Genomic DNA, 576,716 nt, shown 5'->3' on the forward strand with positions numbered 1-576,716 from the left:
CACTGAGATGGCTGAAATGCCATCTGTCAGGAACAAAAGCATTCAATAAAGTTGTGTTTCAGTTTTTTTTAACAAAAGTACAACATGTACCCAGGAGTGTTTAACCATCGTTGGCAAAGAACCTGGGGGGAGTAACCATTCCCCAAGATTAACATTGGAGATTCAATTCCCATCCTGCCCACCACCCAAAATACTGAAGTCAAAATGCCTTCCAAAACTTGCCCATCTAGAGCTCCTATAAATATATTCAGCTGAATGGTGACATTGTAGGCGACCCAGGGTGCACCAATGGACTCTGTTGAATCAGCTGTTCTCAGCCAGCTGTCTGGGAGGTGTGCCACTACTGACCACAACACTCCTGGAAACTGCAGAAAGAAAATAATTAACTCACATTTATATAGCGCCTTTCACATCCTCAGGACGTCCCAAAGCACTTCACAAACAGAGAAGTTCCTTGGGAAGTATCATCACTGTTGTAATGTAGGCAAACACAACAGGCAATAGTCGTTTGGTAGTACAGAACTTGAGTATTGCTGAAAATAGAGACATGTTGTCGAAGCTTTTCGTCATGCACTCATCAGGACAATCTGAAAGAATACCAATGTAAGGTAAAAGAACAACTTCTCATACAGTATGAAGTTGTTTTTTTTCCTTACATTGGTATTCTTGTGGAATGTCCTGATGAGTGCAAGATGTAAAGCTTCATCAATATGTCCCTATTTTCAGCAATGCAACAGGCAATATGTGTACAGCAAGATCCCAATGAGCACTCTCTCAGTACTATCCTAATAGATCAGCCAAGATTATGTGCTCATGTCTCTGGAGTGGGGCTTGAACTTGTAACCTTTACTCTCAGCCACAAGGGCACCACCACTGAGTCAAGGCTGGGCGGTAGTGAGGGAGCTGCGGGGAGAGGATGAATCCAATTATTATCCCATTGGAAAGTTTTTCTGAATCAATATTCGGTGAAAGTTGGAGGAGGCAGTGACACCACACAGTTAAATAGCCTAAAGTAGGTCAATATTGTGGCCCACCAAACAAGAATGTCCATTTGGATAAGGTACAGGAGGGCTGTTGGTATCTGTGGAGCCAGAAAAATGGAGAGAAACCTGAGGAAAAGTAATGAATAATTTTAATCTGATTCGTTAGGCTGCTGACCAAACAGTCAATCCATCCCAAGTTCAATCTCTGGTCAGTGTTAAGTATGCTGATCTAAGCCAGAGTAGCAATAGGGCAAAAAAAAATTGGCCTCAGTCCCCATGCATTAGGGAAGGAACATCAGCCAGGTTCAAGTTCCCGATCATTATCCAGTAACCTGTGCTGGAAGTGTACGTATGGGTGGAATAGCTAAAATTTTTCTGGTAGTCCAAAGTCTGCCAACACTGACGGTCAAGATTCACGCACGAATAATGTCCATGTTGATGAGATACCAGAGGGTGCCCAATACCCATGGAATGATGCCAAAGGAAAGATTTAGCTGCCTTAGGAGAGGGAGAAAATTAGAAGTCTTAAAGCCTTAGAAGAGCTGGAATTGGGTGTGAGTCTTACAACAAAGGATACTCTCATTCCAAGTTTCAATAGACTGCCTAATCCTGGTATCAAATACAAGTTGTGTTAGTCACACAGTGAACAGATAAGTCTCAAAAATTATATAAGATCTATTATAAATAAACAATGCCATACAGGGCCTGGTATAATGTGATGATCTACAATTTTAGTATAATTAATACAGTACTTCAGATGTTACATTTCCACAAAGGGCCAAGGTTCAAACCTGTGTGTGAAGTTAACTGATTTCATCAATAGTGATGTCAGGAATATGACATTTGACCTCAACACTGCTGGACTATGGAGGGAAATAAATCAACCTGGATTCCCATTCATTTCGAGATACCTTCTGGAAGGTACATCTATACAGACAGTGAATGATGTGCACAGCTGCTTCCTACCTCCAACCTACCACTTCCCACTGTGACCAAAGGGCCCACTGGCACCCACACTCAAAGCTCTCACCTGAATGCTGATTTCTTCCGTGATTGTACTCATTGATTCAGTCTTTCTTAATTTATACCAGAAAGTAATATTAATAATTGCCATTTAATTTTCCACAAAATAATTTTCATTACAAACATTGCACTGTGGAAAAATAAATGCTCTTTTTGAAATCAAACCATTTACAATTTCATTAGAAATACTGGCCAGAGGAAATTTTCATAAACCCATTTACAATATTGCTACATATAACTGACCAGAGCCATTTTTTCCCTGTACAGGACAATACAATAACATTATAGAGTAATTGGATCATTTAATGAAGCCACAGGAGAATTGCCTTCACATCAAGACTATTTTTATAGTGTTATTACTGAAAATAAATCCTTTTAAATTGTTTAAGGTTACACCTTTTATTCATGATTCACAAATCAAAGATGTTATGGTGAGGGGTTAAGGGTAGGATGGGTGATAGGATCAGCTTGTCATCTCATCAGGTTATGTTTTACAAATATCATACTTCACTCCTCATGTAGCATCACACCAACAACTTGCATTTATATCGCACCTTTAATGTAGTAAAACTTGCCAAGGTGCTTCACCAGAGCGTTATCAAACAAAAATTTGACATCAAGCCACTTAAGCAGATCTTAGGACAAAACTTTGTAGGTGTTCAGGAGCATCTTTCAAGAGGAGAGAACGCTAGAGAGATGGAGAGGTTTATAGAGGGAATTCCAGAGCTTAGGGTCTAGGAGGCTGAAGTTATGGCCATCAATGGTGGAGCAATTAAAATCTGGGATGAGCAAAAGAGGCAAGAATTGGAGGAATGCAGAGCTCTTTGAGAGTTGTAGGTCTGGAGGAGGTTACAAAGATAGGGAAGGGCTAGGCCATGGAGGGATATGAGCACAAGCATGAGAATTTTTAAATCAAGGTGTTGCCGGACCAGGAGCCAATGTAGGTCAATGAGCATAGGTGTGCTGCTTGAACGGGACTTGGTGTGAGTTAGGATACGGGCAGAAGGGTTTTGAAAGAGCTCAAGTTTATGCACAAGTTATGTTGTCAGTAATATCTGTCAAATGCCCCTCACTGTCTGCTCTGTTATGTTTGCAGCTGCTTGAGTTTCCCAGCTGCGCTGGCACTTTTAGAAAGGTTTATTTTCAGCACTGTTTCATCATTGATAGATAATTCCTCATTCTAGAAGAGCTGAGGTCAACCCCTTTTAAAGAACCAAGGCCAGAAAATAAAAAATTAGGAGCTGATCAGCAAATATTGAGAAGGAACGAGCAAGTCTGACTGGCCTTGACTTGAAGCCACTGAGGACCAAGATTGTAACATTGCTGCACCTACCATCCTATGAATCCCAATAAGAGTACCATTTGTTTTAAGTAATCAGAGAGAACACAGCAGTGGGCTTTCAACTACCAGTTGCCATGAAGCCCACCAAGGGAAAGTTCTGCAACCATTTTCTTTTTTTAAATTTAGATATACAGCACTGAAACAGGCCCTTCGGCCCACCGAGTCTATGCTGACCAACAACCACCCATTTATACTAATCCTACATTAATCCCATATTCCCTACCACATCCCCACCATTCTCCTACCACCTACCTACACTAGGGGCAATTTACAATGGCCAATTTACCTATCAACCTACAAGTCTTTGGCTGTGAGAGGAAACCAGAGCACCCAGCAGAAACCCACATGGTCACAGGGAGAACTTGCAAACTGCGCACAGGCAGTACCCAGAACTGAATCCAGGTCACTGGAGCTGTGAGGCTGCAATGCTAACCACTGCGCCACTGTGCCACCCACATTTTTATTTCAGATTATTGGATCTCCAATGTTAACATTGGGAAATGGTTCATTCCCAACCATGGTTAAATACCCTTGGGCATATATTGTAGATTTTTTTTTTAAAGTTGAAACAAAACTTCACTGAACACCTTTGTTGCTGACAAATGGAATTTCAGTCATTTCAGTAAAGCAGAATGGCTCAGGAGCTTGAATGAAATTCCCAATCACAAAACATTCTCTGAGGGTTAAATTTAAGGCAGTGTCATTTTCTAAGGTAGGCAGAGGGACTCACCTAATATTGGATTCATTGATAAATTAGTAGGTCATTCGGATTTCTTTTGTTAGGTCCAGTGCATACTAATATCTCTGTTGTAACTGTAGTCTCCATTGTCTCTCGAGATAAGGAGGCCCAAAAGAACTGTAGTCTCATGTGGAATTGAGCTGTACAGTTCAGCAAGGTCCCAGGTTTATTTCCTAATTCAGTTTTACTAAGATTATAACAACTGAGGCAGCCCCAGGTAGCCAACTGATGGTTGCAGTGCACCTTGGTAAGGGAGGGGAGAAATCATTCAGATTCTTGCATCTGATCACTAGGGCTATTTTCATGGAAAACTAGGTGGTAAACATCCAGAAAATCCTGTAATTCCACATTGTAAAAACAGAATTGAATTTAATCGGTCACCTAAAGCCTGTGAAGCTGGTTTTAACTGTACTGTAATTGTGGAATGTGGTCTTCTAGACATTGTGAAAACACTAAAATCGAATGAAAGCTAACAGCCCTGCTGGTTTCTATCCTTTGATCCTTTCCGGAAATGTGGATGTGCGGTCATTCAGGAGAAGTGTTAAACCAAGACCCCATCTGCCCTCTCAGGTGAGTGGAAAAGATCCCACAGACTATGTCAAAGAAGAGCAGAGGAGATCTTCCTAGCCTCCTATTCATTACTTATCCCTCAGCTGACATCACTGAAAAAAAGAGTAATTGGCATAAGAACCAGAGGGGAGATGAAAAGAGTTTTTTTAATGATGCAAGTTGTTATTATCTTAAATGCAATGGCTTAACGGGTGATGGAAGCAGATTCAATGGTAACTTTCAAAAAGGAAAGACTTACAAGGCCATGAGAAAAAAGCAGGAGTGGGGAGTAATTGAAGAACTGTTTCAAAAAGCCGGCACAGGCAGGATGGGCTGAATGGCCTTCTTCCATGCTGTACACTTCTATGATTTGGTATTTATCACATTTCTATTTGTGTGCCCTTGCTGTGCGTAAATTGGTTGTCACATTACAACAGTGACTCTAAAAGTACTTAATTGGCTGGAAAGTGCTTTGAGGTTTTTTGAGCCCGTGAAAGGCGCTATATAAATGCAAGTCTTTTTTTTTTTTAATTATTGTGCCAGGAGAGATTCGGGGTCTACAGTGATAAATGCTATTGTCAAGTCGACTGCCAACACTGACTGGCAATTGGAATATCATATCCAAAGGTCACCTGGTAATTTTAGACGTCTCAAAGGGCTTTACAGCCAAGGAAATACTTTTGAAGTGTGGTCACTGTTGTAACGCAGGAAATGTGGCAGCTAATTCGCGCACAGTGAATTCACATGAACAGCAATGAGATAATGGCCAGATAATATATCTTTGTGATGTTGATTGAGGGTTAAATATATTGGCCAGGGCACCAGGGAGAACTCCCCTGCTCTTCTTCAAAAGTGCCCCATGGATCTTTTATGCCCACCTGCAAGGACAGACGGGGCCTCAGATTGAAAGATGGTCTAAGGCCTCATCTGAGAGATGGTGCCTCTGACAGGGCAGCACTCCCTCAGTACTGCACTGGAGTGTCAGCCTAGATCATTGTGTTCAAGTCCTCACAGGCCAGAGTTCGAGCAGGGAACCATTTACAATAAAAATTACTGTACATTTGTTTGGAGTCCAAGGCACTCCATTTGCGGAGGCTTTGGCTGTTATGAAGCAAACAGGAATTCCCAGGTTCTGATGAAAGGTCACAGTCCTGAAACGTTAACTCTGTTTCTCTCCTCACAGATGCTGCTAGAACCATTGAGTATTTCCAGTACTTTCTGTTTTCATTTCAGATTTCCAGCATCGACAGTATTTTGCCTTTATTTCGAATGTAGGCCAGTTCCCAGCCTATCCTGGCCGATTTCTGGGCTCTTCGATGGCACTCCTTCCCGAATTGCAGCAGCAATGCTTCAAAAAAGGTCAAGCAATTTCCAGCCCATAACTCTCAACAGCATCACTGGGTTTGCGACTCACAATTTAATCTTATAACACAGTGGTTTAACATGTTTGTGTAAAGATTCCTTTACCCATTATTTTAACACAGTCATTCGTCTGTTGTTAAAACTCCGAGCATTATACAAATCCTGATAAGGCCACTGGCACTAAAATACTTTCAAACCACAGTTGATAAGTTTTAATTCGGGGCAAGGCGCTCAAATGGTGAAATAGTCAATGAGTTTGTAATCCAGATTTACACATAATAAAGGATCAGTCAATGTGGGGATGAATGGGGTGGGGAAGGGCAGAAAGTTTCTCTATAAATTGTAACACCTTTTAGTTAATGTGCAGTCAGGCAAACAAAAGAGAGATCATCTACTGTAACCGACGTGGTTTTTATTTCCTTGTTACTGACAGATGGCTCCCAGATATATTCTACAGATCCATAGAATATGGATCATGACACGGTACCAAATGCTCAGCACAAAAAGACAGCTGCACCAGGCAGCAACCAGTCATCATGTGACATACTTTGCATCTTTCCAGCTGGAAGGCATGTTTGCAAATCACAGAATCATAGACCGATACAGCACAGAAGGAGGTTATTCAGCCCATCGTGCCATGCTGGTTCTTTGGTAGAGCTATCCAATCAGTCCCATTTCCCTGCTCTTTCTGCATTGCCTTGCATATTTTCCTGATTCAAGTAATTATCCAATTCCCTTTTGAATGCTAATATTGAATCTGCTTCCACCACTCTTTCAGACTGTGATCGTAACAACTCTCTGTGTACATATTTTTCCCCATGTCGCCTTCAGTTCTTTTGTCAATCATCTTAAATCTGTGACTTCTGGTTAGCAATACTCTGCTACTGGAAATAATTTCTCCTTATTTACTCTATCAAAACCCTTCATGATTTGAACACATCTACCAAATCTGTCCTTAACCTTCTGTGCTCTAAGGAGAACAATCCCAAATTCTTTAGTCTCTCTACATAACTGAAATCTTTCTAGTACATCTCCTCTGCAAACTCTCCTTGTCCTGAATTGTGGTGCCAAGAATTGGACTGAATACTCCAGCTGGGGTCTAACCAGAGTTTGATAATGATTTGGCATAACTTCCTTGTTTTTGCTCTTTATGGGCTGCATTTTAAGAGTCTGCCGCCGAGGTAGGCGGCGAACGTAAAAGAATGCGGCCCGCCCGCATGGGCACCGCATCACAGAGCTGCCGCAATTTCAAACATGGTGGCTCATTTGCACCGCTGCGGCACCTGGCCCCCGTGATGACGTGGAGGAGGGGGAGCAAGCTGTCACCGGCAACGGCGTCCAGCAGCAATGCGCAAGTGCCATTTTTAAAGGGCTTACAGCCCTCAATGGACATTTAAAATTTAAATGACCAGGTAAGTTAAATTTTCACAAAACATTATTAAATTACCTTTCCATGCATTCCCCCCCACCCCCACCCTGCCAATGGCATTTCCAAATATTCCTGCCCTTTTCTTCCCCGGAATTCGAATCTTGAGAATTTGACCATTCCGCCAAAAGGTTCGGCAACTTTGCTCTTTACGCCTTCCCATCACCCACAATGCCCCCCCGCCCTCGACCAGTCCACATCATTGTCACCCCGCTCCTCCCTTCCACACATAGAAAAAGTCCTCCTCATCCCGTCCCCAAAGGTGTCATGCCACGTTTCCCCGAAGGTGGATTCGAAGGCGCAGCATTGTCGGCCGCCCGAATGAAGATCGGTGCAGCAATTAAGGAGGCAACGGGACGCTCACTAAATCAGGTATGTAAATTAGTTTACATATTGAAAAGGTGATCCCATCGCCGAGCGGTGGGGCGGCTGCCACAAGGCCTTGCCACCGCCGAGATTGGCACGGGGCCTACCGGCGTCGGGGTCGGTGGCAAGCCTTCGCCATACCGATCTTCATTGCTCCCCTGCCACCGTTCCTGACGGCGGTGGGGCATTAAAATCCAGCCCCATATCTCTATAAAGCCAAGGCTCTCTATGCCTTTTTAACAGTTTTCTAAACTTCTCCAGCCACCTTTTAAATTGTGCCATTTAGTGTACATCACCTCTCTTTCCTCTCTGTTAAATTTCATCTGCCATTTGTCTGCCCACTTCAACAGTCTGTCTATGTTCTCCTGAAGTCTATTACTATCCTCCTCACTGTTTACTACATTTCCAAGATTTGTGTCATCTGCAAATTTTTGAAATTATGCCCTATGTCCTGGTTTTAATATATATCAAAATGAGCAGTGGTCCCAACACAGAAGCCTTGGGGACACCACTTCCCTCCAGTCTGAAAAACAAACACTCACCATTATTCTTTGTTTCCTGTCCCTTAGCCAATTTCCTATTGACACAATCACTGCCCTTTTAATCCCATGAGCATCAATTTTGTTACAAGTCTATTATGTAATACTTTATCAAATGTCTTTCTATAGCCCATTTACACATCAACTACACTACCCTCATCAGCCCTTTCCATTACTTCATCAAAGAACTTAATCAAGTTAGTCAAACACAATGTGCTTTTAATGAATTTGTGTTGACTTTCATTTACTAACCCATATTTTTCCAAATGCCAATTAATTTTGTTCCAGATTAATGTCTTTAAGAGTTTCCCCAAAGTTAGGCTGACTAGCCTGTAGTTTCTGGGTTTATACCTCTTCTTTTTGAACGAGGGCGTAACATTTGTAGGCCTCCAGTATCACTCCCATAACTAAGGAGGATTGGAAAGTTGTGACCAGAGATTCCGCCATTTGCACCCTTACTTCCCTTAGCAACCCAGAATGCATCCCATCCAGACCAGGTGACTTTTCTACTTTGAACACAGTAAACGTTTTGAGTGCCTCCTCATCATTTATTTTTATCCTGTCTAATTTCTCTACTACCTCCACATTTACTGTGGCATTTGCATCTTTCTCTTCTTTAGTTAAGACGGATGCAAAGTATTGATTTAGTATCTTGTCCAGGCCCTCTTCCTGCACAAAAACTTCTTTTGGAAAGAAAGCCTTGCATTTATATGGTTCTTTTCATGACATCACAAAGCAAATTACAGTGAAAGAAGTACATTTGAAGTTGTAATGTAGGGAATGCAACAACCAATTTGCACATAGCAACCTCCTTGTCAGGCAAACCCCCCCACCTGCCACATGATTATTTCGCCACATGAACATTAAAACTTAAAATTGCAAACCCCTGACTGGAAATACATTTGCATAGTAACAGATAGTGTTGGAACAATGGGGACCCAGTCGTTGCTTCCCCAATGCACAGAAGAAGTGGTCAGACCAGTTGTAGTCACATGACTAACTGGCTGTTGCAGAGGTTTGAACTGAGAGTTTTAAATTAGAAAAAACAGTGTTTGAAATCAGAAAGTTGTGTGCTCCTGGTTGGAACAGAATCTCCTCTCCAGTTTTGCCTGACTCCATCTCTTTCCCAGGTAACTGAATCTTGTGAAAATAAGTGAACCTCAAAGAGAGAAAAGTCTCCTACATGAACAAGGTTTCAGAAGAACACTAGGCCCCGATGAACAAGACTACCTACAATCAAGTGATCTTGAAGCACAGTAAACAAGAAACTCTTCTGATATTGCCTCAAACCCCTCTCTACTATATTTTCCTCTCCTCTTTTCTGTCCCTATTTGCATGTGTATATTGCGTGTGCATGCTAGCGTGGGCGCATCATATATCCATAGGCGCCAACCGTATTAGAGTTTAAGTCTGTGTTTTAATAAATTTCACTTTTCTCCTTTAAACCTGAGAAAACCTGATGTGTTGGTTTCTGTGAACAAGGATTCACAAAAGGGGGAGCTCAAAACACAGTGTGTTTAAAAATAAAACCCGTTACAATAAGACCAGGTAAAGACAGCAAAAGACCCCTAGACACATTTCTCACCTGGTCATAACACTCTCACAAACAGCAATATGATAATGGCTAAATGATTCTATGTTAGTGATGTTGATCAGGGGATATATATTGATTAGGACCCTGGGGTTAATCCTGCTGCTCTTCTTCAACATAGTGCCATTGGATCTTTTACACCCATCTAAGAGAGCAGATGAATGGCGGGGAAGGCTCAATGGTCTGAATCACCTACTCCTGCTCCTATGTTCCTATGTTCAAAGGAGCTAGCAGCCCTCCAGTATTTCACTCAAATAGTCATTTCTCATATATCATTGTTTAATAATGATCAGGAGTGGGAAGCTCGTCATTTTTTTTTCCTTTCCCTAGTCTAGAACACTAAAGCCAACTGCCCCAACCAAACATTTAATTCAACACAGACCAAAAATCTAACCCAATACCTTTTGGCTGAATGCAAGTTCGAGGAGCAGCACCTCATTTTGCGATTCGGCATTTTACAACCTTCCATAATTTTTGAATCATTGCAAAAACTCCAGAATCCAATGTAAACCAATTTTCCCATTTATTTCTATCCATTGATCCTTTCTGAAAATGTGGTTGTGTGGGCAGTATTTCAAAGAAGAGCAGGACAGTTCTCCCAGGGCCCTGGCTAATATTTATCCCACAACTGACATCTCAGATTATCCCATTGCTGTTTGTGGAACCTTGCTGTGTGCAAATTGGCTGCCCCATTTCCAACATTACAATAGTGACTACACTTCAAATAAATTACGTAATTGTCTGTAAAACACTTTGGATCATCCTGAGGTAGTGAAAGGTGCTATATAAATCCAAGGCTTTCTTTTTTTCTATCTATCCATTCCCTCACATGGACAAATCAGAAGTAAAAATGTCAACGCATCCTCTTTTGATGGTGATGTGTTTGACTGGGCATTTCTGCAGGCACTGTTAGTGCTATGGTAATGTGCTTCAGTGGTGTTCTGTCCAGGTGAGGAAGGGGGTCTCAGGTTCCCCTTGCACCCCTTTCCTGTTTTGGCCGCAACAGGGTTTAACTTTTTAAAACACAGTATCTTTAGCTTCACCTCAGAGAGTCCTTTCTCACTGCTTTCTAATTGTAATTGTAAACGAACCAATCAGATTGGCTTTCTCAGGTTTAAACAAGAAAGGTGTAAGTTTATTAACCTCAACACTAACTCAGTTAAAATTACTAAAAATACATGACACAACCACGCTAGCATGCATACACAATAAACACACACACAAATAGATACAGAGGAGGAGACAAAATTAAAGGGGGAGGGTTTGGAGTAGTAAATGGAATTCAGTTACTGTCTTTGGTTTGGATGTAAAGACCTTGATTGGAGTTAAGTCTTGCAGTTCTCGTTGGGGCCCAGTGCACACTTTCAAACTTGTTTCGCTGGTACCAGAAGGCTGCAGGGGTCTTCTGTCTTGAGGCTTAAGTTGCTTCCATGGGTCCCTGGAACTTTGCTAGAGAGAGAGAGAGAGAGAGAGACAGGGAGAGAGCAATGCTTTTTTCTTGAAGTTCAGTTGCAGTCTGGCCCAAATTATTCTGTGAAGCACAATTCAATAAATTCCCAGGTTGTCCAGCAAGTTAGTCATATAACCAGCTCTTTATTTGAAACAGCATTGCCTGTGAGAGTTGTTGCTTCTTCAAAGCATACTAGACACACTTGAAGAGGTGGGGGGGGGGGGGGGGGGGGTGGCGGTGGGGGTTGGTGGACTGCTGGCTCTTACAGAGACAATGGCTCTCAATGTCTTTGGATCATCACTATTGACAAAATCCATTTCACTAATTTAATCAGGGAGCACTTCCATTGTCTCTCTATGCAACTGTCTCTGAGAATGCAAATGTGTAGCCATGTTTTCAGGCTTTCAGCTCTGTGTTTTTTTTTAAACAAGTTATGTTCAATGTCCAGTAAAAGTTCAAATAGTGTCCCATATGACGAAATTAATATGTTTCCATTTGGCAGGTGTGGTTTCGTCACAGTGGCCACTCTTTCTATATTCGTATCTATCGAATTGTAGTCAGAGAATTACTTGTAATAGCTTCTTTTCCTGCTCCCACACCGTTTCCTCTGGTGCCCCCAAGCATCTATTCTTAGCCCCTCCTATTTCTCACCTTCATGCTGCCCTTTGACAACATCACCCAAAAGCACAGCATTAGTTTTGACATGTATGCTGACCACACTCAGCTCTGCTTCACAACCACTTCTCTCACCTCCTCCACTGTTGCTAAATTATCAGACTGATTATCCAACATCCAGTACTGGATGAACAGAAACTTCCTCCAATTAAATATTGGGAAGACGGAAGTCATTGTTTCTCGGTCCTCGCTCCAAACTATGGAGCTTCTTAGGTAAAGGTGCAATATAAATAAAAATTGTTGTATTGCACCAGATGATTCTTTAGAATTTGACAGTGGGGGAAGGGGCTTAGAATTGAATCTGGCCCAGTCTTCAGCAAATGGCATTCCCAAACAGCAAGGTAATGATCAGAAGCAAAAACTCTGTCTGAGACTAATTTAGACAAATTTCTCATTGGTGTAAAATCAGAAGGATGCAGTGGGTGGGACAATGCAGCTTTATCACATCAATTCTTGCCATTAATAATCCATGCAGAATATATCAGCCTGCAATTACTTTTAATTCTGGAGCTTATGCACATACAGACTTCCTTTTCCTTAGTTGCTTTTCTGCTTCCACATCCAGGAATGCTGAAATGATAAAGCAAGTTGTATTTCCAAACCCACATCCAACCCCACCCTAATGAAAGATCGCTAATTGAACACAGATAAAGAAGTAATCCTGGAATCTTCCTGCTCTGCATTGCACACTCTGCAGTGTAGATTTTAATGAAGAATTTAGATAAAGGGCCAAGGGCTATTGTCCCATAAGCCTACACAATAGCAGTCACTGCCTCCCAAAAGTGTGAATTACTTTGAGACATTACAACATGAGAAGAAGTATAAATATTATTATTGTTGTTAGATTGAAAAAATGGTAAGGGTGTATGAATTGAATAGGTGACACTAAGCTTGGCTTTTAAAAGCAGGAATATGACATAGAATTACATAGAATGTACAGCACAGAAACAGGCCATTTAACCCACCAGTCCCTGCCAGCATTATGCTCCACTCGAGTCTCTTCACATCCTAATTCTATCAGCATAACCCTCTCTTCCCTTCTCCCTCAAATGCTTATCTCACTTCCTTTTAAATTCATCAATATCATTTGCCTCAACCACTGCCAGTGGGAGTAAATTCCACATTCTCACCACTCTCTGGGTAAAAATGTTTCTTCTGAATTCCCTATTTGATTTCTTGGTAACTATTTTACATTGGCTTTGGCTTTGCTCTTCCCCACAAATGGACACACATTCTCTGTGTCTACTCTATCAAAACCTTTCATAATTTTAAAGACCTTTATTGTCACCCCTCAACCTTTGCTTTGCAAGAGAAAAGGGACCCAGCCTATTCATCCTTTCCTGATTGTAGGGGACAGAAGAAGATGATATAAGGAGTTCCCCAGTTTTTAGGTTCACATGAGACAATGAGTTATAATAGGAGCCAATGTAGTGAGGTTTGCCACTGAGCCATGCATGTCGACATATTGTAACTTCATCCTAGGATATCAAGAGTCAGTAGTTTTATATGAATACTACTCTGGACCTCAGGAGGTTCCAAAATGCTTTACAGACAATAAACTATGTTTTGAAGTGCAGTCACAGTTGTAGAAAACATGGCAACAAATCTGCGCACAGCAAAATCCCCAGAACAGCAATGTGATAATGACCAGTTAATTTGTTTCAATGATGTTGGTTGAGGGACGTACATTGGCCAGAGAACCAGGGAGAACTCTCCTCCACTTCTTGAATAATACCAGAGGATTGTTTACATCCACCTGAGAGGGCAGACAGGGTCTTAGTTTAACCTTTTGGCCTCCTTATCTTGAGAGACAATGGGTAAGCGCCTGGAGGTGGTCAGTGGTGTGTGGAGCAGCGCCTGGAGTGGCTGTAAAGGCCAATTCTAGAGTGACAGGCTCTTCCACTGGTGCTGCAGAAACATTTGATTGTCGGGGCTGTTACACAGTTGGCTCTTCCCTTGCGCCTCTGTCTTTTTTCCTGCCAACTGCTAAGTCTCTTCGACTCGCCACACTTTAGCCCCGCCTTTATGGCTGTCCGCCAGCTCTGGCGAACGCTGGCAACTGACTCCCACGACTTGTGATCAATGTCACATGACTTTCATGTCGCGTTTGCAGACGTCTTTAAAGCGGAGACGTGGACGGCCGATGGGTCTGATACCAGTGGCGAGCTCGCTGTACAATGTGTCTTTGGGGATCCTGCCATCTTCCATGCGGCTCACATGGCCAAGCCATCTCAAGCGTCGCTGACTCAGTAGTGTGTATAAGCTGGGGATGTTGGCCATCTCGAGGACTTCTGTGTTGGAGATACGGTCCTGCCACCTGATGCCAAGTATTCTCCGGAGGCAGCGAAGATCGAATGAATTGAGACGTCGCTCTTGGCTGACATACATTGTCCAGGCCTCGCTGCCATAGAGCAAGGTACTGAGGACACAGGCTTGATACACTTGGACTTTTGTGTTCTGTGTCAGTGCGCCATTTTCCCACACTCTCTTGGCCAGTCTGGACATAGCAGTGGAAGCCTTTCCCATGCACTTGTTGATTTCTGCATCTAGAGACAGGTTACTGGTGATAGTTGAGCCTAGGTAGGTGAACTCTTGAACCACTTCCAGAGAGTGGTCGCCAATATTGATGGATGGAGCATTTCTGACGTCCTGCCCCATGATGTTCGTTTTCTTGAGGCTGATGGTTAGGCCAAATTCATTGCAGGCAGCCGCAAATCTGTCGATGAGACTCTGCAGGCACTCTTCAGTGGGAGATGTTAAAGCAGCATCGTCAGCAAAGAGGAGTTCCCCGATGAGGACTTTCCGTACTGCACTCCCTCGGTATTAGGAGTGTCAGCCTAGATGTTTAGTTTAGTTTAGTTTAGTTTTAGTTTAGAGATACAGCACTGAAACAGGCCCTTCGGCCCACCGAGTCTGTGCTGACCATCAACCACCCATTTATACTAATCCTACACTAATTCCATATTCCTACCACATCCCCACCTGTCCCTATATTTCCCTACCACCTACCTATACTAGTGGCAATTTATAATGGTCAATTAACCTATCAACCTGCAAGTCTTTGGCATGTGGGAGGAAACCAGAGCACCCGGAGGAAACCCACGCAGACACAGGGAGAACTTGCAAACTCCACACAGGCAGTACCCAGAATTGAACCCGGGTTGCTGGAGCTGTGAGGCTGCGGTGCTAACCACTGCGCCACTGTCTCTGGAGTTGGGCAACACCCACAACCTTCTGACTCAGAGACTCGAGGTAAGAAGTTATTGCTGTGTGCAACTAGATAGTCACCTCAAAGAGGAAAAGAAATGAGGCAAGTCTGATTTTGCAAAGGACAGGGTACAGAAGAGGAGGTAAACTGTGTCTTATTCAGAGCTAAGTAATATCCTATTATTAGTCAGTTTCCTTAACAATTCACCTGCTTTATCTTACCTTTTCCTAGTAATGTAATTATTGAATGTTCCATCCTCAATGTTAATAGTACATGGATAATATTTTGAGTTTATGCTGTTGGTGCAGAGCTTCACTTTTAGATAGGAACAGCGGGAAACTATTCAGTCTTTTGAACCTGTTTTGCCATTCAGTTAAATCAAGGCTGATCTGTATCTTAACTCCATCTACCCACCTTGGTTCTGTAACCCTTAATACCTTTGCCTACTAAATAGCAATCACAGATTGGACATTTTTATTGACCCCCCAGCCTCAACAACTTTTTGGGGACAGAGTTCCATATTTCTGCTACTCCTTGTGTGAAGAAGTGTTCCCTGACATCACCCCTGAATGGCCTAGCTCTCATTTTTCGATTATTCCCCCTTGTTTTGAACATAGTTTCTCTCCAGCAACACTTGCAAATTCTTTAATCATCTCAAACATCTCAATTAGATCACCCCTTAATCTTCAATACTCAAGAATACAAGCTATAAGTCAGAGATTGGACCAAACACAAAAGCCCTGGTTCACCAATAGCAATTGGTTCCTACATTACAACAGTGACTTGACTTCCAAAAGTACTTAATTGGCTGTAAAGTGTCCTGTGGCACCCTGAGGTCATGAAAGCTGCTATATAAATGCAAGTCTTTCCTTCTTTCCCCACCCTGTTCAGAGTCTCACAAAATTACCCATATATCAACTTGCCTGAGCGGTAGCAATTCTGCCTCTGAGTCTACAATTGGAGGTTTAAGCCCCACTTCAGGGTTTGACCATATAAACCGCTTCAATATTCCAGTGCTGCCTTTCAAACGAGATGCTATATTAAGGTCCTGCCTGTTCAGGTGGATGTAAAAGAAGAAGAATGGGAGTTCTCCCTATGATAAGCCAACTGACATCCCTCAACCAATAAAAACAACGTGTATTTATATTTTGCTTTTATTTTAGTGCATTTATATTGTGCGTTTAACATAGTAAAGCATCCAAAGGCGCTTCACAGGAGTGTTCACAAACAAAATTTAGCACCGAGCCACAAAATGGTGCAGGTGACCAAAAAGTTGGTCAAAGATGTAGGTTTTAAGGAGCATCTTAAGGAAGAATCGGGAGCTAGAGAGGCAGAGATGTTTAGGACAGAATTCCAGAGTTTAGGGCCTCAGCAGCTGAAACCACGGCCACCATGGTGGAGCAATTAAAATTGGGGATGCTCAAGAGGCCAGAATTGGAGCAGCGCAGATGTCTCGGAGGGTTGTAGAGCTGGAGGGGATTACAAAGGTAAGGAGGGACGAGGCCATGGAGGGATTTGAAAACAAGAATGAGAATTATTGCTAGACCACCAAAACAGATTAACTTCATTAAATATATTGCATTGCTTTTTAATGACACCGGGAAACAGCAGCAGCTACGAAACAGAACAAATCCCTAGTAATCACAATGAGTCACTTCCTTAATATAGAAAAAGAAAATACACAATAGGCCTGGCAGCATCTGTGAAGAGAGAAATAGAGTTAGTCTTTTTAAAGATGATGACCTGTCATCAGAACTGGAAAAAGTTAGAGATAAAATCATAGAATGGTTACAGCAAAGAAGGAGGCCATTTGGCCCATCATTTCCATTACCGTCTCTCTGTAAGAGCTACTCAGCTAGCCCCACTCCCCCGACCTTTCTCCATAGCTCTGCACATTTTTTCTCTTCAGATAATTATCCAATTCCCTTTTGAAAGTCATGATTGAATCTTCCTCCACCACACTCTCAGACACTGCATTCCAGACCCTAACCACTCACTGCGTAAAAAAGTTTTTCCTCATGTCACCTCTGATTTTTTCGTCAATCACCTTAAATCAGTGTCTTCTGGTTATCGATTCTTTTGCCAATAGGACCAGTTTCTTCCTATCTACTCTGTTCAGACCCCTCATGATTTTGAACACTTCTATCAAATCTCCTCTCGACCTTTTCTGAGGAGAACAGCCCCAACTTCGCCAATCTATCCTCGTAACTGAAGACCCTCATCCTTGGAACCATTCTTGTAAATCTTTTCTGCACCCTCTCCAATGCCTTCACGCCCTTCCTAAAATGTCCAGAATTGGACACAATTCTGCGGTTGAGAGCAAACCAGTGTTTTATAAATGTTCACCATAACCTCCTTGCTTTTGTACTCTATGTCTCTATTTATAAAGCCCAGGATCCCGTATGGATTATTAACCACAGGTTTTAAGCAAGTACAAATGCAGGGGAAGAGGGAAGTGGGAGAAGTACACAAAGAAAGGTCTGTGACAAGGTGGAAGGCGGGATAAATTAAATGACAAAGGGATGATGGTGAAGGGCAAATGGGACAAGCAAAGAAAGAGAGGAAATGTGTTATTTCTTTGTCTCATTTACTACACTTTATAACCTTAGTGGTGTCCTCCACTCTGGGGCCTCAGCCTTTCAGCTTGCCACTCCACCTCCTGAGTTAGAAGATTGTTGAAGCTCAAACCCAACTCTAGAACTTGAGTACACCATCCATGCCACCACTCAAGTACAGTGCTGTACTGAGGGAGCGCTGCATTGTTGGAGGTGCCAGAGTTTGCACAAATTGACTTTGCATTTGCCTTTGTTACCATGGTGACCATATATCCAAAAGTTATGCATTGATACTTTAGGGTCCCTTGAGGGCATGAAAGATGCAAAATAAATTATTTCTTTCAGCATGGAAAATTAATTTACTTTAATCTGATAAAGTCGTGTTAGAAGCTGAATTTATGCCCGTCAAGTGAAGGGATGTTATTGCTGAATGACATAAACGACATGGTGCTTACCTTCTGTCTCAGTTGTTAAATCTGAAGTCCAAAGCGGAACTTATTATTTATCTCTTCATAACCTGGGTGATGAGATCAATTGTAGCACCCCTGATGGATCCACTAGCCGAGCTGGAAGAAACTAAAGATGGCGGCACAGTGGCGCAGTGGTTAGCACTGCAGCCTCACAGCTCCAGGGACCCGGGTTCGATTCCGGGTACTGCCTGTGTGGAGTTTGCAAGTTCTCCCTGTGTCTGCGTGGGTTATCTCCGGGTGCTCCGGTTTCCTCCCACAAGCCAAAAGACTTGCAGGTTGATAGGTAAATTGGCCATTATAAATTGTCACTAGTATAGGTAGGTGGTAGGGAAATATAGGGACAGGTGGGGATGTTTGGTAGGAATATGGGATTAGTATAGGATTAGTATAAATGGGTGGTTGATGTTCGGCACAGACTCGGTGGGCCGAAGGGCCTGTTTCAGTGCTGTATCTCTAATCTAAAATGTGTTTACTTGGCAATGCAGTCCCAACCTCTTATACTGTCATGTTTATCATGGGCAGCCACCTGTATCAGACAAATGGTAAAAACCATTTACCATTTCCATGAACGTCGTTTACAATGGCACTGCTTGTAGTGTATTAAACGCGCTGACTATTTCAGGCTGTTCAATAAGTGCTTCCCCTGTACTTCCCAATTTAAAAAGCTTTGCTGATTTCAGGCTTCAAGCAGTTCCAAACAGTTGTTCGCACCTTGTTAAAGTGATGAGATTCTGGATATAACTGCTAACAATTAGAACACGCAGTTGCTAAGTGGAGATTTGCCGTTTTTTGAAAAAAACATGTTGGTTACTTTGCTTTTTGGGTTTACAATCTACCGTGAAAAGCAAGCAAATTGCATGACACTAATGCTCCAGCTTTAAATGATGGGGACTGTGGGCTGAATTTTACAAGCTATCCAGCATCGGGGATCGTGGCCGGGGGGACCCGGAATATTCTTCCGGGAGAGGCCCGCCGTGGCCCTCAAAGCCAAAAAGGCCCAACTGCATTTTAGCAGAGGCGGCAAAGCCTCAGTGCGGCCCCACCGCCCCCGCCGCTCAGTAGTGGGGTCTTCATTTCAATATGTTAATGAAGGTTAATGCATGCAAATTAACTTAGCTTGTCCCGGCGGCCTGTTTGGAGTTCCGAGGTGTGACACTGGTGGGGAGGGGGGAGAGGTGAAATTCTCAGGGTGGGAAAGGGGGAGTGGTAACAAGGAAAAACCCTTCATTTGGCTGAGGGGATGGTGGGAAGGGGTTGAAGGGCAAAGTTTGCAAAGTTCGGGGGGCAAGGTTGATGATTAGGAAGAAGAGGTTTTCCGGTGTGTAAATAACATGAAATGGCCATGGGGGGTGGGAAAGGGGCCTCAATCTGTTAATAAGGTTTTCACTTTCACTTTTCCCAAACTGTGACTTTAAACATTTTAAGTACCAGTAAAGGCTTGTAGCCATTTAAAAATGGCGCCGATGCCTGCGCAGTAGCACTGGACACTATTGCCGGGGATGGAGCGGCCGCCCCTTATACGTCATCGGGGGCGGCCACTCCACCTCCTCCATTTAAATGAGCCCCACGTGAAATATTGCGGGGGCTCAGCGATGGCGCATCTGTGTGGGAAGACCGCTGAGATCAGAGCACGACGCCGCGATTTGTGGCACGCTCACAAAATCCAGCCCTGTATTTCCATCCAATGCCATGCATCCATTAAACACCAGGCAGTTGTGGAGATGGCAAAGGAGAAAAAATAGACTTGCATTTAGTTAGTGTCTTTTATGACATCCCAAAGCACTATACAGCCAATGAAGTACTTCTTGAAGTACAGCTACGTTGTAAAGTAGGTCAATTTTCACACAGCAAGCTGCCACAGAGAGCAATTTGATAATGACCAGATAATCTATTTTTGCGCTGTTGATTGAGAGATAAATATTGGTCAGGACACTGGGGATAACTCTCCTACTCTTCTTCAAAATAGTTCCATGGGATCTAATGTCCACCTTAGAAAGCAGCTGGGGTGTCAAAGAACAAAGAACATTGAACAATACAGCACAGGAACAGGCCATTCGGCCCCCCAAGCCTGCGCCGATCTTGATGCCATCTAAACTAAAACCTTCTGCACTTCTGGGGACCGTATCCCTCTATTCCCTTCCTATTCTTGTATTTGTCAAGATGCCTCTTAAGCGTTGCTATCGTACCTGCTTCCACCACCTCCCCTGGCAGCAAGTTCCAGGCACTCACCACCCTCTGTGTAAAGAACTTGCCTCGCACATCCCCTCTAAACTTTGCCCCTCGCACCTTAAACCAATGTCCCCTAGTAACTGACTCTTGCACCCTGGGAAAAAGCTTCTGACTATCCATTCTGTCCATGCCACTCATAACTTTGTAAACCTCTATCAAGTCGCCCCTCCACCTCCGTCGTTCCAGGGAAAACAATCCGAGTTTATCCAACCTCTCCTCATAGCTAATGCCCTCCAGACCAGGCAACATCCTGTTTAATTCTCATCCAAATGATAACACCTTAAACAAAGGTACTGTAAGCATAGATTTTCGAGCTCAAATCTCTTGAATTAGACTTGAATACACAACGTTGTGACTCAGAGGTAAGAGCACTACCAACAGAGCCACAGCTGACGTACAGTAAAAGCACCACCATTGCAAAGGTTCATGAAAAAAATGAGACTCCTCTGCCTTCAGAATAATGTCTATTCAAACTCTGCATTGATCATCTAACACAATGGTGCTGAGAATGATATTATTTAGATTTGTGCTTGTTGCTGCAGAATCAGCCTCCAGTCTCATCTGGGTGGTGGAATACCAATTACTGATGAATCACTTCCCTATAGCAAGGGAGGTTGCGTCATCGATTGCAAACTCTTCTGTGCCTCTCAACAGCTGGTTACTGAGGAGACTGACAAGGCACATTTAATAACTGCATCTGTTGGCATTCATTCAATTCTCTCAGAATTGGCTGTAACTAAAGAAAAAAAAAGAACAGAGAAAAGGCTTGCATTCCTGTAGTGCCCTTCACTAACTCAAGATGTTTCAAAGTGCTTTACAGGCAATGAAGCCTTTTTGGGGCTGAATTTTATGCCCCCCGCGGAGACAGGTTCGGAGGCGCGGAAGGGCCCATAGAATTGCGACGGGAAGCAGGGGGCAGAGGGCCCGTCACCTCCCCACAATTTTGTCAGGGGCGGGATAGGCTGAAGATGACCTTCCAGCCCAGAGGCCACTTGAGGCCCTTAAGTGGCCTATTACTGGCCACTTATGAGCTTCTTCCTACTGCTGCTGGATTTAACCAACGGTGGGGGGGCCTCCGCCATGCAGGGATGTCATCCAGTAAACGAGGTGACCTCCCTTTGGGCATGGGGGCGGGGCCCTCCTCTGTGGGTAATCTGTGGCCCATGGAGGGTACCCAATGGAAAACCACCCACGTGCCCCTCCACCTGCACTAAATACCCACCCTCACCCCCTCCTCACCGGGGCCTGCTAGTCTGGTCCCGGTGACCCCAATACATTCACCTTGGGTCTGAGCTCCAGCAATGAGCCTAGGTCCAAAGCCTCTGCAGTACCGGCATTGGCCGTCGCTCCCAGTGACAGTGCTGATACTACTGAGCTACCGGCCAATCAGATGGCTGGCAGCTCTTGGAGGCAGGATCCCCATCTTTAAAGGGACCGGGATCCTGGCGCTGGGCACTTAAGTGCTTGAGCACCAGTACATTGCACCGTCGGGGGGTGTTCCAAAAGGCCAAGGTATGGTTCCCCTCGCCTTTTTGGCCTGACGTCGGGAGCCCTGCCTGCACAACAAAATCCAGCCCTTGAAATGTAGCCACTGTTATAATGTAGGAATTAATAACATAAATGGGCCAACCTCTGGCATCTTTCTTTTTAATGGGTCTTGGAGTTCCTGCCAGATTTGCTGGCTATACCTTTGCCTGGTGCCTAAATGGCAATGTAAGAGGTTGAGTGTGGCACTGGGAGGCTAGTATTGTGTAATTCTCCCAAAGCTTGAGCTGAAATAGATCCTACAGAGATTAAGTAGTGGCTCCTCTGCTCATCATTTCAGCCTGCAAATGGTGCAAGGAAGCTAAATGGGAAATGGGCATTTAACAAGGAAAAAAACTCTAAACCAGATTAAAATAAAGCACTGTCAATGGCTCAGTTATTAACTTCAGTGCTTGTTGTTCAGTGCCTAAGCCCTTCAGAGCAGTAAGGTTGCAGATTTGGTTCATGACCTGTGCCAAAAAATTTTTAATGAGTTGGATTCCCAGTCTGGCCAGGGTGGGGGTGGTGTGGGTGGAGATGGTAGGGTGTGGGGTTATTAGGACCATATAATTGGTGAAATGGCACGGAGCCCCAGGGCAACCAGGAACCCTGAGCAGCTCCAATGATAAGGTTGTCCAGTAAAATATAGAGACCCCAAACTAAATAGTTGCACTGGGCCTCTGGAAGACAAACATTGCCTCTGAATCTGTCTGCAACATAAAACAGCCCATAATCTGACATTAGTTTGCAATAAAGTCTACAGGCAACTTGGAAATGGAGAAATATATTGCTGGGGTTAAGGCTGTTGCTGAGGTGGTATAGAGAGAACTTTATTCTTCATCTAACCATATTATAGCTCACCGTTCAAAAGAAAATTTTTCTCGGGAGATGGACAACACTGTCAAGGCTACACTTATTGCCCATCACTAGTTTTCCTGAAAGAATGGTGATGGATGTTTTCTTTGAACATCCATCGTCATTGTGGTAAGGCTGCTCCCATAATGGTTTAGGGAGGGAATTCCAGGATATTGACTCAGTGATGATAACGGAATGGTATGTCAGGATCTTTTGTGACTTGAAGAAAAACTTGCTGTGAGCACTGCTCCTTGCCCCTTTCAGTCAATAGGAAATATAGATCACTCCTCCCACTCCATGGCAGAAATTTAGTCATTCTCCTCACCCTCTAATTGAACTGACACATATCTATCTACTTCAACTAAGCAGAAGGAAATCACACCAACCTCCAACCTCCTCCACCCCCCACACCCCACCCAACCAGCTCACCTGTCTGCTGTCACTCAGTTAGTAGCGCTCTTGCATCTGAGGCAGAAGCTGGAGGGCTCAAATCCCATTCCAGATACTTGAGCCCATAATCCAGGCTGATACTCCAGCGAAGTACAGAGGGAGTGCTCCACTGTCAGATGAGATGTTAAACCAAGCCCCCTTTCTTCCCTCAGGTCGGTGTAAAATATCTTATGGCAATTTGAAGAAGAAACAAGGATTTCTCCCAGGTGGCCTGGTCCATATTTATCTTTCAAACAACAACAATATGCAACAACTTATGTTTATATTGCGCCTTTAACGTAATTAAAACTTCCCAAGGCACTTCACAGGAGCATTATAAAATAAAATATGTCACTGAGCCACATAAGGAGATTTTAGGTCAGATGACCAAAAGCTTGGTCAAAGAGGTAGGTTTTAAGGAGCGTCCCAAAGGAGGAAAGAAAGGTGGAGATGTGTGGGGAAGGAATTCCAGAGCTTAAGGCCTAGACAGCTGAAGGCATGGCCACCAATGGTGAACCGATTAAAATTAAGGATCCTCAAGAGGCCAGAATTAGATGAGCGCAGATATCTCCAAGAGTTGTTGGGCTGGAGGAAATTACAGAGATAGGAAGGGGCGAGACCATGAAGGGATTTGAAAACAAGGATGGGAATATTAAAATCAAGACATTGCTTGACTGGGAGCCAATGCAGGTCAGCGAGCACAGGGGCGATAGGGGAATTGGACTTGGGGCGAGTTAAGACATGGGCAGGAGAGTTTTGGATGACCTCAAATTTAAAGAGGGTAGAATGTGGAGAACAGCCAGGAGTACATTGGAATAGTGAAGTCTAAAAATAACGAAGCATAAATGAGGGTTTCAGCAGCAGATGAGTTGAGACGGGACGAAGTAGGGCAATGTTATGCAGGTGGAAATCGGCAGTCTTAATGATGGCACAAATATGTGACCAGAAGCTCATCTTGGGGTCAAATATAATACCAAGGTTGTGAACAGACTGGATTAGTTTCAGACTGTTGCCATGGAGAGGGATGGAGTGAGTCGGTAAGGAATGTAGTTTGGAACAGGGACCAAAAATAATGACTTCAGTCTTCCCAATATTTAATTGCAGGACGTTTCTGCTCCTCCAGTACTGGATGTTGGATAAGCAGTCTGATACTTTAGCAACAGTGGAGGGGTCGAGAGAGGTGGTGGTTAGGTAGAGCTGGGTGTCATCAGCATACGTGTGAAAACTAATGCCGAGCTTTCAGATGATGCTGCTGAGGGGCAGCATGTAGATGATAAATAGGAGAGGGCTATGCATTGATCCTTGGGGGACACCAGTGGTAATGGTGGAGGAGCAGGAAGAGAAGCCATTGCAAATGATACTCTGACGATGATTAGCTAGGTAAGAATGGAACCAAGTGAGATCAGTCTCAACCAGCTGGATGATAGTGGGGAAGCGCTGGAGGAGGCTGTTGCAGTCAACTGTGTCAAAGGTTGCAAAGGGTTGAGAAGGACAAGGAGGGAAAATTTGCCTTTGTCACAGTCACATAGGATGTCATTTGTGACTTTTATAAGAGTTGCTACTGTACTGTGGCGGGGTGGAAACCTGATTGTAGGGATTCAAACACGGAGTTCTGGGAAAGCTAGGCATGGATTTGAGAGGCAACAACATGTTCAAAGACTTTTTTTTATTCTTTCATGGGACTGGCAAGACTAACATTTGTTGCCCATTTCTAATTGCCCTTGAGAAGGTGGTGGTGAGCCGCCTTCCTGAACCACTGCAGTCCATCTGGTGTAGGTACCCCCACAGTGCTGTTAGGGAGGGAGTTCCAGGTTTTTGACCTGGTGACAGTGAAGGAACGGCGATATAGGTACAAGTCTGAACGATGTGTGACTTGAAGAGGCACTTGCAGATGATAGTGTTCCCAAGCGACTGCTGCCCTTCTAGGTGGTAGAGTTTGTGGGTTTGAAAGGTGCTGTATAAGGAGGCGTGGCGAATTGCTGCAGCGCATCTTGTATCAGGTGCACACTGCTGCGACTGTGCTCCGGTGGTGGAGGGACTGAATGTTGAAGGTGGTGGATGGGGTGCTGATCAAGTGGGCTGCATTGTCCTGAATGGTGTTAAGCTTCTTGAGTGTTATTGGAGCTGCACACATCCAGACAGTGGAGAGTATTTCATTCACTCCTGACTTGTGCCTTGTTGATGGTGGACAAGCTTTGGGGAGTCAGGAGGTGAGTTACTCACAGCAGAATTCTCAGCCTCTGACCTGCTCTTGTAGCCACAGTATTTCTATGGCTGGTCCAGTTCAGTTTCTGGAGAGGAAAGGGAGTTTGGGGATGGGACAGTAGTTTGCAAGGACTCTGTGGGGTCAAGGGTTTTTTTTGAAGATAGGGGTGATGATGACAGATTTAAAGGAGAGAGCGACAACACCTGAAGAGAGAGAACTTTAAAAAATATCCGCTAACATGGGGACCTGGAGAGGAAGTTTGCTGGTCAGCAGTTTAGTGAGAGTAGGTTCGAGGGAGCAAGAGATGGGTTTCATGAACAAGAGGAGCTCAAAGAGGGCATGAGGGAGATAGAAAAACTAGAGAAGGATGTGAGTTCAGGGCTAGGGCAGTGGGGAACTTTAGAAGACGTCTAGGCTAGTAGGAAAGTGGAAGGGAGGGACACAACATGGGCAGCTGATCAGATGGTCTCGATCATAGTGACAAAGAAGTCTATGAGCCCCTCGCACTTATTATTGGAGGTGAGGGTGGAGGAAACAGGGAAGAGGGGTTTCGGAAGATGGTTTGCATTAGAGAAAAGAAGCTGGAGGTTATTGTTTGAAATGTAATTGTCAGTGAATTGGGGGATAGTTTTTCCCAGGGATGGATACAGGAGGAGGTGGGGTTGGGGTGTGGAAGGGACATGTGGGTGGTGAGTGATACAAGGAAGTGATCAGAGATGACCTCATCTGTGATTGATATGAGGGAGTAGCAAGACAATATGAGATGGCAAGGACAAGGGGATGGCTGTGAATGTGGGTTGAGATATTTACATTGAGGGAAAAATTAAGTGAACTCAGGGACAAAAGAGCATGATCATTGAGATGGAAGTTGAAATCACTGAGGTTGAGAAGTCGTTCGGTGCAGAGTGTTATGCCCAGTAAAGACATATCATATTCCTACTTTTAAGATACAAACTTTATTCAAGGTAGACTCTTTAAAATTGACTTTACCTTTTTTTAAAAAGGTGGACAATGCTGCAAAAGATGGCTGCCGAAGGTCAGATGACCTGGCCTGTGCGTTCAAACACTGCCTCACTGTCTGTTAAGGAAAAAGGTATATATTCCAGACTAAGAGGTCAATTACACCCAAACTGAAACCATCAAGAGACATTCCTGAATTGAATGGGTTCTTCTGAAACAAAAAAGGTATGAAATAGCCACATCATAGAGTCTTATACTCATCTAGACATTAATGGATGGCCATGGATTCCACATCCTGGTCCATTGTGCGGTTAGTCCAGGGGAGAAAAATATGTGTCAGGTACCTGAAATGCTAATGATGAATTGTGACTTTAAAAGATAACCCTCTGAAGAGAGAGGGAGGAGATCACAGCAACATCACTGAAAAGCAGTCCAGCAAGAGGCTGTGGAAAGAGATCCAGCCAAAACAAGGAAGGAGCCCTCCTGCTAATTCTGCACTTCAACTTGCTGCAGTAGAAAAGTGAAAGTGACCCAACACCTCCAATCTGAAATCTTAACCACCAGAAATTTACAATACCTCAACAAATCAAGACTACAAACAATACAGGCCTGCATCTTTAAAAGAGGTTGTTCTACTTAGAAGATTCAACAGGTTTACCTTAAACCATGAGTGCCTACACACCTTGAACCCTTATCCTTTGCCTTTTATCTATCTTCTCTTGAGAGTGCATGTGAGAGTGAATGCATGCGTGACTGGTGTTGTAAAGATTTGGGGAATGAATATTGTTCAATAAATAGTTAATCTTCTGTTTTAAACCTACAAGGAAATTGCCCACTGTCTGTTTATTTGACAAGTAAAACACTCAGGGGTTAACTCATCATTTTAAACAAAACACGATTGCGGTCAGTTGGGAGGTGAACGGTGGGAACCACCACCCACACCCCTTATAACCTGTCTGTAACAAGAGGTTGAGGGAGGAAAGCCGTGAAGATTTCAAAGTGAGAAAATTGTTATTGTACTGGGAGGGCTGTAGAGAACGATGATTTTCAATGAGAGGTAAGGGGGTGGAACAAAGTGAGATGCTCAAAGGAGGAGAAAGTGCCATTGGAGTCGAGGGTCAGGCCTAGGTGTGATCTGGTGATAAGCACCATACCGCCACTGACGGTCTTGGCGGGGCAAGTGGTGGAAGATGTAGACTGGTGGAGAGGCTTTGTTAAGGGGAAAGGTGTCATCCCACCTCAGCCAGGTTTCTGTTAAGGTCATGATACCGATGCAACCATGTGCAAGAAGGTCATGGATTGCAAGGGCCTTGTTCACAAATGAACAGACATTCTGGAGGGAGATGGATAGAGGGGCAGTGAGAGCTGATCTGCTGGCAGATCACAGTCCACAGAGTCAGCAGTGGGAGAGGTGAATTAGACAGGAAGGTGATTAGAAAGATTAGATCCCAGTGGACACTATGGGTGGGAAGGTCAATGAAAAAATGGGATGGGACATTTGGGGTTGCTGTTCATAATGCTCGATGAGCCCTTCGGAGGATGCAGAGAGGCACATAGGGAAGCTGTAGGCTTATCTAAGAGGGAGTCAAGCCTGGGATGATGGCAAGAGAGCAGGAAGGTCGAGTAGTACTGAAGGGTTAGGATAGGGAATTGGGAGGGCAGAGTACCTGACAGTGGAGAAGTAAAAGGAGGCATAACAATAGAAAGAAGGGGTCTCGGAGGGTAATGAGAAAAGAAGCTGAAAGGAAAGAGCCAAAGTGAAAATAGAGTGATGGGCTCGAGTCCAGAGCAGCAGCCAAAATGTGCACATGAATAGACTTAGGGAAAGCTCAAGTTACCATAGGTATGGTTACTAAAAATTAGGGTGCATAAAAACCTGATAGGAAATGGGAAATAGGAGATAACAGGAAGGATTCCAAAGTTAAAGTCAGAGGTCAAGTGGGATAAGGATAATTTAGAAATAAAAACAAGAAATGCTGGAAATACTCAACAGGTCTGGCAGCATCTGTGGAGAGAGAAGCAGAGTTAACGTTTCAGGTCAGTGACCCTTCTTCAGAACTAGCAAATATTAGAAATGTAAAAGGTTATAAGCAAGTAAAGCGGGGGTGGGGCAAGAGAGAACAAAGGAGAAGTTGTAAATAGAACAAGGTCACAGAATAGCTGACCAGAAGGTCGTGGAGCAAAGGCAAACAATATGTTAATGGTCTGTTAAAAAACAAAGCATTAGTACAGATAGGGTGCTAATGGACTGAAAGTTGAACAGCCGCAAGTACAAACAAGCCGCAAGGATAATTTAGGTTGGGTGGAGCCAGCATGGAGCATCGACGAGCTGTTGTCCAAGTTCAGAGACAGGGGACTGAATTTTCGGACCCACTGAGGTTAGGGGCCCAGAAATTATGAGGCCGACCAGTATACCGGTTTCCCAACTCCATTCCCGACATGGGTTCGGAGCCCGGCAAAACTGCCGACACCCACAAGGCGGGGAGGCAATTAGTTTCATTAAGAGCCTTGTTACCAGCGATTAAGGAGGCCAACTGGGATTTTTGGAAGTCCAGGAGCTATTTGAGATATTATATTGAAGCTATTATATATTTTATGTAGTGCAGTAAAACATCTGTAAACTAAATTATCTGGTCATTATCTCATTGCTATAGTGGGATTTCACTGCTGCATTTCATACATTACAACAGTGACTGTGCTACATTGGTTGTTAAGTGCTTTTGGATGTCCTGAGGTTGTTATATAAATGCAAGTTCTTTCTTTCAGCAGCATATACCCACTGGGTCAAAATTCTCACCGAGTAGAAAACAGGAACATTCCAGCTCCATTCTACTGAGCAAAACAGTCATGTCCAAGCAAGTTGTGGCTCAGTGGGTAGCACACTTGCCATGAGTCAGAAGGCTGTGGGTTCCAGGCCCACTCCAGAGGTTTGAGCACATGATCTAGGCTAACACTCCCGTGTATTATCAAGGGTGTGCTGCATTTTTGGAGGTGCCATCTTTTGAGTGATACATTAAACTGAGGCCCTGCCTTCTCTCTGAGGTGGATGTAAATGTTCCCATAGCAATATTTTGAAAAGAATGGGAGTTTTCCCTGGTATCCTGGCCAATACTTATCCCTCAACAATCATCACTAAAACAGGTTATCTGGTCGTTATCACATTACTGTTTGTGGGATCTTGCTTTGTGCAAATTGCCTTTTTTAATTCTTTCATGGGATGTGGGAATTGCTGGCAAGGCCAGCATTTGTTGCCCATCCTTAATTGCCCTTGACAACTGAATGGTTTACTAGACCATTTCAGAGGACAGTTAAGAGTAAACCACATTGCTGTGGGTCTGAAATCACATGTAAGCCAGACCAGGTAAGGATTTCCTTTCCTAACGGACATTAATGAACCAGATGGGTATTTACAACAATTGATGATAGCTTCATGGCACCATTACTAAGACTAGCTTTCAACTCCAGCTGTTTTTCCTATATTACAACAGTGACAACAGTTCAAATGTACTATATTGGCTGTGAAGCACTTTGGGATATCCTGAGGTTGGGAAAGGTGCTATATAAATACAAGACTTTCCTTCTTTCTTCTCCTAATGAGAACCATAAGAGATCATAGCACCCTGCCATCACTGCCCCTCCCATTGAGCTATTAATAAAGAAATGAAGCTTATGGCTTCATAGTCTAACTTCAATATTGGTGATTTGTCAAGAAGGGATTAATGGAATCATACAGTACATTGTGCTTGCTCTTTGAAAGAGCTATTCCATTACTCCCAGTACCTAGGCCTTGCTCTTTCCCCACAGCCCAACGATTCTCTTCTTTTCAAGTATATGTCAAACTCCCTTTTGAAAGTTACTATTAAGTCTGCTTAAACCATCCTGTCACCCTGTAGCTTATGCATACCACATACCCTAATAGGGGTTTGGTCATATAAATGTAATATAATCCGAACAGGATAGGTTATTGAATCATATTTAGGGATCTGGTAATCCCTGGAAATAGACGAGCTGTAAATCGCAAATGGTTCCTTGACCAAAGTGAGGGGATTGGATTTGTCTGGTGCCTTTTGGACTAATATAATAGTTTACCAGTCATTAGAGTTCTTAGAAATGTCTTTGACTGTGGATGGCACAACAGCCCCGCCCAATCCTGTCCTTGCTCAATGCCACACCACGCCAGCACCAACCACCAACCACACCCCCACCCACTGCCACATCCGTGCTGTGCAATGGCGTTTGCCAGATAATAATTAAGAGCATGAGTCCTGGGTGATTTTTTTTTCTGTCTGGGCAGGGATATCTAATTAAGAAAGACAATCAAACTGCACCATCTCCCTCCCTGCAAAGGCGGATAAGCAACTAGGGATCTATAACAAAACCAAACTCAGTTCACAATAACTGCCAAAGGCACAAGAAAGGCATTTATCACTGGCAGAATAACAGGCATGTGACCCAGAAAGCAATATGCTTGGTATGAAGCTGAATCAAATTAAACACTACCCCACCCTGACTTTCCAATCTATTAAAGTGGAGGGATTGGCTAAGCAACGTCCCACCCCACAACAGAATGAATCACCCTTGCTACTCAGCATGCAAAAATTCACTTTAGGTATGAAAAGGCTGAGTATTGTTTCGCCACTGCAATTTCACCAAGTCACAAGACGTCTTGGCAATTCACTAAATTTGAATCAACTCAGGCTGCACTGCTTGAATCAATAAAGGGACTTTCAAACTCGCAGCTTTCTGCTATGAGGATAAATCTTTAACTCTTTTGCTCGTCGGAAAGATACAATTGCAGTCTCTTAAGTGAAATAAGTTTAATTACAGTCTGAGGCCATCTCAGCAGGGTATTCCAGATTGTGTTTGTTGGCATATGTAAATAGTTAAGCCTCCTTATGTCTGAGAACAGTAATACACCTTAGAGCCAAAACAACATAGTATTTACAGCACAGAAACAGGCCATTTGGCCCAGCAGTTCTATGCCGGTGTTTATGCTCCACACAAGCCTCCTCCTGCCCTACATAAAGAGGTGCTGAAGCTGGGTGGAATGCAGGCAGCCCAGGCTATTGCAGATGGTGAGGTGGGTGTGGAGCCCCAAGAGAATAAGTGGCCTAACGCATGGGTGCGAGACCCTCTGGCGAGCACAAAGCATTGTGCCCATGTGTACACCACTGCTCACATAGAGTTCCAGATGATGAGTAGCTAAAAGAATGTGTTGTAAAGCATATAACCCTCTCATCAGTCTTATCTAAAGCCTGGCTACCTGACCCGAACCTGACTAGACCCGACTACACATGTCGCGTTCGGGTTGGATCGGGTCTATATTCGGAGTCCAGCATTCGAGCTCGGGTCAGGCTGGGCTAGACACTGCTTCCGGGAAGTCACGGGATCAGGCTTACCCATGATTCCCCACAACTCCATTTACAGGAATAGCATGCTGCCAGAACGGATGAAGGATATTCGTGTCGGGTTGTGTTGGGCACGAAAAAAATTAAAGGACTCGGGCCTGGATCAGGTTCGGTTTGGCTGTGGTCGGGTTGGGCCCGGGTTGTGTTTCCATCTTATACCCAAGCAGGCCTTTAGCCTTATCTCTCTTGCAGATCAGAGACAAGAGCGCCCAGCCACTGAACTTGAGCGACAGCCCCTGACTTCTGAGGAGGAGGAGACCTTAGAGGATGCATCGTCACGTCATTCTCCTGCACCCTGCACCAGCACAGATACCTTTACATTAATGGGTAGTCACATGCGGTTAGTAACAGGGTCACAATCTGGTGAACACAGCACAGATACACCCGAGCAGCTGATGGAAGCAGCGAAAGCCAAGGTCACTCATGGTCAAGATCGGACGGGTCTGCCCGTTCCAGGATTGACTTCCTGTTTGTGTCCCTTGCTGTCACGGTCGGATCCACCGACGTCAAGCCGGTGTTCTTCTCTGACCACTGCCTCTTACTGGCCGACTGTCACTTACAGGATGACCAGCGGGTTGGCAGAGGGACATGGAAACTCAATGCTACACTGCTGACCCCAGAGAACGTTGAGGAACTCAAAAGGGATTACAAAGGTTGGAGGACCGTGAAACCCCTCTTTGAGTCTCCAGTTCACTGGTGGGAAGCGATCAAGGAGAACATCAAGAGGTTCTTAATCCACAAAGGTGTTCAGAGGGCGAGAGAGAGACAGAGGGAAATGTCCCGACTCCAGAAGAGTATGCAAAATCTGCTCCGGTTGCAGTCAATGGGGGTCGAGGTCAAGGAGGACCTCCAAGAGGTGAAGAGCCAGCAGGCCTCGCTCTTTGCCAAGGAGGCCTCCAAGATCATCTTCAGGTCCAGAGTCCGCTCCATCGAACAGGATGAGACGTGCTCGCGTTACTTCTTCCAAAAGGTACACACAGAGAGCTCTGTTATCAGCAGCCTGAAGGAAGAAGATGGCTCGGTAACGTCTTTGCAGTCCGACATACTAAGGATCAGCAAATCCTTTTATGTTGGGCTGTATGACGCGAAGCCCACAGACAGCAGAGCCTCCCAGTCCTTCCTGTCATCTATCACAGAGGTCTTAGATGACAGCAGGAGGGAGAGATTGGACAAGCCGCTAACTCTGGACGAGCTGACAAAGGCCATCGAGTCCTTCGAGACGAGTAAAACGCCCGGAAGCGACGGCTTACCGGTCGAGTTGTACTCGGGCCTATGGGACTGGGTCGGCCCGGACCTGCTGGAAGTATACGAGAGTATGCTCCTGGCCGGCAGCATGTCAGAATCCATGAGGAAAGGCATCATCACCCTCATTTACAAGCGGAAGGGGGAGAGGGCAGAAATCAGAAATTGGCGGCCCATCTCACTGCTTAATGTTGACTACAAGATTCTGTCCAAAGTCATAGCCAGTCGAGTTAAGTCTGCTCTGGAGTTGGTGATCCACCCCGATCAGACCTGTACTGTACCCGGCAGGAAGATCTCTGATAGTCTCGCGCTACTCAGGGATACGATCGCCTATGTACGAGACAGGAGGGTGGACACCTGCCTCATCAGCCTGGACCAGGAGAAGGCTTTTGACAGGATATCGCACACCTACAAGATGGACGTGCTTTCCAAAATGGGGTTTGGGGAGGGAATCTGCAATTGGATCCAACTGCTCTACACAAACATCAGTAGCGCAGTCTCAATCAATGGGTGGGAATCGGAAAGTTTCCCGATCAAATCTGGAGTCAGACAGGGCTGTCCTCTCTCCCCGGAACTTGTTTGTTTGCTGTATTGAACTCTTTGCTGAGTCTATTAGGAAGGATGCGAGCATAAGAGGGGAGACAATCCCAAGCAGTGGAGGCACTCAGGTTAAAACCTCCCTGTACATGGATGACGTCGCCGTCTTCTGCTCGGATCCGCTGTCCGTGCGCAGACTGATGAGCATCTGCGATCAGTTCGAACTGGCCTCGGGAACCAAAGTTAACCACGGCAAGAGCGAGGCCATGTTCTTTGGAAACTGGGCTGAGCGATCCTTTGTCCCCTTCACCATCAGGTCAGATCACCTGAAGGTGCTGGAGATATGGTTCGGAAGGGCCGGGGCATGCACCAAAACCTGGGAGGAGCGAGTAGCCAAAGTACGACAAAAGTTGGGCATGTGGGGGCAGCGATCTCTCTCCATTGTGGGTAAGAACCTGGTCATCAGGTGCGAGGCGCTCACGTTGTTGCTCTACGTGGCGCAGGTCTGGCCCATACCCCACTCCTGTGCTGTGGCAGTCACCCGAGCCATTTCCCGCTTCATCTGGGGATCCAAAATGGACCGGGTCCGGAGGGACACGATGTTCAAATCTCTGGACAAGGGTGGGAAAAATGTACCCAACGTGGCCCTCATCCTGATGACCACCTTCGTGTGCGGCTGCATCAAGCTGTGTGTAGATCTCCAGTACGCAAACTCCAAGTGTCACTACGTGCTGAGGTTCTATCTGTCCCCGGTGTTGCGAAGGATGGGCCTGGTCACATTGCCGCGGAACGCTCCATGCAGTTGGACCGTGCCGTACCACCTATCCTTCGTGGAGCAATTTCTGCGGGAAAACACATTCGACCACCGGTCCATCAGGCAGTGGTCTGCACGGAATGTCCTCAAGGCCCTACGGGAAAAGGAGACGGGGGATCCTGTCGGATGGTTCCCTGAGCAGACCGCCAAAGTCATTTGGCGGAATGCCTCATCACCAGAACTTTCAAACAAGCACCAAGATGTAACTTGGCTGGTGGTGAGAAAGGCCCTCCCCGTCAGATCCTTCATGCACACCCGAAGTCTCGCCCCCTCCGCACAATCCCCCCGCACAGCGGTGGCTGTGGTGGGGAAGAGACGGTTGCCCACCACCTCCTGGAATGTGTCTTTGCAAAGCAGGTGTGGAAAGAGATGCAGTGGTTTTTGTCGAGGTTCATCCCAAGCCGCTCTGTAACACAGGAGTCTGTGCTCTACAGGCTGTTCCCAGGGACACACACCGAGATAAACATCAACTGCTGCTGAAGGACTATCAATTCGGTGAAAGACGCCCTTTGGTCTGCCCGAAACTTGCTGGTCTTCCAGCGCAAAGAGTTGTCCACCACCGAATATTGCAGACTGGCACATTCCAAAGTCCAAGAACTCGTGCTGAGGGACGCACTAAAGCTTGGGGCAGCCGCAGCAAAGGCTCAATGGGGAAAGACCACTGTGTAAGGTCCCCCCACCAAGCTGAACTGAGAGGTTGGATCCATGGGAAACCCCTCGAACTGTATCGGGAACATTTCTGTCTCCTGTATAATGTAAAAATGTATCTGGCGGGACAAATGTGAAATGGAAGGGTTGTGAGGCAAACTATAGAAGCAAACTGATCACCTTTGCACTGTTTGTATTTTTTGACTTGATGCTGTTTTAAACTGTTTGGGAATGTAATTTTTCCAGATTTTTATGAATAAAGTATAATTTGGAAATTTAAAAAAAAGAAAGCCAAGGTCACTCACACCAGCAGACCGTGGCAGGTCCCGGCGGTGCTCATTTTCAGGCTGATGACATGTCTCTGGAGTCATCGACAAGGTAGCAGATGCTGAAGCTGCAGCTTGAGGCGTAGGAACATCTGGTGGAACTTCCAGAGGCCTTATGCACCCATCCGTGGATGATGGAGGAATCCATCCAGGCCATGAGTGCTGCCATGACTCTGGCATGTGCGAGCATGGCTTCGTCCATCGAGAGATTGGCGGCCCACATGGAGAGCCATATCCTGCAAACTATCCAGTGAATGCCAGAGATGCGCGCTGACATGCATGCCATTTCCAGCTTCACAAGCTCTTTGGAGCAATGGCTGGGTAAGAGGGGGAAAGACGCCTGGAGCCTTTGCCAGGTCTTCAAACTCCTCAGCTGAGCAGTGAGGGCCATGTCTGCCCTGAAAGAGTGGAAGAGCAGCTGTCAGCAGCATTTTGTGGCTGCTCTGAGGGTGCTCCTGGTATGGACAGTGGCTCCTCAGCCCCTCTGACAGTGACACCAGCGCCTGAAGCTGAGAAGTCAGAGGGGGCTCCTGTATCTGTGGAGGAGGCCTTCAATATACCGGGCCCTCTGGACCTCAGGCAGCTAGAGGAGGACTTCCACGCTCATCGTAAGCCACGGAGTAGAAAGGTCAGGAAGCTCCCTTCACCTCAACTGACAGCGAGGGGGTAACACCACATAGAAGCACCTGCAAGCCCATGAAGAAGTCCGCTTAGCTGCACTTGGGTTCAATGGGGTTATAACCTGATGTTAGATGTTACCTTGATGTGTACTTGTCTTAAATAAATTGTGAAATTGTGCACCACCTCTTTAAGCACTGATGGATTCTCCCATTGCTTCAACAGATAAGTGTTCAGCAAAGAAACTGGTTATTCACTGTCTAGTTTGGTGTCACCTCATATGTGATGTTAAACCAAATCTAGATTTGCAGGTCCAATTGCAAATATTATATATAAAGTCACTGTTGGAGAGATGGGTGAAGGCACTGGCTTTGCACCGTGCTCGCTTGCCCTGTAGGCACCTGACTCTGTTCTCCTCCAATGTTGAGACTGCTTGAATACCGAGCCTTCTCCATTTGAATCTGTTGTTTTTCCCCATGTAGTGGGATCCAACTTACATGCACTGAGTTAGCTTTCAGAATGTCTTTGTATCTAAGTTTAGGACGTCTTATGGTGCAGGTTCCTGTGCTTAGCTGGCTGTAGAATGCTGTCTTTAAACACTACTGGGTCATTAACAGCTCATTGGCTCCCGCAAAGGGTGTGATTGGGGAACACACTGAGTGAGGTCAAGGCATTTCCAAGGCTGTTGTCTCATGTGATGACGGCTGCAGGAAAATGGTAAGGGTGATCAAGGACACGACAATTGGATTGATTAGGTGTGTAAGTAAGGCTCATGTGAAATGTGCCTGTATTAGCACTGCACGAGCCTCCCTTACATGTCTCTTATCATGCCTTGCCTGCTGTCTCTAGGGGTCTTCATCCTGTTGCACTTGGTCAGCATCCCCCTCCATATCCTTATCATCGGAAGAGGCATTGCACTCCATGCCCCCATTGTTCATAGCTTCACCCTTCAAAGCACAACGATATGCGAGACCCTTGTTGGGCCAAACTGAAGGGCTCCACCAGATCTATCCAGGCATCTGAACCTCATCTTCAGAAGCCCTATGGGCTGCTCGATGGCTGCTCAATTGTGCTATGGCAGATGTTGTATCTGCAACTGCGTTTGGGTTCCGCACTGGTTTCAGCAGCCATCTCTTCAGTGGTTAGTCCTTGTCACCCAGTATCCCTCCTTGAAGTCACATGAGGGGGTCTGTGCTCCTGTGCGCCCCTCGCAAAATTAGAAAAACCTGGTTAAAATTGCTGTTAAGTGTCTGTTTAACAGACTTAGTTACCTCCCATCTCGGTCCAGCGTAATCTCCTCCTGCCAGCTGGCTGCCTTTCAGAATATCCCGTCACAACGTGAAGATGTCAGATTTCCCTCCCAACACCTTCTGTCTCAATTTTATGAACTCCTCCCACCTCCCAGGCCATCTGCAATGGTCTGATAAAGTCCAGCCCATTGATCCTGCACCGATAGCTTGGCAGTCTACTAAGGGAGTATAGGTTTGAGGTTGGGCTATATCATTGTAGATCCCTTTGAGCAAGGCTCCTCCAAGATACAGGGTAGTTGATCGGTGCCTCACGTGGGATTTTATGGTTCTATTCAAGAGAATATAGTATTGATTGGAATATTCAAAGGACATTGTTCCAATTGTTGGTTCATATTTGTACCCAATGGTTCCGTGGCTGTCTTAGGCACACTACTTGGACGCTATTGGGAAGACATGAAGGGCACTTTTATTTTCTCCTTTTCAGCAACAGTAGAATTCCTGCGCATGTTGAGCTTTTGGTATATAAGACATGTGTCAAAGAGTTGCCTTTCATAATCTCAGCAAACAAAGCAAAAGCTTCCTTGAGCCCATGTTAGTGACAATGGACTGATATGTATATGTGATGCTCATTATGCCACTTGGAAAGGGTTCCTGGCATTTGCTTTCCACCTAATGAGAGCTTAAGCCCCATACTTGTCAGCCATCTAATGATCAACTTAGAGTCATAAAGAGATACAGCACTGAAACAGGCCCTTCGGCCCACCGAGTCTGTGCTGACCATCAACCACCCATTTATACTAATCCTACATTAATTCCATATCCCCACCTTCCCTCAATTCTCCTACCACCTACCTACACTAGGGGCAATTTACAATGGCCAATTTACCTAGCAACCTGCAAGTCTTTGGCTGTGGGAGGAAACCAGAGCACCTAGTGGAAACCCACGTGGTCACAGGGAGAACTTGCAAACTCCGCACAGGCAGTACCCAGAACCGAACCTGGGTCGCTAGAGCTGTGAGGCTGCAGTGCTAACCACCGTGCCACTCTAATCTGCAGTTCATTTGAGTAACTGGCATATAAAGAAGCACCTGAATGCTCCCTTTGGTCATAAACTAAGGCACAAGGTCTTTCCAAATTATCTTGGAGTGGCCCTGGATCACAATTTAATGACAGCAGTTTTCGTCAGATGTTGCTAAGATAAAAACCAGGATCAACTTAATGTACAAATTAGCTGGGGCTGGATGGGGAACAGGTGCTCACACACTTTAGACAGATACCTTGGTTCTTGCTTTTTCAGTAACTGAATATTGTGCACCAGCATAGGCAAGAAATTCACATGTAAATCCTGTTGACATACAACTCAATACTGCTATGAAAATCATCACAAGAGTGCTGAAACTAACAGAGACAGTCTGGCTCCCTGTCCTTGCACATATCTTGCTGCCACCTCTCAGAAGAGAAGCAACAATAATTTAAGAACACAACCGGCCCCTGGAAAACTCAGATCTGCCAATTAATGAAGATCTCTAGAAGCTCCTGATATACTGAAGTCTGAATGTTCAGAAAGAAGTTACTCCATTTTAATGCAACAGCACTCATGCATGAAGAACAAATCTGGCATTGACTATTTCACTTGGTTGTGAAATATAATTCTTATGTTCCCCTCAGTTAATGCAACTTGCGCTTATTCTATTCTAGAGGAAGACTAGCGGGGCCTGATGGAGTTTGAATTAGCTCCAAATGGCGTGTCTGGCGATGAACAATAGGAACCAAATTGATTCTTTGCAGCAGTTGATAAATGAAAGACATTGCTTATGATTGGTCAGCCAGTCTGTTCCTTTGTTGAAGCAAGGGTATATTTGACATTCGAGGATTATGTCCAAATGGCCACAGATAACTGCAAGCCAGGTAGCTGGACAAAATCTTGGGAAGCTTATAAACTGTGTGGTTTAGTTTGTTAAACTCCAGCATATCCTGTATATACTTGGAGCTCCCTACCCCTTGGCTCTTGGCAATTTGTACCTAAATTCTCTGGGCTTAGGTAAGTGCAGTGGGTCCCTGAGGAGGAGACAATGTACACTCTCATATCACCTCTATCTCTGCAACCACTTCCAGCGTTACAATCATCCAAGATTTCTGCACTCCTCCAATTCTGACCTACTGTGCAACCAGTCATAGAGAGATACAGCACTGAAACAGGCCCTTCGGCCCACCGAGTCTGTTCCATTCCAGTCAAGGGCAAAATATTGTTTATAACCGAGTTAGATAAATCTTGTCGTGGGGCTTGAAAGCAACACTTTCCGCTTTGCCTTCACCATTCCTGCTCTTGACCCCCTCCTTCCATCTATTGCCCTTTCCAACCTCATCACCTTTCCCCTCTTACCTTCTTCATTAAACCTCTTGCTTGCTTTCCCTTTTCATACTCTGTCACTTTGTCATTACCCTTGTAGCACAACTTTCTACTGCAGTTCCCCCACACATCCTATCTTCCTCCATCTACCTTCCTTCCCTATTTAACTCTCACCCTAACCTTGCTATATATTTTATTATAATAACCCTGGCTGCTCTTTGCTGGTGGGAAGCTAAACCTAGGAGTGCCTGAGGACAGAACAGCAGGACTGCTTATCTATAAATAGTATCAATAGATCTGGGATCGGCTGATAAAACACTCATTATCACCACCTGAATGATGGACGGAGTTTCATTTTAATTCCTCATAAAAATGCGCACAACAATACAGCTCTCCTTCTGTACTGCACTGACAGAAGTTTTCTACTGCTTTCTCACGATACTGCTCCAAGGTAGATCTGCTCCTGTCCCAGAGTTCCCATCAAGGCTGACTTCTTGCTCTACTGGTTTTGCCTGTCTAATCCTGCTCTACTACCACAGCATTTTATATTTCAGTTATTCATTTTCTTTTACATCTCAGGTTATAGAGCAGCAGCAATCTGTTGTCGGGCCACAGTTATTGTTCATCCCTCGTAGCCTTGATGGTGGTAATAGTTGATAGGTTATTTTAGAGTCAACTGTGTGATGTAGGATTGGAATAGGTCAGACCTGTTAAAAGACAATGAAAAGAAATAACTTGCATTTATATAGCACCTTTCATGATCACAGGATATGCAGCCACTTAAATATTTTCAAAGTGCAGTCACTGTTGTAATGTAGGAAACATAGCAGCCAATTTATGCACAGCAAGTTCCCCCAACTGGCAATGAGATAATGACCAGATAATCTGTTTTTAAGGATGTTGGTCGAGGGCTCAATATTAGCCAGGACACCAGGGAAAACACCCCTGCTCTTATTCAGAACAGTACCTTATGATCTTTTACCCTCAACTGAGAGGACAGATAGGGCTTTGGTTTAAAGTCGCATCCAAAAGATGACATCTGACACTACAGCACTCCCTCAGTACTCCACTAGACTGACCAGGTAGGGTGGGATGTGCACTTGCATGAAAAGCATTACAATGTGGTTTTTGTGATAATCCAATTTGTTATTTAGTTTAGTGCCATCATACAAAATGGCCAGATTTATTGAATTCAGTTTCACAACCTGCCACAATGGAACTTGATCTCTGGGTTACTAGTCCAGCATCACATCTGCTGGACTACCATACTACTAATTTCTAAATCTCCTTCTGAAGGCTGTGTTTGACATCTTGACATGGCCCGATTTTAACTCTATACAAGTGGATGGTTCTTGAATGAGTTAAAATCTCACTCAGTCTCCAAATGATATGCATACCAATCTAGCCAATGTCTGGAATAGAAGTAACTTTTAAATAAAATTAACTTTTCAGTTGAGATTCTTTATCGGATCATTCTCTTCCAGATGCTGATTGACCTGCTGTGCATTTCCAGCAGTTTTTTTCAGAGTTCAAGGAATTTTTTAAATCAAGAATGTGAAGTTTATTATTTAGTGCACTGCTGCTTGACAATACTGACAAAGCAAATAAAAAACTGAACATCACATTGCGAAAATATTAGAATGTAAATTGTAAGAAGTCAGAATCAAACTGTTGCTTTCCTGGCTGAACACAGTCTTGCACCCTCCATAAATTTGAGGTCATTCAAAACTTTGCTGCCCGTATCCTAACTCACACCAAGTCCCATTCATCCATCACCTCTGGTCTCCCTGACCTACACTGGGTCTCGGTCCTACAACATTATGATTTAAAAATTTTAAAACTTGTTTTCAAATCCCTCCATAGCCTCAACCCTTCCTATCTCTGTAAACTCCTCCAGCAACATGACCTTCTGAGATCTCTGTGCTCCTCTAATTCTGGCCTCTTTTGCCTTCCTGATTTTCATTGCCACATCATTGATGGCCTTGCCTTCAGCTGTCAAGGACCTAAGCTCTGGAATTTCCTCCTTAAACCTCGTTGCCTCGCTAGCTCTCTCTCCTCCTTTACGACACTCCTTAAAACCTACATCTTTGGCCAAGTTTTTACTTACCCCTCCTATGAACTGCATATGTGGCTTGATGTCAAGTTTTCTTTGATAACGCTCCTGTGAAGTTCCTTGGGACATTTTACTATGATGTGGGCACTTTATAATTACACGTTGTATTTATAGAGTGCTATAGTCAAACTGCAGCTTAAACATTGCATCCAATTCTGGTTAGCAAGACAGAAAGGGTGATTTTAAAGCCCTGGAAGCAATCCAGAGCAGTGGTTTGAGACTAATCCCTAATGCCAAAAGTCTGATATTACGAAGAACAAATTGGATAAAGTTAGACTTTTCAACCTTGAAATAAAGCATCAAAGAGGTGATTTTTAGCAGTATAAATGGTATAGAAAAGGTAAATCCTGAAAATTACTTAAACTAAATTGTGTGAGTAGGGCAAGCTAGTAAAACACCAATATTGATATCAGTAAGTTCTTCTTCACACAAAAAGTGATCAATACATGGAATAGATTATGTTATGTTTCTTTAAACCATACAGATTGGATGCCGCAATGAGGGAGTTCCTGGGTAGATGGAAATGGCCTTTCTCATCTGTGAATATCTTGTCTTTCTATGCACGTGTACCAAGCTTCCTGGTGACTCGCCTCCTTTGACAACACCTTCCAAACTTGCGACCTCTACCACCGAGAAGGACAAGGGCAGCAGACACATGGGAACACCACCACTTACAAGTTACCCTCCAAGCCACACACCATCCTGACTTGGAACTATATCGCCGTTCCTTCACTGTTGCTGGATCAACATGCTGGAACTCCCTCCCTAACAGCACTGTGGGTGTGCCTACCCCACATGGAATGCAGCGGTTCAAAAAGGCAGCTCACCACCACCTTCTCAAGGGCAATTAGCGATGGGCAACAAATGCTGGCTTTGCCAGCGACACCCACAACCCATGAATGAATAAAAACAGAACTCATCTTGCACACCAGTCTTAACCGCAAAAAACATCCCCTCGGCAAAGCAAGCTCTACACTTCCAAAATTACTAATTTTTACCTCCAAATGTGTCAGAGGTAAACACCAGCAGTAATTTCTAAACTTTCTTGTGGGCAGAAAAAGTGCAACAAAAAAGTTATCAGCCTAATAGTTATTCAGTTTTATTTGCTTTGAGTTTTTTTACATATAGGATTTTCTGCAATCACAGATTCTGGTCTCAGCAGATTTCAACAGCATTAGGAACTCCACCTCACGAGGGTGGGGTCTGGCTGTGAATTTAGTTGCCTTAACAGCAAAACAATTCCAAACAGGAGATTCCTCTTACTGTCAACTTTAACTGGGCGGCATTTCGCAAAACTTCAAGGGCAGCTGCCAATTGGTGAAACGGGGTTTCTAATTGGAGAACAGAGCTGTCAGTCAGATAGATTGACAGCTGCCTGGTGAATCATCGTCTGAGCAAATGTTTCAGAAATTAACCGGACTCTGCTTCGCTGGATTCGCAAAAAGTTATTAAAGTTTGTTATTTTGGCGGAAGTACTTGCACGTCGCGTCTTTCGCAGAAAAAAAGTTGCTACTTTGCGTTTTGGTGTTTAATTTTTTTTTGCAAAATGCTGCTTTTGAGAAGTTTTATCTTTGTCTGCCTGGCATTTGTTCTGGTCAGAACGAACGGTAAGGCCTTTATTCTATTTCAGTTTCCTCTTCCCAGTCCTGTAAGTACATGCATTGCTTCTAAAGTTGTTTTACAAGTCTTTTCTAGCTGATTCAGTGCCGAGGAAAAGTTTCATTTTCAGGACTTCCCCAAAACCTTAAGGTGTCAGTGCTGACAAATCCAAGGTGGAAAGGGAAAGGATTCCGGAACTGGACAGTAACTTCAACAACTGTAAAAAGGCGTTAATGTTTGGCCTCGAGAGCCTTGTCCAGGTCCTCTGTTAACTGGTACATTTGCCGGCACAGCCACGACGGGCCGAATGGCCTCCTCCAGTGCTGTCAGTCTCTGAGGTGTTTCTCACCTGTAAGGTAATTTAGGGAGGACAAAAGAGTTGATCCCAAAGTGGAAGAGGAAAGTTGAAATGCAGGGTGTTTAGTGGTTGAACAAGTGGCCATTGATCTGGAAACAGAACATGTTGGAATACTTGGCAGCACCGATGGAGAGGGGAAAAAGAGTTAATATTTCAGTTGGATGACCTTTTTTCAGAACTGGCAAAAGCTAGAGATGTAATAGGTTTTAAGCAAGTACAGAGTTAGGGAAATAGGAGGGGCGGGGAGGAGGAAATGAAAAGGGAAGGTCTGTGATAGGGTGGAAGGCAGGAAAGATTAAAATGACTAAATGAATGATGGTGCAAGGCAAATGAGATGGTAATGGGACAAGTAAAGAAAGAAGCAGTGGGACTGGAGGATATAAATGGCAACAGCAGAACCATCACCAGCACCACCTAAAAGTGGAAGCAGTGTTATGATGGGATATTGTTGATCTTGATGTTGAGTCTGGAAGCTGTCGCGCTGATTGAGGATAGCAGGATGCGTGTTGGGTTGTGTGCTTGGAGGAGGAGATCACTTAAAGTAGGGCATGGCAAGGCCATGGCGAGATATGAAAGCCAGGATGAGAATTATGGAAAAAAAAAACGTGCTGAATCATGAGTCAGTGGAGCTCAAGAGAGGATGGTAGTGGGTGTGAGGACACTGGCTGCATTGTTTCTGATGCGTTGAAGATTGTGGGCAGGGACAGTTTTTGAGGTCAAGCTTTGAAATAGTAAAATAGTGGACTATTTCAAAGCTTGACAGCGAATCGGGGGCAGGAAGGAGAGGTAAAGAAGGAACTTACATTTATATAATGCCTTTCAGAATTTCAGAAGGTCCCAAAGCTTTTTGTAGCCAATTAGGTTCTTTTGAAGTGTAGTCGTTGTTGGAATGTAGGCATGTGCAGCTGTAACTTTTACACAGTGAAGTTCCACCAAAACAATAAGACAATAAATAGTTGGTCTTTATAGTGATGTTAATATAGAGAGAACTGTTGGCCAGGGCACTGTGAAAATATCCTGTTGTTCTTGGAATAGTATCACAGGATCTTTTACATCTACTTGAACCGGCAGATGGAGCTGCAGGTTAAAGTCTCATCTAAAAGACAGCACCTCTGGCAAAGCAGCACTCCCTCAGTACTGTACTAATGATCAAGTCCAGAGTGGGGCTTGAATCCTTATTATTTAGGAGGTAAGTGTGTTACCGTTAAGTCAAGCTGTATACACAAGCTCATCCGATGCTCTCAGATGGTGTCGACAAGTGGTAATATTTTGATGCTGAAGAGGAGGGACAAAGGGTTGACATATGGGGTACACCAGAAGTGAATCTACAGGTGGCGGCAGAGAAACTGCTGGAGGCTGCTGTGTGCCTGGTAGAGAGAGGTGGGCTGCAGACGATCATATACCTTCAATATTAACCTATTTCTCAGTTCTGGTGAAGGATATGAAACTATGTCAACTGACTGCTCCATGGACACTGATTGATCTGTTATGGGTTTCCAGATTTCCAGCACTTGTAATATTTTACATTTTATCCTAATTCTTTCCTCTTGGAGAACCTGCTGGAAAACCTGCTATGTATGTACAGCATTTGCTATTTTTTTAAGGTTTTCCCTGTGCTCTTTTTAGTGTATAATTTCCTAATTCACTGAGATTTATACTTGTCCCAGTGCTGATGATATGAAGAGAAGGTTTGTTAAATGTACAAAGCTGCTTCTAAATTAATTTTACCCTCAAAATTGTAACAGAAACATCACCATTTATACCTGGTCTTTTATAAGTGCTTGAATTAATCATACATTTTACAGGGCTATGGGGAAAGAGTAGTGATTCATTTGATATCTCTTTCAAAGAGTTGGTATGGACACAATGGCCTCCTGCTATGCTCTATTTATTATTACTGAGAAACACAACTATCTTTGAGCAGAAATTACTAGTCCTTTTTTAGTGGTCTGCTATTTCTCTAATTTCTTAAATCAGTTAGGAGGCCAATTACGGCCATTGATCAGAGGCCGACAGGAATTTTCCAGCAGCCGACCTGCGGGGTCCCCCGTGGCATTGAGAGCATGGCAGATACCTACCTGAAGGCGGCCTATAGTGGCAGACCAGGGCACACGCGCTCCAGGATCACTTTGGGGCCCCCATCCCACAGCTGGCATACCTACCTGGCCACAGCTACGGGCACCGGCTGCCCTGTGGAGGGGTTCCCCCTTCACGGTGGTGGTCTGGCAGCCGTGGCCATTTCTTCAGTTTTGTAAAAAGTGCTGAGAGGGAGCCTCTCTCTCCCTTACCTGCAATGGCAGGCTGCAACTCCTTCAGTGCTGGAGGGTCACCTATTGGCCCTCCAGCTTCGAGAGCCTCGGGCCATTAATTGGCCAATCCTACATATCGTGACGGCTGACTGTTGCCGGCATGGTGCTGGATCGGGACTTGGATTTGATCCCGATGTCGGGGTCCTGATCTGAGAAGGAAAGTCCAGCCTTTATTTTCAGTTTGTAGTTTGTATAGCGCTGTGAGCAATATCATGCCACCAATGTCTTATCATTTAAACCTACCATCAAGTACTTTTTGTGTGTGCATGTGTATCTAAAATTACAGAATGATTCTTTTTATTATTGAACATCCATTTTAGACAAAATGTTACCATTTATAACCAGTATTGGTTTAGTTCTCTCTCACTTGTGGAAACAGAAAGAAATGTGGAAATGTTCTTCTGATATCTGAAATCACAACAGAAAAACATGCAAATTTTGATTTGGAATCAGATTTATTTTCCATTCTAGTTTCTACCTATAACTCAACTTGACAGTTCCCCCACCCACACTGCTTTCAACTCTGACATTTGTGTGCAGTTAAGGGGATTTTATGTGGTTCAGGGCCTCAATGAGGTACTTGCATTACTGCATTGGCATTCCAACATGCGTACCTTGCGCCGTTAACTGCACTGGAAATTTTTTAAAATTTGTTTGTAGGATATGGGCGTCGCTGCCTAGGCCCACATTTATTGCCCATCCCTAATTGCCCATTAGAAGGTGGTGGTGAGCTGCCTTCTTGAACCGCTGCAGTCCTTGGGGTATAGGTACACCCACAGTGCTGTAAGGAAGGGAGTTCCAGGACTTTGACCCCGCGACAGTGAAGGAACAGCGATTATAGTTCCAAGTCAGGATGATGTGTGACTTGGAGGGGAACTTGCAGGTGATCGTGTTCCCATGCATTTGCTGCCCTTGTCCTTCTAGGTGGTGGAGGTTGCGGGTTTGGAAGGTGCTGACAAAGGAGCCTTGTTGAGTTACTGCAGTGCATCTTGTGGATGGTACACTCTGCTGCCACTGTGCCTCAGTGGTGGAGGGAGTGAATGTTGAAGGTGCCAGTCAAGCGGGTTGCTTTGTCCTGGATGGTGTCGAGCTTCTTGAGTGCTGTTGGAGCTACACCCATCCAGACAAGTGGATAGTATTCCATCACACTCCTGACTTCTGCCTTGTTGGTAATGGACAAGCACTGGGGAGACATGAGGTGAGTAACTCGCCACAGGGTTCCCAGCCTCTGACCTGCTCTTGTAGCCACAGCATTTATGTGGCTGGTCCAGTTCAGTTTATGGCCAATGGTAACCCCCAGGGTGTTGATAGTGGGGGAATTCAGTGAACGTAATGCTATTGAACATCAAGAGGAGATGGTTAGATTTTCTTTCGATTGAGATGGCCATTGCCTGACGCGTTAGTGGGAAATTACATTGTAGCCACACATCAGCCCAAGTCTGGATGTTATTCAGATCTTGCTGCATCTGGACATGGGCTGCTTCAGTAACTGAGGATTCACGAATGGTGCTGAACATTGTGCAAACATCAGCCAACATTCCCATGTCTGACCTTATGATGGAGGGAAGGTCATTGATGAAGCAGCTGAAGATGGTTGGGCCTTGGACACTACTCTGAGGAACTCCTGCAGTGATGTCTTGGAGCTCAGATGATTGATGTCCAACAACCACAACCATCCTCCTTTGTGCTAGGTATGACTCCAACCAGCGGAGGGTTTTCCCCCTGATTCCCATTGACTTCAGTTTTGCTCGGGCTCCTTGATGCCATCCTCGGTCAAATGCTGCCTTGATGTCAAGGGCAGTTCCTCTCACCTCACCTCACCTCTTGAGTTCAGCTCTTTTGTCCATGTTTGAACCAAGGCTGTAATGAGGTCAGGAGCTGAGTGGCCCTGGCGGAACCCAAACTGAGCGTCAGTGAGCAGGTTGTTGATGAGCAAGTGCCTCTTGATAGCACTGTCGATGACACCTTCCATCACTTTACTGATAATCAAGAGTAGACTGATAGGGCAGTAATTAGCCAGGTTGGATTTGGCCAGCTTTTTGCGCACAGGGCATACCTGGGCAATTTTCCACATTGCTAGGTAGATGCCAGTGTTGTAGATGTACTGAAACAGCTTGGCTAGGGGTGCGGCAAGTACTGGAGCACAGACCTTCAGTACTATTGCTGGAATATTGTCAGGACCCATAGCCTTTGCAGTATCCAGTGCCTTCAGCCATTTCTTGATATCATGTGGAGTGAATAGGATTGGCTGAGACTGGAATCTTGATGCAGGGGACCTCAGGAAGAGGCCAAAATGGATCATCCGCTCGGCACCTCTGGCTGAAGATTGTCGCAGATGCTACAGCCGTATCTTTTGCGCTGATGTTCTGGGCTCCCCCATTGTTGAGGATGGGGATATTTGTGGAGCCTCTTCATCCTGTTGTGTTCATTGTCCACCGCCATTCAAGAGTGGATGCGGTAGGACTTAGATCTGATCCGTTGGTTGTGGGAACTGCTTAGCCTTGTCTATCGTATGCTGCTTCCGCTCTTTGGCATGCAAATAGTCCTGTGTTGTAGCTTCACCAGGCTGACACCTCATTTTGAGGTATGCCTGGTGCTGCTCTTGGCATGCCCTCCTGCACTCTTCTTTGAACCCTCGGCTTGCTGGTAATGGTAGAGTGGGGCTGTGCCGGGCCATGAGGTTAAAGATTGCGGTTGAATACAATTCTGCTGCTGCTGATGGCCCACAGCACCTCAAATTTTCCCAGTTTTGAGTTGTTAGATCTGTTTGAAATCTCTCCCATTTAGCACAGTGGTAGTGCCACACAATACGATGGAGGGTATCCTCAATGTGAAGACGGGACTTTGTCTCCACAAGGACTGTGTGATGGCCACTCCTACCAATACTGTCATGGACAGATGCATCTGTGACAGGTAGATTGGTGAGGACGAGGACAAGTAGGATTTTCTCTCTTGGTTCCTCACCAGCTGCCACTGACCCAGTCTAGTAGCTATGTCCTTTAGGACTCTGCCAGCTTGGTCAGTAGTGGTGCTGCTGAGCCACTCTTGGTGATGGACATTGAAGACCTCCACCCAGAGTATATTCTGAGCTCTTGCTACCCTCAGTGCTTCTTCCATTTTGTGTTCAACATGGAGAAGCACGAATTCATTAGCTGAGGGGGGGCAATAGGTGGTAATCAGCAGGAGGTTTCCTTGCCCATGTTTGACTTGATGCCATGTGACTTCATGCGGTCCAGAGTCAATGTTGAGGGCTCCCTAGGCAGCTCCCTTCTGACAGTATACCACTGTGCTGCCCCCTCTGCTGGGTCTGTCCTGCCGGTGGGACAGGACATACCTGGGGATGGCGATGGCAGTGTCTGGGACATTGTAAGGTATGATTCTGTGAGTACGACTATGTCAGGCTGTTGCTTGACTAGCCTTGTGGGACAGCTCTCCCAATTTTGGTACACGCCCCCAGATGTTAGTAAGGAGGACTTTGCAGGGTTGACGGGGCTGGGTTTGCCTTTGTCGTTTCCAGTGCCTCGGTCGATGCTGGGTGGTCTGTCCGGTTTCATTCCTTATTGATTTTGTAGCCGTTAGATACAACTGAGTGGCTTGCTAGGCCATTTCAAAGGGCATTTAAGAGTCAACCACATTGCTGTGGGTCTGGAGTCACGTGTCGGCCAGACCAGGTAAGGACGGCAGATTTCCCTCCCTAAAGGACATTAGTGAACCAGATGTTTTTTTTACAACAATTGACAATGATTTCATTGTCACCATTAGTCTAGCTTTTTTAATTACAGATTTATTGAATGCAAATTTCACCATCTGCCGTGGAATTTGAACCCATGTCCTATGGATCTCTAGGTTACTAGTCCAGTGACATGACAACACCACTGCTTCCCCAAATATTAGCTTAGCAGCCTACATCAGGTAATGAGAGTGCAGGTGCACTTTCTTTTCTGGACATGCTGATGTGTTAGTATTCCAAGTCTTTTGTTGATCATTGTAAATGTGCTTCCATCATAAAATGCATTGCAAAAAGAAATTGGTTATAAGTTTTAAACATTAGATCTCATATAGTGTCATAAATATTTATCATTTTTTCTATTTAGCTGCAATTAATGAAACTACAACTCGAAAATGATTTCATAGCTGGTGTTGGTCATGCTGTATACTTCAGATGTCTCATCAAAAGCACTTAAAATAGAGAGACAGTTCCTGCTGTTTCCGTTTTCTGACCTTGATAACCTATCCCTCAGGGCAGGAGACAGGGATTTCCATTCATCTGGCAATCTACAGAAGCTGCAATAAGAAAATAGCCCCTACTTAGCCTCAGGATGTGCCCATTGAGATCACTAATCCCTGGCGTGTACCTTAGCAGCCTTAAAGGGACAGGCCAGCTTAAACCTAGCGAGAGCCGAGCAGCTAAAGGTTACAAACCTGTAATATGATGGTAACTGGGTCTTAATGGTTATACTCTGAGCCTGTGGGCCAGAAGGTTGTGAGTCCAAGTCTAACTCTGGAGGCTTCAGCACAAAATGTAGGCTGACACTTCAAAGGTGCCATCTTTTGGGTGGGATGTTAAACAGAGGCCTTGTTTGCCCTCTCTGACGGATATAAAATATCCCATGGCGCTATTTTGAAGAAGAGCAGGGGCGTTCTCCCCGGTATCCTGGCCAATATTTGTTCCTCATTCAACATCACAAAATCAGATGATCTGGTCATTATCACATTGCTGTTTGTCGGAGCTTGCTGTGCACAAATTGGCTGCCCACTTTTCCAACCTGACTAAAGCAACCACACTTCAAAAGTGTTTTATTGGCTGTAAAGTGCTTTGGGATGTCCTGAAGTTGTGAAAGGCGCTATATAAATGCAAGTTCTTTTTCCAGAATGAAGGGAGTTTCCAGCTGGTTCCAGTAGCAGCTGCTTTCATGGCTGTCCGATGCTCAGCTCCATTCTGTTTATAGGCAGTATAATTTTCAACAGTATTAGCGATCTGGATGTATGGCTAGCTCTTTCCGTACAGCTACAAACTTTCTTCAGCAGTAGATTTAGGAACTGAAGATGGGCAGGCAGAAGGAGTGGCAGTGGGAGAGCATTTTGGTGGTAGTGATCATAATTCAGTCAGTTTTAACGTAATTATGGAAAAGGACAGATAGAACAGGAGTGCGAGTTCTCAATTGGGGCAAGGCTGATTTTACTAAACTGAGGAGCGATTTAGCGAAAGTGGGCTGGAAACAGCTACTTGAAGGTAAATCAGTGTCAACAGTGGGAGGCATTCAAAGGGGAGATTCAAGGGGTTCAGAGTAATCATGTTCCCACAAAGAAAAAGGGTGAGACGGCCAAATCTAGAGCCCCGTCGATGTCAAGGAGCCTACAGGGTAAGATAAGGCAGAAAAGGAAAGCTTATGTCCGATACTGAGAACTCAATATTACAGAAAGCCAAGAGGAGTATAGAAATCAAAAAGGAAATGAGAAAAGCAGAGAGAGGGCATGAAAGAATATTGGCAAGCAAAATCAAGGTGAACCCAAAGATTATCAATACATTAAGAGTAAGAAGGTAACAAAGGAGAGAGTAGGGCCCATAAAGGACCAAAAAGGAACCTATGTTTAGGAGTGGAAGATGTGGGTATGGTTCTTAATGAATACTTTGTGTCTGTCTTCACAAAAGAGGGGGATGATGTAGATATTGTAGTTAAGGAGGAAGAGTGTGAAGTATTGGATGTGATAAACATAGGGAGAGAGGAAGTATTAATGGGATTAGCATCCTTGAAAGTAGATAAACCACTGGGGCCAGATGAAATGTATTCTTAGCTGTTAAAAGAAGCAAGAGAGGAAATAGCACAGGGTCTGACCATCATTTTTCAGTCCTCACTGGATACAGGTGTGGTGCCGGAGGATTGGAGAATTGCAAAAGTTGTACCTCTGTTTAAAAAGGGAGCGAAGGACAGACCGAATAATTACAAGCCAGTCAGTCTAAACTCAGTAGTGGGCAAATTATTGGAATCTATTCTGAGGGACAGGATAAACTGTCACTTAGAAAGGCACAGGTTAATCAAGGATAGTCAGCATGGATTTGTTAAGGGAATCTTGTTTGACCAACTTGATCGAATATTTTGAAGAGGTAACAAGGAAGATAGTTGAGGGTAGTGTAGTTGATGTGGTCTACATGGATTTTAGCAAGGCTTTTGACAAGGTGCCACATGGCAGACTGGTTTAAAAAAATAAAATCCCATGGAATCCAGGGAAATGCAGCAAGGTGGATACAAAATTGGCTCAGTGGCAGGAAACAAAGGGTAACTGTTGACGTGGTTTGAGGTGCGTGGTTCCACCCTTCACCCCTGAGTTTCCCCTCCAGGTCGTGCACCATTCTGACTTAGACATATATTGGCGTTCCTCCACCGTCGCTGGGTCAAAATCCTGGAATTCCCTACCTAACAGCACCTTCACCACAGGGCCTGCAGCAGTTTTGGAAGTCCTACCACCGCCTTCTCAAGGGCAATAAATGCCAGTCTTGCTAGTAACACACACATGCAGAGAATTAATTAAGAAGTTATCTCGTGATGGGTGGACAGCAATGTATCTTAGTGCGATTTAAAATGTAGCAAACTGTGATCTGGCTTGGTTAATCATTTGACTGCACAAAGTGACATCGTGAAAAGTTTATTTGTACATAAAAAGTGAGTAATGAAAAAAAAATGAACATTTCTGAAATATGTATTTATACAATGGAGAGTATAGATGAGCCATTCTCAGATTAGGGGACAGTGACAAATGCTAACCCCAGGAGTCACTATGGGAGTGCCAATTTCTTTTACTGTATATTGAATCATAGATTGGTACAGCACAGAAGGAGGTCGTGCAGCCCCTCAAGCCACTGCTAGCTCTTTAAAAGAGCTATACAATTAGTTCCACTCCACTGCGGTTTCCCCATTGATCTGCTGACTTTCTCCCCTTCAAATATTTATCCAACTCCCTCTGGAAAGTTATTATTCAATCTGCTTGTAGCACCATTTCAGACAGTGCATTCCAGGTCATAACTCGGTCTGTAAAGTTTTTACCCCTCTCATGTTGCTTGTTGTTCTTTTGTCAATTGCAGCAAGACTTGGACAAGATCCAGGCTTGGGCTGATAAGTGGCAAGTAACATTCGTGCCACACAAGTGCCAGGCAATGATCATCTCCAACAAGAGAGAATCTAACCATCTCCCCTTGACAGTCAATGGCATTACCATCACTAAATCCCCCACTATCAACATCCTAGGGGCTACCATTGACCAGAAACTGAACTGGAGTAGCATAACTGAACTGGCATAAATACCGTGGCTACAAGAGCAGGTCAGAGGCTAGGAATCCTGAGGCGAGTAACTCACCTCCTGACTCCCCAAAGCCTGTCCACCATCTACAAGGCACAAGTCAAGAGTGTGATGGAATACTCTCCACTTGCCTGGATGGGTGCACCTCCAACAACACTCAAGCTCGACACTATCCAGGACAAAGTAGCTCGCTTGATTGGCACCCCATCTACAAACATTCACTCCCTCCACCACCGATGCACAGTAGCAGCAGTGTGTACCATTTACAAGATGCACTGCAGCAATGCACCAAGGCTCCTTAGACAGCACCTTCCAAACCCGCGACCTCTACCAACTAGAAGGACAAGGGCAGCAAATGCATGGGAACACCACCACCTGCAAGTTCCCCTCCAAGTCACACACCATCCTGACTTGGAACTATATCGCCGTTCCTTCACTCTCACTGGGTCAAAATCTTGGAACTCCCTTCCTAACAGCACTGTGGGTGGACCTACCCCACATGGACTGCAGCGGTTCAAGAAGGCAGCTCACCACCACCTTCTCAAGGGCAATTGGGGATGGGCAATAAATGCTGGCCTGGCCAGTGACGCCTACATCGCATGAATGAATAAAAAAAACCTGCTTTCTCTGGTTACCGATCCTTCTGACACTGGAAACGGTTTCTTCCTTTTTAGACAGTATTTACATAAATACTGTGGCTACAAGTGTAGGTCGGATGCTGGGAATTCTGTGGCAAGTGACTCATCTCTTGACTCCTCAAAGCCTTTCCAACAACTACATGGCACAAGTCAGGATAGAATGCTCTCCTTTTGCCTGGGCGAGTGAAGCTCCAGCAAGACTCAAAGCTTGACAGCATTCAGAACAAAGCAGCCCGCTTGATTTGCACCCCCATCCATCACCTTAGGCATTCATTCCTTCCACTGTTGGTGCAGTGTGTGCCATCTCCAAGATGCACCGCAGCAACTCACCAAGGCATCTTGGTACCTCCCAAAGCTGTGACCTTCACCACCTGGAAGGGTAAGGTTAGGAGGTAAGATGGAGGCAAATGGTATATTGGCCTGTATTGCAAGAGGATTTGAGTACAAGAGTAAAGAGATCTTGCTGTAGTTGTGTAGAGCCTTGGTGAGACTGCACCTGGAATATTTTGTACAGTTTTGCTCTCCTTACCTAAGGAAGGATATACTTGCCATAGAGGGAGTGCAATCAAGGTTCATCAGACTGATTCTTGGGATGACGGGATTGTCCTATGAGGAGAGATTGAGGAGACTGGGCCTCGTTGTTTGGAAACCAACGAACTTATTAGCGAGAGACAGGATGGTTTTGTGAAGGGGAGGTCGTGTCTTACTAATTTGATTGAGTTTTTTGAGGAAGTGACGAAGATGATTGATGAGGGAAGGGCGGTGGATGTTGTCTATATGGACTTTAGTAAAGCCTTTGACAAGGTCCCGCATGGCAGACTGGTGTAAAAGGTGAAGTCACACGGGATCAGAGGTGAACTGGCAAGATGGATACAGAACTGGCTCGGTCACAGAAGACAGAGGGTAACAGTGGATGGGATGGGTGTTTTTCTGAATGGAGGGATGTGACTAGTGGTGTTCCGCAGGGATCAGTGCTGGGACCTTTGCTGTTTGTAGTATATATAAATGATTTGAAGGAAAATGTAGCTGGTCTGATTAGTAAGTTTGCGGACGACACAAAGGTTGGTGGAGTTGCGGATAGTGATGAGGATTGTCAGAGGATACAGCAGGATATAGATCGGTTGGAGACTTGGGCGGAGAAGTGGCAGATGGAGTTTAATCCGGACAAATGTGAGGTAATGCATTTTGGAAGGTATAATGCAGGTGGGAGGTATACAGTAAATGGCAGAACCCTTAGGAGTATTGACAGGCAGAGAGATCTGGGCATACAGGTCCACAGGTCGCTGAAAGTGGCAACGTAGGTGGATAAGGTAGTCAAGAAGGCATTCGGCATGCTTGCCTTCATCGGTTGTGGCATAGAGTATAAAAATTGGCAAGTCATGTTGCAGCTGTACAGAACCTTAGTTAGGCCACACTTAGAATATTGCGTGCAATTCTGGTCGCCACACTACCAGAAGGACGTGGAGGCTTTGGAGAGGGTACAGAGGAGGTTTACCAGGATGTTGCCTGGTCTGGAGGGCATTAGCTATGAGGAGAGGTTGGATAAACTCGGATTGTTTTCACTGGAACGACGGAGGTGGGGGGCGACATGATAGAGGTTTACAAGAGTGGATAGTCAGAAGCTTTTTCCCAGGGTGGAAGAGTCAGTTACTAGGGGACATATGTTTAAGGTGCGAGGGGCAAAGTTTAGAGGGGATGTGCGAGGCAAGTTTTTTTACACAGAGGGTGGTGAGTGCCTGGAACTTGCTGCCAGGGGAGGTGGTGGAAGCAGATACGATAGCGACGTTTAAGAGACATCTTGACAAATATGTGAATAGGAAAAGAATATAGGGATATGGGCCCCGGAAGTGCAGAAGGTGTTAGTTTCGGCAGGCATCAAGATCGGCGCAGGTTTGGAGGGCCGAATGGCCTGTTCCTGTGCTGTACTGTTCTTTGTTCTTTGTTTGTTTGTATTCTTTAGCGTTTAGAAGAACGGAGGTGATCTCATTGAAGCATAAAAAATTCTTACAGGGCCTGACGAGTTTGATGCAGGAAGGATGTTACCCATGGCTGGGGGTCTCGAACCAGGGGACATAGTCCCAGAATAAGAGGTAGGCGATTTAGGACTGAAAAGAGGAAGAATTTGTTCACTCAGAGTGAATCTGTGGAATGTTGTACCCCAGAGGGCTGTGGAGGCTCTTTCATTGATTATATTCAAGACAGAGATCAATAGATTTCTAGATATTAAAGATATCAAGGGATATGGGGATAATGCGGGAAAATGGCATTGAGGTAGAAGATCAGCCATGACCTAGTTGGAAGGTGGAGTAGGCTCAAGGGGCTGAATGGTCTACAACTGCTCCTATTTCCTATGTTCCTATGTAGGTGCATGGAACGCTACCAGCTCCATATGCCCTTCCAACTCCCACACCATCCTGACTTGGACATATCTCGCCATTCCTTCATCATCAATGGATCAAAATCCTGAAACTCCCTCCCTAACAGCACTGTCGATGTTCTTACATCACACAGACTGCAATGTTTCAAGAAGGCGGCTCACCACCACCTTCTTGAGTGCGACTAGAGGTGGGCAATATAATGCTGGTCTTGCCAGCAATGCTCACATCCCATGAACTGGTTAACAAAATACTATTGAAATCCTTCATGGTTGTGAACACCTATATCAAATCTGCCTTTAATGGTCTCTGCTTCAGGGAGAACAGCCTCCTTTTCTCTTATCTCCATGTAACTGAAGTCTTTCATCTCTGGTACCATTCTAACAAAGCTCCTCCTGCACACACCCTGAATCCTTGACATCCTTCCCAAAGTTTGGTGCCCAAAAATAACCTGGATTTGGGAATGGAGAAGGTATTCAAATTTGTAGACAAGAAGCTAAAAGGCAGAATGAATCGTGGTGACCTAAACAAATTGCAAAAGGTCATTGGTTGTGTAAGTGGTTGACGCAATGGTTGGTGCAGTGCAATGTAACAAACAGTATGAAACTCTGCAAGACCTGTTGATTGAACTGTTTAAAGTAATGAGGGAAGTTGGGAGGTAGATAGGGAGTAACACTATGGCAAAAGAATCTTAGATTAAATTTAAGAGGATTAAAAGGTTGTCAGAATATGGAATAGATTGCCCATGACCCGAGAGGTTCAGAACGAGTTGAAGTGTTTAAAAAGGATCTGGGGAGTAAGGGGATTACAGCCTATGGAGAAAGTGTGTTAAATCTAATTTGACAAGATCGAGCTGCCACGGTGGCCAGAATGGACTAGATGGCCTACTTCTGATATTGCGTGACAACTGTGTTCTGTTGTGATGCACACCACAAATGTAGATTCTGTGCAGATGAGCGTTGGTTTGTGCAAAAGTGGTCTGCAGAAAAGGAAGTGAAATCGGACGTAATGACACTTGTGTTCATTCTGGCATAGATCACGCATACTACTTACTGTCACACATAGACAAGTGACGGCCAATATTACCAGCAACACTACGCATTGCTTCTCTTCTAGAGAATGGGATACTGTGCTGCACCTTGTAGTTCGCTATCAATCTTACGCCTAGTATCGTGAGCAGTAGCTAAAATGTACCCAGGCTGATTCATGTGAGTCATGATATGTTATGGTTTCCACATGCGTTATTCTGGAAAGCTATCGTAATGTTTTTGTGCCTTCCGATTCTGTGTACTCAGTCGGCGCATATGGAGAGCTTGATATTAATAAACTGATGGCATGATTAAGATGTTTGCAGATGATAGAAAAAATTGGTCATGTTGCTGATGGTGAGGAAGGCGGAGATGAGGAGGAATCTCATCTCTCAGCAGGTGGTTAATCTTTGGAATTCTCTTCCCCAGAGAACAGTGAAGGCTGGGTCATTGAATATACTTAAGGCTGAGTTAGACAGGTTTCTGATCTATGAGGGAGTCAAGGGTTATGTGAGGGGCTGACAGGAAAGTAGTGTTAAGGCCACAGTCAGATCAGCCATGATCTTATTGAATGGATGAGCAGGCTCAAGGGGCTGAGTGGTCTACTCCTGCACCTATTTCTTACCATCTTACTATAGGGCTCAAATGCACATGGGATACAGGGTAACTTGATAAGGTGGATTCAAAATTGGCTTAGCTGTAGGAGACAGAGAATGATGACAGACGGCTGTTTTAGTGACTGGAAGCCACTGTCCAGTGGCGTACCACAGGGATCTGCGCTGGGTCCCCTATTGTTTGTCATTTATATAAATGACATAGATGACTATGTGGGGGGTAGGAACAGTAAGTTCGCGGATGACACAAAGATTGGCCGAGTGGTTAACAGTGAGGTTGAGTGTCTTGGGTCACAGGAAGATATAGACAGGATGGTCAAATGGGCAGAAAAGTGGCAGATGGAATTTAACGCTGAAAAGTGTGAGGTGATACACTTTGGAAGGAGTAATGTGACATGGAAGTATTCAATGAATGGCCTGACACTGGGAAGTTCTGAGGAACAAAGGGACCTTGGCGTGTTTGTCCATAGATCTCTGAAGGCAGAAGGGCAGGTTAATAGAGTGGTGAAAAAGGCATATGGGACACTTGCATTTATCAATCGAGGCATAGATTACAAAAGCAGGGAGGTCATGTTGGAGTTGTACAGAACTTTGGTAAGGCCACAGCTGTGTGCACTTCTGGTCACCACATTATAGGAAGGATGTGATTGCACTGGAGTGGGTGCAGAGGCGATTCACTAGGATGGTGCCTGGGATGGAACATTTAAGCTATGAAGAGAAGTTGGATAGGCTTGGGTTGTTTTCGCTGGAGCAGAGAAGACTGTGGGGTGACTTGTTCGAGGTGTACAAGATTATGAGGGGCATGGACAGGTTGGATAGGGAGCAGCGGTTCCCCTTAGTTAAAGGGTCAGTTACGAGGGGACACAAGTTTAAGGTGAGGGGCAGGAGGTTTAAGGGGGATTTGAGGAAGAACTTTTTTACCCAGAGGGTGGTGACGGTCTGGAATGCACTGCCTGGGAGGGTGGTAGAGGCGGGTTGCCTCACATCCTTTAAAAAGTACCTGGATGAGCACTTGGCACGTCATAACATTCAAGGCTATGGGCCAAGTGCTGGCAAATGGGATTAGGTAGACAGGTCAGGTGTCTTTAATGCTTCGGTGCAGACTCGATGGGCCGAACGGCCTCTTCTGCACTGTATTATTCTGTGATTCTGTGAAAAGAAACACAATTTGGATAGCAAGTACATCCCAGTGTACTAAGTGGGACTAGGGATGACATTTGTGAGGCGCTGGCAATCAACTGAATCAAGGTCCTGAATGCAGGGATATTCTTCTAGATTGGAGACAAGGGAATAAATCTAATCTTTACAACTGCAAACCGAGTGCGAGTATTTATCCCCCGCACATCACTTCTAGGAGCAGTAGAATTTGGATGGAAGCACTCACGTGACTCAAGGAGCTTAATATCCACAGAATTTGAACTGTGGATAGATATATGCACTGGGACCCCAAAAGTTGACTATGTTAGAAATGTGCATATTTGACACAATTAACCCACTGGGTGGCTGGTACAGTTTCCAATAAAAAAAAACTTAAAAACTTGAGTAGTTTGAAATACCTCCCAGTTGTACCCAAAAGTTTGTTTTATTTTTGTCTGGTTAGTCTTGTGAATCACCTTGGGACATTTTACTCCATTAAAGGCGCTACATAAAAGCAAGTTATTGTTGTAAATTAAAGTGACTGTAAATTTTGCCTTTCAGAGGATGATGACGGGTTTGATCTGAGTGACGCTTTGAAAGAGGATCCCACTGAACCCTGGGGTATGTATCAATGAAAAATGATTTTGGTAGGGTTTGGTTATAATTTACTAGTTCCACCAATATTTGACCAACAGAGGCAAGATTCAGTGTGGCTGCTAGGGCATCAAAGAAGCTATGGCTCGCATGATATCAGCTGAACATGTACATAATGAAGTGAATGCCACCACTCAACCCATTTTTTACTCTCAATATTTTTCGTCACCCTAAATCTTGCCTTTGTTAGTTAAATATTAGTAGAAGACTGTCTTAAATTGAAGGCATTCTGAGAGCTGCATTGCATAATCCAGTGCTAATGGTCGCGAATCGATTCAACATTCAGAGACTGATAGGTGATGATATTGAGAGAGGAACATGCAATATCGCATCAGTACAATCCATGACTCCCTCGGACTTTAGAAATCCTGCTCTTCAGGAGTATTGAGAAGAATTGTCGTGTTACTGTCAGTCATCCAGGGTGTAGTAAGTGAAGCATTGCTACTTACTTTATACATCGATGCATTACAAATTGACTAATATCATCAGTGGCACTTTGGTATGATCTTCATTTGTAGATGTTAAGGGCCGTTGTGCACAACCACTGGCAATGCTGTGCTTATGGGCAAGTTTGATTACGGGTCATTTTACAGCATGTGGTGGAGCTCTTTCACAGCCTCCTTGATGAACCACAGATGGGGAAATTTACTGGAGGTGATGAGGGTTTTGGCCTTTGGCTCATCATAGAGCAGGCCTTCCCCAATCAGGCAATGAATAGGCCACCTATGGGCCTTTCCCAGGATCAGGACCCTGGGGACAGGAAGCCCTGCCTGGTGAGAGCTGCTGGCCAATCAGAAGCTGGCAGCTCATTTGCTCAGCAGCACCACCGGGGAGTTAGTGGCTGGTGCTGGAATGACACCTGCCGGTTCTTCCCTCCACCACCTGCCCACCCCCCCCACCTCCGCCTTCTCGATACCGGGTCCCTCGATCAGGCACTGAGTGCCTTTGAATGACGGAACCGCCCACCCCCGGGAGACCACAAGCAACCAAGCACAGGTTTGCATGTCGTGTCCCCATGTGGCGACAGGGCCTGCCCACCACTGGGTTAATACAGTGGCAATGGGAAGAGTCCCTTAATTGGGCTTTAATTGCCCCTTAAGGGCATCATTTGGCCCGCCACGGACTTAATTGGATGGTGTTCACCCACCACCAGCCCTCCCGATTAAATGCCCTCCCCACCTCCAAACTCACCACAGGGGAGAGCATAAAATACCACCCAGACTGTGCGAATATTGTTTCTCTTCATAGATGTAAATTTGGCTGCAAGGTTCTCAGCAGGTGGGTATAAAGTGTCTCAGGTGCTGCCCGACTTCCTTCACACCTGTCCATTGGTTTCCTCCCTCCTTCCTCCAAAAAAAGCCCAGTGATCAGATTTCCCATAGGAAACAAGTAGGGGCACTGTTGTATCTAAGTCCCTGCAGCCCTGGAAGACAATTTTACGTGGCTGGGTAGATGAATCAGCATTTAAAATAAAAAAAAAAGGGAAATTGTGTTGATGTCGAAATAATATCATTAGGATAGTATAAACAAATTGCATTGAAACTTGAACTGTAATCAAGAGAATTTTTTTAGCCAGCACGTAACAAGCTCAACAAGAGGTGGCGCAATTCTGGATTTAGTCTTTGGTAATGAAGCTGGGCAAGTGGATGAACTAGCAGTGGGTGACGATTTTGGAGAAAGTGACCATAATACAGTTAGATTTAGCATTGTTATGGAAAAGGACAAAGATAGAATTGGGGGAAGGCAAATTTTGAAAAGCTGGGAGATGATTTGGCGAAAGTGGACTGGATACAGCTACTTGAAGCAAAATCAGTGGCAAACCAGTGGGAGGCATTCAAAAGCGAGATGCTGTGGGCACAGTGTAGACATGTCCCCACAAAGATAAAGGGTGGTACTGCCAAATCTAGAGCCCCCGATTATCTAGAAGCTTACATGGTAAGTTAAAGCAGAAAAAGAAAGCTTATGACAGTCACAAAAAACTTAATACTTTAGAAAGCCTAGAGGAGTAAAGAAAGTGCAGGGATGAATTAAAAAACGAACTGAGGAAAGCAAAGAGAGGACATGAAAAAATATTGGCAGGTGTTACGACCGACCGTTCCTGTCAAAGCCCCAAATCAAAATATACGATTCTGATTGTGGTGGGACCAACGCACTGTTAATTCATAGAACATAGAACAGTACAGCACAGTACAGGCCCTTAGGCCCACGATGTTGTGCCGAACCTTTAACCTACTTAAGATCAAACTACCTACATACCCTTCATTCTACTATCATCCATGTACCTATCCAAGAGTCGCTTAAATGTCCCTAATGTATCTGCTTCTACTACCACCGCTGGCAGTGCATTCCACGCACCCACCACTCTCTGTGTAAAGAACCTACCTCTGACATCTCCCAGAAACCTTCCTCCAATCATCTTAAAATTATGCCCCCTGGTGATGGCCCTTTCTGCCCTGGGAAAAAGTCTCCGGCTATCCACTCTATCTATGCCTCTCATCATCTTGTACCCCTCTATCAAGTCACCTCTCCTCCTTCTTCGTTCCAATGAGAAAAGCCCTAGCACCCTCAACTTTTCTTCGTAAGACATGCCCTCCAGTCCAGGCAGCATCCTGGTAAATCTCCTCTGCACCCTCTCTAAAGCTTCCACATCCTTCCTATGAGGTGACCAGAACTGAAAACAATATTCCAAGTGTGGTCTAACCAGGGCTTTATAGAGCTGCAGCATAACCTCGCAGCTCTTAAACTCAATCCCCCTGTTAATGAAAGCCAACACACCATACGTCTTCTTAACAACCCTATCAGCTTGGGTGGCAACTTTGAGCGATCTATGGACATGGACCCCAAGATCCCTCTGTTCCTCCACACTACCAAGAATCCTGTCTTTAAGCCTGTATTCTGCATTCAAATTCGACCTTCCAAAATGAATCACTTCACACTTTTCCAGGTTGAACTCCATCTGCCACTTCTCAGCCCAGCTCTTCATCCTGTCAATGTCCCGTTGCAACCTACAACAGCCTTCCACACTATCCACAACTCCAGCAACCTTCGTGTCATCGGCAAACTTGCTAACCCAGCCTTCCACTTCCTCATCCAAGTCATTTATAAAAATCACAAAGAGCAGAGGTCCCAGAACAGATCCCTGCGGAACACCACTGGTCACCGAGCTCCAGGCTGAATATTTTCCATCTACTACCACCCTCTGTCTTCTATGGGCCAGCCAATTCTGTATCCAGACAGCCAACATTCCCTGTATCCCATGCCTCCTTACTTTCTGAATGAGCCTACCATGGGGAACCTTATCAAACGTCTTGCTAAAATCCATACACACCACATCCACTGCTCTTCCTTCATCAATGTGTTTTGTCACATCTTCAAAGAATTCAATAAGGCTTGTGAGGCATTACCTGCCCCTCACAAAGCCATGCTGACTGTCCCTAATCAAACTATGCTTTTCCAAATAATCATAAATCCTGTCTCTCAGAATCCTCTCCAATAATTTGCCCACTACCGACGTAAGACTGACTGGTCAATAATTCCCAGGGTTATCCCTATTCCCTTTCTTGAACAAGGGAATAACATTTGCCACCCTCCAATCATCTGCTACTACTCCAGTGGATAGTGAGGACGCAAAGATCATCGCCAAAGGCGCGGCAATCTCTTCCCTCGCTTCCCTTAATATCCTTGGGTATATCCCGTCTGGCCCCGGGGACTTATCTGTCCTCATGTCTTTCAAAATTTCCAGCACATCCTCCCTCTTAACATCAACCTGTTCGAGCATATCAGCCTGTTTCACGCTGTCCTCACAAACGACCAGGTCCCTCTCAATAGTGAATACTGAAGCAAAGTATTCATTTAGGACCTCCCCTACCTCCTCCGACTCCAGGCACAAGTTCCCTCCACTATCCCTGATCGGCCCTACCCTCACTCTGGCCATCCTCTTGTTCCTCACATAAGTGTAGAACGCCTTGGGATTTTCCTTAATCCTACCCGCCAAGACTTTTTCATGTCTCCTTCTAGCTCTCCTAAGTCCATTCTTCAGTTCCTTCCTGGCTACCTTGTAACCCTCTAGAGCCCTGTCTGATCCTTGCTTCCTCAACCTTAAGTAAGCTTCCTTCTTCCTCTTGACTAGCTGTTCCACATCTCTTGTCATCCAAGGTTCCTTCACCCTACCATCCCTTCCTTGCCTCATCGGGACAAACCTATCCAGCAGTCACAGCAAGTGCTCCCTAAACAACCTCCACATTTCTGTCGTGCATTTCCCTGAGAACATCAGTTCCCAATTTATGCTCCCCAGTTCCTGCCTAATAGCATTGTAATTCCCCCTCCCCCAACTAAATATTTTCCCATCCCGTCTGCTCCTGTGCCTCTCCATGACAATAGTAAAGGTCAGGGAGTTGTGATCACTATCACTGAAATGCTCTCCCACCGAGAGATCTGCCACCTGGCCTGGTTCGTTGCCAAGCACCAAATCCAACATAGCTTCCCCTCTAGTTGGCCTATCTACATATTGAGTCAGGAAACCTTCCTGGACACACCTGACAAAAACTGCTCCATCCAAACTATTTGCACTCAGGAGGTTCCAATCAATATTAGGGAAGTTGAAGTCACCCATGACAACAACCCTGTTACTTCTGCATCTTCCCAAAATCTGCCTCCCAATCTGTTCCTCCATGTCTCTGTTGCTATTGGGGGGTCTATAGAAAACTCCCAATAAAGTGACTGCTCCTTTCCTGTTTCTGACTTCCACCCATAATGACTCAGTAGACAAACCCTCCTCGACGACCTCCCTTTCTGCAGCTGTGATACTATCCCTGATTAGCAATGCCACTCCCCCACCTCTTTTACCTCCCTCCCTATTCCTTTTGAAACATCTATACCCCGGAACATCCAACATCCATTCCTGCCCTTGTGATATCCACGTCTCCGTAATGGCCACAACATTGTAGCTCCAAGTACTGATCCATGCTGTGAGTTCATCACCCTTATTCCTGACACTTCTTGCGTTAAAATAGACACACTTCAACCCATCATACTGGCTGCAACTTTGCCCTGTCAACTGTCTAACCTTCCTCACAGACTCTCTGCACTCTGTATCTGCCTGTTCAACAGCTACCCCATCCACTGTTCCGTAGCTCCGGTTCCCATCCCCCTGCCAAACTAGTTTAAACCCTCCCGAAGAGCTCTAGCAAACCTCCCGCCCAGGATATTGGTGCCCCTCCAGTTCAGATGCAACCCGTCCTTCTTGTACAGGTTCCACCTTCCCCAGAAGGTATCCCAATGATCCACATAACTGAAGCCCTCCCTCCTACACCAGCTCTGTAGCCACGTGTTCAGCTCCACTCGCTCTCTGTTTCTAGCCTCACTAGCACGTGGCACCGGTATCAATCCTGAGATTACTACTCTGCTCGTCCTGCCTTTTAGCTTCCAACCTAACTCCCTATATTCGCTTTTCAGGTCCTCATCCCTTTTCCTAGCTATGACATTGGTACCGATATGTACCACGACTTCTGGATGCTCCCCCTCCCCCTTAAGAATCCTGTAGACTCGATCCGAGACATCCCTGACCCTGGCACCCGGGAGGCAACATACCATCTGGGAGTCTCCTTCGCGACCACAGAATCTCCTGTCTGTTCCTCTAACCATTGAATCTCCTATCACTATCGCTCTCCTATTCTCCCCCCTTCCCTTCTGAGCCACAAAGCCAGGCTCAGTGCCAGAGACCTGGCCGCTGTGGCTTTCCCCTGGTAGGTTGTCCCCCACAACCGTGTCCAAAACGGTATACTTATTATTGAGGGGAACGGCCACAGGGGATCCCTGCACTGTGCGCCTGTTCCCTTTCCCTCCCCTGACGGTCACCCAGCTACCTTTATCCTGTGACTTAGGTGTCACTACTTCCCTATAACTGCTCTCTATCACCCCCTCAGCCTCCTGAATGATCCGAAGTTCATCCAGCTCCAGCACCAGTTCCCTAACGCGGTCTGTGAGGAGCTGGAGTTGGGTGCACTTCTCACAGGTGAAGTCAGCAGGGACACAAGTGGTGACCCTTACCTCCCACATCCTGCAAGAGGAGCATGCAACTGCCCTAGCTTCCATCCCCTCTGCTCTAAATTGACAACAGAGAATAAAAACAAATAAAGGAAAACCTTACCTTACCAAACCCTCCACACAAGAGTCCTTTTTTTTTTGGTTAGAGGAGGAGGATGGGTGGGAGACACTACACGTGTAGTGTTGCGAGTTTAGCCACTGCCCGAATATATAAGTTCACGTACCCAGCAGTGTCCACGTCCGCCGAATCACGAGGTAAGTACTTTATAGTGAAACTTACCTTCCCGGCTGCCCCCTGGCTCGCACTATCACCGCTACCGCTGATTCAATCCCGTCGTTCCACAGATCGGCTAACATATCATTTAAAACTTTCCAAATTAAAGAAAGACCCAACCAGATTTTACCATCTATTAACCCCGAATGAGGCTAACCAAACCAGATGTCTTTAAATCAACAAATTAACTCTTTAATTAAAAGAACTAAATTCTTAAATGCTATGAACATTTAAAAATAGAAAAATTAGAGTCCTTGCACATTTACAGTCCAATGTTGTTCGAAGTCCTCACAGAATGATGTTCGAAGTCCAGCAAATTGCAACCATTAACGACTTGCAAACACTTTCAACAGAATCAATCTGACTTTAGAGTTTTTGAGGGATAAAAGATTTTCACAGTCTAACTTCTCTTTTTTCAATTTAAATTACCGGAGATCTCTGCCTTGGCTTGACTTTTTAGAATTGCGAAAAATAATTAAGCAGACAAAAATCCAATTTCCTTCAGTTTATATGATTGAGAGCTCTTTTTCAGTGCTGACACCACAGCTGTCTGTGTCTTCTGTCTGTGTTCAGTTAGGACAAACTGTCTTCAACTCCCAGTTCAAAACTGAATTGTAACAAATGTGCCGCATCAGGCTCACTCCCAGTGGTTGTTTCCATGGTATCGAGAATGCATCCTTTAAATCACAGTCTCCGAATGGCTGTTTCTAAGGCAATGAAAATGAACTTTCCTGTAACTCCTGAGGCTTGCTGGCTCTTAAAGCAATACTTGCAAGCCTTAAAGGCAAACTGCATATTCCGAAAAAACTATAGGACCGTGACACAGGTAACATCGAGGAAAACCTGAAGATGTTTTATCAGTACATTAAGCGCAGGAGGATAACTAAGAAAAGGGTAGGGCCTATCAGAGATGTGCAAGGGAACTTATGCCTGGATGCAGAAGATGTCGCAGGGTTTTTAATGAGTACTTTGTCTTCCCAAAGGAGAGGGATAATGTCGACATTGTAGTTAAAGAGGAAGAGTGTGAATTAGATTGAGTAAACATAATAGGAGAGGAAGTACTCGAGGGTCGACATCCTTGAAAGTGGATAAATCACCGGGGCCAGCTGGATGGCATCCCAGGTTGTTAAAGGAAGCCAGGGAGGAAATAGCGGATGCTCTGAGGATCATCTTCAAATCCTCACTAGATACAAGCGAGGTATCAGAGGATTGGAGGTCTGTGAACATTGTACCATTGTTTAAAAAGGTTGCGAGGGATAGGCTAAATAATTATAGGACGTTCAGTCTGATCTTTGTGGTGGGCTAATTATTAGAATCAATTCTGAGAGAGTGCACAGGTTCATCGCCCACTGAGTGAAGAAATCCCTCCTCATCTCAGTCCTAAGTGGCCTACCTCGTATTCTGATACTGTATTCCCTGGTTCTAGACCCCTCCACCCCCTGCAGCCAGAGGAAAGATTATTCCTGCATCTACCCTTTCGAGTCCTGTAAGAATTATGTATGCTTCAATGAGATCACCTCTCATCCTTCTAAACTCTAGAGAATATAGGCCCATTGTCCTCAATCTCTCCTCATAGGGCAATCCCACCAGCCCAGTAATCAGTCTGGCGAACCTTCATTGCACTCCCTCTATAGCAAGTATATCCTTCCTTAGGTAAGGAGACCAAAACTGTACACAATGCTCCAGGTACAGTCTCACCAAAGCTCGAGACAATTGCAGCAAGACTTCTTTACTCCTGTACTCGCATCCTCTTGCAATAAAGGGCAACATACCATTTCCAATACCAGCAAAAACAGATTAATGGTCATTTACCACATTGCTGTTTGTGGGACCTTGCTATCTGCAAAATAGCTGCTGTATTTGCTTACATAATATCTTCAAGAGCAATTCTTTGGCTGTGAAACGCTGGAAGGGTATACTTGCCATAGAGGGAGTGTAATGAAAGTTCACCAGACTGATCCCTGGGATGACGGGATTGTCCTGTGAGGAGAGGTTGAGGAGACTGGGCCTGTACTCTCTAGCGTTTAGAAGAATGAGAGGTGATCTCATTGAAGCACACAAAATTCTTACAGGGCTCGACAAGTTTGTTGCAGGAAGGATGTTTCCCCTGGTCTGTTGGTTCTACAACCAGGAAACACAGCTTCAGAATAAGAAGTAGGCCATTTAGGACGGAGATGAGGAGAAATTACTTCACTTGGGGTGGTGAATCTGTGGAATTCTCCATTCCAGAGAGCTGTGGAGGCTCAGTCATTGAGTGTATTCAAGACAGGGATTGATATATTTCACAATATCAAAGATATCAAGGGATAGACGAAAGAACAGTACAGCACAGGAACAGGCCATTCGGCCCTCCAAACCTGCGCCGATCTTGAAGCCTGCCTAAACTAAAACCTTCTGCACTTCCGGGGACCGTATCCCTCTATTCCCATCCTATTCATGTATTTGTCAAGATGCCTCTTAAACGTCGCTAACGTACCTACTTCCACGACCTCCCTCGGCAGCAAGTTCCAGGCACTCACCACCCTTTGTGTAAAGAACTTGCCTCACACATCCCCTCTAAACTTTGCCCCTCTCACCTTAAAACTATGTCCCCAAGTAACTGACTCTTCCACCCTGGGAAAGAGCTTCTGACTATCCACTCTGTCCATGCCACTCATAACTTTGTAAACCTCTATCATGTCGCCCCTCCACCTCCGTCGTTCCAGTGAAAACAATCCGAGTTTATCCAACCTCTCCTCCTGGCTAATGCCCTCCAGACCAGGCAACATGCTGGTAAACCTCTTCTGTACCCTCTCCAAAGCCTCCAAGTCCTTCTGGTAGTGTGGCGACCAGAATTGCACGCAATATTCTAAGTATGGCCGAACTAAAGTTCTGTACAGCTGCAGCATGACTTGCCAATTTTTATACTCTATGCCCCGACCGATGAAGGCAAGCGTGCCGTATGCCCTCTTGACTACCTTATCCACCTGCGTTGCCACTTTCAGTGACCTGTGGACCTATATGCCCAGATCTCTCTGCCTGTCAATACTCCTAAGCCCCCTGGTCTCCGCCGAAAACAAAAGGAAATTAAGTTTACTTTAAACTGACCTTCCCAGCTGCTCACTCGCTCGCACTCTCTGCTCCCGAAAAAGCTGCTGCAATGAAAGGCAAGTTATTTTAAACGGCCCAAATATATAGGGTTTTACTTACCCAGCAGCCCCCTGGTCTCCGCATGAAACAAAAGGAAATTAAGTTTACTCAAGGGATTCGTCTGTTCCTAGCCTTCCAGCCCTTACGAATGCTTCCTTTTTCTTTTTGACGAGGCTCACAATATCCCGCGTTATCCAAGGTTCCCGAAACTTGCCAAACTTATCCTTCTTCCTCACAGGAACATGCAGGTCCTGGATTCTAATCAACTGACGTTTGAAAGACTCCCACGTGTCAGATGTTGTTTTACCCTCAAACAGCTGCCCCCAATCTAAATTCTTCAGTTCCTGCCTAATATTATTATAATTAGCCTTCCCCCAATTTAGCACCTTCACCCGAGGACTACTCTTATCCTTATCTACAAGTATCTTAAAACTTATGCAATTATGGTCACTGTTCCCGAAATGCTCCCCTACTGAAACTTCGACCACCTGGCCGGGCTCATTCCCCAATACCAGGTCCAGCATGGCCCCATCCCTAGTTGGACTATCTACATATTGTTTCAAGAAGCCCTCCTGGAGGCTCCTTACAAATTCTGCCCCATCCAAGCCCCTAGCACTAAGTGAGTCCCAGTTAATATAGGGGAAGTTAAAATCACCCACCACTACAACCCTGTTACCTTTACATCTTTCCAAAATCTGTCTACATATCTGCTCCTCTACCTCCCGCTGGCTGTAGAAAACCCCCAACATCGCGACTGCACCCTTCCTATTCCTGAGCTCCAACCATATTGCCTCACTGCATGACCCCTCCGAGGCGTCCTCCCGCAGTACAGCTGTGATATTCTCCTTAACAAGTAATGCAATTCCCCCACCCCTTTTACATCCTCCTCTATCCCGCCTGAAGCTTCTAAATCCTGGAACATTTAGTTGCCAATCCTGTCCTTCCCTCAACCAAGTCTCTGTAATAGCAACAACATCATAGTTCCAAGTACTAATCCAAGCTCTAAGTTCATCTGCCTTACCTGTTATACTTCTCGCATTGAAACAAATGTACTTCAGACCACCAGTCCCGCTGTGCTCCGCAACATCTCATTGCCTGCTCTTCCTCTTAGTCTTACTGGCCTTATTTACTAGTTCCCCCTCATTTATTTCACTTGCTGTCCTATTGCTCTGGTTCCCACCCTCCTGCCACACTAGTTTAAACCCTCCCGAGTGACGCTAGCAAACCTCGCAGCCAGGATATTTGTGCCTCTCCAGTTTAGATGCAACCCGTCCTTCTTGTACAGGTCCCATCTGTCCCTGAAGAGATTCCAATGCTCCAGATATCTGAAACCCTCCCTTCTACACCAGCTGTTCAGCCACGTGTTTAGCTGCACTATCTTCCTATTTCTAACCTCGCTGGCACGTGGCACAGGGAGTAATCCAGAGATTACAACCCTGGAGGTCCTGTCTTTTAACTTTCTACCTAATTCCCTAAACTACCCCTGCAGGACCTCATCACTCTTCCTGCCTATGTCGTTGGTACTGCTGTGTACCACAACCTCTGGCTGTTCACCTTCCCCCTTCAGAATGCCCTCTGTCCGTTCAGAGACCTCCTTGACCCTGGCACCAGGGAGGCAACATACCATCCTGGAATTTCTTTCACGTCCACAGAAGCGCCTGACTTTCGAGTCCCCTATAACTATTGCTTTATGGGGATAGTGTGGGAAAATGGCATTGAGGTAGAAGATCAGCCATGATCTAGTTGAATGGAGGAGCAGGCTCAAGGGGCCAAATGGCCTACTCCTGCTCCTATGTTCCTAGTGACTGGGAGCAGTCTGCTTGTTGATGCTTGGCTGTTATTTGGCTAGTGATTGTGGATGAATGAGTTTCAGTGGCTGGCTGCTCATGATAACTTGCTGATTGGCTTATGGTTTGGCTGTCTGGTGCTTGTGGATGAATATATGAAACTGAGGGCAAGCCTGCCTCACAACTTATCTAAATTGCTACGGTACTACTGGCTGTAACTGAAATTTTATGTAAGTAGGTTGAAATAACTGTAACCATTTATTTTCCAGATGACAGTGATGGGTTCGATCTTAATGATGCTCTCAAAGATGATTCCACTAAACCCCAGAGTATGTATTGATGAGGCATGTTATTATAGAATGATTTGGTTGTGAATAGATGATTAATACTCATATATTTTGAAGTGTTTTTTTATGTTCAGGAGGTCTGAATTGTTTTGCTCAATAAGTTACTTTAGAAGTACAGTGACTGTTATGGAAAAGTATTTCCTAAATTGACGAGAAGACAACTTAAATGTTTGTTGGAAAGTTTATTCAGAAGCTTTCATCCTTGCTGACCCTGATGTCGAAGTTTTACTTCAAGAAGTTAAGTTAAGGATGGAAGCTGTTTTTGAAGTGCTCGTAGATGAGCTATAGCCAGTAAATGAAAGGGAATGCCAATGAAAACACCCCATGCACCTCCATTCAGAAAAAGGTCAATAACTTGACCAGATCAGGCAAGGTAAGAGGATCCAGGTGCCCCCTTCTAAGATTTTGCTGTAATAACCATTTTGCCGCTTAAAATGTCCAAGAACCTTACTGTAAGGAAGGAGGCCATTTGGCCCATCATGCAGGTGCTGGCTTTTGAAAGTGCGATTTAAGTGGTCCATCTCTTTCTTCATGGACCTCAGATATTTCCTTTTCGAGTTAATGCCAATTGCCTTTGATCTCCCCGCTCAGGCCAGGTTGTCGTTGCTTATCCTTACTCCCCATGTGTTGGTGTGATGCCATTTACGTTCTCGGTTGCCACCTGGAAACCGTTCTGCATCCAGCATGCCTGTACTTCACAGCAGGGACTGTCACTATACCTCTCACTTCCAAGAATCAGCTCAGAGACATTCACGCTGAGGGAGTTGGACAATGGGGACAGAATTAGGTGACGCACAAGAGCATGAGTAAGCAGGAAGAACTGATGGTGATAGATACATTAATAGGATGAGTGACATTGATCTGTATTTAGTAGCAGCAGTGTGTACCGTCTACAAAAAGCACTACAGCAACTCCCCAAGGCTCCTTCGACAGCACCTTCCAAGCCTGCAACCTGTACCACCCAGCAGGACAAGGGCAGTAGATACATGGGAACACCGCCACCTGCAAGTTCCCCTCCAAGTCACACACAATCCTGGCTTGGAACTATATCGCCATTCCTTCATTGTCACTGGGTCAAAATCCTGAAACTCCCTTCCTAACAGCACTGTGGGTGTACCTACCCCACATGTACTGCAGCAGTTCAAGAAGGCAGCTCACCATCACCTGCTCAAGGCAATTAGGGATGGGCAATAAATGCTGGGTTAGCCAGTGATGTGCACATCCCCCGAACGAATAAAAAAAAAAAACCTTCTATTTGGATGAGTATTTCTCTATGGCAACAGAACCTCTGGTCGATGTGAATCATATAGATGCATTTAAGGGAAAGCTAAATAAACTCGAGAGAGAAAGGACCAGAAGGATAATCTGATAGAGTGAGATGAGGAGGGCATGGGAGGAGGCTTGTATGAAGCATAAACCGTGACATAGACCAGTTGGGATGAATGGCCTGTTTCTATGCTGTAAATTCTATGTAACTCTATGTAACATTGGGCCAGGAGTGGAAAAACCCAAGCTGATGTGTTCTTGCAATGTGCACTGTGAATTAGCGTTTGCTTATTATCTCCCCTGGTTTGCTGAATGCAATGAGTCATGTGTGCATACAGACTGAGACTTGGTTGACTGCTGTGTCATCACTCCCAAGCTCGATTTTTGTCCGTGGATGGTGTCCGCACTAGTCGTGTTGGGGACGACTGGATAGCAATAGGGGCAGGAACCTAGGCTGAGATTATTCTCATCTCTCCATTTCCGATCAGTCTAGGCAAGCTCACAGTAGTTGTAGCTCCCCAGCTGAGATCAGCTACACTCAGCACAGAGCAGGGCTGTCTTGGTCTTTTGGCTCAAAGACCGTACCTTTACAAGTGTCGGCATTGAGAGAGGGAGGTCATGTTAAAATGTACATTCAAGTATCATAAATCTTGTCTGAGCTCTGACTGGTCACTGATACTCTTTTATGATTGGTTGCTGCAGAGGAAATACTTAGAAAGGGTTAATCAGATCTGAGAATTTATTCGACAACAAACAAGTTGGATAACCAGAAATGAATACAGAAGGTGCTGGAAATACACAGCAGGTCCAGCAGCGTCTGTGGAGAGAGGAACAGAGTTAATGTTTCAGGTCTATGACCTTTGAACAGAACAGTTGGATAAGCAGTGGTTTAATTCTTGGCACCCCACTTTAGGGAGGGTGTCAAAGCCTTATTGAGGGTGCAGAGAAGATTTACGAGAATGGTACCAGGGATGAGGGACTGCAGTTATGGAGAGATTGGAGAAACTGGGATTGTTCTCCTTTGATCAGTGGCTATTTTCTGGAGGTGTTCAAATGGTTTTGACAGAGTAAATAAGGAGAAACTGTTTCCAGCGGCAGAGGGCTCAATAACCAGAGGACACAGATTTAAGCTGATTTGAGGATTTTTTTTTAAACACAGTGAGTTGTTGTGATGTGGAATGAGCTGCTTGAAAGCGTGATGGAAGCAGACTTATTAGTAACTTTCAAAAGGGAATTGGATAAATGCCTGAAAGGAAAAGGTTTACAGGGGACAGATCGGGGAGTGGGAATAATTCGGTCGCTTTTTCAAAGAGCGACTCAGATGCGATGGGCTTGAATGGCCTCCTCGTTACTCCCATTTTCTTGATCTTTCCCTCCACCATCCCCTCTCCCAGCCCATCTTATTCCAGGCATACTTATGTCAATTGTAGCGGTTAAATTACAGCTGAAGTCAAAGCCAGTTAACTCAGTTGAGACCTGGGATCTTCTCAGTCTTCATGGCTTGGAAATTGTGCCTTCATACCAACTCAGTCATTGGGAAGTGACGAGAATTCCCATTTTCTTTAGATACCCTGAATCGTATTCTCAGTCGATCTGAGCTTTGATTCTGATCGTAGGTGCCTTTTGTGATCGGCTGTTGCCAAGCTCGCAGTTTCTGTAATCAATCAGATCTGAGGATAAGAGTCGCCAAAAATTGTGCAGATATTAAATTTCTACATCAAAGATTGAAATTTTAAAAAGTCTCTACGTATTTAAATAATGTAACTGGAAGTTTTCTGGATAAAATTGGAATAACTATAAACATTTATTTTCCAGCTAATGATGATGGGTTTGATCTTAGCGAAGCTCTCAATGATGATCCCATTAAGCCAGCAGGTTTGTATTGATGATCAATGTGTTTATTAGAAAGATTTGGTTACTTATACCGCAGGTATTTTTCACACAGCAAGACAATTAGATATTTTTAGCTGCTTTGGTTGAGGATGAATGTTGGCCAGGACATGGGTAGAACTCTCTGCACACCTTCAAAATAATGTCGGGAGGTCTTTAACATTCACCTGAACAGGGATCTGTGACTTTGGTTTAATGCTTATCCACCAAAGGTAGGCTGTTCTGACAGTGCAGCACTTCCTCAGTACTGTACTGGAATGCCAGTCCAGATTACGAGTTCAAGGGATATAGAGGATTGGTTAAGGAAAAAAAAGGAGGCTTATGGCAGATTCAGAGGGCTGAAAGCAGCGGAGGCCCTAGAGGAGTATACAAAGTGTAGGGGCGGTGGGGGGGGGGGGGGGTGGGTACTTGCAAAAGTAATTAGGAGAGTGAAGAGGGGGCATGAAAAAACACTGGCGGGCAAGATAAAGGAAAATATCAAGGCGTTTTATAAGTATATTCAGGGCAAGAGGATAACCAGGAAAAGAGTAGGGCCCATTAGGGACCAAAGTGGCAATCTGTGTGTGGAGCCGGAGGACATAGGTGAGGTTTTAAATGATTACTTTTCATCTGTGTTCACTATGGAGAAGGACAATGTAGGGGTAGAGATCAGGGAGAAGGGGATTGTGATATACTCGAACAAATTAGCATTGAAAGGGAGGAGGTATTAGCAATTTTAGCGGGCTTAAAAGTGGATAAATCCCCAGGCCCAAATGAGATGTATCCCAGGGTGTTATGTGAGGCAAGGGAGGGGATAGCAGGGGCTCTGACACAAATTTTCAAATCCTCTCTGTCCACAGGAGAGGTGCCTGAAGACTGGAGGACAGTGAATGTGGTACCATTATTCAAGAAGGGTAGCAGGGATAAACCAAGTATTACAGACCAGTGAGTCTAACATCAGTGATGGGGAAACTATTGGAAACAATGTGAGGGACAGGATTAATCTCCACTTGGAGAGGCAGGGATTAATCAAGGATAATCAGCATGGCTTTGTCAGGGGGAGATTGTGCCTAACAAACTTGATTGAATTTTCAAGGAGGTGACTAGGTGTGTAGATGAGGGTAAAGCAATTGATGTAGTCTCCATGGACTTCAGTAAGGCTTTTGATAAGGTCCTGCATGGGAGATTGGTTAAGAAGGTAAGAGCCCATGAGATCAAGGGCAATTTGGCAAATTGGATCCAAAATTGGCACAGTGGTAGGAGGCAGAGGGTGATGGTCGAGGGTTGTTTGTGCTATTGAAAGCCTGTGACCAGTGGTGTACGGCAGGGAACGGTGCTGGGGCTCTTGCTGTTTGTAGTATACATTAATGATTTCTTTTGGGCCTCCTTATCTCGAGAGACAATGGATATGCGCCTGGAGGTGGTCAGTGGTTTGTGAAGCAGCGCCTGGAGTGGCTATAAAGGCCAATTCTGGAGTGACAGGCTCTTCCACAGGTGCTGCAGAGAAATTTGTTTGTTGGGGCTGTTGCACAGTTGGCTCTCCCCTTGCGCCTCTGTCTTTTTTCCTGCCAACTACTAAGTCTCTTCGACTCAGACATGCATATAGGAGGTATGATCAGTAAGTTTGCAGATAACATGAAAATTGGTGGTGTGGTAAATAGTGAGGAGGAAAGCCTTGGATTTTAGGACGATATAGATGGGCTGGTAAGATGGGCGGAGCAGTGGCAAATGGAATTTAATCCTGAGAAGTGTGAAGTGATGCATTTTGGGAGGACTCACAAGACAAGGGAATATACAATGGATGGTGGGACCCTAGGAAGTGCAGAGGGACCTTGGTGTACTTGTCCATAGATCAGTGAAGGCAGCAGCACAGGTAGATAAGGTGGTTAGGAAGGCATATGAGATACTTGTCTTTATTAGTCGAGGCATATAATATAAGAGGAGGGAGGTTATGATGGAGCTGTATAAAACGCTAGTTAGGCCGCAGCTGGAGTACTGTGTACAGTTCTGGTCGTCATACTATAGCAAAAATGTGATTGCACTGGAGACGGTGCAGAGGAGATTCACCAGGATGTTGCCTGGGCTGGAGCATTTCAGCTATGAAGAGAGACTGAAAAGGCTAGGGTTGTTTTCCTTAGAGTAGAGAAGGCTGAGGGGGGACCTGATTGAGGTATACAAAATTGAGGGGCATAGGTAGGGTAAGTCGGAAGAAACTTTTTCCCAGCGAAGGGGTCAATAACCAGGGGGCATAGAGTTAAGGTAAGGGGCAGGAGGTTTAGAGGGGATTTGAGGAAAAAATGTTTCACTCAGAGGGTGGTTGGAATCTGGCACACACTGCCTGAAGGGGTGGTAGAGGCAGGAACCCTCAACATTTAAGAAGTATTTAGATGAGCACTTGAAACGCCATAGCATACAAGACTACTGGCCAGGTGCTGGAAAATGGGATTAGAATAGATAGGTGCTTGATGGCCGGCACAGACACGATGGGCCGAAGGGTCTGTTTCTGTGCTGCATAACTCTATGACTCAAGTCTTGGAGTGGCCCTGACACTCTCAACCTTCTGACTCAGGCAGGAGAGTGTTACCAACTGAGCCAAGTTTGGATTTTCCTGCTGGATATAAGCGTGACTGGAAGTGGGATGATGCATGTTTCATGTACTCTGTAGCTTAAATGTGCTGATCCCATACAAATTTCTGAATGATTCCCCCAGACTCTGACAATGGCCGTACAGGTGCTTGAAAGCTAGCGGGCCCAGACTGCCCAAGGTTTGGCTGCTGAGAAGCAGAGGCTGTCTCAAACCCAAGAAATGTGTATAGACACACATACAGCCCCCTTAGATACTCCCATCAGTGATGTAATGTTTTTTTTAAAAAAAGCACCAGACTAGAGTTAAGAGCACACATGTTATCAACAAGGGGAAGTGCGATGGAAACAAAACATAGTTACTCATGAATGACATGGTTGCAAAGAAAAGTATGATAGCCATGAAGTTGATGTGTGCAGTATTCTTGCCAGATTTGCCAGCATGTATCATCCAGGACCATGAATGGGAAATGTGTGAGTTGTAGGGACATTGGAGCTGAAGTCATATTTGGAGCACAGGGAAAGAGGTAGATTTTGCCAGCAGAGTAGGCAGCTGTACACAAATTTACCTGAGTGAGAGCACAGTACACCAGGATCAGAGACTGTGACTGTTTGTTCAGTGTGTCATAAATATACGGTGAAGGGTGAAGCTGGTAGAGTAAGAAAGAAGCAGAAGATGGGGGTGTACAACTTAGTGAAGTGCGGGAACGGAAGTGGTGCCGGTGGACTTGTGTGAGAAAATCCAACCTGGAAAAAGTGGAGATGCAGAGCAAGAGTCCAGGAAAAATTTGGTTTTAACGCTCGTGAAAATTAGAACAATGAAGTGAGACACAAGGAGCAAGAGGAAGATGGTGGACCTTCAGAGAAGAGTACGATTGTGGAAATGTCTCTCCTGGTGATGTAGGAGTAAATGTATTACCTGACATAGGTTAGCTTGATAATCAAAGTTTTAGGTAACTAATCCATTCCGTGTTAGATTACATTTCTATCCATGACATAAGCTCACAGTGTGTTCATGAAAAACTGCCGCTGAGCTTGACATCTTAAACTGGCAAGAAGTTCATTAGCTCCTCACTGCAAATGTACAAGTTTCATACAGTATATTTAAACAATAGTTTTCACAGTGGCACAGAACAGACACAAGAGTTCCTGATGCAATGACAGTACCCTTGACTCTGCATCAGAAGGTCACTTGAGCGCACAACCTAGACAGATTATAATACTTTGAGTACTGCATCTTTCTGACATGATGTTCAGGTGGATGTTAGATATATTGTCTGAAGAGCAGTGTCATATTTAACTTTATCCCATTTCCAATACCAGCAAAAACAGATTAATGATTATTTACCTCATTTCTGTTTATGGGACTTTGCTATGTGTAAAATAGCTGCTGTATTTTCTTACATAATGTCTACAGAAATAACTCATTGGTTGTGAAACACTGGGAGGATGGAGAGAGTGCAACGAAGGTTCGACAGACTTATCCCTGGGATGGCAGAATTGTCCGACGAGGAGAGATTGAGGAGACTGGGCCTGTATTCTCTAGAGTTTAGAAGAATGAGAGGTGATCTCCTTGAAGCATGCAAAACTCTTAAAGGGCTCGACATGTTTGTTGCAGGAAAGATGTTTCCCCTGGCTGGGGCGGTTCTAGAACCAGGGAACACAGTCTCAGAATAAGAGGTAGGCCATTTAGGATTGAGATGAGGAAGAATTTCTTCACTCAGAGGGTGGTGAATCTGTGGAATTCTCTATCCCAGAGGGCTGTGGAGGCTCAGTCATTGAGTATGTTCAAGACTGAGATTGATAGATTTCTAGATTGGAAAGATAACAAGGGATATGGGAATAGTGCAGGAAAATGGTGTTGAGGTAGAAGATCAGCCATGATTTAGTTGAATGGCAGAGCAGGCTCAAGGGGCCAAATGGCCTACTCCTGCTCCTATGTTCCTAGTGACTGGGAGCAGTCTGCTTGTTGATGCTTGGTTGTTATTTGGCTAGTGATTGTGGATGAATGAGTTTCAGTGGCTGGCTGCTTGTGATAACTTGCTGATTGGCTTATGGTTTGGCTGTCTGGTGCTTGTGGATGAATATCTGAAACTGAGGGCAAGCCTGCCTCACAACTTATCTAAATTGCTACGGTACTACTGGCTGTAACTGAAATTTTATGTAAGTAGGTTGAAATAATTGTAACCATTTATTTTCCAGATGACAGTGATGGGTTCGATCTTAATGATGCTCTCAAAGATGATTCCACTAAACCCCAGAGTATGTATTGATGAGGCATGTTATTATAGAATGATTTGGTTGTGAATAGATGATTAATACTCATATATTTTGAAGTGTTTTTATGTTCAAATGTGTCTAAACTGTTTTGCTCAATAAGTTACTTTAGAAGTACAGTGACTGTTATGGAAAATTATTCCCTAAATTGACGAGAAGACAACTTAAATGTTTGTTGGAAAGTTTATTCAGAAGCTTTCATCCTTGCTGACCCTGATGTCGAAGTTTTACTTCAAGAAGTTAAGTTAAGGATGGAAGCTGTTTTTGAAGTGCTTGTAGATGAGCTATAGCCAGTAAATGAAAGGGAATGCCAATGAAAACACCCCATGCACCTCCATTCAGAAAAAGGTCAATAACCTGACCAGATCAGGCAAGGTAAGAGGATCCAGGTGCCCCCTTCTAAGATTTTGCTGTAATAACCATTTTGCCACTTAAAATGACCTAGAATCTTACTGTACAGAAGGAGGCCATTTGGCCCATCATGCAGGTGCTGGCTTTTGAAAGTGCGATCTAATTGGTCCATCTCTTTCTCCATGGACCTCAAATATTTCCTTTTCGAGTTAATGCCAATTGCCTTTGATCTCCCCGCTCAGACCAGGTTGTAGTTGCTTATTCTTACTCCCCATGTGTTGGTGTGATGCCATTTACATTCTCGGTTGCCACCTGAAAACCATTCTGCATCCAGCATGCCTGTACTTTACAGCAGGGACTCTCACTCTACCTCTCACTTCCAAGAACCAGCTCAGAGACATTCACACTGAGGGAGTTGGACAATGGGGACTGAATTAGGTGACGCACAGGAGCTTGAGTGAGCAGGAAGAACTGATGGTGATAGAGCAATGACAGTAATGGGATGAGTGACATTGATCTGTATTTAGTGGCAGCAGTGTGTACCATCTACAAGATGCACTGCAGCAATGCACCAAGGCTCCTTAGACAGCACCTTCCAAACCCGCGACCTATACCAACTAGAAGGACAAGGGCGGCAAATGCATGGAAACACCGCCACCTGCAAGTTCCCCTTCAAGTCACATACATCCTGACTTGGAACTATATCGCCATTCCTTCATTGTCACTGGGACAAAATCCTGGAACTCCCTTCCTAACAGCACTGTGGGTGTACCTACTCTACATGTACTGCAGCAGTTCAAGAAGGCAGCTCACCATCACCTGCTCAAGGGCAGTTAGGGATGGGCAATAAATGCTGGGTTAGCCAGTGATGCGCACATCCCCCGAACGAATAAAAAAAAACACCTTCTACTTGGATGAGCACTTCTCTATGGCAACGGAATTGTAGGTAGAATTCCAGGAAAACAGAACCTCTGGTTGATGTGAATAGCATAGATGCCTTTTAAGGGAAAGCTAAATAAACTCGAGAGAGAGAGAGAAAGGACTAGAAGGATAATCTGATAGAGCGAGATGAAGAGGGCATGGGAGGAGGCTTGTATGAAGCATAAACACTGACATAGACCAGTTGGGATGAATGGCCTGTTTCTATGCTGTAAATTCTATGTAACTCTATGTAACATTGGGCCAGGAGTGAAAAACCCAAGCTGTTGTGTTCTTGCAATGTGCACTGTGAATTAGCGTTTGCTTATTATCTCCCCTGGTTTGCTGAATGCAATGAGTCATGTGTGCATACAGACTGAGACTTGGTTGACTGCTGTGTCATCACTCCCAAGCTCGATTTTTGTCCGTGGATGGTGTCCGCACTAGTCGTGTTGGGGACGACTGGATAGCAATAGGGGCAGGAACCTAGGCTGAGATTATTCTCATCTCTCCATTTCCGATCAGTCTAGGCAAGCTCACAGTAGTTGTAGCTCCCCAGCTGAGATCAGCTACACTCAGCACAGAGCAGGGCTGTCTTGGTCTTTTGGCTCAAAGACCGTACCTTTACAAGTGTCGGCATTGAGAGAGGGAGGTAATATTAAAATGTAATATCAGTAAACCTGAACTCTGACTGATCACTGATACTCTTTTATGATTGGTTTCTACAAAGGAAATACTTGGCAGGGGTTAATCAGATCTGAGAATTTATTCGACAACAAACAAGTTGGATAACCAGAAACAAAAATAGAAGGTGCTGGAAATACACAGCAGGTCCAGCAGCTTCTGTGGAGAGAGGAACAGAGTTAATGTTTCAGGTCTACGACCTTTCATCAGAACAATTGGATAAGCAGTGGTTTAATTCTTGGCACCCCACTTTAGGGAGGGTGTCAAAGCCTTATTGAGGGTGCAGAGAAGATTTACGAGAATGGTACCAGGGATGAGGGACTGCAGTTATGGAGAAGCTGGGATTGTTCTCCTTTGATCAGCGGCGATTTGATAGAGGTGTTCAAATGGTTTTAACAGAGTAAATAAGGAGAAACTGTTTTCAGTGGCAGAGGGCTCAATAATCAGAGGACACAGATTTAATGTGATCTGAGGTTTTTTTTAAACACAGCGAGTTGTTGTGATCTGGAATGCATTGCTTGAAAGCGTGGTGGGAGCAGATTTATTCGTAACTTTCAAAAGGGAATTAGATAAATGCCTGAAGGGAAAAGGTTTATAAGGGACAGAGCATGGAGTGGGAATAATTAGGTCGCTCTTTCATAAAGCTGACTCAGGTGCGATGGGCTGAATGGCCTCCTTCTCGTTACTACCATTTTCTTCTTTCCCTTGACCATCTCCTCTCCCAGCCCTCTTTATTGTAGGCAGTTATAGGCCAATTGTAGCAGTTAAATCACAACTGATGTCAAAGCCAGTTAACTCAGTTCAGACCTGGGATCTTCTCAGTCTTCATGGCTTGGGAATTGTGCCTTTATACCAACTCAGTCATTGGGAAGTGATGAGAATTCCCATTTTCTTTAGATAGCCTGAATCGTATTCTCAGCCGATCTGAGCTCTGATTCTGATCGTCGGTTCCTTGGCTGCTGCCAAGCTCGCAGTTTCTGTAATCAATCAGATCTGAGGATAAGAGTCGCCAAAAATTGTGCCGATATTACATTTCTACATCAAAGATTGAATTTTTAAAAGTCTCTTCGTATTTAAATAACGTAACTGGAAGTTTTCTGGATAAAATTGGAATAACTATAAACATTTATTTTCCAGATAATGATGATCACATTAAGCCAGCAGGTTTGTATTGATGATCAATGTGTTAATTAGAACGATTTGTTTACTTATACAGCAGGTATATTTCACACAGCAAGACAGTTAGATATTTTTAGCTGCTTTGGTTGAGGATGAATGTTGGCCAGGACATGGGGAGAACTCCCTGCACACCTTCAAAATAATGTCGGGAGGTCTTTAACATTCACCTGAACAGGGATCTGTGACTTTGGTTTGATGTGTTATCCACCAAAGGTAGGCAGTTCTGACAGTGCAGCACTTCCTCAGTACTGTACTGGAATGCCAGTCCAGATTTACAAACTCAGGTCTTGGAGTGGCCCTGACACTCACAACCTTCAGGCAGGAGAGTGTTACCAACTGAGCCAAGCTTGGATTTTTCGGCTGGGTATAAGCGTGACTGGAAGTGGGATGATGCATGTTTCATGTACTCTGTAGCTTAAATGTGCTGATCCCATACAAATTTCTGAATGATTCCCCCAGACTCTGACAATGGCCGTACAGGTGCTTGAAAGCTAGCGGGCCCAGACTGCCCAAGGTTTGGCTGCTGAGAAGCAGAGGCTGTCTCAAACCCAAGAGAGGTTTATAGACACACATACAGCATACTCCCATGTGTAGCGTAATGCTTTTTTAAAAAAAAAGCACCAGTCTACAGTTAAGAGCACATATGTTATCAACAAGGGGAAGTGCTGTGGGAGCAAAACATAGTTACTCATGAATGACATGGTTGCAAAGAAAAATATGATAGTCGTGAAGTTGATATGTGCAGTATTCTTGCCAGATTTGCCAGCATGCATCATCCAGGACCATGAATGGGAAATGTGTGAGTTGTTGGGAGATTGGAGCTGAAGTCATATTTGGTAGCTGTACAAAAATTAATCTGAGTGAGAACAAGGCACACCAGGATCAGAGACAGCGTGACTGGTTGTCGGTGTCTTTTTTTTAATTCATTCATGGGATGTGGGTGTTGCTGGTTAGGCCAGCATTTATTGTCCATCCCTAATTGTCCTTGAGAAGGTGGTGATGAGCTACCTTCTTGAAATGCTGCAGTCCGTGCAGGGTAGGTACACCCACAGTGATGTTAGGAAGGGAGTTCCAGGATTTTGAGCCAGCGACAGTGAAAGAATGGCGATATAGTTCCAAGTCAGGATGGTGTGTGGCTTGGAGGGGAATTTGCAGAGGGTGGTGTTCCCAACAATTTGCTGCCCTTGTCCTTCTAGGTGGTAGAGGTCACGGGTTTGGAAGGTGCTTTGGTGCATTGCTGCAGTGCATCTTGTAGATGGTACACACTGCTGCCACTGTGCGTCGGTGGTGGAGGGAGTGAATGTTTGTGGATGAGGTGCCAATCAAGTGGGCTGCTTTGTCCTGGATGGTGTCGAGCTTCTTGAGTGTAGTTGGAGCTGCACCCATCCAGGCAAGTGGAGAGTATTCCATCACACTCCTGATTTGTGCCTTGTAGATGGTGGACAGGCTTTGGGGAGACGGGAGGTGAGTTACTCGCCGCAGGATTCCTAGCCTCTGACCTGCTCTTGTAGCCATGGTATTTATATGACTCATCCAGTTCAGTTTCTGGTCAATAGTAACCCCTAGGATGTTGGTAATGGGGGATTCAGCGATGGGAATGCCATTGAATGTCAAGGGGAGATGGTTAGATTCTCTCTTGTTGGAGATGGTCATTGCCTGGCACTTGTGTCTCATTAATGTACGGTGAAGCTGTTAAAGTAAAAAAGAGCCAGAAGATGAAGATGTGCAACTTAGTGAAGTGGGGAACGTTAGCAGTGCCTGTGGGCTTGTGTGGGAAAATCCAACCTGGAAAACGTAGAGACTCCGAACAAGAGCACGGGAAAAACTAAGTTTTAACACTCATGCAAACTCGAACAATGAAGTGAGACATTGGCCAGAATTTTACGGCCCCCAACGAGCGGGCTAGTGGCGGGGGTGGGGTGCCGTTGCTGACGCCTTCCAGCCTCTGCTACAGTTTCATACATGGCGGTGAGAAACGGCCTGGCTGTGCCAGGCCAATCAAGGCCCTTAAGTGGCCAACTAACTGCCACTTAGGGCCTCCGCTCACCACCGCAGGTATTTTACCCATGACCGGAGGGCAGCAAAGGCCCCAAGAATACCACCAGGTAAAACCAGGCGACCTTCTTTCGGGCTGGCGAGGGTGGGGGCGAGCCTTCCTGATCGGGCACCCTGTGCCCCACAGAGGGCAGCCCTTGAAGCCCCAACCACCCCCAATGATCCCTCCCACCCCAACCGAACCCCCTTGCAACACCAGGGCTTGGCTGATTGTCCCCGGCGAGGCCCCAGAAACTTACCTAAGTTCCGGGGCCGTCCTTCTTCCTGCCAGTGACTGGGTGTAGTACCGGTAGTGGCCACCACACCCGGTGGCACGGCTGAGACTAAGACCTGCCGGCCCACTGATTGGATGACAGCTCCATTAGGTGGGACTTCCTGCCTCCAGGAGGTGCAAGTCCTGCCCAAGACCACTTAAAGGCCTAGGGAGCAAAACATCCCGGCATGGTTCCCCAGGCCCGGGGGAGGTGGGCTTGCCACTGACGTTTCAGCTGGTGGGTGGGGCCTTCCGCTTAACATAAAATTCCGGCCACAAGGAGCAAGCGGAAGATGTGGACCTTCACAAAAGGAATGAGGTTGTGGAAATATCCATCCTCATGATATAGAAGGAGCACATGTATTACCTGACATAGATTAACTTGATAATAAAAGTTTTAGGTAACTAATCTATTCCATGTTAGATGACATTTCTATCCATGACATAAGAAGCTCACCGTGTTTTCATGAAAACCTGCAGCTGAGCTTGACATCTTAACCTGGCAAGAAGTTCATTAGCTCTTCACTGCAAATGTTATTTTAAACATTCTGTTCCTTACAGATTTCATACAGTAAATTTAAACAGTAATTTTTCACTGTGACACAGAACAGAAGCAAGAGTTCCTGATGCAATGACAGTACCCTTGCCTCTGCATCAGAAGGTCACTTGAGCGCACAAGCTAGACAGATACTTTAGTACAATACTTTGAGTACTGCATCTTTCTGACATGATGTTAAACTGCCTGTTCAGGTGGATGTCAGATATATTGTCTGAAGAGCAGTGTCATATCCAACTTTATCCCATTTCCAATACCAGCAAAAACTGTTCAATGGTCATTTACCTCATTGCTGTTTGTGGGACCTTGCTATGTGCAAAATAGCCGCTGTATTTTCTTACATAATGTCTATAGAAATAATTCATTGGCTGTGAAACACTGGAAATGTCCTGAGTATGTAAAAAGTGCTAAAAAATGTAAGTTCTTTCATTTCTTTTTGTATATACTGTTAAATATATGAAGCATTTGTTAATAAGACAACGCAAGTTTTGAATGCATCTGTAAAGCATTGTATTGCATTGGCTCAAGTTCTGTCTAGCATTTCATAAACTTACAGAAACAAATAGCTGGAGACCATTTGACCCTAAACCAGTGAATGTGCCGGAGCTTGAACTGGAGCTGTCAGTGTCCTTTCTCTGTAGCCTTTCACGTTCTCTCGTTTTTCAAAATCATGTCCAATTTTCTTTTTGCTGACATAAGGAGAAGGTAGAAAAGCCAGGCATGGAAAGAAAAATAAGCAGAAGTTTCTGTTCAACTCCTAAGCTTAGTTCAGAATAACTGGTGACAACTCACCTACAGGACGTCATTTTTATTCATTCATGGGATGTGGGCGTCACCGGCAAGACCAGCCTTGATGGTCAATCCTCATTGAGCAGATTGTCAGAGCATGACGGGGCCCCCTTTTTATTTTTAGTTATTTTTTCTTTTTTCTTTTTTCTTTGTTTTATTTTAGTTTGTTTCTACTGTGCCTACGCACTTTTTAATGTTTGTGCTTGGAGCCAGGGCTGTTCATTTTACAGTCCATTGACACCCTCTCTGTACTAACGCTTTGTCTTTCACCACACCCTTAACATACCATTTGCCTTTGTTCCATGACCTTCTGGTCAGTTATTCTCTGTGACCTTGTCCTATCTACACCTCCTTTGTTATCTCTTGCCCCACCCCCGTTTTACTTGCTTAAAACCTTTTACATTTCTAATATTTGTCAGTTCTGATGAAAGGTCACTGACCTGAAACGCTAACTCTGCTTCTCTCTCCACAGATGCAGCCAGACCTGCTGAGTATTTCCAGCATTTCTTGTTTTTATTTACATCTGGATTACTTGTCTGCTAACATAACCACTATGCCAGCACACCCTTAAACACTGGTCTGTGGCACCAAATTTGAGAAATATTTGGAATAGAAACCCAAAATTGTAGAGCTTCATTTAATCCTTTTTTAAAGTAATTTTGAAAAATCTTGTTTCTCTTAATATGGCAGGTGGTGATTTTGATGATTCTGATCTTCAAGATGTTGTAAATGGTGATTATAAACCTGAGAAGACCAATTCTAAAGGTAACCCTTTACGTCAGTCTTTATTTGTATATTTACATGGCAGCAAAGGAGCCAAACAGCATATTGTAACACATTAAATGGGAATGAGTTCTGATAGAAATTGTTCTGAATTAAAAAGCATCCTTATTTAGGTACAATTATCTATGCACTCAATACTAGTGATTCTGTATGCAATTATCTCGGACACATCACTTGATCTGGCTTTTGGGAGCAACATAGAAATATAGAACACAAAAACAAGTTTTTGTGGGTTCCGAAGAAGGGTCACTGACCCGAAACGTTAACTCTGCTTCTCTTTCCACAGATGCTGCCAGACCTGCTGAGTGAATCCAGCATTTCTTGTTTTTGTTTCAGATTTCCAGCATCCGCAGTATTTTGCTTTTATTATAGAAATATAGAAAATAGGAGCAGGAGTAGGCCATTCGAGCCTGCTCCACCATTCATTATGAGAATGGTTGATTATCCAACTCAGTAAACTGTTCCCACTTTCCCCCCATATTCTTTCGCCCCAAGAGCTATATCTAACTCCTTCTTGAAAACATACAATGTTTTGGCCTCAATTTCTTTCTGTGGTAGCGAATTCCACAGGCTCACCACTCTCTGGGTGAAGAAACTTTTCCTCATCTCAGTCCTGAAAGGTTTACCCCATACCCTTAGACTATGACCCCTGGTTCTGGACTCCCCCACCATCGGGAACATCCTTCCTGCATATACCCTGTCAAGTCCTGTTAGAATTTTATAGGTTTCTATGAGATCCCCCTCACTCTTCTGAACTCCAGCAAATATAATCCTAACCGACTCAGTCTTTCCTCGCATGTCAGTCCCGCCATCCCAGGAATCAGTCTGGTAAACCTTTGCTGGACTCCCTCTATAGCAAGAACATCCTTCCTCAGATAAGGAGACCAAAACTGCATACAGTATTCCAGATGTGGCCTCACCAAGGCCCTTTTTAATTGCAGTAAGACATCCCTGCTTTTGTACTCGAATCCTCTTGCTATGAAGGCCAACATACCATTTGCCTTTTTTAACCGCCGGTTGCATCTGAATGCTTACCTTCAGCGACTTGTGTATGCGATTACCCAGGTCTCGGTGCATATTCCCCTCTCTCGGCTTATAGCCGTTCAGATAATAATCTGCCTTCCTGTTTTTGCTACCAAAGTAGATAACTTCACATTTATCCACATTATACTGTATCTGCTATGCATTTGCCCACTCACTCAACTTGTCCAAATCACCCTGAAGCCTCTCTGTCTCCTCCTCACATCTCACCCTCCCTCCCAGTTTTGTATCATCTGCAAATCTGGAGATATTACATTTAGTTCCCTCATCTAAATCATGATATATTGTGGATAGCTGGGGTCCTAGCACCGATCCCTGCAGTACCCCACTAGTCACTGCCTGCCATTTGGAAAAAGACCCATTTATTCCTACTCTTTGTTTCCTGTCTGCCAACTAATTTTCTATCCATCGCAATACACGACCCCCAATCCCATGCGCTTTAATTTTACACGCCAATCTCTTGTGTGGGACTTTGCCGAAAGCCTTCTGAAAGTCCAAATAAACCACATCCACTAGCTGTCCCTCATCAATTCTACTAGTCACATCCTCAAAGAATTCTAGTAGATTTGTCAAGCATGATTTCCCTTTTGTAAATCCATGCTGACTCTGTCCAAGTCTACCATTGTTCTCCAAGTGCTCTTCTATAAAATCTTTGATAATCACTCTAGAATTTTCCCCAATACCGACGTCAGGCTAACCTGTCTATAATTTCCTGTTTTCTCTCTACCTCCCTTTTTAAATAGTGGGGTTACATTAGCTACCCTCCAATCTGTAGGAACTGTTTCAGAGTCTATAGAATCTTGGAAGATGACCACCAATGCATCCTAGGGCCACTTCCTTAAGTAGTCTGGGGTGTAGATTATCAGGCCCTGGGGATTTATCGGCCTTCGATCCCATCAATTTCCCCAACACCATTTCTCTACTAATACTGATTTTCTTCAGTTCCTCCCTCTCACTAAGCCCTGGTTTCCCCAACATTTCTGGTATGATATTTGTGTCCTCCTTTGTGAAGACAGAACCAAAGTATGCATTTAGTTGGTCAGCCATTTCTTTGTTCCCCATAATAAATTCCTCTGTTTCTGACTGTAAGGGACCTACATTTGTCGTCACCAATCTTTTTCTCTTCACATACCTATAGAAACTTTTATGGTCAGTTTTTATGTTCCCCGCAAGCTTACTCTCGTACTCTGTTTTCCCCTTCTTAGTCAATCCCTTGGTCCTCCTTTGCTGAATTCTAAACTGCTTCCAATCCTCAGATCTGTTGTTTTTTCTGGCAAATTTGTATGCTTCTTCCTTGAATCTAATGCTATTTCTAATTTCCCTTGTAAGCCATGGTTGGCTACATTTCCTCTTTTACTTTTGCGCTAGACAGGAATAAACAATTGTTGCAGTTCATCCATGTGCTCTTTGAATGTTTGCCATTGCCTATCCACCTTCATCCCTTTAAGTAACGTTTCCCAATCCATCATAGCCAACTTGCGCCTCATACCTTCGTAGTTTCCTTTATTAAGATTCAAGATCCTTGTTTCAGAATCAACTACGTCACTCACCATCTTGATGAAGAATTCTATCATATTACGGTCGCTCATCCTCAAGGGGTCTCTCACAAATAGATTGTCAATTATTCCTCTGTCATTACACAATACCCAGTCTAGGATGGCCTGTTCTCTAGTTGGTTCTTCAACGTATTGGTCCAGAAAACCATCCTGTATACACTCCATGAATTCCTCCTCTACAGTATTGTGACTAATTTGATTTGCCCAATCTATATACAGATTAAAGTCACCCATAATTACAGATGTTCCTTTATTGTATGCGTCTCTAATTTCCTGTTTAATGCCATTCCCAACATCACCACTACAGTTTGGGGGGTCTATATACAACCCCCAGTAACGTTTTTTGTCCCTTAGTGTTTCTCAGCTCTACACATACAGATTCCACATCTTCAGAGCTAATATCCTTCCTCACTATTGCGTTAATTTCCTCTTTAACCAGCAGTGCAACGCCACCGCCATTTACTTTTTGTCTGTCCTTCCTAAATACTGAATACCCCTGGATGTTCATTTCCCATCCCTGGTCACCTTGCAGCCATGTCTCCGTAAATCCCGACTTATACTCATACCCGTTTACATCTATTTGCGCGATTAATTCAGCCACTTTATTGCGGATGCTTCGCGCGTTAAGGCACAAAACCTTAAAGCTTGTTTTTTTAACATTACTTGTCCCCTTCCTGCTATTTTTCACTGTGGCCCTGTTTGATTCTGCCCCTTGATTTCTCTGCCTGTCACTTTTCTTATTCCCCTTACTGTCTTTTGTTCTTGTCTTTGATTCCCCCCTCCTCTGACTCCTTGCAAAGATTCTCACTACTAAATTGTGCTGGTCCCACTCAGTCTCACTCCTTCCCGCTGCCACTGCACTTTTAAACTGCACTTTTCAATGAAGACCAACAGATTTAGTGGGCGAGCAAGTACTGACTGGTGGCAGTGAACCAAACAGTAAAGGTGAACAGGAAAGACTGAAAAATGCAGTAATTCTGAGATTAAAAGATAGGAAAATGTCGGGGCCACATTGTGGAATGATCAGCACCTGAAAACAGCAAATGGATTAATGTTTGATGCACTGCCAGTACTCTTGTAGAAGGCCAAGCTGAATGAAACCCTGCTTCCATTTGTTTCTTCGGTCCTATTAATCATCATGGTAACCCTTCCCCTCCTTGTTTGTAACTCCTTGTCTGTCAAAACTTCAGCCATGGCTCAGTTGGTCACATTCTTGTTTCTGGGAATCAGAAAGTTGTGGATTCAAGTCCCACTCCAGAGACTTGAGTACAAAAATCAAGGCTGATGCTCCAGTGCAGTACTGAGGGAGTGCTGCACTGTTGGAGGTGCCGTTGTTTGGATGAGACGTTAAATTGAGGCCCTATCTGCCCTCTCGGGTTGATGTAAAAGATCCCATGGCACTATTTTGAAGATGTGAAGGGGAGTTATCTCTGGTTTCCTGGCCAATATTAATCCCTCAACTAAAGTCACAAAACAGATTATTTGGCCACTATTATATTGCTGTGCACTGTGCGCAAATTGGCTGCACTGTTTGCTACAATGCAACAGTGACGACATTTCAAAAAAAGTACTTCACTGGCTGTGGTGCTTTGAGACATGTGGTTTCGTGAAAGGTGCTATATAAATGCAAGTCTTTTTCTTTCAAAACTCATTATGTGCTTCTTTGTCATAGTAGTTAGTTTACATAAATCTTGGTTCTTTGTTTTTTCCTCTCCACTTCATTTTTCAGTCTATTAAAGGGGCTGCCTTATTTCCCAGCTGCAGATTTCTGATTAATACTGTCCCCAAAATATTAATCCATCTTTTTTCAGATGTTGATAGACCTGCAGTATGTTTGTTATATTTTATTCCTTTTGAGTTTAGGTGGTTGATGGTTGATATAATTGAGGTACTTAAAATGATAACAGGGCACAATAGGGGCGATACAGAGAAATGAATCTCTCTGGTGAGGAAACATTAACAATCTTAAATTAGAGCTCGACCAGTTAGAGTGAAAGCAGTGAATATCTTTTCACACAAATGATAGTGGAAATGTGGAACTCCAAGACGCAAATTGGTATATTTCTGCTAGGCAAGGATCTCAAGGGATATGGAAAAAAGGCTGGTAAATGGGATTGAAATGCAAATCGGCCATGATCTAATGCAGTGGCAGAATAGAGCTGATGGGCTGAATGACCTGTTTCTATGCTTCTCTGTTCCCGGATACGGTGTTTGATTTTTTTTAAATATTTGTCTCTACCAGATGTATATTTCTAGCCTGCTGCTATCGTCTCGCTCTTTGCTGCCAATGTGTATTGAAAGTATTCTGTACTGCCTTGTATGTAATGCAGTATATACTGCAGAGCTGTAAATATGTAGCATCTTAAACAGCGTTATGTCAATCGGCCTCTTTAAAATCCTTTCAGGTCAGGACCCTCCGACAGTGATTGACCTCGTCAGTGACCTGGTGATGGCTTTGATAGGTGGAACATCCGAACAAGTGAAGAAGTTATGCTTCAGTTTACTGGGTAAGACTGTTGCCTTGCCTACTAGTGTGGCACCTCATGGAATAAAGCTGTTGCTAGTTGGATGCACTATCTTTTTGCTTCTTCAGACCATGGGATACCTTTTCTTCCACTGCAAGGACATAATTTACAAGTAGAGTTGTTGGTTGGCGATTAATTAATCTGTGGGAAAGGTTCTGAGAGAGAGAAGAGTACGAGCGCTGTGGAAGCAACATGGTTTTGGTTTGTCTATTCCCCAGCTTTTTCAGGAAGCTCCTTGGAAAGGTTTGCTATGTTAACATCATACCTCACTATTACTGGAGACTAAATACATGATCAAGCTCACAAACATTCTGTAAGACTGTTTCAGCGTGTTTCAGTATCCATCTGTTTGATTACTGAACAGTTCTTAACTGTATAAGAGGAAATCATTTTGCACTTGCTGGAGTGAATTGTTGTCTTTAGGGCCTGGGCATTAATAACAACTTGCATTTATATGGTGCCTTTAATGTAGTAAACAGTTCCATGATACTTCACAGGAGTGTTATCAGATATACTTCGAAATGAAGCATCTTTTGGGCAAAGTGCAGAAAGGAAAATCTGGCAGAAGGATCATGTTGCTCTTCCAAAATCTCCATGTTTTCCTTCCATTAATTTGAATGGAAGGAAAATCTGTCGGATTCTGTTGCTGGTATCCAATCCGGCCAACCATAATTTCCTTTCTCAGCAACAACCAGGTAATGCTCTATGCCCAGGTAATGAAGATGAAAACCAATGCCGCTGTGTCCTTCTTGAACCAGGGCAATCACAATCCCTATCGTTACAGAATACAGTCAAAAAATTTTTTTTTTAATAGAATTGTGGAATGTTGCCACATAGAAAGGGGCCATTTGGCCCATCATACCTGTGCCAGCTCTTTGGTAGAGTTATCCAATTAATCTTCCTCTCCTGCTCTTCCTCATATCTCTGATTTTAAGGAAAAAAACCTTCAAGTATTTAATACTTTTTTAATTAGGTTTTTGTACATGGATCTGCTGAGAATGGACTAGACCCAGATCTGTTATATCGTTGGTGGATAAATGACAAATAAATTTACCACTGCCCTGTGCAAAGTGGTGCAGATTGGAATAAAGAATGAGCAACACGCATCTATAATGAATGAAATAGAATTAGCACTGGAGGACTTGAAGGCGACCTGGGATTAATAGTAGACTTGACACTGTCAATAAATTAAAAGCAAAATACTGCAGATGCTGGAAATCTGAAACACAAACAATAAGTGCTGGAAATACTCAGCAGGTCTGGCAGCATCTGTGGAGAGGGAAGCAGAGTTAATGTTTCAGGTCTGTGACCTTGCCTCAGAAATGTTGTCACTTTCAATGTCAAGACAACATGTGGAAATATGCAGACAAAATATATGGATACAAAGCCAGGTCCTTGAGGTATAAGTATAGGGAGGTAATGCTGAGATTTTTTGTTATTAAAATAGGAGAATGAATAGGACTTGTGGCCCATTGAGCTCGCTCTGGCATTCATTTAAGATCATGGTTGAATTTCTACATTAACTCCATTTTCCTACCTTATCCCTTGATTCTGTTAGTGTCCAAAAATCTGTCAATCTTGATCTTTGATATACTCAATGACTGAGCATCCACTGACCTTTGGAGTAAAGCATTCGCAACTCTTCTGAGTGAAGAAAATTTTCTTCATCTCAGTTCTAAGACTATGACCCTGAGTTCTGGACTCTCCAGCAGGGGAAACAGCCACTCAGCCAAGCCCTCTAAGAATTTTATCATTCTCTCATCTCAGCTCCAGAGTATATAGGCCCATTCTACTCATAGGACAACCTTCTCATCTCTGGAATCAATTTAGTGAACCTGTCATACATTGGAATTAATTGGATAGATCTTTCAAAAAGCCTACGCAGGTATGATTGGACTCCTGTTAGGCTGTTTGATTCTTTAAGGGCAAAGTGTTATCTGTCTGGTTGAGCTGATGAGCATAATTTTGATGGCTGAAGTCCTTATATTGTTTGTGAAAAAGCAGGTGAAGTAGTTGCTTTCATTCAGGTGTCTGATGGTGAAGAAACAAATTCATTCTTTTGTCAAGAATGGTAAAGTATGGTAAAGAGTAATGTCAATACTGCACAAACATACAGCCCTGTGAAGTACTAGATGATGCAACATTAGGATGGAACATTGCAGGGGGATGTTAACAGAAAAAGCTACTGAGATGCAAAATTACATTTGACTGGCCGACAGAGATAAGACAGGAAACGTATTGTCTTAGTCATTAATTTTATTCCATTTCTATTACCAGAAATGTTCACTGAGCCGTACATTAACACACAGGACCAGTGAAAGGAGGCTCACGGTATGTATAGAGTCACAAATGTAATGGGGGGGCAGGATTTTGGTGTTTGGGTTGGGACCCTGACATCGGGGTCAAATGGGGGTCCTGACCTTGCTTTGTGTCAGGAATAGTCACCCGGCAGTGATTTTCCATGAATTGGCCATTTAGTGGCCAGAAGGCACTCGGCATCCAGTTATGGATGGTGGGTGGGCTGTTGGAGCTGGAGGGCCAATAGGAGGCCCCTCGGCATGGAAGGAGCTGCAGCCTGCCATTGCAGGTAAGGGACAGAGAGGGCACCTCCATCTTGAGGCTGCCTCTCAGCAACTTTAAAAATCTTTGACTTAAAAAAAAAATGACCACAACGGCCAGGCCACCATTGTGGAGGGGGAGCCCTTCCATAGGGCGGTCTGTGACCAGGAAAGCAGGGAGGGTCTCAAAGTCTGCCTGGAGCACTGCCCCCCTCCGCACCCCCACCCCCAGTCTGCTGTCGGGATGCCGCCTCCAGGCAGCTGGCCTGTTCCCGATGCCTCTGGTAATTGGCCTTAATTGGCCACAAACTTCCCTTAATTGCGGGCGGGTAGCCCTTCTGCCCCTGATCCCGCCTCCGGGGGCGGGATGATGCCAACAAACAGGCATGCTGACCAGTGGCGCAGAACTACCCTGTCCACAGTTTCTCCATCAGGAGCCCTTTCAGATCAAATGCATTACAAAAAATTCTAATTAATCCCAATATCCTTTTCTGGTGTAAAAACAGAAAATTCTGGAAATATACAGCAGATCTGGCAGCATCTGTGGAGAGCGAGACAGAGTTAACTGGCTGAATTGTTGCGCCCTCACAAGGGCGGGCACTGAGAGGGGGGTGGCGCTAAAAATAGTATGCCGGCCGGCGTGCCTGTTCCCTGGCTCCGAGCACCCTCCACCCGGGCATTTTCCCAGAGGCAGGGAGGGAGGTGGGTGCTGGGGGGAGGGGCAGGCAGGCAATTGACCCTGCTAATGGCCACTTGAGGCCAACTGGGATTTTCCAGTCTGCCTCCAGTCCCCCATGGGGGAATGCTCAGCTGCCTGGAGGCAGCTTCCTGGCTGCACACCGAGGGGCCAGCACTCCAGGCAGGCTTAGAGCTCCCCCTATACCTGCCTGTCCTGTAGTGGGGATCCCCCACCAACCATTTTCCTGGGGCTTGGGGTTACACCAGGGATGACGGGATTTGATCACCGATCCTGGCTTGTTACCAGTACTCAGAAAATAAGTGAACCATTTAATATTATACAGCTGTTTCTGCTCAACTTCCTCCTTGAGGGGTTTGTTTGGCAGAGTTGCATTTATGTAGTGCCTTTCACAATCTCGGGACATCCCAATGCATTTCAAGGCCAATGAAGTATTTTAAAGTGCAAATATTGTTGTAATGTAGGAAACTGTGTAGATCATTTATAAACTCCTAACACACTACTGCAAAGACCATGGTTAACAGCACAGCTACAGAGTTGATATTTAAAAGAAATGTGAAAACTCTTGGCTGCACATAAACATTAACCATCAACACATGCTTGATGAGCAAATTAGGTCAAAGTATCAGATCAGGAGATCTGGAGCAGCCAGTGACAGAACAGAGAAATGTCTATAAAGTGCATAACAAGCTGCCCACAGTAGGCAGGCAGCCAACCATTCATTAGAGCAGCAGCTCTAGCAGTCAGCTAAAATGAAAGACCTGCATTTTTATCGGCTGGAATTTTACGTTGGGGTGGAGGCCCCCACCCGCCGGCCAAAAAGTTGGGGGCGAGCCCGCCTCGGCCGGGCCTGGAAGCCATACCGTGATTTTACGTGGCCCCGGCCCTTAATTGGCCTCGTGCGGGACTTCCGCCCCTGAGGCAGGAGATCTCGCCTCTAAGAACTGCTGGCCAATCAGCGCGCTGGCAGCTCTTCGGTCCCAGCGTCGCCACCAGGAGCGGTGGCCACTGTTGGAACTGCATGCAGCAAGAGGAGCAGCAATGAAGGAGGTCCTGGAATAGAGGTAAGTGTGTGGGGCCTCACTGGGGACAATTGGCCGGCTCCAGCAAGGTGTGGGGGATGGTGGTGAGATGGGGGGGGAGGGTTGGTTGGTCAAAGGGGAGTGGGAAGTGCTCTAGTGGGGCGACTTGTGCCATGGGTGGTGGCCTTCCGTGGGGCATAGGTGCTCGATCGGGGGCCCAAACCCCCAGCACGCGAGGAGGGTGCTAGGTTTTACTGGGCATCCTCCTCAGCTGCCAAAGTGCCTGTCTGCCGCTGGTATAAGGAGGCCCTTAAGTGTCAATTAATTGGCAGCGGGGGTGGAAAGGCAAAGGGAACAGCACCCCCAGCCTCCCACTCAATTCTATGCCCAGCCCACTCCTACGGGGGGCATAGTTTTCCAGCCGAAGTGCTTTTCATTACCTCAGGACGCCTGAAGCACTTTACATCAATGAGTTACTTTTGAAGTGCTGTCACTCTTGTAATGTAGGAAATGCGGCAGCCAATTCATGCACAGCAACCCCCCACAAACAGCAATGTGGTAATGACCAGATTTTTTAGTGATGTTGATTGAAGGATAAGTATTGATAAGGACACCAGTTAGAACTCCCCTGCTCTTCTTTGAAATAGTGCCATGGGATCACACCCACACTATCAAGCAATAGCAGCGAGCCAATAAAAAAGGAAGACTTGTATTTATAATAGCACCTCTCACAACTTCAAGACGTCTCAAACAGCTTTGCAGCTTTTGTTTTGAATTCCTTCATGGGATGTGGACTTCGCTGGCAAAGGCAGCATTTATTGCCCATCCCTAATTGTCCTTGAGAAGGTGGTGGTGTGCTGCCTTCTTGAACCCACTGCAGTCCTTGAGGTGTTGGTACACTCAGTGCTGTTAGGGAGGGAGTTCCAGGATTTTGACCCAGCGACAGTGAAGTAATGGCGATACAGTTCCAAGTCAGGATGATGTGTGACTTGGAGGGGAACTTGCAGCTGGTGGTGTTCCCACGTATCTGTTGCCCTTGTCCTTCTAGGTGATAGAGGTTGCGGGTTTGGAAGGTGCTGTAGAAGGGGCCTTGGTGAGTTGCTCAGAGGCAGTGTCTGCCTGAGTCACGAGAGACTTCTGCATACACACAACACCCAGCCTACTCAGATGCTCCCTCCCATCAGTGAAATAACATCGACTAGAAGCTAATGTGGTTGACTCTTATATGCTCTCTGAAATGGCCTAACAAGCCACTCAGTTGTATCCAACCGCTACGAAGTCAATAAAAAGGAATGAAACCGGACGGACCAACTGGCACCGGAAACGACAACGGCAAACCCAGCCCTGTCGACCCTGCAGAGTTCTCCTTATTAACATCTGGGGGCTTGTGCCAAAGTTGGGAGAGCTGTCCCACGGACTAGTCAAGCAACAGCCTGACATAGTCATACTCACGGAATCATACCTTACAATGTGTCAGACTGCACCATCACTATCCCTGGGTATGTCCTGTCCCACCGGCAGGACAGACAGAGCACAGTTGGCAGCACAGTGGTATACAGTCGGGAGGGAGTTGCCCTGACAGTTCTCAACATCGACTGCGGATCCCATGAAGTCTCATGGCATCAGGTCAAACATGGGTAAGGAAACCTCCTGCTGATTACCACCTACCGCCCTCCCTCAGCTGATGACTCAGTACTGCTCCATGTTGAACACCACTTGGAGGAAGCACTGAGGGTGGCAAGGGCGCAGAATGTACTCTGGGTGGGGGACTTCAATGTCCATCACCAAGAGTGGCTCGGTAGCACCACTACTGACCGAGCTGGCCGAGGCCTAAAGGACATAGCTGCTATACTGGGTCTGCGGCAGGTAGTGAGGGAACCAACAAGAGGGAAAAGCATACTTGACCTCGTCCTCACCAATCTGCCTGCCACAGGTGCATTTGTTCATGACCGTATTGGTAGGAGTGACCACCGCACAGTCCTTGTGGAGACGAAGTCCTGCCTTCACATCGTGGATACCGTCCACCGTGTTGTGTGGCACTATCACTGTGCTAAATGGGATAGATTTCGAACAGATCTAACAATGCAAACCTGGGCATTCATGCGACGCTGTGGGCCATCAGCAGCAGTAGAATAGTATTCAACCACAATCTATAACCTCTTCTTCTTCTTTGGCCTCCTTGTCTCGAGAGACAATGGGTAAGCGCCTGGAGGTGGTCAGTGGTTTGTGAAGCAGTGCCCGAAGTGGCTATAAAGGCCAATACTAGAGTGACAGACTCTTCCTCAGGTGCTGCAGATAAAATTGGTTGTCGGGGCTGTTACACAGTTGGCTCTCCCCTTGCGCTTCCGTCTTTTTTCCTGCCAACTGCTAAGTCTCTTCGATTTGCCACACATTAGCCCCGCCTTTATGGCTGTCCGTGAGCTCTGGCAATCACTGGCAACTGACTCCCACGACTTGTGATCAATGTCACAGGACTTCATGTCGCATTTGTAGACTTCTTTAAAGTGGAGACATGGACGGCTGGTGGGTCTGATACCAGTGACGAGTTCACTGTACAATGTGTCCTTGGGGATCCTGCCATCTTCCATGTGGCTCACATGGCCAAGCCATCTCAAGCGCCGCTGGCTCAGTAGGGTGTATATGCTGGGGATGTTGGCCGCCTTGAGGACTTCTGTGTTGGAGATATGGTCCTGCCACCTGATGCCAAGGACTCTCCGGAGGCAGCGAAGATGGAATGAATTGAGACGTCGCTCTTGGCTGACATACGTTGTCCAGGCCTCGCTGCCGTAGAGCAAGGTACTGAGGACACAGGCTTGATACACTCGGAGTTTTGTGTTCCGTGTCAGTGCGCCATTTTCCCACACTCTCTCTTGGCCAGTCTAGACATAGCAGTGGAAGCCTTTCCCATGCGCTTTCTCATGGCCCGGCATATCCCCCACTCTACCCATTACCATCAAGCCAGGAGACCAACCCTGGTTCAATGAAGAGTGCAGGAGGGAATGCCAGGAGCAGAACCAGGCATACCTCAAAGTGAGGTGTCAGCATGATGAAGCTACAACAGAGGACTACTTGCGTGCTAAACTGCATAAGCAGTAGGCAATAGTCAGAGATAAGCGATCCCATGACCAACGGATCTGATCTAAGCTCTGCAGTCCTGCCACATCCATTCATGAATGGTGGTGGACAATTACACAACTAACTGGAGGAGGTGGCTCCTCAAATATCCCCATCCTCAATGATGGGGGAGCCCAGCACATCAGTGCAAAAGATAAGGCAGAAGCATTTGCGACAATCTTCAGCCAGAAGTGCCGAGTTGATTATCCATCTCAGCCTCCTCCTGAAGTCCCCAGCATTACAGATGCCAGGCTTCAGCCAATTCGATTCACTCCGCGTGCTATCAAGAAACGACTCAAGGTTCTGGACACTGCAAAGGCTATGGGCCCTGACAACATTCCGGCAATAGTACTGGAGACCTGTGCTCCAGAACTTGCCGCGCCCCTAACCAAGCTGTTCCAGCACAGCTACAACACTGGCATCTACCCAGCAATGTGGAAAATTGCCCAGGTATGTCCTGTACACAAAAAGCAGGACAAGTCCAACCCGGCCAATTACCGCCCCATCAGTCTACTCTCAATCACCAGTAAAGTGATGGAAGGTGTCATCAACCATGTCATCAAGCGGCACTTGCTTAGCAATAACCTGCTCAGTGACGCTCAGTTTGGTTCCGCCAGACCTCATTACAGCCTTGGTTCAAACATGGACAAAAGGGCTGAACTCAAGAGGTGAGGTGAGAGTGACTGCCTTTGAAATCAAGGCAGCATTTGACCAAGTATGGCATCAAGGGGCCCGAGCAAAACTAGAGTCAATGGGAATCAGGGGAAAACTCTCCGCTGGTTGGAGTCACTCCTAACGCAAAGGAAGATGGTTGTGGTTTTTTGGAGGTCAATCATCTAAGCTACAGGACATCACTGCAGGGGTTCCTCAGGGTAGTGTCCTCGGCCCAACCATCTTCAGCTGCTTCATCAATGACTTTCCTTCAAACAGAAGATCAGAAGTGGGGATGTTCGCTGATGATTGCACAATGTTCAGCACCATTCGCCATTCCTCAGATACTGAAGCAGTCCGTGTAGAAATGCAGCAAGACCTGGACAATATCCAGGCTTGGGCTGATAAGTGGCAAGTAACACTCGCGCCACACAAGTGCCTGGCAATGACCATCTCCAACAAGAGAGAATCTAGCTATCTTCCCTTGACATTCAATGGCATTACCATCGCTGAATCCCCCAATATCAACATCCTAGGGGTTACTATTGACCAGAAACTGAACTGGATGAGTCATATAAATACCCTGGCTACAAGAGCAGGTCAGAGGCTAGGAATCCTGCGCCGAGTAACTCCTCTCCTGACTCCCCAAAGCCTGTCCACCATCTACAAGGCACAAGTCAGGAGTGTGATGGAATACTCTCCACTTGCTTGGATGGGTGCAGCTCCAACAACACTCGAGCAGCTCGACACCATCCAGGACAAAGCAGCCCACTTGATTGGCACCCCATCTACAAACATTCACTCCTCCGCCACTGACGCAGTGTGAACCATCTACAAGATGCACTGCAGCAATGCACCAAGGCTCCTTAGACAGCACCTTCCAAACCCCTGACGTCTACCAACTAGAAGGATAAGGGCAGCAAATGCATGGGAACACCACCACCTGCAAGTTCCCCTCCAAGTCACACACCATCCTGACTTGGAACTATATCGCTGTTCCTTCACTGTTGCTGGGTCAAAATCCTGGAACTCCCTTCCTAACAGCACTGTGGGTGTACCTATTCCACATGGACTGCAGCGGTTCAAGAAGGCAGCTCTCCACCACCTTCTCGAGGGCAATTAGGAATGGGCAACAAATGCTGGCCTAGCCAGCGACTCCCAGATTCCATGAATGAATAAAAAATAGCACCAGACTAGGATTAACAGCTTGTATTTTCGCCAAGGGGAAGCAACATGGAAGTAAAGAAGGACTGGCTTGCATTTGACATGGTGCCTTTTACCTCCTCAGGACATCCCAAAGCCTTTTACAGCCAATTAAGTACTTTGAAACAAAAACAAGAAATGCTGGAATCACTCAGCAGGTCTGGCAGCATCTGTGGAAAGAGAAGCAGAGTTAACGTTTCGGGTCAGTGACCCTTCTTCGGAACTTTCAAAGTACTTTGAAACATAAGGAGTGCAGCAGCCAATTTACACACAACAAGCTCCCATAAATAACACAAACTCTCTCAGTGATATTGGGTTGAGAGATAAGTATTGGCTCGAATACGGGGCAGTCTCCCCTGCTTATCTTCTAAATAGTGTCATGGGATCTTTTAAGCTCACCTGAGAGGGCAGACAGTACCTCTGTGTAATGCCTAATCTGAAAGACAGCACTTCTGACAGTGCAGCACTCCCTCAGTACAGCCAACTGACTCTGACTGTAGTCAGGCACATTAGGCAGTGGGCAACAGACAGGGCATTTGAAATTCTTTGCAGGAGCAGCAGCAAGTATTTGTTTGAACTGTAAATACTGAGCGGATTAGCATTGGTTCCAGTCTCTGAGACATCTTTGATTATAGTGACAGATTTTAGATTCTGAAAAACCAATTGCAATCGTGTGAAAACCCAGCAACCTGGGCTGTCAGAGAAGGAACTGTAACTGATTTTCCTCTCCCTGCCCACCCAGCCAGAGTGTGTTTAAGGTCAATTGTGAAGCTCCTACTACCAACTGAGATCAGCCAATTCAGCACAGTCCAGGGATAGAAATTGGGGTGTCTGTGTGGTATGTGCGTGTTTCTGTTCCACAGTTCCGCATTTTACCACGGAATATTGGCTTTTTCAAATCAACAGTGTGTTCTGTACAATTGTCTGTTATACTACTTTGGGCAAAGACCATTAATTTTTTTTATTCCTTCATGAGATGTGAGCATTGCTGGCAAGGCCAGCATTTATTGCCCATCCCCAATCAGTTACTCATTAATCAGTTTCTCATTTTTGTGCATTCTTTCCCCATTCCCGCCCCAGTTTATAATGCTCTTCTGCCAAAAGACCTGTTTGAAGGAACTAGCAAAGTTCGTTGAAAAGAGACTGGAAGCAGATGTTTGCTGTCCATCTTCGCACATTTTGGATCCTGCTTCAGATTTCCTTCCTTGGGCGCTTGATGTGGTTCAAACTCGTTTAAAAAATTTTTTTTTAACCTTTTTTGTTGGTTTGGAATATGTTTGTAGGCCAGTCTCGATAAGATGTAATTTCTTGTATGCCTTTGTTTTAAAACCTTCATTTTCAAAACATATTCTTTGAAGCTCTTTGTAAAGAAATTACAGAACAGTTGCCTGTATATGCTACTGAATAGAAATTCAGATCTGGCACAATCACTATCTTCCTGCTACAGCTGTAAATATATTAATGCACTTGGAGATTTTTAGAGAAATGTTATACCTGTGCTTAATTGTATATTTTCTCTGGAATGCTCTTCAGTATGTTCAGTATGCCTGAACATTGTGGAATAGATAATTGTGAATAGTTGATGAAATGATTTGAACACAGAGTGGTGGGTTCAAAGGCTTTAGGCCCTGGCTTTAGATGGTGGTTGGTCATGTGTAATGACTGGCTGTTAAAAGAACTAAACCTTCGGAGTTACTGTGCATGATATTAATGCATGAACAATTAATGCAATTGTATCACTTTCCTCTTTCTCAATGGAGGAGTTACTTCAATAGCATCTTATGTATAGAGCGCTTTTAACATTATAAAATGTCCCAAGACACTTCAATGGGAGCATTATCAGACAAAATTTGACACTGGCCTACATAAGGAGATATTATAGCAGCTGACCAAAAGCTTGGTCAAAGGAGTGTCTTAAAGAAAGAGAGAGAGGTTTAGGGAGGGAGTTCCAGAGCTGGGAGCTTGGGCAGCTGAAGGCATGATCACCGATGGTGGAGTGAAGAAAATTGGAAGAGTAAGAGGACAATTTAATTGTTTTTAAAAAAAATTTCATTACTTAAAATGCAGACGGAAAGAATGCCATAAAATTGTGTTGAGTGTTCATATAATAGTGGGCAGACTTTTTACAGGGTCTTGTTTTCAAAGTGTGAACATTCATAAATGTCACTCAAAATGTTTACGTAAGGTTTTATTATGATTTGCAGCTGCGTATCTTTTGCAGCAATAGTGTAGAAACTTGTTGGGGATTTTGCTGTGTTTTTTTTTGATTAATTGCTTATTTTCTCCTCAGTACATTCTACAGGGCTTTCTTATTGATAAGGTAGGGGAGGATATGGCGGAGTATTCTGGTGCTAAGTGCGGAGTGAAGGGGGAATAATGAAGGGTCCCCATTGTGACCTGATGGTGCTAAGAGATGGAGTCATGTTAGAATCCACTTAGTCTCCATTTTTAGGTTGTTTTAACATCCCTCCTATCGTTGACTTGAAGAAATCAAATTCCAAGAACGTGGGGAAAGAACAGTTTGCTGTCAGATAGATTTTACTACATTTGCTCATTTTAATTTGCCACCAGTGCTAGCAGCCATGAGTTGAGTGAAGTACTCTTTGCACCACTTCCTAATGCACAGGATGTAGCTGGCGTGATGGAGCAGCAATTGGTCTCATTTCAAGTCACAAAAAGGCTATGTTTTAATACTTATTTATGGGATTTTATAATTGGGAGTTACTGCTGCTATTTTAATATCATTTACACTGAGCACGGCCTGAAGTGGAATTAGGACTCCGACCATGACTGGCTCATAACTATGCAAATAAAGTTGCTTTGAATTTGTATTCTTCTCTGGTATCTTGAATTTAAAGAAATATGTAAGATTGGAATCAGACAGGTAAGTAGTTCTTTCACCGCTTTGTTCAGCAAGAGAGAAAAGACACATTCCACACAGCTGATAGAAACAGTGTAATATGTTTCCTTAGAGCCGAGAGGTTAAGAGAAGGTTTGATAGAGGTGTTTAAAGTCATGAAGGGTTTAGATAAAGTAAATCAAGAGGAATTGTTTCTCAAGGCTGAAGGGTCGATACCCAAAGGCCACAGAGTTACATAAAAGCAAAATACTGCAGATGCTGGAAATCTGAAATAAAAACAGAAAGTGCTGGAAATACTCAGCAGGTCTGGCAGCCTCTGTGGAGAGAGAAACAGAGTTAACGTTTCAGGTCTGTGACCTTTCATCAGAACCCAACTGATGAAAGATTACAGACCTGAAACGTTAACTCTGCTTCTCTGGCCACAGAGTTAAGTTGACTGGCAAAAGACAGAGGTGACATGAGGGAAAACTTTTTTTTTTAACGCAATAAGTGATTAGGATTTGGACTGCGCTGCCTGACAGGGTGGTGTATACAGATTCAATAGTAGCTTTCAAATGGGAATTGGATAAAAACTTAAAGGAGATAATATTGCAGGGATATGGGGTAAGAGCAGGGGAGTGGGACTCATTGAGTCTGGTACAGCTCTTGCAAACACCAATGGAGCGAATGGCCTCATCCTGTGCTTTACTATTCTATGATTCTAAGACAGGGTCTAATTAGGATAATGCTCACAGACAGCACTTGCCCAACACCACAGGTGACCATTAGCATGTTTTTTTATGTAAATGTCAGAGTTCACTGTTCAAGAAATGTGCCTCTGTCTTGATGGCTGCTTTTAAAAGGGGAGACTGCATTTTCAAGAGCTTTATGAATTCAAGAATCTAAACCTTTTGATGTAATTAGTTACTGTTTTGACCTTACAACAATAAATGTTGACGTAAGAAAGAACTCACGATACATGGGATGCCTAAATAATTCCGAGAAAGACTAACTGATAGTCTTGTTCAGATAAGTGTTTATCCATTTATTTTTAGAAAGATCTGGAAAGAAGATCAATCCATGGAACTCTGCAGATGTATTTTTCTGTTCAATGTTTTTATGAACAGTTTCAAAGTTGCTGTGTTACTCAGACTGACTTAAAATTCACAGGCAGCATGGCCTTGCCTATAGCGATAGCTTTGGTGTTACATAAAGGAAGCCTGAGTAAGAACAGTAGGGATTGTTGGTAAAATGAGGCAAACGCCATTCATCTCTACTTATTTCAGTTTGTAAATAAAGGTAAAATGTATTTTTCAAAGAACGTTATCCAACACATGGGATTCTCTTGGAGATAAGTCCCGATGTCAGGAGCATATGTGGGTCCCGAGCCCACACAGGCAGCCAGTGGGTCTGCACTGTCAATATTCCCAGCGGCCGGCCTCTTAATTGGCCACTGCCAGGCCCACTGTCCAATAAAGGACTGCAAACTGACTGTCCATGCTGCCAGTCTAGTCAGAGAGCCTGCAGCTTCAGTGGTGCCACTGAAAGAAATGACTTGCTGAAGCTGCAAAGAAAATGAGAGTGCACCCTCGCAAGGGAGGAAGACCATTTTTCTGCCAGGGCCAAGCTAGCAGGCTGTGATGTTCGAAGGGGGAGCCTTTCCAGTGGTGGCTTCGGCCTGCAGGAGTGGCCATGGCTGCTGGCAGGCCCCTCCTCTGGCTCCTGTGGACCCCCTGGAGGCCACCTCCATGCAACTGGCAGCCTCCCCACAGGGCTGGGGGCTGCTCTACCACAGGCAAAATGCTGACAGCCCAGGAAGATGGCCTTCAATTATGCCTTTAATAGGTTAAATGAGCCACCTGCCTTCGTTTGGTGGGTGGCCAAGCCACTGCAGTTCTTGCCACTTCCCTGGTGATGGGACTGCACCGGGGACCGGTCCAACGTGGTTTCCTGACATTTTACTGACCCACCTCCCTCCTAGCCTGCCACTCAGAGGCTGGCAAAATCTTCCCCTTCAACTTTTTGAAGTTTAGATTTGCAAGGTGTAAGAAAATTTTGCAAGTTTAATCCCAACTCATCCAGAGATATAATTGGGATAAAAATTCCACAAAGGTTCTCCTGGTATCTCGTAGTAACATCGGTGGCATAAATTTTTCCACTGAGGTTAGAGGACCATGACCACTTCCGATCTCCATCTTCTCAAAACAGTATAGAGGAACTGGAGAAGGTGCAAAATTACTTTACAGGGATGATACCAGAACTGAGGGGTTATACCTTTCGGAAAAGATTGAACAGATTGGGGCTCTTTTCTCTAGTAGAGAGAAGACTGAGGGGTGACCCGACAGAGATCTTTAAGATTATGAAAGTGTTTGATAGGGTAGACATAGAGAAGATGTTTCCACTTGTACAAGAGTCCAAAACTCAAGGTCATCAATATAAGACAGTTGCTAATAAATTCTTTACCCAGATTGTGGTTAGAATAGGGAACATGTTACCACAAGGAGTGTTACAGGTGAATTTAAGGGATGCTAAATAAACACACGAGGGAGAAAGGTGTAGAAGGATATGCTAATGGGGTTAGATGAAGAGAGGTGGGAGGAGGCTCATGTGGCATACACAGTAGTGTTAGGGAATTAGTAATCCATGGGGCTTGGTCTAATCTAGAGTCATGAGTTCAAATCTCACCATGGTAGTTGGGAAATTGGCTGGAAAAATCAGGGCAATCTAGTGGAAATTTGTGTATAGAATAATAACTAAGTGCCCAATGGAATAAAAGGGCTGTGAAGTAGCAACATGGATACAAAATTGGCTGAGTGACAGGAAACAAATAGTATGGTTAATAGTTTTTCGGACTGGAGGAAGGTTTATAGTGTAGTTCCCCAGGAGTCAATGTTAGGACCCCTGCTGTTCCTGATTATATTTTAATGACCGAGAGCTGATGTACAGGGCACAATTTCAAAATTTGTATTCAATACAATGTGAACTGTGAGGAGGATTAGTGCAGAACTTCAAAAGGATGTCGGTTGGTGGACTGGACAGACGAGTGGCAGATGAAATTTATTGCAGAGAAGTGAGAAGTGATTCATTTTGGTATGAAAAACGCAGAGAGATAATATAAAATATAGGGTGCAATTCTAAAGTGGGTGCAGGAGTAGAGGAACCTGGATGTATATGTGTATTGAAGTTGAAGGTAGCAAGACAAGTTGAGAGTGCAGTTAATAAAGCATACAGCGTCCGAGGCTTTATCAATAGGGTCAAAGAGTATAAAAGCAAGAACATTATGTTAAACTTGTATAAAACAATGGTTTGGCCACAACTGGAGTATTGCATCCAGTTTTGGGCACCACACTTTCGGAAGGATGTGAAGGTGTTGGAGAGGGTGCAGAAAAGATTAACGAGAATGGTTCCAGGGAAGGGAAACTTTAGTTACATGGATAGATTGGAGAAGTTGGGACAGCTTTCCTTAGAGAAGAGAATGTTAAAAGTAGATTTGATCGAGGTGTTCAAAATCATGAGGGATCTGGACAGAATAGATAGGGAGAAACTGTTTCCATTGGTGGAAGAATTGAGAACAAGAGGGCACAGATTTAAGGTTATTGGCAAAAGAAGCAATGGCAACATGAGGAAATACCTTTTCATGCAGCGAGTGGTTAGGATCTGGAATGCACTGTCTGAGAGTGTGGTGGAGGCAGATTCAATTTCTGCTTTCAAGAGGGAATTGGATTATTATCTGAAAAGTAAGAATGTGCAGGGCTACGGAGAGAAGGCAAGGTAGTGGCTGAGGTGACTAGCCACTTCAGAGAGCCAACACAGAGACGATAGGCCGAATGGCCTCCTTCTGTGCTGTAACCATTCTATGATTCTAAGTAGCCGTTCTTCGTGTGTGTCTCAGCAGTGAGTATTGACATTCTATTTAACTGCAGGGAATCATCGTCCAGTCCAAGTTTGTCCTCAACAGGTAATCCACTCTTGCTCACCTTCCAACACCATCACTGCATTGCAATCAGCAATAAGAGCAGGAGATTGTTTGTCCTTCTCTATCTCAAAAGCACTGTTATTCAGTGATCGTATTTGAGATCTGTTACTTCAGTACAGAACACGATTGGGACCTTTCTGGGGTCTCTGATTGGATTCCCCACTATGCCAAAACTTATTTAAAAAATCACTTGCATTTATATAGTGCTTTTACAAATTCCCAAAGTGCTTCACAGCCAAAAAAGCACTTTTGAATTATAATCACTTCTGTAATGTAGAAAGCAATGTGTGTAATCACCATAACATTATAGGTTGCCCAGTACCAAATGGGCTCACAAAACAGCACTGTGATCAATGGCCAGATAATCTGCTTTGAAAGAAAGTATGCTTGATGATACCTAATCACTCTTTACTGACTTATCTAATCTTCTGTTCTAATCTTTTCATCTTGCACTCCGAGCATTAAACCTTCACTTTGTTTAATCGGAACTCAGTGATGCCATTGATTCTCTAGCCAGTGGAAAAGCCCCTGGAAAGGATGGCATTACCCCTGAAATAATCAAGAGTGCCAAGCCTGCTATTATCTCAGCACTCCATGAACTGCTTTGCCTGTGCTGGGATGAGGACATGCGCGATGCCAATATCATCACCCTCTATAAGAACAAGGATGACCACGGTGACTGCAACAACTACCATGGAATCTCTCTGCTCAGCATAGTGGGGAGAGTCTTCGCTCAAGTCGTTTTAAACAGGCTCCAGAAGCTGGTTGAGTATGTCAACTCTGAGGCCCAGTGTGGCTTTTGAGCAGAGAGATCCACCATTGACATGCTGTTCTCCCTTCGCCAGCTACAGGAGAAATGCCACGAACAACAGATGCCCCTCTACGTTGCTTTCATTGATCTCACCAAAGTCTTTGACCTCGTCAGCAGACGTGGTCTCTTCAGACTACTAGCAAAGATCGGATGTCCACCAAAGCTACTAAGCATTATCACCTCATTCCATGACAATATGAAAGGCACAATTCAGCATGGCGGCGCCTCATCAGACCGCTTTCCTATCCTGAGTGGCATGAAACAGGGCTGTGTTCTCACACCTACACTGTTTGGGATCTTCTTCTCCCTGCTGCTCTCACATGCGTTCAAGTCTTCAGAAGAAGGAATTTTCCTCCACACAAGATCAGGTGGCAGGTTGTTCAACCTTGCCCGTCTAAGAGCGAAGACCAAAGAACGGAAGTTCCTCATCAGGGAACTCCTCTTTGCTGATGATGCTGCATTAACATCCCACACAGAAGAGTGGTTGCAGAGACTCATCGACAGGATTGCGGCTGCCTGCAATAAAATTGACCTAACCATCAACCGCAAGAAAACGAACATCATGGGACAGGACGTCAGAAATGCTCCATCCATCAATATCAGCGACCATGCTCTGGAAGTGGTTCAAGAGTTCACCTACCTAGGCTCAAGTATCACCAGTACCCTGTCTCTCGATGCAGAAATCAATAAGCGCATGGGAAAGGCATCTGTTGCTATGTCCAGACTGGCCAAGAGGGTGTGTGAAAATGGCGCACTGACACGGAACACAAAAGTCCGAGTGTATCAAGCCTGTGTCCTCAGTACCTTGCTCTACGGCAGCGAGGCCTGGACAATATATGTCAGCCAAGAGCGACGTCTCAATTCATTCCAACTTTGCTGCCTCTGGAGAATCCTTGGCACTAGGTGGCAGGACCGTATTTACAACGCAGAAGTCCTTGAGGCGGTCAACATCCCCAGCATATACACCCTACTAAGCCAGCGGCGCTTGAGATGGCTTGGCCATGTGAACCCCAGGGAAGATGGCAAGATCCCCAAGGACACATTGTACAGCGAGCTCGTTACTGGTATCAGACCCACCGGCCGCCCATGTCTCTGCTTTAAAGACATCTGCAAACGCGACATGAAGTCCTGTGGCATTGACCACAATTCATGGGAGTCAGTTGCCAGCAATCACCAGAGCTGGCGGACAGCCATCAAGGCGCAGCTAAAGAGTGGTGAGTCGAAGAGACTTAGCAGTTGGCAGGAAAAAAGACAGAAGCGCAAGGGGAGAGCCAACTGTGTAACAGCCCCGACAACCAATTTTATTTGCAGCACCTATGGAAGAGTCTGTCACTCTAGAATTGGCCTTTATAGCCACTCCAGGCGCTGCTTCACAAATCACTGACCATCTCCAGGCGCTTACCCATTGTCTCTCGAGACAAGGAGGCCAAAGATGAAGATGAGATGAAGATGAGATGATGTTTATGTTGCTCAGTTTGGGTTGTCAATTACTACTATAGCACGCCAAAGTCAAAAGAGTGGTGCCACCAAAATGTAAACTTGGATAAACGCATCTCGTCATGTACCTCAGTGTTAAATCACTCAAAGCTTTAAATGGGACCTACCTGGGTGGTTTTATTTTAATTAAAAAAAGTCAACAGATGAAACTCTCCGCCGAACAAAGGCGGTGGAGGGGTGCCACCACCACCCGGTAAACGGGACCTGGAACAAGCAGAGATTAGCAGTTCAACAATTCAACAATTCAAAATGCGAACTAAATTCTGACATTAACTGAATTAAGACCCTAATCACCATATGTGCTAATGTACCGTAGACTACACATATGAAACACCAAATTGCAATACCTTTTTCTGTCCTTGAAATATCATGTCACTTCATGTAAATACTGCTTCATTTAACATTGATAACAGCCAATTTCAGATGCAAGGTGTTGAAGTATTATTTATGCCAAGAGATTTTGAACTGGTTGTAATTTTTCTTGTCTTTTTTTTAAATACACATTGCAGAAGCGATAGAACATCTCACTTCCCCTGGATTTTTGTTTTTTTCCAATTTTGTTTCTCCTTTCCTGAAGTGCCTTGTCATGCTGTGGTATGGTTTTCACAGGTGGCAGACACCATCTGCTACATCAAACAGGTGGCAGACTTCACCAGGGAGTGTCGCCACAGGTGCAGTACATCTGAACCAGATCCTGTCGCCATCTGATACCCCCCTTGTACACTTTACAGCACCGAGCACTGAACAGCATACAAGGAATGTATGATTGCTGATTTCCCTTTCCCTAGTCTGAAGATGCTGAGATTAATCATCACGCCTATATTGCTCCATTGCCAAAGTCAAACTAATTTGGCTATCGACCAGGAATTCGTTCTGTCTGCAAAGCTTAATCTACAGAACTTGAATTCAAATCTCTCCATTAAAGTTAGAAAATTTTAAATGTTTAAAAAATATGGAAATAAAAAGCTTGTCTCAGTAAAAAAAAACTAATGGGTTAGTGTAAAAACACAGCTGTTTCACGAATGCCCTTTAGAGAATGAAACCTGCCATTCTTACCTGGTCTGGTCTGTATGTGACCCAGTCCCACCCAAACATGGTTGACTATGGACTATGTAATATGTTCAATTTCTGAGCATGTTGTGGTTTACAACTGCTCTTTATTTTAATGAGACGAAGTCCAGATACACACAATATCTTTAAGCAGTAGACATATAGAGAAATGAATCAATACTACTGCGTTTTCTTTCCCCAGGTAGAGCTGTAACCTTGTCATTGTTCCTTTCCAATCCTGAATCTCTGTATAACCTGTTCAGAAAAAGCTGAGATCTTTATAGTCTGATACCCACAAAACCTTGTCATTGATAATTGTGGTATGACAAGTGTTTTTGGTTATTGGACAACGAATCAAGAAAGGATGTGTTTCTTTCAAAACTACAGAGGCCAACTTGTTTGCATCCTGTTCTTCCATTGTTCCATTCCTTATCTCAAAATTACCTTGTCTGTTTACCAATGAAAATAAGTCAAGAGACATGAATCAAACATCCTGCTGTTTCGGCAAACAATTAAGCCACAGCGTCAGCCTAACTGTACCTTGACATATTAAAGCCTTAAAGCCATCATGGGAATGGGCAATTTTTAACCATTTCATGATGTAAAAAGAAACCAAAAACTTTAATCATGAGATTAGACCAAATCGCAATCCTATGTATATATGTATGTGCAACTAGGGTATCTTACAACAACCCTCTGGAGTGGTGTAGCAAGCTAGTTGTTTTATGGGTGGGCAATAAATGCTGGCCTTGTCAGCAACATCTGCATCTCAAGAATGAATTGAAATGGAAAAAGGATGATACATTTTTTGAGTCAGTTGTTAGAAAGCTCAATCCCTTTTTTTTATACAGTGATATTCTTCCTAGGTTACACTCCTCCACTTGCCTTTTAGGGGCAGCTGTTTAAATTGAATTACTTAATGTGTTTGCAGCAATGTTAAACAGAAAAACAGAAAAAAGCCAGCAATTCCATCTAACTGACCTGTTTAGGTTTGTTTACTGAATCAATTGAGATGGATTTCATCTGCATCCTGATGTGTGTTCATTGGAAATGGAGCAGCAGGAGTTACCACTGTAAAAGTGGTTTTACAAAATGGTCTGTTGCCAGTCGATGGAGGGAGAGAGAAAACAGGGAACTACAGGCCAGTTAGCCTGACATTAGTCGTCGGGAAAATGCTGTCATCTATTATGGAAGTATTAATGCACTTAGAACAAGTCAACATGGTTTTACGAAAGGAAAATTCTGTTTGACAAATTTATTAGAGTTTTTTGAGGATCTAATTAGTCGGGTAGATAAAGGGAAATTAGTAGATGTAGTATACTTGGGTTTCCAAAAGGTGCCACACTAAAGGTTAATACACAAGATAAGGGCTTATGGAGTTGGGGATGATATATTAGCATGGATAGAGGATTGGTTAATGGACAGGAAGCAGAGAGTAGGAATAAATGGGGCATTTTCAAGTTGGCAGGCTGTAACTAGTGGAGTGCTGCAAGGATCAGTGCTGGGCCCTCAGAAATTTGCAATCTATATTGACGACTTAGATGAAGAGACAGAGAGTGGTGTATCTAAGTTTGCTGATGATACAAAGGGAGGTGGAATGTAAGCTGTGGGGAGGATACAGAGAGGCTGAAAAGAGATAAAGACAGGTTGAGTAAGTGGGCAACAAGGTGGCATATGAAGTATAAGTGGGAGGTTATTCACTTCAGTCTTAAGAATAGACAAGCAGAATATTTTTTAAAAGACGTGAAATTTATAAATGTTGATCAGAGAGACTTGGGTGCACTCGTAAAAGGAACATTGAAAGTTAGCATGCCGGTACAGCAAGCAATTAGGAAAGCAAATGGCATGTTGGCCTTTAATGGAAAAGGATTGGAGTACAAGAGTAAAGAAATCTTGCTACAATTGTATGGGGCTTTGGTGAGACCACACCTGGAGTACTGTGTGCGATTTCGGTCTCCATATTTAAGGAAGGATATACTTGCATTGGAGGCAGTACAGCGAAGGTTCACTAGATTAGTCCCTGGGATGAGAGGGTTGTCCTACGATGAGAGGCTGAGTAAATTGTGTCCATATTCTCTGGAGTTTAGTGAAATAAGAGGTGATCTCATTGAAACATTCACAATTACGAAAGGCTTGACTGGGTAGATACCGAGACATTACTTTTCCTGGCTGGGAAATCTAGAACACGGGGGCACAGCTTCAGGATAAGGGGCCAATCATTTAGGACTGAGATGAGGAGTAATTTGTTCACTCAAAGGGTTGTGAATCTTTGGAATTCTCTACCGCAGAGGGTTGTGGATTTTGCATCGTTGACTATATTTAAGGCTGAGATAGACAGATTTTTGGTCTCTCAGGGAATCAAGGGATATGGGGAGTGGGCGGGAAAGTGGAGTTGAAGCCTAAGATTAACCACGATCATACTGAATGATAAAACAGGCTCGATGGGCTGTTTGATCTATTCCTGCTCCTATTTTTTATGTTCTTATGAGACTTATCTGGTCGAGAAGCAAGATAATGAATGATCTGACAAACAGTTAGTCAGAGTACCCTCCAAAACGCCACTGTAGTATAAAGAACAAACTGATGTAATGCACCTTATGTTAAATCTCATAGAATCATAGAAGGATACGACACAGAAGGAGGCCATTCAGCCCATCATGCCTGTGCCAGCTCCTTGGTAGAGCTATCCAATTAATCCCATTCCCCTGCTCTTTCCCCATAGCCTGTAAAAAAAAAAATTTACTTTCATGTATTTATCTAATTCCCTTTTGAATGTTACTATTGAGTATGGTTCTACTACCATTTCAGGCAGTGCATTCCAGGCCACAACAACTTGCTATGTATAAAATGTTTCCTCGTGTTACCTCTGCTTTTTTTCTCTAGTGCATCTTTATTTTCCAATTTGTTTCCCTACCCACTCTCTGAAAAGCACTAAGTGCTGCTTTTTTTTTTTGCTCAAGTTTTTATTTCTATACAAACATCAAACTTCCCACAACACAAGTCTTCAACTTGTTAGACAGCCTTGGCCACAATGCCATCATTCTTAGCCAGCCTCAGGATACAATCATCTGATTCGCCCATCCTACGGATAGCTCCACAGATGGCATAGGTTTTGTGTTGACCATTGAATCTTCCTGTTACTTTGTCAACATCAGCAAGGTTGATTTGAATGGAAGCATGGTCCTTGGCACCAATTATTCTGTTGCTCGCAGAGCATTTACGTGGAACATAAAGATCAGCGAATTCACCGGCGTCGTTCTGCATGTTGAATTTTTTTAGTTGTCGGATTTTGTTCAGTGCTGCTGAGGTACAGTTCCAACAACAGGTGACCTTTGAGTACCATATTCAAATTCTTTCTCCTGGTTTGATCCGAACATATCCTAGAGATTAATGTCAAATTTCTGGAGGGTTGGCAACCCCTATCGTATCCTGACATGAAGCCTGATTTCTGTTTTGTGGTGACTTAGTTCACCTTGACTGGGAAGGTGCTGAGGAACACTACACTTCTGTCCCAATATTTATGGGGAGACAGGGAAGGACTTTATCAGCCTGGAAAATTGGAAATAGGGGGAACACGAAGGCCCTAGTGAATTTATCGTCAGGACCTTATTTGAATTTTTTCTTTGATTTCTGTCTGGAATTCAGCCAAATTGAGAGGATGGCTGGCTGTCAGTAAAGCTTGTGGGGCAAGTCCACAGCCTGGGATCAGTGGGCTGAAAGAGGTGGGTGTGGTGGGAGGAGCAAGTTAGATTGGAAGAGATCATGGGGAGATGGTGGGATTCTGGTGAGGCGATCAGTGGGGGAGGGAGATTATGGGGTGGGGTGGGGGGGGGGAGATCATAAGGGCATTGCAAGGGAAGGGATACAGGGAAGATTTGTTTGTTCTCTTTATTTTTATTTTTAGTTTTAGTTTAGTTTTTAGTTTTAGTTTAGAGATACAGCACTGAAACAGGTCCTTCGGCCCACCAAGTCTGTGCCGACCATCAACCACCCATTTATACTAATCCTACACTAATCCCATATTCCTACCACATCCCCACCTGTCCCTATATTTCCCTACCACCTACCTATACTAGGTGCAATTTATAATGGCCAATTTACCTACCAACCTGCAAGTCTTTTGGCTGTGGGAGGAAACCGGAGGACCCGGAGAAAACCCACGCAGACACAGGGAGAACTTGCAAACTCCAAACAGGCAGTACCCAGAATTGAACCCGGGTCGCTGGAGCTGTGAGGCTGCGGTGCTAACCACTGCGCCACTGTGCCGCCCATGTACAGACTGAACAATTACAGTCGTTTCCTTACCTCAGGTAATATCAATGCTGCACATCTATGTAATTTAGTGACATTCCCTTATAACAAACAGGCAGGGGGATGGCATTTGCTACATTTATGCCTGAATACAATTATTCCTTTCCATTCACAATGGATCACAAGTTCAAAGCAAGAATGTCCATGCAAAGCACTGGAGGGCTGACATCACCTATGGAACTGTGACCTGAGCAAGCACTTTCGGATAAGGAGGAGCAAAAACTGAAAATAAAGACTGAAATATGAGGCACGGAGAGAATAGATCCATCATCAAAAGAAATTCAGAACGGTTATTGTGAAAGCAAATCATATTTTTTGTCCAATCTTTCCATTTTCCTCCTCCTTCCATTTTTCTCTTGAATTGGTGATGCATACTGCTGCTTCGAGAGACAGAATTGTCAGTCAAGAGCCAGGATAGAAACATGGAAGGAATCAATGCAGGGGATAACATATTGGCACGGAAAAAAGATTGGCTAACTAACAGGAAACAGACAGTAGGCATAAATAGGTCATTTTCTGGTTGGCAAGATGTAATGAGTTGTGTGCCACAGGGATCAGAGCAGGGGCCTCAACTTTTTATAATCTATATAAATGACTTGGATGAAGGGACAGAAGGTATGGTTGCTAAATTTGCTGATGACACAAAGTTAGGGAGGAAAGTAAGTTCTGAAGAGGACACAAGGAGGCTACAAAGGGATATAGATAGTTTAAGTTAGTGGGCAAAAATCTGGCAAATGGAGTATAATGTGGGAAAATGTGAAATTGTCCATTTTGGCAGGAAGAATAAAAAAGAAGTATATTATCTAATTGGTGAGAGATTGCAGAACTCTGAGATGCAGAGTGCATGAATCACAACAGGTTAGTTTGCAGGTTCAGCACGTAATTAGGAAAGCTAATAGAATGTTATCGTTTATTGCGAGGGGAATTGAATACAAAAGTAGGGATGTTATGCTTCAGCTATACAGGGCATTGGTGAGACCACATCTGGAGTACTGTGTACAGTATTGGTCTCCTTATTTAAGGAAGGATATAAATGTGTTGGAAGCAGTTCAGAGAAGGTTTATTGGACTAATACCTGGAATGGGCAGTTTGTCTTGAGAGGAAAAGTTGGACAGGCCAGACTTGTATCTGCATGAGTTTAGGAGAGTAAGAGGCATTGAAACATTTAAGATCCTAAGGGGTCTTGACAGGGTTGATGTGGAAAGGATGTTTCCCCTTATGGGAAAATCTAGAACAAGGGGTCACTATTTAAAAATAAGGGACGCATATTTAAGACAGAGGTGAGGAGAACTTTTTTCTCTCAGAGGATTGTGAGTCTTTGGAACTCTCTTCCTCAAAAGGGGGTGGAAGCAGAGTCTTGAAATATTTTTAAGGCAGAGGTAGATAGATTCTTGATAAGCAAGGGGGTGAAAGGTTATCGGGGGTAGGTGGAAATGTAGCATCAAGGTTACAATCAGATCAGCCATGAACTTATTGAATGGCAGATCAGGCTCGAGGGGCCAAGTGTCCTACTCCTGCTCCTAATGCAAATGTTAGTATCATGTGTCAACTATATAACATGTCACAGAGCTATTTCTATTGACCAAATACACAGAAAAACTAGCAATGCCAATGTGCTTTACAGTATTATATGAACAATTTTGTTAAACTGCTGATTGGGCAGGTAAAGACTTCCTTTTTGGTGCGTTAACGGTTATCCTTCAATCTGATGAAGCAAAGGAACATCTACATTATGTTAAAGTGTGCTCGTGGAGGTACTGTTGTAATATAACTGAGGTGATGGATATCATTTCCGTTGTCTTGTTTCTATATAAATACGGTGCCAAGAATGGATCCAGAGGCAGAAAGCTCCAGCTCCTGGGTGTTTATATTCTCTGAGATATTAAACCAAGGCCCTCTCCAGCCCTCGCAGGCAGACATAAAAGATCCCATGGCATTATTTTGAAGAAGAGCAGGGGAGTTCTCCCCAGTGTCCTGGCCAATATTTATCGCTCAATCAACATTACAAAAACAGATTGTCTGGTCATTATCGCATTGCTGTTTCTCGGATCTTGCTTTGCACAATTTGGCTGCTTTCTTACATTGCAACAGTGACTACACTTCAAAAGTAATTCATTGTCATTGAAATGTAAGTCTGTCTTTCTTTGTTTTTCACCTGCAAAAGTGCTGTCCTCATGTTGGGGCCAGTCTCTGAATCCACATCAGTTTATAAAGGGGTTAGAATTTGGCACAATCAGAATCTGGTTATATTGCAGAAACTTTACCATTGGAATGGTGGTATTAAAAAGCTGAAGAGTTCATAAACTTCTCCATTACTTCAACCAGTTGCAAGCTATTATGATCAGGGACCACAGGCCACTTGCAGTCTGCTCTCTTAATAGCTGTGAAAGTTTTCAACTCCTCTGGCCAGACCAATCTATAGTTGTTTACCACAGTCCAGATGGGTTGCCATGACATCTACCTTCCCTGCTGAGGATTCGAGGTGAGCGATTGCCAGCCACGCATTCACATTTCCTGCACAAATTCCCTCAGATTCATTACACAAAAACTTAAATGGGAGGGAGCAGGCCCTTTACACAGGAAACACGAGGCAGAGGAGCTTCCATCCACCCACAGTTCTCAGTAGGGGAAAGGATGTCATGGCAACCCATCTGGCCTGAATCAGCGAGAGCACTTTGTTCTGATCACAGTGACAGAAAACCTACAAAACCATCACAGCAATTAAATGGACATAAAAGTCCAATTACAAACAACGTACATTTTTATAGTGCCTTTATGTAGGAATATGTCTTAGCGTTATTAAGCAAAATTTGACACCAGGCCAAATAAGGAGATATTCGTACAGGTGACCAAAAATTTAGTCAGAGGGGTAGGTTTTTAGAAGCATCTAAAAGGAGGGCGAGAAGTTTAGGAGGTAATTCCTGGGATTAAGGGCTTGGCAGCTGAAGGTCTACCTGCCAATTGTGGAGTGAGGGAACTTGGGGATGCACAAGAGGCCAGAATTGGAGGAGTGCAGAAAAATTGGTAGTGTCCTAAGCCCAAGCACCTTCAGCTGCTGCATCAATGACCTTCCCTCCAATATAAGGTCAGAAGTGAGGAGGTTTGGGCTGATAAGTGGCAAGTTACATGCACGCCACACAAGTGCCAGGTAGTGACCATCTCAGTCAAGGGAGAATCTAACCATCTGCCCTTGATGTTCAATAACATTACCATCGCTGAATCTCCACTATCAACATCCTAGGGATTACCAGTGACCAGAAACGGAACTGGAGCAGCCATATAAATACTGTGGTTACAGGAGCAGGTTAGAGGCTGGGAATTCTGTGGGGAGTAACTCACCTCCTGACTCCTCAAAGACTGTCTGCCGCCTACAAGGCATAAGTCAGGAGTGTGATAAAATACTCTCCACTTGCCTGGATGAGTGCAGCTCCAACAACACTCAAGAAACTCGACAACATCCAAGACATCCTACTTGATCGGCACCCAATCCACCACCTTAAACATTCACTCTCTCCACCACCAACGCACAGTGGCAGCAGTCTGTACTATCTACAAGATGCACTGCAGCAACTCAACCATGCCTCTTTCGACAGCACCTTCCGAACCTGCGACCTCTACCACCTGGAAGGACAAGGGCAGCAGATGCATGGGAACACCACCACCTGCAAGTTCCCCTCCAAGTCACACACCATCCTGACGTGGAACTATATCGCCATTCCTTCACTGTCGCTGGGTCAAAATCCTGGAACTGCCTTCCTAACAGCACTGTGGGTGTACGTACATCCCAAGGACTGTGAGGGCGGCACAGTGGCGCAGTGGTTAGCACCGCAGCCTCACAGCTCCAGGGACCCGGGTTCGATTCCTGGTACTGCCTGTGTGGAGTTTGCAAGTTCTCCCTGTGTCTGCGTGGGTTTTCTCTGGGTGCTCCGGTTTCCTCCCACAAGCCAAAAGACTTGCAGGTTGATAGGTAAATTGGCCATTATAAATTGTCACTAGTATAGGTAGGTTTTAGGGAAATATAGGAACAGGTGTGGATGTTTGGTAGGAATATGGGATTAGTGTAGGATTAGTATAAATGGGTGGTTGATGTTCGGCACAGTCTCGGTGGGCCGAAGGGCCTGTTTCAGTGCTGTATCTCTAATCTAAACTGCAGTGGTTCAATAAGGCAGCTCACCACCACCTTTTGCAAGGGCAATTATGGATGGCTAACAAATGCTGGCTCCCCTGCCTTTCCCCATAGCCCTTCAATTTTTTCCAATTTCAAGTGATTTTTTCTCTTCCAGTATGAAATCAGAAAAGTTAACAGTTAACATCTGCCACAAGAATCTGCTGATGGTTTATTTGGTAAATGTACTGTGTAACAGAGTTATACAGATGGCTAAAGTCCCAGGATATGAAATGCTGCATTAGGGCCAGGAGATTTTAACTTCTGGCCTCAGCTCCAAAGGCCCCGTCAACCCCGCCCACCCCCAGCAGGAAGTAGTAGCTGAAAGGCGAGCGGGAGCAGGCCACCACCAGGGATCTGAAGAAGTACTTCCTTTCCCTGGCACCAAGGTAAGTGGTTGGGAGGTGGGGTCTCACAATCCATGGGAGAGGAAGCGAAGCCTGGGGCAGGGGAAGTCTAAGGTTTCCCTGTGGCCTTCGGAGGAGCACTCCTGCTCCTCATGGCCCACAAGCAAGCTAAAAATTAAATCAAATTGACTTACCTTTCTGGGCCTCTTCTGGCCCTGGTTCATCCTCCTGTTAAGGGAAGCCACAACTTATAGGATAGAAACATAGAATGGTTACAACACAGGAGGCTAATCGGCCCTTAGCATCTGTGCTGGCTCTCTGCAAGAGCAACTTAGCTAGTCCTACTCCCCTGACTTTTCCCTGTAGCCCTGCAAATCTTTTCTGTTCAGATAATTATCCAATTCCCTTTTATAAGCCAAGATTGAATCTGCCTCCACCACACTCTCAGGCAGCGCATTCCAGATCCTTACCACTCGCTGTGTAAAAAAGATTTTCCTCATGTCACCTCTGATTCTTTTGCCAATCAGTGTCCTCTGGTTCTCGACCTTTCCACCAAGCAGAACCCTCATAATTTTGAACACCTCTATCAAATCTCCCCTCAACCTTCTCTAAAGAGAACAACTGCAGCTTTTGCAATCTGTCCATGTAACTGAAGTCCCTCATCCCTGGAACCATTCTTGTAAATCGTTTCTGCACCCTCTTCACATCCTTCTAAAATGTGGTGCCCAGAATTGGACACAATACTCCAGTTGAGGTTGAACCATGGTTTTATAAAGATTCACCATAACCTTTTTGCTTTTGTACTCCATGCCTCTATTCATAAAGCCTAGGATCCTGTATGCCCTGCCACCTTCAATGATTTGTGCACATAAACCTCCAGGTCCCTCTGCTCCTGCACTCCCTTTTGAATTGTATCTTTTATTTTATATTGTGTCTCCTCATTCTTCCTACCAAAATGTATCATTTCACACTGCTCTTCATTAAATTTCATCTGCCATATGTCCGCCCTTTCCACTAGCCTATCTATGTCCTCTTGAAGACTATCAAAATCTTCCTCACTGTACACAATACTTCCAAGTTTTGTGTCATCTACAAATTTTGAAATTGTGCCCGGCACACCCAAGTCTAGATCATTAATACCGATCAAGAAAAGCAGTGGTCCTAATACCAACCCCTGGAGAACACCACGATATATTGTCCTGCAGTCTGAAAAACAGCCATTCATCACTACTTTGTTTCCTGTTATTCAGCCAACTTCATATCCATGCTGTCTCTATCCTTTTTATTCCATAAACTACAATTTTGCTGACAAACTTGTTATGTGGCACTTCTTTTGCAAGTCTATGTACTCCACATCAACTGCATTACCCTCATCAACCCTCTCTGTTATCTCATCAGAAAACTTAATCAAATTAGTTTAAACATGATTTGCGCCTAACAAATCCTTGATGATTTTCGCTAATTAGTGCATATTTGTCCAATTGACTGTTAATTTTGTCCCGAATTATCATTTCTAAAAGCTTTCCCACCACCGAGGTTAAACTGACTGGCCAATAGTTGCTGCGTTTATCCTTACCACCCTTTTTTTGAACACAGCTGTAACATTTGCAATTTTCCAGTCCTGTGGCATCACCCCTGTATCTAAGGAGTGGCCAGTGCCTCTGCAATTTCTACCCTTACTTCCCTCAGTATCCTTGGATGCATCTCATCTGTTCCTGGTGACTTATCAACTTTAAGTACAGCCAGTATTTCTAATAGCTCCAATTGATCAATTTTTAGCCCCATCCGGTGTCTTAACTACCTCCTGTTGCACTACGACTTTGTCAGCACCTTCTTCCTTGGCAAAGTGCAAAGTACTCATTTAGTACCTCAGCCATTCCCTCTGCCTCCATACGTAAATGCCCTTTTTGGTCCCTAATTGGCCCTTCTCCTCCTTTTACCACCCTTTTACTATTCATTTGCCTATAGAAGCCTTTTGGATTCCCTTTGATGATGCTGTCATTCTCTTCTCATACTCCGTCTTTGCTGCTCTTATTTCTTTTTTCACTTCCCCTCTGAACTTTCTATATTCAGCCTGGTCTCTCACTCGTATTATCAACGTGACGTTTTTCTGCTTCATCTTACTCTCTAACTCTTTTGTCATCCAAGGAGCTCTGGCTTTGTTTGCCCTACCTTTCCCCCTCGAGGGAATGTACCTCGACTGTACCCAAACTATATCCTCTTTAAATTGTTTAATGGTTTTTCCTGGGGAAGCCTCTGGTTCATGTTGCTGTTGGGCCCCAACAGGTGGACAGGCTTAAAATCACCAAAGCCATAAAGATACTGTGGCCAACTGTTGCATGGACTAAAATTAGCTAACTCAGCAGAGATCAGGGTTTGAATCTGGGGTTTGTACAGTTCAGTTATGCACTGGTTCTCCTGACTGGACTTCATGAATACTTCTTTTTGTCCAACTTCGTGCCCTAAGTCTGCTAAAGGATCTAGCTGAGGATCAGACACAACACAATTATTTTTTTCAAAGTGTAGGGAGGGAATTCCAGAACTTAGGGGTCTTGACAGCTGAAGGCACACCCAACAATGGTGGAGCAAAGGAAATTGAGGATGCTCAGAGGTGAGAATTGGTGGAGTTGAGATATCTCGGATGGTTGTGGGGCTGGAGGAGATTACGGAGATAGGGAGGGGTGAGGCCATGGAAAGGATTTGAAAACAAGGATGAGCATTCTGAAATCAAGTCATTGCTTAACTGGGTGCCAATGTAGGTCAGTGAGCACAGGGGCGATAGGTGAACGGGACTTAGTGCAAATTAGGACATGGGCAGCAGAGTTTTGGACGACCTCAGGTTTATGGAGGGTAGAACATGGGAGGTTGGCCAGCAGTGCATTGGAATAGTCAAGTCTAGAGGTGACAAAGGCATGGATGATCATTTCAGCAGCAGATGAATGGAAGCAGGGTCGGAGTCGGACAACGCTACAGAGGCGGAAATAGTAGTCTTAGTGATAGCGCCGATGTGTGCTTGGAAATTCATCTTGGGTTCAATATGACACCAAGGTTTCAAACTGTCTGGTTCAGCCGCAGACCATTGCTAGGGAGAGGGATGGAGTCGGTGCCAAGGAAGCAGAGTTTGCGGCACAAACTGAGGAGAATGGCGAATGGAGGGCCAAAGGACTGGGTAGTTGGGAGTTTGAAACCACAGCTGTAAATAAATAGGGAGAGAGCTTTTCATCCACAGCAGACACAAAAGGAAATAAGATTGGGGGAGAGAAACTCTTTACAGCCAATGAAGTATTTTTGATAGGTAGTTATTGTTGTAATGTCGGAAACATGGCAGCCATTTTGTGCACAGCAAGCTCCCACAAACAGAAATGAGGTAATCACCAGACAATCTGTTTTAGTGATTTTGGTTGAGGGATGAATGTTGGGCAGGACATCGACAAAAAATTGCCACTGGATTCTCCTGAGAGGGCAGTCAGGGGCTCAGTTTAACATCACATCCAAAAGACAGCACCTCCACCAGTATAACACTCCCTCAGTACTGCAGTGAAGTGGCCGCCTTGTTGATTTTGTGTTCAAGTCTTTGGAGTGGGACTTGAACACACAACCATCTGAGGCAACGGGAAGAGTGATATAAACTGTGCCATGGCTAACTCAGTTTCACATGGAGTTGTTTATTTACCAACTTAATAAGCAGGAAAGCAATAATAATAATAATAGGTAATTATTACAAGAGTTAAGTGATGGCAAAATTCATTACTTATGCTTTGTAAACAGAGCTCCCCAGTAATTCAATTTACCACCTAACCATTTATTACACATGTCAGCAGCTCCCTCTAGTGGCTGACTCATATTTAATTCTGTGCTCCAGTGAAACCCTAGGAAGATCAAAGCTGTTGTCATCGGTCTCTGTCACAAACTCCACGCCATTGCTAGTGGCATGAAGCCGCCTCACCAACCACCGTCTTAGGCTGACCCAGACTGTTCACAGGCTCCAGAAACCTCTCCACCTCCATCTCCTCTTTTGAGACCCTCTTTAAAGCCCACCTCTTTGACCATGCTTTGAGTTCCCCCTCCATATATCTTCTTCATTAGCTCTGTCAAGCAAGTTTGGAACACTTTTTGACCTGATTGATACAAAACTAGTTTAATACTTTTAGTAATACTGAAAGTTTAAATCCAGGAAGATGTCTCATAATACATTCCTATCAATCACATGGGACCCCAAGGCAATTTTAAAGTCTGTTGGCAAGTGCCTGCTGTAGAACAAAGAAAACTACCGGAACAGATTTGAAGGCGTCAATACATAAGTATAAAAGAAAGAAGAAATACTTGAATTTAGATAACACAAAATCAGGAAGTCCCAATGCACTTTACAGCCAATGAAATACTTTTTGAAGTATAGTCACTGTTGTAATGTAGGAAATGCAGCAGTCAGTTTGAACACAGCAAGATCCCACAAACAACAGTGTGATAATGACCAGATAATCTGTTTTTAGCAACATTGGTTGAAAGATGAATATTGGCCAGGACACAAGGGAGGAACTCCCTTGGGCTTCTGTTGAAGTATTATCATGGGATCTTTCACGCCCACCTAAGAGAGCAGACTGGTCTTTGGTTTAACATCTCAACTGAAGGGCGGCACCTCTAACAGTGTAGAACTCCCTCAGTACTGTGCTGGAGTGTCAGCCAAGAATTTGGTGCTCAAGGCTCTGGAGAAAAAACTTTTCTTTGCGGGATTTGGAAGGACAGGAACGTTTGGGCCTCTGGCACACTGGAATACCCCACCTCCCAAACTGAGAAGCCCTGCCGAATCCCCACCCTTTCCCCACCCTCATTCACCTGAGTAGCAGCCTAATTTTCATGGATCAGAACCAGGCAACTGCCTCTTGGCATCCATTTCAGGTGGATAACTAACCATCAAATGGTAATGAGGCCTGGTCACCCATGGCAACACCCCCAGGGGCTGGAGGCCCCGCGTCTATCCCCAGCTTTCTGCCCAGGAGATTAAATACCGGCTTGGGAATCTGAAATGGGAAAACATTCATTTTCCAAGTACTGGAAATCTTTGTTCAACTGGCGACAATGAAAATGAATCTAAATTAATGGCTGTCGCCATTTGTGTTTATTGTTTGTAAATTGAGGCCATTTAATATGCATCTCTTTACTATCTAAATAACTAGAATTTCAAAATCTCCATCCTCTCTTATGCTGCCTACACAAGTAATAGATTAATTTATTTTTCTATTCACTCTACTCCTTTCCTGTTTATTCGGTTGCCAACTCTGGTTGGATGGATTCCTGGAGGTTTCATCACATGACTTTCCGTCTCCCCCCACCAAACAGTTTTTATTCCCATCTCCAATATAACTAAAAAAAGTGTGCAAAGAAAATGAAAAAAAACTCATGATTTTTTGAGTGATTTTCCTTTAGGCTTTTGCTTGCAGGTGTGTGCAGAGATTAATCTTTAATTCCTGAAGACTTCAGCAGGACAACCCTGGAAGGTTGGCAAACCTATTGATCAAACTAAAATATAAAAAAAAAATGTTGGAAATACTCAGCAGGTCAAGCAGCATCTGTGGAGAGTCTTGTTACAACTGTACAGGGTGTTGGTGAGACCACACCTAAAGTACTGCATTTGGTTTTGGTTCCTTATTTAAGGAGGGATATACTTGCATTGGAGGCGGTTCAGAGAAGGTTCACTAGGTTGATTCCTGGGATGAAGGGGTTGTCTTATGAGGAAAGTTTGAGCAGGTTGGGCCTATCCTCATTGGAGTTTAGAAGAATGAGAGGTGATCTTATTGAAATATATAAGATTCTGAGGGGGCTTGACAGGGTAGATGCTGAGGGGATGTTTACCTCAGGGGGGAATCTAGAACTAGGGGGCACAGTTTCAGAACAAGGGGTCTCCCATTTAAAATGGAGATGAGGAAGAATTTATTCTCTCAATTAATTAATCTTTGCAATTCTCTACCCCAGAGAGTAGTGGAGGCTGGGCATTGAATATATTCAAGGCTGAGTTGGACAGATTTTTGATCTACAAGGCAGTTCAGAGGTTATAGAGGGGTGGGGGGAGGGTGGAGGGCAGGCAGGAAAGTGGAGTTGAGGCTGAAATCTGATCTTATTGAATGGCAGAACAGGCTCGAGGGCCGAATGGCCTACTCCTGCTCCTATTTCTTATGTTCTTATGAGAGAGAAACATGGTTAACCTTTCAGATTGATGACCTTTCATCAAAACTGGAAAAAGTTGGAAAAATAATAGGTTTTAAGCAAGTGAAAGCAGGGAGGGTGGAAAAAGAACAAAAGTGATAGGTGGAATACAGGAGAGATTAAATGGCAAAACAGTTGATGGTACAGGGCCAAAGGGAGTGGTAATGGGACAAGTAAAGAAACAAAATCTATGTCTAGAGGAGGTGTGAATGGTAGAGTGATGAACAACTGCCACCTGAAAGCAAAAACAAGAGTAAAACGAGAGTAAAAGTGAAACCTGAAAAGAAAAAGGAAAGAAATGGGGGCAGAGATTACAGTCTGAAATTGTTGAACTCAATATTGAGTCTGGAAAGCCGTAAAGTGCCTAATCGAAAGATGAGCTTCATTTGCAGGAGGATGAGGACAGAGCTCAGCATGAGATCAAGGTGGAGAATTAAAATGACAGGGAACTGGAAGCTTGGGGTCGTGCTTGCAGATTGAATGCAGGTATTCCACAAAGCGGTCACCCAATCTGCATTTGGTCTTCCCATTGTAGAGCAGCTCACATTGTGAGCAATAAAAGAAGTACACGTAAATCGCTGTTTCACCTGCAAGGAGCATTTGGGGCCTTGGACTAAGAGGAGAGAAGAGGTAAAAGGGCAGGTGTTGCATCTACTGCACCTGCATGGAAAGGTGACATGGGATGGGAAGGGAAGAGGAGGGGATGTTAGAGGTGATTGAGGAGTGTCGCAGAGAGAATCCTTCCTTCAGAATGCTTTAAGGGGAGGGGAGGGGAAGATGTGTTTGGTGGTGGTATCATGCTGGAGGTGGTGGAAATGGTGGAGGATGAGCCGTTGAATATGGAGGCTGGTGGGGTGGAAGGTGAGGACAAGGAGAACCTTATCATGGTTCTGGGAGTGAGGGAATGGGGTGAGAGCAGAAGTGTGAGAAATGGGACCAACATGGTCAAGGGTCCTGTCAAACATAGTGGGAGGGAATCCCTGATTGAGGATAATGAAGAAAAATTAGAAGCCCTGGTATGGAAAGTTGCATCATCAGAACAGATGTGATGGAGATGGAGAAACTGGGTTAATTGAATGGAGTCCTTACAGGAAGCAGGGTGTGAGAAAGTGTAGTTCAAATAGCTGTGGGATTCTGTGGGCTTATAGTAAATATTGGTTGATAGCCTATCCCCATAAATGGAGAAAGAGAAGTCGAGGAAGGGAAGAATTGGAGATGGACCATGTGAAAGTGAGAAAAGGGTGGAAATTGGAAACAAACTCAATAAAATTTTCCAGTTCTAGGCAAGAGCAGGAAACAGCACTGATACAGTCATCAATGTACCAGAAAAAGAAGAAGTGGAGGAGGGCCTGAGTAGGACTGGAATAAGGAATGTTCCATCTATCCCACAAAAAGACAGGCATAAATCGGACCCATGTGGGTATCCATAGCAGCACCTTTTATTTGGAGGAAGTGAGTGGAGTTGAAGGAGAAGTTGTTCAATGTGAAAACAAGTTCAACCAGGCGGAGAAGGGTGGTGGTGGATGGGGACTGGTTGGACCTCTGTTCAAGGAAGAAATGGAGAGCCCTCAGACTGATCTGGTGGGGGAGAGAGATTAGAGTCATAGAGTCACAGAGTCGTACAGCATAGAAACAGGCCCTTCGGCCCATCGTGTCCATGCCGACCATAATGCCTATCTATACTAATCCCACCTGCCTGCCTTAATTCCATATCCCTCTATACCTTGCTCATTCAAGTACCTGTCCAGATGCTTCTTAAATGTCGCTACTGTTCCTGCCTCCACCACCTCCTCAGGCAGCTCACTTCAAATACCCACTATTCTTTGTGTGAACAATTTACCCCTTTGATCCCCTTTAAACCTCCTCCCTCTCATCTTAAATCTATGCCCTCTAGTTTTAGTCACCCCTACCATTGGAAACAGACTCTGGCTATCTACCCTATCTATACCTCTCATAATTTTATATACCTCTATCATGTCCCCTCTCAGCCTCCTTCGCTCCAGGGAAAACAGACCCAGCCTATCCAATCTCTCTTTATAACTCAAGCCCTCCAAACCAGGCAACATCCTTGGGAATCTTTTCTGCACCCTCTCTAGCTTAATCACATCTTTCCTGTAGTGCAGCGACCACAACTGCACACAGTACTCCAAATGCGGCCTAACCATCGTTATGTACAACTATAACATGAGTCCCAACTCTTGTACTCAATGCGTCAGCCGATGAAGGCAAGCATGCCATATGCCTTCTTCACCACCCTGTCTACCTGTGTTGCCACTTTCAGGGAACTATGTGCTTGCACCCCAAGGTCTCCCTGCTCAACAACACTGCCCAGGGCCCTGCCATTCACTGTATATGTCCTGCCCTGATTTAACTTCCCAACTTTTTAACTTTACATTAGGATTAATCCAAAAAATATTGTTTAACCAAGAAAGGATGGAAGAAAGAATAAGAGCAAAATACTGCGGATGCTAGAAATCTGAAATAAAAACAGAAAATGCTGGAAATACTCAGCAGGTCATGCAGCATCTGTAGACTTAACGGGCTGGATCTTCTCCTGATGGCGGGGGTTACAGTGGCGGCACTGGAAGTGGGTGTCGTTTCCGTTTGGGCCCGAAGTGGTTGGCCACAAGCGATCTTGCGGCAACCGGCCAATTGAGGAACACGAGGCGCGGGGGACATCCAATCCCATGCCAAAGGCAGCAACATGGATGATGAGGTCAGCCTTATTTAAAGGGCATCATATTTAATGGGCTGCCGGCCATACATTCATTGCTGCCTCAACAAAGGACTTCTTCCTGTTCCTGCTGCCTTGAACCATCCTGCTGCTACTGCTGCTCCCCTCACTGAGCACTCAAAGCAACCAAGGTGCTCACTGGAAGGCAACACCAACAATGGCAGAAGGAAGATCCTAGGTGGCCCCATGGTTCAGCGATGCCTCCATGAAGGCTCTCCTCCAGGCTGCAAGGGCAAGTTGGGAGTTCCTCTTCCCAAGGGAGAGGACCAAGCAAGCCTGGATGGAGATCACAGAGGAGGTCAGCAGATATGGGGTTACCCCTCTGAACCCAGATACGGTGCCGCAAACACTTCAATTACCTCATTTGGTCCGGCCAGGTGAATACTCCATGCATCCTTTCCCTTTGGGGCTTGTATGTGATAATGTGAGAGGGTTCGCTGAGGAGTGTTGAGGGAGTGAGGTGAGGCAGCAGTGTATCCTGCCAGAGGCATGGCTGTATCTCAGTGAGAGGTGCCTGTCTGTCATTGCTGACCCCCACAGGCTCCTCGAGAGTGGCCATATGCAGGTGGCGTTCTTGTGCCCCCATCACGGACTGCTGGGTCCCCACCAGAATAGGCTTTGTGCTCATCTCTGTGGGAAAACTAACAGACTTCCTTTTTGTGCTTGCAGGAAAAGATGGCCTACAACACTAAAGAGAGGGCCAAGACCGGCGGAGGGGTGCTATACTTCCGCATCCTTACCCCTATAGAGGTGGAGGCCTTGGTATTGGCAGGCCACCAGGGCACCCATGCAATTGCTGATGACGAGACAGGAGTGCCAAGCTAAGAGGGTGAGTTAATGAGTGTGAGTGCACAGGGGTGCATCTGGCACACATGAGGCATAGTACCCATGTGACAATGCTGCACAGATTGCACCTACAGTCTTGCTCCCTCAAATGGGCTTGAAGCGGTGGAGTGAGGCATGTCCGTTCAGCTCCTCCGCTTTGCCACCTTGCGCTGTGCACTTTGGTGGTGGACAATGGACTGATAAATGAACAGGGTGACGGCAGAATTAATTAAAGGTAAGGCGTTATTGAAATCTTTTTGAAAGGGCAGAAGGATCACAGGAAACGGCTATGTATTCGGGTGTCCTGAGCCTCCTTTGCACAGATCTCATTGCGCCTTGCCAATGGTCCAAGGGGTTCTTAACTTGCATCGCCTTGTCAGCTGCCTCCTTCACATCCTCCTCATCAAAGCAGGCATTGCAATCAGTGATGTTCCTGTCACTTAACACCTCCCCACTCTGCAGCACTAGATTGTGCAGTGTGCAGCAGACCACCATGATACACAAGACCCTTGCTGGAGCATACTGAAAGGCTCCACCACATTGATCTAGGCAACTGAATCGCACCTTCAAGGCCAATGGCCTGCTCAATGGTCACTTGAGTTGACCTGTGGCAGGTGTTGTACCGCTCCTCTGCATCTGTGCGTGAGTTCCTCACAAATGTGAGTAGCCATGTCTTTAATGGGTAGCCCTTATCTCTGCGTATCTATCCCTGAAGGCAAGTGGGGGAGGTGGGTGAGCTGGAAAAGCTGTGGGACCTGGACTACTGAAGTATGTATGCGTCGTGGCTGATTTCTGGGAACTGTGCACACACCAGAAGGATCCGCTTTCAGAAGTCGCAGAATAGTTGTACATTGAGCGAGTGGAAGCCCTTCCTGTTGATGAAGACCACTGGCTGGTCCATGGGTACCTTGATGGCCACGTACATGCAGTCGATGACACCCTACACCTGGGGGAAAACAGTGATGATCCCAAATGCAATGGACCTCTCCACCAGGCTTTCTGGATCAGATCGGGGAGATCTCACACATGTCCCCAGTGGATCCCTGGAAAGAGCTGAAGGCGTAGACGTTGAGTACTGGGTGTCCACGAGCCTCCATGGGTCTCAGCCTGTTCTGCAGCATGGCATAGAGATCAGTGATGGTCTTCCTGGAAAGCTGCAGTTTTTGGTGGCACTACCACTCGGACATTTGGAGAAAGTTCATCCTTGAGCTCTTCTGGGGATAGGCTTTTCTCCATGTGCTTGACTGTTGGTGTGTCCCGCTGCTTCATTCTGAGCCGTGTCCACCCAGAGGCTGGCCCTCTTACTGGTTGTGAGGTTGCTAATGTGCCCCTGCCAGTGACCTCCCTCCTTCTGAGCTGTTCCCCCCTCCTCAATGGTGGCTAGGGGGCCTGGGTGAATGAGGTCCATGGCAGGTGTCCTCTCTCTGATTCCTAGGCCTCCTACCAAGATTGCCCCCCTTTCCCAAAACCTGTCCCTGAGTCGTTTCCTCAGGGAACGTGCCATTGCCCCTATGTGACCTGGACCACATGTCCCCACACTCCTGACACCTTCTCCCCGCTTCTGCCAATGTCCAGCAGTTCCCTTTGCAAACCACCCTTTCTGCCACTGCATGCTGGCTCTCTCAATTGTCATGCAGACCCCCCACCTGCCAAGCATGAGGCATATTAATTTCTCCACATGGATATTAAATTTCTTGGTTGGAAAGACATTTGCATATTAACAGACAGTGTTTGGAAGGACAAAGCAGCCATTCCCTGACACATTCAACCCACAACGGACCCTTGGCTGGAAAGACATTTGCATATTAACAGACAGTGCTTAGAAAGGACAAAGGACCATTCCCTGACACAGTCAACCCACAATGGACCTTTGATCACCAGACATTGAAGGTGGGCGAACTCGCATTCCAGGTTGACTGCTAAGATAGCTGAATACACAAACGGCCATGGTCAAACTAGCTAGTCACATGACTAACCTGCTGGGCAACCTGAGTTTTTTGAATTTGTACAAACAGTTTTGGCAGAAAGACTTTTTGCTCCTGGACTGAGAAGATCTCTCTTGTCTGCTCCCAGCTCTTTCTCACAAGCCTGTGAATCCACTGAAGACACTTGAACCCCCAGAGAAAAAAGTCTCCTACAGCAAACAAGGTTTAAGAAGAATACTGGGCCCCAACGAAAACCAAGATCTACCTACAATCAAGGACTCTACAGTGAGCTCGAAGAACCGTAACAAAACCTCGTCAGATATTGCCTCAAACCTTTCCACTTTATTTTTCTTCTGCTCTTTTCTGTCTCTATTTGCATGTGTGTATCACGTATGCCTGCTAGCATGGGCGTGTCGTGTATCCGTTGGCGTTAACCGAATTTGAGTTTAAGTTTAATAAATTTCAACTTTTCTTCTTTAAACCTAAGAAAGCCTATTTGTGCTGGTTTCTTTGCCTTATAATTAGAAAGCGATGAACAAGGATTCACCAAGGGGGAGCTCAAAACAGTACGTTTAAAATTAAACCTTGTTACCGTAAGACCAGGTGAAGGCTAAGAGGGACCCCTAGACACCATTCCCACCTGATCGTAACACAATGGCTTTGTTAGAGAGCCAGCACTTATCCCCTTCTTCCTTACCACCCCCTGCTTCCTTGCTGCCGTGTTTCACCAGGCAGCTCCAAAGCCCGTGGTCCCAGTGTGCCAGTGGTAAAATCCAAAATGCCCCTTAACATTTAAATTAATTGGCCTTTAAATACCTCAGTTGGTGTCCTGCCATCACGATTTCAGAAGTCTGCCCTCCACGGTTCCTGCCGTTAGTAAAATCCAGAAGCTGCATCAAGACGTCGGACTTCCAGCCGAACGCGGTGCGCTCCCATTTTATGGCCACCCCCACCTTCAAACTCACTCTTAATGGCCCGATAACATTCCGGCCATCATTTCAGGCCAATGACCTTTCGTCGAAATGGGAAAAAATTAGAGCTATAACAAGTTTTAAGCAAGGATAGAGGCAGGGAAAGTGGAGCATGGGGAGGATAGAACAAAAGGAAGGTAAATGAAAAAGGGATGATGAACCAAGGCAAAAGAGATGGTAATGGGACAAGTAAAGAAACTTATGATGGGCCTAAAGGAGGTGTAAATGGGAACAGCAAAATCATTACCAACAACTGCTGTCTGAAAAATGGGGGCAGACATAGTGATCTGAAATTGTTGAGGTCAGTACTGAGTCCGGAAAGCTGTAAAGTGCCCAATAAAATGGTGAGATACTGGTCCTTGAACTTACTGTGAGCTGAGTTGGAACAGTGTACGAGGCTGAGAACTGAAAGATCAGAGCAGGAATAGGGCAGAGAATTAAAATGACAGGCGACCCTAATCTCGGAGTCATGCTTGTGGATTGGACGGAGGTGTTCTGCATAGCGGAAGGAAGGAAGGCTATCTGTTATTTTGGGGTAATCGTCATCTCTGACATAAAGATTCATTATGAGTGTTTGTGCATTGGCTGTACGTCAGTGGAAGAGCTGCATGTGGCTTATAGCATGGGAGAAGTTGATAGGCCAGTACCATGCGCATGTTTTGGGTTGGACTCATATTTATTTGACCTTTTTTGATTGGTTTGTTGATTGGTCTGTTGTGCATTCCCAGCACTTCTATGTTTTTTTAAAAGATTTGTAGCGTTAGTGGTTTTTCCCTTTTATTTTTACAAGATGCTATAATATTTTTCAATGACAGAAGCCCAGCTGAACTGCTCAAGCACAGAAAGTCTCATCTATTGCCACACCTTTATGACCTTCTCCTTCTCTGCTGGAAAGTAGGTTCTGTTCCACAGGAGATGCGTGATGCCAAAATCATCACACCATACAAAAACAAAGGCAACAAGAGATGACTGCAACAACTACAGGGACATCTCACTCCTTAGCATCACGGGGAAGGCCTTTGCTAGGGTCATAATTAAAAGATTCCATTTACTTGCAGAACAAGTGTACCCGGAAGTGCAGTGCAGTTTCTGTGCCAGCAGATCTACTGTGGATATGATCTTCTCCATGTGCCAGCTACAAGAGAAGTGTAGGGAACAGAGTATACCCCTTTACCTTACTTTTGTGTATCTCACTAAGGCATTCGACACCGTCAACAGGATTTTGGAAAAAATTGCCTGTCCACTGAAGCTCCTCAGCCTCTTCTACTTGTTCCATGATAACATGCACTGCACTGTACACTTTGATGGCTCCACTTCCAACAGTTTCGGAGTGAAGAATGGAGTGAAACAGGGTTGTGTCCTAGTCCCCACTCTGTTTGACATCTTCTTCTCCATGCTCCTGACCTACGTCTTCCCTGCAGATATGGAAAGAGTCTACTTGCACACCAGGTCAGACAGCAAGTTCTACAAATTATCAAGACTGAAAGCAAAGACAAAAACTCATCATGTCAAGAAAACAGTGGTCATGGGACAAGGCCCCTGATCACTAAATAACACCCCACTGGAAGTGGTTATCAAATTCTGCTACCTTGGGTCCACAGTGACAGGCAATTTGTCCCTTGATGCAGAGCTTGATACACGCACAGGGAAAGCAGCTACCACCTTTGACCGACTTGCGAAACATACCAAGCTGACCCTTAGGACCAAGCTGATGGTTTATAAGACCTGTGTTCTCGGCACTTTGCTGTATGGCTGTGAAACATGGGCAACTTACAGCTACCAGGTAAAGAAGCTCAGTAATTTCCATCTTCACATCTGAAGCACATTATGGCAGGACAAGATCACACATGTGGCAGTCCTCTCAAAGGCAGAGCTTCCAAATGGGTTGGCACTAATCAAACAGAGGCAGCTTTGGTGGATCAGACACGTCTGCAGGATGGAACATGGTCGCATACCCAAGGAACTTCTGTATTATGAGGTAGCCGGGCCAGACGACCAGTGGGGCGTCCAAAGCTCCATTTCAAGGACGCTTGCAAGTGTGACCCGAAGGCCCTAAATGTCGACTATTGCACTTGGGAGTCTCTTGGGCGGCACAGTGGTGCAGTGGTTAGCACCGCAGCCTCACAGCTCCAGGGACCCGAGTTCGATTCTGGGTACTGCCTGTGCGGAGTTTGCAAGTTCTCCCTGTGACTGCGTGGGTTTTCGCCAGGTGCTCCGGTTTCCTCCCACAGCCAAAGACTTGCAGGTTGATACGTAAATTGGCCATTGTAAATTGCCCCTAGTGTAGGTAGGTGGTAGGGAATATGGGATTACTGTAGGGTTAGTATAAATGGGTGGTTGTTGGTTGGCACAGACTCGGTGGGCTGAAGGGCCTGTTTCAGTGCTGTAAATCTAAATAAATAAAAATAAACTAGGTGGCAAAAGAGGAAAATGGCGACACATCTTGTGGACTGGTGTGCACTACCATGAAGAGCATTTGCTACAGCAGCTTGTCAAGAGGTGCCAATGTCAAAAACAACAACGCACAGCATCACTTGGCAGCTTCCCTTGTTTAAGAAGGGTAGCAGGGAAAATCCAGGTAATTACAGACCAGTGTGCCTGACGTCAGTGGTCGGGAAGCTGCTGGAGAAGATACTGAGGGATAGGATCTATTCCCATTTGGAAGAAAATGGGCTTATCAGTGATAGGCAACATGGTTTTGTGCAGGGAAGGTCATGTCTTACCAACTTAATAGAATTCTTTGAGGAAGTGACAAAGTTGATTGATGAGGGAAGGGCTGTAGCTGTCATATACATGGACTTCAGTAAGGCGTTTGATAAGGTTCCCCATGGTAGGCTGATGGAGAAAGTGAAGTCGCATGGGGTCCAGGGTGTACTAGCTAAATGGATAAAGAACTGGCTGGGCAACAGGAGACAGAGAGTAGCAGTGGAAGGGAGTTTCTCAAAATGGAGACGTGTGACCAGTGGTGTTCCACAGGGATCCGTGCTGGGACCACTGTTGTTTGTGATATACATAAATGATTTGGAGGAAAGTATAGGTGGTCTGATTAGCAAGTTTGCAGACGACACCAAGATTGGTGGAGTAGCAGATAGTGAAGGGGACTGTCAGAGAATACAGCAGAATATAAATAGATTGGAGAGTTGGGCAGAGAAATGGCAGATGGAGTTCAATCCGGGTAAATGCGAGGTGATGCATTTTGGAAGATCCAATTCAAGAGTGAACTATACAGTAAATGGAAAAGTCCTGGGGAAAATTGATGTCCAGAGAGATTTGGGTGTTCAGGTCCATTGTTCCCTGAAGGTGGCAACGCAGGTCAATAGAGTGGTCAAGAAGGCATACGGCATGCTTTCCTTCATCGGACGGGGTATTGAGTACAAGGGTTGGCAGGTCATGTTACAGTTGTATAAGACTTTGGTTCGGCCACATTTGGAATACCGCGTGCAGTTCTGGTCGCCACATTACCAAAAGGATGTAGATGCTTTGGAGAGGGTGCAGAGGAGGTTCACCAGGATGTTGCCTGGTATGGAGGGCGCTAGCTATGAAGAGAGGTTGAGCAGATTAGGATTATTTTCATTAGAAAGACGGAGGTTGAGGGAGGACCTGATTGAGGTGTACAAAATCATGAGTGGTATAGACAGGGTGGATAGCAAGAAGCTTTTTCCCAGAGTGGGGGATTCAATTACGAGGGGTCACAAGTTCAAAGTGAGAGGGGAAAAGTTTAGGGGGGATATGCGTGGAAAGTTCTTTACGCAGAGGGTGGTGGGTGCCTGGAACGCGTTGCCAGCGGAGGTGGTAGACGCAGGCACGATAGCGTCTTTTAAGATGTATCTAGACAGATACATGAATGGGCAGGAATCAAAGAGATACAGACCCTTAGAAAATAGGCGACATGTTTAGATAGAGGATCTGGATCGGCGCAGGCTTGGAGGGCCGAAGGGCCTGGTCCTGTGCTGTAATTTTCTTTGTTCTTTGTTCTTTGTTCACATGTAGCACTTGTGGCAGAACCTGCATTTTAGGGATTGGCCTTCACAGTCATCAACAAAGATGCACCAAGGGAAGACACCCCACCTAAATGGATTGTTTGCTGCATGTCCATTATCTTTCATAGATGGAAGGATGCCAACCAACAACAGACTTTGAGTACTTTTATGTTCTGTGACATTGCCAAATGCCCAAAATGGATACGTTTAGGCGTGAATTTCTTGAAGTATTCACTTCACCTGGGGAAGTGGCTCAGTTACTACTATTTCTTCCCCACTCCTTCCTAAAATTTCTCAAATGCTTCTGAACAGGCTGAGCCTCTGGTTAGCTAATTCTTGAGTGCTGACTTTTGCAATGCTGTGGGACAACTGCTCCTTGTCTGTCCTTGCAATTCAATTTTCAAGTTAAACAAATATCGGAAGAATATTGTGACTGCCAACATTTTGCAAGTGTACAGCTGTTCCGCCTGGCTCAGTGGATTTATTGACATTGATACTGATTTTAATTCATTAACGTGAATGGTCAAGTGTGTGCGTTTAAGAGCAGCAGTGCCATTATTTACTTTTGATAAGAAATGGCTTTTAGGGATCAAGTCTGTTTGTTCAAGTTGTGATGTGATAATTTCCTTAAGTGGTTAATCTCTACTTAATAACTTGTGTGATGGCTGCACTTTTGACTTGATGGAAGTTATTACATTTTTTACAGGCAAATTGGCCCCTCTTCCTTTATCCTATCATTCTGTACAGGTGGCTGTTCTTGCACAGAGAATGATCAACATGTGGAATAGACTTCAAGCTTAAGTAGTGGAGGCATAAACTTTGGACTCATCTAAAAACACAGATAGATGCTGTTAAAGCTGTTGCTAAATTGAAGAGTTAGGATGGGTCAAATAGCCTTACACTTTAGGAAGGATGTGAAGGCATTGGAAAAGGTGCAGACAAGATTTACAACAATGGTGAGAGACTTCAGTTACATGGATAGATTGGTGAAACTGGAGAGAAGAGAAGGTTGGGAGAAGATTTGATAGAGATATTCAAAGTCGTGAGGGGTCTGGACGGAGCAGATAGGGAGAAACCAATTCCCATTGGTGGAAGGGCTGAGAACCAGAGGACACCAATTTATGGTGTTAGGCGACATGAGAAAAAACATTTTTTACACAGCGGGTGGTTAGGATCTGGAATGCACTGCCTGAGAGTGTGGTGGAGGCAGATTCAATCATGGCTTTCAAAGGGAATTGGATAATTATCTGCAGAGAAAAAAATTGCAGAGCTACAGGGAAAAGGTGGGGGAGTGGGACTAGCTGAGTTGCTTTTGCAGAGAGCCGGCATGGACATGATGGGTCGAATGGCCGCCTTCTGTGCTGTAACCATTCTATAATTGTATGATCCTTATCTAACTTGTCACCTGTGAATTAAACCATACTAGGTGGCTTAAATATAGGAATAAATGTAGCAGTAGGAAGAGAATGTCAGTGTGGAAAGTTAATGTCAGTGGGCCAGTTGACAGTAAAGCCTGTAGTAGCCAACTGAGTAACACAAACATACACTTCCACCAGGTGAGGAAGGTGGGCAGGAATGTAAACTCTGATTGATTTTGTCCCTACCTAGCTTGGCACTGCTGAAGCCAGTTATAATAATCCTACTATCCTAATTCCCAGGATATAATTGGTCATTTAGCACAGAGTTGAACCTGGAACTTTCCTGGGGGTGTAATTCCTTCTGCCAATATTTTCAGCAAAAAGCAGTTATGAATATAAAAGAGGATGTTTTTGATAAACAATGGATAGAAAAAGTTCCTTTCCCACTGCTCAGTGTGGTTCAGTAACATTTACCACTGATGCTTGGGGAGTGCTTAATTCTCCTGAATGCAACCCAAGTAATCAGCTTATTGAACTTGTGGCAACCTTATTGCAGCAATTCTTAATTTCTGACTTTTCATTTGGTAAAGCTAAAAAATAGTGAGATTGTCTTTCATGTTTCTGAATAATATGGAAGGTTAGTTTTGTGTAGTGTCTTGATCTAGTTTTCTAGTTGACTTCTTTGAAGAATAATGACAAATCCAGTACCCGGACAGACATGAGAATGAATGTACAATTAGGAAGATACCAGAATGTGTATTAATTAGACCAATCTAGTTATCTGATGTCTCCATAAAGAGCTTCACATAATTATTCAGTTCATTAGAGATCATAATAAAAATTGATTTCCTCGCCTGTGTCTTCCCCGGCTTGCTGCTGTTGATAGCTTTCTCATTAAAATAAAATTTTAATGGGTAAGGTGACCCCTTTTTCATGTGTGTCAAATAGATCCAAGCAATGCAAAGCAGATCAAAGAGCACCTGACAGAGAAAGAAAGGTTAATGTTTTGTGTATCAACTTTTGGATCTAGAGGACAACTAAACTGCTTCTCCAATCTATCTTGTTCCTATTTTTCTTGCTAATCCACAAAAATCTTTATCCAGCCAATTTTCCAAGAATTTTGACTTAAGGTGGCATCTCATTTCTCAAGAATGTGAAATTTTAGTCAGACTTTTGGATAATAGTACAAAGATTCTTGATTCATGCTTACAAGTTAATTCAGCTAATTCTATAGAATAACGGGAATAATAAAAGAATGTGAGAAATATGGGCATTTCTCTCTTTACCTTGTAGGCTTAAAATGTAGGCTGCATCTCCTTTGTTTTATTCGTTTCATGGGACGTGGGCATCGCTAGCAAGGCCAGCATTTGTTGCCCATCCCTAACTGCCCTTAAGAAGGTGCAAATGGAAGACAAACGATAGTCAGTGCATAGGAAAGGGGTTTTATGCTGATGAGTAGGTGATTAGAATAGCTTGTTTGAACTGTTAATGTATACAACTTGACAGATGGAGTTCTGATTTTCAGCCATGCTCAGGTGTAAAGCCCAAACTGGGAGGAAATATGTGAAGGAAGCTGCAATGTTAAGTTATTACCACCTCACTCACCAAGGTGCAAAGACTTTTAACATCTCTGTTTACTTGTTTACTTTGAGAGAATTGACTTTTCATGAAAAAGAAATCCCAAAGCACAAAACTACAGTGCTGGCTGTTTGTTTCCAGTTTCTGGCACAAAAGTGATGAGCCATGTGTGTAAATTTGGAATTCATATAATCCACATGCATCATCTCATCTTGATGGTCTATGAAAGGAGAAATCTAACTGTTCCAAAGAAGATGTTGGTTGCCAACAGCCTGTGCGGAGATGCTTACTGAAATAGGGTATATTAATATAAAAGCAAAATACTGCGGATGCTGGAAATCTGAAACAAAAACAAGAAATGCTGGATTCACTCAGCAGGTCTGGCAGCATCTGTGGAAAGAGAAGCAGAGTTAACGTTTCGGGTCAGTGACCCTTCGAAAGGGTATATTAATGTTGAGGGACTCATCATCGCTGCGCTGTTGCAATTTTGTGCTGTTTTGCTATCTGCCTTCTCACAGGTAGGAGACACTGAAAAGAATTTTTATCGTTGTTCAGTCTGGTTGCAATTTGTATTGTAAGTACTTCCCCTATTACAGTTTAGGAGTTTCTCCAGTACTTTTGTTCATGTTCTCCTCCTGTTTGTCATTTATCTTTGTCTATAAGTGAAGGCTGAGGGAGGTATGAATTTCCGGTTTGGAAATCTTGTGAAATAATGAGTTAGACTGGAATAATATTTCACCAGTATGTGATCTGTAGCACATTCTGCCTTTCCACATATTTTAGAAGCAGGAGCCATCTTCTCTCAGCCAGTGGGCATTCGAAATGATTTATTCTACAGTATGTGCCGATCATGGGCTCTACCCTGACCAGTTAATCTCCTGAGAAAGGTTGTGTGAAGTTTATTTCTTTAATCCTCTCCCTTCCCCACTAGCCTTCCAGGTAAATTGGGCAAAACTCTGGAATGTCGATCTCTCTTTATCTCCTGCAGCTTTACATTAAAAAACCCAGGTGAAGGATCAAGACCCACAGTGCAGGACATGACGACGATTGAAAAGAGGAGACAATAAGAGACAAATCAAGAGAGACTGGCTGGCTGATATCAAGCTTGAGTCTTAAATGCCTGTAGATGGTAGGAGGAAGGGAACTTTCACCATTCAACATCCCAGATGTTCATGAGCACATCATCTTCTCACACAGTATCTGTACAATCTGTACTTACGTTTATAAACTCAATCCTGTTTAGGAAAGCAAAAGGTTCACAACAAGAACAAGAACATTTCCACACAAACATAGGCAAAAATCACCAAGTGATAGATTGCAATTTGATTGAAAAAGACTTACATTCGTATAGCAAAGTGCTTCATATACAATGAACAATGTGATTGTTGCTCTGAAGACATTCACTTTGCATACAGAAAATCCTATAGGTGGTGTCCTGCACTATGGAAAATGATGTTTCATCCCAGTTTCTCAACTTAAAACTATAGGATGCAAGGGAAATTAGATGTATCACTGTTTTGCGTGATTTATCTGCAATGAGAAGAATGTTTCTGGTGGTCTTTGTTAGGGAATAATTTTGGTCTTAATCTGTCTGTTTTGCTAACCATGATAACAGAAAGCCAGGGTCCGGGATTTTAAAAAAAATTATTTATTTGTTCTTGGGATATGAGCATCGCTGGCAAGGCCAGCATTTATTGCCCATCTCTAATTGCTCTTGAGAAGGTGGTGGTGAGCTGTCTTTTTGAACCGCTGCAGTTCATGTGGTGTAGGTGCACCCACAGTGCTGTTAGGAAGGGAGTTCCAGCCTTTTTATCCAGCGACAGTGAAGGAACAGCGATATAGTTCCAAGTCAGGATGGTGTGCGGCTTGGAGGCGAACTTGCAGTTGGTGGTGTTCCCATGCGTCTGCTACCCTTGTCCTTCTAGGTGTTTAGTTTAGTTTAGAGATACAGCACTGCAACAGGCCCTTCGGCCCACCGAGTCTGTGCCGACCATCAACCACCCATTTATACTAATGCTACACTAATCCCATATTCCTACCACATCCCCACCTGTCCCGATATTTCCCTACCACCTAACTACACTAGGGGCAATTGCTAATGGCCAATTTACCTATCAACCTGCAAGTCTTTGGCATGTGGGAGGAAACCGGAACACCCGGAGGAAACCCACGCAAACACAGGGAGAACTTGCAAACTCCACACAGGCAGTACCCAGAATTGAACCCGGGTCACTGGAGCTGTGAGGCTGCAGTGCTAACCACTGCGCCACTGTGCATTAGCGGGTTTGGAAGGTGCTGTTGAAGGAGCCTTGGTGAGCTGCTGCAGTGCATTTTGTAAATGGTACACACTGCTGCCACTGTGCACCAGTAGTGGTGAAGGGAGTGAATGTTGAAGGTGGTGGATGGGTTGCCAATCAAGCGGGCTGCTTTGTCCTGGATGGTGTTGATATTCTTGAGTGTTGTTGGAGCTGCACTCACCCAGGCAAGTGGAGAGTATTCCATCACACTCCTGACTTGTGCCTTGTAGACGGTGGACAGGCTTTGGCGAGTCAGAAGGTGAGTTACTCACCGCAGAATTCTCAGCCTCTGACCTGCTCTTGTATTTCTGGGTCTGGTCCAGTTCAGTTTCTGGTCAATGTTAACCTGCAGGATGTTGATAGTGGGGGAATTCAGCGACGGCAATGCCGTTGAATGTCAAGGGGAGATGGTTAGATTCTCTCTTGTTGGAGATGGTCATTGCCTGGCACTTGGGAGTTGAGGCATAGATCAGCTATGATCTAATTGAATGGTGGAACAGGGTCAAGGGGTTGAATAGCTGTTGCTATGTTCTTATCATGATGTTTATTGCAAAGGACAGGCACCTTTGGCAATTCAGCATTCCGTCAGTACAACACTGGATATATGTTCAAGGCACAGCAGGGGGTTTGAATTGACAATTTATAAGACAAATGTGCTACCAACTGAATCAAACTAGCCCTAAGAGATAATGGAAAGAAAACTTAGTGTTTTTATCGATATGGTTTAGTTTTTTGGACTGTGGAGATGAATATAAGCTGTACACAATGTGAGAAATGTGTACTTCATTTTCACCATTGCCAGTAATTGATATATCATTTAAATTTATTTTGTTAGAATATTATTATGGTGCATTTAGGGTGTAATCCACAACCCCTTTCATAGTGTCTGTTCACTTGCAAACAAGGTCTTTGATATCCACGACTTTATTGTGGATCATTACATTGACATCATGCGCACGATAGACATTTAGCTCACAGGTGGCAACATCTTTCCCCTTACTGAAGCCTCACCACTTGGCTATACCTTCCATCACCTGACCCATCCAAACTGCCACAGTAACAGTGAGGCAATTACCATAGATCGTGGTATACAAGTCAATCTTTGAAGCCTCCAAATAAAGGTCGGCTACCCAACCTGAACCTGACGGGACCCGACAACATGTGTTGGGCTCGGGTCGGGTCGGGCCGGGTTGGACATGCTCTATCACCACCTCCGGTAAGTGGCTCCAATGTTAATGTACTTTTTGGACTTGAAAGGTTGTTTTGTTACAGTTATTTTAAGCTTGTGCAGATAAGCAACAAAGTGAAAAACGGAAGGTAGGATAACTGATGGTTGGGTCAGGTCCGGCGCAGGAAAAAATGCAAGGACTCCGGCCGGGTCGGGCTCAGGGTCAGATGTGGTTCTGTTGGGCTTGGGTCAGGTTTCATTTGCAGACCTGAGCCGGCCTTTACCTCCAAATATCGGTCCAAAGGGAGGGGGGGAGTGGGGGGGGGGGTCGACTTATATGCCAAATATAAAATGTGATCCACCGGTGTGGGTGGTTGTCATTTTGAAATACGAAAAAAAAACACAGATAATTCATTTTAAATTAAAATTTAAGTTCCGAAGAAGGGTCACTGACCCGAAATGTTAACTCTGCTTCTCTTTTCACAGATGCTGCCAGACCTGCTGAGTGGTTCCAGCATTTCTTGTTTTTATTTCATTTTAAATTAATGTGGCATGGTTTATTGAATAAATTAATTCTACAAAGATACCTTTAACCACAATCAAAATATTTTAAAACCCGTCAAATTCATTGTCTTTGCTATCTGACGCAAAGAGTTCATCGAATTCATTCTGAGTCACTTTGGCGATGACATCATCGGATGGATCAGAGATGATGCTTTCAGTTTCATAATCATCCCTCCACAACAGATCTTCCTTTTCATCCATTGAATTGGAAATTACACATTTTTTGAACGATCTGATGACAATTTGTGTACGAATAGCATCCCACGATTTGATGAAGAAACTACACAGAACATCAAGCGGGACAGGGTGCATATTTCCATTCTTCACACTGTGTGAAGGTTTTTTCTCTGTCAACCATCCACCTATTCCATTCAGCGCAAACATGACCCCTGGTATAACTGCAATGTGAGTGTTATTTCTTCGCAGGCACATCTTGATCTTATCAGTTATATGTGATCTGAACATATCCCACAATAATAAGCTGCATTCTGTACATAGGCTACTGGGACGCCTATTCTACACATTATCAATGCATAGCTTCACTATATCCTCATCGATCCAACCATTGATGGAAATGCAGGGAACCTGATTTTTGGCATGGTTTTACATTTGAAATATTACCATTGGCTTTAGTTTCGTTCCATCGGCCATGCAGGCTAGTACCACCGTGAATCTTGTCTTTTCATGTTTTCATGAGAACTGTTTTCGAACCTTTCCACTCCACATTCGGTTGCTGGGCATATCGAAATTCATGAGCATTTCATCTATGTTGCTAATGTGGTATAATGAGTACTCTTGTTTTTGCCACTGATGGTGAATCACTGGAAACTGGTAATGTTGGCATCGAGGTCTTTTGGTAGTGTCTGAGCGATCATAGTCTTCTGCCGCAACACTAGACATTTTCAGTCCACAAAGTGGCTACACCAACTAGCTGTTGTTCTGAAATCTTTGCTGGACTCGGTTTGATTTGGCCCACTAAAGTACGTATGTACACATTGCATTTCTGGTGACCATGTAACCATTCTGATGACATTCGAGGACCCATTCCGATACATGCTTCTCAAGATCAAGCCAGTGACTGTTCGCATGACGCATTTGGTCTTGGGCATCTTCTTCAGGGCGGATTCCTTTTTCTTCCACTCTCACACCAGTTTTCCACTAACACTGAATTCCCTCTCTGCAGCACACTTAATTGACGAGTTAGCAAACGTCATGTCTTTTAGCTTGAAACCAGCTTCATACTTCATTTGTTTTGCTGGAGGACCCATTTCTCTTCGTTGTTTGTCACACAGGGTCTGCTCTGTGTGGGCATGTCTTAAATTCCCGTGCATCTTCACAACACAGCCCAGTTATAAGGTAAGTAAAACATGCAAGTATAGCATGCCGTGGCTGAAGGGGGGAGGGGGTGAAATCGACTATACACCAAGTATTTTCGAAAACATGGTATTTGGGGCCAGAAAAATTGAGTCATCTTATATGCTGGGTCAACTTATACACCACGATCTACAGTATCACTAGATCTCAACTGGGTCTCTCCCTCTTCTCCTCTTGCACATTCTCCTTCTTTGAGCACCTCACCTTGTTCCTTCACTCTTGCCTCTCCTTTAATATCCATGTGCACCACCGCCTGATCAAGAATCACTTTGGTTTCTCACTGAAGTAGACTCACTCTTTTTCTCCCTCAGCTTCTGCACTGAGCGACTCCTTATCCTTGGTGATTTCAACCTCCTTCTCTTATGAGTTCACTATCCTTTATTCCTATCCTCCTTGCCTAGTATTATTCATGCTGATCTCCTCGAACTTGTCATCTCACATTGCCTCTCTAATTCCTATTGTCTCACTCACAGGTAAGATCATCTTTGATCACTTCCTAGTATCTCTTACCACTCAGATCCCCTTCCCCCTTCCAACCCAACTCTCCTCCCCAAAGTCTTTTAATGGTTGTCACCTCCCAAATCCATGCCCATCTTTCCCGTTCTATATTTGAACCATTCCAATCTGGTTTGCAACCTGTTATAGCACTGAAATGGCATCCTTAGTGACTGATGGTACTGCACTATCCTTCTTCATCCTCCATCCTCCTTTCTGCAGTTTTTGACATGGTCAACTACACTATCCTACTTAAGCCTCTTTCCTCTGTTGTACAGCTGATTAGTCCTGCCCTTACCTGGTTCCACTCTTACTCATCCCGTCTTAGCCACAGAATCTCCTGCAATGGCTTCTCTGCGTCCCCACAACATCCCTCGAGGATCCATACTGATTCCATCCACCTCTCCTGCCACTGTCTCATGCTGAGTCAGCCTGTTCACAACCTTGGTGTCCTATCTGACTTGAGCTCAGTTTCAGTCACCATATCATCTCCATCACATCGACTGCCTAATTCCACCTCCATAATATCACTGATCTCTGCTATTGAAATCCAACTCAATGCATTTATTATCCCCAAACCTGCCTATTCCGATGCTCTCCTGGATGGCCTCCCACCTTCCAATCTTCATAAACTTGAGCTCATTGAAAACTCTGCTAACTATATCTTAATGTACCCCAGGCCCCGCTCACCCATTACCCCAAGTTTGCTGATTTAATACCCTCACCCCTCTCTATTACTGTAAATCCTCCAGCTGTACAGACATTAGAGAACTCAACAGGCTGGATTTAATGGAGGCAGCAGGGGTCCCGCTGCCAGGGCAGAAAGTGTGGGGGAGGGGGTGGTGTGGGGGGAGAACCCGCTTTGGCGGTCAGCGGGACCTGAATCTGCAACTTGCCGGTGGCAGCCAATTAAGTGGCTGCCTTTGGCGCTGCCATACCTATTAAGGATGGCAGCCTAATCACAAGAGTTGCAGGCCAATAAGAGCGGCAGCTCAGCAGCGCCACTGCTAGTGGTGACTACTGCTGGGGCTGCACATCAAAGGGCATGCACCCTCAAGGTCAGGTAAGTGGGGTCTGGGGCACTGTGGCCAGTCAGTCAGGGCCCGGTGGGGGTGAGTAGGGTAGGTAGTCACTGAGGGCAGGCAGTGCCACTACCATGGGGCCAGCCATTGCCTCCAGAGAGGAACCACACCAGGGGCCAAAGAGTGCCCAAAAAGCATGGCATCCCCATTCCTGGAGCCCATTGGGAGACCACCAGGGCTTACCTGGCTGTCTCCCCATGTGGCGGAGTCCCCCAAGCACTGAACAAATGCCAGCAGAGCCAGGAAAAAGCCCTTAATTGGCTAATTAAGTGCCTCAACAGGATTCTGGACAGGTGGGCCATCTGCCACCTTTCCCGCCGCTGGCAAGATGGCATGGTGGCGGGAAAATGACAGGCATGCCACCCGCTGCCTTCCAGCTGGTAAAGTCCAGCCCCACGTGTTTCCAATTCTGGTCTCAGGTGCATTCCCCACTCCCTTTGCCTAATCACTGGTGGCCATGCTTTCAACTGGCTAGACCCCAAGCTCCAGGATTCCCTCCTTAAGCCTCTCTACCTCTCCACCTTCTTTAAGTCCCTCCTTAAAGCCTACCTCTTTGACCAAACTTTCAGTCATCTCCCTTATTTTCTCCTTAATTGGCTCTGTATCAAGTTCTGTCAGATTACATTCCAGTCAAAGTGTTAAATAAATTCAAGTTGTTATTATCAGCATCTGAAGAGGAAAACAATGGGTTAATGTTTTTCTGTGTAGATTTGTTGCCAGTTCCAATTAGAAATCTTTACCCACAAAGTTTTTTTTCTCTTTTCAGATTCTGCTGAACCTGATGTTTCAGCATTTTCTGATTGTCAGCATTTTTAGTTAATTTTTTTTGTCCATTATTATCCTTTGAGTTTGGCGAAATGAAATTATTACTTGAAATATTATTGGCCCCAAATGAAAGAAATCAATAAGTGAAATGACCGGCACTGCTATAATTAAATTCATACTGAGTGTGTAGGTTACATGAAAGAATCATCAATGTGATAGGAATGTGACGCAACATGGGGAGTCTAGGACGAGGGGGCATAGTCTAAAAATTAGAGCAAGACCTTTCAGGAGTGAAATTAGGAATCACTTCTACATGCCAAGGATGGTAGAAGTGTGGAATTCTCTTCTGCAAACAGCCATTGATGTTTGATCAATTGTTAATTTTAAATCTGTGTTTGATAATTTTTGATATTAAGGGATATGGGGCAAAGGTGGGTATATGGTGTTAGGTCACAGATCAGCCATGATCTCATTGAATGGAGGAACAGACTTGAGGGGCTATATGCCTGCTCATGTTCCTCTGTGATCTCATACTTCTCAAATGGCCTGTTTTATTTGGGACATAAGAACATAAGAAATAGGAGCAGGAGTAGGCCATTCAGCACCCCCCAAGCCTGCCCCGCCATTCAATAAGATCATGGCCGATCTGTCCTCAACTCCTCTTTCGGACCTGTTCTGCATAACCCTCGACTCCCCGAGATTTCAAAAATCTATCTACCTCCTCCTTAAATACATTTGGTGACCTAGCCTCCAGAACTTTCTGAGGTAAAAAATTCCAGAGATTCACCACCCTCTGAGAGAAGAAATTCCTTCGCATCTCAGTTTTAAACGTGTGACCCCTTATTCTGTAACTATGTCCCCTTGTTCGAGATTCCCCCACCAGTGGAAACATATTCTCAACATCTACCCTGTCAAGCTCTCTTAGGATCTTATATGTTTCAATGAATAAAGGCCTAACCTGTTTAGCCGTTTTTGATAAGACAACACCTTCATCCCAGGAATCAGCCATGTGAACCTTTTCTGAACTGCCTCCAATGCTAGTATACCCTTCCTTAAATACGGGGACCAAAACTATACGCAGTACTCCAGGTGTGGCCTCACCAACAACCTGTACAGTTGTAACAAGATTTCCCTATTTTTAAACTCTAACCTCCTAGCAATAAAGGCCAAAATTCCATTTGCCTTCCGAAATACTTGTTGCACCTGCATGCTAACTTTTTGTGTTTCATGTACAAGAACATCCAAATCCCTCTGTACTGCAGTATTTTGTAGTCTTTCTCCATCTAAATAATAATCTGCCTTTTTATTCTTCCTACCAAAGTGGATGACCTCACACTTTCCTACATTGAACTCCATCTGCCAAGTTTTTGCCCACTCACTTAACCTATCTATATCCCTTTGCAGATTCTTTGTGTCCTCATCACAACATGCCTTCCCACCTATTGCAACATAAGCCAGCGTCATTGAGAAAAGCAGCTGTGGTGCACAAAACTCACGTTAGCAGAATCAGCTGATTTGTCAGGTCCACAAAAAGCTGTGTTTCTGCTCCAAGCACTGACCCACATTCCAGCCTTTCAACACATTGTAGGTTGAGAAATATGTTTCTCACTGTGATAACTTTCCTTGCACAATCAAAAAAGAGTGTTAGTACTCTCTGGCATTTCTGTGAAATCAGCCTTCTCGTTCATACCACTGATTGCTATCATTTCCAATATGTGTCTATAAATACACGGGGCCTGTGGATCAATGGTTTGTGCTCAGTGACTTTGGCTTTTCATAAGTGTCCACTGAGATGCCGTCATGCAGGAAGCACATGAACTCCAAAGGATGCCATGAACATCGGTAAAGTTGTGAATATGGTGGTATAAAAGGCACATGCAACGCTACAGACTTAAACTTCACAAATTGATCACATATTAATTTTTTTTTGCCCAGTTCAGATAAGAGTATCGCTCCATAATCAGAATGGCAAGTGTGCTCAGGCTGTGTTATAAACTTGTTATGACCAGGTGAGAAAGCGGTCTAGAGGTCCCTTTCAGCCTTCACCTGGTCTTACCGTAACAAGGTTTTATTTTTAAACACATTGTGTTTTTAGCTCCCCTTGGTGAATCCTTGTTCACCGCTTTCCAATTATAAGGTAAAGAAACTGGCACAACAGGTTTTCTCATGTTTAAAGAAGAACAGTGAAATTTATTAAACTTAAACTCTAATTTGGTTAATGCCTACGGATACACGACACGTCCACACTAGCATGCATACGCGATACACACATGCAGATAGGGACAGAAAGAGCAGAAGAAAAATAAAGTGGAAAGGTTTGAGGCAATCTCTGAAGAATTTTTGTTATGGATCTTCAAGCTCACTGTACAGTCCTTGATTGTTGGTAGATCTTGCTTTTTGTTGGGGCCCAGTATTCTTCTTAAACCTTGTTCACTGTAGGAGACTTTTCTCTCTTGGGATTCATGTGTCTTCAGTGGGTTTTAGAGGCTTGTGAGAAAGAGATGGGAGCAGAGAGGAGAGGCTGTGGCGAGCCAGTCAGGAGAGGTCTTTTCAATCCAGGAGCATTCTGCTTTCTGCCAGCTCTGAGTTCAAACTCTGCAACAGCCAGCTAGTCATGTGACTAACTGGTCTGACCATGTCTGTTTGTGGATTGAATTGGAGCAGGGAATAGTTCCTTTGTCTACAATCAGTGTCTGTTAATCTGTAAATGTTTTTTTTTCAGCCAAGGTCTGACAATTCTTGTAACAGGCCTTCGCTTCTTCCCAGCAACAATTTGAAATTTAATGTCCATGTGGCGAAATTAATGCGCCTCATTCTTGGCAGGTGGGGGCTGCAGGACAAACTAATAAATCTGATATTAATCATAGCCTGTTGTATAAATGATATTGAACAGAGAGCAGACATTTACAGAAAAATAAACCATTCACGTTGAAATACAATAGCTCACTCATTACTGCAGCACTTGTGAGTTGTGCATTTTTGCCACTTGCTAATTAAACTTTTAATAAAGCACTGATCTCTAAAATGTGTCTTTTTGCCTCTCTCTGATCTTCCATGGAATTACTCAGGTGAGTTGGAGGATACATTGCCACAGAAAGCAGGAAAAACCTGCATTTACTTTCCTTTCCCAACCTCAATACATTCCAAAACACTTTACAGCCAATGAAAGACTTTTGAATGTAGTCGCCGTTCAGAGAAGCACAGCAGCCAATCTACACACAGCAAGGTTCCACAAACTACACTAAGATAAAATTCCCAATAACCTGTTGGCTGATTGATGTATGTTGGCCAGAGCATCTTTCTGAATTGTACTATGGCATCTGTTACGTCTACCCAAGTGGGCAGTTGGGGCCTCGATTTAACATTGCATCCAAAACATAGGAACATAGGACTTAGGATCAGGAATAGGCCATTCGGCCCCTCAAGCCTGCTTCGCCATTCAACAGATCATGGCTGATATGGTTGTGGTCTCAACTCCACTTTCCTGTCCCCTGATAACCCTTGTCTATCAAAAATCTATCTAACTCAGCCTCGAATATATTCAATGACCCATCCTCCACTGCTTTCTGGGGAAGAGAATTCCACAGATTAACAACCCTCTGAGAGAAAAAAATTCTCCTCATCTCTGTCTTAAAAGGGAGACCTCTTTTTCTTAAACTGTGTCCCCTAGTTCTAGTCTCCCCCACAAGGGGAAACATCTTCCCAGTATCCAGTCTATCAAGTCTCCTCAGGATCTTATATGTTTCAATAAGATCACCTCATTCTTCTAAACTCCAGTGGGTATAGGCCCTTTCTTCATAAGATAAGCCTCCCAGGAATTAGTCGAGTGAACCTACTCTGAACTGCTTCTAACGCAATTGTATCCTTTTTCAAATAAAGAGACCAAAACTGTGCACAGTACTCCAGATGTGGTCTCACCAAGGCTCTATACAGCTGCAGTAAAACTTCCCTACTTTTATACTTGTTCGAGATTCCTCCACCAGTGGAAACATATTCTCAACATCTGCCCTGTCAATTCCCCTTGTAATAAACACCAACATTCCATTTGCCTTCCAAATCACTCGCTGTAACTGCATACTAACTTATTGTGATTCATACACCAGGACATCCAGATCCCTCTGTACCATTGAGTTCTGCAATCTCTCCCAATTAAATAGTACAGTGTATTTACATAAAAGACAGCACCTCCAACAATGCAGCACCCCCTCATTACTACACTGGAGTTTCAGCCTAGATTATGTCCTCAAGTCTACAGAGTGGGGTTTCTGACTGAGAAACAAGAATGCTCACTCTAACACCTGTCACCTTATCTGACTACAGGGGTAATATCAACAAAATGTAAAAGGGAAAATAGAATGGGAAAAGTGTTATAGGAAGTACACAAGTCTTTTATTATCTGTACAATATCTCATTTCTGACCTTGGCTGATACTCCGCTGTAATACTGAGGGAGTGCTGCACTGTCAGAGGTGCCATCTTTCAGATGAGATGTTAAACTGAGGCCCCATCTTCCCTCGCAGGTGGATGTAAAAAGTCTTGTGGTACTATTTTGAAGAACAGCAAGGAAGTTCTCCCTGGAGTCCTGGCCAATATTTACCCTTCAATCAACATCACCAAAACAGATTATCTGGTCATTATTCCATTGCTGTTTGTAGTAGCTTGCTGTGTACTTTGTTTCCTATTAGAGTTATAGAGTCGTACAGCATAGAAACAGGCCCTTCGGCCCACCGTGTTCACGCCGACCATAATGCCTATCTATACTAATCCCACCTGCCTGCATTAATTCCATATCCCTCTATGCCTTGCTCATTCAAGTACCTGTCCAGATGCCTCTTAAATGTCGCTACTGTTCCTGCCTCCACCGTGACTGCACATCAAAAGTACTTTAAATGCAGGTCTTACTTTTTTTTTGTGCTGTCTGCACCTCCAGTTTACACTTTCAACGATAAATTCCTATGTCCACATTTATATTGGAAACTGCCTATAAACATTGTAATCACATCCTCCCCTCACTGATATGCTATTGCGCAATCACTGAAAGGTGGGTAATAATTACAGCATAACAAGTTTGCACGGGCAGTTTCTATATAGACGTGGACATAGGAATTTACAAAGCACATAAGAAAAATAAGGGCAGAATGGATGACTTTAAAATAGGGCTGAATATGTCTGCACACTGGGTCTCTATCCTCCTGAAAACACACGACATGTGCAAATCCAGGGATATCATTCGGTATTATCCCCGTCCATTCGTCATTTGTGGGTGAGCTGCTGTCATAAATATACCCACTAATCCTGGAATCTGCTTACCTTCCCCTTATTTCGCTCCCATTCCATTATGGTTGCACGGAAAGCTTGTAGTGAAGCAGCCTAATCTGGATGGAGCATCCCCGTAAGCGCGCAAAACATTATGAGAAATAAAAACAATCTCTATGAAAGCAGACATCAAACACAAATCGGGGACCACCTTGAGCGACGGCATGTAATTATAAAAGAAAATCCCCCCAGCAAAAAAAAAAATCAATGGTTTAATCTTCTAAATAGATATTAACAATCTCACAATTTAAAGTTAGGGGCTAGTTTCGAAACAGTGGCTAGAATTTAACGGTCACTCTACGGTTATAATTTAGCAGGAATTGGAAAACCTAAGTGCAGGCTTGATTCCTTCACATAGAATCTATTTATCCACAGCTGCTGACCCATAGCCTGCTGTATAAGGTTTGCTGAGGGATATCTTGCATTACTTTCCTCCCATTGCCATGCAAATCAAATGAATTCCCAGAATTGCGCAATCGAGCAGTTACAGTCGGAATTTTAAAACCGGTGACTCGTGTTGGCAGGTGTTTTTCGACCCTCCGACGAAAATGCTTTCCCCAGTCGCCGGCGATGTGGTTTACAAGTGTGAAGCCATCCGGATTGGGACTGCAGAGAGTCTACAAAGCGTGAAATGAATTGTTGATTTTTATGGCACGGTGATTTCACTCCTTGCAGTAAATCCTCTTGGGATCAATGGGAAAAGGGGGCCGGGGGGGGGGGGTGAAATCCACCCTTTATATATAAAAAAAAGGCTTAGAAAAAAATCACATCCAGCACAGACATACAATCAACGATAAAGTGGAGATAGAGAGAGAGAGAGAGAAAGCCTCAATCATATGAAATCAACAGCGCGTTGGGAAGATCTCCTTTCTGGAATACTAATCAATGCATTTCACACACACACAAGACTCCTCGACCAACAAATGAGCGACTGGCTGGCCGGGAAAGCATAGGCAACACAACTTTCATCCACCTTTGGTCTCTGCTTGACACATTCCACCTTCAGGAGTGAGTGAGTGTAAGAGAGAGAGAGAGAGGGGGTGAGTCCCAAACCCTTGTGGGCGCTCGTTTATGTTCTTTTTTACTGAAGACTCCGATAGTTTGATTTCTTTGCCTGAACACGCGTTCAAGACTGGATCTCTCTCTATCTCTCGCAATTTTTTTCCGCCTGCCACTCTGCTTGGTGGCGATTTCTTTCATGTGGCCATGTCAATATTCGGTGTGCTAAGTGTACGTGATCTTCTTGTTGGACGCCGGAGAGGAAGCTACCTGTTTTTTTAAACTCTCTGCCGAGTTGACACTAAAACAAATCCCCATCCTTATTGCAGAGGCTTCTCCTTCTCTTCATGTTTTGTCTGGGTGTCTAGTGTGGCTGGGAACTAGTCGGGATCCATCAGCCTGGCTGTCAGGGACTGCTTGTGATTATCAATAAGAATATTTCCGCTATTGTGAGCTTGGATACATTTCTATCCAGGAGTTCTGGATGTCATGCAGTCTCTGATCTCTCCGGTGACAAAGGCTATTTTGGTCGCTTTGTTTATTTTTGCCATCCTGCTCATTCTTTACGTGATCCTTTGGTACATCTGTCGGGATGTTGACTGCGATCACGGCATCTGATCCGGGAGGCGAAGCACGATAAGGACAAATTGACATTGACCAGAGAAAGAAGAAACTGAAGAGACGGTGAGTATCGTTGCAACACTAACCCCCTCCTCCTGCCTCCTGCCTCCTCCCTCTCTCCCGCTAACCCATTCAAAACATAGACTAAACACTGAGACGTGAACAACCTTCCTGCTTGGAGACTGAAACTAAACACTGGTTGATGTTACCATGATGTTATCTGCCCAGTACCTAGTGATTGTGCATTTTCACATCATTTCCAACCCGCAGATGTTGCCCACAGTTTGAGTTTTGATTGATTGCACCTTGCAAGAAGAATGCAGTACGCCTTTTGGAATAGATATTGATATGCAAATATACTTGCAGGGTTTATCATTAAGACAGGGAGAGCTGAACTTGCTACTTTCCGGAGAGACCAAGAAGTTTCCTTGCACTAGATTTGCTATTTTTTTTTTGGGAGTGGGTGGGGGGTGGTGCAGGAGAAATTCAGAGACAAGGAATGTTTCTGGGCCACGGGTAAATTTGAAGTGATCAGTATTCTGCTGTCTGTCATTGTATGGCTCATAATTAAAAAAAAGGAAGATGCAGTGTTTTTTAAAGACTCCATCCCTTAAGAACTAACACCGTTCTCCGGCTTTACTTCCCGCACACGTTGATTCCAACCTTTGGCTGAAAAGTGTGTCGAATCCAGTGCCCACTGCTTATCTATGCTACAATGTGAATCCCAAACTGCAGGAAAAGCTGAAAGATCGCAGTGGCGAGGCGAGAGATTTAACATTTTCCTCACGTTTGCTTCCACCGAACCGTATTTGTCTCTCTTGATCTTTACAAATCCAGAGCAGTCACGAATTGAATTTCCCTATGGTGTTTGTGTGCGTGTGCCTTTGAGTTTTCAGGCTTTTAAACGCACTGGCAGTTTGGATGGGATCTCGCGTTAATCCTTGTTGCGTGCACATCAATGTTTAAAAAACGCTGCTGACATCAAGGTGACGGAATATTTTACAAACCGTCTTTCGCAAAGAAGAGGAGAAAATTAATTTTTGGAGGGAGGGATTAAGTTGTAGATAAACAGAAACATTCATAAACGTGAAAGGTCCAACGAGATAGAGCAAACCCAGCTTCATTCATTAACTCTCCAAGGTGCAATCTTAAACCTGACTCTTCCTAGAATAATAAAGTGCAATTAATTAATCTCCCCCCCCCCCCCCCTCAAAAAGAACGGTTACCCTATATTTTTCTCATCAATCTTTATTTCCAGCTGGAGGCTAGCTGGTTTCAGCATGGTGCAGATTAGTAATTCACCTTGCAAACGACCTGCATTAACCAGGTGCAATGTTGTAATGAAAGGCACTGAGACAAAAATGTTAAAAGGGGGGATTTCAATTGAATTTACCTGCACGAGCAAAACAGATGCTGTTTAATAAATAGCACTTGAAGTAACTTCCAAATACAATGCAACTAGTAGTTTAAGGGTACAGGAGCAATAATACCAACATAAACTGAGATTAAATGCTCGTCACATTTTCCTCGGCTTCCCGGGCACCTTTATACACGGGTTGAATCTGCCAGACTCTGCCATTTAGTTGAACTTTACTCCTGCGAAACTACACTTCAGTTATCTCGAATGCAATCCTCTCTCCCCGTTCTAAAAAAGAGAGCATTCGCAAACTTGCATAAATCTAATTTATAGGGGTTTAAAGGCAAATGGAATACACATTCCAACAAATCGTTCCACAAAAATCTTAGACCAGCGCAATTTTATTATTTGCCACTTAATGCAACTCCGTGTACACAGCAGCAGAAAAGTGGGGAAATATAAACCCTCTCTTTGCCTGGAATCGTTCCCGTGAACTCTTTTGCACTGCTTCACTTTACGTATTGGCTCTGATTTAGAATTGGTACAAAATGGTTGAAAAAGCCAGTGGTGGGTTTTGCATTAATAGTCGATTTTAAAAAAGCACGTAGATAAACAATTATTTATATTTACTCGGTGAAGCATTTCTAAGTTATTATTGTTTACGACTGAGAAAGCAAGATGTGTGAACTTGTTGAACTGTGCAGTGACTGCTCATTTTGATTTTTTGTCGCATATGGGAACTTCCAATGATGTACAACATAGGCTGTGTTGTACATGGGCTGCTTTACATATTCTATTCTACAGGGGCTGTTTTACACAAACTGTTTTACATGAGGCTGCTGTACACGACTTTAACATCACCTTTTATACACATGCTGTAGTACATGTTCTATTCTACATGGGCTACTGTGCATAAAATGGTGTCATAGTAAAAGCACTTCACAAGAGTGTTTTTCAAACATTGAGCCACATATTAGGACTGGTAACTAAAAACTTGGTCAAAAAAGTAAGTTTTCAGGAGCATCTTTAAAAAGGAGGTAGGGAGGCAGAGAGGTTTAGGGATGGAATTCCACAGCTTGGGGCCCAGGCAGCTGAAGGCTCGATTGCCAGTAGTGAAGCGATTAAAAATTGGAGATGTGCAAAAGGCCATAACTGATGGAGTGCAGAGAAATCTCAGCGGATTGTAAGGCTGGAGGAAGTTAGAGACGTAAGGAGGGATGAGGCCATGGAGGGATTTGTAAACAAGGAAGTGTATTTTAAAATCAAGGCATTACTATGCTGCAAGCAAATATAGATCAGCGAGCACAGGGGTGATGGGTGAACAGGGCTTGGTGTGAATTAGGATGTGGGCAACAGAGTTTTGGATGAGTTCATGTTTACAGAAGGTGGGAGATGTGAGGCCAGCCAGGAAACCATTGGAATAGTCAAGTCTATTTTCTTTTTATTCGTTCGGGGGATGTGGGCATTGCTGGCATGGCCAGCTTTTATTGCCCATCCCTAATTGCCCTTGAGAAGGGTAGTGGTGAGCTGCCTTCTTGAACTACTGCAGTCCTTGGGGTGTAGGCACACCCGCAGTGCTGTTGGGAAGGGAGTTCCAGGTTTTTGACCCAGCGACACTAAAGGAATGGCGATATAGTTCCAAGTCAGGATGGTGTGCGGCTTGGAGGGGGAACTTGCAGGTGGTGTTGTTCCCATGCATCTGCTACCCTTGTCCTTCTGTGTGGTAGAGGTCACGGGTTTGGAAGGTGCTGTTGAAGGAGCCTTGATGAGTTGCTGCAGTGTATTTTGTAGATGGTACACACTGCTGCCACTGTGCATCGGTGGTGGAGGGAATGAATGTTGAAGATGTTGGATGGGGTGCCAATCAAGTGGACTGCTTTGTCCTGGATGGCATCAAACTTCTTGAGTGTTGTTGCAGCTGCACAAGAGGTAATAAAAACATGGATGAGGATTTCAGCATCAGGTGAGCTGAGACAGGGGCAGAGACAAGCATTGTCATTGAAATGGAAATGGAAATGGAAATGGCGTCTTGGTGATGGAGCTGTGGTCAGAAGTCCATCTCAGGGTCAAATAGGATGTCAAATTTATAGTCATAACCATACCCATCAGCTAATGTCTCAGACTCTTCCACCACCATTATTGGGTATGTCCTGACTCACTGGCAGCACAGGCCCACTACAGGTGAGGACACAGTAGTATAACAGTCAAGGAGGGAAATGACCCTGGGAGTCCTCAACATTGATTCTGGTTTCTATGAGCTTTCATGGCTTCAGGCCAAACATGGACAAGGAAACCTCCTGCTGATCAGCAAATACTGCCCTTCCTCTGCTAATGAACCAGAACACCTCCATGTTGAACACCACTTGGAGGAAGCAAGATGGGTAGCAAGGGCACAGAATATATGTTGGATGGGGGATTTCATTGTCTATCATCAGTCGCATCATCACTCAACAAACATCCAAGGCACTGAAGGACATAACTGCTAGACTGGGATTTTGGCAGGTTGTTTGAAGGAGTATGAGGGAATAAGCTAATGGACCTTATTCTCAACAGTCTACATGTTGCAGATGCCTCTGTCCTTAACAGCATTGTTGCAGTCACCACTTTACAGTTATTGAGGAGACCAAATTCTATCTTCACACTGAGAACAGCCTCCATCGTGTTGTGTGGCACTGCCACCACGCTAAGTGGGATAAATTAAGAACTGATCTAGCAGCTCAAAATTGAGCATTCATGAGGCACTGTGAGCCATTGGCTGCAGCAGAATATAATAACAACAATATATAACCTCATACCTAGTATATCCCTCATTTTTCCATCTGCATCAAGCCAGATGACCAACCCTGGTTAAATTAGGTGTAGAAGAGCATGCCAGGAGCAGCACCAGGCATATCTGAAAATAAAGTGTCAATCTGGTTAAGCTACATCACAGGACTAAGTGCATGCTAAATAGCAAAAGCAGCATGTTACAGACCGAGCAAAGCAATCTTACAGATTAGGTCAAAGATCTGCATCACATTCCATGTCATGAATGGTGGTGGACAAATAAGCAACTAATAGGAGGAAGAGGCTCATAAATGTCCCCATCCTCAATGATGACAAAGTCCAGCATCTGAATGCAAAAGAAAAGGCTGAGGCATTTGGAGCCATCTTTAGCCAGAAGTGCTGATTTGATGATCCTTCTCAGCCTCCTCCTGAGTTCCTTACCAGCACAGATGCCAGCCTTCACCCAATTTGATTTATTCAAGATGACATCAAGAAACAGTTGAGGGCACTGGATACAGCGACGCCATCATCCCTGGCAGCATTCTGGTTGTAGTGCTGAAGACCAGTGCTCCAAAACTAGTCATCTCCCTATCCAAGCTGTCCCAGTACAACTCCATCTATTTGACAATATGAAAAATTGCCCAAGTATGCCTGTCCATAAAATGATAGACAAATTTGATCTTATCAACCTTCCCTCAGTCATCGGCAAAGTGATAGAATAAGTTGTCAACAGTACTATCAAACAGGACTTACTTAACAACAACCTGCTCAATGATGCTTAGTTTGGGTTCCACAGCCTCATTATAGCCTTGGTCCAAAAGTGGACACAAAAGTTGAATTCCAGAGGGAAGGTGAGACTGGCTGCCCTTGACATCGAGGTAGCATTTGGTCAAAGTATAGGACCAAGGAACCTTAGTATCACTGAAGTCAATGGAGATCGGGGGGAAAGTCTCCACTGGCTGAAGTCACACCTTGAACATGATTGTCATTGTTGGAAGCCAATCGTCTCAGCCCCGGGACAGCAGTGTAGGAGTTCCTCAAGGCAGACTAAGCTCAACAATCTCACTGCTTCATCAATGGCCTTCCCTCCATCATAAGTCAGAAGTGGGGCTGTTCTTTAATGATCTTTTTGGAATTTCTCAGACAACAAAGGCAGTTCATGTCCACATGCAGCAAGACCTGGACAACATCTCGACTTGGGTGGATAAGTGGCAAGTAAAATTCACACCACACAAGTGTCAGGCAAAGATCATCTTTAACAAGGGAGTGCCTAATCCATCCCCTTGGCAAGAATGCTGTGGCTACAGGTGCAGGTCAATGGCTGGGTATTCTGAGGTGAGTGAAACACCTCCTGATCCCCTAAAGGCTCTCCACTACCTACAAAGCAGGAGTGTGGCATAATACACCTCACTTGCCTGGATGGTGCAGTTGCAACAATGCTGCAGAAGTTTGACACTATCCAGGCCAAAACAATCTGTTTAATCGGCACCTCATCCATGCTCTCCAACATTAGTGTTCCATGGCTGCAGTGTGCACTATCTACAGGATGCACTCCAGTCATTTAACAAGGCTTTCTCAGCAGCACCTCTGAAAATTGCAACCTCTACAACCTAGGAGACAAGCGCAGCAGATGCATGGGAACACAATCACCTCCAAATTCCCCTCCAGCTCACACAGCTACGTGACTTGGATATATCACCGTTCATTTATTGCCACTGGGTCAAACTCCTGGTACTCCCTACCTGATAACATTGTGGGAGCACCTCCGTCACATGGACTGCAGCGGTTCAAGAATAAAGCCCGCAACCTCCAACTAATGATGGGAAATAAATGCTGGTCTTGCCAGTGATGCCCACATTCTAAGAATGATTTTTTTTTAAAATTTGTAACTTGATAGCAAACTTGATTATCATTGGCAAGCAGAGAAAAATAAGCCTGTTGTTGCTGACTTTAAGCCTGTCTAGTCAAAGGAGTTTCTGTTCTATTGCTCTAATTTGAAATTTTTTCTTGTTAATTAACTCCTAATCGGTATGTTGCCTAGGGTTTTAGGTTTTAAAAATAGAACTTTTGAAAATTGAGGTTTGCTTGATTAGATTTTATAAAGGGCATTGACATATAAAACTGTAATTGTTAATCCTTTTTAAGGACTACAATCCGTGACCTGATTCAGACTTCAGTTATCTTTCTTTATATCTCTCTCCCCAGTCTTTTTGGGCGTCATTACCACTTTGCAGCAATATTAAAGTTGCAGTATAATTCCTAAGTCAGTTCCTAGCCCTACATGGGAGGACAGAGGCGTGAAACCACCACAAGGGTTTGCACAATGCTGATGGAATCTGTTAGACCCCCTGGACACTTTATAAGCTGCCTGTGCTCTCAATATATTTGCAATATAGGGGCTGGGAGCCAAGCTGTGTGCTTATGTATCTGTTTAGAGCTCTCCTGGAGATGAAAGTCTGGAAAACAATCATTAATAAAAACAGGAAATACGCAGCAAATATAAATCAGGCACTGCCAGCTTTGAAGAAACACTGTAGCTCTTGATCAGATATCAGTAGTTACAATTTAATCGCACACTATATCTGTCTATCTCTCACATACCCTTTGAACCACATAACTCTGACTTTTTTTTGAATGTGGAGATACATATACTGTCATAAAATTGAGAGATGCAGAAAAATTTATAAGGTTACAACTACTAAGTCATCTCTGTGATGCCATATTGCACTTTCTAGAGTAGTAATTTACTCAGTAGAGCTGTGAAAGCTAGCAGCTGTTCCCAAGAAGTTGGGTGACGATGTTGAAAATCAAGATTTGAAGGGACAGAGCATTCCCACATCAGTGTAGCCTTCAAAACTTGCTGTCTTGATGACTCTGGTGCCTCCATGACAGGCAATCCTCTCGGATGAATCATTCTGTATGCTCTGGTTTTTCCATTTCTTCCCTATCAGTGTCTCCACATTCTCTCATAACTTTGATTCCTTCATGATTCTTCTACCTACTCCTAGGGCCCTCTGCCTCGGGCTGGTAGGATTGCTGAGTCAGAGAATGACCTAAAAAAGCTATAGATCCAGTGATTGGCCAAAGAGATAGGAACCCAATGATGGTGAGACTCAAAATATCAAAGATTGTCAGCTAACCTTTCAGTGTATAATTTAAAAAAAAATAGAAATGAGGATGGATGGAAAAAGCCCCAAAGTGCTGGACATCACCAGGCACATTATGTTTGGAGTCAAAAGGTGATACAGGACCTCACAGGGCAGTTGAATTGCTAGGGTAGATTCGGGTGAACTCCAAAGACATGGATGAGGATTTAAATAGCTATTTTGCATCAGCTTTCACTCCAGTAAACTATCCTCAGTTACCATTAATATAACACAGAGTTAACGCTATCGTAATTGTTAAAATGGCAGATGTATCCTGGGGAAAACAAAGGGTCTAACATGAGATTGGGCTGCTGATCCAAGTGGCATTCATCTAAAGGTGCTCATAGAAACAGAGATGTACACATATATGTAACAGCTCATTAGAGTCAGGGATTGTTCTGTCGATTGGAAGGTGGCACATGTATCAATAGTCAAAAATGGCAACAAATCAGAACCAGGAAATTATAGCCCGTTAACTTGACTTCAGCAATAAGCAAGCTGCAAGAAGGGATCATCAGAGTCACTGGGCAGGATTTTCGTGCCCCCTCTGGGGTGGGAACGGAGGAGCAGGGGACCCAAAATTACCGGCGCTGGCCGGCGTGCCGGATTCCAGGTGTCATTTTAGGGGAGGTGGGATTGGGGCTTCTAGGGCTACTTGCCTCCACATTTTCCAATCAGTCTGGAGGTTCCTGCACCAGTGGGCACCTGGCGGCAGGCTAGGGGGCCAGCTGTCCAGGCAGGCCAAGCGGCCCTCCCTGCCTTCCTGGATGCTAGAGCAGTCACAGGCTGCCCTGTAGGGGGGAAACCCCCTCCCCCCACCCCTACACTGGTGGCCTCACAGCTGGAACCATTCTTTATTTAAAGTTTTTAAAATGTTGGTGAGAGGGCACCTCCATGTTGAAGTGCCCTCTCTGTTACTTACCTTCTATTGCAGCTTGCTGTTCCTTTCAAGTTGGAAGGACTCTGATTGGACCTTCCGCTTTGAGAGCCTACCCACTGCCCTTAATAGGACAGGGAAACTTTCCACATGCCAATTAAAGGGGAACCTCTGTGAAAATTCCAATGAGTGACTGTTTCCCCTCCCCTCCCCCCAGGGCGGGTTTGGGACCTGGAAACAATCCCAACTTCTGTTTCCTGCTCCCGTAGGGAAAGTTCAGCCCACTGTATTTCAACATTGGCACTGAGTGTTGCTGGAGGCACAGCATGTGAAGAAGGGAGTTTTGTAAGTGAGTGGATTTTCAGGGTTAATCTCTCTGATCTGTAGTTTTTGTTTTGTTTACAATGAGCAATTCATTGAAATTACTGTTTAAGTTAAGAGGAAAGTTGTATTTCTTACAGTTTTAAACAAGGATATACAAGCTCTCTGAGAGTAGCTGTCGCTAGTTAATTAGGTAGCTAGCTTAAACTGGTTTCTGAGCTCTAACAGAGTTACACAGCATTGTTTACAGGGAGCATAAATTCAGGGGATTCTCAGTGCTGCTTGTCTGCACTGAGTGTTGCTGGAGGCACAGAGTGCGAAGAAGGGAGTTAGGTAAACGAAGGAGCTCTGTAAGGAGGGGAACTATAAATTAAGAGAAAAAATAAAATGTCTACACTGAGAGCTACTTTGAGTGCACAGAGTGTAAAGTGGGAGTTGGTGTGTGAGGGAATTCAGTGAGGGACGGGCTCCTTTCTTTCTTTCTTCTTTCTTTTTCTACCTTTTTTCAGCCTCCAGTAGCTGCCTCTCTCTTCAGTACAAGGGAAGAAGCTGATTGGTGAATAACTGGTAAGTAATTCTAATTCTAATTGTAATAAATAGTTTTTAAAGTTATGGTATGGCAGGTCAGCTCGGCCAAGTGGAATGTACATCCTGTGGCATGTGTGAAGTCATGAATGCACCATGTGTCCCAGATGAACACATCTGCAGGAAGTGGCAGCAGCTGCAGAAGTTTGAGCTCCAGGTTTCAGAACTCGAGCAGTGGCTGGAGTCACTGTTGTGCATCCACGAGACAGAGGACTACATACATAGCAAGTTTAGGGAGGTGGTCACACCATAGGTTAGGAGCATGTAGGCAGAGAAGGAATGGGTGCCTGCCAGGCAGTCTAGGAGAACCAGGTCGGCAGTGCAGGCATGCCCTGAGTCTATCTTGCTTGCTAATTGGTTTTCCATTTTGGATACTGGTGAGGGTGATGGTTCCTCAGAGGAGTGCAGCCAGAGCAAAGTCCGTGGCACCACTGGTGGCCCAGCTGCACAGGAAGGGAGGAAGAAGAGTGGAAGAGCAATAGTGATAGGGGATTTGATAGTCAGGGGGTCAGACAGGCATTTCTGTGGCGGTAAATGTGACTCCAGGATGGTATGTTGCTTCCCTGGTGTCAGGGTCAAGGATGTCATGGAGGGGCTGCAGGACATCTTCTGGAGGAGGGTGAACAGCCAGAGGTCAGGGTCCACATTGGTACCAATGACATAGGTAGGAAGAGGGATGAGATCCTGAAAGCAGATTTTTGGGAGTTAGGAAGGAAATTAAAAAGCAGATCCTCAAGAGCAGTAATCTCAGGATTACTTCCACTGCCACATGCTAGTGAACATAGGAATAGGAGGATTGAGTGATTGAACACATGGCTGGAGAATTAAAGTAGGAGGGAGGGCATCAGATTTCTGAGGCATTGGAACTGATTCTGGGACAGGTGGGACCTGTACAAGTTGGACAGGCTACACCTTAACAGGACCGGAACAAATATCCTTGCAGGGAAATTTGCTAGTGCTGTTGGGGAGGTTTTAAACTAGCTTGACAGGGATGGGAAGCTGAGGGGTAGCTCAAATTAGAAAGAAATAAAGCTGGTAACAGGAGGTAGAAAAGTAGCAAATGACATTCGAGAGCAGGCGAAACAAAAACAAGCATCAACTAGGTTTAGAATGCACAATAATACCAAGAAGACGAGGTTAAGGGCACTCTACCTGAATGCACGTAGCATTCACAACAAGTTAGATGATTTAAGGGGACAAATAGAGGTAAATGGGTATGATCTAATTGACATAACAGAAACATGGCTACAAGATGACCAAGACTGGGAACTAAATATTCAAGGATATTCGATATTTAGGAAGGACCAGAAAAAAGGAAAAGGAGGTGGTTTTGCACTGATAATAAGGGATGGGATCAGTACATTAGTAAGGGAGGATCTCAAATCAGAAGAACAAAATATGGAATCTGGGTGGAACTGAGAAACAGCAAGGGGCAGCAAACATTGGTAGGAGTTGTTTATAGACCACCAAACAGTAGTGGTAGTGTGGGGCATGGTATTAATCAGGAGATTAGAGAAGCATTGGTAATACAGTAATTATGGGTGACTTCAATCTGCACATAGACTGGGTAAACCTAATGAGTACTAATGCTGTGGAGGGCAAATTTCTGGAGTGTGTTAGGAATAGTTTTCTGGAGCAGTATGTTGAGGAACCGACTAGAGAACAGGCTATTTTAGATCTAATATTATGTAACGAGAAAGGGCTAATTAATAATCTAGTTGTAAAAGAACCTTTAGGGATGAGTGATCATAATATGATAGAATTTTACATTACGTTTGAAAGTGAGGTAGTTCAATCTGAAGCCAGGGTGTTAAATTTGAACAAAGGAAATTATGAAGGTATGAGGGGCAAATTGGCTGAGGTGGATTGGAAAAATACATTAAAATGTATGACAGTACATAGGCAGTAGATAGTCTTTAAAGAAATATTACATAGTTTACAGCAACTATACAGTCCTTCAAGGCACAAAATCCCCAAAAGTAAAGGCAGTCAACCGTGGATAACAAAGGAAGTTAAGGATTGTATTAGATTAAAAGAAAAGGCCCATAAAGTTGCCAGAAATAGTAGTAAACCTGAGGAATGGGAGGATTTTAGAACACAACAAAGGAGGGCCAAGAAATTGATAAAGAAAGGGAGAATAGAATATAAATGTAAACTTGCAAAAAACATAAAAACGGACTGTAAAAGCTTCTATAGGTATGTAAAAAGGAAACGTTTGGCTAAGACAATGGTTGGTTCATGACAAACAGAGTCAGAAGAATTTACAATGGAGAATAGAGAAATGGCAAAGAAGCTAAATGATTGCTTTGTGTCTGTCTTCATTGAGAAAGATGCAAGACATCTCCCAGAATTAGAGATCCAAGGGAATAGGGAGAATGAGGAATTGAAGGAAATTAGTATTAGTAAGAAGGTTGTATTGGAGAAATTAATGGGGCTGAAGGTTGATAGGTCCCCAGGAGCTGATATTCCACATCCCAGAGTGTTGAAAGAGGTAGAAATGGAGATAGTGGATGCATTGGTGATCATCTTCCAAAATTCAATAGATTCAGGAACGGTTCCTACAGATTGGAAGGTAGCAAAAGTCACTATTTAAGAAGGGAGGGAGAGAGAAAACAGGGAACTACAGACCTGTTAGCTTTATATCAATTGTTCGAAAATGCTACAATTACAATCTATTCTAAAGGATGTGATAAATGGACACTTGGATAATAATGATCTGATTGGGCATAGTCAACGTGGACTTATGAATGGCAAATCATGTTTGATGAACCTGTTGGAGTTTTTTGAGGATGTTACTAACAGAATTGATAAAGAGGAGTTAGTGGACATGGTATACTTGGATTTTCAGAGGGCTTTTGATAACGTCCCCCACAGGAGGTTGGTTAGCAAAATTAAAGCACATGGGAGTGGAGTTAATATACTGGCATGGATTGAGGATTGGTTAATAGGCAGAAAACAGAGAGTAGGAATAAATGGGTCATTCTCACATTGGCAGGATGTGACTAGTGGGGTACCGCAAGGATCAGTGCTTGGGCCCCAGCTGTTCACAATGTATATCAATGATTTGGATGTGGGGACCAAATGTAATATTTCCAAGTTTGCAGATGACACAAAACTAGGTGGGAATGTGTGTTATGAGGAATATGCAAAGTGGCTTCAAAGGGATTTGGATAGACTTAGTGAGTGGGCAAGAATGTGGCAGATGGAATATAATGTGGAAAAATGTGAAGTTATCCATTTTGGTAGGAGGAATAGATGTGCAGAGTATTTCTTAAATGGTAAGAGATTAGAAAGTGTAAATGTACAAAGGGACCTGGGTGTTCTCATCAATAAGTCACTGAAAGCTAGCATGTAGGTGCAGCAAGCAATTAGGAAAGCTATGTTAGCCTTTATCGCAAGAGGATTTGAGTACAGGAATAGTGAAGTCTTGCTTCAATTGTGTAGAACCTTGGTTAGACCGCACCTGGAGTACTGTGTGCAGTTTTGGTCCCCTTACCTTAGGAAGGATATTATTGCCATAGAGGGAGTGCAACGAAGGTTCACCAGACATGTTCCCGGGATGGTGGGACTGTCCGATGAAGAGAGATTGGGGAAACTGGGCTTGTATTCTCTAGAATTTCGAAAATGAGAGGTGATCCCAATGAAAGTTACAAAAGGGATAGACAGGGTAGATGCAGCTAAGATGTTTCCCCTGGTTGGGGAGTCTAGAACCAGGGGGCACAATTTCAAAATAAGGGGAAAGCCACTTAGGACAGATTTGACGAAAAATGTCTTTACTCAGAGGGTTGTGAATCTTTGGAAATCTCTACCCCAGAGGGCCTTGGAAGCTCAGTCATTGAATATGTTTAAGCAGAGGCTGACAGATTCTAAATACTAATGACATAAAGGGATATGGGGATAGTGTGGGGAAAAGACATTGAAGTGGATGATCAGTCATGATTGTATTGAATTGTGGAACAGGCTCGATGGGCTGAATGGCCTACTCCTGCTCCTACGTTCCTATATATGTGACGATCTGGACACAGAAGGGGTTATTAAGGAATTTCAACTTGGCTTCTGGAAATGAAAATCATATCTCATCAACCTGGTTGAAGATTATTAAGTTGGTGGATGAAGGTAGCCTGGTCAACACAGTATATTTGAATTTTCAAGGTATCACACAATAAGTTACTAAAATAGAGCCTTGTGGGATTGAAGGCCAGATCCTGTGTTGGACAGAGAGTGATTAAATTCTCATAGGCAGAGGGTTTACATTAATGGTAGTGGTTCTGAGTGAAGACTGGTTCCCAGTGGAGTTCCACAGGGATTGGTGTCAGGACCATTGCAGTTCACCATCTATATGAATGATTTGAACGAAGGACTTTGAGGAACAGTATGAAAGCTCGTGGATGACACAAAGATTTGTGTTAGTGTTAGATCCTTGGATGAGAAAGAAAGACTACAATCAGATTTATATATGATGGTTGGGGGGCGGGGGGTGGTGGTGGCGGGAGCACGGTGTACCCGTATCTAGGAAATAACATTAGTTGTGTTATGTATGTGGGTAAAACCAACACTCAGCTCGGAACTAAAGTTTTTTGAGTGAGAAAGAGTCTTGGATGTTATGGTGCACAAGCCTCTTCAGGTTTATGACTGGTGCTGAGTCACAGGTAAAGAATATGGGGAATGCATCAGAGGATTGTTGGTATTGAAAATGGGAAGTCAGAGGAGGTGAGACATGGCCTATGTGCTGTAACAACAGAGCATCACAAAGTATTGCTAGGACAATCAAATATAAAACAATAAATATTATGTTGTCCTCTTCCAAAGCCTTAGTTAGGCCTCATTTGGAATATTGTGTCCAGTTTTCGTCCCCTCACATGATGGGTGATATAAAGGTCCTGGAAAAGGTTGAGAAGAGTGCTACTCAATTGAAAGTTAGTTGAAAAGTCTTTAGTTATCATGAAAGACTTAGAGAACTGGGGCTTTTTAATGCCAGAAAAGTATAGATTGCGGGGAGATTTATTTCATGTATTTAAAATGATGAATGCACTAGATTGAGCATAGCATTGCAGATTATGATGGTTAATTGCAACATGACTGAATGGGACAGGTTTAATGGACCAGCTGGTTCTTTTTGGAGGTTACAAAGTAGGGATTAGGTGACACAAAAGTTCATGGTTTCAAAAACCTGGAGATTGTAAGAGAGTGGGAAGATTGAAGCAGTTAAATTGTGGTTTCAAGCCCCTGGAAAGGAATTAGTTAGGATTGGGAGCAGTGCAACAGTGCGACATTACGACATAGAAAAGATACAGAGATACTCAGCCCAAAAGAAACAGTAATAGGCTCAATATAAGTTGTTGATTTGTACAATCATGTCACTGATCTTTTGAACCATGAAACACAGTAATGCCCCAAGCTTGCAAATGTGCAAACATTGGAAGATCACTTTTCAGATCATAAGCAATTGGTGTAGAAGATTGCTGCTAAAATACAATACTGTATGTTACAAAGTGGCAGCACATAGTTCCATGTCTTGCCTCCTCTGAGTTCCCATTTCCAGCACCAGCAATCCTCTGATGCATTCTCCATATGGCTATTCAAGACGTGTGATTCAAGATGTTGAGGATGCTATTTGTCCCTGACTAGTGTGATTGTGGAGTCCACTTCTGTCCTCATTTGTTGTCCATACATGCAGAGTTTCCAGCAAGGGGTCACTGGATAACAATCAGAAACAGATACCCTGCCTGAATCCTTTATTTTCCGAGACTAGAAGTGCTGAAATACTTCACTATTAACGACACGTACTGCAGCAATTCAAGAAGGCGGCTCACCACCACCTTCTCAAGGGCAATTAGGGATGGAAAATTAATGCTGGCTCCTCCAGTGAGGCTCAGATCCCATGAATTTAAAAAAAAACTATTAGCCTGCTTGAGATTATTAACTGTACAGACCAAGCATCCATATGGCTCAATAATATATATGCAACAAGTGAGCCTCTGGGAGCCCTTGTTAGGTTTTATCATAGGTTAAATGTGCTGTAAAATTTCAGAAATGGATTCCAAAAGAGTTTCTAAAAATAGTTTACGTCTATTTAATGATTTTTCTTTCCCTCTAATTTTTCCTCCATGATTTTCCTCTCCTGAAATTAGAATCTGTCCCGAGGCTATGGCTCCACAAGCAATGACTGCTTTCCAGTGGTTTTTCTTCATGTCTAATGTAAGTGTTGGCAAACTGTTGACTCAAGGATACACTCCAGCCAAGTTCATTGGAGGAGGAACCTTGGTTGTTTCCCACTCCATTCTCTCTCTAACCTGCATAGCCATGTTAAATTATAGCAGCCCCAATTACCACACTAATTAAACTCTGCTAACCAAGCACAGGGGATTATATATGGGACCCTTCCTGGACTCAGCACATGTTAACCCATTGAAACAAAATCCTTGAAATATTTTTACTAAACTTGCTTGGGTTTCACAGTCAGTTTGAAAAATCATTTTAATTTCCAGTAATTTAAAAATAAAACATGTTTTTTTGAAATAACGAGTCTAATTAACTCTTATTAGGAGTTTTGCTTTGTCGAGTTACTGTCCTTGGATTAACATGCACTGTTGTAGTGAGACAATTACTGCATTACAACATTGTATTTACTTTTATTTATTCATCTCCTTCCTTCTGTTGAGTTCAATAACTCTAGAAAACCCAGCCCTCAGCGATACCTAGTAGTTAATGTTAAATACTGACAGGTTCCCCTGTGACTTAGTTGCTAAAGACAACTTGTAGCAGAGCTGCAGAGACCACAAGGTCCCCAAGCTGAATTTCCCAGTCTGCTGCCTGTATCATATCTTGTACCATGTCCCGCTCAGCCACCAGCTCACCAAGCAGGCTTCCCAATGCCTGAAACTTAAAATTCTCATCCTCGTGCTGATATCCTTGGAGTCATAGAGTTATACAGCACAGAAACAGGCCTTTCAGCCCATCGTGTCTGTGCCCGCCATCAAGCACCTAACTACTCTAATCCCATTTTCCAGCACTTGGCCCGTAGCCTTGTATGCTGTGGCATTTCAAGTACTTCTCTAAATATTTCTTAAATGTTGTGAGGGTTCCTGCCTCTACCACTTCTTCAGGCAGTCTGTTCCAGATTCCAACCACCCTCTGAGTGAAATTTTTTTTCCTCAAATCCCCTCTAAACCTCCTACCCCTTACCTTAAATCTATGCCCCCTGGTTATTGACCCCTCCACTAAGGGTAAAAGTTTCTTCCTATCTAACCTATCAATGTCCCTCATAATTTTGTATACCTCAATCAGGTCCCCCCTCAGCCTTCTCTGCTCTAAGGAAAACAACCCCAGCCTTTTCAGTCTCTCTTCATAGCTGAAATGCTCTAGCCCAGGCAACATCCTGGTGAATCTCCTGTGCACCCTCTCCAGTGTCATCACATCCTTCCTATAGTGTGGTGCCCAGAACTGTACACAGTACTCCAGCTGTGGCCTAACTAGCGTTTTATACAACTCCATTATAACCTCCCAGCTCTTATTTATTTTATTTTTATTTAGAGATACAGCACTGAAACAGGCCCTTCGGCCCACCGAGTCTGTGCCGACCATCAACCACCCATTTATACTAATCCTACATTCTTACCACATCCCCACCTATCCCTATATTCCCCTACCACCTACCTCTACTAGGGGCAATTTATAATGGCCAATTTACCTATCAACCTGCAAGTCTTTGGCTGTGGGAGGAAACCGGAGCACCCGGAGAAAACCCACGCAGTCACAGGGACAACTTGCAAACTCCACACAGGCAGTACCCAGAATTGAACCTGGGTCGCTGGAGCTGTGAGGCTGCGGGGCTAACCACTGTGCCACTGTGCCGCCATATTCTATGCCTCGGCTAATATAAACAAGTATCCTCTATGCCTTCCTAACCACCTTATCTACCTGTGCTGCTGCCTTCACTGATCTGTGGACAAGTACACCAAGGTCCCTCACCTTGTATGACCTTTCCCTCCCACATCTCTGTATCTTTGATTAGATTTTTTTAGATTAGAGATACAGCACTGAAACAGGCCCTTCGGCCCACCGAGTCTGTGCCGACCATCAACCACCCATTTATACTAATCCTACACTAATCCCATATTCCTACCAAACATCCCCACCTGTCCCTATATTTCCCTACCACCTACCTATACTAGTGACAATTTATAATGGCCAATTTACCTATCAACCTGCAAGTCTTTTGGCTTGTGGGAGGAAACCGGAGCACCCGGAGAAAACCCACGCAGACACAGGGAGAACTTGCAAACTCCACACAGGCAGTACCCAGAATCGAACCCGGGTCCCTGGAGCTGTGAGGCTGCAGTGCTAACCACTGCGCCACTGTGCCGCCCCAGCTTTACAACCACCCCACTGCTGCAAAACTAACTGTGACTTGGACTTTGGCCTCTTGAAGAACATCCCCTCCCTTCATCCCACTACTGGTGGTGAAATTAATTGAACAAACCAAAATGCTGGTAAGAAATTGACTTTCCTAAGCTCTATTAAAAATGAACGCACTATACATTGAAACCAAACAGTCAAACTCCTGAGGAAAGGAATGTTGCAAAAACTTGTTGTGGTACCTCTTGAGAATCAAAATAAATGAAACTAGATCATGGAGTAACCTGACAAGAAAAGAAGAAAGAAACTGCATTTAGGACATTCCAAAGCACTTTACAGCCAATAAAGTACTTTTAAAGCTGTAATGTCAGGAAACAATTTGAGCAAAGCAAGATTCCACAAACAGCAATGCGATAAATGGCTAGTGATGTTGGTTGTGAGACAAATATTGGCCAGGATACTGGGAACATTTCCTTGTTTTTTGAATGGTGCCTTAGGATCTTCTGTGTCCACCTGCGAGGGCAGACGGGGGTTCGGTTTACCAGATCATCTAAAAGACGGCACCTCAATAGTGCAGCACTCCCTCAGTACTGCACTGGCAAGTGTCAGCCTAGATTATGTGCTCAAGTCAAAATCAAGGCAGCCAAAAAACCTGAATAATCAAGGCACAAGTCTGCCATGTATCCTCAGCACATGGGGAAATAAACTATCTTAGAAACAAGGATGTTTACAAAATTGCACGCTTGGATTATTGTGGAAAATAAGTTAAAGCTGAGAAAGGAATAAACCAAAGCAGATATTTATGACATCCATGGTGTAGGAGAGACAAGTTTACATTGTAAATTTGTGCTGAATATTTGCAGCACTGAGAGATTCTTTTTATCCTAAATGACAGTTATGATTCTTTTCTTAAGACTTTTCCTTTCCTGCTCTTCCCTTCTTTTCCGAAAGTGGTGACTTGCACGAGGTTATTGCTCCACAGGCAGTTAGCGGCAGGTAGCTCTTCTTCATGTCTGAGTGCAGTAAGTGTCAAAGAGAGTAACTTCAGTGTCCTCACCGCTGGGAGCAGCCAACAAGCTAGACAAGGATTACATTTTAAAACACTTCAGCTCCTTATTATTCAGACCACAACACATGGAGTTACACAGTTACTATGCCACAGAAAAGCCTCTCTCTCTGAAAAGCCATCGAGTTTCCACCAGAATTCTACGGTAGCTCCAATGGGAGTCTGGCGGGACCCACCAGAAAATGCCAGGGGATCCAGATTTGCCAGATCTCTGGGATTTTCTGGGCATGAAGAAACAGAACCTCTGCACACCCTTTGCAAGGAAAAGAAAGCAGAAAAACTTGCCTTTAGATATAGTGCCTTTCATGAATCCTGGACATCCCAAAGCATTTTATAGGCAATTAAGAACTTTTGCAGTGTAGCCACTGTTGTAATGTGTAAAACATAGCAGCCAATTTGTACACAGTTCCCACAACTGGCAATGTGATAATCTGTTTTAATGATATTGGTTGAGGGATAAATATAGGCCAGGACACTAAGGAGAACTCCCCTGCTCTTTTTGTTTTTTCTAGTTTCTCCCTTAATTTTCTTTTCAATGGTTTCCCTGTGACACAAACCATGAAAACTGAGAGGGAGGGCACACAAGATACTGATATTACATAGATTACATACAGAATTACATGGAACATACAACACAGAAACAGGCCATTTGGCCTATGCCAGTGTTTACATTCCACTCAAGCATCCTCCTGTTTTCTCATCTAAATCTATTAGCATAACCCTCTATTCCCTTCTCCCTCATATGCTTATCTATCCTCCCTTTAAGCGTATCTATACTATTCACTGCAACCATTCCCTGTGGTACCAAGATCCACGTTAACACCACTCTCTGCAAAAAGACCTTTCTTTTGAATTCCTTTTTGATTTCTTAGTGACTATCTCATGGTCATGGCCTCTAGTTTTGCTCTTCCACCCAAGTGGAAACATAGGAACATAGGAACAGGAATAAGCCATTCAGCCGATCGAGCCTGCCCCGCCATTCAATATGATCATGGCTGATCATCCACTTCAATGCCTGTTTCCCACACTATCCTCCTATCCCCTTATGTCATTTGTATTTAAAAATCTGTCAATCTCTGCTTAAACAAACTCAATGGCTGAGCTTCCACAGCTCTCTGTGGCAGAGAATTCCAAAGATTCACAACCCTCGGAGTAAAGAAATTTCTCCTCATCTCTGTCCTAAGTCGCTTCCCCTTTATTTTGAAATTGTGTCCCCTGGTTCTAGACTCCCCAATCAGAGGAAACATCTTAGCTGCATCTACCCTGTCTATCCCTTTAAGTAATTTGTGGGTTTCAATGAGATCACCTCTCATTCTTCAAAACTCTAGGGAATACAGGCCCAGTTTCCCCAATCTCTCTTCATAGGACAGTCCCGCCATTCCGGGAACAAGTCTGATGAACCTTCGTTGCACTCCCTCTTTGGCAATGATATCCTTCCTAAGGTAAGGGGACCAAAATTGCACACAGTACTCCATGTGTGGTCTAACCAAGGCTGTACACAACTGAAGCAAGACTTCACTACTCCTGTACTCAGATCCTCTTGTGATAAAGCTAACATACCATTAGCTTTCCTAATTGCTTGCTGCACCTACATGTTAGCTTTCAGTGACTTATTGACAAGGACACCCAGGTCCCTTTGTACATTTACACTTTCTAATCTCTTACCATTTGAGAAATACTCTGCACATCTATTCCTCCTACCAAAGTGGATAACTTCACATTTTTCCACATTATATTCCAGCTGCCACATTCTTTGCCCACTCACTAAGTCTGTCCACATCCCTTTGAAGCCGCTTTTCATCTTCCTCATAACTCACATTCCCACCTAGTTTTGTGTCATCCGTGAACCTGGAAGTACTACATTTGGTCCCCACATCCAAATCATTGATATACATTGTGAACAGCTGGGGCCCAAGCACTGATCCTTGGGGTACCCCACTAGTCACAGCCTGCCAACATGAGAATGACCCGTTTATTCCTACTCTCTGTTTTCTGCCTGTTAACCAATCCTTAATCCATGCCAGTATATTACCTCCTATCCCATGTGCTTTAATTTTGCTAACCAACCTCCTGTGGGGGACTTTATCAAAAGCCTTTTGAAAATCCAAGTATACCACGTCCACTGACTCCCTTTTATCAATTCTGTTAGTAACATCCTCAAAAAACTCCAACAGGTTCGTCAAACATGTTTCACTCTCTTTGTGTCTACACTATCAAAACCTTTCATAATCTTAAAGACTTCTATTCGGTCACCTCTCAACCTTCGCTTTTCAAGAGAAAAGAGACCCGCCTGTGCATCCTTGCCTGATAGGTATAAGCTCACATTTCTGGAACCATCCTTGTAAATCTTTTTTGCGCCCTCTCCTCTGCCTCTATATTCTTTTAAAAATATGGTGACCAGAATTATACACAGATTCTATACATATTTAGCTCATCTTCTCTGCTTCTAATTTTATCCCTCTAGAAATAAACCCCCGTGCTTGGTTTGCTTTTTTATGGCCTTCTTAACCTGGATCGTTACTTTTATTGATTTGTATATTTGTACTCCCAGATCCCTTTGTTTCTCGATCTCATTTAGATTCTTATTTTCCTTGTAATATTCGATCTCTTATTTTTCTTACCAAAATATAATACCTCACACTTACCTGTTTTGAAATTCATTTCCCAATTATATATCCATTCTGCAAGTTTATGAATGCAATCCTTCTCAGTATTGATTATCTCCCCACCCGCAACTTGGTGTTGTCCACAAATTTAGAAATTGTGTTTCTGATTCCAAAGTCTAAATCGTTAATATAAATGACTAAAGTGGTCCCAGCACCAATCCTTGTGGGACTTCACATTCCACTTTCTGCCACTCTGAATAGCTACCCTTTACCCCGACTCTTGTTTTTTTTCTTTACGTTGGCTAGCTTTCCACTCTGCCCACTGACTCCACATGCTCTGTCTGACCTTATTCATTAATCTACTATGTGGCAACTTATCAATGGCCTTTTGGAAATCTAGTGTTTTCTAATGAATAATTAAATATGTGTAACAGTGCTTCTGCTATCTCTCCCTGAGATACTTCTAAAATACACGTATGTAATCTGTCTGGACCAGGGGGTTTATCCTCTTTGAGTTTGATTAGTTTATTTACTATTTCTCCTCTTTTTATTTTAAATGCAATTGTATCAGTGCCAATTTCATTTTCTGATGTCATGTCCACCTGATCTGTCTCCCTGTGAAACACCGAAGCAAAGTAATTATTGAATATTTTTGCCATTTTGCCAACGCTGCCTGTGATTTTATCCTGTCCATCCCTTAATGGCCATGTTCACATACCAAATTTCTTTCTTTCTTTGTATGTTCCTGCAGAATATTTTATTATTTTGTTTGAAGTTCCTTGATAATTTTATTTAATACTTTTTGCCTTCCCAAGGCTGGTAGGTCTCAGCCAATGGAAAGCTTGTCACAGGAGGACCTGTGTACTCTGGTCTGTAGTGAGAGTCTTTGATGTACATGTTTTATTAAAAAATGATTTTATATTCATAAAAGCAAAGGATTAGACTAAGCTATCAAAATTTAAAATCCATTTTAAAAATTGAACATAGATAAATGCAAAGCTTTAAGTAATATTCTCATGTAGTGGGTAAAAGAAGTCAGATATTTTCATATGGGATATTCCATTCCATTTCTTATAGGCCAGTTATTCTGTGTAATTTCAGCTTCAGATCAACACAACAACATCACCTTGCATTTATATAGCACCTTTAATATAGCAAAATGTTCCAAGGCACTTTACAGGAGTGTCACTAAGTAAAATTTGACAGCGAGCCACATAAAGGATGTGATAACTGGGTGCTTACAAAATAATGGTAGGATTGGGCAGAGTCAACATGGATTTATGAAAGGGTAATCATGTTTGACAAACCTGCTAGAGTTTTTTGAGGATGTAACTAGCAGAATAAATAAGGGGGAACCAGTGGATGTGGTGAATTTGGATTTTCAGAAGGCTTTTGATAAGATCCCACACAGGAGGTTAATAAGCAAAATTAGAACACATCGGATTGGGAGTAATATACCGGCATGGATTGAAAATTCGTTAATGGACAGAAAACAGAGAGTACGAATAAATGGGCCAAGTTTGCAGGCTGTGACTCGTGGGGTACTGCAAGGATCAGTACTTGGGCCCAGCTATTCACAATCTGTATCAATGATTTAGATGTGTGGACCAAATGTACTATTTCTAAATTTGCTGATGTCACTAAACTAGGTGGGAATGTGAGTTGTGAGGAAGACGCAAAGAAGCTTCAAGGGGATTTAGACAGGTTAAGCGAGTGGGCAAGAACATGGCAGATGGAATATAATGTGGAAAAATGTGAAGTTATCCACTTGAATAGGAAAAACAGTAATGCAGAGTACTTCATAAATGGTGAGAGATTGGGAAGTGTTGATGTCCAAAGGGACCTGGGTTTCCTTGTTCATAAGTCTGAAAATTAACAGGCAGGTGCAGAAAGCAATTAGGAAGGCAAATGGTATATTGCCCTTTATTGCAAGAGGATTTGAGGACATGAGTAAAGAAGTCTTGCTGCAATTGTATAGAGCTTTGGTGAGACTGCATCTGGAGTATTGTGTACAGTTTTGGTCTCCTTCCCTAAGGAAGGATATACTTGCTATAGAGGGAGTGCAACAAAGGTTCACCAGACTAATCCCTGGGATGGCAAGTTTGTCCTATGATTTTATTCATTTGTGGGATGTGGGCGTCACTGGCTAAGCCAGCACTTATTGCCCATCCCTAATTGCCTTTGATCAGGTGGTGATGAGTTGCCTTCTTGAACCGCTTCAGTTCTTGGGGTGTAGGTACACCCACAGTGCTGTTAGGAAGGAAGTTCCAGGATTTTGACTCAGTGACAGTAAAGGAGCGGTGTTATAGTTCCAAGTCAGGATGGTGTTTGGCTTGGAGAGGCACTTGCAAGTGGTGGTGTTCCCATGCATCTGCTGCCTTTGTTCTTCTAGGCGGCAGAGGTCGCGGGTTTGGAAGGTGCTGTTGAAGGAGCATTGGTGAGTTACTGCAGTGCATCTTGTAGATGGTACACACTGCTGCCACTGTGTGTCAGTGTGAAGGGAGTGAATGTTGAAGGTGGTGGATGGGGTGTCAATAGAGCGTGCTGCTTTGTCCTGGATGGTGTTGAGCTTCTTGTGTGTTGTTGGAGCTGCATCCATCCAGGCAAATGGAGAGTATTCCATCACACTCTTGAGCTGTGCCTTGTTGATGGTGGACAGGCATTGGGGAGTCAGGAAATGGGTTACTCGCTGCACAATTCCCAGCCTCTGACCTGCTCTTGAAGCCACAGCATTTGTGTGGCTGGTTCAGTTCAGTTTCTAGTCAATGGTACTCCCAGGATGTTGATAATGGGGGATTCAGCGACGGTAATGCCATTGAATATTGAAGGGGAGATGGTTAGATTCTCTCTTGTTTGAGATGGTCATTGGCTGGCACTTGTGTGGCACAAATGTCAGTTGTCACTTATCAGCCCAAGCCTGGATGTTGTCAAGGTATTGCTGTATCTGGACGTGGACTGCTTTAGTATCTGATGAGGCACGAATGGTGCTGAACATTGTGCAATCATCAGCGAACATCACCACTTCTGACATGATGGAGGGAAGGTCATTGAAGCAGCTGAAGTTGGTTGGGCTTCGGACACTATCCTGAGGAACTCCTGTAGTGATGTCCTGGAGCTGAGACGATTGACCTCCAACAACCACAATGATCTTCCTTTGTGCTAGGTATGACTCCAACTTGTAAAGAGTTTTCCCCTGATTCTCATTGTGCCAGTTTTGCTCAGGTTCCTTGTTGCTATACTCGGTCAAAGGCTGCCTGGAGTTCAGCTATTTTGTCCGTGTTTGGACCAAGGCTGTAATGAGGCCAGGAGCTGAGTGGCCCTGGCAGAACCCAAACTGAGCGTCACTGAGCAGGTTATTGCTGAGCAAGTGCCACTTGATAGCACTGTTGATGACACCTTCCATCACTTTACTGATGATCAAGAGTCGACTGCTGTGGCGGTAATTGGCTGGATTGGATTTGTCCTGCTTTTTATGCAGAGGACATACCTGGGCAATTTTCCACAGCGCTGGGTAGATGCCAGTGTTGTAGCTGTATTGGAACAGCTTGGCTAGGGGCGCAGTTAGTTTTGGAGCACAAGCCTTCAGTACTATTGCCGGAATGATGTCAGGGCCCATAGCCTTCGCTGTATCCAGTGTCTTCAGTCGTTTCTTGATGTCACGTGGAGTGAATCGGATTGGCTGAAGACTGGCATCTGGTAACCTGTGGACTTCAGGAGGAGACTGAGATGTATCATCCACTTAGCAGTTATGGATGAAGATGAATGCAAATACTTCAGCCTTCCCTTTTGCACTGATGTTCTGCGCTTCCCCATCATTGAGGATGGGGATATTTGTGGAGCCTCCTCCTGTTTTATTGTCCCCCACTATTCACGACTGGATGTGGCAGGACTGCAAAGCATAGATCTGATCCATTGGTTGTGGGATTGCTTAGGTCTGTCTATTATGTGCTGCTTCCTCTGTTTGACATGCATGTAGTCTCGTAGCTTCACCAGGCTGACACCTCATTTTGAGGTATGCCTGGTGCTGCTCCTGGCATGCCCTCCTGTACTTTTCATTGGACCAATGTTAATCCCCCAGCTTAATGGTAATGGCAGAGTCGGGGATATGCCAGGCCATGAGGTTACAGATTGTGTTTGAATACAATTCTGCTGCTGCTGATGGCCCACAGTTCCTAATGGATGCCCAATTTTGAGTTGCTAGATCTGCTCAAAACTGTCCCATTTAGAGGGGAGGCGGTGGCATAGTGGTATTGTCACTGGACTAGTAACTCAGAGACCCAGGGTATTGCTCTGGGGACATGGGTTCAAATCCCACCACAGCAGAAGGTGGAATTTGAATTCAATTAATAAATCTGGAATTAAAAAGCTAGTCTAATGATGGCCATGAAACCATTGTCGATTGTTGTAAAAACCCATCTGGTTCACTCATGTCCTTAAGGGAAGGAAATCTGCTGTCCTTACCTGGTCTGGCCTACATGTGACTCCAGACCCACAGTAATGTGGTTGACTCTTACATGCCCTAGCAAGCCACTCAGTTGGGGTAATTAGGGATGGGCAATAAATGCTGGCCTGGCCCACATCCGATGAATGAATTTAAAAAAAAATTTAACACGATGGTAGTGCCACACAACACGATGGTGGGTATCCTTAATGTGAAGACAGAATTTCGTCTCCACAAGAACTGTGCGGTGGTCACACTCCTGACTCCTGGTCACTCCTACCAATACTGTCATGGACAGATGCATCTGCGACAGGTGGATTGGTGACGACAAGGTCAAGTAGGTTGTTCCCTCTTGTAGGTTCCCTCACCACCTGCCACGGATCCAGTCTAGCAGCTATGTCCTTTAGGACTCTGCCAGTTTGGCCAGTAATGGTGCTACCGAGCCAAGCTTGAGAGGCGGAGAGGTTTAGGAAAGAAATTTCAGATCTTAGGGACCAGGCAATTGTAGGTCTGGCTGTTACTGATGAAAATCAGGAATGCAAAAGAGGTCAGAATTGGAGGAGAACAGAGATAGGGAGGGTTATGGGGCTTGGGGAGGTTATAGAGATAGGGAGGGGTGATTCTATGGAGGGATTTAAAAACAAAATGCAAGTGCCTGAATTAAATTTAGTCAAATGATGTGATACCATCTATGAGGTCATCTCACATGCCTTCTGCTTCACACCTGCTGCATGACTGCGACATTATCTTTAAAAAAATGACATTCACAATTTTTTTTAATGTTAGTTGAGAGCTTATTGAGCAGTCAGCCTTCTCCTAAAAGTAATATATTTTCGGTATAGTTGCGATGACAGAAATATAGTATAATTTTTCCATGACACACATCTCCTGCTCCCTCGATCCATTAAACTGCTGAGCAACCAACTTTCCTTCCTAGTCCTTCCTAGCCCCCATGCTAGCTGGCACAGTTCCCTCTCCTCAGGTGCAATCTTGATGCTTTCCTTATAATTCCTCTCTTGCTTAAAACGTCAACACTATCCTTGCAAACTACTGCCACAGCTCCAAACTCCAAGTGTGAGCTATGGCTCAGTTGGTTGCACGAGACACAAATTTCTGGGTTTAAGTCCCACTCTAGGGCTTAAGTACAAAAATCAAGGCTGACACTCTATTGCAGTACTGAGGGAAGGCTGCACTGTTGGAGGTGCGGTCTTTTGAGTGAGATGTTACAGAATCACAGAATTGTTACAGCACAGAAGGAGGCCATTCGGCCTATCGTGTTTGCAGCAGCTCTCCGAATGAGCATTTCACCTAGTACCACTCCCTCGCCTTCTCCCCGTAACTGCACATTCTTCCTTTTCATATAACTGTCTAATTCCCTCTTGAATGCCTCGATTAAACCTACCTCCACCACACTCTCAGGCAGCACATTCCAGACCTTAGCCACTCGCTGCGTGAAACTGAGGCCCCATTTGCTTGCTCAGGTGGGTGTAAAAGTTCCTGTGCCACTATTTCGAAGACGAGCAGGGGAGTTCTCCCCAGTGTTCTGGCCAATATTTATCCCTCAATCAACGCCACAAAAACAGATTATCTGGTCATTATCGCAATGCTGTTTTGTGGGAGTTAGCTATGTGCATACTGGTTGCCATGTTTCCTGCATTACAAAGTGACTACACTTCAAAAAGTACTTCATTGGCTGTAAAACGTTTTGAGACATTTGGTGGTTGTGAAAGGCACAATATAAATGCAAGTCTTTCTTCCTTTTTTGCTCCCTTTCTTTTTTCAAAGTTTCTGAATGCGTTGTTGCCTTCCAAATCCACACCCATCTTTCCTACAACTCTATTTTTGAATTTCTCCAATCAGGCTTCCATCTCCATCACAGCACTAAAACAGTCCTAACTCAAACTAGCAAATGATTGTATTGTCATAACCATAGTGCATTATCCCTCCTCTTCCACCCTTAACCTCTCTGGAACCTCTGACAGTTCCATACCATCCTTCTCATTTTCTTTGTTGTGCAGCTTTCTGCAAACTTCCTTGCTTGGTTTCACCCTTTCACATCTGATTGTAGCTCGTAGCCACAGAAGCTCCAGCAATAGCTTCTCTTCCCACCCCTGCACCAGTAGATTCGGTGAACCTCCAAGGATCTATCCTTGGTCCTTTTCTCTTCCTCATCGATATGCTGTCCCTTGGCGACACCATCCACAGACAATGGGTTGGTCTCCATTTGTTCACTGATAACACCCAGCGCTACCAGTCCCCCACCTGTCTCGACTGCCTCTGTGTTGTTACAGTGCTTGTTGGATAAGTCTTGGGAGGAGCCACAATTTCCTCCAGTTAAACATGAGGAAGATTGAAGCCATCCCCCTCTGCCCCTGCAACAAACTTTATCTGTGATCACTGTCTCCAGTTGAACTAGACTGTTTGCAATCTCAGTGTCTTGTTGGCACCAAGCTGAGTTTCTGACACCATATAATCTCCATTAGAAAGACGGCTTACTTTCGCCTCTGCCACTGCCTCAACCTATTTGCTGATGAAATCCTCATTTAAGCCTATGCGATCCCAGACTTGATTATTCCAAGGCTGGCTGGCCTCCCAGCATCCAGCCTCTGGAAGCTTCAGCGCATCCAAACTCTATTGCTCGTATTCTATTCTCTTTCAGATCCCACTCACCTATCACCCCTGTCCTATTGATCAACATTGGCCCTGGTCTCTCAATGCCTCCAATTTAAAATTCTCATTGTCATGTTTAAATCCCTTCATGGCCTTGTTCACCTCTATCAATGTAACCTCTTCCAGCACTGCATCCCACTCTGAACTCTCCATTGTCCTTATTGGCCTATTGTGAACCTTCCTCTCCTTTCACCCCATCATTGGCAGCTGCACCTTCAATCATCTAGGCCTCGGGTTCTGGAATTCCCTCTGTAACATAGGAGCAGGAGTAGGCCATTTAGCCTACTGAGATTCTTCGGCCATTTAATGAGATCATGGCTGATTTGTGACCTAACTCCACGCAGTAACCTCCGACATCATACTCTCTTCCTTTAATACCACCTTAAAACCCATCTCTTGGATCAAGCTTTTGATGAATCTTCCTTTTTTCTGTCTGATTATGATTCGGTGAGGTGCCTTGGGATGTTTTACTATGTTAAGGGCATTGTATAAATGCAAATTGTATCAACTGCAGCTGTGTAAGACTCCACCCCCAGTAAATCTCATTTCATTTCTCTCCAGTCAACTTGTGTCCTGACTCCAAATTAATGCTACAACTTTTGTGTTGATGGGCAAATTTGTACTGTCTATGATTACAACCAAACAGCACCTGCCACCCTACTCACGGTCCACATTCAGTTATCCGAAAAGCTTACTTAGTCTGCTGCAACAACGTATACGAACACAGCAATGGCAATGTAACGCAATGTGTGGCAATACTAGGTATGAAGAAGATTTACACTCAGCGAGGAAAAAAGCATTTCAGAGGGGTAATCAAACGGTCAAGAACATTTCAAAGGTTCAGAAGGAGGTCGAGAAATGTTTGGGGGGGGTGGGGTTGGTCGTGGAGGAAAGATTTAGGGAGGGAGTTCAGAAGAGCTGAAGGATCTGTGACAATGGTTTGGTGAAGGGGGAAGATGCACAACTTTTTCATGTTATCATAAACTGGTTGTTCATCTTTTTAAGCAACGAAGGGGGAACAACATAAAAATGGTTGTTGCTGTTTTGCCAGTGCTGCTTGAACTTGCCAGTAAGAGATTAATGAAAGCATCTTCAGTTAAGGCCCCCTCCTCCCACTCCACCCCACCCCACCTCTCCCCCATTTGAACATGACACCAAGTTAGTTGTCTCATTTGGTGATATGACAGGTCTGGGAAACTAAAATATAATGGGGTATAATGGAAGGAGCGAGGAGGGACTTCACCAAATCATTGTGACAAAGCCTTCAGCTCTCCAGAACTCCCTTCCTAAATCTCTTCTCCCCTCCATTTCTCTACCTTTAAAATGTCCTTGATCTTTATCCTTGAAATAAATGAAGATGGCCCCACTTTATGTAAAGGGTTTTCAAGATGGCAATTAGTCACTACTGGAGAGACAGATCACATGCAGTGAGAAGTATTAGCATGGTTGCAAAGATCCTTACTAGAAATGAAAAGCAAATTAATATTAAAACTAAATGATCATAAAATCACTGGAGCAACTCATTAGAAAAAATATGAGTCAATATTTGAAGTTGAAGGAGATACAATGCTCTGGGGAGACAGCTGGGCAGTGGGATTTGTTTTGGATTGCTTTAGCAAAGATCCATATCATGTCCATATGGCTTCCATCTGTGTTGTAAACCTCTCTGGTTTTATATCACAGTGGCTGTAAAATATGACTTCTTTTCCCGCTGGTGTGTGTGTGACAGATTATAACTCATTTATCGAATTGTACCAAATTTCACTGTAATCTATACTGTATCCTCGAGTCTAACTTTCGAGGAAGACTTACCCCAGGAGGAAACATGACTTTCCAGTTACCAAGTCTTCCTCATGTATGGAATGTCCCACTACGTATCCTGTGTTGGGGGAGAGATACAGAAAATTATACAGAAATGGAAGATCCTTGACCCTCATTTACAATTGTGCAACCATCCACACATCAAAGCTCATTTGCAAAATACTGAGAAAAATCAGCTGCTGGCAGATTTCCAGTGAGACGGGTCAATCATGACCGCCTCTGATTCCAAACCCTAATCATCATTATTTTCTAAACTTTTTATGCCATTTTTTTCTGTATGAACTTTTCTGTTTATAATGGTGATGGATGCCAGTTTTTTTATTTGTTCATGGATGTGGGCATTATTGGCATGGATGGCATTTATTGCCCATCCATAATTGTCCTTGAGAAGGTGGTGGTGAGCGGCCTTTTTGAATTGCTGCAGTCCATGTGGTGTAGGTACTGTTAGGGAGGAAGTTCCAGGATTTTGACCAAGTGAGAGTGAAGGAACAGTGATATAGTTCCAAGTCAGGATTGTGCGTAGCATAGAGGGAACTTGCAGGTAGTGGTGTTCCCATGTTGCTCTTGTCCTTCTAGGTGGTAGAGGTCATGGATTTGGAAGGTGCTGTTGAAGGAGCCAAGTGAGTACTAAGCAATGGAGCAAACTAAGCTTCCCATTTCAGGCATTCCAAGTCACCCTAAGTGTAGTTCGATGCAGAGTAAGCTTTCTCTACTCTGTCCCAACAATGTGTTTCAACCTCAACCTCAGAAAAAACATTGCACCAGTGTGACTTTTATCCATTTGTCACACAAGCCCTCATATATAATTTTTAGGCCCCGATAGGGGCTGGCACAGAGGCAGATGGGTACGGAATTTCACATTGCCGGCCAACGTGCCAGTTTCCGAGCACCATCCAGCCCCTGTAATCCCAGAGACAGGATGGGGTGGGTGGGGTGTGCGACAAGGCTAGCCAGTTCATATAGTTAATGGCCACTTAAGACCAACTGTCAGAGACTAATTGGGATTATCTGGTTGGCCTCCAGGTTCTGCCTGGAAGTGGCTCTCATTGGTAGACCAGGGGACCAGACTCCATGTAGGCTTAGAGGCCCTTGCTGCATGCCTGGCTTCAGCTGCAGCTGCAGGTCCCTTCCACAGTAGTGGCCTGGCTGCTGGGACCTTTTTTTTATTTAAGATTTTAAAAAGTTGGAGAGAAGGCACCTCCATCTTGGGTGTCCTCTCCCTCACTTACCTGCTGCTTCTTCCAAGCTGGAAGGCCTCCTGTTGACCTTCCAGCTTCGACGTTCTGCCTGTCATTCTCAATTGGATGGCGAGCCCACCTTCTAGACTTTAATTGGATAGTTTGGGGAAAATCACAAGTGAGTGACTGTTGTTCACACAGTGTAGACTTCTGACCCCCATTTGAACCTGACAGTGGGTTCCTGAAGCCTGCAGGGAAAATCCTGCCCATAGTCTCTGAGTGAGATTTCTTATTAGAGTTGAACTCAGGGCAATTTTGCTCTGTGAGTCCATCCACACCAGGAACTGGATTGTTAACAACTAGATAGCTACATGTTCTGATTTTATAAACTCTTACTTTTCTTCGGTTGTTATTTCCATTGCCTTGCCTTGTAGGGCACTAGTACTGTATACTCACACCTGCTCCCATGCTTCGGCCAATGTTGTTCTGTAATTGGCTAATAAAAGATATATGAACATACGAACATATGAATTAGGAGCAGGAGTAGGCTACTTGACCCCTCGAGCCTGCTCCACCATGGCTGAACTTATTACTCCACATTTCCACCTACCCCCAATAACCTTCCATTCCCATGCTTATCAAGAATCTATCTATCTCTGCCTTCAAAATATTCAAAGACTCTGCTTCCACTGCCTTTTGAGGAAGAGAATTCTAAAGACTCACGACCCTCTGAGAGAAAAAAGTTCTCCTCGTCTCTGTCTTAAATGGGCGACCCCTAGTTTGAGATTCTCCCGCAAGGGGAAACATCCTTTCCACATCCACCCTGTCAAGACCCCTCAGGATCTTATATGTTTCAATCAAGTCACTTCTTACTCTTCTAAATTCCAGCGGATAGAAGCCTAGCCTATTCAGTCTATCCTCAGAAGACCGCCCACCTATTCCAAGTATTAGTCTAGTAAACCTTCTCTGTGCTGCCTCCAATGCATTTATATCCTTCCTTAAATAAGGAGACCAGTACTGTACACAGTACTCCAGATGTGGTCTCACCAATGTCCTGTATAGCTGAAGCATAACCTCCCTACTTTTGTATTCAATTCCCCTCATGATAAACGATAACATTCCATTAGCTTTCCTAATTACATGCTGTACCTGCATACTAACCTTTTGCGATTCATGCACTCGGACACCCAGATCCCTCTGCATCTTAGAGTTCTGCAATCTCTCACCATTTAGATAATATGCTTCTTTTTTATTCTTCCTGCCAAAGTGGACAATTTCACATTTTCCCACATTATACACCATTTGCCAGATCTTTGCCCACTCACTTAACCTATCTATATCCCTTTGTAGCTTCCTTATGTCCTCGCCACAAGTTACTTTCCTACCTATCTTTGAGCCATCAGCAAATTTAGCAGCCATACCTTCCGTGCCTTCATCTAAGTCATTTCTATAAATTGTAAAAAGTTGAGGCCCCAGCATTGATCCCTGTGGCACACCACTCGTTACATCTTGCCAACCAGAAAATGACCCATTTATGCCTATACTCTGTTTCCTGTTAGCTAACCAATCTTCTATTCATGTGAATATGTTACCCCCTACACGATGAGCTTTTATTTTCTGCAATAACCTTTGATGTGGCACCTTATCAAATGCCTTCTGGAAATCTAAGTATAATACATCCACTGGCTCCCTTTATCCACAGCAAATGTAACTCCCTCAAAGAACTCCAATAAATTGGTTAAACATGATTTCCCTTTCACAAAACCGTGTTGACTCTGCCTGATTACCTTGAATTTTTCTAAATGCCCTGCTATAACTTCTTTAATAATAGCTACTAACATTTTCCCTAAGACAGATGTTAAGCTAACTGGCCTGTAGTTTCCTGCTTTCTGTCTCCTCCCTTTTTGAATAAAGGAGTTACATTCACTATTTTTCAATCTAAAGGAACCTTCCCTGAATCTAGAGAATTTTGGAAAATTAAAATTAGCGCATCAACTATCTCACTAGCCACTTCTTTTAACACTCTAGGATGAAGTCCATCAGGACCCGGGGACTTGTCAGCCCGCAACGCCCAACACTTTTCTCAGTACCACTTCCCTGGTGATTGTAATTTTCTTGAGTTCCTCCATCCCTTCCATTTCCTGACTTACAGCTAATACTGAGATGTTACTTGTATCCTCAATAGCGAAGACCGATGCAAAATACCTGTTCATTTCATCTGCCATCTCCTTATTATCCATTACTAATTCCCTAGACTCACTTTTTATAGGACTGATGCTCAATTTGTTAACTCATTTCTTTTTAAAATATCTATAGAAACTCTTACTATCTGTCTTTATATTTGTAGCTAGCTTTCTGTTGTACTCTAATTTTATCTTCCTTATCAATCTTTTAGTCCTTCTTTCCTGTTTTTTTTTATCTCTGTCCAATCTTCTGTCCTGCCACCCATCTTTGCACAATTTTAGGCTTTTTCTTTAAGTTTGATACTATCTTTAACTGTTTTAGTTAACCACGGATGGCAGGTCCCACCCTTGGAATTTTTCTTTCTTGTTGAAATGTATCTACTCTGTGTATTCTGAAATATTCCCTTAAATGTCTGCCACTGCATCTCCGTTGACCTATCCCTTAACCTGATTTGCCAGTTCACTTTAGCTAGGTCTGCTTTCATGCCCTCATAATTGCCTTTATTTAAGTTTAAAATACTAGTCTTGGACCCACTCTTCTCTCCCTCAAACTGAATGTAAAATTCAATCATATGATCGCTTCTACCTAGGGGTGCATTAACTATGGGTCATTAATTAATCCTATCTTGTTGCACAATATCAGGTCCAGTATAGCCTGCTCTCTGGTTGGCTCCAGAATGTATTGTTCCAAGAAATTATCCCAAAAACATTCTATGTACTCTTCATCTAGGCTACCTCTGCCCATCCGATTTTTCCAGTCTACATGTAGGTTAAAGTCCTCGATAATTATCGCTGTACCTTTCTGACAAGCTGCCATTATTTCTTCCTTTATACCCCGTCCTACAGTGTGGTTAAATGTTAAGTGACCTGTACACCACTCCCACAAGTGACTTCTTGCCTTCATGATTTCTCATCTCTACCCAGATTATTTCAAATATTTCATGATCAGTATCTTGTGAAGCTATATTTGAGATCAAGAATCATGGTCCTGAACCTGTCATCTATTAATACAGCAATCTGCTCAATTACTAAATGCACTCTGTGGCATTCAAATAGGTTCATAATTGATCTTACCCTTTTATCCACCTCTCTGTATCACACAACAACAACAGCTTGCTTTTATATAGCACCTTAATGTGTAGAAAACCACCCCGAAGTGCTCCACAAAGACATCAGGAAAAATGGACATCAAGGCAAACAAGTAGATGTTGTGAGAGGTGACCAAAATCAAATAGGTGCTTTATTAGGGAGTCTTAAAGGAGCAGAGGGATTCAGTGAAGCAGAGGAATTTGGAGAGAGAATTCCAGAATCTGGGGACTAGGTTGCTGAAGGTATGGCCACTAATGGTGGGGCAAAGGGAGAGGGTGATGCAAAAAAGGCCAAAGTCATAGAGATGGAGAGTTGTGGGGAGGGCGTTGTCGGGCTGTATGAGGTTGCAGAGGTATACAGGGATAGTCCCATGAGGGATTTAAACACAATAATGAGAATTGCAAATTTGAGGCGTTGGGGGACTAACAGCCAACGTAGGCCAACTAGGATGGGTGATGGGAGAGTGAGATTTGGTGTGGGATAGGGTACAGATAGTAGAATTTATGGAGGGTACAAGATTGGAAGCCAGCCAGGAGAGCATTCAAATAGTTGGATCTGGAGGTGACAAGTATATGGAGAGGGATTTCAGCAGCAGACTGACTGAAGCAGGAATAGAGGCATGCAGCATTACAGAAATGGAATTCGGTGTTATTTGTGATGGAAAGGAAATGGGCCAGAAAATCTGCTTGTGGTAGAGTCAGATGCCAAAAGTACAAAGAGCCTGGTTCAGTCTGAGGCAGTGACCCATTGGGGGCATGTAATTGGTGGCAAGGGTACAGAGTTAGTAGCAGTGGCAGAGGACGATGGTTTTAATCTTCCCAATCTTTAACTGGAGGATTCTTTGGCTTTTCTAGGATTGGATATTGGACGAGCAACCTGACAACACAAAGTTAGTGGAGGTTGAGAGAGGTGATGAAGAGGTAGACATAGGTGTTGTCAGCATACACATGGAAGCTGACCCCATGTCTGCAAATGTTGCCAAGGGGCAGTATATACATGAGGAAGAGGAGATCTTTGAGGGGCTCCAGAGGTAATGGTGGAAGGGCAGTAATAAGAAGGCATTTCTGGAGATGATTTAGTTATGTTTAGATAGGTAAAAATGAAATCAACTGGTCTGTGGAGGAGGGTGATGGAATAGGATGGTATGGTCACAATGCTAAATGCCCCAGAAAGGGCAAGGAGTATGAGGGGTGTTAATGCCTTTGTTAACAAAACACAGAGGCACTTTCATAACAGTATTGAAAGCTAGACTCAATAATGGTGCCATGAAACTATCATCGATTGTTGTAAAAACCCATCTGGTTCATTAATGTCCTTCAGGGAAGGAAATCTGCTGTCCTTACCTGGTCTGGCCTACATGTGACTCCAAACCCACAGCAATGTGATTGACTCTTAACTGCCCTCTGAAATGGCCTAGCAAGCCACTCAGTTCAAGGACAATTAGGGATAGGCAACAAATGCTGGCCTTGCCAGCGATGCCCACATCCCATGAACGAATAAACAAAAATCACCGCTGCTCTCTGCATTTCCCTCCTTGTGAGGCCTTTGGCATCCATAATCTTATTGTGGATGATTACACTGAGGTCATAGCTTGAGGAAATTAACTCACAGGTGGCAACACTCGCCTCTGACTGAAATCTCCCCACTTGGCTATACTTCATACCATATACCCTGCTCAAACCACCTGCTGGTTATGTGGCTTTAACCACCAAGTCACACCTTTGTATCTCACTACCCCTCTGGCACCTTCTCCCCCTTATAGCACTTCACCTTATTTCACAGCTCTCATGTTTGCTTTAAAATTCTCATTGTCTACCACTCCCCACCTCATCTTAAGTTTCCCATCTTGATATCCTCCCTCAGCCTCAGTGCTGAGAGACTCGTCTCAAGGATTTTAATCTCATTCTTAGCTCCTCTTGCTCTATCTGCTCTGAATTCACTGCCCACCTGTTCCCTTTTTGACCTTGCCCTCCATAAGAAAGATTAGAGGGGAGATGAGGAAAAACTTTTTCACCCAGAGGGTGGTGGGGGTCTGGAATTCACAGCCTGAAAGGGTAGTTGAGGCAGAAACCCTCAACTCATTCAAAAGGAGTTTGGATATGCACCTCGAGTGCCGTAATCTGCAGGGCTAAAGACCAAATGCTGGAAGGTGGGATTAGACTGCGTGGATCATCTTTCAGCCAGCACAGACACGATGGGCCAAGTAAACTTTCTATGAATCTATAATTACTCCAACCTATATTCATGAATACGCCTTATTGGTGCCATCTCATGTGACCTATGACACCCATGGTCTCAATCAATGACAAGGCCTTTTCCAATCACTTCCTTATATCCATCCAAACCCTTCTGCTTCTGTCCCAGTTCAAAACTCTTCCCAGATCATTGGCATTTGCATTTTCAAACTCAGAGCAGTCCAGCTTTCTATTCACCATAACACTTATGCAGCTGTTAATTGTACTCGTTCACCTTTCCCCAACTCTCTGTTTGAGTGTCTCCAATCATGCCACAGCGACAAAACGGCCCTCACCAAAGTCACATTCTTTATGACTGTTCCGATGGTGCATTTTTTTTATATTTGTTTGTGGGATGTGGGCATCACTAACTATGCCAGCATTTATTGCCCACCCCAAAATGAATTGAGTGGCTTGCTAGGCCATTTAAGAGGGCAGTTAAGAGTCAATCACATTGCTGTGGGTCTGGAGTCACATGTAGGCCAGACCAGGTAAGGATGGCAGATTTCCTTCCCTAAAGGACATTAATGAACCAGATGGGTTTTTATGAAAATTAATACTTTCATGGCACCATTACTGAGACTATCTTTCAATTCCAGATTTCTATTAATTGAACTTTTATTAACTAATTGCATTTAAATTCTACCAGCTACCCTGTCTTCAGCACATTTGCCCAGGCCTCTGGATTACTAGCTCAATTACATTACCACACCTCACCATCTCCAACATGCTTGTAGAGACCAAGGGTAAAATGAGTGGAATGAGAAGGAGGTTGGTGAGGTGAGTGGGTGCACTGGGTAGGAAATGTCAGCGAGAGGGGATGGCGAGGCACTTTGACCGGCTGGTCATAGGATCATAGGAAATAGGAGCAGGGGTAAAGAGGTAGTGATGGGCGCATTCCTGGGCTCATCCAAGAATACGAGCGAGGCACAGAGGATAGCTGTGGGATTTTTCAAGGAGGTTTCAAGCTTGGAACAACAGGAGAGCAGGAAGGTAAAGGATTAGTGGTAAGCTGGAAGAGGGATTGGGAAGCTAAATACCCAGGAGAGGAGAAATGAAAGGTGATATAACTGAGTGACGGTAAGAGGAGACAGGAGAGGAGGGCCCGAGATCAGCCGAGAACAAAAGAAGGGAGGAGCATAGGAACACGAGTAGGCCATTCAGCCCCTCAAACCTGTTCCACCATTCAATTAGATCATGGCTGATCTGAATCTTAACTCCATCTGCTCGCCTTGGTTCATTAACACTTAACCTAACGAAACTCTACCCAGCTCAGTTTTGTAATTTTTAATTACCCCCAGTTTCGATAGTTTTTTGGGGGGAGAGAGTTCCAGATTTCTATTAGCCTTTGGGTAAAGAAGTGCTTCCCCTGAATGGCCTAGCTCTAATTTTAAAGTTATGCCTCTTTCTTCTGGACTCCCAACCAGAGAAAGTTGTTTCTCTCTCGCTACCCAATTTTAAAAATCTCAATTAAATCTCCCCTTAATCTTCTATAGTCATTAGTAATGCGCTTGGGTCTGGAGTGGCAGCCAAAATGTGCACACGAATGCATACAGATGGAATTTGGCTTACATAGGCATAGCAGAGATTAGAAGAGTGATGTCCTGGTCATCGGTACTGTAACTAATTAACAACTGTCTGTCCACAGGTGAAAAACATCACTGGATCAACAACCTCACCAAACCTGACAGCATTCCATAAAGTAAAGCTCACAAATTCAGCAGAATATTTCCTTTTTGTTTAGTGAGTCTTCCTCTGCAGGTAGTGGGTAAAAGGCACGAATCCCTGGTGGTGCTAATTTCCTAATAGTTTACTGGGTAAATACATTGATCTGTCCTGATGGTGTAATGACGCACTGTACTTTGATATGATTTACACCACTTGAAATAAAACCTGCCACACTTGTTGATGAAAATGGTAGGACCCATCTTTGGCTGAAATCTGAAATGGGTGTGAAGTAGCCACTCCGCCCCTTGCCCGGAGACTCAACACTGACTGTGAGCTGGTTGTGGAAGAGGTTCACTGGCCGGCTTGTGAACTAAGCCAGCAGGTAGGTCATGGCTGGTGGGGAGGAGAGGTGATCCCTGAGTTGGGAGTGTGAATGTTTTTGTATTGGTCAACATTAGGCTGGAGTTTTTTATTATAGATCTAGGAGGAACTCATGTTCCACCTTATTGTATGTTGGTTTGGTATGCTGCCACCTTATTTAATCTAGCCAGAGAGATTCTTAGTCTGTAGCAGTTAAACATTAATCTTTGTCTTTTTAACTATTTACACTCCACACTAGCCTGTGTGACTCCTCCAAAAGTCATGTTGCATCTATTCTCTAGTGTCTGTCACATGTGATCTCATACATCATCATCGTGTGAGGTATACTTTACACTGTCTCAAGATTTACCCTTTCAGACCCTTATACTACACACCTGAACCTACAAAGGGTAAAACTTAAAAAAAAAAAATTATCTGGATTTTAAAGAAGCTCAAAGCCTATTACAAATGGACAGAGCCTGCACAGTGTACCTGAAATTTGTAATCAAGGTTTTACAATCAGTGTAGGACCCTCTCTTGAATATTTAAGCAACCTCCCGCCCGTTTCGGGTAGGCTGGGCTGTGTGGCCATTTACAGGCCCATCTGAAAATTGCATCAGACTGGCCTTGGCATCAATAAAACAGTTGGGGTGCCCTTCCCCATCTCAATATTCAACTGCTGGCTGCAGGTTTATCAGACAAGAAACAGGCAGCCGATAGTTTAAAATTGCCTTGTGACCTTTTAGCCTAACATGTTGCTTAATTTAAGGGGTGGGTGGTGAAAGAGTTTATGATATGCCAGGCAAAGATTATGAGGAAAGGTTATGAAAGTTAACCTTGAGACCTTGTCTTCTCTGGACTAGAAGAAATTTTGAAGAAAATGAATTGACAAACCCAATCTGTTCCAGTTGTTTCATATAGTGAGCGGTTGAAATGCCAAAGGATGCCAGTTAAAGTGAGGAAGTGAGGAGTAAACACAGAAGTAAAACAGAATATTTGTATCCAACGAGGAATAGGTTACCAGGGAAAATCATTGAAGAATACGGTATAAATGGGTTCAAAGGGTGACTAGACAGGTTTTTAGAAACAAAAGGGATTGAGGGATATTGTGAAAAGGTCTGTAGATGCAGGCGATATGTGCAAAAAGGATTTTCTTGTTTGATCTAATACCCTATATCCAATTCCTAAATAATTAAGGTATATTTTTGGACTGGTGCTGTTCTTGTGGAAATGGATGATGCACTGTGTTAGACACCAGCCTTGCCCTTGGAAACGTAGTTTCTAATCCAGCCGAGATTGATAGGATGCATGTTCTCTGTGTTTGATGGCTACAAGGGTTCTCTGTGGAATGAATTTTACAGTGAACAAAAAAGCCATACAGTGAAAGATTGTGTACAATCCTGTACAGGGAAAGCTTAATGTCTACCTTGATAAAAGGTCATGCAATTCATGCAGTAAAAGGTTCTATACTATTGTATACAGTAAAATGTTGTAGATCATTTATACAGCAACAGGTTATGTACAATTCTGTACAGTGAAAAATTATATTGGATCTATGCAATGAAGGTTACATACAATCCTACGCAGCAAAAGGTTATACATAATCTAAAGATTTGCAGAGGGATATATTACATATAATCATGTGATATATTGTAATAGTATACCTGGATTTTGAAGTCAGTAGCAAACAAACATTGCTGGTCACTCCTTACACTCACACTTGCCCACAGACTTTCATGTTGCACTAGAACTTGCAGTGATTTGAAATCCAAAACAGTGTAGTGCCCTCTACAGGAGTTTTGGGACCTGTGTGAACAGAGCAAATAACCAATTAGACTGAAGAATCGACTACACTTCTTCACACCCTACCTCCTGTAAGGACTCCATTCCATTCTCCCAGTTTCTCCGTCTCCGGCGCATCTGCTCTGATGATGCTACCTTCCATGATGGTGCTTCTGGTATGATCTCCTTTTTCCTCAACCGAGGATTCACCCCCACTGTGGTTGACAGGGCCCTCAACCGTGTCCGGCCCATTTCCCACACCTCTACCCTCACCCCTTCCCCTCCCTCCCAGAACCGTAACAGGGTTCCCCTTGTCCTCACTTTCCACCCCATCAGCCTCCATATCCAAAGGATCATTCTCCGCCATTTCTGCCACCTCCAGCAAGATGCCACTACCAAACGCATCTTCCCGTTCCTTTCCCTGTCAGCATTCCGAAGGGATCGTTCCCTCCACAACACCCTGGTCCACTCCTCCATTACCCCCACCACCTCGTCCCCTTCCCATGGCACCTTCCCCTGCAGTCGCAGGAGGTGTAATACCTGCCCATTTACCTCCTCTCTCCTCACTATCCCAGACCCCAAACACTCCTTTCAGGTGAAGCAGCGATTTACTTGTAATTCTTTCAATGTAGTATACTGTATTCGCTGCTCACAATGTTGTCTCCTCGACATTGGGGAGACCAAAGGCAGACTGGGTGACCGCTTTGTGGAACACCTCCGCTCAGTCCGAAAGCAGGACCCTGAGCTTCCGGTTGCTTGCCATTTCAACACTCCCCCCTGCTCTCATGCTCACATCTCTATCCTGGGCTTGCTGCAGTGTTCCAGTGAACATCAACGCAAGCTCGAGGAACAGCATCTCATTTACCAATTGGGCACACTACAGCCTGCCGGACTGAACATTGAGTTCAATAATTTCAGAGCATGACGGGCCCCCCATTTTACTTTTATTTTTAGTTAATTTTTCTTTTTTACATTTTTTACAATTTTTTTTGTATTATATTTCATTTCATCTTAGTTTGTTCAGTTTGCTTACCCACTGTTTTTTTTTCATGTTTGTACTTGCTGCTGTTCGATCTTCAGTCCGTTAACACCCTATCTGTACTAATGCTTTGTCTTCCAACACACCATTAACATATTGTTTGCCTTTGCTCCATGACCTTTTGGTCAGCTATGTGGCCTTGTCCAATCTACACCTTCTCCTTTGTTATCTCTTGCCCCACCCCCGCCTCACTTGCTTATAACCTTTGACATTTCAAATATTTGTCAGTTCCGAAGAAATGTCACTGACCCGAAACGTTAACTCTGCTTCTCTTTCCACAGATGCTGCCAGACCTGCTGAGTATTTCCAGCATTTCTTGTTTTTATTTCAGATTTCCAGCATCCGCAGTATTTTGCTTTTATTGAAGAATCCTTACTGTGGGTCCAATTTTAACACTCATAAAAACCCATTCACAGAGTTCAAATTGGGCCCACTGTAATGTGTCTGAACCAGGAAGTGTAACTTGGGATAGGTAACTCAATGCCATATCACGTTCAGAAAGCAAAATAAAGAGAGAGAAAGATAGAAGAATGGGATTAAGAGAGAAAGATAAGAAACAGAAAGCGAAAGTAAAAACTATATACTTTTTAAAATCTCCAACAATAATTCAAATCTGAAGAAATGAGATTCCACACTAGTAAAATTTAATTTTCAGTACTAGAGAGGTGGTTTGGCTGTAATTAAGACTTAGAATGCCATTAAATGTTCAATGGACATATCCTAACTTTTTCTGCTGTTTAGTGAGTGTATATCACATTAAGTACAGCAACTTCACACCCATCCATGTGCTTCAATCGCAAGTCACCAGGCAACATACCAGTATAGTGGGGCAGCAGGGCAACACAGAAAGCAACTTCTGTTGATGTATAGAATCTTCTTTCAATGAAGAAATTGTATATAAACTTTCAATATATAGGATTACATATAACTTGTCAGTACATAAATATATAGGTTATAAATAATCTTAACAGTGCACATTTTTGTTTCATTCGTTCATGGGATGGAGGTGTCACTGGCAAGGCCAGCAGTTATTGCCTATCCCTAATTTCCCTTCAGAAGGTGGTGGTGAGCTGCCTTCTTGAACCGCTGCAGTCAATGTGGGATAGGTACACCCACAGTGCTGTTAGGAAGGGACTTCCAGAAATTTTGACCCAGTGACAGTGAAGGAACAGTGATATTGTTCTAAGTATGGATGGTATGTGGCTTGGAGGGTAACATGCAGGTGACGGTGTTCCCATGCATCTGCTGCCCTTGTCCTTCTGGGTGGTGGAGGTCCAGGTTTGGAAGGTGCCGTCTAAAGAACCTTGGTGAGTTGCTGCAGTGCATTTTATAGTTGGTACACACTGCTTCCACTGTGCGTCGGTGATGGAGGGAGTGAATGTTTGTAGATGGGTTGCCAATCAAGTGGGCTACTTTATCCTGGATGGTGTCGAGCTTCTTGAATGTTGTTGGAGCTGCACCCATCTAGGCAAGTGGAGAGTATTCCATCACATTCCTGACTTGTGCCTTGTAGATGGTGGACAGGCTTTGGGGAGACAGGAGGTGAGTTACTCACTGTAGGATTCTGAATCTCTAATCTGCTCTTGTAGCCACGGTATTTATATGGCTACTCCAGTTCAGTTTCTGGTCAATGGTAACCCCCAGGATGTTGATAGTGGGGGTTTCAACGATTGTAATGCCATTGAATGTGAAGGGAGATGGTTAGATTCTCTCTTGTTGGAGATGGTACTTGTGTGGCACAAATGTTACTTGCCACTTATCAGCCCAAGCCTGGATATTGTCCAGGTCTTGCTGCATTTCTACATGGACTGCTTCAGTGTCTGAGGAGTCGCGAATGGTGCTGAACATTGTGCCATCATCAACGAACATCCTCACTTCTGACCTAATGATTGAAGGAAGGTCATTGATAAAGCAGCTGAAGATGGTTGGACGTAGGACACTACCCTGAGGAACTCCTGCAGTGATGTCCTGGAGCTCAGATGATTGACCTCCAACAACCACAACCATCTTCCTTTGCACTAGGTATGACTCCGACCAGTGGAGAGTTTTCCCTGACTCCAGTTTTTCTAGGGCTTCTTGATGCCATACTTGGTCAAATGCTGCCTTGATGTCAAGGGCAGTCACACTCACCTCACCTCTTGAGTACAGCTCGTTTGTCCATGTTTGAACCAAGGCTGTAATGAGGCCAAGAGCTGAGTGGCCTGGCGGAACCCAAACTGAGCGTTAATGAGCAGGTTATTGCTAAGCAAGTGCCGCTTGATAGTACTGTCAATGACACCTTCCATCACTTTACTGATGATTGAGAGTAGACTGATGGGGCGATAATTGGCCGGCGTTGGACTTGTCCTGTTTTTTTGTGTCCAGGACATACCTGGGCAATTTTCCACATTGCTGGGTAGTTGCCAGTGTTGTAGCTGTACTGGAACTGCTTGGCTCGGGGCACGGCAATATTTGGAGCATAGGTCTTCAGTACTATCGCCAGAATGTTGTCAGGGCCCATAGCCTTTGCAGTATCCATTGCCTTCAGTCATTTCTTGATAGCACATGGAGTGAATTGAATTGGCTGAAGACTGGCATCTGTGATGCTGGGGGTGGCACAGTGGCGCAGTGGTTAGCACCGCAGCCTCACAGCTCCAGCGACCCGGGTTCAATTCTGGGTACTGCCTGTGTGGAGTTTGCAAGTTCTCCCTGTGTCTGCATGGGTTTCCTCCGGGTGCTCCGGTTTCCTCCCACATGCCAAAGACTTGCAGGTTGATAGGTTAATTGGCCATTATAAATTGTCACTAGTATAGGTAGGTGGTAGGGAAATATAGGGACAGGTGGGGATGTGGTAGGAATATGGGATTAGTGTAGGATTAGTATAAATGGGTGGTTGATGGTCGGCACAGACTCGGTGGGCCGAAGGGCCTGTTTCAGTGCTGTATCTCTAAACTAAACTAAACTAAACTAAACTTCAGGAGGAGGCCGAGATGAATTATCCACTTGGCACTTCTGGCTGAAGATTGTTGCAAATGTTTCTTTTGAACTGACGTGCTGGGCTCCTCCATCTTTGTGGATGGAGATATTTGTGGAGCCACCTCCTCCAGTTAGTTGTTTAATTGTCCACCACCATTCATGACTGGATGTGGCAGGACTGCAGAGCTTAAATCTGATCTGTTGGTTGTTGATCACAATTCCGTAAGTTTCAGAATACTCATGGACAAAGACGAGAGTGGTCCCAAAGGAAGAGTGCTAAATTGGGGGAAGGCCAACTATACCAAAATTCGGCAGGAGCTGGGGAATGTAGATTGGGAGCAGCTGTTTGAAGGTAAATCCACATTTGAGATGTGGGAGGCTTTTAAAGAGAGGTTGATTAGCGTGCAGGAGAGACATGTTCCTGTGAAAATGAGGGATAGAAATGGCAAGATTAGGGAACCATGGATGACAGGTGAAATTGTGAGACTAGCTAAGAGGAAAAAGGAAGCATACATAAGGTCTAGGAGGCTGAAGAAAGACGAAGCTTTGAAAGAATATCGGGAATGTAGGACCAATCTGAAACGAGGAATTAAGAGGGCTAAAAGGGGTCATGAAATATCTTTAGCAAACAGGGTTAAGGAAAATCCCAAAGCCTTTTATTCATATATAAGGAGCAAGAGGGTAACTAGAGAAAGGATTGGCCCACTCAAGGACAAAGGAGGAAAGTTATGCGTGGAGTCAGAGAAAATGGGTGAGATTCTGAATGAGTACTTTGCATCGGTATTCACCGAGGAGAGGGACATGACGGATGTTGAGGTTAGGGACAGATGTTTGATTACTCTAGGTCAAGTCGGCATAAGGAGGGAGGAAGTGTTGGGTATTCTAAAAGGCATTAAGGTGGACAAGTCCCCAGGTCCGGATGGGATCTATCCCAGGCTACTGAGGGAAACGAGAGAGGAAATAGCTGGGGCCTTAACAGATATCTTTACAGCATCCTTAAACACGGGTGAGGTCCTGGAGGACTGGAGAATTGCTAATGTTGTCCCCTTGTTTAAGAAGGGTAGCAGGGAAAATCCAGGTAATTATAGACCGGTGAGCCTGACGTCAGTGGTAGGGAAGCTGCTGGAGAAGATACTGAGGGATAGGATCTATTCCCATTTGGAAGAAAATGGGCTTATCAGTGATAGGCAACATGGTTTTGTGCAGGGAAGGTCATGTCTTACCAACTTAATAGAATTCTTTGAGGAAGTGACAAAGTTGATTGATGAGGGAAGGGCTGTAGATGTCATATACATGGACTTCAGGAAGGCGTTTGATGAGGTTCCCCATGGCAGGCTGATGGAGAAAGTGAAGGCGCATGGGGTCCAAGGTGCACTAGCTAGATGGATAAAGAACTGGCTGGGCAACAGGAGACAGAGAGTAGCAGTGGAAGGGAGTTTCTCAAAATGGAGACGTGTGACCAGTGGTGTTCCACAGGGATCCGTGCTGGGACCACTGTTGTTTGTGATATACATAAATGATTTGGAGGAAAGTATAGGTGGACTGATTAGCAAGTTTGCAGACGACACTAAGATTGGTGGAGTAGCAGATAGTGAAGGGGACTGTCAGAGAATACAGCAGAATATAGATAGATTGGAGAGTTGGGCAGAGAAATGGCAGATGGAGTTCAATCAGGGCAAATGCGAGGTGATGCATTTTGGAAGATCCAATTCAAGAGTGAACTATACAGTAAATGGAAAAGTCCTGGGGAAAATTGATGTCCAGAGAGATTTGGGTGTTCAGGTCCACTGTTCCCTGAAGGTGGCAACGCAGGTAAATAGAGTGGTCAAGAAGGCATACGGCATGCTTTCCTTCATCGGACGGGGTATTGAGTACAAGAGTTGGCAGGTCATGTTACATTTGTATAGGGCTTTGGTTCGGCCACATTTGGAATACTGCGTACAGTTCTGGTCGCCACATTACCAAAAGGATGTGGATGCTTTGGAGAGGGTGCAGAGGAGGTTCACCAGGATGTTGCCTGGTATGGAGGGCGCTAGCTATGAAGAGAGGTTGAGTAGATTAGGATTATTTTCATTAGAAAGACGGAGGTTGAGGGGGGACCTGATTGAGGTGTACAAAATCATGAGAGGTATAGACAGGGTGGATAGCAAGAAGCTTTTTCCCAGGGTGGGGGATTCAATTACTAGAGGACACGAGTTCAAAGTGAGAGGGGAAAAGTTTAGGGGGGATATGCGTGGAAAGTTCTTTACGCAGAGGGTGGTGGGTGCTGGAACGCGTTGCCAGCGGAGGTGGTAGATGCGGGCACATTGGCGTCTTTTAAGATGTATCTAGACAGATACATGAATGGGCAGGAAGAAAAGAGATACAGAACCTTAGAAAATAGGCGACATGTTTAGAGAGAGGATCTGGATCGGCGTAGGCTTGGAGGGCCGAAGGGCCTGTTCCTGTGCTGTAATTATCTTTGAGTGTAATCATATCTGGTGTCCATGACGACTCCTAGTTTCAGAGATCCTCCTCAATACCTTTCCCATAATCACATCTACAATTCCTCGGCTATCTGTGCGCTGTGCCCCTCTCTGCTCATCCCACTTCAACGCACTGTTCATTGTTGTGTTACTGGCCCCTTTGTTTGAATTAAGTTCTAATGTGTTTTTACCGTGTGTGTTTTTACTGGGTCTACAAATCCCAGGACAGGGATGTGAGCTTGAGAGCGAGGGGGAGGTGGTGGGAGTGGTGGTGGGGGGCGGTGGTTGTTGAAATGGCCAGCAACCGGAAGCTCGGGGTCATGCTTTCGGACTGAGCAGATGGGATCCGCAAAGAGACTGTGAGCAGCGAATACAGTATACTAAATTGAAAGAGGTACAAGTAAATCGCTGCTTCACCTGAAAGGAGTGTTTGGGGCCTTGGATAGTGAGGGGAGAGGAGGTAAATGGGCAGGTATTACACCTCCTGCAATTGCAGGGGAGGTGCTTTGGGAAGGGGATGAGGTGGTGGGGGTAATGGAGGAATGGACCAGGGTGTCGCAGAGGGAACGATCCCTTTGGAATGCTGACAGGGGAAGGGAGGGGAAGATGTGTTTGGTAGTAGTATAATGCTGGAGGTGGTGGAAATGGCGGAGGATGATCCTTTGGATGTGGAGGCTAGTGGGGTGGAAAGTGAGGACAAGGGGAACCCTGTCACGGTTCTGGGAGGGAGGGGAAGGGGTGAGGGTAGAGGTGCAGGAAATGGGTCAGACAGGCTTGAGGGCCCAGTCAACCACAGTGGGGGGAAACCTCAGTTGAGGCAAAAGGAAGACATATCAGAAGCGCTGTCATGGAAGATGCTTTGAAGATGGAGAAGCTGGGAGAATGGAATGGAGTCCTTACAGGAGGCAGGGTGTGAAGAAGTGTAGTTGAGGTAGCTGTGGGAGTTGGTGGGCTTATAATGGATATTAGTCGACAGCCTATCCCCAGAGATGGAGACAGAAAGGTCAAGGAAGGGAAGTGTCGGAGATGGGCCATGTAAAGGTGAGAGAAGGGTGGAAATTAAAAGCAAAGTTGATAAATTTTTGCAGTTCTGGGTGGGAGCATTCCTTGAGAAATGACCACCCACACATAGAGGGAGCGGGTGGGAAAGTGGAGTTGAAGCTTAAGATCAGCCGTGATTGTACTGAATGGCAGAGCAATAGACGGGCCACATAGTCTATTCCTCCTACTTCTCGTGTTCCTGTGGCATTAAACCGAGACCCTCTGTACTCTCTCAGCAGAAGAGCAGGCCAATATTTATCCCTCAAATCAAACACTACAAAATCAGATTATCTGGTCATTATCAGATTTTAATGCTTGTGGGATCTTGCTGTGCACAAATTGGCTGCTGTGTTCCCTGCATTACAGTAACTACCCTTCAAAAGTACTTAATGGGCTGTCATGCTCTTTGGGACGGACTGAGGCTGTGAAAGGGCTATATTAATGAACGAGTGTTTGCTTTTGTATATGTGAGATACACACCCACAGTGCTGGGTCATTGCGCTGCAGGGAGGGACTGAGAGTCTGGCGGAACCTCCTGTCCGCGGCGGTAGGATCCGGCGGGGCGGTTTGGACGGTGCACTCCCTTTCCCTCCTCCTCAGTCAGTCGCCGTCATGTCGCCGCTCTCCTCCTTCCTCTGGACCTACGCTGTCGGTGTGAAGGTGTTGTTGTCCCAGCTGCTGAGCCGCAGCTTCTCGCTGCCAGGTTAGAGACCGCACCGTGCTTCACTGGAGGCGAGGCATAGGCCCGGGAACCGGGGGCTCGCGTTTAAACTCCCCGCCTCCCTCAGGGCCTTCGCTGCTCGGGTCGGGATTTCACTGACAGCCGGCGATGAGTAACATTCCCCGGGCCTGTTTATCGGGGAAACCTGCTGCCTTGCTGCACATTCAGTTCCTTTTATCCCCTCTTTATATCACAGCTTCAGCCATATTCCCTCTTCCTCTCTCTCTCTCTCTCTCTCTATCAGATTCATCCATCTAATAATATCAGCCTCTGTGTCACAGATCCACGTATCAATCTCTCTCTCTCTCTATATATATATATACGGTTCCAATGTTGGCTTGTGCTCCTCTTGTCTCTCCATCCATATCTCTCTCGCTCTCTCCCTGGCTGTATCACAGATCATCCAACTAACAGTATGTCTATCCACAGCTCCATCTATCTATCTATCTCTCTATTTTTCCAGCTACAGTGTTGGCTTGTGCTCCTGTTCTCCCCCTCTCTATATTACAGATTCATCCAGTTATGTATCTCTCCCCCTTTCTATATCATAGATCCATCCATCTATCAATCTCTTTGTCCCCCCCCCTTTTTGTGTCATACATCTATGAATCAACATCTCTCTTTCTGTATTGTAGATCCAACTATTTGATTCTGCTGTCATGTGTTATCCCCCCACCCCTCGCATGCGCGCGCACACGCAGGCAGATTTATTGGTTTCAGGGTTATCCTATATGTACTCTACTTAATTTCAGTGTTGTCCTGAGCTTTCTATCTCTCTCTATATAGTTCCAATGTCATATAACTCTTTTTCTGTTTGCTTCTGTTGTTGCCCAATGTTCTTTTTCTCTATATATTTAGTTCCAGTTTTTCCCTGTACTTGGAGCATGTACTGCTCTGTATTCATCTCTCAATCTTCCCATTCAGTTCCAATGTTACCCTATATACCTGCTTTCTTTGTATTCTGTGCTGTTGTTGCTCTGTTCACGCTCTCCCTATTTGTTGCCAATATTTCTCAGTATTCTCGCATTCTGTATTCAGATTCAGTTGCGCCCAGTGTTTTTTTTTCTATGTTTGGTTTCACCCTTCCCCTTTGGTATCTCTTTACCCCAGCATTAGTCTTCTCCTTTTGTACAGAGAAAGTTGTAAAAGCAAAATCAAGTTCTTGCTCTTGTTGTGCTCAAATTCTATCAGTGCCACCACCATGCAGTTAGGGTCAGACTTGTCTTGCTTATTTTAATTAAAATAGAACTGTGAGGATGAGGAATGATTAGCACTTGAAAATGAAAAACTTCAAATTGTTCTCTGCTACTATTACTCATTTACCAGAAATATTTCTTCTTAAAGGCTTAGAATCCTGATGGCATGAATCCTAGAATGCAGAAGTTGGAGACACTCTGACGATGGTTTTGGAAAAAATCTCTGATATGATAGTTGTGACTGGTAACCCACCAGTTCACTATGTAACACTTCTGTTCAGGAACACAGAAATCTGTAAACCAGGTTACTATAGACCAGTCAACCTAGCACTGATAGTGGGTAAACTTTGAGAGGACATAATATGGGATAAGATTAACATTCGTCTCAAAAATTTGGGTTAATTAAGGGCCTCAGCATGATTTCCAAAAAACAAATTATGTCTGACATGTTTAATAGAATTCTCTGAGAGTATGGACAAAGTATTTCCACTGGGCACTGAGTTGGTCACCAAAAGGATGAAGGGAGCGATTATGTCAATTTTTTTAAGCAGGAGGTTCTTTGGACATGGAATACCCTACCAGGAAACATCTATAATCTAGTGCTGGAAGAAGAACCCATAATAGTTTTAAAAAAGTAACTTCATAAATGATTGGAAAAGAAAAAAAAATTAAGGATATGGGGAACTGGAACTAAGTGGATAGCTCTTTTTGAGAACCACCATTGGTGGGTGTAACAGCTCCTTCTGTGGTGTAACATGCTAAAATTATTGTTCATTCAGCTCCTAACACTTGTGTCTATCAACAATAAGGTAATTTAGACATAGGTTCTTTAATGAAAAATATGTAGAGTGGTTTTTATGATGAAACTTGTCGCGTTTGCAGGTGTTGGTCCAGATTCTATAGTTAGTGGCGGACAGACAGGCATTTCTGTAACCGCTGTTGTGAGTCCCATATGGTGTGTTGCCTCTCTGGTCCCAGGATCAAGGATATCATGGAGAAGGTGGAGAATATCTTGCAGGGGGAAGGGAGTCAGCCAGAAGATGTGGTACATGTCGTTACCAATGGATGTTGAAATTAGAATTCAATTAATAAAAATCTGGAATTAAAAGCTAGCTAGTCTAATGATGACCATGAAACTATTGTCGATTGTTGTACAAACCCATCTGGTTCACTAATGTCCTTTCAGGAAGGAAATCTGCTGTCCTTACCTGGTCTGGCCTACATGTGACTTCAGACCAGCAACAATGTGGTTGACTCTTAAACGCTGTCTGAAATGGTCTAGCAAGCCACTCAGTTCAAGGGCAATTAGGGATGGGTAATAAATGCTGGCCTAGCCATCAACGCCCACACCCCATGAACGAATAAAAATAAAATAGAGAGCAGGTATTGAAGTCCTATGGTCAGATTTTCAGGAGGATGTTAAAAAGTAAGGACCTCAAGGAGTCCTGGCTTTTGTGCCCCCTACCTTTCACACTTGTTAGAATGTAGGACCTCAAAGGTAATAATCTGGATTGCTCTCAGTGCCACACGCAAGAGTAGAAATAGGAAGATAGGATCAATGTGTGGCTTGAGGCACGGTGCAAGAGGGAGGGCTTCAGATTCTTGGGGGCATTGGGACCATTTCTTGGGCAGGAGGCACCTATTCAAAAGGGGCGGGTTGCACCTTAACAGGGCTGGGACCAATGTCCCTGCAAGGAGGTTGGGAGGGGGAGCTTTAAACTAATTTGGCAGGGGGTGGGCGGCAGCTATAGAAGTAGAAAAGAGGAATAAGGTGCTTCAAGGAGTGAAAGCATTGAATAGCGCTTGAGAAGGAAGTAGTACGATATTAGATGGGAGCAGAGTAAGAAGGACTATGAGGAATATCAAGACAGGATTACGATATATGTATGTAAATGCACAAAATGTGGTGAACAAGATTGATGAGCTACAAGTACAAATAGCTGTGTGGGAATATGAAGTGGCGGCAATAACGGAAATGTGGCTTTAGAATGGTGAGGACTGGGCACTTAATATTCAGAAAAGATAGGGAAGGAGGAAAGGGAGGTGAAGTGGCAGACTGATTAGGGAAGACATTGTGGTGTTCGAAAGAGAGGATGTCCTTGATGGAGCAAGGACAGAATCCAGTTGGTTAGAGTTGAGAAGCAAAACAGATATGATCACGCTACTGGGGGTATTAGATAGGCCTCCAAATACTGAAGGAGAGATAGAGGAGCAAATCTGCAGGGCACTCAGAGATGTGCAAGAACTATAGAGTGTTAATACTGGGGAACTTTAATCAAATATCGATTTGGGATAATAGAGTAAAGGATAAGGTGGGGGTGGACTTTCAGAAATGTCTTCAAGAGAACTTAAATGACCAGTATGTTTTTGGTCCAACTAGGAAGGAGGCATTGCTGTATCTGGTGTGGGGAAATGAGGTGGATCAAGTGTCTGTGGGGGATCATGTCGGTAGGAGTGATCATCATATCATAAGGTTTAGATTAGTAATGGAGAAGAGCAAGGAACAATCCAAGGAGGAACTTCTCAATTGGAAGAGGGCTAATTTCAATAGGTTGAGAAGGGATCTAGCTGGGGTAAAATGGAACTAAAAAGCGACAGGAAAAATGGTAACGGAACAATGGGTAATCTTTCAGGAGAAAGAAGATGTTTTAGGTACAGGCTAAGGACATTCCAACAAGGGGGAAAAGTAGGGGAACCAAAGTCAGGGCTCCTTGGATGACAAGGAAGATAGAGAATATGATGAAACAAAAAAAGAGGGTGCATAATGCGTGTCAGGTGAATTCTTCAAGTGAGAACCAAGCTAAATACAGAAAGTTGAAAGGGAAGGTGAAGAGGCAAAGAGAGAATATGAGAATAGAATGGCAGTTAACATAAAAGGAAACCCCAAAATTTTCTACCGGCATGTAAATAGTAAGCAGGCATGAAGAGGTGGGGTAGAGCTTATTGGCAACAAAGAAGGTTGTTCTTAGAGGCGTAGAGCAACGCCAGAATACTTAATGAGTACTTTGTATTGGTGTTTACTAAGGAAGAGGCTGCTGATAAAATATTGGTAGAAGCAGAGATGATTGAGGGGTCTTTACAGGGTGGATGTGGAAAGGATGTTTCCCCTTGTGAGTTAATCTAGAACTAGTGGTAACTGTTTAAAGATAAGGGGTCGCCCATTTAAGACTGAAATGAGGAGAAATTTTTTCTCTGAGGGCTCCTCTTCCTCAAAAGGCGGTGGAAGCAGAGTCTTTGAATATTTTTAAGGTAGATAGATTCTTGAGAAGCAAAGGGGTGGAAGGTTATCAGGGGTAGGTGGAAATGTGGAGTAATCAGTTCAGCCATGAACTTATTGAATGGCGGAGCAGGCTCGAAGGGCCGAGTGGCCTACTCCTGCTCCTAACTCGTATGTTCGTATGTAGGTAATGGATGGGGTGAAAATTGATAGGGATATACTGGAAAAGCTGTCTGTGATTCGAGTGGATAAGTTCCCTGGTCCAGATGGCTTGCATCCCGGGTTGCTAAAGGAAGAGATCATGGAGGGCTTTCCATAATCTTCCAGTCTTCCCCAGATATGGGGGAGGTGCCAGAAGATTAGAGAGTGGCAAATGTGACACCGTTATTCAAGAAGGGGTGTAAGGACATTCCTAGTAACTACAGAATGGTCAGTTTAACATCAGTGGTGGGTACGGTTTTAGAAATAATCAGGGAAAAAAAATCAAGTTAAAGAGAGCCAGTATGGATTTGTAAAAGGCAGATCATGCTTGACTAATTAATTTTTTGATGAAGTAACAAAGAAGGTTGATGAAGGGAATACAATGGATGTTGTCTACATGGATATTAAGAAAGTGTTTGACAAAGTGCAACCTAGACTGGTTAACAAAATTGAGGCTCATGGAATAGGAGGGTCAGTGTCCAATTGGATAAAAAAATTGCTTAAGGACAGAAAACAGCAAATCGTGGTAGATGGTTGTTTTTCAGACTGGAGGATGGTAGACAGTACTGTTCCCCAAGATTCGGTGCTGGGACTACTGCTTTTTTTGCTATATATAAATGACTTGGATCTTGGAATACGGAGTAAAATTTCCAAATTTGCTGATAATACCAAAGTTGGAGATGTGGCAGACAGTGGGGAAGATGCAAATTGACTGCATCAGGGCATAGATAGGCTAGCAAAATGGGCAGACAAATGGCAGATGGAATTTAATTCAGAGAAGTGTGAGATGGTGCATTTTTGGCAGAAGGGTTAGGGAGAAGCAATATGGATTGAATGGCACAGATCTAAAGAGTACAGGGTTAGAGGGACCTGGGCATCTCTGTGCACAGATCCTTGAAGGTGGCAGGACGTTTTTTTTATTCATTCATGGGATGTGGGCGTCGGTGGATATTGCCCATCCCTGATTGCCCTCGAGAAGGTGGTGGTGAGCTGCTTTCTTGAATTTGTTAGCCAGGGGCTGCAAGAAGTATAGAGTCTGTTACAAACTGCTGGATAGTTCATGAACTATAGTAACCTGTGCTCAGACACTGGCCTGTGCTGGTAAAAACCAGTTTGAACAAATTAATTTATGTGACACGACAAGGAGAGAGATCACAGAAATAGAGATTTATTTGGACACGGTGTGATACCGGGGTCTTTGGGCCTGGGCCAATGAGGAGAAGATACGAACGAGGTGAGCAGGCCGAAACCAACCGGCAAGAGACAGCAAAGTTTGAAGAGATAAGAAAGCGAATAAGTATGGAAAATCTCAGGCATAGAGCCAGCGAGAAACTCCAGAGACCAACCATCGCGGAAGTGGAAGACCCTGTGTGAGCAACGCGGCGACGACATAAAAGAGAGAGAACGGAACGCCTGGCCAGCGTCAGCTCTCCCCTTTTTCGGGTATTATCCTTTGTTTTCTGTGACTAGGTCAGGGAAAGATCAGAGGAACCTAGTGGGTGTGCTTATCAATTCTAGTTAGCTTTGTTATTAGCTGTATAACCCAGTTTGAGTTGCATGCTTTTGTCTAACCAAGTGTATAAGCCTTATTCTTCCATTGTACAACAACGTGAATAAAGTAAAGTAATAATTAAAGAAAGGACTGAGTTTCCTCCTCTTTGTACTAAACCATTAACTGTAGCCGGTGGATTAGGTGGAGGGTGGCTCTCTTGTAACCCGATGTCCCAAACACCCAGCGTGAGCTTGAATTAAGAGGACTTAGTCCCACGTGACGGCCAGGATGAAGTGGGTGAAGGGAATAAAGGGGCCAAGGGGGAGTTGACTCCGCGCCACGGTTTACAAACTGCTGCAGGACATGTGAGGTAGGTACACCCACAGTGCTGTTAGGAAGGGAGTTCCAGGATTTTGACCCAGCGACAGTGAAGGAACGGCGATATAGTTCCAAGTCAGGATGGTGTGTGACTTGGAGGGGAACTTGCAGGTGGTGGTGTTCCCATGCATTTGCTGCCCTTGTCCTTCTAGTTGGTAGAGGTCGCGGGTCTGGAAGGTGCTGTCGAAGGAGCCTTGGTGCGTTGCTGCAGTGCATCTTGTAGATGGAACACACTGCTGCCACTGTGCGTCGGTGGTGGAGGGAGTGAATGTTGAAGGTGGTGAATGGTGCGTCAATCAAGCGGGCTGCTTTGTCCTGGATGGTGTCGAGCTTCTTGAGTGTTGTTGGAGCTGCACCCATCCAGGCAAGTGGAGAGTATTCCATCACACTCCTGACTTGTGCCTTGTAGATGGTGGACAGGCTTTGGGGAGTCAGGAGATGAGTTACTCGCCGCAGGATTCCTACCCTCTGACCTGCTCTTGTAGCCACGGTATTTATATGGCTACTCCAGTTCAGTTTCTGGTCAGTGGTAGCCCCTAGGATGTTGTTAGTGGGGAATTCAGCGATGGTAATGCCATTGAATGTCAAGGGGAGATGGTTAGATTCTCTCTTTTTGGAGATGGTCATTGGCTGGCACTTAGGTGGCAAGTTACATTCACGCCACACATCAGCCCAAGCCTGGACATTGTCCGGGTCTTGCTGCATTTCTACACAGACTGCGTCAGTATCTGAGGAGTCGTGAATGGTGCTGAACATTGTGCAATCATCAGCTAACATCCCTATTTCTGACCTAATGATTGAAGGAAGGTCATTGAAACAGCTGAAGATGGTTGGGCCTAGGACACTACCCTGAGGAACTCCTACAGTGATGTCCTGGAGCTCAGAAGATTGACCTCCAACAACCACAACCATCTTCCTTTGTGCTAGGTGTGACTCCAACCAGCGGAGAGTTTCCCCCCCTGATTCCCATTGACTCCAGTTTTGCTAGGGCTCCTTGATGCCATACTCGGTCAAATGCTGCCTTGATGTCAAGGGCAGCCACTCTCACCTCACCTCTTGAGTTCAGCTCTTGACCATGTTTGAACCAAGGCTGTAATGAGGTCAGGAGCTGAGTGGCCCTGGCGTAACCCAAACTGAGCATCAGTGAGCAGGTTCTTGCTAAGCAAGTGCTGCTTGATGGCACTGTTGATGACACCTTCCATCACATTACTGTTTATTGAGAGTAGGCTGATGGGGTGGTAATTGGCCAGGTTGGACTTGTCCTGCTTTTTGTGTACAGGACATACCTGGGCAATTTTCCACATTGCCGGGTAGATGCCAGTGTTGTTGCTGTGCTGGAACACCTTGGCTAGGGGCATGGCACGTTCTGGAGCACAGATCTTCAGTACTATTGCTGGAATATTGTCAGGGCCCGTAGCCTTCGCAGTATCCAATGCATTCAGTTGTTTCTTGATTTCATGTGGAGTGAGTTGAATTGGCTGAAGGCTGACATCTGCGATGCTGGGGACTTCAGGAGGAGATGGAGCTGGATCATCAACCCGGCACTTCTGGCTGAAGATTGTTGCAAATGCTTCTGCCTTATATTTCGCACTGATGTGCTGGGCTCCCCCATCATTGAGGATGGGAATATTTGTGGAGCCACCTCCTCCAGTTAGTTGTTTAATTGTCCATTGCCATTCATGGCTGGGTGTGGCAGGACTACAGAGCTTCGATCAGATCCATTGGTTATGGGATCGCTTAGCTCTGTCTATCGCATGCTGCTTATGCAGTTTGGCACGCAAGTAGTCCTGTTGTAGCTTCACCAGGTTGACACCTCATTTTGAGGTATGCTTGGTGCTGCTCCTGACATGCCTTCCTGCACTCTTCATTGAACCAGGGTTGGTCTCCTGGCTTGATGGTAATGGTAGGGTGGGGTGGGGGGACATGCTGGGCCATGAGGTCACAGATTGTGGTTGAGTACAATTCTGTTGCTGCTGATGGCCCACAGCGCCTCATGGATGCCCAGTTTTTCACTGCTTGATCTGTTCGAAAGCTATCCCATTTAGCACGGTGATGGTGCCACACAACACGATGGACGGTATCCTCAATGTGAAGGCAGGACTTCGTCTCCACAAGGACTGTGCAGTGGTCACTCCTACCAATACTGTCATGGACAGAAGCATCTGCGGCAGGCAGATTGATGAGGACGAGGTCAAGTATGTTTTTCCCTCTTGTTGGTTCCCTCACCACCTGCTGCAGACCCAATTTAGCAGCTATTCCTTTAGGACTCGGCCAGCTCGGTCAGTAGTGGTGCCACCGAGCCACTCTTGGTGATGGACGTTGAAGTCCCCCACCCAGAGTACATTCTGCACCCTTTCCACCCTCAGTGCTTCCTCCAAATGGTGTTCAATATGGAGGAGTACTGACTCATCAGCTGAGGGAGGGCGGTATGTGGTAATCAGCAGGAGGTTTCCTTGTCCATGTTTGACCTGCTGCCATGAGACTTCATGGGGTCCGGAGTCGATGTTGAGGATTCCCAGGGCAACTCCCTCCCTACTGTGTACCACTGTGCCGCCACCTCTGCTGGGTCTGTCCTGCCGGTGGGACAGGGCATAACCCGGGGATAGTGTTGGCAGTGTCTGGGACATTGTCTGTAAGGTATGATTCTGTGAGTATGACTATGTCAGGCTGTTGCTTGAGTAGTCTGTGGGACAGCTCTCCCCACTTTGGCACAAGCCCCCAGATGTTAGTAAGGAGGACTTTGCAGGGTCGACCGGGCTGGGTTTGCCGCAGTCGTTTCTGGTGCCTAGGTCGATGCCGGGTGGTCCGTACGGTTTCATTCCTTTTTACTGACTTTGTAGCGGTTAGATACAACTGAGTGGCTTGCTAAGCCATTTCAGAGGGCATGTAAGAGTCAACCACATTGCTGCGGGTCTGGAGTCGATGTTGCAGACCAGACCAGGTATGGACAGCAGATTTCCTTCCCTAAAGGACATTAGTGAGAGAGTGGTTAGCAAAACATATGGAATCTTGGGCTTCATTCATAGAGGTATTGAGTACAAAAGCAGGCAAGTTAGGCTGAACCTTTATAAAGCTCTGATTAGGTCACAGCTAGTGTGTTGCATCCAGTTCTGGTCACCATATGTTACGAAGGATTTGAGGGCCCTTGAGAGGGTGAGAGGAGATTTACTAGACTAGTTCCAGGTATGAAGAATCTTAGCTACAAGGTTAGGTTGGAGAAGCTGGAGTTGTTCTCCTTGGAGCAAAGGAGATTGCGGGAAGATTTGATAGAAGTGTACAAGGTTATGACAGGCTTAGATAAGGTAGATGAAGAAAAGCTGTTCCCATTAGCTGATGGTACAAGGACTAGCAGACACAGGTTTAAAGTTTTGGGCAAGAGATGCTGGGAGGATGTGAGGAAGAACTTCTGTCCAGAGAGTGGTAATGACCTGAACACTTTGCCTACAAGGGTGGTGGAAGTGGAGATGGTTAATGATTTCAAAAGGAAATTGGATGGGCTCTTGAGGGAACTAAGCTTGCAGGGCTAAGGGTGTAGAGTGGGGGATTGACTGGATTGCTGTGGACTCGATGGGATAAATGGCCTCCTTCTGTGCTGTAATGACTCTGTGACTATGAAACTGTGACTGTAGTTCGGCATCATTTTAAATGCGCTAACCAGTTATAGTTGCTCATAACTTCTCTTCCATTGAGAAAGCATGGAAGGCATCTGAAAACATATAGATGTTAATGTTAAGGTGCAAAATAGAGTTGGGTACTGAGAGTGATGTAGGGCTGACAGACACAAATTCCCCCTGGCTTCACACTGTGTTCAGAGCTAAGGAAAACAGAGATAATTGGCTTGAATTTTGCTCTGAGCTTTCACTTTTAACCTCATGAATAGTTGTTCAGAGACTTTCTGTGGGCTTGACAGTTGAGATTTCTACCAATCCTGCATTTGATCCAGTATGGCAGCCTCTACAGGGGATCTGTGGTGTCTGTGAGCAGAAGAAGCAGCAAGGAGGCTGTTCAAACAATCAGATTGAAGAATTCTCATTGCGACGCATAGACTACAAACTAGAAGTAAAAAAGCAGGAAATATAAATTACATTTAAGTTATTGTACAGGAAGCAAAATAAAGATTGGGACATACACATGGGATTAAGGGAGCGAGATGAGAGAAAAATAGAAAACTAAAAATTAATTTTTATTAAATCTGCAACATTAGTTTTATTCAGGAATGAGACTCCACACTTGTAATATAGTTTTTTTCTGTGCCAGAGAGGCTGTTCAGTCAGTCATTTATTACACCATTAAAAACTCAGTTACTGTTTAATGCAACAGCTGTACCTTTCCCATTCGTCTTTAGTGCGATTACAATGATTTCAGTGCCAGTTCTATCAGCAAGGATATCTCTGAATGCAGCTTCTGGATTTCCACGTTGAACTGTGCATGCTTGGACGCCAGAAGTTGCTGTCAGATTTACCCTGTGATAGCAGCAAGCGCTGTTAGCCTCACCATCATTATTATAAAATCTGGGCCATTTTCTGCGTCTGCTCAAGCGGACTCTCGTTCCGCATGCCAGAATCCGAATTTTGGTAAAACCTCAATGTTGACTGTGAGGCAGTTTGACATTGGGCTCCATGCTGGTTTAAAAATGTGTTTGAAATGTTCCTGGGTGATCCCACATTGTAAGCTTTGTCTTATACCTGTTATGATTATGGTACAGCTGGTGCAAAGCCAGACTTCCTCCTCAAGGTGGAGCCTCATCATTTGCCAGAATTTAATTTGGACAAGTTCATGCCAGCGTTACACAAAGCGGCTTTGTGTTGATGTGAAATGTGAAGTGTAACTGTAAAGACTGTTGCTCAACGCTCTTGTCTGCCTTCAGTAATCTCAGCTTCTCCGATGTGCAGTCTGCTTACCAAGATAGGACATTCACATCTTGTTCAACTCCACTGATTATGTCTCAATCACCTGCATGGTCTTTTGTACTCTAGAAAATCCATTACTGGTTGATTTTTCAAAGCATAGTAAATTCTTTTGGGAATGATATACAAGGCTGCAGAGCAAAACCCGAGCAGTTTGTAACTGTCTCTCGGATCCTAAGATTACTTTGCAGCTAGGAATTTGATACTAGATTTTTTTAAAAACCTATTTATATGCATATTTATATGAAAGGATGCATATTTGCAGTGTTACAGGGTTGTGGATTCATTACATGCAGTGTAGCCTATGTAAGTGGCATATGGAAGTGTTATAGATTGATTAAAGCATTGGAAGAGGTCATTCGGCCTCTGTAGAGCAATCCAGTCAGTCCCATTCCCTGCTCTTTCCCTGGAGTCCTGCAGGTTTTTTCCCATAAGTGCCCATCCAATTTTCTTTTGAACTCATTTATTGTCTCTGCTTCCACTATCCTCGTAGGCAGCCAGTTTCAGGTCATTACCACTTGCTGCGTAAAAATTCTTCCTCACACCCTTTCCCCACCCCCCGACCTACTCCAGAACCTTAAATCTAGATCCCCTAGTCTTTGTACTGTCAGCTGATGAGAAAAGTTTTTCTTTGTCTGCCTTATCTAAACCTGCCATAATCATGTACAACTTTATCAGGTCTCCCTTCAAACCCAGCTTCTTCAACCTAACTTTATTTTATTTTTTTTATTTAGAGATACAGCACTGAAACAGGCCCTTCGGCCCACCGAGTTTGTGCCGACCAACAACCACCCATTTATACTAACCCTACAATAATCCCATATTCCCTATCACCTCCCTACACTAGGGGCAATTTACAACGCCCAATTTACCTATCACCTGCAAGTTTTTGGATGTGGGAGGAAACCGGAGCACCCCGGCGAAAACCCACGCAGAAACAGGGAGAACTTGCAAACTCCGCACAGGCAGTACCCAGAATCGAACCCGGGTCTCTGGAGCTGTGAGGCTGCGGTGCTAACCACTGCGCCACTGTGCCGCCCATTTGTAGCTAAATTCCCTCATCTCCAGAACCATTCTGGTAAATTTCTTCTCACCCTCTCAAGGTACCTCACATCCTTCCTAAAGTGCGGTGACCAGAATTGAGCACAATATTCTAGTTGTGGCCGAATGTGGGAGCTTTATAGGGGTTCAGCATAACTTCCCTGCTTTTGTACTCAATACCTCTACTTATGAAGCCCAAGATCCCATATGCTTTGCTAATTAGTCTCTCAATATGTCCTGCTGCCTTCAAGGATCTATGCACACGGACCCCAAGGTCTCTTTGTTTCTGCACACTCTTTAAAACAGTGCCATTATGTCTATATTGTCTCTCCCTATTCCATCTGCCAAAATGCATCACCTCACTGTATTAAGTTCCATCTGGTACTTACATAGCATATATGGCACAGAAACAGGCCATTTGGCCAAATCAGTGCATGCCAGTGTTTATGCTGTACTCGAGCATCCACCCATCTAAATCAATCATCATAACCCTCAATTCCCTTCTCCCTCATATGCCTGTCCAGCTTCCCCTTAAATGCATCAATACTATTTGCTTCAACCACTCCACGCGAGTTCCACATTCTCACAACTGGGCAGCACAGTGGCGCAGTGGTTAGCACCGCAACTTCACAGCTCCAGGGACCTGGGTTCAATTCTGGGTACTGCCTGTGCGGAGTTTGCAAGTTCTCACTGTGACCGCGTGGGTTTTCGCCGGGTGCTCCGGTTTCCTCCCACCTCCAAAGACTTGCAGGTGATAGGTAAATTGGCCATTGTAAATTGCCCCTAGTGTAGGTAGGTGGTAGGGAATATGGGATTACTGTAAATCTTTGGTCTCCTTGTCTCTAGAGACAATGGGTAAGCGCCTGGAGGTGGTCAGTGGTTTGTGAAGCAGCGCCTGGAGTGGCTATAAAGGCCAATTCTAGAGTGACAGACTCTTCCACAGGCGCTGCAGATAAAATTGGTTGTCGGGGCTGTTACACAGTTGGCTCTCTCCTTGCGCTTCTGTCTTTTTTCCTGCCAACTGCTAAGTCTCTTCGACTCGCCACGTTTTAGCCCTGCCTTTATGGTTGCCTGCCAGCTCTGGCGATTGCTAACAACTGACTCCCACGAATTGTGATCAGTGTCACAGGACTTCATATCGCGTTTGCAGACGTCTTTAAAGCGGAGACAAGGACGGCCGGTGGGTCTGATACCAGTAACGAGCTCGCTGTACAATGTGTCCTTGGGGATCCTGCCATCTTCCATGCGGCTCACATGGCAAAGCCATCTCAGGCGCCGCTGGTTTAGTAGGGTGTATATGCTGGGGATGTTGACCGCCTCGAGGACTTCTGTGTTGGAGATACGGTCCTGCTACCTGATGCCAAGGATTCTCCGGAGGCAGCGAAGATGAAATGAATTGAGACGTCGCTCTTGGCTGACATACGTTGTCCAGGCCTTGCTGCCGTAGAGCAAGGTACTGAGGACACAGGCTTGATACACTTGGACTTTTGTGTTCCATGTCAATGCGCCATTTTCCCACGCTCTCTTGGCCAGTCTGGATATAGCAGAGGAAGCCTTTCCCATGCGCTTGTTTAATTCTGCATCGAGAGACAGGTTACTGGTGATAGTTGAGCCTAGGTAGGTGAACTCTTGAACCACTTCCAGAGTGTCATCGCCGATATTTATGGATAGGGCATTTCTGACGTCCTGTCCCATGTTCGTTTTCTTGAGGCCGATGGTTAGGCCAAATTCGTTGCAGGCAGCTGCAATCCTGTCGATGAGTCTCTGCAGACACTCTTCAGTGTGAGATGTTAATGCAGCATTGTCAGCAAAGAGGAGTTCCCTGATGAGGACTTTCCATACTTTGGTCTTCGCTCTTAGACGGGCCAGGTTGAACAACCTGTCCCCTGGTCTTGTGTGGAGGAAAATTCCTTCTTCTGAAGACTTGAACACATTTGAGAGCAGCAGGGAGAAGAAGATCAAAAACAGTGTAGGTGCGAGAACACAGCCCTGTTTCACGCCACTGTAGGGTTAGTATAAATGGGTGGTTGTTGGTCGGCACAGACTCAGTGGGCCGAAGGGCCTGTTTCAGTTCTGTATCTCTAAATAAAAATAAAGAAGTTTCTTCTGAATTCCCTATTGGATTTCTTGATGACTATCATATTTGTGAAGGGCAAATCATGTTTAACTAACTTGCTCAAGTTTTTTGATGAGGTAACAGAAGGTTGATCAGGGTATTGCTATTGATGTGGTGTCCATGGACTTCCAAAAAGCATTTGATAAAGTGCTGCACAAACGGACTTCTGAGTAAAGTTCTAGCTCATGGAATAAAAGGGACAATAGCAACAAGGGTATGAAATTGACCGAGTGACAGGAAACAGAGAGTAGTGGTTAATGGATGTTTTTTGGACTGGAGGAAGGTTTGTAGTGGAGTTTCCAAGGGTCAGTATTAGGATCCATGCTGTTCCTGATATAAATTGATGACTTAGACCTTGGTGTACAAGGCACCATTTCAAAACTTGCAGATGATACGCTTGGAAACATTGTGAACTGTGAGGAAGATCATGTAGAACTTCAAAAGGACATTGGTTGGTGGAATCGATCAACAAGTGGCAGATTAAATTTAATGTATTTAAGTGTGAAGTGATTCATTTCGTTAGGAAGTATGTGGACAGACAATATAAAATAAAGGGTGCAGGAGCAGAGGGACCTGGGTGCATATGTGCATAAATCATTAAAGGTGGCACGACAGGTTGAGAGAGCAGTTCATAGAGCATTCATGGGGCTTCATTAATAGGGGCATAGAATACAAAAGCAAGGAAGCTATGTTAAACCTGTGTAGAACACTGGTTCGGCCTCACCTGGAGTATTGTGTTCAGTTTTGGATGCCACACTTTAAGAAAGATGTGAAGGCATTAGAGAGAGTGCAGAAAAGATTCACAAGAATAGCACCAGGGATGAGGAACTTCAGTTACGTGGATAGATTAGAGAAGTTGGGACTTCTGCTTGGAAAAGAGAAGATTGAGAGGAGATTTGACAGAGGTATTCAAAATCATGAGGGTTTCCAAACAGAGTAGATAAGGAAAAACTGTTCCCATTGGTGGAAGGATTGAGATTTAAGGTAATTGGCAAAAGAAGCAATGGTGACATGATGAAAAACATTTTCACTCAGCGAGTGGGCAGGATCTGGAATGCACTGCTTGAGAGTGTGGTGGAAGCAGTTTCAATCGAGGAATTTAGGAGAGAATTGGATTATTATTTGAAAAGGAAGAATGTGCAGGGCCATGGGGAGAAGGTGGGGAATGCCATTAGATGAATTGCTCATTCTGAGAGACAGGCCGAATGGCTACCTCCTATGCTGCAACAATTCTGTGATTGATGGCCTCTAGTTATGCTCTTCCCCCACAAGTGAAAGCATTCTCTCTGTTTCCACTCCAGAAAACTTTTCATCATTTTATAAACCTCAATTAGTTCACTTCTCAGCTGCTTTTTTCCAAGAGAAAAGTGGCCCAACCTGTTCATCCTTTCCTAATATGTATACCCAAGCATTTCTGGTATCATTCTTGTAAATGTTCTTTGCACCCTCTCTAGTGTCCCTATTTTTAAAAATATAATATGGCGATCAGAACTGCAGTATTGTAAGTGTGGTTTAACCAAGCTTCGATACAGGTTTAGCATAACTTCCCTACTTCTCAATTCTAGCCTACTTACAGCTGATTGCTATGATCTTCACTGTTTGCCACTGTTGCCATTAGGCTGTTTAATGTGTTGGTAACAATGTGCTCAGGAAAAAAAATTCACTGAAACTAATGTGCTTCTGTGTTGGACATTGGTCTTCATTTGTCACCTCAAATTACCGCTACCACTCTAATCACTAATACTTTAAAGTCATTTTAGACAGCTCAAAGTAATCTCTCCATGGAATTTCAGAAGGGCTAAATCCTTGCTGTAATAAGTAAGTGAAACTGGTGAATAATTGAAAGTCACCAAGTTTCATTCTTGTGTGTATGGTACTATTTTCTGTCACAGGAATGAAGACCAATAATATACAAGAAAGCTCAAGAGACATTGCAATAAAAGCAAAATACTGCAGATTCTGAAAATCTGAAATAAAACCAGAAAATGCTGGAAACACCGTGTTCTGATGAAAGGTCTCCCAAGATGTTTCCAGTATTTTCTGGCTTTATTAAAGAAACATTGTGTTTCTTGCCTGTGACAAAGTTTTTTTCCCCCCCTGTGACAGTCCCATTTGACAGTTGGAAACAATGGATGCTATGGGTTCCCGTGTAGTTACACTGCAGGTTATCTTTCTCATAGTCGATAGGCCTAGTATGAAAATTTAGACCAAGTGTTGAAATATCACTGACTTTGATTCTACCTGGTGTATTTTCTGAACTTTGTAATTCTTTTACTGGTTTCTTCGCTAGTTGCATATACACTTCATGCCGTTTAATGCTGAATGAAGGTTATTAAATGACCAGTGCTATATAGACTAATATAGCATAGAAGCAGATCATTCGGCCTAACGTGTCTGTGCTGACTCTTTGAAAGAGCCATACATCATGATCAGGAAATATTCTGGAGGGTACATGCTGCCTCCAGTATATTTTGTAAAAGTGTGAAGGCAGTTTCTTACTGACACATAGTTTTAGATGTTTGTGGTTTTGTGCAAGATTAAAGCTGCCCCCATGCTTACTTTGTTGTCATGTGCCTTTGTTTTGGATCCCAATTGACTTGTTATTATCTGATGTACAGTGCACTGCTTTCTGGTGTGTGCATGTCAGTGAGGACTATTGGATCTCATTTCTCTTTGTGCCTCTCTGCTCTGGAAGAGTTGATCTCTTGGCTATGTTTTCAGTAAGGGCTTTGGACGGAAGTACGGAAGCAGAATTACCTGCTGTGTTTCTGGCTTGGTATATTCAGAAAACTGCTAACTTCACCAAATTTGGAGTTGGTGGCAAGAAGTAAGATGAAGGAGGTGTGACATGTGGAGGTTGCAGGTTTTTTGAGAGCTGGAAGGAAAGATTGAACAAACAGTTTTGACATCCATGGAAACTGATTGTATTAGAGTAGGAGATGTGCACTGAGTCTTGTTCTCGATATAGTGGTTTTGCTGGGATAAGAGAATAAACGTGGGCATCTAGGTGAAGCAAGCAAGAAAAGTTCAAAGGTGCAATTACTGCAGCACTATTGATAAAAGATGATTTTTGTGGAGAGTTTGGGGGCTAGAGCCAGATGGAGGATTGACAATCAGGTGATAATCTAAATGAATTTGAAACAATTCAAAGTATCCATTCTGCAATAAAATAAACCACAACGATCAAAATATGCTAACTTCTTATCCCAACAAAATTGCATCTAGCTATTGTCTGGAGGATGCTGAATGGCCATAGTCTAATCAAGGGTTTGATGAACGTCATTAGAACATTGTAATGTACTGAACAGGAAGAGATGATCTGTTGCTTTTGGAGCTTGAAAAATATTATACACAATCTATTTCTCAATTGCTGTCTCTGCAAACATCTATCCATTTCCATCTTGAATTAGCCGACATGATATGTCTCTGCTGCTTCCCAGGGAGATCTGTTTCATTATTTTCACCACTGTCTGTCTATAGTTGTTCTGTTGACTGTTGCTCTTTTGAACTAAGTGCAAGGGTCCTTCTCCCCTCTCCAACCCATAGAACTGGAAACTGGGTTGATGTTCATGCAGCGATAGTTGGTATTAATTCTGATATATACTGATGGGTAAAATTTCTGTATGAATTATCTCTGTATAAGATATCTTGTGAAAGTGCTATGTCAATTGATGGCAACTTGCCATTTGGTTTGTGTTGCTGTGTGATGGAGTCTTTTGAAGGATGAAAGTTTTGTTGTATATTGTCAAGTTGCTTCAGACAAAATGAGCCAGCTTGTGAAATTCTGTGCTGCTTGGACTGGCCATTTTTAAAGATAGCTCACACAGTGTGATGTCAAACTCCCACAGTAATAAAGTTGCTCAGATGCCATAATAATCCAAGGGTTAATTTAGATTAACCTACATCGCAGTACTGAAGGAGTGCTGTTGGAGGTGTCGTCCTACAGATGAAACATTAAATTGAGCCTTTGCTCACCTGGTCTGGTGGTTCAGATGGATGTTTAAAGATCCAATGGGGGTATTCAAAGAAGAGCAGTGAATTCTCTGTTCAGTATTTGTCCCTGACAAGTATCATACAAAGGTTATGTGGCCACTTGTCTCATGACTATTTGTGGGATCTTGTGCACATGATTGTCACATAACAACGATCATTCCATTTTAAAATTGTTTGAGATACCATAACGTTCTTTTTAAATGCAAGGCTATTTTTCGATTCTTCCCCCTTCTCCTATTTCTGATATTTTAACTTTGCTTCTGTTTGTATTGAATTATAAATCTGCTGTGCCATTATTCTTTAATAAAACATTTAAATGCTTCTTGTTTGGGACCCCTGTAGCTTCACCATTCATTTTGAAATGGGATCCAGGAGCAAACAAAGAAAAATTGGCTTCTAAATCCCAAGCCTTTGGAGTCCATTTTCACCTAAACCTTGTCTCATTGATCCAGTCAGCAAGCTGACTCCCCTACACTATCTACTTGAGCAATAACCAGCTTTGTCTGGGGAAGACATGGTTTACAGTATATCACGTGTACATCGGTAAGAGGGTAGAATAATGGGGAGAAAGTATTTTTTATAAACCAATCGTGCTGTCGGTTTTTTGTTTCATTATTAAACAAATTTAATACAATGGTCATCGTGACACCAACACTGGCTGCCACGAATTTGGGTTAGTGGTCATCCTATTGCAAATCAACAACAACTTGTATTTATATAGCGTTTTAACAAACTAAGATGACCTGATGTGCTTGATCGGCTAGCGTGCTTAACTTTCATACGGTAAAGTCTTTTTTTTAAAAAGTACTAAGATTGCCAATCAGATCAACTTGCATGTGGCCTATGTCATATGTGATAATAACTAGTTGCTTTTATTTTCAGATTCTCCTGAATATTTTATCAAAGAATAACAAAAGCATTACAAGTGAGACCTTGCAGTGTGTTTACTCCCATCAGGGGGGGCCATATAGTTAATAATATGCAAATAGCATACATATTGGCCTTTTTAAGTTGATGCACGAGGCCACTTTGTGAGATCTGCATCTATTTGTTGCAATCAATGCAGACGTTTTGTCGTCATTTGTTTGGGGGTTAAGCCAAATATAGGGGGTTTGGAATAAGAACAGAAAATGCTGGAAATACTCAGGTTAGGCAGCATCTGCGGAGAGAGAAAAGGAGTTAACGTTTCAGTCGATGACCTTTTGCCAGCATCTGCAGTATTTTGCTTTTGTATGGAGGTTTGGGGATAGAGCGGTAAAGTGAAGTCGGTGTAGAAGTTCAACCATGATCATTTTGACAGGTTCCATGTGGCTGGCTGCACCTCCTATTTCTTATGTCCTTAGATCATTGATTTTTGGAAACTGAAAATTAATGCATGTAAGTTTTTTGTTTCCTTTCAAGTCTCTTTCAGATATTGTTTGCAAAAAAGGTGCTAGACTATTTTAGTTATCCCACTGAGTTCCTACTGTTTCCTGTCTGTCAACCAATTCTCAATCCATGCCAGTATATTGCCCCCAATCCCATGTGCTTTAATTTTGCACACTAACCTCTTATGTGGGACCTTATCAAAAGCTTTCTGAAAACTCAAATACACCACATTAACTGGTTCTCCCTTATCTATTCTACTAGTTACATCCTCAAAAAACTCCAGTCGATTTGTTAAGCATGATTTCCTTTTCGTAAACCCATGCTGACTTTGCCCAATGCCCTTTATGTTTTCCAGGTGTTCGGCTATCACATTCTTTATAATAGAATCTAGCATTTTCCCCAGTATTGATGTAAGGCTCACTGGTCTGTAGTTCCCTGTTTTTTCTCCCTCCTTTTTTAAATAGTGGGGTTACATTTGCCACCCTCCAATCTGTCGGAACTACTCCAGAGTCTATAGAATTTTGGAAGATGACCACAAACGCATCCGCTATTTCCAGGGCAGCCACTTTCAGTACTCTGGATGTAGATTATCAGGCCCTGGGATTTGTCAGCCTTTAACTCCATTAGTTTCCCCAGCACTATTTGTTTTACTAATACTGATTTCCTTCAGTTCCTCCCTGTCATTAGACCCTTGGTTCCCTAACATTTCTGGGAGGTTATTTGTGTCCTCCTTTGTGAAGACAGAACCAAAGTATATGTTTAATTGTTCTGCCATTTCTTTGTTCCCCATTATAATTTCCCCTGTTTCTGACTGTAAGGGTGACGTTTGTCTTCAATAATCTTTTTCTCTATTACTAGTAGTGCTTATTTTTTCCATGGGAGGTATGGGCAGGAGCTTAGTCTTTTGGATTTGATTGGCGGAGGGGTGGGTAATAAAATGCTGAAAGGATTAGACGTAGTAGGGTGGGAGAAGGATCTTGTGGAATAAAAGCATTGACCATAGTTCAGTTGGACGGAATGACCTGTTTCTGTGCTGTACATTCTAAGTAAAATGCATGATTGGGTAATATATCTACGGAAGTGGCTTGATAGGCCACATGGCCCTTTGCCTCTTTGTTTTTATTCACTGTGCTGTGGTGTGGCGAAACCAACTACAAATACTGTGGAGAAAAGAAGTATGGCTAACACTTTAACTGCTGTTGCTGGGCTTTACCTGTTGCAAAAATGGCTTCAACAACCTTGCAAGAAAGATTCACAGCATGTTTCGAAATCTGTCTTAAAATGTTTAATTGTTCAAAAAAATTGCTTCTGTAGTGAATGTGCTTTTACATCTGACATTGCCCAGTTTCGCTGTATATGGTCTGCAGAATGCTTGTCCCTCACTATGAGACTAAACAGTTTTGCCACTAGGAGTTCAGTAAATGGAATGATCAATGTGTGAAGTTTTGTGCACTGCGCTTAACTGAAGATAAAAATCTACTTCTGATGTTATTTATTTTATATTGATAGATTTTGCCTATATGACGCTAGGGTGAAGTTACAGATCTTGCTATGGCTTTGGCAGTGCTGCAAAAAATTTGAGACGCTGAATAAAGAATGTTCTACACAGAATTGATTGGGTTAAGTGCCTCTTTTTGTCTATAATGTATTCCACCATTCTATAAAGTATTAAAAATCTTATCTGCATGCACGCTCTTGCCTACAGATGCTTACTTTCTGTTGTCACGCTTTTGCTTTAGGTATTTCTATTCTAAATTCCAATGTCCATATTTATAATTGAAACCTCCTACATATATGTTATGCTGCATTTCCATCCTTGCACCAATGCAATTGTAGCTCTGTTTCCCATCTCCTACTTCTTCCTATGTTCCAATCAACTCTGCTTCTCTGCCTCCCAAGTTATTCTAAGTTTTGCCAGTTAGCTATAGTTAATCAAAGCATTATATTAAAATCAAGGCAGAATGAATGACTTTAAAAAAAAATAAAAAAAATTGGGGACTGACTTGCGTCTCGATATCCTGGTACTGCCATCCTTTGATAGCTAATTGCACTTCACTTGAACATTGTACTTGGTCTTGACTCCCTGTATGGATCACTGCGGGAATTTGACTGGTGTTAGATAAACTTTGGGATATAGTTTTCTCTGGTAACACTCTGATTAATGTAGTTGTGTAAAATTGCTGCTTGTTATTTTAACACAGTTGTTTATTATAAGCTGATTAATGACTGTAGACTGATTTAACACAGAAATTTTACAAGTGAATTTAAATGCAGTAGTGGATAGTAACCCCTCCCTCCAGTGACAATACAGAATATGTTGTGCTGCAGTGTTACTTTATGGCTCCTGTTTAATGGGGAAATTTTAAGAATGAGACTCTATAATAAGCTCCATAATGACAAGACACCTTTTTCTGTATCGCTCTTGATGATCTCTTTCTGGAACAGGCCCTGTGAATTGCATTAAAAGGACGGTGCTGTACAATCTTGGAGCTCAGGTATTCGTCCTTTCTTTTAATCTTTAGTGCAGACCAATGACAATAAGCCGATTTTGTGTGTTATTCAAAGGTCAACACAGAAATAATCTACGCCTAATCTGATGTTAAATGGCGTGTGGACAGTTAACATTGAAATGACAAATTACATTTCTGGTCCATCAATTTACTAAGAATGTTAAGCAGAAACATCAAGATTTACTGAAGGGATTGCAATCGAGTGTGTCATAACTCTGTTAACATGGAAAAACATGCTCACTCTGCCTTATAAAGGGGAAATTCTTAAAGTTAGGGGCATATTTTAATCGTCACCATGAACTACTTTAAAAAAAAAAACTTTTTTGTTCTTCTGTCATTGACAGGTATGAAAAGTAGTCTAAAAGGCTAATGGAATGCCGGCCTTTATTTATTTTTATTTAGAGATACAGCACTGAAACAGGCCCTTCGGCCCACCGAGTCTGTGCCAACCATCAACCACCCATTAATCCTACATTAATCCCATATTCCTACCACATCCCCACCTTCCCTCAATTCCCCTACCACCTACCTACACTAGTGGCAATTTATAATGGCCAATTTACCTATCAACCTGCAAGTCTTTGGCTGTGGGAGGAAACCGGAGCACCTGGCGAAAACCCACACGGTCACAGGGAGAACTTGCAAACTCCGCACAGGCAGTACCCAGAACTGAACCCGGGTCGCTGGAGCTGTGAGGCTGCGGTGCTGCCCTTAATATTTAAGGAATTAGAATACAAGGAGTTAGAAGCCATCCTTCAGCTGTGTAAAGCCCTATTAGACCACATCTGGAGCACTGCGAGCAATTCTGGGCACCACACCTTAAAGATATATTAGTCTTGGAGGGAGTGCAGCATAAATTTACTTGAATGATACCTGGCCTCCAAGGGTTAGATTATGAAGAGAGATTGCACAAATTAGGGTTGTTTTCCCTGAAATTTGGAAGATTAAGTGGTGATTTGATGGAAGTTTTCAAAATATTGCGAGGAACTGATAGGATAGTGAGAAGCTAGTTCTGCTGGATGGGAATCTAGATAGATAGTCTGTAAATTAGAACTAGACCTTTCAGGAGTGAAGTTAGGAAACCCTAGTAAAAGTTTGGAATTCTCTTCTGCAAATAGCAGTTGATGTTGGGTCAATTGTTAATCTTAAATCTGAGATTGATAAATTTCTGTTAACCAAAGGTATTAGATGTGGAGCAAAGACAGGCATATAGAGTTATGTTGCAGATCAGCCATTATTATATGGAGTGGTAGAACAAGCTTGAGGGGCTCAATAGCCTTCTGTTCCTGTGTTCCCTCTGATTTTCCTCCTTCATCTCCTGCATACTTCTGCTGGTTTACCATTCGACATATGGCAACTGCCCTCTTGCAGCTTGCCCAGTTGTCTGGCCTTCATATCTCACCTAGGGCAGTGTGGGCTAATCTCAGGTAGAATGTATCACAACCAAGCCTAATTTTGTCCTCCCTGAACATCTCTCGACATGCCATTTACAGCATACGAACAAACATACAAATTATGAGCAGGAGTAGGCCACTCGGCCCCTCGAGCCTGCTGCGCCATTCGACAAGATCATGGCTGATCTGATTGTAACCTCAACTCCACATTCCCGCCGACCCCCAGTAACCTTTCACTCCCTTACTTATCAAGTACTTCTGCCTTAAAAATATTCAAAGACTGTGCTTCCATCACCTTCTGAGGAAGAATTCCAAAGACTCATGACCATCTGAGAGAAAAAAATTCTCCTCATCTGTCTTAAATGGGCAACCCCTTATTTTTAAACAGTGACCCTTTGTTCTAGATTCTCACACAAGAGGAAACATCCTTTCCGCACCCAACAGAGGTCACCGGATCACAATCAGAGCAAAGAAACCTGGCTGAATTGCCTCCTCACCCCAGCTAGCCCCAGGAACATTGATTGGACTCCTTGTAGCACCCTCAGTGAGATCAGCTAAGATCTCATGCTGAGACTGAACTTAGAATCCACCTGGTTTGTATGAACTGGTAACCGCTGAGCTATCAGGAGGAGTGACCTGAAGAACTTGAAAATTGTTTGGTGTGGTTTTTATCTCCAAGAAGGGCGGCACAGTGGCGCAAGGGTGGCGCAGTGGTTAGCACCGCAGCCTCACAACTCCTGTGGGTTTTCTCCGGGTGCTCCGGTTTCCTCCCACAAGCCAAGAGTCTTGCAGGTTGGTAGGTAAATTGGCCGTTATTAATTGCCACTAGTATAGGTAGGTGGTAGGGAAATATAGGGACAGGTGGGGATGTGGTAGGAATATGGGATTAGTGTAGGATTAGTATAAAAAATGGGTGGTTGATGGTCGGCACAGACTCGGTGGGCCGAAGGGCCTGTTTCAGTGCTGTATCTCTAAACTAAACTAAACTAAAAACTACTGGCAAGGAGTTTAGAACCCTGGCAAGTTGGTGTGAGAGAGCAGAACTAGTATCTGTTGAGGTACTGTCATTTATCCAGAAACCTTTCACTGTTCTTGCCTTTTCCACCCATGTGGTGATGCATCTTCCCTGGTCAGGCAGACCCAGCAGCACGCTTCCACCATGTCGCCGTCAGAACTCATTGCTTCAAGTATCAGCACACAAAATGAGTATGTGGTGGCTGAAGCTTCTGCTGAAATAGGTGTTGGATTTGTTAAATGCAACTTAAAGGTTTAGCATCTGAGTTGTTAAGAGTGTGAAACTTGCTACCTTGGGAAGTAGTTGAGGCATAAAAACATGACTCTATGACTCTAAAATGCTGCAAATACTCAGCAGGTTTGGCAGCATCAGTGGAGAGAGAAACCGAGTTGATGTTTCAGGTCACTGACCTTTCATCGGGACCCTGCTGAGTATTTCCAGCATCCCAGTAATTTGCTTTTGTATTTGTTGAAGTAGTTGAGGCAAATGGCTTAGATGCTTTCAAAATTAAACTAGACAAGCACATGAGAGAAAAAAGGAGTAGAAAAATGTGCTGAAGGGCTGAGGTTAGGTAGATAAAGTGGGAGGAGACTAATGTAGAGTATAAATACCAGCATGTTCGGTAGATTAGATTGTTTGGGCCGAATGGCCTGTTCTGTGCTGTATATTCAATGTCATTCTACATAAACATCAATTATTATGGCACCAACTGTGCCATTAACCGTATGACTTGCTATTTGTTTCTCTTTGTTGAAGCAGTGCATTTAGCAAGCTCATGCATATAAAGCTGGCATCACTAATGTAGCATTTGCATTGCAGGGCTGCAATCCCGACTGCAGCTTCTGTCAAAACCACCTTGCTTATATTGTCAGGCCCTGTCTGTACAACCAGCTCTGCATTTAAACAACTGCTTGTTTTCAAGTTGTGGTTAGCAACTTTATCACATGGGCATACTGTCTTGCTCAGTTGCTGGTGAAGAGGCCCATAACAAGGCAGTGAGAGTGCAATGACTTCACTAGGCTATACAGGGTGTTTGTGACTGAGCTCAGTCACCCTGTTTGAATTGTCCGAAAAAGTAATTACTCCAATGCAAAGCAAGTCTTCTACTTTTGGAGGGGTAGGCCAATAACATAGCTTTTATAACCCTCCAGATTTTCACCTTTCTTTTGAAGACAATGTATTCATACTGAGGTACGATGGCCACTACCCCTTTTTCTCGTGTCCAAGTAGCTGCTGATCTTTTGTGCGTCTAGGCCGAGAACATCAGGCTATGAACCTCAATCGGTCTTTTCTGCCTATCAAGCAGGAGTTAAAATTTTGAACAGAAACTATTATTAATCTTGAGAAGTTGTTGGGATGGAAAGCCACTCATTTCCCTTTATAAATGCAAAGGCTTTGAGTGTGGAGATCTTCAGTGACAGTCTTGGCATCTTGCTGCTGGCAAGGATAATAGCTACCAGTGTGTAAACAGTATGCAACCCTGTCCATATGTTAAACATTTCAGGTTTTGCATTGTATGCCTGTCTTAACGCATCAGTCGGCATGCTTGCTTGGAAAATCCGGTTTGTTTGTCAACGCGTCAGTTCACGAGTCATCCTTTTGAGTTGCCCTACCTTTGCATTTTGCAATATTGTCGTTTCTTTTTACTTAGCAATTGATCAGGTACGTTATTACTGTTCAACCACAGTCTGTAAATTGTTGAAATGTAGTGTTCTTTTTTTAAAAAAACAACTGATTGTCATATTGCCTCTTCTCTTTGGTTGGCAGGTTGACATTAAATGGATGAAGGCTCCATGTGTCGAATTGAGACCGAGGAGCCATGGAGCACAAGACCCCGGAAGGCTCTACCTCTGACCTAAAGCTGGTCTCTCACCCAAGAGCAAAAAGTAAAGTTTGGAAGTACTTTGGGTTTGACACTGATGCTGAAGGATGCATACTGCAGTGGAAGAAGATCTACTGCAGAGTTTGCAGGGCTCAAATTGCTTATTCGGGAAACACCTCCAACCTTGCTTACCACCTTGAGAAGAATCACCCTAGTGAATTCCACCAAGTTGTCAAGAGCAACGCTGAGCAAGCAAGGGAACCGTTCACATCCAACTTTTTGAAATCTGAATCCGAAGGCACGTATCTGAGCAACCAAGACGCAATCTTCAAGACCTGCTATAGCCAAGACAGTAAACGGCATCAAGAATTGACTTCTCTGGTTACCAACTTCATCTGCGAAGGGCTGTATCCTGTCTCTGTGGTAGAAGAGCAGACTTTCAAAAAGCTACTTAAAATGGCTGACCCAAGATATGAGCTCCCCAGCAGGACGTATTTCTCGACCAAAGCCATCCCGGAGCGTTACCATATTATTCGGTCTGCTGTGGAGAAGGAGTTGGCTGCGGCACCATGGTGTGGTGTGACTGCCGACCTGTGGACGGCACAGGGTCGAAACCGATGCTGCATGTCTTTGACTGCCCACTTCTTAAGTGGCACGGGCAGCAGCGCCAACACCCTAAGGTTCACTTCCAAGTGTCTTGCCACGTTCGAAGTGGCGGATGAGTATACTACAGAGAACTTGGCTCATGCCCTCGTCGAGTCCTTCAGAGAATGGGGAATCAGCAAAAATGTGTTGGGTGCCACAACCAGCAACAGCAGTGAGAATGTGGTAAATGCCTGCTCCCTTCTGAATCTCCCTGTGCACATGCCGTGTTTCGGTCACGCAATCAACCTGGGGATAAACCGAGCTCTCCAACTCCCGAAACTCTGCACACTTCTTCTGAAGTGCAATAAACTGGTCGAGTACTTCAAAGTGACACCGAGGGCAGCCTATATGTTACGGGAGAAACAGAAGCAGCAGTATTTGTTACAGCACCAACTGGTCACTGACTGTCGTACTTGGGGGACGACCCTGTCCATGCTACAGCGGCTGAGGGAGCAACAAACTGCGATTGCTGCTGTGCTGTTTGAGGACAGCATGAATTACCAATTGATGCCAGAAGCCAGTGAATGGCGTACCATAGAAGGACTGGTGGAATTGCTGCAGCCATTTCAACAAGCTACTGAGATGATGGGCAGATCGAAGTACCCAATCATTAGTATGGTCAAACCTCTCCTGCATGTCCTGTTGAACTCGACGCTGAAAGTTGATGATTCGGACTCTCACGTGCTCAGTGCTGTGAAGGAGACCATCGCCAAAGAATTATGCGAAGTGTACCAGTTATCCCCGGAGCTGGAGCTGTTTCTCCACTCCGCGACGTTTCTCGATCCAAGGTACAAGAGAGTCCCATTCCTTTCAGCCACACAGCAAAAGCAGGTGGAGAACAAGATCCTGGAGGAAGCCACCGATCTCTTGGAGAAGGGCAAGGAGAGCATTGCTAGAGCAGAGGGGTGCTTTGCCCTTGAGGAGCCGCCGCTGAAAAAACGTGCAGTATCGGTGCAGCCCTACAGTACTGGAAGCATCAACTTCATGCTGGCAGAAATCTTCGGGCAGGCAGGCAGCAGCGATGAAGGCCAAGATGGGTGGCATGCTCAGGTTGTGGAAGAACTGAACAACTTCAAATCGCAGAAGGTGCTGGAACTGGGTGAAGATCCGCTCATCTGGTGGTCTGACCGGGTGGCTTTATTTCCCACCCTGAGAAAACTGCTGCAGAAGTACTGGTGTATTCCGGCCACCAGCATCCCTTCAGAACGCCTGTTCAGTGCAGCAGGGAACTTGGTGAACGCCAAGCGAAACCAGCTGGCCCCAGCTGAGGTCGATCGGCTCCTGTTCCTTTACGAGAATACGCGAGTCGATAGGGAGGTAGTTGCGGATGACGAGTACGAGTGAGAACTGGAGTAACAAAGAAATTGGAGGGATAAATGACCACATTCAGTGGTGAAAAGAAAGGAACAGAAGGGTAATCCCAGTTATGATTTGCTATCGATTTGAAATAAAAGAATTTTGATTTCTTTTTGTTGGATTGACTGTCTGAATCAGACAAGTTATATTTTGTTCTTGCAGCCGATTCCAAAACTGTGACTGTGAATTTATGATATAAGGGACATTATTGAAACAGTAAAATACAATAGACGACAGCTGTACTGGTTCAAAAGGCAATTGATTTAAGAAACCTAGGTTGCTAGGATTGATGTCATTTTTTTTTCTGCAGTCGAGAATGTGACAGAGAATTAGCATTATTTCACTACCAAAATGAAGCTGCAGTAAGAATCATAGAATGGTTACAGCATAGAAGGAGGCTATTCAGCCCGTTGTGCCCATGCCGGCTCTCCAAGAGCAGCTTAGCTATTTTTTTCTCTTATAATTATCCAATTCCCTTTTGAAGGCCTCGATTGAACCTGCCTCCACCACACTCTCAGGCAGTGCATTCCAGTTCCTAACCACTCGCTGCTTAAAAAAAGATTTTCCTTCTTTTGTCAATCACCTTAAATCAGTGCCCACTGGTTCTGGATCCTTTGACCAATGGGAACAGTTTCTCGAATCAACTCTGACTTGACCTGTCATGATTTTGAACACCTCTATCAAGTCTCCCCTTAATCTTCTCTTTGAGGAGAACAGCCCCAGCTTCTCCCAACTATCCACATAATTGAAGTCCCTCATCCCTGGAACCATTCTTGTGAATCTTTTCTGCACCCTCCAAAGTGTGGTGCCCAGAACTGGATACAGTACTCCAGTTAAGGCTGAACCAGTGTTTTATACAGGTTTATCAATTTTAGTTCCTACAGTAAAGATGAATTGAATAATATTCTATGATTTTCTGAACTGTGCTGCCATGTCAGTTTTTATGGGAAACTATTGTTACAGATAACTTCTTGGAGATAGCTGTACATAAGCTGTGTGGGTTGCAAAGAATGCTCAGTATTTGTCGGGTTAAATGCTGACACTCAACGGGGGGAAAAGCTTGTTTGAATATTTAAGGAAGTAACTCCATGAAGGATTGTATAAAATAAACTTTAAATACACTCTATTGTTGCATTGCTCATTATTTAAAGGGTGCACGAATTGAAATCTATGTCTTGTGATGTCTTGCCACAGTGACTATGCAATAATGTATATTGTCTCGTCTCTACTATGTATGGTTCTTAGCGCAGTTGTTTAGCAGCTACTGCTGTTTCACAGCATGTAAGCCACATTTCCAATTGTGCAAAATAACTAGGGTAGCATTATATTAAAGCCCAGTTACTATTCAGAGCCACTGGATTTATGTGACCTGCTCCTGCACTCTTTCTCTGGCTGGGCAAAGGAGGTTTTTGCACACATGGGTTAATTCTATTCGTATCAGTACCTAAACATCAGTGTCATTTTGATGTTGAGGTCCTGCTTCTCCTCCTCGTCAGCTCTTTATACTAAAAATATTCAAAACTTTAAGTTCAACATTTCATGGTTAGCTGCAGTTATACTGTGTCTCAACAACAGGCATTGATATAGCACCTTTAACATCATACTTGAGTTACACTGCACAGTTAGGATTGACCAGTTAGCACCGAAGCAAGTTGTGCAGCGGAACTGATGTATTTTTGTATTTCAATTTTTAACACAAATATTACAGCGACAATGGTTGTAACCCCAGACTCATGCTGGACTGACCAAGCTGGTGTTCCTTGCTGAAATGGTGTATTGACAAAGGAGCGTATTCTTGCCCGTAAAATTGCACGGGCATTGAAGCTCATGCAGTTTAAATAAGCATCTGAAACCCCAGATCATGATTTTAGACATCATTTGGGAAATACAGTTTTACTTTCTTCAAGCTTAAAAATCCAGGATAACCATCAGAATGCATTCATTATCTGAAGTTGCTAAGCAGATATGCCAAATGTTTTTGCATTTGCTTGTGCCACAATAAAGGAGATTAAAAAAAATCTCAATTTGCATTATGATGTCAGGTTGTGAAGTATTTTTACAAACGCACTCCCACAAGCAACAATGTAATAATGACCAGATCATCTGTTTTAGTGATGTTGGTTGAGAGATAAAGATTGGCCCTGTGCTACTTGATGAAAAAATACTGTTCCATGCAGTGACACAAGGTGGTATTCAGTATCTCTGGATCCAGGTGCAAATCATTTTGATTCATTCTTGGGATGTGGGTGTCACTGGTAAGGACAGCATTTATTGTCTAACCCTGGCTGTCTTGAAAAGTTGGTACTGGGTCTTGAGCCAATGCAATCTGTGTGGTGAAGTTGCTCCTGCAATGGTGTTGGGTAGTGAGTTCCAGAATTTTGAAGGAATGACAGCAAAGGAGTAGTGATATATGTCCAAGTCGGGGGTGGTGTGTGACTTGAAGATGACTTGGGAAGTAATGGCATTCCCATGAACCTGCTACTGTTCTCTTTTCTAGGTGATGGAAGTTGAGAGTTTGGTAGATAGTGCTGAAGCAGCATTGGTGAGTTGCTGCAGTGATAGTAACCCGTAGATCGTGCACACTGCAACCACGGTATGTTTAGGCCAATGGATGAGATGCCAATCAGGCAGAGTGCATTGCTGTATAGTGTTCATGCTCTTGAGTGTTGCAATTGCATCCATTCAGGCAAGTGGAGAACATTCCACTTCTGATTTGTTCCTTGCAGGTTCCTTGGGCTGAGAAGTGGCAAGTTACATTTGCGCCACACAAGTGCCAAGCAATGACCATCTCCAACAAGCGAGAATCCAACCATCTCCCCTTAACATTCAGTGGCATTACCATCACTGATTTTAAAAAAAATTCGTTCAGGGGACGTGGGCGTCGCTGGCTAAGCCAGCATTTATTGCCTATCCCTAATTGCCTTTGAGAAGGTGGTGGTGAGCCGCCTCCTTCAACCGCAGCAGTCTGTGTGGGACAGGTACACCCACTATCAACATCTGGGGGTTACCATTGACCAGAAATTGAACTGGACCAGCCATATAAGTACTGCGGCTACAACAGCAGGTCAGAGGCTGGGAATTCGGCGGCGAGTAACCCACCTCCTAACTCCCCGAAGCCTGTCCACCATCTGCAAGGCACAAGTCAGGAGTTTGATGGAATACTTTTCACTTGCCTGGATTAGTGCAGCTCTAACAACACTCAAGAAGCTCGACACCATCCAGACCAAAACAGCCTGCTTGATTGGCACCTCACTTACCGTCTTAAACATTCACTCCACCACTGATGCACAGGGGCAGCAGTGTGTATCATCTACAAGATGTACTGCAGCAACTCACCAAGGCGCCTTTGACCACCTTCCAAACCTGCAACCTCTACCACCTAGAAGGATAAGAGCAGCAGATGCATGGGAACACCACTGCCTGCAAGTTCCCCTCCAAGCCACACACGGGGCGAAACAGTGGTTAGCACTGCAGCCTCACAGCTCCAGTGACCTGGGTTCGGTTCTGAGTACTGTCTGTGCAGAGTTTGCAAGTTCTCCCTGTGACCCCGTGGGTTTCCGCCGAGTGCTCTGGTTTCCTCCCACAGCCAAAGACTTGCAGGTTGATAGGTTAATTGGCTGTTGTAAATTGCCCCTAGTGTAGATAGGTGGTAGGAGAATTGAGGGAAGGTGAGGATGTGGTAGGGAAAATGGGATTAATGTAGGGTTAGTATAAATGTGTGGTTGATAGTTGGCACAGACTTGGTGGGCCGAAGGGCCTGTTTCAGTGCTGTATCTATCTATGACCATGCTGACTTGGAACTATATCACCGTTCCTTCACTGTCGCTGGGTCAAAATCCTGGAACTTCCTTCCGAAGAGCATTGTGGGTGTAGCTACCTCACATGGACTGCAGTGGTTCAAGATGACGGCTCACCACCACCATTTCTAGGGCAATTAGGGATATGCAATAAATGCTGGCCTAGCCAGTGACGCCCACATCCCGTGAAAGAATAGAGAAGGTGGTAGAAATGTTGGGGAATCGGGGTGAGCCACTTACCACAGGATATCCAGCCTGACTTGCTCTAGTAGTCATAGCATTTATATGGCCCAGTTGAGTTTTTGGTTAGTGGTGACCCCCTGGATGTTGCTGGTGAGAGACTCTGTGAAAGTAATGCCATTAAGCAAGAGATGGTGATTGCTTGGCAATTGTGTGGCATGGCTGTTACGTGTTACTTATCCATCCTAAGCCTTGATGTCATCCAGGTCTTGCTACTTATTGGAATTAGCTGCTTTATTATCTGACAATTTGTGAATGGAGCAATCATTGAATTGTCCCACTTCTGAGCTTACTAAGGAGGAAAGGCCTCTGCCAAATCAGCCAATGCTGATTGGGCTCAGGACACTGCCCTGAGGAACTCCTGCAGTGACATCCTAGGGCTGAGATGATTGGCCTCCAACAACCACAGTCACCTTCCTGTGTACCAGGTATGACTCCAGCCAGTGGAGAGTTTTCCCCCGATCTTCATTGTTTTGAGTTTTATTGGAGATTCTTGATTCCGCACTCAGTTGAATGCTGTTTTGGTATCAAGGGCAGTCACTCTCACCTCATGCCTTGAATTCAGCTCTTTGATCCATGTTTGGATCAAATGAGGTCTGTGTGGTCTGCCGAAACTCAGGCTGAGCATAAGTAAGCAGGTTGTTGATGATTTTATGTTACTTGTTAGCAATGTTGACGACTCCTTTGCTGATTATTGAGAGTAGGTTGATGGGTTGGTAATTGGCAAGACTGCATGTGCCTGGCTTTTTGAGGACATTGTTGGGTATGTTATGAAGCTGATCCTATTTAATTTTTTTTTGAGAATTCCTGTGTTAGAATTGTGGAGATGGGATTGGAGAACTGACGTAATTCCGTAGATGTTGGATTTTGTTTTTTAAAAGAAGTCGCCGGAAGGACACTTGAGGTGAGGTCTTTTTTGAAAGCAACCTTTACTGGAAGTCACATGCCTTAAGCTCAATAAACAACAGAAACCTTGGTGACTTGTGGAGATGTTTACCGAGAAGTGACATGCCACAATTTATGAAGGTCAGTAGGTCTGACTTGCTGATTGGTTTTGCTTCTGAACTATTGTTTTGGTTCAGTTGGAGTGTGGACTGTGTTTGAAAGCAGTTGGAGATCAACCTGCCAAGACAGAAACACCCAGCGTGCCTCCTTCCACTTGTCTCTGAAATGCCGTATTTCTCCTGAGGAGCTCCTGGAAAGCTTGCCAGATTAGTTCTTGAAACTGCCTGAAAAGAACAGCTCCAGAAAAGATCCCAGTCACCTGCCTACGTGTACTCGGATGCCAGACTGTATGCTATTTTGGGACACAACATATCTCATCCATTTTCTTCAAGAATTAACAACTATTTGGCCAAAGTATTTTTTTTTTGTATTTTTTGTAAAAGAGCTCTGCAGAGAAAATCTCTATTTTTCAGTCAACTTGTGTGTGTGTGTGTGTGTGTGTGTGTGTGTGTCGTGCGCGTGGGTGTGGCTAAGGTAAATAGGGGACTTTCATATTTCATTCTGCGTGTTAATGCTTTGTTGCGTTACTGGATAAGTCTTGTTTTATAATCTGATAATTTTGTTTGTTAAAGAAACCTGGTTAGTGTACTTTTTTCGGGGATATAGAGTATATGATTGACCGTATTGGTAACTGGGTAAGCATTTAAGTATATGTTGTGACCTGTGGAGAAGTGGAACTAGAAAGGACAGTGCACTCCTCCTGCCTCAGTTGTAACCGGTAGATTGCACAACTTGACGAGAGAGAAATTAATTACTTGCATTGTTAGTTTATGCCAGCTCCACATTTCCCTGCTGACACTGTTTGCTGGTATATAATCTGTGTGTACTTGTTTTTACAAAGAGTGCTTCGTTAAAACATAAAGAATCTTTGAACTTTTATGGCAAACAGACTAATCCATTTTTGTGAGATTGCAACTCCACCTACTTGCCTCCTTTCACCCGATACTGCAATGCTTTCTCAGTCTATAAACTCATTTAGTTGCTTTTTACTCCACAAATATGCTGAAATTGGGGGCACTGGAAAGAAGGAAGTAAATCTAAAAGCAGTTTCTTAAAATGTAATTTAATTTTATCAGTTGTTATAATATGGAGACAGTAATCAAAAAATCTAAATAATAATGAATGAATTTTCATCAACAGCACAGCAGAGTTATGTTCTTACCCATCCTCGCTGTCAACTAACTTCCACCCCCCTGGTTCAAGACCTACTGCCAAAAGTTGACAGTTCTATTTTTGGTCAAGTGCTATGGGCTAGAAATTACATTTGGAGATAATAGTGGATGAACATGTGCTCATGTGACATTTCTCCATCTGCTATTTTAGTACTGCTATCCTACATAAGAACATAAGAAATAGGAGCAGGCCATACGGTCCCTCAAGCCTGCTCTGCCAGTCAATAAAATCATGGCTGATCTACCTCATCTCTGCTTTCGCACCCTATCTCCATATCCCTTGATTCCCTTAGCATCCAAAAATCTTTTGATCTCAATCTTGAAGTCTTGAATATACTTAATCACTGAGCATCGCGGACTCAGAGGTAGAGAATTCCAAAGATTCACAATGCTCTGAGTGAAGAAATTTCTCCTAAATGGCTGACTCCTTATCCTGCAACTATGACCTCTAATTCTAGACTCTCTAACCAGAGGAAATAGCGCCTCAGCGTCTAGTTTGCATTAAATAAGGTAATGTTTGTGATTAAAATAGCAGACAGATATATGAACACATTAAGTGTTGGTAACGAGAGGACACAGATGATTGACAAAAGAACCAGCGGTGACATGAGGAAACTTTTTTTACACTACAAGTGGTTGTGACCTGGATTTAAAAAAAAATTCTTTAATGGGATGTGGGCATCGCTGGCTAGGCCAACATTTATTGTCCATCCCTAATTGACTTTGAGAAGGTGATAGTGAGCCACCGCCTTGAGCCGCTGTAGTTCATGTAGTGTAGGCACACCCATAGTACTGTTAGGAAGGGAGTTCCAGGATTTTGACCCAGCGACAGTGAAGGAACAGTGATATATTTCCAAGTCGTGGCGGTGTGTGGCTTGGAGGGGAACTTGCAGGTGGTGGTCCCATGCAACTGTTGCCCTTGTCCTAGGTGGTGGAGGTTGCGGATTTGGAAGGTGCTGTTGAAGGAAGTCTTGGTGAGTTGCTCAGCAAGCAGTTAGGAAGGCTAATGGTATGTTAGCCTTTATCGCAAGAGAATTTGAGTACAGGAGTAGTAAAGTCTTGCTTCAATTGTATAGAACCTTAATTAGACCACACGTAGAGTACAGTGTGCATTTTTGGCCCCCTTACCCTAGGAAAGATATTATTGCCATAGAGGGGGTGCCCGGGATGGCGGGACTGCCCTCTGAAGAGAGATTAGGGAAACTGGGCCTGTATTCTTTAGAGTCTCGAAGAATGAAAGCTGATCTCATTGAAACCTACAAAATACTTAAAGGGATAGACAGGGTAGATGCAGCCAAGATGTTTCCCCTGGTTGGTGAGTCCAGAACCAGGGCGCACAATTTCAAAATAAGGGGGAAGCCACTTAGGACAGAGATGAGAAATTTATTTGCTCAGAGTGTTGTGAATCTTTGGAATTCTGTACCCCAGAGGGCTGTGGAATATCGGTCATTGAATATGTTTAAAGCAGAGATCGACAGATTTCTAAATCCCAGTGACATAAAGCGATTCCGAAAAAAGGGAGGGAAGTGGATGATCAGCCATGATTGTATTGAATGGCGGGGCAGGCTTGATGGGCTGAATGGCCGACTCCTCCTATCTTCCCTACTCGTCTTTGAAATATTGCCAAGGCATCTTTTACATCCATCTGACAGCAAATGGGACGTCGCTTTAACATGTTTAACACCAGGCAGTGCAGCATTCCCTCAGTACCGCACTGGAGTGTCTGACTTGATTTTTGTGCTCAAGTCCTGGAATGTGACTTGCACCCAGAACCTTCTGACTCAGGCGAGAATTCTACCAACTGATCCACAGCTGAAGCTTTTCTTATATATTGAGTGACATATATACTGACATTATATAATGTAATTTAGTTGGGGGTTCTGTGATTACTAATCCAAATTAATAGGGGTCTTTAACCCAAAAAAACGTTTTGAGAACCACTGGTGTAGTGTAAGGATGATAGCAGTAGTACTGAGACTACAGCACAAATTAAAGTCAGTGATCCTGTCATTTGGGATGGGTCTGTTTCGGTCTTCACAGTTGACACTGGGATGCTACAGGAAGCAGTTTACTGACAATCTCTGCATGCTTTCTTCTCCACTCCTCCCAAATGTGCGTCAGGCTGTGTGCAGCATTTACGAAAATTATACCATAGCTTGGTCCACGTGATTAAAAGGCCTGTTACAATCCAGCTCATGAATGGGGAGGGGAAGAAATTAAAAGGCAGTGTAAAACCTTTATGGTTTATATTTTTTTACTGTCTTTGCAGTGTTTTAATACTACTGTCATCATACCATGCTAAACGCACTCGATGGTACTGCAAAATGTATGACATCCTACTGGGGAAGATATTGGTTTCACCTCATTGTCTCTGTCCACAGTTTACGTTTCCATGGTTTAAGTTCACATAGGCTGGGTGTTGTGAAATGTTAGCCTGAAAGCCCAGTGGGAGTGATTACCTGGTAGTTATGTGCAGTTGTTATGGTAATTGAGCCCATATCATTTCTTTGCAGAAAACGCACTTGCCAGCCAGTTTATCAACAAAATGGTTCCTGGATAAATTAGGCTGACCTGTTGATTTCAACTCCTTAAAGCTGCAAAGTCTCTTTGTTGTAATCTGTGCTGTCTCCTCTACAAATATAATCCCAGATTATCTGGTCATGATCTCATTGCAGTTTGTGGGAGCTTGCTGTGAGTAAATTGGCTGCCATGTTTCTTACATTACAATAGTGACTACACTTTAAAAGTACTCTTTGGCAATAAAGTTCTTTGGGGATGACCCAAAGTCGTTAAAGCCATTATATAAATGTCTTTCTCCATTGTCATGTATAGATGAGAGCTAAAGTTTGCATCGGAACATAGGAAATAGGAGCAGGAGTAGGCCATTCGGCCCCTCGTGCCTGCTGCACCATTCAACTAGATCATGGCTGATCTACCTCAATGCCAATTTCTCTCACTATCCCCATATACCTTGATATCTTTAATATCTAGAAATCTGTCAAACTCTGACTTGAATATACTCAATGACTGAGCCCCAAAGCCCTCTGGGGTAGAGAATTCCAAAGACTCACTACCCTCTGCGTAAAGAAATTCCTCCTCATCTCAGTCCTAAATGGCCTATCTCAAATTCTACATAGCTATTTAAACTTGCTGTTTATGATGAACAAATCCAATTTTCAACATGGAAGTCAATTTCATGCAATTTGTAGTCCCTATACCTTCATGGATAATGACAGGTGCTTGTGCTGGGTTTACTACTGTTCATGGAGCAGTGACTCGGGTAGGGCAGGGAAGAGTAGAAGTCTTGGAATGTGAGCACTTACTTGATCATCTACTGCACGAGGCTTTTTTTCATTGAGAATCTCACAACATCAAGAGTCCATGTCAAACTCAATGTAAACTTTAATGGATAATGAGAAGATTTTCCCCAGGGACAGCCAAAGAGCATCACCATTCATGTGGGCTTTAGTGGGTCTGACTCAAAACTTGGCGTCAGTCTTCAAAACCTGAGACTTGGATTGGGAGGAGAACTGGTCTTTAAACCCAATTTTCCTAAACTTGCTCTCAGTTCCAAAATAGAGCCAGTCGAGAAGTTGAAGCTGTTCAAGGTTAAGATGTTGGAGAGGTCAGGCGATATTATGTTGGGCAATAAAATCAAATTCCAATTTTTAAAATATAAAGAATTTGGAAAAATAGGTTTCCACTGAGTGACCCGAGTCTCAGATTTTAAGTACTGACGTCATTATCCATGAAGGTACAGGAACTATAAATTGCATGAAATTGACCTCCATCATGAAAATTGGATTTGTTCATGAACAGCAAGTTTTAAACGTGTGTAGATTTATTTAAGATTGTGTTAACATTCAGGTCAGCAGTTTTGGGTTACAGAATTAAAACTCCCTCTGCTATTTTAATGGTGCAACATGCAAAATGATTTGAAAGTTTCTCGCCTTTCCCAATACTTCATGGTCACTGGGAGTACCTTAACCACACCGATTGCAGTGGAGCAAGAAGAGGCCTCACCTCCCTACTCCCCCACCTTTTCAAGGTCAACTCAGGATGGGCAATAAATGTTGGCCATGCCAGTGAGGCCCACTTCCTGAGACAGAATGAAAAGGGTGCACAGGAATTCAACTGTGAAGACAAGAAGGACCCACAGCAGAAATTTGCATAACACTAGATGTTCCACAAGCTGCCAGCAGCGAAGAAAGATGAGCTGCCTTGAGAGTGAATGTGCAGAGGATAGCTGGATGCTGGGTTTTGGAAGGTTGCCTGCTATATTGAAAGTAAATCTGTGAATGGCAGCCAAGTTTAGCTGAAATTTTGTTCTGTTATTTGCCAGGAATGGTCTGTGTACCTAGAGTCCAGGATGCTGGCCTACGTTAGTTCCCAGTCTAACAACGCATAGATTTTTAAAATTCTCATCCTTGTTTTCAACCCCCCTCTCCACTCCCAATGACCTCACCCCTTCCTATCTCTAACTTCTTCAAGCCCTACAACCAGCTAAGATCTCTGCACTCCTCCATTACTGGCCTCCAGCTCTTTATTGCTCCCGCATTGGCGGCTGTATCTTCAGCTGTCTAAGTCCTAAGATCTGGAATTCCCTCCCTAAATCTCTCCACCTCCCAACCTCTACTTTAAGTCGCTCCTTAAAATCTACCTCTTTGACCAAGCTTTTAGTCACCTGGATAGTGTCTCCTTATGTGGTTTGGTGTCCAATTTTGTTGATAACACTCCTGTAAAGTGCCTTGGGATATTTTATTACATTAAAGATGCTTTATAAATGCAAGTAGTTGTTGAGGTTCAACAGAGTGCCTTGCACAGTTTGTTTGGGGGTGGGTGGTGGTGGAAAGAGAGTAGTTAATGGAGAAGTATGATTCTTGTGTCATAAATTAGATTTTTAAGGGGTAACAGTGGAATGTATTATGGTGGAATTGTCACAGAACTTCCTTTTGCCTGGAGTGTGAATGTTGAAATCAAAGAATCGTGAATAACTTGCGTAGAAAATAGCAAACTAGAAAGGAGAAAAATAAGCCTTTATGGGGAAGAAAAGTGGCACAGATATGACACTCTTATAAATGAAATGAGATGAGACTAATAGCAACAGAACTTTGCACACATTCAAAAAAATCGCAACACAGGGACATCTCTGTAGGAGGAATAGAAAATTGTGGTACTTGTGTCTTTGAAAAGGCAGCCTGCAATTTCCAGAAGCTGTTAAGTCGACTGTAACAGTTTTCCCTGTAGTGCTCCTGATTATAGTTCTGCTTCTTTGATCCCACTTTTTTTTTAAAAAAAGATTTTCTTCTGTATTGTACTTGGAAGAACAAAGAAAAAGTTAGAATCAACAAGCAGAAGCTCGTCAAGCAATTCAGTATCGCTGTTAATTCCCATAGCATCTACTTGACTCTGAGGCAAGTTCCAAAGCTAGTTTTCTACTTCCTGTTCACTCTTGCTCCTTTTGGATATCTGCTATTTTGTGGTGTCTCACTCTATCATTCAGTGATTTCTGTCATTCAGTGTTTTCTGTTTCTCAGTCTCCATGTTCATTGACCAGTTATACTACAGCAGTGTTGTCCAATAGAAATCACTGACTAACCCCAGGTATGGCTATGACAATGCTTGTTTAGCCACACTAATCTTTGTCAAAATTGTCTTGCACCCAATTCAGGTAAATGCTCTTAATGTGTTTATTTATTGAACAAATATCTGCCAGTATTCAGTGTGAAACTTCACACTCTTTCACCAAAGTTTTTGTGCATAAATCTTTCAGACAGAGCAGCTTCTCAGTCTGTCCAGTTGTTGCTAGTGGTGCTTTGACCTCAGCAGAATGATTGCTGAGAATGTTGACTCGTACTTGCCCATGCTGTCCACCCAGAATCGGAGCTGCTTGCCCTTTGCCATGGCGTTTGCTGTTGGAGCTTCTTGTTATTGGTTGGGCTTGCTTTCTTCTGTTGGCCTGCAACAGTTATTCAGATCGGTTCAACTGACCGTGATATCCATTCCCCCCCCTCCCCCCCCCCCGCCCCTCTATGCAAAGTTGCTGGTGTTTCCACAGGGCTGAAGTCTGGCATTTTCCACCTTTGTCACACACCATGTTATCAGGTAATCAATGAGCAGTAACCAAGGAAGTAAAGCACTCACAATCATCAAAAGACACTCATTAAGAACATAAGAAATAGGAGCAGGAGTAGGCTGTTTGGCCCTTTGAGCCTGCTCCGCCATCAATAATATCATGGCTGATCTGATTGGGGTCTTAACCCCACTTTCCTGCCTGCTCCCATAACCATTTACTCCCTTGTAGATCTTTTTACTTACCAAGAAATTCACATAACTGTTAAAATTCACATACTCCCACTGTGCAAATACAAGTATTGAGCTCACGTACCCAACAATGGTATCTGTTACCCATCTTTTTTTTACTAAACAAAAATGCAATTAGTCACATCTGGATTCCCAATTAGCCACATTGGCTAATGGCTAACCTGTTGGGCAACACTGTATTCCAGAGTTTGCATCTATTGAGAGGATTTTGGCTGTGCCTTCATGTAAATCGTGTAGTCGTAACTGCTTAATGATACCTCAATGTAGGCAAAGGGGTGTGAGACCAGTTCAAGGAGATAGTTCAACAGTTGTGTTGCACTGTCTGCAGTGCAGATACAACTGGGGCAAAACAAACATTAAGACTTTTTGCAACTTAATTTTAAAGTTTAATTTTTAATGTGCTGAAAGATTCCTGATCATGCAAACCAGTAACGTAAACTGTTAACCCCTGTCTTCCCCCAGTGACTCAGCTGGCTAAAGCAGCAACATCTGGCTCCCACAGCAGCAGCTACTAGCTGTTTTATGCAAGCCAGGGAGGTCCTTGGTTCAGTCCCTGATGTGTGCTGTGAGGGTGGTGTCAAACTGGGAGATTGTAGGGATGCTGCTTTTGATCTGGGTATCTCTGGGGTAGTGAGAAATAGAAAAGCTGGCATCTATATAGTGTCTTTCATGGCCTCAGGTCATCCCCAAGCACTGTTCAGCCAATGAAATTCTTTTGAAGTGCAATTTCTGTTGAAATGTATGAAACGAGGCAGCTGGTTTGTACACAGCAAGCTCCTGCAAACAGCAAAGTAGAAATGACCAGATTATCTGTTTGCGATGTTGGCTGAGGGATAAATATTGGCCAGAATACCTCCCCTGTTTTTCTTCAAATAGTGCCATGGGATCTTTTATAGATCGTGGCCTCGGTTGAATGGCTCATCTGAAAGAGGGCATCACTGACAGTGCAGCACTCCCTATTTCCTCTCTCGGTTGCTATCCAGTAACCTGTTCCCTATTTATGGATACAAGGTCAGGACTGGCTGGGTTTCGGCTGCAATGCTGGAACAGCTTTCTGCCATTCGTTTTCAATGCTTGCTCATAAAGACCTGCCACTTGGACCGTGGGTCTACGCTTACACGAAGGGGAAGGTAAAATGTTGGTGGAAGGAAGAACAACATTGAAAGAAAAGTAGCTGGTATTTTAATGGTAGTGAAGGTATAAATGACAACCCTCCTGACCACCTGGATCCTTCAAGACTTTGCATTCTTGCTCACTTGGTTTTTCCCTTCCCTCATGAACAGGGTAAGAGAAAAAGCTGTTGTCGTTCACACTGAAGCACTGCCTGTCTTATCTTTAAATTGTACCACCACATAGCGATCAATTATAATCCTTTCACTGCTTAATTTTCTGTATTGTTTTGATTCAGAATTCTAATTATTTGTTAATGAAGCTGTGGATAACAGTTTTGCATTGGCCACAGTGCTGCAGTCTCTAGATGGTGTTTTCATGATGGTATAAATTAATTCTCAGCTTTTCTTCATCCCTGTGGATGAAGGTACAGCCCGATGCTGAATCATACAAACTAGAAGGCCCAAGCAGTGCACTACATTTGGCGTCAGTGGCCTTGGGTAGTGGTGAGTAAATATATCAGCTGGAGCTCCCTATCCTCCTCCGCTTATTTTTTTTATTCATTCACAGGAGGTGGGCATTGCTGACGAGGCCAGCATTTGTTGCACATTCCTAATTGCCCTTGAGAAGGTGGTGGTGAGCTGCCTTCTTGAACCGCTGCAGTCCATGTGGTGAGAGTGGTTTAGTGTTTGCTAGGCCATTTCGGAGGATAGTTAAGAGTCAACCACATTGCTGTGGTTCTGGAGTCACTTGTAGGCCAGATGACCGATTTCCTTTCCTAAAAGTTATTAGTGAACCAGATGGATTTTTTTGACAGTCTGGTAGTTACGTGGTCACCATTACTGAAACTAGCTTTTTTTTTCAAAATTCCAGATTTATTTAATGAACCGAATTTAAATTCCCCAACTGCTGTGGTGTGTCTCTGGATCATGAGTCCAGGCTTCTGTATTACCAGTAACATAACCACTATGCTACCATTCCTGTGATTGTTCCCTTTTGAATGATTCCTGAAGGATAATGCACGTTTTATGGACATAAGGGTGAGAAAAAGAAATCGGGCTTTGATGTGATGCCGACCAACACTCCCTGCCCAAGCTCATATATGAAGAGCAGCCAGTGAGGCTGTATAATGGGGAGAGCTGCCTGTATCCACAGAACTGGACCCCTGTAAGTGCCTTCGGAAAAAGAGTGGAGAAGACGGACCTGAAGATGGCCCTGCCCTGCCCCGCACCCTACCTGGTTGGGTTTGAGAGCCATTGTTGACATTTTATACAATGACCCTGCCCCACAGCAATAAATCATGCAGCACAGAAGGAAGCCATTTGGCACATCGTGCCTGTGCCGGCTCTTTTAAAGAGCTGCCCAATTAGTCCCACATCCCTGCTGTTTTCCCATAGCCCCGTAAATGTTTCCTTTTCAAGTATATTTCCAATTCCCTTTTGACAGTTACTGTTAAATGTACATTTTCTGTAGAGGACTTAAAAGAAAAATGCTGTAAATCTGAAAATAAAAAAGGAAAACGCTGGAAACATTCAGCAAGTCGAACGTTGTCTCTGGCGATAGGAAGGTAGTGTTAATGTTTTGAGTCTTTCCTTCCTCTCTCCATTGATGCTAGCTGACCTGCTGAGTGCTTCTGTAGAGGACTGATTTGCTTTGATTTTGAAAGACACTTTCTTTTTTTGCACATTTAATTGTGTACAATAGTGTTGCAGGTACATCACCGGATTAGTAATCTAGAAAACTGAACTAATAATTTAGAGAAAGTGAGTTCAAATCCAACCGTGGCAGTTTGAGAATTTGAATTCAGTTTAAAAACAAAAATAAAAAATCTGGAAATAAAAAGTGTGTTTTAGTAAGAGTGGCCATGACGTTGTCAGATTTTTCTAAACACCTAACTGGTTCGCTAGTGTTCTTTTAAGCTTTGCCCTACATATGACTCCAGTTCCTGATCAACATGCCCTCTTAAATGCCCTCTCAAGTGGCCTAGCAAGCCACTCAGTTGTATTGAGGGCAACTAGCGATAAACAATAAATGCCAGACTTGCCAGTGACACACACATCCCGAGAATGAATTTTTAAAAATTGGTTCATGTAAAATTTCTTGTCCTGAAAATGATTTCAGCTGAATTGTTATTCTGCTTGGAAAATTTATACAACAGATTATCATAACTTCAGGCCACTTTAAAGTGCTTCAGAACTAACAAATAACTTTTGAAGTGCATTCACAGTTCATGTAGCTGATGTTGCAGCTAGCTTTTGCAAAGGAAAGGCTTACAAGTGACAAAGGAGGTAAATGACCAGTTTATCTATAGGGTGCATTGTTGACCAGGGAAGCATCCTTTGCTGGTTACAGGCTAATGGTCTGCACTGATGGTTACAGGCCTGTCAACATCATTTAAGATGCTTAAGGTTGTTACACTGGAATTCTGTTGGCACAATAATAAAGTGTTTTGGCTGCAATGTGATTTTTCTCCTAATGCTAAGAGCCTATTGGTGCCATTCTTCAAACAAGCCTTGTGCCAGCAGTTTTTATGGAAGGAATTCACAGTTCTTTATTATTAGTTGTTTATAGAATGTGGGCATTGCTGGTAAGGCCAGCATTTATGGTCCATCCCTAATTGCCTTTGAGAAGCTGGTGGTGGTGAGATGAATTCTCCCCTCCTCTTCAAGTTGCAGCATCTAAACTTCCCCCTTTCAACAGGAATGGCGATATTCTGTTTCTCACCACAGTGGACCACTCTGGCACAATTTGTCCACTGACTCCAGGTCTTTGGCCCCAATGAACTCCCGTAGGCCCAGGCGTGAAGACGTGCCTGTTAGTGGTACTGAGTATGTGGACTCGTGTACTGCTGCAGCAACCCTAAGCTGTGTGACTTTTAATACCTTTGTAACAAATCAAAGTAGATTTTATTTTTTAAAATGGGAAAACTCGTTCATAATTAATTTGTACTTTTGAGGGGAGTGATTACTCTGTGCCCAATGTATATCAAAATTTTACAGTTCATTCACAGCTCTTTTATGGTTTCACTGCACGTAGAGATTCACTCTTTGTTAATTAATTCTTAATGAGCAGCGGAAATGCCAGGCTGACCACCCCTGCTGCCCTCAGGGGTTTGCAATATTATATGACTCTTGATGCTACTGGAAATCACACATATTTTAAGCCACAAACCTCCTTGGGATAGAATTATTGAAACGTAGGTATTGCTTCTGAATTGTGCAACTGTCATTACTGGTGGTATCAGTTTCAGTAATTTTCTTTTTTGTGCGTGTTAAGTTTGACAGCTAGATCACCACACTGGTTCACCCTGAGCTTTTCCTGTGGTTATCTTTGACAGGATTGTGGTAAATCCTATACGCTGTTTGCTATTTTGGGTTGAGGCTCCAACCTCTTTTGGAGCAGACAAGAAAGTGCATCAGCTTTAAAGAAAGTTCAGCTCTTCAAAACGTCAAGTGCAGTTCTTGACCTCCTATAGAACCTGTTCTGGTGTGCAACGGTAGGACCATCTCATGGCTTCTTTGATCTCGTATTAATAATAACAATACTGGATCATGTTAACTGTTTGCAGTTTACGAGTGAAGTCTAGTGCAAGTTATTGCTAAGATATTGTGTAGCGCTTATATATGAAGGCTGGTTCCTGTGTGTATGTCTATAGGATAGTTCTAGTGTATGCATCATATAGGGGCTGTATTCATTTTGTTTGCGAGGGCATGCATTGCTTTGGAGGGGAGAGGTTTGGTGTTTTTTTGACTCCTGCACTTAATCATCTATGATTAATTTCATCATTTAATACCCCTGCTATCTACTAACTTTAAAGGTTTGACTTGTGAATGGAGCTCTGAACACTTGTTCAATTACATATATTTGCAGAGCTTCTCTTTGCTGGACTACTGTCAGTATAATTCCGTGCTCCTGGTTCACACTGCTCTAAAGCAGAATTATCGGGCACGAGTTCTTTAAAGGAGCTGGACTTCTCAGTTTCCAGACGCAGTACTACTGTAATTGAAGAAAGACTAGTCAATCTCAAAGCAGAATTTTGCGAAATGCACATTTAAGAATGTGCAAAGGAAAAGGCAACGAAAGGCAGAAAAACCTATCAATGTGACCCTATTTGCTAGATGGTTAAACCCTTGTGCACTGTCTTACCAACCTCTAGAAATGTAAATCTTGGAGAAAGAAACCTGTGGCCAGTTTTAGGGAGCAAACCTGACTCCAGAAGGTAATGGAGCAAGCTCCCGAAGATTCTGACTGCCTATGATGCATTCCTAGCAGATCTTATCTATGACTACTGACTAACACAGTCCTTGTCAGCCTCCCATGTTCTACTCTCTGTAAACTTGAGATCATCCAAAACTCTGCTGCCCGTGTCCTAACTCATCCATCGTCCCTGTGCTCACTGACCAACATTGGCTCCTGGTTAAGCAATTCCTCAATTTTAAAATTCTCATCCTTGTTTCCATATCCCTCCATGGCCTCATGCCTCCCTCTCTCTGTAATCTTCTCCAGCCCTACATCCCACCAAGATATCTGTACTCGACTTCTGGCCTCTTGTGCAACCCTGATTTTAATTTCCAAGGCCCTAAGCTCTGGAATTCGCTCCCTAAATTTCTCCTCCTTTCTACTCCTCTCTCCTCCCTTAAGATGGCTATTAAAACCTACCTCTTTGATCCAGCTTTTGGTCATCTGCCCTCATATTGCCTTATGTGGACCAGTGTCACATTTTGTTTTATAGTGCCCCTGTGAAGCACATTGAGACATTTCATTAAGTTAATGGCGCTATATAAATACAAATTGTTGTATTCAATACACCTCTCTGAGAGTATCAGGCTCTCCACCTGAGTGAACTCTCTCCTTTAAATTTGTACCTTAGAACTAAGGGGCAAAAAGAGTGTACTAATTTATTTAAATAATTTTTGATGAACCCAAATTACATGTGATTGCTATCAACATAAGAGCTATCTCATTATGTCAAGATCATTTCCCTAAAGAATATGGCTGTTAATATTTATAGGCTTCGACTTGCCTGGCTTTCCATCTCTAATGGGGATTGTTGCATCTGTCACTCCTGTTTGCAAGTTCTGTGAAGTTGTTGGAAGAGTTTGGATCAAAGTCACCATCAAGGGAATCCATGTTAGAATTAGGATGCATAATTCAAGATAGCCTCCCCGTGTGCTACTGATCTCCGAATAAAAGAAAACGTCCTAAATTCTTTATGCCTCTCATAGAACTTTGGGAAAAATCTGGAGCTGTAGCAAGTCTGAGCCGATCTTAAAGCTCTTGGAAGTTGCTTTGCACTGACCAGGCAACTGTGTCCAGTGGAACTAAGTCTCCAAGAGATTATAATCCCTCGGGTGATTTTCTAAGTGATTGATGGTGATGTTCTCTAAGATTGAAATAAAACCTAACTGGTTCACCAATGTCCTTTCAGGGAAGGGAACCTGCCACCTCTACCCAGTCTGGTCAACACTAGACCAATCCCACGCTGTTTTCTTAGTGCCCGCAGAACAACTAGAGATGGGCCATATTGCTGCCTTTTCAATGTCAGCCACATCCTAAATCGATACAAAATACATTTCTAATGCAAGTAGCGAAGCCGTAAGTCTGATTACTCATCACTTTGATTAACATTGTGCAAAATCGATCTTGAATTAATTTTACATCTTAAATTATATTTTATTAATAGACTTCATCAGAGTCCACAAATGTTATATCAGTTTGATGAGGTCTGCCTTTCTTGACGTGGAGGGAAAGGAATGGAGGAGAAATATAGGGTTGATTTTTAACTTGCACCTTGGGCATAAGAGTAGATTGACTGCCTGTTAAAGAAACCAGACTATTTTCATCTTTATGATTTGAATGGAAAGGTAAATTGAACGGTTTCGATAACAGTTGGTTGATCCATAAAGCTGGTTTTATGCCTGGGCAGCAAGTTGAAAATCTACCCCATAATCTCGACCTGTAACTTGTCTCTCATGACAACGGGTACCCAACCCTAGCCCTGCTTCCAGATTTTCTGTAGTAGTTTTCTGTCTAATCGATCCTCCACATTACAGAGCTACAGATGGGTGGGTGATGTGACTGCTATCAATGAAACATGCTCGTCTTTGAAAAGCCCACTGGCAGAGCACAATGATATCTGGGCAGCGTAGCAATGCTAGAATCTGGAACTGTGGGCTGCATTTTTATTTGTGTGTCCTGATCCCATTGTCGGGAGGAAATGTAGGTCAGGAGCACCCACAAATGATGGTGCCGGGACTCAGAGGGTGATTATCAAGGAGGCGGCCAATTAAGTGACCGCCTCTGGAAGCCCTGTCCAATTAAGGACGGCGGGCAGACTCCTGAAGCTGGAATGCCAATAGGAGGCTTTCCAGCACTAAGAGAGCAGCAGCCCTACCATCAGAAGTGGGGGTCACCAATGTAGGCAGGAAAAAGAGAGTGCGCCTCCTGAAGAGCTTTCACAAATTTAAAAAATTGAAGCAGCCACAGCCACCAGGCTGTGTTCGGGTAGGGGCAACCCCGCCACTGGACAACCAGTGGCCATAACCTGGCCCTATGACTGGGTGGGGGGGATGGTGGGTGGTGGTGGTTTCCTAGCTGGATGGTGTGCCAGCCCCCCACCACCCCCCAAAGTCTACCGCCTGCATCCATCAGCGCTGTTTCAGCCTCAAAGCCTCAATGGGGGTGGGGCCCGCATACCGACTGAAAAATTCCAGTCCGCATGTGCAGCATGACCTTGATGAGCCCTTTAATTGGCCACGCATCAGTTCCAGGCGGGTAGCCGTCAGCACAGCCACTGCCCCCACCCCCTCCCCCAACGCACTGATCCTGCCTCCATGAAAATTGCCCAGAGTCGGGATCATGACGGGAGAGCCGCATGCCAGCTGGTAGCGGGAAATTGTGTACCCACTTGCCTCCAGTCTTGTCTCTGCAGCCGAAAGAAAATTTGGCCCTATGTATCAGATTGTTGTGTTGCTCTTTTAAAATCAGGCAGCACTAGTTAGTGTTTTTTCAAAGATCATGCCATCCAACTATTTCTGCCGATGGGGTTTTTTCAGAGGTGAGAACTTGTCATTAATAGTTAGCAATGAAGGTGAACAAGGTAAAAGAGACAAACAAATCCTGTTGGAGCAAAGAGCAGAACTTCCGGGTGTACCTGTAAGAGAAGTGGCAGTGAATTAAACAATAAGATGGAGAAAAAATATTACGGATGCTGGAAATCTGAAATTAATAATCGTTCTGACGAAAGAGCATTGACGTGAAACGTGAGCTCTGTTTTTCTCTCTCCACAGCTGCTGCCTGACCTACTGAGTATTTCCAGCATTTTCTGTTTTTGCTTCAGATTTCTAGCAGCTGCAGTATTTTATTTTTGTCATTAATATCGAGTGCCTCACTTTGCTTATCTGTGCCATGGTGTGGGAGTGATACCGTTAGGCAGTAGGCAGGCTTCAGATCCTGGGCTGGGCTCATGCACTGCCTGTGAAGCTCTTCTACTGCTGTTTCTGCCCAACTGCCCGAATCCCAATTCTGCTTCCTCTACCATGGCTGCTCATCTTGATTCCTGGTGCTACTGCCAGTTTAGCCATGTACCAATGCTTTTGCCCTTTGCTGTCCACAGTTGCAGTGATAAATAACACAGAAAAGTAAAAACAAAAAAACTTGCCACTCAACTTGCATATTTAGTTACACTGGGATGGAGAGATTATGGTAGATTATGGTTTTCGCATCAGATTAATTTTCTTGAGCGTACCTGGGTACCCCTCACACACTGTTAGATAGCTCTTTCATAGCAACATAGGAAATAGGAGCAGGAGTAGGCCATTCAGCCCCTCGAGCCTGTTTCGTCATTCAACTAGATCATGGCAGATCCTCTATCCCAATGCCATTTTTCCGCATTATCCCCATTTCCCTTGATGTCTTTAATATCTAGAAATCTGTGAATCTCTGTTTTGAATATATTCAATGACCTCCATAGCCCTCTGGGGTTATGGAGAATTCTAAAGATTCACCACCCTCTGAGTGAAGAAATTCCTCCTCATCTCCGTCCTTAAATGGCCTACCTCTTGTTCTCAGACTGCGTCCCGTGGTTCTAGACCCCGACCATCTTCCCCCCCCCCCCATCCCCCAACGCAGCCAGGGAAACATCTTCCTGCAACTACACTATCGAGCCCTGTAAGAATTTTGTATGCTTCAATGAGATCACCTCTCATTCTTCTAAACTCTAGAGAATATAGGCCCAGTCTCCTCATCGGCCAACCAGGGATCAGTCTGGTGAACCTTCATTGCATACCCTCTATGACAAGTATATCCTTTCACAGGTAAGGAGACCTAAACTGTACACAATACTCCAGGTGCAGTCTCACCAAGGCTCTATACAATTGCAGCAAGACTTCTTTCCTCCTGTCCTCTCATCCTCTTGAAATAAAAGCCAACATAGCATTTTCCTTCCTAATTGCTTGCAGCACCTGTATGTTAGTTTTCAGTGACTTATGTACAAGGACACCCAGGTACCTTTGGACTTCAGCACTTCTCGATCTCTCATCATTTAAGAAATACTCTACATTTCTGTTTTTCCTACCAAAGTGGACAACTTCACATTTTTTCACATTTTCCATCTGTCATGTTCTTGCCCACTCACTTAGCCTAAGTCCCCTTGAAGCCTCTTTGCATCCTCCTCATAACTCACATTCTCACCTAGTTTTGTGTCATCAGCAAATTTAGAAATATATTTGGTCCCCTCACCCAAATCATAGATATAGATTGTGAATCTATATGGGGCCCAAGCACTGATCCTTGAGGTACCTCACTAGTCACAGCCTGCCAACCTGAGAATGACTCGTTTATTCCTACTCTCTGTTTTCTGTCCGTTATCCAATTCGCAATCCATACCAGTATGTTACCCCCAGCCCAATGTGTTCTAATTTTGTTTACTAACCTCCTGTGTGGGATCTTATGTGGCCTTCTGAAAATCCAAATACACCACATCCACTGGTTCCCCCTTATCTATTTTGCTAGTTACATCTTCAAAAAACTCTAACAGGTTTGTCAAACATGATTTCCCTTTCAGAAATCCATGTTGTCTCTACCCAATCCGATCATTATTTTCTAAGTGTCCAGTTATCACATCCTTTATAATAGATTCCAGCATTTTCCCTACTTATATTGTCAGGCTCACAGGTCTGTAGTTCCCCGTTTTCTCTCTCCTTTCTTAAATAGTGAGGTTACATTTACTACCTTCCAATCTGCAGGAACCCTTCCAGAATCTACAGAATTTTGGAAGATGACCACCAATGCAGCTGCTATCTCTACAGTCACCTCTTTCTACACTCTGGATGTAGATCATCAGGTCCAGGGGATTTATCAACTTTCAGTTCCGTTAATTTCTCCAGTATAATTTTTTTCCTAGTACTAATTTCTTTCAGTTCCTCATTCTCGCTAATCCCGTGGTTCTCTCGTATTCCTGGGAGGTTTTTTGTATCTTCCTCCGTGAAGACAGACACAAAGTATTTGTTTAATTTCACTGCCGTTTCCTTATTCCCCATTTTAAATTCTCCTGTCTCTGCCTGTGGTGGACCCACATTGTTTTTGCTAATCTTTTCCTTTTGACATACATGTAGAAGCTTTTACAGTCCGTTTTTATGTTTCTCACTAGTTTACTTCCATATTCTATTTTCTCTTTCCAACTGGCTACCAACAGTTGAAGGCGGCGGCTCACTACTATTGTCTTCGGGCTAACTAGGGATGAGAATTACCAGTGATGCTCACATCCTGAAAATGAATAAAAGTGTGAGCAACATTAGCATTTGTTCAGTTTCTGCCTGCTTTACTCCAAGCAGCCGTCTTATTTTGGGCTATTTGCATAAGTACATAATGTGCATGATTCAAAATGTAGTCTTCCTCCTTTCATTGTATTTTTGTACTGGTCCATCTGCTCCCGCGATAATGAGGATGCTTCAAAGTCATTATCAATTCACAAAGCTTGGAATTTTGTAAACAGGGGGAACTCTATCTCCTGTACATGATGTAGTATTGGGCATGTTATTCAGCCTTAGGTTAGCATTCATCAAAAGTCAAGGCAAAGTACATTTTTAAAAAGTCAGAAGCTGTACATGTAATTATTATAGAAGACTGACAGCCAAAGACAAGTCAGTAATTAAATCGAGGCATTCAGTTTTGTGAGATTATGAAATCAAGTCTCAAACAATTTTCATTATGCTCAGTCCGTGGGATTCGATTGCTACTTGCATGTTTCTCAGTTTGCATTGATCATCACAATGCATCCCACGCCATGTTCCTAGTTATTAAGAGTCATATTACATTTCTTTACCAGATGCTTGCTGTTTGTCCTTTTGGTATTCTTGTTCTTTGCCAATCAACATTTTCACTTTTGAGATCACCTTCGAGCGTGCGATGATCTGTCCAAAGAATTGGAATGGGAAATCATTTATGTGGGTTCAACTGCAAGTTAAGAGTATGACTAAATCTTGGACTCTGTTCTTGCTGGAAGACACCGACCGGTTGGTTTTTCAGGCTGACGCAGCAAATCCTTCTCTTATCCCAGATGTGAATGCAACTGAAGTAGCAGTTTTAAGAACAAGCACTTAACCTATGTAAAGAATTAATCAAGGTTGGGCATTATGTAAATAATGAATACAACAACCTAGAGCTGTGTGAAAATCCTCCTGTGAAACCAGATTTTTCGAAGCTCCAGTGTAACATTTTGGCATCAAATCCACCAGTTACAAGTTTCCATATCAGCTAGGATAAGCTAAGTGAAAAAATAGATGATTCTGAATACACATGTCCTAATACACAATCTGTTCTTTCCACAAGTACATTGCCTTCGGCTTCAAAGTGACATCAGGGAAAAACCGAAAAAAGATGAGCTAAAGGCATTTTATTAGAATGCATGATGCATTCGCAACAAAATAGATGAATTAACAGCAGAGATAGAAAGTAATGGGTTTGATCTAATAGCCATAATAGAGACGTGGTTGCTGAGTGACCAAGAATGGGAATTAAATATGCAAGGATACTTGGCTTTTAGAAGAGATAGGCAAAATGGAAAAGGAGGGGTGGAGGTAGCCTGATAATAAAGGTTGGGATAAAGACAGCAGAGAGAATGGATCTTGGCTCAGAAAATCAAGGTGTCGAATCAGTTTGGGTGGAGCTAAGAAATAACAAGGGGTAGAAAACATAGTGGAAGTAGTTTATAGGCCCCCCCAACAGTAATTGTAGTGTCAGGCAGAGTATAAATAAGGAAATTAGAGGTACATGTAACAAGAGTAATATAGTAAAAGCAAAATACTGCGGATGCTGGAAATCTGAAACAAAAACAAGAAATGCTGGATTCACTCAGCAGGTCTGGCAGCATCTGTGGAAAGAGAAGCAGAGTTAACGTTTCGGGTCAGTGACCCTTCTTCGGAACTCAAGAGTAATATAGTAATCATAGGGGACTTTAATTTTCATATAAACTGGCCAAACCAAATTTGCAGTAAAAGTGTGGAGGATGGGTTCATGGAATGTATACACGATAGTTTTCTAGATCAGTATGTCAAGGAACTTACTAGGGAACAAACTATTTTAGATCTAGTATTGTGCAATAAGAAATAGTTAGTTAATAACCTTGTAGTAAAGGAGCCTCTAGGGAATAGTGATAATATGGTAGAATTCTATATTGAGTTGAGAATTATTTAGTTACATCCACAACTAGAGTCTTAAATCTGATTAAAGCTCACTAGTTAGATATGAGGGGCAAGTTGGCTAAGGTAGATTGGGAAATTAGATGAAAAGGCACAACAGTAATAAGCAATGGCAAACATTTCATAAGAACTAGGAGCAGGAGTAGGCCGTCCGGCCCCTCGAGCCTGCTCCGCCATTCAGTAAGATCATGGCTGATCTTTTCGTGGACTTGGATCCACTTACCCATGCTCCCACCGTATCTCTTAATTCCTTTATTGTTCAAAAAGATATCTACCTTAGCTTTAAAAACGTTTACTGAAGAAGCGTCAACTACTTCACTGGGCAAGGAATTCCATAGATTAACAACTGTCTGGGTGAAGAAGTTCCTTCTTAATTCAGTCCTAAATCTGCTCCCTCTAATCTTGAGGCTATGCCCTCTTGTCCTAGCTTCACCTGCCAGTGGAAACATCCTCTCTACTTGTATCTTATCTATTCCCTTCATAATTTTATATGTTTCTATAAGATCCCCCCTCATTCTTCTGAATTCCAATGAATATAATCCCAATCTACTCCGTGTCTCCTCATAAGCCAACCCCCTCAACTCCGGAATCAACCTAGTGAACCTCCTCTGCACCCTCTCCAGTGCCAGTATATCCTTTCTCAAGTAAGGAGACCAAAACTGCACACAGTACTCCAGGTGTGGCCTCACCAGTACCTTATACAGCTGCAACATAACCTCTCTGCTTTTAAACTCAATCCCTTTAGCAATGAAGGACAAAATTCCATTTGCCTTCCTAATTACTTGCTGTACCTGCAGGCCAACCTTCTGCGATTCATGCACAAGGACACCCAGGTCCCTCTGCATAGCAGCATGCTGCAACTTTTTACCATTCAAGTAATAATCCTTTTTACTGTTACTCCTACCGAAATGAATGACTTCACATTTATTAACATTGTATTCCATCTGCCAGACCTTTGCCCACTCACTCAATGTATCTATGTTCCTCTACAAAGTTTCACAGTCATCTGCACACTTTGCTCTGCCACTCATCTTAGTGTCATCTGCAAACTTTGACACCCTACATAATTAATTCATAATTTGCAACAAATGTACATTTCCTTAAAGAATAAAAACCATGGGAAAAGTGGTCCAGCAGTGGTTAACAAGAGTAGTTAAAGATAGTATTAGATTAAAGGAAAAGGTTTATAATGTTGCCGAAAAGAGTATTGGGAGGACTTTAGAATTCAGCAAAGGAAGACCAAGAAATTGATAAAGAAAGAAAAAGTAGAATATGAGAGTAAACCAGCAAGAGAAATAAAAACAGATTGTAAATATTTCTACAGATAAGTAAAAAGGAAGAGATTAGCAAAAGTAAACCTGCGTCTCTTAGGCAGAGACAGGAGAAATTATAAAAGCAAAATACTGCAGATGCTGGAAATCTGAAATACAAACAAAGTGCTGGAAATACTCAGCAGGTCTGGCAGTGTCTGTGTAGAGAGAAACAGAGTTAACGGGCTGGATTTTACTTCAGGTGGATGAGAATTTGCCACCGATGTAAAAGTTGGTGGCGAACCCGCTTCCGCCTAGCCCGGGATCCATCCCGTATTTTACGGGTCCCTGGGCTTTAATTGTCCCGAGGTGGGACCTCCACCCACTTGAGGGAGGAGACCCTGCCTCAGTGAGCTGCCAGCCAATCAGTGGGCCGGCAGCTCTTAGTCCCAGCAGCGCCACCAAGAGCAGTGGCCACTGCTGGGACTGCAGCCCAGCTGACACCATGGAGCCCAGAGATGAGGTAAGTAGGGCTTGCCTCACCTGGGGGATCGGTCCTTCCCTGATGAGGCTGGAGTGGTCGTTTGGGGCAAGAGGGGTGTCTTGGGTCCCGGGGGTGGGTTGGGAGATGGGGGAAGCCCCTCAATCGGGCACCTTGTGCCTGATTTCCATGGCACCCCACCCACCCCCCACACTTCCCCCGGGGCACGGAAAGGCCGGCAGTTGTCGCTGGGCGGCCTTTCATGTTCCCAGCACGCCCGCTTGCTGCGGGTAAAATACCCGTGGAGGTGGGCGAGGGCCCTTAAGTGACTGTTAAGTGGCCACTTAAGGGCCTTGATTGGCCTTGGGCAGGCGGGACGTTCCCCCCCACCCCTGCCCGACCGCCGTAAAGTTGACCGGAGGCGGGAGCGGGGCGGGTAGGCCTCCTGGAGCCTCATGCTCAATTTTACGCCGCCCCCACGGGCTGCCAGACCTGCTGAGTATTTCCAGCATTTTCTGTTTTTATTATAGGAGACATTATAATGGGGAATAAAGAAATGGCAGAGACATTAAACACATTCTTTGTGCCTGCCTTCACTGTAGAAGACACAGAAGATTCAGGAAATAGTGCAAAGCAAGGGTCTAGTGGAAATGAGAAACTTAGGGATATTATTGGCAAAGAAATTGCACTGGTGAAATTAATGGGACTTAAAGTTGACAAATCCCCTGGATGTGAAGGCCTGCATCTTAAGTTTTTAAAAAGAGATAGCTTTGGTGATAGTGGATGCATTGGTTTTCATTTTCAGGAATTCCTTACATTCTAGAACAGTCCCCATGGTTTGGAAGGTAGTAAATGTAACCCTGCTATTCAAAAAAGAAGGGAAAGAGAAAACTGGGAGCTGTAGGCGAGTTAGCCTGACAAATAGTAGGGAAATTGCTAGAAGCTATTATGAGAGTCATGATAACAGAGCACTTGGAGAATCATAATTTGATGTGTGGATTTGTAAAATGGAAATTGTTTGACAAACCTGTAGATAAGGGGGAGTCAGTGGATGTAGTGTGCTTGGATTTTCAAAAAGCAATAAGATGTCTCAAGGAGGTTATTACACAAAATTAGGGCTTATGGGATTGGAGGTAATATATTATCATGAATTGAAGATTGGTTAACGCACAGAAAACAGAGGAGGAATAAATGGGTCACTTTTGAGTTGGCAGGCTCTAACTAGCGGGGTTCTACAAGGTTCAGTGCTGGGGCTTCAGCCATTTACAATCTGTATTAATGACTTAGATGAATGGACTGAGTGTAATGTATCCAAAGTTGCTGATGATAAAATGTTAGGTAGGAAAGTAAGCTCTGGAGAAGGCACAAAGAGGTTGAAATGGGTATAGACAGGTTAAGTGAGTGGGAAAGAACAGGGCAGATGGAATATAATGTGGGGAAGTGCAAAGTTTTCCACTTTGCAAGGTAAAATAGAAAAGCAGAATATTTTTTAAATGGTGAGTGACTGGGAAGCAACACATCTCATTTTTTTGGAATGCGCAGCGATTTATTTAAGTGTGCGGCCCCTTTAAATTTTTTAACGCGGCCACTTAAAGAGCCTGACTTGTGTGTGGCCTGCACAAGAACTCTCAGCTTGCTGTGTGGCCATGCACCTTAGAGGGAACATTGCTGGGAAGTTTTGATTCAGAAGGTCCCTCCCTGTACATGAATCACAGAAAGTTAACATTCAGGTACTGCAAGCAATTAGGAAAGGAAATGGTAGGTTAGCTTTTGTTACAAAAGAACTGGAGTATAGGAGTAAAGAAGTTTTGCTGCAATTGTATAAAGCTTTGGTGAGACCACACCTGGAGTGCTGTGGACAATTTTAGTCCCCTTATTTAAGGAAAGCTAGACGAGCCCTGGAAGGAGTGCAACAAAAGCTCACTGGACATATTCCTGGGATGAGGGGATTGTCCTATGAGGAGAAACTGAGTAGACTGCGCCTGTATTAGCTGGAATTTAGAAGAATGCGAGGTGATTTCATTGAAACATATAAAATTCTTAAGGGGTTTGAAGGGGTAGATATTGCAAGAATGTTTCTACTGACTGGGGAGTCTAGAACTAGGGGTCACAGCCTCAGAATAAGGGGTCAGCCATTTAGTACTGAGATGAGGAGAAATTTCTTCATTGAAAGAGTTCTTCAGAATTCTCTACCCCTGAGGGCTGTGGTTGGAATATAATCAAGACTGAGGTCAATAGACTTTTGGATGCAAATAGAATTAAGGGATATGGGGATATTGCAGGAAGGTGGAGATGAGGTAGACGATGAGCCATGATCATATTGAATGGTGGAGCAAGCTCGAAGGGCTGAATGGCCTACTCCTGCTTTTATTTCTTATGTTAACCATGTTGCCCCCGAACTTTTAATAAAGTACAATTACTTGCATTTATATCGTGCCTTTTAACAAAGTAAAACATCCCAATGTGCTTCACAATAGCGTTATCAAACAAAATTTGACACCATAAGGAGATATTTGGACAAATGACCAAAAACTTGGTTAATGAGGTGGGTTTTAAGTAGTGTCTTAAAGGAGGATAGAGGTAGAGGTACAGAGATGTTTAAGAAGGGAATTCCAGATGTTTGAGCCTAGTGCTGTTGTTGTGTTAACAAGGTACTGGTGAGCATGTGAAATTTTCATACCACATCTCTTTGAACTGTGAAGGTGCCCAACCGTAAAATTGTAGATTTTGTTCTTTCCAATTAGGGCTTGCGTCAAGAAGTGTGTTTGCAGCTGTGCAACTGTTGGCAGTAGCACTTTTAGTGGTAACGTAAGAATATAGATATGTTTTTACATTATTCTATTACAGAACAAAGGTAGATCAGCTAATGTAGACAGAATTGGTATAAACTGCATTCGCAAATTCTATCTTTTGATGATAACATTGGTGAAGGTGAATTTCAAGGTCAAAGACTTTGTTCTGTTAGAGTAGGCATGTATAGATTATTAAATAAATTAGCTATTTGTCATTAATGATCTATAATATGGAGCTAAAAGGGTTGTTAGGTTAAGGGCATGCTTTTGAAAACAGGCTTTTTACCACAGCAGGGGAGTATAAAATAAGGAAATTACTGCAGTATAAATAAGGCAAGAGGTTCCTTTTACTGTAGAAATTGTAAGGGATAAGACATCAAAGGCTTGTAGAACAAAGCCTTGGAAAAAACAAAGATAGGAAACAACAGTAACAGGATACACGGCCTCCCCCCACCCCATCATCCAGCAATCTGTTCAATGATCTATGGATCATAAAACACCCATTAAAGTTGAATCCAGCAAGAACCAGACATTAAAAGAATATGGTATAAAAAGAGATGCAAAGTTTCAAGCAGTCGGAACTTTTAACTACATTCCAGGCAAAGTAGAGGGAACGGGCTCAGATAAGCCATTGCAATTCCTGCAAAGTTCTCTCCACGGTGGTTTTGGACGTAAGGCTCATGGATACTATTCTGTGTGATGTTCCAAATGAATGTTTTGAAACAGTAGTAAATGAAATTAATCGTCAGACTCTCTAACTTTTCAAATCTGTTAAAAGGATAAGAAAGGAATTAACTAAAAGTAGTAGTGGGTGCAATTTGAGGTGATAAATTATGGACATCACAGTATTTCCCTACAATACAACAGTGACTACACGTCAAAAGTACTTCATTAGTTGTAAAGTACTTTGGGAAGTCCTGAGGTTCTGAAAAGCGCTATATAAACGCAAGTGTGACTAACTTTATTGTATTGGATGATGTGAAAGTAACATTAAAAGAGGAGGGGGAAGTTATGGACAGGATAGTAGTAGATGTAGTAAAAAAGATTAGCATTGCTGAAAGTTGGTAACTAACCTGTTCCAGGTGGAATGCACCACCACCAACAACAACAAGAACAACGTATATTTATAAGGCGCCTTTAATATAATATAATGTCCTAAGGTGCTTTACAGGAGCATTATAAAACAAAGTATGACACCGAGCCAGAAAAGGAGATATTAGGACAGTTGACCAAAAGCTTGGTCAAAGAGGTAGGTTTTAAGGAGTGTCTTTTTTTAAATTCATTCATGCGATGTAGGCGTCACTGGCCAGGCCAGCATTTATTGCCCATCCCTAATTGCCCTTGAGAAGGTGGTGGTGAGCTGCCTTCTTGAACCGCTGCAGTCCATGTGGGGTAGGTCCACCCACAGTGCTGTTAGGAAGGGAGTTCCAGGATTTTGACCCAGCGACAGTGAAGGAACGGCGATATAGTTCCAAGTCAGGATGGTGTGTGACTTGGAGGGGAACTTGCAGGTGGTGGTGTTCCCATGTATTTGCTGCCCTTGTCCTTCTAGTTGGTAGAGGTCGTGGGTTTAGAAAGTGCTGTCTAAGGAGCCTTGGTGCATTGCTGCAGTGCATCTTGTAGATGGTTCCACTGCTGCCACTGTGCGTCGGTGGTGGAGGGAGTGAATGTTTGTAGATGGGGTGCCAATCAAGCGGGCTGCTTTGTCCTGGATGGTGTCGAGCTTCTTGAGTGTTGTTGGAGCTGCACCCATCCAGGCAAGTGGAGAGTATTCCATCACAATCCTGACTTGTGCCTTGTAGATGGTGGACAGGCTTTGGGGAGTCAAGAGGTGCGTTACTCGCCTCAGGACTCCTAGCCTCTGACCTGCTCTTGTAGCCACGGTATTTATATGGCTACTCCAGTTCAGTTTCTGGTCAATGGTAGCCCCTAGGATGTTGATAGTGGGGGATTCAGTGATTGTAATGCCATTGAATGTCAAGGGGAGATGGTTAGATTCTCTCTTGTTGGAGATGGCCATTGCCTGGCACTTGTGTGGAGCGAGGAGGAAAGCAAGGTGGAGAGGTGTAGGGAGGGTTTACTGAGCTTGGGGCTTAGGCAACTGAAGGCATGGTTACCACTGGTGGAGCAATTAAATCAGGGATGCACGAGGCCAGAATTAGAGGAGTGCAGCTACTTTGAAGGGTTGTAGGGATGGAGGAGTTTACAGAGATAGGGAGGGTAAGGCCATGAAGCAATTTGAGAACAAGGATGAGAATTTTAGAATCAAGACGTTGCTTGACTGGGAGCTAATGTAGGTTAGTAAGCACAGGGTGATAGGTGAACGGGACATGCTGTGAGTTAAGACACAGGCAGCAGAGTTTTGGATGACCTCAAGTTTACGGAGAGGATTTGGTAAAGGCAAATCATGTCTGACTAAGTTGATCGAACTCTGTGATGAGGTAACACAAGGCGGTCAAAGTAGTGCGGTAGATGTTGTGTATTGTCACGCTCACGAGAAGTGCAGCGATGAAAATACAGAATCAAACTGAACAGTTATATAAAAAAAAAAGGAACAATTTTAAAGAGACTGGTACATGTGCTGACAACAAAATGGAGGACAAGTGATGACTCATACCCCTGCACTGTAATCCACATCCATTGTCTATTAAGACTGGAAACCAATCAACTCCGTCTGCATAGAAATAAAACAGATAATCACACCTGGATGTGAGCTATACTCAAACACCATGGGCTGGATTTTATGCTCCGTTGGAAGGCGGGTTTTTTGGTGGGGGAGCAGAAAATTGGCATATATTTGTCCGCCATGGAACCCGTTGCCATAATGCCGGTTTCCGATTTTCTCGGGGGAGGCAAAGTTCCGTGGTGGCACCTCTGCCGCGATGCGATGGGATCGTAGTTTAAATATGTTAAATACTGTTTTGCATACATTTGTATCTAATTTGCCTCGATCCTACCAGGCGTTTGCAATCATCTACATGAAGTGTGGCACTCACGTGCCTTCACTTTCCTGTCATTGAAAAGCTGGTGCCCCCGAGGCGAGAGTCCCTGGTAACTGGAAAGGTTAGGTAAATTATGTGTTATCTTTTGGATTCCTTTTTAGCGTTGGACATTGCCACTAAGCTCAATCTGCAGATGTGAGGAAAGGTTGGAATTCTGCAAATGGATACTGTCGAGGGGGCAGGGGGGAACTCAGTAACTAGGGTTCGGTGCAGGCAACTCAAATGGTATTGGTATGGGTCGCAATGGCTCACACTTATTGAAATATTGTGAGAGCAACACTAAGCCATACCATAGAGCTCATGCCTGAATCCTGCAGAACCAAAATTACCACAAATCTTTGCCCAGATAGGTGTACTTGACCTTTAAGGCTTATGATGGAATTGAAAGACACATAATCACTCCATGGTGGAATGTGGTTTTCAGACAATAAAGGCTGATGGTTGGCAGGAAAATACATTTAATTGAAATAAACATGACATATTTGTCTCACCCGTGAATACCCATATGTGTCCAGGTGACCTTTTAATACATTTGCAGGTGCTCCTTCGTGGTGTTACCTCTGTCCTAGCAGCTTGACTGGAGGCAGGCTGCTAATCAGGATGCCCCTTTGCCTAGGATGACTCCGGCATTTGCCCTCTGGGTGCTTGAGGACTGGAGGGCCCCGCCTGCCTGAAGTCTTCCTGCACTGGTGCAGGACAGTCCTCAGGCATTGTGGATGCTGGAGCTGGACTCATTGGCAGAGGGGCTGAGGAGCCAGTGTCCACACACGAATCTCCCTGAGGGGAGACCCCAGATGTGGAGCAAAGCCTCTCCTCCTCCCTCTCAAGGCTTGTCAGAACCTCCCTGCAGTGAAGGAGGAGGAGTGGGAACACTCTCCATGCTCTTGATCCTTCTCTTACCCTGCCACTGCTGATTTGAAGTCATGGCCAAGGCGAGGGTTGACAGGTTATTGAGCATCTGTGGAATGAGGGTTGCCAACCTCTCGATGGATGAAGACATGCTCACATGCCTGTGACATGGCAGCAGTCATGACACAGATGGACTCCTCCATTGTCCGCTCATGGCTGCGCATGGCCTCTGGCATCTCCACCAGATGTTGCCTTACCTCTCCCAGAACTCCAGCATGCTTTGTGCTGTTGACACCAGAGACTCGTCATCAGCCTGGGGCTCCAACTGTCAGAGGCCTCAGCTGTGTCAGCCACAGCCAGTTGCTTGGACTTGTGTGTGGTGCCCAGTTTGTGACCCCAATCTAATGCAGATTGGATACCCACTGAGGTGAGAGCATCTGCACTGGTGGAAGGTGCGGGAGAGTCATGGGACAGTGCATCCTCTTAAGTGTTGCCTGTCCTCGGAGGTTGTCATTGTTTCCTCATTGTCTCTAAGCATTTGCAAGGGCCACCTTGTAAGATACAATGTAAAGAACAGACATTTAGGTGTTATGGTGCACATGTCGCAATGATGATGGCATTGCGTTTTTCTATAAATGTAATTTTGTTTCATTCTGTGTTCTTCAATAATCACTTTCTTTAATTGGGACCGCGAGCTCAACGTCTGATATGGCATGTTCTCCTTGGTTGCCGACGAACTTAAGCGCCTCCTCTTTGGCCTGAGACAGAGGCCGCAAGTCCTGCATTCCTTCACTGGTTCTGACTGCCTTCCTGCTGTTGTGGGCCCTCTTCCCCTGAATGATTAAGGATGCAGTTATTGTTAAGTTCCAAATGTCTTTACATCACTTCAATGCTTAGATGGGCCCCTCTTCTGCACCTGGGGAATGTCACTGCTTTCATACTGACTCTATCTGTCATGGGTCTCAATTCGGCCAAGATAGCAATGAGGGAGACTGGTCTCACTTATGCAGTCAGTAATCTGCTATCATTACACTATGACCTTCCTATCATTAGATTGGCAGTCTCAAATGTGCATCTTTATGTTTGTGGGCAAGCAGATCGCTGCAAGCTATGTGGCACCACGTAACTTACCTTAGCTGAGCCTAGGAGCTCATTGACCATCTTCCTGCACTGCATTCAGTTACGACAGGTGACCCCATGGCTGCTGACCTCCTCGGCGATCTCCGTCCAGGCTTGCCATTGCTGGGGAAGGGGACTTGCTGCCTTTCCCTTGCAGCCTGGTGGAGAATCAGCAGGGAGGCATAACTGAACCGTGGGGCCACCCTTGCTCTGACATCTGACATGGTCAGTATGATGCACAGGGGAATGCTTGCTGAGTTGCAAAATTATGGCAAACCACTGAAGTGTTGCTGCAGTAAGCTGCTATTCAATGCAAGGAGAATAAATGCAGGGCTGCCAGCCTTTTAAAGATGGCACCAGCACTTGATCCAACATCATGTGATGCTGTTAATGGTGTCGCCAATGCCACCACCGCCACGTGATTGGGGAGGTAGGACGGCCGACGTCATTATGCTAAATGGCTGCCCTCCACATAATCGCAGCAGCTTGTCCGCAAACATCACAGGCAGAACCGCCGCCATTTTTCGCACCAAATCCAGCCCAATGAGACAAGACTTTTTCAGACTTCTCCTCTCCGAATAACCTCCATTACATTGAAGTGGGAACTCCCTTTATCTCCTCATCATCAAGGCCATTATACAGCCCAACTGGGAGTGAAACTTGAAGCCACATGGGCAAAGCCAACCTTGGAAAGATTCACCTTAAAAGGTGAGGAACAAGGGAGGAGTCTTTTCAGGACAGGACGAGAGACAACGATATCATTCTGATCTGTCCCCAGCTCTTCGTACAGCAACAAACAAGCCATTTTGATTTCCAGCAAGGTTAAGAGAGAGAGAGATTGATTCCAGCCAATGCAGTTGAACCCTGCTGAGACAAGTTAGAAGCTAGCAACAGCAAAGCGACACAGTGGCGCAGTGGTTAGCACCACGGCCTCACAGCTCCAGCGATCTGGGTTCAGTTCTGGGTACTACCTGTGTGAAGTTTGCAAGTTCTTCCTGTGACCGCGTGGGTTTCCGTCGGGTGCTCTGGTTTCCTCCCACAGCCAAAGACTTGCAGGTTGATAGGTAAATTGGCCATTGTAAATTGCCCCTAGTGTAGATAGGTGGTAGGAGAATGGTGGGGATGTGGTGGGAATGTGGGATTAATGTAGGATTAGTATAAATGGGTGGTTGGTGATCGGCACGGACTTGGTGGGCCGAAGGGCCTGTTTCAGTGCTGTATCTCTAAAATAAAAAATAAATGGCCACATGACTTCTTCACTTCCTCTATTGCATACCTCTACAAATAACAGACAGGATTTTGCTGGAAAAGTAATGCTGTGTTAATGATGCATGCCATTATTAATGTGCAAATCAGTCAGCAAAATGTAGAGATACGTCATGAGTCTTGTATCCCCAGATTTATGCCACTCCATACAAACAGCATGTCACCCCTAGCCTCCCTGCTATTTTTAAGAACTTGCTGGATTTGCATATTAATTGTCCATTGAACTTGCTGCAGAAAGTTCAGTCTGCTAATTAAGAGCTTAAGTACCTTTGTAGTGATATGATTATAATGCATTGCCACTCAACCGCTATGACTCAGAATGCAAACAGTTTGAAGCGTTCAATCACATTCCTGCATGTAGTAAATTGTTGTTCGAGATTTTACAGATGTCAAGTTAAAAATGTTATTTTTGCCTTTCCTTTCTGCTTTTTTTCTCTCAATGAAATCTTTCTTTCCATCTCTTTATTTCTCTTTCTGTACCTGATTTTAATCTAATTCACTATTTCCTTCTCAATCCTTCCTGTGTGTGTTTTTTTCTCGATCCTTAAATCTCACTCATTAAGGAGACATACTGTTGGTCCCACCTCAAAAAATAGTTGAGCTGAAGGGTGCGGCAAAAGTCTTAACTAACGGGGCTCTGCTCCAGCAAGACACAGCCCAATATATATTAAATGATAAGCACAAACTTACCAATACAGTTACCCATTACATCTTGCAACACATTCAGCAACATTTTCCACTCCCTTTTATCTGTTCCATTCCTGAAGCTCCTATTCTTCTCCTCACCCTTCATTGCCCCGCTGGCAATGTTGTTATCGAATCATAGACCAGTACAGCACAGAAGGAGGCCATTTGGTCCATTGAGTCTGTGCTGGCTCTTTCAAAGAGGAATTCAGTTAGTTCCACTCCACTGCTCTTTTCCAATATCCCTTCATTTTTTTTGCCTTCAAGTGTTTATCCAATTCCCTTTTGAAGGCTGTTCTTCAATCTGTATCCACAAAACTATCAGGCAGTGCATTCCAAATCCTATTCAACTGGTAGACACAGTGGAGCATAAATGGTCAATCATGCAATTTAACCACATTTCCATTGCTTACCATTTTACAGCACAGAAAGAGGCCATTTGACTCATTGCATCTGTACCAGCTCTCTGAAAGAGCTGCCTACTTAATCCTATTCTTCTGCTGTTTCCTCGTAAATCCTTTTAAAATTTCAGAACATTAGAAAAATTATGCTTTCATTGTCTGTGCATAGGTTTGAATTCAGCAGAAGTTGATGGGATGAAATGGCTGCAATTGGCCAACCTACGTTTTCTTTCGATTAGCTTGGGTGCTTGATATGCTTAACCATCTCTAATGTTCCTATGTAATACCAGACTATTTAAAAAAATATTTGTTCATGAGATGTGGGCATCGTTGGCAAGGCCAGTATTTATTGCCCATTCTTAATCACCCTTGAGAAGGTGGTGGTGAGGTGCCTTCTTGAACTGCTGCAGTCCAATTTAAGGGGAGGTGGTGGCATAGTGGTAATGTCACTAGACTGATAATCCAGAGACCCAAGCTAGTGCTCTCGGGACATGGGTTCAAATCCTAAAAATTTTAATTGAATTAATAATTACCCATCATGGTGACTATGAAACCATTGTCAATTGTTGTAAAAACCCATCTGGTTCACTAATGTCCTTCAGGGAAGGAAATCTGCTGTCCTTACCTGGTCTGGCCTACACGTGACTCCAGAACCACAGCAATGTGGCTGACTCTTAACTGCCCTCTGAAAAGGCCCAGCAAGCCATTCAGTTGTCAAGGGCAATTAGGGATGGGCAACAAATGCTGGCCTGCCTGCGATGCCCACATTCTATAAGAGAATTTTAAAAAGTCCATGTGGGGTAGGTACACCCACAGTGCTGTTAGGAAGGGTGTTCCAGGATTTTGACCCAGCAACAATAAAGGACTGGTGATATAGTTCCAAGTCAGGATGGTGTGTGGCTTGGAGGTGAACTTGCAGGTGATGGTTTCCCCATGTATTTGTTGCCCTTGTCCTTCTAGGTGGTAGAGGTCATGGGTTTGGAAGATGTAGTCTAAGGAGTCTTGGCAAGTTGCTGCATCTTACTCCTGAGGTTGTTCCTGGGGCCTGTGCAGGGCTGTGGGCTGTGCTCTAAAAGTGATTGCTTCCAGCCCTTTATGGTTTAACCTTTCAGATCCCCTCTATGGACCTTTTGTGTGCTGGACTGCAGGACTGAATGGTCATATCTTTGGCTCCTGATCTGCAGGAACCCCTGGTGGGGTGAGGCTGGAATTGCAGGCCTGTGAATCCATACTGAAATCGGGAATCTTGATTTCTGCTGGCTGTCTATCATCCGGGTTAGCATGCTCAAGTGCAAATATAAACTGAGGCTAGGGTTGTCAACCCTCCAGGATTGCCCTGGAGATCCCTGGAATTAAAGAATATTCTCATAGACAATGTTGCAAGGAATGTGTTAGTGTGTTCAAAAAATTGGTGTTTTGAACATATTTTCTTTGAATACTTTTGTTTACCAGTTATAGAAATATTGGACATTGGCTAAAAGACTTTTTGACTGATGGTCAAAAGCCATCCAATAGGGGATTGAAGAGCCTATTCACTTTCCGATTGGTGCAGGAAGGTTGTGAGGAAGGACATGTCAGGCGGCTAATGGCGAAAGTCTGATAGCGGGACAGCAGGATGCAGGAGGCCAAGTGATGGAACCTCAATGAATATGCCCAACCAGAGTTGACAGCCCTAGCTGAGGCTGTGATTCAGCCCTAATTATCTGGTGTTGAGGAGCAGTGCATTAACAACTAGCTTGCTTACTTGCATAAGCAATCCAAAGTTGCTATACATTTGATGATTCTGTATTTATAATTATTGAATTTCACTAAACCATCACCCAGACATGCCTGATGTCCGTCATATGTTTAATTAGCATGTGAATAGGAGGTGTATATGTTTTAGTTATGTTGGAGCTTTTCTAAAGAGGATATTATCAGTGGTCTCTAATTTCAGGCAATGTTACAGGATTAGATTAAATACCCATCAATGACTCTAGTTATGCATGACCCTCAGGAAAAAAGGTTTTCTTTTTGGTTCTTTCTGTTAGATTGCCTGCTGCCATTAATCTTTGTGTGAACATTTCCTTTAGGTAGCAATGATTAATGCTGAGCAGGTACTACGACGAAGGTGAAAAATATATCCTGTCACTTTTTTTTTATTCATTCATGGGATGCGGGCGTCGCTGGTCAGGCCAGCATTTATTGCCCATCCCTAGTTGTTCTTGAGAAGGTGGTGGTGAGCCGCTGCAGTCCATGTGAGGTAGGTACACCCACAGTACTGTTTGGAAGGGAGTTCCAGGATTTTGACCCGGCGGCAGTGAAGGAATGGCGATATAGTTCCAAGTCAGGATGGTGTGTGACTTGGAGGGGAACTTGCAGGTGGTGGTGTTCCCATGCATTTGCTGTCCTTGTCCTTCTAGTTGGTAGAGGTCATGGGTTTGGAAGGTGCTTTCTAAGGATCCTTGGTGCATTGCTGCAGTGCATCTTGTAGATGGTACACACTGCTGCCACTGTGCGTCGGTGGTGGAGGGAGTGAATGTTTGTAAATGGGGTGCCAATCAAGAGGGCTGCAACGTCCTGGATGATGTCGAGCTTCTTGAGTGTTGTTGGAGCTGCACCTATCCAGGCAAGTGGAGAGTATTCCTTCACACTCCTGAGTTGTGCCTTGTAGATGGTGGACAGGCTTTGGGGAGTCAGGAGGTGAGTTACTCGCCGCAGGATTCCAAGCTTTTGATCTGCCCTTTGACCGCCTCTTCAAATCCAAGATGTGAACAGGCTTCAGCTTGTCCAGATAGCTTTAAGGTGCCACTTTGGTAGGGGTGGAAATCAGTTGGGATGAGGCATTTCATTTATGTAATTGTTGCTACAAATGAGGTCCCAGGTTGTGAAATTAACTGTTTGGTGATTATTATTATTAATGGTAATGTGTGTAATATTACTTGTCCCTTTGGTATGTGAACTATTGTGAGATTCAAACGACTACAAGTAATATTCAAAGATATTAGATGTGCATGAGCACATCTAAACACATCTCACTCTGTCAGGCCACACCCACAACTCCCTGTTCATGTGTGACATGACATCACTTCCTCCGGTGACCTTCACTTACAGCTCTTAAGGTGGTTCTCTCTGAAGGTCGTCCCACAACATCCCCCTTTTTTCCAAAGGCCTGCTCTTATAGCTACAGTATTTATATGGCTGGTTCAATTTCTGGTCAATGGTAACTTTCAGGATATTAATATTGGATGATTCAGTGATGGTAATGCCATTGAATGTCAGGGGGCGGTGTTTAGATTCTCTCTTATTGGGGATAGTCATTGCCTGCCATGTGTGTGGCACAAATGTTACTTACACTTATCAGCCAAGCCTGAATGCTGTCCAGGTTTTTCTACATGTGGGCACGGCCTATTTCAGTATGTGAATGGAAGTGAACACTGTGCAATATAGCAAACATCCCCACTTCTGACCTTATGTTGCAGGAAGGGTCATTGATGAATCAGCTGAAGAAAGCTGGGCCTAGGACACTATCCTGAGGAACTCCAGCAGCAATATCCCGGAGCTGAGATGATTGGCTATATAAATCTTTTATCAGCAGTTTTATGACCATGGTTTTTTTGTAGTGTCCTTTTTTTTCTTTCAAGCTCCAGATATGTACTGTATTTGTTTGGGCAAATGTTAAGCTTGGGGGGTTTTGAAGGAGTATGGGTGGGTTTAAACTGGGTGAAGATAGGGACGAAGTTTCAAAATGGTGGGGTGAGTCCGATGGGCAGTGAGTGTTAACGGGTTATTCAACATAAGCACCATTATGGCCAAGACCAAACCTGTCTTCAGGCATCCAGTCAGACGTTACAGCAGAGTTCACTGGATAACTATCGTGAGCTCATTTTCTCTTCTCTTAGTTGCTGTGACTAATGATAGAGCCCCAGTCACTTTTCTGACAGATCAGCCTGACTCAACTCATATTGGGAGTCAAAATTAGGGACCTTCTCCTCTGAATGGCTCCACTACAAGTTGTTTTTACCAGTTTGGTAGCTGTAAGTAATGAACGACCTTAAAGAGTGAGACTCACGTTCAGCAATCCTACGTAATGAAAACGCCAAACAATTACCTAAGAGGATGATTGAAGTTTCATTTTTTCATATATTTTGGTTAATTATGTTAAATATTTTAAGAAGGTTTCAAGAGCTATTGAACCCAACTGTGTATAATTGCTTCATTTTTTTATTTATTGCTCATTCCTAATTACCCTTGAGAAAGTGTTGAACCGCTGCAGATGTAGCAGTTTGGTATAACTGAGTGGCTTGTAGGCTATTTCAGAGGGCGGTTAAGAGTCAACCACATTGCTTAGGTCTGGAGTCACGTATAGGCCAGATCGGGTAAGGACAGTAGATTTCCTTCCCTAAAGAACATTAGTGAAGGTTTTTCAATGACAATCGATAGTTTTATGGTCACCATTACTGATAATAGCTTTTTATTCCAGATTTATTTTACTAACTGAATTCAGTAATTCCACAGTTGCCATGCTTGAAGTCCAGATCGATAACTTAGGCCTCTGGATTACTAGTCCAGGGACATAATCACCAAGCTACCGTATCTGTATTCATTATAACTGTACACATAAATTTAGGAAAAGTAGCTCTGCTAATCAATTCCTCTGATAACATTGTGAATCTTTATTTAAAGGATTTACTTTAAATAAAGTAAAGTTCCTAAACTTGGTCTTAGTGATTTTAAGGATTTCATATGCAAAAATGAAAATCAAGAAAACCTTTCCTTTCACTACAGGTGGTGAGACACTGAGGCAAAAGCAAAATTAACTTAGGATAGTAGTTGGGGTGCTGTCTTCTCATGTCTCCTATGTAGTGGGGAAATTGGCTTCTACTGAAACTGTGCATTAATGGTTTTCAAAAATTATGCTTTGATGCTTGAACATGTGCAGTTGGGAAGATTGATATTTAATGAAGCATGGGCAAAACAATCTGTGCCATTGATCTGATTGAAATATATAAAATTCTTAATGGGCTTCACAGGGTAAATGCTGGGAGGATGTTTCCCCTGGCTGGGGAGTCTACGGCTAGGGGTCACAGTCTCAGGAAAAGGGATTGGCCATTTAGAACTGAGTTGAGGAGAAATTTCTTCACTCATAAGGTTGTGAACCTTTGGAATTCTCTATCCGAAAGGGCTTTGGATGCTCAGTTGTTGAGTATATTTAAGTCAGAGATTGATAGATTTTTGAAATCAAGGGATATGTGGATAGTGGGAAAGTGTAGCTGAAGTGGACGATCAGCCATGATCTTTTTGAATGGTGGATCATGCTCGAGGAGCTGAATGGCCAACTCCTTCCAGCTCCTGTTTTCATGTTCTTACATTTTACATCTAAAATAATCATATTGCATCCATTTACCCTTGAGTCAATATATTGTTAGCGCTCACTATTTAGGATTACATATGATTTTACTTTATGATTATACTTTATTCAGGTACCAGAGGGCACCTATGAACTGTACCGAGCAGAATGCTGTACTTAAAGGAGAGGAGAGAAAATTGGGGAAGGAAAAAAACCTGTTCCGTAGTTCCTAAAGATAGTAATAACTTGCATTTTATCTGGTGCCTTTCACATCCTTAGAATGTCTCAAAGCACGTCATAGACAATGAAGTACAGCCATTGTTGTTTTGTAGGCAAATGTGGCAAGATCCCACATGCAACCATGAGACAAATGACCAGTTAATCCATTTTGGTTGTTGTGTTATTAGAGATAAATGTAGGCCTGGAGAATTCCCCAGCTCTTTAGGTAGTACTATGGAATCTTTTACATCCACCTGAAAGGGCAGGCGGGGCCTCAGCTGAACGTTGCATTCGAAAGGCAGCACCTCCAACAGTGCAGCACTCCCTCAGTACTACATTGAAATGTTCTCCTAGATTATGTGCTTAAGTATGTGGAGTGGGGCTTGACTGTGACTCAGAGGTAGGAATATGGCCACTGATCCAAGGCTGATTCCATTTTTCCTGTTATTGTTCCTTTGTTTTGTCATGTTTCTTTGATGGTTTTTCTGAACTTTTCTCCAGGCTTCAGCAAAAGGAAAATATGCAAATCATGAAATTCTTGTGATGTTTCTGATAAATAATAGACAATAGCACAGATACGATTATAAAAAAAGAAGGAAATTGAAGTACGAGAAATGCAGGAAACTTGAAACAGGTCAAATAACATTTGAAAGGAAAGAAACATTCATATTTTAGGAGGGATCTATCATTCCTGAGATGAAGGAGTTCTCTTATGAGGAAATGTTGAGCAGGTTGGGCCTGTACTCAATGGCGTTTAGAAGAATGAGAGGTGATCTTATTGAAGCATAGAAGATTCTAGGGGCTTGACAGTGTAGATGCTGAGAGGATGTTTCCCCTCATGGGGGAATCTCTAGAACTAGGGGTCATAGTTTCAGAATAAGGGGCCGCCCTTGTTTAAGACAGAGATGAGGAAAAATTTCTCCTCTCAGAGAGTCATGAATCTTTGGAATTCTCTACCCCAGAGAGCTGTGGAGGCAGAGATAGACAGCTTTTTGAACTATAGTGGTGTTAAGGGTTATGGGAACAAGCAGGAAATCTGAGTTGAGGCCAAGATCAGATCAGCCATGATCTTGTTGAATGATGGAGCAGGTTTGAGGGGCCGAATGGCTTACTGCTGCTCCCATTTCTTATTTTCTTATGTAAACATGTCAGTTCTATATTCTGTTTCTGATGAACATCAGTCTGTAAATTTTGAAGATTGTCTTTTTTTTATTGTGATTTCCTGCATTCACTTGTTTCTTTTCATCAGTGGAAGCTGACACAATTCACCAACCCACAAGTACCACTTCTATATTGGGAGCCATGCATTGAGAATTGGTGATGCCTTGTTCCATCCAATATGCAAATCATTATGCCTCATACATCCTGCAATGTTCCAGTTTTGAAATCAACTGAAACCTGTTATTAGGCTATTGATCTGGCATCAAGACATCATTTAGTCCTGCAATAGTTCATGTCTCATGATTTCCTCATGATTCATGCTTGTGGCTGCAAGGTGTCTGAGCTTAAAATGAATAAATTTATGCTTGGGTACCTTGTATCCTCTGAGGAGTTTTCATAGATAAGACGCAGAAAAGTTTTCCCAGGTCCCCTACTGGCTGATTGGTAATGGCAGAGTACTATGCTATCTAGATGTAACATTCCTACCTTGGGGTCTGGAGGTTATGGGTTCAAGTCCCACTACAGAGATTTGAGCACAAATCTAGGCTGACACTCGAGTGCAGTCCTGAGGGAGTGTCGGATGTGCTGTCTCTCAAATGAGATGTTAAACCGCGGCCTTGTCTGCCCTCTCAGGTGGGCATAAAAGATCCCATGGCCCTATTTTTATGAAGAGCAGAGGAGCTGTCTCCAGTCTGGTCAGTTTATCCCTCAGCCGCCATCACTTAATTAAAAAATAAATCTGCTGATTATCACTTTGCTGTTTGGCGGACCTTGCTGTGTGCAAGTTGGATGCTGCATCCCTTCCACAGCTGCCTACATCAAGAATAGTTCCTTTGTTGAGATACCAGACAGCTGCTCACACACATGGGACCATGCGTCAACTAAAGCCAGGAGTGAAAGGGGGCAAAGGGATGGAGAAAAGGTTTTCTAAAAGTGCATGGATATTCCTGGGATTTCAGAAGCTACATTTACGGGATCTATTGGGCTAATAATATGGTAAATGTTGATAGGTCCGATGATACATTGCACAAGTTTATGTTGGCCAGGGTGTCTTAATTTGACTTCAAACATGCAGCTTTCCTGCTAGCTGTCTGACTGTTGTTTCACTGTAGGATCTCGTTCAATTATACCTCTTCACTTCAAATGGTCTTCAATGCTCTGATTTTACTCTGTGAGATGAGAGCTTGTCCCATTGCATTCAGTTCAAATTCGTTCTGTTTTAGCGTGCGTGATGGATTGTACAAATTACAAAAATAGAAGCTGGATCTAAAGCAATGGTTCATGTGAACTGACAAAGCATAGAGAATGGATTAACTAGGAAAATGGAATCCATTAAAATTCGTTACAGCCATGATTAGTTTATTGAGACCGTGTTGATCCATCATCCTTCAGTTCCAATGTTTAAAAATATGAATGAATCATTTTAAAATGTGACATAAGAATGAGTTAGTTGAATACTTAGCTCTGAATTTTTGATTTGCGTCTTTAGTAGAATGCATTGATCTGCATTGTTATTTGTCGAGTATATGTCCTTTTTTGTAACAGGGAGGAGTGGCTGGGATACTTTTCTTCACTATTTCACAGCAGCAGAATGTACTTTTTCCAAAATGTTATGCAGTTTTGACTTAAAAGCAAAAGTTGTCACATTACCATACCTGACTTATGGGATTTTCAGAAGCAGCATTGTGGGTTAGTGAAGTGTCAACACTGCTTGATTTTGTTCTTCTCCAGCATAGATCAGGAAAGGAGATTATTGTTCCTCAAAGTAGTTGGTGTGGGAGTGAAGTCCAACACAGAATAATCATAGGTGGACTTTATCTTGACGAGGGCTTGAAGGGCCAAATGGGCTTTTCCTCCAGTGGATTTTCTTCTGTTTTGTGGGTAGCCAAAACTGCTGGTCCTGATGAAACCAGTTGGATATTTATGACAATTCAATCGCGATCATTATTTTTATACTGATTTCTTTTAAACCGAATTTAACTTCTGAATATGCCACGGTGGATTTGAACTCTGGATTATTAGTGCAAGACTCTGGATTATTAGTCCAGTGATATAACCACTACACTATTTTCCAGTGATTGTTTGACACAAGCAGGGCTGGCGCATGACCAAAATCCTATTATCTTTGTTGCAGTTTTTCCACCGCAGAATGGGAAGGTTGCCATAGTGACTGGCGGTGCCAAGGGGATCGGATATGAGACCGCAAAACATCTATCAAGACTGGGAATGCATGTGATAATAGGTAATTCTCTTACATGGTAATGTGTGAAACTGAAGTCACATTGTTAGAGATTCCTATGATTCTGCAGCCTTCAGTTCTATAGCATTCATTTTTTTTTATTTGTTCGTGGAATGTGCACATCATTGTTGAGCAACCTTCTTGAAACACTGGAGTCCATGTGGTGTAGGTGCGCCCACAGTGCTGTTGGGGAGTTCCAGGACTTTGACCCAACAGTGAAGGAACGACGATATATTTCCAAGTCAGGATGGTGTGTGACTTGGAGGAGAACTTGTAGGTGGTAGTGTTCCCATGTGCCTGCTGTCCTTGTTTTTCTAGGCAGTGAAGTTCACAGCTTTGGCAGATGCTGTCAAAGAAGCCTTGGTGAGTCGCTGCAGCGCATCTTGTAAATGGAACACATTGCAGCCAAACAGTACCAGTGTTCGAGGCACTGATTTATTAAGCTAGTGGATGAATGCCTATCAAGCAGGATGCTTTGTTCTGGATAGTGTTATGCTTCTAGAGTGTTGCTGGAGCTGCACTCATCCAGGCATGTGGGGAGTACTTAATCATAAATGATGAATGCTATAGAACTGTATTCCGACCCACTCCTGACTTGTTCCTTGTAGATGGTGGAAAGGCTTTGGGGAGTCAGGAGGTGAGTTACTCGACACAGCATATGCAACCTCTGACCTGCTCTTGTAGCCACAATATTTATTTGGCTGGTCCAGCTAACTTTCTGGTCAATGGTGAATAGCAGAATGTTGATGGTGGGAGATTCATGCAGAAGGAAATGTCTCAATAAACTTTAGAAGCTTAACAGTGGACACTGAGAAGGAGAGCAACAGGCAAAGCAGAAAATGCTTAGCTGGGGAGGCTGAAAGCCCTAATGAAATAACAGTTCTTAGGAGGGTTTTGATAGAAGGGAGAGAAGTGGGAAGATGCAAGGAATTAAGAGTGAGAGTAACAACACATCAAAAGTGTTTTGAGATATTTCAAAATGATGAGGTGTTATATCAATGCACATCTTATTAACAGTTAAAATGCAAAATTCACTTTTATTACATTTAATGCTTTTACTCGCAGCAAGGAATATTTATTATTGGAGGAACGTACGGAAAAAAAAAGTTCCTTTTACATGAGATTTATTCTATAATCTACAGTCACTGCAGTATTTAATTAACAGCTCTTAGTTATCATTTGATGAACGTAATTGCAACATAAAAGGTCCCCCTCCTCTTCTGAAGCTGCTGACCCCATCTAGCGTATAGTCCACTGGTACTGACAGTCCTTTGGTAACTCATTCAAACAGCCTTTATTCACTGTGTCCAGTGGTTCTGTACTCACAGGTCAAGTTATCTGTGCATCTCAGAACTTGCAGAGCTGGATTATGACCCCTCAATCTGCTTTTCATCAATCAAAGCAACTTTATTCCTGTAAGATAAAAGCAAAATACTGCAGATGCTGGAAATCTGAAATAAAAACAAGAAATGCTGGAAATACTCAGCAGGTCTGGCAGCATCTGTGGAGAGAGAAGCAGAGTTAACGTTTCTGGTCAGTGACCCTTCTTCAGAACTGGCAAATATTAGAAATGTTTCAGAGCATGACGGGCCCCCCATTTTACTTTTATTTTTAGTTATTTTTTTCTTTTTCCTTTTTTCATATATATATTTTTTTGTGTTTATTTTATTTTATTTCATAGTTTGTTCAGTTTGCTTACCCACTGTTTTTTTTTCATGTTTGTACTTGCGGCTGTTCAATTTTCAGTCCGTTAACACCCTATCTGTACTAATGCTTTGTCTTTCAACACACCATTAATATATTGTTTGCCTTTGCTCCATGACTTTCTGGTCAGCTTTTCTGTGACCTTGTCCTATCTACGCCTTCTCCTTTGTTATCTCTTGCCCCACCCCCGCTTTACTTGCTTATAACCTTTGACATTTCTAATATTTGCCAGTTCTGAAGAAGGGTCACTGACCTGAAACATTAACTCTGCTTCTCTCTCCACAGATGCTGCCAGACCTGCTGAGTATTTCCAGCATTTCTTGTTTTTATATATTTCTGTAGGTCCCTCTTTATAACTTTAAGTCCCAGAATCATAGTTGTCACTTTTCTACAAACTGTCCCCAGTACATCAATGTCTTTTTTTAAAAAAAAAAGAAGCATCATGTCTAAACAATATTCCAAATGAACCCTCATCAATGTATGTGGACTTGGAGAAAAGTATAAATAAATTAAGCCTTGAGCTAAACACAATGAGGACAAAATATTTACCACAGAATGACATCCTGCAATAAGCTACTAGCATTTTTACACTTGCGCTTTGTAATGGGATGTGTTGCTTGAATAATGTAATGTATAAAATGTAGTGGAAGCAGCAAAGGTTTCTGAGCATATTTGAATGACGGAAAGAATCACTCACCCGTTAGTCACCATTCAAGAAAAGGAATGGATAGAGTCTGAGTTCAACAAGGGGTTGGATGGCAGTGGTGAGGCCTTGAGACAGGATGCAGGAGAAAACAGCCAATACAGTAGATAAGCTCAATCACCTTTTCTTATTATTTTAAAAATCTGTGGTCCTAACATTATTCTGTGGGATATTAGAAAATGAATGTCTGAAATTCCTCACTCCATTAATTTAACAGGGACAGTAATATGCTTGAAATAAATAAAAGACTCAGTTAAAATTGCAGTATCCAAAGGATTTAATAATTTCAAGGACTGTATGTTTTATATCACATGGGTCAAGAATAATCAGCAGCTCCCACGAAGCTCACTTCTTGTTCCAGAATTATTTTTGCTTTGATTGAGAAAATGATGTGAAGGGCCTTGACCAGAAACTTAACTGGACCAGCCACATAAATACTATGGCTACAAGAGCAGTTCAGAGGCTGGGAGCTCTGTGGCCAATAACTCACCACCTAACTCCCCAAAGCCTGTCCACCACCTACAAGGCAAAGTCAGGAGTATGATGGAATAGTCTTCATTTGCCTGGATGAATGCAGCTCTAACAACATTCAAGAATCTCGACACCATTCAGGACAAAGCAGCCCGCTTGATTGGCACCCCATCCACCACCTTCAACATTCACTCCCTCCACCACTGACACAGAGCGGTAGCAGTGTGTGCCATCTGCAAGATGCATTGCAGCAACTCACTAAGGTTCCTTTGACAGCACCTTCCAAACCCATGACCTCTACCACCTAGAAGGACAAGGGCAGGAGGTGCATGGGAACACCATCACCTTCAAGTTCCCCTCTAAATCACACACCATCCTGACTTGGAACTACATCGTGTTCCTTCATCATTACTAGGTCATATCTTGGGACTCCTAGCTAACAGCACTCTGAGTGCATCTACCCCACATGAACTGCAGCACTTCATGGGCACATAGGAATGGGCAATAAATGCTGACCATGCCAGTGATGCCCACATTCCATGACGGAATAACAAAAGGTTGAAAAATTAGGAAAGAAGGCAAGGTAAATTGGGCAGTTATGATTAGGTGATGCCAAGCTTGGGTTTTTAATAAAAACTATAGAGTGTGGAAATGTTTTCATTATACAACACACAGGTTTGATTTACCTAATAAGTCAGACCGACACTTATTGCGAATCCCTAGTTGCAATGTGAAAGCAGTGATGGGCCTTCATAATGAATTTTGAATTTATAATAACTTTTATCTTGGAGATAATTTACTGAGGATTGAACTGAGTATGTTCAACTGCATTGATTGTTCTACTTAACTGTGCCCTAAGCAATCGTGTGAATATTAGGAGTACAAGGCTCAAGTTTTCACATCTCCTGATTTTACTTTATCATTAGCCGAGGATATTGAAAGCAAGTGCAAATAAATAATTTGTCAAAAGTGCAATTTCTTTTGTTCCCTGAGGAGCACCTGGTGTTTCTGACAGGTAGACACATCATAGCATCACTTAGCAGACAGCCAGCAGGGATGTACAAGCAGGTTGATTTATTCAGAGTGCGAGTGCCCTTGTTATACTGAAATTGGTATTGAGGTGCATTAAATTATGTTGCCACTACACTGGGGAAGTTTATACTGCAACAAACATTGGGCCATTTTAGTTTCATTGAAACTCCACACCTTTTAACAGAACATATCCGATGCACATATATGAAATCTATCTATTCGCACTTAATCTGCCATCCGATAGGTACGATGCATTCTAATTTTGATTGGTAGTTGCATTCTCTAACCAGAGCTCTGTCCAGCTGTAACATATCTTCCATCCCTTTGTATTCCAGCCCTCTTGAGATAAAGGGCAACTTTCCATTAGCCTTTTTAATTACTTTTTGTATCTGTTCACTAGCTTTTAGTAATTTCTGTACTTAGACCCATAAATTGCTCTGCTCATCCACAGTTCCTAGCTTTTCACCATTTATAAAATCCTCTGGTCTATCTTTCTTAGGTCCACTTTCCACATATTGAACTCTATCTGTCATAGTTTTGTCCATTCACTTAATCTATCGATGTCTCTTTGGAACTTTCTGCTCCCACCTACACTATTTACTACATCACCAGCATTTATTGCCCATCTCAAATTGTCTTTGAGAAGGTGGTGGTGACCTGCCTTCTTGAACTGCTGCAGTCCTTGGGATGCAGGTACACCAACAGTATTGTTAGAACAAAGAACAGTACAGCACAGGAACAGGCCATTTGGCCCTCCAAGCCTGTGCCGATCTTGATGCCTGTCTAAACTAAAACCATCTGCACTTCCGGGGACCGTATCCCTCTTTTCCCTTCCTATTCATGTATTTGTCAAGATGCCTCTGAAACGTCGCTATCGTACCTGCTTCCACCACCTCCCCCAGCAGCAAGTTCCAGGCACTCACCACCCTCTGTGTAAAGAACTTGCCTCGCACATCCCCTCTAAACTTTGCCCCTCGCACCTTAAACCTAAGTCCCCTAGAAACTGACTCTTCCACCCTGGGAAAAAGCTTCTGACTATCCACTCTGTCCATGCCACTCATAACTTTGTAAACCTCTATCATGTCGCCCCTCCACCTCCGTCGTTCTGGTGAAAGCAATCCGAGTTTATCCAGCCTCTCCTCATAGCCAATGCCCTCCAGACCAGGCAACATCCTGGTAAACCTCCTGTACCCTGTCCAAAGCCTCCATGTCCTTCTGGTAGTGTGGCGACCAGAATTGCACACAATATTCCAAGTGTGGCCTAACTAAAGTTCTGTACAGCTGCAGCATGACTTGCCAATTTTTATACTCTACGCCCCGACCAATGATGGCAAGCATGCCATGTGCCTTCTTGACTACCTTATCCACATGTGTTGCCACTTTCAGTGACCTGTGGACCTGTACGCCCAGATCTCTCTGCTTTTCAATACTCCTAAGGGTTCTGCCATTTACTGTATACTTCCCACCTGTATTAGATCTTCCAAAATGCATGACCTCACATTTGTCCGGATTAAACTCCATCTGCCATTTCTCCGCCCAAGTCTCCAACCGATCTATATCCTGCTGTATCCTCTGACAATCCTCATCACTACCCGCAACTCCACCAACCTTTGTGTCGTCCGCAAACTTACTAATCAGACCAGCTACATTTTCCTCCAAATCATTTATATATACTGCAAGCAGCAAAAGTCCCAGCACTGATCCCTGCGGAACACCACTAGTCACATCCCTCTATTCAGAAAAGCACCGTTACACTGCTATCCTCTGTCTTCTATGACCGAACCAGTTCTGTATCCATCTTGCCAGCTCCCCTCTGATCCCATGTGACTTTACCTTTTGTACCAGTCTGCCATGAGGGACCTTGTCAAAGGCTTTACTGAAGTCCATATAGACAACATCCACTGCCCTTCCTTCATCAATCATCTTCGTCACTTCCTCAAAAAACTCAATCAAGTTAGTGAGACACGACCTCCCCTTCACAAAACCATGCTGCCTCTTGCTAATAAGTTCATTTGTTTCCTAATGGGAGTAAGTCCTGTCCCGAAGAATCCTCTCTAATAATTTCCCTACCACTGACGTAAGGCTCACCGGCCTATAATTTCCTGGATTATCCTTGCTACCCTTTTTAAACAAAGGAACAACATTGGCTATTCTCCAGTCCTCTGGGACCTCACCTGTAGCCAATGAGGATGCAAAGATTTCTGTCAAGGCCCCAGCAATTTCTTTCCTTGCCTCCCTCACTATTCTGGGGTAGATCCCATCAGGCCCTGGGGACTTATCTATCTTAATGCTTTGCAAGATGCCCAACACCACCTCCTTTTTGATAACGACATGACTCAGACTATCTACACTCCCTTCCCTAGATTCATCATCCACCAAGTCCTTCTCTTTGGTGAATACTGATGCAAAGTACTCATTTAGTACCTTGTCCATTTCCTCTGGCTCCACACGTAGATTCCCTCCTCTGTCCTTGAGTGGGCCAACCCTTTCCCTGGTTAACTTCTTGCTCTTTATATGCGTATAAAAAGCCTTGGGATTCTCCTTAATCCTGTTTGCCAATGACTATTCATGATCCCTTTTAGCCCTACTGATTCCTTGCTTAAGATCCTTCCTACTTACTTCATATTCCTCAAGGGCTTCGTCTGTTCCCAGCCTTCCAGCCCTTACGAATGCTTCCTTTTTCTTTTTGACTAGGTTCACAATATCCCTCGTTATCCAAGGTTCCCGAAACTTGCCAAACTTATCCTTCTTCCTCACGGGAACATGCTGGTCCTGGATTCTAATCAACTGACGTTTGAAAGACTCCCACATGTCAGATGTTGATTTACCCTCAAACAGCCGCCCCCAATCTAAATTCTTCAGTTCCTGCCTAATATTGTTATAATTAGCCTTCCCCCAATTTAGCATCTTCACCCGAGGACTACTCTTATCCTTATCCACAAGTACCTTAAAACTTACAGAATTATGGAAATTATGGAATTAGGAAGGGAGTTCCAGGAATTTCACCCAGCGACAGTGAGGGAATGGTGATATAGTTCCAAGTCAGTATGGTGTGTTGATTGGAGGGGAGCTTGCAGATGGTGGTGTTCCCATGCATCTGCTGCCCTTGTCCTTCTAGGTGGTAGAGGTCGCGGGTTTGGAACTTGCTGTCGAAGGAGCCTTGATGCATCGCTGCAGTGCATCTTGTATGTGGGACACACTACTGCCACTGTGCATTGGTGGTGGAGGGAGTGAATGTTGAGGGTGGATGGAGTGCCAATCAAGCGGGCTGCTTTGTCCTGGATGGTGTCGAGCTTCTTGACTGTTGTTGGAGCTGTACCCATCCAGGCAAGTGGAGAGTATTCCATCACACTCCTGACTTGTGCCTTGTAGATGGTGGACAGTCATCGGGGAGACAGGAGGTGAGTTACTCGCCACAGAAGTCCTAGTGTCTGACCTGCTCTTGTAGCCGCAGCATTTATGCGGTTCGTCCAGTTCAATTTCTGCTCAATGGTAACCTCAAGGATGTTGATAGTGGAGGATTCAGCGATCGTAATGCCATTGAACATCAAAGGCACAGCTACAATACCCCTCTCTCTAGTTACTTCTTCAAACATTGGATCCAGCCACATTCAAACAGTTGTACAGCAGTGACATCAAAATCACTGACTGCTCTACAAAGTGACCAGAACATGTTTTCTTTATGTTTCATGTGTCCAAGAGCAAATTTAGTTGTTCCAATCTATATTTTCTATCTAGCTTGTTCCAATCTATATATTTTATCTCATTCTTTGTGCCCTTTCATGGAGTCATATACCTAAATTGTTTTTATAATTTTCGCATGAAAAATACTTAATATCCATTCCACACTAAGATGAACAGTTAATTGTGACTTATGTTACTTGTAAGAACAGATTAATTGAGACAAATTGGTTTCCATGAGGCGTCCTGATGAATTGGTTCCTGCTGTATATTATTATGCACTCCTTACATTTCATAAAAATGAAATTTTAATGAGTTTCTTTATTTTAAAACAAAATTTATCCCCATATCCGTCGAACAAACAGAAATGAACTGAATAAGCACTGGTAAAGACCTTCTCTGACATTTGTAAATGAGTTGCCCAGGATGTATAGGTCTTATTGACTTCTGCAATAAGCCCAGGTCTTCCACTGCTCCTTCTCATGTATCCAGTAGACAATTATCATGGCTGTGTTAAGACATCAACGGTGTTCAGATCATGTTCATGTTTGTGCGGATGGCTAAGCAGCCAATGAATGTGAGTAGTCATAACCGGCACATTGAGTTTTTTCTCCTCTGCAGTGCACAGTTGCCAGTGGCTGGCACACATTCTGTGTATAATAGAGGACAGCAAACGCGTTAACCGTTTTGTGCATCTTTTTTGTTTCAGCTGGCAATCTTGAAAAACAGGGACAATTGTCCGCAAGCAGAATTGTCAAGAAAACTGGGAATGGAAAAGGTAATATTACATCCCTTGATGGGAAACATCTGGATTGTTTGTAACATCTTGCTCTTTTATTAAATTCACGTTTAGAAGCGACAAGGGACAGAAATAAAAGTTATTTTCTTAAGAGAATTGGTGCAGCCTCCGAGGAAATTGCAAAGGTGGTTACAGTTAGTGAGAGTTAGAAGCTCAGCTGTATCATGAAGAAGCATTAACTAATAATAAAAAGATTCAGTGACAATGCTTTTCTTTCTTAAATTGTCTATTATAATTTTTTTTTTTCAACTCTTGTCTCAATCTGATCCACATAGCAATGCAGAGTGATTGCAAATCACTGCCCCATCTCCAACCTACATTTCTTCTCCAAAGTTACCTCCCAAGTCCATGCCCATCTTTCCCAGAATTCCATGTTTGAATCCCTACCATCAGGTTTCCGTCCCTTCCACACTACCAAAACAACTCTTATCAAAGTCACTAATGACATTCTGTGTGACTGTAACAAAGGTAAACTATCCTTCCTTGTCCTTTTTGACCTTGCTACAGTCTTTGACCTGGTTGACCAGACCATCCTCCTCCAATGTCTCTCCACTGTTTTCCATTGGGTGAGCTGCATTCGCCTAGTTTCATTGCTAAACATCCAGTTATCGACGGAGAATCGCCAACAATGGCTTCTCTGCCCACTCCTGCACTGTTACCTCTGGTGTCCCAGAAGAATCTATCCTTGGCCCCCTCCTATTTATCTACATATTGCTTCTTGGTGACATCATCCAAAAGGACAGTGTCACGTGTATGTTGAAAACACCCAGTTCTACCTTTATCACCACCTTTCTTGACCCCTCCACTCTCTTTAAATTGTTAAAATGCTTGTCTGACATTCAGTACTAGATTAGTTTCCTTTAACTAAATATTTGGCCATTATCTTCAGTCCCCAATGCAAACTAAGTTCCCTATCCACTGACCATCTCCATCCTCTCCCTGGCAACTGTCTGAGGCTCAACCAGACTGTTCATAGCTTGAGTTGAGCTGTGACCACATATTTGCACTATCACTAAGACTGCTTATTTCCACTTACGTCAATCACCTGATTCTGTTCCGCCATAGCTCATCTGCTGCTGAAACTGGCATCCATGCCTTTGTTGCCTCTAGACTTGACTATTCCAACACATTCCTGGCCGACCTCCCATGTTCTACTCCATAAATTTGAGGTCATCCAAAATTTTGCTGCCCATGTCCTAAATCATGCCTAGTGCCATTCACCCATCACTCCTGTGCTCACTGACCTACATTAACTTCCGGTTAAGCAGTGCCTTTATTTAAAAAATTTTCATCCTTGATTTCAAATCCCTCCATGGTCTCACCCCTCCCTATTTCTGTAACCTCCTGCAGCCCTGCAATCCTCCGAGATATCTGCGCTCATCAAATTCTGGCCTCTTGAGCATCTCCGATTTTAATTGCTTCACCATTGGTGACTGTGCCTTTAGCTGCCTAGGCCTTCAGTTCTGGAATTCCCTCCCTAAACCTCTCCACCTCTCTTCCCCTTTTTTCAACCTATAAGCGGCTCCTTAAAACCTACATCTTTGACCAATCCTTTGGTCATCTACCCTAACATCGTCTTATGTGGCTCGGTATCCAATTTTTGTTTTATAATGCTCCTGAGAAGCACCTTGGGACATTTTACTACATTAAAGGTGCTATATAAATACAAGATGTTGTTTTTGACTGATTTTAGGTTTCCAGTATCTATAACCAGACTGAAGGGGACAAATATTAATGGAAAATTACAGTCCCTGTAGGGAAATGTGTGGTCAGGCACTTAGGCAGAATAGCACCTCCAGTTTGAAATTGGCTTGCTCAGACCCTATCTGGGTATTGTATTCAGTTTTGGGTATTGAACTGCAAGAAAGATATATTGGCTTTGAAGGGTACAGCACAAATTCACCAGAATGGTTCCAGGGCTGAAAGGGTTAAATTATGTGTCTAGATTGCATAAACTTGGCTTCTGTTCCTTTGAATTTAGAAGGTTAAAAAGTGATCTGATCAACGTATGTAAAATGATTAAGGGATTCAACAGAGTAGATACAGAGCAACTATTTCCTCTGATCCTGGAATTGAGCAACAACTTGCATTTAAATAGCACCTTGAACTTAGTTAAAGGTCCCAAGGTGCTTCACAGAAGCAAAAGAAAACTGACACTGAGCCAAAATAGATGCTAGGACATGTGGACAGCTGGAGTATTGCATACAGTTCTGGGCACCACATTACAGGAAGGACATAATTGCTCTGTAGAGAGTACAGAGGAGATTTTCAAGAATGTTACCAGGACTTGAAAGTTCCAACTTTGAGGAAAGATTGGATCGGCTAGGGTTGTTTTCCTTAGAACAGAGGAGGCTGTGAGGTGCCTTAATTGAGGTGTACAACATTATGAGGGGCCTAGATAGAGTAGACAGGAAGGACCTGTTTCCCCTAGCGGAGAGGTCAATTACCAGGGGGCACAGATTTAAGGTGATTGGTAGAGGGATTAGAGGGGACATGAGGAAAAACCTTTTCGCCCAGAGGGTGGTGGGTGTCTGGAATTCACTACCCGAATTGGTGATGGAGGCAAAAACCCTCAACTCATTTAAAAGATACCTGGACATGCACCTGAAGTGCTGTAACTGGCAAAGCTTTGGACCAGGTGCTGAAAGGTGGGATTAGATTGGGCGGCTAGTTTTTTCAGCTGGCGCAGGTGGGCTGAATGGCCTCCTTCTGTGCCATAACGTTTCTATGGTGATCAAAAACTTGGTCGGGGATGCAGGTTTTAAGAAGCACCTTAAAGGAGGAGAGAGAGATGGAGAGGTAGAGGGGTCTAGGGAGGGAATTTCAGAGCCTAAGGTCTAGGCAGCTAAAGGCACGGCCACCAGTGGTAGAGCAATTAAAATCGGGGATGCTCAAGAGGCCACAATTAGAGGGATACCTCAGAGGGTTGTAGAGCTGGAGGAAGTTACAGAGATAGGGAGGGCAAAACTACGGCAGGATTAAAACACAAAAATGAGAACTAAATTTGAGCTGATCTGGGGAGCCAGTGAATCTAGAACAAGAGGGATATAAACTTAAATTTAGGAGAGAATTCAGGAAGCTCTTTTTCACACAAACTTTGTTGGAAATCTGGAACTTTCTCCCCAAAGCCCTCAGGATGCTGGATTAGTTGAGGGTATCAAGTAATATGGAGCAAAGGTGGGTAAATAGAGTTGAGGCAGGTTCAATCGTGGCCTTCAAAAAGGAATTGGATAATTATCTGAAGAGAAAAGATTTGTAGGACTCTGGGGGAAAGGCAGGGGAGTGGGAGTAGCTGAGTTGCTGTTGCAGGGAGCTGTCACGGACACAAGGGGCTGAATGGCCTCCTTCTGTGCTGTAACCATTCTGTGCTTTTAAAATTATAGCCATATATCAGTCATGATCTAATTGAATGGTGGAATAGGTCTGAGGTGCTGAGTTGTCTACCTCTGATTCTATGTTCCTATGTTTCTGTAAACTTTATTAAGCAGCAAAACTGTTTGAAATGCTTTTTCTAACTGGTTCTACTAACACAGGGGAAAGTTTTCCCAACCCCTTGGAGGTGGGGGGGGGGGCGGCTTCCCAGTGTGTTCCCGCCTCCTTTTACTTTCCCCAGGGTCAGGCTGGCAATCTGCTCATCTGCGGTGAGAACCCAATTAAGGTACTTAAGGCCTTTTCCCAGCACAAAGCAATTTTGCCAGCGTCACATGGCACTCACCCCCCTGCCCCCTCCCACCGTGTCAGCATCCTAAGGAGGCAGCTGCACAGCGGGAGGTTGAAGCTGCAAACGATTTGAAGGCTTTTAACTGTGTACCTGCAAAAAATGGCAAGGGTGATGTCTTCCCGGGTCAGAAGCTGCCATTACATCAGGATCACCTGGAAACTGATGTCTCCTATCGTGCTGGGACTGGTGGCAATTGCTCCCCTGATAAAGATGGTGCTTCCATTGCGCTCCTGCCGTTTCCCCCTCAGCAGCGCTCTCACTGGTGAGACAGTGAAGGCTGCTGGGCGCCCTAATATTGGGCCGCACTCTGTCAACCTCCCATCTCCTGCATCCATCCTGAGGGTGAATGAAGTGATAGCCTGCTAATTGGCCGCTTCTCATAAGATTTTACAGATGCGTACTGCTGAAACGAGTGGGTTTGGAAAAGGTCCCGACACCTGAATGTTTTTTTTCAGTCTGGAAGATTCCAGCTACAGATCCTCTCAACGGGCGGTAGCAAAGAGAGGTATTACTGCGTCCAATGTTGGGTTCCATGCTTGTATCTAATGAAATTCTGCGTCTTGCGGTTTCTGCCTATAATGTACAGTGTCATGGATAGGGAAAGAATATTCGTATACGCTGCAGTTCAGTCAGAGATTACAGTGGCATCCTAAACCACTAAAATCTAGTTCATGCAGACTATTATGCTATTTAAACCTGAGTTTGAATTGCTGGCCCATCTTCTCCCCTCTATAGTTATTTGTTACTTCAAATCACTTTGCAGATATGGGAGAGGATTTTTTCTGTTCCCTACTGGCAGCAAAACCATAAACTCTTCACAGAATTGTTTATAATGCCAATGCACATAGTGAGTGGAGGAAAGCTTTGCCCCACGCAAGTGGTGGGCAACTTTTTTAACCTGAAGAACCTTTTTCAAAAAAATAAAAACTATTGGGAATCGCAAGATAAAAATTCCGCATTTCTGAACCATGGCAAAATACATGGCAAATTGCCAAGTGTCTTTGGTAGGATTCATCATTTACATATATAATAAAGAAAAAATAAGAAAAAAATCAAAATTAAGGTATATCTAACTCCGAATTACTAAGTTTTAACTTTTATTTTATTATCATTTTGTCAAAGTCACCTTTAAAACAAATTTTAACTTAGGATGCAGAGAATTAAGTCAATTTTATTGGCTGTTACAGAATCATAGAATGGTTACAACACAGAAGGAGGCCATTTGGCCCATTTCATCCATGCCGGCTCTTTGCAAGTGCTGCTCACCTAGTCCCACTCTCCCTGCCTTTTCCTTGTAGCTCTGCAAATTTTTTCTCTTCAGATAATTATCCAATTCTCTTTTGAAGGCCTCGATTGAATCTGCCTCCACCACACTCTCAGGTAGTGCATTCCAGATTCTAATCACTCGCTGCATAAAAGAAGTTTTTCCTCATGTTGCTTCTTTTGCCAACCACCTTAAAATCAGTATCCTGTGGTTCTGGATCCTTCAGCCAATGGGAAGAGTTTCTCCTTATCTACTCTGTCCAGACCCCTCATGATTTTGAACACCTCTATCAAATGTCCTCTTAATCTTCTCTTCTCCAAGGAGAACAGCCCCAGCTTCTTCAGTCTATCCATATAATTGATCTTCATTTCTAGAACTATTCTCATGAATCTTTTCCATACCCTCTCTAATGCCTTCACATTCTTCCTGAAGTGTGGTGCCCAGAACTGGACACAATACTCCAGCTGAGGCTAAACCAGTGTTTTATACAGGTTTATCATAACTTCCTTGCTTTTGTACTCTATGCCCCTATTTATAAAGCCCAAGATCCCGCATCCTTATTAACCACTTTCTCAACCTGCCTTGTCACTTCCACCGATTTGTGCACATATACCCTCAGGTCCCTCTGTTCCTGCACCCCCTTTAGAACAATACCCTTAATTTTATATTGCTTCTCCTTGTTCTTCCTACCAAAATGAATCTCTTCACACTTCTCTGCATTAAATTTCATCTGCCACTTGGCCACCCATTCTACCATCCTGTCCATTTCCTCTTGAAGTTTATCACTATCCTCCTCACAGTTCACAATGCTTCCAGGTTCTGGGTCATCTGCAAATTTTGAAATGCTGCCCTGTATATCCAAGTCTAAGTCATTAATATATACATCAAGAAAAGCAGTGGTCCTAACACCAACCCCTCCATTCTGAAAAATAACCATTAGCAGCTACATTCTGTTTCCTGTCACTCAGCCAGTTTTGTATCCATGCTGCTACTGTCCCTTTTATTCTACTTGGGACTGAGATGAGGAGAAATCTCTTCAGTCAGAGGGTTGTGAATCTTTGGAATTCTGTACTCCAGGGAGCTGTGGATGCTTAGTCGTTGAGTGTGTTCCAGTCAGAGATTAATAGATTTTTGGATACTAAGAGAATCAAGGGATATGGGGATAGTGTGGGAAGGTGGAGCTGAGGAAGGAGATCAGTCATGATCTTATTGAATGGTGGAGCAGGCACAAGGGACTCCTGCTCTTTGTTATGTTCTTTTGATAATTGCAGTTAAGGCTGTAATGAATCCTTAGTCTTTCACATATTAAAAATTAAGCTCGCAATTTTAATTATATCGATTGGTTGACACTAATTAATGAATATAAACCTCATTATTGTGATCCTAAAGTTAAAATAAGGAACTGGGCAATTAGGAGGGGCAAAATGAAAACATGCTTTTAAAAACTTTTTTTTCATGCTTAGACAGTTGTGCGTCAGCTTGGTCAATCCACATTTAGAGTACTGTGCACAGTTCTGGTCACCATATAAAAAGCAAAAAGCATAAAGAGGCATTTACCAAGTTGACATCAGAACTGTGAGATTATACCTATCAGGAAAGGAAAAGCAGGCTGGGTGTCTTTTCTCTTGAAAAGAGAAAGCTGATGGATAACCTGATAGAAGTCTTTAAAATTATGAAAGACTCTGATAGATTAGACAGAGAGAGAGTGCTTCCACTTATGGGGAAGAGCAAAACTAGAGGATATCAATATAACAGAGTCACCAAGAAATAAAATAGGAAATTCAGAAGAAACTTCTTTACCCAAAGAGTGGTGAGAATGTGGGACTTGCTACCACATGGAGTAGTTGAGGCGAATAATATAGATGCATTTAAGAGGCAGCTGGATGAGGATATGAGGAAGAAGGGAATAGAGGGTTATGCTGATTGAGTTAGATAAGGGAAGATGGGAGAAGGCTCAAGTGGAGTATAAACACCAGCATGGACTGGTTGGGCTGAATGGCCTATTTCTGTACTGCATATTCTATGTAATTTTATGTAGCTACTACTGGCAATGATGCATGTTGCAGCTCCCACATTCCGTGCTAACATAATACCTCACACTGTGCCAACATAGTACCTCATAGTACAGTTTAAAAAAAATTAACCAGTTTAAAAAGTAAAGGCCTCAAGTTTTGGCACTCCTCCGATTTTTCTGCCACTTTCTGTTGATGCTTTTGATTTTTTCTAAGTGATAAAGATTTAAATGATGGATTTTCCAGCTTGGTGCGATTACTGAAATAGGCAGAATAAAACAAAACAACGTTGATCATAATTCTATGCAACTGTTTGGCCTTATTAAAGATATTCTGTTGTTGAGGTTCCCTTTTCAAATTTGGGAGATTATAACATTTTGGTACAGAGTAACATTTTGTTGTCGTTTGTAGAAAAGCAGGGAAGTTATGCTGAACCTTTATAAAGCTCTGGTTAGCCTCAACTTGAGTATTGTGTCCAGTTCTGGTCACCACACTTTAGGAAAGATGCGAGGGCCCTTGTGAGTGTGCAGAGGAGATTTACCAGAATGGTCCAGGGTTGGGGGATTTTAGTTACAAGGTTAGGTTGGAAAAGCTGATGTTCTACCTGGAGAAAAGGAGATTGAGGGGAGATTTGATAGACATATACAAGATTATGACAAGCTTAGATAAGTTAGAGAAGGAAAAACTGTTTCCATTAAGTGATGAAACAAGGATTGGGGGACACTGATTGAAGGTTTTGGGCAAAAGATGCCGGGGAATGTGAGGAAGAACTTTTTTATGCAGTGAGTGGTACTGACCTGGAACTCACTGTCCACGAGGGTGGTGGAAGCGGAGATGATCAATGATTTCAAAAGGAAATTGGATGGGCACTTGACGGAAATAAACTGGCAGGGCTACAGGGATCGAGTGGGGGAGTGGGACTGAGTGGATTGTTCCATGGAGAGCCGACATGAACTCGATGGGCCAAATGGCCTCCTCCTATGCTATAAATGACTCTGTGATTCTATGACTCAATGACCTGGGACTTGAGCACAAAATCCATGGTGCCATTTCAGCGGAGTATTGAGGGAGTGCAGCATTGTTGGAGGAGGGATATTGAACCAAAGCCTTGTCTGTCTACTCAGGTGGATGTAAAAGACTCCATGGCTCTATTTGAAGTGTTCTCCCAGTATCCTGGTCAACATTTCTTCCTCAACCACCACAAAAACAAATTATCTAGCCATTCATTTAATGGTTAATCGTGTGACCTTAGTTTACACAAAATGCTTGCTGTGTTTCCCTCGAAAAAAAGATTGTATTGGTTTTTAGTGCTTTGGAATAACTGCAGGATGTGATAAAGTTTGATGTAACTGCAAGTGCCTCCTTTAGTGCTGCTTCAGACTGAACCATGACAGTAGAACAAATTGGAAGGGATTGGTTTAAACTGGCAAAAGGTAAATTTAGAACTGATGGTAGGAATTTTTTCACACAAAGTGATGAACATGGAATATATTTTTGAGTGGAGATGAAATCCCTGAATTTTATTTTTTTTTATTTTTTAAATTTAGAGATACAGCACTGAAACAGGCCCTTCGGCCCACCGAGTCTGTGCCGACCAACAACCACCCATTTATACTAACCCCATATTCTCTACCACATCCCCACCATCCTCCTACCACCTACCTACACTAGGGGCAATTTACAATGGCCAATTTACCTATCAACCTGCAAGTCCTTTGGCTGTGGGAGGAAACCGGAGCACCCGGCGGAAACCCACGCAGACGCAGGGAGAACTTGCAAACTCCGCACAGCAGTACCCAGAACTGAACCCGGGTCGCTGGAGCTGTGAGGCTGTGGTGCAAACCACTGCACCACTGAATTGTTTAAGAAACAGTTGGATTTTATGATGGGGAGATTTGGTGGAGAGGGGAAATTGTAGGTTCTTTCCAGATGGATGAGCTAAGATCGTTGAAAGTCCTTTCTGTTCTACTGGTATTTTAACTGATTGAATTCCCCAATATCTTTCACTTCTAATTATTGTACTTTAAAATTAAACCTCTTGCTAAGCAAAAATTGCAAGCTAGTGTCTTCTATTTTAAAGACCTTGTAATATTACAATTTGATAACCTTCTCAGTCCTCCAGGTAACTTGTGTTAAGAAGTAGTTGACGTTGTGATTCAGAAGCACTCATTTCAGATGCCGCAGAATAGTTTTAGCAGCCAGCGATGCTTAGTTGTAGCTAGCTTGAACCTTGAAAGGAAGCACTTATGAGATTGATCACCAGGATTTTAGAAACAGCCCCTCAATGTACATGCACAGCTGCTGTTAATCTCTCCAGAACAGTAGAGCTATAAAGCATGCTTATCTGAAAGGAAATAGTCACCATTTAGATAATGTACTGTTGCATACAAGGAAAGTAGAGAGGACATTGCAACTCGTTAGCAAGAGATTAATATTGCAGATGCTTGATCAGCTGTTGTTGCAGCAAGTGATATCAAAAAGGGAACTAGAAATGGATCACAGGCGAATAAGCATCTGAAAAAGATTCACCAACATTTCAGGATTCACAGTTACGAGGTTCAGCAATTGTTCTCTTTCAGATAGACCTGCTATGCATTACCAGCAATGTCTGTATTTATTTCAGGGTATCAGTTTTTGAAGTTTTTTTCTTTCAGTTGTCAGCAGTGGCTCAGTGATCGCACTCTCCCTTCTAAGTCAGAAGGTTCAAGTCTCAATTGAGCACAAAATAAGGCTGACACTCCAATGCAGTACTAAGAGAGTCCTGTGTTGGTGGAGGTGTTGTCTTTCAGATGAAACGTTAAACCAAGTTCCCCTCCTCCCTCTCAGGTAGAGATAAGAGGTCCCATGGCACGATTTCAAAGAAGAACAGGGGAGTTCTCTCTGGTTTTCTGGCCAAATATTTATCTCTTAACCCACATCACCGAAACAGATTATCTGGTCATTATCACTTTGTTGCTTCGCACAATTGAGCTGTTTTTGCTACATTACAACAGTGACTATGGGCTGGATTTTGTGCTGGAGGTGGGGTTCCTGGCGCCGGGCCGAAAAGGCAAGGGGAGCTCCACCTCTGCCTTTTCGTGCCCACCCCCCGCCGAGCGATTCTCTGGTCTTTCTGATTCAAAGTTTTAGGAGGCAGGACCCTGTCCCTTTAAAAACTTTAAAGGGATGGGGATCCCGCCTGTAAGAGCAGCTGACCAATCAGAGGGCTGGCAGCTGAACAATATTGGCAGTGCCACTAGGTGTGGTTTAACAAGGTGTCCTCCCTGTGTGATGGTAAGATCCCAGCGGCGGTGGGAAGTGGCCCCTAATTGGCTGTTAATAGGCCACTTAAGGGCCTCAATTGGCCTCTGGGCAGGAAGACCGTCGTTGGCCTATCTTGTCCCCAGGAAGATCGCTGGTTCTCCGCTCCCCGCTGTCCCCCCTTCCACCCGTCGTGATACCCCGTGCCCCCCTGCCTCCGATCCCACCTTATGGGTGGGGGCCACAAAATCCCGGCCTACATTTCAAAAGTACTTAATTGGCAATAAAACACTTTGGGACATCCTTTCTTTCTAACAAATGTCTGGCATTAAATTTGAGGCAGTCTGTGGTGCTGCATAGTGTTTTCTAACTCACTGCCATTACCTTGTACGTACTGGTATGAGTAGAAAAGTCTATTAAGCTCATTGAGCTTGCTTGACCATGTAAAGTCTGTTTGTGCATTGCACCTAACTTATTTAAAAGACAGAAGATTCTACAGAATTTCTCCAAAGGCAGTCAACCTAAATCCCACAATACTCAACCTCTACTCATATCTCCATTATTCAAACCCTGTATGATGGCTTTCCATGGGTGGCAGTTGCTAGCTCCAAGTGGCATGGTGCTAGCATCATCAAATCATCAAATAGTTACAGCACAGAAGGAGGTCATTTGGCCCTTCTTGTCTGTGCCAGCTCTCTGCAAGAATGACTCAGCTAGTCCCACTCCCCAATCCTTTCTCTGTAGCCCTGCACATTTTTTCTCTTCAGATAATTGTAAATTCCCTTTTGAAAGGCACGATTGAATCTACCTCCACCACACTCTCAGGAGAGCATTCCAGACCCTAATCACTTGCCACTTAGTGTGATCAAGTGCTTATTTGGTTATCTCTCCAATCAAGTTGCTAAAACATTCTGGGTGGTGGGGGGGGGGGGGGGGGGGGAGTTTTATGCTCTCCCCTATAGTGGGTTTGGAGGTGGGGTAAGCATTAAATCGGGTGGGATGGTGGCAGGGGGGGGTTTCCTGCCACCATTCCACTTTCGCCAAAATTTAGCCCGGGTAGGGGAGACCTGTGAACGGTCTTTCCGTCCCGCTGCCAATTGAGGCCCTTAACTGAACAATTAGTCCCCAATTAAGGGCATCAACCCGCCACTGCCGCAATTAGTCATGCAGCAGGCAGCGGTGTCGCCGCATGGAAAGCCCGGCATGCTGCTTTCTGGCACCGGGGGGAGGGCGGGGGTCCCTTGTTAAAAGGCACTGAGTGCCTGAGCAAGGGACCTGGCATCAGGAAAGGGGGTGCCCACGGAGAGCCACCACCTTGCCTTTGCTAGTGACTCCCCTACAATCCCCGCCCCGTGAAACCCCTTCCACTCTGGCCTAGGTCCAGCGCCACTCCTGGGCCTCCGGTAAGTGCTCCTCTGGCAGATGCCACTGCTTCTGCAGTGGCGCTGCTCAGTGAAACTGCTGTCAACCTCTGATTGGCCAGCAGCTCTCCAAGAGTGGGACTTCCAGCAATGGGGGGTCCTTGATCCTGTGGAAGGCCCGCCGCTGTCCACTTACGTGCCTGATTGGCATTAGATTCAGATGGCTTTCCGGAGAAGAGGTTCTCAGTGTCGCTTTTCCCAGACATCCCGAACCCCCCCCCTCACCAGCATAAAATCTTGGCCTCTGTCTCAATTTTAAGATTCTCGTCCTTGTTTTCAAATCTCTCCATGGCCTAAGCCCCTCCCTACTGCTGTTCCAGCTCTGCAACCCTCTGATATCTCCATGATTTTCTTTCCTCCACCATTGGCAGCCATGTCTTCAACTACCTCAGCGTGAATTACAGAAATTCCCTCCCTAAACTTCACTGCCTCTCTACCTCTCTCTCCTCCTTTAAGATGCTCCTTAAAAGCTACATCTTTGACCTGTCCTAATGACTTACGTGGCTTGCTGACAAATTTTATTTGACAATACTCCTATGAAGATGTTTTACTACATTAAAGGTGCGATGTAAATGCAAGTTCTTGTTTTTTACTCACAACAAAAATGTTGTGCTGCTTTGCTCAGCAACACTCACACCTAAGCCATACTACTTACAAAGCTAAGGTCACTGCACATCAAAATTAATTCATGTCAATACAAATTTTTTTCTCGCTGACCTAAATTGGAACATGAGTATATTTGATTGTCTGCTAGTAGAATCCTGATTTTGATCCCTTTGACTTTGAGGAGACTCGACATTTATTTGCCAGTGTGTTGACACTGTTGATCCTGGAGGCTTTGAAGTGCCTTAGGATGTTTTTCTATGTTAAAGATGCTGTATAAATGCAAGTTCATCTTGTTGATCAGGGTAGAATGTGAAGGAAAGCAAAGTTGCTTTATTGGCCAAAAGATGAGTGTTTGTAAAACAAAATGGGATGGGGAAGAGAGAGCCTGATCCATAAACTAAGGGCTGCATTTTATTCTCATGATGGGGGTTCCGGTGGCGGGCCGCAAGGTGGGATGAGAACCTGCCTCAGCCCTCGGTGAGACCCCCAGAGCCATTTGATGAAAGCCAAGCAATTAAATGCCCACTGCTGGGGATGCCGTCCCTTTAAGGGATGAGCTCCTGCCTCTAGAGCTGCTGGCCAATTGGAAGGCTGGCAGCACCATTGGGAACAGTGGCCACTGCTGGTACTGCAGGAGGCACTGCAGCACCAAAGAAGAAGGAGGCTTTAGGAAAGGTGAGTGGGGTCAGGGTCACTGGGGCTATTCAGGCAGGCCCCGGTGACAGAGTGGTGGTGAGGTTGGGGGGGCGGTGGTTTCATGTGGGGGTGGTGATCGCTGCCGGGGAGGCCTGAATTGCCTCAAAGGATGGATAGCCCCCCTGACCCCATTGGGAGGCGACCAGACTTTACCTAGCGGTTTCTCCCCATGGCATCAGGTTCCTCTGCCTCCAGCAAAATTGAAGTGAAGGTGGGAGGAGGCCCTTGGGTGGGGACATCAGGAATGGCGCCCCCTGCCATTTAGCTTGCCTCCTCCCCGCCTCCGTGCCTGCCTCCAAGGGCAGTATAAAGTTCTGCCCTAAATCATCCCAAAATGGCAGCCTTGAACATCTTAAACATCCATTTTAAACAAAGAGTTGAAAGCAAATGAATGGCATACTGATCTTTAAATACCCTAACTATTAGAACCACAATGTGGGGAGGAATGTGTCTTGATGAATGTAACACAACAAGAAACTCTCCACAGCATACTCTTGTGTCTGCGACCCAGTAACTCTTTTCCTCTTTATCGAAGATAGTATGCTACCTTCCAATTCATTTACAAATCTGCTATTAAGTTTTCATTTTGTTGTTCATTTGCACAACACATTTCATAGACAGTGATGTTCCATTTACCGCATTTGTTATAACACATTCATAAGCAACTTCACACTTTTGGCTCATCTAATGTATTTTAAAGCCCTCTTTTCTCAAAATGATCTTATCCAGAATTAAATTCAGTTTTCCCTTCCAGTTTACATTCCTGCATTACATGTAATAACATAGTTTTAGGTGAACTTAAACCAAAGGAATTTCACCAAGTTAGCAGTGGAAACTTTAACTAAGGTGGAAAGTGAGGACAGCAGCTACAAAAGTGTTCAACAATATTTGTATAACTGTAAAGTCAAGATGCTGTTGGGAAGTAAAATGACTGTGTGTTACGGCTTTATGCAAGTGTGCAAATTAAATGCTGAAGAAAGAATGATTCTTCTCTTTGGCCTCCTTGTCTTGAGAGACAATGGGTAAGCGCCTGGAGGTGGTCAGTGGATGGTGGAGCAGCGCCTGGAGTGGCTATAAAGGCCAATTCTAGAGTGACAGACTCTTCCACAGGTGCTGCAGATAAAATTGGTTGTCGGGGCTGTTACACAGTTGGCTCTTCCCTTGCGCTTCTGTCTTTTTTCCTGCCAACTGCTAAGTCTCTGCCACTCGCCACGCTTTAACCCCGCCTTTATGGTTGCCCGCCAGCTCTGGCGATCGCTGACAACTGACTCCCACGACTTGTGATCAATGTCGCTGGACTTCATGCCGCGTTTGCAGACGTCTTTAAAGCGGAGACATGGACGGCCGGTGGGTCTGGTACCAGTGACGAGCTCGCTGTACAATGTGTCCTTGGGGATCCTGCCATCTTCCATGCGGCTCACATGGCCAAGCCATCTCAAGCACCGCTGGCTTAGTAGGGTGTATATGCTGGGAATGTTGACCACCTCGAGGACTTCTGTGTTGGAGATACAGTCCTGCCACCTGATGCTAAGGATTCTCCGGAGGCAACGAAGATGGAACAAGTTGAGACGACGCTCTTGGCTTACATACGTTGTCCAGGCCTCGCTGCCGTAGAGCAAGGTACTGAGGACACAGGCTTGATACACTTGGATTTTTGTGTTCTGTGTCAGTGCGCCATTTTCCTACACTCTCTTGGCCAGTCTGGACATAGCAGAGGAAGCCTTTCCCATGCGCTTGTTTAATTCTGCATCAAGAGACAGGTTACTGGTGATAGTTGAGCCTAGGTAGGTGAACAATTGAACCACTTCCAGAGCGTGGTCGCCGATATTGATGGATGGGGCATTTCTGATGTCCTGTCCCATGATGTTCGTTTTCTTGAGGCTGATGGTTAGGCCAAATTCATTGCAGGCAGCCGCAAACCTGATGATGAGTCTCTGCAGACACTCTTCAGTGTGAGATGTTAATGCAGCATCATCAGCAAAGAGGAGTTCCCTGATGAGGACTTTCCGTACTTTAGTCTTCGTTTTTAGATGGGCAAGGTTGAACAACCTGCCACCTGATCTTGTGTGGAGGAAAATTCCTTCTTCTGAAGACTTGAACACATGTGAGAGCAGCAGGGAGAAGATCCCAAACAGTGTTGGTGCGAGAACACAGCCCTGTTTCACGCCACTCAGGATTGGAAAGGGGTCTGATGAGGCGCTGCTATGTGCCTTTCATATTGTCATGGAATGAGGTGATGATACTTAGTAGCTTTGGTGGGCATCCAATCTTTTCTAGTAGTCTGAAGAGACCGCGTCTGCTGACTAGGTCAAAGGCTTTGGTGAGATCAATGAAAGCAACGTAGAGGGGCATCTGTTGTTCACGGTATTTCTCCTGTAGCTGGCGAAGGGAGAACAGCATGTCAATGGTGGATCTCTTTGCTCGAAAGCCACACTGTGCCTCAGGATAGACACGCTCAGTCAGCTTCTGGAGCCTGTTTAAGGCGACTTAAGCAGACTTAAAATTGGATAAATCCCCAGGCCCAGATGAGATGTATCCCGGGCTGTTATATGAGGCAAGGGAGGAGATAGCAGGGGCTCTGACACAAATTTTCAAATCCTCTCTGGCCACGGGAGAAGTACCAGAGGATTGGAGGACTGCGAATTTGGTACCATTATTCAAGAAGGGTAGCAGGGATAATCCAGGTAATTACAGGCCAGCGAGTCTAACATCAGTGGTTGGGAAAATATTGGAAAAAGTTCTGAAGAACAGGATTAATCTCCACTTAGAGAGGCAGGGATTAATCAGGGATAGTCAGCATGGCTTTGTCAAGGGAGATCATGTCTAACTAACTTGATTGAATTTTTCAAGGAGGTGACTAGATGTGTAGATGAGGGTAAAGCAGTTGATGTAGTCTACATGGGCTTCAGTAAGGCTTTTGATAAGGTACTGCATGGGAGATTAGTTAAGAAGGTAAGAGTCCATGGGAACTAGGGCAATTTGGCAAATTGGATCCAAAATTGGCTTAGTGGCAGGAGGCAGAGGGTGATGGTCGAGGGTTGTTTTTGCGAGTGGAGGCCTGTGACCAGTGGTGTACCGCAGGGATCAGTGCTGGGTCCCTTGCTGTTTGTAGTGTACATTAATGATTTAGATGTGAACATAGGAGGCATGATAAGTTTGCAGATGACACGAAAATTGGTGGTGTCGTAAATAGTGAGGAGGAAAGCCTTAGATTACAGGACGATATAGATGGGCGGAGCAGTGGCAAATGGAATTTAATCCTGAGAAGTGTGAGGTGATGCATTCTGGGAGGACTAACAAGGCATGGGAATATTCAATGGATGCTAATATCCTAGGAAGTACAGAAGGTCAGAGGGACCTTGCTGTACTTGTCCATAAATTACTGAAGGCAGCAGCACAGGTAGATAAGGTGGTTAGGAAGGTATAAGGGATACTTGCCTTTATCAGCCGAGGTATAGAATATAAGAGCAGGGAGGTTATGATGAATCTGTGTAAAACGCTATTTAGGCCACAGCTAGAGTACTGTGTACAGTCTGGGCACCACACTATAGGAAGGATGTGATTGCACTGGAGAGGGTGCAGAGGAGATTCAGCAGGATTTTGCCTGGGCTGGAGCATTTCAGCTATCAAGAGAGACTGAAAAGGCTAGGGTTGTTTTCCTTCAAGCAGAGAAGGCTGAGGGGGGACATGATTAATGGGCATTGATAGGTTAGATAGGAAGAAACTTTTTCCCTTAGCGGAGGGGTCAATAACCAGGGGGCATAGATTTAAAGTAAGGGGCAGGAGGTTTAGAGGGGATTTGAGGAAAAATGTTTTCACCCAGAGGGTGGTTGGAATTTGGAACGCATTGCCTGAAGGGGTGGTAGAGGCAGGAACCCTCACAACATTTAACAAGTATTTAGATGAGCACTTGAAATGCCATAGCATACAAGGCTATGGGCCAAACGCTGGAAAATGGGATTGGAATAGTTAGGTGCTTGATGGGCATGGACACGATGGGCCGAAGGGCCTGTTTCTGTGCTGTATGACTCTATGACTCTAAAAATCTGCTGTCAGTAAAGGTGACCATGAAACTACCAAATTGTTGTATAATCCCATCTGGCTCACTAATTCCATTTGGGGAACGTAATCTGCCGTCCTTACCTTGTCTAGCGTGTTTGTGACTCCAGACCCACAGCAATGTGGTTGACTCTTAACTGCCCCTCTGAAATGGCCTAGCAAGCCACTCAGTTGTATTCAAGAAGGTAGCTCACAACCCCTTCTTGAGGGCGATTCAGGATGAGCAATAAATGCTGGCCTTGCCAGTGATGCTCACATCCCATGAATGAATGAAAACATATTTTATTAAAAGAATTTAACTCACTTGAGCAACTGTATCTCTGCTTTTGCATATTTGTTTTTTTATAGGCCACAGGCCATTCCTGATGAGATAGAAGTCAGATACCCCTGGCTCCCAGCCACTTTCAATTTAATTTTCTTGTTTACACACGAGTAAGTTGTCCAGGACAGGGTCTGATATTTCTTTCCTTTCTCCCTATGAGAAAGTGCCCTGTCTCTTCTTGGCACTTCCTATTAATGCCTATTGGACGTTAGGAATCACCCCTGCTAGCCTGCATCCCACTATTTGGTGACATAACCTTTTGTTTCCTTTACACTCACTGGTATAAAACTTCTGCGCTGATGTCGTCAAACAGGCAGATTCCCTGGATCCCATGTGTACAATTTCTTCCTCTTTACAGGTGATTTTTTTACGACAGACTGTAACACAAAATTGCATGTAAAAAAGTACTTGTAATAGAGATTGTATCTTGTCAGATTATCTGACATTAAGTGGCACAGTTATCCCAACTCTTGCAATTTCTCAGTAAAATTAAACACCTCTCACGATCTGGCGAGAGGGCTCCGATTCTCAGGATTTTTCACAGGTGGCTCTGTTATGGGGGAGCACAGGAAAGCTGTTATTCTTTATTAAATCATTGATTTGTTTGGCTAACTCCAGTGCAATCTCTGCCATTTGCACCCGGGTTAGAATTGAAATAAAAACAAGAGGGTAGTTACGACTCCACTTTTTCCAGTGTTTTCCTTTCGATTGCTGCTCAGGGAGCTGAGTTAGGACCTGATTGCTGGCTGACTGTTGACTGGTGACTTGGTTACGGAAAGCACCGCTTCAAGGCCCCGAAGCTGTCACTGACTTTTTTTTATTGTGTTCAGCCTCTGACCGCTTCTGACAAAACAGCATTCATCATTCTCAAAGAACTAAGTATCCTGCTATTGTTACAGCGACTGCAAAGATTAATTAATACAATTATTAAATAGTTTATAATTTCTCCTACACTCAACTTTTACATAATATATGCACAATGTAACAGCACATGTTGCATTCACATAAGTAAAATCATATATAATAGAACAGATTTTATGGAATAGATTGATATATAATCATTTTTTTATGATGAAGTTCAGCTAATTTGACTCAATCTCTATAATTTATAATGCTAAAATACGATATGATTTTCCTACCCAAATATTCCTCTAAGCATCAGGAAAATAATTATTTTGGTGTCCAGATGAAGCATGGTCATGTCAATGTTATGTCTACTTGCTTATTTGGCTTTCTGTTACTAGGATAGTTTACATTGATGGGGATGGAGTGCCATTGATGGCATTTTCATATAAGTGACCCATAGTATGAAGACATACATTCAAACATTCACTCCCTCCACCACCGACCACAGTGGCAGCAGGGTGTATAATCTACAAGATGCATTGCAGCAATGCACCATGGCTGCTTTGACAGTACCTTCCAAACCTGCGACCTCCACTGTCTAGAGGGAAAAGGGCAGCAGATGCATGGGAACACCACCACCTGCAAGTTCCCCTCCAAGACACATGCCATCCTGACTTGGAACTATATCGCTTTTCATTCACTGTCACTGGGTCAAAATCCTGGAACTCCCTCCCTAACCGCACTGTGGGTGTACCTACACCACATGGACTGCATTGGTTCAAGAAGGAGGCTCATCACCACCTTCTCAAGGGCAATTAGCGATGGTCAATAAATGCTGGCCTTACCAGCAATGCCCACTTCCCATGAACGAACAAAAAAAAAGGAAGAAAATTGAATTTGGAAAAGGGTGCATGGAGTTCAAGGATCTTTGAGCATTACACCTTGGGTCTGCCTTTATAACCATAGGTAAACTGCGAGACTCAGTAGCTTAACATGACCTGTTCGAGTTTAAATAAGCCACTAATGAACTTTATAAACCAACTGTCAACTGACAATAGTCTTATGTTTGAAAAAACTCATGATTTTTCTACCAAATCTCTTAATTCTAAAGCGTTTATTTCCTGATTTCTGAGACGGTTGGGTTGGAATTACTGAGTAGCACCCCAGTCTAATTGTGTTCCATCATCTTTCCTTGTTTTTCTCCTCAACTCAAAGTGTCTTTGTTTGCTTTCAATTTGAACCAATGAAGGTCCCTTGAAGGATACTTTGTATTTGTATTACAGCCAGTGATGATGTATTTTGATTGCCTTTTTTGTCTTTGTGCCAGTTACAGTATAGACTCTTGAATTTTATTAGTCTGTCTTCTGTGAGTCCATTTCACTGGAGGCTGTAAATGTGATTGTACCATCAGACTGGTTATATACTTTTTTAAAAAAAGTAAAGTGCGTCATTTGATTCTTTAATGGATCATTCACCTTTAAGACTGTTGAAAAGGACCACTGCTCTACATAAATCAAAGACAGGAAGTGAAAGGCTATAAATCACTAATGTTATTCTCTTCATTGTAAAGGGAATAAAACCAACCATGAGGAATATTGTAATTAAAATTGTATTGAAGAGGTCAGAAATGTATTTTCATTACACTTTTAATTCACTGCATGGTGGGCAAATCTATCAATTCTCTCAGTGCGGGATTTTGTAACATACCATTGAATCTTTCTGAATTACAAGCTAATCATACGTACTGTATGATTAGAGAGTTGCCCTGTACATTAAACTGTCATTGTTCAGTGGCACAGAGTGGGGCTGAATACAAGTTCAGCTTGATGTGCAGCATTGAGCTGAGAGGTGCTGATCTGAGGCTGCTACCTATAATAGCAAGGGATAGAGAAATCAGAGAGCAGAGCTACGTCTGGAAGACCCTGGTACCAATTGTCAGATGGGGGCAGGCACACTGGCAGCCTGAAAGCCCTCTTGGCTATAGAGATATTAAGCCAGATAATACATAGCCTTACCAGCACAGAAACAGGCCATTTGGTCCAGCAGATCCATGCCGATGTTTATGTCCACACGAGCCTTTAACCCCAACAACCCCCTCTATTCCATTCTTCATCATGTGATTATTTAGCTTCCCCTTAAATGCTCTTACTTCTTGTGGTAGCGAGCGTCGTATTCTAACCACTCTCTGGTCTCACCAGCAAGTGGAAACATCGTCTCTATGTCTATCCAAGAAGTCAGTCTGCAGTGAGTAAATCTACTCCTGGGCAGCAGTTCCTGGCTTAGAAGGTCAAATTTATAACAGATGTCAAGAAATATTTCTTTACGTTTAAGAGGTGAATCAGATGGCAGGAAGTGTGGGTTGAGACCTGAACACTGGATTCAATTAAGACATAATAGAAGCGGTAATAGGAATATCATTAGGTTGGTATTTTAGAAGGCTGAGATCAAATGGGCTGAAGGGCCCTCATGGGAAAAGGAGGAGGTCAGTTAGCCTCCTGAGCGTGTTCGACCATTCAATGAGATCACGGCTAATCTGTGACCTAACTCCATAGATTTGTCATCTAACTTGATTGTAATCTTGTTGAAGATGATGGGAAATATGAATTACAGCATGTGTTTGCATAGGCTTCAACAATGAAAGTGGAAGTGTAGAGACACTTTGTGGATCCTTGTTCCATTATCTTTAGGAATCAGGAAGAAATGTTGCAGAAATTTCCAACTGGAGATTAAATAAGTGGGGTAGAGCCCACAATGAGGCAGATTATACACAATCTGTACCAGATGGAGTTTATTATGGGAAAGTGTGAGGTAATCAACATTGGATTCAAGAAAGCCAAATTGGAATATTTTCTTAATGACGAGCGACTTGGAACTGTGGAGGAGCAAAGGGATTTGGGTGTCCGGGTACGCAAATCCCTAAAAGTAATTGAAAGGGCTGATGGAATGTTGGCCTTTATTCTTTAATTTAAGGAATACAAAAGGGAGGAATTTAGGCTTCAGTTATACAGTGTCTTGGTCATACCTCATCTGGAGTACTGTGTTCAGTTCTGGGCGCCGGGCTTCATGAAGGGGAAGGCCCTGGAGGAGATGCTGTGTAGATTCGCCAGAATGACACCAGGGTTTAAAGTGTTAAATTATGAGTTAGGTAGGAAAAAAGTGACTTGTATTCCTGGAGTTTAGAAGCTTGAGTGTTGATCTAACTGAGGTGTTTAAAATTATAAAAGGATTCTATAGTGCCGATATAGAGAAACTATTTCCTTTGATGGTGGAATCCAGAACAGAATTCGAGCTAGGCCATTCAGGACTGTAAGCAGGAGCAACTTTCTGATCTGGAATATTCTCTCCTAAAAGACTGTTGATGGTGGGTAAATTGAAACTTTCCAGATTGAGATCAACAGATTTGTTTTTAGGTAAAAGTATTAAGGGATATGGATCATGATTGGATAAATGGAGTTGAGGTATAGATCAGCCATGATCTAATTGAATGGTGGGACAGGCTCTTGCGGCTGAATGGCCTTCTCCTCTTCCTGTTCGAGGAAGTCTGTTCAAGGAGTCAGCTTAATGGCCTTTTAAACTAATATATATGATTATTCTTTTATTAACGGTATATTAGATATCCAGGTCAGTAAGCAAAGGACACAGATTTAAGAGGTGACTTGAGGAAAAATCATGTTGTATGGAGAGAGTTATGATGATTTGGAATGCACTGCCTGAAAGGGCGGTGGAAGCATATCCCACATTTGACCATGGATATGGCTGCAATGAAGTTGTCATCTTAAAAGATTCAACATATTGGCTGGCATTTCATGCTTCCTAAAGCTAGAGTTCTGAACTTCTCTTAAACTGTAAATATTAGAAACCATGGAACCATAGAAAAATTACGGCATAGAAGGAGGCCATTCAGCCCGTCGTGTCTGCGCCGGCATTGTAGGCTTGGACTGTATAACGTTCATGGAGTCTGCATTGATACAATGTCCCTGAGCCCATTTTTTTTTCACAGACTGTCATAAGTAATATCCCAAAAACATGTTTGTTCTCAGCCAGCTGAAATATACACAAAATTAATGTAATTATACTCTGCATTTCAGAAGATCATCTGGTTGACATCCTTCCATCTACGAAAGATGATGGACATGCAGGAAACAAGTGGGATGTCTTCTCTTGGTGCACCTTTGTTGATAGCTGTGAAGGCCAGTAAATTGGCAATGTCGACACCAAGCTTGTGTAGCTCACGGTCAATCAGGGCTGTCTTGTGTACACTTGCTGTGGAGTGTGGATCGTTGTTCATTCCAGGACACACAGTCCTCACATTCCAGCTTCCAAGCTAAAAGGTTACTTTTCTTTGTTTGCTGTGTAGCCTAGGTATGGTTTTAGGAGGTGCAGACTTGTCCAGCATCTGCACCCCACTCTTGACCTCATAGGCTGGTGTCCAGAGGAAAGACAAAAGCCTATATATTTAGGGCCTATTCGGTTGCAGGAGTTGCTAAGTTGCAGGAAGGTGCTAACCTGAGGGAACCATCAACCACTCAATGGGACTCCACTCCAGATTTGGTTTGGTTTACTCCCTTAGCCATTAGCTCTTGATGTTGTTAATGTTGAAGGCACCAACCGGCAGGGCACAAGATCGGCACAAAAGTAGGTGTGATCTTGTCCTCCAGTTGTGCAAAGGGAGCAGCTACAGGTCACTGCTTCCCACCTGCAGGTTGCCACCTCCATCCTCCGAACCCTGCAGCTACTATGCCCTTAGGTGGTCAGTCTGAGATGACTGTATGTCGCTTCGGAGTGAACTCAGCACATGCGAGTGATTTTCTGGCCAGGAATAGGCTGAAGCAGAAAAAACAGTATAACCAGTGGCCAGAAGATCATCTAGAAGCGAAAGAATATGAGAGGCAGCTGGATGGACTGATACTCACATGGAAATAGTGATTGTAGAGATTTTAAATCAAGAATGTTATAGGGTGATTGCAAAATACTGCAAATATTTGTAACCCGTAACATCTGAAAGCTTGCCTGTACTCTTAAAGAAAGAAAGAGGGACCTTGCCTTTACATAGTGCCTTTCATGACCTCAGGATGTTCCAAAGTGCTTCACAGCTAACTAAGTACTTTTTGAAGTGTAGTCACTGTTGTAATGTAGGGAAATGTGGCAGCCAATTTGCGCACAGCAAGGTCCCACAAGCAGCAATGAGATAAATGAACAGATAATCTGTTTAAGTCATGTTGGTTGAGGGATAAAGTTTGACCAGGATACCAGAGAAAATTCTTCTGCTTGTCTTCAAATAATGTCTACCTGAGAGGGCAGTTGGGACCTCGGTTTAACGTCTCATCCGAATGGCTGCATCAAAGGCTAGCTGGGATTATGTGCTCAAACCTCTTGGTTATCAATGAGTTATTGTTAACGAAATGAATGCCTGCTATGAAACTCAGTTGACTATTATGGGTATAGGTACAGACTGAGAAGGTCAAATGCACTTGAGACCAATGATCCTCTTGTGCTAAAGGTGTGCAGCAGCACAAGGTTGAGTAGTGGATGTGAATAAATATTCTTGAGTTTTGTTTCAGTATTTTTGTACATGATCTTTAGGTTTAATGAGTAGAATAGTTCAAAACTGTGCAACCTGAGCCCATCAGTGCTGCCCTTGTCAAAATCTGTTTGTTCCTTTTGTCCCAACGAATGGATCTTGAACTCCTCTCCCTCAAATGGAACTCATTGCGATTTCCTGTGCTAGATTTATAAAGACTATTAGCAGAGGTTTTTCAGTACATTGGAAGATGTAATGGGACTTTGGTGCTGCATTCTGTTTGTCTGGACTGCTGAATGACTGGTTCTCATGGAAATTCCCTTTTTTTTATTCTTTCATGAGATGTGGGCGTCACTGGCAAGGCCAGCATTTGTTGCCCATCCCTAATTGCCCTTGACATCAGCCACATTTCTGGGGTCTGGAGTCACACATAGGCCAGACCAGGTAAGGACGACAGATTTCCTTCCCTAAAGGAATTAGTGAACCAGATGGGTTTTTATGACTATCAATGATAATTTCATGGCACCATTACTGAGACTTTCAAATCCAGATTTTTTTTTTAATTAATTGAAAGATTTGGCAACAACTGCAATTGCGGTTGCTCATCAATGTCTTGCTCACAACTGTCATTCTGGTCATATTCTTGCTTTGAGCCTGATCTCAGGGAAAGTTCACACACTGCAGCACTTTGGAAAGCTCATGATAGCTCAGACCATAGGTCCGCTGTGGACAGAATAAAGCACCTCACTGATCACGTGCGATCGCCAGTGCCTGTTTATCTTTGCCAAAATTTTGCTGACATTTTAATGCAGTACTGCGGGAGTGCTACACTGTCACAGGTGCCATCTTTCAGATGAGATGTTAAAGTGAGGCCCCCGCTGTCCTGTCAGGTGGGGAGGTGAAAGATCTCATGATACAATTTTGAAGAGGAACGAGGAGTTCTCCTGGATGTCCTGGCCAATATTTATCCCTCAACCAACATCACTAAAACAGGTTATCTTCTCATTATCACATTGCTGTTTGTGGGATCTTGCTGTACACGAATTGGATGTCATGTTTCCGACATTATGAGTGACTATATTTCAACAGTAGTTCATTGGCTACGAGGTCTGAGGTCATGAAAAGCTGAAACCCTCATCCCTGTCTTCCTTACCTTTAGACTTGACTATTCTACTCCAATGCTTCCCATCTTCCACCCTCCAGAAACTTGAGCTAATCCAAAACTCTGTGGCCCGTCTCCTAATTCGCACCAAGTCCCATTTACCCATCACTCCTGTGCTTGCCGACCTATATTGACTCCCGGTTGAACAATGCCCCAATTTTAAAATTCTCATCCTTATTTTCGAATCCCATTGTGGTCTCATACCTCCCTATCTCTGTAATCTCCTCCAGACTCTCAACCCTCTGAAATGTCTATGCTGTTCCAATACTAGCCCATTTTAATCACCATCACTGGCAGCTGTGCATTCAGTTGCCGAGACCCTAAGCTATGAAATTCTCCGTCTAAACTATTCCCCCTTTGTATCTGTGCTCCTTTAAGATCCTCCGTAAAATCTAGCTCGTTGCCCAAGCTTTTGGTCATCTATGCTGAAATCTCCTTATGTGGCTTGGTGTCAAATTTTATTTAATAATGCTCCTGTGAAGTCTTCTGGGATGTTTTACTACATTGAAGGCGCTGTATAAATGCAAATTTTTGTTATATAAATGCAAGTTTGATCTTTCTATCAAATGTCTGGCAGTCTGTAGTGCTGCAAATGTCCATAACCTTTGAGAAGTCTTGTGTCTTTACCATATTTTCAGAGCTACGTGAATTGAATTAGTGTTTGTAACTCATTGCCGTTACTTTCTTCACACGGTGAGTGGTTAGGACCTGGAATGCACTGCCTGAGAATGCAGTGGAGGCAAGTTCAATCGAGGCGTTTAAAAGAGAATTAGACTGTTATCTGAAAAGGAAGCATGTGCAGGGTTATGGGGAGAAGGCAGGGGAATGGCATTAGTCAATTGCTCATTCAGAGCGCCAATGCAGACACGATGGGCTGAATGGCCTCTTTCTGCGCTGTAACGATTCTGTGAGAAGCAAAAGAGACATGAGGAAAACCTTGTATGTACTGACCTGAGCAGAGAAATCCATTAAGCTCACAGACCTCTGCCCAATTATACATTACACTCAACTTATTAAAGAGAAAGAAGGTTGAACAGAATTTCTTTCTGTTGCCCAAAGGCAGTCGATCAAAACCCCACTATACTCACCTCCATTATTCACACATTGTATGGTTGCATACCACTGGTGACAGTTGCTTACGCCCAGCGACACTTGTAATTGTTCTCCATTTGACTTGAGAGTATACAGTGTTGAAGTGTGAAATGCAGGTCAGAATTTGCTAATTGGAGGTCATTTGTGCTCTTTGGATTTGTTATTTGTATCGGCTTTCCAACCTTTAGAAAGTTCAAGCAGGAGAAAGCAGAGATTATTATAATACTTGGCTGTAATATAACAATTTATATTCATTTTTAAGAAGAAAGTGATCTTTTAATATTCAGAAGTTAGCTACTGGTACTATGTGGAATTGATGTACTACAAGTCAAAGGGCAGTTTTCACTGCAGAATAGAATAGTCTTATTTGCTACATTTACCAGTTGGACGCATAGAATCTTGTAGCCCAGGAGGAGGCCATTCAGCCCCTTGTGTTTGTGCTGGCTCTTTGAAAGAGCTATCCAATTCGTTGCACTCACGTGCTCTTTCTCCAGAGCCCTGAAATGTTTTCCTTTTCAAGTATGCATTCAGTTCTCTTTTTCTGGTGAATTACTAGATACAGGTTGTTAAAATCAAGCAGAAAGAAGACGTGGTTAACATGATAAATGATGGCCTAGTGTGTAAAGGTACCACCTGGATAAAATACCAAATCCCATGCTTGGTTCCTGGTCTATGCTGAATTAGCTGAAGTCAGCCAGGCACTATTATGGGATAAAAACAAGAAATGCTGGAACCACTCAGCAGATCTGGCAGCATCTGTGGAAAGAGAAGCAGAGTTAATGTTTCGGGTCAGTGACCCTTCTTCGAAACTATTATGGGATGCTGCAATTGTCTTCGAAGGAGTCTGGGCTAAGAAAGAGAAAAATTTGACTGACTTCCCGGTCCCGATCAGTATCTAGTGATTGTTGCCAGAACGTGCATTGTATTTGTGAGCTTTCAGAAGGGACAGAATTCGGCTTGGCTGTGATGTCCGCCACACAGTTGATTAGCCCGCTGATGTCTGCCAGTGAGACTCGGTGGTTTCTGAAGGATAAAGAGTGAGTTGTAAGGTCTGCTAGTAATGCTATGAATTTGTAACTTTTACTGAAAGATGTAATGTCTAGAGTGATTTCCGACATTGCGCAGTGACTGCAATTCAAAAGCACTTTGTTAGCTGTAAAGCAGTTTAGGATGTTTGAGGTCATGAAAGGCACTATATAAATGCAAGTTTTTCTTCTTTGAAGAGAAAATCCTGCAATGAAGACAAGCCAATAAACTAAACATTAGATTAGCAACATTCACTGAGAAGCACTTCACTTAGGGCTAGAAGCCAAAAGAAAGGCATGCTTTGATATGTTAGTCAAAGGGCATGAGGCATGTGGGTCTGGAGTTTCCGACTGTTTGTGCTGTTTTTCTCGGTGTAATTTGGCTGAAAGTGGCATAAACCTGCGCAAAAGATTGTGGAATTTTAAGTTGAAGTACATTTAGTGCAACTCGACTTTTCATGATCTTTTGTGCTAGTTCAAAAAAACATCGCTGTAGAAGCTGCCCCCTCCCACAAAGCTGGTCACACCCCCAGATCAAATTGGAAATTTCTGCTAATTGTGCCCTGTTGCAGGATTTTGAGGAGGCTCTAAAAATTAAATTGCTTCTTTTGGGTGCAAGGACACTAAAAGGTGCGTTTTAAAAGCTTTTGAGTAAAGTTTCTTTTTTAATTTACTGAGAAACTGCCTCGTCTCCCCAATGTAACTAGCAAATTGTTCTGTAATTTTTAAAAGTCATTCAGTAATTTAAAATTGGGTTACTTACAGATTAATATTGGGATTAAAAATTTTATTTTTGTGATAAACCCATTATCAGCTGTGCAATCAAATTGCACCTAGTTAGCACTCTTAGATATATTAAGAAATATTATTTTACAGCAAAATTTGCTTCTTTTAAAAAAAAAATTACATTTTAAAACACTGCCCGATTGTTCTGGTCTGTGGCAGCTTTTGCATTCACCAACATACAAATGAGTTTGAATGGAAACACAAGAAGTAAAGCACCTTTCAAGGTCACAGAATCAGAGAATTGTTACAGCACAGAAGGCCTTTCGGCCCATCGTGTCTGCGCCATCTCTCCGAATGAGCAATTCACCTAGTGCCACTCCCCTGCCTTCTCCCTGTAGTCCATTCTTCCTTTTCAGATAGTAATCCAATTCCCTCTTGAATGCCTCAATTGAACCTACCTCCAGCACAAACTCAGGCAGCATTCCAGATCCTAACTACTCGCTGCATGAAAAGGCTTTTCCTCATGTCACTATTGCTTCATTTGCCAATTACCCTAAATCTGTGCCCTCTGGTTTTTGATCCTTCTACTAGTGGTAACAGTTTTTCCCTATCTGTCCAGACCCCTCATGATTTTGAGTACCTCTATCAACCACCTCTTCTCCACAGAATCACAGAATAATACAGTGCAGAAGAGGCCCTTCGGCCCATCGAGTCTGCACCGATGCATTAAAACACCTGACCTGTCTACCTAATACAATTTACCAGCACTTGGCCCATAGCCTTGAATGTTATGACGTGCCAAGTGCTCATCCAGGTACTTTTTAAAGGATGTGAGGCAACTTGCCTCTACCACCCTCCCAGGCAGGGCATTCCAGACCGTCACCACCCTCTGGCTAAAAAAGTTCTTCCTCAAATCCCCCTTAAACCACCCGCCCCTCACCTTAAACTTGTGACCCCTCGTAACTGACCCTTCAACTAAGGGGAACAGCTGCTCCCTATCCACCCTGTCCATGCCCCTCATCATCTTGTACACCTCGATCAGGTCACCCCACAGTCTTCTCTGCTCCAGCGAAAACAACCCAAGCCTATCCAACCTCTCTTCATAGCTTAAATGTTCCATCCCAGGCAACATCCTGGTGAATCGCCTCTGCACCCCCTCCAATGTAATCACATCCTTCCTATAATGTGGCGACCAGAATTGCACACAGTACTCCAGCTGTGGCCTTATCAAAGTTCTGTACAACTCCAACATGACCTCCCTGCTTTTGTAATCTATGCCTCGATTGATAAAGGCAAGTGTCCCATATGCCTTTTTCACCATCCTATTAACCTGCCCTTCTGCCTACAGAGATCTATTAACAAACACGCCAAGGTCCCTGTGGTCCTCGGAACTTCCCAGTGTCAGGCCATTCATGGAATATTTCCGTGTCACATTACTCCTTCCGAAGTGTATCACCTCACACTTTTCAGCGTTAAATTCCATCTGCCTCTTCCAAGGAAAACAGTCCCAACTTCTCCAGTCTATCCGTGTAACTGGAGTTCCTCATCTCTGGAACCACTCACATGAATCTTTTCCATGTCCTCTTTAATGCCTTCACATCTTTCCTAAAGTGTGGTGCCCAGAACTGGACATAATACTGAAGCCGAGGCCAAGCTAGTTTTATACAGGTTTATCATAACTTTCTTGATTTTGTACTCTATGCCTTTATTAATAAATCTAGGGTACTATATGCTTTATTAACTGTGCTCTCAACCTGTCTTGCCACCTTCAATGATGTGTGCATCAATACATCCAAATCACTCTGCTCCTGCACCCACTTTGTACAGTTCTGGTCGCCACACTGTAGGAAGGATGTGATTGCACTGGAGAGGGTGCAGAGGAGATTCACCAGGATGTTGCCAGGAGCAATTCAGCTATGAAGAGAGACTGGATAGGCTAGGGTTGTTTTCCTTAGAGCAGAGAAGGCTGAAAGGGGACCTGATTGAGGTATACAAAATTATGAGGGGCATAGATAGGGTGGATAGGAAGAAACTTTTTCCCTTATTGGAGGTGTCAATAACCAGGGGACATAGATTTAAGGTAAGGGGCAGGAGGTTTAGAGGGGATTTGAGGAAACATTTTTCACCCAGAGGGTGATTGGAATCTGGAACACACTGCCTGAAGGGGTGGTAGAGGCAGAAATATTTAAGAAGTATTTAGATGAGCACTTGAAACGCCATAACATACAAGACTGTGGGCCAAGTGCCGGAAAATGGGATTAGAATAGTTTGGTGCTTGATGGCCAGCACGGACATGATAGGCCAAAGGGCCTGTTTCTGTGCTGTATAACTCTATGACTTTAGAATTTTGGCCACAATTTGCGCCGGTTTTGCCAATTGCACTCAATGGGGAAATTCTACTCCATAGTGTATAATTCCAACTTTGCGTGAGCTAAACCAAGTAGAAAAATTAGTTCAGGGCAGGTCACACATCTACAGCAGCATATTCCTTACCCTCAATTACACATAAGTAATGCTACTGCGGGGAGACGGTGATGTAGTGGTAATATCATTGAACTACTAATCCAGAGGCCCAAGCAAATGCTCTGGGGACATGGGTTCAAATCCACCTGGCAGCTGGTCAGACTTAAATTCAATTAATGAATAAAAATCTGTAATTGAAAGCTAGTCTCTGTAATGTTGTCATGAAACTATCATTGATTGTTGTAAAAACCCGTCCAGTTCACTAATGCCTTTTAAAGGAGGGAAATCTGCTGTCCTTACCCGGTCTGTCCTACATGTGATTCCAGACCCATAGCAATGTGGTTGACTCTTATTTGCATTCTGAAATGGCCTAACAAGACACTAAGTTTTCAAGGGCAATTAGGGATGGGCAACAAATGCTGGATTTGCCAGCGATGTCCATATCCCATAAAAGAATAAAAAGAATTATGGTAGCCAACTCTGCTTGGATGCAATCCTGAAGGTTTCATTTAATGACCTCATACCTCTAACCACCCCGTCCAGTCAAGCAGTTTTTTTCTCCATCATCTCCAATGCTTTTGTAACTAATAAACAAAAGTCTTCAAAGAAAATTTAAAAATACATGCAATTGTTATTAATGGCCCAAGGGTCAGTGCTGGATCCACTGCTTTTTTTGCTATATATAAATGATTTGGATCTTGAAATGAAGAGTAGAATCTCAAAATTTGCACACAACACCAAATGGAGGTGCGGCAAGCGGGGAGTATGATCTGAACTACCTGCAACAGGACATAGGTAGGCTAGCAGAGTGGGAAGACAGGTGGCACTTGGCATTTAATACTGACAAATGTGAGGTGATGCATTTTGGCAGAAGGAATAATGAGAGGAAACATATACTTAATGGCATGATTCTAAAGAGTGTGCAGGAACAGAGGGATCTGGAGATGCATGTGTATAGATCTTTGAAGGTGGCAGGACATATTGAGAGAGTGGTCAGTAAAGAATATGGGTTTTTGGGCTTCACAAATAGAGGCATTGAATACAAAAGCAGGGAAGTTATGCTGAACCTTTATAAAGTTCTGGTTACACCCCAAACGGAGTATTGTAACCAGTTCTGGTCACCACATTTCAGGACAGATGTGAGGATCCTTAAGAGGGTGCAGAGGAAATTACCAGAATGGTTCCAGGGATAGGGAATTTTAGTTACAAGGTTAGGTTGTAAAAGCTGGGTTTGTTCTCCTTAGAACAAAAAAGATTGAGGGGGGATTTAATAGATGTGTACAAGATTATGACAGGCTTATATAAGTTAGATAAGGAAAAGTTGTTCTCATTAAAACAAGGCACAAGGACTAGGCCACACAGATTGAAAGTTTTCGGCAAAAGATGCAGGCGGAATATGAGGAAGAACTTTTTTATGCAGTGGGTGGTAATGATCTGGAACTCGCTGTCGACAAGGATGGTGGAAGCAAAGACGATCAATGACTTCAAGAGGAAGTTGACTTGAGGGCTATGGGGATTGAGCCAGGGAGTGGGACTGACTGCATAGCTCTGTGGAGAGCCAGCATGGACTCATTGGGCCAAATAGCAGCCTCCTGTGCCATATATGACCATGACATTTCTCCTGGATAACTCATTGTATTGCCAGGGAGATTAATCTTCAATTCCTGGAAACTCCAGGGCAACTCTGGGGAGTTGGCAACCCTATTGTGTAAATCTGAGTTCTTTTTGCCTTCAGTCTGGTTCAGTAAATATACCGAGTCGGATGTGTAGGTAAAATCAATTACTTTATTTGCACTTTTAGCCGGCTGACTTACTCTAATACACCGAGTCCACCCAGAGTCTGTCTGGTCCATTAGAGTAAGTGAAGTTTTTGATACAGGTACTACTACATTAAGATTCATGCTACACCTCCTTGTTTAACCAATCAGTGCGGTACAATTCGACTTCACCCACGTGGTGACATGCAGTACATCTGTTACTGAGGTTACAATACACTCCATTCTCAATACATACTTGTTACTAATAAAATATTGTTTTGTACCAGCAAGATAAAAGAAAGCGGACAAGCAAGCTAATTAGCAAGAGCATAGGAATCATCAATAACCATTCTGGTCTCACTCCCTACATGGATCATGAGTTCTGTCTCTACCTTGTGACAAGTAATTGCGGAGCATCCTGCTATCTCTATTAGGTTTACATTCCTGAGTGTTTCGTGCAGTCTGCAGCTACAAGTAGTGGCAGTTCACGAAGATAAGAGGGGCCTAGCACTCCTTATCACTCACACAGGGATGGACATCATTTGATTCACAGGAGTCCATTTGTTCCAAACCACAGGGAGTCACACAATCAGGCCATAAAGAACAGATATCCTTGCAATTACCAGTGTCGGCTAGTCTTTACAGTCTCACACGCTCTGCCTTTACTTTTAACTATTTCATTGTGGTTTCTGCCACTTAAAATCAAAGCTCAGCAAAGCTACTATTCCTAACTTGGCTATATTTCCCATTAAGCATAGTGCCATGCCTTTCTGCTCACTTCCACAATTGGACACAGTTATGGGCATACGGAAATGATGGACAGGAAAACACCACCTAGCTTGTCTCTAGTATAATGTTTTTAAAAAACCTAATGGGCTGGAGTTTACGTCGGGCGGACGGGAGCTGGCCACTGACATAAAATTCAGTGGCAAACCTGCTTCTGCCTAGCCTGGGGATCTGTCCTGTATTTTACAGGTCCCCAGGCTTTAAATGTTCGGAGGCGGGACTTCCATCTGCTTGAGGGAGGAAGTCCTGCCTCATTGAGCTGCTGGCCAATCATTGGGCTGGCAGCTCTTAGTCCCAGCAGTGCCACTGGGAGCGGTGGCCATTGCTGGGACTGCAGCCCAGCCAAGGATGTGGAGTGAGGACTGCAGGTAAGTTTGGGTTGCCTGGCCGGGGGTAATTGGTCGTGCCCCAGCGAGGCAAAGGTGATTGTTTGGGGGGAAGTGGGGGTGTCTTGGGTCCTGAGGGTGGTTGGGGATGCGGGGACGGCCTTCAATCGGGCCCCCTGTGCCCGATTGTCAGGGCCCCCCCACCCCCCCCCGGGGCGCTGAGAGGCTGCCAACTTTCACTGGGCGGCCTTTCCCAGCTCCTGGATGCCCACTTGCCATGGGTAAAATCTCCATGGAGGCGGGCCAAGGCCCTTAATTGGCAACTTAAGGGCCTTGATTGGCTTGGGGTGGGCGGCCCATTTTCCAGCCCCCCGCCCTATGTAAAGTGGGAGGGGGGGGGGGAGTGGGTCAGGAAGGTCTTCCGGAACCTCCCGCTCCATTTTACGGCACCCCCCCACCTCCATCCGGCTCGCTGGGGTGGCGTAAAATTCCGGCCAATATGTTCAATGCAGTTACTTAGAAGGTTCGGTGAATTTTAAAACATGTTTCACATGACTCAGACATTGTTCTGGGGCCTAATTTTGATATATGAATGGGTATTACCAAAAGATAAAGCAATTTCCAGAAACTGAAATGCTATTATCTCCAGGCCGTGTTATCCAGAATCTTCTCTTTCCAAACATGTCACATACATTTATCAATGGCCTTGACTATTCTCTGCCATTTCTCTTTATTTTCAAATGGCTACAGCTTTGTTGCCATCTAATGTCTAGGAAATAAAAGATTTACTCTACCATACCGCAGCTAAATTAAGACCTAATTTTCTACCTACAAGGCATGTGTGTGGGATTTATATCGATCAGTATGAATCCTGCACCTCAACCAATCAGGAGGTAATGGTGTGTATAAATGAAGCACATGTGAGTCATTTAATGTCTTTCTCCCCAAAAAGGTTGTTCATCTTTTGAATGTTGTGGTAGTAGAGGGAGATTTTCTATTACAAATTTACTTTTTTGATGCAGTGGTTCCTTTAAATACTGCTGGTTAGGCCACAGTAGATCTGGTATTCCTCAGGGAAATCCAAATTTGCAGAGTTGGCCTCAGACAGACATTAGGCTTCATATTTGCATATGCAAAGGGCATAATGCCTAATTCAAGCACGGGCCTTGGACACCTATTTTGTTGCTTACACCAAGAGGCTTTCAATCTCTCCAACACTGACCTGTACTCTCCAAGAACTGAAGGTTAATGTCCAGGACGTTGCTGTGAGCAACAAGGGAAAAAGAATTATCGGGGCATGTGAAAAAAAATCTATTTTTTGAACACTTGCATTGTTAGTGATAAAATATGGAGACTTTGGGTGCAACCTTACCGCCTTAGTTTTTAAAGGAGGGATGGGACCATTTCCAGGTCCCGACCCCAAAGCCAGAATTATATGTTGGGCGGAAAGCCTTGCTCACCGGCCAAAAAGTCGGTGGCGAGCCTGCCTCTGCCCGCCCTGGGGAGCCACACCAAGATTTCTCGCTCCCCAGGCATTTAATTGATCTTGGGCGGGACTTACACCTCCTTGAGGTAGGAAGTCCCGCCTAATGGAGCTGCCGACCAATCAGCGGGCTGACACCTCTTAGCATGTAAAATTAAAGCGCATGGGATTGGGGGTAGTGTATTGCGATGGATAGAAAATTGGTTGGCGGACAGGAAACAAAGAGTAGGGATAAATGGGTCTTTTTCCAAATGGCAGGCAGTGACTAGTGGGGTCCTGCAGGGATTGGTGCTAGGACCCCAGCTATTCACAATATACATTAATGATTTAGATGAGGGAACTAAATGTAGTATCTCCAAATTTGCAGATGACAGAAAACTGGGTGGGAGGGTGAGTTGTAAGGAGGATGCTGAGAGGCTTCAGGGTGATTTGGACAAGTTGAGTGAGTGGGCTAATGCATAGCAGATGCAGCATAATGTGGATAAATGTGAGGTAATCCACTTCGGTAGCAAAAACAGAAAGACAGATTATTATCTGAACAGCTATAAACTGAGAGAGGGGAATATGCATTGAGACCTGGGTGTTCTCGTATACCAGTCGCTGAAGGTAAGCATGCAGGTGCAACAGGTGGTAAAAAAGGCAAATGGTATGTTGGCCTTCATAGCGAGAGGATTTGAGTACAGGAGCAGGGATGTCTTGCTGCAATTATATAGGCCCTTGGTGCGGCCACACCTGGAATATTGTGTGCAGTTTTGGTCTCCTTATCTGAGGAAGGATGTTCTTGCTATAGAGGGAGTGCAGCGAAGGTTTTCCAGACTGATTCCTGGGATGGCGGGACTGACGTATAAGGAGAGATTGAGATGGTTAGGATTATATTCGCTGGAGTTCAGAAGAGTGAGGGGGGGGGCGGGATCTCATAGAAACCTATAAAATTCTAACAGGACTTGACAGGGTAGATGCAGGAAGGATGTTCCCGATGGTGGGGGAGTCCAGAACCAGGGGTCATAGTCTAAGGATACGGGGTAAACCCTTCAGGACTGAGATGAGGAGAAATCTCTTCACCCAGAGAGTGGTGAGCCTGTGGAATGCGCTACCACAGAAAGCAGTTGAGGCCAAAATGTTGTATGTTTTCAAGAAGGAGTTAGATGTAGCTCTTGGGTCTAAAGGGATCAAAGGGTATGGCGTGAGAGCGGGAACGGGCTGCTGAGTTTGGATGATCAGCCATGATCATCATGAATGGCGGAGCAGGCTTGAAGGGTCGAATAGCCTACTCCTGCTCCTATTTTCTATGTTTCTTTGTAGTCCCAGCAGCGTCACCGAGAGTGGTGGCCACTGCTGGGACTACACCCAGCCAACAGAGGCAAGAGGAAGGACGGCCCTGGAACACAGGTAAATTTTTAGAGCCTTGCCGGGAACATTTGGCCAGTCCCCGGCGAGGCAAGGTGGGGTTGTTTGGGGAGTGTTGTACATTGGGGGTGGTTGGGGCTTGGGGGGCAGCCTCCATGGGGCACAGGATGCCCGATCAGGAGGGCTCTCCACCACCACTGCCCCCGCACCCCCCCACCCCCAGCTCGCAAAAAGGCTTCCTGGTTTTACTAGGCAGGGTTCTTAGTGCTTGTTGGTGCTTGGTGCCACTTAAGGGCCTTGATTGGCCCTGGGGTGGGTAGGCCATTTCTTGCTGCCGACGCTCTGCATAAAATTAGAGTGGGACAGGAGGGGGTTGGGAACAGCCCCCCTTCCCCCTGCCTCCCACTCAATTTTCCGCCCCCCGCCACCAGCCCGTTTGTTGGGGGACTGTAAAATTCTGGCCCAAAGCTTTTTGAGACCTGCCTGACTGCATGATCTTTCTGAAGGCAGCCAATAAGAGGCTGCCTCTGGGAGCCTTGTCTAATTAATTATAGCCGGCAGGCTGCATAGGAGCGAGGGCCAATGGGAGCATCAGAGGCTGTGGGCAGCTGGCAGCCCCACCGGGATAGGTGGGCATTGCCGCTGTAGGTAGGGGACCTGAAGATGGAGGTGTCCTCTGAAGACTGAAAAAGAATTGAAGTAAACTGTGGGCACAGCTGCCATTGTGGAGGGAATCCCCGTCCAGAGGATGGCTTGTGGCCGCAGCTATAGCCCTCTGGTATCTGCGGCTCGTGGGTATGGGGCATTAGAAGAGGCCTCACTGGCTCTCCGGCCTGCTACTGCAAGGCTGCCTTCAGCCCTCTGCCGGGCTTCAACCTCAGCAGGGGGCCCGTCCGCCATTGGGAAGATCCCGGCAGTGTGACCAATCTTAATTACCACTAATTAGCTACCCGTGTGGGTAGCCGATTCTGTTACGATGCTGCCTCCAGCAAAATCACTCGGAGGTGGGATCGCGTCGGGTTGTCTACCTGATGTGCACTTTTCCAAAATTTCCCTCCGAAGTCTCCTCTGCCAGGCTGATAAGATTCCTCCCTGACAATCAAGAATCATCCAATTGGGTAACAAAGAGTCTACATGCTTTCTAAATGGGTGGGGTGAAGGCACTGCGCCATGAAGTGTTGGCTGACCAATTGCGGAACATGGGGGCAAGGGCAATGTGGGTGATGAAACCTCCTGGAATACATATGATGGATGACTCTGTTATGAATGTTTGTGTCTTGCCCGCCATATTGGAGCTGTGGTGCTGTTTAAACCCAAAAAACATGTGGGTGTGTCATCAGATTTCTTGGCCACGGTCTTTTAGTTTCTTGGCTCTGGATTCAAATCTGGTCCACGGTGATCAGATTAAAGCCTCCTAACATTCCTAGCAAGATACCGCCAAAAATTGTGTCTGGCCAATCTCTAGACCCTAGTGGATATAAATCCATAGCACAAAACTGACCACACTTCACAAATGGTCAGTTTTTATCAGAGACAAAGGATGGTGTGTGTGGTAAATGGTGTGAGTTAGGGGAAAATCTAGTGAAGCTTTACTTGGCTTTTGGAGTGTTTGATGTGGCTAGAGGATGCCACAAGTGGAAGAGTGTTTTATACCTCAGCACTAGAATCCCCTCCATTCACTGAGGGCATCAAATTATTTTTCTTTAATGGTAAATTTTTAAGCATAATTTTACTTTGCAAATCTTTTTGCCATTTCCTGCATTTATGGTTGCTTGTATTTTCTGTCAGCCATGGCTCAGTTGGTGGCACTCTCGCCTCTGTGTCAAAAGGGTATGAATTCAAGTCCCACTCTGGAGACTTGTGCACAAAAATCAAGGATGACACTCTTGACATGACAGTGCAGTACTGAGTGAGCACTGCACTGTCGGAGGTGCTGTTTTCTTGGCTCAGGCATTAAACTGAGGCCCAGTCTGTTTTCTGGATGTAAAAAATCCCATGCCACTTTTTTAAAGAAAAGCAGGGGAGTTCTTCCCAGTGGCCAGGCCAATATTTATCCCTCAATTAACATCACAAAAAAGATTATCTGGTCATTATAACATTGCTGTTTGTGGGAACTTGCTGAATGTAAATTAGCTGCTGCATTTCCTACATTATAACAGTGTCTACACTTCAAAAATACTTAATTGGCTGTAAAGCGCTTTGTGATGTCCTGAGGTCATGAAAGGCGCTATCTAAATGCAAGTATTTCTCTTCTCTTTTTTTTTTTGTTCGTGATGTTAATGCAAATCAACTTCCGAATCTAAATATACAAGAGTAAGTCAACATTATTTTGCAATGGATTTTTCCTTACCTTGTGGTGATGTGGGTGAAATATTCATCTCGTGATGGAGCTTCATCAATAAGTAAGAGGCTGCCTGAATTATGTGATGTTTGTGGAAATGGTGGGTGATGGATGTAAATAATGGGCTGCATTTAAGCAAAAGCTTGGCCTGCAGCAATCACTGAAAGACTACTGTTCAGCTCTCAGATCATTATAAATCAAGGTCATTGATACAGATCATAATCCCAACCAACGTCTTGCTCTCTAGCCATTTTTACTGCAGACTCTGAGTTATAGGACACAAGACTGCTCCTGCTATTCCTTTCTGCCCCCCAACTTGAAAGTTCCTGATAATCAATCTGGCCACTCAGAGTCATAATCAAGACGAGGCTGAAAGCAACGACACTGATTATTATGCTCCCTCCACCTCCCTGGAGTTCAAAGTGGCACAGCATCAACTGTACTGTTGATGCAGCCCGTGCAGACTGGTTCTTTATCAAATAGCCAAAGGTTTTCTTACAAAACAGACACACAAAATTCTTTGAATGGTAGATTTGTCAATGAGTAGCATAAGTTGGACCAGTGGTTCTCAAACTGGAGTCCTCAAACTGAGTTCTCAAACTAGACTTTCCAGGGGGTTTGTGCAATAATGTGAAAGTGCTCACTGAGCAGGGCTGGCATTATGGATGGGCGACACTGAACAAGTAGTCAGAGCTTGGATTTCATCTTACCACTACATACCCACTCAGGATCACATGCCGCTGCTTAAAGTGCTGAGTTTTTGATTAAAAGCCTACCACGGAGTAAAATGGCAAGTGTTAACAGAGTCTGCAGCCTCTTGCATTTATTTATTTATTTAGAGATACAGCACTGAAACAGGCCCTTCGGCCCACCGAGTCTGTGCCGACCAACAACCACCCATTTATACTTCTTTCTTTTGGGCCTCCTTATCTCGAGAGACAATGGATACGCGCCTGGAGGTGGTCAGTGGTTTGTGAAGCAGCGCCTAGAGTGGCTATAAAGGCCAATTCTGGAGTGACAGGCTCTTCCACAGGTGCTGCAGAGAAATTTGTTTGCTGGGGCTGTTGCACAGTTGGCTCTCCCCTTGCGCCTCTGTCTTTTTTCCTGCCAACTACTAAGTCTCTTCGACTCGCCACAATTTAGCCCTGTCTTTATGGCTGCCCGCCAGCTCTGGCGAATGCTGGCAACTGACTCCCACGACTTGTGATCAATGTCACACGATTTCATGTCGCGTTTGCAGACGTCTTTATAACGGAGACATGGACGGCCGGTGGGTCTGATACCAGTGGCGAGCTCGCTGTACAATGTGTCTTTGGGGATCCTGCCATCTTCCATGCGGCTCACATGGCCAAGCCATCTCAAGCGCCGCTGACTCAGTAGTGTGTATAAGCTGGGGGTGTTGGCCGCTTCAAGGACTTCTGTGTTGGAGATATAGTCCTGCCACCTGATGCCAAGTATTCTCCGAAGGCAGCGAAGATGGAATGAATTGAGACGTCGCTCTTGGCTGGCATACGTTGTCCAGGCCTCGCTGCCGTAGAGCAAGGTACTGAGGACACAGGCCTGATACACTCGGACTTTTGTGTTCCGTGTCAGTGCGCCATTTTCCCACACTCTCTTGGCCAGTCTGGACATAGCAGTGGAAGCCTTACCCATGCGCTTGTTGATTTCTGCATCTAGAGACAGGTTACTGGTGATAGTTGAGCCTAGGTAGGTGAACTCTTGAACCACTTCCAGAGCGTGGTCGCCAATATTGATGGATGGAGCATTTCTGACATCCTGCCCCATGATGTTCGTTTTCTTGAGGCTGATGGTTAGGCCAAATTCATTGCAGGCAGACGCAAACCTGTCGATGAGACTCTGCAGGCATTCTTCAGTGTGAGATGTTAAAGCAGCATCGTCAGCAAAGAGGAGTTCTCTGATGAGGACTTTCCGTACTTTGGACTTCGCTCTTAGACGGGCAAGGTTGAACAACCTGCCCCCTGATCTTGTGTGGAGGAAAATTCCTTCTTCAGAGGATTTGAACGCATGTGAAAGCAGCAGGGAGAAGAAAATCCCAAAAAGTGTGGGTGCGAGAACACAGCCCTGTTTCACACCACTCAGGATAGGAAAGGGCTCTGATGAGGAGCCACCATGTTGAATTGTGCCTTTCATATTGTCATGGAATGAGGTGATGATACTTAGTAGCTTTGGTGGACATCCGATCTTTTCTAGTAGTCTGAAGAGACCACGTCTGCTGACGAGGTCAAAGGCTTTGGTGAGATCAATGAAAGCAATGTAGAGGGGCATCTGTTGTTCACGGCATTTCTCCTGTATCTGACGAAGGGAGAACAGCATGTCAATAGTCGATCTCTCTGCACGAAAGCCACACTGTGCCTCAGGGTAGACGCGCTCGGCCAGCTTCTGGAGCCTGTTCAGAGCGACTCGAGCAAAGACTTTCCCCACTATGCTGAGCAGGGAGATTCCACGGTAGTTGTTGCAGTCACCGCGGTCACCTTTGTTTTTATAGAGGGTGATGATGTTGGCATCGCGCATGTCCTGGGGTACTGCTCCCTCGTCCCAGCACAGGCATAGCAGTTCATGTAGTGCTGAGAGTATAGCAGGCTTGGCACTCTTGATTATTTCAGGGGTAATGCTGTCCTTCCCAGGGGCTTTTCCGCTGGCTAGGGAATCAATGGCATCACTGAGTTCCGATTTGGTTGGCTGTATGTCCAGCTCATCCATGACTGGTAGAGGCTGGGCTGCATTGAGGGCAGTCTCAGTGACAGCATTCTCCCTGGAGTACAGTTCGAGGTAGTGCTCAACCCAGCGGTCCATCTGTTTGCGTTGGTCAGTGATTATGTCCCCCGATTTAGATTTGAGGGGGGTGATCTTCTTGATGGTTGGCCCAAGAGCTCTCTTCATGCCATCATACATTCCTCTGATGTTTCCGGTGTCTGAGGCCAGCTGAATATGACTGCATAGGTGTTGCCAGTAGTCGTTTGCGCAACGCCTAGCTGTTCTTTGTGCAGTACTTCTGGCTGCTTTAAGTGCTGCGGATGTTAAATCGCTGGGGGCTTTCTTGTAGTTCAAAAGTGCAATGCGCTTAGCGGCTATGACAGGTTCCAGCTCTTCATTATGAGATTGAAACCAGTCTGCATTTCTCTTCGCACTTTTGCCGTAGGTGGTCAAAGCTGACTCATAGATGGCGTCTCTGATGTGGGCCCACTTGGTCTCAGCATCCCCTGTGGGAGTGTTTTGAAGGGCTGTTACAAGTGAATTTAGAAATTTTTGTAACAGCTGTGGGTGAGAAATTCTGCTCGTGTTGATGCGCGGGTGGCCCTTCTGCTTGGAATGATGCAACTTCTTTGGTCTGAGTCTAACCTTGCTGCACACCAGGGAGTGGTCGGTGTCGCAGTCCGCACTGTGGAAGCTGCGTGTGATTTGAACACTGTTTAAGGCGGCTCGCCTTGTGACAATGAGGTCTAGCTGGTGCCAACGACGTGATCTTGGGTGCCTCCATGAAACCTGGTGACAGGGTTTAGTGTGAAAGAACGAGTTGGTGATGCAGAGGTTATGATAGGTACACAACTCAAGCAGTCTCTGCCCGTTCTCATTCATCCTTCCAACGCCATAGCGCCCAAGGCAGGAGGGCCATGCTCCTGGGTTGGAAGCTCCCTAGGAAGCTCCCTTGCTGTTCAACTCTATCCATGGCCATCTGCTCCCATCCCTAACGTTTTCTCCCCCAATCTGCCCTCTTAAACTGTTTAAATTCCCCTGGCTCTTTAAATCAGTTCATTTTAGCCCTATCTAAAAGTTAACAGTTAGTTTAGTGTATGTTACCTGGGCCCACTGCCCTCCCCCAGCCACACCTGCTCTTTGTTTTCTCAATGAAATTGATCCGGATGAAACTGACGAGCACAGCTGTCGATACTTTAATCTCCGATCCTGCTGTCTTCACAGTCCAGAGTGTCTGCAGCCACGGCATGCGGTAAGTCCATTGAGGTGAAGAAGGAGCTGCGGGACCCGAGAGAAGTCCTGTGAAAAGGTGCCCCGAACACCCAAAACATCCACGAACGGCCCCCCCGGCCGCAACTTCAAAGCGCTCGCGGGAGATGGCTCGGAGAGCATCTGCACCGCACTGTCGGCAATGCTGCATGCCTTTATTTAAACCACTGCAAAAAAAAAAACCCTTAGCAAATGTAATCACCTCTAAGTCTGCCAAATGATGCTTCACCTCCCGAAGGACGTGGATGAGCTTTCCGGACGTCGATGGTGGGCACTGAGGAAATGGCTTATTACCTGCACCAGATTCCACCCCCCCTCCCCCCCCCCTTTACCCCCCTTCCACCCCCCCCCCACCCCCGTCCCCTTCCCTGCTCCACCCTCTCAGCTCACCCCCTCACAACCCCGTCCCAGCCCGCCCCCCCCTCGCACCATCTTCACCCCGCACCCCCTTCCCCTGCACCCCCCCCCACCCCCTCCCTCTACCCCTCCCCCTTGCATCCCCTCCTCCCACCGGCACCATCCTACACCTGTGTAGGGGCCCCAACAACCCCACTGCCTTGTGGGCGTCTCGGGAGAGACCAAGGCTAAGGGAGTAAACCCTAACAGAAAATCCGGAGCGGAACCCCGTAGGCGGTCATGTGTCACCTTTGGCATGTTTCCGGCAGTTCCTGCAGCCATACTGGTGCCAAACGTCGTGTCCTGCACTCCTTTGGACCCCACCAGAAAGGCCGAGAGGGGGGTTTTGACGACTGGGCAACTCTCAACCTCCATAAATTTGCCCAGGCATGCGCCATGGAGAGGTCACTCCATAGTTGCCTCACAGCGACTGAAACAACACGGAAGGCAGCAGTTACGGGTTATAAGTCCAGATAAATTGGCGTAGAAACTGGGCGCCACGGGTTGCCTTTGTCGGTGGGAGAGGTCATTGCACCTCACTGGACAGCTACCGCCTGCCTCAAACCGGGCAGCCCCCGGTCAATAAGGTTCTGTCCCGCCACAGTCTGCCTGCTTCAATGGGTGCTTGGAGCTCAGGGTCATTGCCCGAAAGGTGGACTGATACACCGCACCAAACAACATGAAAAAAGGAAAGAAGGTACCAGCCCTTCGCTTTGCAAGCTGGAACGTCAGAACTATGTGTCCTGGCCTGTCGGAAGACCTTACACAAATCAACGATTCTCGGAAGACCGCCATCATTAACAACGAGCTCAGTAGACTCAATGTGGACATTGCAGCACTTCAGGAGACTCGCCTCCCCGCGAGTGGCTCTCTAGCAGAGCAAGACTACACCTTCTTCTGGCAGGGCAGGGATCCTGAAGAACCAAGACAGCATGGAGTGGGCTTCGCCATCAGAAACTCCTTGCTCAGCATGATAGAGCCTCCCTCAAATGGCTCGGAACGCATACTGTCCATCCGACTGCTCACCACCTCTGGTCCAGTACACCTACTCAGCATCTATGCTCCAACACTCTGTTCCGCACCTGAAGCTAAAGACCAGTTCTATGAACAACTCCATAACATCATTAGCAGCATCCCCAACACCGAACACCTATTCCTGCTGGGGGACTTTAATGCCATTTATACTAACCCTACAGTAATCCCATATTCCCTATCACCTACCTACACTAGGGGCAATTTTTACAATGGCCAATTTACCTATCATCTGCAAGTCTTTGGCTGTGGGAGGAAACCGGAGCACCCGGCAAAAACCCACGCGGTCACAGGGAGAACTTGCAAACTCCGCACAGGCAGAACCCAGAATTGAACCCAAGTCCCTGGAGCTGTGAGGCTGCGGTGCTAGCCACTGCATTGGTGCACTGTCACTCAAGTAGATGCACGAAGCTGTCAGACTAGTCTCAGACTGTCCTTCAGCTGGTCTCCCAGTACTCTGTGGGACCACTGCTTCACCAGACAGAGTAAATCATATTCTATTTTTAATTAGATGGAATTTTTACTGGTGGTTTGGGGGAGCACAATCTGCAATTCCATTCACCTTTCTCTGAAAAACAAGAAACATTGGCTTTTATGTAGAATGATTTATGAATGGCATTGTCAAACAGTACACCAAGAATAGACAGACACAGCAGTGAGAAGCAGGCAAACCCATCTCACTGATAACTATAAGTAAAATATTTATCTTAAAAGCATGATTAAACCACTCTTTGCATGCAACATTTTCATATTATAAGTATTATAATTTAGAGGAGGGCAAGGTGGGGTGTGGTGTGGCGTGGTCTGTGATTACTAATCCATTTGTAAAGGTCTCCTTTTACCAAAAAAGTTTGAGAACCACTGAGTTAGAACGCTGTGCGCCCTGACCTTCCAGTGGCGAAGAGAGAGGAATTTTTCTGATTTTTTTTTTTCTCTACTCGGCTTTGGATTTTTATTTGTTTTTTCACCCTCTGCAGGAGATTAAGTGGGCCCAAGTGAACAGGTAATGTCTTAATCAGGAAGCCTAAGGTATCATGCCGACCTAGATGGAGCAGCTCGTCTTTTCCGATCTGGTATTTATTGTACGCTTGGGTTAGTATGACAGTCAGAGTCTGAAGTTTGGAGCAATACTTGAGCAGGGGCATGGGGGCTTTCATGAGTTGGCAGCAGAAAGGTGATTTGTTTTGTGGCCCATGGCGAAACACACCACCCCTTTATGGCAACACAGGAATATATGTTTAAAATAAAGCTTTGGCCATTTTCTGAGTGGGAACCAGTGATCCTTTCTAGGACTGCTAATTAGAACGCTCAATATGGGTACCAATGAGTAGGGTCTACGTGACGCAAGTTCCATCTATTTGTAGCTCAAAATTGCAATCGGGGTCCTCTGCGTGGAGGGTGCGTGTTCTCAGGACCCAACCCATGGCATCTGGGGTAGCAATGCAAATGAAGTGACCCAATGTAATTCTAAGCTGTTACCACCTCATTTACAACAAGCACTTAAATCGACCCCAATGGATGATTGTGGAGGGTTGGAATCTTCAAGTCAAAATGGAATAGATTAGGGAAAGAGTTGAACATGCATTCACACGGGTACTAAGACAAAGGAATTGTGTTTTCTTCACATTCAGACATGATGTGGATCTTTTTAATCGTTCTTGGCATATGGGCATCGTTAGCAAGACCAGCTTTTGTTACCCATCGCTATTTATTCTTGAGAAGATGGTGGTGAGCCGTCGTCTTGAGCTGCTGCAGTCCTTGTGGCAAAGAAGCTTCCACAATGCTGCTTGGTAGGGAGTTCAAGATTTTGACAGAGACCATGATGTGTATATACAAATTAAAATAGTGTGCGACTTGGAGGGGAACTTGGAGGTGGTGGTGTTCCCGTGCACCTGCAGCACTTGTCCTTCCAGGCAGTGGAAGTAACTGATTTGGGGAGGATCTATGAAAAGAAGCATTTGCAAGTTGTCCACCTGTTCTGACTCTGCCTCGTACAAGGAAAAACTACAAAAAAAGGAAGCAAAGTAGTACTGTTGGCATGTCATAAATCACCACCAGTGTCAACATTACATTCCACAGACACTGGACAATGAGTGGCAATTATGAATAGCAGTATTTTTTGGATGCTATTTATAGCAAAAAAAAACAAATTTCAAATTGTACACATGAGATCTAATATCATACCCTTGAAGCTAGGTACATGGTTTTAGTGCAAACATCATCATAGGATACAAGGACCATGAAAACCTAAACTAGGAAAGAAAGTGCTTGCATTTATATGGCCTCAGGAGTTTCAAGGTACTTTACAATCAGTGGATTACTTTTGAAGTATAGCCATGTTGTTATGCAGGCAAATGTGCCAGCTAATTTTTGCACAGCAAGATTCTGCAAACAGCAAATGATGAAATGAATAATGGATTAATTAGTTTTTGGTCATAGTCTTTGAAGAAGGTTGCTGGCCTTGTCAGCAGGAGCAGTTAATTAAGTTGCAGTCTATCCTGGTAGTGATCGTTCAGTGATATACAGAATATAGGAATTGCTGGAAGAAAAATGCCCCAGCTCCATCTGGTTCACCTTGTACCATCGATGATACAATGATAGAAATCATAGCAATCAATCTCTATCTATTAATCTACAACAGACATGAGGTGAGGAAAACCCCCAGTGGTGGAGAGCTTTGGGAACCATAGGTCCAAAGTCACTTTCTTTTCCTGCATGCTGAACTTATGACATGTCCCACATTACTCTCAGACTATCACAAAATGTTATTTTCTTCAATCTATCAAAGTTGCATTTGAATGAATCAATGCAAATGGCTTCCACTGTCTCCCGAGGGTGTCTGTTCTACACTTGCCCACTGAAACATAAAACACTGTTTACTGCCAGCTCAGCTGCTGTCCAATTAATTCCAATACTCCACAAAGAATGTGAAAGGATGCTGTTGGTGAAGTGAGTACTGACCGTAGATGCTGTTGGGAAGCCTGGACTAGAGGGAAATGAAGCAGCTTCAACCTCACTGCCTAATATAGTGATTTGCGTGAAGGTCTTGGTTGGTTGTCTAAAGAACATAGCATCAAAGTATTAGACAGTGTAGAGCCAGTTGCTGAATCTCGAGGAAAGTTACCATTTGCCTGGAAGAACTGAAGTGTATGGAATCACTTTGCATGATTACATAAGTTGATGGACTCACTTAGTGGGTTAGTCTCCTCACTATTGCAAACAAAGCAAACAGATTAGGGAGATCACCAAAGACCTTTCTGCGTTAGATGAAACCATGTCAGGGTTAGCAGGAGATGAACTGCATTCCAAATAAGGTGCCTCCAGTGACTATTGGTAACAATGCCTTGATGGAAGCAGCCCACAGTCTAGTGCACCTGAACAACTGATCCATTGAATAAGGAAATGACTTTGACATAAACAAAGACAAAGCATTGTTCGGGAGTCTTCTTAGCAGAATAGTGATGCCAGACTTGGGGAAATACTAGAAAGAAACAGGAGGGACAACCGCAAATTTAACAAACAACAGTGCTAATGCATTCAATTTTGTAAGAGTGGGTGACAAATGAGGGTAAATTTGACAGCAGGAAAGTTGGTGCTACAATTTCTTGAAATCGTAGTCTTTGAGCAACAGTTCCAGACCTGTCTATCAGAGGAGTACCTCTAAGAACTTTGCTAGAATAAAATGCTCAGTCATTAGTTATATGAGTAGAAAAAAATCATGGCAAGAGTTGAGAAGTATTTAGTCACAAGTGCCTGTTTTTACGACATGATGAAGATTAGTGAAGGAGCAAATTACTGTGTGTTAGGTTCTGTACTGCTCTGGAAACATAATGACTAGAAATCAGAAGCATACGCAAATTACTCAGTGACATGCTGAGCAGAGTGATGCCCAAAGGAGGAGGCACTATCGATGATAATTGACCATGAATGTTTCTCTGTGTGTGTGTGCTTGCACATGCTTTTATATTTGTCAGTAGATATCAGGTTAAGATATCAGCCTTTGGTGTGATTGTCCAAGATATCTTGCAATGATTGTTCCCAAAGAATATTGTACCTATTTTTTCAGAAATAGGATTTACATGTGGCAAACACTCCTTCAGAGGGTTTAGATATACCATATACTCTGTTACAAATTTGAGTAAAGATTATCAGAGTTACCGTGGTGTAGTAACAGGATATTTGCCTACCTTGATAGCATCAGTACTAGTGTCTGAACAGATATTTAAGCAGATCAGACAGGAGACCAGAGACCGGAAAGAGACGAGATATTTACATTTTCCAAGAATCTCCCTCAATTTTGCTTTTTTCCAACAGTGTATTGAGCTTTTCAAACAAGCCTGCCATCACTTAATTAAAACTTAATTTATCTTATTTTCTCTCCTCTAATTTTGATTAGTGTTACAGTTACAGTTCAGGTTTTCTCCAACACTTTCTTCTCATGTCAGTGGTATCCATAATCAGATCATATCTTCTACAAAATAAAACCCATATCATTTATTGTTAGTCAACTGAGTTAGTGCAGCTCAGGTCCAATAGTTAACCCAGAGCAGTTTTTTGGTTGAAGGACCTCTTTCAAATGGATTAGTAATCACACCACTCCCCCACCCTGCCCAATCTAAATTATAATACTATATAATCATCATCATATGAAAACACTGCATGTGAAGAGTATTTTAATAACATTTATAAGAAATCAGGAATTTATTTACAGGTATCAGTGGGATGGGTTTGCTGCTTCTCATTGCCAAGTCTGTCCATTCTTGGCAGGAGCCTTGAGAGAACAGAGCACAGAGAAAGCACTGGGGAAGCAGGGAGAGAACAGCATCGCTGGGGTAACACAGCTCAGAGACAGCAGGAGCCTGGAGAGAGCAGAAGACCCAGAAAGCAGGAGGGAGAACAGGATCACTGTAGGAGCAGTGCAAGGACAGCGCAGGAGCACAGAGAGAGCAGGAGCACGGTGCAGGGTGGGGAGATGGTGTTTCTGGGTGGGTGGGAGGGAGGTGGGGACAACATAAGTACATAATAAATAGGAGCAGCAGCAGGCTATACGACCCATCGAGCCTGCTCCCCCATTCAATATGATCGTGGCTGATCTGATCTTGGCCTCAACACCACTTTCCTGTCTCTTCCCCATAACCCTTGACTCCCCTATAGTTAAAACATCTGTTTATCCAAGCTTTCAATATATGCAGTAACTCATGCACGTTTCTAGGGTATGCCTCCGGCCACTGCTCACTTGCTTATTCTTGACCATGGTGCCCTGGAAAGTCACCCACCTGTAAGGCCAGCCCTGTGATGCAGAGTCGCAGGAACCTGCAGGCCCCGGTTTGAGACCCAGACCCTGATAAATTTCTTATTGGAGAACACGTATCGCAATCCTAGACCACTTTGTACAGGTATACCAGCAGTACAATATGCGTGTAAGAAAACTCAAAACAGTTCACAAAGTGTTAATCCATCCTATTCAAAATGCTGTTTTATTTTTGGGTGAATCTGATAAGCTTTCTGTGGCTCCTTGGTAAACATTTTGCAGGCTCAAAGTGTATCTTGTGGAATGAGATGCTATATATGGAATGCACAAGCCCAAAATACCACTGGAGTTTGATGCATCCTTGTCAGAACTAAAGAAAGAAAGGGAGACTTGCATTTATATAGCGCCTTTCATGACTGCCGGATATCCCAAAGCGCTTTACAGTCAATTAAGTACTTTTGAAGTGTTGTAATGTAGGAAATGTGGCAACTATTTTGCACACAAGAAACACTCACAACAGGAATGTGATAATGACTAGATAATCTGTTTTTTTGTAATGTTGATTGAAGGGTATATATTGGCCAGGACACCAGGGATAATTTCTCTGCTCTTCCTTGAAATAGTGCCAGGGAATCTTTTACATCTAGCAGAGAGGGAAGACGGGGCTTTGGTTTAACGCCTCATCCAACAGACGGCAGCTCCAACAATGCTGCACTCCCTTAGTACTAAACAAGTGCATCAGCCTAGTTTGTTGTCCTCGGATCCTGGAGTCGGACTTGAACCCCACTGCCTTCTGGCCTCAAAGGTGAGAATGCTATCAACTGAGCCATGGTTGACACACACAAATTAGCAATCAGACCTGTTATGTTTACTGTGGGTTACTGGGTTAATTTTGATATCTGATTTAACTCTGAGCAATGCACATATCACACTTGTGTTAAATAACCAACTGGTTTATTTAAAGCACATTAACATTAACTATAACAGATCTTACAGATTGGAGCACATATCTTAACAGCAGTCTGTGTCTTTTCTGGAAGCTTCTGCTCTCTCTAACTCCACCCAGAGGCTTAAGCAAACAAACATTGCGAACAGACCAAAACCATCAAATTCAGATCAATCAAACACTGCAAGACCCAGGGCAATTATCTGTTTGACCTCATGGATCTAAAGCAATTTCTGTGAGGAAGTCAGCAAAACAAAATGGTATCAGTCTTTACACCTTAGTAAGCAATGTTACAGTTGTTATCTTTGTTGGGACTTTGACTCTACAAAGCTAACTTAATGCATGGCGACAATAGGGAAAGCTGCTGTTTTGAAGTTTTCCTGGAAAAGTGGACGTTAATGCAAGGACTAATACAGTCCTGAAAATAATTATAAAACTCTAGGAAGGAATCAGTGAAACTGATTTCAAAATACCTGTAAAATCACAGAATCCAATATAAGGAAAATAGAATTTGATTTATTCTGTCACCTGGCATTTGACATGATATATTAATTTGCCCATCACAGCAGGACAACTTGCATAACATATTCCTGCAAAAGACTCTAAGGAGTGTTAATGATGGATAAATACACAGGGGCTGATTTACTTATCATTAGAACCTGAGGACCCCTTTTGCCTTAGGAAATAGAGATGGCGACTGGTAACACCAGTTCTCCTTAAATGGAGAACGACTGCAGAATTCCGAGGTGCGGAGGGATCTAGGTGTTCCAATGCAGGAGTCACAAAAAGTTAGTATGCAGGTACAGCAGGTAATAAAGAAGGCTAATGGAATGTTATCCTTTTACGAGAGGAATTGAAAATAAAAGTAAGGATGTTATGCTTCAGTTATACAGAGCATTGATGAGACCACATCTCGAATACTGTGTGCAGTTTTGGTCTCCTTATTTAAGGAAGGATGTAAATGCATTGGCAGTTCAGAGGAGGTTTACTAGATTGATACCTGGAATGAGCGGGTTGTCTTACGAGGAAAGATTGGACATACTGGGCTTATTTTCACTGGAGTTTAGAAGAGTGAGGGGAGACTTGATTAAAGTTTATAAGATCCTGAACGGTCTTGATAAGGTGGATGTGGAAAGGATGTTTCCTGTTGTGGGTAAGTCCAGAACTAGGGGGCACTGTTTTAAAATTAGGGGTCGCCCTTTTAGGACAGAGATGAGAATTTATTTCTCTCAGAGGGTTGTGTCTCTGCCGCAGAAGGTGGTGGAGGCGGGGTCATTGAATATTTCTAAGGCGGAGGTCGATAGTTTGTTGTTAGGCAAGGGAATCGAGGGTTATCGGGGGTAAATGGGAGTGTGGAATTCAAAACACAAACCAAGCAGCCATGATCTTATTGAATGATGGATCAGGCACGAGGGGCCGAATGGCCGACTTCTGCTCCTAATTTGTATGTTCGTACCGCATATTCTCTGCCTCCTTTATCCAGACACAGGATATTGGGGTTTCCCTGCGGATGGAATGCTTGGACCTGCAATAGCTGAAGGCACTGTTTCCAGGGAAATGAGGTTGGGATATGTTTCCCTTTGCTTAATTTTCCTGTAATTTCCTGGTGGAGCATCTATTTTGAGGGAGGCCTAGAAGAAGGTCTTTAAGGTCACTTAGTTTTAGGGGTAGGGAACTCCACTAATGTTTGTACTTTCGCTGTTCTTGGCAACACTTGTCCTTGCCCTACTATATGCCTGAGGTAAGTCACTCTCGCTTTTGCGAATTCAGGTTTATTACTAAATCAGCCTTTTGTAATTTTCTAAACAGATCTTTGAGTTGTTTCAAGTGATACTTCCATGTGTCACTGTATACCAGCACATCATCGAGGTAAACTACACAGTTAGGAACACTGGCTACCACTTGGTACATTAGTCTCTGAAATGTTCTGGGGCATTCTTTAGCCCGAATCACATCACTCGGTACTGGAAAAGATCATCCGGTGTGACAAAAGCCGGTATTTCTTGAGCTCAGGATGTTAAAGCAACTTGCCAATATCCCTTTAACAGATCCAATTTTGTAAGCAACGTGGCACTGCCCACTCTCTCAGTACAGTCTTCCAAGCGAGGGATTGGGTAGGAGTCTGCCTTTGTTAGTGCATTAACTTTTTTGTAGTCTATGCAAAGTCTAGTTGAACCATCAAGTCTAGGAAATTAGAGGTGCCGGTTTTATGGCAGGTTGCGGTTTACCACAATCTGGCACGTATGCCATGTTTTACAAAACTGCACCGCGTCCTTGGAAAGACCTGCCCAGTAAAAAGGTGACTTATGTGTGATATGGTTTTCCGGGTCCCCACATGTCCCGCAATACTAATTTCATGCGCTATCCTTAATATTTCACGGTCATACTTAGGTAGTACCACTATCTGATGAACAACCGTTCATTCTTCATCCACAGGTCTGTGAGGAGGTCGCCACTTCCTCATCAGAATCCCATTTTTAATATAATAGCCTTCTGGAACTCCTTTTGTCTCAGCTTCTGTTTGAGCTGATTGTGCCACTTTATTTAACTCTGATCGGCTTGCTGAGTGGTGATCAGAGAAGACTTGTTAAACATTTCCTTTGGATTATCCAATTCCCCAAAGAAAGTTTCAGATATTCGGCTATCTGTCTGTGGTGCCAACTTTACCTTTGACAATGGAACTTGTTTAGCCATTGCTTGAGTTACTACACATGAAGGAAAAATTCCTGGAATCTTGTCCTGTATTGTTCTGTCTTTTTAACTTCACTTGGTTTTTACATGACTGCTGGAGAAGCTACTACTTTCGCTCCAGCAAAATCATTCCCCAGGGGTAGATCAACTCTATCTACTGGCAAACTATGGTCAACTCCTACAGTTACCATTCCAGACATTAGGTCACACTCTTGGTTCACCTGATACAATCTTTGGCCTCCTTGTCTCGAGAGACAATGGGTAAGCGCCTGGAGGTGGTCAGTGGTGTGTGGAGCAGCGCTTGGAGTGGCTATAAAGGCCAATTCTAGAGTGACAGACTCTTCCACAGGTGCTGCAGAAAAATTTGTTTGTCGGAGCTGTTACACAGTTGGCTGTCTCCTTGCACCTCTGTCTTTTTTCCTGCCAACTGCTAAGTCTCTTCGACTCGCCACACTTTAGCCCCACCTTTATGGCTGCCCGCCAGCTCTGGCGAACGCTGGCAACTGACTCCCACGACTTGTGATCAATGTCACATGACTTTCATGTCGCGTTTGCAGACGTCTTTAAAGTGGAGACATGGACGGCCGGTGGGTCTGATACCCACTGTACAATGTGTCTTTGGGGATCCTGCCATCTTCCATGCGGCTCACATGGCCAAGCCATCTCAAGCGCCACTGACTCAGTAGTGTGTATAAGCTGGGGATGTTGGCCGCCTCGATGACTTCTGTGTTGGAGATACGGTCTGCCACCTGATGCCAAATATTCTCCGGAGGCAGCGAAGATGGAATGAATTGAGACATCGCTCTTGGCTGACATACGTTGTCCAGGCCTCGCTGCCATAGAGCAAGGTACTGATGACAGAGGCTTGATACACTCGGACTTTTGTGTTCCGTGTCAGTGCGCCATTTTCCCACACTCTCTTGGCCAGTCTGGACATAGCAGTGGAAGCCTTTCCCATGCGCTTGTTGATTTCTGCATCTAGAGACAGATTACTGGTGATAGTTGAGCCTAGGTAGGTGAACTCTTGAACCACTTCCAGAGCGTGGTCGCCAATATTGATGGATGGCACATTTCTGACGTTCTGCCCCATGATATTCGTTTTCTTGAGGCCGATGGTTAGGCCAAATTCATTACAGGCAGCCGCAAACCTGTCGATGAGACTCTTCAGGCACTCTTCAGTGTGATGTTAAAGCAGCATCGTCAGCAAAGAGGAGTTCCCTGATGAGGACTTTCCGTACTTTGGACTTCGCTCTTAGATGGGCAAGGTTGAACAACCTGCCCCCTGATCTTGTGTGGAGGAAAATTCCTTCTTCAGAGGACTTGAACGCATGTGAAAGCAGCAGGGAGAAGAAAATCCCAAAAAGTCATTACAAGATGGCTCCTGGGCTGGAAGCTCCCTAGGAAGCTCCCTTGCTGTTCATCTCTATCCATGCCCATCTGCTCCCATTCTTAGTGCTTTCTCCCCCAATCTACCCTCTTGAACTGTTTATACTCCCCTGGCTCTTTAAATCAGTTCATTTTAACCCTATCTAAAAGCTAACAGTTAGTTTAGTGTATGTTACCTGGGCCCACTGCCCTCCCCCAGCCACACCTGCTCTTTGTTTTCTCAACGAAATTGATCCGGACAAAACTGAAGAGCTCAGCTGTCGATACTTCAATCTCTGATCCTGCTGTCTTCACCGCCCAGAGTGTCTGCAGCCACGGCGTGCGGTAAGTCCATTGAGGTGAAGAAGGAGCAGCGGGACTCTAGGGAAGCCTTGAGAAAAGGTGCTCCGAACACCCAAAAAATCCATGAACGGCTCCCCGGCCGCAACTTCAAAGCGCCCGCGGGAGATGGCTCGGAGAGCATCTGCAGCGCATTGTCGGCAATGCAGTATGCCTTTATTTAAACCTGATACAAAGGTACAGATATATACTACCCACTAATACCATTCACTAAAGCCTTAGTGTTCAATGCACTCTCTGGTGAAAATGTTATGCCTTTCCCAGCAAAAGAGTTTGGGTAGCTCCTGTATCCCTAAGTATAACTATGGATTTGCCTGCCTCACTTGAGGGATAAGAAGTTACTTTTCCTTTCAACAAGAATTCCCTATAACTCTCGGGTTTCTTATTCATAACCCCTGCACTCACATTGGTTTTAGTATTTAGCCTTTCAGCTGCAGTCAGAGCTACAGCCTGATCTGCTGTGCTCTCAGTCAGGGCCCCTTTCTCTGCAGTGGCTTTGTGTGCTCCAATAAGTCCTATGGGTTTACCCCGCAACTTCTGGCATTCTGCACGAGTATGTTCCCCCATGTGACAATGATAACACTTTGGCTTGTGGACCTCACTTCCACCCTCAGCATCTTCCTTTCTGGCCTGAGGAGGAGATCCTGGGGTGTTCCCAGCTGTTCATTCTTGTCCTGGGCTGCTTGCCTTCCTTCTCGGGTTTGTGCGGGTAATGGACAAAGGATTTGGGCTTATGCGCAAGCTCATAATCATCAGCAATTTCCGTTGCCTGTCTGGCTGTTTGAAACTTTTGGTTCTCTACATGGGTTCTTACTAATGGAGGGAGTAAATTATTAAATTCTTCCAGGAGAATTAGTTCCCTCGGGTTCTCATACATGGCTTCCATCTTTATGCCCATATCCAACGATCAAAATTAATTTGCTTCACTCTCTCAAATTCTATATAAGTCTTCCCAGACAGTGTCCGGATGTTCAGAAATTTTTGACGGTAAGCTTCAGGGACTAACTCATACGCAGCAAGAACAGCCTTTTTTGCTATCTCAGAATCTGCAGAAGCCTCCTAGAAAGAATGGCATAAACTTCATGAACTCTACTCATCAACCTGCTTTGCATCAGCAGTGGCCAGCTTTCCTTTGGCCACTTTAACAGATTGGCTATCTTTTCAAAAGAAATGAAAAATGTCTCTGCATCCCTTTCCTCAAACTTAGGGAGGGCTTGCACAAATTTAAACAGCTCTCCACTAGGTCCTGGGCTGGAGTCAGATCTTTTCTCACCAGAATTTTCCTTGAAGTCAAGGCCACCCTTTTGACTTAGTTGCAGGTTTTAAAATTTGAATTCCTTTTCTTCTCTTTCTCTTTCCCTTTCCTCAAGTTCAAGTCTTTTCATTGTCAATTCTTTTTCAAGCTCAAGCTTTTTCATTTTTTTTCCCTCTTGAAGCTTAAGTTTTTCCATTTCTATTGCCTTTTCTTTTTCCTTGTCAAGTTCAAGCTGCCTCATCTGTCACCGGATTTTTGCTAATTCAACTGCACTACCCTCTGGTTTGCTTTTTTCTTCCAATTGTAAATGTTGTGCTATTACTTCAATTATGTCTGCTTTCTTAGCTCCTAATCCCAATTTAGCTGCCAATGCTATTAGCTTAACCTTGGCTAAGTTCCTCAAATCACATCCTCCAGACCCAGAAAAGTCGCAGCAACTGTTAAAGACATTCCAGTGGATTAGATTTTACTCTATTACAGAAGAAACCTGGTTCTTTTTATTTTTCCTTTTCTAATTATTATTACCCCATTTACAACTGAACCTCGTCGGCGTTGGGTTTATCGCGCACAGAGCCCCCAATTACATGTTACGACCGAGGTGGAAGGAGTGCACTGTTTATTCTAGTCCCACCTCTCCACAGGTCACAATATCTATTTAAATCTTCCCACTTACTGATACGGTCAATCATATACTCAATTTTTTCCCAGAATAAAACACGCCAACCAGGTTTCTTTCATAAACAACAAAATTATCAGTTTATTATAAAACAAGTCTTAACCAATAATGAAGTAAAACATACACACACAAATTGAAATATTAAAGCCCTTTATTTATCTTGACCTCTCATACACACGCACATGCACCAATTAACTGGAAAAATAAAAAGGAATTTTTGTTTATAGCGCTGTTACGAAGAAAACAAAAAAAAACGCTTATGCTGAATACTTGTCCGCCGTCATTGGGATCTTCCTGGAACAGTTCTTTCTAGGTGATGTTGAAGATCAGTTTGGGTAGGCTTTCCAAGAAATGCAGCTACAGAGGCTTTAGATAGGTCCTACAGCATAAATGCAGTAACAAGGTTTCAGTTCCCACACATTCGATGCACAGGGTTTCTTCAAATAGAGTTGGAAATAGGAAATTGACACGCTGTATGCAAGGTTTCTTTTCGAGAGAGAGAGAGCTGGGTCGTCTTTTGGCAGGAAAAAATCTGTCTTTTGTAACAATTCAAATTGAAACTAAAAACATTCCAGAAGTCACGCCTCCTGACCTCTATAAATCTTGATCTGTCACTTCTTTGTAAACATCTCCACAAGTCAGAAAAACAACCTCTACTGGTTGTTTATCCAGACAGGTACTTTCCAGTTGTTTGCAAGCCAACTCCAGGAACCTCCTGGTACCTTCTTTCAAAAAAACCACAAAGTTCAGCATCTCTTCAAGATTCCAGATGAATCGATGTTCATAATTCAACTATACGTCCTTAAAAAATATTTTACAAAATAAATTCAAGCAGTCTCGTAACAGTACTGCTATAGGAGTCACTCACGGACAACTCTATTGATTTTCCTTTCCTGCAACCTGTGGAGGCATCAAGTAGATCCCTGTCTGAGAGATCAAGATCTCTATGGGGTGTATTTTTTGTGGGCGACACCGGCTGAAGTGCTGGCAAGTGCCCCACGTTGCATCCTCTGGGGAAGGTTCGCTGCATTACATGCCAATTAGACACTTAAGTGGACAGCAGCGGGCCTTCCTCAGGATTCAGGCTTCCAGCGACAGAAGTCCTGCCTGCTGAGAGCTGCTGGCCGATCACTGAGCAACGCCACCATGGAAGCAGTGGCTGCTGCCTGAAATGGACCCACTGGAGGTGAGGGACCCAGGCTACAGGTGACTCAGTGTGGGAGGGGTTTCGTGGGGTGGGGGTCGCCGGGGATGGGGGTGTAAGGGGTCGTCAGCAAGGGCAGGGGGTTGGCTCAGCGCTCCGCCCCCCCCCCCCCCCCCCCCCCCCCAACTTCCTGATGCTGGGTCACTAGAGCAGGCACTAACAGCCTTTTAATGAGGGACCCTCCCCCCACCCCCACCTGGAGCCGGCAAGCAACCCACAAGGGGTTTGCTTGGCTTGCTTCCCGTGAGATGACCAGGCCCACCCGCCACTGGTTTAATACTGGTGGACGCAGTTTGAGGTCCTTAATATGGCATTAATTGTCCACTTAAGGACCTCAATTGGTGTCAGGGCAGGAAGGCTGTCCATGGACCTTCCTGCCACGGACATAATTGGGGTGGAGGTGGGAAGGTGTTGGGATGCCCTTCCGCCACCATCCAGCCTGATTAAATGCACTCCTTGCCTCCAAACTTGCTGCAGGGAAGAGCATAAAATTCCCCCATATGTGTTTGATCGATTTGAAGGGCTGAATCTAGTGTGCTAGCACCCACTGTGCTGCACTCCTCTATTAAATGTAAATGTAATGTGCCCTTATTCTTTGTGAGAGTACTGTTCTAAACTTTTTAGGTTTAATGTAATAGTTCAGTTCTCATTCGCTCATCTCTGCAGAGTTTCTGAGTAGGTAAGCTAGTTTCAGATACAGTAATGAGCCTATTATCTCTGAGTGACACGATCACCACCAAGCGTCAAGAAGTATTGAATTAGTCGCATGGGGTGGAATTTTAAAGTCCTTCATATCTTCATCTTGAAAACAAAATGACATATGAGGCTAGAGTTATTATTGGTGAAACCAGCAGATGAATGCTTAACTTGTTCAAATAACATTTATATGTTTTCTTTTTTAATGCTTTATTTAATTTTATAATGAAGCACCATCTACAGTAAGAAGCAATTCAAAGATAGGAACATAGGCTAACAGTCACATTTTTATTTCTTTTTAACTTTTGTTTATTTCGCATATTTTGTTCTTCATGCTTGATCTCACATTGATGACTGAGCCCGAGCTCTCTGTGCCTTTGAGAATATTTTCAATTATCCAATTATCTAGGTAAATTCATAATGTGCCCAAAAAATGAATAGGAGAATTTATTTTCCTTTTGTTTCAGCTACTAGTTTTGTCATATGTTCTCCCATGGACCCTCCTTGTCTTCAGATAGCAGTAGAATAATGCTAGACCTCAGCTATCACTGTCAAACAAATTTTAAATAATACTGGCAGTAATCCTTTTTAGTTTGTGACTGCTGTACTAAACTATGATGGAAGTAATTTCCTCTTACCATCTACAAAAGCTATCTGACATGACTATATTCTCCTTGAAACTCTTTAGACAGATTCTCCAATTTGGACCAGGCAGACTGTTTTAAAAAAAACCTGAGAAAAATGATCATGGAGTTCTGTGAGAAAGAGATGGGGGCAGACAGGAGAGATCTTCTCAGTCCAGGAGCAAACAGTCTTTCTCAGTTCAGACTGTCTGTGGCTAGTTCAAAAGAAAACACTAGAACAGCCAGTTAGTCATGTGATCAGCTGGTCTAACCAGTCCTGGCCCTTGTGGATCATATCCTCCTTAGCAGGCCCTGGAATGTGCCGCCCCCACTGCCCCACACTGTCCAGTGATCAACATCCATTGTGCGTTGAATGTGTCAGGGAATAGTCCTTTGTGTGCACAAGCACTGTCTGTTAATGTGTAAATGTCTTTTGCAGCCACAGCTGAAATGTTTAACAAGTCATTTTCTCACTCCAGCAACAGTTTAAAATCAATGTTCATGAAAAAATTAATGGCTTTATTGTTGGTAGGTTGGGGCCAAGCATGACATTAGGCTCATCCAAAACTCTACAACCCTTATCCTAACTCTAACCAAGTCCTGCCTTTGGGTACATTAAGAAAAGCCTTGATTTAATAATTCTCATTCTTGTTTTCAAATTCCTCCCTGGCTTCACCCCTCCCTATCCCTTTAACCTCCTGCAGCCCTACAACCCTCTGAGATATCTGTGCCGCTCGAATTCTGGCCTCTTGCACATCCCTGATTTTTATTGCTCCACCAGTTGCTGCCATTCCTTCAGCTGCTGAGGCCCAAAACTGTAGAATTCCCTCCCAAAATCTCTCCACCTCCCTATCTCTTTCCTCCGTCAAGACACTCCTTAAAAACAATAACTTTCAACTTTGACCAAGCTTTTGGTCATCTGCCTTAACAGCTCCTTATGTGGCTCAGTCACAAATTTTGTATGATAATGCCCCTGTGAGGCACATTGGGCTGTTTTAGTATGTTATAGGTGCTATATAAATATAAATTGTTGTTGTTATCCTGGAGCTGAGTGCAGTACGTAAGAAAAATATGTAGTTGATACAGGCTCATTTTTTTGTCAATAAGATGCCTTTGTCCATTATCCTTTAATAACACAACCCTCTGAGAGTTCTGCACTAATCTAATTCTGAAATAAAAACAAGAAATGCTGGAAATACTCAGCAGGTCTGGCAGCATCTGTGGAGAGAGAAGCAGAGTTAACGTTTCAGGTCAGTGACCCTTCTTCAGAACAGTTCTGATGAAGGGTCACTGACCTGAAACGTTAACTCTGCTTCTCTCTCCACAGATGCTGCCAGACCTGCTGAGTATTTCCAGCATTTCTTGTTTTTATTTCCGATTTCCAGCATCCATAGTATTTTGCTCTAATCTAATTCTGGCCTCTTAAGCATCCGTGATTTCATTTGGTGGCCGTGCCTTCAGTTGCATAGACCCTAAGCTCTGGGTTTCCTTCCCTATACCACTCTGCCTCTCTACCTCGCTTTCCTCCTTTAAAACACTCCTTAAAACCTACCTCTTTGATCAAGTTTTTGGCCATCTGACCTAATAACTCCTTATGTGGCTCAGTGTCATATTTTGTTTTATAACACTCCTGTGAAGTGCCTTGGGATGTTTTATTATGTTAAAGGCACGACAGCAATGTAAGTTGTTGTTTCTTTATGACATTTATTATTTGTGTTTCAATCTTAACTTTGCTCTGCTCTGGAAATGATCAAGCCAGACCATTGGCATGTTTTGTTATGTCTGTTAAGTGTATTCATGTTGAAAGTATGGGTTTTTGGTTTGCCCAAATAACCATTCTTCTTGTGAAACTGTAGACCAGCAAGAGTCAACAAGAGAGAGAAAATAATAGTCAAATTAAAAAAAAAAATCCTTTTGCTTTCAGTGGTTCTGAGGGGAAACATAGAAGATGGGCAATTAAAATGTTTAGTCTGATTAATAAATCTACCATTACAGAACTCTTACAGGGTTACTGTAATGTAAGTACTTGCATCTTCTCTATTCTCATTTGTTTGTGTTAGTTACAGACAAATCCTTCTCTATCGTTAATATAGATCTTAAACCTTAGCAAACATATTGATTGGACTTTAGAAACTAGCCTTAAGCTCATTCGAGAAAATGGGAATTCACAATTGAAGTTAAACGGTAGATAATACACACAAAATTTGAATTGTTATCAATGTGACTTGTGGGCAGGAACTTTCAGAGATCGGCATCTCACTCCATTTATTCTTATTTCGAAACTCAGCAAAAAATGACCCTTGAAATTATGGATTGAGAATGACTTGGCATTGGCATTGTTAAAATGTAGGTACAGATTTAGGAGTGAATTGTCCTTTTGCCTTGATTTGCACCAAAGCTTCTGTTTTGCACATTGCAATGAGTTTACCATTATTTAACCTCAAGGAGGAAGATGGTGGCATCGTGGTAATGTTGCTGAACTCGTAATTCAGAGGCCTATGCTAATGCCCTGGGGACCTGGGTTCAAATCCCACCATGGCAGTTGGTGGAATTTACATTCAATTAATTAATTTAAAAAAATCTGGAATTCAAAGCTTGTCTCAGTAATAGTTTCATGGCACTATCATCGATTGTCGTAAAAACTCATCTGGTTCATTAATGTCCTTTAGGGAAGGAAATCTGCCGTCCTTAACCGGTCTGGCCTACATGTGACTCCAAATCCACAGCAATGTGGTTTACTCTTAACTGTCCTCTGAAATGGCCTAGCAAGCGCTCAATTGTCCAGGGCAGTTAGGTTTGGGCAACAAATGCTGGCCTGCCAGTGACGCCCACATCCCACAAAAGAATAAAAAAAAGCAAAACTCATAGCCAAATTTTTACCTCTTCCTCCTTTTTATTAATTCTTTGCTGGAATCTGAGTCTTTAAAAATTGAGAGAGATCCAGAGAGCTGTCTAACACCATGCTGCATACTAAAATCCACACCAGCAAATGGTATATTTAACGTCAGTGCTCAGTGTACTTGTCACCATGACTATTTGATGTAGTTGCACCGATATGCTTTAGCATTGTTACAATACATTTCTTGTATGGTAATCTTAATTCATTACATTTCATGGCCGAGCAAGCCACTCAGTTGTATCTAACTGCTACAAAGTCACTAAAAAGGAATGAAACCGGACGGACTACCCGGCATCGACCTAGGCACCGGAAACGACAACGGCAAACCCAGCCCTGTCGACCCTGCAAAGTCCTCCTTACGAACATCTGGGGGCTTGTGCCAAAGTTGGGAGAGCTGTCCCACAGACTAGTTAAGCAACAGCCTGACATAGTCATACTCATGGAATCATACATTACAGACAATGTCCCAGACACTGCCATCACCATCCCGGGTATGTCCTGTCCCACCGGCAGAACAGACCCACCAGAGATGCTGGCACATGGTATACAGTAGGGAGGGAGTAGCCCTGGGAGTTCTCAACATCGACTCCGGACCCCATGAAGTCTCATGGCATCAGGTCAAACATGGGCAAGGTAACCTCCTCCTGATTACCACCTACCGCCCTCCCTCAGCTGATGAGTCAGTACTCCTCCATGTTGAACACCACTTGGAGGGAGCACTGAGGGTGGCAAGGGCGCAAAATGTACTCTGGGTGGGGGACTTCAATGTCCATCACCAAGAGTGGCTCGGTAACACAACTAGTGACCGAGCTGGCCGTGTCCTAAAGGACATAGCTGCTAGACTGGGTCTGCGGCAGGTGGTGGGGGAACCAACACGAGGGAAAAACATACTTGACCTTGTCCTCACCAATCTGCCTGCCGCAGATGCTTCTGTCCATGACAGTATTGGTAGGAGTGACCACCGCACAGTCCTTGTGGAGACGAAGTCCCGCCTTCACATTGAGGATACCATCCATCGTGTTGTGTGGCACTATCCCCATGCTAAATGGGATAGATTTCGAACAGATCCAGCAATGCAAAACTGGGCATCCATGAGGCGCTGTGGGCCATCAGCAGCAGCAGAATTGTACTCGACCACAATCTGTAACCTCATGGCCCAGCATATCCCCCACTCTACCATTACCATCAAGCCAGGAGACCAACCCTGGTTCAATGAAGAGTGCAGGAGGGCATGCCAGGAGCAGCACCAGGCATACCTCAAAATGAGGTGTCAATCTGGTAAAGCTACAACCCAGGGCTACTTGCATGCCAAACAGCATAAGCAGCATGCAATAGACAGAGCTAAGCAATCCCATAACCAACGGATCAGATCTGCAGTCCTGCCACATCCAGCCGTGAATGGTGGTGGACAATTAAACAACCAACTGGAGGAGGTGGCTCCACAAATATCCCCATCCTCAATGATGGGGGAGCACAGCACATCAGTGCAAAAGATAAGGCTGAAGCATTTGCAGCAATCTTCAGCCAGAAGTGCTGAGCTGATGATCCATCTCGGCCTCCTCCTGAAGTCCCCTGCATCACAGATGTCAGACTTCAGCCAATTCGATTCACTCCACATGATATCAAGAAATGACTGAAGGCACTGGATACTGCAAAAGCTATGGACCCTGACAATATTCCGGCAATAGTACTGAAGACCTGTGCTCCAGAACTTGCCGCACCCCTAGCCAAGCTGTTCCATCACAGCTACAACACTGGCATCTACCCTGAAATGTGGAAAATTGCCCAGGTATGTCCTGTACACAAAAAGCAGGACAGGTCCAACCCGGCCAATTACCGCCCCATCAGCCTACTCTCAATCATCAGTAAAGTGATGGAAGGTGTCATCAACAGTGCCATCAAGCGGCACTTGCTTAGCAATAACCTGCTCAGTGACACTCAGTTTGGGTTCCGCCAGGGCCACTTAGCTCCTGACCTCATTACAGCCTTGGTTCAAACATGGACAAAAGAGCTGAACTCGAGGTGAGGTGAGAGTGACTGCCCTTGACATCAAGGCAACATTTGACCGAGTATGGCATCAAGGAGCCCTAGCAAAACTGAGGTCAATGGGAATCGGGGAAAACCCTCCGCTGGCTGGAGTCATACCTAGTGCAAAGGAGGATGGTTGTGGTTGTTGGAGGTCAATCATCTGAGCTCCAGGACATCACTGCAGGAGTTCCTCAGGGTAGTGTCCTAGGCCCAACCATCTTCACCTGCTTCATCATTCTCCTTCCTTCAATCATAAGGTCAGAAGTGGGGATTTTCGTTGATTGCACAATGTTCAGCACCATTCGTGACTCCTCAGATACTGACGCAGTCTGTGTAGAAATGCAGCAAGACTTGGACAATATCCAGGCTTGGGCTGATAAGTGGCGAGTAACATTCGCGCCACACAAGTGCCAGGCAATGACCATCTCCAATAAGAGAGAATCTAACGATCTCCCCTGGACATTCAATGGCATTACCATCACTGAATCCCCCACTATCAACATCCTTGGGGCTACCATTGACCAGAAACTGAACTGGAGTAGCCATATAAATACTGTGGCTACAAGAGCAGGTCAGAGGCTAGGAATCCTGCGGCGAGTAACTCACCTCCTGACTCCCCAAAGCCTGTCCACCATCTACAAGGCACAAGTCAGGAGTGTGATGGAATACTCTCCACTTGCCTGGATGGGTGCAGCTCCAACAACACTCAAGAAGCTTGATACCATCCAGGACAAAGCAGCCCGCTTGATTGGCACCCCATCTGCAAACATTCACTTCCTCCACCACTGACGCACAGTGGCAGCAGGGTGTACCATCTACAAGATGCACTGCAGCAATGCACCAAGGCTCCTTCGACAGCACCTTCCAAACCCGCGACCTCTGCCAACTAGAAGGGCAAGGGCAGCTAATACATGGGAACACCACCACCTGCAAGTTCCCCTCCAAGTCACACACCATCCTGACTTGGAACTATATCGCCGTTCCTTCACTGTCACTGGGTCAAAATCCTGGAACTCCCTTCCGAACAGCACTGTGGGTATACCTACCCCAAATGGACTGCAGCAATTCAAGAATGCAGCTCACCACCACCTTCTCATGGGCAATTAGGGATGGGCAATAAATGCTGGCCTGGCCCGTGACGCCTACATCCCATGAATGAATAAAAAAACTCTCAATTTTGATCCCACCACAGCCACGACCGGTGACAGACCTATATCACCTTCCCTTGCAAGGGCAGGAGATGCAACACCTGCCCTTTTATCTCCTCCCTTCTCACCATCCAAGGCTCCAAACACTCCTCTTAGGCAAAACAGTGTACTTCTTTTAGTTTAGTATACTGTGTTTACTGCTCACAATGTAATCTCCTGGTTGAGACTGGTTGACTGCATTGCAGAACACTTCCATTCAGTGTGCAAGCATGACAGTGAGCCTTCAGTCACCTCTCAGTTTAATTCACCATATTGCTCGTACTCTGACCTTCCTGTCCTCAGCCTCCTGCGGTCATCCAGGAAGCTCAATGCAAACTCAAGGGACTGAGCCTCATCTTTCAATAGGCCACTCTGCAGCCTTTTATAGAACATAGAACATAGAACATAGAAAAATACAGCACAGAACAGGCCCTTCGGCCCACGATGTTGTGCCGATCCTTTGTCCTCTGTCAAGGACAATTTAATCTATACCCCATCATTCTCCTTTATCCATATACCTATCTAAAAGCCGTTTGAAAGTCCCTAAAGTTTCTGACTCAACAACTTCCCCAGGCAAGGCATTCCATGCCCCGACCACTCTCTGGGTAAAGAACCTTCCCCTGACATCCCCCTTATATCTCCCACCCTTCACCTTAAATTTATGACCCCTTGTAACGCTTTGCTCCACCCGGGGAAAAAGTTTCTGACTGTCTACCCTATCTATTCCCCTGATCATCTTATAAACCTCTATCATGTCACCCCTCATCCTTCTCCGTTCTAATGAGAAGAGGCCTAGAATGTTCAGCCTTTCCTCGTAAGACTTATTCTCCATTCCAGGCAACATCCTGGTAAATCTCCTCTGCACCCTCTCCAAGGCTTCCACATCCTTCCTAAAATGAGGCGACCAGAACTGCACACAGTACTCCAAATGAGGCCTTACCAAGGTCCTGTACAGCTGCATCATCACCTCACGGCTCTTAAATTCAATCCCTCTGCTAATGAACGCTAACACCCCATATGCCTTCTTCACAGCCCTATCCACTTGAGTTGCAACTTTCAACGATCTATGCACATAGACCCCAAGGTCTCTCTGCTCCTCCACATGCCCAAGAACCCTACCGTTAACCCAGTATTTTGCATTCGTGTTTGTCCTTCCAAAATGGACGACCTCACACTTTTCAGGGTTAAACTCCATTGCCACTTTTCAGCCCAGCACTGCAACCTATCCAAGTCCCTTTGCAGACGACAATAGCCCTCCTCGGTATCCACAACTCCACCAACCTTTGTATCATCTGCAAATTTACTGACCCACCCTTCGACTTCCTCATCCAAGTCGTTAATAAAAATCACAAACAGGAGAGGACCCAGAACTGATCCCTGTGGCACGCCACTGGTAACTGGGCTCCAGGCTGAGTATTTACCATCTAAGACCACTCTCTGCCTTCTATCAGTTAGCCAATTCTTAATCCAACTGGCCACATTCCCCACTATCCCATGCCTCCTGACTTTCTCCATAAGTCTACCATGGGGGACCTTATCAAATGCCTTACTAAAATCCATGTACACCACATCCACTGGTTTACCCTCATCCACTTGCTTGGTCACCTGCTCAAAGAATTCAATCAGGCTTGTGAGGCAAGACCTACCCCTCACAAAACCGTGCTGACTGTCCCGAATCAAGCAGTGTCTTTCCAGATGCTCAGAAATCCTATCCCTCAGCACCTTTTCCATCAACTTGCCTACCACCGAAGTAAGACTAACTGGCCTGTAATTCCCAGGGTTGTTCCTATTTCCTTTCTTGAACAGGGGCACAACATTTGCCACCCTCCAATCACCTGGTACCACCCCCGTCAACAGAGAAGATGAAAAGATCATTGCCAGCGGCTCTGCAATTTCATCCCTTGCTTCCCATAACATCCTTGGATATACCCCGTCAGGCCCGGGAGACTTGTCTATCTTCAAGTTATTCAAAAACCCCAACACATCTTCCCTCCTAACGAGCACTTCCTCGAGCTTACCAGTCTGTTTCACACCGTCCTCTTCAGTAATACACCCCTTCTCATTCGTAAATACCGAAGAGAAGTACTCATTCAAAACCTCACTTATCTCTTCCGGCTCAACACATAGTCTCCCGCTATTGTCCTTGACCGGACCTACGGTCCCCCTAGTCATCCTCATATTTCTGACATACGCGTAAAAGGCCTTGGGGTTTTCTTTTATCCTACCCGCCAAGCATTTTTCATGCCCTCTCTTAGCTCTCCTAATCCCTTTCTTCAGATCCTTCCTGGCCATCTTGTATCCCTCCAGAGCTATGCCTGTGCCCTTTTTCCTCAACCTTATATACGCATCCTTCTTCTTCCTAACAAGACTCTCAACCTCTCTTGTCAACCACGGTTCCCTCACATGACCATCCCTTCCCTGTCTGACAGGGACATGCTTATCAATGGCCCCTACTATCTGCTCCTTGAAAAAGTTCCACATTTCGACCGTGCCCTTCCCTGCCAGCATATGCTCCCAACTTATGCTCCTCAGTTCCTGCCTGACAGCATCATATCTACCCTTCCCCCAATTGTAAACCTTGCCCTGTTGCACATACCTATCCCTCTCCATTACCACAGTGAATGCTACAGAATTGTGATCACTATCTCCAAAGTGCTCGCCCACCAACAGCTCTATCACTTGCCCTGGTTCATTACCTAGTACCAAATCCAATATTGCCTCCCCTCTGGTCGGGCAGTCTACATACTGAGTCAGAAAAGCTTCCTGGACATACTGCACAAACACTACCCCATCCAAACTATTCGATCTAAAGAGTTGCCAATCAATATTTGGGAAGTTGAAATCCCCCATAATTACTACCCTGTGACTTCTGCTCCTTTCCAAAATCTGTTTCCCAATCTGCTCTTCCACCTCCCTGCTGCTATTGGGGGGCCGATAGAAAACTCCCATCAAGGTGACTGCTCCTTTCCTGTTCCTGACCTCAACCCACAGTGCCTCAGTCGGCAGATCCTCCTCGAAAATTCTTTCAGCAGTTGTTACACTATTTCTAACTAACAATGCCACCCCCCCACCTCTTTTACCACCATTCCTAATCTTATGAAAACATCTATAACCAGGTACCTCCAAGAACCATTCCTCCCCCTCACCTATCCACGTTTCAGTGATGGCCACAACATCGTAGTCCCAAGTGCCCATCCACGCCTTCAATTCACTCACCTTATTCCTGATGCTTCTTGCGTTGAAGTATACGCACTTTAACCCTTCTCCGTGCCCATCTGTCCTCTGCGACAGTGCTACCTTCCCCAATACCTCACTACACTCTTTGTCTTTCTGAGTGGACCCACTGGTCCCTGGACTACAAGTCCGGTTCCCATCCCCCTCCCAAACTAGTTTAAACCCTCCCGAACAGTACTAGCAAACCTCCCTCCCAGGATATTGGTGCCCCTCTGGTTCAGATGCAGCCCGTCCTGTTTGAACAGGTCCCATCTTCCCCAGAATGCAGTCCAATTATCCAAGAACTGGAAGCCCTCCCTCCTACACCATTCCTGCAGCCACGTGTTCAGCTGTGCTCTCTCCCTATTCCTAGCCTCACTATCACGTGGCGCCGGCAACAAACCAGAGATAACAACTCTGTCCGTCCGAGCTTTCAGCTTCCAGCCTAACTCCCTAAACTCACTTCTAACATCTGTGCCACCCTTCCTTCCTACGTCGTTGGTGCCAATGTGCACCACGACCTCTGGCTGCTCCCCCTCCCCTTTAAGGATCCTGAAGACGCGATCACAAACATCACGGACCCTGGCACCAGGGAGGCAGCAAACCATCCGTGCGTCTCGCTTGCGCCCACAGAACCGCCTGTCGGTACTCCTCACCATCGAGTCCCCGATGACTAGTGCTCTCCCGTTCTCCCTCCTTCCCTTCTGAGCCACAGTGCAGGACCCCGTGCCAGAGGCCCGTTCACTGCAGCCTGCCCCCGATAGGCCGTCCCCCCCAACAGTATCTAAAACTGTATACTTGTTGCTTTTGGACTCAATGCATTGATTCAGCAATTTCTGATCATAATAGCTGCCCCCTATTGTTTTGTTTTTTGATTTTTTCTCTCTCGTTCTTCTCTTATTTCCTTTACTTCACTTTCGGATGGCAGCTATTCAGGATCTTGCTATTCACACCTCCGCTGGACACAGCTTTTGTTTCTTCACTTGTCCCATTACCATTCCCTTTGGTCTTGCACTATGGAACCTTTTGTCATTTAATCCCTCCTGCCCTCCACCCTATGACAGACCTTCCCTTTTGTTCTTCTTCCCACCCTCCCCCTTTCACTTGCTCAAAATCTATCACAATTCTAACTTTACCCAGTTCTGATGAAAGGTCACAGACCTGAACCATTGACTCTGTTTTTTCTCTCCATAGATGCTGCTTGACATGCTGAGCATTTTCAGCATTTTCTGTTTTTATTTCAGATTTTCAGCATCCGCAGTATTTGGCTGTTGTATCTATCAGTACTTTGCCTTAACATTCCAGCATTCAAAATGCAGTCCCAGATCAAGCCTCCTTTGGAGAAATGAAATCTATCATTCCATTGATTGCTTGTAGTTAGCACAATTAGAGTGAACATAAAGCAAAAAAGGCTTGAGTAACCACCATTTATACTTAATAATCCTAACTGCAAATGTAGTACCAAATGATCAACAGTTAAGATGCTCGTTTAACTGTATTCCAGCTTGAGATAAGACTGTTGACATATTTGAAGCCAATAGAACAGAGTGACCTACACAAATCATTGACTGTGTCAGGACAAGTTGATAAAGCTTTCTTTTTAAAAAAAAAAGCATAGAGGATCCTTGGCTTTATATATCGAGGCATAGAGTATAGTGTTACGACCAGGTGAGAAGGGGTCTTGGGTTCCCTCTCAGCCTTCACTTGGTCTTACCGTAACAGGGTTTAACTTTAAAAAAAACAATACTTTAGCTCCCCCTTGTGAATCCTTGTTCACCGCTTTCCAATTGAAAGCCAAAGAAATCAGTTCAGACAGATTTTCTTAGATTTTAAACAAGAAAGGTAGAAGTTTATTTAGCTTAAACTCTAATCCGGTTACCGACTACGAATATGCGATGCAACCACGCTAGCATGCATATGCGATACACACATGCAGATAGAGACAGAAAAGAGCAGAAGAAATAAAGTGGAAAGGTTTGTGGCAATATCTGAAGATAGTTTTGATTACTGTTCTTTGAGCTCACTGTAGAGTCCTTGATTGTAAGTAGATCTTGCTTTTTGTTGGGGCCCAGTATTCTCCTTAAACCTTGTTCAATGTAGGAGACTTTTCTCTCTTGAAGTTTACGTGTTTTCAGTGGGTCCAGAGGCTCATAAGAAAGAGATCTTCTCAGTCCAGGAGCAAACAGTCTCTCTGAGTTCAAAAACTGTCTCTGCACAATTCATAAATTCCAAAGTTGGCCAGCAGGTTAGTCACGTAACCAACTGGTCTAACCACTTCTGTGTTTGTGAATTCTCTTGTCCTGGCAGACCCTGGAATGTTTCTTCTTACACACAATACTTGGTGATCAAAGTCCATTTTAGGTTAAATGGATAAGGGAAGTAACCTCTCGTCTCCATTGGTATGCAGATGTCCTTCATCCAAGTGTCTGGCAGCCCTTGTAACAGGCATTCTCTTCTTCCCAGCAACAATTTGAAATTTTACTTACATGTGGAGAAATTAATATGCCTCATTCTTGGCAGGTGGGGGCCCAGCATGACAGTAGAAGCAAGGAGTTTATTGTAAACCTTAATACGTAATTGGTTAGACCTCAGCTAGAGTAATATGGCAAATTCTGGGAAAATCTGAAAAGGATGTCTTGGCCTTCAAGACGCTGCAGATGAGATCTGTCAGAATAGTACTGGGGATGAGGGAATTCAGAGAAGCAGAGACTTTTCTCCTCAGAGCAAAAAAAGCGTTAAAGGCAGATTTAATGGCATATATAGGGAGAAACTGTTTCCATTGGTAGGAGGGCATAGATTTAAGGTAATTGGCATAAAAGCCAAGGGGAAGTGAGGAGGATTTTTGTTTTTACACAGCGAGTTATTATGATCTAGAATGTGCTGACTGAAAGGATTGTTGAAGCAGTTTCAGTAGTAACTTCCAAAAGAGAATTGGATATATACTTAAAAGGAAAAAAACCGTCAGGGGCAAGAGCATGGAAGTGGGTCTAATTAGTAGTTCTTTCAGATAGCCAGAACAGGTATGATGGGCTGAATGGCCTATGAAATTTGTTATTATTTTTATTCATTCATGGGATGTGGGCGTCACTGGCTATGCCAGCATTTATTTCCCATTCCTAATTGCCCTTGAGAAGGTGGTGGTGAGCTGCCTTCTTGAACCGCTGCAGTCCATGTGAGGTAGGTACACCCAAGGGAGTTCCAGGATTTTGACCCAGCAACAGTGAAGGAACGGCGATATAGTTCCAGGTCAGGATGGTGTGTGACTTTGACAGGAACTTGCAGGTGGTGATGTTCCCATGCATCTGCTGCCCTTGTCCTTTGAGGTGGTAGAGGTCGCGGGTTTGGAAGGTGCTGTCAAAGGAGCCTTGGTGCGTTGCTGTATAGGTGTATGATAGGTGTATGGTACAGTGAGTATAAATTGGAGATTGTGTGAGACAGCAAGTTATATCAGGAAAATAGTGGTTAGTGTGTTGGGACAAATGCATCATTTGGGATTAGGTCCATGTGTGTTTCGTAAATCACCACTATTTTAAGTAGAAACAAACTGCGAGAAAAATAATTGAAGTTAAGTAATAAAAACAAGAAAAGATGGAACCACTCAGCAGGTCTGGCAACATCTGTGGAAAGAGAAGCAGAGTTAACGTTTCGGGTCAGTGACCCTTCTTCGGAACGTTAACTCTGCTTCTCTTTCCACAGATGCTGCCAGACCTGCTGAGTGGTTCCAGCATTTCTTGTTTTTATTTCAGATTTCCAGCATCCACAGTATTTTGTTTTTATATTAATCAAAGTTAAGTATTGTCCATGATATCACGCTAAGATAGTTCAACCTTAAAACCTTTAACTGAGAAAATTTTGTACCAACAGAAACATCTCTTCTATGAGATCTTCAGAAAGAAAATCTTAGGCCTTGCTACCAAACTCTGTACCTATTTAGTCATCCAACATTTGCCAACAGTACACACCCTCAGACAGATAATTTCCTGAATCCCTCCTTCCCTCAAATGCTTCAAATCCTGCACCATAACATCTGAGAGTGGGATCTATTTTTTTAAATTCTTTCATAGGATGTGGGCATCGCTGGCTAGGCCAGCATTTATTGCCCATCCTTAATTGCCCTCAAGAAGGTGGTGGTGAGCTGCCTTCTTCAAGCACTGCAGTCCATGTCGGGTAGGTACAAAGAACAAAGAAAATTACAGCACAGGAACAGGCCCTTTGGCCCTCCAAGCCTGCGCCGATCCAGATCCTCTATCTAAACCTGTCGCCTATTTTCTAAGGGTCTGTATCTCATTGCTTCCTGCCCATTCATGTATCTGTCTAGATACATCTTAAAAGACCCTATCGTGCCCACGTCTACCACCTCCGCTGGCAACGCGTTCCAGGCACCCACCACCCTCTGCGTAAAGAACTTTCCACGCATATCCCCCCTAAACTTTTCCCCTCTCACTTTGAACTCATGACCCCTAGTAATTGAATCCCCCACCCTGGGGAAAAAGCTTCTTGCTATCCACCCTGTCTATACCCCTCATGATTTTGTACACCTCAATCAGGTCCCCCCTCAACCTCCGTCTTTCTAATGAAAATAATCCTAATCTACTCAACCTCTCTTCATAGCTAGCGCCCTCCATACCAGGCAACATCCTGGTGAACCTCCTCTGCACCCTCTCCAAAGCATCTACATCCTTTTGGTAATGTGGCGACCAGAACTTCACGCAGTATTCCAAATGTGGCCGAACCAAAGTCTTATACAACTGTAACATGACCTGCCAACTCTTGTACTCAATACCCCGTCCGATGAAGGAAAGCATGCCGTATGCCTTCTTGACCAATCTATTGACTTGCGTTGCCACCTTCAGGGAACAATGGACCTGAACACCCAAATCTCTCTGTACATCAATTTTCCCCAGGACTTTTCCATTTATTGTATAGTTCACTCTTGAATTGGATCTTCCAAAATGCATCACCTCGCATTTGCCCGGATTGAACTCCATCTGCCATTTCTCTGCCCAACTCTCCAATCTATCTATATTCTGCTGTATTCTCTGACAGTCCCCTTCACTATCTGCTACTCCACCAATCTTAGTGTCGTCTGCAAACTTGCTAATCAGACTACCTATACTTTCCTCCAAATCATTTATGTATATCACAAACAACAGTGGTCCCAGCACGGATCCCTGTGGAACACCACTGGTCACACGTCTCCATTTCGAGAAACTCCCTTCCACTGCAACTCTCTGTCTCCTGTTGCCCAGCCAGTTCTTTATCCATCTAGCTAGTACACCCTGGACCCCATGCGACTTCACTTTCTCCATCAACCTACCATGGGGAACCTTATCAAACGCCTTACTGAAGTCCATGTATATGACATCTACAGCCCTTCCCTCATCAATCAACTTTGTCACTTCCTCAAAGAATTCTATTAAGTTGGTAAGACATGACCTTCCCTGCACAAAACCATGTTGCCTATCACTGATAAGCCCATTTTCATCCAAATGGGAATAGATCCTATCCCTCAGTATCTTCTCCAGCAGCTTCCCTACCACTGATGTCAGGCTCACCGGTCTATAATTACCTGGATTTTCCCTGCTACCCTTCTTAAACAAGGGGACAACATTAGCAATTCTCCAGTCCTCCGGGACCTCACCCGTGTTTAAGGATGCTGCAAAGATATCTGTTAAGGCCCCAGCTATTTCCTCTCTCGCTTCCCTCAGTAACCTGGGATGGATCCCATCCGGACCTGGGGACTTGTCCACCTTCATGCCTTTCAGAATACCCAACACTTCCTCCCTCCTTATGCCGACTTGACCTGGACTAATCAAACATCTGTCCCTAACCTCAACATCCGTCATGTCCCTCTCCTCGGTGAATACCGATGCAAAGTACTCATTTAGAATTTCACCCATTTTCTCTGACTCCATGCATAACTTTCCTCCTTTGTCCTTGAGTGGGCCAATCCTTTCTCCAGTTACCCTCTTGCTTATATATGAATAAAAGGCTTTGGGATTTTCCTTAACCCTGTTTGCTAAAGATATTTCATGACCCCTTTTCGCCCTCTTAATTCCTCGTTTCAGATTGGTCCTACATTCCCGATATTCTTCCAAAGCTTCGTCTTTCTTCAGCCACCTAGACCTTATGTATGCTTCCTTTTTCCTCTTAGCTAGTCTCACAATTTCACCTGTCATCCATGGTTCCCTAATCTTGCCATTTCTATCCCTCATTTTCACAGGAACATGTCTCTCCTGAACGCTAATCAACCTCTCTTTAAAAGCCTCCCACATATCACATGTGGATTTACCTTCAAACAGCTGCTCCCAATCTACATTCCCCAGCTCCTGCTGAATTTTGGTATCGTTGGCCTTCCCCCAATTTAGCACTCTTCCTTTAGGACCACTCTCGTCTTTGTCCATGAGTATTCTAAAACTTACGGAATTGTGATCACTATTCCCAAAGTAGTCCCCTACTGAAATTTCAACCACCTGGCCGGGCTCATTCCCCAACACCAGGTCCAGTATGGCCCCTTCCCGAGTTGGACTATTTACATACTGCTCTAGAAAACCCTTCTGGATGCTCCTTACAAATTCTGCTCCATCTAGACCTCTAACACTAAGTGAATCCCAGTCAATGTTGGGAAAATTAAAATCTCCTATCACCACCACCCTGTTGCTCCTACATCTTTCCATAATCTGTTTACATATTTGTACCTCTATCTCACGCTCGCTGTTGGGTGGCCTGTAGTACAGCCCCAACATTGTTACCGCACCCTTCCTATTTCTGAGTTCTGCCCATATTGCCTCATTGCTCGAGTCCTCCATAGTGCCCTCCTTCAGCACAGCTGTGATATCCTCTTTGACCAGTAATGCAACTCCTCCACCCCTTTTACCTCCCTCTCTATCCCGCCTGAAGCATCGATATCCTGGGATATTTAGTTGCCAATCGTGCCCTTCCTTCAACCAAGTCTCAGGAATAGCAATAACATCATACTCCCAGGTACTAATCCAAGCCCTAAGTTCATCTGCCTTACCTACTACACCTCTTGCATTAAAACAAATGCACCTCAGACCGCCAGTCCCTTTGCGTTCATCATCTGCTCCCTGCCTACTCTTCCCCTTAGTCACGCTGACTTCATTATCTACTTCCTTACAGGCTTTAGTTACTACCTCCTTACTGTCCACTGACCTCTTCATTTGGTTCCCATCCCCCTGCCACATTAGTTTAAACCCTCCCCAACAGCGTTAGCAAAAGCACCCCCAAGGACATTGGTTCCAGTCCGGCCCAGGCGTAGACCGTCCAATTTGTAATAGTCCCACCTACCCCAGAACCGGTCCCAATGTCCCAAAAATCTTGAACCCCTCCCTCCTGCACCATCTCTCAAGCCACGCATTCATCCTGAGTATTTTTTCATTTCTACTCTGACTAGCACGTGGCACTGGTAGCAATCCTGAGATTACTACCTCTGAGGTCCTACTTTTTAACTTGGCTCCTAAGTCTCTAAATTCTGCTTGTAGGAGCGCATCCCGTTTTTTACCTATATCATTGGTGCCTATGTGCACAACGACAACTGGCTGTTCACCCTCCCCCTTCAGAATGTTCTGCAGCCGATCTGAGACATCCCTGACCCGTGCACCTGGGAGGCAACATACCATTCGGGAGTCTCGTTTTCGACCACAGAACCGCCTATCTACTCCCCTTACAATCGAATCCCCTATGACTATAGCCCTTCCACTCTTTTTCCCGCCCTTCCGAACAGCAGAGCCAGCCACGGTACCATGAACCTGGCTACTGCTGCCTTCCCCTGGTGAGCCATCTCCTCCAACAGTATCCAAAATGGTATACCTGTTTTGGAGGGAGATGACCGCAGGGGACACCTGCGCTGCCTTCCTGCTCTTTCTCTGCCTTTTGGTCACCCATTTCCTTTCTCCCTCAGCAATCCTAATCTGCGGTGTGACCAATTCACTAAACGTGCTATCCACGACCTCCTCAGCATCGCGGATGCTCCAAGGTGAGTCCATCCGCAGCTCCAGAGCCCTCATGCGGTCTAACAAGAGCTGCAGCTGGACACACTTCCAGCACGTGAAGGAGTCAGGGACATCAGCCGTGTCATTGAGCTTCCACATTGAGCAAGAGGAGCATAACACGGGTCTGAGATCTCCTGCCATTTTTAATCTTAAGCTTAACTTAGTCTTAACTTAGATAAATGAAAAAGGAACGAAAAGTTTTTACCAATCACACGGAAAAAAAAAGAGAAATAGAAAAAGCCTTACCTTATCTACACACCACCGAGTCCTTTTTTTTTGGTTAGAGGAGGAGGGCGGGTGGGAGACACTACAGGTGTAGTGCAAAACGAAACCAGCTGCCACCTCGCTCTCCCTGTCGCCGCTGTACACCCACAGTGCTGTTAGGAAGGGAGTTCCAGGATTTTGACCCAGCAACAGTGAAGGAGCGGCGATATAGTTCCAAGTCAGGTTGGTGTGTGACTTGGAGGGGAACTTTCAGGTGGTGGTGTTCCCATGTGTCTGCTGCCCTTGTTCTTCAGGTAGCAAAGGTCATGAGTTTGGAAGGTTCTGTTGAAGGAACCTTACGTGTTGCTGCAGTGCATCTTGTAGATGCTCTACACTATTGCCACTGTGCGCCTGTGGTGGAGAAAGTGAATGTTTAAGGTGGTGGATGGGCTGCTGGTTAAATGAGTGGTTTGTCTTAGATAATGTTGAGCTTCTTGATCAATGCTAAGTTTTCAGATATTTGATTGGTGTTACGAATAGCTTTGTCCTAAGCAGACGTGTCTACTGTCACTTAAAAATATTAATTTTTTGTAAGCTAGAGATGTCTATCTGAAACCTCCAAAACTGCATTAAATTTGCCCTTAAAAGATTTGATAATTTGATTAGCTTTTGCTCAAAGATTTCTAGCAACTTCCAAGCTTGCATATGTGTCAGCTGTGGCTCATTGGTAGCACTGTCACTTTTAAGAGAGAAGGTTGTGTGTTCAAGTCCCACTCCAGAGACTTGACCAAACAATCTTGGCTTTTTTAAATTATTTTTTGGGATGAGAGTATCGGTGGCAAGGGCAGTATTTGTTGCCCTTTCTTAATTGCCCTGGAGAAGGTGGTGGTGAGCTGCCTTCTTGAACCGCTGCAGTCCATCTGGTGTAGGTTTACCCACAGTGCTGTTAGGGAGGGAGTTCCAGATTTTTGACCCAGCGATAGTGAAGGAATGGCAATATAGTTTGAAGTCAGGATGGTGTGTGGTTAGAGGGGAACTTGCAGATGGTGGTGTTCCCATGTGCCTGCCTTGTCCTCGGTGGAAGAGGTTGCAGGTTTGGAAGGCGCTATCGCAGGAGGCTTGGTGAGCTGCTGCAGTGCATCTTGTGTACACAATGCTGCCACTGTGCATCAGTGGTGGAGGGAGTGAATGTTTAAGGTGGTAGATACAGTGCCGATCAAGTGGGTTGCTTTTTCCTGGAATGGGTTGAGCTTCTTGAGTGTTTTTGGAGCTGTACCCATCCAGGCAAGTGGAGAATATTCTATGACGCTCCTAACTTATGCCTTGTGGATGGTGGACAAGCATTGGGGAGTCAGGAAGTGGTTTAGTTGCCACAGAATTCCCAGCCTCTGACCTGCTTTTGTAGCCACAGTATTTATGTGGCTGGTCCAGTTAAGTTTCTGGTCAATGGTAACCCCTAGGATGTTGATAGTGGGGAATTCAGCGATGGTGATGCTGTTGAATGTCAAGGGAAATAGATGGATTCTTTCTTGTTGGAGATGATCATTGCCTGGCACTTGTGTGGCGCGAATTTTCCTTGCCACTTATCAGCCCAAGCCTGAATGTTGCCCAGGTCTTGCTGCATTTCTACACGGACTGCTTCAGTATCAGAGGAGTTGTGAATGGCACTGAATATCATACAATCATCATCGAACATTCCCACTTCTTACCTTATGATGGAGGGAAGGTCATTGATGAAGAAGGTGAAGATGGTTGGGCCTTGGACAGAACCCTGAAGAACTCCTGCAGAAATGTCCTGGGATTGAGATGATTGGCCTCCAACAACCACAACCATTTTCCTTTGTGCTAGGTACGACTTCAACCATTGGAAAGTTTTCCCCCTGACATCAATTTGACTAGGGCTCCTTGATGCCACACTCTGTCTAATACTGCCATTGTAGCAAGGGCAGTGATTTTCACCTCACCTCGTGAATTTAGCTTTTTTGTCCATGTTTAGACCAAGGTTGTAATGAGGTCAGGAGTTGAGTGGCCCCATTAGAACCCAAACTGAGCATCAGCGAGCAGGTTGTTGCTATTTAAGTGGCAGTTGATAGCGCACTGTTGATGACAGCTTCCATCATTTGCTGATGATCGAGAGTAGACTGATGAGGCGATAATTGACCAGATTGGATTTGTCCTGCTTTTTGTTGACAGGACATACCTGGGCAATTTTCCACATTGTTAGGTAGATGTCAGTGTTGTAGCTGTACTGAAACAGCTTGGCTCGGGGCACAGCTAGTTCTGCAGCACAAGTCTTTGGTACTACAGCCAGAATGTGGACAGGCCCCATAGCCTTTGCAGTATCCAGTGCCTTCAGCCGTTTCTTGATATCACGTGGGTGGTAAAGGTCACAGGTTTGGAAGGTGTTGTTGAAGGAGACTTGATGAGTTGATGTAGTGCATCTTCTACATGGCACTCGCTGCTGCCACTGTGCACTGGTGGTGGAGGCAGTGATTGTTTAAGGTGGTGAATGGGGTGCCAATCAAGCAGGCTGCTTTGTCCTAGCTGGTGTCGAGCTTCTTGAGTGCTGTTGGTGCTGCAATCATCCAGGCTAGTGCAGTACTGAGGGCATGTTGCAGTGTCAGAGGTGCTCTCTTTTGGATGAGACGCTAAACCGAAGCCCCATCTGACCTCTCAGGCGGACAAAGATCTCTTCGGGAATCTTTCCGGTGCCTGGCCAATATTTATTCCTCAGACAACATTTTAAAATAAAACAGGTTATCTGCGTATTTGTCTCATTACATTTTGTGGGAGTTTGTTGTGTGCAAATTGGTTGCTGCATTTCCTACAATAGTGACTACACTTCAAAAGTACTTCATTGACTGTGAAGAGATTTGGGATGTCCTGTGGTTCTGAAAGGTGGTTTATGGGTCATATGGCACATAAAGACCGGCTTGGACCTTTCCGGTCGAATGACCTGCTTCCATGCTGTAAATGCTATGTACATGCAAGTCTTTCCTTCTTTATAACTAGGAGAAATTTTCTGTTGTGTGTTTCACTTACAATGCCTCAAAGTTGTGTGTTCCCTTTAGCGGTAAGCTAATAGGACAAAATAAGCCTTATCAGAAACAGGCATTAACAAAAACTAGTTTCAATTTACTAATTTTAACCCAGATGAAATTTCATATATATAAAGATGCAGGGCAAATTTACAGTCTTCAATGACTGGAAGATTGTGAGCACTGCGAATTGGCATCACTTACCCCAACACCCAGTTCTCCCCAAATAATCCTCATCTTGAGCAACTCAAGGACTCAGCTACGTTTTAGTTAGTTAATGCAAAATGAAACCCCGACTTCGATAAAAGTTCTTGTGAATCATCAAGCATGTAGATAATGGAACAGTAGATAATCAATGCTATTGAATCCGTTAAGCTGTCAGAAATAACATTTATTCTTCTGAAATAGGAATATTTATATCAAATAGCCCATTTAACAATCTAGAAGAGAACCATCCTGTAGTCAGTCAGGTGGCTATCAGCATTCAGTTAAGAATTGTGTGCTTTAGACATAAGATACACTTTGTTATTAATGCAAAGTCACGTTTTACACTGTAAATTAATCGGCAGCCATTGCTTCAATACCCATCCATGAAAATCCGCAATTAAACCCATAATTAAAGGATGGAATAGACTAAATTAAGCCAGCAGTAATTTTGGCATCATGTTTTTGATTGCTAAATATGTGCAATTAAAGTACATTTTGCAATGGGTCTAACTAGCTCTCCTTTATAGGAGAAAAAGCTTAATCACAAATCTGTCCAACATCTCCGGATTAAATAGCGTTGCACTGTTATCCTGGAGATAAAAGAATGTCCATTTTATACGCCCTTATGCTATTATTTGTAGAGCTGCTGTAATTGGATGACTGTAGTATGATGACAGAGGAGTTTTGGAATGAGAATAACAACTACAATTATTAGATATAAAAACAAGAAATGCTGGAAATACTCAGCAGGTCTGGCAGCATCTGTGGAGAGAGAAGCCCTTCCCATGGCACCTTCCCCTGCAATCGCAGGGTGGTGTAATACCTGCCCGTTTACCTCCTCTCTCCTCACTATCCCAGTCCCCAAACACTACTTTCAGGTGAAGCAGCGATTTACTTGTACTTCTTTCAATGTAGTATACTGTATTTGCTGTTCACAATGTGGTCTCCTCTACATTGGGGAGACCAAAAGCAGACTGGGTGACCGCTTTGCGGAACACCTCCGCTCAGTCCGAAAACATGACCCCGAGCTTCCGGTTGCTTACCATTTCAACACTCCCCCCTGCTCTCATGCTCACATCTCTGTTCTGGGATTGCTGCAGTGTTCCAGTGAACATCAACGCAAGCTCGAGGAACAGCATCTCATTTACCGATTAGGCACACTACAGCCTACCAGACTGAACATTGAATTCAATAATTTCAGAACATGACTGGCCCCCCATTTTACTTTTATTTTTAGTTATTTTTTCTTTTTACTTTATTTCTTTTTTTTTTGTTTATTTTATTTCATCTTAGTTTGTTCAGTTTGCTTACCCACTGTTTTTTTTCATGTTTGTACATGCGGCTGTTCAATTTTCAGTCCGTTAACACCCTATCTGTACTAATGCTTTGTCTTTCAACACATCATTAACATGCAATCTTGCCTTTGCTCCATGACCTTCTGGTCAGGTATTCTGCGACCTTGTCCTATCTACACCTTCTTTGTTATCTCTTGCCCCACCCCCGCTTTACTTGCTTAAAACCTTTCAGGTTTCTAATATTTGCCAGTTCTGAAGAAGGGCCACTGACCTGAAACGTTAACCCAGCTTCTCTCGCCACAGATGCTGCCAGACCTGCTGAGTATTTCCAGTATTTCTTGTTTTTATTTCAGATTTCCAGCATCCGCAGTATTTTGCTTTTATTATACAATTATTAGATGGTATGCTTGAAGAGGGTATAGTAGATATTACATTAATAGGAGTTGAGCTCTGTCAGTGGTTTATTGGGTAAATTCACTGTCTGGCGTAGCACTAAACAGTATAGACGGGAAGGTTCCAGGTTTTGATTCCCAGCCTTTGTGTAGGGCAGATTTCAGTTGAGACCTGTGTGCTGGTCTCAGAGCTGATCAAGAACTGAAAAATCAACTGGAGTTCCCATTCTTTATTGCTATCTCAACCTGCTTCTCTGGAAAGTGCATGTATGAAGATATTGAGTGAGAGCAGAGACCTGCCAGCAGTGATGACACCTGAGTCTAACAGCCCAGTGATAATATCTATCTAGGTTCACACATGAACTCTGCACCAGCTAGAACAGCTGCAACTTGCATTTATAAAGTGCCTTTAACATAGTAAAACTTCCCAAATCATTGCAGTCAGGACAGCAGGAAAAAGGGTGAAAACTTTAAAAACAAGTAGTTGTTTTTCGTCCATGTATTGTTATGAGTTTCTTTTTATTTTATTCATTCTGTTTTGCTTAATGGGCCACTTCAGGGGGCAGTTAAGATCACCTCATTGGTGTGGGACTGGAGTCACAGGGTAAGGAGGGCAGGTTTCTTTGCCCTGAAGGACATTAGTGAACCAGTTGAGTTTTTATGACAACTCAATATTGATTTACTGATGGCAGCTTTTTATTTGTTGTGAGTGAGACTAACGTGGACTCACAGTAAGCAGCCGTTATTGAACTAACTTTATTTACACCGCCTCAGCAGTATAACAAAATGCTCAGCTATTAGGATATACTACACTCCCTCCCCACTTAAAAAATTCACCTTGTACATTAAAATGAAAAATGGTACATGTACATAATTTCCTAGAATACAATAACAATATATGAAATTTAATAGGTTGTGTTGTATGCTTATTACTGTAATCACAACTAAAACATGTATGAGCAATATTTCCAGAGTAATTTACATGTAAAAAATGATTTTCCTTAATACCAGTAAGTCTTTACCAAAAAATATAATTAATTGACAAGAAGTAATGAAAAGAACAACTTATTTCTTCTTCCTTCCTACATACTTTCAATTAACCTATCTGGCTTCTTTCTCTTTGTGTCTGGGTATGTTCTTCCATTTTCATTAGCTTGACTCTGCTCTCTCAACATCTCAGAATGTGTCGACCCTGAACTTTGACTACCAACTCCACTTAATGTTTGGGACTGTGAAATTAATTGATTAGTCTTAGTCAAAGACCCTGGCCTAAATTTGATGGTGGTGGTGGGGGGAACCTGTCCACCAGCCGCAAAGTCGGTGGCGAGCCTGCCTCCGCATGCCTGGGAATCCTGATCGGATTTTACACTCCACAGGCCCTTAATTAGTCTTGGGCGGGAATTCCACCTTATTGAGGCGGGAAGTCCCATTCAGCAGCTGTTAGATCCAGCAGCGCCACCGGAAGCGGCCACTGCTGGGACTACACCCAGCTGCAGGAGAAAGATGTCGGATGGCCCTGAAAACAAAGTAAGTTTTTAGGGCCTCACCGGGGACAATTGGTTGGTCCCCAGCGAGGCAAGGGGTGTGGTTAGGGAGGTGAGGGGCGTGTTGTGCGTTGGGGCAGTTGAAGCTTGGGGGTGGTCGTCCGTGGGGCACAGGGCAACATTTGTGCTTTTTAGCTTTGATGCCATACTCTTGAAGTCGATCTAGGACTTCATTCAACTTTACAATGTGCTATTTCTCTGTCTTACTGCTAATTGAAATGTCATCCAAGAAACAGCACATTCCTTCCATCCCACTTAGTACCTGATCCATGACGTTCTGGAACACTGGCAGCAGTAGACACCCCAAATGGTAACCATTCGTACTGGTACAACCCTTTATGTGTATGGTAAGCAATTTCTTGCTCTTGTCAGTTAATTCTGATTGCAAATATGCATTTGACAGATCTATCTTACTGAACACATTCCCATTTGCTAAATTAGAAAACAGATTATCATTAGTAGGCAGTGGTTAAGTATCATTTTCAATCACCTTATTTACTGTTTGTTATAATCTTCACAAATCCAAACAGACCTGTCTGCTTTTTGAACTACCACAAGAGTGCAGCCTGTTCAGTGCTCTTCACCTTCATAATTGCCCCAATCTTTCAATCTATTTAACACTTTACTTACTGCTTCTAACTGTGCATAAGGCCTAGCTTTACAAAATGTTGGCTGTGCATTGTCCTTAATCTGATTTTGGCCTTGTGATGCCTAATTTTATCATTTGGTCTTCCTTACTCAAAGACCACTTCCTCGCACTTCCTCAATGTCAGATGTCCTTACTGGCCCCTACTATAAATAACTCGGTCCACTTTAAACCTTAAACAATTCCTTCCCATCCGTGAATTTGTTCCCTCCTACTACTACCAATGGCAAGTAATAGAGTGCATCGTCATATTCCACCCTAATACTAACTTCATCGAACACTGGAATACTGTTACTTGAATAACTAGTCAGTTTCACACCAATTTTGCGTAAGGGAATGTGACTTAGGGACTTCTTGTACTCTCCTTCCAAGATAACAGACACTGCTGCAGCTGTGTCAACAATGAAAGTAAGCTGTGAATCTTCAATTTTTATTTTTACTGTGGGTACTTGAATTATATCTTCAGCCCTTTTACACTCATCTTCCATGTGCTGTTTTTCTTGCTCTCTGACTGAGTACAACTCTTGATCTTCCTGCTCAATAATAATAGCTTCTGTTTCCAAATCTATTAAATGCACATTTGAGGACTTCCAGGCTCCTGCACTAGCTTTAGGTCGACCAAGTTCTCAACCTAGTGCATTGCTGTGACCTGGAGCATTACTGTTTACCCTTGCATGCCATCTTGATATGACCGTCTTTCCCACAGGCATAACACTTTAATTAGCAGTATGACAGAGAAATAGCACATTGTAAAGTCGAATGAAGTCCTAGATCGACTTCAAGAGTATGGCATCAAAGCTAAAAAGAACAAATGTTGCTTCATGAGATCGAGTGTAACATATCTGGGTTACCAAATAGATGGTGAAGGTATCCACCCAACGCAGGAGGAGGTCGAGGGGATTTTGAAAGCAAAGAGAAAGCAACAGAGAACTTAGAGCATTCATAGGAAATGGTTGCGTATTCTAATTTCATCCCGACTTAGCACGGAGTCTGTGATCCTGGCTGCCGTGGCCTGGTCCCTGCTGAAATCCAGTGGACCTCCCCTGCTGGCGCAGGAAAAAAACTTCTTTGCAAACCGCAGCTATCTCTTCCTGCCATTTCCATGGCTATGACCACATCACAGGGTGCCATCCACATTGGCTTATTGCCTTTACGCAAAAGCTTGACCACGGTTTTACTGTTGTTTGGACCTCCAACGAACATGTCTATTGTTGACTTCTAAGAACGCATCATACCCACAGTGATGAGGGAGTTTCTTTAATTGGAGAAAATAATCTGCAATAGACTCATTTGGCAACTGCTTCCTTTCACGGAGCGCAACTCGCAGTGCAATTTCATTCTTAGTTGTGCCATAATATAAGTCCAGAATCTCATTAATTTAAAATAGTTCATAGTACTGGTGTCTCAAGGGCAACATTGGTTAGACACAACCCCATCATGATGAGGAAAACATTTACATTATCCTCATCTTCTAGTTTATTTGATTTCAGCCAAGTGTGTAACCTTCGTTCATAATTACACCAGTCCTCTTTGTTCGGGTTGAATTCCCCCATTGTTGCAAAATATGTCTTCAGTGCCATTTTTTAAATTACGTAACTGAATGCGATGTGCAGACACACAGAGCAATCTTTCAAATCGCCCCAAACTTCCTCAGAATCAACTTTGGGAGTTCCAAAAAAGTGTGTCATTATGTTCTTCAGGCCATAATTTCTCAAAAGAAATGTAAAAAAAAAATCAATCTCATCTCACTGAGTGAGACTAACATGTGAACTCACAGCAAGCAGCCATTATTTACACCTCCCAAACAGAGAGGGCAGTATAACAAAATGCTCAGCTATTTCAATATACTACATTATTTGTAGACTTAAAAAAAAATTTAAATAGTAGAATTTGAATTTATATTGTCTGGATTACTAGCCTGGTAACATGACCATACCTGGCACAACTTCTGCAAAAACAAAATATGGCAGATCCTGGAAATCTGAAATAAAAACAGAAAATGCTTTAAATGCTCAGCAGGTCAGGCAGCCTCTATGGAGAGAGAAGCAGAATTAACATTTCAGCTCGGTGACCTTTTATCAGAACTAGAAAATGTTGGAGATGTAACAGGTTTTACCTGATCAAACCCGAGGAGGGAAACCGGAAACAGTGAAGGTGAAAGATGAATGAAAATTCCATAAGAGAAAAGAGCAGAACTTCTTCAAGGTGGACGATCCTGGGTGAGAAGTGGCAATCAATTAAACCCTATTACAAAGCAAAATACAACAGATGCTGGAAATCGGAAATATAAACAAAAAATGCTGGAAAAACTCAGGCCAGACAATATCTGTGGAGTGAAAAACTGAGTTAATGTTAATTGACAAAACTTCTGTTCCCAAATTGTTACAAAGAGCAGCCCTTAAACTCTGAACTGTTTGAAAAAGATTAATCAGGGATATTTCAACAGTAAGATGAGGCTGTATACAAATGCAAGTCTTTCTTTAAAAATCTTATATATAAAGGTCTTACATCTGCCATTTTTCGTCACACTTCAAAATGTGAAAAATGTTGGAAAAAAGAAATGAGGAAGAAAGGCAGATATTTAATATTTCTCTTTGGACCTGGAGCTGGGAATTTATAAATATCTGACAGTCATCAACAGAAAATTAAACAGGCCAGATTGATTACAGTGTGATGGAGTTCACATGTGCAGACTGCTATCTGAACAGTTGACCTGTTGAATGCACTGCTAGGTGCACTGACTTTGGAGTCAAAGCTTGTTTCTTTTTAAGGCAATCATTTATTGGAAAAGGAATCTGAAAGCTTCAGAGTTCTGGAGAAACTAGAACCAGTTAAAACAAACAGTCATAGGATCAGAGGTGTGACCAGAGACATGTGACTGGAGCTCAGGTTTCAGTTTTCCAGATTACGGACTGTAGTTTTGAAGCAAAACAGCAAGCAGTTGTTTAAAATGAAAAGAGCCATGCTGCTGTCATTGAGACCTCTTTTTCTGGGAACTGACCCATGGCCACTACAAGTTGCTTCAGCTGTTTTTGGTTACTTAAAGAGTTACTTAGGGCAACCCTGGTGGAGTTACACCATGCAAAAACGATAGAAGTTCCAGAAGGGTGTGCATTTTTAGTGGAGACGGTATTGGTGCAGTTCAAATTGCAGGGGAACTGCTATCGAATGGAAATCGGCGTTTGCGTCTTGAGAGATGGGATCTGGAGATCTACTTAAAAAGTTCAAAGACATGAAGGACTTCGTTGACGTAACTAGTGCTGAGAGGACTGCCCAAAAGATTCATGAGATTTATCTTTGTTGCATCTGATAATGAACGTGTAATCTCTAAGCTATATATACATATCGACTGCCATTTTACTGCTAGTTCATGTTTAATTTTTTTTGGTTTTGGTTTGAGTGTTAAAGTAAAATTTTTAAAAGTGAAATCTTGTATTCTTTTCTTCTAAATTGCAGACAGTCGATTGATTGGATTCTCTTGGTCTGTGATCTCCCCAGGGATCATAACAACAGTTTCACCTTAGTATCTGAATAATCTATGTGGCTTTTTTAAAATTGGTATAGTGCTCTCGTCAATGTAAAGCAGCTTATCATCTGACTAATTTTGAACAAAACCATGAGAGATTTTCTATTTCTGCTTTTAAAAAGAAATATTTTAGCATTTCTTTTTTTCTTAGCCTCTTTCTACCAGCTGTGAGATGTTACTATGTCTGGTAACGTAAGGAAACTGAATTAACTCCTGTAGGTACTGCCTTCAACCCAGTAGCATTTCATGGTCCTGCCTGTGAACTCAGCATGCTGATTTTGTAGTTGTGTAGCAACTCTGATGATGTCATCTGCAGTGATCATCCAAGTATAATTATTAGGCTGGTTTGATAAGGACATTAAAGGGGTGAACGAAGATTCACTAGATTGATTCCTGGGATGAAAGTGTTGTCCTATGAGGAGATATTGAGTCGAATGGGCCTGTACTCTTGGAGTTTAGAGGAATGAGAGGTGATCCCATTGAAACACAGGATTTTGAGAGGGCTTGACAGGGTAGATGCTGAGATGCTGTCTCCCTGGGCTGGAGAGTTTAGAACTAGGGAGAATAGTCTCATGATAAGGGAATGGCCATTTTAGACTGAGATGAAGAGAAATGTCTTGTGAAATATTTGAATTCTCCACCTCTGTGGATGCTCAGTCGATAAGTATGTTTCAGACTGAGATCGATAGATTTTTGGACTCTAAAGGAATTACAGGATATGGGGATCGGGTGGGAAAGTGAAGTTGCGGTTGTGTTGATTTTTAAAGGAGATGCTTCTTCCATCATTTTCCAGAACAAAAATTAAGATAGGATTAAGAATTAAGCATGAGGCAATAAGCCATTGTGACTGTTACTTCCACAGACCCTGTACAACCTCCCTCATCATGGATTCTGCCCCTTTAAATCCCCTGATGAGACTCCGACATAGTTAAGTTTATTATTGAAATATTGTCAGAAATTTGACTGCCACGTTTTACATCGCAAGATGATACAATCTGCTCTGCACAAGCAAAGCGGTTGAATGCTGTATTCTTGGCTACTGGCTAATGATATCACATACATAGCCGTTTGTATTTGGGTGGAGTCGTGAGGCTAATGCTATTTACCACCCCAATGATCCACTGGTTAAAGTGAGGTGTAATTTGAGGCTGAAGGAAACCTGCAAAACCAAAAAATCACTTTCAAGAAAGGGATCTTGAAGATGATGGATGGTCACTTTTGGGCAATGGGTGATGACACACTGAAGGGTATTGAAGTGTCCTCTACACATATACATTACCTCTGGTGTCAGCTGTGGCTCAGCTGGTAGCACTCTTGCCTCTGAGTCCAAAGGTTGTGCGTTCAAGTCTCACTCCAGGACTTGAGCGCAAAAATCAAGGCTGACACTCCACTGCTGTACTGAGGGACCACTGCACTGTCAGACGTGCTGTCTTTTGGATGAGACATTAAACTGAGACCCCGTCTGCCCTCTCAGGTGGACATAAAACATCCTATGGCACTATTTTGAAGGCCTGGCTGAGATTTATTCCTCAATCAATATGATAAAAGATTATCTGGTCATTAGCACATTGCTGTTTGTGGGAACTTGCTGTGTGAAAATTGGCTGCTGTGTTTCCAGCATTACAGCAGTGACTACACTTCAAAAATACTTAATTAGCTGTAAAGTGCTTTAGGACATCCTGAGGTCATGAAAGATGCTATGTAAATGCAAGTTTATTTTTCTTTTCTTCCACTCCCTTCCCTCCAAACTAAATAAAACAGTAAGGAATTACCTTACCCTGCGTTGCATTTTGATTGTCATGCAGAGATTCTCAACAAGAAACTTGCAGAAGGAATAATGGAAGGCCAGATGAGCTGAAGTTTAGCAAGATGAAGTTGAATGGATACATTCAGAGGCCACACAGGGATAGCTATGAGCAGGATGGATTTGTGTAGCTAGCATTAAAAGCCAGACAAAGATAGTCAGAGGGTAACTAAGATGGTTTCGAATGGTTGAGCTAAAGGCAGAATGGTGCAGAAAGAATTGAGGGTAGACTGTTAATATGAAAAATCCTAGTACTGACTCTTTCTACGACTCAAACTTTTCTGCATACTTTTGATCATTTAAACAGTACAGAGCTAACACTTGGGATTTTATTGATGACAAGGCAAGGCTTTGAGTCATTGTACTTCGTGCTGTTAAAAAACTTGAATGCCAGGTGACATTGCGGTTATACCACTGCTATCTGCCTGATGACAAGTACATTGATGTTGCTGCTGGGATTCTGTCACATGGTAAATCAGGGAATGTGACAAACCTGCGTCTTGTATTCTTTGTATTATGACTGTTATTGTGGGCTAGATATGAGTCTTCAGCAGTAATTTTGGGAGAACAGTGGTGGTGGCAGGCTTCAAGCCTTCCAATGCTGACCAACAGCACCCACCCCACCCCACCCACCCTAAATTTTCCTGGGTAAACTAATTTACTTCTTGTTTGGTAGGCTCCTTTTTTAAAAATTCATTCATGGGGTGTGGGTGTCACTGGCTAGGCCACCAGTAATTGCCCGTCCCTAATTGCCCTTGAGAAGGTGGTGGTGAGCCATCTTCTTGAACCGCTGCAGTTCCTGGGGTATAGGTACACTAATAGTGCTGTTTGGAAGGGAGTTCCAGGATTTTGACCAAGCGACAGTGAAGGAACAGTAATATAGTCAGGATGGTGTGTGGCTTGGAGGGGAACTTGCAGGCGGTGGTGTGGGAAGTCACGCAGAGCTAGACCTGCTCTTTTGGGATGGGAGGCCTTGGAGCCCTTGCAGCTGGTAGGTCTCTAGCCCTTGCAGGAGCTGCAGGCTCCGGGCACTTCCAGAAGCTGTAGGCTCTGAGCACTTGCAGCTGCAGTGTGATACCAGCTGCCTCCAGTGCAGCTGAAGAGATAGATTGTTTTTTTATATAGAAAATTAAATTAGCCATTCTTGCTTGGCACAGTAGTTAAAGCTATGGCAGAACACACTGTGTGGGGCCTCCTGTCAGATTTTACTAAGCCTGTTCACTTCTGGAATGCAGTTTCATTCTTACAGCCCAGAGTGCTAAGGCACAAATAACCAGAAAAAGATAATGGGTGGCATTCTTCCTTTGTATTAAATTTTGATCATTAGGCCCATCCAATTAAATAAGGGTGGGCATTTTCACTGGCTTTTCACTTCCTGAGGAAAATCTGCGGAAGGCAAGGAGCCATAGGAATAGCTCCCAGTCAATTTACCAGCTCCTGTCTGCCCTGGTACTGCTCATTAAAAGGTGATAAAGAGGAGGAAAATCTAGCCCTAAGTCTTGAACAGAAATATAAATGTAAGTTGCTTTCATCCCAAGCATCTAGCAGCTGTAGTTATTAAACCATCTCTTTGTGTATGTGTTTTTTTTTCAAATGTTGAATGATGATCAAAAAATTTGCCCCATAATCTCAGCAATAGAAAAGCAATTACTTAACAGTAGGTTTGATGACTTGGCAGCCTAATTTTTGTGAACATCTGCAACACATACAAATCAAATATTGAGAAATTTATACTGTGAGAAATTGCTAGTATCCACTGATGAGATTTGTTAATTGCAGCATTTTAATGATGGTAATGTGTTTGCTTTTTTCTATTCATTCCCAGTGGAGTTTATGTACCTCGAGCTCGCTTCGATGCAGTCCATACGGCAGTTTGTCCAGCAATTCAAAGCAAAGAACCTCTTGCTTCATGTTTTGGTGAATAATGGTGAGTCACAAATTATTTTTGTATAAGACTTTGGGGTGCCCACGAAGAATCTGCATCTTCGTAGATAGAACTATTATTTTAGACTTTGAAGAAGTCTAGATCGTGCACTTGTTATAATATGGGTACTGCAGCAACAGTTGAGCTGCATCATTTACTGTGAGGTAATCACACTGCACAGCTTCAAAACATTTTCAAACTCATGTATTTTTAATATTTAGGCTGCTGGCAGATTCAGGAAAGTGTCTGTCTCCATGGTCTGAATGATTTTATTTAGCTTTAAAATTTCCAGAAACCAAGCTGTTAATCTGTTAATTGTGTATCAGTGGTTTGATTATATGCAGATGAAGGGTGTTAATTGGGGTTTTAGTTGAGCATTTGTAAGCAGACACTCACTGAGACTGATGGAGGATTTGAGTGAGGAACTACATGTTTGTAATCCTTTTATTCTGCACAATAAATGTGAAACTGAGTAAATATAGGCTCCAGCATTATCCTTCCATAACAAGCTTTCTGGAAAGCTCAAACATCAGAACAGATTTAGGACTGTAATTTTAATCTTAAACTTAATGTTGAAAAAGACAACTTCACATAAAATTAAAATGTAATCTCTACTTCGTGTTCCTTTTGTCATCCTGTGTTTTTTTCTCCCTATTTACTCTTTTTCCCTAACCTCTTTCTATCCGATTCCTACCTATTCTATCTGTGTACTCATTTCCACCCTTTGCCTATTTTTGTGATGCGTAGAATGTCTTAATTTCCTTTTTTCTTCTACCACCCTGGTCCCACCGTCCACTTTGCAGATCAGATGAATTTTCCAGCCAATGAAAGCCTACACTGTGAAAGTTCCTAAACACAACAATTTTGTTAAAACCACAAAGCCCCTGCTATCTGACAGCAACCAGGTAAGTAAACTCAGAAGGTTAATTATCCCATTCCAGAGACTTGAGCACATAATCCAGGCTGGCACTTCAGTGCAGCACTGTCGGAAGTGCTGTCTTTTGGATGCGATGTTAAACTGAAGGCCCCATCTTCCCTCTAAGGTGGACATAAAAGATTCCATAGCGCTACTCGAAGAAGAGAAGGGGAGCATCTCCATTGGCCTGGGACATTATTTATCTCTCAACCAACATCACTAAAACCGATTATCTGGTCATTATCTCATTGCTGTTTGTGGGAGCTTGTTGTGCACGAATTGCCTGTGTGTTTCTTAGATTGCAACAGTGACTACACTCCAAAAATGAACCTCAGTGAAAAAGCATTGTGATGCCCTGAGGTCATGAAAGGTGCTATATAAATGCAAGTTCTTTCTTTCTTTATTGATCCTAGCCCACACCAAGCATCAAAGCTGTGATTTACAGTTCTATATGACTTTGGCCAGCTTTTTTTAATTTTAATTCATAAAATGCAAATAAAAACTCAGAACAAATTCCAAAATTAAAAATAAAGGTATTATGAGCCAGGGAGGGGTCATGCAGCTTTAAACTGCAATTTAAGCCATTTCTTGTTTATTTTATATATGTTGGTTTTTTGCTGACTAGAAGTGTGATAATCGGTAACTATTCCTAATGTAGGTTTTCTTTTTTTTTGTTGTTGGAAGAAGGAAAATCTGAAAGGGGTTAAGAGTGAATTAGCAGAGATGAGATAGTGGAGCTGGAAAGCTTGAAAAAAGGTCAAAAATGAGGCAACATAGGAGAGAGAATATAGGTATTTAATGCAGAAAAGTGTGACGTGATTCATTTTGGTGGGAAGAACGAGGAGTGGTAATATAAAATAAAGGATACAATTCTAAAGGGGGTACAGGATTAGAGGGACCTAGGGGTACACGTGCACAAATCTTTGAAGGTTCCACGGCAGTTTGGGAAAGTGCTTAATGGAGCATAACGGATCCTGGGCTTTATAAATAGGGGCATAGAGTACACAAACAAGGAAGTTATGATAAACCTACACAAAATAAAAGTGCAAGATGTAGGGATAACAGCTTGGATGAAGGATTGGTTAGCTAACAGGAAGCAGAGAGTAGGGATAAATGGGACATTTTTGGGTTGGCAAACTGTAACTAGTGGAGTGCCACAGGGATCAGTGCTGAGGCCTCAACTATTTACAGTCTTTATCAATGACTTGGATGAAACGACCAAATGTATGGTTGCTAAGTTTGCTTATGACACAAAGATAGGTAAGAGAGTAAGTTGCGAAGAGGACATAAAGGGGCAAATTTTATGCTGTCTCCTGCGGTGGGTTTGGAGGCAGGGAGCGCATAAAATCGGATGGGATGGTGGCAGGGGCTGTGCGGCTCCCGCCCCCATTCAGCCTCAGCCAAAATTTAATCTGGGCCGGAAAGGCCTGTGAACGGCCTTTCCACCGTGCTGCCAATTGAGGGCCTCTTCCTTCTGCAGCCGCAATTAGCTGTGCGGCGGGCAGCCCTGTCACTGCATGGGAATCACGGCACGGAAAAACTTGCAGCTGCTTCCCGGCTCTGGGGCTGGGTGGGGGTGGGGGGGGGGGGGGGTGTGGTGGTCCTTGTTTAAAAGTACTTAGTGCCTGAAGGAGGAACCCAGCATCGGGAAAGGAGGGGCCTGCTGAGAGCCATCCCTCTACCCTTGCTGTTGACCCCTCTCCCCCGCAACCCTAACCCCACAAGGCCCCTCCCACTCTGACCTTCCTGAGGCCTGCTTTCAGCGATGCTCCTCCACCTCTGGTAGGTGCAGCTACAGCAGCAGCTCTGCAGTGACACTGCCTCTGCCAGCCTCTGATTGGCTGGCAACTCTCCAAGGACGGGACCTCCGGTGACGGGCTCCTTGATCCTGTGGAAGGCCTGTCACTGTCCACTTAAGTGCTTAATTAGCACTAAATTTGGCAGCCCTTCGGGAGATTAGGCATGTGGGGATCTTGTCATTACTTTTTCTGGACGTTGAGACCCCCATCTCCAGGATAAAATTCCCCCGAGGAGTCTGCAAAAGGATATAGATAGATTAAGTGAGTGGGCAGAAATCTGGCAGATGGGTATAATGTGGGAAAATGTGAACTTGTCCACTTTGGCAGGAAGAATAGAAAAGCTGTATACTATTTATATGGAGAGAAATTGCAGAACTCTGTGGTACAGAGGGATCCAGGTGGCCTGGTACATGATTCACAAAACGTTAATATGCAGGTACAGCAAGTGTTTAAGGAAGGCAAATCAAATGTTGTCTTTTATTGCAAGGGGAATGGAATATAAAAGTAGAAAAAATTTGCTAAGGTTTGCACAGAATGTTGGTGAGACCACATTTGGAGTATTGCCTACAGTTTTGGTCTCCTTACTTAAGAAAGGATATAATTGCATTCGAAGCAGTTCAAAGAAGGTTCACTCGACTGATTCCTGGGATGAAGGGGTTATCCTATGAGGAAAGGTTGGACAGGTTGGGTCTGTATTCATTGGAGTTTAAAAAATTGAGAGGTGATCTTATTGAAACATATAAGATCCACTAGGGGTCACAGTTTAAACATTACGGATCTCCTTTAAGTGGGGGGGGGGGGGGGCAATTTGTCTATAGAATTCTCTTTCCAAGAGAACAGTAGAGGCAGGGTGATTGAATATTTTTAAGGCTGAGTTAGATAGATTCCTGATTGACAAGGGAGTCAAAAGCTATAGCAGGTAGACAGGATTGTAGAGTTGAGGTCTCAATCAGATAAGTCATGATCTTATCATAAGGCGGAGCAGGCTTGAGGGGCTGAATGGCCGACTTCTGCTGCTAATTCCTATGTTCGTACATACCTGTATAAAACACTGGTTTGGCCTCAGCTGGAGTATTGTATCCAGTACCACACTTTTGGAAGGTTGTGAAGGCATTAGAGAGGGTACAGAAAAGATTTATAAGAATGGCTCCAGGGATGAGGAACTTCAATAACGTGGATAGATTAGAGAAGTTGGGGCTATTCTCCTTGGAGAAGAGAAGATTAAGAGGAGATTTGATAGAGGTGTTCAAAATCATCAGGGGTCTGGACAGAGTAAATAGGGAGAAACTGTTCCCATTGGCAGAAGGGCCGAGAATCAGAGGACACCGATTTAAGGTAATTGGCTAAAGAAGCAATGGCGACATAAGGAAAAGCATTTTTATGTAGCGAGTGGTTAGGATCTGGAATGCACTGCCTAAGAGTGTGGTGGAGGCAGATTCAATCAATGCCTTCAAAAGAGAGCTGGATAATTATCTGAAGAGAAAAAAATTTGCAGGGCGTTGGGGAAAAGGCGAGGTAGTGGGACTAGGTGAGTTGTTCTTGCAGAGAGCCAGCACGAACGTGATGGGCAAAATGGCTTTCTTCTGTGCTGTAACCATTCTATGATTTGATAATAAGTGGAAAGAAGGCCAGAGCATAAACAGAAAGAATAGGAAGGAATATCTGTGGAATAGAGAGGAGAAAGTTATCTGTTAATTGTGTATCAATTGTTTAATTATATGCAGGTGGAGGGTGTTAATTGGGGTCTTACTTGAGCACTTACAAGCAGACACTTACTGAGACCATTTGAGTGAGGAGCTACATGTTTGTAATCCTTTTACTCTATACAATAAATGTGAAACTGAGTAAAGATAGGCTCCAGCACCATCCTTCCACAACAAGCTTTCTGGAATTTAACATTATCCACTTTGGTATTTGCTTGTTATGATCTGGAATGCAATACCTGAAAGGGTGGTGGAAGCAGATCAAATAGTAACATTCAAAAGGAAATTATTTATTTATATACTTGAAAAGGAAATATTTGCTGGGCTGTAGGGCAAAGGACGAATTGAATAGCTCTTTTAAAGAGGCATGATGTGCTGAAAGGTGTATTTTTGGCGGTGTATAGTTCTGTTTAAGGTTTCCAAATTTATGGATAATGAAGGGACGGTAAACATACAAATTATGAGCAGGAGTAGGCCACTTGGCCCCTCAAGCCTGCTCCCTCAAGCCTATTCAGCAAGATCAATCTGATTGTAACCGCAACTCCACATTCCCGCCATCCCCAATAACCTTTCACCCCCTTGCTTGTCAAGAATCTATCTACCTCTGCCTTAAAAATGTTCAAAGACTCTGCTTCTACCGCCTTTTGAGGAAGACAGTTCCAAAGACTCACGACCCTCTGAGAGAAAAAAATTCTCCTCATCTGTCTTAAATGGGCGACCTTTTATTTTTAAACAGTGACCCCCTAGTTCTAGATTCTCCCACAAGTGGAAACATCCTTTCCACATCCACCCTGTCAAGACCCCTCAGAATCTTATATTTCAATCAAGTCACCTCTTACTCTCTAAACTCCAGCCGATACAAGCCTAGCTTTCCTCATAAGACAACCTGTCCATTCCAGGTATTGGTCTAGTAAACCTTCTCTGAACTGCTTCCAACGCATTTACATCCTTCCTAATAAGGAGACGGATACTATACACCGTACTCCAGATGTGGTTTCACCAATGCCCTGTATGACTGAAGCATAACTTTTGTATTCAATTCCCCTTGCAATAAATGATAACATTCTATTAGCTTTCCTAATTGCTTGCTGTACCTTCATACTAACCTTTTGCGATTCACGCACCAGGACACCCAGATCCCTTTGCATCTCAGGTCACAATGCAAGTGTGGGTGGTGGTGGTGCAGCACAGAGAATATAATAATTTTAGGAACAAATGTGAACATAAAAAATAGGCTGTTACTCCGATGCAATGGTGAGGGAGTGTGGCATTCAGTGGTGCTGTCCTTCAGAAGAGACATTAAACCGAGGCCCAGTCTATCTGTTCTGGTGGTTTTTAAATATTCCATGGCAATATTCAAAGAAACACAGGGAGTTCTCCTGGGACCCCAGCCAAAATTCCTCCCACAACCAACTGCACCAGAATAACAGATTAATTGGTGATTCATCTCATTACCATTTCTGGCACCTTATTGTGCACAAAGTGGTTAACTTGGATACCTGTGAAATAACAACATCTGCTCCACAAAGTTGTTTGTGAAGTTCCTTCCGACATTTCTGGAATTTGGTAATGTTGGGAGGTTGGTCCGGGATTCTGGAAGGACATGGAATGGTTGGTGGGATCTGGCAGGAGAGGAAGGTTGTTGCTGTCTGGGGTCATTGGGGTATATTGGGAGGGAGTGCCAGAGTATGGGCAACTGGGAATGGAACCTGTGATCTGGTAATGTGTAGAGGGGGTTGTGAAATCTGAGAACATTAAGGAGAGGGGTTTTGGGGTCTTTAAAGCATTGGTGAGTAGGCTGTCCAACAAGAAGCCTGAGTTAAAATGGTGGTGGAGTGGGAAAAGGTCAGTAAGTCGACCCACTTTGTTTTTAACTGCAGTACCGTCATTTTTTAATGGGTAGAAGGAGTTAAAATCATCCCTCTTGAGTTCCCAATCCCAGAATTTTAATTGTTGCTTAAAATGTTAATACTGTGGTAATGGGACTGAGTATTGTGTACACACGTATCCATCACAGAGTTGCTGTTAAAAGTTGGACTGCCAAACATTATTGTCGGTGGAGCAATCAGAAAATTAATTGATATTTTAGATCCACATCATGGGATTACTTTCAAAGCAAGTCATTGGAAAGTCTCTTCTGCTATCTGCCATCCAGAACTCACCACAACCTGTCAGTCCCATAGAACTGCTTACTTATTGAGCTGTCTTCTTTCAAGATGTTAGACCAGTATTCACCCATCAACTCCATTTTCAAATCCAGGTTGATTCTTGAAGGATTGGATGTGAGGATGAAATTAATGGGATGAATCATCATTGCCACATGCCAGATTTATACAATGTAAAGAAATTAGTCTGACGAAAATGCAGTATTTTGGTCTATGATTTGGCATGGCGTTTACTTCTTGCTTCTGCACAGGAAGTTCATTTTGTTGTAAATCTCAATCTTTACTAAATTTATAACTTAACAAAACAAACTGAAGAACTTCTTTCTTACTCTTATGTCTGTTAGTGTTCACCAGGAGGAGGGCTAGTAGCAATATGGAATTTTAAGTGTCCATTGTCAATGCCAAGTACTCCCTAATCAAGTATAACATAGAGAAAATTTCCTCCAAATTAAAGGGGTTGATAGGGTAAATAAGAGAGAAACTATTTCCTCTGGTGAGGGAGTCCAAAATAAGGGATGCAAACTTAAAATTATAGCTAGACCATTCAGGGGTGATGTCAGGAAGCATTTATTCACACAAAGGGTCGGGGAAATCTTGAAAACTCGTCCCCCAAAAAAGGTCTTGAGGCTGGGGGTGAATAGTAAATTTCAAAACTGAGATTGTCAGATTTTTGTTCGCCGAGGTTATTAAGCTTTAAGGAACCATAGCAGACAGATGGAGTTATGATACAGATCATTCATGATCTAACTGCATGCTGGCAGAACAGGCTGGAGGGGCTGATAGGCCTACTCCTGTTCCTCTGTTTCTATCTGTGTGTCTCAGTCCCAACTTCAGAAAACCACCCACCCTTCTGGGCTAATGTGACATTTTTCCATCTCCCATATACCCACCTCCCTGTGCCCCCTCAGCAAGATTCCAGGTTCATACCAAATTAGAAGCAATTTTAGATCGGACTAAAGTAAGTTTGCCTTTGGGCACCCATTCAATTCAGATGCAAACATGCTGTGTGATTTGTTCATATATCTGTTTGATTGGCAGTTCTTTATGAAAACAACAGACTTATTTAAATTCTGACTGGTTCCAGTCACTGTTTTGTAGGTACTGCATTTATCTGTCTGTCTTCTTCAAGCAGCAAGTCTGTCTGTAGCCATCAAAGGGAATCTTTCTGGAACTTCTGACAAAAATTATTTCAGACAGTTAATTTCTGTTGTTGGGGAGAAAAGGAAAAAGAACTATTACATAATAAAATGAATCGTGGTATATGTTAACATTGACTTTGAAAGCTATTGACCTTGAAATTCATTGGTGCCTGGGCATCTAGCAGGCAGCATGGACACATCCATCTCACATTGCAAATGCTACGCCTGTCATATTGGGTTGGGCTCCTGTGTACGTGGGTGCAGCAGTGTCTTCAGCAGTAATTGAACTATGAAATTAGGATCCCATGCTTGTTTGACCTCAATGTGAAATTGGACTGCCCTTGCACCACCTCGCCACTAGAAGCTCACTCAGCAACTTATGGCACTAACAGACAGCAAGGATCCTTGAGCAGTGCTAGTTAAAGTTCTCAGTCACTACATACAGGCTAGTTGCTTGCTAGTTATTTTCTGGGCATTTTCTTAATTGGCCTAATTTCTCACTTTTACAACTGATCTCTAACTTCTGAGCAGAGGATTCTGCTGGTAGTGCACTGTTTCTAGTTGCTTTCAAAAGAGTTTCACTGCAGTTGTTGTTGGTCTGGTATGGCTAGAGGACCAGGGTGTGCAGCCAAGACAACATGAGAGAGCTGGAGCAGCTGAGTCAAGAGGAAGGAGGAGGGCACTGCACAGGAGGCCATGCTCACAGGGGGTCTTCAGAGAGCCCTTCTTCAACCTGATCTTTACTGAGGAGCAGTGGCTGGAGCTCCTTTGCTTCAGAAAGGAGGATGTCACGAAGCTATGCCACCTGCTGCAGTCACAATTGGAGCTTCAAGCCAGGGCATTGACAGCCCTACCTGTGGCTGTCAAGATCATCAAGGATCTCCCTCCTTCCAGATACTGCCTGGACCAGAGCCTCCAGTGTGAAATCAGAGAACCTGGGTGCCATGTTTGAAACTCTGGCAGGCAATAGTATTTCATTATCCTGGCACCTTCTGGAGGCATGAGATATAACCAGGGCCTGAAATAATTCTGGAAAGTGTTCTCTGTTGGTTGCTCTGGCATGTTGCAAATTTATCTAGCTCGCACTGTAGGATAGGGAGCTTAGGCTCACCTGCAAGTGCAGACTGAGACATGGAAACCAAAAATATCTAGAGTTAAGAAAAGATAAAAGAAACAAAAAACACTCTGCTGATCTTCATAGCTCCAATTAATGGTTTTCAACACACAATAAAGGAGATTACATTTTGAACAGCCATCATGAAGAGGGATTCAAAGCCTCTGCTTTGCCTGTGCTGGGACGAGGGAGCAGTACCTCAGGACATGCTCGATGCCAATATCATCACCCTCTATAAAAACAAAGGTGACCGTGGTGACTGCAACAACTACCGTGGAATCTCCCTGCTCAGCATAGTGGGGAAAGTCTTTGCTCGAGTCGCTTTAAACCGGCTCCAGAAGCTGGCCGAGCGCATCTACCCTGAGGCACAGTGTGGCTTTCGTGCAGAGAGATCGACCATTGACATGCTGTTCTCCCTTCGTCAGCTACAGGAGAAATGCCGCGAACAACAGATGCCCCTCTACATTGCTTTCATTGATCTCACCAAAGCCTTTGACCTCGTCAGCAGATGTGGTCTCTTCAGACTACTAGAAAAGATCGGATGTCCACCAAAGCTACTAAGCATCATCACCTCATTCCATGACAATATGAAAGGCACAATTCAGCATCGCGGCACCTCATCAGACCCCTTTCCTATCCTGAGTGGCGTGAAACATGGCTGTGTTCTCGCACCCACACTGTTTGGGATTTTCTTCTCCCTGCTGCTCTCACATGCGTTCAAGTCTTCAGAAGAAGGAATTTTCCTCCACACAAGATCAGGGGGCAGGTTGTTCAACCTTGTGCGTCTAAGAGCGAAGACCAAAGTACGGAAAGTGCTCATCAGGGAACTCCTCTTTGCTGACGATGCTGCTTTAACATCTCACACCAAAGAGTGTCTGCAGAGTCTCATCGACAGGTTTGCGGCTGCCTGCAATGAATTTGGCCTAAGCATCAGCCTCAAGAAAACTAACATCATGGGACAGGACGTCAGAAATGCTCCATCCATCAATATCGGCGACCATGCTCTGGAAGTGGTTCAAGAGTTCACCTACCTACTGAGTCAGCGGCGCTTGAGATGGCTTGGCCATGTGAGTCGCATGGAAGGTGGCAGGATCCCCAAAGATACATTGTACAGCGAGCTCACCACTGGTATCAGACCCACCGGCCGTCCATGTCTCCGCTTTAAAGACGTCTGCAAACGCGACATGAAGTCCTGTGACATTGATCACAAGTCGTGGGAGTCAGTTGCCAGCGTTCGCCAGAGCTGGCGGGCAGCCATAAAGGCGGGGCTAAAGTGTGGTGAGTCGAAGAGACTTAGCAGTTGGCAGGAAAAAAGACAGAGGCCCAAGGAGAGAGCCAACCGTGTAACAGCCCCGACAAACAAATTTTTCTGCAGCACCTGTGGAAGAGTCTGTCACTCTAGAATTGGCCTTTATAGCCACTCCAGGCGCTGCTCCACAAACCACTGACCACCTCCAGGCACTTACCCATTGTCTCTCGAGACAAGGAGGCCAAAGAAGTGTCACTGAGGAGCCAAATTGAAACAAACAATGGATTCATTTTGTATGGTTCAATATAGATTGATAAACAAAGAAAACCCATTTAGGACAGATATTGCCCTTTGAACACGATGCCTACCTTTTGTCGCATGCAGTTACTCATATTGGCCACCATTGGAATCTCAACATAACCTTCCCTGCCATCTACCCCTGCCCTCGGGAAACAGTTTCTTCCAAAAAATAATCAGACTTATCCTAAAATCACATAAAATTGAGATAGAAATAACTGTCGCCATTATGTTAGCTTCACAACTTCTGATTCCGTCGCAAACACTCAATGTAAAAAGTTGCCTTATATCTCTTGTATTACAATATCTGTCCCAACAATCTGCTATCCTTTTAAGTGCATTTATTGGACACAGCATGGAACTGACATCTCCAGACTCTCCAGTGATCATGAACCGGGCAACCTTTGAACTGTGGCTTGCTACTGTTTGATCATTGTGGGAGATGACAAATGTATCTTCAACAAATATCCTCATTTTGCAGCTCAGGCACCTGTTGGTTGATCATCTTCTCGCCAGGCCCTAATCGTGTTTGTTGTATTTGCAGTCCCTGGTGTAAAATGATTGTGATTGTTAGTCTGTGCAGAAAATGTCATAAATTTAATTTACAATGAGAAATTAAGCAGAATTACTGATGATTTTGCAGCACTGTTTATTAAACACAGTGTCAACTTGTCTTCATTATCCCATCACAGTTTTAATTTATAATGACTTTGTCTTCAATTCCTTAATCGGATTAATCTGCTCCAAAATCCTATTGATTAAAAAGTCCCACTTCACTTTCATTTTGACACTTCTATCACTGAGGCAATTTTCACTGTCCCTGTGTCAGATTATTCACTCTGTGATACATAGAGCAAAATGTAAATTACATTGTCAGTCCTGATGTAGGTTTTATGTGGTAAATGCAAACTGCTCCCATGGTTTCATATACTATCTGCTTAAAGAGAAAAAAAGACTTGAATTTATATAGCGCCTTTCATGACCTCAGGATCTTTACAATCAATTAAGTACTTTTGAAGTGTAGGAAATGTGACAGCCAATTTTGCACGCAGCCAGCTTCCACTATCAATGAAATAAAGGATCAGATAATCTTTTTTTAGTGATGTTGGTTGAGGGCCAGGACTGCCCTGCTCCTCTTCGAAATTGTACCATGGGATCTTTGTCATCCACCGAAAGGGCAGACCCGGCGGAGCAGCAGGAGAAGGTAGCGACTCTTCGTTGGGTGAGTGAAGGCATCAGGAGCTGTGTTTTAAAAGTAAGTACTTACTGTTTTACTTACTGTTTTCCTTGTCTTTGAGTTTCTTTTGGCGCCGGAGGAACCGGAAGCTGGTCGGCAGCGAGGACTCCTGGGTAGGTATTTTCCTTAAAGGTGCGGAGCTGAGTAAACCCGAGCCACTACACATGTAGTGTCTCCCACCCATCCTCCTCCTCTAACCTAATAATAAGACCCTTTTTACCCTCCTCCTCTAACCAAAAAGGACTGAGCAGGTAAGCTATTTACTGTTTTTGTTAATATCTATAGTTGTACTTAACTAAGGGGTAATTGAATAAAAGAAATGGCAGCCAGTGTAGTGTATTGCTCCTCCTGCAGAATGTTCGAGGTGAGGGGAACCTCCGGTGACCCTGCTGACTTCACCTGCTGGAAGTGCATCCGTCTCCAGCTCCTATCAGACCGTGTTAGGGAATTGGAGCTGGAGCTGGATGAACTGAGGATCATTCGGGAAGCTGAGGGGTTGATAGATAGAAGCTACACGGAGGTCGTTACTCCACAAATCAAAGGCAGCTGGGTAACAGTTAGAGGTAAGAAGAGGTCAGTGCAGGGATCTCCTGTGGTCGTTCCCCTCAACAACAAGTATACAGTTTTAGATACTGTTGGGGGGGACGGCCTATCGGGGGCAGGCTGCAGTGACCGGGCCTCTGGCACGGGGTCCTGCACTGTGGCTCAGAAGGGAAGGAGGGAGAATGGGAGAGCACTAGTCATCGGGGACTCGATGGTGAGGAGTACGGACAGGCGGTTCTGTGGGCGCAGGCGAGACGCACGGATGGTTTGTTGCCTCCCTGGTGCCAGGGTCCGTGATGTTTGTGATCGCGTCTTCAGGATCCTTAAAGGGGAGGGGGAGCAGCCAGAGGTCGTGGTGCACATTGGCACCAACGACGTAGGAAGGAAGGGTGGCACAGATGTTAGAAGTGAGTTTAGGGAGTTAGGCTGGAAGCTGAAAGCTCGGACGGACAGAGTTGTTATCTCTGGTTTGTTGCCGGCGCCACGTGATAGTGAGGCTAGGAATAGGGAGAGAGCACAGCTGAACACGTGGCTGCAGGAATGGTGTAGGAGGGAGGGCTTCCAGTTCTTGGATAATTGGACTGCATTCTGGGGAAGATGGGACCTGTTCAAACAGGACGGGCTGCATCTGAACCAGAGGGGCACCAATATCCTGGGAGGGAGGTTTGCTAGTACTGTTCGGGAGGGTTTAAACTAGTTTGGGAGGGGGATGGGAACCGGACTTGTAATCCAGGGACCAGTGGGTCCACTCAGAAAGACAAAGAGTGTAGTGAGGTATTGGGGAAGGTAGCACTGTCACAGAGGACAGATGGGCACGGAGAAGGGTTAAAGTGCGTATACTTCAACGCAAGAAGCATCAGGAATAAGGTGAGTGAATTGAAGGCGTGGATGGGCACTTGGGACTACGATGTTGTGGCCATCACTGAAACGTGGATAGGTGAGGGGGAGGAATGGTTTTTGGAGGTACCTGGTTATAGATGTTTTCATAAGATTAGGAATGGTGGTAAAAGAGGTGGGGGGGTGGCATTGTTAGTTAGAAATAGTGTAACAACTGCTGAAAGAATTTTCGAGGAGGATCTGCCGACTGAGGCACTGTGGGTTGAGGTCAGGAACAGGAAAGGAGCAGTCACCTTGATGGGAGTTTTCTATAGGCCCCCCAATAGCAGCAGGGAGGTGGAAGAGCAGATTGGGAAACAGATTTTGGAAAGGAGCAGAAGTCACAGGGTAGTAATTATGGGGGATTTCAACTTCCCAAATATTGATTGGCAACTCTTTAGATCGAATAGTTTGGATGGGGTAGTGTTTGTGCAGTATGTCCAGGAAGCTTTTCTGACTCAGTATGTAGACTGCCCGACCAGAGGGGAGGCAATATTGGATTTGGTACTAGGTAATGAACCAGGGCAAGTGATAGAGCTGTTGGTGGGCGAGCACTTTGGAGATAGTGATCACAATTCTGTAGCATTCACTGTGGTAATGGAGAGGGATAGGTATGTGCAACAGGGCAAGGTTTACAATTGGGGGAAGGGTAGATATGATGCTGTCAGGCAGGAACTGAGGAGCATAAGTTGGGAGCATATGCTGGCAGGGAAGGGCACGGTCGAAATGTGGAACTTTTTCAAGGAGCAGATAGTAGGGGCCATTGATAAGCATGTCCCTGTCAGACAGGGAAGGGATGGTCATGTGAGGGAACCGTGGTTGACAAGAGAGGTTGAGAGTCTTGTTAGGAAGAAGAAGGATGCGTATATAAAGTTGAGGAAAAAGGGCACAGGCATAGCTCTGGAGGGATACAAGATGGCCAGGAAGGATCTGAAGAAAGGGATTAGGAGAGCTAAGAGAGGGCATGAAAAATGCTTGGCGGGTAGGATAAAAGAAAACCCCAAGGCCTTTTACGCGTATGTCAGAAATATGAGGATGACCAGGGGGACCATAGGTCCGGTCAAGGACAATAGCGGGAGACTGTGTGTTGAGCCGGAAGAGATAAGTGAGGTTTTGAATGAGTACTTCTCTTCGGTATTTACGAATGAGAAGGGGTGTATTACTGAAGAGGACGATGTGAAACAGATTGGTAAGCTTGAGGAAGTGCTCGTTAGGAGGGAAGATGTGTTGGGGTTTTTGAATAACTTGAAGATAGACAAGTCTCCCGGGCCTGACGGGGTATATCCAAGGATGTTATGGGAAGCAAGGGATGAAATTGCAGAGCCGCTGGCAATGATCTTTTCATCTTCTCTGCTGACGGGGGTGGTACCAGGTGATTGGAGGGTGGCAAATGTTGTGCCCCTGTTCAAGAAAGGGAATAGGAACAACCCTGGGAATTACAGGCCAGTTAGTCTTACTTCGGTGGTAGGCAAGTTGATGGAAAAGGTGCTGAGGGATAGGATTTCTGAGCATCTGGAAAGACACTGCTTGATTCGGGACAGTCAGCACGGTTTTGTGAGGGGTAGGTCTTGCCTCACAAGCCTGATTGAATTCTTTGAGCAGGTGACCAAGCAAGTGGATGAGGGTAAACCAGTGGATGTGGTGTACATGGATTTTAGTAAGGCATTTGATAAGGTCCCCCATGGTAGACTTATGGAGAAAGTCAGGAGGCATGGGATAGTGGGGAATGTGGCCAGTTGGATTAAGAATTGGCTAACTGATAGAAGGCAGAGAGTGGTCTTAGATGGTAAATACTCAGCCTGGAGCCCAGTTACCAGTGGCGTGCCGCAGGGATCAGTTCTGGGTCCTCTCCTGTTTGTGATTTTTATTAACGACTTGGATGAGGAAGTCGAAGGGTGGGTCAGTAAATTTGCAGATGATACAAAGGTTGGTGGAGTTGTGGATACCGAGGAGGGCTATTGTCGTCTGCAAAGGGACTTGGATAGGTTGCAGTGCTGGGCTGAAAAGTGGCAGATGGAGTTTAACCCTGAAAAGTGTGAGGTCGTCCATTTTGGAAGGACAAACATGAATGCAAAATACTGGGTTAACGGTAGGGTTCTTGGGCATGTGGAGGAGCAGAGAGACCTTGGGGTCTATGTGCATAGATCATTGAAAGTTGCAACTCAAGTGGATAGGGCTGTGAAGAAGGCATATGGGGTGTTAGCGTTCATTAGCAGAGGGATTGAATTTAAGAGCCGTGAGGTGATGATGCAGCTGTACAGGACCTTGGTAAGGCCTCATTTGGAGTACTGTGTGCAGTTCTGGTCGCCTCATTTTAGGAAGGATGTGGAAGCCTTGGAGAGGGTGCAGAGGAGATTTACCAGGATGTTGCCTGGAATGGAGAATAAGTCTTACGAGGAAAGGCTGAACATTCTAGGCCTCTTCTCATTAGAAAGGAGAAGGATGAGGGGTGACATGATAGAGGTTTATAAGATGATCAGGGGAATAGATAGGGTAGACAGTCAGAAACTTTTTCCCCGGGTGGAGCAAAGCGTTACAAGGGGTCATAAATTTAAGGTGAAGGGTGGGAGATATAAGGGGGATGTCAGGGGAAGGTTCTTTACCCAGAGAGTGGTCGAGGCATGGAATGCCTTGCCCGGGGAAGTTGTTGAGTCAGAAACTTTAGGGACTTTCAAAAGGCTTTTGGATAGGTATATGGATAAAGGAGAATGATGGGGTATAGATTAAATTGTCCTTGACAGAGGACAAAGGATCGGCACAACATTGTGGGCCGAAGGGCCTGTTCTGTGCTGTATGTTCTATGTTCTATGTTCTAAAGCCTCAGTTAAAAGTCTCATCTGAAAGATTGTATCTCTGACAATGTGGCACTCCCTCAATACTGCAATTTCAGCCTAGATTTTGTGCTCAAGTCTCTGGAGCTGGACTTGAACCCACAACATTTTGACTCGGGCAAGAGTGCTACCCACTGAGTCACATCTGGCACTGGAATCAGAGGGAAAAGCAAAAGCTTAACAGGCTGCTTGAGACTTCAGAAAAGAAAGTAAAAACGGACATGTGTTTGCAGTACTGGGAGCTGGGGTTGCCAATATTGTGGTTAAGATTGAGATGGTGCAGTACTGCATGTTTATAACTTATAAATAATGAATATCAAAGCTGATGTCTCTTGCAATTCCACCAGCTTCACCTATTATCCAGTACATTGTAAATGGCCACTGTTTGTACACGGTTGAGTACTGCCAGGTTATGTAATGGGGGTGCTGAGTACATCACTGCTGAGTTCTTCCCATTCAGTCCACATACATGGACTTTCTGGTAGAAAGTGATCAGGTAGAAATTGTTTTTTTAGTTGCTCGTAAAATATGGGTGAGACTGGCAAGGAAGCATTTATTGCCTATGCCTGGATTCACTGAGGGCAATAAGAATTCACCATCTAGTATGGGGCTGGAGTCACTTGGAGCCAGATAGGGGTGGTAGTATTCCTTCCCTGGAGGACATTGCTGAATCAGTTGGGTCTATACTACAATTTGGCAAAGTCATCTTTCTGATGCTAGCCTGCAAATTACTAGATTTATTCAGTTCATTCTGGGATATGAATTTACGATCTCTTTTTTGCTGGTCCACTGTCATAACTACTGTGTTAGCCTGCCTGATATTTTCTGCTCCTTGGTTCAAGGGCAGTGAGACTAACTGTAGAATCTCTACAGCGTCAGCTATGGCCCAGTGCTAGCGCACTCGCCTCTATTCAGAAGGTTGTGTGTTCAAATCCTACTCCAGAGGCTTGAGCACATATTCTAGGCTGACACTTCAGTGCAGTACTGAGGGAGTGCTGCACTGTCAAAGATGCTGTCTTTCTGATGAGACATTAAACCAAGGCCCTGTGTCCGCCCACCTCAGGTGGATGCAAAAGATTCCTTGGCGCTATTTGAAGGAGAGCAGAGAAGTTCTTGCCAGTGTCCTGACCAGCATTTTTCTTCAGCAAACATTGCTAAAACAGATTATCTGGTCATTATTGCATTGCTGTTCATGGGATCCTGCTGTGCACAAATTGGTTGCTGTGTTCCCTGCATTATAACAATGACTGTACTTCAAAAGTACTTTGTTAGATGTTAATCACTTTGCGATGTCCTGAGGATGTGAAAGGTGCTATATAAATGCAAGTCTTTTGTTCTTAATGTGCATCTTCCTGAGAGCTGAGATTTGGACCTACTGATTTTATATGGCTTTGTAACACTCTGGGTAGTGACCTGACCAACTGTGCTTTTCCAGTATTCTAACCGGTTGTTCTTATTTAGAGTTGCTCATTGTAGTTATATAATATAGAATGTAAAAAGACTAGTTGAGAGGCTGTGCTCAGGATCAGTTTTCTAATCCATTATTGGGAAGCAAAAGCAGGACGTGATGGTTCCATAGTAACATGACTGGTACCTGTCAGCACTGCAGACTGAGCACAGAACAGGTTCAAAGTGAATCGTTAAATTTTGAATTCCTGTCACAAGTATGTACACGCATCACAAATTGCAGACCTCTTGCAATGTTTGCTGATTTAAATATTATTCAAACCCATTTTCTGCATAGAGTTAGTACTGCGCAGGGAATATAGTTACCACAGGAACTGGATAGCTGACGCAGCAACTCTGTTGCTGCGTCCTAAAGGTGAACTGTCTGGTGTATAACAAGCCACACCCCATCCTGACTTGGAACTATATCGCCGTTCCTTCACTGTCGCTGGGTCAAAGTCCTGGAACTCCCTTCCTAACAGCACTGTGGGTGTACCTACCCCACATGGACTGCAGCAGTTCAAGAAGGCAGCTTACTACCACCTTCTCTAGGGCAATTAGGGATGGGCAATAAATGCTGGCCTAGCCAGCGATCCCCACATCCCAGAAACGAATAAATAATAAAAAAAGTCCATTAGCTTAGCTGCCAAACTTTCCCTTTCCACCAGAGTAGCATCTAGAAGGAGTATTTGATCAGGAAGTCTTCCTGGTTGCAACCCCAATGCTGCAAGCAGCTGTTGAGAGCACAAATTGTGTAGTATGCAGCACACCAGTATCCTTTTGGATTACTTTGCAGGCTGTGCAATAGTATGTCATCCTTCTTCTGAACCTTATTCTCCCTTGTTTCATTGCGCATGGCCATTGGCAGATGTTGGCATATGATCATGGTTGTATGACAAAAATAGAGGTGGAAAGGTGAAAATACAAAACAAAAGTGGTTTTATCCCTAACAAGGGCTGAAAAAGAGACAAGTTGTCTTTGTAAAATATTATGCTTCACTTGAAGAAAGCATCGACGAATTTTGGCACAGTAAGAGGGAAAGCACATGTTGGGATAATGCAAGGTACTCTTACAGGGGCAGGCCTATTACAAATATTGTCACTGGCATGTTAAGAAGAGCTTAATTCATAAATTGAGCGTTACTTACACTTGTGATGATTAAATTATTGTCTCCTCAAAGCTTCAGTTTCTTAAAAACTCAGGCTTGTCATCACTTTAGCTCTACTTCCTGATTTACAACATCTCTCTATGTTTTCATTGTTGGTAGTTTCTTGAATTATTGGACCTTGGCCCTTTACTAAAGTAAACGATCCACCAGTGCTTTGCTCAGCAAATGCTTTATTCCATTGAATAGAATGTGCTTAAACATACAGCCTGTTGTAAACAAAAGCCAAATGCTGTGGATGCTGGAAATCTGAAATAAAAACAGAATATTCTGGATGTGCTCAGCAGGTCAGGCAGCATCTGTGGAGAGAGCAACTGAGTTAGCATTTCAGGTCAATTACCTTTCATCAGAACTGGAAGAAATTATGGATGTGGCAAGTACAGAGGCGGGGAAAGGGGGTGGAGAGGAAAGATCAAAAGACAAGGACTGTGATAGGATGGAAGACAGGAGAGATTAAATGGCAAAAATGATGATGGTGCAAGGCAAGAGGGGATAGTAATGGGATGAGTAAAGAAATGAAAGATGGGTCTAGAGGAGGTGTAATGGCAACAGTAACATCATTAATAACAGCAGAAAAAATGGGACAATGGTTATGATCTGAAATTGTTGAATTCAATGCTTGCTTAAAACCCAGTAAATCTTCCTTTCAGGTGTTAAGGAACGCAAGTTCCAACAGCTGATGAGGACTAATGCACCTCCAGATCCTTCTTCCCCTTCACTTTCCTCTGACTCCATCCCTTCTCCTAATATGACCCCTTGCCGTGTATTCACTATACCCTCTGACCTTCCCCTCTCTGATGCTGAACGTTCTGTACTCAGCAAAGGACTCAGTTTTATCCCCTTTACGCCCCCCACCTCAATGAATTTCACGCTCAGCATGATGTTGAGCTCTTCCGTCGCTTCTGCCTCTGTGCTCACTTCTTTGACCAGGAGTCCTCCCCACAACCAACAGACCCATTCATCCGCCTCCAGAATTCTCCCTCTACCTGGATCCTTCCCTCTGGTCCCTTACCCACTCTTGATCTTTTCATTGAGAACTGTTGGCGAGACATCGGCCGTCTCAATTTCTCTGCTCCCTCACTCACTCTAACCTGTCTCCCTCTGAATTTGCTGCAATCTGTTTTCTCAGGTCTAACCTCAACATTGTGATCAAACCTGCTGCCAAGGGTGGTGCTGTTGTTGTCTGGCGTACCTACCTCTACCTTGCAGAGGCTGAGCGCCAACTTTCAGACACTTCTTCCTACCTCCCTCTGGACCATGACCCCACCACCGAACATCAAGCTACAGGACTGTCACTGATCTCATCTCCTCTGGAGATCTTCCCTCTACAGCTTCCAACCTCATAGTCCCACAACGCCGGACAGCCCGCTTCTACCTCCTTCCCAAAATCCACAAACAGGACTGTCCTGGCAGACCCATCGAGTCAGCCTATTCATGCCCCACTGAACTTATTTCTTCCTATCTTGAATCTATCTTTTCTCCCCTGGTCCAGTCTCTTCCCACCTACATCTGTGACTCTTCTGACGCCCTATGTCATTTCAACAATTTCCAGTTTCTTGGCCCTAACCACCTCCTCTTCACTATGGACATCCAATCTCTCTACACCTCCATCCCCCACCAGGACGGTTTGAGGGCTCTCAGCTTCTTCCTTGAACAGAGGCCCAACCAGTCCCCATCCACCACCACCCTCCTCCACCTGGCTGAACATGTCCTCACATTGAACAACTTCTCCTTCAACTCCACTCACTTCCTTCAAATGAAAGGTGTTGCCAAGGGTACCCGCATCATCCTAGTTATGCCTGTCTTTTTGTGGGATATGTTGAACATTCATTGTTCCAGTCCTACTCAGGCCCCCTCCCCCAACTCTTATTTATCTGATACATTGATGACTGTATCAGTGTCGTTTCCTGCTCCTGCCCCGAACTGGAAAACTTTATCAACTTTGCTTCCAATTTCCACTCTTCTCTCACCTTTACATGGTCCATCTCCGACACTTCCCTTCCCTTCCTCAACTTCTCTGTCTCCATTTCTGGGGATAGGCTGTCCACTAATATTCATTATAAGCCCACTGACTCCCACAGCTACCTCGACTACACTTCTTCACACCCTGCCTCCTGTAACGACTCCATTCCATTCTCTCAGTTTTTCCATCTCCGACACATCTGCTCTGATGATGCAACCTTCCACAACAGCGCTTTTGATGTGTCTTCCTTTTTCCTCAACTGAGGAGACCCCCCCATTGTGGTTGACAGGGCCCTCAACCGTGTCCGGCCCATTTCCCGCCCTCACCCCTTTCCCTCCCTCCCAGAACTGCGACAGGGTTCCTCTTGTCCTCACTTTCTACCCCACCAGCCTCCACATCCAAAGGATCATCGTCTGTCATTTCTACCACCAAATGCATCTTCCGGGCCGTGGTGATGCTTCTGTGGCGCATGCGCGCGTAGGTGAGTCTTTGGGAAAGAGGCAAATAAAAGAGAAAAAAAAAAGTCTGTGTTAAACCGCAAGTAAGAATTGCGAGCGTGGCTGCGCATCTCGCGTGTTGTGCTCACAGTGTCATGTATTGCGTGGTGAAAGGGGATAAATACCATGTCAGCGTTGAAGAAGACTATAGCCAGTCTAATGATTTTCTTAAATTTGTCCCCTCGCCTGTCAGCATTCCGAAGGGATCATTCCCTCCTGGTCCACTTCTCCTTTACCCCTGACACCTTGTCCCCTTCCCACGGCACCTTCCTGTGCAATTGCAGGAGGTGTAATACCTGCCCCTTTACCTCCTCTCTCCTCGCTATCCAAGGCCCCAAACACTCCTTTCAGGTGAAGCAGCGATTTACTTGTACTTCTTTCAATTTAGTATACTGTATTCGCTGCTCACAATGTGGTCTCCTCTACATTGTGGAGACCAAATGCAGATTGGGTGACCGCTTTGCGGAACACCTCCGCTCAGTCCGAAAACATGACCCCAATCTTCCTGTCCCTTGCCATTTCAACACACACCCCTGTTCTCATGCCCACATCTCTGTCCTGGGATTGCTGCAGTGTTCCAGTGAACATCAACGCAAGCTCGAGGAACAGCATCTCATTTACCGATTAGGCACACTACAGCCTACCGAACTGAACATTGAGTTCAATCATTTCAGAGCATGACTGGCCCTTTTTTATTTTTATTTTTTAGTTTTTATTTTAGTTTGTTTCATCATTCATTTTTTTACCATGTGCCTGCCCACTATTTTTTTCATGTTTGTGCTTTTGGCTATGGCTGTTCATTATTCTGTCATTGTACACCCTCTCTGCACTAATGTTTTGTCTTTCACCATATCATTAGCACACTCTTTGCCTTTGCCCCATGACCTCCTTGTCAGTTAATCTCTCTGACCCATCAAAACCTTCCCTTTTGTTCTCTTTTCCCCCACCCCCGCTTTATTTGCTTAAAATCTGTTACATTTCTAACCTTTGCCAGTTCTGATGAAAGGTTACTGACCTAAAACGTTAACTCTGCTTCTCTCTCCACAGATGCTGCCAGACCTGCTATTGCCAGCACTTTTTGTTTTTATTTCTATGCGAACTCTAACTTTTTCCAGTCTGATGAAAGATCATTGACCTGTAATGTTAACTTTATTTCTCTCTCCACAGATGCTGCTTGACCTGTTGAGTATTCTCAGCATTTTCTCTTTTAGCCTGATGTATAAGCAGTTTCTGTTAGCAGTAGGAAATCGTTCAGGGTTTTTTTATATATTAAATTTGCTAAAAATGATCGTCAGATACAATGAAATGCAATCTCTTAATTCCCAGAGCATTGAATTCCATTAGATTTCCTGGAAAAAACTGTATAACTCAGAAAATTTCTACCAAAACAACAACTCCATGTAGTTATATAGTGCCTTTAATGTAATAAAACATCCCAAGGCTCTTCACAGGAGCATTATAAGCAAAATTTGACACTGAGCCACGTAAGGAGATATTAGGTTAGATGACCAAAAGCTTGATCAAAGAGGTAGGTTTTAAGGAGTGTTTTAAAGAAGGAAAGAGAGGTAGCAAGATGGAGAGGTTTAGGGAGAGAATTCCAGAGCTTAGGGCCTTGGGAGCTGAAAGCCCACCAATGGTGGAGTGATTAAAATCAGGGATGTTGTTAATCATGGCAGTAACTGTTTGTGAGGATAGATCAACAACAACTTGAATTTATGTAACGCCTTGAATGTAATAGAATGTAGGTCAGCGAGCACAAGGGCTATGGATGAACGGTATTTGGTGCAAGTTAAAACACGGGCAACAGAGTTTTTGGGTGACCTCAAGTTTATGAAGGGTAGAATGTGGGAGGCTGGCCTGGAACTTGTTGGAATAGTCATGTCTAGAGGTAACAAAGGCATCAATGAGGGTTTCCACAGCAGCAGCCATATACAAATGATAGTAATTACTGTTTCCACTGTACCTACATGGTTTAGTAGAATAGCCAAAATCTAAAGGTTATATAGAAAGGTTCTCAAAAATGGAAAAGAGTTTTAAAAATAACAAGTTGTACAGTTTTTTTGAACCAACAATGTTTAAGTTTTGCTTTGAAGCATTCACTCTCCCCCTTTCTCTCCCAAATGTTCATGGACAGTAGATGCTGTCTGTCAACTCATCAAGAGGTAATTTTTCATCTACAACTTAGATCACAAGTGTTGGCTATTCACAGCTGAACCCAATTCTATCCTCTCTCTGCAATGCCTTCCAGCAGGGTTACATAGAGTTGTAAAGACTCGATAGCACAGAAGCAAACTATTCGCCCAACTGGTCTATACCACATTGATGCTCCACACGAGCCTCCTCCCACCCCTCTTCATCTAACCCTATCAACATATCCTTCTATTCCTTTATCCCTCATCTGCTTACCTCGCGTCCTCTTAAATGTATCTCTGCTGTTCGTCTCAACTACTCTTTGAAGTAGCAAGTTCTACATTCTTACCATTCTTCTGGTAAAGAAGTTTCTCCTGAATTCCTGATTGTATTTATTAGTGACTATCTTATGTTTATGACCTCTAGTTTTGGACTCCCCCACAAGTGGAAGCATTTTCTAGACCCGAGCAAACCCTTTCATAATCTTAAAGACCTCCATCAGGTCACCCCCCCTCAGTCTTCTCTATTCTAGTGAAACAAGCCCCAGCCTATTCTGTCTTTCCTGATAAGTATATTCTCTCAGTTCTGGCATTGACTGGAATGACAGATTTTTTTTGTCTTTGCCAGCCTAGGGCACCAAGGCCAACTGGATATCTCAAATCCCAGCCCTAGCTAAGATCAACTAACTCAGTGTAGACCTACAATTGAACCTGAAACCTTCCATTTGTATGGATTAATGCTTCTTTGAGCAGCATTCATACCCACTGGACCACACTTAGATTATTGCACACTACTCTACTCTCCATATTGCAATAAAGATATAGAGGCACTGGAGAAGATGAAAAAAAAATTACAAGGGTGATAGCAGAACTGAGAAGTTACAACTATCAGGAAAGACAGGCTAGGATCTTTTCTCTAAAAAAGAGAAGACTGATAGGTGACCTGGTAGAGGTCCTTAAAATTATGAAGGGGTTCGATAGGGGAGACATTGAGAAGATGTTTCTACTTGCGGGGTCCAAAACTAGCGGCAATAAATATAAGATAGTCACTAATAACTTCAATAAGAATTCAGGAGAAACATCTTTACCCAGAGAAAGGTGAGAATGTGGAACTCGTGACTTCAGCGAGTGGTTAAGGTGAATAGCAAAGGTGCATTTAAGGGGAAACTGCACCTCACTTACCACTTCATAATGACATGTTCAATCCACCTACTGCCTGCCTTCCATCACGGCCCTCCTATGGAAGCAACCTTCCTGAACAAGATCTACCAGCAGACATCCTTTGGATCAAAGAATGGGAAACACGGGAAGTCGCTAACAAGTTCCTTGTGACAAACCCTATCTGTCAAATGGCAGGCTTTGAACTACCACGTGAGAGTGATCCTTGCTAAACAGGTTCGGGACAAGCCAGAACCCATGCGCAGCCAATCTCCACTGCTGGGACCTCAGTACAAATCCCTTATGCATTTGTGGAGAGACACAAACAATGCAGCACATTACCGATGGGTGTCCCCTCTACAGACTAAGTGGCAGACTAATCACCTTAAAATCAGCAAATGAGGAGGGTATTGCTTGGCTCCATGGATTTGCATTCACTAAAAAAAAAATAAGGGAAACCAGGTAAGTACATGAGGGAGAAAGGAATGGAAGGATCTGGTCATAGAATCATAGATTGGTAACAGCACAGAAGGAGGCCATTTGGCCAGTTGGAGCGATTTTACATTGGTAACGGGGGTATTCGCTACTGGCCGAAGCGCTAGTGAGAGTCCCGCATGGTCGTCTCTGGGGAAGGCCCACTGCATTACATGCCAAATAGGCACCTAAATGGACAGGCAGGCCTTCCCCAGGATTAAGGACCCTGGCGGACGGATGTCCTGCCTGCTGAGAGTTGCCGGCCAATCAGAGACCAGCAGCTCTTTTACTGAGCAGCACCACCGTGGAGGCGGTGGCTACTGCTGGTAGAGCACCTATCAGAGACGAGGGACCCGGGCCACAAGTGAGTCAGGGAAGGAGAGGTTTCACAGGATGGAGGTCATAGGGGAGGTGGTTAGGCGGGTCGGCAGCAAGGGTGGGGGGGATGGATCTCAACGGGCCACCACCACTGGGCTAATACTGGCAGTGGCGGGATGAGGCACTTAATATGGCATTCATTTCCCACTTAAGGGCCTCAATGGGCCTTCCCACCATGGACTTAACTGGGGTGGAGGCGAGAAGGTGGTGGCTGCCACCACACCCCCCCACCCCCCCCGCCACTATCCCACCGATTAAATGTTCTCCTTCCCTCCAAACTAGCCACGAGGGACAGCATAAAATTCTCTCGTCACGCCTGCACTGGCTCTCTGAATGAGCAATTCACCTAGTGCCACTCCACTGCCTTCTCCCCATAGCCCTGCACATTCTTCCTTTTCAGATAATAATCGAATTCCCTCTTGAATGCCTCGATTGAATCTGCCTCCACCACACTCTCAGGCACTGCATTTCAGATCCTAAGCACTCGCTGTGTGAAAAAGTTGTTCCTCATAGCACCATTGCTTCTTTTGCCAATTACCTTAAATCTATGCCCCTGGTTTTCGACCCTTCCGCCAATGGGAACAGTTTCTCTCTGTCTACTCTGTTCAGACCCCTCATGATTTTGAATACCTCTATCAAATCTCCTCTTCTACAAGGAAAACAGTTCCAACTTCTCCAGTCTGTCTATATAACTGAAGTTCCTCATCCCTGGAACCATTCTCGTGAATGTCTTCTGCACCCTCTCTAACGCCTTCACATCCTTCCTAAAGTGTTGATAGGCTAAGATGAATAAATGCAGCACAAAAACAGGGCATTTGCCCCAACAGGTCTGTGTCAGTGTTTATGCTCCACATGAACTTCCTCCAACCTTACTTCATCTCAATATTTGTATGTGTAACAGAATATTTCTAGCTGATTGAACTGGCTAGGGAAAAGAACTGACAGGAATGACAAGAGTGAGCAGGAGACACTTGATGCACAATGCATACATGCAGACCTTGTAAACCATTGAAAGTAGTAGGCTTGCTGAATAATCCAGTTGATTGCTAATTTATAATGGGACAGATTTGTCTCTCTAATTCACAACCAACCCATCAGTTTGAATGGCTAAATGTTCCTGACAGTGACCAATATTTTACAAACTGTTAAACCACAGGTTTTGTGATGCAGACAACTGTTCAAGGGAATGATTTTTTTGTCGGTAAATTATTTTTCTTTTAAAGTTCAGTTTTGTGAATTCGATGCTTTTCATAACTGGGAGACATCCGTCTCAACAATTCTATTGTAGTTGGAATGTGATCAAGCTAAACAGTGCCCCTGAGGAAAGCAGCAGGGGCACTCATGAATCCCAAGGTCAGACAATTTGCTCCTACCGCATGCGCCAACCCCACTTTCACTATTTCAGGGGTTGAGAGGTATGTGAAGAGATAAAGTGAAGGTCATTGTCACTCTTCAGCTGACTTCCAGATGGGTGGAATGAGAATTACCCAGGCAATTCTCAGACCCTGTGAGGAAGCACTTGTCACCACCTGCACACCATCTTTCTCTGCCAGCCAGGACTGCGCCACATTGACTGAATCAATGCTTTTTTGTGTCATTAGTTCTGTGTTCCAGAAGATGGATCAATAGCCCTTTGTTTTATTTCAGTTTAGCTGGAGGCAGTATTGACTTCAAGCAATCACCTGACCAGTTTTGACCTGGACAGCCAGGTTTGTTGAGTAATATGACGTCTTTCACATCCTCTAGATTTCCCAGACTGCTTTGCAGCAATTAAGTATTTTTTGAAGTATAGTCACTGATGTCATGTAGGAAACATGTTCGGAACCAGACACGAAAACTCTGTTTCTGATTTTACCACATTAATTAAAAGAGTCCATTTACGAGCAGACTAGATGTGTTCACACTAATGAGAGTGGAGCCATGCCCAGCTCACGTGTGTAAGCAAGCTCATTTTGAGTTCATGTGAGTTATTGAGCCATTTTGCATGCACCCACGTGCGTGGAAGTCATTTTTGCTTTCACATTATATAAGTTTACGAAAAGAAGGTTAGAAAATACCATCACACCCATCCATCCCACTCCATTCCAATCAATGGTATAAGCTCATATGCTATTCACCCCATCCCTAACCATACTATCTCCTGGAAAAGACAAAAAAAAATCCCCCAAAAATCTGTAGCTATTCAGAGAAAATTCCAGGAAGCTCCACTCTGACTCTCAACAGCAATTCAGCCCGACAGGCCATGGCTGCTGATGACATCACAATCACAAAGAACTAGCAACTTACCGTCATAACTGAAAATATCCTATTCTGTCCAAAAGTTTGAAAATATCTTCTTATTGAACTGTAACATATTAGGACCACAGCCTTTCTTGATGTATTAATGACCTGGACTTGGATGTGCAGGATACAATTTCAAATTTGCAGATGACACAAAACTTGGAAGTACAGTGTACTGCGAAGGGGATAGCAGTAGACTTAAAGAGGACATTGACAGGCTGGTGGAATGGGCGGACTCGTGGCAGATGAAACTTAACGCTGAGAAGTGTGAAGTGATACATTCTGGTAGGACAAATGAGGAAAGGCAATATAAAATAAAGGATACAATGCTAAAGGGGGTACAGGAACAAAGGGACCTTGGAGGGGTATGTGCACAAATTGTTGAAGGTGGCAGGGCAGGTTGAGAAAGCGGTTAATAAAGCATACGGGATTCTGAGCTTTATAAATAGAGGCATCGATTACAATAGCAAGAAGGTTATGGTGAACCTTTATAAAACACTGGATCGGCCTCAACTGATGTAGTGTGTCCGGTTTGGGGCATCACAATTTCGGAAGGATATTAAGGCATTCAGGAGGGTGCAGAAAAGATTTACAAGAGCGCTCCCTGGGATGAGAAACTTCAGTTACGTGGATAGATTAGCGAAGCTAGGGTTGTTTTCCTGAGAGAAGAGAAGATTGAGAGGAGATCTGATAGAGGTGTTCAAAATCATGGGGGAATCTGGACAAAGTAGATAGTGAGATCCCATTGACGGTGGAAGGATCAAGGGCCAGAGGACACTGATTTACAGTGGTTGACAAAAGAACCAGAGGCAGCATGAAAAACTTTTTTATGCAATGAGTAGTTAGGATCTGGAATGCACTACCTGAGAGTTTGGTGATGGCAGATTCAATCATGACTTTCAAAAGAGAATTGGATAATTAGCTGAAGAAAAAAAATGCAGGGCTATGGGGCAAAGGCAGGGGAGTGGAAATAGCTGAGTATCTCTTACAGGGAGCCAGCATGGACACAACAGGCCAATGGCCTCCTCTGTGCTGTGATGATTTATATCCTATGATGCTCTATGATTTATACTTACCATGCCCCAGCTGTTTGTTCTAGAGTGTACTAACTCTATGAAATAAAATACATTCTATGTGTAACCTCATAGCCTAGGCATGACCCCAAGCTAATCTGTTAATTGTATATCAATGGTTTGATTATATGCAGGTGAAGGCTATTAATTGGGGTTTTAGTTGAGCACTTTATAAGCAGACACTCACTGAGACTGGTGAAGCGTTTTGAGCGAGGAGCTACATGTTTGTAATCCTTTTACTGTGCACAATACATGTGAAACTGGGTAAATATAGGCTCCAGCATTATCCTTCCATAACTAGCTTTCTGGAGTTTAATACCTGTTCATTACAAATAACATCTAATTGGACTGTAAATTCCTTTCTCATTTGAAAACTACATTCATATCCTCTCTATGCCTTAATTTACATCGTATTCTGTAATAAAACCCTATCTAATTTCTGCAAAGTAATTCTAATTTTTGGAGGCAATTGTATTTGGAGATCAAAGATTTGGTATCTTCTGGTCTCCCATCTTTGTATCCTCACCAGAAACTCAAGATCCTCCACCATGTGTAAGTATCAAGACTGGACATGAGGGGGATAAAATTCATCTTGGCCAGAGTAAAATGGGTGATATGGATCAGCAGCTGATTTTACATCCTCTCTGCCTACTCGGCTGCCCCATTTCAGATCACCTAATAAAAGGATCCCCAAAGACACATTGTACAGCGAGCTCGCCACTGGTATCAGACCCACCGGCCGTCCATGTCTCCGTTATAAAGACGTCTGCAAACGCGACATGAAATCGTGTGACATTGATCACAAGTCGTGGGAGTCAGTTGCCAGCATTCGCCAGAGCTGGCGGGCAGCCATAAAGACAGGGCTAAATTGTGGCGAGTCGAAGAGACTTAGTAGTTGGCAGGAAAAAAGACAGAGGCGCAAGGGGAGAGCCAACTGTGCAACAGCCCCAACAAACAAATTTCTCTGCAGCACCTGTGGAAGAGCCTGTTACTCCAGAATTGGCCTTTATAGCCACTCCAGGCGCTGCTTCACAAACCACTGACCACCTCCAGGCGCGTATCCATTGTCTCTCGAGATAAGGAGGCCCAAAAGAAAAATAAAAGGATAGTTAGAATTACCTCTAATGCTACTCTGTTCTACTTTTCAGATTTGTTGAGAGCTTCCTATCTTGCACTAGCTGTTGCTTCAGAGGCCTGTAGTGCGTGACAACATCAACTTTGAACTAACCCTATGCTTTGCCTAAACCACTTCATTCCCTCATGCTGACTAATATTATCCATTTCATTTGCAGTTCTGTCCTTTTCTTTCATTTATAAATAAAGGAATATTCTATTCTTTGTAATCCAATCTCTCATCATAGATTCCCATGTAACCTTCAAATGCATTTCCGATCAATCACTATTTTCCAACCAGATTGCAGAGATACCAATTACATTCAAACCTCCTATGGAAATACCAGCCTGTAATTCATCATTTTAATTCTAGTACTCACATCATTAGGGTCCAAACGTTTTTCAAGGATTCCTACTTGTATCTCAAAGCCTTGATCCCTGTAGTTGAAGTTCATTGAAATGTTACTACAATTACCACTGCTTTCCAGAGTGACACACACGAGTGACAGTATCCACAAACTTCCTATCCAATATACCTTTCATGCTAGTGTATACAGTTTCCTTCCTTGCTCCTTTCATAAGCCATCTACCCTGCTACCTTACCCTAGGCCCTTGCCCTAGTTCACCAGAAAACACATAGCTGAACAGTTCCATTTTTCATTTGCATGTGAGTGCTAAGACCTATGAGTGTGCAAAAAGGATGGGCGGGAAAAGACCATCTGGTCCACCAAACTTGCCTGGATAGCTGGAGCATCAAGATTAGATATTTCCTTACTACTCGCCCTTCCCCCTAACTATGCAATCTCCTAGGACTGGCAAAACCCCCCCAGAAAAACCCAGGACCAATAAGGTAAACAAATACTCTGGGAAAATCCCTCTCCCCCTCCCCCCTTGCACATGTACTAATGGACTGGTTTTGTTCGTCATGCACTAGCAACAATCATGCTGGATCTTGCCCTGCGCTCACAGTCCCACACTCCGTTCCACCCCCGTCCAGTTTGCACAAATGGACCAACTATGACATGCCCACAACTGTACTTTTATCACCTAAAATAGTTCCACTTTCAATTTCAGCGGCAGTGATGCTGGTGCCCCAGAGAAGCACTGTGGACGGATTTGAAGAGCACTTTGGCGTGAACTACCTTGGACACTTCCTGCTGACCCATCTTCTCCTGGATACTCTGAAGCAGTCGGGCAGCCACGACCACAACAGTCGAATTGTCACCGTTTCTTCAGCCACCCACTACATCGGAGAGCTAAACCTCAACGACTTGCAAAGCAGGTAAAAATGTGATGCATTTGTACTCCGCGCTTCATCACTGAACTTATTTATTTGGAATACACCTCAGTGGATGGTACAACAGGTCTGGTCTTAAAAACCTAAGCCCTCAAAGTGGGGGGAATCATTTCCTCACAATGCAATGCAATAGGATAGAAAAAAATTCTGAAGAGAAGATATTTGCAGTGCCAAGGGGAAAAGGCAGGGGGGTGGGACTAGGTGAGTTGCTCTTGCTGAGAGCCAGCACAGACATGACAGGCCAAATGGCCTCCTGTGCTGTAACCATTCTATGATTAACACTATGCTGCTCAGGGATGATGTCAGAAAGCACTTCTGCACACAAAGGGTGGTGGAAATCTGGAACTCTGTCCCTCAAAAAGCTGTTGAGGCTAGGGGTCAACTGAAAATGTCAAAACTGAGATTGATCGACTGTTGTTAGACAAGGATATTAAGGGTTACAGAACCAAGGTGGTAGGTGGAGTTAAGATATTGATTGACCATGATCTAATTGAATGGAGGAACAGGCTCGAGGGGCTGAATGACCTACGCCTCCTATGTTCCTAAATGCATTCGTGAAGATTTCTTATAGTCACTATTTCTAGCTGCAGGATGTCTTCACAAGTCTGCTTGAAAGAGAAAACGGAGTGAACCATCACAAATGCATTTACAAAATTGCTACGCAGGAATTCTTAATGTGACTGCGGAAGATTTTTTACCAGCGTGTTGTTTACCTGTTATAACTAGGACAGAGCAGCTGTAAAGCAGACTGAGAGACGTTTGATGAATACAGATGAGTCAATGTTTTACGCTTGCATTCACAAAACAACAATGCAGTTTTTGTCATAGTGCTGTGTGCATCCTGTCTTTTGTGTCCAAATTGAGGATGACTTGACAGCAATAATGGGAGACAAAACAGAGTAAACAAAAGATAAATGATGCCATAATTTCCAACAAGCCTTTGCGCTGCTTATTTCTTGAATACGGTGTAAGCTGGCTCCATTACGTTACATTCAGGAGGTGTTAACTCTCTTAGTGGTTTGTTTGCGAGTGTTGCCCCATAGCTTTTACTGGATTCAAGTCATAACACAAATAATCAGAAATTAGAACAAAGTGCTGGAAATACTCAGCAGGTCAGGCAGCATCTGTGGAAAGAGAAACAGAGCTAATGTTTCAGGGCTGTGACCTTTCATCAGAATAATCAGAATGTCATTTCTGAGCTTTAAGGGCTTGTGGAACCACAATACTGATTTATCTCGCCATGAATATTTATACCACAGTGATGTAATTGTGAAGAAGAAATGATTCTGCAGAGTACTTGAAAATGAAAACAGAAGAACTTGTAGGAAAAGGAAGAGGGCATAAGGCCCAACAACTCCAATGCTTTTGACAAACCTACCTGACCTGCCAACCTCACCACATTCCTCACCATATCCCTCAAACCTTCCTCTCTCCAAAATCACATCTAATTCCTGGTCTCAATTTTAAAATTCTCAGCTGGTTTTCAAATCCCTCCATGGCCTCATTCCTTCCCTATCTCTGTAGCCTTCTCCAGTCCTACAACTCTCCGAGATCTCTGCAATTCTCCACTTCCCTCATTTTAATCACTCCACCCTTGGTGGCTATGCCTTCAGCTGCCTCGACCCTAACCTCTGGAATTCCCTCCCTAAACCTTTCTGCCTCTCTACCACTTTCTCCTTCTTTAAGATCCTCTTTAAAGTCTACTTCTTTGTCTAAGCTTTTGGTCATCTGCCTTATCTCCTTATGTGGCTTGGTGTCACATTTCTTTGTTAACCCTCCTGTGAAGCACCTTGGGACATTTTACTACATTTTAAAGGCAGGGGAGACGGTGGCATAGTGGTAATGTCACTGGATTAGTAATCCAGACACCCAGGTTAATTCCCTGCGGAACATGGGTTCAAATCCCACTATGGCAGCTGGTGGAATTTAAATGCAATTAATTAATAAAAAATTAAATTAATTAATAGAAATCTGGAATTGAAAGTTAGTCTCAGTAATGACGCCGTGAAACTATCATCGATTGTCATTAAAAACTAATCCCCTTTAGGGAAGGAAATCTGCCATCCTTACATGATCTGACCTACATGTGACTCTAGAACCACAGTGGTTGACTCTTAACTGCCCTCTGAAATGGCCTAGCAAGACACTCAGTTCAAGGGCAATTCGGGATGGGCAACAAATGCTGGCCTTGCCAGCGGCGCACACATTCCATGAAAAGAAAATACAAATGCCAGCTATTGTTGCTGATTGTTATCTTGTGCCTCCTATTGCTCGAGCCTTTTTAGTATGCAGATCAATTCCATTCCAAGTTAACTAGGTCACTTCAAAGTCTGCTCTGCAAGGAAGGTAAGCCCCAACTTCATTTTAGTTATTCGAAAGCCCTTATATAACACCTATCCTTGTATACATAGTTTTAAAAGAAGCATCTATCTAATTCTGATATGCCATTGCTTTCCCTGACAGTAAGAGCATGTGTCTGAATTCTCAGACCACCATAAATGGTAAGTAGCAGGAGACATAAACTAAATTACTTCAGGTAATTTAAAATAAGATTGGCTGCCTTAAGTTGTGTCTTACAAAGCTGTAAACATGCTTGGCATTCAAGATTACTTTATAAACCTGCAGGAACAAAGCTGCTCTGCTGTAGGACCTGGTCTGCACCTTTTTTGTGCATTCCATCCAAGTAATGCATGATTTAAGACAGCTGTTGTCATATTTGTTGGCAGGAGTTATGGTGCCAACTTTAAATCAGAATAAGCTTCATACCTTTTAACCCTCTCTGCACCATTGATTCAAACATAAATAGTCATTTGGTAGTACAGAACAATACTATCAGGTAGTATTGCTGAAAATAGCCAATGGTCGTAGTACATGTCGGTACCAACGACATAGGTAGAAAAAGGGATGAGGTCCTGCAATATGAATTTAAGGGGTTAGGAGCTAAATTAAAAAGCAGGACCTCAAAGGTAATAATATCAGGATTACTTCCTGTGCCACGTGCTAGTGAGTATAGGAACAGGAGAATAGATCAGATGAATGCGTGGCTAGAGAAATGGTACAGGAGGGAGGATTTTAGGTTCCTGGGACATCGGGACCGGTTCTGGGGAAGGTGGGACCTGTAGAAGCAGGACAGGTTACACCCAGGCAGGACTGGAACAGATGGCCTCGCAGGGGCGTTTGCTAGTGCTGTTGGGGAGGATTTAAACTAGAATGGCAGGGGAATGGGAACCTGAGCGGGGAGACTGAGGAGGAGGAAACAAGGATAGAAACGAAAGACAGGAAACAAAAGTGGAAGGCATAGAAGTCAAGGGCAAGAAACAAATAGGGCCATAGTGCGAAATAATGCTAAGATGACTAACAATGTTAAAAAGATAAGCCTAAAGGCATTGTGTCTCAATGCGCGGAGTATTCGCAATAAGGTAGGCAAATTAACCATGCAAATAGATGTAAATGGATACGATATAGTTGCGATTACGGAGACATGGCTGCAGGGTGGCCAAGGGCGGGAACTGAACATCCAGGGGTAGTCAATATTTAGGAAGGACAGGCAAAAAAGGAAAAGGAGGTGGAGTAGCGTTGTTAGTAAAAGAGGAAATCAATATAATGGTGAGGAAGGATATTAGTTCAGGGAATCCTGATGTGGAATCTGTATGGGTGGAAGTAAGAAACACCAAAGGGACAGAAAACGTTGGTGGGGGTTGTATATAGACCCCCAAACAGCAGTGGTGATGTAGTGGATGGCATTAAACAGGAACTTAGAGATGCATGTAATAAGGGTGCAACTATAATTTTGGGTGATTTTAATCTGCATATAGATTGGGTAAACCAAATGAGCAATAATACTGTAGAGGAGGAATTCCTGGAGTGCGTACGTGATGGTTTTCTTGGACTAATACGTTGAAGAACCAACTAGAGAACAGGCCATGCTAGACTGGGTATTGTGTAATGAGAAAAGATTAGTTAACAACCTTGTTGTGAGGGGTCCCTTGGGGAAGAGCAACCATAACATGATAGAATTCTTCATTAAGATGGAGAATGAGAGAATTGTGTCCTGAATCTAAATAAAGGAAACTATGAAGGTATGAGGTGCGAGTTGGCTATGATAGATTGGGGAGCGTTACTTAAAGGGTTGACAGTGGATAGGCAGTGGCTAGCATTTAAAGAGCGTATGGATGAATTACAACAATTGTTCATTCCTGTCTGGCGCAAAAATAAAACAGGAAGGGTGGCTCAACCGTAGTTTACAAAAGAAATTAGGGATAGTATTTGATCCAAAGAGGAGAAATATAAAATGGCCAGAACAAGCAGCAAACCTGAGGATTGGGAGCAGTTTAGAATTCAGCAAAGGAGGACAAAGGGATTGATTAAGAAGGGGAAAATAGAATATGAGAGTAAGCTTGCAGAGAACATAAAAACTGACTGTAAAAGCTTCTGTAGATATCTGAAGAGAAAAAGATTAGTGAAGACAAATGTGGGTCCTTTATAGGCAGAAGCAAGGGATTTATAATGGGGAACAAAGAAATGGCAGACCAGTTAAATAGATACTTTGGTTCTGTCACAAATTACTTCCCAGAAATGTTGGGGAACATAGGGTCTTCTGAGAAGGAGGAACTGTATGAAATCAGTATTAGTAGGGAACTGACGTTCGGGAAATTGATGGGATTGAAGGCTGATAAATCCCCAGGGCCTGATAATCCACATCCCCGAGTACTTAAGGAAGTGGTCATAGAAATAGTAGATGCATTGCTGGTCATTTTTCAAAATTCTATAGACTCTGGAACAGTTCCAATGGATTGGAGGGTAGCTAACGTAACCCCACTATTTAAAAAGGACATAGAGAGAAAACAGGGAATTATAGACCGGTTAGCCTGACTTCAGTAGTGGGGAAAATACTAGAGTCCATTATGAAAGATGTAATAGCAGAGCACTGGAAAACAAAACAGGATCAGACAAAGTCAACATGGATTTACGAAAGGGAAATCATGCTTGACAAATCTACTGGAATTGGCCTTTATAGCCACTCCAGGCGCTGCTTCACAAACCACTGACCACCTCCAGGCGCGTATCCATTGTCTCTCGAGATAAGGAGGCCCAAAAGAAAGAACTAGTAGAATAGATAAGGGAGAACCAGTGGATGTAGTGTATTTGGACTTTCGGAAGGCTTTCAAAAAGGTCCCACATAAGAGATTATCATGCAAAATTAAAGCACGTGGGATTGGGGGTAAGGTACTGACATGGATAGAGAACTGGTTGGCAGACAGGAAACGAAGAGTAGGAATAAACGGGTCTTTTTCCAAGTGGCAGGCAGTGACGAGTGGGGTATCGCAGGGATCAGTGCTAGGACCCCAGCTATTCACAATATATATTAATGATTTAGATGAGAGAATTAAATGTAATATATCCAAGTTTGCAGATGACACAAAGCTGGATGGGAGTGTGAGCTGTGAGGATGATGCAGAGAAGCTCCAGTGTAATTTGGACAGGTTGAATGAGTGGGCAAATACATGGCAGATGCAGTATAATGTGGATAAATGTGAGGTTATCTACTTTGGTGGCAAAAACAGAAAGGCAGATTATTATCTGAACGGCGATAGATTGGGAAAGGGGGAGGTGCAGTGAGACCTGGGTGTCCTTGTGCACCAGTCGCTGAAAGTAAGCATGCAGGTGCAGCAGGCAGTTAAGAAGACAAATGGTATGTTGGTTTTCATAGGGAGTGGATTCGAGTACAGGAGCAAGGATGTCTTGCTGCAGTTATACAAGGCCTTGGTGAGACCACATCTGAATTATTGTGTGCAGTTTTGGTCTCCTTAACTGAGGAAGTGTGTAGTTGCTATGGAGGAATGCAGTGAAGTTTCACCAGACTGATTCCTGGGATGGCAGGACTGACGTATGAAGAGAGATTGTGTCGATTAGGCTTGTCTTCGCTAAGTTTAGAAGAATGAGAGGGGATCTCATGGAAACCTACAAAATTCTAACAGGACTGGACAGACTAGATGCAGGAAGGACATTCCCGATGGCGGAGGAATCCAGGACCAGGGGTCACAGTCTAAGGATAAAGGGTAAGCCATTCAGGACTGAGATGAGGAGGGATTTCTTCACCCAGAGAGTGGTGAACCTGTGGAATTCTGTACCACAGAAAGCAGTTGAGGCCAAATCATTAAATCTCTTCAAGAAAGAGTTAGATATAGTTCTTAGGACTAAAGGGATCAAGGGATATGGGAAGAAAGCGGGAACAGGGTACTGAGTTTGGATGAATGGCCAACTGCTGCTCCTATTTTCTATGTTTCTATGTTGTCGAAGCTTTTCGTCTTGCACTCATCAGGACAATCCCTTATATTGGTATTCTTGCGGATTGTCCTGATGAGTGCAAGATGAAAAGCTTCAACAATATGTCTATTCTGAGCAATGATTCAAACGCCAGTTTTTATTTTAATTCTAAAGCACAATGCAACGGATGCTGGAAATCTGAAATATAAACAGAAAATGCTGCAAATATTCAGCAGTTCAGGAAACATCTGTGGAGAGAGGAACAGAGTTAAGGGGCTGGATTTTACCTTAGGCGGATGCACTTCCATCTAGCCCGGGGATCCGTCTCGCATTTTACGGTTCCTGGGTTTTAATTAACCCGAGGTGGGACTTCCACCCACTTGAGGGAGGAAGTCCCACTGCAGTGAGCTGCCAGCCAATCAGTGGGCCTGCAGCTCTTAGTCCCAGCAGGGCCACCAGGAGCAGTGGCCACTGCTGGGACTGCAGCCCAGCCGACTACATGGAGCCATAAGTGAAAGTACGTAGGGCATGGTCATGCCCTGATGAGGCTAGGGTGTTCGTTTGGGGGGAGGGGGGTTCTTGGGTCCCGGGGGTGGGTTGGGAGATGGGGGCTGCCCTCAATCGGTCACCTTGTGCCCAACTTGCCTTGGGTAAAATACCCGTGGAAGCAGTTGAGGGCCCTTAAGTGGCCGTTAAGTGGCCGCTTAAGGGTCTTGATTGGCCTTGGGTGAGCGGGCCATCCTCCCCCCCCCCCACCCCGCTCGACCGTTGTAAAGTTGGCTGGAGTAGGTGGGAAGGCATCCCAGAGTCTCCTGCTCAATTTTACGCCGCCCCCATCTGCCCCCATGCCACCATCTGATCTGCTGGGGTGGCGTAAGATTCAGCCCAAGGTTTCAGGTCGATGACCTTTCATCAGAACTGGAAGAAGTTAGAGATGCAGCAGGCTTTAAGCAAGTATAGAGGCGGGGAAAGGGGGAGGGGAGGTAAGAACAAAAGGCTGGAAGGCATGAGAGATCAAATGACGAAAGGAATGATGGTGCAAGGCAAAAGGGGACACGTAAAGAAACAAAAGATGAGGTTGGAGGAGCTGTAACTGGCAATAGCAGTATCATTACCAACAGCAGTTGTCCAAAAACACGCGAGAAATGGTTATGATCTGAAATTGTTGAACTCGATGTTGAATCTTGACGTCTGTAAAGTACCTCATCGAAAGATGAGGTGCTGTTCCTCGAGCTTCAGCTGAATTTGCTTAAAGCTGTGCAGGAGGCCAAGGACAGAGAGTCAGAGTGGGAATGGGGGTAAGAACTAACATGACAAAATGGATTCTTTCATATTGGAAACTAGGCTTCAGATTGGAATGGATTCAGATGGAAATTAAGCAAAACTAGCGTTAATCATTAAATGCTCTAATCCATTGTAAGGTAAACTTTAAGCACATTGAAATCATTGGAAATGAAAATTAAACCATTTCTATAAGAGGTAGGTTTTACGTCAAGGTAGCAAGTTGAAAATCTACCTATCCACTACGCTGCACTTTAGAACTTGGGAAGTTAGAAGACCGAAGGAATGTTACTCAAGAAGAAACATAATTTATCAGGGAAAACCATTAGTACACATCGGATAAATATATTCGAGAGACAATCAAGTTAGTTTCTGGAGGTGGAAGGCATTAAAAAATATGATGATAGAGCAGGTATGTGAGCTGAATGTTTGAAAAGGGGTTTTGCTGTTCCTAAAACGTCTTGCGTATGTTGGTCATCTGCAGTCAAACAGAATCAAAATATGTAGACAGATTGAGTATCTCTGTAGGTTAGACACTACCTTCTTCAAACAAGATCAAGAGGTTGAATACCTTTCTGTTTACCAATAAGGGTCCTACCTATATTGAGTTAGGGCAGTCTTCATTCAGTCCCTTGTGAGTACAAATCCAGAACATAAAGCTCCCATAATTTGGAACTAATCTCACTTAAGTAGGAAATCGAAAAATGGCACAATGATATAGTAGTTGGTGTTCTTCTGAAGCAGAGACATATTGCTGAGCAGAGGGGGAGGACTCTCCATCTGACTCTGCTCTTCTCAGCCTGAAGGAACTTGAAGTTACGATTTGTTGCCTGAAATGAAAACAGTTCCATTACACAGTTCTGATCTTTGAGTTTAAAATTCTACTCCAGATAGAATTTTTGCACAACATCTGCTTTTACAAGAATATGTGGTGTTTCAAAATGTCCATCAAATAGTGCTTTCATGAAAGACTGTTGTAGTTATTTTCACAATTATCTTAGCCCAGGAATAGCATGCCAAACAGAAGATTAGTGGAGAAGGTTGATGAACATGGACACTGATTTGCAGAAGAAATCTGTGACTAATAGGACCCGATGGGAATGAAGGAAGTCACTGATTTAATAAATGCTGTCTAACTTAATACAGATTATCTACTTCATGATCTCTCAACCTACAGCAAGTATACTCCAAGTAAGCCTGGCCAGAGAGTCAAGGTGAAATATGGAGCAATTGGTACAGCGATAAAACAAAGATAGTAAAGGCTGGCTGACAGACAAAGGACATCACGGACAGAGGTTGTAAACTTGCTTTTCCATTTAAGGCAACAGTTGTCAATAGTTCTGTTCAATTAGGGAATGAAGCCAATGTAATGACATTGAAAGCTAACTTCATGTTCAAAGGCATCTATTGTGTCTCTGGTCGGACTTTGGATTATGGTTAAAATAAGACTATATATTCATAAACATCTGTATTTCTGCTGACACTTCAATTAGAGTAAATATTAATAGCTGTTCTGCTAAGAAAATTGAGTTAATTACTTCCTTCAGATACAAATCAAAAATATATTTTTTAAAACACATCTCTTCATTTTCTCCGCTCCTTGCTGCTGGGATGTCTGGAATTCATTGCCTGATCGGTGGTGGAGACAGAAATCTTTTAAAAGGTACCTGGATATGCACCTGAAGTCTGTAACCTGCAAGGCTACGGACCAGGTTCTAGAAGGTGGGATTAGATTGGGCAGCTAGTTTTTTCAGCTGGCGCAGACATGATGGGCTGAATGGCCTCCTTCTGTGCTGTAACTTTTCTATGGTTTCTATGGGTAAGGTTTCCTTGCCCTTCCTTTTCCCCAAGTAGCCACATTCATGATATAACAGCCCATACAATGAATGTCAGCAGGTTTTCCTTCATAGGCTACTATAGTTAAGGCCAATTATGTCTTCTATTAACATGCACTTAGAATCATAGAATAGTACATCACAGAAGGAGGCCATTTGGCCTGTTGTGCCTGTGCTGGCTCATTTGAAGAACAATGCAGTTAGTCCCACTCTCCCCCCTGGCTCTTTCCCCATATCCCTGTGTTATGACCAGGTGAGAAAAGGGTCCAGGAGTTCCCTCTCAGTCTTTGCCTGTTTTAACCATAACAGGGTTTAATTCTAAAAACACAGTGTACTTAGCTCTCCCTCAGTGAATCCTTGTTCACTGTTTTCCAATTGTAAGTCAAGGAAATCAATCAGACAGGTTTTCTTAGACTTAAATAAGAAAGGTGGAAGTTTATTCATCTTAAACTCTAATTCGGTTAACCACCACGAATATGTGACGCGACCACTCTAGCATGAATACGTGATAAACACACACGCAGTTAGAGACAGAAAAAGTCGAAAGAATAAAGGGGAAACGTTTGAGGCAATAGGTGGGTGTATTTACAGTCCTTTGAGCTCAATGTGGAGTCTTTGCTTGCCGGTAAGTCTTGCTGTTCGTTGGGGCCCAGTGCACGCTTTAACTTGTTTCGATGTAGGAGTCTTTTCTCTCTTGAGGTTTAAGCAACTTCAGTGGGTCAAGAAGTTTGTGAGAAAGCGAGAGAGAGCCATCCAGGAGAGAAGCTCTCTTGTTCCAGGTTCAGTTGCAGTCTGCAGTCTCTGTGTTCAAACTGTCCTAAGAGAACGATTCAAAACTCCAAGTTGGCCAGCAGGTTAGTCATGTAACTAAGTGGTTTAACCACTCCTGCGTTGTGGATTCCCATCTTAGCAGACACTGGAATGCGAGCTTTCTTACACCTTCAATGTCTGGTGAACAAAATCCATTTGGGTAATTGGACCAGGGAGTAGTTGCTTTGTCTTTCCAAGCACTGTCTCTTAGTATGCAAATGCCCTCCAGCCAAATATCTGGTGATCTCTTTAAACAAGTCATTTCTTCACTCCAGCAACAGTGTAAAATTAATGTTCATATGACTAAATTAATATACCTCATTCTTGGCAGGTGGGGGTCTTCATGACACCTGCAATATTTTTTCCTTCAAGTATTTATCCAATTCCCTTTTGAAGGCTACTATTGAATCTATATCCACCACCTTATCAAGCCGTGCCTTCCAAATCCTAACCGCTCATTACGTAGAACAGTTTTTCTTCTTGTCACCTCTGGTTCTTTTGCCAGTCACCTTAAATCTATGTTTATCGACCCTTCTGCCATTGGAAACAGTTTCTCTTTGTTTACTCTATCTGAACCCATGTTTTAAATACCTCTACCAAGTTGCCTCTTAGCCGTCTCTCCCCTAAGTAGATCCCAGTTTCTCCAGTCTATCCATGTAAATATAATCCCTCATCCCTGGGATCAGCAAGAGTGAGAACCCTGAGTAATCTCTTGTTTCCTACCCTCCCTAACCCAGTGAACACAACCCTTATTTAAATATGTTCAAGTGTTTGAGATGGGAGCATTGGGCAGGTATTTTGAAGCCTGCGCAAAAATCAAGTCCAGGCAGGTCTTTGTTTTTCCTATGTTTATATTTGCTGACTGCCCTGTTTTCTTGGACGAGCAGACTGAAATCAGTCTCATGGTTTTCGTTTTCTGGTGCCTCATCCGAATGACCATTCTTCACTTGTGAACTGTGGGAATTAACACAGCTGAACGCAGTCCTATCTTTACCTGCCATTCACACGCATGTATATTCCAACAGGAACAATGATCGGGGTGGCAATCCAGACTGTTTCTTTCCCTCCCAGTGCTCCCCAGCTCAAAGACACTGAGGTCAACTGTATTGCAGTGCCAGCTGAGGTTGGTGAATTAACCACAGACTGTGGACCAAACCTGGAGCCCAGTGCATTTACTAACTCAAACACCAGGAATATCCATTCTGCTCTTTCAGAATACTTTTTCATTAAAAAAAAGTGAGGTTCCCACCACTTACAGAGGGTGTGTTAATATTAACTTGATATGTCCGCTATACACAGTGGATGGTAAAATCAAAAAGCAAAGTCAGCAACATACAGGAAGTTTCCACTTGGCAATTGCATCTCCTAATGGTTAGCTGTTGTATTCAGAATCTCAGCACTTTAGCGAGATGCAAACACCTGATCGAGACAGCTTGAAAACCCGACTATGCCTGAAATCCGCAGAGATTTTTAAATGGATAAGTATAGGGTAAGTACTTATTTAATCACCCAAAATAATCAGCGTGCTTAATAGATTACAAAGGGGTTCCTTAGTAATGGACACCGAGGATAATGGCAAATGATTAGCGCCATTTGGTGATGTAGGTATCTGCTCGAGATTAGCGCGGAGGGTAGAAGTTGTGGGGACTGTAGTAGACTTAACAGACTAGATTTACGCTAGGATTTTCTTTGAATTAAACAAAATCCATTGTAATGTCTCATGTATATTTGAATTTTATTAATTTAGAATTATAGGTGGTTGTCAACACTGTAGGTTACCTATACTCTAATAGTCTCCATCAGATCCTCTTCCTTGGCTAGAAATATCTGTCCAAGAAATTTGCCTGTTAAATATAAATATAGATCACACAGCAGAGTCCGAGAGGGATATTGAAGAAATACTTATTGGTATCATTGAGTGCAGGCTACAATGAACTGTGATTTAATATTGAGTAAAATGTCCTTTCTATACCTTTCTAAGTGCTGTTTATTGGTCTCTGTAGTTTACAGTGATGCCTGAAGGATTCTAGTGGTAATTGAACAAGCAAGTCACAGCATGATCTGTTCAATATCTTCCATTTGCCATGATTGTGCATAACTACCTGGGATCGAACCATCCATATCATTAAAAGTCAGTTGTGTGTTGGGTATATACATCACCCATCGCACTGGAAAGTTTCAGGTATACAAAATATATGCTGTATTCGCAGTTGATTGACTCAATTATCGCATTCATTAAAAAAGGAACAAGCCATAAGCAGTCACTCTTCACTGAATAATACTGGCTGCCTGAAATATTACTGAACAGCTAAAATGCAAGCAGGTAGGAAACCTTACTGATGCAGAACCAACAAGCAACAATTAATAAACAACTTTACTGCAAGTAGGGGAAACCAGTGAAAATTGCTGAAAATATTTTGGAATAATGTTTCAAGCTGCTATCTTGGTTTCTGAGTGAGGCTGCAGTATTAAATCTAAACTTTTCGGAGGGGGGGGGGGGGGTGGTGGTGGAATCCATTCAGAAATAACAACCTTTTAGCAAAAAAGCTGTTTTGCTTTTAAAATCTCTGGAATAATATATTTTCTGAGAAGGCCTGCCCTTGCTTTAGAAGCCTAGGATTTGAGTTTTACTTGTTTGCGGGGTACTGACTTCTTCTGCTGGGCTTCCTGGTCCTGCTTTTTCCTCCTGCAGTCACCAGTAATCTCTTGTATTTATTTCTATCCAGTTTTTTTCTTGAGCTGGATCTGATCTTGCATGTGAGTCTCCTGTCCCCATAACCTGTGCATGTATGATGCAGACTCATATTGTCCTGTTTTGCACCCCCTCCAATTTTTATAGAGTGGGGAATAATTGGTTTCTACTGGTGCTTTTGAGTGTTTCTTTCTGCCTTGTACCTCACACGCTAACACTTCATCTATTCACTGCCCAAGCAGAATGATATAGGAGACCTTTTTCTACGGTGAGTGGCTCACCTCCTGACTCTCCAAAGATTTTCCACCACCTACAAGGCACAAGTCGGGAGTGTGATGGAATACTCTCCACTTGCCTGGCTGGGTGCAGCCGCTTTAACAGTCAGCAAGCTCAACACCACCACAAAGCAACCCATTCACCACCTTAAACATTCACTCCCTCCACCACCACCACACACCATGACTGCAGTGTGTACCATCAGCAACTTGCGAAGGGTAATTTGACAGCAAACTCCTGGAACTCCCTACCTAACGGCACTGTGGGAGTAGTTTCTCCACATAGGCTGAAGTAGTTCAAGAAGATGGCTCAGCACCATCTCAAGGGCAAATCAGTAAGGGCAATAAATATTGGCCTTGCTAGCTATATCCTGAGAATGAATTAATAGATGATAGTGATTGTTCAAGTTCACACATAAAGGATACTTGGCTGAGGAGCTGGAAGACTGCTAAGCTTATGAACCTGTATGTCAACCACAGCCTTCATTTAAGGTTGTCGAAGGAGAGAAAATTGAAAAAAAGACTTGCAACTGTTGACTACTGAGCATAAGATATTATCATATCCAGCTGCACAATTGCCCTGTTATGTCTCAAAAAATATTACTGGCTGCAATCTGAACTATTCAGAGAGTATAAGGAATAATTCAAGGTTAAAACTGAACATTCTGGTCAAACCACCTGATGAGACTTTAAACTGAGGCCCCATCTGCCATGTCAGTGGACATCAAGGATCCCTTGGCAATATTTCAAAGTAAAGCAAGGGAGTTTTCCCCAGTGTCCTGGGCAATATTTATCCTTAAGACATTATCACTATAACAGATTAAATGGTTATGATCACATTGCTGTTTGTGAGACCTTTCCTACATTACAATAGACACCATACTTCAAAAAAGTATTTAATTTCCTGTGAAGTGATTTGGGGTGTCTTGGCGTTGTGAAAGGCACTGTGTAAAATGGAAGTTCTTTTTGTTTTGCACATTTTGCTTTGTAGTTTAATTTGAAAACAACTCCAATTTCTTTTAACCTCATTGAGGGGATCTGAAACACTAACACACAACATAAAACTGGCCAGTATAGAGATTTGAACATTTGATTCTATCAATTAAAGATGAAATATTTCAATTTTATTATAATGATGTAATAATTGATTTTACATAAAACAACAATTCCTGGAGGACACACCAACTGTAATTGACTCTTGCTGGTTTGCAGGTACTCATGTACTTCTCAGCTGCATAACGTCCAAACCTTACTGTACAAAGTCGTAACTTCTTCCACTGTTTTACTCTGCCAGCTATCTCTCATCCAGTCTCCATGCGTTCACCGCATGAAAACCAACAGGCAAATCAAAATCATCTCGGTGACCTAAGAGTGCATCTTTATTGTCATAACATTGCTTCTTATAGACAAGCACTGAGAGGAAGCTTACTGAGATGTTAAAAATTTTATAAGACTAAGGAGCAATCAGCAGTGCTACAGCTCTAAAGGTCCTTTGCTGTCATAGAGACAAAAGATAATGGGGGTGAATTTAGTCTGCGCCAGCACCATGAAATGGGCTTGTAGCGACTTGGCAGCCGACTTTTCACTGCACCAAATCATCTTTCCACTGAAGTTGCAGAATGATAGTTTAAACTCTTTTTGCAGACTCATTCACTCTATATCAACATCCTGGGGGTTACCATTGACCAGAAGCTGAACTGGACCAGCCACATAAATACTGTGGCTGCAACAGCAGGTCAGAGGCTGTGATTTCTGCTCGAGTAACCCACCTCCTGACTCCCCAAAGCCTGTCCACCAGCTACAAGTCAGGAGTGTGATGGAATACTCTCCACTTTCCTGGATGAGTGCAGCTCCAACAACACTCAAGAAGCTCGGCATCATCCAGGGCAAAGCAGCCCACTTGATTAGCGCCTTCAATATTCACTCCCTCCACCACCGACGCACAGTGGCAGCAGTGTGTACCATCTACAAGATGCACTGCAGCAACTCACCAAGGCTCCTTCGACGGCAACTTCCAAACCCGCGACTTCTACCACCTAGACAAACAAAGGCAACAGATGCATGGGAACACCACCACCTGCATGTTCCCCTCCAAGCCACACACCATCCTGACTTGGAAATATATCACCGTTCATTCGCTGTCGCTAGATCAAAATCCTGGAACTCCCTTCCTAACAGCACTGTGGTGTACCTATCTCACATGGACTGCAGCGATTCAAGAAGGCAGCTCACCACCACCTTCTCAAGGGCAATTAAGGATGGACAATAAATGTCTAGTCATCGACGCCCACATTCCTTGAATGCATAAAAAAATTCCTAGTCTCATTGTCACTTTTACTTGGCTTTAAATTAAAGCATTAACTGTTTCTTTCTCCACAGATGCTGCCTGATGTGCTGAGTATTCCAGCATTTTCAGTTTTTATTTCATTAGTGGGGATTGTTTGGCAGTCCCGTCGAAATAGGAGTTCATTTTAATTGATTAAGCATTCCCCATGAGGCAATATAGTCCAGTGAAGGTGCGCATATATCTGATTCCTACCACTGAAGAAAACTTCATTATTTGCATAGTTGCTACTTAATTTAAATCTTCCTCACAAGTTATCGTAAAATGCAGCATTTTATTTTAATTGAGAAACTTAGGTGAAGATTAAAGGCTGATAATTCAGGGCATCACTAAGGCTGAAAAGGGTGTGAAGCATCGAGAAGTCATAGTTAATTTCATGCTTCGGTTGTAAAAGACTGCAGATTGTCAAAGGCAATGAAAACCAAGAGGAAGAGAGTTTCAGTTTTGAAATTTTGATGAAGTCTGAGTTAGAATAGCAGACAACCTTGATTCCAACACCATGAAGACTCAGGGCAGACAAGGAATTAGGAGGGTTGAAAGGGAATTGCAGAGGACCAAAGTTCATAATATTGTTAAAATGAAGGGAAACGAGAAAGATTGCTTCAAATTTTAAACAGTAGTTTAGTTACTGTAAAATAGATGTTTAGTCTGCTGTCAATGATAAGTGTGCTTTGAATTTTTCTAAGTTGATTTGTCGAACAAATATAGCATCTACAAGTGACATAGGACTAGCTTTTGAAATATTCATGTTTTGCATGAGTTGAGATGGTTTGCTTTGTGCCCCTTGGTCTAGTATTTTTCCAACCATGTTACGTTAAGGGACATAAAGTGCTTTGAAGAAGGCAGCAACTGGACAAATACTGTTAATGGTCAGAACTCTCCTGTTGATGGCTGACATAGTTTAAGAAAACAATGAATGCTCAGTGGACACTCAAAACAGCATGCACAGATGTGCTTCAGTGGCTCTAAGGAAATCAATTCCACTGACAATAATAAACCTCTGCTGCTCGATGAACAAGACGGAACGTATTTAATATAGTTGCATTTCAGAAACTAATGGAGATTTCTCTTAATGGCTGACTATAAGGGACCAATGTGAGTTGAGGTGGGTATTCGGATTCCACTTCCTAATGGATATGGGCCTCAGCACAAAACTGCCTCAAATGTGGCATTGTTTGGCAGGCTGGCTCAGTAGGTATAGGTCTCAGTCCAAGGTTTCAGCTCATAATCTATGTTGGCTTTCTTAGTGCCATACTGCAAGCAAAGGTTGTGGAAGGTATACTTATAAAGGTATCTTTCTTCTTTCTTTGGCCTCCTTGTCTCGAGAGAGGTGGTCAGTGGTTTGTGAAGCAGCGCCTGGGGTGGCTATAAAGGCCAATTCTAGAGTGACAGACTCTTCCACAGGCGCTGCAGATAAAATTGGTTGTCGGGGCTGTTACACAGTTGGCTCTCTCCTTGCGCTTCTGTCTTCTTTCCTGCCAACTGCTAAGTCTCTTCGACTCGACTCTCTTTAGCCCCGCCTTTGGCTGGCCACCAGCTCTGGCGATCACTGGCAACTGACTCCCATGACTTGTGGTCAATGTCACAGGACTTCATGTCATGTTTGCAGATGTCTTTAAAGCGGAGACATGGACGGCAGGTGGGTCTGATACCAGTGATGAGCTCGCTGTACAATGCGTCCTTGGGATCCTGCCATCTTCCATGTGGCTCACATGGCCAAACCATCTCAAGCGCCGCTGGCTCAGTAGGGTGTATATGCTGGCGATGTTGGCCGCCTCAAGGACTTCTGCGTTGGAGATACGGTCCTGCCACCTGATGCCAAGAATTCTCCAGAGGCAGCAAAGATGGAATGAATTGAGACACCGCTCTTGGCTGACATACGTTGTCCAGGCCTCGCTGCTGTAGAGCAAGGTTTTGAGGACGCAGGCTTGATACACTCGAACTTTCGTGTTCCGTGTCAGTGCGCCATTTTCCCACACTCTCTTGGCCAGTCTGGACATAGCAGCGGGCGCCTTTCCCATGCGCTTGTTGATTTCTGCATCGAGAGACAGGTTACTGGTGATAGTTGAGCCTAGGTAGGTGAACTCTTGAACCACTTCCAGAGCGTGGTCGCCGATATTGATGGATGGAGCATTTCTGACGTCCTGTCCCATAATGTTTGTTTTCTTGAGGCTGATGGTTAGGCCAAATACGTTGCAGGTAGCCGCAATCCTGTCGTATACATAAACAGAAATGAAACATTATCGTACTTCTAAAACTTCACTTGACATACATAGTAACCTTGTAACATAGTAATGTATTTTAAGTGTCAGCCCATCAAACCTGCTCATTCAGTTATCTTCTTGCCTACTTACTTTCGTTTGCTTTGGTTTGAATCTACACTCCCTGATTCTGGTATTGTTCATATGCCAAAAAAGTCTTGTATGTCTTGGACTGCTTCATAATCTTAAAAATTTCTAGTAAGTTCCCCATTACTCCTCTCTGCTCAAGAGACAAATGTTTGAGGCTACATAATTACATTGGCTCAGTCATCCCAAGTTGTGCTAACACTGCTGAATCTTTTCCATGCAAGATATCATCCCTTTTGAAATATAGAAGGGGAGGGTGGAACTGGAACTCTAGATGTTGTCTCATTAAGATCACAAACTACTTTAAGGTATTTTGATTTACAACAATTGAACTTATATTTATATAGCGCCTTTAATGTAATAAAACATTCCAAGGCACTTTGCAAGAACATTATAAAACAAAATATGGCACCAAGCAACATAAGGAGATATTTGGTCAGATGAGCATTAACTTGGTCAAAGAGGTATGTTTTAACGAGTGTCATAAAGGAGGAAAGTGAGGTATAGAGACGGAGTGGTGTAGGGAGGGAATTACAGAGCTTGGGGCCCAGGCAACTGAAGGCATGGCCACCAATAGTGGAGCGACTAAAATCAGGGATGCTCAAGAGGTCAGAATTGGAGGAGCGCAGATATCTCGGAGGGTTGTGGGGCTGGAGGGATAGGGAGGGTAAGGCCACCATGGAGGGTTTTGAAAACAAGATGAGAATTTTAAAATCAAGACTTTGCTTGACCTATTTAGAAGACATATCCTTAGTTGTGCAGCAAACTTTTTGTTTGTTTTCTGTTCCACCTAGGAACACTTAGCAAATGGCATCAGCCTGGCCATTGATATTCCAAGACCTCTTTCCTACTACGCTCCCAGTATCTTCCCATTGTGTAAACTTTCCTTGTTCCCTTTTATTTGGTCAAATTTCAGGACACAATCTGGTCTTAACTGCTGGGATCATGACCTGAGGAATTGCAGGACTACGGAAGCCAATTGTGATGTCCAAGTTGAGATCAAGCAATTCAGCACAAGCTGGTAATGGAACCGGGAATCTACCTGTATGGCTGAGGGTCAGCCATGATATAAATGAATGGCACGCGGGGCTGAACAGTCTACTCCTGTTGCTATGTTCGTCTCACAGTGGCAAAGCTGGACCCTAATTCCCCACTTATAATCCGTCACTCTCTTGACTATTATTTCTGTTACTGATCACGAATCCACAGCCAGTCCTTGCACGTTTGTTTTTCAAATTCGATTTGAACAGTGCCCCTGGCCTTACCCATAAGCCATTAAACATAATTGCTTCATGGTATCTCCATGAAGCACCTTTCTAGTAACTCTAGATGTAATTGTTTTTCTTGGTGGAAATCATGCAACCTTGTAACACTTACTGAAAGATTGATTGGTTGAATTTAAACTGACTGTGTGGGTGGATTAGAAGACCTGATCTAGTGTGCGGCAATTGAAAATGACAGTGAGTGATGACTGCTTTTTGCACATGGCCCAAGCTTTGAGAGTGTTCTGTGAATCCTGTTCCATGCAATCCTTGCCGTGGAAGGAGTTACTCACTCGCAAGGGTCATTTGACACAAAAGATTTTGACCGTATAACTGATTTCTGCAGCTAAAGTATACTGAACAGAAAATATTGTCACGATCTCTGATGTAGCAGGGACTCCATGTACCATAACACTGTCCCGCTTTCACTTTTGTTTCAATCATGTTTGCAAGCACTTCATACTCTATTAACCGGTCAGCAATGTTCCATCAAGCTCTCCAAAGGTTTCGTGGGGAAGTGATACTGAGCAACACACGAATGTGCCACGTTCATTTGCCAGTGTGTGCTGAATTATTTGATCTCAGCTGAAGATTCCTCAGGTTATAATCCTATTCATTACATCAGATCATGCCCCATGCTGCCCTCAGTCTGGCATTGTGCACTTCTAGGGAGATTAGTACCAAGCCTCCAGAAATTGAGGATTAATCTCTCGAACACTGCCATGAACAGCTCAGCAGAAAAAAAAATCATAGGGTTGGTAAAAATAGTATGTTTTTTACATTTAATTTGAAACTTTCATGTATTAATTACAAAAATATTGGAGATGGGATTTAAGGCTGTTTGACCAGATCGAGTGGTTGGAGGCGGAAGGCCATGTGATGAAACCTCCAAGAATACATCCATCCAGAGCTGGCAACACTAATTCTCGGGCTAATTCCATGACCATGTGTTCCCAGCAGGGAGGCTACATTCTCAGAGAGCATCGATTGGAGATAAGGCTGCAACATTACACTCCTGATGCAGTGATTCCCTCCACTCCTTGTACAAAGCAAGGACTTACCCTTTATAGAATAGCTTTATCTGTGAGTTGCATTTAGCCACACCTATATTCCCAGCCAGAATGGCGATATTTGGGTAATTTCCACTGGAGACCACACGGCTGTAAGTGATGGGTTGATTTTACGCACAAAATTTGTAATATGTAACTGTCCTGCACTCACTGCATTCTGCTGGAAAAATAAACCTGCTTTTATTGGGTGGAGTTACCGTGGTTTTGGTCATGCATGAGTTCTGTTTGCTGTAGTTTTGTAAAGACTTTTAAAAAAAAGAGTAGATTCTGTAAATTACTTCGATTGCTTTGCTGTTTGCTTTATTCTTTGTAAAGTACACTTGTTTGCTGTAAGTCCTGCCATAAATCCCACCCGCCAATTCATTGGCTGACTCAGTGGTGTCCAGAGACACTCTCTGTTATTGGTGTCAGCAGTGGTTTGCACTCTTGCCTCTGAGTCAAAAGATTGCTGGTCCCACTCCAGAGACATAATCCAGACTAACTCTCCCACTGAAAAAGTGCTGCACTGTTGGAGGTGCCATCTTTTGAATGAGATGTTAAACCAAGGCCCTCTCAGAAGGATGTAAAGGAGCCAAGGACACTATTCCAAAGAAGAGCAGCTGAGTTTTCTCATCCAAAGCCTGTAATTTATGGTTCATTGCCTGGCTGTTTTTCCATCATGTCAACTGATCCGAGGGCTCTGTTCTCTCTCCCACTCTTTGCTAATGATTCACTTTGCAGTTGTGAACCGTTTTCAGAATGTCCTCAGTATTCACAACCCCGATTCTTCTTGCAGTCATTAATTGCCAAATCTTGATTTCCACTGCAGCCTTTAATGTAGAAAAGGAAATCTTGTTCCTTTTGATTTTTCAAAGACACAGTTTCTTCATGTCTCTTCCAAATCCAACTAATAGGCACTACCTCTAATGGCTTCACCCTTAGGCCTTCATCTACTGACATCCATGATATCAATGCTCCATCATTATCGTGTCCTTCAAGACATTTGGCTTCTATTTTTGTGCCAAACATTCATCCAACTCTTACTTGTCTGTTTCTAGTGCAAGCTGATGGCCTATATCTTCCCAGAAGTACCAGGTATCTATTTTCTGTATTCACAATTCAGTCTTTGTGTTGATAATGTTCTGAAGCTTTTTGGTGTATTCCTGAGCAAATTGAACTATTTCAAGGAATGGGTTGTGGGTAATGAGCATTAGAATATTGTTCATTGACAATAGAAACATAAAAAGACTTACAGCACAGAAGGAGGTCATTCGGCCCATCATTTCCATGCCGGCCAAAAAAGAGTTAACCAGTCTCATCTGACCTTCCAGCTCTTGATCTGTAGCACTGTAGGCCCCTCAGATGCATATTCAGGTGTTTTTTTTTAATGTAATGAGGGTTTCTGCCCCTACCATCCTTTCCGGCAGTGAGTTCCAGACCTCCCGTTACCCTCTGGGTGAAGGAATTTCTCCTTAATTCCCCTCTAATCCTTCTGCCAAATACTTTAAATCTATGCCCCCTGGTTTTTGACCTTCCTGCTAATGGAAATGGGTCCTTCCTATCTACTCCATCTAGGCCCCTCATAATTTTATGCATCTCAACTAAATCTCTGTTCGAAAGAAAACAACCCAGCTTAACCAATCTTTCCTCATAACTAAAATTCTCCATTCCTGACAGCATCCTTGTGAACCTCTTCTGTACCCAATCTAGTGTGATCACATCTTGTGATCAGAACTGTATACAGTACACTAGCTGCAGTCTAACTAGGGTTTTATACAGTTCAAGGATAATCTCCCTGTTCTTATACTCTAGGCCTCAACCAATAAAGGAAAGTATCTCATATGCCTTCTTGACCATCTTGTCTACCTGTCCTACCTTCAGGGATCTATGGACATACACTCCAATGTCCCGTTGTTCCTCTACACTTTTCCAATAGTTCCAGTCATGCTGGGATCATAGGAATGCCGTAGTTCCAAGGAAGGCATTCAGACTGAATAGTGTTAACTGATACCCTGGACAATTATTCTCAGTTGCTTTTGGAGACCAAAGATTCATTTTATGGTTTGTTTGTTATTTGGAATGGTTTGCCTGCGGCCACCCTCAAGAAATTAAATGTTGCACCTGATCCTTCCGTAGAAACAGATGCAAGGAGCTAAACGGCGCTTTTTTGTGTTCCATACTTCGCAGTGGCCCAGGAGAACTGGTGTCAGTTCCAGCATGACAAAAGAAGTTGTTATCTCTTGGCAATGCCAACTATTAAAAGAAGAACTATTTTCACAAAAAATGTTTTTTTTTCACAAATTTGTATTGCAGCAATATAAATCACTCCAAAGTTCATCATTCTAGTACTTGTGCAAAACACAATAATGATGGTCCTCATGTAAGACTCAACTAGATCTTCTTTCCATATTAATATTGCCTCTTTTTAAAGGTGTTTCTCTGCTGAACGTTAGTGCAGCTGCACAGCAATTTATTTTTTCTGGAAGAGGCAATCTTACTCCACTTTGTCTTGGCACCACAAAGCCATAAAGTAATCGAATAATTATTACGGCATAGAAAGACCATTCAGGCCATAAAGTCCATAACAGCTCTTTGTAGAGCAGATCAATCAGTCCCATCCCCCGCTCTATCCCTGCAAGTTTATTTCCCTCAAGTGCCCATTTAATTTCCTTTTGAAATCATTGATCATCTCTGCTTCCACCACCCTACTAAGCAGTGAGTTCCAGGTCATTACCACTCGCTGTGTAAAAAAGGTTCTTCCTCACATTCCCCCCTGTATCTCTTGCCCAAACCCTTATATCTGTGTCCCCTAGTCCTTGTCTCATCAGCAAATGGGAACAGCTTTTCTTTGTTAACCTTATCTAAATCTGTCATAATCTGGTACACCTCTATCAAATATCCCCTCAATCTCCTTTGCTCAAAGGAGGACAACCCTAGCTTCTCCAACCTAACCTTGTAGCTAAAATTGCCATCCTTGGAACCATTCTAGTAAATCTCCCCTGCATCCTTTCAAAGACATTCACATCCTTCTTAAAGTGTGGTGACCAGAATTGGACACAGTACATTAGTTGTGGTCTAACCAGAGCTTTATAAAGGTTCAGTATAACTTCCCTGCTTTTGTACTCAGTACCTCTATTTATGAAGCCAAATATCTCATATGCCTTACCATCCACTCTCTCAATATGTCCTGCCACCTTCAAAGATCGATGCATATGAATTCCCAGGTCTCTCTGTCCCTGCACACTCTTTAGAACTGCGCTATTAAGTATATATTGCTTCTTCCTATCTCTTCTACCAAAATGCATCACCTCACACTTCTCTATTAAATTCTGTCTTCCACTTGCCTGTTTATTCTGCTAACCTATCTATGGCCTGTTGCACTCGATTGGTATCATTGCCACTGTCTCCACACCTCCAAGTTTGATATCACGGCGAATTTTGAAACTTTACTCTGTATTCCAATATCCAAGTCATTTAAATATATCAAAAAAAGCATTGGTCCTAGCCCTGAACCTTGGGGAGCACCACTGTCTACCATTCTCTGACCTGAAAGTACAGAATATAATTCCAGAATGGTGTCAATCCAGTTTTCTTCGGGTTTCAGTCATATCTTAGTCTTGCCTCTGAGTCAGAAGGTTCTGGGTTCAAGTCCCACTCCAGAGACTTGCACACAAAATCTAGGCTGACATTCCAATCCAGAACTGATGGAGTGCTGCACTGCTGGAGGTGCTGTCTTTCATTAAATTGAGGCCTTGTCTATCCTTTCTGGTGGATGTAAAAGTTTTTGTGGCACTATTTTGAAGAAGAGCAGGGGAGTTTTCCCTATCTCTGTAATCTCCTCCAGCCTCACAACAGTCTGAGATATCTGCGCTCCCCTAATTCTGGCCTCTTGAGCATCCCCGATTTTAATTACACTTCCATTGGTGGCTGCGCCTTCAGTTGCTTAGGCCCTAAGCTTTGGAATACTCTTCCTACACCTTCCACCTCTCTACCTTGCTTTCCTTCTTTAAGAACACTCTTTAAAACCTACCTCTTTGACCAAGTATTTGGTCATCTGACCTGTGAGGCACCTTGGGACGTTTTATTGTGTTAAAGGCACTGAATAAATATGTTGTGGTGTCCTGATCGATATTTATCCTTCAAACAGCATTATTGAAATTGCTGCCACATTTTCTACATTACAGCAATGACTATGCTTCATTGACTGTAAAGTCCTTTGGGATGTCCTGAAATTGTGCTCGGCACTGTAAGTTATTTGTTTAGAAATGTGTATGGAGTCTCACGGATCTTGCAAGCACTTTTTAAAATTACTTGGATTTGATTGGAATATTTGGAGGGTATGAATGCTCATTCCTGTGTTCTCAAAATTGATAAAATTGTTGAGCTGGATGGACGCCTCTGCCTGCATGTTTGAATGGGTGAATGAGTTCCAATTAGAGCTAAGCAGTATGAATGAATTCATACCTGGCTGGTGGTCTCAGACTGCACTTGAATTGGGGTAAATTCAAAATTAATCAGTGGAAACAACAGCCCAGATATTTCCAGGGGATGGAGCGGGAGCAGGGTGGGGGAGGTAGTGGTGGGGGTGGGGGGGGGGTGGTGGTGGGGGGCAAGCGTTAGCGATCAGGAAACCTGGGAATACGAAGAGTCTGCCAAATTTAACAGGAGGAACTCATTAGCCTTGTTTATATTCCATTACCCGCCCGGCAGTTGGCCAGAGTAAGAGGCTGGCGGGCTGTTGTGTGGGAAAGCCAGCGGTAGAAGGCGGCAACTGGGGAAGGTCCCCGGCAACCACAAAAGATCCCGGCATGAGAGGGATGCTTGGAGCATGGCAGTGAGGAAGAAGAAATTGTGGCAAAGGGAGGGAGAGAATCAAAGCAGGGAAAAAAAGATGATGGGTGTTCTGAAGATTGTGGGGGTGTTCGAAGATAACAGAGGGGTGTCTGAAAATCAGGGAGTCGGACGATTTTAGGAAAGTTGAGATTGTGGCATAAAATTAACTTGCGAGGGCAGAGGAAGCATCCCCACTGCTCCGAGCCCACAAGCAGTGCTGGAAAAGCTGCTGGATGGGCCATCACCTGCCTTCCTTTAGCTGAGAGGTTTACTGAGCTCTGGGAAACACAGCCCACAAACATTAAATTGAAATGGTTCTCAAAATCTGAGGAATGGAACCTTGTTTAAATATTATATCATGGACCTGCCTCTCCAGAGCAGGTTACTGGGATGACTCCAAACCTGCAGCAGTTAAACCCCGTTACTGCCTTAGTCTGAATGTGGACAAAAAAGCTGATTTCCAGAGGCGAGGTGAGAGTATCAAGGCAGCATTTGACTGAGTGTAGCATCAAGAAGCCCCAGTAAAATTGAAGTCATGGGAAACGGGGGAAAGCTTTTCACTGGAGTTATACCTAGCACAGAGCAAGATGGTTGTGGTTGTTGAAGGTCAATCATCTCAGCCCCAGATCATTGCTGCAGGGGTTCCTCTTCAGCCGCCTAACCATCTTCAGCTGCTTCATCAATCATAAGGTTCCCTTCATCATAAGTGGGGGTGCTTACTCATGAGTGCACAGTGTTCCATTCCAGTCAAACTCCTCAGATACTCAAGCAGTCCGTGCCCATATGCAGCAAGACATGGACAACATACAGACTTGGATTGATAAGAGGCAAATAACATTCATGCCACACAAGTGCCAGACAATGACCATCTCCATCTCCGCCTTGACATCAACGGCATTAACATCACTGAATCCCCCACCATCAACATCCTGGGGTCACCATTGACCAGAAACTGAACTGGGTTGGCCACATAGCATACTGTGGCTACAAGAGCAGGTCAGAAGCTGGGAATTCTGCAGCTAGTAACTCACCTCCTGACTCCCCAAAGGGTGTCCACCATCTACAAGTGTTACGACCGACTGCTCCAGTCAAAGCCCCCAATCAAAATATACGATTCTGATTGTGGCGGGAGAAACGCACTGATAATTCACTCCCGTCGCTCCACAGATCGCCTAACATATCACTTAAAACTTTCCAAATTAAAGAAAGACCCAGCCAAATTGTACCATCTATTAACTCCCGAATGAGGCTAACCAAACCAGGTGTCTTTAAATCAACAAATTAATTATTTAATTAGAAGAACTAAATTCTTAAACACTATGAAGATATAAACAGCATTAAAAATAGAAAGAAATAGAGTCCTTGCAAATTTACAGTCCAATGTTGCTTGCAGTCCCCACAGAATGTTGCTTGAAGCCCTCACAGTCGTCCGATGTGGGGAAAAATAGTTCTTCCACAGTAGAACTGTCCGTAGTCTAACTTCAGCAGTAGGTGATGCTTTCCTTCTCCAGCGAATTTCAACAATTAACGACTTGCAAACGCTTTCAATGGAATCAAGCTGACTTTAGAGTTTTTGAGGGATAAAAGATTGTTACATCTAACTTCCCTTTCTTCAATTTAAAATACCAGAGATATCTGTTTTGGCTTGAATTTTTTTTAGAATTTTGAGAGATAATAATTTAGCAGACTAAAATCCTATTCCTTCAGTTTAAATGGTTGAGAGCTCTTTTTCAGGTGGTGCTATACACCACAGCTGTCTGTGTCCTCTGTTAGAACAAACTGTCTTCAACTAAAAGCCAGTTCAAAACTAAATTGTAACAAATGTATCACGTGAGATTCACTCCCAGTGGCTGTATCTATGGTAACAAGAATGCACCCTTTGAATCGCTGTCTCCAAATGGTTGTTTCTAAGGCAACGAAAATGCACCTTCCTATAACTCCTGAGGCTTGCTGGTTCTTAAAGCAATACCGATCCCTTGCAAGCCTTAAAGGCAAACTGCATATTCCCGAAAAAAAAACTACAAGACCATGACACAAGGCACAAGCCAAGAGTGTGATGGAATACTCTCCACTTGCCTGGATAAGTGTCGCTTCAACAACACTCAAGAAACTCGACATCATCCAGGACAAAGCGGCCTGCTTAATTGGCACTCCATCCACCATGTTCAACATTCTCTCCCTCCACCACCAGCATACAGTGACAGCAGTGTGTGCAAGTTGCACAGCAGCAACTTATCAAGACTCCTTAAACAGCAGCTTCCAAACCTCTGATTTCTACCACCTAGAGGGACAAGGACAGCAGACATATGGGAAAACCACTACCTACAAGCATTCCTCCAAGTCACACACCATCCTAACTTGGAAATATATTGACGTTTCTCCACTGTCACAGGATCAAAATCCTGGAACTCCCTTCCTAATAGCACTGATGGTGTACCTACTTCAAATGGACTGCTGCAGTTCAAGAAGGCGGCTCACCACCACGCTCTCAAGGGCAATTGGGGGTTGACAACAAATGCTGGCCTTGCCAGTGATGCCCACATTCCATGAACGATTGAAAAAAATAGAATTAGGCCTGTCCACAAAGGGTTGTGGTTGGGTTTCACATTTTTGTCAATTTAGTGACTCGTCTCAGATTCTCTCCACCCATCGTGCAGGGGTTAAATTCCCTTTGATATTTCAGTGAGCGAGTGGTCAATCTATGGAACAAGTTCCCTAGGTAGATGGTGGAAGGAGCTCATATTGATTCATTCAAATGAAAGTTAGAGTTCTTTCAAATGATAACATTTGGGGATACAGTATATGAGCAATTTGAGACGTGACGTGTTAAGTGTAGCATGCTCGAGAGGAAAATAGGTGACTTTAGATCTATTTCCTCATGTCATTTCTGGGTTTGTAGAGATAGAAATTTATAGAGATTGATGGCTTTGCTTAGTCAGCAGCTCCATTCGCATTGTATCATGTGTTTCCCAGGACGGCAGAAGGTGAACTAGATTGTCCATCTAGCAATTCCTGTGGCTAGTACCTGCGGTATAAAAGCACCTTAAGGGATTTAGCACTTTGTGTCCAACCTAAGTTCTCCTATGCGCCACTTCCAGTAAAGGGTCAGAAGGTAGTAGATCATGCACTATTAAGACTTGTCACAATAAGGTTACTTAGATGGCATTACTAGACAGTGATGCAGCTGGCTTTGATGCTTAAACATGGAAATGTTGATTGATGTGAAAATACTTTTGAATTTTTAAAATGTTCAATAGATTGTTCATAAACTAGCATGTTTTGCACATGTAGTGGTATGTATTCTTGCATTTGCCAGAAGTGAAATAGCTGTCTAATTTAAATGCTGCTGTAATCTGTCAAAGTATAGCTGGCTTGAACTTGGCTCTTTTGATCATTGTCTATTTTTCTGGTGTTAAAGAAATCGGGCCAAAAATCAATATGAAGTGTTGCAGCTTTGCAAGAGAAAGCTGATGAACTATGAGAAGAATTCCAGGCAGGATTAAGTGGGGATCAGAATTAGAAATAAAAGAACAAGAAAATTACACTGTAATAATATTTTAAGAGCTATTTGGAAATTAAATTTATCCTGGTACGAACAAAAGAGAACCAGCAAGGTCATGACTGAAGAAGGATGAAGCCAATCAAAAAATCAAATAGAAACTATTTTCAAAAGTGCAAGGAAACAATAAGGAAAGAGAATATTAGGCATAAATTCATATATCACTTCATTGCATCTCTCAGAAACAGCTCAAAATCTTTCACGGACAATGACTTGAAATGGTTTGACTTGCATTGACTTTGTTATGTAGGAAAATTAGGACAATCGTACAGATAGATACCAACAAATTGCATTTATATAGTCCCTTTAAATAGTAAAGTGTCTTAACATTCAGAACCGTTATTCACAGAACCGTTATCAAACAAAACTAGGATGAGAATTTTAAAATGAAATCATTACAGGACTGGAGTCAATATGGGTCGGGGTGATGGGTGAATGGGCTTGGTATGGATTAGGATCCAGGCAGCAGAGTCTTGGATGAAAACCCAAGTTTACAGTGGGTGCAAGGTTGGAGGTTGGCCAGGAGAGCATTGGAATAGTCGAATCTGGAGGTGCCAAAGGCATGGATGATGGTTTCATCGCCAGATGAATTGAGGTAGGGCTGGGCACAGACTATGCTATACAGGCGCTCTTGGTGATGGAGAGGACTTGGGATCGGAAGCTCAGCTCAAGGTCAAATAGGACACCAAGGTTAGAACAGTCTGGTTTAGAATCAGACAATGGCTGAGGAGAGGGATATTTAATTGGAGGAAATTGCTGCTCATCCAAAACTGGATTTTGGACCAGCAGCATGTCAAATCAGAGGAAGCAGAGGGGTCAAGAGAGGTGCCGGCAAGGTACAGCTGAGTGTTGTCAGCATTAATGTGGAACTTGGCTTTGTGTTTTCAGATAATATTGAATAATGTTTAAATACATGATGTTGCAGGCAGCTCAAGGTTGGGGAATTCCTTATGTTGTGAGAATCTTCCCAGAGCTTTTCTGAACATATTTACAATGCAGCAAGAGCCTTTGCCATGTTTGCACCTGGGGCTTTATTATTACCGTCTACCAAGGGTTGTAACATTTGGAAAGTCTCCAGAACAAAACCCAGCTTCCATCAGTAGCTTCATAATTAGAGTCATTTCACATGTCTGCTAATAAACTGCTGAGAAATAATCTTCACTCTTGTTAGTTCCAACACAGGAGGAACCCAACACAATACACTGTCCTTATCTCTATGGTATTGTTATTATTGAGTACTTTAGCAGCAGGGCAGGGGAAATGTCAAGCTGGTCATATGCAGCATTTGTGAATCTTTCCCAGTACAAAGTAGTAAATTAGCAACTAATTTCAAATATTAGCTTGGAATCACTTCCAGGTATCAATCATTCAATGCTTAAGTCGTCCAAACCCCACTGACTAAATTGTTGCCTGTTATTCACTCCCAGGGATCCATCCGAATCCTTAGATTAGATTCCTGTAGTAACTCCAATGTTTCAATTCCATGCTTGATTAATTATTTTGTGATTTATTGTGAGTGTAATAGCTTCCTCACTCATAGAATGACATGGGTGAATTGTTCCACCACAGCACTGACTAATCGATAATAATTCCCTTATGTCTGGTATTGTGCAATTATGTTAAGTCACAATATCAAGCATGGTACTGTATACTGAAAACTACAGTTTGTGTGCAACAGTGTGTGTATGGTGAATACAAAAGTCGGCTGTATCATGAATATAACAGTGGCATGTATACTGGATGAACCATGAGCTGTATACTGGATATGACAGTGTGTGACAAAATACTGTGAGTGCTGGAAATCTGAAATTTATTTTTATTTATTTATTTAGAGATACAGCACTGAAACAGGCCCTTAGGCCCACCGAGTCTGTGCCGACCATCAACCACCTATTTATGCTAATCCTACACTAATTCCATATTCCTACCACATCCCCACCTGTCCCTATATTTCCCTACCACCTACCTATACTAGAAAATGCTATAACACTTAGCCAGTCATACAGCAGCTGTGCAGAGAGAAACAAAATTAACGTTTCAGGCTGATGATCCTTCAGCTGTACATTGAAGAAACAAAATGCAGATTGGCTGATCACTTTGCTCAACACTTCTGTTCAGTCTGAAAATGTGACCCTGATCTTTTGGCTGCTTGCCTGTTTAATTCTCCATCCCACTCTCATTCTGAGCACCCTGTCCTTAGCCTTCTAAATTACTCCAATAAAGCTCAACACAAGCCTGAGGAACATGTTACGAGCAGGTTAGGAGGGGTCAAAAGGCTCCGCACTTGTCCCTCTCCTTGTTTGACCACAACTGGGTTTATTTCTGTCAAACAGTGGATGCGCTTACCGATGTTTATGTGCTATGATCTTAAAAGAACCAATTGGGCAGGTTTTCTTGAGTTTAATAAGAAAGAGGATGGTTTCTTGTACTTAAAATTAAAACCCGATCGAAGTAAAAGTAATAAACTATGCTCCAACTTTCGCACACACGAACAGACGCAAACACACAAAAATCACACACACATAAATAGGTTACAGAGTGATGAAGAATAGATTGTTTGGATTAGAGTCCAGAACAAATGAAGAATCTACTACAGTCTGTGGGGTCTGGCAATTCAGTGGTCTTCCGGATGAGCTCCAGTGGTCCTGAGGTTTCTGGCTAGTAGAGGTGGCGACCTAGTTCAGTGTTTTCTTGGAGACAGTGATGTAGATGGTTTTCTCCCTGGAGTCTCTGTCTGCAGTAATGACAGGATGTTTTGCAGCCCACAGACAGGGTTTGAAATTTACAGTGTTACCTGGAGAGAGAGAGACAGACAGACAGACTTCTTGGGTCCTGCACTGGTTAAAAACTTAGATGCTTGTCTGACGTATCCAAAAGAAACTCCAAGTTTTCACACAGATGGCAAGACTGTCACATGATGTCCCAGTGTATTCCCTTTTGCACTTTAATGAGATCCAAGTCTAAGAAATCCAATCTCTTTCAGTTCTTATTGTATCAATGTTAACTCTTTGAGATTTGTCTCCACTAGTGTTAATGTTCCAAGATGGCTTTGAACGTCTTGCTAATGAAGGTGATACCAGGTAGGTCATTCAAACTGTTCAAGCCTGTAATAACCTTGTACGCTTCTATTAAATCTCTCCTCAATCTCCTTTGTTCTAAGGAGTACAACCCCAGTTTTTCCAACCTAACCTTGTACCGAAAATCCCCCATCCATGGAACCATTCTGGTAAATCTCATCTGCACCCTCTCAAGGACTTTCATATCCTTTCTAAAGTGTGGTGACCAGAACTGGATGCAGTACTCCATTTGGGGCGTAACCAGAGCTTTATAAAGGTTTAGCATAACTTCCCTGCTTTTGTACTTAACGCCTCTATTTATAAAGCTCAAGAACCCATATACTTTACTAACCACCCTCTCAGTAAGTCCTGCCACCTTCAAAGATCACTGCACATGCACCCCCCAGGTCCCTCTGTTCCTGTACACTCTTTAGAACTGTGCCATTAAGTATATATTGTCTCCCCCTATTCCTTCTGCCAAAATGCATCACCTCACACGTGTCAGTATTAACTTCCATCTGCCACTTGTCTGCCCACTCCACTAGCTTATTTATGTCCTGTTGCAGGCAGTTCATATCATAGAATCATAGAAAAGTTACAGCACAGAAGGAGGCCATTCAGCCCATTGTGTCTGCGCCGACTGAAAAATCATCCTCATTGTTTGCCACACATCCAAGTTTGGTATTATCAGCAAATTTTGAAATTTTACTCTGTATTCCAAGATTAAAGTCATTTATAGATAGCAAAAAAGCAGTATTCCCAGAACTGACCATGGGGAACACCACTGTCTACCATCCTCCACTCTGAAAAATAACCATTTACTACGACTCGCTGTTTTCTGTCCTTAAGCCAATTTTTATCCAATTGGACGCTGATACTCCTACTCCATGAGCCTTAATTTTGTTAATCAGCCTTTTCTGTGATACCTTATCAAATGTTTTCTTAAAATCGATATAAACAGCATCTACCGCATTCCCTTCATCAACTTTCTCTGTTACTTAATCAAAAAATTCAATTAGATTAGTCAAGCATGATGTACCTTTTCGAAATCCATGTTGGCTCTCCTTAATTGACTCAAACCACTCCAAGTGTGTTGATTTTTTCCCCCCTGATTATTGTTTCTAAAACCTTATCTACCATTGATGTTAACTAACTGGTCTGTACTTGCTAGGACTGTTCTTACACCCTTTCTTGAATAAGGGTGTCATATTTGACACTCTCCATTCCTCTGGCAACTCCCGTGTATCTAGGGAAGACTGGAAGATTATGGCAAGCCTTTCCACTATCTCTATCCCCACTTCCTTTAGCGACCTGGGATGAAAGCCCTCCGGACCAGGTGACTTATCTATCCTAAGTATAACCAACTTTTCCAATACCTCCTCACTCTCAATTTTTACCCTACCCATTGCCTTTACTCTCTCTGCTTCTACTGATACTTTGTCAGAATCCACTTCCGTGGTGAACACTGATCCAGAGTACTCATTAAGTATATTAACCTTGCCCTGCGCGCCTAAGCATATATTACCCTCTTTGTCCCTAATAGGCCCCACGCCACCTCTTACTACCCACTTACTATTTATATGCCACTAGAAGATTTTTGAGTTCCCTTTTATGTTGACTGCCATTCTATTCTCACATTCTCTCTTTTCCAGTCTAACGTTCCTCTTCACATCCTGTACTTACTGAAAAAATGTTACATCGCTAACCTTTTCCAGTTCTGCTGAAAGACCATCAACCTGAAACATTGGGCGTAATTTTATTGAAACGGACCTACTCGCAGCCGAGGGGGCTGGCAGTGGTTCAGGAACCCCTTTGTTTTTAGCAGTAAGCTTTGCCGCAGCTGTATAACTGATCCATGATATTTGCATCCTGCTTCTGATTTCCCGACCAATCACAGAGTCTGGGCATGATGATGACTTGCCTTTGTCAAAGGAAGGGTTTCTATTTAAAGGGACCCTGATGGGGGTCAGAATGGTTGCAGCCAACATTGCTGCTGAAGGCAGGAGGAAGGAGAATAATGGAAGATTGATGTGAGAAGGCAGCCCCTCCCCCACTCACCTGTTCTCTGACTGTTGTCTGAAGGTGAGGCTGGAGCCAGCGAGTCTGCAGTCAGCAAACTCAGTACCCACTGAAAATAGATTTCTACCTTCTGAGTCTACCTATCTCTTCAAGTGACTGTTACCACGTAATAGCAGAGGTTTAGGTATCTCTCACTGAGCATTTTCCTGAACATACTTTCTGTTTGGTGTTTGGGCAAAAAATTATTCCAGAGTGCATTACAGAGTTGGATATTATGGGCCTGCGATCACCAGCCCCTACGCCTGCGTTTCCCCCCCCCCCCCCCCCCACCCCCCATCCCATCACCCCCCTAGGAGTGATCCTGTAGCTCCAGATGCGGAATGGCCTCCTCCTGTACTTAGGCCAATAAAGTAAAAACATATGCTAAATATTACGCCAAGCACCTTGGTGTTATAGGCCCTGAAACGCCGGCGGGGGAGGGGGGGTTGGTGGTTGGGGGTTATCACCTGTTTACACCATCTTCCTGGGGGTTCTATTGATCTTCCATCAAAGCTACAGGATAACCCCTAGCGGTGTGGTCGGGGGAAGGCGGGCATGGGGGCTGGTGATCTCAGGCACATAACATCCGACTCTGTAATGCACTCTGGAATAATTTTTTGCCCATACACCAAACAGAAAGTATGTTCAGGAAAATGCTCAGTGAGAGGAACCTAAAGCTCTGCTATTGCATGGTAACAGTCATTTTAATAGATAGGTACAACCTCCCTGCAGACTCAGGAGGTAAAAATCTATTTTCAGCAGGTACGGAGTTTGCTGACTGTAGACTCACCTTCATCACCCAGCATCACCTTCAGAGAAGAGTTAGAGAACAGGTAGGTGGGGGAGGGGCTGCCTTTCCACATCTATCTTCCATTCTTCTCCTTCCTCCGTCAGTTAGTTCGCGGCAGATCTGCGTCTTAACTTCATTTACCCACCATGGTTCCATAACCCTGAGTAGCTCTGCCTAACAAAAATCGATCAATCGCTCTTTTGAAATTTTCTGTTGACTCCCAGCCTCAATAGATTTTTTGGAGGAGAGAGTTCCATATTTCCACTCCCCCTTGTGTGAAGAAGTGCTTCCTGAATGGTTTAGCTCTAACTTTAAGGTTATGTCCCTAAAACCTGCAGATCAGAAGATAGCTCACATAAGTGACATTACTTTAAAAACTGTGCATTAAGTCTCATGTTTCATCCGTAGTCTGAGACAATTGGTGCCTTGCAATTGGTCTCAGCCTGTCTCCATCCCTATTAGCACGTGAAGAGGGCAAAGTTCCCACCTCTGCTGCCAGTAGTGACGCGAGTCGGTAAACGTCCCTGCATGGGCACAGAATGAGAACAGGGCTGGACTTGGCTACAGCGCTCTTCATGGTGGAATAACTTGTTGGTAATCACAGTCCAGACTCTCATACAACGAATGCGTTGAGGTGCCCATGGGACCACACACCCCAAGGAGAGCACAGAAGAGAATTGTATAAAACAAATAAAGGCCAGGACAGTACCTCTTGATGTGAACGTAACTGGTAAATAATACTTTGAGTTATTACCGAGTCCTGTTGTGTTAACTAATAGATACTGTAGCATCAACCCATAAGAATTTGTTGTCTTTTTATGTACAGACATCATTATTCACCCCATGGAGCTTATTCCCAGAGCAAACTTGCTCTCGTCCTCTTCTCATACCAACTGCAGCAGCGCTTGGCAGATATGGGGAGTCACGTGACCTCGAATGTAGTGGACCCTGGAGTTGTCAACACAGATCTCTACAAGCACACCAGCTGGCTCTTCAAACTGTGCAAGTGGTTAACATCCTGGTTACTCTTCAAGGTATTGAGTTTTCCCGGGCGTTGTCTTTTGAGAATTGAGTTCTTGGTCGTGTTTTCTTAAAGCTTGCCAAAATGCAATCCAGGCTATGTTGTTCGTGACGGTGAAGGGTTCCATTACCGGGAATTATGTAAAAAAAATTACAAAGTTTGAAATAAGCAGGGAAGCCAGGCAGGCAGAATGTTTTCACCCAACGGGTAATGGATTTGCACCAAAAGTTTCGCCACTGAGAAGGACGTTAGAGATGGACAATTAGGTGTGTTTTTGGAGAGAGAAGAAATTGTGGGATATTTTGAGCAGAATAGTAGGGTGGGACTAAAATGGATATTTCCACTTCCTAAAAATTCTTGCGCTCTCACACCATGCATGTACGAGAGGGCAGTCGTGATGGGGCATAATACACTTTCTTTGTTGCAGGATTACAATGTGAGTCGCAGGTACTACCAGGTCAGTTATCACATGATTAAATGAATAAAGCTCCCTCTGCTCTGCCTTGTAGAAAGCATCTCAGCCCAACTTAGTGTACCACTGCATCGTCAGCAGGCATTTAATAACTAGAATGATACCAGAACTGAGAGGTTATACCTATCAGGAAAGCTTGATCAGGCTGGGGCTCTTTTCTCTAGAAAAGAGAAGACTGAGCAGTGACCTGATAGTGGTCTTTAAGATATTGAAAGGGTTTGATAGAGTAGACATAGAGAAGATTTTTCCACTTGTTGGAGGAGACCAGAACTAGGGGCCATAAGTATAAAGATAGTCACTAATAAAACTACAAAAAGAATGCAAGAGAATCCCTGTAGAAACCACAGGCTTCGAGGACAAACAGTATCAAAATCGTTAAATATTGGTTAATAATAGGTTAATATCCCTGTATCACATCAACGTTAGGAAGTATGGTACAAATATTCCAATATGATTCTAACTTTATCCCTGCACACCCTCCCGACATGAATAGACCCAGTCATCACTGCTCATAGGTGCTCTCTAACATTTTGTGGGGTAAAATGAATTTAGTACTAGCCCCAACAAGCAGGAGGACTTCTCTTCCTGCAGCTCAGGACCTCCATCCGTCAACCCTGTATTCCAGCAGGTATAAAATCATGCTGTGTGCCTAATCAGTAACAAGAACAGTGCATAAAGTTCCTTTGTCCTCTATTTTAAAAAATGACTTTGCCCCATTTATTTTAAACCACTAAAAAAAACTCATGCAAACACTTCCTTAGTGTTTGTTATTTGTACTGCACATTGCAGTTTCAACCCCCAAGTGTCTTGCTTATCCCTCCCTAGTATTGATGGTGACGTTCCACCTTCCCTGGACTGTAAAATGTCAGTCTCTCAAGATTATAGCAATAAGCACTGAGAATCTGGATTGTCATTATTGTGGACATTTTTTGCATGCAGTATTAATTAGCTGCGTTTAAATTCCAGCTTCACCTGGTGATGTGACCTTTTATCTATTAAAGCGTGGCACATTTGCTATTCATTATTGTCAGCAATAAAAATGACAAACCACAAATCCTGCACTTATCTTCTCACTTACACAAAAAAAACGGAATTCAAAGAGCTTTATCGAATGAGTTGCAAAGAGCCAAAGACGGGCGAGCGAATCACAGATCCTTAGATCATGTCCTGAATTCTAAGTAATGGATGTCCTTCAGGGTTTCTCTCAATGTGGCTGCTACCAGTTCTGGCCCCCCAAATAGCATCCTTTCCATGACAGCCTGGACCTGTTGCTCAGATAAGAACAACAGTAACCCAGCATGAAGTAATACAACCTGTGCAGACTCTGGTTTTCCTTTTTGTTTCCGATATTCTCCCTTTCTTTGGTGAAGACACTAATTCTTGTGGGGGTATGACTTTCCACGCGCAGTTTTCCTTCCGATACCTTATCCAATTGGACATTCTTTGCATGCAAGCCTAAGCAGTGAATGTCAGATGTTCACTATGTGTCAGCTGTGGCTTAGTTGCTGATACTCCTGCCTCTAAGCCAGATTGATGTGGGTTCAAATCCCACTCCAGGACTTGACCACAAAAATCAAAAACTGGCACACTGAGGGTGCACTGCACTGTCAGAGGTGCCGTCTTTAGGATGAGATGCTAAATTTGGGCTACATCTGCCCTCTGTGGTGGATGTAAAAGATTTCATGGCATTAGTTTGAAGAAAAGCAGGGCCAATCAATTAGGATGGAGATGAGCAGAAATTACTTCACTGAAAGGGTTGTGAATCTTTGGAATTCTTTATCCCAGAGGGTTGTGGATGCTCCATTGTTGAAAACATTCAAGGTTGGGATAGACAGATTTTTGGTCTCAAGGAATCAAGGGATATATGACGAATGGCCAAGAAAGTGGAATTGAAGCTTAAGGTCAGTCATGATTGTATTGATTGGTGGAGCAGGCTCTGTGGACCATATTTTCTATTCCTGCTCCTATTTCTTGTGTTCTTCTGTTATCCTGGGTGTCCTGGCCAATATTTGTCCCCTCAATCAACATCACAAAAACAGATTATCTGGTCATTATCGCATTGCTGTTTGTGGGAGTTTGCTGTGTGCAAATTGGCTGCCGTGTTTCCTACATTACAACAGTGATGACCATTCAAAAGTACTTCATTGGTTGTAAAGGTCTTTGGGACAGTCTGTGGTTGTGAAAGGTGCTTTATAAATGCAAGTCATCTTTTATGTGGGCATCATCACTGGGCCTGATCCTGTTTCCATCAGGCATACAGAAACACACACATATGTGTGCCAACACAGGGCACATATGTGCATACCTGACTATTTGGACAAAGGGCGGGTAAAGACTGGCACAGGCAGGCTGGGCCGAAATGCCTGTATCCATTTTCTAGCTTCTATGTTGTAGCTCCTATGTATTTCTATGTACATTTTTAACATATGCTCTTTTGAGAAGTGATGAGGCCCAGTTGGGACTTTTTCTTTGTTACACTGCAGTATCTCACCAGGAGCTGCAACTACAGTGAGAGTAAACCACTGTAGTGATGATGATATAATAGTCACATGGGTATTAGGCTGAGAAGGAGCTCGAAGTGTGCTGGCTTGACAGGCTTGTGGAGAGTGTAAATAGTTATATCTGTATAGAATAAATGACTTACTCTTTAGCCCTACAAATAACCCTATACTTCTTTAGATAAGGGAGACCCTCCAGCACTGACACATTGGCAGCCCTAATGTCAGAGATGGGAGCTGCCGATATATGTACGAGAAAGAGAGGGTGCCTTAAGTTGCCTCCAGTCGGCATTAGCAGAGTGACCCTGTTAGGCCCTTAAGGATACCTAATTGGCTGCCTGCTGCCTGTGGGTGGGTAGCCATTTCCCCCCGACCCCCCGAACAGGCTTGTTCAAAAATGGCCTGGAGATGGGAATATGCTGGCAAACCAGCATGCTGACAGAAATTTGCAAGCCTGCCTGCCTCCATGGCCGTTTGAAAATTCATCCCATCGTTTCTAATTCATCACTTGAAATTATAGACATGACCTGATCTGTGAATGTGGCTGAGTGACAGGAAATAAAGAGTAGGTGTGAATGGTTGTTTTTTCAGACTGGAGGAAAGCATATAGTAGGGTTCCCCAGGGGTCGCTGTTGGGACCCCGACTTTCCTTGATATATAGTAATGGCCTAGACTTGGGTGTACAGGCGCAATTTCAAAATTTGCAAATGACACAAAACTTGAAAGTATTGTGATGTGAGGAAGATGGTGATAAACTTCAAGAGGACATAAACAGACTGGTGGAATGGGTGGATAGGTGGCAGATGAAAGTGATTCATTTTGGTAGATAGAGGAGAGGCGATATAAATTAAATGTGCATAAATCATTGAAGGTTGCAGGACAGGTTGAGAAAGCAGTTAATATAGATTATAGGACCCTGGGCCTTAAAAATAGAGGCATAAAGTACAAAAGCAAGGAAGTTATGATAAGGCTGTATAAAACAGTGGTTTGGCCTCAGCTGGAGTATTGTGTCCAGTTCTGGGCACCACACTTTCGGAAGGATGTGAAGACATTAGAGTGGATACAGAAAAGATTCATGAAAAGTTCCAGGGATAAGGAACTTCAGTTATGTCGATAGCTTAGAGAAGCTGGCTCTGTTTTCCTTGGAGAAGAGAAGATTAAGAAGAGATGTGCTAGACATGTTCAAAATCATGAACGGTCTGGACAGAGTAGATAAAAACTGTTCCCATTGGCCAAAGAATCCAGAACCAGAAGACACCGATTTACGTTGATCGGCAAAAGAAGCAACCGCGACATGAGAAAAAGTTTTTTACGCAGCAAGCGGTTAGGATCTGGAATACAATGCTTGAGTGCGGTGGAGGCAGAGTCAATCGAGGCTTTTAAAAGAGAAATGGATAATTATCTGAAGAGAAAAGATTTGCAGGGCTACGGGGAAAAGGCAGGTGAGTGGACTAGGTGAGTTGCTTTTGTAGAGAACCGGCACAGACACGACGGGTCGAATGGCCTTCTTCTGTACTGTAACCATTTTATGATTCTATTTTGAGATGTAGCTTCTGAGTGAGAATTAGACTGGTATTAGATGCACTGGCCTCCATGAAGGAATTACCTGCTCACTGTCTGGGCTCACAGAGGAAGAATGAACATTTGAACGTGGTGCTGAAGGACTGCTGGCAGCAGTGGAAGTGTATTCCTGGAAGGATTAACACTTTTAAAAGACGGGGAGGCTGTGGAACAGAAGGATAAGGGTAGGCTATTTAGCCCCAGAGCCTGTTGTGCCATTTAATGACATCATGGCTAATCTGTGACCTAACTCCATATACCAGCCATTGTGCCATATCCCTCAATATCTTTGATTAATGAAAACATGTTAAAGCAGGGAGCAATTGTACAGGTGTATGCGCAAAGTTTAGTTATATACTGTTAAAAATCAACACTGAATTAAACACTGAACACATAGCTACTTAAGTTTAGAATATGGAACAGTACAAGACTTTGCAACAGCTCACGTCCTTGGCCTAATGTGAAAATGCATCAAGAGCAATAGTTCTGATCATACAGGCCAAGATTATTCCAGAGCCCAACCCTATTCTGTGCTACTTTAGCTGATCCCAGCTATGACAGCAATGTGGAACTACAATTACCCTCCGTGTTGCTTGATGTGGGTGAAGAAAGGATTTGGCTTGGTGGGGAACCTGTGGCCTTCCTTGTCTGTCTACCATAGAACCATTGGTGAGTTTGGACAATTCCACCTCTCAGTCCCTTCCTATTGCCCATAAGAACTTGCAAGTTAAATGTGTCAGGATCTGGGGACACTTGGAACTTGTAGCAAATTTTCAAATTCTTCTATTGCCTACTTTGGGTGTGAAGAGATATATATATAATGGTTCTCCAAATACCCATTTTAAAACCCTTTTTTTTATAAAACTCTTTCTGCTTTCATATTCATTCTTCTAAATAAGAGTAAGAATTTCTCTTCCTTCAAATCAATCTGTCCTGGCCAATATTTGTCCCTCAACCAACATCAGTGAAACAGATTATCTGGTTATTATCACATGGTTGTGTGTGGGACCTTTCTGTGGATAAATTGGCTGCCTACAATAGTGACGACATGTAAAAATAAAGTATCTCATTAACTGTAAAGTACTTTGGGATGTTGTGAGGTTGTGAAAGGCACTATATAATTGCAAGGCTTTATTTTTCCATTGAAGTTTGTCTTAACTCGACCCGTCACAACTATTTTGATTCTTCAGCTTTTTTGCCTATGGTATACAGACTTTTAAAACCCCAGCCCAGTGTCACAAAACTGCTAGTTACAGATTTAGCCCATCTCCTCTCAGATTCTTCAACCTTGGGCCTTAATCTAGATTTTGATGGGAGAGGAAATAAACACTTCAGTGTGAGTCACAACAGACATTGAAGAATGAGTTATTGGATATAGTCAAGGGTGCCAGCCAACAACAAGACAGCTAATTTTGGTGTTGCAGCACCTAATTTCCCTTACATTATACCACAAGACAAATGTGTGCTTTCAGGCAGTGATACATGCGATGGTTCAGATGTGGGTGATAAACTAGCCTCACTTTACACTTATCATTTATGACATGATCTAATCTCCTTGGGTGTTTCTACCTTGACAGATTGTGCCAGCTGTGAGCCATCCCATAATAGCTATTTGAAAATAATGGTGTTATCCATAGTGTTTTGTTTTTTAAAGATTTCAAGTCTCACAGGCTTGGTGATTCTTGCCATTTATTTAAATAGTTTTAATGTCACCTCTAATTGCTGATGTCTTTTGTAAGATAGCTTATTGTCAAGTGGAGATACATGAAGTGGGTTCAGAGGTTATCAATGACTAACTCTGTCCAAGTTGCTGATTTAGAGGTTTCAGTCCTGTGTTCTCAGTCTATAAGGATATTGTGACCTTGGGAATTTTGTGCTAGCCAAGTTTCAGGAATTATTTGTCAGATCATAATTAATTCTTAGCAGGTCATTACATAATCAAGACATTAATCTGTCAACCAACAATCAAAAGAGATAAACTTATCATTCATCTCCGTCTCTGTGAGACCATGCTGTATCCCCATTAGCTGACCAGTTGGGCCAAATGACCTGTTTCTGTGCTCTAAATTCTATGTAATTCAAATGTAATCAACTAGTTATGAATTGCTTTGGGACATCCGAGGAACATTAAAGGCATTATGTAAATATAAGTTCATTCATTCTGTTTGTAGACTTGTACAGCACCCTTCTGTTGAAACTTAGTGTTCTCCTTCCCCACCACCAACACCACCCCCCTGTCCCCCACCAACCACCTCTCATCACAGCATCTAACTGTCCCTTGCCAGTTCCAGAGTTTTTGCCTCCACTCCCCTACCTGGAAGACCATTCCGGGAGTTAATCACTCGTCTTGTGAAGAAGTGCTTTCTGACATCAGATCTTAACTTAGCTTTTACTTTTTTTTAAACCTATGTCCCCTTACCTTGCATTCAGAATTAATCATTATGCTTGATGCATATGCACAATGCAGAATTATGAAGGATGGAGAGAATCCCTGCACTATAGGTATGTGGAGGTGCAGTTTCAGGACATCATTAGAGGAGCTTAGAAAGAAAAAAGAGCTTGAATTTAAATAGTGTCTTTCACAACTACAGGACATCCCAATGCACCTTAACAGCCAATTAACTACTGTTGCGACCAGGTGAGAAAGGGGTCTAGGGTTCCCTCTCAGCCTTCACCTGGTCTTACCATAACAGGGTTTGATTTTAAACACACTTTTTTTTTTAGCTCCCCCTTGGTGAATCCTTGTTCACCGCTTTCCAATTATAAGGCAAAGAAACCAGCGCAAACAGGCTTTCTTAGGTTTAAAGAAGAAAAGTTGAAATTTATTACTTAAACTCTAATTTGGTTAATGCCTACAGATACACGATGCGCCCACGCTAGCATGCATACGCGATAAACACACATGAAGATAAGACAGAAAAGAGCAGAAGAAATAAAGTGGAAAAGTTTGAGGCAATATTTGAAGATGGTTTTGGTTACTGTTCTTCGAGCTTGCTGTAGATTCCTTGATTGTAGGTAGATCTTGCTTTTCATTGGGGCCCAGTATTCTCCTTAAACCTTTTTCGATGTAGGAGACTTTTCTCTCTTGAAGTTCAGATCTTCAGTGGATTTGGAGTTCCGTGAAAAAGAGATGGGAGCAGACAGGAGAGGCTGTGGCAAGCTAGCCAGGAGAGGTATTCACAGTCCAGGAGCAAACAGTCTCTCTCAACCTGTGTGTACAATTCAAAAAACTCAGGTTGCCCAGCAGGTTAGTCATGTGACTAGCTGGTTTGACCACGTCTGTTTGTGGATTCAGCCATCTTAGCAGTAATTTTGGAATGTGAGCTTCCTCACCTTCAATGTCTGGTGATCAGAGTCCATTGTGGGCTGAATGTGTCAGGGAATGGCCCTTTGTCTCCACAAACAGTGTCTGTTAGTATGTAAATGTTTTTTCCAGCCACAGCTGATCTTTTTAACAAGTCATTTCCTCGCTCCAGCAACAGTTTAAAATCAATGTTCATATGACAAAATTAATATGCCTCATTCTTGGCAGGGTCTGCATGACACTGTCACAATATAAGAAACGCAGCAGCCAAAGTGCGCACAGTAATGTCAAACAGCAATGAGATAATGACCACGATGACGCTTTTAGGTGTCTGTTGGGGGATAAATATTGTCTCGGACAGGGAAGGACTGGGGACTTTTTAAGAAAGTTTTTTATGTGAACAAAGAACAAAGAACAAAGATAATTACAGCACAGGAACAGGCCCTTCGGCCCTCCAAGCCTGCGCCGATCCAGAGCCTCTCTCTAAACATGTCGCCTATTTTCTAAGCTTCTGTATCTCTTTTCTTCCTGCCCATTCATGTATCTGTCTAGATACATCTTAAAAGACTCCATCGTGCCCGCATCTACCACCTCCGCTGGCAATGCGTTCCAGGTGCCCACCACCCTCTGCGTAAAGAACTTTCCACGCATATCCCCCCTAAACTTTTCCCCTCTCACTTTGAACTCGTGTCCTCTAGTAATTGAAACCCCCACTCTGGGAAAAAGCTTCTTGCTATCCACCCTGTCTATACCTCTCATGATTTTGTACACCTCAATCAGGTCCCCCCTCAACCTCCGTCTTTCTAATGAAAATAATCCTAATCTACTCAACCTCTCTTCATAGCTAGCGCCCTCCATACCAGGCAACATCCTGGTGAACCTCCTCTGCACCCTCTCCAAAGCATCCACATCCTTTTGATAATGTGGCGACCAGAACTGTACGCAGTATTCCAAATGTGGCCGAACCAAAGTCCGATACAATTGTAACATGACCTGCCAACTCTTGTACTCAATGCCCCGTCCGATGAAGGAAAGCATGCCGTATGCCTTCTTGACCACTCTATTTACCTGCGTTGCCACCTTCAGGGAACAGTGGACCTGAACACCCAAATCTCTCTGGACATCAATTTTCCCCAGGACTTTTCCATTTACTGTATAGTTCACTCTTGAATTGGATCTTCCAAAATGCATCACCTCGCATTTGCCCTGATTGAACTCCATCTGCCATTTCTCTGCCCAACTCTCCAATCTATCTATATTCTGCTGTATTCTCTGACAGTCCCCTTCACTATCTGCTACTCCACCAATCTTAGTGTCGTCTGCAAATTTGCTAATCAGTCCACCTATACTTTCCTCCAAATCATTAATGTATATCACAAACAACAGTGGTCCCAGCACGGATCCCTGTGGAACACCACTGGTCACACGTCTCCATTTTGAGAAACTCCCTTCTACTGCTACTCTCTGTCTCCTGTTGCCCAGCCAGTTCTTTATCCATCTAGCTAGTACACCTTGGACCCCAAGCGCCTTCACTTTCTCCATCAGCCTGCCATGGGGAACCTTATCAAACGCCTTACTGATGTGATGTGAGACACCTTATTTTACCATAGTGGGGACCTTAGGAATTCCATTCAAGGCCATGCTGATGAAAGTTCAAATGCTGGAGGCTGTCTTACTGCAAAAAATGGCAGCACCAATCTCATCATTATTGAACTAAAATCAAAAAACGTAGGAAATATGCAACACCTGAAAGAAGACAGGCTAATGTTTCCTTCATAGATGCATTATTAAAATAAAACAAGTAACTCATAATATCATTGTGATGAAAGCAGTGTTTTCACCCTACGTCAACTAAGGAAAATCTCTGTCTTTGTTTCATATAGTTTTAAAAATCACTAACATTAAATCAGAGCTAACTTTCCTTACCAAACTTCGAAATGGAGCCTGAAGTCAGGCTAGTTGCAGAAAAAGCAAGCCAGATAACTTGAGTCACAAATTAAGCAAATAAGGGGGTTTGATCTGGGAAAAATTCAAAATGTACAATTGAAAGCCTATGGCAACAAATGTCACAGTATTTTTGTCTCAATACCTCTGCTTTTAAGATTATTTACATCAAAAACTTGCTTGGTGGCTAGGACTGGCTGTTTCAAAATGTAATATATCCAGGTTCACAGACCAAAGAATAATCAAATTCAGTGACTCTTATGAAAGTCAGTAAGGAGAGCTGTTTGCAGGATGATTGTACCGTTCCTGTCTGCTACCTGCCATCTCACCACACACGCACACATGCGCACCATCACACACGCACCATCACACCATCACACACGCACCATCACACCATCACACACGCACCATCGCACTGTCACGTGCGCACCCCATCACACACACACATGCACCATCACAGACCATCTCTCTCGCACACACACACACACACACACACACACACACACACACACAGTGTGAAATCTGCCCTCTGGCTGCCTGTGGACTTCAAAGACATTGCTTCAACTTGAATGGTGCCCCGCAGTAATAAATTGCAGCTCTGGTTATTGAGCTTCAATTCCATCTAGTGATTTAAACAAGGTGGATTAGATGCTTGCGTCATTCACATGTAGCTTCGCATTTGAAGATCGATGTGACTGTTTCATCTGGGACTCCTGTTTCTTGTGAAGCTTTGTGGGACATACATTCTTAAAGAAGGGTATTTCAATTCCTCATGGGCCCATTCTATCTTTATTATTTTAAATATTGGGATTTAACTTTGTTTTTAAAACCAACCTCTTTAATCAAACTTTTGGTCATCTGCCTTAATATTTCCTTACCTCAGACTTAGTCCCACTCCAGGACTTGAGAACAAAAATCAAGGCTGATGCTCCAGTTGAGTACTGATGGAGCGCTACACTGTCGGAGGTGCCGTCTTTTGGATGAGACGTTAAACCCAGGTCCCGTCTGCCCCCTCAAGTGGGCGTAAAAGATCCCATGGCACTGTTCCAAAGAAGAGCAGGGGACTAATCCCCTGGCCAATATTTACACCTCAATCAACATCACAAAAACAGATTATCTGGTCATTATCGTATTGCTGTTTGTGGGAGTTTGCTGTATGCAAATTGGCTGCCGCATTTCCTACATCATAAACAGTGACTAGACTTCAAAATACTTCATTGGCTGTGAAACACTTTGAGCTGTGCAGTGGTCATGAAAAGGACTATATCAATGCAAGTCTTCTTTTTATGCAGCTCAGTGTCAAATTTTGTTTTTTAATACTCCTGTGAAGTGCCCTGGGATGTTTTATGACATTAGAGGTACGAGATAAATACAAGTTGTCAGTGTGTCTTACAGACTTTATGCATTGTTCTATTGGTAAATAAATCAATTAATTTAATAGGGTAAAGACTCCACCATGACAGTGCCTGGTTTATGCAGGGAGCACATATTGGGGAGTTACACATTTCCAGCTTGTGATTTTATGTCCATAATCCTCTCACCACTATAGTCTGAAAGTGCGGGATTTCTTGACACGTCCTCTTGAAGTGCACCAAGGGCCAGTACAGCAGACATTATGCATCGTGGTATTTTCTATCTTTCAAAAGAAGTAAGGAGAGAGTAAAGTGATCTTGAATTGTTCATCTGACAATGAAAGGGTGATTGTTAATCCTTGGCATGCCATCTCAGACATTGCATGTGAAGCAGGATCCATTCGCCTATCATGTGCTCACTAACCTACATTGGCTTCTGGTCTGGAAATGCCTCAATTTTCAAATTCTCATCCTTGTTTTCAAATCTCTCCATGGCCTCGCCCCTCTCTATCCCTATAAACCTCCTAAAGCCCTACTATCCTCTGAGGTGTCTCCTCGCCTCCAATTCTGGCCTACTGCACATTGCCGTTTTTTCTTGCTCCAACCTTGGTGACCGTGCCTTCAGCTGCATGGCACCTAAGTACTGGAATTGCCTTCTGAAACCTTTCTACCTCTCTCTCCTCCTTTAAGACACTCCTTAAAACCCAATTCTTTGACCAAGCTTTAGTCACCTGACTTAATATCTCCTATGTGGTTCAATGTCAAATTTTGTTTGGTAATGCTCCTGTTAAGCACTTTATTACATTAAAGGCAAGTTCTTGTTGTGTGCTCCCAACTTTTTTTTATTCGTTCGTGATATGTGGGCGTCACTGGATATGCCAGCATTTACTGCCCATCCCTAATTGCCCTTGATAAGGTGGTGGTGAGCTGCCTTCTTGAACTGCTGCAGTCCTTGGGGTGTAGGTACATCCACAGTGCTGTTAGGAAGGGAGTTCCAGGATTTTGACCCAGCGACAGTGAAGGGACGGCGATATAGTTCCAAGTCAGGATGATATCTGGCTTGGAGGGGAACTTGTAGGTGGTGGTGTTCCCATGCATCTATTGCCCTGGTCATTCTAGGTGGTAGAGGTCATGGGTTTGGAAGGTGCTGTCTAAGGAGCCTTGGCGAGTTGTTTGTGAACACCAGATAAAATTGTTGGGGTAAAAGACCATCTTTAAAAATCACTTCTGGCCTAGTCATGTATAGTCCTAGGTATGTGCAACAGACCATTCCTCCTACCAACCTCCTGGAAAATCAACAATGAAATTCAGGGGAAAATGGGGGATTTGGTGATATGTTATAGAGAATAATACACTCTGATGGGTATTCAAATCCAATAACATAGTCCCATAACCTCCCAGTCTTGTAGCACCCACACACTGTGAGTGATCTTATCTCGAGTACGATCCTCTGACATGCTTTCAAGGCTGAATTGCTCTGACCGTACTGTTAACTGTCACAAAACCCAAGCGTCAATAGGAGTACAAATTGGACAATCGGTCGTAGAATTCAGCTTGCTCCTGTTTTGCAATCATTGAAATGAATCACTGAAAATCTGGGGGGATTGGGGGGGTGGGCACTGTGAGGTGGTGTGGGGTGGTGGTGGTGTTACTCTCCATTCCTAATTGTACAATCTGCACTCCTGTAAATTTGGCCCTTTGATACTTCAGACACTCCAACAATTGCGTGGAGCACGTGGAAAACACCCTGAAGGGCACTTGCATAAATCACACCTCCTGGATTTCTAGTTCATGAAGACACTACTGTGAGTCAATCCTCATGTACTGTGAGCCATTGCACACTACGGTGAGGCTGCTCGTTGCTCTGAATTCATCCTTGCTAAATATTGTTGGGTAGATTGAGAGCACATTCAGCAACTTTCAACTAGCTGTGCCTGCACAACCTCAAGGATTAAAGCTACTGTTCATGCGGAGAGATACCCCTAGGTGACCAGTGATGTGAAAACCGCATTACTGGTCAACAAATCAACCCCAACTAAATGGTGCCTTCGACTATGGTAGAATGCCAGTTGCATTGGCAGGCAAAGGTATTTTGCCTTGGAGGCAAGAAGTGAAATAATTTTTCCAAGTTCAGTGCCTCTGAAGTCATGTGAAACCATCTTGTTTATGTTGTGTAAGTGCCTTGGACAGCAAGGATGCCATTGAAAGCACTTGCATAAGCAAATGATATCATTCATTTACATGGACCCTTCGGATACTAATGGACAAACATTTAATGCACTCATTTGAAATTTTATGTGCTATTAAAAAGGAGTTATTACTCCATTTATTTTTACTAGGTAATAATATAGCAGAGGGAGGAATTTCAGATGAATGCATCAAATGTTCACCCAGTCAAGGCGTGCAGAGTAATTTCAGGAGCATGTCTCTCAGAAATGTCTCAGTTATAATGAATTATTTTGAAGTGCAATGACTGTAGGGAAACATGACAGCCATTTCCAAACAGCAAGATCCTGTAAGCAGCAGTGTAACTAGAGGACACATATTTAAGGTAATAGACAAAAGAAACAGAGGAGAGATGAGAATTTTGTTTGACGTCCGACTTACAATCTGGAATGTGCTGCCTGATAGGATGATGAAAGGGATTAGGATATATACTTGGGGGGAAAAAAACATTATCATGGCTATGGGGAAAGAGCAGGTGGAGTGGGACTAATTGGGTACCTCTTTCTTAGAGTTGGCACAGGCATGATGGGCCAAATGGTCTCCTTCTGTGCTATAAGATTCTATAAATGAATGATTACTTAACCTGTTTAAATGGATTATTATACATTTATTTATTTATTCAATGAAAGAACATGAACATTTTCATTTCCATTCTTTGAAGTTTTATTTACTCCTGTTGCTTTTGTTGCTAAATGACATTCAGTCCTATCAGCCGTTCAGTCCAATAGGCCATGCAGTTCTATAGGCTATTCAGTTCTATAGGCTATTCAGTTCTATAGGCTATTCAGTTCTATAGGCTATTCAGTTCTATAGGCTATTCAGTTCTATAGGCCATGCAGTCCTATAGGCTATTCAGTTCTATAGGCTATTCAGTTCTATAGGCCATGCAGTCCTATAGGCCATTCAGTTCTGCAAGCCATTCAGTCTTAATATAGAACATAGAAAATTTGCAACACAGAAGGTGTCCATGCTGGCCAAAAACGAGTTATCCAGCTTAATCCCACTTTCCAACTCTTGTTCTGTAGCCCTGTGCATTATGGCGCTTCAAGTACATAGCTAAGTAGTTTTTAAATACGCTGAAGTCATATAGACCATTCAGTTCTATATGCCGTTACCAGGCAGGTGGTAGGGTGATGTTTCCAGTCTTCTCCTCATGCATCTCGTGACTTGCTACAAGAAGGTGGATGAGAATATATTGGGGCAGGAGTATCCAAACCACAGCGTATTGGTCATTTACAACTTATCAGTCAGACCACAAAGTCTGTCCCTATGCAACTGTTACAACTTCGAGTTTTTCTTAAGTATTCAATCGAGTACCCTTTGAAAGGCAAACTATTACCTACTAATGTAAAAAGGTTTTTTTTTTGCCTGAATCAATATCTGTTTAGGCTTCTTTTTCGGTTTCCAGTTCATTCCCTGTGGTCTTATATTAAAACTCTTTCATCTCGACCTTCATTTGATTGTGAAATGAAAGGTTGAAATGAATTTCTAATTAGGTGTGAGTAGATTGTTATTAAATATCTGGGGCCTGATGTTACACCTGTCATACCAATGCTAAATTACATTAGTGTAACAATCCGTGGTATGAATGTAATTTTCTGACATGCAAACCATACCGCAGATTCAACTGTCCCCTGCATTTAGCAGTGACAAAGAATTTTAATTAGTCATTGTTTTAGGAATTGGGGGCTGAGGTGCCATTGGCCCAGATGTTCAGATTTTAACTTGGAAGATGTGGGGGTTGAGACAGACAGGCTCTAAAGTCCATTTTAACTCCTGGGCCTTGTTACCACATTGGAGGACCAACCCCACCCAAATCTAGCAGAAATCACTACCTGGCCAGTGGGCAGGAGTGGAATTTTGCGTGGCAAAAGGCCTCTGTCAGGTACCTGAGAAACTGATCTCCTGGTGCTAAGATAAGTGGTCGAGAGGTGCTTTCAGTTGGAATTCTGGGACGAAGAGGGAAGTCTGGGGCAGACGAGGCCTGAAGATTTCATAGGGCCTGGAGGTGGACTCTGCTCCTCCTGGTCTCCAAGGAAACCAACCAGAAAATTAATCAAAACTTCAAACTCAGTTAGGCCGCCTCTGGTCATGATACTCTTTGTTGGCAGGTTTCACTGGTAGGTCCGTCACTGCGCATGACTTGCACGGCCTGAGCTTAAAATCACGTTGGCATTCTAATTGTGACTTTGACATCTTTTGGCAGCTGTTACAATGTCAGCGGGAGGGAGTGCATCACGAAGGGCCCCAGTACCATTTTAACCACCCGGCCACTCTGCTTCTGCCAGGCAGGGAGTGTCACAACCGGCTCGCTCTAGAGTGTCACCGCATCCACACCAAACCCAGGAGCAAAGTATCATATCTCCACGCATTTGTTCATTGGAAAACTAGATGAACCATTTCAAGCTTCACCTCAGTTCTCTGGTGCCCACGGAAGGAGTAGCACCCTGAAGATTTCTTCACTTCTCATGGCCATTTTCTCTTGATGCCCTGCAGTATTAATTTCATGAGGTGGCAGAATTAATTCAGTGACACCTAAATGTTTTTATTGAGAGCTGTGGTTGAAGGACTATCTTATAACCGCTTCCAAATTCTGTTCCTATTAATGCTCAGCATCCATTTTTGTGTCTATGAAGCATCTTAGAACATTAACTATGTTAACAATGCTCTATCAATGCAACTTCTAATGAAGCATTCATACGTTAATATTCAAAGAGCCAATTTCCAAGCTAATACATCTTAAATGTTCCACAGTACATCACTGTGATTTGTGTATTTCCCACTCCAGGCCTCCTTATGAGCCTCTCTGAGTGAGATTGCCAATATAATACCAATTATTATCAGATCGCCGTAGTGCCGTGCTGTGGATGTGTGCCTGTTGGAGTAGAGGTGAGAGTGGCCAAAGTTGTTTTACTTAAGGTTCCTAGTCAGAGAGAGGGGGCTTTACTCTGGGCCAGATTGAAATGTGGATTCTAGTGGTGAGCCACTGCAATACCCAGGACCATTGTGATAATATGGGGCTGCATTTTATAGCCCCCCCCCCCCCCCAACGTTGGGGGGCGTGGCAGGGGGGTATCAGGAAAATGCCTCCAATAGAGGCCCACCATGGGCCTCGATGCCGGGAAGGCCCGGCCCCATATTGCTGGTGGCAGTGAGGCCTCATGGCGGCCCCCCTGCTGCTCAGTGACCAAAGCCAAATCTAAATATTTAAATAAATGTAAATTAATGAATAAATGACCTACCTGCTCCCGCAATCTGTTCCGGAGCGATATTGGTGCCAGTGACCAGCAATCCCATAGCTTTTGAGTCCACATTCGGGGATCCGAGGCGAAACATTGCTGGGGACTGGGGAGGAGGTAGGTTTTGCAGTGCGGGAGCGGGGGAGCAGGGTTAAACTCATCCAGTTGGTTTAGGGGATAATGGAAAGGGGTAAAGATTAAAGTTTATGAACTTCGGGGTGGGAAGGTCAGGTGTGAAGTGTTTTGGAGGGGGAGAGGGCAAGTAGTTAATTACATGGTTATTGGGGGGGTGGGAGAGGGGCAAATTCAATGGAATTTTTTTTTAAAAACAACATTTCTCTATAAAAATGTAAATTAAATGGAAGGGCAATAAGCCCTTTAAAAATAGCGTCAGCGCCTGCGCAGAGGCGACGGACCGCCCACCCCCTCCACGACATTGGGGGGTGGGGGGGGGGGGGGGGAGTGGTCTGCGCCATCCATTTAAATGAGCCGCTATGTTTAATATCGTGGCGGCTGCACAACGTGCGGTCCGCATGGGCGGACCGTCATAATTTACATCCGCTGCCAATCTCGGTAGCAGACATGTAAAATGCAGCCCATGATGTTGGACCAGCAATCAGACAGTACACAGATGGTTATAGAATGGCGGGTACTGGCAGAGAAAGGATAGCTGATGACAGCATACCTCCTCCAGACCTTTTTGCCAGTGTTTTTCTAACTCTGCTCCCTCTTTGGCTTTCCTCTCTCCATTCCATCATCGATGGCAGAGTTTTCAGTTGCCTTGGCCCCACACTCTGGAAGTTACACAGAATTGTATAGAATGTACAGCACAGAAAAAGACGATTCAACCTAACTGGTCTATGTTATGCTGTATGGGTGCCTCCTTCCACCCCTCTTCATTTAACCCTATCAACATCTCCATTAACTCCTTTCTCCCTCGTCTACTTACTTAGCTCCTCTTTGAATGCATCAGTGCTATGGATGGTGCTGAAGGGAAGCATATTGAGAAGAAACAGGCAAAAGCCCAGGTTGCAAACTTTGGTTATTCCCAAGGTGACCATGTTGGGGTGGGAGAGGTAGCCATTGCAGGAATTGGTGGTTTATATCGACAGACAGGAATAGAACCAAATGGCTGTGCAATTTCATCTGCATGGTTTTTATGCCAAAATCACAGATGAATTTATAAAGATTGAGTTTCGATTTTGTCATAAATAAGGGTGAATTCACTCATCCCATGCAACATGATCGGTGAATTTCTCCGATATTACACTGAGGTAGAGTATTTAATTATTCACACGGAAGCACTGGAGCACTTCATCCTGCAGCTTGTCCCATTAGTTAGACTTTTTCCCTCGCCCTTCAGCTCAAAAATATTTGCGCTGTAATTTGTAGGAGGTGTGAGCTGATATTGGCGTGGTGAGGGACCGGGGCATCTGTGACCTTGGTGAATGATGGATCCAATTAAATTTAAGGATTGAAAAAGAAACAAATGAATGACAAAGAAAGAAATAGCATGAATTAGAGTCAAATCAGGCACAGAAAGGGAAATAAAAAGAGGTTAAGAATGATATGGATTAAGAGAGAGAGAAAAAAAGAGACAGCAAGGAAAAATAAGAAAAAAATTTAAATTTTAAATAACTCCAAGAGCAATTTACTACCTGCAGGAATGAGACTCGACAGTTTCAGTTGTTCCCTTTCTGAGCTAGAGAGGCTGAGTAGTGGTGCAGGAACATAAATCTCATCATTAATAGGGTCCTTGCACTGTTAAGTACCAGCCCTAATTTTCTGTGGCCAGTTTAATTGGCAATTAATGCACAAACGCAGCAACTTTGTGAAACAGGGAGCTGCTGTTTTCATGAGGCTGATGGCGGAGCGATACAAACCATCCTGAAACTTGTGCCGATTCATGACTCAAGAGGTATTTCTTCCTCACTACAACTTGCTGGATGATTTATACACTAAAACGGCAAAGAACATAGAACATAAAACTTGGAACAGTACAGCACAGTACAGGCCCTTCAGCCCACGATGTTGTGCCGAACCTTTCGCCTACTCTAAGATCAAACTAACTACCTGCCCTTCATTCTACTATCATCCATGTACCTATCCAAGAGTCGCTTAAATGCCCCTAAAAATGCAATTAAACACAAAGTCATCTTGCCAGCAAATTCTAGGTCGCTAATTTTGGCAGCTTTTGTTCTTTTCACTGTCTCTTCTTCTCTTACAGACCGCAACCCAGGGAGCTTCTACTGTAATATATGCAGCAGTTTCACCAGACTTGGAAGGGGTAGGAGGTTCCTACTATGCTAACGATCAGAAGATGAAATCTGCGGACATTTCATATGATGAAGACCTTCAGATAAAACTGTGGACCCAGAGCTGCAATCTAGTTGGGATTCTGCAGAGGCACCAGCTTGCCTCTTGAAGAAAGGAGAAGGCTGCTCCATTCATGTGACATGGGGACTGAATGTGCATGCTCTATGTCTCTGTTGCTTCCTCTTGAAAGGCAGGCACCAGGAATAACAAACCAACCCTGGGAAAATTCAAGCTTAAAATTGAAACAAAATCATGAATAATTAATTAAGTTGCTCACAGTGTTTGCATTCATTAGGAAACCGAGAACCACATCCTTTGGTTGTTCAGCTCGATTCATTCTGTTGACAAAGTTTCCAAGCTGATAATGTACTATTGCACTACAGATGTCAAAGTGTTCAGGTCCAGAGAAAGAAAAAAATGTACACATGCAATTTGGTACTCTACTGTTCCAGTACTTAAATGCTGCCTGTAGAGGCCGCTAGTGATCTCTATATAATTATTTTACTTATAATAAAGGGGTTTCCTTCATCAGACTCCACCAGTTCTCATAAAAGGTCCTGCCTAGAATAATGACCTGTCTTTCTGTCTGAAACAAAAACAAGAAATGCTGGATTCACTCAGCAGGTCTGGCAGCATCTGTGGAAAGAGAAGCAGAGTTAACGTTTCGGGTCAGTGACCCTTCTTCGGAACTGACAAATATTAGAAAAGTCACAGATTATAAACAAGTGAGGTGGGGGTTGGGCAAGAGATAACAAAGGAGAAGGTGCAGATTGGACCAGGCCACATAGCTGACCAAAAGGTCACGGAGCAAAGGCAAACAATATGTTAATGGTGTGTTGAAAGACAAAGCATTAGTACAGATTAGGTGTGAATATACTGAATATTGAACATCAGCAAGTGCAAACCTGAAGAAAAACAACCTGAAAAAAACAGTGGGTAAGCAAACTGAACAAACTAAGATGAAATGAAATAAATGCAAAAAAAGATTGTAAAAAATGTAAAAAGGAATGCAAAAAAAAAGGAAGAAAAAATAACTAAAAATGACTAAAAATGAAAGTAAAGTGGGGGGCTGTCATGCTCTGAAATTATTGAACTCAATGTTCAGTCCGGCAGGCTGTAGTGTGCCTAATCGGTAGATGAGATGCTGTTCCTCGAGCTTGCGTTGATGTTCACTGGAACACTGCAGCAATCCCAGGACAGAGATGTGAGCATGAGAGCAGGGGGGAGTGTTGAAATGGCAAGCAACCGGAAGCTCAGGGTCCTGCTTGCGGACTGAGCGGAGATGTTCCGCAAAGCGGTCACCCAGTCTGCGCTTGGTCTCCCCAATGTAGAGGAGACCACACTGTGAGCAGCGAATACAGTATACTACATTGAAAGAAGTGCAAGTAAATCGCTGCTTCACCTGCAAGGAGTGTTTGGGGCCTGGGATAGTGAGGAGAGAGGAGGTAAATGGGCAGGTATTACACCTCCTGCGATTGCAAGGGAAGGTGCCCTGGGACGGGGACGAGGTGGTGGGGGTAATGGAGGAGTGGACCAGGGTGTCGCGGAGGGAACGATCCCTTCGGAATGCTGACAGGGGAAGGGAGGGGAAGATGCGACTGGCAGTGGCTGAGCTGCTGATCTACCTGCTGTCCATATGCAGCCTTTTCAGGATTTAGATTTCCAGCATTTGCACTTTTACTATGTTGCTGCTGTGTCGATATCTGATAGCAGAAACCAGTGCTACAATAACTTTCATTTATATAGCGCCTTTAACCTAGCATTTCACTGAGAGTAGCACCAAGGAGCCCGAGCAAAATTGAAGTCAATGGGAATCAGGGGGAAAACTCTGCACTGATTAGAGTTATACCTAGCACAAACGAAGATGGTTGTGGTTGTTGGAGGCCGATCATCTCAGCCCCAGGACATCGCTGCAGGAGTTCCTCAGGGTGGGGCCCTAGGCCTAATCATCATCACCTGTCTCATGAATGACCTTCCCTCCAACATAAGGTCAGAAGTGGTGATTGCACAGTGTTCGGTACCATTTGCAACTGAAGCAGTCTGTGCCCACATGCAGCAAGACCTGGGTGACATTCAGGCTTGGGCTGATAACATTCATGCCACGCAAGTGCCAGGCAATGACTATCTCCAACAAGAGAAAATCTAATCTTCTCCCCATGTCATTTAATAGTTTTTCCATTGCTGAGTTCCCCACCATCAACATTCTGGGAATTACCATTGTCCAGAAACTTAACTGGACCAGCCACATAAATACTGTGACAGAGGCCAGAGGCTGGGAATTTCGCAGTGAGTAACTCACCTCCTGACTCCCTCAAGCCAGTCCACGATCGACAAGGCGCAGGTCAAGAGTGTGATGGAATACTCTCGACTTGCCTGTTTGATCGGCACCCAATCCACCGCCTTAAACATTCAATCCCTCCACCACCGAAGCACAGTGGCAGCAGTGTGTACCATCTACAAGATGCACTGCAGCAACGCGCCAAGGCTCCTTCAACAGCACCTTCCAAACCTGCAAACTCTACCATCTAAATGAGCAAGGGCAGCAGATGCATGGGAACACCACCACCCCATCGTTCCTTCACTGTTGCTGGGTCAAAATTTTGGAGCTCCCTCCCTAACAGCATTGTGGGTGTACCTACACCACATGGACTGCAGGGGTTCAAAAACCCAGCTCACCAACACCTTTTCAAGGGCAATTAGGGATGGGCAATGCTCACATCCCAAGAACGAATAAAAAAAAAGACTGGAAATTCTGCAGCAAGTAACTTACCTCTTGAACCGCTGCCGTGCCTCCCCTCCACCCCCCCCCCCCCCCCCAGCAAATGTTTCCACCATCTACAAGGCCCAGCCATCTTCAGCTGCTTCATCAATGACTTTCCTTCAATCAAAAGGTCAGAAGTGGGGATGTTCGCTGATGATTGCACAATGTTCAGCACCATTCATGACTCCTCAGATACTGAAGCAGTCTGTGTAGAAATGCAGCAAAACCTAGACAATATCCAGGCTTGGGCTGATAAGTGGCAAGTAACATTCGTGCCACATAAGTGCCAGGCAATGACCATCTCCAACAAGAGAGTATCTAACGATCTCCCCTTGACATTCAATGGCATTATCATCGCTGAATCCACCACTAACAACATCTTGGGGGTTACCATTGACCAGAAACTGAACTGGAGTAGCCTTATAAATACCGTGGCTACAAGAGCAGGTCAGAGGCTGGGAATGCTATGGCGAGTAACTCAACTCCTGACTCTCCAAAGCCTGTCCACCATCTGCAAGGCACAAGTCAGGAGTGTGATGGAATACTCTCCACTTGCCTGGATGGGTGCAGCTCCAACAACACTCCAGAAACTTGACACCATCCAGGACAAAGCAACCCACTTGATTGGCACCCCATCCACAAACATTCACTCCCTCCACCACTGACGCACAGTGGCAACAGTGTGTACCGTCTATAAGATGCACTGCAGCAATGTACCAAGGCTCCTTAGACAGCACCTTCCAAACCCGCGACCTCTACTACCTAGAAGGACAAGGGCAGCAAATGGTTGGGAATCCCACCACCTGCAAGTTCCCCTCCAAGCCACACACTATCCTAATTTGGAACTACTTTGCCGTTCCTTCACTGTCGCTGGGTCAAATACCTGGAACACCCTTCCTAACAGCACTGTGGGTGACCCTACCCTACATGAACTGCAGTGGTTCAAGAAGGCAGCTTGCCACCACCTTCTCAAGGGCAATTAAACAAATGCTGGTCTAGCCAACGATGCCCACATCCCATGAATGAATAAAAAAAATCAGGAGTGTGATGGAATACTCTCCACTTGCCTGGATCAGTCCAACTCCAACAACACTCAAAAAGCTCATCATCATCCAGGACAAAGCAGCCTGCTTAATTGGCACCCCATACATCACCTTAAACTTTCACTCCCTCCATCACTGTGGCTACAGTCCATACCACCTGCCATGCAGCACTGAGGGAGCGTCCGAGGTGTCATCTCTCGGATGAGATGTTGAACCAAGCCCCTGTTTGCCCTCTCAGGTGGACGTCAAATATGCATGGTACTGTTTCGAAGAAATGCAGGGGAAGTTCTCCCCAGTGTCCTGGCCAATATTTATATCTCAACCAATGTCACTTAAAACAGATTATCCAGTCATTATCCCATTGCTGTTTGTGGGAGCTTGCTGTGCATAAATTGGCTGCCACAATTCCAACGTTACAATAGTAACCACACTTCAATCGTACATCATTGGCTATAAAGCGCTTTGGGATGTCTTGAGGTCATGAAAGATGCTGTATAAATGCAAGTCTTTCTTTCATTACCTCTTAACTGCCGCTTCAGTGTTGTGTTAGGACTCCTTTGAGAATGTTCACCATTAGTCTCGTTGGAGTTTTTTTTAAAGAACAAGCAATGGCATGCTGTCATTTGATTGAGGCAGCCCAGAATTTTTTTTCTTGTCTTTCTCAGTCTGATGATCAAAGATGTTGAATAGTACATAAGGGAACTGAACCATAATTTAAAACGTTGTCATCACACAGCTCCATGAGAATTAATAAATTGGCACAGTTAGAACAGAACAGGCAGTTAGTACCAAAGGAAATTAAATCCCTTAGTTTATCATCCAACTGGTAATATTTTTCTGTTTCCTTTCTCCACACCTCACCTCTCAATGCTGTGTGGAAATGTATCTGAGAAAAGGTGTTGCTCACTTGACCTTTTGTCAAAGGCCACAATCCTTGGCTCCTTTGAGGTTCCTCTCCAGAATGCTTGTAACAAGTTGCACCATGGAATGATGGGATGAGAGTCAGCATCTCCAACTTCCCACAGGGCAAGCTTCTGATTTCGATCAGCCTACTGAAACCATTTGTTACGCTAATTTCCAGGCACTTCCCCAGAGAAGGAGAACTAATAGTTCTGTTTAATAGTCCTACTCTGATCACATTTCAGTGCTGTCCTGAGGGAGTACTGCACTGCTGGAGGTGCCATCTTTCAGATAAGACATTAAACTGAGCCTCCAGTGTCCTGGTCAATATCCCTCAGCCAACACCACTAAAAACACATTATCTGGTCTTTCATTTCATTGTTGTTTGTGGGATCTTGCTGTGCACAGATTGGCTGTAAAGTGCTTTGGGGCGACCTGAAGTCATGAAAGGCGCTATCTAAATTCACAGTTGTTTCTTCCATCCACAGTCTCAAGTATCCAGAAGAATTTACCTGGATAATGGGGGACCAACACAATCAAAGTTGCCATCATTTTTTTTATCTCAGCGCCTGGCACTCCTGCTGCAAGAGTTAATCAGTCAGGTTTACCACAGCAGAGCACCTCCATGTACCCACCCTATGTATAAGATGTTCCACAGACCCAAGAGACATGGCCATAAAGGCCCTGCTTCACCAATTGCCTGAACCCAGCTACGTGGTTGAGTGCTAAAGGAGTTTGCACTAATTTCCATCAATCTCAGTCTATATGTAGACAGTTCTGCATTTATTTTAAAACCGAGATCACCCATCGTGGAGGTTACCGCACGGAATGCAGGACGTGACTGCATGCTCTCTTTAGCCCTAATCTCTGTTAAAATGAGAAAGACTTGCATTCACATCCCAAGCATTTTTCAGCCAATTAGGAATTTTTGAAGTGTAAGAACACAGCAGCCACTTAGCACACATCTAGCTCCCACAGTCAAAATGATCAGTTTTTAAAAATTCATTCATGGGAGTCACTGGCTAGGCCAGCATTTATTGTCCATCCCTAATTGCTCTTGAAAAGGTGACAGTGAGCTGCCTTCTTGAACGGCTGCAGTCCTTGGGGTGTAGGTACACCCACAGTGCTGTTCGGCAGGGAGTTCCAGGATTTTGACCCAGCGACAGAGAAGGAACGGCAATAAAGTTCCAGGTCAGGATGGTGTGTGGATTGGAGGGGAACTTGTAAGTGGTGATGTTCCCATGCATCTGCTGCCCTTGTCCTAGGTGGTAGAGATTGCAGGTTTAGAAGATGCTGTCAAAGGAGCCTTGGTGAGTTGCTGCAGTGCAGCTTGTAGCTGTGCATCAGTGGTGAAGGGAGTGAATATTGAAGGTGATAGGGTGCCAATCAAGTGGGCTGTTTTGCCCTGCATGGTATCGAGTTTCTTGATTGTTGTTGGAGCTGCACCCATCCAGGCAAGTGGAGAGTATTCCATCACACTCCTGACTTGTGCCTTGAAGATGCTGGACAGACATTGGGGATACAGGAGGTGCAGAATTACTAGCCTCTGACCTGCTCTTGTAGCCACAGCATTTATGTGGCTAGTCACACAGATTTGAAACGTTAAGTCTGTTTTTCTCTCCACAGATGCTGCCTGACCGCCTGAATATCTCCAGCATTTTCTGTTTTTGTTTCAGATTTCCAGCATCCGCAGTGTTTTGCTTTCTATTTTAGTGATTTAGAACTAAATATTGGTTAGGACACCAGGAAGAACTCCCTCTTAATAATAGTGCCATGGGATCTTTTACATCCACCTGAGAGGGCAGGCAGGGTCTCAGTTTAACATCTCATCTGAAAGACAGCCCATCCGGCAGTACAGCACTAAAGCGTCAGATTTGATTGCATGCTCAAGTTTCCGCAGTGGGACTTTTGACTTAGAGGTAGGAGCGCTACCACCGAGCCACAGCTGTCACTGTAGTTGAGAGGGCACCATTAGTATCGCAGGAGCATTTTTGGCTGTTTCTCTGAGGTTTGTGGCAGCTACAGCTGTGTGCACGTGAGAACTATAATTAGTTGGTGGATTGGCTATTCTAATAGCTTCTAACCTCACAGTCAGCAGTGATGGTGTTTGGTGCTGATAGAGAGAGCAAAGGTGGGCGGTTGGCAAGAATCAGACCAATTGGCAGTGTAAAATGACTTGGGGAAACTTTAAAGGCCATTCTGAATTGATTGGTCATCTGTTTTGAGCAGATTGTTTGCTGGTATGGTTTTATCAAGCTAAATTGTCTTGCTAGCCTTATCTATAAGCTGAGTATGGAACCTGCTAGCTTGTGTCTGATGCCACTGCTATAAAAATAAAAGATTAGCTTATCACAGAATAGCTGGAAGTAGGGATTATTGCTCAATGGGTTAATGCACTGCCTAGTGTAATACTGAACCATATAGAAGGATGATACCATTGTGCCTGTGCTGCTCTTTGAAAGAGCTGGCCAATTAATCCCGCTCCCCAATCTTTCCCCAAAGTCATGCAATTTTTTTCCCTTAAAGTATTTATCCATTTCCCTTTTGAAAATTACAATTCAATCCTTTCAGGCGTTGCATTCCAGAACATCATAAATCGCTGCTTATTGTTATGAATGCTGGACTTTGTAACATGGTTATGTTTTAAAAATTGTGATTTTTAAAGGTTTAAGATGGAGTCCAGGAGGTTAGGTGATCTCACAACTGCTCTGCTAAAGGACACGACAGAAATCTTGGTTACCAGGACAACAGAGAACACAGATCAAAGACTTTTTTGAAAAGACAGAGACTGTAGTGGTAACACCTAAAGAACAATGGGTTTCACCGTCCCAGACTTTTGGGTCATAAACAAGGAGCCAGTGATTCTGAAGATGCAAATGTACCAAGCAGCTGTTAACACCTGGGAAGGCCCAGGTGGCTGTGTGAAACCAGACTTCTGGACTTTGCATATTGGAACAGGACAATAAGCTATTGACTTTTAAGTCCAGATAAACTTAACAGGTTTTCTGAAGGCAGTCAGGCTGTAAGAAGAGAACCCAGCAGTTGCAGAATCAGAGCACACTGGAACCTGTTTTGAAAGTTGAACTTCATGGAGAAGTAAACGCCCAAAGGATCATCAAGAATCGCCTTATTCACAGACGTCCAGGTCAAAAGTGTTTGGAGACGTGAAGAAAGAGGATATTGATTTTGAAAAGGTCTGGGAGATCCAACCCATTGGTTTGGAACTTTTAACCGCAGAGATTTTGCCATCCAAGAGGACTGTGCAACATATAAGTGGGGTGTGGGGTTTCCAAGTATTTTAATAAGTAAAGAAAATATCTTTTCTTTTAATTTGGTTATCAGCTACTTACAAAGTACTATTTAGTTAACGGGAACTGTTTTAGTTTAGTTCTTATAATAAAAGTCTTAAAACGTGAAACCTTGTTGTGTAATTCTTTAAATTGGTCTTGGAGTTCATATCTCATAGTTTAACCTTAACGGTCTCACTGAGGTTCTTCTCAGCTCAAGCCTGGCTCTTTCACCAACCACCTTAAATCTCGTGTCAAAAGTAAAATACTGCAATTCTGGAAATCTGAACTAAAAACAGAAAATGCTGGAAATAATCAGTAGGTCAGACAGCATCTGCGAGAAACGGAGTTAAAGGTTGGGATTTTATTTTGCTGATGGGGTCTCAACGTCCAGAAAAGCAACACCGAGATCCCTGCGCTGCCTCTTCTCCAGAAGGCCCGCCAAATCTAGTGCCAATCAGGCACTTAAATGGACAGCGGTGGGCCTTCCACAGGATCAAGGACCCCATCGCCCTAAGTCCCACCCTTGGAGAGTTGCCGCCAATCAGAGGCTGGAAACTACAGCGCCATTGCGGAGGCAGTGGCTGCTGATGGAGGAGCATCTACCAGAGGCTGAGAAGTGTCGCTGGACTCAGACCACAGGTAGGTCAGAGCGGAAGGGGTCTCACGGGATGGGGGAAGGATTTGTAGGGGGGTTAGTAGCAAGGGAAGGGGAGTGGCTCTCAGCTGGCCCCCTCTTCCCGATGCCAGGTCCCTCGTTCAGGCACTAAGCGCCTTTTAACGAGGGACCCCCTTCCCCCAGAACTGAGAAGCAGCCCACACGGTTTTTTGTGCCGTGCTTCCCATCCGGAGACAGGGCCGCCCGGGAAGAGGCCCTTAACTGGCCCTTGCCCAGGGCTTCAGTTTGCAGCAGGTTGGAAGGCCGTTCACAGGCCTTCCTGCCCCGGACTAAATTTTGGCGGAGGCAGGAAGGTGGCAGGAACCCCCCCCCCCACCCCACAACACTTCCATCGCCAATATCCCACCCAAAATTCCCCCCAATGTTTCAAGTGGACGACCTTTTGTCAGAATGGGAAACAGTTAAACAGTTCTGTTAATAAAAGCAAAATACTGCAAATGCTGGAAATCTGAAATAAAAACAAAGTGCTGGAAATACTGAGCAGGTCTGGCAGCATCTGTGGAGAGAGAAACAGAGTTAACGTTTCAGTTCGATGACCTTTCATCAGAACAATTCTGTTAACTCTTGTATCCTCTGGTTACTGACCTTTCCGCCGGTGGAGACAGATTCTCCTCACTAACTAGCAAGACCCCTCATAGTGTTGAACACTTCTATTAATCTCCCGATGGCCTTAACTGAGTAGCATTCTCAGTGTCTCTGAAGGCGAAGGTTGTGGGTTCAGGTCCCACTCCAAAGACATGAACACAAAAATATATACTCTAGTGTAGTAGTGAGGGAGTGCTATACTGTCAAAGGTCTTGTCTTTCAGATAAGACATTGAAAACAATACCTCATCTGTTCTCTCAGATGGTTGTAAAAGATTCCTCAGCACTATTTTGAAGAAGAGCAGGGGAGTTTTCCCCTCAATCAACATAACTAAAACAGATTATCTGGTCATTATCACACTATTGTTTGTGGGAGCTTGCTGTGTGCAAATTGGCTGCCACGTTTCCTACATTACAGCAATAACTACACTTCAAAAAGTACTTAATTAGCTGGAAAGTGCTTTGGGATGTCCTGTGGTCATGAAAGACACTATATAAAATGCAAGTCCTTACGTTAAAAAAATTACTCTTTCCAGCGAGACCAGCATTTATTGTCTATCCCTAGTTACTTTTAATTGAGTGGCTTGCTAGGCCACGTCACAGGGCAGTTAAGCGTCAGCCAAAATGGGTTGAGACTGGAAACACATGAAGGCCAGTAAGGGTGGTAGTTTTCCTTCCCTGCAGGACATTAGTGAACCAGTTGGGTTTTTATGACAATCTGATAGCTTCAAGGTAATTTTTACTCATCCTCTGGATTATTAGTTCTGCAACATTATCATTACACTATTTCATATGGTAAACCTGCTCCAAGCGGATGAAGCTCCTGAGAAGGTTGGGAAAGATGAAGATGGTCCAAGACAGGGGGACAGATGCACCACCAAAAAGAAGTAAGGGCTAAGAGAAAGGTCCTGAGGACGAAGCAAAAAGTCATAATTCTGCTATTTTTAAAGCAAACAATTGTTCCCTTGACTTGCTGACTCACATTGGGCTCCATAAATACCTACATTGCTCTGTTGTCTTGGCTAAGTGACCATTCTTCAAGTGTGAGGCTAAACAGTTAATGATGAAAAGTTACTCAGTCATGGGTAAGCATCATGGCTGTGCTGATTGTGGGGCAACATTTTGTAATAATGGCATATGATTAATTTGAGACATGACACATGCTGGGTGTAGCGTGCTTGGGAGGAACGGGTGACTTTGGACCTCTGGTTCTAAAAGCTCTCCACCACAGGTTTTCCTCACATCATGTAGACTTGTTGATGGAGATTGATTGCCATGATTAGTCAACAACTCCATTATCATTGTAGTGTGCAACTCCCAGGATGGTAGAAGGAGAGACAGAAAGGAGAGACCTTGGTCTTCTTAGTCTAGCAATTTCTACGTTCCCATATGGAACCATAGAAAATTTACAGCACAGAAGGAGGCCATTCAGCCCATCATGTCCGTGCCAGCCAAAAAAACTAGCTACCCAATCTAATCCCACCTTCCAGCACCTGTCTATTCAAGTTAAAAGTCATATATTTGTAAAGTTATATGCCATACCGCCATAAATGACATTTTCACACCCAACCCTTTGACTTTTGTCTTTATTAAAAGGCATAAAGGTATTTTCCGCGCTATGGGATAACTGCAGTAAGTTATGATGAGAGGGATGGATACCACTGCCTCTTAGTAAACATCATCGACAAGCCAATCTATAGTGCCAACATCCAAATGGCTGTAAGTTATTATCATGAGGATCAAGGAGCATTCATTGGGCCTTCTCTGGAAATTGCCATATTATTATTCTGGATGTCCAGAAGATATAAAAGGGATATACCAATAACAGGTCAAAGGAATTATCTTTCAATCAAAAACCTTGAATGGCCAATATCTCTGAATTGGCAACTTGGACCTCAGTTTAATATTTAACATAATCAGTGGGCAGAAAGTGAAGCCCCTCGGATGAATAATGGCACCTCTGACAATGCAGTGCTCCCTCCCCATACTACACAAAAGAGCCAACCTGAATTATGCAGTCATCGCGCTGACCGAGCAATGGAAGTGCTAACATTGAAGCAAGCTGACTCAGACTTAGGTAGTGATTCGCTGGTGCAAGTTCAATTTTGAAGCCTGCAGATTGTAAGAAGTAGGGAAGATTCAGGAGGGGGGTGGGGGGTGTGAGGGGTTAGAGGGGAGGATAGGTGGGGGTGAGATATTCTACAGTTTGGTGTCCTGTGATAATATATGCATTTTAATTTCATATACAGATACAAAAATTGAAGATTCCACTGCCAAGCTATGGAATTAATATTCAATTACCTTTGAAAACTTAGCTCTGGGAGTTAATGTTTTTAAAAGTCAGAAAAGAGGAGTACACATTGACCAAATGGCTCAATGGATAAATGCAGCATGGATAGCACCTTAGAGACCAGACAATCCCATGTTCAATCTCCAGCCTATTCTGAGTCAGCTTGGCTCAGCTGAGGCCATGGCTGTGTATCCCAATTGGGTTCAGTGTCCCTGGGCCACAGAAGGGAAACATTTAGCCAGGGTTGTGCTCTTGATCTATATTGGCCTGGAAATGTCAGGGGACAGTGTAAAAACACGTTTTCACTCATCTTTAATGTTCTGCATGCTCAAATAGTCTTACATAGGAAGAATGGCTATTCAGGGTGAGTCACTGGAGATAGTATGAGCTTGAGGAATTGTATTGCTGCAAGAGTCAATGGCCTGGATTTTGCAGCCTGTGGCAAAGGAATGGCACTTGCCGTTCATTGCATTTAGAGCTGTCCACAGATTTTTTTGCGGGCTTTTGGGCAGCAACTTACAGTATTTAGAGATTCTGTCCAGTGAGGCACCCTCGACAGGGGATCTGTGCCATGCGTGAGCAGGATAAGCAACAGCGTAGCTCTTTACCCAATCAAATTTGAAGAATCCTTAAAGAAGCATGCAAAATAAAAAGCAGAAAGTGTAAGGTAGAATATTTTATTCAATATAAAATTATGTACAGAAAGTGAAATAAAGAGTAGGAAAGAAAGATGGAATTAAGAGAGATAAAAATGACAAAGAAAAAGTAAAGTTTTTTAAAAAAAATTAAAAAATTCTCCAACAGTAATTAAATTCTGAAGAAATGAGACCCCACTCTTGTGAAAGTATTTTCAGTGCCAGATAGGTTGTTTGGCAGTAATGAAGATGTGTCATACTGTTAAAAATTCAGTTCCACCTGAACAGCCCAGCCCTTACTTTTTCTGCCGGGTTTAGTGGATAGCTAGTGGGTAAGTATTGCAATTTCATGCCCTTAGATGGATTTAAATGTCAACTCTATTAGCAAGGTACTGGTGGGGCGAAGCTTGTGGAGGGGCAGGACAAATTGGACAGCAACATCTGGAATTCAGTGTTTAACTACATACTTGTGGATGCTGGAAGTTGCTGTCTGATTTTCTCCTTAATAATGGTGGGCACTGATAGCCTCACTGTTACTAGTATCACAAAATCTGGACAAATGCTTTCAGGAGAGAACACTGGAAAGCATCCTTCCAAAGAAAGGTTACCCCTACCATTAAACGGTTACCATTTTCTACTTGGTTTGAAGTGACTGGTAACATTATCACCCAACTGTAAATGTTCTCCAAGCTAGTGAGGGGTCTGATTATGGGTTATATGCACATAGTAGCGCTAATTGAAGTAATCTACCAGCATCATTATTGTTCCTTATAATTGGTATCACAGTAAATGATTCAATGCAGAGCAGCCCAGATTGTTCATGATGACTGCACTCATTTTCTGTTTATGATTTTCTATTACAGGGTCATAGGCACCAACTGATGGTAATGAGAGGAGACTGAGTGTGTCCTGTGTTTCAAACAGCTCCCTGTCCTCTACTCAAGCATAAACCACATTGAAACATGTATCACTGCCAGTAGAAGATGGATTTCAACTGATAAATTTGAAAGAAATATATGCGGCTTAAATTGTCCATGAGAGGCAGCCTTTGTATTTCTGCTATTGACAGTGCTGAGTTGTCACAGGGAGTGACACAAGACCACTTGTGCGTCACCACATTTGACCTCTCAATATTAATGCTACAAATACGAAGTTTTCTGTAATATTCATGAAGAACCAGTGTGATTGAGAATCCGGTCACAAAATTTGATTAATATATCTCCTCACCTCTTACAAGGTAATTATATTTTGATATGCAGGATTTCAAACAAAAAAGTTGGGTGATATTAAATACTTCCTGGAGCCTGTAAATTTTCACTTGCACTGTATGTAAAGTATTAGGTGGGAAGCCAGTAGTAATTTATTCCAATGTAAAGTTAACCTCAGCTAAAGGCAATGAAATGACTGCAGGACTGCTGCCTTTCGTCAAGAACTGGGAAAAGTGAGTTAATACCCAGGTTTTTTTCAGGTTTGCACTTGCTGCTGTTCAATATTCAGTGTATTAACACCTAATCTGTACTAATGCTTTGTCTTTCAACACGCCATTAACATATTGTTTGCCTTTGCTCCGTGACCTTTTGGTCAGCTATGTGGCCTGGTCCAATCTGCACCTTCTCCTTTGTTATCTCTCGCCCCACCCCCACCTCACTTGCTTATAATCTGTGACTTTTCTAATATTTGTCAGTTCCGAAGAAGGGTCACTGACCCGAAATGTTAACTCTGCTTCTCTTCCCACAGATGCTGCCAGACCTGCTGAGTGATTCCAGCATTTCTTGTTTTTGTTTCAGATTTCCAGCATCCGCAGTATTTTGCTTTTATTTAAGTTAATACCCAGTCTGGACATTCCTGTCTAATATTTCATCTGTCCTGCTGAGAGATACTGTGAATTCTCAATGCCCTTAATAGGCACTGAGCAGAGAGGTCCAAACAGAGTGAAATTGAGGTCTGCTTGACCCCTGCAGAAATGATTAGCAAAACCGGGATTTTGAAATAAAAGCAGAATGTTTTGAAATTGCATAGCAGGGCAGTTGGCGGATAAATGGGAAAAGACAGTGAGAAGAGGAGATTCCAAGATATGGCACTCCTAGCAGGGAGCAGTACTCACATGGATTGCATCTTGGAAACTTGTAGTCCACAGCCTGTGATCTCCTGAGTTATACTCCCAGTGAGTGCTGCTCCCTGTTAGGACAGCTAGATCAAGGGATCAATCCTGAAGTTTCATGCTGACCAGTTGTCAGATAACCCAAAGTGTTAACCTGCCTTTTCTCTTTCAAATGCTGACCCACCTGCTCTGCATCCACAGCATTTATTTTTATTTTGTGACTTCAGAAAAGCCTTTTACTTTCAACTCTGTTCAGTTAAATCATATTTTAGTAACTCATTTTAAAAAAGCAGCAGCAGGCCAGATTTCCTTCACTCTCTGCCCCTCACTCGATTTTATAGTATACATTTTGACAGCTTGACAGTCAATGGAGAGGTTTCCCTTTGGATTGAAGGTATCCAGTCAGATAATCAGATTATCAGCCGTGGCTCTTTGGATAGCACTCTCGCCTCTGAGTCAGACAGTTGTAGGTTCAAAGACCTACTCTAGAGGCTGATATTCCAGTGCAGTACTGAGGGAGTGCTCCACTGTCGGTTGTTCGGTCTTTTGGATGAGCCATTAACTGAGGCCCCATCTACTCTCAATATTTGCCATGTCATTATTTTGAAGAAGAGAAGGGGAGTTCTCCCAGTGTCCTGGCCAATATATATCCCTCAACTAACATCACTAAAACAGATTATCTGGTCATTATCACATTGCTGTTTGTGGGAGCTTGCTGTGTGCAAATTGGCTGCCACGCTTCCTGTGTTACAACTGTGACACTTCAAAAGTACACAACTGGATGTAAAGCACATTGAGACATCCTGAGGTTGTGATCGGCACTATATAAATACAAGTATTTCTTTCTCCCTTCCTTTTTCTTGTCCACAGCTTTTACATTTACCATTTCATTCTGATTCATATTACCATGCCAGTTTCCAATCCAGCTAATTAATTTGCAACTAATCTCCTTTAAAAGCCTCACATACAAAACTTTGCTAAAATGCCGTTTGACAGTCTGACTAAATGCTATCAACTTGGATTACGCTTCACTGGCTAATATAGTTACCTCCTCAAAGATGTCTAGTAGATCAGGGAAGCCTGGCCTACTTGTCAAGAAAACCCTGTATGCCAAATGAGAAATATTAATTTCTTCAGTTGGAAACTTACATTCGACTTTTAAAGGAAAAAATCCTACAGTAACTTAAAAAAATACTAGCAGGCAAGATGGCCACTGCAATTTGCATCTGAAATACCAGGAGATTGAACTGGAGACAAAAAGTCTAACAAGAAGCCTAGCCTGAACAATGCTTTGGCTGAGTAGATAAGCCAGATCACCCTCGTTAATGGGACGTTCCAAACCATCTCGAGGCATTCGTAAAATGGAGACGTCCCTCCAGGTGGGATAACCCCACCTGACAAAGGTTTTAGGTTTTCTACTTTGGACCTCATGAAAAACAAAGTGGATTGAGAGAACCATGTGACCATCTGTCCATCTTGGAACAAACTGAAGAGTTGTTACACAGACAAAGAAACAAGCAGTAACTGAGTGTGCAGCAACAGAGAAGGTTGCAGGCTTCCCTTTCTCTCTCACGCTTTCTCTTTCCCTGGAGAACATCAAGTTTGAATATTGTCTGCGACTGGGGGACCCTCCAAGCCTACAGACTGCTATAGCCAGTGACCAGGGGAAGAGAGCCAACTACAATTCTGCCTTCAGGAAAACCCTGAGTAAAGCAGGCCAACCACAAAGTGCACTTTGAGCAGCGAGGATTTCAAGAATACAGCTTCAGCCAAGGACTACTGGATCATCCATTTCACAGAATGTGTATTTAAGTTCCATTTATTCTGAACTTTAATCCAACCACCAAATCTATTTTTCCCTCTGTAATCTATGGACTGCATTTTACAGCCCCCCGACTCAGGGGTTGTGGCGGGTTGGGAAGGGTTCCAGAAAATACCCCTGGCAGACACCCGCCATGGGCCTCAATGCTAGGAAGGCCCTGCCCACTTTTGCCAGCAGCGGCGAGGCCTCTTAGGGGCTCCCCTGCCTCTCAGTGATGGGAGCCAAATTTGCATATGTTAAAAAATTTAAGTGAATATGTTTGCATATGGTGCCGGTGGCTGGCACTCCTGCGCCTTTGGATCCGGATCCGAGGCAGAAAACCGGTGGGGAGGGAGGAGCAGGTAAGTTTTTCAGTGCGGGAGAAGAGGGGAGCGGCTAACTATAGGCTAGTTAGCTTGACGTCTGTCGTGGGGATGGTGTTAGAATCGATCATTAAGAAGGCTATAGCTGGACACTTAGAAAAACGCAAGGTAGTCGGGAATAGTCAGCATGGTTTTGTGAAAGGGAAGTCATGTTTAACCAATTTATTAGAGTTCTTTGAAGGATTAACATGCGCTGTGGATAAAGGGGAGCCCGTCAATGTCCTGTACTAGGATTTCCAGAAGGCATTTGACAAGGTGCCACATATTTGATTATTGTGCAAAGTAGGAGCTCATTATGTAGGGGATAACATATTAGCATGGATAGAAGAATGGTTGGCTGGCAGAAAACAGAGAGTATGCATAAATGGGTCCTTTTTTGATTGGCAGGATGTGACGAGTGGGGTCCCACGGGGGTCTGGGCTGGGGCCTCAACTTTTTACAATTTATATCAATGATTTAGATGAGAGGAGCGATGTCATGGTGTCATGGTAGCTAAATTTGCAGATGGCAGAAAGATAGGCAGGAAAGTATGTTGTGACAAGGACATAAGGAGGTTGAAACCAGAGTATTACTTAAATGGAGAACGACTGCAAAATTCTAAGGTGCAGAGGGATCTAGGTGTTCTAGTGCATGAGTCACAAAAAGTTAGTATGCAGGTACAGCAAGTAATAAAGAAGGCTAATGGAATGCTATCCTTTATTATGAGAGGAATTGAAAATAAAAGTAAGGATGTTATTCTTCAGTTATACAGTGCATTGGTGAGATCATATCTCGATTACCGTGTGCAATTTTGGTCTCCTTATTTAAGGAAAAAGGTGAATGCACTGGAGGCAGTTCAGAGGAGGTTTATTATTTATTTATTTAGAGATACAGCATGGAAACAGGCCCTTCGGCCCACTGAGTCTGTGCTGACCAACAACCACCCATTTATACTTTCTTTTCTTTTTTCTTTTGGGCCTCCTTATCTCGAGAGACAATGGATACGCGCCTGGAGGTGGTCAGTGGTTTGTGAAGCAGCGCCTGGAGTGGCTATAAAGGCCAATTCTGGAGTGACAGGCTCTTCCACAGGTGCTGCAGAGAAATTTGTTTGTTGGGGCTGTTGCACAGTTGGCTCTCCCCTTGCGCCTCTGTCTTTTTTCCTGCCAACTACTAAGTCTCTTCGACTCGCCACAATTTAGCCCTGTCTTTATGGCTGCCCGCCAGCTCTGGCGAATGCTGGCAACTGACTCCCACGACTTGTGATCAATGTCACACGATTTCATGTCGCGTTTGTACTATGGGTTGACCCATTTATACTAATTCTACATTAATCCCATATTCCCTATCACATCCCCACCATCTACCTACACTAGGAGAAATTTACAATGGCCAATTTACCTATCAACCTGCAAGTCTTTGGCTGTGGGAGGAAACCAGAGCACCCGGCGGAAACCCACACAGTCACAGGGAGAACTTGCAAACTCCGCACAGGCAGTACCCAGAACTGAACCCAGGTCGCTGGAGCTGTGAGGCTGCAGTGCTAACCACTGCGCCACCCCAAAACACAAGATTGATACCTGAAATGACGGGGTTGTCTTATGAAGACATGTTGGACAGACTGGGCTTGTTTTCACTGCAGTTTAGAAGAGTGAGGGCAGATTTGATTGACATATATAAGATCCTGAACGGTCTTGACAAGGTGGATGTGGAAAGGATGTTTCCTCCTGTGGGGCAGTCCAGAAATAGGGGGCACTAGTTTAAAATTAGGGGTCGCCCTTTTAGGACAGAGGTGAGTAGAAATTTTTTCTCTCAGCAACTTTGGAATTCTCTGCCTCAGAAGGTGGTGGAGGTGGGGTCATTAAATATTTTTAAGGCGGAGGTAGATAGATTTTTGTAAGGCAAGGGAATCAAAGATTATCGGGGGTAGATGGGAGTGTGGAATTCAAGTCAGAAACAGATCAGCCATGATCTAATTGAATGGCAGAGCAGGCTAGAGGGGCCAAATGGCCTACTTCTGCTCCTAATTCGTATGTTCGTGTGGCCAGAGTCATGTCATTGATGTAGGGGATGGTGGGAAGGGGTAAAGATTAAAGTTTATGAAATTTGTGGGGGGAGGAAGGTCAGATGCAGAAAGTAAGTATTTTGGGGTGGGAGAGGGCAAGGAATTCAATCTATGGGAGTTGGGGGGTGGGAGAGGGACACAATCAATTAGTTAATTTTTTAGCATCCTTTGTCCTTTAAAGATTTAAATGTAGTTTTAGGGCTCGAAGTTCTTTCAAAATGGCCCCAGCACCTGCGCAAAGGCAGCTGACGCCATTGCTAGGACGGACCACCCACCCCGTCCACGTCATCGGTTGGAGGTGGGGGGGGGGGGGGGCGTGTGGTGGAGGTCGGTCCTCCCAGGCTAGTTAAGTGAGCCGCTGCACTTAATATTGTGGTGGCTCCACGACATGCAGCCCTATTCGTGTGTGTGTGATTCTTGTGTGAATGTGTAACATTTTTTTAGTATTTTAAAATTGGGGTTAGAGTGTTAAGTATAATAAACTTACCTCTTCCTTGTTTAAACTCAAGAAAACCTGTCCGATTGTTTTTTTCACGATCACAGTAAAGGAAAAAGGTAAAACATTCACAGAGATGGTAAGTACAACCACGGTTTAAAAGGAATAAACCCCGTTGCAGTCAAATAAGAGGAAGGGCAAGAGGGGAGCCTGAGACCCCCTCTTCACCTGGCCATAACATACTGCTTCTCACGACTGTCCTGAGTGCCTATTGCAACTCGACGCTCAGCTTGCCATTGTCTTCTGTGTTTATACCCACGTCTGCTGGGCTCTTGGGAGTGAAAGAAAAATCAATGATTTACAATTGGAATGCCTCAGCTTGGCTTGAAAAAATAGCCAGCCTTGAGATAAATGTGTTTCCTTGCTTTCATTCCTATCAACCATTTTGTTGAGATGAGCTTCTTTGTGTTTGGATAGAAGTTGTACAGAGAAAAAAAACTAAAGATCAAAAGATGGATGATGCTATAAATTTTATATCAGAATTTTTGCGAACAGGCAAAGAAAGATATTTGAGCCAACAAACACCATTACTTTTGATAGATCTCAACCTCATCTATCCACCTGCTCACCATATTGTTCAGTCCTTCAGAAACATTTTCTTTTATCACTAATGCTTTCAGTAGGTGAGCACCATGATCAAGTAGACTGAATGTACTGTCTAGACTGCCACATGAAAACAACTATTTGAGTGAAGTTAGGGAGAGCAGCAGCCCCAAGGATTCTGTACCTCAGAAGGAGTTCAATGTGCTCAGGAGAAAAGAAGAAAAACTGACAAAAAATGTATAATATGGCTGTTTCGTACTACTCTAGCGGCATTGTTTACCAACTGTTCATGGCTCTGGGGTGGGGTGGTGGGGCCCTCCTGTTTGGGCATGCCCACAGAGGGGACCCCGGTGGCAATGGCTTCCCCTGTAGCAACAGCGCTGCCTATACTTGGCGCTCCTCTCCCACCCCCTTCGCCGGGGCCTGCCTGACTGGCCCTAATACTCCCAGACCCCATATACCTGACTTTGAGGGTGCATGCCCGTGGATGCACCCTCACCCTCCAGGTGTAGTCCCAGCAGTGGCCCTCTGATTGGGCCGACAGCTCTTGGGGGTGGCTACTTAATTGGCTACCGCTGGCAAAATGTGGCCCCGGATCCTGCCCTCCCCACTTTCGGCCCTGGCAGCGGGACCCCTGCCACCTCCACTGAATCCAGCCATTGTTGTGGTAGTTGGCTCGTAACCTGGTGGTTATAAATTAAATCGAATCTGTGGGCAAACACATGAAAGTTACTCTACTTTTATATTGTAAAAACCTGACTAGGTTCACTAACATTAGCTATTCTCAGCCAAGAATGCAGTAAGTGCACTACAACGAACCCTTGTCCCCTTAGGCTCAGTGGGAATATCAATCAGTATTTCCCATGTTCATGTTTTCCATTCTACCTTGGTTTAGACCTGGAGAAGGGTGACAGGGGTGAAGTATTGAGGGTGATCAGCCCCAACTGGAGTTAGTGATTCGAGGAGATGAGTGGGGGAAAATAGAGAGAGAGGAAAATCTTTTTAAAAAAAAGTGTGATGTTCCTTCAGTTCCTACATCATAAAATCAATGCACCTTTAGATGTTAACAACACACTGCATCCTCAAACAGAATTGAAAATAGAAACAGTAACTGGCATGTGCATACACTAAAGAGGAATGGACAGGTCTTTCTCACTGCCTTTGTTTAAGGCACTGGTCCAATTTAATTCTTTATGACAACCATGAAGCTTTGAGGTTCATCCTCACAGTTTTATGATGTCATCCAAGTCTTGGGTCAGCTTGCTGGCAATTCCTGAACAGCTATCCCATAACAACAAGAACGTGCACTAATATAGTACCTTTAACATAGGAAAATGTTCCTAGGTGCTTTGCAGGACCTGTAATCAGACAACATTTAACAGTGAGCCACAAAAGGAGATATTAAGACGGGACTTGGTCAAAGACGTACATTTAAATGAGGAATGAGAGGTAGCGAGGCAGTTTAGGGAAGGAAATCCAGAGCTTGGGGCCCAGGCAGCTGAAAGCATGACTACAAGTTATGGGGCGAAGGAAATCCGGGGTGTGTAACTGGCCAGAATCAGAGGAGCACAGAGATTGCGGGGATGGGTCTGAGCAATATCTTGTACAATTCCTGCAAACAAAGGGGAATATCATACATAGTATGTATCACAGATTTAAACTTAGGGAGAACTGGCTTCCTGATTACTTTCCATCACTTCATTTACCCTCCAGTTCCCAGCTTAATACAGCAAGAGTTTTGGCTGCAAGCAGTCAGCAATGATTGCACTGGACAACGTATTGCAGTCCATTGGAGGCGAAGCATCAGAGATGATTGTAGTGACTGTTATTACCCATTTGCAATTTGCAGTCTATCCTTGACATTTGAAAGTTGTTAACTTTTGTGTCAACAAAATTGGAATTATCCAATCATTGATGCTAAATTTTGAGACTTTCTCCCCAAGCTCCCATCTCTTTAAAATTGACTATTGACTATTTTCTTGGCTATTTTCAGCCCTCCCTTGAATTCATCCTTTCTCTTTCTCAATAATACCAACAACAACTTGCATTTATATAACACTTCTAAAGTAGCAAAACATCCTATATTGCTTCATTGGAGCATTATCAAACAGATTTGACACCAAGCCACATAGGGGATATTGAGATAGGTGACCAAAAGCTTAGTCAAAGAGGTCTCTCTTTTGCCTTGTAAAGTTCTCCGGAACATTAACTTACATGAATTTGAAGTTGTCGATATCATCTAATCATAGAATGGTTACAGCGCAGAAGGAGTCCATTCGGTTTGTCGTGTCTGTACTGGCTCGCTGCAAGAGCAATTCAGTTAGTCCAACAACCCTGCCCTTTCCCCGTAGCCCTGCAACTTTTTTCTCTTCAGATTTTTAAAAATTCATTCGTGGGATGTGGGCGTCGCTGGCTAGGTCATCATTTATTGCCCATCCCTAATTGTCCTTGAACTGAGTGGCTTGCTAGGCCATTTCAGAGGGCATTTTAAGAGTCAACCACATTGCTGTGGGTCTGGAGTCACATGTAGGCCAGACCAGGTAAGGACGACAGATTTCCTTCCCTAAAGGACGTTAATGAACCAGATGGGTTTTTAAGACAATCAACAATGGTTTAATGGTCATCATTAGACTAGCTTTTTAATTCCAGATTAATTGAGTTCAAATTTCATCATATGCCTTGTTGGGATTCGAACCCATGCCCCCAGAGCACTATCCTGGCCTTCTTGATTACTAGTTCAGTGACACTATGCCACCTCCTCCCCTAATTGTCCAAGTCTCTTTTGAAAGCCATGATTGAATCTGCTTCCACCACACTCTCAGGCAGTGCAGTCCAGACCCTAACCACTCACTGCGTAAAACAGGTTTTTCCTCATGTCGCCTTAGGTTCTTTTGCCATTCACCTTAAATCAGTGTCCTCTGGTTCTCGACCCTTCTGACAATATTATTAACTTTCTTGTATTGTTGCTTAATTTTCTTGAAAATTTCCTTGTTTTTTCTTTTATTCTGGCAATTTTTTGCCTCCTTTTAGGAGCATAGGATCATAGGAAATAGGAGCAGTTGTAGGTCATTCAGCCACACAAGCCTGCTCCACCATTCAACTAGATCATGGCTGATCTTCTACTTCAATGCCATTTTCCCGCATTATCCCCATCTCCCTTGATATCTTTAATATCTAGAAATCTATCGATCTCTGTCTTGAACATATTCAATGACTGAGCCTCCACGGCCCTCTGGGGTCGAGAATTCCATAGATTCACCACCCTCTGAGTAAAGAAATTCCTCCTCATCTCAGTCCTAAATGGCCTACCTCTTATTCTGAGACTGTGTCTGCTGGTTCTAGACCCCCAGCCAGGGGAGACTTCCATGCTGCAGTAACTCTGCCAAGCCTAGGAATTTTGTATGCTTCAATGAGATCACTTCTCATTCTTCTAAACTCCAGAGAATACAGGCACAGTCTCCTCTATCTCTCCGCATAGGACAATCCCGCCATCCCAGGAGTCAGTCTGATGAACCTTCGTTGCACTCCCTCTATGGCAAGTATATCCTTCCTTAGATAAGGAAACCAAAATTGTGCACAATACTCCAGGTGCAGTCTCACCAAAGCTCTATACAGCAGTCTTGCAGCAAGACTTCTTTATTTCTGTCCTCAATTTCTCTTGCAATAAAGGCCAACATACCATTGCCTTCCGAATCGCTTGCTGCACCTGCATGTTAGCTTGCTATGACTTATGAACAAGGACACCCAGGTCCCTTTGGACATCAACACCTCCCAATTTCTCACCATTTAGGAAATACTCTGCATTTCTGTTTTTCCTACTGAAGTGGGCAACTTCACATTTTTCCAGATTATATTCCATCTGCCATGTTCTTGTCCACTCACTTATTCTGTCTAAATCCCCTTGAAACCTCTTTGCATTCTCCTCATATCTCAAATTCCCACCTAGTTTTGTGTCATCAGCAAACTTGGAAATATTACATTTGCTCCACACATCCAAATCATATAAATTGTGAATAGCTGGGGCCTAAGCACTGTTCCTTGTGGTACCCCACTAGTCACAGCCTGCCAACCTGAGAATGACCTGTTTATTCCTACTCTTTGTTTACTGTCCAGTAGCCAATTCTGCTCTTTCCCCTCTTTTGCTGAAGGCGCTAATTCCTTAGGTCTGCAGGAGCCAGCTAGTCTCTGACACCTCAGCCAAGTGCCCCGCCTGGACAGGGTGTGTGGGCACACGCAACCAGGCCTGATTCTGCCTTCATCAGAGTTTCAAACCATGCTCTTTCCCATAGGATTCCCCAGCCTGGAGCAGGAGCCCATGCAGATTTCCCCTCACTGAATTAGACCAGCTGCTCTGAGGCCAGTTTGTGGCCCCCCACACACCTACTGCCGTAGCTGAAATCAGCTAACGTAACACAAAATGAAGATAGAGATCTTACTGATTTGCATGACTCAGCTACTAATCGTCTTGAGCAGCTGAGGCATAGAGGAGCAGGGATCCCCTGATTTTAAAGGTGCACCATCTTCAGAACGAAAATGCTTGCAATTCATTTTCTACTTTATTTACAAATGCATCAAGTCACATTGAAGCACATCATTGTGTCGCTTAGACAAGCTGAGGTGAGAAGAATTCTTTTTAATGCAGATAGTTTGTGGGGCATTGAATGTCCCAGAAGCAGCAGATACCACAATAGCTTTTAAAAAGGAAGGGTGGGGGGAAAATATTTGAAAACAAATAAAGATTACGGGCAAAAGGCAGAGGAATGGGACTACTTGGATTGTTCTTTGAGAGAGCTGGCACAGGCATGGTGGGCCAAGTGGCCTTCTCCTGTGTTGTAACATTCTGTGATGATGTGCGCCTCTTCCACCTGCACCCCATCACCCTCTGCGCACCCCCTGCAACCTCTCCCCACCCCCTGCAAGGATCTCGAATCACAGCAAGTTCGAGTATAAAATCTTGCAGAACGTCTGTGAGAAAGTGTAAGTGTAATAAACGGCGAGCGCTGCTCATTTGCCACTGACTGCAAAATCCAACCCACTATCTCTGCAGAAGCTACTGTTGCTCATTTGTTGTTACTTCTCTGTATGGGAATTTTAGTGCTTCAGTTCTATCACTCTCAACTCCACCCCACCAACCCTGCTCCTCACTAATATGCTCCTGTGCACAAGAGCTAAAAATCAAAGCATGAACATCTAGTATTTCTCATTGCTGTTGCAGTAAGAGAGAGTTAACACTGGAGAGAGGGTTTCTCACAATTGCAGTGAGTAGGAGGGATGTTTGGTCCAGTTTCTGGAAACAGGCGTGGAATGGTATTTCGCAATGATAAGTGAATCGAAATTCATATCAGACACGACTAGAGAATGATAATCACATTCATAGAATATTGCTGGATGCGAAGGTTCTTTTCTGGTCTACTGCTTCCCTCAGAGAGTAAGGAATCACACACACAGTGTGACCTTACAGAATGCTTCAAGCAAATCTCCCAATTTGCTGATACATTTACTTCTTTGCACTTTTGATAATTGTGCTGCAAGAAATGATTTCAGAACGATTGGAAAGCAAATGTCAGATCAATCAAATTCATGAGGCTAGAAATTAAATTCAAATCGAGTAGTTCACAGCAGAATGTCACCCAAGTGTGTGAGGCATTGGACCGCTATGAAGTGTGGGAGCCGGAAGGCTCTTGTGACAGATTTTTTTAAAAACTCGAAGCTACCATACTGTGTTGGGATAAAACATACATCGGCTGAGATGAATTTTCCAATATCTGTAAGAAATGGGTTGACAACGGCGAAACAAATCCAATTTGTGCGATAAGATGGAAAATGTTGACCCAGTTAAGGGGCCTGCGTTGCAGTTTTCAGATGCTAAAGGGGCCTGTACTCAGCGGGTCAGGCAGCATCTGTGGAGAGAGAGAAGCAGAGTTAACGTTTCAGGTCTGTGACCTTTCCTCAGAACTGGCAAAGGTTTGAAAATAATTAGGTTTTAAGCAAATGAAGGGATGTGGGGGGGGGGGGGGGGGGGGTTGGTGGGAAAGAGAACAAAAGGGAAGGTGTGTGATAGGGCAGAGGGCAGGAGAGATTAAGTAACAAAGATGTCATGGGACAAAGGCAAAGAGAGTGTTAATGCTACATGTCGTTACATACATGTCCAACTCAGAGCGGATGTTGACAGAATCATTGTTAAACTGGCAGTTACAGCAACATTGAAATTTGTCTTCTTAGAGACTCCTAATCGTCCTTTTAGATTAGATGAAAGGAAATTTTGAGAAAATCTGATTGGCATTCAATTCAGTGGAGAATTGGCGAGATGAGTGTTATATACTGGTATGACTGATCTGAAGGCACACATACTCATTCAACAAGCCTCGCACCTATAGGAAATATTATACAGCCTTTACATTAGGATTATAGGGTGTAATTAATCATCACAGTCAACCACAACTAAATCAAAAATTCCCACAATATCAATTTACTCTAGCCCTGTGCCTAATCAGAACTACATTTTCAGCTGGGACCACAGCAAGAGAAGTTTGTCAAATTTACTCTGTACTTTGCATGAGTGAATATTGTGGCATGGTCCTGTGAAAATGGTTTATTCCTCACCTTATAGACATGTGCCTGTGCCCTCTCTGTTCAAGGTGTGACCCCCTGCACTTATGCCCACATTTCTGTCTTTGGCCTGCTGCAGTTTAGTTTAGTTTAGAGATACAGCACTGAAACAGGCCCTTCGGCCCACCGAGTCTGTGCCGACCATCAACCACCCATTTTATACTAATCCTACACTAATTCCACATCCCCACCTGTCTCTATATGTCCCTACCACCTACCTATACTAGGGGTAATTTATAAAGGCCAATTAACCTATCAACCAGCAAGTCTTTGGCATGTGGGAGGAAACCGGAGCTCCCGGAGGAAACCCACGCAGACACAGGGAGAACTTGCAAACTCCACACAGGCAGTCCCCAGAATTGAACCCGGGACACTGGAGCTGTGCGGCTGCGGTGCTAACCACTGCGCCACTGTGCCGCAGTGGTTCCAGTGAACATCAACGCAAGCTTGAGGCTCAGCATCTCATCTTGTTATTTGGCACTCTACAATCTTGTGGACTCAACATTGAGTTTAACAATTTCAGAGCATCATTGGCCTTTTTTATATATTTTTAAAAATCATTTTATTTTATTTTTTAACCATGTGCCTGTTTTTCATATGGCCAGAGCTGCTCATTATTCTGCCATTCACACTCTCTCTGGACTAATGCATTGTCTTTCACTACTAGCATTAACACACCCTTTGCCTTTGTCCCATGACATCTTTAATACTTAATCTCTCCTGCTGTCTGCCCTATCACACACCTTCCCTTTTGTTCTCTTTCCCACCAAACCACCCCCCTCCCCACCTTCACTTGTTTAAAACCTAATTATTTTCTAACCTTTGCCAATTCTGATGAAAGGTCACAGACCTGAAATGTTAACTCTGCTTCTCTCTCCACAGATGCTGCCTGAGCTGCTGAGTATTTCCAGCACTTTCTGTTTTTATTTGTGATGGAAGATGGCTCATTTGATAGGATATCTTTGGATTGTGGTGGAGAGGTTAGGGTGACGTTGGAGCATCAGATTAAATAATGCTTTGAGAAGGCATTGTACAGGTTTCTCCTTCTTCCACTGAAGCATCAGCTGGAAGAAATGTGTACAGGACTACATTATATCAGGGACAGGCTGCTTACTGTGAGTTTTGGCAGCTTACTTTTACTAATTATTGGTGGTGGCCACTGCCTCAAGACTGCTGCAGGCCTGACTGAGGACAGAAAACTGTGTATCTATAAGGTGAGCAATGCTTCACATTGTAACTTCTATCCCTTTTTCTAAGCTGAAAGAACGAACTTGCATTTATATAGCACCTTTCACAACCTCAGGATGCCCCAAACTGGTTATAGCCAATGAGGTACCTTTGAAGAGTAGTTAGCATTGTAATGCAGGAAATGTGGCAACCAATTGCGCACAGCAAGCTCCCACAAACAACCATGATATAATGGCCAGCTAATCTGCTTTTAGGTGTTGGGTGAGGGATAAATATTTGTCAGAACACAAGGGAAAACACCCTTGCTTTTCTTTGAAATAGTGCCATAGGATCTATTGCATTTGCCTAAGAGGGCAGATGGGGCCTCAGTTTGACATCTCATCTGAAAGACTGCACCTCTGATAGTACAGCACCCCCTCAGTGCTGCACTGAAGCATCAGTCTAAATTTTGTGCCTAGAATAGGACTTGAACCCACAACCTACTAAATCAGAGACCAAAGTGCTACCCACTAAGCCACGGCTGATACCAGGATTTGTTAATGGAGATACAGAGAAACTATTTCCTCTGATCGGGGAAATCAAGCCACAAAGAGACGTAATCTTAAAATTAGAGCCTGGCTATTTAGGAGGGAAATTAGGAAGCTTCTTTATTCACAGAAAGGATAGTAGAAATCTGGAACTCTCTCTCCAAAAAGGGCGTGGATCATGGGGGACAATTGGAGCTTTCAAGAGTGAGGTTGATAGATTGTTGTTCAGTAAGGGTATCAAAGATACGGAGATAAAGGTGGCTAAATGGAGTTGAGGTACAATTCAGCCATGATTTAATTGAATGGTGAAGCATGCTCGAGGGGCTGAAATACCTGTTCCTATTCCTGCATTCCTATAAGCTTCCTTTGGTAGTAGATCCCATGTCAAGCACAGCATCAGTCAGTTGAGAATGCAGCAATTTCATTATGTTTCTCAGCTCCTCAGTCAATGAAGTTTGCTACTTAAGCCAGCCATTGATTTCTACAATATTTAAGCTGTGCATATTCATGATGTTTCCATTTACCAGCCTTTCTTCCACCATTATGTACATATATGCCATACCATTGTGTGGAAGCTGTACCACCCTCAGTCTCAAGATAGTTCTACTGTTATCTGTACTCATCAGTATCTTGGCCTCAAAATGCCCATGACCTCTCATTGGTCTCTCCAAGCCACTTTTAGCTAGTGGAGATTCTCATTCCTTCATGCTCTTTAGGTGATTCTGTGCTGGTAGCTAACCAGATGGAAGTGGAGGTTTCTGCGTACCAAATGCAGTAATGTTGGTTGTCAGAGGATCTTCTTGTGGGGTGTCTGTTATCATAGCGCTGTGGATTTAGATGATGCAGGCCATTCTTTGCTCAAGCCCCATTGCTGAGTCTTGAGTACATAATCCAGGCTGACACAGCACTGCAGTACTGAGGGAGTGCTGCACTGTCGGAGGGTGCAGGATTTCAGATGAGACATTAAGCCAAGGCCCCATCTGACATCTCAGGTGAATGTAAAAAATCCCATGGCACTATTTTGATCAAGACCAAGGGAGTTCTCCTCAGTGTCTTGGCTGATATTTATTACCTTGCTCCCAAAATTGGACACAATACTCCAGCTCAGAGCTAACCAGTGATTTATAAAGGTTTTGCATAACTTCCTTTCTTTTATAAATAGAGCGGAATTAGTGATAGTTTTGAGACTTGGACTCTCAATCTCTGGAAACTAAGTAGGAACTGCCCAAATTAATTTGGCTTAGGACCACTAAAAGGCTGCAGAGAAAGGAAACATTCATGCTATCAGTCTGGGCTAGATATGACCCCAGGATGCAAAGGACAACGTGTTAACCATGGTGCCATTAATCCTCAACTTGGTATTTTCACCAGCTCCATTATTTTTGTGTATTTTTGTACAAGGTACGAACCATACCATTTAAAACTACATTCAAAGTTTTTATTTTGAAATGGTGATAATATCAAACCTGGGATATGTATCTGTTAACTCTGCAAGTAATCACAGTATGCATACTATGAATTAACAGGTTCTAGAGGCGCATTACGGAACACTGACACGGAACACAAAAGTCCGAGTGTATCAGGCCTGTGTCCTCAGTACCTTGCTCTACGGCAGCGAGGCCTGGACAACGTATGCCAGCCAAGAGCGACGTCTCAATTCATTCCATCTTCGCTGCCTTCGGAGAATACTTGGCATCAGGTGGCAGGACTATATCTCCAACACAGAAGTCCTTGAAGCGGCCAACACCCCCAGCTTATACACACTACTGAGTCAGCGGCGCTTGAGATGGCTTGGCCATGTGAGCCGCATGGAAGATGGCAGGATCCCCAAAGACACATTGTACAGCGAGCTCGCCACTGGTATCAGACCCACCGGCCGTCCATGTCTCCGCTATAAAGACGTCTGCAAACGCGACATGAAATCGTGTGACATTGATCACAAGTCGTGGGAGTCAGTTGCCAGCATTCGCCAGAGCTGGCGGGCAGCCATAAAGACAGGGCTAAATTGTGGCGAGTCGAAGAGACTTAGTAGTTGGCAGGAAAAAAGACAGAGGCGCAAGGGGAGAGCCAACTGTGCAACAGCCCCGACAAACAAATTTCTCTGCAGCACCTGTGGAAGAGCCTGTCACTCCAGAATTGGCCTTTATAGCCACTCCAGGCGCTGCTTCACAAACCACTGACCACCTCCAGGCGCGTATCCATTGTCTCTCGAGATAAGGAGGCCCAAAAGAAGAAGAGGCGCATTAGTGGGGTCGGATGGAGGGTGGGGGGAGGGGATGCAGTAGGTGGTGGAATTCTCAGTTATTGAACCAGCCTGTTCTGCAAAACCATTTTGGTTGGCAGGAACATTTCACACTGCAACATTAGCTTTTAATAATGCAAATTCTGCAAAGAAATGTTAATAAGCTTTCAAAAAATGCATGACAGTTCTCTAGCTGAGGCATAACAGTTCTCTCTTGTGAACAGTTTTGCCAGCAATTTTGTGGTGGTTGATCATTCTCTCCTCTCTAGCCTTCAATCTCTCCTTCTCCGTGCCAGTATTTGTTGCTTTCCTCTATTTCATCATCTCTTCTCTAGTCATTACTCATCTCCACTTTGCCCTCTTATTCACCCTGGGTTGCAAATATTTTTCCTCCTTCCTGCATATTGACTGTTAGGAAATCAAAACTCATCTCACCATCTCTGATTCTAATTCATTCTTCCTTAGGATTTCAAACCCATAGAAGTCCTTAATGGACCTAAATCCAAAGGAGATTGTAGTACATTTGAAAGAAAAAACAAAGGATTAGCAATTATTTAGTGCCTTTCATGACCTCCAGATGTCCCAAAGCACTTTAACAGCCAATGATGTACTTATTGAGGTGTTGTCAATGTTATAATGGAGGAAACATGGCAGCCAATTTGCGCACAGCAAGATCCCACAAACAGCAACGTGGCAATGACCAGATAAACTGTTTTAATGATGTTGGTTGAGGGATAAATATTGGCCAGAACACCTGGGAAGGACTTCCCTGCTCTTCTGTAAGATAGTGGCACGAGATTTTTTACGGGCAGACAGGGCTTCAGTTTAACATCTCATCTGAAAGACGGCACCTCCATCAGTGCAGCAATTCCCTAATACTGCACTGAAGTGTCAGCCAAGATCTTGTGCTCAAGTCCTGGAGTTTGGAGTTGATGTCTCACTCTTCTGACTCAAATGGCAGAGTGCTACTGACTGAGCCAAGAGTGACACCTGATTTTGGACAAATAGGTAAGATTTAAAAAGAATCTTAAAGGAGAACAGAGCAGTCGAGACATTAAGGGAGGAAATTTCACAGCACAGCTGTCAATGATGGGGACAAGGGAGCATGGGATGCACAAGAAGCCAGAATCAGAGAAGGGAGAGTTTGGGGTGGTGATGGGGCTGTGTAGTTTGGGGTGGGGGGGGGGTGGGGGGTTGGGTGGAGATTGTCGTGCTGGAGGAGGTTACAGAGATAGAGAGGGATGAAGCAATGGATGATTTAAACAGAGGATAAGAATTGTAAAATTTGAGGCATTTGGAGGACTGGGAGTCAATGTAGATCAGTAAGGTCAGGGATGATGGGTGAGGAATAGGTATGGGCGGCAGAGTTTTGGATAAGCTGATTAATTATTAATTAATTATATATATATAATATAAAATAATTAATTAATATATGGAAGGTCAAGGATAGGAGGTCAGTCAGGGGCACATTGAAATAATAGAGTCTTGAGGTGACTGTGAGGATCACAGAGATACATGTCTGAGGCAGGGCCAAGCGACATTAGGAGGTTGAAGCTGACCTACATGTCTGGATAATATTGTCAAGTTACATCATGTTGAAGAAGCAAAAGAATCTGGCGAAGGATGGATCATTGGGAGACTCCTGATGTAACAGTGCTGATGTAAGGGTGGGAAGAGAAACATTTATCAAGCTGCTCTGAGTATGATCAGATATATAAGAGTCAAACCAAGTGAGGGGGGAAGGGGAGGGGGGTCCCCTGCAGCTGGACAACAGGAAAGACATTGGAGGAGGATAGTGTTGTGATCATGCCAAAGGCTGCAGAGAGGTCGAGGAGCTGGGAAGATATAAATCACAGTCACAATCAGTTTTCCTTTCTTCTCACAACCTATAAGCTATATGATTAATGCAGTTGCATGACACTCTTCTGTCTGCTAATTAAAATAAATGAATGAAAGCCAATATTAAAAGTATGGGTAAAGCTTGGCTCAGTAGGACCCTTGCTTCTGAGTCAGAAAGTGATGAGTTCAAGCTCTACTCTACAAAAGCTGTTGTCAGTAGTATTATCTTTTCATCCAGATGCTAATCAAAGTCTGAGTTTGCTGATTTATAGGGGTATTGTTGTTTAGTGGTTATGTTACGAGCCGAATAACCTAGAGGCCTGGACTATTGATCCAGCAATAGGAATTCAAATCCCACTATGGCTCCTGGGGAATTTAAATTCAGCTAGTTAAATACATCTGGAATAACAAGCTAGTATCAATAATGGTGACCATAGAACTATCAGACGATCATAAAAACTTCTATTGGATCACTCATGTCCTTTAGGGAGAAAACTTGCCATTTTTATCCAGTCTGTCCTCCTAAACGTGACCCCAGACCCAGAGCAATTAACTGCCCTCTGAAATGGCCTAACAAGTAATTCAGTTGTATTCAAGAAGACAGCTCACCATGACCTTCTCAAGGGCAATTAGAGATGGGCAATAACTGCTGCCGAGCCAGTGACACCCACATCCTGTGAATGAATAAAAGAAAATCAAATGAACATGGGGAAATCACAGGGTATGTTCAAAAAAGAGCAGGGGGTTCTCCTGTCGTCCAGGTCAACACTCTTCCTTAAACCAACATCAACAGGGCAAATTGTCTGGTCTTTTTTCATTTGCTGTTTGTGGGACCCTGCTGTGTGCAAATTGGCTGCGGCATTTGCCTGAACAGCAATCATAATTAGATCACAAAAAAATTATCCCCTGTCTACATACTTTATAAATACAAGCTCTTTCTTCTTTCTAAATAGGTGCATGAGGTCTTCCTCTGGCAACAGTAAGTTCTAGCCTATTGTCTTTCAAAACCCTAGTTGGGTGCTACTCAAGGACTAATTTTTGACTCATCATTTCTCTTACTCTTTTCAATCATAATAGATTCCTGTTGTAGAGCATTTAAGAAAGTTTCTTAGAAATAACAAGCAAAAGTGCTAACGATGCCATTTTAAGACTCCTTGTGATGAGACCTTATTGCATCTGATAAATGCATTAAATACAAAAGTGAATAAATGGGCCAAGAGAATGGGCAGTAATAGTGGTGGAATCAGCATAATTGCTCAATTTTCAATCAAACTGAATGCTATATCTCTGCCACTTTCAATACAAAATGCACTGGTATATTTATACCAAGATTGAAAGCTTCTAATTTAGATTCTGAGCAGAATTATAGAATTATGAATACAAAATTAATAAGCCTCCAGCAAGACTTAAGATTAGAAGTATTTTTTCCCCTCATTGACCCTGTTACAGCAATATTGTGGATACGTGGAATAGACTCCCAGTGGTGGCAATTAATACTGTGTTCATTAACATCTTGAAAGCACAGTTGGATGACTATGTGGTCAAGAAAGGAACTGAAAGTTGTCTAAGAAAGGAGCAGTTGAGATAGGTTAAAACTATGTGACACAGATTTTAACATTAACATTTTTGTTAATCTATGTGCTGGTTAGGGGAGTTTTAATGAGATTAGGCCCTTGGCATGGAGCCTCACTTAACAACAGCATGGATTGGAGCCCATTACCTCCTAGATGCCCAGGATCTCCATCACTGATCCTGCTACAGTTTGAGGAGGTCCTTTGTTTTACACAGGAATGGCAGACACCTATAGCACTAGGATTATATCCCAGATGTCGGCTATATAACATCTGGCAACGTTTTTTGGTTTGGGATAAGGTGGGGTGAGGGGGGGTGGCTATCAGTTCCCTTTCCCCCTTGCTCCCCAGCAAAGTTTAAAGCACTCCCTTTGTAACTGGGTGGATGCTGCATTTAAATATCAAGAACAAAAATTCTCCTTTTTTTCCTAATTTTACATATGGCAGCTCCCGGTCCCGGCCATGGGACCTAGGCCTTGCCGCAAAATCCACCCCTTTGTGTTTTAACAGGAATCTTCTGGAATTTTCTCTGAAATTCAAGGCTCTCCCTTCAGGCTGCCCAGACATACTTGGGGTGGGGACGGCAGGGGGGGTTGGTGGGGGGTGGGGGTGGTGGTGGGAGGTGGTGGTTGGCTCTTTCAAAGTCAGTGGGTGTCGATGGCTTTTGAAGACCACATTGACAAGGCTATCTCAGATAATTGAATCAGAGAGCACCCCATTGTTCTGAGTCAATCATGTCTGTCTCCAGTCTAATCCTTTGTTTTTTTTTTCACACGCAGATGTTCATGGTCACCTTGACTGCTAGCTGTTCTGTTTCAAAGTTATTTGTAATAATTTCCAGTAAAAGTCTCAGGCATAGTTCCACATGATGAAATTAATATTTTCAATTTGGCATTTGGGGTATTCATCACAGTACATAAAGCAGGGGATGGGGTGGGTGCGCAGTAAGAGGCCCTGGAGACCGAGTGCAATGACCTGCCATGGGCCTTATTCACTCAGGTTTCATGTCCTCCGTGTGGGGAAGCATCAGCGAGGGAGAGAGCTGCAGCCACAAGCAGTAGGGCAGCAGCAACCTGAGGGGCAGCAGGAGCACCAGCCTTAGTAAGGGTGGGGAGGGGTGCAGGAGAAGGCACAGAGGGACACGTAACCAGCCTCCAGTGTGAAGAAGAGGTTACCTGCCATAGATGGTCCACTGACGGAGGCTCAGCTACCTACAGACGTCAGAGCAGCAGTGTCACCAAAGCCGCCAGCTCTCCAGGAAGGCCATCACAGAGCTGTGTGCAGTGATGGAGAACAAGCTGAGCCCCATGGGAAGCGGCGGCAGTGGCGCTGAAGGTCACCATTTCACTGAATTTCCACACCTCCAGATCATTCCAGGGATCCACTAGAGATATGTGTAGGATCTCCAAGTCTGCGCTTATCACTGCTTCAAGTTGGTCACCATTGTCATCTTCAAGAGGGCCAGCCAATGCATGTGCATGTGTTTGCAGCTATGAGGAAAGATTGCAAATGTGAGGGTTGTTTTTCTTAGAATAGGGGTGGCTGAGGAGTAGCTTAATTGAGGTGTACAAAATGATGAGGGGCATAGATAGAGTAGACAGGAAGGACCCGTTTCCCCTAGCGGAGAGGTCAATTACCAGGGGGCACAGATTTAAGGTGATTGGTAGAGGGATTAGAGGGGACAGGAGGAAAACCTTTTTCACCCAGAGGGTGGTGGGTGTCTGGAATTCACACCCGGATCGGTTGTGGAGGCAGAAACCCTCAACTCATTGAAAAGGTACCTGGACCTGAACCTGAAGTGCTGTAACCTGCAAGGCTATGGACCAGGGATTAGATTGGGCGGCTAGTTTTTTTAGCTGGCGCAGATACGATGGGCTGAATGGCCTTTTGTGCTGTAACTTTTCTATGGTTCTGTGTGCTTTCTCACTGGTCCATACAGTCGGGCTGAAAGAGCCAATGCTGGATTCCCCCAGGTGCAGGATATCATCGACTGCACGCATTTCATCATCAATGCTCCCATTGACCAGCCAGTCGCCTTCATCAACAGGAAGGGCTTCCACTCACTCAATGTACAACTGGTCTGTGACCACTACAAGCGCTTCCTGTGGTTCCTGGGAAGCAGCCATGATACCTACATACCAAGGCAGTCCCAGCTACCAGACCTTTTTGGAACTGCCGCCATCCTCTACCTCCCGCATGCCTTCAAAGGTGGATACTGGGTGACAAGGGCTACCCACTGAAGATGTGGCTACTGATGCTTAGCACTGCTGCAGAGAAGAGGTACAACACCAATTTATGAGACCATCGAGCAGGCCATAGGCCTTTTGAAGATGTGGTTCAGATTCCTGGATAGGTCTGGTGGAGCCTGACAGTATTGCCCAGCAAGGATGTTGCAGTTCATGGTGGTGTGCTGCACTCTGCACAACCTGACGCTCAGAGGGAAGAGCATTTGAATAATGATGATATCATGGAGCCTGATGCCTCCTCCAATGATGAGGAAGTGGAGGAAGATGATGACCAGCTGCAGGATGCTGAAGAACCGCAGGGACCACAGGCAAGGCGCCATGAGATACAGACAAGGGAGGCTCGGGACGTGCTGCTACAGCACGTTTACTAGATCCTTAATGACAATCTGTGTAATTCAATAAAGCCACAGGCCTTTGCAGCCGTGGTGCTGCTTCCTTCATTGCCCTTGCCATTTACCTGCACTCAGTAAGACCTCACCCGGCGTGAACCCACAAATCAAACCCTTTGACGGAGCCAGGGTACTCCTGAAGTCCTAGCGGCTGGCAAGAACTGCAAGGATACCTCTTGCCTTGCAACATCACACAGTTATTGGAGAACAGCAAAATTACAAGGCAACATGCTTTAACAAAATATTGACCCATGAACCCCGAGTGCAGCTAAGTGCTCTTCTTAAATCTCTTATGTGTGCTCCTACATTGTGCTCCCCTGCGCTGTCAGCTGAGGCGGAGGCAGGCTGCTGACCTTGCTGCCCTGTGGCTTTGGATGATCTTGGCGGTCAACCTTTGGTTGCCTAAAGCTTGGAGGCACCTGCAGCACATCGAATGACTCCTGCACAAATACAGGAGCCTCCTCTGCCATCACGGCTAAGTGAGGCACTTGTGCCACTGATGGAGTTGTTGAGGAGCCACTACCCATGCCAGGAGTGCCCCGAGAGGAACCCCCAGATGCATCAGGCAGCTGTTACTCTGCCCTGTCAAGGCAAACGTGTACCTGAGGCGGTGAATCCAGGGACCTTGCGCCACCAGCACTCCCCCACCCTCGCCCAGCTATTGCTGCAAAAAACTCACGGAATTGTGCGATGGCATGCAAATTTGTGCATATCTCCTGCATCTACTGTGTGGTCTGCTGGATATGGATGTCCATGAAGGTTACCAATCTCTCAATTAAGTCAAGCCTGCACACACCAGAGACATGTTGGCACTCAAGGCCGGATGGACTCCTCCGTCGTCCGTGCCGGGGTGTGCATAGCCTCTGGAAGCTCTGTCAGATGTTCCCACACCTCACGCTGTAGCTCCAGCAACTGCTGCCTTGCTGATGACTCCAGTGGCATGTCATCAGCCTGAGGCTCAACATCGCCGATTGTCTAACCTTGGCTATCACAGCCTCATTCAGCTGCTCGGGTACGTCTGTTCTCTGCTCATCAGATTGTGATCCCAGATCTACTTGCGAGTGGATACCCACCGATGTGAGAGTATCTGCGCTGGCGGAGGCTGCAGGGGAATGATGTGGTGCAGTCTCTGAGGCTCCCTCCTGTTCTTCGGAGGTGGATGGCTGTCCTTCAGTCTCTGGAGCTGTCAGCTCTTGTCTTTGACCTGTGTGAGAGAGAAGATGAATTAGAGAGTAATGTGCATTCCATCATGTCCTTCAGTGTGGAGCTCCATGTGACCTGTAGTGGACACATGAACACTCTGCCTCGTGTTCACCAGAGGCTCTCTTGTGCCCATCCATTAGGCCACATGTGTCACCGCTCCTGTCTCACCATCTACAATGGAACGGCCCCTCATCCAAATTTGAGAGCTTCTTGCTTCATGGGGGGTCAGGATTGCGAGGAACGGGACTCCATTTTCAGTCTCTGCCTTTTCCTTGGCATTGTGGGCAGTCTTCTCCTGCAAACACATAGATGACCATTGTTATTTGCCCAACAAAGATATGCACAATGCCTATACTGGTAGCCACCTGACTGCCCATGATGGTGCCACTCACAAGCGGCAATGAAGAAGTCAATCTGACGATGCAGGAGCATTCACCGATGTAAGATATCTAGATATTATTATGTTAATGATGTGATGATATAATGACATGATGATGTAATGACGTAAATAAACACTTCCTTACACTGGCCATGCTTGGTGTTGTGTGGTTGCGCTTACAGCAATGACAAGTCACTAAACCACACTCACCAGCACTCTTCTGACTAGTTCTCTCCAGATTTGGCTTGGCGGAAGGACAGTGGACAGAAGCTGTGCTAGTCACTCGCATAGGCTGAAATTCCCGAGCATTCTTTGATGCCATCTACACAGAAAAAGCAATCTTGCAGCTAGCTTGTGTGTTTAGTAATTTTGATTGGATTCTTTCATCCACCAATCCACACACAATTCCACAATTCCCTCTTGTAATGCACAGTAAAAATGTGCCAACGTTGCAATGTAATGATAAGTTCTTCAGTGCCACAATGTTTCGCTACTTTTCCGACTTTTAGTTCTAAGTTTGTTGCTTTCCGCTAGCTCTAGTGGCTAAGGGTTGAAATGTTCATCCAGCTTATTTTGAATGGCCCATCATTTGCCTTGTTGAGAGTAAGAAGGTTTCTTGGTATACCATACACCTCCAGGCCAATCTCCATTAGTAAAATTGTTTTCTTGTATTCAAGAAATGCCTTATTCTGAGTCTTGACCTCTTCACTTTCACCTGCAAGTTTAAAAATGTTTTTAACTGAGAAACAGACTTTAATCTCATCCTCATCGCCTTTTCTGTAATATATTCAGGTGGCACTAGCAGACAAAATGAACACCAAGAATATCCAGTTCAAGGAAGTGTTTATTTACGTCATTGCGTCAACATGTCATCACATCATTAGCATAGTATACAAATGCATTACAACTGAGATGCTGCCATGCCTATGACAGGCAATGCTGCTGCCTGGCCCCATTGCCACTCACTGGATTGGCATTCCTTTTCTGGCAAGCTCACCCTCATGCATAGCCGCATGTAAGCACCTAAGGAAAGCAATGTGTGATGCACTAACTCTGGCAGATTGCATGAGGTCATTAACACGCTTGCGACACTACAGCCAGCTTCGAGGGATAACCCTACAGCTGCTGACCTCCTCTGCAATCTCCATCCAGGCTTGCTTGGTCTTGGTCTCCTGTTCCAGGGGAAGAGGACCTCCTGCCTTGCCCGAGCAGCCAGGAGGAGAACCTGCAGGGAGGCATCACTAAACTGTGGGGCCACCCGGCATCTTGCCTCTGCCATTCCTTGACAGGCCTTCTTTCTCAGGTCTTCCACGGAGGCTTCTTTTAGGTTGGATTGATTTCACTGAGTGCTGGCAGCCCTTTAATTATGGCACCAGCATTTCCAGCGGGGTGACCTCACTGACAGCTCACTGGATACTTCCTCCGCCAACCGGCAATTAATTGGCCATCCACCACAGAATACCAATCCCCAGCACCCCCCCTACCCATGTGACAGCGGCAGCAGCTCCCGGTTCCGGTCCCGGCCATGGGACCTAGGCCTTGTCGCAAAATTCACCCCATTAACTCTGTTTCTCTCTCCACAGGTGCTGCCTGACCTGCTGAGTATTTCCAGCAATTTCTGTTTTTATGTCAAATGCCTAACCTAAGGCAGTAACTCTGAATAATTGCAAAAAGTTACTCATCACTATTAAATCCAATAAGGCATTCAGGACAATCAACTTTACCCAGAGCCTGACGACAATCTGAAGTTCGCTACTACATGGAGTTGTTGAGGCAAATAGTATAGATGCCTTTAAGAGGAAACCAAGTAGGTACATGAGGGAGAAAGGAATAGAAGGATATGCTGATAAGGTTAGATGAAGTCGGGTGGGAGGAGGCTCATGTGGAGCATAAACCATTGGGCTGAATGGTTTCTGTGCTGTAAATTCTATATAATCCTATGTAATTAGTTTGTCATAAGGTGGGAAAATTTCTTCATTACATCTGGTGTAATGAATTTGTAATCCTGTTAATAAAGAAGAGGTTTGCATCTCAATATAAATAGTGCACAACGCTAAGCATCTCCCTTTATCATTACAGCAAATAAATTAAGAAACATTAGATTTGAGAATTGAAAATTTAATTCGATGGTAAATGAGTGAAGTTACTGCCCATTTGTTACTCATAGCACTGTCTGTATATGTGGCTTTGTGGGTAACGCACTTGCTTCTGACTCTGGAAAGCTATGAGTTCAAGCCTCCCTCTGGAGACTTTAGTGAGGTGGTGTTACACTGTCAGAGGTTCCATCTTTTTGATGAGACATTAAGCCGAGGCCCTCTCTGTCCTCTCAGGTGGATGTAAAAGATGCTGCAGCACTATTTTGAAGAAGAGCAGGGGAGTCCTCCCCATCATCCTAACCAGCATTTATCTCTTAACCAACACCTAAAAGAGAGATTATCTGGTCATTTATTTCATTACTCATTGTGGGATTCTGCGGTGTGCAGATTGGTTGCCGTGTTTGCTACATTACAACTGTATTTCATTTGCTGCGGAACGCTTTTGCATGTCCTGAGTCTGTGAAAAGTGTTATATAAATGCAAATCTAACTTTTCTTCCAAGATCTGTAAAATGTATCCTTTACAATAAACAGCAGCATGGGGCACAGTGCAGAGACTTGGATGGTAGTGGTTGCTATAGACAACTGTTTACCAGACTCGTACCAAATCCCTTGCTGCTATTATAACGGAGAATTAGCCTATTTATTTTTAATACCTCCATTAAAATAGAAGAGTGGAATATGAATGCTTTAAATGTTAACATGATAATCTCTGCAATGGTTTGTGAAATGGTCCTGAAAGCTCTCCAATTTGTAAATTTTTCTTGTAAAGAAGTGGTGCCACTTTATTTCAGTGGAGGGCAGAATTTCAAATCCCAGAACTTTCATCCCGGGTGACAGCGCCCTCATTTACTATCTCGTGGGAAATGATGACATTGGAAAGGGTTGTCTGGAACAATGTGACTGCAGTTGGATAGCCTGAAGGATGCAGCTAATGAACATTGTAAGAAGGATATAAATGTTACAGTTTTCTTTAAGCTTGTGTGTTAAGCAAGATTGACAACAACAACTTGCATTTATATAGTACCTTTAATGTAGTACAGTGTCCCAAGGTGCTCCACAGGAGCGTTATCAAACAAAATTTGACACCGAGCCACATAAGGGAATATTAGGATAGGTGAACAAATTCAATAGGGCATTCACGAGAAACTTATTTACCCAGAGAATAGTAACATTGTAGAACTCACTATGGCAAAGAATAGTTGAGATGAATAGCTGAGGAGAAGCTGGCTAAACACCTGAGGGAGAAAGAAATAGAAGGTTAGACTGGTAAAGTTAGATGAGGAAGGTGGGAGGAGGCTGGTGTGGAATGTAAACACTGACATGGACTAGTCGGGTGGAATAGTTGTGCATTCTATGTAATTTCCATGTGAAGGCAGAGAGGTTTAGGGAGGGAATTCCAGAGCTTAGGGCCCAGGCAGCTGAAGGCATGGCTGCCAATGATGGAGTGATGAAAATTGGGGATGCGCAAGAGTCCAGGATAAGCGGAGCACAGAGGATTGTAAGGCTGGAAGAGATTACAGAGATAGATAGAGGGATTTGAAAACAAGGATGAGAATTTTAAAATGAAGGGGCTGCCAGACTGGGAGCTACTGTTGGTCAGTGAGCACAGGGGTGATGGATGAATGGGATATTCCATAAGCTGAATGAAATCTCACAAGCAATGCTGATTCAAGAAATCTTGAATGCTGTGCCACAGTGTGGTAGAAGTTGGGATTTCCAACATTGCTAATTCCCTCATCGCACCTGCTGATTTGTTAACTAAACATTACAACTTTTTCATTAATTCATTCTTAGGATGTGGGTGCTGCTTGCAAGGCCAAGACCTATTGGTCTGAGATGGTGACAGTGGAACTGAATGACTTGTGAGGCCACATAAGTGTCATTGATGTATGGCTGGAGTTGCACACAGGTTGGTAGGTAAATTGGCCATTATAAATTGTCCCTAGTATAGGTAGGTGGTAGGGAAATATAGGGACAGGTGGGGATATGGTAGAAATATGGGATTAGTGTAGGATTAGTATAAATGGGTGGTTGATGGTCGGCACAGACTCGGTGGGCCGAAGGGCCTGTTTCAGTGCTGTATCTCTAAACTAAACAGGCCAGACAGGGTAAAAATAACAGGTTTCCTTCCCTAAAGGATATTACTGAAGCAGTTTTATTTTTACATGTGGCAGCTTCAAGGTCACTTTTTTTTTACTAATATCAGCTTTTTATTTACTTTCTTTTACTCAATTCAAATTCAAATCAAACTGCTTCGGTCTCCAATTCTGGGATGTTACTTTAGGAAAGATGTGAAGGCTTTAGAGAGGGTGAAAAAAAGACTTATGAGAATGATTCCAGGGACGAGGGACTTCAGTCGTGTGGATAGATTGGAGAAGCTGGGGTTGTTGTCCTTAAGAGAAGGTTGAGATGAAATTTGATAGAGGTGTTCAAAATCATGAGATGTCTGGACAGAGTAAATAGGGAAATACTGTTCCCATTGGTTGAAGGGTCGAGAACCAGAGGACACAGATTTAAAGTGTTGGCAAAGGAATCATAGGCAACAAGAGGAAAAACTGTTTCACGCAGCAGTGGTTAGGATCTGGAATGCACTGCCTGAGAGTATGGTGGAGGTAGGTTCAATTGTGGCTTTCAAATGGGAATTGGATAAGAACCTGAAGGGATAAGATTTACAGGGTTATGGGAAAGGGCAGCTGAGTGGGTCTAGCTAAACTGCTATTGCAGAGATCCAGCATATTCAGAATGCACTGAATGACTAGATTGGTGGCATCTAGGACCCACTTTCTGATACACCTCCTCTTTCCCTCTTCTACTCTTTTCAATCTTGGCCACGTCCTACATCTTGACCCTTCAGCCGATATTAACACTTAGTGCAAAATGGGCAGAACATGCTTACCATCTACTGTCTGCCCGTTGCTGCTGTGAGGACTGAGCCATTGCTGGCTCCAGGCTCTGATGGAGCCCGTTGGTTAGGGAGTGTGGCAAACTGGTTGACTCTGCATAGGAGCCAGCCTATTGGGGGAGGCAATCCTTAAGGGGCAGGTGCACAGATTGGCAGCGGGCAGGAGTATTTTTGTGTGGCTAGGAGGCTGCTTCTAGCCCCTGAAAAAAAAAGAAAATGGTTTTGGGTCATGAAACAGACTGGCATCAAAAAGCTCCTACCAAGATGGCAACAACCAGATTGCTAGCCTAAGTGGAGCAAAAAGTGGCCCAACGCTATTGTCCTGCTAACGCCAAGCTGCCACAGTTCAAATTCAATATTTGAGTAGAAGCATGATGCCTCCTCATAGGAATGTATGGAAACAATCAGAGGGTTAATCATCTCAAGCTACGCAAGTACAGGGTTGGGTTTTCACTTCTATTTGAACATATTCCTGGAGGTTTCATCACATGATCGTCTGCTCCCAACCACCCCGCCCCTACACTCTCACTATTGCTTGCCCGAGATGTCTATCGCCGTGGCGCACCTGCTTCCTACACCAATCAGAAAGTGAATAGACTCTTCATTACCCTATTGGACAATTCTTCACTGTCTGTCAACAGACTTCTTTTTAACCCTTATCCTGCATTAGCCTGCACCCAAGAAAAATATAAACCACCAAGCACTGCAATCGAGGGAACAGAGCTGAATGCCATCAAGCAATTCGGGGAACGTCAGCTCATTTGATGCCACCATAGTCAAGGAAGTGGACAATAGGCTTTCAAAAGCAACCAGTACATTTGAAAGACTCTACAAATGAGTGTGGAGCAACAACAGCCTCAGAGCACAGACCAAACTCAAAGTGCACAAAGCTGTAGTCCTCACACCCTCAGTATGGCACTGAGTCATGGGTCCTATACCGCCATCATGTGCGACTTCTTGAGCACTTCCATCAGCGCTGCCTCTGCAGCATCCTCAAGATGATCATCCGCTGGCAAGACTGCATCACAAATATTGAAGTCCTGGAAACAGCCAACATCACCAGTATCGAGGCCATCCTCCTGCAAAGCCAACTGCGTTGAGCGGGTCATGTTGCCCGGATGGACAACAGTTGCCTGCCCAAGATCATGTTGTATGGAGAGCTGACCACTGGTAAAAGGAACAGAGGGGCCCCATGTAAACATTTCAAGGACTCCCTCTCTGCCACATCGACCATCGGCAGTGGGAAGCGCAGGCCATAGATTGATGCCTGGAGATGCTACATCAGGAGGGCTACAGACACCTTTGAGACTGAGCGAAGAACCAGCATGAAAGAGAAAAGGAGGAGAAGGATTGATCCAATTGCCCCCACCAGCGACTACACCTTCACTTGCACCCGCTGTGGGAGAATCTACTGGTCACGATATGTCTGATTCGCCACCAGTGGGCCTGCAATCGATGCGTACAACCTTCCCGAAATCTTCGTCCATGAAGAAATGCCAAGAAAGAAATCTAATATTTTTATGTCTAATAGAAAAATGTGTTCAAAGAAAATTAAAGGAAACATTTTTTAATGTGCCTATGATTTATCCCCTAGGTCGCTCACAGCAATATCCTGGAGATGAATCTTTAATTCCTGGAGATTCTGTGTTTCACTAAAGATATCCAGGTGGTGAGGGATAGATCTGGACCCTAGTCTTTACATACTTGATAAGTTTTATTTCTAGCAACACATGTGACAAACAGTGGCATAGTGGTAATGTTACTCAACTAGTAATACAGAGGCCCAGACCACTATCCTAGGGGCATAGGTTCAAATCCCAACATGGCAGCTGTGGCATTTTAACTGAATGAATCAATTGGTTATTAAAAATCTGGAATTGGAAGTTATTCTCAGTAATGGTGCCATGAAACTATCAGTAAATGTCATAAAAACCCATCTTGTTCACTAATGCCTTTGAGGGAAGGAACTCTGTGGTCCTTACCTGGTCTGGTCTACTTGTGACTCCAGACATAGAAATGTGGTTGACTCTTAACTGCCCTCTGAAATGGCCTAGCAAGCCACTTAGTTCTAGGGCAATTAGGCATGGGCAACAAATGCTGTCCTTGCCAGGGATACCCACGTCCTATGAAAGAATTTAAAAATAGCACCTCCAAACCCAACAACCATAGTTTCAGTCTGCTCCTATATATAGAACTAGTGAATCCCTAGTTAATGCACACACCTGAATGCAATTACATAATTAATAGTTGGGGAAATCCCAGACAGCTGGCAACATTAGGAGTAGGCCATCTCTCTGGGAACGTTGCATGGCAGGGAAAATCTGCCTTCATCCATGTAATGCTTGTTTGTCCTTTATGAAGACATATTAATGGAGAAAAAAGCAGAGGCTGCAAGTTGTGGAGGCTTCACCTTTCACATTCTATCTCTCAACATGCGCTATTCAACAGTATTGTTCATGTTCTCTCAGGTTATGATCAAAGCTTGTACTAATTTAACAATCTGGAACAATCCCAGAACTTTCTTCAAAGCAGCATTGTCAATAGAGAATTATAGATTTTACAGAAGGAGGCCATTTGACCCATTGCACCTGTGCTGGCTCTCTGATTGCGCTCTCCATTTCGAAATTTCCCTACATTACAATAGTGACTACACTTCAAAAGTACTTCATTGGCTGTAAAGTGCTTTGGGACATTCTGAGGTTGTGAAAGGTACTATATAAATGCAAGTTCTTATGTTGGACATTGCACTCGTCCTATTTCATTTTCTCTCCTCCTCTTGTGAAAGTGCTGACTGGCTCCTCAGGCACATCATAAACAACAGTACCTTGCCTGAGTGACCACTTTTCAGTGGGGAGCCTGGGCAATGAGTGTTGCCAGGCCATTTGACCATGATCCCTAATCCTGTCCTCACCTAATGAGCAAACACGAAGGACTTACTGAATAGTGATCTGGAACAGAAATGATGGGTAATTCTTTCCTTTCCAAAGCTCAGACATGGCAATCATAGCCTCTGTATGGCAGCACCAGCTGAGATCAACTAACTTGGACATGGATCATTGACTGACCCTGGCACTTCGCTGGTCCCAAAGGCTTAGTATCACACCGGGTGGTGTATTTATTTGTTAAGAGCTGCTCCCATTCTATCATACTCAAATCAGGTGACAAAAACAGAATACACACAACGAGCAAAGACTCCTTTTTAGCCTAAACTTAAATCTGGATGGAACCTGCTCATTAATCATTATATGAAACCTGCAACCCCACTGATGTGAAACCTCTCCTAATGTACAGAAGAACCATTAAACATTTTTTATATAATTTTGTAAAAGACTGCACAAAATTATACAATGGCACAATGCTTCATTGAATAGCTATTGTGAAATGCAAAAAAATTTTTTTTTTTCGTTTGTAATGTGTGTAGATAAACATTGAAGGTCATTGGCCATTGAAGCAGGATATCATATGACCAGCAGTCATACTGAGGTGTTGTACCCTTTCACTTACCTGAGTTTTGACTGAAATCTGTCACTTGTATGTCGTTCGACATGAGCCTTGATCTCACTGTTGGCAACATGTCAGCCATGGCTCCGTGGTTGGCACTCTTTCCTCTGAGTCAGAAGGCTGTGGGATCATGTTACAACCCCAGAGACTTGAGCAATAAGATCTAGGCTGAGACTCCAGTGCAGTACTGAGGGAGTGCAGTCCTGTCAGAGGTGCAGCCTTTCTGAGGAGATGTTTAAAGAATAGAATCATAGAATGGAAAAAGCCATTTGGCTCATAGTGCCTGTGCTGGCTCTTTTTGAAGAGCTGTTCAATTAGTCCCACTGCCCTGCTTTTTCCCCATAGCCCTGTAAACCTTTCCTCTTCTAGTATTTATCCAATTCCCACCAAATTGAGACCTCCTCAAGTAGATCTAAAGAAGAATCCCATGGTCCTGTCTTGAAGAAGAGCATTGGAGTTCCTCTCACCTGAAAGATGTCAACTCTAAAAGTGCAGCACGCCCTCATTACTGCTCTTGAGTGAAAGCCTAGATTACACGCTTAAGTCTCTGGAGTGAGTCTTGAATCCACAACTTTCTGATTGAGAGGTGAGAATGCTGACACTGTATATAATATCTTTTTAAAAGTAATTCGATAAAAGTGACAATAGGTGATGCTTTGATGATACAGCAGATTGGTTGATTAAAGCATTGTGCTGTAGAGTCACAGGAACTGTTGTGCACGATTTTCCAGGTGTTGAGTTCCTAATCTTAGCTGGGCACTTGGTAGAAAGCAATAGTCCAAGGTTCAACACGTCCCCCTAGGGAAAGCCCAGAGGGCGATCAGTCATAATGGACCATCCTTAGCTTTGGGCCCATCTTACCCAACTTATTTTATTGGTTAACATTATATTATGTAATTTCAGGTGTCTCCAGCAGATGGAGCCTAATCTTGGAGGAATATTTCAGTTGGCAAGGTCCTACCTGAGGCGTAGGATCAGCAAGTGTTACTGAAACATTGACCTGAACAAGAATAAAGACAGAGATCATATGTTCTTGCTTCAGTTTTATGCATGGTAATAGTTATAAAGTGCCACTGGCATTGAGGTAGAAGCAGGCCACTGTGTGCCCTGTCAGCCAAGGGATCATATGAATTTAGACTTCAAATAGAGTTATTTTTAAAAAGTGACAATTACAATTCGGGAACTGACAATCTTACTAGCAGAAAGAAAAATTATTCTAGTTTTATTTATGGTGAAATTCAGACAGGGAGAATAAAAAGTGATGAACATTCTAATAGAGGGGCAAACTTGGAGAGATAAAAGGTTCAAGAGTTTTAAATCAATCCAGAAATAGCATTTTGATATAAAGCTAGGAATGAAGGACTAAAGTAAATGGTTTAGAAAATTGGACAGAGGAATTTAGTACTCACACGTAAAGTGCTGGCAAGAAAATATTCTGAAATCTATTTTGATTTTTTAGCTTTTCTTTTGTCTATTTGAATTTCTGAACACTGAAATTACATTTGGGAAAAATCGTGCTAGTATGTAAAAATTGGACCATGTGATTTCAGTGCGGTTGATTTTATAGGTTTAGAAAACCAGAATCAAATTCTTCTTGTGCGTCTTTTGGATGAGGCGTTGAACCAAGGCCCCATCTACCCTCTCAGGTAGATGTAAAAGATCTCACAGCGATATTCTAAAGAAGAGCAGAGTTATTCGTGCTTGTGTCCTGGCCAATATTAATTCCTCAACCAACATCATAAAAAATAGTTTATCTGGTCTTTATCTAATTGCTGTTTATGGTACTTGCTGTGTGCAAATTGGTCCCCATATTTCCTGCATTGCAACAGTGACTTGAAAAGTACTTCATTGGCTGTGAAGAGCTTTGGAGTGTCCTGAGGCTGTGAAAGGCACTATATAAATGAAAGTGCTTTCTTTTCCTTACAATAAAAAATTAAGGTATAACGTACAGATAAAATAGTGTAAACAGAAAGCATGCATTTCAAAGTGGCTCATTTGGAGATGTTGTCAGCAGGCTCATTAGTAATAGAACAAACCAGTTATGACATCAATTTGTCCTTCAAGATAATTATATTCCAGTTTGTAGGGAAAATGGGCAGAATCACAAAGCCCTGGTATAGATCTGGAAAAATCCTGAAATCTCATGTATTACGAACAGAATTTGATTTATATGATCGCCATAAGGCAGTGGATTTGCTGAGCAGAAGAAGCTGGGATTATATTTATTGACTCAAAGTCCATGACCAGTGTTGTGGGGGCTGTTGTGGAAACAAATAGTGTGTTAGGATGTATGGTGAAGACAAGCAAATATAAAACTAGAAGTATAATCCATTCCTTGTACAATGCCTTCATCCGGCTGCAGCGAGAATACTGTCTCCAGTTTTGGACCTTCACCCGGTGGGAATATTGGAGGCTTAGAAACAGTTGAGGAAAGGGACCCTTGAATGATGCCTAGTTTAATTACTATTAGTTATCAGGGCGTTGTAGCGAACTGGGACTTTTAACTTTGGAAAAGCCTAGACTTCAAGGAGATGTGACTGACACCATTCTGAGCCAGATAGACAATGGCTTCAGAAGGTGCTACGGAAGCCAAGAGTTAGGTTAGACTTTTGAATGGTTTCTTTTCAGAGAGATTCATTGCCCTCTGGAATAGGTTGCCAGTGCATTCAGTGACAATAGATTCATTGTTCAAAAGGGAGCTTGATGAGTTCCTGTGAGTGGAAGACATCTGTAGTTATAGAAGGTTAATTTGATTCAGTGTTATCCGTCACCACAACACTGGAACTCCCTGATTGCTTTCAGATGTCAGAGAGGAATTTTCCTAAAATTACTGCATGATTTTTATTGCATCTCCCATTTATTGCATGACTCCTTGGTGGTAGGAGGTGGGAGGGTGTCAGTGGTGTATGTAGATTGGACCATGTCTGAATGGGGCAGGCTTGATGGGCACATTGGTCTTTTCTTGTCTCCTTTTCATGCTTCATATGTTAGGATGTGTTGTTAAGATTAGATGAAGAAGGGTACGAGAAGGCTCATGTGGAGCATAAAAACTGAGCAGGTCCTGTTGGACCAAATGCCTTGTTTCATTGCTGTCATACTATGTAATACTATGTATTTAACTTTGGAAAGTGTGGCAACTGAGCCTGGTCTTGCTCTAACCAATTGTTCAAACTCGTGCAATTTCCAGCAAGAATCACCAGATTGTGATTTGGGATATAGAATCATAGAACTTTACAGCACAGAAATGGCCATTCCATCGGATATTGGGCCTCGGACCTAATCACCATGAAGTCAGTGCTGCGGGAGGAACCCTCTGAAGGAGACAGAATGAAAATTGAGGCGTTCCAAAGCCTCACTGGCCCTCAGGTAAATGCGCAATGGGTTGGGGTGGAGTGCAGTAACATAGATCAGAGAGGGATCATTGACCAGTATTGGGAGGGGTGCTATCGCTGGGGGGAAAGCTCAAGGTAAGGATCGCTGGCCTCAGGGGAGATTGTGTGACTCTGGGGGGTGGTCGGCGTGAAATGGGTCACCAGCCTTGGAGGGGGCATTGTGGACCTCTGGAGATAGGAATTCCTGGAAATTTGGCAGCAATGCATGATGTGATACAGATCATTGCAGACAAATTGAACATTGGGGCTGTTCCCCTTAGAGAAGAGAAGGTTGAGAGGAAATTTGATAGAGGTGTTCAAAATCGTGAGAGGTTTGAACAGAGTAGATAAAAACAAACTGTTCCCATTGGCAGAAGGGCCGAGAACCAGAGAACACCGATTTAACATGAATGGCTAAAGAACCAAAAGAAACATGAGGAAAAGCTTTTTTTATGCATGGTGTGTATGGATCTGGAATGCACTGCCTGAGATTCAATTATAGCTTTCAAAAGGGAATTGGATAATTATCTGAAGAGAAAAAAAGTTGCAGGGCTGGAGGGTTAAGGGGAATGGGACTTTTTTAAATTCTTTCATCAGATGTGGGTGTCACTGGCAAGGCCAGCATATGTTGCCCAACCCTAATTGCCCTTGAACTGAGTGGCTTGCTAGGCCATTTCAGAGAGCAGTTAAGAGTCAACAACATTGCTGTGGGTCTGGAGTCACATGTAGGTCAGATCAGGTAAGGGAGTCAGATTTCCTTTCCTAAAGGAATTAGTGAACCAGATGGGACTAGCTGAGTTGCTGTTGCAGAGAGCTGGCATGGACACGGTGGGCCAAATGGCCTCCTTCTATGCTGTAACCAGTAATCAGAATGGTCCCAGTGGATTGGAAGTTAGCAAATGTAACACGAAAGGAGAGAGAGAGAAAACAGGGAACTACAGGCCAGTTAGCCTGACATCAATTGTTGGGAAAATGCTAGAATTTATTATTAAGAAAGTCTTAAAAATGTACTGAGAAAATCATTGTATGATCAGGCAAAGTCAACATGGTTTTTACGAAAGGGAAATTGTGTTTGACAAATTTATTAGAGTTTTTTGAGGATTTAACTAGTTTGGTAGATAAAGGGAAATTATTAGATGTAGTATATGCCAAAAGGCATTTGATAAGGCACCACACAAAAGGTTAATACACAGGATAAGGGCTCATGGAGTTGGAGGTAGGGATAAACAGGGCATATTCAAGTTGGCAAGCTGTGACTAGTGGAGTTGTGCAAGAATCAGTGCTGGGATCTCAGCTATTTACAATCTATAATAATGACTTAGACTCCCCCCACTGGAATGGCATTTTTCACCATGTTGCCATGGTCAGTCCGCTCATCCACCTTGCAGTCCTTCTCTTCAAGCTCTGGCTAGGCCCCAACCAGAGTACTGTGTCCAGTTCTGGTCACCACACTTTAGGAAGAATGTGAGTATCCTTGAGAGGGTGCAGAGGAGATTTACCAGAATGATTCCAGGGATGGGGGATTTTAGTTACAAGGTTAGGTTGGAAAAACTAGGGTTCATCTCCTTAGAACAAATGAGATTGAGGGGAAATTTAATAGAAATGTATAAGATTATGACAGGCTTAGATAAGTGAGACAAGGAAAAACTGCTCCCATTAACTGATGGTTCAAGGACGAGGGGACATAGATTAAAGGTTTTGGGCAAGAGATGCAGGGGGGTTGAGAGGAAGAACTTTTTTTATGCAGCGAGTGGAAATAACCTGGAACTGGTGGAAGGAGAAGCAAGCAATGACTTTAAAAGGAAATTGGATGGCTACTGGAGGAAATAGACTTGCAGGACTATGAAGATCGAGCGGGGCAGTGGAACTGACTCAGTAGCTCTGGGGAAAGCCAGCATGTGCCATAAATAACTCTATGACTCTATAACTCTATAATTCTGGTGTGAACCTGTCAGTTTATTTTGTCTTGTTCTTTCACAGAAGAATTCCTTGGGGCAAAGGTTCTTTGAGTTGTTTTACTGCAAATCGGGGACACGCTGTCACTGTTAATCGGCTGTTATTATTTAATATCTGTTTCATAGATATATATATATATCCAATAGCAATTTGTGTAAAAATAAGCAGAGTGGGTCAGGAAGGACAGAGAGCTTGACAAAAAGTAATGTGAATCAGTGACTAAGGTGATATCAGGTAAAGTAAGGAAATAAAAAGCTAAAGGCATTATATTTGAATGCACAAAGAATTCAAAACAAAATAGATGAATTAATAGCACAGATAGAAACTAAGGTTTTGATCTAATAGCCATTACAAAGACATTTTTGCAAAGTTACCAAGGTTGGGAATTAAATATTCAGGGATACTTGAACTTTAGAAGAAATATGTAAAATGGAAAAGGAGGAGTTTTAGCCCTGATAATAAAGGATGGTGTAAATACAGTAGAGAGAAAAGATCTTAGCTCAGAAAATCAAGGTGTAGAATCAATTTGGGTGGAGATAAGAAATAACAAGGGCCTGAAAACAAATTGTGAGTAGTTATAGGTCCCCAACAGTGGTTGTAGTGTCAGACAGAGGAAAAAGCAGGAAATTAGAGGTGTATTTAACAATGGTAATACATTAAGCATGGGAGACTTCAATTTTCATATAGACTGGGCAAACCGAATTTTCATTAATGGGGCTAGATTTAGTATGGCCATTTGGAGTGGAAATGGAGGCATGGTGGGGGGAGGGGGTTGGGGAATAGTGCCCACCTGGCATCGTGATGTTGGTTCTGGATTTAGTCAGTGGCGGGAAAGCACCAGGGCAGCGTTGCCGCCCCAACGCAACGGGACTGCAATTTAAATTCTGGGGAAAATAGAATAAGAGATATGACAGTAGATAGGCAATGAGAAATATTTAGAGAATTAATCCATAATTTGCAATGATTATACATTCCATTGAGGAATAAAAACCCCACATGAAAAGTGGTCTAACTGTGGCTAACAAGAGAAGTTAAAGGTAGTATTAGATAAAAAGAAGAGGCTTATAATGTTGCCAAAAAAAGTTGTAAACCTTAGGGTCAGGTGTATTTTAAAATTCAGCAAAGGATGATCAAGAAATTGAGAGTAAACCAGTTACAGATATAAAAACAGATTAGGATCTTAGGAACATAGAAACAGGATTAGGTCATTAAACCACTCAAGCCTGTTCTGCCATTCAATGAGATCGTGGCTGATCTGTGACCTAACTTCATTTATAAGCCTTTCCCCATGTCTGTTAATAATTTTGCCCAAATCTATCAATCTCAGTTTTGAAATTAACAATTGATCTAGAATTAGTTGCTGTTTGCAGAAGAGAGTTCCAAATTTTTATCACTTTTTCATGAAGAAATGTTTCCTAATTTTACTCCTGAAAGGTCTGGCTCTACTTTTTGGACTATGCCCCCTAGTCCTAGACTCCCCAACTAGGGTAAATAGTTTCTCCGAATCTACAGTATCGGTTCCCCTTAATATCTTGAATATATCAATCAAATCACACCTTAACCTTCTAAATTCCAGGGAATAAAACCCTAGTTTGTTTAATTTCTCCTTGTAACTTAACCCTTGGAGTCCTGGTATCATTCTTGTAAATCTATGTTGCACTTCCTCCAAGGCAATATATCCTTCCTAAGGTGCGGTGCCCAGAACTGCTTGCAGTACTCCAGGTTTTGTATAGCTTATTAAAGGTTCTATAGGTATGTAAAAAGAGAGATTAGCAAGAGTAAATGTGGGCACCTTAGAGGCAGAGACAGGAGAAATTATAACGGAGAATAAGGAAATGGCAGAGACATTAAACGAATGCTTTGTATCTGTCTCCACGGTAAAAGCACAAAAAACATTCCGGAAGTAGTGGGGAACCAAGTGTCTAGTGAAAGTGTGGAACTTAAGGATATTAATATAAGTAAAGCAATAGTACTGGAGAAATTAATAGGATGAATAGCTGCAAATCCCCTGGACTTGATGCCAAATACCTTTTAAAAGAGGTGGTTACAAAGATAGTGGGTGAATTGGTTTTGATTTTTCAGATTGCCTAGATTGGAGAACAGATCCCAAGAATTGGAAGGTAGCAAATGTAATCCCACAATCCAAGACAGGAGGGAGAGAGAAAATGGAAATAGAGGCCAGTTAGCCTGACATCAGTAGTAGGGAAAATGCTAGAATATATTACTGATAACAAGGCACTTAGAAAATCATAATATGATCGGGCAGAGCCAACACGGTTTTATGAAAGGGAAATCAGTTTAGATTTTTTTGGCGGTTGTAACGAATAGTGAGGATAAGGGAGAACCAGTGGATGTAGTGTACTTGGATTTTTAAAAAGCGTTAATAAGGTGTCACAGGAGAGCTTATTTAACAAAATTAAGGCTCATGGGATTGGGGGTAATATATTAGCATGGATTGAGGATTGGTTACTGAACGGAAAACAGAGAGTAGGAATAATTGGGTCATTTTCGGGTTAGTAGCATGTAACTTGTGGGGTATCGTAAGGATCAGAACTTGGGCCTCAGCTATTTACAATATATATCAATGATTTAGTTGTAGGGTCCAAGTGTAATATATCTAAGTTTGCTGAAGTGAAAAAGTTAGGTGGGAATGTAAGCTGTGAGGAGGATGCAAAGAGGCTGCAAAAGGACTTAGACAGATTAAATGAGTGCGCAAGAATATGGCAGGTGGAATATATGTGGAGAAATATGAAGTTATTCACTTTTGTAGGAAAAATAGAGAAGCAGAATATTTTTTAAATTGTGAGGGACTGGAAAATGTTGGTATTTAGAGGGATCTGGTGTCCTTGTGCATGAATCACAGAAAGTTTAACATGCAGGTACAGCAAGCAATTAGGAAGACAAAGGTAGGTTAGCCTTTAGTGCAAAAGGTTTGATGAATATGAGTAAAAAAGTCTTACTGTAATTGTATAAGGCCTTGATGAGACTACACCTGGAAAACTGTGTGCACTTTTGTTCTCCTTAGCAAAGGGAGGATACCTGTCTTAGAGGGAGTGCAACAAAAGTTCACTAGACTGGTTCCTGTGTTGAGGGGATTGTCCTATGAGGAGAGATTGTATAGCTCGGCCTATATTCCCTAGAGCTTAGAAGAATGAGAGATGATCTTTTTGAATCATATAAAATTCTTAAGAGGCTTGATAGGGTTGATGCTGGGTGGATGTTTCCCATTCCTAAGGAGTCAGCAACTAGGGTCACAGTCTCAGAATAAGGGGTCGGCCATTTAAGACCAAGAGGAGGAGAAATTTCTTCACTCAAAGGATTGTGTATCTTTGGAATACTCCATTCCAGCTTGCTGTGGATGCTCAGTTATTGAATATATTCAAGACTGAAATCAATAAGAACTAGGAGCAAGAGTAGGCAATTCAGCCCCTCGAGCCTGCTCCGCCATTCAATACGATCATGGCTGATCTCACCTTGGCCTCAACTCCACTTTCCTGCCCGTTCTCCATAACCCTTCAACCCATTTCTAATTAAAAATCTGTCTGTCTCCTCCTTAAATTTACCCAATGTCCCGGCATCCACCGCACTCTGGGGTAGTGAATTCCACAGATTCACGACCCTTTGAGAGAAATAATTTCTCCTCATCTCTGTTTTAAATCTGCTACCCCTTATCCTAAAACTATGACCTCTCATTCTAGATTGCCCCACAAGAGGAAACATCCTCTCTATGTCTACTTTGTCAATCCCCTTAATCATCTTACATACCTCAATTAGATCTCCTCTCATTCTTCTAAACTCCAGAGAGTAAAGGCCTAAACTGCTCAATCTCTCTTCATAAGACAAGCCCCCCCATCTCTGGAATCAATCTAGTGAACCTCCTCTCGACTGCCTCCAATGCAACTACATCCTTTCTCAAGTAAGGGGACCAAAACTGTTCGCAATACTCCAGGTGCGGTCTCACTAAAACTGTGTACAGTTGCAGCAACACTTCACTACTTTTATACTCTATTCCTTTAGCAATAAATGCCAAAATTCCATTTGCCTTCCTTATCACCTGCTGTACCTGCAAACTAGTTTTCTGTGATTCATGCACGAGGACACCCAGATCCCTCTGCACATAAGCACTCTGAAGTTTTTCTCCATTTAGATAATAATTTGCCTTTCTATTTTTCTGACCAAAATGGATAACCTCACACTTATCCACGTTAAAATCCATCTGCCAAATTTTGGCCCATTTATCTAATCTATCCATATCCATTTGTAGATTTCTTATTTCTTTATTGCAACTTACTGTCCCACCTATTTTAGTGTCATCTGCAAATCTGCAAGTAGATTTTTGGTTACTCAGAAAATCAAGGGATATGGGAATAGTGTGGGAAGGTGTAGCTGAGGTAGATGATCAGCCATGATCATTTTGAATAGAGGAGCAGGCTTGAGGGGCCAAATAGCCTACTCCTGCTCCTATTTCCTATATGTGTCAGCATGGAGGCACTTTTTCTAACTATGCATAAAGTACAAAGAACAAAGAACAGTACAGCACAGGATCAGGCCGTTCGGCCCTCCAAGCCTGCGCCGATCTTGATGCCTGTCTAAACTAAAACCTTCTGCACGTCCGGGCACCATATCCCTCTATTCCCATCCTATTCATGTATTTATCAAGATGCCTCTTAAACGTCGCTATTATACCTGCTTCCACCACCTCCCCCGGCAGCAAGTTCCAGGCACTCACCACCCTCTGTGTAAAGAAATTGCCTCGCACATCCCCTCTAAACTTTTCCCCTCGCACCTTAAACCTATGTCCCCTAGTAACTGACTCTTCCACCCTGGGAAAAAGCTTCTGACTATCCACTCTGTCCATGCCACTCATAACTTTGTAAACCTCTATCATGTCGCCCCTCCACCTCTGTCGTTCCAGTGAAAACAATCTGAGTTTATCCAACCTCTCCTCATAGCTAATGCCCTCCAGACCAGGCAACATCCTGGTAAACCTCCTCTGGACCCTCTCTAAAGCCTCCACGTCCTTCTGGTAGTGTGGCGACCAGAATTGCACGCAATATTCTAAGTGTGGCATAACTAAGGTTCTGTACAGCTGCAGCATAACTTGCCAATTTTTATACTCTATGCCCCGACTGATGAAGGCAAGCATGCCGTATGCCTTCTTGACTTCCTTATCCACCTGCGTTGCCACTTTCAGTGACCTGTGGACCTGTACGCCCAGATCTCTCCGCCTGTCAATCCTCCTAAAGGTTCTGCCATTTACTATATACTTCCCACCTGTATTCGATCTTCCAAAATGCATTACCTCACATTTGTCCGGATTAAACTCCATCTACCATTTCTCCGCCCAAGTCTCCAACCGATCTATATCCTGCTGTATCCTCTGACAATCCTCACCACTATCTGCAACTCCACCAACTTTAGTGTCGTCCGCAAACTTACTAATCAGACCAGCTACATTTTCCTCCAAATCATTTATATATACTACAAAGAGCAAAGGTCCCAGCACTGATCCCTGTGGAACACCACTAGTCACATCCCTCCATTCAGAAAAGCACCCTTCCACTGTTACCCTCTGTCTTCTCTGACTGAGCCAGTTCTGTATCCATCTTGCCAGCTCACCTCTGATCCCGTGTGACTTCACCTTTTGTACCAGTCTGCCATGACGGACCTTGTCAAAGTCTTTACTGAAGTCCATATAGACAACATCCACTGCCCTTCCTTCACCAATCATCTTTGTCACTTCCTCAAAAAACTCAATCAAGTTAGTGAGACACGACCTCCCCTTCACAAAACCATGCTGCCTCTTGCTAATAAGTTCATTTGTTTCCTAATGGGAGTAAATCCTGTCCCAAAGAATCCTCTCTAATAATTTCCCTACCACTGACGTAAGGTTCACCGGCCTATAATTTCCTGGATTATCCGAGCTACCCTTTTTAAACAAAGGAACAACATTGGCTATTCTCCAGTCCTCTGGGACCTCACCTGTAGCCAATGAAGATGCAAAGATTTCTGTCAAAGCCCCAGCACTTTCTTTCCTTGCCTCCCTCTGTATTCTGGGGTAGATCCCATCAGGCCCTGGGGAATTATCTACCTTAACGCTTTGCAAGACACCCAACACCTCCTCCTTTTTGATAACGACATGACCCAGACTATCTACACTCCCTTCCCTAGACTTATCATCCACCAAGTCCTTCTCTTCGGTCAATACTGATGCAAAGTACTCATTTAGCACCTCGCCCATTTCATCTGGCTCCACACATAGATTCCCTCCTCTGTCCTTGAGTGGGCCAACCCTTTCCCTGGTTACGCTCTTGCCTTGGGATTCTCCTTAATCCTGTTTGCCAATGACTTTTCATGACCCCTTTTAACCCTCCTGACTCCTTGTTTAAGTTCCTTCCTACTTTCTTTATATTCCTCAAGGGCTTCCTCAAGTACATAAGTTTTGTAGTTGGGAAATCATGATTAATATAGGTTTGGATTCCATATTATTAATATTACTTTGAGATAAATTCCCCAAGAGAGATCATTAAATTAAGTTTATTATGCCTTATGTGATTAAAAGTTAACATATCCATTTATAAATCCTACTCATCATTGTTTTGAACCATTAGCATTATTCTTGGTGATGGGAGTCAGTGCCGGATTCCTAAGTGGTTTATAAGTTGGCACCCTGACCCATAAGATGTCCAATTTACTGGAATTAACAGTGTCCAGTTGTCACTAGAAAAATTAAAGTTTCTAAAAGGACCTCCTAGAGATTCCAGTCATCAGATCAACAATGATCGACTGCTGGAGCTAGTCGCCAGGAGCAATGAGTAAGGTTAAAACACTGGACTTGCTTCAGAAGCAGCTTGATGCTGTGTGCAAACAAGACTGGCTTGGTGATCTAAAAGGATGAGATTGAATAGCATGTAAGAAAAGTCAAGTTATTTTAATGGGTGACTTAATCAACTAAATGTAAATTGGGAAAACTTCAAGTGGTTTAGAGTCGGAATTGGTGAATTCAATGTATGACAATGTAGGGAAGCCATCAGAGGCAGTCGACATCTTGAGCTGATAAATATCTCAGCGAGTTTATCGGAAAGGAATGGCGTGGCCAACACAATGATCAAGTTTGATATCCCCTGAGATTCAGAAATACCAAGTTGATTTCAATGGAAGCAAAAATTGGGAGAGGTGTACAGCAGGGACGGGGGAGTGTGGGAGGGGACTGAGGAGGGTGGGCGGGTTGAGCCAATATCGCATTTGTGTGAAATTCCTCTCTCTGCTATTTAAAATCAATCAGTTAACACTTTCTTTAAAATATCAAAAGGAATTTCATACAAATGCTTTCGTGAGCTATCCTCTGCACTCTGTAATTTCAGCACTCGGCCTTCTCCTCTGGACGAAAGGTCTCCAACCAGATCATTAGGCTGAAATTTTTTTAAAATGTTCTTGGGAGGCAGGTGATACTGGCAAACCCGATGGGCTGAATGGCCTCCTTTTGTGCTGCATCCATTCTATGATTCCATTCTAAATCCATTGATTTTCTTTTTAATTGCAACGTATTAGAATGTACTTCCAGCACGGAAGAGGGCCATTTGACCCAACAGGTCCATGCAGCATTCATGCTCCACATGAGCCTCCTCTCACCCTCTTCATCCAATCCCAGCAACATATCAACATCAACTTAATGTCCCTAATATAGTTCTTGCTGACAGTTAGCTGTTTTTTCTTTGATTGGCTGTGACTGTGTGGAGTTATATTACAGCCTGCATACAAATGTCAATTGTCACATCCAATCCTGCAGGTAAATTAATTTGCCCTTGACAATGACTTTGTGACGGCCATTTAAGTTTCACTTCCTGCAGCCATCTACCCTGCTTGAAGGCTCTGACTGACTGAAGTGAGTCTAATGCTGCGTTCATATTAAAATCCTTTCGCTGATGGCAACCCCTGGCTTTGGCAGCAGAGCAGTAATATAAATAAGGTCATCTTTTTTTGGCAGCAATGTTCTGAGTGTGCGGCTTGAGCTTTGCTGGCGTGAATGAGCCTCATCAAAAACAAAAACTTCCTGTGAGATGCCTTGCAGATAGACAAAATGTAAATGAGGCCTGAGTCCAAGGAAGGAGAGATTCAAAAAGGGGTGAGCAAGAATTTTTGGAACATCGGGCCATTGATCCTCTCAAGCCTGTTCCACTATTCAACCAGAACAGGCTGACCTGAGACCTAACTCCATATACCTGCCTTTGCCCCATATCCCTAATAATACTTTTAGTTAACAGAAACCTGTCAATCTCAGATTTAAAATTAATAACTCATTGAGCGTTAATTGCCATTTGCGGAAGGGAACTACAAACTTCTATCACCCTTTGCATGTAGAAATGTTTCCTAACTTCACTCCAAAAAGGCCAGGCTTTAATTTTTAGGTTATGTTGCCTAGTTCTAAATTATCCAAATGTGGAAATAGTTTCTTGCTATCTACCCAATCAATTCTGTAATAAAAACAAGAAATGTTGGATTCACTCAGCAGGTCTGGCAGCATCTGTGGAAAGAGAAGCAGAGTTAATGTTTCGGGTCAGTGACCCTTCTTCGGAACTGACAAATATTAGAAAAGTCACAGATTATAAACAAGTGAGGTGGGGGTTGGGCAAGAGATAACAAAGGAGAAGGTGCAGATTGGACCAGGCCACATAGCTGACCAAAAGGTCACGGAGCAAAGGCAAACAATATGTTAATGGTGTGTTGAAAAATTACAATTCTGTAATGTAGTTCAGTGGTGACTTCACCTTTAAGAATCTGTACCTTTAAGAAATCTTCTTTCTTCTTTGGCCTCCTTGTCTCGAGAGACAATGGATAAGTGCCTGGAGGTGGTTAGTGGTTTGTGAAGCAGCGCCTGGAGTCGCTATAAAGGCCAATTCTGTAGTGACAGACTCTTCCACAGGTGCTGCAGATAAAATTGGTTGTCGGGGCTGTTGCACAGTTGGCTGTCTCCTTGCACCTCTGTCTTTTTTCCTGCCAACTGCTAAGTCTCTTCGACAATTGGCTCTCTCCTTGTGTTTCTGTCTTTTTCTCTTCGACTCGCCACTCTTTAGCCTCGCATTTATGGCTGTCCGCCAGCTCTGGTGATCACTGGCAACTGAATCCCACCACTTGTAATCAATCTCACAGGACTTCATGTTGCGTTTGCAGACGTCTTTAAAGCGGAGACATGTTCGGCCGGTGGGTCTGATACCAGTGACGAGCTCGCTGTAAAATGCGTCCTTGGGGATCCTGCCATCTTCCATGCGGCTGACATGACCAAGCCATCTCAAGCGGCGCTGGCTCAGTAGGGTGTATATGCTGGGGATGTTGGCCGCCTCGAGGACTTCTGCGTTGGAGATATGGTCCTGCCACCTGATGCCAAGGATTCTCCAGAGGCAGCGCAGTTGGAATGAGTTGAGATGTCGCTCTTGGCTGACATATGTTGTCCAGGCCTTGCTGCTGTAGAGCAAGGTACTGAGGCCACAGGCTTAGTACACTCAGACTTTTGTGTTCCGTGTCAGTGTGCCATTTTCCCACACCCTCTTGGCCAGTCTGGACATAGCAGCGGACGCCTTTCCCATGCACTTGTTGATTTCTGCATCGAGAGACAGGTTACTGGTGATAGTTGAGCCTAGGTAGGTGAACTCTTGAACCACTTCCAGAGCGTGGTCGCCAATATTGATTGGTGGAGTATTACTGATGTCCTGTCCCATGATGTTCGTTTTCTTGAGGCTGATGGTTAGGCCAAATTCATTGCAGGCAGCTGCAATCCTGTCGATTAGTCTCTGCAGACACTCTTCTTTGTGAGATGTTAATGCAGCATCGTCAGCAAAGAGGAGTTCCCTGATGAGGACCTTCTGTACTTTGGTCTTCGCTCTCAGACAGGCAAGGTTGAACAATCTGCCATCTGATCCTGTGTGGAGGAAAATTCCTTCTTCTGAAGACTTGAACGCATGTGAGAACAGCAGTGAGAAGAAGATCCCAAACAGTGTAGGTGCGAGAACACAGCCCTGTTTCACACCACTCAGGATAGGAAAGGGGTCTGATGAGGTACCGCTATGTGGAATTGTGCCTTTCATATCAGGCTATTGATAACATCATCAGACATATATACGCAGGAGACACTATTTTGAGAGGCACACTTAGCACATGGCTTTACAGAGAGCAAACACGCCAGCAAGGAAAGACCTAGACCTGAAAACAAGCAATATAGATGAGACAACAAATCGTGTTCATATTGAATCTGAATATAAAGCATGTGGTTATCATGTAATGAAGGCTTAAGAACACAGCAGAACACTACAAGTTCCTGTTAACATCTTGAAAACTTCAGTCAAGACACTCCTTAATCTTTTAAATTCTAGGGAATGCAATACTAGTTTGTGTAATATTATCTTTAATTTAACCCTTGGAGTCCCCGTATCATTCTAATAAATTTACACTCCAAGGCCAATATATTTTGCCACTGGATAATGCTCAGAATTAAATACAGTATTCCAGATGTGGGCTCACCAGGGCTTCGTAAAGCTGTTGCATAACTTCTTGTATTCTAGACCTCTAGATATAAAGATTAACATTCCATTAGCCTTTTTGATTATTTTTTGTACCCATCCATGGTATTTTAATCTATTTAACAGGGACTCCCAAGTCTCTTTGAACCTCTATTGCTTCTAGCTCTTCACCCTTTAGAAAGGGCTCAAATCTATCCTTTTTAGGTCCAAGTGGAAGACCTTACACTTTTTAAAAATTCATTCTTGAGATGTGAGCATCACTGGCAAGGCCAGCATTTATTACCTGTCCCTAATTGCCCTTCAGAACGTGGTGGTGACCTGCCGCCTTGATCCTCTGGATGTGATGTGAGTGTATCCACAGTGCTTTAGGGAAGGAGTTCCAGGATTTTGATCCAGCAACAGTGAAGGAATGTCGATATAGTTCCAAGTCAGTACGGTGAGTGACTTGGAGGAGAACTCGCAGATGGTGGTGTTCCCATGCATCTGCTGCTCTTGTCTTTCTGGGTGATAAAGGTCCTGGGTTTGGAAGGTGCTGTTGAAGGAGCCTTGGTGAGTTGCTGCAGTGCATCTTGAAATGGTACACACTGCTGCCACTGTGCGCCCGTAATGGAGGAAATGAGTGTTTAATGTGGTATATGGGGTGCCGATCAAGTGTTTTTTTTTGTCTTGGATGGTGTCGTATTTCTTGAGTGGTGTTCGCACTGCATTTATCCAGGCAAGTCGGGAGTATCCCATCACGCTCCTGACTTGTGCCTTGTAGATGCTGGCTAGGCTTTGGGGAGTCATGCGGTGAGTTACTTGCACAGAAGTCCCAGCCTCTGACCTGCTCTTGTAGCCACAGTATTTATATGGCTGATCCAGTTAAGCATCTGGTCAATGGTAACTCCTAGGATGTTGATGCTTATGTTGAAATCCATTTGCTCCAGTTATGCCAATTCGCTTAATCTATTATCACTTTATAATGTTATGCTTCCATCTACATTGCTTACCTACCTTGTCATTGGCAAACTTGGATATGTGGCCTTCTATTCCATCATCTAAGCTTTTAATAAATAGGGTGAATAGTTGAGATCCCAACACCAGGAGTGTGGAACACCAGGAGTCATATCCTGCCAATTAAAGCGCCTGCCCATTATCCCTTCTCTCTCTCGCCTGCTGCCCAGCCAATTTTTTAACCGAGTGAATAATTTGCCTTCAATCCTATGAGCTTTAACTTTAGATAACAGTCTATTATGCGGGATTTTATCAAATGCCTTCAGAAAATCCATATAAATAATATCCACAGATATTGCCTTGTCCATTACATTAGTCACCGCTTTAAAAAATTCGATCATGATTGTCAGGCACGGCCTGCCTTTACAAATCTATGCTGGTTCTCTCTACTCAGCCGAAAAATTTCAAGGCATTCAGTCACCCTATTCATAATTATAGACTTTTGCAATTTCCTGACAGCAGATGTTAGACTAACTTCTAAAATTCCTTGGTTTTTCTCTCACCTTTCTTATCTAGTGGGGTGACTTGCACAATTTTCCAATCTGAAAGAATGGTTCCTGAATCAAGAGAACTTTGGAAGAGCATAGTTGCAATGTACTCATCTTTAAAACCCTGAAATGAAAACGATCTGCTCCTGGGAATTTGTCACTCTTTGTTGCCATTATATTCTTCATTAATGTTAATTGTCTTACATTATTTTTGTTGAGTCCCCGTCCCTGATTCAATATTAGTTTCCTTGGAATGTCTGGCATGCTGACCTCTTCCTTTACAGCAAATAGTGTCGCAAAGTAATTATTTAACATGTCTGCCATTTTCTTATTTTCATTTGGAATATCACCATTATCAGCTTTTAAGAGGCGCACAATATTCTTAACCACCCTCTTTTTCCTAATATAATTGTAGATCAGTGGTGGAGGCAGAAACCCTCAACTCATTTAAAAGATACCTGGACATGCAGCTGAAGTGCTGTAATCTGCAAGGCTACGGACCAGGTGCTGGAAGGTGGGATTAGATTGGGCGACTAGTTTTTTTCGACCAATGCAGACGCGATGGGCTGAATGGCCTCCTTCCATGCTGTAATTTTTCAATGGTTCTAAAGTATTCTTTTTTGTGTAGCAGACCTCTGCAGAGAGAATTTCTGTATTTTTTTCAGTGTGTATGAGTTTGTGTGTGGGAAATTTAAAAAGGGAACTTTCATATTTCAATCGGTGTGTTAATGCTTTGCTTCATTATTGGTTAAGTCTTGTTTTATTATAAACTGATAATTTTGTTGTTCATTCAAGAAACCTGGTTGGAGTATTTTATTCTGTGATATGATTCTAGCATATGATTGACCGCATCGGTAACAGGGTAAACATTTAAAAAAAAATATGTTGTGGCCTGTGGAGAAGTGGAACTAGAAAGGATAGTGCACTCTTCCCACCTCAGTCGTTATAGGAGCCTCGTCTTGGCAAAGGCAGACATAAACGACAAGATTTATCATCGCCTCTAATCTGCCAGCTCAGCCTTCGGCCTACTGAGGAAGAGAGTATTTGAGGATCAGGATCTCAAACCTGAGACTAGGATCATGGTTCAACGGGCAGCAGTGATCCCTGTGCTCCTATCTGCTTCGGAGACTTGGACAACCTACAGCAGGCACCTCAAAGCACTGCAGCAGTAATGTGAAGGAATCCAGTCATAATAAAGGGTTATAAGTTCAGAGTTATTCTCCTAAGAATTAGGGATTAAATATTAAAAGTAGGATTCATCAGCCTGAAAGGTTAAAAGAAGTTCATAGGCATGCCTTTGACATGTATCTGCAGTGAAGGACTTGCTTCATCCATGAGCATAAAGTAAACTCCTGAAAAGAGGGACTTGCTCCTAAAAGTCATGAACCTTATCACACTGTAAGACCCTGAAAACAGAAGTTTTATAGACAATCACATAAGCTACCACAGAGTAACAATTGATAACATGGTTTTCTGTAAATGGACCTAAATCACTGTCAACTGAGTTTGGGGAACTGAGTTATAATCTTAAAACACAGTTGGGTGGCTAAGGAAATTGGCCAACATTTGTACTCCCAGTTCCTGCTGGCTCAGCTTTTCTGAGAAATTATAGAAGGTGGATCTTAACTAGAAATTACCAGTTACACTGCCTTATTTGGGAAATAAAGGAGGAGGAACCTACTTGCAAAAGAGATAATACCACATATGTAAAACAAAATTAGGCATGCAGCTTAGAACAGTATTGGAGCCACACAGTAGATCTTTAGATTCGTTGGGCTTGCTGCAACATGTCTCACAGTAAAGGTACGGCTATTGGGTTGAGGCAATTCTAGTTCGCCCCTTAACTGGGCCAGAGGTATCTTGCTGAGCTCTGTAGCCTTCTAATTAGGGATTTAAGGTAAATGTTACCTTAGATGTTGATGGATAGCTTAAATATTTTACTGTAACAAGCTTAGATTTAAAAATTGGATTCTCTACTAGAAACAAGATTATACTTTACTATACTATACTTGGCTTAGTGGCAGGAGGCAGAGGGAAATGGTCGAGGGTTGTTTTTGCGATTGGAAGCCTGTGACCAGTGGTGTACAGCAGGGATCGGTGCTGGGACCCTTGCTGTTTGTAATGTACATTAATGATTTAGACGAGAATATAGGAGGTATGATCAATAAGCTCGCAGATGACACGAAAATTGGTGCTGTTGTAAATAGTGAGGAGGAAAGCCTTAGACTACAGGACAGTATAGATGGGCTGTTAAGATGGGTGGAGCAGTGGTAAATGGAATTTAATCCTGAGAAGTGTGAGGTGATGCATTTTGGGAGGACTAACAAGGCAAGGGAATATACAATGGATGGTAGGATCATAGGAAGTACAGAGGGTCAGAGGGACCTTAGTGTACTTGTCCATAGATCACTGAAGGTAGCAGCACAGGTAGATAAGGTGGTTAGGAAGGTATATGGGATACTTGCCTTTATTAGCCGAGGCATAGAATATAAGAGCAGGGAGGTTATGACAGAGCTGTATAAAACGCTAGTTAGGCCACAGCTGGAGTACTGTGTACAGTTCTGGGCACCACACCATAGGAAGGATGTGGTTGCACTGGAGAGGGTGCAGAGGAGATTCATCAGGATGTTGTGTGGGCTGGAGCATTTCAGCTATGAAGAGAGACTGGAGAGGCTAGGGTTGTTTTCCTTAGACCAGAGAAGGCTGAGGGGGGATCTGATTAAGGTATACAAAATTGCGAGGGGCATAGATAAGGAAGATAGGAAGAAACTTTTTCCCTTAGTGTAGTTGTCAATAACCAGGAGGCATAGATTTAAGTTAAGGGGCAGGAGGTTTCGAGGGGATTTGTGGAAAATTGTTTCACCCAGAGGGTGTTTGGAATCTGGAACACACTGCCTGATGGGATGGTAGAGGCAGGAACCCTCACAACATTTAAGAAATATTTAGAGAAGCACTTGAAATGCCACAGCATACAAGGCTACGAGCCAAGTGTTGGAAAATGGGATTAGAATAGATAGGTGCTTGATGGCCGGCACAGACACGATGGGCTGAAGAGGCTGTTTCTGTGCTGTATAACTCTTTGACTATGACTATGATACTTTCTTTTCCTAAAACTATTAACATTGCAGTTGACAGCCCCACCAATTGTGAATTGCATGTTCAGTTCTTAATAAACTTTTATATAATTTAGAAATTATACAGTCTCACATAGTCTTCTGTATTGCTAACTCGAGAACCATCACTGTACACACTTTGGTGGGGACATATATTATTGAGGAGAGATCGCTGGACCCTTATAATATTCGGGTTGGTATAATCTGGCTAAAACGTGTTAAAAAGGCAATTTGGAGGACGGTGATATTCTCAGCTAGTTACTTTCCTTTGGGGAGTGTTAGATCAGTTCTTCAGACCCATTCGAGTGTCTGTGAGCTCTGTCTTGCTCAGCCTTAAGTGAGTGATCACCTGGGGACTACACCTGATCTAGGATAGCCCCAAAAAGGGGCTAGGATTATAATCCACTTCAGTAACACCAGAGGTCCCTCCACAAGACCCTCTAAATACAATGGCAAGAAAGGCAGTGTAACAGCCGAATCCTCTCCCAAGCCAACCTGCCCAGCATCGGGGCACTAATCACCCAAAACCAGCTCCTCTGGGCGGAACATGTCATTCGCATGCCTGACACCAGACTCCCGAAGCAGCTTTTCTACTCAGAATTTGGTCGCGGCAGGAGACTCCCAGGAGGACAGCAGAAATGCTTTAAAGATGTCCTCAAAGCATCCCCGAAGAGATCGACTCATGGGAGTCCCTGGCTCGTGACCATCCTAGATGGAGAAAGTTCATTCGGGAAGGCATCGTACACCTCGAGGGACTTCGTCAGGAACCTGTGGAGGTGAGGTCAAGGCATCGGAGGGAGCGCACAGACCTCTAAACTAGTCATCGACCTGACCCTTCAAGCACCATCTGCCCCTCATGGGGCAGAGTCTGCTGTCACGCATTGGACTTATCAGCCATCTCAGAACCCATCGAACCAGAGTGGAAGCAAGTCATCCTGGATCCCGAGGGACTGACCTCAACTTTCATCCTTAATCACTCCTCCCCTACCAAATTTGAGGAGGTTTTTAAAGGAAGAGAGGGCAGTAGCAAAAGGTTTAAGGAAGGAATATCTGAGAGTAAGATTGGGTGAAGGGAATGGTGGCTTAACCAAAGGTCAGTCAACAACAACTAATAACTTACATTTACATAGCACCTTTAATATAATAAATGCCTCGAGGTGCTTCACAGGAGTGTTATCAAACAAAATTTGATATTAAGGCAGATGACCAAAAGTTTGGTCAAAAAGGTAGATTTGGAGAGGTTTAGTGAAGGAATTCCAGAATGTGGGCGCTAGAAAACTGAATGCACAGCCACTAATGATGGATCAGTGAAAATTGGAGAAGCAGACTATTTGTAGGGAGGGCAAGGCTGTATAGTTGAAAGGGATTGCAAAGATAGAGTGGGGTGAGTCTTTGGTTGGATTTTAAAGTCAAGGCTGAGGATTTTAAATTGATTCGGGAAAGCCTGCCATTTTCAAGCACCTATCTATAAGTTGCTAAAAATGGTATGTCCAGTTATCTTTCCATTCAAGAGTCCTATGGCAACAGTGACTTTTGGGTTTTTAATATTATCTCCACATTTGGTAGGGTTGCCAATGCTCCAGGATTACCCTGGAGTCTCCAGGAATTTACAGATCAATCTCCATGATACTGCTGTGAGTTGGCAATTGTATCATCTGGTGATGTCAACTTTTTAATAAGATTGTCACATTAATGTGATAACTTGTAGTTCCATGCTCCAGCTACCTGGTGGCAGGATGGAGAATATTTGTCAATCTTGAACATTTTGATCAACTTTTTTTCTCACTAATTGAAATTTCTAATCTCCAAAATAAGATTTAAACTATTTTTTTCAAATCATAAAGTTCATAACAGGATTAAATTTATCAATTGAATAGCCTTTGTGTCATTTAATGCTTTCATTAAAGTTTTTACTTCAACACCTCAGTCTGTCTTAGGAGGTTGGTCTTTGACTGGATTTGTTTAAACATGCAACATTTGAGAGAGGTTTCAATTGCATCAGTATATGTTGAGCATGTGCAGTTTGCAGAATTTTCCAGAAAGCTATCGATCCATCGACAGAAGTTGCAGGGTTGAAGTATGCGACTTCCATCATCCATGCTTTTTCCATAAAATCAGAACAAACTGGAGATGAATTCTTTGATCTTTTAAGTTCAGGCTTGTGATAAATTCATATAAATATATTACTGTTATGAAATGTTCACAGAAACACAGAAGCAGCACCTGTGAATAGAACCAGCTGGTATCATGTAAAAGAGTTAACAGTGGGGATCAATGATAGCTGTTCTTGGGTTTTTTGTAGCTGCTGACAAAAATAAACAGAGATTATTTATAGAGGATTAATTTTTTAGTCAGTCTTTGGTCTGGATTTTCCACTAGTAATGATGGCGGAACTGTCAGCATTCGCTGCCATTATTCCTCTGAAACTGGAGTCTGCACATGCGCAGTTAAACATGGAGCTTCAGAATTTACTGTCAGTGACTCTATGTTTCTTCAGAGGGTGTGCTGTTGAAGTCCCTCCAAACTGCAATCAAGTATAAATCACTGAACTGACAAGAACTTCCACTTTTACGCTGTTAGTCTTCTTGTAAAAACCCTTGAAAAAGTTGCACCTTGCTAAACGAGTAACTGGGTTTTAACAGCATGCTAAATTCATAATTACTGCTGAACACCCCCACCGGCTCTGGAAAAACTAATGATTCGTGGAATGTCAAATTTCTCCATTGATCGAAAATTTCATTTTATTTTGAAATATTTTTATCTAAAAGTTTACGATTTTTCAGCTTCTACCTTAATCCCATGTCAATGTCCTAATCATTTATCTTGCTGTCTGTAAAATTTAATTAGAAGTGAAGGATAATCAGTGCATTTTACTTCCTGGTTTGCTTCAATGTGATCAGCTGCTTATCCTGCTTGATGACATCACTCGTGCTGGACACCTGCAGATCCCCTTGACTTAATGGCAGTATCAAACTAACGGCAGGAAAGTGGGAATTCCCACCTCAAAGGTCGCTAGATCTTTGTGGGCAGCTTTCTTTGAGGTCAGTGACGTCGCCTTCTCTGCACCACTGACTGTGACATCTGGGCCTTAACTTTTGATTGTTTATATTCAGTTTAAAAAATCTCTCAAGCAATTTTTGAGGCTTAAAATCTTTATAAAATCTTGGAAATTGCATATATGAACTATGGGCATCTTATGGGGTAATTTTATTTGTATAGATTGCAAATGTCAGCAAACACACAATTAGTTTACTCCCAATGCAAATCAAATAATTGAGCATTCCAGGCTAATAAATGTGAGTTTTAACAAGCAGAAAAATTATTCGGGTATGCTTGAAGACGAGAGCATAAAGTTAGCAAGAGCAGCTGGTAATGAGGAACATGGTGGGGTGCGTAGGAACCAATGCAAGTCAGGGACCTGGTATTTCATATTCACTTGTCCTGGAATACAACTGCATTGCAGCAGGAGCAGCTATATTTTGTTACAGTTAAATTAAATTCTCTCATTATTTCCACGATTAGGGTAATGAAGCTGACTATCTTGGAGCTCCATTCACAGGTCACTTTGAACAATATCTTTGATCTGCAACACTGTAATAGATTGGATCCTTTTGAAACTCGATTTAAAAACTGGGTATATTAACAGATTTCAACAGCAAAGGGTGAAGTCAAGGATGAAAAAGTGTTGCAGTCCTACAGGTAGCTATAAAGAACAGTTAATGTGGTGCTGTGATCACCAAAGACAAATGAAAGATTGCAACAGCTGTAGGGGTTGCATTTATAAACCAAGTGATATGGCTGTAGTGTCGCACGTAAATGGATAAAGATGCCATCTTGGAATGATTATTCGATGGGTTATAACCCGTGAGAATGTGCACCACTCTCATGTGAAAGAAAGATCTGCATTTATCTAGCACCTTTTCATGACTTGATTCCATTTCAAAGTGTTTACAGCCAATGGATTGCTTTGTTTTTGTTGAAATGTTGGTGTCATAATGTTGGGGTCAGTGTAAGGGAGAAAGTAATAAAGTCTGAATCAGGATTAATGTGCATATATGGGAATGCATGGAGTGTGATTAATAAGACTGGTGAGGCACAGATTGCCATGTGGAAATATGATGTTGTGGCTATAACGGAGACATGGTTCAAAGAAGGGCAGGACTGGGTGTTAAATATTCCTGGATACAAGGTGTTTAGGAAAGATAGGAAAGGGGAGAAAGGGGGAGGGGTAGCCGTATTGATTAAGGAGAGCATTACAGTGCTGGAGAAAAAGGCTGTCCCCCAGAGGGGTCGAGGACAGAATCAATTTGGCTAGAGCTAAGGAACAAAAAAAGGTGCAGTTACATTGCTCATGTTGTCTATAGGCCACCAGCCAGTGGGAAGGAAATTACAGAGAGGTGCAAAAATGATAGGGTAGTTATAATGGGGGACTTTAATTATCCAAACACAGACTGGGATAATAGTAGTGTAAAGGGCAGTGAGGGACAAGTGTTCCTAGCGTGTGTTCAATCAGGCAAATTTCTACAACAGTATGTAGCTAGTCCAACGAGAAAGGAGGCACTGCTAGACCAGGTTCTTGGGAATGAGGTGGGCCAAGTGGATCAAGTATCAGTAGGAGAGCATTTAGGGGATAGTGATCATTGTATCATAAGATTTAGGCTGACTATGGAAAAGGACAAAGAGCAATCCAGGATAAGAGTAATTAACTAGGGGAAGGGCACTTCAAGGGGTAAGAATGGAGCTGTGGCAAATAAATTGGAGTCAAAAGCTGGCAGGAAAACTGGTAGATGAACCTTCAAAGAAGAGATAGTTTGGGCACAGTCAAGGTATGTTCGCTCGAAAGGGAAAAGTAGGGCAAACAAATTCAGAGCTCCCTAGATGACAAAAGAGGTAGAGTTTAAGATAAAGAAGAAAAAGTGTGCTTATGATAGATGCCAGGTAGAAAGTACTATTGAGAACCAGGCTGAATATAGAAGGTCCAGAGGGGAAGTGAAAAAGCAAAAAGAGAAGCAAAGACAGAGCATGAAAAGAGACTGGCAGCGAGCATTAAATGAACTCCTGAAGTTTTCTATAGGCATATAAATAGTAAAAGGGTGGTAAAAGGAGAAGTGGGACCGATTAGGGACAGAAAAGGGATATACACATGTAGGCAGAGGAAATAGCTGAGATATTAGATGAATACTTTGCATCTGTCTTTACCAAGGAAGTTGAGTCCTGATCTGGGTGCCGCACTTTAGGAAAGACGTGAGGGCATTGGAGAGAGTACAGAAAAGATTCACAAGAATGGTTTCAGGGATGAGGAATTTCAGTTATGAAGATAGATTGGAGAGGTTAGGACTGTTTTCCTTGGAGAACAGAAGATTGAGAGGTGATTTGATAGAGGTATTCAAAATCATGAGGGGTCTGGACAGAGTAGATAGAGAGAAACTGTTCCCACTCGTGAAAGGATCGAGAACAAGAGGGCACAGATTTAAAGTATTTGGTCAGAGTAGCAAAACAGACATGAAGAAAAAAATTTTCACGCAGCAAGTGGTTAACGTCTGGAATGTGCTGCCTGAGAACATGGTGGCGGCAGGTTCAATTGAAGCATTCCAAAGGGAATTAGACAGTCATATGGGAAGGAAGAATGTGCAGGGTTACGGGAAGAACGCGGGAGAATGGAACTCAGGGCTTGCTCTTTCAGAGAACACGATGGGCCGAATAGCCTCCTTCTGCACTGTAACGATTCTGTGATTCTGTCAGTTTCAAGAAATTGTTGCATTTGCACATTAAGTGCACATTAAACTCACCACAGAAAGTTGTCTCATAATTGACAGCATTAGTACCTTTTAGTGATACAATGATTTTTAATGATTGCAAATTAACCTCTCTTGCCCAGAAAGTGTGAAAGTACAAGTGTGGAGTCTCATTCCAGGTTGTGAACAGCTATTGGAGTATTTAAAAATGTCAAATTTTATAACTTACATTTTTCTTACTTTTCTTTCCTGTCCCTTTTTTCTCACCCTTATGATCCAATCTTTCTGTGCCTCTCTTTATTTCTGTTTCTGTACCTGATTTGTCATTGAATTCATCTCTTTTAATTCACTTTTCTTCAGTCCTTCCTGTGTTTACTTCTCAATCCTTTAGTCTCATTGGTTAAGGAAATGCACTGTTTGTTTTGTTGTTCACCAACGTCACAGATGCCCTCACTGCACTATTATTGGTTCACGCATCCAACAACTTTGTGGGAAACATTTTCTGAAACCTAAACACGCATGAGAGGGTCTGACTAACAGGGCACGCTCTCAGAGGCCTCACTCCAGCAAAATCAGGGCCACAAACATTGACAATAAATATAAGGAAAAACAATCTATTTCAAGACCTTTTATACTCTTTCAGCTCCATTGAGAAATAAAAATCATTATCCTGCACTACTGTGGATTTCACATTCTGCTCCATAGCATCATAAAATTTACAGCGCAGAAGGCCAATCAACCCATCAGCCCATCAACTGTACCTATCTATTCAAAAGCCATTTCCCTGCCCTATAATGATACCTCTTTTATATTTATTCTTTCCAAATATCTATTCGTTTCCATTTTAAGTGATGTCACTCCCTCAGCAGTCATTTGTAATTCCATATTCTAATAACCCTCTGTGCAAAGCAAAATATTCCAGTTGTGCACGATTTATTTTCCTGGTGATAATCTTAAATCTATACCTTTGTGTTACCAATTGGCTGACCATTAAAAACAATCTTCCACTATTTACTCTCTCAAAATTAGTATTCATCATAGAGTCATAGAATGACGGAGCATAGAAGGAGCCCACTGGACCCATCATGCCTGTGGTGGCTCTTTCGTAGAGCTATCCAATTAATCCCATTTCCCTACTCTTTCCCCATAGCCCTATATATTACTACCTTCAAGTATTTATCCAATTCTCTTTTGAATGTTACAATTGAATCAGCTTCCACCACCCTTTTCAGGCAATACATTCTCAATCAAAACAACTCGCTGTGTAAAAAAAATTTTGTCTCTGGTTTGTTTGCCAACCAGCTTCAATCTGTATCCTCTGGTTACTGACCCTTTGGCCACTAGAAACATTTTTTCTTTATTTACTATTAACAAAACTATTCATAATTTTGAACACCTCTCTCAAATCTCCTCTTAACCTTCTCTGCTTTAAGGAGAACAACCCCAGCTTGTCCACTCTCTCCACATAACTGATGTTCCTCAACCTAGCAAATCTCTTCTGCATCTTCTCCAAGGCCTTGACATATTTCCTAAAGTGAGGTGCCCAAAATTGAACACATTATTCCAACTAAGGCCCAATCAATGTTTTATAAAGGTGTAGCATAGCTCCATTGCCATTGTACTCTATCCTTAGAATTAGAATTAGAACATTACAGCGCAGTACAGGCCCTTTGGCCCTCGATGTTGCGCCGACCTGTGAAACCATCTGACCTACACTATTCCATTTTCATCCATATGTCTATCCAATGACCACTTAAATGCCCTTAAAGTTGGCGAGTCTACTACTGTTGCAGGCATGGCGTTCCACGCCCCTACTACTCTCTGAGTAAAGAAACTACCTCTAACATCTGTCCTATATCTATCACCCCTCAACTTAAAGCTATGTCCCCTCGTGTTTGCCATCACGATCCGAGGAAAAAGACTCTCACTATCCACCCTATCTAACCCTCTGATTATCTTATATGTCTCTATTAAGTCACCTCTCCTCCTCCTTCTCTCCAACGAAAACAACCTCAAGTCCCTCAGCCTTTCCTCGTAAGACCTTCCCTCCATACCAGGCAACATCCTAGTAAATCTCCTCTGCACCCTTTCCATAGCTTCCACATCCTTCCTATAATGCGGTGACCAGAACTGCACGCAATACTCCAGGTGCGGTCTCACCAGAGTTTTGTACAGCTGCAGCATGACCTCGTGGCTCCGAAACTCGACCCCCCTACTAATAAAAGCTAACACACCATATGCCTTCTTAACAGTCCTATTAACCTGGGTAGCAACCTTCAGGGATTTATGTACCTGGACACCAAGATCTCTCTGTTCATCTACACTACCAAGAATCTTCCCATTAGCCCAGTACTCTGCATTCCTGTTACTCCTTCCAAAGTGAATCACCTCACACTTTTCCGCATTAAACTCCATTTGCCATCTCTCAGCCCAGCCCAGCTCTTCAACGCCAGGAGCATCCGGAATGAGGCGGGTGAGCTTGCAGCATGGGTTGGTACCTGGGATCTCGATGTAGTGGCCATTTCGGAGACATGGGTAGAGCAGGGGCAGGAATGGATGTTGCAGATTCCGGGATTTAGATGTTTCAGTAAGAACAGAGAAGATGGTAAAAGAGAGGGGGGTGTGGCATTGTTAATCAAGGAGAGTATTACAGCGACAGAAAGGACGTTTGAGGACTCGTCTACTGAGGTAGTATGGGCCGAGGTTAGAAACAGGAGAGGTGAGGTTACCCTGTTGGGAGTCTTTTATAGACCTCCGAATCGTTCCAGAGATGTAGAGGAAAGGATAGCGAAGATGATTCTCGACAGGGGCGAGAGTAACAGGGTAGTTGTTATGGGGGACTTTAACTTTCCAAATATCGACTGGAAATACCATAGTTCGAGTACTTTAGATGGGTCAGTTTTTGTCCAGTGTGTGCAGGAGGGTTTTCTGACACAGTATGTAGACAGACCAACCAGGGGCGATGCCACATTGGATTTGGTACTGGGAAATGAACCCGGCCAGGTGTTAGATTTAGATGTAGGTGAGCACTTTGGTGATAGTGATCACAATTCGGTTAGGTTTACCTTAGCGATGGGCAGGGACAGGTGTATACCGCAGGGCAAGAATTATAGCTGGGGGAAAGGAAATTATGATGCGAATAGGCAAGATTTAGGATGCGTAGGATGGGGAAGGAAACTGCAGGGGATGGGAACAATCGAAATGTGGAGCTTATTCAAGGAGCAGCTACTGTGTGTCCTTGATAAGTATGTACCTGTGAGGCAGGGAGGAAGTTGTCGAGCGAGGGAGCTGTGGTTTACGAAAGAAGTTGAAGCGCTTGTCAAGAGGAAGAAGGCGGCTTATGTTAGGATGAGACGTGAAGGCTCAGTTAGGGCGCTTGAGAGCTACAAGCTAGCCAGGAAGGATCTAAAGGGAGAGCTAAGAAGAGCAAGGAGAGGACACGAGAAGTCATTGGTGGATAGGATCAGGGAAAACCCTAAGGCTTTCTATAGGTATATCAGGAATAAAAGAATGACTAGAGTTAGATTAGGGCCAATCAAGGATAGTAGTGGGAAGTTGTGTGTGGAATCAGAGGAGATAGGGGAAGTGTTAAATGAATATTTTGCGTCAGTATTTACAGTAGAGAAAGAAAATGTTGTTGAGAATACTGAGATTCAGGCTACTAGGCTAGATGGGATTGAGGTTCACAAGGAGGAGGTGTTATCAATTTTGGAAAGTGTGAAAATAGATAAGTCCCCTGGGCCAGATGGGATTTATCCTAGGATTCTCTGGGAAGCTAGGGAGGAGATTGCAGAGCCTTTGTCCTTGATCTTTATGTCGTCATTGTCGACAGGAATAGTGCCGGAAGACTGGAGGATAGCAAATGTTGTCCCCTTGTTCAAGAAGGGGAGTAGAGACAGCCCTGGTAATTATAGACCTGTGAGCCTTACTTCGGTTGTGGGTAAAATGTTGGAAAAGGTTATAAGAGACAGGATTTATAATCATCTTGAAAAGAATAAGTTCATTTGCGATAGTCAGCACAGTTTTGTGACGGGTAGGTCGTGCCTCACAAACCTTATTGAGTTTTTCGAGAAGGTGACCAAACAGGTGGATGAGGGTAAAGCAGTGGATGTGGTGTATATGGATTTCAGTAAGGCGTTTGATAAGGTTCCCCACGGTAGGCTATTGCAGAAAATACGGAAGTATGGGGTTGAAGGTGATTTAGAGCTTTGGATCAGAAATTGGCTAGCTGAAAGAAGACAGAGGGTGGTGGTTGATGGCAAATGTTCATCCTGGAGTTTAGTTACTAGTGGTGTACCGCAAGGATCTGTTTTGGGGCCACTGCTGTTTGTCATTTTTATAAATGACCTGGAAGAGGGTGTAGAAGGGTGGGTTAGTAAATTTGCAGATGACACTAAGGTCGGTGGAGTTGTGGATAGTGCCGAAGGATGTTGTAGGGTACAGAGGGACATAGATAGGCTGCAGAGCTGTGCTGAGAGATGGCAAATGGAGTTTAATGCTGAAAAGTGTGAGGTGATTCACTTTGGAAGGAGTAACAGGAATGCAGAGTACTGGGCTAATGGGAAGATTCTTGGTAGTGTAGATGAACAGAGAGATCTTGGTGTCCAGGTGCATAAATCCCTGAAGGTTGCTACCCAGGTTAATAGGGCTGTTAAGAAGGCATATGGTGTGTTAGCTTTTATTAGTAGGGGGATCGAGTTTTGGAGCCAAGAGGTCATGCTGCAGCTGTACAAAACTCTGGTGAGACCGCACCTGGAGTATTGCGTGCAGTTCTGGTCACCGCATTATAGGAAGGATGTGGAAGCTATGGAAAGGGTGCAGAGGAGATTTACTAGGATGTTGCCTGGCTATGGAGGGAAGGTCCTACGAGGAAAGGCTGAGGGACTTGAGGTTGTTTTCGTTGGAGAGAAGGAGGAGGAGAGGTGACTTAATAGAGACATATAAGATAATCAGAGGGTTAGATAGGGTGGATAGTGAGCGTCTTTTTCCTCGGATGGTGATGGCAAACACGAGGGGACATAGCTTTAAGTTGAGGGGTGATAGATATAGGACAGATGTGAGAGGTAGTTTCTTTACTCAGAGAGTAGTAAGGGCGTGGAACGCCCTGCCTGCAGCAGTAGTAGATTCGCCAACTTTAAGGGCATTTAAGTGGTCATTGGATAGACATATGGATGAAAATGGAATAGTGTAGGTCAGATGGTTTCACAGGTCGGCGCAACATCGAGGGCCGAAGGGCCTGTACTGCGCTGTAATGTTCTAATTCTAATTCTAATTCTAATTCTATCTATGTCCCTCTGTACCCTACAACATCCTTCGGCACTATCCACAACTCCACCGACCTTCGTGTCATCCGCAAATTTACTAACCCACCCTTCTACACCCTCTTCCAGGTCATTTATAAAAATGACAAACAGCAGTGGCCCCAAAACAGATCCTTGCGGTACACCACTAGTAACTAAACTCCAGGATGGACATTTGCCATCAACCACCACCCTCTGTCTTCTTTCAGCTAGCCAATTTCTGATCCAAAGCTCTAAATCACCTTCAACCCCATACTTCCGTATTTTCTGCAATAGCCTACCGTGGGGAACCTTATCAAACGCCTTACTGAAATCCATATACACCACATCCACTGCTTTACCCTCATCCACCTGTTTGGTCACCTTCTCGAAAAACTCAATAAGGTTTGTGAGGCACGACCTTCCCTTCACAAAACCGTGCTGACTATCGCTAATGAACTTATTCTTTTCTAGATGATTATAAATCCTGTCTCTTATAACCTTTTCCAACATTTTACCCACAACCGAAGTAAGGCTCACAGGTCTATAATTACCAGGGCTGTCTCTACTCCCCTTCTTGAACAAGGGGACAACATTTGCTATCCTCCAGTCTTCCGGCACTATTCCTGTCGACAATGACGACATAAAGATCAAGGACAAAGGCTCTGCAATCTCCTCCCTGGCTATTAATAAAGCCAGGGATCCTGTATGTTTCTGTTAACAACCTTCTCAATGTGTCCTGACACCTTCAACATTTTGTGTACTTATACCTTCACATCTTTCTGTTCCTTCACCCCCTTTCATATCATTCCATTTAGTTCATGTTGTTATTGTCACACTGTCATGGCCCAGATTTTGCAGTCAGCGGCAAAGCGATGGCACTTGCTGCTGACCTTGAAGAGACCTGCCCACAAAGATTAACAATCTTTTACCTTCCGGGAGTGGAGCAGAGAGGAGCGGACCTGAGGGGAGAACACCGAGAGAGGAGTGGATAGATAGAGCCTGAGGATCGTGGCTTAGACACTTATCTTCGGGGAGCAGAGAGCAGTCCAGGCGTGCCAGAGTTTTGAAAAAAGAAGAAAAATAAAAGTCAACAGTTACATTACAGGAAAGATGAAAGTTGATTGGTTGGTGAGTAACTGCTATTAGGGAATAACTCTAAATAGCTGGGTAAATAACCAAAGTAAAGAGAAAGGTCTACAGTTTTTCTTTAACATAGCAGGTAGTTTTTTTTAGGGAATCAAGCTCCCGAGTGTAAATAATCTAATTTTTGAATAATTTAAGGGTAAGTCATGGCAGTGCAGCTTGGCAGCGTGGCAGCATGAAATGCTGCTCCTGTGCAATATGGGAAGTCAGGGACACTTCCAGAGTCCAGGGCGAACACGTGTGCAGGAAGTGACTCCAGCTGCAACTACTCGAAATCCACGTTTTGGATTTGGAGCAGCGGCCGGAGACACTGTGGAGCATCTGCAAGGCTGAGATCACCGTGGATAGCACGTACAGGGAGGCGGTCACACTGCAAGTAAAGACTGCTCAGGCAGAAAGGGAATGGGTGACTGCCAGGCAGAGCAGAAGAACTAGGCAGGTAGTGCAGGAGTCCCCTGGGTCCATCTCCATATCTAACAGATTTTGCACTTTGGATACTGTTGGAGGAGATAGCTTCTCCGGGGAATGCATCAAGAGCCAAGTCTGTGGCACCGTGGGTGGCTCAGCTGCACAGGAGGGGTGGAAAAAGAGTGGGAGAGCTATAGTGAAAGGAGATTCTATTGTAAGAGGTACAAATGGGCATTTCTGAGGCCACAAATGTGACTCCAGGATGGTATGTTGCCTTCCTGCTGTCAAGGATGTCACAGAGCGGCTGCAGGATATTCTGAAGGGGGAGGGTGAACAGTCAGAGGTCGTGGTACACATTGGTACCAACGACATAGGTAGAAAGGGGGATGAGGTCCTGCAACAAGAATTTAGGGAGCTAGGTAGCAGACTAAAAAGCAGGACCTCAAAGGTTGTAATCTCTGGATTACGCCCGGTGCAATGTGCTAGTGAGTGAGGAATAGGAGGATAGAGCATATCAATGTGTGGCTGAGGAGATGTTGCAGGTTGGAGGGCTTTAGTTACCTGGATCACTGGGTCTGTTTCTGGCAAAGGTGGGACCTGTGCAAGTTGGACGGGTTGCACCTGAACTGGAATGGGACCAACATCCTTGCTGGGAAGTTTGCTACTGCTGTTTGGGAGGGGGGAGGGGGGGGGGGTGGTTTAAACTAATTTGGCAGTGGATGGGATACAGAGTGGAGGTACAGTAGGGGGTGATGCACAGTCAAATATGGAAGAGAAACCGAGTCAATATGGAAGGAAGAGCAAATATAGACCTGTTAAGACACAAGTGAATGTTGCAAGGCTGGATAGCATCTATTTTAACGCAAGACGTCTTACTAGTAAGGCAGATGAACTGAGGGTGTTGATTAACACATGGGAATATGATTTTATTGCTATCACAGAGACATGGTTGAGGGAAGGGCAGGACTGGCAGCTCAATATTCCAGGGTAAAGAATCTTCAGGCGTGACAGGGGAGGGTGTAAAAGAGGAGGTGGCATTGCACTGTTGATCAAGGAGTCAATTACTGCAGTTCTTCTTTGGCCTCCTTGTCTCGAGAGACAATGGGTAAGCGCCTGGAGGTGGTCAGTGGTTTGTGGAGCAGCGCCTGGAGTGGCTATAAAGGTCAATATTAGAGTGACAGACTCTTCCACAGGTGCTGCAGAAAAAATTGTTTGTCGGGGCTGTTACACAGTTGGCTCTCCCTTTGCGCTTCTGTCTTTTTTCCTGCCAACTGCTAAGTCTCTTTGACTCGCCACACTTTAGCCCCGCCTTTATGGCTGTCCGCCAGCTCTGGCGAACGCTGGCAACTGACTCCCACGACTTGTGATCAATGTCACAGAATTTCATGTCGCGTTTGCAGACGTCTTTAAAGCGGAAACATGGACGGCCGATGGGTCTGATACCAGTGGCGAGCTTGCTGTACAATGTGTCTTTGGGGATCCTGCCATCTTCCATGCGGCTCACATGACCAAGCCATCTCAAGCGCCGCTGACTCATTAGTGTGTATAAGCTGGGGATGTTGGCCGCCTCGAGGACTTCTGTGTTGGAGATACGGTCCTGCCACCTGATTCCAAGGATTCTCCGGAGGCAGCGAAGATAGAATGAATTGAAACGTCGCTCTTGGCTGACATACTTTGTCCAGGCCTCGCTGCCGTAGAGCAAGGTACTGAGGACACAGGCTTGATACACTCGGACGTTTGTGTTCCGTGTCAGTGCGCCATTTTCCCACACTCTCTTGGCCAGTCTGGACACAGCAGTGGAAGCCTTTCCCATGCGCTTGTTGATTTCTGCATCTAGAGACAGGTTACTGGTGATAGTTGAGCCTAGGTAGGTGAACTCTTGAACCACTTCCAGAGCGTGGTCGCCGATATTGATGGATGGAGCATTTCTTACATCCTGTCCCATGATGTTCGTTTTCTTGATGGTTAGGCCAAATTTGTTGCCGGCAGCCGCAAACCTGTCGATGAGACTCTGCAGACACTCTTTAGTGTGAGATGTTAAAGCAGCATCGTCAGCAAAGAGGAGTTCCCTGATGAGGACTTTCTGTACTTTGGTCTTCGCTCTTAGACAGTCAAGTTTGAACAACCTGCTCCCTCATCTTGTATGGAGGAAAATTGCTTCTTCTGAAGACTTGAACGCATGTGAGAGTAGCAGGGAGAAGAAAATCCCAAACAGTGTGGGGGCGAGAACACAGCCCTGTTTCACACCACTCAGTATAGGAAAGGGGTCTGATGAGGTGCCGCGATGCTGAATTGTGCCTTTCATATTGTCATGGAATGAGGTGATGATACTTAGTAGCTTTGGTGGACATCCGATCTTTTCTAGTAGTCTGAAGAGACCACGTCAAAGGCTTTGGTGAGATCAATAAAAGCAATGTAGAGGGGCATCTGTTGTTCGTGGCATTTCTCCTGTATCTGACGAAGGGAGAACAGCATGTCAATGGTCGATCTCTCTGCACGAAAGCCACACTGTGCCTCAGGGTAGACGCGCTCAGCCAGCTTCAGGAGCCTGTTTAAAGCGACTCGAGCAAAGACTCTCCTCACTATGCTGAGCAGGGAGATTCCACAGTAGTTGTTGCAGTCACCGAAGTCACCTTTGTATTTATAGAGGGAGATGATATTGGCATCGCGCTTAGTTTAGTTTAGTTTAGAGATACAGCACTGAAACAGGCCCTTCGGCCCACCGAGTCTGTGCCGACCATCAACCACCCATTTATACTAATCCTACACTAATCCCATATTCCTACCACATCCCCACCTGTCCCTATATTTCCCTACCACTTACCTTTACTAGGGGAAATTTATAATGGCCAATTTACCTACCAACCTGCAAGTCTTTTTGGCTTGTGGGAGGAAACCGTAGCACCTGGAGAAACCCACACAGACACAGGGAGAACTTGCAAACTCCACACAGGCAGTACCCAGAATTGAACCCGTGTCGCTGGAGCTGTGAGGCTGCGGTGCTACCCACTGCGCCACTGTGTCGCCCTTGTCCTGAGGTACTGCTTCCTCGTCCCAGCACAGGCAAAGCAGTTCATGGAATGCTGAGAGTATAGCAGGCTTGGCACTCTTGATTATTTCAGGGGTAATGCTGTCCTTCCCAGGGGCTTTTCCGCTGGCTAGAAAATCAACGGCATCACTGAGTTCTGATTTTGTTGGCTGTACGTCCAGCTCATCCATGACTGGCAGAGACTGGGCTGCATTGAGGGCGGTCTCAGTGACAACATTCTCCCTGGAGTACAGTTCTAGGTAGTGCTCAACCCAGCGGTCCATTTGCTTGCGTTGGTCAGTGATTGTGTCCCCTGATTTAGATTTGAGGGGGGCGATCTTCTTGATGTTTGGCCCAAAAGCTCTCTTCATGCCATCATACATTCCTCTGATGTTTCCAGTGTCTGAGGCCAGCTGAATATGACTGCATAGGTATTGTCAGTAGTCGTTTGCGCAGCGCCTGGCTGTTCTTTGTGCAGCGCTTCTGGCTGCTTTAAGTGCTGCGGATGTTAAATCGCTGGGGGCTTTCTTGTATTTCAACAGTGCAATGCGCTTAGCGGCTATGACAGGTTCCAGCTCTTCAAAATGAGATTGAAACCAGTCTGCATTTCTCTTCACACATTTGCCATAGGTGGTCAAAGCTGACTCATAGATGGCGTCTCTGATGTGGGCCCACTTGGTCTCAGCATCCCCTGTGGGAGTGTTTTGAAGGGCTGTTACAAGTGAATTTAGAAATTTTTGTAACAGCTGTGGATCAGAAATTCTGCTCGTGTTGATGCCCCGGTGGCCCTTCTGCTTGGAGTGATGCAGCTTCTTTGGTCTGAGTCTAACCTTGCTGCACACCAGGGAGTGGTCAGTGTCGCAGTCCGCACTGTGGAAGCTGCGTGTGACTTGAACACTGTTTAAGGAGGCTCGCCTTGTGACAATGAGGTCTAGCTGGTGCCAACGACGTGATCTTGTGTGCCTCCATGAAACCTGATGACCGGGTTTAGTGTGAAAGAACGAGTTGGTGATGCAAAGGTTATGATAGGTACACATCTCAAGCAGTCTCTGTCCATTCTCATTCATCCTTCCAACGCCATAGCGCCCAAGGCAGGAGGGCCATGAGTCATGGTCGGCCCCAACCCTGGCATTAAAGTCCCCCAGCAGGAACAGGTGTTGGAGATGTTACTAATGATATTATGGAGTTCCTCGTAGAACTGGTCTTTAGCTTCAGGTGAGAAGCAGAGTGTTGGAGCATAGATGCTGAGTAGGTGTACTGGACCAAAGGTGGTGAGCAGTCGGATGGACAGTCTGCGTTCCGAGCCATTTGAAGGAGGTTCTATCATGCTGAGCAACGAGTTTCTGATGGTGAAGCCCACTCCATGCTGTCTTGGTTCTTCAGGATCCCTGCCCTGCCAGAAGAAGGTGTAGTCTTGCTCTCTTAGAGATCCACTCGCAGGAAGGCGTGTCTCCTGAAGTGCTGAAATGTCTACATTGAGTCTACTGAGCTCGTTGTTAATGATGGCGGTCTTCCAAGAATCGTTGATTTGTGTAAGGTCTTCCGACAGGCCAGGACACATAGTTCTGACGTTCCAGCTTGCAAAGCGAAGGGCTGGTGCCTTCTTTCCTTTTTTCATGTTGTTTGGTGCGGTGTTGCAGTCCACTTTTCGGGCAATGACCCTGAGCTCCAAGCACCCATTGAAGCAAGTGGACTGTGGCGGGACAGAACCTTACTGACCGGGGGCTGTCCAGTGAGGTGCGATGACCTCTCCCACTGACAAAGGCAACCCGTGGTGCCCAATCTCTTCGCCAATTGAGCTGGACTTATAACCTGTAACTGCTGCCTTCCGTGTTGTTTCGGTCGCTGTGAGGCGACTATGGAGTGACCTCTCCATGGTGCATGCCTGGGCGAATGTATGGAGGTTGAGAGTTGCCCAAGCATCAAAACCTCCCTCTCGACCTTTCTGGTGGGGTCCAAAGGAGTGCAGAGCACGACGTTTGGCACCGGTATGGCTGCAGGAACTGCTGGAAACATGCCAAAGGTGACACATGACCGCCTACGGGGTTCCGCTCCGGATTTTCTGTTAGGGTTTACTCCCTTAGCCTTGGTCTCTCCCGAGACACCCACAAGGCAGTGGGGTTGTTCGGGCCCCTACACAGGGGTAGGAGGATGCTGGTGGATGACTGCAGTAAGGAGGGCTGATATCTTAGATGTTCCTCAAATGAGGCCATATGGGTAGAACTTAAAAACAAGGGGGCAATCACTTAGCTGGGAGTGTACTACAGGTCTCCAAACAGTCAGGGAGAGATAGAGGAGCTGATATGTAGGCAAATCTCAAAGAGGTGTAAAAATAACTGGGTGACAATATTTAGGAGATTTCAACTTTCCCAACATCAACTGGGATAGTCTTAGTGCAAAAGGCTTAAAGGGGGCAGAATTCTTAAAGTGCATACAGGAGAGCTTTACCACATTTCATTTGAGGTGCCTAGACTACATTCTCATGGGAACATAGCTGCCTCTCTTGTTGTTCTGTTCTTATTTCTGCTGTTCTTTTAATTTAGCTTAGCCGCTACTCTTAATTGTTCCACTTCTTGTACTACGCTCACTTTCCTACAGTTATCTGTGTCTGCAAGGGATAACCGTTTCTTAGGTTGATACATAGGTAAAACAAATCATATACCTGTGTATAGGTATTCTTGGGATTGCAGGGTAGCAGTATTCTAATCAATACATTTTCTAATTAAGCACTTATCATAATGAGCAACTAGTGAATATACTGGAGGACTTCCAGATACTCTAACACCAGTGAGGCTATTCAGCAGTAATTATGAACTCAGTACTCCGTTAAAAACCCAGTTACACATCATTCAACAGGATGTAACTTTTTCAAGCCTCTACCACAGGACTTTCATTCATAAGCTAAAATCAGAGCTTTACACTCTCCTTCTGCAGCTCTTTGGAAAATCAGGCTTTTCCCTCTTTCCATATCTCCCTCGACCCCCTTGAGTTGCCTATCCAGTTGCATTTTGATTTCCTTGCAGAGGCTTTTTGCTGCTATGGTATCACTCGGGTAAAACAGAATATCATCAGAATGGAAGTTGACTCTGTCAAAGAGCATTCTCTGGCTAACGGCACATTATCCAAAAGTCACATGCAATTAGAAGCTCACTTGAAATGTTTTGGGTCATATCTAGCCTCCTAAACTGTCCACTGCCAGATCTGATGAGTCTACACTGAAGACTTTAGCTGCCTCATTCTTGAGGGACTGTTGCTGTAAGGAGGATAACATTAGAAACCCATTAAACATTAACACAAGTGGAGCTGTGAGGCTTATGAATACTGATTGCCAGGTCCATGGGGAGAACAGTTTTTTTTGGATGATGCTGAGTGGTTCTGGCAGCAGCTTGTACTGTGAGTAGCCTTTAGCTTGGCTGCTGGAGAGGCTGCTGATTTGCTGCCTTAACCCCACAGGAAAAGTTGAAGAAGTTAAAAGAAATCACAATGTTCAACCCGAATTTCACAGTAGATGTTTACTCTTCACACATTCTTTCTCCTTCTGAATTGTGGCATAAGGGGAGGGACAAAACTGTTCAAGCAAATGTAACATCTCCTTCGAATTTAATGAAGAAAGCCTTACACCACGGTTGTCCAAACTTTTCGGGCAGAGGGCCGCATTACGATTTTTGCCTGCCCAGGGGGCTGGTGAGCAAATTTCAAAAGATAAAGGCATTAAAAATTTATCTTACTAATAAAAACAACAACAAATGTGCATTTTTGTGAAGAAGCTTGAAATGAGAAGACTCATTTATTGACTGACTTTCTTCTATTGAAAACTGATTTAGTGGCATACCTGGCATTGTTCCTGCTTGCATAAGTAGTCAATCTCTCTCTGCATACTTGATGTAGCGATGCAGAGTATTCTGGATAGATTTCCATCTGTCAGGAAAGACCTCGATCTCTCTCCCCACGCTCTCTCTCTCTCTCTAGGAGAGAATCCCTCTAGGATTAGGGGACACAGATTGAAAGTTTTGTGCAAAAGGTGCAGGGGAAAATGAGGAAGCACTTTTCTACACCTTTCACAACCTCTGGACATCCCAAAGTGCTTTGCAGCCAATTAAAAGTTTTTTTTAAAGTGTAGCTACTGCTGTAAAGTAGGAAACTCCGCAGCCAATTTGCACACAGCAAGCTCCCACAAACAGCAATGTGATAATGACCAGATAATCTGCTTTGTGATGTTGCTTAAGGGATAAATATTGGCCAGGACACCAGGGATATCTCTCGCAGCTTTTCAAGATAGTACATGGGTTCTTTTACTGCCACCTGAGGGAGCAAATAGGGCCATGGTTTAACATGTCATTTGAAAGGAGGCACCTCAGACAGTGCAGCATCCCTCAGTACTGCACTGGGGGCATCAGCCTTGAATTTTGTGCTGAAGATCTGGAATGGGTTTTGAACCTACAATCTTCTGATGCAGTGGCAAGAGTGCTACTGAACCACAGTTGACACAGAGTGATTTGAACTCTATTCAGGTGGATGGGTTCTGAATGCATTAAAATTTCACCCATGGTCTCACTGATGCTTTATAGAATGCCACTGGTATTTTCTGGGATATAGTAATAAGCTTTTTAGGAGTTAGAAGTCCCTTGACACATGTGAAGATGGCCATAAAAGCAAAATGGTAAATAGCTGTTGAAGGATGCAGTTCTAAAATGGTCATCTTCAGATTATGTTAGTGGCTAACACTAAAGTTAAACAGCTGAATGGATAATTCAGGTCCATAATTCGATCTGCCAGCTGGCCTCTGGTACAGTGGCTATTCAGCAGATGTTACATTGTTCTTTATTTCAGGCCAAAACTGTCACTTTTGCAACGTGGGTCATGAGTGGATAAGCCCAAGGCAGCTAGTCTGGAATGAAGGGTGGACAGGCAAGCTTACATTATTACTGAGTTGGACGGGATTCAACCTCATTTTCCAAATGTAACTGGACCATTTCAGATTTATTCCAGTTCTCCACAACTAACAGTGTCAGAGTTGTTGTTCTGATGTGTTTAGATGTCCATCCTAAAATCTGTCTGTGGTTTGGATGTCAGAGTTGGTACAGTGACATAGCAAAGCCTTTGGCGACAAGATATTTTTAAGAGTGTGACGTTTAAAAAAAGGATGCATTTTTGATTTGGCTTCACTGGTCATTCCAGCACTAATCGGGTAAGCAAGAGTCAGGAAATCAGGTGAGTAGAGCTCAGGCTGGATTATTGCCTAATTCTAGGAGTGTAATTTTCCAACCAATAGCAATTGGGGCTAACAAATGTTGCACAAAATGTTTGAGAGCCTCATAAGGCCTTAAAATGTATTCAAATTAAGTTTAGATACCAAGAAGGGCCAATTTCCTGGCTTTCTTCCCAGAATGCACTGTCTATGTATAAAACAGAGGATGCTGGAAAGACATGCTCTGGCCTTTGAGAACTTTCCTACATTACAATGGTGTCTATACTTCAAAAAGTACTTAATTGACTGTTCAGCCTTGGCTCAGTTGATAGAATTCTCACTTCCAAGTCAAAGGTCATGGATTCAAGACCAGCTCCAAAGACTTGAAGACACAATCAAGGCTCATGCTCTAGTGCAGTCCTGAGAGAGTGCTGCACTGCTGGGGGTGCAGTCTTTTAGACGAGACTTTAAGTTGAGGACCCTTCTTCCGTCTCAGGCAAATGTAAAAGACTCTATTGGGTTATTTTCAAAGAAGGGCAGGGAATGCACCCCACATGTTTTGGGATGTCCTGTAGCTGTGAAAGGATACACAATAAGTGTCCTATCCAATTGCATGCACAGCACATACAAGAGTTTTAAGTCATAGTAGCCCAGAAATTGGATTGCACAGCACCTGTTTTCTGCCTTGAATATACACCCTCAGTCTGCACCAGGTTTGCGTCAGGTGCCATATTGGTTCGTCATCCAGGCCCCTGTATTGCATTGGCAATGATCCGAATGCTTATTTCGGTCCACTTCCTGCACTTCCTGAAATTGGTACGTTCTCTCAAACATACAGCAGGTTAAACCAACGATACTTAAAGGAAACACTGGGGGTTGGCAAGTTTAAAAAACAATCTTTTATTTGCCTATCTGTGGTGACTCGTGTTCCTTCTGGTTCCTCATTCCAAGTGGTGAGCCGCTGCCAATCACCGCTTGGCCCGTCCTCTCCTCCCCCTCATCCAAGCTCAGACTCACCATAGCTCTGGTGCCAGAGTCCATCCCCACCGTCATGACTTTGTGTTCTGTGCAACCCGTGAATTATCCCCATGGTGTCCCTAGCACGTTGTTTGCATCCTGGTGACGCAAGAGAACCAATTTTACATGGTCATCTTGCTCATTGGTTTTGGTGCAACAGTTGACATTTACTGAAAGGATTAAATGGAAAGAAAAAAGCCAGATAATTGTATTGATATAGTGCCTTTCAGGACCTGAGGATTGATTAAAATCTGGAATGATCTTTTAGAGTGGATAATGCAAGGAAAAACTCAGTAATCATTTAAAAAATGAAAAGAAAGCCTTTATTTTTATGTAGCACCCTTCACAATCACCAGATGTTCCAAAACACTTCCTAACCAATGAAGTGTTGTCACTGTTGCATTGTAGGAAACACAACACCCACAGACAGCAATGGGATAGTAACCAGATAGTCTGTTTTTAGAGATTTTCGTTGATTGGTCAGGAATAGCTCCTCTACTCATGTTTAACATAGTATTATTGGATATTTTACACCCTCTAAGAGGGCCTTAGTTTAAGGTCTTTTCTGAAAGATAGCACCACCAATAGCACAGCACTAGAATGTCAGCAATGACTATCATACTCACATCTTAGAGTAGATTTGAACCCACAACCTTTTGGACACAAAGACAAGAATGCTACCAACTGAGCCACAGCTGAAATTGAGCAAAGTAGCATGAAACTGTGAAGGGTTGGGTGGGGGTGGGTGAATGGGGGCAAGGTTTCTGTGGATGGATGGGCTGAATGGCCTACTCCATCTGTGTTCACCTTTGTACACTTTGTAAAAAAAATGGCTAACAGGGAGCAATTTCTCTGTGCGTTTACCCAATGAAACAATAACCACAAAGAAAAGCACACAGAAGAACATTTCCACTAAGGATCCCTGATTTTCAGACATTGAAGAGATGTCCAGTGGATGCACCTTTTGCAAAACCACAATAGGAAGATGGAGGGTGGTTATGATTCCAAGGGTTAAGCATACATTAAGCAGCTTCACTAGTGAATGGTCAATATATGAAACAGAACAACAGATTGCCAGATTCTTGATTTAGCAGGGGAAAGAGGAATGTGACTTCGGATTAAGAGATAAATAATGCTTTGTATCAATTGAGTTAGCAGACCGAAATGACAAGATGGTCTGGATGATTGTATGATGTTTCCTTGTTTCTAATTTCTTCATTTACCTCAGGCAGAAATCTACCAAAGGTGAATCACACTTAAAGTGAGCTGTCAATTCTGATGAAGTGATTGAACCTTGTCACAACCACGGTGGGAGCAGCGCACTGTCAATTCAGACCCGTCACTCCACAGGTCGCAGCACATTATTTAAAGCTTTCCACCCAACTAGAAAACAGCAAAATCGAACACTCGAGTAACTCCAGGAATAAAACAGACCAACCCAGGTATCTTTAGACAACAACAAATTAACAATTCATTAAAAACTAAATCTTAAACACTATTAAGATAAACCTATGTCTAAAGACCTGAAAACTTCTTATTTTAATCCAACTCCCCCATTCACACACATACACTCAAAAATAACAGTTGTTAACCATTTTTTTAAAAAGCGGTGTTTTTAAAAAATTAGCTATCTCTTAAGAATAAATAAAACAAGTAAGTCTTTGTGGATTTACGCTCCTGGTGGATGAGGAATTCTAATGTGGAAATAGTCAAAGGCCACTTGAAGTCTGCACGTAAATTTGATGCAGTAGTCGATTCTTAATAGGCATTCCACGCTTCGGCTGCAGTAAGCATTAAACAGTTCTTTGAACGATGAGCACCGAGTAAGTCAACTTGAATTTTTAAACTGACAGTATCTCAGTTGAAAATTTACTTCAAATTCAAGCAAACTCAATCAGTCCAGAGAGATTCAAACTTGAAGCAAATACTTTATGGCTTGGAAGTAAAGAACAAAACAAAGAACAAAGAACAGTACAGCACAGGAACAGGCCATTCGGCCCTCCAAGCCTGCGCTGATCTTGATGCCTGCCTAAACTAACACCTTCTGCACTTCCGGGTCCCATATCCCTCTATTCCCATCCTACTCATGTATTTGTCAAGCTGTCTCTTAAACGTCACTATCGTATCTGCTTCCACCACCTCCCCTGGCAGCAAGTTCCAGGCACTCACCACCCTCTGTGTAAAAAACTTGCCTTCTCACATCCCCACTAAACTTTGCCCCTCGCACCTTAAACCTATGTCCCCCAGTAACTGACTCTTCCACCCTGGGAAAACGCTTCTGACTATCCACTCTGTCCATGCCGCTCATAACTTTGTAAACCTCTATCATGTCGCCCCTCCACCTCCGTCGTTCCAGTGAAAACAGTCAGAGTTTTTCCAACCTCTCCTCATAGCTAAAGCCCTCCAGACCAGGCAACATCCTGGAAAACCTCCTCTGTACCCTCTCCAAAGCCTCCACGTCCTTCTGGTAGTGTGGCGACCAGAATTGCATGCAATATTCTAAGTGTGGCCTAATTAAGGTTCTGTACAGCTGCAACATGACTTGCCAATTTTTATACTCTATGCCCCGACCAATGAAGGCAAGCATGCCGAATGCCTTCTTGACTACCTTATCCACCTGCGTTGCCACTTTCAGTGACCTGTGGACCTGTATGCCCAGATCTCTCTGCCTGTCAATACTCCTAAAGGTTATGCCATTTACTGTATACCTCCCATCTGCATTAGACCTTCCAAAATGCATTACCTCACATATGTCCGGATTAAACTCCATCTGCCATTTCTCTGCCCAAGTCTCCAACCGATCTATATCCTGCTGTATCCTCTGACAATCCTCATCATTATCCGCAACTCCACCAACCTTTGTGTCGTCCACAAACTTACTAATCAGACGAGCTACATTTTCCTCCAAAACATTTATATAAGCGACAAACAGCAAAGGTCCCAGCACTGATCCCTGCGGAACACCACTAGTCACATCCCTCCATTCAGAAAAACACCCTTCCACTGCTACACTCTGTCTTCTATGACCAAGCCAGTTCTGTATCCATCTTGCCAGCTCACCTCTGATCCCGTGTGACTTCACCTTTTGTACCAGTCTGCATTGCGGGACCTTGTCAAAGGCTTTACTAAAGTCCATATAGATAACATCCACTGCCCTTCCTTCATCAATCATCTTCGTCACTTCCTCAAAAAACTCAATTAAATTAGTAAGACACGACCTCCCCTTCACAAAACCATGCTGTCTCTTGCTAATAAGTTTGTTTGTTTCCAAGTGGGAGTAAATCCTGTCCCGAAGAATCCTCTCTAATAATTTCCCTACCACTGATGTTAGGCCTATAATTTCCTGGATTATCCTAGCTACCCTTCTTAAACAAAGGAACATCATTGGCTATTCTCCAGTCCTCTGGGACCTCACCTGTAGCCAATGAGGATGCAAAGATTTCTGTCAAGGCCCCAGCAATTGCTTCCCTTGCCTCCCTCAGTATTCTGGGGTAGATCCCATCAGGCCCTGGGGACTTATCTACCTTAATGCTTTGCAAGACGCCCAACACCTCCTCCATTTTGATAACGACATGACCGAGACTATCTACACTCCCCTCCCTAGGCTCATCATCCACCAAGTCCTTCTCTTTGGTGAATACTGATGCAAAGTACTCATTAATTACCTCACCCATTTCCTCTGGCTCCACACATAGATTCCCTCCTCTGTCCTTGAGTGGGCCAACCCTTTCCCTGGTTACCCTCTTGCTCTTTATATACATATAAAAAGCCTTGGGATTTTCCTTAATCCTGTTTGCCAATGACTTTTCATGACCCCTTTTAGCTCTCCTAACTCCTTGCTTAAGTTCCTTTCTACTGTCTTTATATTCCTCAACTGCTTCATCTGTTCCTAGCTTTCCAGCCCTTACAAATGCTTCCTTTTTCTTTTTGACTAGGCTCACAATATCCCGCGTTATCCAAGCTTCCCGAAACTTGCCAAACTTGTCTTTCTTCCTCACAGGAACATGCTGGTCCTGGATTCTAATCAACTGACGTTTGAAAGACTCCCACATGTCAGATGTTGATTTACCCTCAAACAACCGCCCCCAATCTAAATTCTTCAGTTCCTGCCTAATATTGTTATAATTAGCCTTCCCCCAATTTAGCACCTTCACCCGAGGACTACTCCTATCCTTATCCACAAGTACCTTAAAACTTATGGAATTATGGTCACTGCTCCCGAAATGCTCCCCCACTGAAACTTCGACCACCTGGCCGGGCTCATTCCCCAATACCAGGTCCAGAATGGCCCCATCCCTAGTTGGATTATCTACATACTGTTTCAAGAAGCCCTCCTGGATGCTCCTCACAAATTCTGCCCCATCCAAGCATTAAGTGAGTCCCAGTCAATATAGGGGACATTAAAATCACCCACCACTACAACCCTGTTACCTTTACATCTTTCCAAAATCTGTCTACATATCTGCTCCTCTACCTCCTGCTGGCTGTTGGGAGGCCTGTAGTAAACCCCCAACATCGTGACTGCACCCTTCCTATTCCTGAGCTCCACCCATATTGCCTCGCTGCATGACCCCTCTGAGGTGTCCTCCCGCAGTACAGCTGTGATATTCTCCTTAACCAGTAATGCAACTCCCTTTTACATCCCCCTCTATCCCGCCTGAAGCTCCTAAAGCCTGGAACATTTAGCTGCCAATCCTGCCCTTCCCTCAACCAGTCTCTGTAATAGCAACAACATCATATTTCCAAGTACTAATCCAAGCTCTAAGTTCATCTGCCTTACCTGTTATACTTCTCGCATTGAAACAAATGCACTTCAGACCACCAGTCCCGCTGTGCTCAGCAACATCTCCCTGCCTGCTCTTCCCCTTAGTCCTACTGGCCTTATTTACTATGTCTTCCTCATTTATTTCACTAGCTGTCCTACTGCTCTGGTTCCCAGCCCCTGCCACACTAGTTTAAACCCTCCCGAGTGACGCTAGCAAACCTTGCAGCCAGGATATTAGTGCCCCTCCAGTTTAGATGCAACCCGTCCTTCTTGTACAGGTCCCATCTGTCCCTGAAGAGAGCCCAATGGTCCAGATATCTGAAACCCTCACTTCTACACCAGCTGCTCAGCCACGTGTTTAGCTGCACTATCTTCCTATTTCTAGCCTCACTGGCACATGGCACAGGGAGTAATCCAGAGATTACAACCCTCGAGGTCCTGTTTTTTAACTTTCTACCTAACTCCCTAAACTCCCCCTGCAGGACCTCATCACTCTTCCTGCCTATGTCATTGGTACCGATGTGTACCACAACCTCTGGCTGTTCACCCTCCCCCTTCAGAATGCCCCCTGTCCGTTCAGAGACATCCTTGACCCTGGCACCAGGAAGGCAACATACCATCCTGGAGTCTCTTTCACGTCCACAGAAGCACCTATCTGTGCCCCTGACCATCGAGTCCCCTATAACTATTGCTCTTCTGCGCTTTGTCCCTCCCTGCTGAACAGCAGTGCCAGCCGTGGTGCCACTGCTCTGGCTGCTGCTGTTTTCCCCTGATAGGCCATCCCCCCCAACAGTATCCAAAGACAAGGAGTTCAGCAATACAAACGGTCTCTTAAAAGAAATGGCTTTTTCTTTCCTTCGGGGATTAATATGGCCTGTAGCTCCTTGTAGAATTTCTGCTAAGATAGAATAAAAATCTCCTTTCTCTTCAGTACGCTTTGCTGGTCAGTCTGTTTCAAACCGATTTTTGCCTGTTCCACTCACACGTCAAGTGGAAACATTATACCATGTGACCGCTCTCTCCTGCTGTTGCCCAGGGTAACAAAATGCAGCTGCTGGCACACTGTGCCTTAGGAATTCCAGAACTTTCTCTCCCTTAGAGATACACTGTTTTTGACGGAGTCTTAAAGGCACACACACTGTTTTTAATGGCGGAAGTGTTGAACAAGTATTTTGTGTCTCTCTTCACTGTCAAAGACACAGAAGGCATCCCAAGAATATTTGAAAATCAAAAGGAAAAAAGGAGGGAGGAATTTAAAACAACCACAATCACTAGGGAAAAGGTACTTGGAAAACTATTCGAACTAAAGTCTGACAACTCCCCTGGACCTGATAGCTTGCATCCTAGGATCTTAAAAGAAGTGGCTGCAAAGATAGTAGATGGATTGGTTGTGATCTTCCAAAATTTCCTAGATTCTGAAAAGGTCACAGTGGATTGAAAAATCACAAATGTGGCACCTCTATTCAAGAAAGGAGGGAAACAGAAAGCAAGAGACTATAGGCCAATTAACCTAACATCTGTCATAGAGAAAATGCCAGAATCCATTATTAAGGAGGTATTAGCAGGGCATTTTGAAAATCATAATACAATCAGGCAGAGCCATCATGGTTTTGTGAAAGAAAAGTTGTGTTTGACTAATTTATTAGAGTTCTCTGAGGAAATAACAAGCAAGGTGGATAAAGGAGAACCTGTAGATGTGGTGTACTTGGATTTCCAAAAGGCATTCAATAAAGTGCCACATCAAAGGTTACTACACAAAATAAGGGCTCATGGTCCAGTGGGTAACATGTTAGGACAGAGGATTGTTTAGCTAACAGGAAGTAGAGAGTAGGAATAAATGAGTCATTTTCGGGTTGGCAAGCCGTTATTGGTGGAGTGCCGCAGGGATCAGTACAATCTATATCAATGACTTGGATGAAGGGACCAAATGAATGGTAGCCAAATTTGCTGATGACACAAAGATAAGTAAAAAAGTAAGCTGTCAAGGGGACATAAGGAATCAACAAAGGGATTTAGATAGGTTAGGTCGGTGGGCAAAAATTTGGCAAATGGAGTACAATGTGGGAAAAAGTGAACTTGTTCACTTTGGCAGGAAGAATAGAAAAGTGAAATTGCAGAATTCTGTGGTACAGAGGGATCTGGGTGTCCTGGTACATGATTCACAAAAAGTTAGTATGCAGGTACAGCAAGTGATTAGGAAGGCAAATGGAATGTTTTCATTTATTGCAAGGGGGATCAAGTATGAAAGTAGGGAAGTGTTGCTACAGATGTCCAGGGCCTTAGTTAAACCACATCTGGAGCACTATGTGCAGTTTTGGCCTCCTTACTGAAAGGACATAGCTGCATTAGAAGCAGTTCAAAGACGGTTCACTCGACTAATTCCTTTGATGAATGAGTTATCATATGAGGAAAGGTTGGACAAGTTATTTTTTTATTCATTCATGGGATGTGTGTTTCATTGGCCAGGCCAGCATTTATTGCCCATCCTTAATTGCCCTTGAGAAAGTGGTGGTGCGCTGCCTTCTTGAACCGCTGCAGTCCATGTGGGGTAGGTACACCCACAGTGCTGGTAGGAAGGGAGTTCCAGGATTTTGAACCAGCGACAGCAAAGGAACGGCGATGTAGTTCCAAGTCGGGTTGGTGTGCGACTTGGAGGGGAACTTGCTGCCGTTGTCCTTCTAGTTGGTAGAGGTTGCGGGTTTGGAAGGTGCTGTCTAAGGAGACGGTGCGTTGCTGCAGTGCATCTTGTAGATGGTACACACTGCTGCACATCGGTGGTGGAGGGAGTGAATGTTTGTAGATGGGTTGCCAATCAAGCGGGCTGCTTTGTCCTGGATGGTGTCGAGCTTCTTGAGTGTTGTTGGAGCCGCACCCATCCAGGCATGTGGAGTGTATTCCATCCCACTCCTGACTTGTGCCTTGTAGATGGTGGACAGGCTTTGGGGAGTCAGGAGGTGAGTTACTTGCTGCAGGATTCCTAGCCTCTGGCCTGCTCTTGTAGCCACAATATATATATGGCTACTCCAGTTCAGTTTCTGGTCAATGGTAGCCCCTAGGATGTTGATAGTGGGGGATTCAGCGATGGTAATGCCATTGAATGTCCAGGAGAGATGGTTAGATTTTCTCTTGTTGGAGATGGTCATTGCCTGGCACTTGTGTGGCGCGAATGTTACTTGCCATTTATCAGCCCAAGCCTGGATATTGTCCAAGTCTTGCTGCATTTTTACACAGACTGCTTGAGTATCTGAGGAGTTGTGAATAGTGCTGAACATTGTGCAATCATCAGCGAACATCCCCACTTCTGACCTTATGATTGAAGGAAGGTCATTGATGAAGCAGCTGAAGATGGTTGGGCCTAGGACACTACCCTGAGGAACTCCTGCAGTGATGTCCTGGAGCTCAGATGATTGACTGCCAACAACCACAACCATCTTCCTTTGCGCTAGGTATGACTCCAACCATCAGAGGATTTTCCCCCAATTCCCATTGACCTCAGTTTTGCTAGGGCTCCTTGATGCCATACTCGGTCAAATGCTGCCTTGACGTCAAGGGCAGTCACTCTCACCTCACCTCATGAGTTCAGCTCTTTTGTCCATGTTTGAACCAAGGTTGTAATTAGGTTAGGAGCTGAATGGCCCTGGCAGAACCCAAATTGAGCGTCACTGAGCAGGTTATTGTTAAGCACGTGCCGCTTGATGGCACTGTTGATGACATCTTCCATCACTTTACTGATGGTTGAGAGTAGGCTGATGGGGCGGTAATTGGCCGGGTTGGGCCTGTCCTGCTTTTTGTGTACAGGACATACCTGGGCAATTTTCCACATTTCAGGGTAGATGCCAGTGTTGTAGCTGTACTGGAACAGCTTGGCTAGGGGCGCGGCAAGTTCTGGAGCACAGGTCTTCAGTACTATTGCCGTAATATTGTCAGGGCCCATAGCCTTTTTAGTATCCAGTGCCTTCAGTTGTTTCTTGATATCACGTGGAGTGAATTGAATTGGCTGTAGTCTGGCATCTGTGATGCTGGGGACTTCAGGAGAAGGCCGAGATGGATTATGAACTCGGCACTTCTGGCTGAAGATTGTTGCAAATGCTTCAGCCTTATCTTTTGCACTGATGTGCTGGGCTCCCCCATCATTGAGGATGGGGATATTTGTGGAGCCACCTCCTCCTGTTAGTTGTTTAATTGTCCACCACCATTCACGGCTGGATGTGGCAGGACTGCAGAGCTTAGATCTGATCCGTTTGTTATGGGATCGCTTAGCTCTGTCTATCGCATGCTGCCTACACAGCTAGCCCTGTGTTGTAGCTTCACCAGGTTGACACCTCATTTTGAGGTATGCCTGGTGCTGCTCCTGGCATGCCCTCCTGATTGAACCAGGGTTGGTCTCCTGGCTTGATGGTAATGGCAGAGTGAGGGATATGCCGGGCCATGAGGTTACAGATTGTGGTTGAGTACAATTCTGCTGCTGCTGATGGCCCACAGCGCCTCATGGATGCCCAGTTTTGCTTTGCCAGATCTGTTCGAAATCTATCCCATTTAGCACAGTGGTAGTGCCACACAACATGTAGGAGAGTATCCTCAATGTGAAGGCGGGACTTTGTCTCCACAAGGACTGTGCAGTGGTCACTCCTACCAATAATGTCATGGACAGATGCATCTGCAGCAGGCAGATTGGTGCGGACGAGGTCAAGTATGTTTTCGCCTCTTGTTGGTTCCCTCACCACCTGCCGCATACCCAGTCTAGCAGCTATGTCCTTTAGGACTCAGCCAGTAGTGGTGCTACTGAGCTACTCTTGGTGATGGACAGTGAAGTCCCCTACCCAGTGTGCATTCTGTGCCCTTGCCACCCTCAGTGCTTCCTCCAAGTGCTGTTCAACATGGAGGAGTACTGACTCATCAGCTGAGGGAGGGCAGTAGGTCGTAATCAGCAGGAGATTTCCTTGTTCATGTTTGACCTGATGCCATGAGACTTCCTGGGGTCCAGAGTTGATGGTGAGGACTCCCAGGGCAACCCCCTCCCTACTGTATACCACTGTGCCACCACCTCTGATAGGTCTATCCTGCCGGTGGGACAGGACATACCCGGGGATGGTGATGGCTGTGTCTGGGGTATGATTCCATGAGTATAACTATCTCAGGCTGTTGCTTGACTAGTCTGTGAGACAGCTCTCCCAACTTTGGCACAAGCCCCCAGATGTTAGCAAGGAGGACTTTGCAGGTCGATAGAGCTGGGTTTGCCGTTGTCGTTTCTGGCCTAGGTAGATGCCGGGTGGTCCGTCCAGTTTCATTCCTTTTTATTGACTTTGTAGCGGTTAGATACATTGAGTGGCTTGCTAGGCCATTTCAGAGGGCATGTAAGAGTCAACCGCATTGCTATGGGTTTGGAGTCACATGTAAGGCCAGACCAGGTAAGGACAGCAGATTTCCTTCCCTAAAGGACATTAGTGAAGCAGATGGGTTTTTACAATAATCGACAATGGTTTCCTGGCCATCATTTGACTAGCTTTTCAATTCCAGATTTATTAATTGACTTCAAATTTCACTTTCTGCTGTGGTGGGATTTAAACTCATGTCCCCAGAGCAATACCCTGGGTCTCTGGGTTACTAGTCCAGTGACAATACCACTACGCCACTGCCTTCCCTAGGTTGGGCCTAAACCCATTGGAATTTCGAAGAATGGGAGGTGATCTTAATGAAACATATAAGATCCAGAGGGGACTTGAAAGGGTGGATGTTGAGAGAATGTTTCTCCTTTGAGCAGATACTCAAACTAGTTTAAATATTAGGGGCCTCCCATTTAAGACGGAGATGAGGAGAAATGTTTTCTTTCTTTAGTATGTGGAATTCCCTTCCCCAAAAAGCAGTGGAGGCTGGATCATTGAATATATTCAAGTCTGAGTTAGATGGACTTTTGATCGACAAATGAGTCAAGGATTATGGGGTGCAGACAGGAAAGTGGAGTTGAAACCACAATCAGATCAGTCATGATTTTATTGAATGGCGGAGCAGGCCTGAGGGCCGAATAGCCTACTCCTGCTCCTAATTCTTGTGTTCTTATGTTTTTGTGCTCTTGCTGGTGGAGGATGTGCAGAAATTCAGCGACACAGTGTCTTCACATGGCGTTCCATCCTGCGAGCTTTCAAATGTAGCTGCATCCCTGGTCTGTCTCTCATCTGCTGCTGGACCTGGTGGAGAGAAAATATTAAAGTGAAGCATGTAGTCCTTCAACTGAGGCCTCTTGCCTTCCCTTGGTCAGGAGCTTCCAGTGGCGGTAAAGGCCCACACAGATGCCACATGCCGGACATGGTGTAGGGAATGTTGGATGAAACCAGATCTTTACTCGCTCTCCATACATTCTACACGTGCCTTGCCCTGCAGTGACCCATCCGATGTGCATGGCCTTTTTCTCCATCAGTGTCACCATGGCAATAAAAGCAACTCCATCTCCAGTCCGTTGGTGCTTCCTGACATTCTAAATGTGCTTCGCCTGCAAGCATGAACATAGGCAATGTCAGTACTGTCTCATGGTGCCTGAGTGCTGGTCACTCTGGGGCATTGTAAACATGCAGCACCGCGCTGCTGGGATGGCATCGTGAGGCGGCTATTCAGCCATCTCAATGCAGCATTCACCCATGCCTGAGCATGAGTCTTGGGTGCACAATAACTGGATGCCTCAATGTTAACATTGATGCCTGGTGTTGCCCCATGCGTGAGTCTACCACTTGGCCTCAGATTTCATGGGCGCCTTTCAGTTAATACTGGGCTTTCAGCTGATGACTGTAAAAGCCACTCACCTTTTCAGACTGCAGCAGGTCATTAAATCTTCTCCTGCGTTGCATCCAGGTTCTGGCAACGACATCTTGGTTGCTCAAGACATCTGCCATTTTCAGTCATGCCTACATGGTTACACTTGCTGGCCTGCTCCTCCCATCTTCTGGGAAGAGGACCTGTCTGCTTTTGTGGACAGCTTCCACAAGTGCCTCAAGGGAGCTGTCACTGAAGCGTAGGGCGACCCTTCCTCTTTCTGCCGCCATCTCTATACTGCCTTCTCAGCTGTTCATCCCCTCCTTCTTGCCTCTGTGTTCAAGCTGGCTGAATGTTGGACAGGTGTCTAAAAATCCCAGGTGCGTACAAGCTGCGGGTACTAGGACCTGCCCGCCACTGTAAATTGGACGCTCCCTTGCCGGCAGCCCCTTAATTGGCTGCTAATGGTAAAATGCAGGGGGATGTCCTGCTGCCCGCCTGTGTGTCCCAGCACCACACGATTCTACCTGATGTTGGGACCACCACACAAATGCTAAAATCCTGGCCCTCTTTCGTAAAAAATAAAGCCCCAACCTATTCAGTCTTTCCTGATAGTTGTAATCTCTCAGTTCTAGTACCATTCTTGTAAGTCCTTCTTTGAATTTTCTCCAGTGCTTCTATGTTCTTTTTAGAGTATGGGGACCAGAATAATGCAGAGTAGCCTAAGTGCAGCCTAATCCTATGAGTTTTGCATAACTTCACTACTTTTGAATCCCATTTGCCGGAAATACCAGAGCTCCTCCAAACCAGGGGTTCTTGTGTCCCAACTACAGAAGAGCCTCTGGATCAAGAATTGGCTTCTTCAGTCAGCAATGATCATGCCAACTCCCATAGAGACATGATCTTCTCCTGAGAGGAATCTGCCATCATCATCACCCTAGAAGTAAATCCCAGTGTTCTGTTAGCATTTTTAATTGATTTGTTTACTTATAATGCTGTTTTTGATGATTTCTTCATCTGTATCCCAAGAGTCCTTTTCTCGTCCACCCCATTCAGTACTTTTTTTTGAAAGTGTAAATGTTTCTATTTTTCCTACGAAAGTGCATCACCTCACGTTCATCAATGTTAATGTTCATTTGCCACTTAATGATACAATCTGCAAGTGTTCTGATGTCTTTTCGTTTGAGTGAGAAAAGCAACCATCAACTGTACCGTGAGGCTATATCCTTGTTGGCCATAAGCCAACCCTAAAGTCTTTCCTCTGACTGAAACCCTTCAAGATATTGATGCCAGAGACAGGTTAAAGGAGTCCTCTGTGGCCTGAAAAAAATGTGCAAAAGCAAGTGTTGAAAGGGTGATGCAGTTAATGTGGCACATAGGCACACAAGTATTAGTCATCCCATTGCACAATTCAATGTATTTCTGCCAGAAGCAAATCTAAATCCAAAGTCCTGTCTTCTCAAGTAAATTGTAATTGGCCCATTCAGGTAATTGGGTTCAGAATTGTGTTCTACTCTGAGCTCTTCTATCTGATTTGAAAAATATTCAGTTACATCTCATCAGAAAGGACAAATTGGAGGTCAAAGATAGGCTAGTACCTTGTAAGCTCCTTCCAAATAGACCCACTCTCCTTCAGAAATATTGACAGCAGTCTGTCACTTTCCTGAATAATAGATTCATAGCACAGTTACAACACAGGAGGCTATTCGACCCATCGTGTCTGTGCCAGCTCTCTGCAAGAGTAACTCAGCTAGTTCCACTCACCTGCCTTTCCCTTGGAGGCCTGCAAGAAAAAGATTTATATGACTATCTGTTTTCTTTGTTAATTGTGCTCTCACCTCTGGGTCAGTAGATATGAGTTCAAACCCCATGGTGATACATTTCTAAGCAACTTAGTTGATAATGCAGTGATGAGGGACTGCTACATTATTGGGAGTCATGTCCTTCAGATGAGATGTTAAAATGAGGCCCTGTGTGCATGTGTAAAGCTGGACATTAAAACTGGACTGGGAAGACAATAATTATAGCTTGCAGGATAAGAAACTGTTTTTTATATCTTAGTAAAAGAGTGTAAGAATGTTGTAGGAGGATTCACCCCAAACATGGGAGCAACATTGAAGTTTTAAATGGACTTATGCGTTATAGGGAGTTCAGAATTGCTGATGAGATGAGCAGTGTTTGACAATAAAGAGATTGGAGCAACTTGAGCAATGGATTGTCATTTGGGAACAGAGGAGATAGTGATGGCAAGAATTGTGATAAATATAGAAGGGCAAATGGTGGAGTCACCAAATGTATAAGTGGTGGGAGCTGTTGGTTAGACCTTCCAGAGATATGAAGAAACTATGGAATACATTTTCAGCAAATCATCCAGGTGTAAAACTAGTGTTGCTGACAGCCAGTCCTTTATAGAAACCATCCAATCTCCATTTCCATTGATCAGCGATCTGCAAAACCAAGTTTTACCCCTGGGTGACAAGTGGTTTTTGAGAGGTGACTAGTGGGAGGTCACGTGATGGTAACTTGTTTAGAAATGTTGGATGCCAAATTCTGTGAAAGACCTTGAAAATAATTCACCAGAGGCAACATGAGGAAATAATTTGCGCAGTGAGTTGTTATGATCTGGAATGCACTGCCTGAAAGGGTGATTGAAGCAGGTATAATAGCAACTTTCAAAAGGGAATTAGAGCAGAGGGTGGGATTGATTGGATAGTTTTTTCAAAGAGCTGACACAAGCATGTTGGGCTGAATGGCCTACTTCAGTGCTGTGTCATTATGATTCTAAAAGCAAAATTCCAGAAAGTGTGCCATGGCCGAAGAGAAGGACAGTAGTGCAGGCAAGGTGATGATTGTGGTCTAGGCCTGAATTTTCAAGCTGCCAGACAACAGCATGGGTCGGACACCATCAGGGCCAGAGGCCTGTTGTAACAGTTAACATGTTAGCCAAAGGGAAATGCTTTCTGCTGGAAGAAATGTTACAGTGAGAATCCTTGTAATGTAATTTTCTGATACAGATCTCATTACAATCGTACAACCGATCACATAATTTCATCCTCCAAGCATAGTAAAAACATTTAGCAATACACTTTGCCATCCTGTTTAAAATACCCATGCATGGTCCATTTAACATCCTGTCATGATTTGGATGATGGAAGTCTGTTGGCGCATTTAAACTCATCCTTCCAGAATACAAATCCTACAGTTCTAAGCTCTGGAATTCCCTCTCTAAACCTTTCCACCTCTCTACCCCGCTCTCCTTCTTTAACACACTCCTTAAAACCTACCTTTTTGAACAAGCTTTTGATCACCTGTCCTAATATCTCCTTATCTGGCTCATGTCTATGTAGTGCCTTGGGACATTCTACTATGTTAAAGGCGCTACATAAATGCACTAGTTTTACACCTGGTTGATTTGCTGAAAATGTATTCCATAGTTTCTTCATATCTCTGGAAGGTCTAACCAACAGCTCCCACCACTTATACATTTGGTGACTCCACCATTTGCCCTTCTATATTTATCACAATTCTTGCCATCACTATCTCCTCTGTTCCCAAATGACAATCCATTGCTCAAGTTGTTCCAATCTCTTTATTGTCAAGCACTGCTCATCCCATCAGCAATTCTGAACTCCCTATCACGCATAAGTCCATTTAAAACTTCAATGTTGCTCCCATGTTTGGGGTGAATCCTCCTACAACATTCTTGTACTCTTTTACTAAGATATAAAAAACAGTTTCTTATCCGATAGCCAATCCCATTCTCACTTCCAACCTTGAACTCGCTTTCCATCGCAATCTTTCTTATCCCTTTCTGTTTTATCAATACCGTGATGGTAGATCCCCTTCTGAACTTTCCTCTCTCATTTCTTTGAGTGACAAACACACTCTCCGCCTTCCATTTTTTTCACTGTTTCACTCCCCTCCCTTCAAGTTATGCTCTTGCCGGACTTCATACTGCAGAACTCCAGTCTTTCCTTCACTCGGATGTTCACCTGATCTATTGCTATGGTGGAAGATGGCTTTGCTTGTAATAGATATCAGTGATAATTCTATATCAGGAAGAGCATTGTTTTCAACCCATTCAAGGTGAGGAGTGGGGAGTGAGGAATGCTATTCTTCCAGATGGAAAGATGGAGAGGCCAGTGATATTGACATTTTGGAAGAGTAATTTGTGGCAAATTCAGATTCAGCAAGGTGCCCATCAGTGAGATTTACAAACTGCTTGTTGAAAAGTAGGACACTGACTCTGTCAACCTCCACTGTGGAAGCTCAAGTTGTCTTATTATATGTGGGTTGTAGACCTTTCTAGATTGCCTGGGGAAATTCCACTACCTCTTGTCATAGATACTATAAGGATATTCTGAGGTAGCTGTCAGATACCAGTTCTTAGTCTTTTTACTCTTTTTACTGAAGGGAAGAGGTGGTGTAGTGGTAATGTTGCTGGACTAATAGTCTAGAGGCTCAGGCTAGTTCTCTGGAGTCATGGGTTTGAATCCCACCACAGCAGGTGGTGAATTTTGAATTCAGTTAATAAATCTGGAATTTAAAAAAAAGCCAGTCTAATGGTGACCATGAAACCATGGTCGATTGTTGTAAAAACCCATCTGGTTCACTTGTGTCCTTCAGGGAAGGAAATCTGCTGTCCTTACCTGGGCTGGCCTACATGTGACTCCAGACCGAAAGCAATGTGATTGACTCTTAACTGCCCTCTGAAATAGCTTAGCAAGTCACTTAGCTCAAGTGAAATTAGGGATGGGCAATAAATGCTGGCCTGGTCAGCGATGCCCACATCCCATGAAAGAATAAAAAAATCTTCCTTTTTTCCTTGTTTACACCCTCTCTCTCACATCTATTATCACCATACTTGGGGTCTCACTTCCAGGATAGAACCCCTGTAGTGATACTGTAGGTCTGGCAGCAAACAGCTTGGCTGATCATGATGCTACAAAGCAGTCAACTAGGGAGGATGAAGGGAGTTGAGAGTGTATCTAGGGAACAAATCTTCCTTCTGTTACCAACGTCCAGAATGTAAAAAAAAATCTGAAATTTTATATTTCACCAAAGGGCTGTCAGAATGTGGAGTGCATTATCTAAGAAGCCCATAGAGGTTGTTCATTGAGATGTTGGAAAGGAAGTTACTTACTTTGGAAATAAGGGCACTAAAGGATTTGGAAATATAGACAGTGAATTGGGATTAAAAACATTTGAATGGTTTATGTTTCCAATGGCACTACAGGGAGTGTAAGCATAAAATATGTCTGAGCAAGATTAAGATTCAAATAACAGTCAGCGACAGAGATATGGCATTAACATAGACTGTTTATTATATAAATCCCCCTTTGAATATTGTTCACTTGAAATCCTTCCACATTGTTCTGTTGACTCTTACATTGAATTCTTTGTACAGTCTTTATTAAGTTAATTGGAATTCTATAACATTTGAATATCCTCCATAGAGTGAGACTGTAAATGTTCTTGAAAGGTCTTTGAAAATTGATGAATTTTAATATTGATGATAATTGAAATGTCAAAACTGCTCTGCACATTGTTACAAGCGTATTTTCTTTGTAAAATATGTTTTAAAATCTTATAGTTGAATTTTAGACATTGATACATCTGGAATCCTGAAGCAATGCTGTACTTTGTGTTTTTTAAAAAAAAGAAATCATCAGAAGGTTCCTGGATTTGGCTTGTAAACAAGTCTTACTGGAAGGCACCTGTCTGTGGATAATCACCCAGCAGAGGTTGTTTTTGATTTGGGGAGATGTTTACCAAGAAATGACAGGCCCAGAATTATAGAGGTCAGGAGATTTGACTTCTGGACTGTTTTCAGTTTCAATTTGAACTGTTACAAAAGACAGTTGTTTTTTTGCCTGCCAAATGAAGAAGACCCAGCTCTCTCTCTCTCTTGAAAATAAATCCTGCAAACAGTGTGTCAGTTACCTATTTCCAACTGTATTTGAAGAAACCCTGTGTATCGAATGTGTGGGAACTGAGACCTTGTTGTCACATTTATGCTGTAAGACCTATCTGAAGCCTTTGTAGCTGCATTTCTTGGAAAGTCTACCCAAACTGATCTTCAACATCACCTGGAAAGAACTGTTCTGGGAAGACCCTAGTGACAGCTGTCTATACGCGTTTAGGAAGCCAAACCAAAACCAAGGCCGAGTATTCGGCTTAAGTGTTTTTTTTTTCCTTTCTTTGTAACAGCGCTCTAAACAAAAATCCCTTTTATTTTTCCAGTTAACTGGTGTATGTGTGTGGGAGGGGCTTTAATATTTCAATTTGTAAGTGCATTTTTCATTGGTTAAGACTTGTTTTATAATAAACTGATCATTTTGCTGTTTATTAAAGAAACATGGTTGTTGTGTTTTATTCTGGGAAAAATAGAGTATATGATTGACTGTATTGGTAAGTGAAGAAACTTAAATATATGTTTTGACCTGTGGAGAGGTGGGACTAGAATAAACAGTGCACTCCTCCTGCCTCAGTTGTAACATTATCATGAAAATTTGTTTCTATCCTAAAGGATATCTCTTTCTGAGAGCATGGATGGAATTTTAACCCCTAGAACAGGAGGTTTGAGGTCAGATGGGAAGGTTAAAAATTTTAAATTCTCAAGCCCAAGCCCAACCCGCCCAGTTCTGATTTTAACAGAGTCAGGTTGTTGGGGTGGGTGGAGTGGTGGTGGTGGGGGTGTGATAGTTGAGGGGGGGAGTTGGGGGGGACCGGCAGTCAACCCACTCTCAGGAGGAGGGTCGTTCACTAAAATTTTGTAATGCCTCCATTTAAATTGCATTTTTATTTTTACCTCTTGGAGGCTGGGATTCCCAGGCCTCGGGAATCCCGACAGGTGAAAGGAGGCAAGAAGGCCGAATGCATGAGGTTAAGTGCCTTTATTGCACTTCTTGTGGGCCAGAGAGAGGAGTATTTCCCCACAATCTCCAACCCCTTCCCCCACGATGTCCAACCCCCTTCTCCCATGGCCCTGGTGATTTGAGACTTACTTGATATTTACTTCCTGGCTGCTTTCCTGCCTGACAGGCAGTCAGCCTGTCAATCAGGCTGTCTGTTGCACAGGAAACCTGTTTCAAAAATTTAAAAGACATCATGCAGTTATTTTCTCCTATTCCTTGACTCCCCTCACACCTCAAGTAAATACCTGAGCCCATGACATCCCTAATTCTAGCACCTCACACAGGCCATTCAGGATTACTTCCCAAAATATGCCTCCCAGTACACACAGCAGAGTAATTTCCCTTTGAGAACTCTGGACTCCTCCACCTCTAAAGTCTTGTCCGTCCTTGATCCCACCAATGGCGCCCATGCCTTTAGCCATCAAGACCATCAGCTCTGGAATTCCCTCCCTAAATCTCTTGGCCTCTCTACCTTTCTCTCCTCCTTTTAAAAGCCTCCTTGAACCCTAAACCTTTTGTCACCTGTCCGAATGTTTGCTCCTTTCTCTCTTACTTTAAAGTCACCTAACTTTGGCTTGGTGTCAGTGTTTTTGTTTGATTTTTGCTCCAGTAAAGTGCCATGTTAGTAGTTCTATATAAATGCAAGTTGTTGTAATCCCTCAGAATAAGCCACTTTTACTTAGAGTTCCTTGTCAAGGTGTTTTGATAATGAGTTACCCTTACATGTTTCTGGGTGGCTGTTTCTCTTTCTATTCAAAGGACACTCAAGATGCTCTGCAACATCCTTGTCACTTGCTTATTTGTTTCTAATTGAGAATCATAGATAAAGGACAAAGACCAGTTGTGCAGGGTGGTACCAAGGTTAAAAAGGGTAAGAGAGAGAAGCGACAAATCAAGAAGTAGTGATTAGGTGACACTAAGATTGTCACTGCAGAGTAGCAATTAACAAAGCACAGCAGATTACGAAACTAGATTGACAAATCAGTAGAGGTTAAATCTCAGGCTGTCATGCTGAAGTTGTATAATGCTCTGATCAAATGGTTCCTTGAGGATTGTATGTTCAGTTCTGGTCACCAAGGTACAAAGGAGACATCCTAATTTTGCAAGCAATGTAGAGAAGAGTCATGAGATTGATGCCTAGTATTGGAAGTATAATGGAAGATTGGAAAAGCATAGCCTCCTCAGTTTTGGAAGAGGGAGATGGAGTGAAGGCTTTTTAGATGTATATAAGATACTAAATGATATAGAAAAATAAATCTAAGTTCTCATCCAAGTTTAAGTTGCAGGACAAGGAGACGTAAGTACTAGTTAGTAAAAAGTAATTTCAGCAGCATCTGCAGGAGGACTTCTTTACACAAAGCATGATTGATACCTGCAATAATCTCCTGAGTAGGATATTACATAGCATTTACAACACAGCAACAGGCTCTTTGGCCCAACAGGTCCATGCTGGTGTTTATGCTCCACATGAGCCTCATCCAACCCCATTAACATATCCTTCTAATCCTTTCTCCCTCATGAGTTTGTAGCTTCCCCTTAAATGCATCTATGCTATTCACCTCAACTACTCCTTGTGGTAGCCAGTTCCATGTTTTAACCACTCTCTGGGTCAAGAAGTTTCTCCTGAGGCGGTGGAGGTTAAAAACGACCAAAGAGGCAGATTGGTGCTGTGATGGGGGTGGGGAGAATTGTGGGCTTCAATAAAAGACTTAGGTGCAAACCCAGGATGAAGATTGCGCATAGTGGGCCCTATCACTGGGAGTGGCGGTGGGGGGAAGGTGGAGATTTGAAAGAGGAGCGAGCAGCATCCCACAATTCCAACATGGAGCTTGGAGGAGCACAGCTGTGGTCGAATACAATCCAATTGATTGTAGCAGCCTGAAGCCAGCATTAGGCCCTCCATTTGCACTGGCCCAATGCAGGCTGGCTTCTGGGGAGATTAAAGAAAGAAAGACTTTGCATTTATCTAGTGCCTTTCAAAACGTCAGAATGTCCCAAAGCCCTTTGCAGCCAATGAAGTATCTTTGAAATGTAGTCACTATTGTAATGTAGAAAATGCGTCAGCCAATTTGTGCACAGCAAGCTCCCAAAAACAGCAATAACTAGTTAATTAGTTTGAGAGATAAATATTGGCAAGGACACCTAAGACAACTCATCTACTCTTCTTTAAGATAGTGCCATGGGATCTTTTACATGTACCTGAGAGGGCAAAAGGGCCTTGCTTTAACATCTCATCCAAAGGACAGCACTGTTGACACTGCAATACTCCTTCACTCAGACTAGTCTGTATACAAACTAAGTGTTGGCCAGAATACCAGGAAGAAATCCTCTGCTCTTCAAACAGTGCCATGGGATCTTTTATATCCACCTAAGAGCGCAGATGAGGCTTTGGTTTAACAGACCTTTCAAAGGACATGATGGTATTCCCTCAATATTGCACTGGAATGTCAGACTGGATTTCAGGCTCAAGTATCTGGAGTAGGAATTGAACCCACAACCTTGTAATCCAGAGTTGACAGTGCTACCCACTGAGCCATAGCTGACTAAGAGGTGCCTGCGCCATTATGCCGACCAATGCATTTCTTGTGCATTTTGGTTGCAAGCCACTGCTGACTGCAATTAGTGGGCTGTGGACCCAATTCATGACTAAATATAGGTGATAGGTAAATTGGCCATTGTAAATTGCCCCTAGTGTAGGTAGGTGGCAGGGAATATGGGATTACTGTAGGGTTAGTATAAATGGGTGGTTGTTGGTCGGCACAGAATCGGTGAGCCAAAGGGCCTGTTTCAGTGCTGTATCTCTAAATAAAATAAAAAATAAAAATGGGAAAGGTGAGGTCCAATTTTGCCTCATGACTTTTCATTTTCAATCTGTTTTAGTGATGTTGGTTGAGATAGCCAGATACCCTAGGTTCTGTTGCGATTTACTTACTTGTTTTCTGGGTGTTTAGTGTCATAGAGTCATACACAGCACATAAGGAGCCCATTTGGTCCATCAAGTCCATGCTGGTTCTCCACGGAGCTATTCAGTCAATCCCACTCGCTCACGCGATCCCCGCAGCCCTGCAAGTCTGTTGCCTTCAAGTGCCCATCCAATTTCCTTTTGAAGTCATCGATTGTCTCCGCTTCCACCACCCTTGCAGACAGCGAATTCCAGGTCATTACCACTCGCTGTATGAAATGTTCTTGCTCATATTCTCCTGCATCGCTTGCCCAACACCTTAAATCTGTGTCCCCTAGTCCTTGTACCATTTCCTAATGGTAACACTTATCCCTTGTCTCGCTTATCTAATCCTGTCATACTCTTATACATTTCTATTAAATCTCCCCTCAATCTTTGTTGTTCTAAGGAGAACAACCCTAGTTTTTCCAACTTAACCTTGTAACTAAAATCTCCCATCCCTGGAATCATTCTGGTAAATCTCCTCTGCACCCTCTCAAGGACCCTCGCATCCGCCCTGAAGTGTGGTGACCAAAACTGGACACAGTACTCCAGTTGGGGCCCAACTGGAGCTTTATAAAGGTTCAGTATAACTTTCCTGCTTTTATACTCAATGCATCTATCCCTTATGCTCTACCAACCACTCTCTCTATATGTCCTGCCACCTTCAAAGATCGATGCACACGCACCCCCAGGTCCTTCTCTTCCTGCACACTCTTTGAAACTGTGCCATTAAGTATATATTGCCTCTCTCTATTCCTTCTGCTAAAATGCATCACCTCACACGTATTAAATTCCATCTGCCACCTCACTGCCCATTCTCCTGGTATATTGGGTGTTAAAGTTTAGTTTATTTCATGTTTTCATTTTCATTGAAAGTCATTGCTGATTCTTGTTCTAATTGAGTGACTGCATCCTTGAATAGACATCCCCCACCATTCACTGACCACCCCCACTGACCACCTCCCACTGACCACCACCCCACTGACCACCCCCACTGACCACCACCCCACTGACCACCCCCCACTGACCACCCCCACTGACCACCCTGCACTGACCACCCCCACTGACCACCTCCCACTGACCACCACCCCACAGACCACCCCCACTGACCACCCCCCACTGGCCACTCCCCGCTGACCACCTCCCACTGACCACACCTCACCACCCCCACCCCCACTGACCACCCCCTACTGACCACTCCCACTGACCACCCCCCCACTCACCACCCCCCACTGACCAACCCCCCACTGACCACCACCCCACTGACCACTCCCCACTGACCACCCCCACTGACCACCCCACTGACCAACCCCCCCCACTGACCACCCACCACTGACCACCCACCGTACTGACCACCCCCCCCGCCCATTACACTTCATCAATTCCGCTTGTGCAGAGGCTTTCATTTTAATTCACGCGATGCTAATCATTACAGGTTAAACTGAAAGTCTATTTTCGGATACCATGTTTGGCAAGGTATGAGTAAAATGTAAGAGGAAGCAGAGATAAGCTAAAAAGAACAAATCACAAGTGTTAAAAGACAAATAAAAATATGCCTGTTAAGGGTTAAATTGGATAGCAATAGTCTGAGGAAGTCAGGAAATGTTGAAATGTTCAATTTACTCTTCTCTTAAGCAAAGCTGTGCTCAGAGTTCAGATCCAGCAAAACTACCTTGAGAGTCTGTCACACACATTTAGGTCACTAAAGCAAGTGTTGTGGTGAGGCTCAAAACAGACAGGCTAGATATGTCAAAGTGCCAACAATACATGCTGGGATTTTCAGTTGGTTCACAAATCAGGCTCTTTTTGAGAGTGGTGGCACTGAATACAGACAAGGCACTTGACAGTGTTTGTGCAGACAATTTATTGGAAGAAGTGGAGTTGTTTGGCATTGGGCCAGACCACAGCAGGTGGGCCTAAGCTTCTACAGTTTCTGTGACCACAAACGTCCTTAAGCTAGGAAGAGACAGCTAACAAGGTTGTCCCTTCCTGCTCTTGCTCAGTATTGGCTAATTGCATCAGGCAAATCAGAGCATCTTTAAACTTCCAGGAAAGGAGGCACAAGGTTTGTCTGTATGCAAACTAAATATTCACCAGAATGATGGGGATTGGTCCTCTGCTATTCAAACAGTGCCATAGGATCTTTGGTATCCACCTGAGAGAGCAGATGGGGCCTTGGTTTAACATCATTTTCGAAAGACCATACCAGGCAGTGTACTCCCTCAGTACTGCACAAAGTGTCAGCCTGGATTTCAGGCTCAAGTCTCTGTCGTGCGACTCTGAACTCACAACCTTCTGGCCTCAGAAGCAAAGGTTTTACCGTTGAGCCAAAGCTGATATCTTAGGAAGCTAAAAAATGTCAACTAAAAGCACCAATAAAGGACTGGACATGTTGGGTACAATGCTCTGATTTCTGAAGGTGTTCTTGAAGCTTCGGCGACAAGCAGCAAAGACTTTGATCGAAAGTACTTAACCATTTTGAAAGCAAAATATGACAGAATTTCTATTGCCCTTGAAATATTGTTGCAGTTTAACTGAGTGACATATCTCACCACGGAACACAGGGTACATATAAATAAATAAATAAACTGCACTCCATTCTTTCTCAAGGTAAAGAATCTGTTGTTCCTGTTGACAACATCCATTTTAATAAAGCTGGCATGTTGCTGTTTTGTCAATAATTTTCTCCCAAAGGCAATCAGACAGAAAACCAATTACTGTCGCTATTTAAATCACCTACCTTTCAAAATTATTGCTTGTGGCTAGACAAAAAATGGGAAGGAAACCATGCTGTTCCAAGAAGAATAAGCTGGTAGCTCATAAAATATTCCAACCTTATTGAAAGCCAACAGTTGTAATATGATTTTTTAAATAAGTAAGTCTAACATGGATGAAACCAAGAAAAACTGGTGGAATTGACTGAGAGCAAACAGCAAACGTAAATAATTTATAAGTAAATCTCTTTTCAACTCCACCACTCCCCCACCCCCCCGCCCCAACACATCTTGATTTTTAATTTTACTTGCTTCACTGAGATTTCCTGAAGAATAAAGCAAATTGAAAACTCCAAAGCTTAAATTATGACGAGACAATTAAAAATTCTCTCTTATGGAACTGCTGTTTGTGATTAATATTTTTAAATGTGTGTTCATCTGAAAATTATTGCAGCAATATGCATATTCAATTTATAGCGTGTGGAGAATATTGAGTGAGATTGAGTCCTTCATTGCATAATGCATTACAAACAATAATATTCTTCATATAAACAGGATGGGCTGCGTTGGAGTTTTATGTCGTATTTTGACACTTTGTATGATCATCTGAGGGGAAATTTCCCTTTGTGTGGCTGGTAATGCCACAGATGCTGGGAGCAGGATGGAGGTTTGCCAAAACAGGCAGAGGTCAATCACACCACAATCTCCACCCAGGCTGCACCATATGTAAACTTCCATGTGGGCCTTTTTCTGAGATTCTCATCAAGCATGCACCATTCGAGAGGTCAAAGGTTTAAAATGGGCCTCACTGGAAGGGCTGTTTTGGGCATGATAGGCTTCAGAGGGGGACCTAGGCCTAGACATTAGGCTGTACAGTCCCCTTTTCTCAGGTGCTAATTGGACTATTAAGCTCCCGATATGGTGGGAAGGAAGCACGCACACATTCCCAGACATATTGGACATATTGGATAAGGTAGATGCGCTGGTGGCGGGAGTGCATATCGGAAAAATTTAAAGTGCAGAATCGTTTATTTAAATTGGGGTGCTGTGGAGGATCAGTTTTTTAAGGTGCTGTGGAGGGTCAGTTTTTTAAGGTCATGCTGTCTTCACGTGCCATGTGCTGAATACACACAGCACAATGTGGCATACCAGCAGGAAGATACCCCTTAGTTACCTGAAAATGAGAACTGAGGGTAGCTGGATTGAAAATCAATTCATTTGCCCATTATAGATCTCTCTTGATTTTAATTTACATTGACTGCTAGGACAGCGGGCTAGGGATGCCTGCAGGAGGGAGAGATGCATTACAATTCTGCTGCGGAGGATTCATTGAAGGTGCTGACTGGAAGGAGGAGGTGATCTTTGAACGTCAGCGGAGCAGCAAAGGACCACCCCAGGAGATTGCACAACTCTGTCACTTTTAGAAAATAGTGTGAATCAATATTGCCCAGTTTGCATTATTGTCCCAAGTCAAAATTCCACCCCCACCCCCCCAACCCCATTGAGTCTTCCTTCTGCAGATTGCAGTGGATCTCTCCTCAGTGACTTGAAAGCAACATTTCAACTGATAATCACCTGATAATCAGAGATGAGTTTCAAACTTAATCAGCATTTGAAACAATACAATTGACACCACTGACATTAGTAAAAAAAATCATGCCTAACCATCTCTGTACATCCATTTGGGCTGGATTTTCCTCAGTTATCCCACCCAAAATGGAGTAGGAAAGCTGCAGAGAAGGGACCAAAACTGAGCAGTGAAGTTCTCCCACTATTTTCCACAGTGAGCTAAATTTCCCTTTCCCCTGCCACTGCCAGGACCAATGCTGTCCGCTACTTCTCCATCC

The 576,716-nt window shown here is 43.9% G+C and overlaps 3 protein-coding genes and 1 pseudogene across 11 annotated transcripts; 3 read left to right on the plus strand and 1 right to left on the minus strand.

Moving 5' to 3' along the window:
• The first annotated feature begins 43,150 nt into the window (after nucleotides 1-43,150).
• LOC137371149 (CD99 antigen-like protein 2) lies at nucleotides 43,151-132,443 on the plus strand. Of its 5 annotated transcripts, XR_010975187.1 has the most exons (11): nucleotides 43,151-43,394; nucleotides 59,703-59,762; nucleotides 71,300-71,359; nucleotides 74,459-74,518; nucleotides 79,298-79,357; nucleotides 82,463-82,489; nucleotides 86,848-86,922; nucleotides 91,943-92,044; nucleotides 94,340-94,393; nucleotides 129,908-130,067; nucleotides 132,137-132,443. XR_010975187.1 is itself a non-coding variant. In XM_068033178.1 (10 exons), exons 1-9 carry the CDS (start codon nucleotides 43,334-43,336, stop codon nucleotides 94,378-94,380), a joined length of 546 nt encoding a protein of 181 aa, XP_067889279.1. In that variant the 5' UTR covers nucleotides 43,151-43,333; the 3' UTR covers nucleotides 94,381-94,393; nucleotides 132,137-132,441. The 5 variants fall into 5 exon arrangements, 4 of the variants coding, with proteins under 4 accessions (XP_067889279.1, XP_067889280.1, XP_067889278.1 ...); XM_068033178.1 differs by lacking the exon at nucleotides 129,908-130,067 and having other exon boundaries at nucleotides 132,137-132,441; XM_068033179.1 differs by lacking the exons at nucleotides 129,908-130,067; nucleotides 132,137-132,443 and adding an exon at nucleotides 108,616-108,698.
• Nucleotides 95,400-233,061, plus strand: LOC137371147 (E3 SUMO-protein ligase ZBED1-like). Of its 5 annotated transcripts, XM_068033171.1 has the most exons (4): nucleotides 203,178-203,266; nucleotides 224,703-224,812; nucleotides 225,639-225,688; nucleotides 229,880-233,061. In XM_068033171.1, exon 4 carries the CDS (start codon nucleotides 229,932-229,934, stop codon nucleotides 231,921-231,923), a length of 1,992 nt encoding a protein of 663 aa, XP_067889272.1. In that variant the 5' UTR covers nucleotides 203,178-203,266; nucleotides 224,703-224,812; nucleotides 225,639-225,688; nucleotides 229,880-229,931; the 3' UTR covers nucleotides 231,924-233,061. The 5 variants fall into 5 exon arrangements, with proteins under 5 accessions (XP_067889275.1, XP_067889272.1, XP_067889274.1 ...); XM_068033173.1 differs by lacking the exon at nucleotides 225,639-225,688; XM_068033172.1 differs by lacking the exon at nucleotides 224,703-224,812 and having other exon boundaries at nucleotides 203,198-203,266.
• On the minus strand, nucleotides 114,423-114,774 carry LOC137370914 (small ribosomal subunit protein eS21 pseudogene; annotated as a pseudogene).
• dhrsx (dehydrogenase/reductase (SDR family) X-linked) lies at nucleotides 203,076-462,842 on the plus strand. Its single transcript, XM_068033176.1, has 7 exons — nucleotides 203,076-203,266; nucleotides 277,970-278,077; nucleotides 286,375-286,443; nucleotides 376,980-377,081; nucleotides 407,698-407,905; nucleotides 443,206-443,413; nucleotides 462,223-462,842. Exons 1-7 carry the CDS (start codon nucleotides 203,176-203,178, stop codon nucleotides 462,418-462,420), a joined length of 984 nt encoding a protein of 327 aa, XP_067889277.1. The 5' UTR covers nucleotides 203,076-203,175; the 3' UTR covers nucleotides 462,421-462,842.
• Nucleotides 462,843-576,716: the final 113,874 nt, after the last annotated feature.

This window comes from Heterodontus francisci, chromosome 6 (assembly GCF_036365525.1).
Source record: "Heterodontus francisci isolate sHetFra1 chromosome 6, sHetFra1.hap1, whole genome shotgun sequence".
NCBI lineage: Eukaryota > Metazoa > Chordata > Chondrichthyes > Heterodontiformes > Heterodontidae > Heterodontus > Heterodontus francisci.

What these genes read in the sequence shown, in the direction of transcription:
- LOC137371149 (XM_068033178.1), top strand. Translation starts at nt 43,334, where the DNA reads ATGCTGCTTTTGAGAAGTTTTATCTTTGTCTGCCTGGCATTTGTTCTG. An exon ending in TGTTCTGGTCAGAACGAACG is followed by an intron (nt 43,395 to 59,702) that starts GTAAGGCCTTTA and finishes TTTGCCTTTCAG; the next exon opens with AGGATGATGACGGGTTTGAT. An exon ending in TGAGAAGACCAATTCTAAAG is followed by an intron (nt 86,923 to 91,942) that starts GTAACCCTTTAC and finishes AAATCCTTTCAG; the next exon opens with GTCAGGACCCTCCGACAGTG.
- dhrsx (XM_068033176.1), top strand. Translation starts at nt 203,176, where the DNA reads ATGTCGCCGCTCTCCTCCTTCCTCTGGACCTACGCTGTCGGTGTGAAG. An exon ending in CCGCAGCTTCTCGCTGCCAG is followed by an intron (nt 203,267 to 277,969) that starts GTTAGAGACCGC and finishes TCTTTGTTGCAG; the next exon opens with TTTTTCCACCGCAGAATGGG. An exon ending in CTCAACGACTTGCAAAGCAG is followed by an intron (nt 407,906 to 443,205) that starts GTAAAAATGTGA and finishes TTTTATGTACAG; the next exon opens with ACATCATTATTCACCCCATG.
- LOC137371147 (XM_068033174.1), top strand. Translation starts at nt 229,932, where the DNA reads ATGGAGCACAAGACCCCGGAAGGCTCTACCTCTGACCTAAAGCTGGTC.